The following is a 478,619-nucleotide window of genomic DNA, read 5'->3' as shown; positions in this document are numbered from 1 at the left end:
TACTGTACTATAAAATAAATAAGACAGTATTGTAGATGATAAAAAATTTTAAAAAAATCCTTACCTGCACTGATGATAGTCATTGTTTGGATTTTATCCATTTCCACAGTCACACAATCAGTCAATCAGTAGCTGAACTGGGTTCCACACAATCACAAAAACAAATTAGCTGAAAAAGCCTCAAAAACAAAAATGCAAAATAAATAGCAAAAGCGGCAAACTTAATCTGTTCCGGAAGTCCGTTTGACTTCCGAATTGTTTGAAAACTGCAGTTTCTGATTGAAGCAGATGCCCTGGAAACAATAGCTGACAGTCGCATCAGATGTTCAGCTTCCAAAAATGTTTGAAAACAGGAACACTTACTTCTGGGTTTTCCTCATTTGAGAACCAAGGCATTTGAGTACCAAGGTGTTTGAGAACCAAAGTACCACTGTATTAAAACTATTACATGCCATACTAGGAAATACTGTCAAATCAGATTTTCAAACCCTCTTCCAGGCTTCAATGAGAAGAACTCCCTGGAACAGAGAAGACTCCCTGGAAAAGACCCTGATGTTGGGAAAGATGGAGGGCACAAGAAGAAGGGGACGACAGAGACATCTTTTAAAATTTTAAAAGATGATGCTGTTAAGGTGCTACACTCAATATGCCAGCAGTGGCCAGAGGATTGGAGAAGATCAGTCTACATCCCAATCCCAAAGAAGGGCAGTGCCAAAGAATGCTCCAACTACCGCACAATTGCACTCATTTCACAAGCTAGCAAGGTTATGCTTAAAATTCTACAAGGCAGGCTTAAGCAGTATGTGGACCGAGAACTCCCAGAAGTGCAAGCTGGATTTAGAAGAGGCAGAGGAACCAGAGACCAAATTGAAAACATGCGCTGGATTATGGAGAAAGCTAGAGAGTTCCAGAAAGACATCTACTTCTGCTTCATTGACTATGCAAAAGCCTTTGACTGTGTCGACCACACCAAACTATGGCAAGTTCTTAAAGAAATGGAAGTGCCTGATCACCTCATCTGTCTCCTGAGAAATCTGTATGTGGGACAAGAAGCTACAGTTAGAACTGGATATGGAACAACTGATTGGTTCAAAATTGGGAAAGGAGTACGGCAAGGCTGTATATTGTCTCCCTGCTTATTTAACTTATATGCAGAATTCATCATGCGAAAGGCTGGGCTGGATGAATCCCAAGCCGGAATTAAGATCACCGGAAGAAATATCAACAACCTCAGATATGCAGATGACACAACCTTGATGGCAGAAAGTGAGGACAAATTAAAGAACCTTTTAATGAGGGTGAAAGAGGAGAGTGCAAAATATGGTCTGAAGCTCAACATCAAAAAAATGAAGATCATGGCCACTGGGCCCATCACCTCCTGGCAAATAGAAGGGGAAGAAATGGAGGCAGTGAGAGATTTTACTTTCTTGGGGTCCCTGATCACTGCAGATGGCAACAGCAGTCACGAAATTAAAAGACGCCTGCTCCTTGGGAGAAAGGCGATGGCAAACCTAGACAGCATCTTAAAAAGCAGAGACATCACCTTGCCAACAAAGGTCCGTATAGTTAAAGCCATGGTTTTCCCAGTAGTGATGTAAGGAAGTGAGAGCTGGACAATAAAGAAGGCTGATCGCCAAAGAATTGATGCTTTTGAACTGTGGTGCTGGAGGAGACTCTTGAGAGTCCCATGGACTGCAAGAAGATCAAACACATCCATTCTTAAGGAAATTAGCCCTGAGTGCTCACTGGAAGGACAGATCGTGAAGCTGAGGCTCCAATAATTTGGCCACCTCATGAGAAGAGAAGACTTCCTGGAAAAGACCCTGATGTTGGGAAAGATTGAGGGCACAAGAAGAAGGGGACGACAGAGGACGAGATGGTTGGACAGTGTTCTCGAAGCTACAAACATGAGTCTGACCAAACTGCGGGAGGCAGTGGAAGACAGGAGTGCCTGGCGCGCTCTGGTCCAGGGGGTCACGAAGAGTCGGACACGACTAAACGACTAAACAACAACAACAACCACCAGTTATATGGAAATTGAACTGAAGTGCATTGTTTTTGGTGCTCAGTTCAGACGTAAGAACCTAAGAAGAGTCAGCTGGAGCAGGCAGCTTGAACCCAAGCTGTGTCGGGCTTTACAGGTCATAAAAAGCCCTTTTAATTGTGCCCAAAATCAGAGCGGTAGAGAGTGGAGCTGTTCTAGCAATGCTCCTTTAACCAGCCCTGGTGAACCAATGGCTGCAGCTCTTTGAGACAGTTTTCAAAGGCAACCCCACCTAGAGCAAGTTCCCATGGTCCAAACAGGATGCAACCAAGGCATGTGTCACTGTGGCCAAATCAAACATCTCAAGGAACGGGCGCAGTCCATACCCATATCCAATACATGACAGTTCACCATTCACTGGATTGATCCTGCTCAACCTTGTGTCCGTCAAGCATCTCTCATCTTTTATTCATTTGGAAATAAATCACACCGCCAACATTAAGAGAAAGAAGATCCCTGTGGCCATTCTTAAAAGAAGAGATGGATCTGACCATAGAGAAAAAGGTTAACTTACAAAAGCCCAGGAGCTCTCAGGAGCTCTGTTCATCATCAGCTGTCTGCTTGGTTTTTCCTTTCAGAACAGAAGGAGAGACTGTTTATAAAGCTTCGGCGTATATAGTCCCTTTGGGTTTCCACTGGGCAAAGAGCGGCCTGTGATTCTATATATAGCCCTCAGATCTCAAGGTAGACCAGGAGGAATTCCTTAACTAGAGGATGTTAACCTCTCTGGCATGCTCTTGGAGAATGTGACAGCCTTTCACAAATGGATCCATGGGAATTGAATTACTGGCAACTGAGGGGCTAACCATAGGAATCAGCATCATGCAAGCATCTCAACCTGAGGAGCAAGAGGAGGCAGTGTGGTGTAGTGGTTAGAGCGTTGGAGCCCAGGATTCGAATCCCCCATGAAGCTTGGGCCAGTCACTGCCTCTCAGACAAACCTAACTCACAGGGTTGTTGAGAGGAATAAATTGGGAGGGGTAGAAATGTATATCCCGCCTGGATCTCCCTGGAAAGGCAAGATGGGATATAAAGGCAACAGATAAAATCGAATACATTATGAGACGCCCCAAGGGCAGCTCCCACAGCTACAGTGGTACCTCGGGTTACATACGCTTCAGGTTACAGGCACTTCAGGTTACAGACTCCACTAACCCAGAAATAGTATCTCGGGTTAAGAACTTTGCTTCAGGATGAGAACAAAAATCGTGATCCGGCAGCGCGGCAGCAGCAGGAGGCCCCATTAGCTAAAGTGGTGCTTCAGGTTAAGGAGAAGAAGAGGAGAAGAAGAAGAGTTTGGATTTGATATCCCACTTTATCACTACCCGAAGGAGTCTCAAAGCAGCTCACAATCACTTTTCCCTTCCTCCCCCACAACAAACACACTGTGAGGTCAGTGGGGCTGAGTGACTTCAGAGAAGTATGACTAGTCCAAGGTCACCCAACAGCTGCATGTGGAGGAGCGGAGACGCGAACCCGGTTCACCAGATTACGAGTCTACCGCTCTTAACCACTACACCACACTGGCTCTCTTCTGCACACGCACGTGTGGCAAAACACTTCCGGGTTTGCCGCTTTAACAACCCAAAGTTTACGTTACCCAAGGGTAACTTAAGCCGAGGTGCTACTGTATATAACTTCCCATGGAATCCACTAAATGTTCACCCTAAAGCAGGTCCCACGATGTTAGGGGAGGGACTGTAGCTCAGTCGGTAGAGCAACTGCTTTGCATGCAGAAAATCCCAGGTTAAATCTCTAAGGGCATCTCCAGGTAGGGCTGGGATAGAGACACCCTGGGCAGTCACTGCCAGTCCGTGTGCTGCAGGGGTTTCTCAGTCAATAATTCCATATGTAAAGCTAAGTGGGGGAATGCCTCTGCATAAGCCTCTGTAATTTATATTCTCCAGCGTGGGGGAGCCAGCGTGGTGCAGTGGTTAAGAGCGGTAGTCTCGTAATCTGGTGAACCGGGTTTGCTTCCCCGCTCCTCCACATGCAGCTGCTGGGTGACCTTGGGCTAGTCACACTTCTTTGAAGTCTCTCATCCCCACTCACCCCACAGAGGGTTTGTTGTGGAGGAGGAAGGGAAAAGGAGAGTGTGAGCCGCTTTGAGACTCCTGAAGGGGAGTGAAAGGCGGGATATCAAATCCAAACTACTACTATTCTTCTTCTTCTTCTTCTTCTTCTTCTTCTTCTTCTTCTTCTTCTTCTTCTTCTTCTTCTTCTTCTTCTTCTTCTTCTTCTTCCAGCAGCTGTAGTTCTGACCAAGTAAAGCCATCTCAAACATCACCATGGTAAATTTAGTGCAGAAATCCACCACAGGAGTTACATGCCCAGACCGGCATAAAGGGGACCACTTGATGAGATTTAAGAAACTGGCATCCTCCCAGATTCCATGCAACTGGAGAATGTCCACCCAAGTGAATTCTCTTTCCTCTCCTTTCAGGCATATTCTCGATGGTGCAAGTGGATAACTAAGTCAGTCTCTACAGCTGCCCTCTCTGCTCTAAATCACATGTGCCATTTTGTTGCCCATACACTCACTTAAAGAGATGGCTCTGGAGATCTCCACATTCTGGCTTTGATCACACCACTATGGTAATTTGGTGTCATCGGCAAACTTGCAAATTTCCTGCTCATCCCTGACTCCAGCAATGCTTGCAAAAGCCATTCAAGCGATGACCGGGACACTAGGTGGTGGGAAAACCTCCACTGCTTGGAGGAAAAACCTCAAGTTTAGCCAGAAACCTCCACACCACAAAAATACCAGTGAAGGCAAGAAATGAAGGGATGAATTCGGTACATTCTGCAGCGAGAATGTTCATTGCAGACCTTTGGCCCTCTAGTAGTTGCTGGACTAGAATTCCCATCATCCTTGGCCATTGGCTATGCTTGCTGTGACTGATGGGAGTCATAGTTCAACAGCATCTGGAAGGCCAAGTGTTCCCCACCCCAGAACTAGGGAATAAGAAGATGTCCTTGTCTTGACTTCAGAGAATCATCTGAACGCAGCCATTGCAGAAGAGAGTGTCGATTTCTTTCCACTTGAGGATCCTTTATGTTTTTAAAACAAGGAATCAGGTTGGTATGATTTTTAATTGTATCTAGAGCAGCCTGTGGGTCCCCAGATGTTGTTGGACTACAACTCCCATCATCCCTGAGCTCTGGCCTTGCTAGCTAGGGGTGATGGGAGTTGTAGTTCAGCAACATCTGGGGACCCACAGGTTGAGAAAGGCTGATCTAGAGGAACTTGGTAATATATGCTACAGTTCACCAATACAAAGTTGTGGTTTGCTGATGGTTTGTAGGAACTCTTATGGTGGCTTGCAAACCTACAAATAGAGCTCCCTGAAGAACATACTGGATGAGGCCAATGCCCCCCTAGTCCAGCATCCTGTTCTCACAGTGGCCAACCAGATGCCTCAGTAGGAAGCACCCCAGCAGGACCCTCTTCCCTCCTGTGGTTTCCAGCAACTGGTATTCAGAAGCATTTCTGCCTGCGACTGTGGAGGCAAAGCAGAACCATGATGGCTAGAAGCCGTTGAGAGCCCTCTCCTCCTTCACGAACTTGTCCAATCCTCTCTTACAGCCATCTAGGTTGGTGGCAATCGCTGCCTTCTGTGGAAGTGAGCTCCATAACTTAGTTATGCACTACATAACATGCTTCCTTTCACATAGCTGTTTCATGAGCTCGATGATGACAAAATCGATGCAGTTAATGTTGATGATCTCATGGGCTCTGGGCCGAAGCTGCTGTCCCCATGGAGTTTCAGTAGAGACTATAACTTCCTCCGCGCCCAACTGGCTTGCAGAAGGTTCTCCGTATGTGGCGGCAGAAACCCAAAAGGACACGGCCAACATCAGAGCACAAGCACAGGCTAAGAGTGTGGCCAGGCAGCATCTCCAACAGACCTGGAGAAGGGCAACAACTGAGATGGCCCCAGTTGTCTGCTTGAGAGCATGGGGCAGCTGGAGTTTCGCTGAGACTGAGGAGCCCATGATAAGGTAACAACAGAGGGGAGCAGAAGGGTGATGACATCTCTATTCTGGTATAGGACTTAGTGGAAAGGGATGAACAGCGCCCCTAGCCTGATGGAGGATCTTGATTCTTATAATGACTCTGTAGCTCATAGTATTGTTTTTTTTAAAAAAAAAAAGTGGTAGAGGAATAAGCTGCTCCAGTTTTGTTCTCATTTTCCACCTCTGGTGTGCAGCTCTTAAGAACTGGATGTTCATTCCCAGGGTGAACGTTCCACACATTAGCAATCAATGAAGTTCCTCCTAAACTGCTTGCTCCTAGTTTTGTGGTTAGGCCATACACTTCAAGATATGAAACTGGCCTTACTGATGATTGGTTTTGAAGAATTTCTACCTCAGAGTCAAAGAGAGCTGATGCAGAAGACCAAGTGTTAAAACACTACTGTATGTTCCTAACCTCCTTGGTCTCACCTAACCTTAAGCAGCAAGCGTAGTAGCCCTGCCTAACTTCCTTTTCGCCTTAACAGCAGGCTATGAAATGGTTCCGGGAGCCAGGTGGAAGCCATGGCGTGCAACAATCGCTCCAACAGCAACCCCTCCGTTTTCATCCTGGTGGGCATTCCTGGCCTGGAAGCTGCTTACTTTTGGATGGCCTTCCCCTTCTGCTCCATGTACTTAGTAGCCTTGCTGGGCAACTTGACCATCCTCTTCGTGGTCAAGAAGGAGCCCAGCCTCCACTTGCCTATGTACTACTTCCTGTGCATGTTGGCCACCCTCGACTTGGTGCTGTGCTCCTCCACGGTGCCCAAGATCCTCGCCATCTTCTGGTTCCGGTCCCACTCCATTGGCTTCAAGGCCTGTGTCATCCAGATGTTCTTCATCCATGGTTTCTCAGCTGTGGAGTCAGGGGTGCTGCTCGCGATGGCCTTTGACCGCTACGTGGCCATCTGCGCCCCTCTACGCTACACCACCATCCTCACCAGCTCCGTCATCGCCAAGATTGGGTGTGCAGCCTTCGTGAGGGGCATTGGCTTGATGACCCCTTTGACTTGCATGGTGAGCCGTCTACCATATTATGGGCCCAATGTCATCGGCCATTCCTACTGCGAGCACATGGCCGTGGTCAAGTTGGCTTGTGGAGATATCACACCCAACCACATCTATGGGATCACGGCAGCCACCTTCGTGGTGGGATCAGACACCATCTTCATTGCTGTCTCCTATGTGCTCATTCTCAGGGCAGTCATGGGGCTCTCCTCTAAGGAAGCCCGACAGAAATCCTTCGGCACTTGCGGCTCCCACATCTGTGTCATCCTGATCTTCTACACTCCTGCCCTTTTCTCCTTTTACACACAACGCTGGGGACACCACATCCCTGCCCACATCCACATCTTGTTGGCTGACCTCTATGTCCTAGTGCCCCCCATGCTCAACCCTATCATCTATGGCATGAAAACAAAACAGATTCGGGAGCAAGTACTGAAGCCATTCTACTCGAAAGGAGTCAAGGTTGAGACTTGACTCCAACTGGTGTTAGACCCCCAAAGGATGAGAAGGTTAGAACTTGTTGCAATTTAACTGCATCTAGATCCCCCTGCCAGGTGAAGCCTCCAAGCTTTGGGTAGCTCAGTTATTAGAAGTGTGGTTCAAGTTTCATTGTTCTTTTCTCAAGTATACCAAGAAATATCTAAAATAATTAATTTGCCTGTTCAGGCTTCCTCACAACTGTCATTACAGAATATGTGGGTGGACAACACATGACAGCATGTTGAAGAGCTCCTGACATGGATTTTTGCTGCAGCCAGGATTTCAATAGCCCATTAATGGGAAACCTTGAAAATGGAACGGAAAACGTATTGAGAACATCACAAAATGTCATGGAAGGGGGAATTGTTCAGCGAAACTGGAGCATGTGTGATGCCATGATTTCCAAACTTCTCCATCAGGATACTTTGTGAATTGCCTGTCTTGATCCGCCATTCCTATTCAGACACGTTTTATTTACTTCTCCAGACATTTTGACTACCCGTCTCCTCCTCCCTCCCAGATCTGTTCTTCATGTTCTTCTCCAAATTCTAAGCCTTTGGGGTCTTCTTTCAATAAGCAACCCCTGCAACCAGTTATTGACCCCTGACACACTCGCAGCACCTTGGGGGGTTTCCCAGTTTCCTGGCTACATGACATCGGAGATGGCTGCTAGGGTGAGATATGGGCCAAACACTGTTCCCCTGTCCACCTTTTGGTTTACTGTATCATTTGATGTGAGCTTGTTAACGGAGAAATCTGAGGGCTCCCTTGGACAAAAAAACAAGGACACCAGCCAGGAATACCAGAGCAAAACAGCAGCCAGTAGGCTTGGTCTTTATTGAAGACTATGGTGACAGGACTCCCACCTGCCACAAGGTGGAACAAGATGGAAGCCCAGAACAAAAGAAGACCTCAACTTTTATTAGCTACTACTCCCCCATGCTACACCCCTAAGACTACATCATGACTACATCATTGACACATCACAAAGAGCAGGGGTTCAGGGAGGAGTTGTGGTGGTAACCTGAGTGTCTTGTCACCTGTCCGGTTCCTCCTTCCCCCCTCCCCATGATTACATTCCTGAGGACAAAGAGGAGTTCACTGTTTCCTGCCCCCAGAGGGAAGGGCTGGTCACTGTCCTTTGTTTCAGTCCGTGCTGAATCCACTTCCATATGCAGGTCCTTTGTGAGTGTAATGATCTTCTGCCTAGGACCATCAAGGTTGGCATGCCAACTGGGTAGGGCTCGCTGAGGACGTGTTGGCTGCCTTGTGTCAAGTCACCCCCCTTTGATATGCCCTGTTTACCTCAGACGGTTGTTGTGTAGATAAAACTGGGAGAGGGAGAGCTATATATTTCACTTTGAGCTTCCTGGAGGGGGGGGGGAATGGGATATAAATGTAATGGCTGTTAGGCATTTCCTCAATAAAAATGGAAACTGTTCTTGAGGTACATTGTAATCTGTGCTTGACTTTATAACCCTTTAGTGTTTTAATCTGCCTGCTGTTCCAAGTTTTTTACCTGCTTCATTCTACCATTTGTTGATTAGAGTGTCATGGAATTCTAGTCAATATACCGTTCCAGAGCAGAACTCCAATGTATAGTTAGCAGAGTAAAAACTTGAACACGTTGCAGGATTCCCCAAAAATAGACCAGAGCCAATTTCATCCAGCAGAGCTTTACTGCTACTGAAGGCAGATGAGCATAATGGTCGCAAATTCAAAACCTTTAGGATTGGCCCTGTCCATAAGAAATCCAGTTGCAGCAGACTTAACTTAAACTTGCAATAACTTATAATAAGACTAAAATCTTGACACTAAGCATACTATGTACAGAACACTAGAAGGAAGAGAGAGAGAAAGAGAAAGTGAAACCCAGGCTCTTTCTGGCCTCTTCTTATAGTCAGCATGACCTTGAGAGAAAGAGATAACAGAACCAGTTTAAACCAGCTGTACTCAGCGTCTCTGAAGGAATAACCCAAACAACACATGAACCTTCTGCTTGCTTCTTTCACACAGAGAAACTTCCAGAAACCTCTTGAATGAATTAGAATAGGAAAGATCTCTACACATCAGATCAATATTTTCTGCCCTAAGAAATGCAAACTGACCCAGAGGTTTTTTCCCAGGTGGGGCAGACTGCCCTTGGAGGTCTGTCCTGCAGGCTCAATAACTGACTTAGTGAGGAAGATTCTCAAAAACATTAGCCACGTCTCCTTCCCCTCTTCCCTCGTCCTTTCCACAAAGAGAGCCGTTGTCATGAAAACACCACCATTTCATGAACCTGTTACCAAAAAAAAAAGAGCCAGGCTTTGCTTTTGCAGCTCAACTCCCTCTCAAGGGACCTAAGACCCCGCGATGTCCACTCTCGGTCAGAGGAAGTGAATAGAATTGACAACCAGGGAAAGGGAAACAGCTACTTAAGCCCAGTCTTTCTTAATCTGTTGCTACAGACTCACCCTCCCTCCAGCAGCAGAAAGAAGAGCCTTGAGCAAAGTGGGGAGCAACTTTTAAAACCTCAGAAAGGGTCCAGCCCCCCCCTCCTATCAGTATGACCACCCACCCAAAACGTATTGAGAACATCACAAAATGTCATGGAAGGGGGAATTGCTCAGCGAAACTGGAGCATGTGTGATGCCATGATTTCCAAACTTGTCCATCAGGATACTTTGTGAATTGCCTGTCTTGATCCGCCATTTTATTTACTTCTCCAGGCATTTTGACTACCCGTCTCCTCCTCCTCCCTCTCTGATCTGTTCTTCATGTTCTTCTCCAAATTCTGCTCTTTGATAAGCCTTGGGAGTCTTCTATCAATGAGCAACCCCTGCAACCAGTTACAGACCCCTGACACACTTGCAGCCCCTTGGGGGGTTTCCCAGTTTCCTGGTTACGTGACTTCGGAGATGGCTGCTAGGATGAGATATGGGCCAAACACTGTTCCCCTGTCCACCTTTTGGTTTACTGTATCATTTGATGTGAGCTTGTTAACGGAGAAATCTGAGGGCTCCCTTGGACAAAAAAACAAGGACACCAGCCAGGAAAACCAGAGCAAAACAGCAGCCAGTAGGCTTGGTCTTGATTGAAGACTGTCACGACAGGACTCCCACCTGCCACCAGGTGGAACAAGATGGAAGCCCCGTACAAAAACATTTATTAGCTACTAATCCCCCATGCTACACCCCTAAGACTACATCATGACTACATCATTGACACATCACAAAGAGCAGGGGTTCAGGGAGGAGTTGTGGTGGTAACCTGAGTGTCTTGTCACCTGTCCGGTTCCTCCTTTCCCCCTCCCCATGATTACATTCCTGAGGACAAAGAGTTCGCAGTTTCCTGCCCCCAGAGGGAAAGGCTGGTCACTGTCCTTTGTTTCAGTTCGTACTGAATCCACTTCCATATGCAGTTCCTTTGTGAGTGTAATGATCTTCTGTCTAGGACCATCAAGGTTGGCATGCCAACTGGGTAGGACGTGTTGGCTGCCTTGTGTCAAGTCTCCCCCCTTTGATAATCCTTCCTTCATGGTGTAAAATAAAAGTGGAACGCTACAGATCCAATGTATGGCTGATTTGTCTGAGTGTGTGTGTGTGTCATGTTTGTACAAACTGAATGATTGGGGGGGGGGGCGGGATTCCTGCAACAAGCTTTATCCATAAAACAGACAAAACAGTCTCAGCCTTCTGCTGCTTCTTGAAACTTCTTCTCAATTCTTATCCGTTTCTGGAACAAACAATTTTCTCACACACAGAGAGAATATCCAACAGTTTCGCATTTGGTGCTGTTTGCACCGTTCCCCCTGGGACCCTGCAGAACTCTGAATGCTCCCAGTGCTGGCTGGGAAGCAGAACTGAGTTGGGGAAAGCCCTCAAATCCATCTGCACCACAGCACGGCCGGGCAGCCAGGCTGACCTGCACATGGCTGGTGCACCAATGAGGCCACCATGCTTTACAGAGTGCAGGAGATGCCACTGGTCTCCTCCCACCCCACAGATCCAGGGCCTGAATCAGGGGTGTGGTGGGGGCATCAGCAACACACCTTGCCTTGAGGCCCATATTTTGCTATTCTGTATGTTGTAATTCTGCTAGTTTGCCTTATGATAGAATTGTTTAGTTGTTTATGGGTCCTGTTGATACGATTTTGTAATTTTTGTATATAGTTTTTCTCCGTTTCTTTTTATTACTTTGTACCCCACTCTGGAAGAGAAGACTCCCTGGAAAAGACCCTGATGTTGGGAATGATGGAGGGCACAAGGAGAAGGGGAAGACGGAGGACAAGATGGTGGGACAGTGTTCTCGAAGCTACCAGCATGAGTTTGACAAATTGTGGGAGGCAGTGGAAGACAGGAGTGCCTGGCGTGCTCTGGTCCAAGGGGTCACCAAGAGTCGGACACGACTAAACGACTACACAACAACAACCCCACTCTGGGATTGAAAACATTCAATAATGATTGGGCTATAAATACGGTTATTAAAAAAACCAGGACAGAAAGTGGTGTGGTCCCAAGGTGCTTCTTCTCCCTCACACCACAGGAAATCCTTTCTCATTGCTCCCCTCCCTGAAGAGGATGAATTTGGGGATCAACCAGGAAATAAATACCCTTATAGAGCCTCAGCTGAACGCATTGGCTTTGCACGCAGGTGATGCATTCCTGGAGCCGGACAAAAAAACAGGTCCCTACTGCAATTGGTGTGCTAGTCCTGGAGGATGCTCAGATGACCTCCTACAACTCAGCTGTTGCCACCCAGCATCAGAAGACACACCTCAGGAATAGGGAAAGAGCTGTTGGGGATCAGAAGTGCAGGTGAACAAGACAGGGAGACACACAGCATATTCAGCTGAGTGTCTGTTTATCCTCTGTGCTCCTGACAAGACAAGCGTGTTCAGCCCTTGTGGTTTTCCTGGAGTTCAGATAAAGAGAGGAGGGAAATGCAATTTTTGTGATGGGATCTTCTTGGCATGGCTCCCTACTGCCAGTTGCAAGCAGAGAACAAGGCCTCCTTTGCAGTTATGCCTTCACCTGATCTGGATCTGACTCAGGTAGGTCTGGCGTTAAAGAGCAGCTTACAGATGATGATGATAATAATAATAATAATAATAATAATAATAATAATAATAATAATAATACATATTATTTATACCCCACTCTCCCTGGCCAGAGCTGGGCTCAGGGCGGCTAACACCAATAAAATTACAGTAAAAACATAATGGGGGGGACCAATTTAAAATACATGTTAAAATGCAATTTGAAATGCAGCCTCATTTTAAAGTAGCTGATAAATCAAGACCATAAGGGGAGGTGTAGACTTAGGCCCTTTACTTTGCCAGAGAATTGCTTACCCGCGTCCCCAGGACCGAGAAGAGAATAAAAAAAATTCCAGGAAAGTTTCTTCTTTGGAGAAAAGAGTTTTATTGCAAATCTGTGCACAGAGACAGCCAGCAGAATATAGTTTCTGAAATCTGACTGTAAAGCAATACGCATTTGCAAGCCTTCTTATACTTTGAGAGTATTTACCCACCTCCCAGACCTCCCCCAAACCTTCCCCAATCAGCTGGCAAGTTTTCAACTTATTCCCTTTTAGGGCATATCAATATTTGCTGGCTAAGGCTGCTAGCTAAGCACTTCCTCTGCTGGTTAAGCATTTTCTCTGCTCAGTAAGCACCCCCTCCCACCTCCTTGTACACGTGTCTTCTTTTGCTAGCTAAGCATTCCCTTGTATCTCTTCTTATCTTGCATTACTTAAAGCAGAAGCAAAGCAGGAAACATCTTGCTAGTGGTTTTTAGTTGACAGCAGTTTCTGGCTAGGCAGGAAACGACCTTCTGACCTGTAGCTAACATCAGCAGTTTCAGATAGCTGGTTAGACAGGAAACGGCCTCCTGACCTGTCTGATTTAGACTTTGCAAATAACTGCATTTTTGAGTTTGAGCTTGTGTAGCCATCCTAGCAGAGTGCTGGAATTTACTATGTGTAGATAGTATTAATGATTAACCGTTCCCTTCTCCCTTCACTCCCTCCTCTTCTTCTGAACAACCTAATACTTAGGTTCGTTCTGGGGTATGGGCCTATACTCCCTCATCACAGCGATGACTGTGGGTCCTAGCTTCCGTGACAGGAGTCTATGCATCATTTGCTGCAAGCATTGCAATAAGCAGGGGATACAGAGGCAAAGAAGCAAAAGGATTAATAGCGGTCCTGCTAATAATACTATAACATTCCTGAGCCAACTGCCATCAGGGAGCCAGGAATACATCCAACCCCATGCATCACTCCCTGTGGCTTTCAGCGGGTTTTCAGCTATCATTGTTTCCATGTGGTTGATGGTGGCTGAAATATTTGCTGACTGGTCTGAAATGTACATGCAGCAATGGGAATGAATTAAGGCACAAACTCCGCCCTTAGAGGCAAGGACTACATCCAAAGCGTAACGATTTTGAAGGACTACCTCCCTTATCTCTGACATTTCCTTATTAATTGCTTTTAAGGCCGAGATGGTGGAGTTAAACAAAGCCTCGGTCCAGTTTGCCAATCTATGCAGATCCTGGTAATTCATGGCTACACCCAAAGGGGGTAGAAGGGACCTAGAGATGGCTGTGCCGGTATACTGGTTAATAGGTGATTTCGCGTCCCTTTTGTTACGCAGACGGACTGTTGGGAGCTTATCCATCTTATACACCAGGGGTACGACTACTCCTAAAGTACAGGTTCCAGAAAAGGCAGAGGGGATTTCTTTGTAGGCTCTTGTGCCGCAGAGCAACCACAAATCAGACTGGAGCAGGCAGTTAGATCTGCTGCGCGCCGTCATCCAGGTAAACCAAGTATAAAAATCGACACACATAGCATCATAAATGGAAGTACCTTTTTGGAAGCAGGAAGACCCATTAATATACTCATAAGTCCAATTACAATATGGATAGTGACCTAAAAAATTGCTGCTGTTATGATTGAAACGGAGACAACGAGGTGCCTGTTCCATGAGTGACAGAAACACTGGGGGTGAATAGGTGCGACCATCTGACATAAGATTACTAATTCTAAATGACTCATTTATTGGAATACTATGCAGTAGTATGCCAGGCTTCTTAAATTGAGGAGGGATATGCATACAAACCCAACATTCAGAAAGATTAAGCATAGAAGAGAAACGATCTATATCTCTAACATAGGTATTATTACTCCAAATCTGATGATAGGGCTCTGACCGGTCGGTTTTCCGTATATGTGAGTCATCTCCCAGACCCAACCCAAGTAGGGCGAGTACCAGAAGGGTCAAGGGGATGGGGGCTGGTTGTTCCCTCCCACAAAATCGGTGACGCTCATGCCAGCAAAAGAAAACACACATCCATATGACAAGAGCGGTTGAGACAACCCCTATCCACCAACCCCAATCCTTCCATGGTTCCTCCCACCAATATTCAGGGGGTGTGCTCATTGTTGAAGAGCTCACTGATATTTGTGCCTAACTACCTGTTGAGCCTCAAGGATGAGAGTCCACTGGTGAGCTGATGCTCCTACTACGTGGGTCAACTTTTCTGCTAACCCTGATGGGTGGATTGAACCACTTGTTTAGCAATTTCAATGCACACCTGGTTAAGGCTCCCACCCCTGCAATACTTGCATTAAGATAGGTTCCGTCCCATCTATCGCCTGCATTAAGAGTAGGACCTGGTCTATCAAATGAGGTTGGTACAGTGCTCTACCTCCCATATAACAGTTGACTACCCTCCCACAGCAGCAAGAGCGGTCTAGAACTCGATAGATTTCGACCGTCTCTGCAACTTCCCGTATGAGCACTATCCACGCGTGCTGGGCAGTGGTGTGGGAGAGGAGCCACAACGGGGCAGTGGGGTGTTTTAAAACGGCAATCTCATCAAATCCCAGTTTCCAATAGCCATAGAGCACACCATCTCTTACCACCGGCAAGACGAACCAGTCGTAGCAGAGGCCATCAGGCCAATAAATGCGGTATGGCTCAGTGAGGTCAGGGCTGTGGGACATAGAGCAGATAACAAAAAGAAAAGAGAAAGTCCCTACGGAAATATTAAATGTCCTGGTGAACTTCCTGGGTTAGTCCCGGCACGGAGTTGGGGACGCTGCCCGCGGGCGCCCCTCCCATCCAATTCTTCAGCTGTGCGTTGAGATATCAGCTTCCGGTGTGATATCAGCAGAGCGGTCGTCTGCCAGGCGTCTGGAGATGGTCAGCCGAAGGGAGTTCTCTGGATCTGGTGTTACTGTCCAATCTAAGATGGCTTTCTTCACTCGAGTATGGTGGACCCACGGGGTGATGCCGGCAACCTTCACAGCGGTAGGTGTAGAGAGTAGCACAGTATAGGGTCCCCTCCAGCAGGGCTGTAGGGGGGCTCGCTGCCAGTCTTTCACCCACACTTCGTCACCTGGCTCGAACTGATGGAACGGTTCAGTCAACACACATGGGGTGCGAGCCTGGGTCCACCTGTTGAGATAAGAGAAAACTTGGGAGAGTGACTGTACATAATTATTCAATTGCACATCTTGGCTAGCATATGGAGTCAACATTCTAACATATGGAACTGGTCTTCCAAACAGAATTTCAAAAGGTGACAGGTGGGTTCGCTTTGACGGGAGACTGCGGACCCTGAGTAATGCCAAGGGCAACATGGTCACCCAATTAGACCCGGTTTCCTGAGTCAGCTTGGACAGCTGATTCTTTAGAGTTCTGTTCATTCTCTCTACTTTTCCAGAACTCTGGGGTCTATAAGCAGTATGCAGCTTCCAGTTGATCTGGAGCGCTTTTGCCAGCCCCTGTAGGACTGCATGAACAAATGCTGGCCCATTATCAGATCCTATGGACCTTGGCAATCCATAGCGAGGGATGATTTCCCTAAGCAGGCACCTGGTTACTTCAAATGCCTTTTCAGTCTTTGTGGGCCATGCTTCGACCCATCCGGTGTAGGTGCACACTGCCACCAGCAGATAGTGGTGTAGTCCACAACGGGGTAATTCAGTAAAGTCCACGACAAGATCTTCCATAGGTGCCGTTCCACTGTGCTGAATCCCTGGGGGAGCCAGTGGTCCGGTTCTGGGATTATTCTTTTGACACAGCAGGCATTTCCTGGAGATCTGGGCTGCCAGTTGGTAGAGGTGGGCTATGTAGAAGCACTTTTCCAGCTGCTTGGTTGTAGCATCTGGTCCTATGTGGGTTGAATCATGGTATCTCTGAGTAACCTGCCGAGAAAGGGACTCTGGAATCCATATCCTGTCATCAGGGGTAAGGTACCATCCCTCTTTGGACAATGTCAGCTCCTGAGCATCTGCAGTGTCCCTTTCCTGCTTCGTATAAGCTGGCTTGTCAGTGGTGCTTAAAATCTCTTCTGGGACCAGGGCTCCGATAACCGAAGCGGGGGCCAGTTCCCGGGCTGCTTCTTTGGCCACTTTGTCTGCCAATCGATTTCCTCTGGCCACTTCCCCTGGTCCAGTCTTGTGGCCATAGCAATGGATAACTGCTACCGCTTCAGGCTCCCATACAGCATCCAGAAGGTTCAACAAAGCTTGTGGGTGGGCCACCTGGTTTCCTCTGGAGGTAAGCAAACCTCTCTCTTTCCATAAGGCTCCATGGGCGTGTAAGGTCAGGAATGCATACTTAGAATCAGTATAGATGTTTATCTTCTGTCCCTTTGCCAGGCTCAGGGCTCTGGTAAGCGCAGTTAGTTCTGCCAGCTGGGCCGATGTTCCAGGCGGGAGTGACTTTGCTTCGACCACCTGGTCGTCCAGGGCTACCACTGCATAGCCTGCTTTTCGCTGCCCAGCCTCGACAAAGCTGCTTCCATCCACAAACCATGAAAGCCAGTGGGGGTCTGCTTCGTCTTTGAGATCAGGCCTGCTGGAATATACTTCGTCCATTACTTCAATGCAGTCGTGCGTCTTCTCCTCACCTTCTCCTACCGGCAACAGGGTAGCTGGGTTGAGGGCGGTGGTGACCTGGAACTTCAAACGTGGGTGCAACAATAACATCTGGCACTTTCTCATTTTTGCTTGGGAGAGGAAATAGGTGCTCTTCATGTCAAGCAGAGCTGGGACTGCATGCGGGGTCACACAAACAGTGTCTTGGCCAAAAGTAAATTTGTCTGCTTTGTTCAATAGGGTGGCTACTGCCACAACTGCTCTCATGCACGGTGGTAAGCCTTGTTCTGTAGGCGTCAGGCGCTCAGATAGGTATGCCACGGGCTGCTGCCAGCTTCCCAATTTTTGACATAGCACTCCCTTTGCTGTTCCCTGGTCTTCATCCACAAACAGGGAGAAAGGCTTTTCTGGATTTGGGATACCCAGCGCTGGTGCTTGCTGCAATGCCTTTTTCAAATCCTGGAAGGCATGTTGTTGCTCTTCTCCCCACACAAAGGGGTCCTTTTCAGTTCCTCTGGTTGATTCATGCAGAGGCTTGGCAATTGTGCTGTAGTTTGGTATCCATATTCTACAGAATCCTGCCGAGCCCAAAAAACCACGAAGTTCCCTGCGATTCTTTGGCTCTGGAATCTGGATGATGGCTTGCTTCCTTTCTTCCCTTAGGGTCCGTCGCTGATGGGATATATCAAATCCAAGGTATTTTACGATGGGTTGGCATATTTGGGCCTTTTTCTTAGATACTCGGTATCCTGCTTCAGCCAGATGATTTAACAAGTCCTTGGTGGCTTCCATACACGTGTCCTCGTCTGAACAGGCCAAAAGAAGGTCATCTGCGTACTGCAACAGAATCCTGTGTGGGCTGGTGGGGAAGCTAGACAGGTCCGAGGCCAATGCAACCCCAAAAAGGGTTGGAGAATTCTTGAAGCCTTGTGGAAGCCTTGTCCACGTGTATTGCACCCTGGTGCCTGTTCCTGGATCTGTCCATTGAAATGCAAACAGGGGCTGGCTTTCCTCTGCCAGGCGGCAGCAGAAGAATGCATCCTTCAAGTCCAATACTGTGAAACAACATGCAGTAGGAGGTATTAGACTAAGCAGCGTGTAAGGGTTGGGCACATTGGGGTGGAGGGTTTCCACGGCCTGGTTGACCAATCGAAGGTCTTGGACCGGACGGTACGTGCCATCTTCCTTCTTTACCGGCAAGAGTGGGGTATTCCACTGAGATTGACACTGTCTCAGGATGCCATGGCGAAGTAACCGTTCCAAATGTACCCATACTCCCTCTGCAGCTCTTCGGGGGATAGGATATTGGTTTACAGCCACAGGGTTGGCGAATGGTTTGGGCTTGACTATTATAGGTGGGATGTTCTTTGCCATTCCGGGCGGGTTGCCTTCTGCCCACACATCAGGGTTAACTTCTTGCAAGAGGTCCTCTGAAATAATCCCCTCCTCTTCTTTTACCATCATTAAGCGCCAGTGTTCCCTTAAAGGTACCTCTAAGGAGAATTCCCCTGCTGGCCCTGTGGTCATTGTTACTTCTCCTGTTGGTTGGAAAGAAATCTGGGCTTGCAATTTTGATAGCAGGTCTCGGCCCAATAATGGGATGGGGCACTCCGGTATATACAAAAACTTGTGTTGGACCACTTGGCCGCCCAAGCGACAGGCAACAGATTGCAGGAATGGGGCTCTTTGTGATTTGCCTGTAGCTCCTACTATATTAATTGTTTGCTTGGTGGGCTTGGATACTGGTACTGGCAAAACAGAGTGTGTGGCTCCGGTGTCCACCATGAAGGGGATGGTTCGGTTCCCTGTTTGTATTTTGACCATGGGCTCACGGGAACCTAAATCAGCTGGGCCCGGTCTGTCCTAATATTCTTCCTCTTCCTCTCTCAGGCTCATTGCGCCGGACTGCCTTTGGGCTGGGGGGTGCCAGGGGGGTCCCTGTCCACGTCCTCTACCCCTGCCGACATTCGCCGATGTCCAGGGTCTCAGTTCCTGTCCAGGTCCCACGGGGGTTGGCCCTGGGATTCGTTCTCCTCGTCCTCTTCCACCTGAATGAGCCTGTGGGCATTCTCTTTTCCAGTGCCCTTCCTGCCGGCAGATGGCGCACTGGTTCCTTCCCAGACGGCCTTGCCCTCCTCCCCGGGCACTTCCTCTTCCCTGAGGGGTGGGTGCGGTAGCCTGTAGCGCCATCAACTTCTTTGCTTGATACTTCTCCTTTTTCTTCTGCGCCTCTTCCTCCCTCTGATTATAGGTGGTTTGAGCCAGTTCTAACATCCACTCTAGGGTGTGGCCCATGAACCCCTCGTTTTTTTGAATCTTTCGACGGACATCGGCTGCCGCTTGCGCTACAAAGGCAGCTTTTAAGATAGGGGCGTTGGCAGCCTCATCTGGGTCCACAGGAGTATACTGGCGGTAAGCTTCCTTCAGGCGTTCTAAATATGCTCCTGGGGCCTCTTCATTTCCCTGCACTACCTCTCTAACCTTTACAAAGTTGGTGGGTTTCCTGGCTGCCCTTCTCATTCCATTTAATACATTCTGGCGGTAGGTAGTGAGGATGTTCTGGCCACCAGTAGTTTGATAATCCCAATTCGGGGTGTTTTCAGGGTACCCTGCTGCAATAGCTGGATCCTGCACTCCCTGCGCTCTCATGTGTGCTCGGGCTTCAGCATGGATGCGCCTAGTCTCTTCTGTGGTTAGCAGCGCATCCATTAAATACTGCACATCATCAAAGGTGGGATTATAAGTTTTAAAAATCCCTTCAAACAGCTTTATGATTTTCGCTGGGTTTTCCTCAAATGAAGGATTTTGATTTCTCCAATTACAGACATCTGCACTCGAAAAGGGTATATGCTGGACCGTGTAGGTCCGTTCTGCTGCTGCCCCATTAGCTCCTGGAGGTCCCGGTGGGTCATAAACCCTTCGGAGGGGTAGTACTCCGGCTGCCTGATCCCTCCTGGTTTTCTCATACTGTCTATGAGACATAACTTTCTTCGCTGCCTGTCCCCACTTACGTTGCCATCTCTTTCTCTTGTCAGGGGTGCAGCATTCTGCTGCCTCAACTAACAAGGGACTCACATCCAATTTTTCCGCATAGGGGCTTACGTATGCCGTAATGCGTTCCTCCTGTTCCGTGGTCCACCTCATATTCTTCTCAGTCCATCTTATCAACTCCTCTATAAATTCCTCATCATCTTCTTCCTCCTTCTTTTCCTCTAACTCATCATTCATTAACAAGTTGCTGTCCCTTTTTTCTAGACTTGGTGCAGGGCTTGCTTGGGCCTGGGGACCGGCTCCTCCCGGTGCCTGGAGACCTGGGCCTGGGGGATTTGCCAGAGGGGCAGTTGGTGGAGCATAGGGTGGCGGTGGTTTGATGACTTCCCCCTCCTCATCTTCTGGGTCTGGTATCACTGGGGGCTTTTCTGACTTCCCTGCCGGTCGAACTGCACAAACTGTACTTTGTGGGGCGTCGCCTTGGCAGGCTTTCAACCATGGTGGGTTCTTTTCTACATTGGTTTTCCAAGTCGAAATGTAAGGGATTTGGTCGGGGTGGGCATTCAATATGTTCTGATATAATGGACTGATTAGTTGCAAATCAAAGCTTCCTCCTGACGGCCAATTAGTTTGTGCGGGCCAGTCAACTTCACACAATGTCCTCATTCTCTGTCTTCTTAATTTAATTCCCCAGTCATAACTTTTTGTGGCGGCTTTCCAATTGTTTAAAAAGCATTCCAGGGGACTACATTGGCTTGCCCCAGACCCCATTTTTTTTTCTCTTCAGATACTCCTCTCCTAACTGGGTTATAAATTCTTTCACACACCAAATAATACAGATTGTGGCCTGCACGAGGTCGCCCTGGCAGAAAACGCACAACCCTGCAATCGCTCGACCAAGGGGCACTAATACCCCGGCCCACACTCGACAATTCAATCACCGGAGTATCTGACATGCAACACACACAACATACAAATCACATCAATATAATTTCCCCTCCTTCCTCTGTTCCAAATTTATGCTGGTGGCATTCTCCTGCACAACCAGTCCCCTTATTCCTGGTGGCTGGCACTGTACTGCACAACCAATCCCCTTGTTCCTGGCTGGCACTGTACTGCCACAGCCAGGTGAGGCTGATCAGGCCTCGCCCTTTCCCTTGGGCTTACCTTTTTTTCGCTGCAGACCCCTTCTGGCCAGTTCTCTTTTCTCCCTCGACCTGTGTCTCCACTCCGGAGCGGTGTGGCTGGTTCCCCCCACGAATTGGCAGGGTGCGCGCTTGGAGCCTGCAAAACGCCGATCCGAGCTGTTCACCGAGGTCGAGCCTGGCCCTCCCCGGCCCTCTGGGGTGGGGCAAAGCTTCCCGGCCAATGCACCAAGCTGTAGACTTAGGCCCTTTACTTTGCCAGAGAATTGCTTACCCGCGTCCCCAGGACCGAGAAGAGAATAAAAAAAATTCCAGGAAAGTTTCTTCTTTGGAGAAAAGAGTTTTATTGCAAATCTGTGCACAGAGACAGCCAGCAGAATATAGTTTCTGAAATCTGACTGTAAAGCAATACGCATTTGCAAGCCTTCTTATACTTTGAGAGTATTTACCCACCTCCCAGACCTCCCCCAAACCTTCCCCAATCAGCTGGCAAGTTTTCAACTTATTCCCTTTTAGGGCATATCAATATTTGCTGGCTAAGGCTGCTAGCTAAGCACTTCCTCTGCTGGTTAAGCATTTTCTCTGCTCAGTAAGCACCCCCTCCCACCTCCTTGTACACGTGTCTTCTTTTGCTAGCTAGGCATTCCCTTGTATCTCTTCTTATCTTGCATTACTTAAAGCAGAAGCAAAGCAGGAAACATCTTGCTAGTGGTTTTTAGTTGACAGCAGTTTCTGGCTAGGCAGGAAACGACCTTCTGACCTGTAGCTAACATCAGCAGTTTCAGATAGCTGGTTAGACAGGAAACGGCCTCCTGACCTGTCTGATTTAGACTTTGCAAATAACTGCATTTTTGAGTTTGAGCTTGTGTAGCCATCCTAGCAGAGTGCTGGAATTTACTATGTGTAGATAGTATTAATGATTAACCGTTCCCTTCTCCCTTCAGAGGGAAACATAAGGGTCAGGCTGAGTCTAAACCAAAGGCCAGGCGGAACAGCTCTGTCTTTCAGGCCCTGCGGAAAGATGTCAAGTCCCGCAGGGCCCTGGTCTCCGGTGACAGAGCATCCCACCAGGTCGGGGAAAGTTCTGAAAAGGCCCTGGCCCTAGTTGAGATGAGCTATAGGACCTTCAAATGCACATAGGGATATGCCTAATTCAAGCTCAGAGGATGAGGAAGCTTTAAGCAAAGTACATTGTCTTGTTTGTTACAGTGCCTTCTTGGTAGTGGCTCCCTCCCTGTGGAACGCCCTCCCATCAGATGTCAAGCAGATAAAGAATTACACACCAGGCAGCCCTGTATCAGGAAGTTTTGAATGTTTGGCATTTTATTATTTTTTATGTTTTGCTGGAAGCTGCCCAGAGTGGCTGGTGAAACCTAGCCAGATGGGAAGGGTATAAATGTTGTTGTTGTTGTTCTTTCTTTGTTTGTTTGTTTGTTTGTTGTTTTATGTACTTTTGTCCCTTTATATTGTAAACTGCCCTGTGATCCTCAGATGAAAGGTGGCATAGAAATTTAAGTGATAAATAATAAATAACAAAGTACCTCACCAAAGAGTAAGCTGAGCAGTCACTGAAATAGAGAAGTCCTCTTGTGGATCAGAATAATAATAATAATAATAATAATAATAATAATAATAATAATAATAATTAATTTATACCCCGCCCATCTGGCTGGGCCTCCCCAGCCACTCTGGGTGGCTTCCATAAAAACCAAAAATACAATAAAATATCACATGTTAAAACCTTCCCTGAACAGGGCTGCCTTAAGATGTCTTCTGAATGTCAGGTAGTTGTTTATCGCTTTGACATCTGCTGGAAGGGCGTTCCACAGGGTGGGCGCCACTACCGAAAAGGCCCTCTGCCTGGTTCCCTGTAGCTTTGCTTCTCGCAATGAGGGAACCGCCAGAAGGCCCTCGGCGCTGGACCTCAGCGTCTAGGCAGAATGATGGGGGTGGAGACGCTCCTTCAGGTATACTGGACCGAGGCCGTTTAGGGCTTTAAAGGTCAGCACCAACACTTTGAATTGTGCTCGGAAACATACTGGGAGCCAATGTAGGTCTTTCAAAAAGTTGGTTAAGTTGCTGGAAGCAAAGAGTAGGATTGAATGGACAGATAGAAGTAGAAAATGGAGTCCCTCTTTAATTAGTACTGGGACCTGTACTTCCTAACTTGTTCATAAATGGTCTAGAGTTGGGAGTGAGCAGTGAGGTGGTCAACTTTGCTGATGATAATACATTATTCAGAGTTGTTAAAACAGAATGAGATTGCGATGAGCTCCAAAAAAACCTCTCCAAACTGAGTGAATGGGCAGTAAAATGGCAGCTGCAGTTCAGTGTAAAATAAGTGTAAATATTGGTGCATATTGCAGCAAAAGAAAAAGAAAGAAAGAAACCCTTAATTTCGCTTTTGTGCTCATGTGGTCTGAACTGGAGGTGACAGGCCAGGAGAGAGACCTTGAGCTCATAGAAGATATCTCAAGGAAGAGGTAGACACAATGGATGATGGCTCTGAAAAGGCAGATTCCATGCTAGGGATCACTAGGAAAGGCATTCAAAATGAAGCTGTCGGAGTCATTTTGCTGCTACACAAATATATGGTGTGGCTGCATTTGGAATACTGTGTACAGTTTTGGCCACCTCAAAAAGGATATTGTAGAGTTGAGAAAGGTTCAATAAAAGGTAGCCAAAATAATCAAGGGGGTAGAGTGACTCGCCCTGTGAAGAATGGTTGCAGCATTTGGGACTTTTTAGTTTAGAGAAAAGGCAAGTAAGAGCCGACATGATAGAAGTTTATAAAATTATGCATTGCCTGGAGAAAGTGGATAAAGAAAAGCTTTTCTCCCTCAATCATAGCACCAGAACTTGTGGACATCCAAGGAAGCTGAACGTTGGAAGATTCAGGATAGAGAAAAGAAGGGACTTCTTCACGCAGCACAGAGTTAAACAATGGAACTCACTCCCACCGGAGGCCACAAACTTTAAAAGAGAATTGGATGAATTCATGGAGGATAAGACTATTAACGGCTACCAGGAGGGAAGAGGGCTGCTTGCTAGTTTCTCATTGGGGCAACTATTCGGCCACTGTGAGAACAAGATGTTGGGCTAGTTGGGCCACTGGCCTGATCCTGTAGGCTCTTCTTATGTTCCAGATGTGCTGGCTTTCAATTCCCACCATCCCCAGCCAGCATGGGCATCTGAAGAGCACCAGGTTGGGGAATACTGGTGTATTTGTTTGAAGGTGCTCGAGTTCCACTCACTGATTGACTTGTGCACCGGTGAGTGAAGCAGAACTACTAGGGGTGTCCTAGAACTCAGCCCCTGCCAGCAACTGATCCTCCGGGACCCTTGGGGTTGTAGGGAGAGAAGGTGTCAGTAGGAAACCTTCTACAGGGAAAGAGGAGAAAACAGCGTTGCTTCCCTTTTGTGAAGCCAACCTTAAACGCAAATTCTCTTTCTTGGGATTTCATTTCTCGTTAAACTAGAACACCACGCTCAGCTTCATGGATCCAGACAAGTTCAACTCCAGCTCCTCTGCCTTCTTCTTAGTTGGCATCCCTGGGCTAGAAAGTGTCCACTCCTGGATGGGCGCCCTCTTCTGCTCAATGTACTTGATGGCACTTGCAGGAAACTGCGTCCTCCTCCTGACAATCCTCCTGGCTCACTCCTTGCACCATCCCATGTTCTACTTCCTGGCCATGTTGGCAACGATTGACCTGGTCATGGCCACAACTGTGGTCCCCAAGATGCTCGGCATCTTCTGGATGGGCTCTCAAGCGATTGGCTTTGATGCGTGCTTCACCCAGATGTTCCTCATCCACGCCACCACAGCTGTGGAGTCAGGAGTCTTGCTGGCCATGGCCTTTGACCGGTACGTCGCCATCTGCCACCCGCTAAGATATGAGACTATCTTGACATCCCAAAGGGTCGTGCAGATAGGGCTGGCCATTCTGGCAAGAGGGGTCCTCTTCATGGTGCCTTTGACCTGGATGTTGAGGCGTCTGCCATACTGTGCTTCCAAAGTGATATCTCATTCCTACTGCGAGCACATGGTGGTCATGAAATTGGCCTGTGCAGGTTATTCTGCAAGCAGCACCTACAACTTGGTGGGGACCACCCTCATTGTGGGGACCGACACAGCCTTCATCGCCTTGTCTTACAGACTGATTCTCAGGGTTGTGGGGAAACTTGCCGAGAAAACCGAGCGGCTCAAGTCCTTCAGCACCTGCAGCTCCCACATCTGTGTGATGCTGCTCTACTACCTCCCAGGTTTGGCCTCCATTTACATCCAGTGCTTTCCCCAGGCAGTGCCACCACATGTGCAGGTCCTGCTGGCTGATCTGTATCTCAGCCTCCCTCCCATGCTGAACCCCGTCATTTACAGCATCAGGACAAAGCAGGTGCGTGAGGCTCTGTGCAAAGTATTTTCCTTCTTCAAGGGTCCTCTTGGATGAGCAAGAGGATGGAGCAAGAGAAGATTTTTCCAAAGGAGGAAAAAATATTTTTCGTTGACAGGCTGAACTCTTTCTCCCTCTGCTCATCAACCCCTCTGCCCTTCCCCCCACAATAACTCTCTAGAGCTTCCCCTTCCCATGCCATGGGACTATGGAGATTGCTTTTCACCACCACCATTTCTGAAGCCGTTTCTCTCTTCTGTTCTACAGTTCTGCTACGCACCCAATTTCACCACCACCCACATGCCCATGCGTCTTCCCTTTTGTGCAACCCACCCTGCATGCAAACTACACGCCTCCATGGTGTAGTGGTTAAAAGCGGTAGTCTCGTAATCTGGGGAATCGGGTTCGCGTCTCCGCTCCTCCACATGCAGCTGCTAGGTGACCTTGGGCCAGTCATACTTCTCTGAAGTCTCTCAGCCCCACTCACCTTACAGAGTGTTTGTTGTGGGGGAGGAAGGGAAAAGGAGAATGTTAGCCGCTTTGAGACTCCTTAGGGTAGTGATAAAGCGGAATATCAAATCTAAACTCTTCTTCTTCTTCTTCTTCTTCTTCTTCTTCTTCTTCCTCCCTTTGCACTTGTTGCAGCTGCTAAGCACCCTTTTCACTTTCCACCAAGGCCAGCCTAATACATGTTGGTACCTGAGGCAAACCACAAAATCATGTCACCACCCCTGCCAGGGATGACGGTTGAGCGAACATCTACAGTCTTTTCTTTCTTTGGCGATCACTCGTAGCCAAGTAAGATTGTCCTCCATGAACACAGTTTTAACAGTGAGTCCATAAGTGACTGGAGGCCAATTCTGGATCCACAAGTCCTTCCACAGTGGGGACATTGGTTTCTGGGTGGGAGTTGATCACGATGAGGGTTTGCCAAGCGTGCCTTCCTCTAGTACGTTTCTCTCTTTCGTCCTGAGTTTGAGCGTCTCCAAAGCCCATGAAACCTTTGGTAAAGGCTGTTCTCCAACTGGAGCGCTCGCGAGCCAGTGTTTCCCAGTTGTCAGTGTTTATACTACATTTTTTTAGATTTGCCTTGAGACAGTCTTTGAACTTCTTTTGTTGACCACCAGCATTACGCTTTCCATTTTTAAGTTCAGAATAGAGTAGTTGCTTTTGAAGAAGAAGAAAAAAAACATCTACAGTACATCAGGAAGAAGGGGGGAATAAAGATCTACACTGGGAACAAGGGTGGGAGGAGACCAGCAGAGCCTCCTATTTGCCAAGATATCACTGTAGACTCAGCATGGGATGCTGCCAAGGAGGTGACGGATCTGGCTTCCAAGGAGTGTGGTGCAGCTGTCACTGTCGCTGTGGTGGCAACAGCAGGCAGTGCTTTCCTTGGAGGCCAGATCTCCTGTCCCATGGATTCTGCCACCTGAGGCAGTCACCTCACCTTGCCTCATGGGTGGGATGGCCCTGCCTTCCACCCAGCTATGATGCCAACATCCCTGCCTGTCCTTCATCCCTTGCATGCCCCTGCTTTCACAACTGGGGGTGCCTCCTAATCCCTCCTATTTTGCAACCCCCTCTGCACCCCCATTTTCACCTTCACCCCTTTCCCACTCTGCTCTCCTCCTTGCTTTCTCTATCTCTCCCTTGCACAGGGAATATTGCATATATTAAGACTGTGCAGCTTGAAGAAGAAGAAGAAGAGGAGGAGGAGGAGGAGGAGGAGTTTGGATTTGATATCCCACTTTAACACTACCCAAAGGAGTCTCAAAGCGGCTCACATTCTCCTTTCCCTTCCTCCCCCACAACAAACACTCTGTGAGGTGAGTGGGGCTGAGAGACTTCAGAGAAGTGTGACTGGCCCAAGGTCACCCAGCAGCTGCATGTGGAGGAGCAGGGAAGCGAACCCGGTTCACCAGATTATGAGTCTACCGCTCTTAACCACTGCACCACGCTGGCTCTCTTGAAGCGACTGGAAGCACGAAAAAATGACTGCTTTTGTCTAGACCCATTAGATTGTTCAAATCTTTACTTGCAGGACTTTCTTCAGAACACATCAAAAAATGCATCCAAATCATTCCACACAATATCTTGTGCTGTCCAGCACAGGCTCAGCATCTTAGAAATATCAGACAATTCCAAACAGACCTAGAATCCAAGGTCTCTCTCTCCTTAGAACCTCCCTTTGGCCTGGAGCTGTTTTCGCTTTCTCTTATTATCAAACCCATCAAGGAGCTCAGAGAGCTCTTCTGGCTTTTCTTTTGCTTCAGTGACGTCTTCCAGTTAAACCCTTTCAGCAATACACACAGGCATTCTTCATTTCCGTGTCTATTAAGCAATTCTACTCACCAGTGATTACTCCCCACTTCTCCTCCCTCCAGTTGTCCTACCCTGTTTACACACACAGATTCCATCATCACCACCTTCACCCCCTGTAAACAATGAGCATCTCCTTTACAGTACATTTATTATTCAGGTACTACAGAGATAAAGATAAATGGTCTTCCCAAAATTAAGGTTTACGTCCTCTTCAATTCAAACTTATCTCACCGGGGCTTTTTCTCAGCCAGAACTTGCCAGAACTCAGTTCTGGCACCTCTCAGATGGGCTCCATTGCCATTAAAAGAGAACAAGAGAAGCATTCATGTTGAGTTCCAGCACCTCTTTTTATAGAAAAATAGCACTGTATCTCACAAAACACAATAGAAAGCTAGGAGGAACTGCAGGTATAGGGCAGTATACAAATTTAATAAATAATAATAACAATAATTACTAAAACAACAGTTCAAAAGACTCATGTGTGATTTTATTCACTAAGTAAATAAGCTCCATTCCCTATGATAGACTATACTTTATTGTCAAATGTCTTTTTTTGTCCGAACTAAAACATTAATCCAGATGTCAAAGGGGGGGACAAAGAAGGAAGGAAGGAAGGAAGGAAGGAAGGAAGGAAGGAAGGAAGGAAGGAAGGAAATAAAAGAGAAAGGGGGGGAGAAAGTTAAGAAGCTACACTTAAACTATGCTTCCAATGGTTAGTGAGCTCACAGCTCCAGCAGGACCCCCTCTTTGCTCCTCAACAATCTCAAGGATCAACCTTGAGATGCTGAGAGATGCTGTTGCCTTGCTGGCCCAGGATTCTGAAGAGGAGAGCTTATGTCTCTCAGAAGGTGATAGGTGTTCCCCAATAGCGGTCTCCGAAGATGACCAAAGCCTGTGGGCAGATGGACTTTGCAGTAGAGGCCTCCTTCAGCTCTCTGGATCCCAAACAGATACAGAAAAGCACAGGCTTTGTTCATCAGCTCACCAGAGGTCAAGTGCAGCAAACTTGATTCCTTGGAATCAGCAACCTGTTTAATGAGCATCTAGTCTGATTTGTTTGCAGGGAGCTTAGACAATGACCAGGGCCGGCTCAAGCATGAAGCAGTTGCCTCAGGCAACAAATTCTGAGGGGCAGAAAGTGACTACAAATGTGTGCCATGTGGTCTGCCCTGCAGCCCTGAAGCTAGCCTGTTACTCTTGGGGTCAGTGAAGGACTGTCTTATTCCAGTGGTCAAGTAAGAGTCAACTACTACTCTGGTCCAATTTTGTGCACAGAATAGGCAATGCATCTTCTTGTCCTTTGTGTTGGGCAGCAAAATTGCTTGGACCGCTCCTGGTGATGGCAGATACTCAATGAACATTCAATGGGACTTAAATGGCTCAGGACCGCAATACCTCAAGGACCACCTTTCTCCATATGAGGCTCTTCTTCATGTGCCTCCTCTGTGAGACGTCCGGTGGGTGACAACACAAGAACAGGGCAAGTTTTCACCTGGTGCCTTCATTGCATATCTTTAGGCAACAAGCAAAAACATTTCTTATTAGCCATGCCTTTGGCTGGTTAACATTATATGGCTTCCTAAATGTGTTTGCGGACTTTAGAAAAAATTGCAAACAGATGCGGAAGTGTGGAGAGCTGAATTTTACATTGAAAAGATGAGAAACTGAGAGAAACCAGTGTTAACAAATTTGCCCATCTATACCTGCAAGCGATTTTGATAAAAGACTCTCTGCATTGAGCTAATTGAGTGATTCCCATGGCCTTATGATTGATGCTGTTCAATTCATGTTTCAGCCAAAGAAAGAGGGGAATAAACCTCACATAAGGAGCAACTGGGAGGCTCACTCAAGACCACCTCTGGACCACAACAGCATCTTGGCCAGCCTCCTCCGGATCTCTCTTGTCTGGACGGCATACACAAGGGAAGGCAGGGAACATTTATTGCAGATATTAATATTGCACAGTTTGAAGCAACTGGATGCATAACAACCGACTCCTTTGGAATGAAGCGTTGCCCAGATTCATTAGAGTGTTCAAACCTTTGCTTGCAGAACTTTCTTCAAAACAGAACAGAAACATCGAAGATACATCCAAATATTTCAATACAATATATTGTGCAGGTCCAGCACAGGTTCATCTTCTTAGAAATAAAATAAACCTGATCTAAGGTTAAACACTCATGTGTTAGCTAGCAGAAAACAGCAATTGTTAACTATCAATCCATCAAGTAGCTCAGAGACCACTTTTTGCTGTTCTTTAGCTTCAGTGGAATCTCACACTTAAACCCTTTCAGCAAAACACATAAGCATTCTTCATTTCAGTGCCAATTAAGCAATTATACTTAACACCAATAATGTGAGTCAGCCTTTTATATTCTATGACTGGTTCTTGGAATATGCAAGTGGTATTGGTAAGAGACTCCCCCCTCTAGAGCTAGTTCAGAAACTCCACAGATGAGCTTTCTCCTTGCATTTGATTTGAGCCATGAATCACCCTGAGGCTCACATCAGGCCTTTAGCTCGTCTCCGGGACCAAGACAGCATCTTAGCCAGTTTCCCTTGGATCTCTTTTGTCCGGACGGCATACACAATGGGATTCAAGACAGGAGGGAAGATGAGATAGAAGTTGGCCAGGAGGATGTGAGCTGCAGGAGCCACATTGTGCCCAAACCGGTGAGTCAAAGATGAAACCGCTATGGGGATGTAAAAGGCCAAGATGGCAGTGATGTGTGAGGTGCAAGTGCTGAAGGTCTTAAGGCGGGCCTCTGTGGTGGACAAGCTCATCACCGCCCGGAAAATGAGGACATAGGACACCCCGATGCACAGGGAGTCAACAATGAGGACCAGGAAGCCAATGGCCATGCCATAGATGTTGCTGATGGAGATGTCCTCGCAGGAGAGCATCACCACAGCCATGTGCTCGCAGTAGGAGTGTGCAATGATGTTGGTGTGGTAGTAGGTGTATCGATGGGCGAGAAGAGGCAGTGGGGCAATGTATAGGAAGCCCCGCAGAGCAGCGGCCAGCCCGATCTTGGCCACCACCGAGTGGGTCAGGATGGTCCTGTGCCTCAGCGGGGTGCATATGGCCACGTAGCGGTCGAAGGCCATCGCCAGGAAGATCCCAGATTCAATGGTGGCAAAAGAGTGGATGACAAACATCTGGAGGAGGCAGGAGTGGAAGGCAATGTCCTTGTTGCCCAGCCAGAAGATGCTGAGCAGCTTGGGCATGGTGGAAGAGGAGAGGACCAAGTCGATGACGGCCAACATGGAGAGGAAGAGGTACATGGGCTCATGGAGGTTGGGCTCGGCCCGGATGATGAAGAGGATGGTGCAGTTGCCCACCAGGGCCATGACGTACATGGAGCAGAAAGGGATGGAGATCCAGACATGGGCAGCTTCCAGCTGAGGGATGCCCGTGAGGGAGAAGGTGGACGGGCTGATGCAGGCATTGTAGAAGGCCGGCATCTTACCAATGCACCACGGGAGGGACCATCATTCCATGCGACTGGAAACAAATCAGGGGAGAAGTCCTATTATTGTACTTAATGCATTTTCTCTTTGAAGACTCTGAAATTTCAGATGTCCCCTCAAGAGCAGAGCAGATCAGATCAGGCTGCTATTTGTTCTGTGGAACAATTGGACCTGCTGAGATGTGGGAGGTACCCACTATTTGTAGTATTCTAGAAGCAACTGAAGGCATAAAATCCCTGAATTGTAGAGTTGGGAGAGACCCCAAGGATCATCTAGTCCAACCCTCTGCAATGCAGGAATCTCAACTAAAGCATCCATGACAGGTGGCCACCCAACCTCTGCTTAAAAACCTCCAAGGAAGGAGAATCCATTAACTTACAAAATGTTTCCCTGGTGTTTGCAAGCTTTTCAATGGAATCATAGAACTGTAACATTGGAAGGGACCCCTGGATTAGAGGGATGGGGGATTTGAAAGGGAATTTCAGGAGCACCCATAGCTGAAGATAAAATCTGCTTTCCTTCATAAACTGTTTTCACAAATGCAAGTTTGTACATAACCCAAATATACCGTGAACTTGACATGGGAGAAGGCCTTCTCTATGGTGGCATATCCCATTTAGGGAATGCCCTGCCAGTTACAGGGTGTTCATGTGCAGAGTGAGTGCCAAAATGTGTGTTCTGTAGGCTGTTGATCCAACAATTTATTTTATCTGCTCTTGTTTTCTTGAATTGCTGCATTTATGAATGCCTGGCATGGTTTTAAACTGTTTGTGGTACCCTTGCAAGGGAGGACTGCTTAGAATTATTTCAAGTAAGTAAGTAAGTAAGTAAGTAAGTAAGTAAGTAAGTAAATCCACCTGGAATGAACAGAAGAATGGGCAGGGAACAGAGCAATGGAAGAGTTTCTTCACGGCTGAGTTTACCTGCAGCCTCACCCTTGTCCTGGAAGGAACATCATCTCAAGTGCTGGTCCAGAGGGTCTTCTGAACCCAGGGTGTGTGGAAAGAGGGGAGCCACTTTGCCCTGTGGCGGCTGAGACTTTGGGAGCAGAAAGCCATGGGAAATCTGAGAGGAGGAGGAGGAGGAGGAGGAGAAGGAGAAGAAGAAAGCATCAATGGATGACCATCTGCAGGGGCGCCGACTTATAAAAAATATTGGGGGGGCCCATACCGACTTATAAAAAATATTGGGGGGGCCCAAGACCTCCAAACCGCTGCTGCTGGGGGAATGAAAGGGGCGAGCCCCGGGCTGCCCCGACCTTAAGTGAACCTGTGAGGGCCCGCCCTTTGCGGCAGCCGATTGGCTGCCGCCGTGGGCAGTGAATATTAATGATGTATCATTTTTGTGCTTCATGCTGTGGCCACAGACATGTGATCTGATGGTGAATTTGGGGTGAGCAATGCAAAAATCCTGAGAATCCCTGTGGATCCATGCTTTCTAACCACGTTTTTGCACCATTGCAGCCCCAGGCAACAGTGGGTGTGTGATTTTTGGGGGGCAGGCTGTAGCCATGGACATGCTATGTGATCTGATGGTGAATTTGGGGTGACCCAATGCAAAGATCCTGAGGATCCATGTGGATCCATGCTTTTAAACCACATTTTAAGTGGGGAGGGAAGGAAAAACACAGAACGGACAAGGAGCACGAGAGGGGTGTGCAGAGAAGCAGCCGGCTAAGAATGCAGGGGAGGGGTATAACGGCAAGGAGGAAAGGAAGGCAAAAGTTTTCCCTCACCCACCCACCCAAGCCAGCCAGCTCACACGTTCTCTCTCTCTCTCTCTCTCTCTCTCTCTCTCTCTCTCTCTCTCTCTCTCTCCCTCCCTCCCTCCCTCCTGCCTGCTTGCCTGGAGGGGAGGGGCTTTCCCTGCTCTTTGTTCCGTTTGAGCAAACACAGCAAGGAAACAGAGGAGGGTGGGCAGTAAGACCCTGAAGCAGAATGCAGGAAAGCAGCCGCTTCCTCTTTTTGAGGGAAAAATACGGTAATAATTTTCTTAAATTATTGGGGGGGGCGGAGCCCCCCCAAACGAATTTTTGAGGGGGCTCGGGCCCCCTCAGGCCCCATGGAGTCGGCACCTATGCCCATCTGCCATGGGTGCTTTAGCTGTGACTCCTACATTTCAGAGGCTTGGACTAAATGGCCCTTGAAGCCACTTCCAACTCTATAATTCTATTATTCTATGACTGAGTGGTTGCAAGTTCCCCACCCAAGAAGAGAAGAAGAAGAGTTTGGACTTGATATCCTGCTTTATCACTACCCGAAGGAGTCTCAAAGCGGCTCACAATCTCCTTTCCCTTCCTTCCCACAATAAACACTCTGTGAGGTGAGTGGGGCTGAGAGACTTCAAAGAAGTGTGATCAGCCCAAGGTCACCCAGCAGCTGCAGGTGGGGGAGCAGGGAAGCGAACCCAGTTCTCCAGGTTACGAGTCCACCGCTCTTAACCACTACACCACACTGGTACAATCACTACAATCTTCTTCAAGAAATCGCCTGGTTCTGGAGATCTTGAATAGTTACTTTCAGACAGACATTGGCCTGGATCAGCCAATGATCTCACCCAAAAATTTATGAATATCTATCTATCTATCATCTATCTATCTATATCATCCATCTATCTATCTATCTATCTATCTATCTATCTATCTATCTATCTATCTATCTATATCTATCTATCTATCTATCTATCTATCTATCTATCTATCTATCATCTATCATCTATCATCTATCTATCTATATCTATCTATCTATCTATCTATCTATCTATCTATCTATCTATCATCTATCTATCTATCTATCTATCATCTATCTATCTATCTATCTATCATCTATCATCTATCATCTATCTATCTATATCATCTATCTATCTATCTATCTATCTATCTCTATCTATCTATCTATCTATCTATCATCTATCATCTATCATCTATCATCTATCTATCTATCTATATTTATCTATCTATCTATCTATCTATCTATCATCTATCTATCTATCTATCTATCATCTATATCTATCTATCTATCTATCTATATCTATCTATCTATCTATCTATCATCTATATCTATCTATCTATCTATCATCTATCATCTATCATCTATCTATCTATCTATATCTATCATCTATCATCTATCTATCATCTATCTATATCTATCTATCTATCTATCTATCTATCTATCTATCTATCTATAGATATCACACCCAGAACCCAAATTCTCTGAGCCTAAGCAACTCCTTGCAGCAAGCTGTCTTCCAGAGCTGTTCTGCCTGGGGGCAAACATCTCTCACCAGCTTTCCTGCCCCAGATGCACCACGACTACCAAGTTCTGAGCTGCAATAAAATTTTGGGGACTCCAGAGCAGTTTTAAAGTGTTTTGAAGTGCTGTATGGGACACTGTGCTTTCTGCTGTCAGAAACAATCCCTGATTGGTTCACCACTGCAGATTCAAATGCTTCATTCTGTGGAGCGTAGTAGCTATTTTTTTAAAAAAATGCAGCAAGCATAACCCAATACATTTTGGACCTCCCAACCGGTTCAAAGTACTCATTACCAGTCAGGTTATTTGGGCAGAAGCAGAAAACCCAACCAGAACCTCTCCTCCTCTCTGACAGTAAAAAAATAATAATACGGTAATAATAAATCAAATAGCTAACCATTTCTTGCCTTACTGAGACCCAAAATCCTACTTCCTGTGGAAGCTGCCTCACAACAGGGCTGTTCTGAGGTTCAACTTACCAAATTATTGAGCCAGCAATGGTCCTTCCTAAGCAAATGCTGGCCTTGCCCATTTGGTGAGGTATTTCTGCTGCATATTTTGGAGACCTTGAGGGATCTCCCAACCCAACTGGGGCCTGGGATAATTAAGTGGTTCTTTGGCTGCCAAACCTCAAAGCACCAAGCAAGGACTGCAAATATTGAAAATGGAAAGCCTTTGTAAAAACTGTCTTCTTTATTTTGGCTATCTACCTTTCAGGCAGGACGCGGGTGGCGCTGTGGGTTAAACCACAGAGCCTAGGACTTGCCAATCAGAAGGTCGGCGGTTCGCATCCCCGCAACGGGGTGAGCTCCCATTGCTTGGTCCCTGCTCCTGCCAACGTAGCAGTTTGAAAGCACGTCAAAGTGCAAGTAGATAAATAGGTACCGCTCCGGCGGGAAGGTAAACGGAGTTTCAGTGCGCTGCTCCGGTTCACCAGAAGCGGCTTACTCCTGCTGGCCACATGACCCGGAAGCTGTACGCCGTCTCCCTCAACCAATAAAGCGAGATGAGTGCCACAACCCCAGAGTCTTTACCTCTTTACAAGTCCACCACTTTTCCAACACTCATTAGATCTTGTCCTATATATTTTGGCAAGCTTGGATATATACATCATTTTCATCACTTTTTCTTTAAGTGCACTACATGCAGTAAAATTGATACCTTCATTCCACAGCCTTTCCCAAGATTCTAACTGAATGTTATATCCAAAATCTTTAGCCCATTGTATCCTCACCCCTTTAACCTCTTCATGCCATTCCAATAATAATTTGTACATGCCTTGGGCAGAGCTAATATCCCATTGTTGTTCCATAAATTTCTCCATTGCTCCACTGAAAGAGCTTCCAGAGCAATGGAGCATCCCTGAGGGTTCATGGCTGAACTTAGGCCTCACCCTTTCGCAAATAGATGACCCACCCAGAAGATAATCATGCTGGACCATGTTAATAATGCTTCTGAATCCCAGCTGCTGGAGGCCGCAGGAGGGCAGAGGGCTCTTGTGCCCAAATCCTTCTGGAGGGCTTCCCTTGGGGACACCTGGTTGGCCATTGTGAGAAGGGGATGCTGAACCAGGTGGGCCAGTGGCCCGAGCCAGCCATCTTTGCTAAGTATAATGATTTAATTCACACTGAAATGGAGAAAAATGTGTCTTGCTTGTCGGAATCAAGCCTTGTCAGAGGAATGTGCCACTCTCCAGGCACCTGGCTGATTTCCTTGTTGACCTCCCCGTCTGCGACTCCCGGCAAGATACGGGCAAGGTCTCTATCGGCGATCCTCCTCAATGTGAGAAGAACACACCACTCCTCCCTCTCCTCCCTGCTTTCCCCAGGGAGGGGAAAGAGACAGACAGAAATGTATTTACATGCCTTTATTTCTGTCTTTTGCAGCAGCACAGAGAAACATGTCTGCACTCTCTTAACACCAACAGCAGAGAGTATTAGACTCCACCCCTGTACTTCCAGTACAGGTCAGATGACACACTGAGCTAACATCCGGTGCTCAGTACAGTCACAAACATCAACATCCTGTTTGGCTTTCCAGCCAGCTGCAGCCGGAGCTCGCTGCATTGCTCCTTTTTCGTGCTTTTGGGGAGGGGGCTATTGGGTTGCAGTTATTTTATTATGTATTTTGTGGTTTTATATCTTGATTTCATCCTGTGAATCGCCCTGAGACCTCCAGATTTTGTTGGGAAACATCCTAGGGTGTTCCTGCAGCCCCCGCTGTCCAAGAGTCCTCCAGTATGCGCAGCTCTGGAAAAGGCATTTCCCTTCTTCTCCAGTGTGCTCAGCAACATATACCAAATGGTATATGCATACTAATCTTCTAGCATTACACAGCAAGAAGCGTGAAACATCATAGAGCTAATGTATGTATTTATTTATACACTATGTACAGACAAAGAAATATGGCGTCCTCTCTCATGAGCTCTGAGAGAGAACAGCACGATGGTGAATTAAAAGACGCCTGCTTCTTGGGAGAAAAGCAATGACAAACCTAGACAGCATCTTAAAAAGCAGAGACATCACCTTGCCAACAAAGGTCCGCATAGTTAAAGCTCTGGTTTTCCCAGTAGTGATGTATGGAAGTGAGAGCTGGACCATAAAGAAGGCTGATCACCGAAGAATTGATGCTTTTGAATTCTGGTGCTGGAGGAGACTCTTGAGAGTCCCATGGACTGCAAGAAGATCCAACCTCTCCATTCTGAAGGAAATCAGCCCTGAGTGCTCACAGGAAGGACAGATCTTGAAGCTGAGGCTCCAAGACTTTGGCCACCTCATGAGAAGAGAAGACTCCCTGGAAAAGACCCTGATGTTGGGAAAGATGGAGGGCACAAGGAGTAGGGGACGACAGAGGACGAGATGGTGGGACAGTGTTCTCGAAGCTACCAGCATGAGTCTGACCAAACTGCGGGAGGCAGTGGAAGACAGGAATGCCTGGCGTGCTCTGGTCCATGGGGTCATGAAGAGTTGGACACGACTAAACGACTAAACAACAACAAGTTGATTTCAGTTTATTCTCTATGAGGACGCCTTGAGCATCGTCACTCTTCTCAGCCCCAGTTCCTCAGCTGTAAAATGGGAGCATTTGCTCACTTTCCCTTACCCCAAGCCTCCTGTCAATTTATTATCCTCCCTTTTTGGGTCTCTCCCCCCACTGGTGGAGCTTCATGCTCTGGCACGGGGCGGGGGGCGGGGCTGGCACACGTCCTGGGGGCACCCCACCGGGATCACGCTGCCGGGGGCAGTGCGCTCCCCCCGCACTCCTCTTCCTCCGCCAGTGTCTCTCCCCCCCCCAGTGTGAGCATCAGTCTTCATAAACCTGTGGTCCTCCAGATGTTTGCTACTACAACTTCCATCAGCCCCCATCTGAACCGCTGTCTGGTGTTGGGGGCGGGGAGGAGATGGGAGATTAATCTGGAGAGCAACAAATTAGCAAAGGTGGATTTAGCCTGTAGGATGCTTGAGGCCAGATGAGGGGCGTCACCTGTGCTACTCTTTCAAGCCACCAACAGGGCATCTAGGCCGTTGTGCCAGTAACAGCAAAAAGAATCGCTATGACTTTATTGAATTGTATTAATCGCTGTGATGAAGTTGTTGCAGCTGTTTACTCTACTTATACAGTGGTACCTCGGGTTAAGAACTTAATTCGTTCTGGAGGTCCTTTCTTGACCTGAAACTGTTCTTAACCTGAAGCACCACTTTAGCTAATGGCGCCTCCTGCTGCTGCTGCGCCGCCAGAGCACAATTTCTGTTCTCATCCTGAAGCAAAGTTCTTAACCCGAGGTACTATTTCTGGGTTAGCGGAGTCTGTAACCTGAAGTGTATGTAACCTAAGGTACCACTGTATACGCTGCTGTGTTTTGATATTATAGTGATTGCGATGCCAGTTTGTTTTTTAATGCTATTGTGATTACCACGAGCCGCTTTGAGCTTGACATTTGTTGCTGGGAAAGCATATCAAATCAAATTAAAGCTGCCGAGTTTTGCAGTCAGGGCAGTCGCCAATTTGGTCTTGCAGAGGACCCATCACGATTTCGGTCCAGCCTGTGTCTTTGTGAAAACCCCAGTTGTTGATTTTCAAGCTCTTCTTCTCAGCGAAAAAGAGGGGAAACAGGTAAAGGAGCTTCTCCTGCTTCAATTGTCTGCGGAAAGGGCTCCATCGTGTGGGAGGAAATCAGGCTGCAAGCTGCCCACCTCCACCTGAGGTTGGAAAAGGCACTAGGGATCTCCTTTCCTCCTTGCCTTGGCCCTCTGCCCACAAGGGGAAAAATCATGCCTGCAATTAGCAAAGGCCTTTAGGGGCTGCCTCTCTCACTTTTCTGAACCACTTTGGGAAACTTTCTGTGTCCTGCATGGAAAGGAGCAGCCTGCACATGGCTTTTATTTTTTACCAAAAGAGCTCACTTCTTGTTCGTGTCTTTTCTTAGCATTCTTATTCTGGTGCGTGTATATTTTTAGCTTTCTGCAGAAAAGTCGTAACTCGCTGCTCTTGTTTTCCACATAGCAGCCATCTGGGGACCTGCGGCCTGCCAGCCAGCCTTGGGCACAGGGGTCAGATGTTATCTCCCCAGACCCACCTGCTCCCGAGGCCGACATGTTTGTCCACTTGCCGTTAATTGGGTCCCAGAGGAGACAGGATCCTTCCTTTGTTTACCAGCGATGCTTAATAGCTCCAGGCTCATTAGTGCCGGCCGGACTCGACCACTGGAGAGCGGAGAACAGCGGCCGAGTAATTAAGCCCTGGGCACCACAACTCATTTGCGAGCTTTAGGAACTTTTAATGTGACCTTTGGGCACCAAGCAGAACTTTTGCAGAGCTGACAGTTGCAAAGGCCTCCTCTGATGATAGCAGAGAGTGAAGCAAGGATCATGTAAAAACCCAGCACCTCCCTCCCTCTCCACCCGGGCAATCTCTGTCGTTTTCTTCAGTTAAAAACTTTATTGTAAATTTCAAAAGCAATTACCAATTATTCCGGTCTTGTCGGGACTATTATTAATTATTATTCATTTGTTGAATTTATGTACCGCCCTATACCTGGAGGTCTCAGGGTGATTTACATAAAAGGATCACAGTATATAAAATAAAAATAAAAGCAATAACCCCAATAATACACACACACCCAAAAACAGCCACGTTTTAAAAGGGTATGGGAGGTTGATCAGGTCAACTAAAGGCCTGGTTAAAAAGAAATGTTTTTGCCTGTCTCCTAAAGGCGTGTACAGTGGTACCTCAGGTTAAGAACTTAATTCGTTCCAGAGGTCTGTTCTTCACCTGAAACTGTTCTTAACCTGAAGCACCACTTTAGCTAATGGGGCCTCCCGCTGCCATCGCCGCACGATTTCTGTTGTCATCCTGAAGCAAAGTTCTTAACCCGAGGTACTATTTCTGGGTTAGCGGAGTCTGTAACCTGAAGCGGATGCAACCCGAGGTACCACTGTAGAGTCAAACCTCAGGTTACAGCCACTTCAGGTGGCGTTTTTTCGGATTGCGGACCACCAAAACCCGGAAGTACCAGAACGGGTTACTTCCGGGTTTCAGCGGTCGCGCATGTGCAGAAGCCCCGAATCGCAACCCACGCATGCACAGACGCTGGTTGCGAACGCTGTGAGTTGCAAACATGCATAACGCACGGATCACGTTCGCAACCTGAGTGTCCACTGCAATGACTATAAAACCAGGGTGGGGGGAGAGAGGGGGATGCCAGAGGGGTGCAAATCACTAAGAGGAACATCTACCAGTCTGTGCTCATAGCCAGCCGTCCCCCAGTACCAACCCCATAAATACTGCCACCTCAATCCTGTCTGCATTTACTTGGAAGTAAGTCCCATTCACAGTGACCATCACCCCACTGCTGTCCCCGCTTCCACCGCCCCACAATCTCCCCCACTGACCACCCACCCACTGCTGCTTCGTCTTCTGCTTTTGCCCGAGGCCTCTGCATGTGGCCAGGGAAGCCCCAGCACACTTATGGTATTGGGCAGAGGTCAGCAAACTTAGCGTGCCTCAGGCCAGTGTTTCCAGTGCTGATTGCACAGCGGGCCGGAGGGCGAGGGAGCGCGTGCCCATACGCGTGCGCACTTCCGGGTCGGAGGAGCAACGGAAATAGCTCGTGCGCATGTGCACAGGCCTCCTCCAACCCGGATGTGCACCGAAAATAACGCTTGTGCATGCGCACATGCTATTTCTGGTGCTCCTCTGACCCAGAAGTTGGCAGCTGTGCAGTGCAGCGCCAGTAACAGCGAGCGGCGGCAGTGGGCGGCGGGGGTCACCGCAGGCTGGATAAATGAGTCCCTCGGGCCTTATCCAGCCCGCGGACCTTAGTTTGGGGACCCCTGGTATTGGGGGTAAAAGGAGGAGGAAGAAGAGGGTGACAAGTCCAGGAGAGCGGAGGCAAAGGCACCAGCTTCCCAAGAATTTCGGGGGGGAGCTGGTGGCATACGGCATGTGACGTCATGCACACAACATCCTGACGCTGTGCGCATGGCTTCAGGATGTGGGAGGAGCTGGGGGTGGAGCCAAACGTGGCAGCAGCGTGGCTTCAATGGCTGTGGCTCCTCTTGCTGCCGCTACCGACCTGGGGCTGCTTCCCGCCTCCGTTATTGTTGTTGTTGTTAATTGAATTTATATACTGCCCTATACCCAGAGGTCTCAGGGCGGTTCAGGAGGAAAAGGAGGAGGAGACATCTTCCGGGTCAGCGCCATCGGCGAATGGCGGAGTTCCTCCGACCGGAGGAACGGGCTCCATGGAAACTGGGTCCTCCCGTCGCGGCGAAGATGAGGACCCGCTAGAAATCCCAGGTGGAGAAGCCTGGGAACGTGGGGTTCAGCTGAGCACCAAGAGCACCTCCCCTACTCACGAGGAAACCCCCTTTTCGGGGCTCCGAAGTGAAGTGGGGTGAGCAGCGCGGTGCTGCGAACCGATTGCTACTTTCACGGAGGGAAGCCGCACAGCCATCGCCGGAGAGCGCTGACTTTTTCCTGATGACAATTGAACTCTAAAACAAGTACCCGTGAGTAAAAAACGGAAAATTGGATCAAAAACCCTGCTAAATTTGTGTATTAGGCAACGAGCGGGAAGGTTTAAACAGGAAGTCCGCCTTCCGCTTTTTGTAAACAGACTAAAGCAAAGGCCTTACAACCTAATAGCCTGGAAATCATTTAAAAGTTGGAAATTTATTGCATCCATAACTAACAACCCCTCCTGAAGCAGGAGAAAAGGGGGGGGGCAATCTGACTGTTTAATCCTGCAGGAGGAGAGTTAAGGAAATTAAGTTTCCATCGTCCCAAACCTGGGGGACGGGGTGTCAGGACAGAAATTAATTGAGACGTCTCTTCCACCACTTTTGGACATTGAGGGTCAGCCCCTCTCCCCAAAAATATTGGGGGGGCAAAAGAGCTTGGTCCCTAGGAGACGGCACCCCTGGCAAGAGGTGGACTTCTAGGGGCCTGGATCTGTTGTCCCTGCCTGCCGCCCGAGGCAGCTGCTCCATCATGCCTCATTTGTGGCCGGCCCTGTTGTGAGGTAGTGGGTGGCCCAAGGTGGCCCAGTGAGCCTCATGGCCAAGTGGGGATTTGAAGGCTGGTCCCTCCCAGGCCCAGCGCTCTAACCATTGTACCACCACTGCCTGGGGCGGCATCCTAGGTTGCAGCTGCGCCCCAGGGGTTCAGGTTGAGCTCAGAAAAAGAAACTGGAGAACTGTAAGATTGAAAGGAGGCTCAAAACACAGATCTGCCATCCCTCTCACCCACAATACGTAGCAAACACCACAGCAAGGAACCACAGGCAGATCAAATCAGATTTCAAGGCACTGTGCAACTTCCGCCGTAATAGAATAAAGTGATGTGTTTTATTTCATTGTTTCCAAAAGGGATTTAATAATAATAATAATAATAATAATAATAATAATAATAATAATAATAATATTTTATTATTTATACCCCCACCCATCTGGCTGGGTTTCCCCAGCCACTCTGGGCGGCTTCCAACAAAATATTAAAATACAATAGTCTGTTAAACTTTAAAAGCTTCCCTAAACAGGGCTGCCTTCAGATGTCTTCTAAAAGTCTGGTAGTTGTTTTTCTCTTTGACATCCTTTGCAGCATACAAGAGACATAAAGGAATTATTCACACCAAGCCCACTACAATTAGACAACTGCCTTCTTGCAGCAAAAAACCTCTAAAAGGGAAACTGAGGCCGTGTAATTTAGTTCAGAAAAATTATACACTGCTTGGTCGTTTAAAAACCTCAAAGCAGTCTACAATAATAACACAGTTCAGATGACACAGGAATTTAGTTTTAAGTCTGGACACTTCTGTTACAGAAAGAGGCAAGTAAGATTTTAAGCAGGAATAATTAAGGTTATAGATCTCTGTTTCTGTCTCTCTTGTAGCTCTTGGACTCACGAACTCAAACAAATTAAACCACAGCGCCACCTAGTGGGGTTTTGGAAAAACAGCAGTTTTTTTGAAAACGTGCAGAAACCAGGTACCTTACACTGAATTGTTATCTTTTGAAACCTAAACTGAATAGATACCAGAACAAACACACAATGTGAGCACGCTTGTCCGTGTAAAAAATAAAACACAAAGTTTAAATAAATATGCAACACAAAATCAATCCCATCGTGTGTGTGTGTGTGTGCATGCACGTTTATTAATGCAGAGGAAAAAATTAAAATACTACATAAAATTAAAACAATTACAAATGCAACAAAATATGAACTCGTGTGTGTGTGTGTGTTTATAGGCTTTAGCTAGTTATTAAGAGCCTTTACATTTATAGGCTTTAGCTATTTATTATGACTTCAATGTTGGACGGCCATCTGTTCTGGATGCTTTATTTAGCTGTTTCAGCAGCAATATCGTAAAAGCCCATTTTTGTAAGGTTGCGAATTGAAGCTGCACTTCAAAAATAAAACATTTATTTTTCTAATAAAAAACTTCCCTATACAGGATTGCCTTCAGGCGGCTCGGGGGTCGGATAACTCCATACCCTACAACATTTCTCCAGTGAAAACAGGGATGTCCTAAGGAAAAGCGGGACATTCTGGGATGAAATCAGAAACCGGGACGGCTTCTCTAAATCAGGGACATCCCTGGAAAATAGGGTCTGTTGTCTCAAAGTCACATTTCATCACCTGTTCAAAAGTGAAAGGTTAAATGTTGCAATTGGCCCTGAGATGGGACCAGATTCTACAACCCATGTAGTGTTTCTTGGAGGTTTAGTCATTCTTTTAAATGTACATTGGACGCTCAGGTTGTGAACGTGATCCCTGTGGGATGCAGTTTTGCAACCTGCAGTGTTTGCAACCCGCAGCTGCGTGTCTGTGCACGCGCGGGTTGCGATTCAGCACTTCTGCGCATGCGCAAAGCGCAATTTAGCGCTCCTGCACATGTGTGACTGCCAAACCCCAGAAGTACTGTAACCCGTTCCGATACTTCCAGGTTTTGGCGGTCCATAACCCGAAAAAAACGCAACCTGAAGTGTCTGTAACCCAAGGTGTGACTGTATTGCATTTCTCTCCCTCCCGGTGTGGTGTAGTGGTTAAGAGCGGTAGTCTCGTAATATGGTGAACGGGGTTTGCTTCCCCGCTCCTCCACATGCAGCTGCTGGGTGACCTTGGGCCAGTCACACTTCTCTGAAGTCTCTCAGCCCCACTCACCTCACAGAGTGTTTGTTGTGGGGGAGGAAGGGAAAGGAGAATGTTAGCCGCTTTGAGACTCCTTAAAGGGAGTGAAAGGCGGGATATCAAATCCAAACTCTTCTTCTTCTTCTTTTCAAGGAGCTAAAGGAGACATGCATAGTTTTTCACCTCCTTATTTAACCTCCACAACACTAGCCCTGTGAGGCAGGCCAGGCTGAGAGTGAGTGGCCATTCCCCAAGACTTAGCCCAGCAAAAGCTTCGTGGCAGAGTGGGCGATCCGAACCCCGGTCTCTCCCGGGTCCTAGTCGGACACTCTAACCAGTGTACCGTACTGCTTTGCCATGCAGGAAAGGCAGAAGTGTGGGACCACACGGCAGACTTGGGACTCTAAAGGAAAGTTTTCTCTCTCTCCCTCCACAGGTCCGAGGAGCAACTTCAGGTCTGAAGGGAAAGGCCTTTTGCTTTGCGGAAAATTGGCCCCGCGGGGAGGCAGGTGGAAATTGTTACAACAGGGCAGCTAATTGAGCCGTCTGTGAACAGGCAGGGGCCGTGGGGCTGCACAGGCCGGGGAGAATCAAGGCCGCTGCGGCCCCCAGACTCTGCCACTGTTATTGTCCAGCTCGTTAAAGCTAATTGCACTCAGCGGTCTTGGCTGCACCCGCAGGGAGGTGCGAAAGGACAGCGGAGATAAACAGAAGCAACTTTAGAAACTTCTAACTTTGTCCACTTCCGGATTCCAGTAACTGAAAGTGAACGGCAGGCCGGAAAATAGACCCCCTGCCCCGTTCTATGGTGCTGGAAATGTTGATTCCTGCAGGAGGGAGGGAAGGACAGCATTGCGGCCATTTCGGGTTGTGTTGTTGCAGGAATTTATGTATAGGTTTTTTTGGGGGGTTGCCCCTCCAGCAGATACCATGCACATGCAGCCCACTACCAAAATCAGCACCATCACTTTTGTGACTTTTGTGTTTTGTCCCCACAAAACACTTCATCACAGTTTCTTCCTATCTATTCAACGGGCCTCTGCTGCACGATACCAAATATAAGAATTCACTGATAAATGGCTCACTGGGAAAACTTGAGAAATTCATATTGTTGCAGGGAAACACCCCCCCCCAATCATTCAGTTTGTACAAACTTCACACACACTCACACACTACATACGCTATGCTTCTGTTATAAATTCATAGAAAAGCAACCATACATCGGATTTGCACTGTTCCACTTTTATTTTACTCCATGAAGGAAGGACTACAAAATGGGGAAGGTTTGATACAGGGCAGCCATAATCGCTTGAGCATACCAGCACATCCACAGGAGCCCTGCCCAGTTGCTATGCCAACCCTGATGGTCCTAGACAGAAGACCATCAAGATCACAAAGAACTTGCATATGGGAGTGGATTCAGCATGGACTGGAACAAAGGACAATGATCAGATCTTCCCTCTGGGGGCAGGAAACTGCCAACTCCCCTCTGTCACCTGGAAAGTACTCATGGGGAGGGGGAAAGGGGGAACCAGCCAGGTGACAGGACACTCAGGTTACCACCACAACTCCTCCCTCCACCCCTCCTTTCTTTGATGTATGCATGATGTTTCTGGGGGTGGTCTTGATCTATAGGATGGGAATTTCAAAAGTCTTTATAAGACCTTGCACACCATTTTTTCTGTGTCTTTCCTCTCTCCTGCAAGTGAGGGGAACACCCTGTTGCAACAGTTCAATAAAGGCCAAACTTATAGGCTGCTGTTTTGCTCCCAGTTATCCTGGTTGGTGTCTTTGTTTTTTGTCCAAGGGAGCCCTCGGATTTTTTTTTCCGTTAACAATATAGACATGTGAGCTCAGCTACTCAGCAGCCCCTCTGCCTGAGTGATCATTCCTGGCATCCTGATACCTGAGTGCCAGACAGGTAGCCATTCCAGAAATAATAAACCCAGATGAAGACAAAAGGGTGTGATGAACTTGGCTGGGAAACAGGGAAATGCAAATATCTCTTTTGTTACACTTGATGAGTGTTTGGTGGGCATTTATCAAAAGACATTTATCGACATTTATCAAAAGATCCCAGGGCAGTATGCAATATTAAAAACACATTTTACAGAGCATAATAAAAAAAAACATAATAAAAAACCTAATGATAGACTGAATAAAATGATCATAGATTGTTTAATGGCTAAAGGCCTGGGTAAAGAGGAATGTTTTTGCCAGGCATGGGAGCCACCACAAAAAGGCCCTGTTCTCGTGTTGCCACCCTCCAAAACTCTCTGGGGGCGGGGGACATAGAGAAGGACCTCTGGCCTCTGGCAAGTACAGGGTCCTGGGTAGTTTGTTTGGGGAGAGGAGATCCTGGAGGTATTATTATTCATTTATTTTTTATACCACTCTATACCCGCAAGTCTCATGGAGGGTTACAACATAAAATCACAATATAAAAACACAAAATACATAATAAAAACAAAAAACAACTCAATAACAACCCCCTCCCCAATACATTTTAAAAGGGCACTGGATGCAGATTGAGGTTAACACATATAAACATATAACATGGATTAGGTAAAGGACCCCTGACCGCTAAGTCCAGTCGCAAACGACTCTGGGGTTGCGGCGCTCATCTCGCTTTACAGGCTGAGGGAGCCGGCGTTTGTCCGCAGACAGTTTTTCTGGGTCATGAAAGGGAAGGTATCTTTTACCAGACGTGGTGGACTTATAAAGAGGTAAAGGCTTTCTGAGAAATGGTATATATAGTGGTACCTCGGTGTCAGGGAACTGCCATCGGAAAGAGAGATGGTGCAGAGGCTCCAGCAGACTAGGAGAGATTCTGCAGCGGAGGAGGGAACCAGCAGGGGGAGAGCAGAAGCTCCGGCAGAAGGGGAGTCGGAGGAGGGAGGGCTCTGGGATACTTCTAGTGAGAATAGTGCAGAGGTAACAAGACCCCCGTTGGCAACTCCCACCCTTCGCCGGAAGCTGTCACGCAGAGAGTCACGAAGGCGCATGTCCGTAAAACAACTTTTATGTTGGCGTAAATTTCGTAGACGCCCACTGTCAGATACTACCAGCGACTAACGGAGTCATGCCTTGGGAGGCTCCGTTAGTGCCTCGGTTTGGTTGACCAGCCAAACACCAGAGGGATCAAGCTTTTACGCACAAGCAGCTCATTATCCCATCACACTCGGTTTAAGAACTTAATTCGTTCTGGAGGTCCGTTCTTAACCTGAAACTGTTCTTAATCTGAAACACCACTTTAGCTGCTGCCGTGCGATTTCTATTCTAATCCTGGGGCAAAGTTCTTAACCCGAGGTACTACCTCCGGGTTAGTGGAGTTTGTAACCTGAAACGTCTGTAACCCGAGGTGTATGTAACCCTAGGTACCACTGTAATGAGTTAAAGAAAAAGAAGTTAAAGAAAAATACTTTAAAAAAAACACAGAAGCCTTTTTACTGGGTATAGTGGGTGAAGAGGTACCAAGGGAAGATAAAATACTGTTTACGTATGCAACAACTGTGGCAAGAATTGTTTTAGCCCAAAAATAGAAACAGCAAGAAGTACCAATGAAAAAAGAGTGGCAGATGATGGACTTTGCAGAGCTGGCGAAGCTGATAGGAAAAATCCAAAACTGGCACTATCAAGTATTCCAAAAGGATTGGAGTAAATTTATACGATATTTGAAAGATCATTGTAAGCAATTAACATCACTAGCAGGGTTGTCCGATGACTTGTAATGAGAAATTTTCGGTCTTTCTGTCTTAATTTAAACCTTGAGACATTCTCTAATTAAGTCTAATTAGAATTGGAAAATGTATAAATTTCAGTGATATAAAGGTTAATTTTGAAAACTATGAGGTGGGAGGGAAGGAAGTCAATAGGCTCTAAAGAGCGAGGGCTGTATAGTGGATGATGACGGTGTGAATGTATAACATTAAATGGAAAATAAATAAAAATTGTATTTTTTATTTTTTTTAAAGGATGTGGCTCTGTCCTTTTGGCTTCAAAAGACATAGAACTCGCTTACACTTGCAACTGGAACAACTGGTGGTTAGAGCATGGCTTACGTCAACAGACAAAGGCATAGAGGCATTCACCAAATTCCTCACTACTATGAGCTGAATAAAGAGCATGAAATCCACACTGAGTATATTTCAGTAAATGTGAGGGGTGGGCAGCAGAATTCAGGGTGAGGGCAGCTGTCAACAGGGGCGGGGATTTTAGTATTTTAATTAGGTGGTTGTGATAGGCTGTAAACCCTGCGCATGCCCAGCCAATGGGGAAACTGGGGAAAGAACTTGCACTGGATGTAGGTTGTGTTTTGCTAAATGTGGGTGTGCCTACTTTTGATGCTTTTGAATTCTGGTGCTGGAGGAGACTCTGGAGAGTCCCATGGACTGCAAGAAGATCAAACGCATCCATTCTTAAGGAAATCAGCCCTGAGTGCTCACTGGAAGGACAGATCCCGAAGCTGAGGCTCCAAGACTTTGGCCACCTCCTGAGAAGAGAAGACTCCCTGGAGAAGACCTTGATGTTGGGAAAGATGGAGGGCGCAAGGAGAAGGGGACGACAGAGGACGAGATGGTGGGACAGTGTTCTCAAAGCTACCAGCATGAGTTTGACCAAACTGCGGGAGGCAGTGGAAGACAGAAGTGCCTGGCGTGCTCTGGTCCAGGGGGTCACGAAGAGTCGGACATGACTTAACGACTAAACAACAACAACACATTTGGACACCCGTGCTTGCAAGGATGTCTCTGTAATCAATAAACTCATCTCTGCTTCACCAATTTTGTTCAGATTTTGTTTTGAGGGTCTCAGACCCACCTGTCTAGCCTGAGAAGTCAGAGGTCAGCATATTCTGCTGTGGGCAGTGAGGACATCCAGTCCTCATCATAACCCCGTTAGGTTTTTAATGAGATTAATTTATACCTCCACAAACCTTGGAATTCCCCCAAACCTGGTGACTCCCTCTTGTGTGTGGATGGGGATGGGTGGTTTGGCTACATGAGGAAGATTCCCGCTTCGAGAATAACTTGACTCTGAGGGCATGAGGTAGAATTTTGTGTGTCTTCTTCATTTGTACTGCCTGGACAACTGGCGGGCATATTTGGATTGAGCTACAAATGGTGGCGCTGTGGGTTAAACCACAGAGCCTAGGACTTGCCGATCAGAAGGTCGGCGGTTCGAATCCCCGCAACAAGGTGATCTCCCGTTGCTCGGTCCTTGCTCCTGCCAACCTAGCAGTTCAAAAGCACCTCAAAGTTCAAGTAGATAAATAGGTACCGCTCCGGCGGAAAGGTAAATGGCGTTTCCATGCACTGCTCTGGTTCGCCAGAAGCGGCTTAGTCCTGGTGGCCACATGACCTGGAAGCTGTATGCCGGCTCCCTTGGCCAATAAAGTGAGATGAGCGCCGCAACCCCAGAGTCGGCCATGACTGGACCTAATGGTCAGGGGTCCCTTTACCTTTACCTTTTCAAATGGTCCATGATGCCAGATCTATGACCTGGCCATCATCTCCCACCCAAGAGTGATGGATTTGCGCCAATTCCCAACTGGAGGCCAAAAACAGACTCCATCAATTATGGCTCCCAAGAGGGGACCATCTTGCCAGGGACTCCTCCGAGAACAGAGCTGAGCTTACTTAATCCTGTCGGGCACAACAGCATCCTTCAGACTCTGCTGGGCCCTTGGATGCTTCTCAGCACTTCAAGGTAGGTAAAACAGCAGCATCTATCCCTAAAGGCGGATGCTGAAACAGAAGAGGACAAGGTAAGGAACGTGGCTGAGTCAAGCTAGGATGCTGGGCTGCTGTTTTAGGTGCAACATTATCCAGGTTGCCTTATGCAAGACTTACAAGGCTCCAAGTTGGACAGACAAGAGTCTGGAAAGCCCACATTCTAAAGCTGATCTGATGTGGATTTAGGGGAGAATCTGGAGGAAGATGTAAGGAGGACAGTTGTGGAGAAAAAGAGGGGAGGGAAGCAAGCTTGCCTAGGAATGTTGCACCACTTCCTTCCTGTCAATGGCTATTAGCCAGGATGGCTCTGCTCTGCTCTTCACAGTTGTGGGGAGAAAGTCCTGCTTGGGGTGTCTGGTTGGCCCCTGGGAGAACCATTGGCCGGATCCGGCAGGCTCTCCTTTAGTCCCTGGATGTATATTCCAGGAAAAGTTGGAACTCCCTTCCAGGAATGCTTTGGAGATCCTTTCCACACATTCTGTGTTCTGCCTACAGAACTGGGAGCGGAATCCTGCTCCCTGGGTTGGTGTGTCTTCAGGCAAACCTTGGGATAGATCCAGCCTGGTTTCAAGTCCAAAGTTTTGTGCAGGAGCTCCTGAATAAAGGACTGTCAGCAGGAAGACTTGGCTTCTTGCAAGATGTGAAGGTCAGTTGATATTCACCTTGGAAGTGACTCAGTAAGTTCTTGGAGGATAAGGGCCTCAGTCATAATGGCTGTGTCCTCCTTTCAGGATAAGGGGCAAGATGCTGGGGAGCACAAGTGGGGAGTGCGCAGGTCCTGCTTGGGGGCTGTCTTTTCGGCAGGGTTTCCCAAACTTGGGTCTGCAGCTGATTTAGACTACCACTCCCATCATCCCTGGCTAGCAGGACCAGTGGTCAGGGGTGATGGGGAGTCCAAAAACAGAAGGAGCCACTGTGAGAACAGGATCTGATTCAGCTGCTGGGATCTTGCGCTCCTGAGTCTTTCTTGTCCACACTTCAAAGGGAAAGATGAAAGAACCGCTGTTTTGTTTTGTTTTGTTTTTTGTTTTTCTTGAAGATTTTCTTGTTTTACAAAATAAACGAATAGACAAGGGAAAGCCCGTATAGCGTCTCCACTTTGAATTCCTGGAGTCTGTTTCACAGTTTGCTATTGTTCAGTATGAAACACCAATTGAATTGAATTGGATTTTATTATTACGGTCACAGACCAGTTCCGGCTCACTTACAATATCAGGAAAATCATAAAACACAACAGGAATGCATTAAATTGCAATTGGGTATAACAGAGACATTACAGATATAGCGGCAGTTAAGAATATATATTAAAACTTGATCACTAAAATATAACCTAAAATTGTCATTTAAAACCTTAATCATTTCGGTAGTGCAGCTTGTTCCCTAAGTTTTATGGCAGTCACACAGAATTTGGCCACCCTTAGCGTGATCTCAGGATCCTTGTCCTCTACCAGGAGTTTGAGACATTGAAGTTTGGACCCATTTGGAGATTTTTGGTTGTTGTGTGGCTTGTCTGTATGGAGGGTGGGGTGGGTTCTTGGGTCAGGTTACTCATAGGTCATTGTCTCGTTGTGATGAAGGGGAACAACACTGGGGTGAAGGCATCTTCGTTTGCTTGTCCCCGTGCTAATTTACGTTTCTTGGTTAACTTCTCTAATAGGGCGGTTTCCCATACGTTTTGGTACTACTGGTCTACGTTCACTCCTGATAGGTCCTTCCAGTGTCATAGAATCATAGAGCTGTAAGGGGCTCCAAGGGTCTTCTAGTCCACCCCCAGCTATGCAGGAATCTCAGCTAAAGCATCCATGACAGATGGCCATCCAACGTCTGTTTAAAATCCTCCAAGGAAGGAGAGTCAACTGAAACTCGTGGGAGTCTGTTCCACTGCTGAGCAGCTCCTACCGTAAGAAAGTTATTCCTGATGATTCGTTGGACTCTCCAATCTTGTAACTTGAAGCGATTGCTCTCTTAGAGGGACCCTAGAGGTCCTGGGCCCTAAGGAAGTCAGATTAGCCTCACCCAGGGCCAGGGCCTTTTCAGTACTGGCCCCAACTTGGTGGAACACTCTGCCTCATGAGACCAGGGCCCTGCAGGATCTGATTTCTTTCCGCAGGGCCTGCAAGACAGAGTTGTTCCGCCTGGCCTTTGGCTTAGAATCAACTTGATCCCCTTCCCCTCTTTCTCTTTTCCTTTTTCCTTCTGTGATGGAACTCCTATTTGGGGACTTCCCTGGATTTTTTCTGGCCAACGTAGGACCAGTCTGGATAGTTGGCCTTGGTGAAGATTTGACATTTTCATCCCCAAGAAGTTTTTGATTTGAATTTCTACTGAAATGGGGCTGCATTTTAATGTTGTATTTTAATCTTGTTTTTAAGTTGTATTTTAATCAATTGTTTTTATACCTGGTGTTAGCTGCCCTGAGCCTGGTCTTGGCTAGGGAGGGAGGGGTGTAAATAAAATTATTATTATTATTATTATTAGAGCAGGAGAAAGCAAGCATCAAATTGTGATGTTTCTAGCTGCTGAAAGTACCGGTAAGTGTCTTATGAGTTTTTTGACATGTATAAGTGCATTGTTGTCCTGGAAGATATTTAATAGGGCTAGTTCTGGAGTTACTTATTATCTTTTGCTATTTTGGAGATTTCCTGCAGGAATGAACTTCAGGGCATTTCCACCTCATGTGGAGATATGTGCCTTTGGAGGTGCAGGCTCTCCAGCGTGTAGATGCTCCTATTTTACAGATGGGAATAGATTTGGAGGCTACCTAACAACAACAAAAATAGAATGGTGGAACTATTCCTCTCTTCCCTCTTTTCAGATCTAAGGATTGTTATCGCCAATCATTGCAAAGATGGCTGGAGGGGATCAGAACGGAACAGCCAACGTCTCCTACACAGAATTCCTTCTGCTCGCCTTCCCAGGCCTCCAAGAGTCCAGATATCTCCTCACCATCCCTTTCTTCTGCCTTTACCTCATGATTGTTGCAGGGAACTCCATCCTGATCTACACTGTGAGGGCAGATCACAGTCTCCATTTGCCCATGTATGTCCTGATTGCTTTGCTCTTCGCAGTCAACCTCTGTGGCTCCACCGTCATCCTTCCCAAGATGCTCCTCAGCTTCCTTCTCAGAGTCAGCCACATCTCCCTGACGGAGTGCCTGGTCCAGATGTTCTTCCTCTACTTTGCCACCATGCAGGACTGCAATCTTCTTCTCCTGATGTCTCTGGACAGATACGTGGCCATTTGTCACCCTCTGCACTACACAGACATCATGACGAAGAAGCTCCTGGTGATATTGACACTGGTCGCTCTTGCCCGGGGCGTGGCTTTCGTCAGCCCAGTGGTAATCCTGGCATCCCAGGTGAGGTTCTGCCGGTCCAACATCATTGGGCATTTTGCCTGTGAGCACATGGCCCTCATGAGGTTGTCCTGTGGCGACATCTCCAGGAACAAGGTGCTAGGCCTGGCAGCAAGAACCATCTCCGCCATCTTTGACTTTGGCTTTCTCCTGGGTTCTTACGGCTGCATCCTCCAGGTGTCCATGCAGATGAGCTCTGGCCACGCCCGACACAAGGCCTTCCACACCTGTGGCACCCACCTCATGGTCATCTTTACAACCTACTCTTCCAGAATCATCTCCTCCATTGTCTACCGCTTAGCCAAGTCAGCCAGCCAGGATGTCCACAATCTCATCAGCACAATATACCTGTTTCTTCCCTGGATTCTGCACCCCATCATTTATGGCATGAGGACTAAGGAGATCCAGGACAGTCTTTGGAAGCTGCTCAGGAGGAAATAGGCTCATTTGGTCCCTGGGAAAGCTGTGGCTGTGAGCAGAACCAAGTGACTGATCTGTCTGTGTGGATACGAGGCAGGTTTAGCAGAACTATCTAGAGCAGACATTGCACACTTGGTGTCCAGGTTGCCCAAGTCTGGTCTAGATTCATGTAAAGGGGTTTTCAAGAGTTTTCATAAGACACAGGGAACAAATGACAAAAGTCTGCTGGTTGGGTCTCTTTTAACAGCCATGGAAGGATTCTGCAACACATTCCTTTGAAGGTCCTGCCCTGGCCACCAGAGGACTTCTGGCTTTTTGCTCCAGGTTTGTGTCTGGGCAAGAAGTTTCACCTGCCTTAGCAGAGGAATAATAGGAGACCTGACAGTATCCTTGTCACCTCAATTGCGCTCCACCTCTTGACTTTCTTGTCCCACAGAGTGGCTGGGCCAAATGAACTAGGCAAGAAGGGGTTAATATTTTTGGCTCAACTTTCTGAAAAGTTATGCCTTTGGCTTCCTAATCCTAGGCTGCTGCTAATCTGCAGCTAGGGAAAGTCAGTCTGTGCATGCTCAGAACCACTCATTTCATTACAATATTTAGCATATATATGGGGTCTGGGAATGTACAAAGTTATTTTATTATTTATAATATTATGTATTATTATATTAGAGTATTTGAATACCACCCTCTTGCAAGATGTCAACAACATTAAAAACTTTAGAAGCAATCGTTCCTCAATGTATCAGTGTGCTATATATATATATATATATATATTAAACAACTGAATATGAAGGAATGGCTTTTCCAGATATATAAAACTATTAGTTTGCTGCAAGGTTAGCAGCTACGAGAGATTGGTATCCAGACCTGCCTGGTCACACACTTAGAAAATTTTGTTCTAAAGAGACAAAAAGAAGCAGTGTTAAGGCACCAACAGTTAGCAACATATCCTAGGTCCATTTTAGTTTAACAATCTGTGGTAAATTAAGAAATAAAATCTGTCCAGAGTTCTCACCTCTCACATCAAGGCTTTGCAATGAATTTGCAACATGTGTTTATTACTTATTCTTATTATTCTTATTATTCTTATTTATTAAATTTCATACCGCCCATTCTCCAAAGATTACAGGGCAGTTTACGATATAAAAACACAAAAATACATACCATAATAACAAACAAAAACAAAAACCACCCCAACACATATACATGTGGGGTATCCAAGAGCCCGTATAGAGTCCTTATGTAGGTTCCCTATCGATAGGAGAAAATAACGGAGGCCAACCAGAGAATATTGAGAAGCAAAGCAGCTAGTAAGCCTGATCTTTATTAAACTGTTGCAACAGGGTGCTCCTCTCACACGCAGGAAAGGAGGAGGAACCCAGAACAATGGTGCGCAAGCCCATATATAGTCTTTTGAAATCGCCCACCCTGTAGCCCAAGACCACCCCCCAAAACATCATACATGCATCACAGAAGGAGGCAGTCTACAGCAGAAATCCTTTCTGCCAGGATACCTGATAATGGTCACTGGTTGCTTGACCTGGGCAGCCTGGCCATTCTTTTGTGTTGGTTAATACTTTAGTTCCTGACTCCAGGTCACAGCCTCACCCTGTTCATACACACATATGCCCTTCAGACATGTAAGCAAAAGACAATAGGGAGGCTTTCCCATTTCCTCCCTCAATGCAGAGAAATATTTGAGGTCACTGGGAGAGTCAAAATGGCTTCAGGATTGCTTTCCTGTACTATTTCAGACACGTGGTTTAAATACTTATGCATGTGTTTGCTTTGTACATTTATGAACATTTAATTTATATTTGAGACTTTGTTGTTATTGCTTAGTTGTTTAGTCGTGTCCGACTCTTCGTGACCCCATGGACCAGAGCACGCCAGGCCCTCTTGTCTTCCACTGCCTCCCGCAGTTTGGTCAAACTCATGCTAGTAGCTTCAAAGACACTATCCAACCATCTCATCCTCTGTCGTCCCCTTCTCCTTGTGCCCTCCATCTTTCCCAACATCAGGGTCTTCTCCAGGGAGTCTTCTCTTCTCATGAGGTGGCCAAAGTATTGGAGCCTCAGCTTCAGGATCTGTCCTTCCAGTGAGCACTCAGGGCTGATTTCCTTCAGAATGGAGAGGTTTGATCTTCTTGCAGTCCATGGGACTCTCAAGAGTCTCCTCCAGCACCAGAATTCAAAAGCATCAATTCTTTGGCGATCAGCCTTCTTTATGGTCCAGCTCTCACTTCCATACATCACTACTGGGAAAAGCAGAGCTTGAACTATACAGACCTTTGTTGGCAAAGTGATGTCTCTCCTTTTTAGGATGCTCTCTAGGTTTGTCATTGCTTTTCTTTTTGAGACTTTAGAATTCTTATAACACTAAGAAGTGGATCAAAGACTGGGCCCCTTTGGGACCATTAGGAGCTAGACCTGAGGCAAGACCATCTCAACTGCTGTTGCTCCAGGAGGAATTCACTTTCGTGGTTATTTAAGCACCTGGTTTGCAGCCAGACAAGCCTTGGACTCCATCACCTGGCTGCCACAACCTCTTTTGGGTAACAGTGAGTAATACTATGCTGCATATTCAGAGCTTATGTGAATTGCGGGGGGTGGGGGAGAGAAGGATGCTGTCAGAGGTAGCCGTGCCGTGGGTCCCCGACCCGTGTGACCCACTGTGCTCTGGGAGAACTGGGGGCAAGGAGGCCTTCCATTCACATTTCTTTTGTGCAGGGGCCTCCAGATGTTCTGCTTCGGGGCTGATGGGGCTGCAGTCCAAAACATCTGCATCAAGTACTGTTTGGATGTGGGTGGCACTGTGGGTTAAACCACAGAGCCTAAGACTTGCCAATCAGAAGGTTGGCGGTTTGAATCCCCGCGATGGGGTGAGCTCCCGTTGCTCGGGCCCTGCTCCTGCCAGCCTAGCAGTTCAAAAGCACGTCAAAGTGCAAGTAGATAAATAGGTACCACTCCGGCAGGAAGGTAAACGGTGTTTCCGTGCGCTGCTCTGGTTCGCCAGAAGCAGCTTAGTCATGCTGGCCACATGACCCAGAAGCTGTACGCCGGCTCCCTCAGCCAATAAAGCGAGATGAGCGCCGCAACCCCAGTTGGCCACAACTGGACCTAATGGTCAGGGGTCCCTTTACCTTTACTGTTAGGGCATCAGTACAAAAAACCAAGCAAGGGGCATCCACTTCTGATCAGAGCTGTGTGAGGAACATAGATTTAAAGCCCCTCCCCCTCTTCCATGCCACAATCCCAGTCTTCCTGGTACGCTTCCGAGAACAATTCAAAATTTTGGTGCTGACTTCGATAGCCCTAAACGGCCTCGGTCCAGTATACCTGAAGGAGCGTCTCCACCCCCATCATTCTGCCCGGACACTGAGGTCCAGCACCAAGGGCCTTTGGGCAGTTCCCTCCCTGCGAGAAGTGAGGTTACAGGGAACCAGGCAGAGGGCCTTCTCGGTGGTGGCGCCCGCCCTGTGGAACACGCTCCTGTCAGATGTCAAGGAAATAAACAACTATCTGACTTTTATAAGACATCTGAAGGCAGCCCTGTATCAGGAGGTTTTTAAATGTTTGATGTTTTGTATGTGTTGGATAGGGTTACCATATAGCCAGGAAAACCTGAACAAATTCAGGATTTGGGGCCAATTTGTTGCATCCAGGGGGATTTTACACAATCTTGGGAGAAGTCATTTTTTTAAAAAAAAAATGCCACTGGAGATGGCTGCAGTTTGGCAGCGCACGTAGCATCAGTGGCTGATTTCTCTCCCAAACTTTTGGGGGAAATCTCATTTTAAAAGGTCTGGATTTTTACTTTTTGAATCATGGCAGCCCTAGTGCTGGAAGCTGCCCAGAGTGACTGGGGCAGCGCAGCCTAATGGGTGGGGGATAAATAATAAAATTACTACTAGCAGTAGTAGCCAGGATGGCTATACTCTGCCCTCCATAGTTTGAGGCAGCAGTGGTTCTGAATCCCGGTTGCTGGACCCACAATGGAAATGGGAGACTTGCTCTGGCGCTCGAATCCTGCTTGAGGGTTTGCCTGTGATAACAGGAAGCTGGACTAGATGGGACACTGGCCTGATTCATTTCATTTATTAGACTTGGCACCGAAGTGATTCTATTAAAGATATAGAATGCATATTACAATAAGGGGGGGAATCATATGACACATTAATATTTCATTTAGCAATCATTACAAAAACATAATGGGACGCGGGTGACACTGTGGACTCATGTTCAGCTTGTGGTGCACCAAGACCTCTGGCTCCTTCTCACATGTACTGCTAATACACCAACGTCATTCCTTGCCACCACTGATGGGCTGATGGGAGTTGTATTCCAATGCATCTGATGTCCACCAGGTGGGCAAATGCTGCTGTAAACTGTGTCTTTAGCTAAGTGCCAATAGTGCTGGCAAATAAGACATCCCTCAGGACTCGATTAGTCAGGCCTCGTGGCAAAATGACGGCCAACGCGACTACCAGCCCATCTCAGCTTCTGCCTCTTGAGCTGGTGGACAAGTGCACAGGCTCACAAATTCACATTGTGATAAAAAGTGATGAAGAAATTGTTGGCACACTCCTAGGATTTGATGACTTTGTCAAAATGGTATTGGAATATGTTACAGAGTTTTAGATCACACCTGAAGGACGAAGAATTACAAAGCTAGACCAGATTTTGCTGAATGGAAATAATAATAGTAGTAGTAATAATAATAATAATAATAATAATAATAATAATAATAATAATTTATTTATACCCCGCCCATCTGGCTGGGCTTCCCCAGCCACTCTGGGCTTTTTCCAACAAAATATTAAAATACTGTAATGCATCAATCACTAAAAGCTTCCCTCAACATAACAATGCTGGTTCCTGGAGAAGGACCAGAAGTGTAAATAAAGTCATTTGCCATCATTGAAGACTTCCTGTTAAATATTCTGCAGGAATATATTGATGAAACTTGATGCGTTTTTTATTTTTTAAATTTATACAAAGGCAAATTTCCATTTCAAGAAAAATGCATCGTTAACAATGACTTCAAGTTAAAACCATGACTTTGTTGTACAGGCAATAAAGAGGTTGTTTTTAATAATAATAATAATATAAGAAATCCCTCTTCTTCCACCTTCCCAGGCCCTAGTTGCGTAAGTATTGGGCAAGAACTCCACCCACCCACCCAAAAATGGGTGTGGAGACCCCGAGTGGAGCTGCCAACATCTCCTACACGGAATTCGTCCTGCTTCCATTCCCCGGCCTCGAGGATTCCAGGCAGCTCCTTGCGATCCCTTTCTTCTGCCTCTTTGTGGTCATTCTGGCGGCCAACTCCGTCCTGATCTACACGGTGAAGGCGGAGGAGAGCCTCCACTCGCCCATGTGCCTGCTCATCGCCTTGCTGCTGGCGGTCAACATCTGTGGGACGGCCACCATCCTCCCGAAGATGCTCCTCAGCTTCCTTCTCCGCTCCAGCCGCATCTCGCTGGCCGAGTGCCTGGTGCAGATGTTCTTCCTGTACTTCACTTCCGTCCTGGACTGCAGCGTCCTGCTGATGATGGCTCTCGACCGGTACGTGGCCATCTGCCACCCGCTGCGCTACGCGGACATCATGACCACCCGGCTGCTGGTGCTGCTGACTCTCGCCTCCATGTTGCGTAGCCTCCTCGTCGTCAGCCCTGTGGTGATCCTGGCATCCCGGGTGACCTTCTGCCGCTCAGACGTCATTGGCCACTTTGTCTGTGAGCACATGGCCCTGATGAGGTTGTCCTGCAGCGACATCTCCACCAACAAGGCGGTGGGGATGGCGATGCGGTGCGTCGACGTCATCCTGGACTTCAGTATCCTCCTGGCTTCCTACAGCCAAATCGTCCGCACGGCGCTGAAGATCGCTTCCGGCAACGTCCGCCACAAGGCCTTCCACACCTGCGGGACACACCTGATCGTCCTCTTCGTCAGCTACTCCTCCCGCCTCTCCTCCTCCATCGTCTTCCGCCTGGCCAAGTCGGCCTCCCAAGACGTCCACAACCTGATCAGCGCAGTCTACCTGCTGTTCCCCTGGGCTCTCCACCCTGTTATCTACGGGGTGAGGACCAAGGAGATCAGAGAGAGCCTCCGAAAGCTCTTCAGGAAATCCCACAGCCCTCTCCTTAGGACTTTCAAGCGCTAAATGAGCCGCTGATGGATGGACGCTTGCCAGGGATTCTTGAGCTGTGATTTCTGCATTGCGAGGGGTTGGACTAGATGACCCTTGGGGGACCCTTCCAACGATTCTGCAATGTTTTGGGGGTTGTTTTAAATTGATTTATTCCACTGTACGCTTTTGGGAATATTTTATGCATACCCCTTAGAACTTCCAGCAATTAAGGGGAGTACAAATGGCTAAAAACTTACATGTAGCCATAGCTGAGGAAGAAAATGTATCTTGGCCCATCTTACATTCTGTATTTTTAATATTTCTGTAAGCTGTACCCAGAGAATTCAGTGATAAAGGCAGCATACCAATGTTATAAATAAATACCGACTCAGGGAGATCCAGTGCATTGTTAGCAGAGCCATCTTTCCCATAGGGTTTAGTGGTGTGTCGCGCCAGGGTCTCTCAGGGGCGCCCAGCGAGTGGGGGAGCTGTGAGGCTTTGCTGGCGGCCTCCCCTTTCCCTACACACCTGCCAGCTGTGCCCCGCCAAATATATGGCTGGCGGGCACGCAGCTCGCCTCCCAAGCCTCTGCGGGCATAGCTCTCCTCCCGAGGAGGCTTGGGAGGGAATAATAATAACAATAATAATAATATTTTATTTATATCCCGCCCTCCCAAGCCAAAGCCGGGCTCAGAGCAGCTAGCAACAGTAAAAGTAACACTGTTTACATAAAATCACAATCAGTTAATTGAAATACATTCTAAAATCAATTCAGAATCAAATTAATGGCAACCATTAAGCTAGAGTTCTATGAGGATTACCAAAGCATAGCTGTCAACTTTCAGATTTGAAAATAAGGGATCAGTAGCCTCGAAAATAAGGGATCAGCAGCCTCACCTGTCCCGGGGACAGTCTACGGGATATTTAACAATCCAGGATGGCAGCGGGAAGCAGCGGGAAACGGCGCTGGAATAAGGGAATTTCCCGCAAAAAAAGGGAAGGTTGACAGCTATGTACCAAAGGAGGGGGTCAGCCTCTGTGTGGATCGCTCTCCCACAGCGGCATGGGAGGAGGAGATTTCACCCCTCCCATATCCAAGAATCTGCTGATGTTCTCTGCTGATTCTCCAGAGAGGAGGGGCGGTTTTCTGCTCCAGTACTTATTCCGCTCCAGCTTCACATCAAAGGGAGAGAGAGAGAGACTGAGTGTTAGAGAGAGAGTGTGTGTTATCTCTGTAAGGTTGCTGTTAAGAACAGCTGCAGACACTCAGTGCAGTTCAGCATTTTCATTTAGACCTCATTTAGCTCTGTATATAGTTGTGTATTATAGTTGTAGATAGAATAAAGAAGATATTCTACAGAGCTGCTCTCAGAGTCGTTTATGCTCTGCTATACTCTGCTGTGCGACGACTGTCTTCTTGTTGGAGTGAATCTGGTGCTCACAACTCTAAGCTGTGAATCCACAGCACTTTGACCTGTTCCTGTGCAGAAGGTGGTCTCTGGAAGTGCTACCCAGCTCGCCTGGCCCAGTCGGGGCTGAAGTGGATGAGTCCAGTTGGTGGCACTGGCTCAGGGGCGATGCTGACCACGCCCCCCCCCCCATGGCTGGCAGTGCGCAGCTACAGCCACCCCAACAATATCGTGGTAATTTGGGGGCGCTGGGCAGATATTTGCACCCCAGCGCCACATCTGCAAAAGACGGCCCTGATTATTAGCTTGGCTGACTTCTTTGGGAGAAGCTCTCCAGAAATAATCCTGATCAAAGATAACAGGCTTACATGAAGAGCTAAAGAAAATGTTTAAACAAAATTTTGCTCAGAAAACAGAAGATTTTTTTTATTAGGAATACAGTCATACCTCGGGTTGAAGTAGCTTCAGGATAAGTATTTTCGGGATGTGCGCTGGAGCGACTTCTGGGTTTCGCCACTCGCGCATGCACAGACGGTCAAAAGTCATGTGCAGAAGCAGCGAATTGTGGCCCGCGCACACGCAGACATGGGCGGCGTTCGCTTCTGGATGCAAACAGGGCTCCGGAACGGATCCCGTTCGCATCCAGAGGTACCACTGTACTGGATAGGGACATAACAAAGGGAAATAAGAAAATATTTCTTTACGCCACAGTGGCAGCGAGAACATTAATTGCCCCAAAAAATGGAAAAAAGAAATTATACCGACAAAAAATGAATGGCAAGATATATCATTTGACTATATAGAATTGGCTAGAATTACAGATGTGATTAGGGGTCAGACCAAACAAAAATTTCAAAAAGAATGGGAAAAATATAGAGATTACCTTAAAAAGCAGTGCCCTCAAATTAATAGTTGGACTTGTTTTGATTAACTATCGCAAAATGAATTATGGGGTAAAACTAAAAACAGAAAGAAAAAGGGGTGGAAATGAAATGAGAAGGAAACAATTTACTAAAGATGAAAGTAAACTGCGCTAAGGATGAAGGAAGTCAAGTGGAAGAATAGAAGAATTGAAATATGGTATATACACATTGTTTAATATTTGTTTAGTATAGATTTTTGTATTTTCCTTTGATATTTTCTTTTCTTTTCTTTTTCTATCTTTTTCTTTTTCTGTTAGTATGTGCGTTTGTGTTGCAAAATTAAAATAAAAATACTTATTAAAACCAAAGACAACAGGTTTATTGAGGCTTCATCCTGATTTGCTTGTGCAAAGCTTACATGGATGTTGTTGGAGCATCCCTAGTCTTCACATTCCCCCCACCCCCTGTTTTCTTTTGCAAGGAGGTTATTCGTTCACCCTGCACTCATCCTGGTTTGCTTGTGGGGTATTTAGACATTTCCCCATTAATCGGTTGTCCATCCCACACCATTTGGTACATTTTCCCCATTGTGAAAAGTCCATTGTTGGGGATCCATTGGCGTGAATATTTCCGCTTGCACAAGGCAGCTCTCTCTGGATTTTCGCCAGGACCCTAATTAGTGAGGCCGGCAGGGTCACAGGGGCAGGAATGTGAGCCAACCGCAAAACTGGTAAGAACCAGTCAAAAGGGGAAATGAGCAGCTGGTTTTTAAAGTGAAAGGTAACAGCGGCAAGAGTATTTCCCCCCACCAAAAAAAAAATTAGTTTTCTCTTATAACACATAGAAGAAGATCAAACCTCTCCATTCTGAAGGAAATCAGCCCTGAGTGCTCACTGGAAGGACAGATTGTGAAGCTGAGGCTCCAGTACTTTGGCCACCTCATGAGAAGAGAAGACTCCCTGGAGAAGACCCTGATGTTGGGAAAGATGGAGGGCACAAGGAGAAGGGGACGACAGAAGACGAGATGGTGGGACAGTGTGAGTTTGACCAAACTGCGGGAGGCAGTAGAAGACAGGAGTGCCTGGCGTGCTCTGGTCCAGGGGAATCACGAAGAGTCGGACACAACTAAACGACTAAAAAACAACAACATAACACATAGACAAAAACACAAAAGCACATCTGCCAATCTTCTATTGTTGGTATTTCTTGCAATTTCCAATGCGACAAGAGTTGGCTCAGAAATGGAAACAAGAAGAAATACCGACAAAAGAAGAATGGCAGGCAAAAATAATGAACTATGCAGAATTGGATAAAATGACAGGAAGCTTTCGAAACCTGCGAGACCAGAGATTCACAGAGGATTGGAAGAAATGTACGTATTATTTGAAGAGCAACTGTAATCAACAAATTACACTAGAAGCTTTGTAAGGAGAAATGTATGAAACATTGCAAAGAAGAGAAAGAAGAGAGGTACTAGTTATGTGATTTAAATGTAATAGTGAAAATAAGAAATGTAAATCAAGTAAATAGTCTGGAAAGTTTTCAGATGTGATCGATGGAAGTAAAAAAACACCCCTGTATAAGATGTAAAAGTACGTTTAATTATTGTTGAAAATGATATGTTGAAAAACTAATAAAAAATTTATAAATAGATAAAGTGAAAGGTAGCTCCGTTTTTAACCGTCATCATCATTTTCACATTGTATATACCTCCTTTCCATATTGTTGTATACTGTGGGTACAAGCTGAAGAAGTCACAAAATATACAACGAAGCTCACGCCTCAGTCTGATCCAATACAAAAAAGTTACAGTGGAAGCTCAGTTTTCAAACATCTCGGAAGTCGAACATTTCAGCTTTCGAATGCCAAAAACCCAGAAGTAACTGCTTCGATTTTCGGATGCTTTTCGGAAGCCAAACGTGCCCCACGGCTTCCTTATTGAGTTTTCTAGATGTAAACTCATAAACTCATATCTCTAATTCTGTAACGAATTATTGTGTTATAAATATCCTTATGAGCTTGAGTTTGTAATCTCCATTTGAGTTTGTAATCCTTGTCAGAATATGTACTTTTAAACGGATTAGTTTTTGTTAAAATTGACTATTGATTTGCGAGTAGAGACCACTCCCACTACTGAAACTTATATTGGCCAGAGTTCTTGGTGTGTTTTTTTCTTGGTATATTTAATAACAAGGAGACCACAGTAGAAGCAGAAGGAGGGCAGGCCAGAGGACTTGCCCGCTTGCCCCTTGGAGACCCAGCCTGCTAATTTTAGGAGACCCATTAGCAGCAATTATGAGCAGCGCCCAAGAGAGGCGCCGGTGCCAGACCTCTGCCACGGATTCGCTCCGGTCATATTTAATGGCGTGGATTATCTGAAACTGGACATTAGAAAGGTCCTTCCATCAGATGGTGAGCAAAACATAGCAGCTTGATTGTATTATTATTTCAGCATTAGTATATTAGTATTTTAGTTGTATTTTTAAAACTATGGGTTGTACATTTTTCTTTATGTTCTTTTTTTGGTGTAAACTGCTTTTTTCAATTTTTTTACAATGAAGGGGCATATACATTTTATGAAATAAATAAATGACATCGATAAAACAAGTTTAAACTAGCTAGGTAAAGCATTCAAAAGTTAATTGGAATAAGTGATGGGCTAAGAACAAATTGAAAGATACATCAGCCTTCTTGCTCTTTCTGCTCTTTTTGCAATCCTGTTAACCGGTTCTGAAGAAAGTGGTTTGTTTGATTGATTGATTGATTGATTGATTGATTGCATTTCTATGGAGACTGAGAACTTGTTTATTCTATGCAGTCCATGGAGATCAGCTGCACACCTTTCGCTCCTGAAAAGTGCTTCTTGAGGAACCAGATTAATTCCAAAAATAAAAGCTCATTGCTGGCTGATCCTGCATTTCCACGCAGTGTGTCCATTTGAAAGCAGGTATAGGTGGTCCCAGCAAAGAGGGGTCCTGGATCCACACCTGGGCAGACACCAGGACTGCAAACACCACTTCCTTCTTCATTCACCTGGGCCATGTGCAGAGAGGGGAAAGCGTGGATCATAGAGGGGGCTTTCAAACGTGTATCAAGTAACCACACTCCTTTTGGTGGATGGCAGTTTCCAGAATCAAGCAGAAGTAGCCAGTAGAGAATGAGACTCTTCAAGGTTGTGGGTTCGAACCCCACGTTGGGCAAAAGATTCCTGCATTGTAGGGCTTGGAACAGATGACCCTCTTGGTCCTGTCCATAGCTGTCAACTTTTCCCTTTTATTGTGAGGAATCCTATTCAGAATAAGGGGATTTCCCTTTAAAAAAGGAAAATGTTGACAGCTATGGTCCCATCCCACTCTCCAAGTCAATGATTCTAGGTTGAGGGCAAGTGGGAACGATTCCAGACTGAGGAAAAACTGCCTTTTTGAGGTACAAACAAGTTGCTGTGTACATAAGAAGATAAAACACAACGAGAGCCCTTGTGAATGTAGCCCAGAATCCTGTTCTCACCGTGGCCAAGCAGACGCGCATTACGGGGAACCAACAAGCAGGGTTCGAACACAAGAGCCCTCTCCCCTCCTGAGGTTTCCAGCAGCTGGGTTCCAGAAGCATCACTGCCTCTGACCGTGGAGGCAGAGCAGAGCAAACGTGGCTGGTAATAATAATAATAATAATAATAATAATAATAATAATAATAATAATTTATTTATACCCCGCCCATCTGGGTGGGTTTCCCCAGCCACAACAACATTAAAATCTTCCCTAAACAGGTCTGCCTTCAGATGTCTTCTAAAAGTCAGGTATGTAGTTGTTGTTCTCTTTGACATCTAATGGGAGGGCATTCCACAGGGCGGGTGCCACTACCGAGAAGGCCCTCTGCCTGGTTCCCTGTAACTTGGCTTCTCACAGCGAGGAAACCGCCAGAAGGCCCTCAGAGCTGGACCTCAGTGTCCGGGCAGAATGATGGGGGTGGAGATGCTCCTTGAGGTATATTTGAGCCATTGTAGGCTATGAACAAATCACACAGCAGCCACAAATAGTTGACAACAAAGTAAGTCCTTTCCCCGTTTCCCCCCATTTCAGGTCCAAAGCCATGTCAGAATTTGGAGGCCCTTCTGAACTGGTCCAGAACACCTCAGCCAACATCTCCTACAGGGAATTCCTCCTCCTCGCCTTCCCTGGCTTCCAGACGTCCAGGTACCTCCTTGCCATCCCCTTCTTCTGCATCTACCTGATGATCATCTTCGCCAACTCTCTGCTGATCTACACCGTGAAGGCAGAGAGCTGCCTCCACTCGCCAATGTACCTCCTTATTGCGCTGCTCTTGGCGGTCAATGTTTTTGGGAGCACCACAGTCCTCCCCCAGATGTTGCTGAGCTTCCTGTTTGGGATCAGCAGCATCTCTCTGACCGGCTGCCTGGTCCAGATGTTCTTCCTCTACCTCTCCATCATGCTAGACACAGGCATCCTCCTCATGATGGCTTTGGACAGGTACGTGGCCATCTGCCACCCTCTCCACTACGCCGACATCTTGACTGACAAGCTCCTGGGGCTCCTGGCGGCTGCCGCTCTGGTGCGGAGCGTGTCCATCGTCAGCCCGGTGGTGATCCTGGCCTCCCAGGTGCGCTTCTGCCGCTCCAACGTCATCGAGCACTTTGCCTGCGAGCACATGGCCCTGATGAAGTTGTCTTGCGGGGACACCTCCAGGAACCAGGTGGTGGGCATGGCCGTGAGGTCCTTCACCATTGTCTTTGACCTGGTCTTCCTCACCCTTTCCTACAGCAAGATCATCCTCACGGCCCTGAAAATGGCCTCTGGGAGCTTCCGCCACAAGGCCTTCCACACCTGCAGCACACACCTCATCGTCCTCTTCATCGGCTACTCCTCCTGCCTCTCCTCCTCCATCGTCTTCCGCCTGGCCAAGTCGGCCTCCCAAGACGTCCACAACCTGCTCAGCGTCATGTACCTGCTGTTCCCATGGGCCATCAACCCCATCATTTACGGAGTGAGGACCAAGGAGATTCGGGAAAGCATCCTGAGGCTTTTCAGGAGGTGGAGGTGGACTCTGTTTGGTCCCCGGAAATTAGGCACCTGAAATGGTCCGGGTGATGGATTTAAGTATTCCGTTTGCATTCCTAATCCTGGCATCTCTCTCAAGCTCCCAAATCAGCGTTTCTCAAAGTGGGAGGAGCCACCCCTTGTGGGAAGGTGGGATTACCCGGGAGGAACTAAGAGGCAAAGGGGCAGCACACAGGTATAGCTGTCAACTTTTCCTTTTTCTTGCGAGGAATCCTATTCGGAATAAGGGAATTTCCCTTAAAAAAAGGGGGACGTTGTAGCAGAGGTGTAAATGACGATCAGATTTTGAAAAGCTGCCATCTCTGCATCAGAGAGAGCCAGTGTGGTGTAGTGGTTAAGAGCGATAGTCTCGTAATCTGGTGAATGGGGTTCGCGTCTCCACTCCTCCACCTGCAGCTGCTGGGTGACCTTGGGCCAGTCACACTTCTCTGAAGTCTCTCAGCCCCACTCACCTCACAGAGTGTTTGTTGTGGGGGAGGAAGGGAAAGGAGATTGTGAGCCATCTTTGAGTCTCCTGAAGGGGAGTGAAAGGCGGGATAACAAATCCAAACTCCTCCTCCTCCTCTTCTTCTTCTTCTTCTTCTTCAAGTTCATCAGTTTTGTTGAATTAATTAGTTGTAACTGGATTGTGAATAAATGTGCAATTGTTACTGTTTTGAATGTTATTGTGTGGTTGCCTTCCTTTTGTTTCCACAAATCAGTCCCCTGACAAAAAAAGCCATCTATTTAGTAGGAAGTTGAAAAGTGTCCCCGAATGCATTGAAAAAAATCTGGTAACCTTACCTTAGTGGGTCATGCAAACTGCTCTTCCGAATCATGTTTTACGTAAGGTACGTGTGCCTCCTGCAGGTAAGGTCCGGAGGGTGACAACCCTGGACTCTTCTGCAGTGATTCCCCATCTGTGAAATGCTCTCCCCCCAGGAGACTCACCTGGAACCTTCATTGTGTACCTGCAGGAAGCAGGCAAAAATGTCCCTCTTCAAACAGGCCTCTGGCTAACATCCTATAACCATTTAAATGTATTTGTGGGAGGGGGTTATTGGTTTGTTTTTTGTTCCTGTTCGTTTTTATCTTGTATTTTATGTTGTGAACCACCCCGAGATCTACTGATGCAGGGCGGAATAAAATTCAATTGATGATGATGATGTCCCCTGCCACAGGTATTACCCCCCCCCCTCTTAACACCCCATACAAGTTCCCGTTCTCTGGAGTTACAGGGAACCAGGCAGAGGGCCTTCTTGGTAGTGGCACTCACCTTGTAGAATGCCCTGCCATCAGATGTCAAGGAGATAAATAGCTACACCTTTTAGAAGACATCTGAAGACAGCCCTGTATAGGGAATTTTTAAATGTTTGATGTTTTACTATGCTTTTATATGTGCTGGAAGCTGCCCAGAGTGGCTGGGGCAATCTAGTCAGATGAGTGGAGTAGAAATAAACAAAACAAAAATAAAATAATAGTGGCAACGTGGGAGCTGCTTCGTGACCAGGTGAACCACCTTGGAACAGGGACCTTTCCTTTTAAATAAGTAGCACATGCATTAAACAGCATGGAGGGTATACAGATATTGTTGCCTGCCACCCCAATCTCTGAGCGGTGAGTCTCCAGGGATTCCAGTTGTTTACCCAGGTTTGGTTTCCTTGGAATGAAGGTCAGCGGAGATTGTGGTGTCTTTAGGATATATGGTTTTATTTCCCCATATGTACAACCTGAGCATAAGACTGAGAAGCTCACAGCACCAACACCCCAGCAGGTCTTGCTTCTCTGCTCATCGCAGCTTTGGATCCAGCACAGGGCAAGCAGGTTTCCGTGTCTCCAGCTCCCAGCTCAGCTCACACCCAGCTCTCTGGCTCCTGTTCTAGGTAGCAGCTAGGTGAGGAGACTGGAAGAAAGCCCCCCCCCCCAATTAGCCTGGAGGGCACCATCATTTGGCTGTAGCTCTTGCAGTTGGGCTCAGTTCTTTTGGGATAGTGACAAGGACACTTAAGTGACCAGCTATTGCTTTCCTTATAGGATAATGCAAACAGCTTTTTTATATTAAGGTATGGGGCACTGGGGAAGAGTTTATGAAACCAAACAGGGAGTGGCTCCCCAAAATTTGGGAACCCTTCCTATATCCATCCCAGTGGGCTGCAGGCCTGGTTTTGGCACCATCAGTCATCCAGACTTAAGACCCTGATCAGTTTCTCCTTGGTCCCAGTGGCTTTCGACAGTGTAGCCTGAAATTCCAATTTGTCACCCCGAGTGGCTTCTGTGGCTAGGAGTCCTTATGCTTGGGCTTAGACTGGCTTACCGGCTATAGTTGTTCCTCGAACATGTGGGGCTGCCCTTGAAGTTCCAGAGGCTGCAGGCTGCGCAGGAGGCTACCAGGCTGATTAAGTGGGGTGACCCCATGCGCCACAAGTCCTGAAAACACTGCCAGTGAGCTACTGGGCCCAATTCAAGGTTAGTCCTAGCATGTAACGCCCAAAATGGCTTGGGACCCAAGAACCTAAAATAGCACCTTCCCAATATCAACCATCTGGCAGGTGAGTCTTGGTGCCACCGCCACCGAGCTTGTAAGCCCTTTTCAGTTGTGGTTCCCCATTTGTGGAATGCTCTCGCGCACGCGAAATATGCCTGTCTCCCAACATTATTAACTGTGACTCCTGAATTACAGGGGGTTAGACCCTACAATTCTATGACTCCAGGAGGAATCTGAAAATAACCCTGTTTACCCTGGCACTTCAGAGCCGTCCTGGCAATGTTTGAAACCCTACCTTTTTTGTAGAATGATTTGACTTGTTTTTAGAATGCTGTTTAAAAAATTATTATTGTGGATGTTTTTGCCTCAACCCCGGCTCCTTTGGGAGGAAGGATGGGATATACATTGAATAAATAATAATAATGTTCAACTTGTCATATTCAACCAAACTCTCCCTTCCCTGCCTGCAGTGGAATCCTAAAACTAGCAGTTCATTTAGGAATTTTACTCAGGAAAGTGATTTGTACCGTTGTACATAATCCCAGAAAACCATGGAAGATGCCAAGCCAATGACTTTGGCTATTTCAAACAAGGACATGAATTTCCAGGCTCTTTAGCCCCAAGAAATGCTGGACACCAACATTACACCATGGCTTTTATTGATGCACTGAATTTGCTTAGAGGATTCAAGTCTACATGCAGAATACCCAAATTCAATAAATAGTCCAGAACAAGGCCACTTAATTCCGATGGGAATGACAAAGAACTGAAGAAAAAAAGGCATGGTTTAGTTTGTGGTGTGCGTCTTTTTCTTGTCTTTATAAAATAAGCAGCTCAGCCCAGTAAACGTCGTTCTTCAGAGAAGGCAGGAGTGGCCACAGCAGCAGCTTTGTGGCAAAGAATAACACTGCTAAACCAAGCTCAGTTTTTGGATGCTTAATCCAAGCTCCTTCCAGTGGCTTTTCCCCAGAATTCACAGCCGGTGAAGGAAAGGGGAAAACATTCCCTCTATGTAACAGTAACTCTAAGCCCATCTCCAGAAGCGGCTGGTATGGGCTGTGGCACCACATGGCAAGTTGTGCGCCTTAAAGTAGCAAGATGGAGGCCCACACGATGAGCAAAGATGCTCCCTTCCCCTCTCCCTGCTCTGCAGCCCCCTGATTGCACACTGCTCGTCTTGAGACAGAGAGAGAGTGAGTGCTAGACCCCAAGGGCTGGAGAGGAGATGTTGTCTCTCTGGGTAACAAGACATGCTGGTGGAGATTTTGGCATAAGAAGCGATTGTCAAAAGTTCTTGTTCCCCAGGCATAACAAGACGTGTGACCTTCTCTTTATGTGCATTTTAAAGGAGCCTACTATTATTTACATTATGGATAATAAAAGAGCACTTAAAGGTTCCTGCTACAACAGCCGTGTGTGCAGATTGCCTCTGCTGCCGCCGCCGCCCCACTTGGATGACCCTGACAGCTTTGCCATCGGAAGGGGAAGCAAGGACACCACTGCACCCAGCGAGCCACAACTGCCTGACCCCCTCCTGAAGCAGAACGGCAGCCTCTCTCTTCTAATCAAAGTGAACTAGACCTAACTAACCTAGCTGGGGCTGGAGCAGGAGAGGTAAGGGGGGCCTCCACACCTGGCAGCTGCTTAAGACCCGCACATGAGACACTCGTCTCTGTTCTCCAGGGAACACACCATGGCTGCTTTGTTCCTCTCTTTCTCCTCCTCTTCCTTGAAGCTCTTGTCCTTCAGCTTCTCCTTGTTCAGGGTGAACTGGATGGGGTTGGCCGCAGGCTTTGTCCTCAAGTAGTACATGCCAGTCTTCAAACCCTGTGGGCAGGAAAGGGTGAGATAGATGATAGATAGATAGAGAATAGATAGATAGATGATAGATAGATAGATAGATAGATATAGATAGATAGATAGATGATAGATAGATAGATGATAGATAGATAGATAGATAGATAGATAGATAGATAGATAGATAGATAGATATAGATAATAGATATAGATGATAGATAAGAGAGGAATTAAAGCAGTTTGAGTAGGTTTTGCTCCTGACACCTCAGTAACAGGAGGTAACCCAGAATCCAGCAAAGGACGTTACCACTGTTGGCAGCTACAACCTATATAATAACTATCCTTTTCTATACTTTCTGTATCTTCCATAAGTATTCCATGCTTTATATAAGTATTAAACTGCCAATTCAATTCAAAAACCAGGCAGAACCATATGAGCCAGGATTTCCCCCTAGACAAGGTTTGCAGGACTTGTCAAAACAGGGCCTGAACACAACGGCTTGTTATCAGGGCTATATTGTTATAGCTTGAAAATATAACCTACAAGATCGACAGGAAAAACTTGCATTAGGGTGGTTCCCTCCCCGTCGCTCTGCTTACCTGCTTCCACCCGTAGAAGTGCATGCTGGTCAGTTTGCCATAGTTGGGCTCCGCAATGTGGATGTTGAGAGACTGGCTCTGGTCAATGAAGGCCCCCCGGTCTGCTGCCATCTTGAGGACCGTTTTCTGGGAGACTTCCCACACCGTCTTATAGAGCTGTTTCAAGTCATCTGGGATCTCAGGGATATTCTGAAAGGCAGAAGGCCTGCAGGATGACTGCCAGTGGACAGGAAGGATGCTTTTGGCTTACACCAGGGGTGGGGGGCTGGATTTGGCCGACTCCCGTGGAGGATCCAGAAGGAAATCAAAGTCAACACTATCAAAATCAGCAAGACTAGCAGGATTCTGCCCTCTCGCACCCTCCAAGTCATCCTGTGCTGATTCTATCCCCATACCAGCCTCACCTACGTAAGAAAAGCCCTTCTGGATGAGGCCAGTGGTCCATTTAGTCCAGTATCATCTTCTCACAGTGGCCAACCAGGTGCCCCCAAGGAAAGAGGCCACAAGCAGAGCATAGTTATTGAGTCTAGCAGCCACTGATAGCCAGGTCCTCCTTGAATTTGTCCAATTCTTTTTTAAAGCCATCCAAGCTGGTGGCCGTCACTACGTTTTGTGTGAGCACATGCTATGGTTTAGCTGTGTGAAGTCCTTTCTTTGATCTGTCCTGAATCTTCTAAAATTCTGGTTCTCCCTATGGCCCCACTAGGTTCTAGCATTAGGTGAGGGAGGAGAAACCACTCCCTGTCTGCTTTCTCAGCCCTGCGCTGCGCAGCCTTACTGGATGTTAACAATTTCAATGTTCAACTGACTGTTTATCCCCATTTAAATAATGAACAGACACAGAAAGGTAGCAGGTACGTTTGAAGGGCATGGTTTTCTTGCATTCTTCTCTCTCTCTCTCTCTTTAGCATCTCCACATAAGAGGAAGAACCTCTTTCTCGCATATGGAGCCGGGTATAGAACTGAGGCCTCCATGCAGACACGGCCCCCTTGGCAAAGCCCCCCCCCCCGGCAACTGACCTGGATAGAGCCATTGTAGCCAATGATCTGGTTCTTCATCTCCTCGCTCCATAGGCCCCTCTCCGTCAGGTCTTTTAGTAAGTGGGGATTCACTATCTGCAAAAACCAGAAGTCATGCTCACTTACAGCAAGCAGCCAGTGTCCTGTTTGCTGCAGCAGCCAGCTTCTGGGAAGGCCACAAGCAGGCAGGGCATGATGCGCCCCACATATGTATCTCCTGTTCCCAGGAACTGGCATTCGGAAGCTTGTGGGCTGCCTCAGTGCCTGAAGGCAGGGCACAGCCATTATGACTGGTAGCCACTGGCAACTCCTGCTAATGCGTCTAGTCTCCCTTTTAAACCATCTAAGTTAGTGTCCGTCACCATTTTGGGGGACAGCCAATTCTAGTTTGGCTCTGTGCTGCATGAAGTAGGGTTTTGTCTGTCCTGGATCTTCCAACATTCAGCTTCACTAGATGTCCACGAATTTCAGTGTTACGGGAGAGGGAGAAAAGCTTCTCTCTGTCCTCTATGCCAGGCATAATTTCATACACCTTTATCATGTACCTTCTTACTTGCCTTTTCTTTAAATTAAAAAACCCCAAATGCTGTGACCTTTCCTCACAGGGAAGTTGCTCCATCCCCTTTATAATTCTGGCTGCCCTTTTCTGAAGCTCATCTAAGTCTCGCATGCCAGTCCACCACCATGACAATTCTCTTCATCACCAGAGCTAGCATCTTGAATTTTGCAACCATTTCCCCTTGAAGCACATATTGGAGCCATGAGCCACCAAAGAGCAGCCCGGTCTGCGCACAACACAAAGCCACGGTTTAATGTGCAGACTTGCTTAGCTTTTCCCCTGCCCCTGACTGCGCCACACAGGGGAGGAGACAATCCCCAACTCTCTCCAAACCAAGAGCAGCAGGGCCAAGGTTTGCTCAAAGTAAACTAGAGTTTTATGTTGTGTGTGAACCAGGCCTGTGCTTCTGGCACTCACAAGAGACAGGGGCTGAATTTTATTAGAGAGGATGGCAAGGAGGACATCGGGATCTCAGGCACAGCACCCACCTTTACCCCTGAGTTGCTCAAGGCCACCCTTCTGCTGCCTTACCTGGAACTCTCCAGAGAGAACTCTGCGCGTGTAGATGTTGCTTGTATAGGGCTCAATGGACTCATTGTTGCCCAAGATCTGAGCTGTAGAAGCCGTCGGCATTGGTGCAAGTAGAAGGCTGTTCCGAACCCCGTACCTAAGTCACACAGAAAGCAGGGACCCGTGATTGAAGAGGATCGCCATCTTCAGAGAACCAGCCTTTGGCATCAGTTAAGGAAAGCCCAGTTTTGGCAAATTAAAAATTATCTTGCCCAGCGGAACCATCTGCCAGGTTGGTTGCAGGTGACGGATAATACCCTAAAGTGCTTGTATTCCCCCAGCATTCAAAAGGATCTCACGGTCTGGTGTTAAACAAAAGCAACTAAGTCACTGAGTAGTCCCACTGAAATTAACGGACTTGATTCTACTGCATCTGCTCCTAGCACGATGAACACTGGATACCCCAAGATCAGAATACACCGTTAAGTTCTCCCATGCAAGATGCACAGAAATGAATGAGAGCTGCATCGGGGAGAAGACTGTGCTCTTACGTAGCTCAAGCTGCAGTTTTAACATCCTCAGTTTAGAGTTACTCTGTCCCTTTGCATGCTCTGCTACTCCTCACCCATTAACCCCACCACCAGCCAGCTCTGGGTGTTGCCCAAGGCACACTGCGCCAAAGAGATCAAGGGCTTTTACTCACTTTGCAATCTTCTCCTTCAGAGCCTTCCAGTCCCAAAGGTCTGTAGGGGTCACATTCCACATGTCATACTGAAGGATCTGAAGAAAAGGCACACACCATCTCGTCAAACCAAACCTGCCACCTAAGTGAGGGTGTGCAGCCTGCCTGCTACCACAGGAAAGCCCACAATATAAATCAAAGGGGGGGGGGGTGAAGAGAAAAGCAGCTTCTTGCAATTTTTGGTTCATACACGGTGCTTCAATTCCTGCTTAGACACCACATGGCAAATGCCAAGCTCGCCACACAGGCATGAGTTGATGGTTTCTCTCCATGGATGTGGCTATTCATCCTTCAGAGGTTTCAGCCATGAATTTCATCACAATGAATCTGAGACAATTATGTGTAAGAAAAAGCATCTCAGACATGTTGAGGGCACGTGGCAAAAATCCAAGCTGTGCAATTTATTAATCTCAACTACTCATGAAAAGGCAGAGGAAAAGCAGAACACTTGGAAGAATTTGAGAGCTTCAAAATATACCTAAGGATTTAGAAGTTTAGCGGATCCAGATGCAAGCAGACATTTCACTCAAGTGTAAAAATGCATACAAAGAAAGCTTTTGAAGAAAAAGTTTGTAGGGGCATCTTGTAGGAATTGAGGGCTAGGAACGTCTTTTAAAAAATGAAACTGGGTATTCATGAATATCTGAACTCTGTGCCAAAAGGCCAGATTCAACAACACCAATCATAGGGTGAAATAAATGGTGAAATGGACCCTTAAATTAGTTCAGCATCTCAGTGTAGTCCAGCAGACATTTATTGGAGTTGTGGCACTTCTTGGCATCTCAGTTTGAGATTCCACAAGTTCCGATCCGACAGATTTTCCCAAAGGACCCTCAATACCATTGGTTCAAAAACCTTTCCAAACTTTGCCACTTACGCCTTTGCTGACTGGGCAGCCCTCGTAGGTTTCGTACGGCCCATGTTCCTTGGCAAGCTCACAGCTGGCGTCTAGGGCACCATAGTAAATGGTCTCAAAGATCTGCTGGTTGAGCAGCTGGGCCTCTGCGCTCTCAAAAGGGTACCGCATGAGGATGAAGGCATCAGCCAGCCCCTGCACACCAATACCAATCGGACGATGGCGCTTGTTTGAGGTCTCGGCCTGCAACACATTGTGAAGGACAAAAGGAGAAAAAGGGGGGGGGCAGAGAGTTAAGAACCTGGAATGGGCAAGCTCTGGTTTCAGGCAAATCATTCTTCCCCTACTAATGTATTGTGTGCCTCCCACAGCCCACTAGCTAATGCCTGACTAACAAGGAATGTGCTTTAGGGGAAAAAATACATGAATACAGAAACTCCCAGTTTCTCCATAGTGTCAACCACCCTTCAAAGGAAGTAGCTGAGAACTTGCTGATCCTCTGTAGGCCCTCAACCTTGAACAACCAGCCTTACCAAGAGCACCTCTCAATCTAGGGCTACCAATTCCTCCTTCGTACCTCTGGCACAGGGTAGTAGTTGATGTCGATTATCTTGTTCAGATTCCGGACAATGACTCGGGTGACCTCAGCCAGCTTCTTGAAGTCGTAAGTATGCTCAGGAGTGACGTACATATTCAGGGCTAAGGAAGCCAAGTTGCAAACCGCAACCTGGAATAGGCAAAGAAGGAAGCAGCGCTCAATGGCTAAAGCAATGTATGCAGTAGAGAGAGGGGAAAGGGTTACAAACTGTATGGCAGAAGATGTTCCCCATGACGGGCTCATCAACCATTTAGCCGGAATGGCAGAATCTGAAGAGCCACTCATAGGCCAAACGCCTGCTTTGAGCCAGGACACCCTCTGCCTAAATGCAGAGCTCTAAATCCAGTTCTAAATGGTATGGGGAAGATCCCACAGGCTGCCTAGGCAGGTATGCTATGCTGATGTGCTCAAATATGGTAAGGAGTAATCAAAACCATTGCTTTCCAATTCTATTTTCAGTGATCCTGTGAGGAATAAATCCTCAAAATGTCAGACGAGGGCAGTAACTCAACATACAGAGATCCCAACCACTCCACCTCTTATTTCTCAAAAGCTAGACGCTCCTAGTCCTTTCAGACATGCTGTCGACACCACTTATGATCCTCATTCTGTTGACACACACACACACACTGCCCACACCACCAGATGGGTAGTGCCAGTCTTCCCTGCTCTACATATATCTATGCACACCATTAATTTCTGGTTGTGTTCCTTTCACCAGGCAGTGAATTCTACATCATCATCATTATTATTAAAATAATATTTCACCCAAACATCACAGGGTGGTTTACAGCATAAAAACAACAAAAAACTAATAACACAAGCACAGTACACACTTAAAAGGCCATAGATTGTTTAACAGCCCAAGGCTGAAGAGGAATGTTTTTTCCTGGTGCCTGGCACCTAAAGATATGCAAGGACGGTGCCAGGTGAGCCTCCCAGAGGAGAGCAGTCCCCAAGGGGGAGCCACCAGAGAAAAGGCCTGTTCTCATTTTGCACAGATGAGTTTCCTTAAAACAAAGCAGGAATCTCCCACTTCTTGTGGCATCTGAACATCCCTTTGCCCTTTTGATTGGCAAAGCATGGGAGAACAGTGGCTCCCCCAAATACATCTCGTGGGAACACCTTCCCTAAAACGGACTCCGCGGAGCCGCAGTGGCACCTGGTTCCTACCCAACCCACCTCATCCTGGCTGGTGTATTCCACAATTTCTGTGCACAGGTTGCTGCATTTGATAGTTCCCAGATTCTGCTGGTTGCTCTTCCTGTTGCAAGAGTCCTTGTACAGCATGTAAGGAGTTCCTGTCTCCGTCTGAGACTCTATGATGGCATACCAGAGCTGCTGAGCCTTCACCACTCTGCGGACGCGCCCCTGCTTCTCATAGCTGCAAGACAGAGCAAGACTCGTCATTGGGACCCGCTTGGAGTTTCTGAACATAGGCTCACAAGCATCTCGGTTTCATTTGCAAAGCAAGGACACTGAAACCCTATGAACTCCTGGTGGAACAAGGCCCACCAGGAGGTGCACAACAGCACACCGAAACTGTGTAATGGTCTTGGGTTGCTCCAGGGAATCCTGGGAGCTGCAGATTTGGGCAAGTGCTGAGAGCTCTGTTGCAATATTCGTAGGCTCCCCAGAGTTCCTTGGGGAAATTGTAACAGAAGCAGTTTGTGTTGTTCTCAAGAGTCTGGATTTTTGGCCAGCTCCAGCTGATGAGCACTGCCAGTTCCCATTTTCAGAATACAGACTAGGGGGGGGGGGGGGAATGCAGAAACTGCAGTTCCATTAAATTTTCTGAACTGTAGTTGCTTCAAATGAGCTACAAATTCCCACTCAGAACATACAGAATGAAAAGAGGTAACAAGAGCTTTGATTCCATTTTCATTTCTAAGCAGACTCAAAAGGTATTTTGTCTGGAATCATTTGGACCCAGCTAAGGGGCAAGGCGGGGTGGTGAAGGAGCTGCTGCTGTCAGGCTATTCCTGGCTCAAAGTTTGCCAAAGGATGCACCAGCCTCTCTCTCATACCTCTCATACAACTTCTCAAACTCCTCTCCCCAGACATCATCTAGGCCCGGGCATTCATTGGGGCACATCAAAGACCAGTCCTGCAAAAGAAAGACTGAAAGTAAGCAAGGACAAACACAAACTGTTCTTATCTTCCACACAGCAGGACTCTGCAAAGACAAAATGTACATTAGCAAGCCTTCATGTGTTTAAACGCGTAAAGACTTTAATCACCACTTTTCCCTCCTCAACAGGGAAAACATTTTTATCAATTTAGCTCACTTCCGGGGAGTGGAAAGGGCGAAGAACACAAAAGATTTTTTTTCTAGAAGCTCAACTGCATTTTCAATAGAATGAAATACAAAGAACCGAACACACAAAGCATTACTTCTGTGCATTACCCTCCTGTTGGCAATTGTTTTTATATTAAAATAAAGAACATTTTAAAAAGATTGAGGACACCCTGTGAGGACACCAAATGGGATACAAAAAAAAAAACCCAATTAGACATTTAAAACAAGACAGCCATTTTCTAACTTCTTCAGTGTTTCAGAACTGATCAATGATCATTGGATAGATGTTGGGTCCAATGTCACTTTGCCTTTAGGCTTTTTAAAGCCATAGGACTTGACCCGTTATGATGCTAGGCATACATTTCATGAGGAACAGAGAAAGACACTACAAATCAGTGTTACTCTCTAACTCCTCGGTTATATGGCTGTATCTCGACAAGAGAAGATGTAACTCAAAAAGGAGTTAAGGGCACTGTTTCTGGCACATGCCATTGCCCACTCTTTGCAGCCCTGCTGGCAGGTGCCTGTGCTGTGAGCCCAGCTGCCCACCTGGTTGGTCTCCACGCGCTTCATGAAGAGGTCTGGGATCCAGAGGGCATAGAAGAGGTCGCGGGCGCGCTGCTCCTCCTTCCCAGTGTTTTTCTTCAGGTCAAGGAACTCAAAGATATCAAAATGCCACGGCTCCAGGTAGATGGCAAAGGCTCCAGGTCTCTGGCAGAGCAAATAAACAGAAGAATCAGAATGACGCCTACAGGGAGTTGCATCTCTGCCCCTAGCTTCTCGCTAGGGTGGAGAAGAAAAATTAAGTGGCTTCTGCCTGGCCAAAGCTTTCCGTCGTTTCCTGGATTATAACCAAACAACGGATTCGGTTGCACTAAGGCTGCTTGCAAAATCTAACAAGCACACCCAAGTGCTTCTGCATGTTTATTACACTTTGTTCAATTCCCAAATGAAGCACCTCACGCGACACTAGAGATCTCGCCGGATGATCTCCCAACCTTCAAAAAGTTTTTGAAGCCTTGCACTACAAACCAGGAGGATCCAAGGAGAGTCTCTTGGTGCCCAACCTGGACGTCTTATATATTAGGTATAAGCAAACTGGTATCAACTGGAACATTTTTCAAGGTCAATTTTCAAAACAGGTGATTTTTAGAAACTCTACAGATAGAAAGAAGCTGGGGGATCAAAATACGTTACGGAGCATTTTTATTCACTGAATTCCCTGCAGCCAAAACCTTTAACATGAGCCTAAGAGAGCTTGGAAAAAATCCCAAACGCTGACTGTACTTCTGGGCAACCCTTCCAGCATCTCAGAGACACCAGAGTCACAAAAGCAAACTTTTATACCAGGCATAGGCAATCTTTGACCCCCCCAGATGTTTTGGGCTACAATTCCCATCACCCCTGACCACTGGTCCTGTGAGCTAGGGATCATGGGAGTTGTAGGCCAAAACATCTGGAGGGCCAAAGGCTGTCTATGCCTGTTTTACACCATGGGACTACCCAGTGGCAAGCCTGAGATGCCTGCTGACATTTCCATTCCACCTTAAGGAACAGACATGGGATTGTTACATGTCACATGTCTGTTTACATTCCAGCACAGTATGCTGGGAACTTCCGTTGTGTATAACTTTTGCTGTTCTCTCTGAGATGACATGAGAAACGACATGTTTCCTTGTCCTGATTTATGATTAATAAATCTGTAGTTGTAGTATGCTTTCACAAGCTTCACCCCCATTCTGGGTGCGCAGCACGGTGATCTGCTGATAGTGTGCCCTGGCTCAGAAGCCCGGGTCACTGATTTACGTCGGAGCAGAAGCGATGGTCTTCGCAGCAGCACGGCTGGATGGAGATGGCCCAGCCGGGGCTTGCCAGCTGGCCTCCCAGCCCTCTGCATGCCAACAATGCCCACATTGAAAAGGAACTAAAAACACTACCAGGCACTCTCACAGTAGAGATGTGGCTACTGAAAAGCGCTTCCCTTAAAAGGAGTTTCAGAACAAGAGCAGGGGAGAATGCTGGAAACGTCTTGAAGCACTTGAACTCGCAATCCCACTCCACCCAAATGCATAGTCTCTGGAAGAAGCCAACACACCTTGTTCCCCCCTTGGTCCACATAGCGAGCTGTGTTGTTGTAGACCCTCAGCATTGGGACAAGTCCATTAGAGTTCCCGTTGGTCTGAAACGAAGAGAAAGCAGATGGGCATCACGTAAGGCACAGAGCAGTTTGTTCCTCTTGCAGAGGCAGGTGCCCAACCCCACATAGGAAAGGCTGCCACTTTTATAACGCAGGACCTGGTTTAAGTTACATTAAAGCCACAGCAGCTCAAGGGGCTGGAAAACAGGTGCTTTGCAGCAATCACTAACATGGCAATTCAAAACTCACCCCGGCGATATAGCTGCCAGTGGCTCGAATGCAGCTCACTGCAACACCAATCCCGCCAGCAGACTTGGAAATCAACGCACAGTGCTTAAGAGTGTCGTAGATCCCTTCAATGCTGTCATCCTTCATGCACAGCAGAAAGCAGCTGGATGGAAGGAAACGGAAGTGTTAAATGCCACAGGAGGGGACAGAGAGCACTCAAGCTGACATTTAAGGCCATCACGCAGATTTTTGGGGGGGGGATGGGGGAATGCAAACTGACAGCTATAATCTCACTACAACACCTGATTTCATAAGCCATAGGACATTAATTTTCTCCTCAAAGGGTTTTTCTTCTTTATATGAGAGATGTTGAATCAATACCTCTCCTCCACCCCCAGCAATTAGCATCAGCAGTTAAGAAAGAAACTTGTTTGTTAGCAATAGCAAGCAAATAGACCTTCTAGGAAGGCACTGTTCTGTTTAGTAGGAGCAAATGCACCCCTCTGAAAAAATGCTTGCTGTAAATACTGCAGACCAGTCTAAGCAAGAGCAAGGAAGGTCCAGCTGGTGCCCATTTTATAGAAGTTAAAACCATTTTGCTTAAGCAACACCATCCTCAATTGCTCCCTCTTCCAGTGGCCACCTGCCCGGATTACCTGGAGAGCTGGGGGCGGTTGGTACCAGCATTGAAAAGAGTGGGCGACGCGTGGGTGAACCACTTCTCAGAAAGGAGGTTATAGGTTTCGATTACAGCATCGATGTCGTTCTTGTGGATTCCCACCGACACCCTCATCAGCATGTGCTGGGGGCGCTCAGCCACTAGACACCGGAAGAGAGGAGTCAAAAAGAAAACATGAGTGCATCACAGCCTGCGAAAGGAGGCCGCCAAGGCAACTGGGCCCAATGCATTCTGTCAGATCAGAGAGCAATTTCCTGTTCTGGCATCTGTAGGATTCCAGGCACAGCAAGATGCAAGAGTAAAAGCTGATGAGGGGTGGGGAGGAGAGTCAGTTCTTGCCAAAGGTCCAAATTAGCCCCCCTCAACCCAAACAGAATAAATAAAAACAAATTTAGAAGACTCGGTAGTCACCTCAGGAGTGAACTGCTGCCATGTGAGTTAAAAGAAATCCCTATCTACTTCTTCAGTGCAGAGGGGCTCTGGCTCAGTGGTAGAGATTATGTATTGCATGCAAAAGGTCCCAAATTAAATCCCCAATGGCATCTCCAGGTAGGACTGGGAGACATTCCCTGTCTGAAGCCCTGGAGAGCCTCTGCCGGTCAGTGTAGACAATACTGAGGTAATGTGGACCAGTGAGTCTGTCTCCACATAAGGCAGCTTCACACGTTCCTATGCAAGGCAGCAGCAGCATGTAAGGAACATTTGTAACCTAATGCCCAATGAAGCTGCTACTTAGATGGTTTTGAGAACACAAGAATGTAATGGCAGTACTCTCCCCTCTTGCAGTTATCAGTGGCTGGCATTCAGAAGAATAACTACCTCTGACAAGGGGCCAGCTCTCAATAGGAAGCCCAATACCTAGAATCACCCCGCCTACAGAAGCGCTAATCCTTCATGATTTAAACTCCAAGGAGCATTAAAGTGTCACAGAGCCCCCTTAGGCCATCACTTCTAGAAAGCTATGGCTTTATTTATTTAAAGCATTTATATATCACATTTTGTCAATGATTTCAAGACAGTTTACAAAAAATTAAGAATAAGCTATATGCATTTGTACACAGGACTGAGACAATTCTCATGTACCACTTACCTTTGGAATTGATTTTTAGCAGATACGAACGCTCAAGTGTCTTAAAAAGAGAGGAAAGGGAAAGGACATAGGTCAGAGCTCATTATAAAAAATAAAGTAGATTTACTACCAAAAAAATCAATTGATTTCCACCACCACCACCCTCTTATTGCACCTGAAAGGCTGTGGCTTTCAATCATTATTTCAGGAAACCCCAAAGTTCCTCATCAGTTCCACAATGGCAGACCAGCTTCCCTGAGGAAGACCCTGCAACACACAGCTGCAAGAGGCTTCTCCTGGAGCATTGTGGGTGGGGCAACTCAACCTTTCCCAGGTCTATGCTTCTTCCTCTGCAGGCAAAATTCAGCACTCCTTAAAATTTGGAGCCTTTTCCATCACCCTGCTTAAGCAACACAAAAAGGCCCCCAAAAGCTCTCAATTCGGGCTACAAAGGAAGACTCGGGAGTTGCCCACTGCTGGCTCCATTCAGTTGGATGGCAGGATCCAATTCCCCACCCCTCTCCTAGGCTGTGTTTCCACCTCATGTTTTTGCAGTCTTCACCAACCTGTACCCTCCAAATGTTGCTGGGACTACAATTTCCACCGGCCTCAGCCGGCCCGACCTTAAGATGTTGTGGACTGATGGGGATTGCAGTCCAACAGCACCTGGAGGGCACCGCATTGGCGAAGGCTGATGTGGCAGAGCAGCCCCACCATGTGCAGAGTCATGCAAGCAGAGCGGGGGGCACTAAAGCACACCTAGGATCCTTTGCGGTGGACGATGTTGAGGGAAGCCATGGGGGAAACCTTCTCACCAGGTTATCAGCATTCACAGCTCCCTGGTATTGGGAAGCTTGAAAATTGCTGCCTTACTTAGATGTTGCCTTATCAAAATTCCACTAGAGGGAGATGTGTGTGGCACACTGCAAAGGAAGGCATCAAGAGAAGGCATCTTGCCTCGACATGCCTTCCCCAAGCCATTCATATGAACAACAGCTGGGATGAGGCTGCTTATTTACTGTCTGGGGCTCCTACATAGAACAGAACTTGCCATTCCAAGCCTTACCGGTAACTGACACCCTCAAAGAAAGAACAACTCTTTACCTTAAAGCCAAAGTAATTATAGGAGAAATCCCGATCATAAATTATAGAAGAGTTCAGTCTCTGAGAGAAGAAAAAAATGAACGTTAGATCAACACATTTAGACTATGTATACCTCAGTACTTGTAATACAAAAACCTACATGGTGTGTGATACAAAAAGTATTTTTCAAAATTGTTCTGTTTTTCAACTTTGTGATGACTCAATTTGTTTCCAAATGGGAAGCTAAGAAGCAAACAATTCCTAATTTCAAACCAGCACCACTTCCTTTTTGCAGAATGTCCCCTGGCTCAGTTGATCAATATAACTGCATTTGGAATATTCTATGTGTACCCAAAAAACCAACAATGCCACACTGTATGAAAAATCACTATATTTGTAAAGGGCTTATTTTAAAGGACTAGGTCTGAACACAGGGCTTTGGAAAACCTACGTTTAAAAGAGATGGCAAGGCCACCTTCCACCAACATCCATGAGGCATTTGTGGAGCATGGATGATAGCACAAGGGCAGCCATCACAACTGCACAGAAAATGCTGGCAAGTTAACTTTCAATCCATGCACATTCCTCTGTCTGGCAACTCATCTGACTCTCCACAAACGCATGTGGATCATCTCATCATTCTCTGTCACAGAATATTACGCAGTTTCCCAAACACCAAGTGGATATTCAGGTGAAAACTGCTTCCCACAGCCTAGCGCCAGAATAGCCGTTCTGCTTTTAACTCAGACTGCTTTTAATTCTTTCCTGTTAGCTCTGCCAAAGCGTTACTTACATCTTTGTTGGCCAATACGATGTCTAGAGTTTCCTTAGCAATCATTGGAGAATGTTTGCCGTTGTGCGGGTTTACATAGTTGTACAAATCTTCCATCACATCTAAAAAAGGGGGATTACTGTATTTTAATAATTACAACTATAAGGTTTGCCAGTATTATTACTTGCTTTTGGAGACCGGGGGCGGAGGGGAACTGGCCAAGCTGAATGCCCCACCACCGAGCAAATCAGCTGAAGAAATCAGCTCATGCTTATTGAACAATGTTTTAACTCCACAATTCATCACAACCATTTGATCGGTGAGAATTTCAATGCAATCTGATGCCTCCTGGCTACATATTATTAGTAGGATTAACTACATCAAACCTCTCCACCCAATAGTTTTGCTGTTAAAATCCCTCCAACATGCCAGTTCCACAAACGTTGCAGAAATGGTTTTCCTGTGCTGTGGCAGCACCCCCACACTCACCGCTGAATACTTTCTTGGTTTCCTTATGCAGGTTGGAGACAGCAATTCTTGCTGCGAGGATAGCATAGTCAGGGTGCTTGGTTGTCAAGGTTGCTGCCGTTTCAGCGGCCAGAGTATCCAGTTCTACGGTAGTGACTCCACTGTAAAGGCCCTGGATCACTTTCATGGTGATCTGAGCCTGGACAAGAAAAAAAATGAGCAAATTTGCTATAGTTAGTTAGTTTGCTATAATGGGGTGGGGTGGGGAGTCAGTTTTGATGACTTTGTTTGCCAGAGAACTATATGAATTTTGTAGCAAAGCTGTCCACTTGGTTCCTTTCACTCTCAAGGTGGTTAAAGTAATATGGAGATTGAGATGCCTCAACAAGAGTAAATGTATGAATCTTAAAACAACAGGTGGGTAATGGGAGGGATGAGAGGGGGAGAGGAGTGCTCAGAAGGCTGGGAAGTTGAGAAACAGCAGTAGCTCAGTGATTGCTTAGTGCGGAGCAAGGCTTAAAATTTGCAAGGTACCACCTGTAAATATAACCATGCTGAACGTAATACTTTGGAGGTACTCAATTGCTCAGAATTTTACATGAAAACTTGTCATCTTAAGTAGCCATTTTCCCTGGAAGGCAGTTTACAGATTTATTTATTTTAAAAATGGCATACACCCAAAAAGCAGACTGGTTTCCAAATCAGACTGAGGCAACTGTGCACAGACTGGAACTTCAAATGTATATTTTGTGGACCACAGCAGCAAACACTGCTTTGTCACTATCATGAACAGAACTTTCCTCAGCATACAAGGAGCTTCATTCATTTATTCATGAGAATTGACATCCCACTATTCCATTACAATGTGCTCAAGATGTTTTACCGTCCTTGTTTTATCTTAGACCATGACAGACTCATGATAGCACCGAAGACACTCACAGGGTCGACGAAGTCCAAGTTGAGACCATAACACAGTTTCTGGATCCGGGACGTGATCTTGTCAAACATGACGCGCTCATGGCGCCCATCTGCCGAAAACAAACAGGCACATTTAGCATCACTTGCTCAGCAAACGCTGTACTGGGTGAGGGTCCAGTCAAGGCTTTGGCCTCACAGCCTCTACCACTGCTGCCATATCCCTCCCAGAAAAACTAACTAGCCCCTCCACCAAGTAGAAAAAAATGGGATGCAAATGGAATAAATGGGGACATCCAAACACATTGAAACAGACACTTCACGAGCTCAGTGACCCAAGGGATATCAATGTGAGCCTGTCACCACAAGGGCCCTTGCATCCCAAACGGCAATTTGGGGAGTGGCGATAATGTGAGGGGTGGCAAGGGGAGATGTAGCTGCACCCAACCTGGGCCAGAGGACACCACCCCAGGGTGCCTCTGGAGATGCTTCTCTCCAGAGCCTGCAGGGTGGCACCTCGGGGTGCCCTGGGCCGACCCTGGAGGAGGTGGGGGGGAGGGGGTGGTCTGGCAGGAACTGGGTGCTGCCTCACTCCTGGCATCAGCAACCCCCCTTCCCCCGTGTCTCTGGTGTGGTGCAGCGGACGAGGGACTGGGAGAGACCAGGGTTCGAATCCCTCCTCAGCCGCTGCCTTTCCACCTAGCCTACCTTGCAAGGTTGCTGTGGGTATTAAAAGGGTGGACGGGAGAACCACCTTGCACACCGCCTTAAGTACCATGGAAGGGGGGAAAGGCAAGCTGGAGTTTTATTACAGTCATGCCTCTTGTTACGTTTGCTTCATGATACGTTTCTTCAGGTTGCGTCCCACGGCGACCCGGAAGTACCAGAAAGGGTTACTTCTGGGTTTCGCCATTTGTGCATGTGCAGATGTGCAAAATGACATCACGTGCATGCGCAGAAGCTAAGAATCGTGACCCACGCATGCGCAGGTGTGGATTGCGTTCCTTTCAGGTTGCGAATGGGGCTCCAGAACAGATCCCATTCGCAACCAGAGGTACCACTGTATTTTTTTTATTATTACTACTACCAATTCATTTACACCTGCCCTTGCCCCTGACAGGGACTCAAGGCAGCGGGCAGTTAGTGAATGCAGCAAGGGAGCAGACCAGGCGGCCTCCACGCCACCCCAGACCCGCTTGCTGTTAATATTAGTTGTTGTTGTTGTTGTTGTCACTATTAGTTTTTGTTGTTGTTAAACTGACAATCCTGGCCTTCTCCCACACAAGGCGGCCAAAGAGGAGCAGCAGCAACAGCGGCAAATGGTCATAATACGGCCAATGATAATAATGTTTCTTTTCCTGTTGGCTTTATACCCCACCCTTTACTTATTTTTTTATTAGCTTTATTGCATTTTTCAAAACTACAGAGAAAGCATGAATTACACCCAAATAAGAAAAAATAATAAGAAAAATACAGAAAAACGGGGGGAAATAATAAATGAAAAAGAATTAGTCAAGTATACAGAATTGTTCTGTATTCATTTATTAAAATCAGGGGTTGTTTTTTCCCCATTATACCTGTGTGATTAAGCACAGCCAAAGTATTGTTTTTGGAGCCGTTTTTTGCCGGGTAGTTTTTTTTAAAGCAATCCCATTCGTGTTTTTTTACCTTGTCTCCTGAGTGATCTCTTCTGAGTTCTGTCATTTTACCCCTCCCTTTACGCGAAGACCCCAGAAAGAGAAATGAAACCCCCCCCCTCCATCTCTTTCTCTCTTTTTATGGCGGGAATACTGGCCTTGGGTCGGCCGAGGGTTTGGGGGGCTCACAGTTCCTGGCCCTTCCGTCCCGTCCCCCCCACTTCTCCATGAAGGGTTTTTTTTGGGGGGGTAAAGGGGGCACAAAAAGTCTTCCCCCTCTCACAAACAGACTCGCCCTGGAGGGGGGGCTCCTCCTCACCTCTCTTGACCACGTGCATGGCGGTGGCAGTGGCGGCCTTCTCCTTCTCCTCCTCTCCCTTCCCTTCTTTCTCCTCAGGCGACCGACCTTCCCTCCGTCCTCGGGAACCGCGCGCGGGATGAGGCGGCTGGGGGGGGGGCGGCGTCGGCGGCGCCTGCGAAACGGCTCCTTCCCGCCAAGCGACGCTGGCCCCGCCGCGCCGCCGTAGCCACGCCCACGCCGGGGCGCCGACGGAGCCATCTTGGGGGCTGGCACAGGTTTTCCCACTGCGCAGAGCTGGGCCGGGGAAGCGGAGGCGATGGGAGGCCCTGGCTTCCGTGCCCGGGACAAAGATGGCGGCGGCCTTTTCCCGCCTCTCTCTCTGAGGGGAGCCCAAGAGCGCGAAGAAACCTCACGGGGAAAGCGCCCTCTGAGGGTTTTGGGTTTTTTTTACTTCTCATTAGAAATTTTTATACACAACTGGATTGTAAATAAAGACATAAATAAATATAAAAAAACTCAAAGTGGTTTACCAATTTTATTTTATTTTTGAATAAAATAAATGTATTTCATTTCACGAATTTTTAAGTTCTGTGAGGTGGGGCTGTGGTTCTTTTTTTTTAATGTAGGATAGTATAAAAGTGGAATATTACTAATATAATACACCTCCAGGCACAGCAGCACCCAGTCGTGCACGAAGCCCTCTCCACCATGAGGACTAGGACCTTGAGATTCACTGGCAGGGGGAAGAATGGCTGCTTGGCATGTGGGAATCCCCAGGGCAAATGGCATCTCCAGAAAGGACTGGCAAGCCGCTCCCCGCCTGCAATGAGGCTCGTTTTTCCCACTTCTACCATAAAACATAGTCCATTTATATACTGTAAAAGAAAAAATAATTTTAAAAAGCCAACTCTCAAAACAGTTTAAGAAATGATAAACCGATGAAATCAGCCGTGGGGAAAATTTACGGCAGTGGCATGAAACATGCAAAACATTACAATGCTAAAATGCGTTAAAAGTCATAACTGCATGTTTTGGTCTAAGCAATAATGTTTTTAGTGGGTGCAAAAAAGGGTCCTGTTCGAGATCATCATCATCATTTTTTATTTGTATGCCACCTTTCCACAGTTAAAAAAGCAATGCTCAAAGCGGCTTACAGCATAACAAGATTTACTAAATTACAAAAGTCATAAACAATAAATAAACCACATCAAAAAAATACACAACCGAATGGGAAACAATTTCCACATAAATCTAAAACTAAGAATACAGCATTAATATCACAGTTTAGAATGACATAGGTAAAAAATAACAGCAATTTAAACAAAAACGGAGGTGCCAACTTGGCCCCCGACTGTGGGTGCCCTGCAGCATGCATGGCCCTGGCACCAAAATGTGTGGGTGCCCAGCCCCTTCATGGGGAATTTTGTGGGTGCTCAGGGCCCCAGGGTGTTGGCCCCTGGGCTTGAGATCCATAGGCAAGGAGTTGCAAAGTCGCAGGTGCTGCCGCCACACTAAGCGAGCAGGTGCTTGCAAAGGCGGGATGGAGGGGCATTTTCTGACACCTGAAGCAGCGCCCGTTCAAAGTGGCTGGCTGGGCACATGTGGGGCAAGGCCATCTCTGAGGTGGGTGGCCCTGTCTGCAACGGGGCAGAGAAAGAAGCTGAGGCAAAGTGGGACGGCTGCACCATACTTGATTGAGCGAGTGGATTCAGGCCTCATCATGGGACTGAAACTGCCTTGGTCGCGCTGGTTGATGATCTCCGGCGGACTAGGGACAAAGGTGAGAGCTGTTTCCTAGTTCTGCTCATAGCTGTCAACTTGCAGATTTGAAAATAAGGGACCAGCAGCCTCGAAAACAAAGGATCAGCAGCCAAAATAAGGGATTTTCCGGGCACAGGTATGTTCAGCTTCTAAGCCCCTCCAAGCCAAAGGCAGAAAGCCCAGCCAGCAGCCAAACAAAGCCTCATCAATAAGGGACAGCAGCGGGACATGGCGCTGGGATAAGGGACTGTCCCGCCAATTAAGGGACACTTGACAGCTATAGTTCTGCTGGATCTCTCAGCGGCCTTTGACACCATCGACCATAACATCCTTCTGGACCGTCTTGAGGGGCTGGGAGCTGGGGGCACTGTCATACAGTGGTTCCGCTCCTTCCTCCCGGGCCGTGTCCAGAAAGTGGTGGTGGGGGGTGAGTGTTCAGACCCCTGGGCTCTCACTTGTGGGGTGCCTCAGGGTTCTGTCCTCTCCCCCATGCTTTTCAGCATTTACATGCAGCCGCTGGGAGAGATCATCAGGGGGTTTGGACTGGGTGTCCATCAATATGCGGGTGATACCCAGCTCTACCTCTCTTTCAAATCAGAACCAGTGAAGGCTGTGAAATTCCTGTGTGAGTGTCTGGAAGCGGTTGGAGGATGGATGGCGATTAACAGATTGAGGTTGAATCCTGACAAGACAGAAGTACTGTTTTGGCGGGACAGGAGGCGGGCAGGTGTGGAGGACTCCCTGGTCCTGAATGGGGTAACTGTGCCCCTGAAGAACCAGGTGCGCAGCCTGGGAGTCATTTTGGACTCACAGCTGTCCATGGAGGTGCAGGTCAAATCTGTATCCAGGGCAGCTGTTTACCAGCTCCATCTGGTACGTAGGATGAGACCCTATCTGCCTGCAGACTGTCTCACCAGAGTGGTGCATGCTCTGGTTACCTCCCGCTTGGACTACTGCAATGCGCTCTACGTGGGGCTACCTTTGAAGGTGACCCGGAAACTACAACTAATCCAGAATGCGGTAGCTAGACTGGTGACTGGGAGCGGCCACTGAGACCACATAACACCAGTCTTGAAAGACCTACACTGGCTCCCAGTACGTTTCTGAGCACAATTCAAAGTGTTGGTGCTGACCTTGAAAGCCCTAAACGGGCTCGGTCAAGTATACCTGAAGGAGCGTCTCCTCCCCCATCGTTCTGCCCGGACACTGAGGACCTGCGCTGAATACCTCAGGTTAAGAACTTTGCTTCAGGATGAGAACAGAAATCGTGCAGCGGCAGCAGTGGGAGGCCCCATTAGCTAAAGTGGTCTTCAGGTTAAAAACAGTTTCAGGTTAAGAACAGACCTCCGAAACCAATTAAGTGCTTCACCCGAGGTACCACTGTGAGAACAGGACGCTGGGCTCGTTGGGCCATGGGTTCTGAATCGCCTCAACTCAAAATGGATATTTTAGGGTTGGGAAGGGTTCGGAAAAAGACAAACCAAAAGGATCCAGGGATGGGACTTTTTACTTTAGAGAAAAAGCAAGTATGAAGCGACGTGGCAGAGGTTTATGAAAGGATGGATGGCTTTGATAAAGCGGGCAGAGGAAATTTTGTCTCTCCTGACACTAGAACTTGTGGACCTCCCATCAAGTTGAATGCTCTTGTGCTCGGATCCTGAGTGCGGGTTTGGACCAAGAGGCACCTGGTTGGCCTTTGCGAGAGCAGGAGGCTGGCCCACATAGGTCCCCCTTGGGCCTGATCCAGGCAAGCTCATTTTCCTCAAGCCATGACTGCTAAAAGGTGGTACAGCGTCAGTGTGCTTTGGGGTGTGGATGGGAAAGGACGGTATCACAACAAGACCGATGATAAAATGCTGGATTCCCTTTTTTTTTTCTTTTTTTAAAGCAAGCAGTTGTTGCCGCCCTGGGCTCTCTTTGGGCGGGATGCAACCTTAACAAACAAGTCCACAGAAAGCTTGTTTTCCTGCATTCCATGCGCTCATGCACTGATATAGAGACATGAAATAAGCCCTTTTAACTGCTTCTCCTGCTGCTGCCAGAATCCGTTCCGCGGCTGCCATGGCCGGCTTTCATCGGCAGAGGATGCTGTTTCACAATCGCGCCACTTTCACATCCCGTATCTCAGATCCTACCAGACGAAGACCAAACTCCGAACACAAAGCAGCATCTCGTGGCATTTTAGGCAAAGCACTTGCGCTCTGGGTTAATTAATTAATCAGTCAGAATATCTATGAGCTGCACTTTAAGGGAGATGGCAAGGTGAAGGAAGCTGAATGCTGGAAGATTCAGGACATAGAGCGCAGAGTTAAACTGTGGAACTCCCTGCCACTTGGATAGCTTTGAAAGGGGATTGGGCAAATTCAGGAAGGAGGAGGGGGCTATCGAGGGCTATTCCATCCATACCCCTTTCCTACTCCATGAATTTGCCTAATCCTGCTTTAAAGCCATCTATGTTATTGACCACCCCTGTCTCTTGTGGGAGAGAGTTCCATAGTCTGAGCTGCATGAAGGAGGATTTTATTTATTTTTCCTTTCCCATATCTTCCTGTGCTCTGCTTCATTGAGTGCCCACAAGTTCTAGCATTAGGAGAGGGAAGAAAACTTTTCTCTATCCACGTTCTGCAAGCTGAGCATAATTTTATAAACTTTAATAATCCAGCAGGGGGTTGGGCTAGGCAGGGGTGAGCCTTTTTGACTGGCTCCAGGCGGGTCCCTGTCTAACTGGCAGGTGGGGCCCTGAGTCACCAGGCGGGTGGAGATGGGAATGCCAGGCAGAGGAACTGCGCCCAGGTGAGAAGCTCCCTGGGGAAATAATAATAATAATAATAATAATAATAATAATAATAATAATAATGGGCAACTTCCAACAGAATACTAAAATACAATAGTCTCTTAAACATTAAAAGCTTCCCTAAACAGGGCTGCCTTCAGATGTCTTCTAAAAGTCTGGTAGTTGTTTTTTTCTTTGACATCTGGTGGGAGGGTGTTCCAAAGACGCAGAAGGCTCTCTCCCTCCATCCCAGGCAGGCAGCCTCCCAGAGAAGGGTGGGGCACAGGCAGGAAGCCTTTCCACACAAAACAAAGAAGACCCCCTGCCCCATTTCAGCTCTGAAAAGGCAGAGGGCTCCTCGCTTCCATTCTCCCCAAATCCCCATTTCTGCTTGTGCGCGTCAGATCCATGTGCATCTCCTTAGTTGTTGTTGTTGTTTAGTTGTTCAGTTGTGTCCGACTCTTCGTGACGCCCTGGACCAGAGCACGCCAGGCACTTCTGTCTTCCACTGCCTCCCGCAGTTTGGTCAAACTCATGTTTGTAGCTTCGAGAACACTGTCCCACCATCTCGTCCTCTGCCTTCCCCTTCTCCTTGTGCCCTCCATCTTTCCCAACATCAGGGTCTTTTCCAAGGAGTCTTCTCTTCTCATGAGGTGGCCAAAGTATTGGAGCCTCAGCTTCAGGATCTGTCCTTCCAGTGAGCACTCAGGGCTGATTTCCTTCAGAATGGAGAGGTTTGATCTTCTTGCAGTCCATGGGACTCTCAAGAGTCTCCTCCAGCACCAGTACTCAAAATCATCAGTTCTTCGGCAATCAGCCTTCTTTATGGTCCAGCTCTCACTTCCATACATCACTACTGGGAAAACCATAGCTTTAACTAGACGGACCTTTGTTGGCAAGGTGATGTCTCTGCTTTTTAAGATGCTGTCTAGGTTTGCCATCACCTTTCTCCCAAGGAGCAGGAGTCTCTTAATTTCGTGACTGCTGTCACCATCTGCAGTGATCACGGAGCCCAAGAAAGTAAAATCTCTCACTGCCTCCATTTCTTCCCCTGCATACATTTTGGGGAGCAGCGGGTGCTTATGGATCCAAATGGATCGCTTGCATTTTCCGCCCACCGTTTCCCTCCCAGGAGTTCAAAGTGGGGGCTTACACTGAATGCCCACCAGGACCCTGCGACAGTGGCGTAGCGTGGGGGGTGCAGGGGGGGCGGCCGCACCGGGCGCAACATCTGGGGGTTAGGGTTAGGGGGCGCAAATCCACGGGTTAGGGGGTGCAAATTCCTTGCCTTGCCCCGGGTGCTGACAACCCACGCTACGCCACTGCCCTGCGAGGTAGGCCAGGCGCAGAGAGGCAGCGCCCAACCCAAGCGCGCACCGGAGAACCTCGGGGTGTCCGATTTGAACCTTGATCTCTCCCGGAATCTAGCTCTAACCACTACACCATGCTGCCACTCCTCCGGGTAGCCTTCATTCTCCTTCCCAAGAAAGCGCCCCCCGAGCGCTGACTCCGACAGGGGCCGCCCAGGGACCGCACGGGGGCCGCTTGGGAGAAGCTTCCCACCTGGGGGAGGAGCCTCCGCCGGCCCAGGTGAGCCGAGGCGGGCAGGTGAGCCCGGCTGGCCCCGCCCCGGCCCCGCCCCCCGCCCGGCTTCCTCTTTCTCCGGCCGGCAGCCGCGCTGGGTCTGCCGCGCCCAGGGGCCCCTGTAGGGCCGAAGCGCCGCCGCAGCCATGCACACCCCGGCTCAGCCGGCAGCCGCCCCGGTGAGTGAAGGGGGAGCCTCACCTAGTGGTTGAAGCGGGCCGGGCTGGGGTAGGGGGGTGCCCAGGGATCCCTTGGTGCTGCTGGGGGGGTGGCGGTTGCAGTAGCAGCTCGGTGCCGCTTTCCGAGAGCGTCTGGGCATGTGCAGAGTGCCTGATCTCTCCTAGTGCGCAAAATGCTTCCTGGCGCAGCTGGTGGGAATGATTTTTTTTTTTGGATGGTGGGGTCGCTTCTCGCTCGCTTCTGCCCCCAAAATCTCTCCACCTGACGGCCTTAAAGGAACCCCAAAGCCTATTTTTTGCCCAGATTTTGCCCCCTCCTAAGCCAAGATTGGATGGTCTTTGGGGCAGAGACCTCCTACCTCAGAGCCCAGAACGGAGATGAGCCCCAGCAGCGCCCCACTTTCTCTCATAAGTCAGGATTCTTCCCGCTTGGGACGGGGAACCCAAGTCCCTCGACGGTCCAGACATCGTCTCCAGAGTCTCCCCTTTCCAAAGAAAGAGATTCCAGCTAAACATTAGGGAGAAATTTCTGGCTGTTAAGAGCCGTTCGGCCAAAAGATGGTCTCTTCTTCACTGGAGCTTTTAAAGCAGAGGTTGGGTTGCCATCTGTCAGGGATTTTTTAAAGCTGTGATTTCTACATTGTGGGGGCTGGAACAGATGAACCCTGGGGGTCCCTTCCAAGCTACAGTCCTGTGGTTCTTTTCCTTCCTGCTGCTGATTTTCTCACCTGTCCACACCACCTGTGGAAGCCCAGCTCCACCTTTCGTTATGCCCAGCTCTGATCTGAACCGTAAAAGCTCCTCGCGTGGCACACCCAGCCTGTTATTGAGGATCTGTTAGGAGAATCGCGAGAGATCTGTGTCAGAGGAGAGACAGGGCGTCGCTGCCTCAGTTTCATCCAACTTCCTGCTACTGCACCTTTCTGCTATCCCACCTGTGTTATGCGAGGGGGTGGCACGACAGGTGCCCCACATAGAAGTTGTTGTATCTGGCCTGACTCCGGCGTGCTGTGAAGGGAGCCCTGCCTCTCGCAGGAATGCCAGCTTGTCTCCCTTAATTTATTTATTTTTAATTAAAATGTTGCTAAGTTGCTTTCCTGGGCAAACATCTATCCAAAGCAGCCAGCAAGCAAAACAACAGAAAGAGATGGTAAGAGACAGTTTGATGCAAGATCAGCAAAAACAAAACAAAACAAGGTAATGCTATTCTAGGCTGCATCCACAGAAATCTAGAATCCAGATCAAGGGAAATCATAGTCCCATTAAGTTCTGCCTTGGTCAGACCACATCTGGAGTCTTGGGTCCAGTCCTGGGTGCCACAATTTAAGGAGGATGTTGACAAGCTGGAATAGGTGCAGAGGAGGGCGACCAAGATGATCTGGAAACCAAGCCTGATGAGGAATTGTTGAAGGAGCTGGGTATGTTTAGCCTGGAAAAGAGGAGGCTGAGAGGAGATACGAGAGCCATCTTTAGATATCACCCAGAATATGGTAGAGCAAGTTTGTTTTCTCCTGCTCTGGAGGGTAGGGCTCGAAGCAATGGATTCAAATTACATGAAACGATCCTGACTAAATATCAGGAAGAACTTTCTGACAAATAGCCCTGGCTCAAACCATTGAGAGCATTGTTGTTGTTGTTTAGTCGTGTCTGCCTCTTCGTGACCCCCTGTACCAGACCATGCCAGGCACTCCTGTCTTCCACTGCCTCCCACAGTTTGGTCAAACTCATGCTGGTAACTTCGGGAGCACTGTCCCACCATCTCGTCCTCTGTCGTGCCCTTCTCCTTGTGCCCTCCATCTTTCCCAACATCAGGGTCTTCTCTTCTCATGAAGTGGCCAAAGTATTGGAGCCTCAACTTCAGGATCTGTCCTTCCAGTGAACACTCAGGGCTGATTTCCTTCAGAATGGATTGGTTTGATCTTCTTGCAGTCCATGGGACTCTCAAGAGTCTCGTCCAGCACTAGAATTCAAAAGCATCAATTCTTTGGCGATCAGCCTTCTTTATGGTCCAGCTCTCACTTCTGTACATCACTACTGGGGAAACCAGAGCTTTAATTGAGTGCTTAAAGGTAAAGGTACCCCTGCCCCTAGGGTTGTGCGTCCATCTCACTTAAGAGGCCGGGGGCCAGTGCTGTCCGGAGACACTTCCAGGTCACGTGGCCAGCGTGACGAAGCTGCTCTGGCGAGCCAGCACCAGCGCAGCACACGGAAACGCCGTTTACCTTCCCGCTATAAAGCGGTACCTATTTATCTACTTGCACTTAGGGGTGCTTTCAAACTGCTAGGTGGGCAGGAGCTGGGATGGGAGCTCACCCCGCCGCTGGGATTCGAACCGCCGACCATACGATCGGCAAGTCCTAGGCACTGAGGTTTTACCCACAGCGCCACCCGCGTCCCAATTGAGTGCTTACTCAGGTGCAAATAGGAAAGAGTTCTGCCTTGTAGGTGAGGCACCAGAAACTGCGCCAGTGGTTGTGAGAAGGAGCTGGTCACTTACTTGGTCAGGTGCAAATATCCTGGGTAGGTGGTGAAAACAGATTGCTGCTTGTTTTTGCTCTCCCAAAGTGAGGCCGAAACTTTAACCAAGGCAAGAGATGGTTGTAGCAGATCTTGCCAAAAACGTTCTGCCACTTGTGAGCCTAGAATCCAATCAAATTATTGTTGTTGCAATTTAGTACCTGCCCTTCACCTAAAGAGTGCAACAATCCTAATATTAAGATACAATATTATTGTAAAATGCAATACAATATTGTTACAATATTTGCTGCTTTATGTTACATTATTATTTTTTATTTTTTATAATTAGAGAAAAGAAGGGGCCCATTGACTAGTGGGAAGTCAATGGAAAAATTGTATTAAATTTGATGTGATTTCGTATTGATTTATTATAAATTTGGAAAACTAATAAAAAATATTGGACATTTTATTTAAAAAATAGCTTAAAACAAAATGACAAAACAAAGGCAAGTCCTTAAAATACACATCTCAGATGTCAACAGATGGGGTCAAGGGGCGAGTCTTCCACCTTCGCCAAAACCTGGGTGATGAGGATGCCATCTGTGCAAAGCGAGTGCCACAACTTAGGGGCTACCACAGAGAAGGCCCTCCTTTCCTAGACTGGCACCCGCCCCCCTTTCCAGATTCAAGGGCTTTAAATGGCCACCAGATCCAATAGTCTGGGTTGGCGTGTCTCCCTGGCCCCTCAATCCTTCACTGTCCATCTTTTTCTTGGTCGGCCTGAGCCAAGACATGTCGCTCTGGCCTCTGTGACCAGATGGGGTGCAGTGGCGCTGCCAAGGCGACTGATTCTCCCGGGCATTGCAGAGAGTTGAGGATGGACTGCTGGAATTGAACCAAGTCCGCATCATTTTTCTGCCCCAGGAGCCCGGGGGGAGTGGAGCGGGGGTCCCCTGCTTCGCTGGGGTGCTTGCATGCCTTCGCCGGAAGCCTGGGACTGAAGGGTTAACCGGGCAGCCTGTTGCTCTTTCGAGAGAGCGGCTCTGTTTCCTCTTCTGAAGTTTGGTAACTTGGACGCAGCAAGGGCTCTTTGAAAATGGGATGACGAGGGCCTTTTGAAAATGGGACGCGTCATCCTGCCTTTCAGCAGCTCAGCTGGGCCCCTTTCCACAAACGGGAGCAGAACGCCTTTCATTTGGCGCAGCAAGGAAAACAGCGCACACCCCCATTTATTCAGTAAAAAGAGTGAGCAAGCGCTCGGTAAATCTTCAAGGCTGCGAAACCAATCTTCCCTTCAAAGGCTCTTCTGCCTGGCTGAATCCATAGGGATTTAGGAGGTTCCAGCTGGAAGAAACCCCCACAGACCTCCACCCCACTTGCAGTCTTCCCTGGGGGGCATCTGTTGAGCCACTGTGTGAACAGAATGCCAGACTAGATTCCTCCATCGCAGTGGGTTGGACTAGATGACCCCAGGACCCCTTCCGACTCTGCACTTCTGTGAGTCTTTCTAGACAGGTCTTTAATAATAATAATAATAAATTTTATTTATACTCCGCCCTCCCTAGCCAAGACCGGGCTCAGGGTGGCTAACACCAAGTAAAAACAATTGATTAAAATACAACTTAAAATCAAGATTAAGTACAACATTAAAATGCAGCCTCATTTCAGTAGAAACTCAAATCAAAAACTTTTTGGGGGATGAAAACGTCAAATCTTCACCAAGGCCAACTATCCAGACTGGTCCTACATGGGCCAGAAAAAAAGTCAGGGAAGTCCCCAAATAGGAGTTCCATCACAGAAGGAAAAAGGAAAAAGGGGAAGGGGATCAAATTGGCTCCAAGCCAAAGGCCAGGCGGAACAACTCTGTCTTACAGGCCCTACAGAAAGAAATCAGATCCCACAGGGCCCTGGTCTCATGAGACAGAGCATTCCACCAATTTGGGGCCAGTGTTGAAAAGGCCCTGGCTCTGGTGGAGGCTAATCTGACTTCCTTAGGGCCCAGGACTACTAGGGTGTTGCTATTTATGGACCTTAAGGTCCTCCGTTGTGCATCTTTAGCCTAGACCCAGGCTCTTCCTAGGTGCACATTCAGAAGGACGCGCAGAGGCAGCTAGGGATGGTTCAACTCTGCGCCTGCAGTCGGAGGCAGCCATGCTTCTGAATGCTGGTTGCTGGAAACCACAGGAGCGGAGAGCATTGGTCTTGTGTTCGAATCCTGCTTGCAGGTCTCCCACGGTTTGGCCCCTGTAAGAACAGGATGCCGGACTAGACGGACCACTGGCCTGGTCACACAGCAGAGTTCTTCTGAGCTGCCACAACCATTCAAGGGTTGAGCTTTAAACGGTGACGCAAGAGATAAGAAGAGCCGTGCTTCTGGATCAGGCCCGGGGCTCCGGAACCATCCTGTTCTTCCAGTGGCCAAGCAGATGCCCCCAAGCGGAGCCCGAAATCAGGACCGAGAGAAGCACAGCAGCAGCGCTGCCCCACCCCTCCTAGGACTCCCAGCTACAAATACTTGCAGGTATCACTGCCTCTGACAGCAGAGTATCTACAAATGCACAGGACTAGCCTGTTGAGCCACTTACTGGATTTATCCAGGTGACGGGGTCATGGACAGACTCTCCCGCCTGACCCCTCGCTCCTCCTGCTTCTGTACACCAGCCATATGTCCTGTCTCCGACAGCGCCCGGGTCTCGGGCATGCACACCCGGATACACGGTGCATCTAATTTGTGAAGAGGGAAAGGCACTTTGCACTTGCTCAGAGGCAGTCTCTGCATTGTGCCGCACGCTCTCAGCGCCGAGGCTTCGCTCCGACCTAATATTTGTTGGTGGGTTTAACTGCATTTCAATCCCATCTTGTTCTCTGGGAAGCCCAAGGCGGCACACATTGTTCTCCATTCTCCATTCTCTGCTTTTATCACCCATTTCCTTGGAGGAAATGAAGGCCAAGTTAATGAAGGCCGAGCGATGATGACTGGCGGAAGGGGCCCACCGCGTGTTGCGCCCCAGTGGAAATTCGAACCCGTCTCTCTTGCCTGGATAATACAAAAGTTTGAAAGAGTCAAACGCTTTTGGGGAGTGCCCTGTGCAACAACAAAGGCGAGGGCCTGTCTGCTTTCCCCCTTGTGCATTTTAACGTCAGTGACGCCTCAACCTCTTCCGCCTACTTAGCTGCTGCAACGCAGGAATTGCAGATAAAGTTCCCAGAGAGTTGGCCGTCCAACTTCCATTTAAAAACCTCCCCCAAAGGAGGGGGCCAAATGAAGTCACAGAAGGCGCTGAGGTAAAGCAACTGAGGTGTGCAATTTTTGTAAATTTAGCTTTTGGAAATCTTCCCAGGAAAAAAAATAATCTGGATACCTTTTGGAAACCTTTGAAATGAATACATTGAAAGGAAACCTGATCATAGTCTTGGTCTTTTCCCCATTCCACATATAAGGGAGTTTTTGTTAAATTCTCTTAAAATAATTACTTACTGGACACTCGGTGTTCTTTTTAATTATACGGTTTTAGATTAGTTGAAGTATAAGAATGCAAGTTAAATACAGTCATACCTCGGGTTACAGACACTTCAGGAAGCGTTTTTTTCAGGTTGTGGACTGCCGAAACCCGGAAGTACCGGAACGGGTTACTTCCAGGTTTCGGCGGTTGTGCATGTGCAAAAGCGCTAAATCACACTTTGCACATGCGCAGAAGTGCCAAATTGCAACTTGTGTGTGTGCAGACACGCCACTGCAGGTTGCAAACATGCATCCCGCACGGATCACATTCGCAACCTGAGTGTTCACTGTACTACGGCAAGAAAAATGAACGAAATATGTTTTAGTCAGACTGGACTGGTGTCATTTTAGTTGTTTTTTTCAGATGGCACAAATTTAAAAAATGCGAATGCATGTCAGTTTTGGAAATGTATACACCCCCCCCCCCAATCTTGCATCACTAAAATATATTGTTATATTATGGGTGGAGGGTGGGGTGATTCAGAGTTCTTCTCTGAGGGTGCAAAGCCACCCTTCTCTCGCGGCACCTGTGGAATCCAGCGGCTCTCTAAACCCGCCAGGTTACGAAACCTCATTCCTGGGAACTGCTGTGGGCCTGTGGTCTGGATCCAACCACACGAGGAGTCAACAGGGTGCCCTCAGCATGACCTGCCCGGCACTTCTGGGAATCGCAGCGGGTGCAAAACAGGAAGCTGGCGAAACAGACCAGAGACATTTGCTGGGCTCCCAGGGGCGGTTGCTCGACTGCGGCCTTCTTTCAGTAAGCTGTGGGGCTCTCTAGATGTTTTTGACTGGTTGGAGTTAGGCATCCAAAACACTATGAATTCCGTGGTGAGCTGCATTTTTTCTGCATTTTACAATGAATGCTAAGCAAGAAACACTCCCCCCCTTCTGTCGTGTCTGACAAAAGCATAATAAAAGTTAATTCAGGGGCTAAACTAAATTTGAAGGAGCTGGGCGGATCTTTGGGTGGCACATATGCTAAAGTTACAGATAGGTAGCCGTGTTGGTCTGCCATAGTCAAAACAAAAAAAAATCCTTCCATTCAATTCCTTTGGTATCTGAAGAAGTGTGCATGCACACGAAAGCTCATACCAAGAACTGACTTAGTTGGTCTTTAAGGTGCTACTGGAAGGAATTTTTTTTGTTTTGACATATGCTAAAAACAGCCCTGCACCCTCCCCTCCATGGTGTTAGAATTCCTGCTCCGTGATTGCAGTCCTGGGATTGTTGTCTATCACATGACGGTGTATGTTTTGACTCCACAGAGTGGGAAGTGACGGAGACAGGATGTTGGTGTTCCTGCATTCCGTGAAGTGGGACTATTGTCCTTTGTTATTTTTTCTCTTTGCTATCTGATGCTAGAGAGAGAGGGAGCCATGTTGCAGTGCTCCGTGTGTGTTTATATGTAAATAAAGTAGATTAGCCAAAATGCTGAGTTGCTGAGGTCTGTCATGTGCAAGGTGCGCAAACTCTGCGGATCCCTAAGTGTGCCGGTGTCTGTTGGCATCGGTCGCTGTGATGTTCGGGCTGATGAAAGCTAATGAAGCTCCTGAACGAATGGCCAGGAGGGAGAGAACATGCCAGTCTGGCATGTGTCTCTGCCAGGGTCCTACTCGAGTGTAGGCTGAACTCCTGACAACTTTTCCTCTTGTCAACTTTTTCAACTGCGTATTATCCATGGCCTCCAGGAATTGTTGAGTGAGAAGGGAGCCTGAGGGCATCTAGTCCAACCCACTGCAATGCAGGAATTTCAGCCAAATCTTCCCTGACAGATGGTCACCCAACCTCTGCTTTAAAATCTCTGAGGCAGGAGAATCCACAATCTCCCAAGGGAGACTGTTCCACTGAGCTAAAAAGTCCAAAATGCTGTATTGGGTATTGTTGTATTTTCCCAATTCCTTGCTGCTAAAAAACCTAATGGTAGAATATCTGCAGCTAACGAAGGTGACAGGAAGGATAAGAGGCCGACCGAAACAAAAGGTCTATAAGGCGTGGAGAATCTTTAAAGAATACTTTACAAACTATGGCATAAAAGGAAACATCTTGGCAGAACTAGACTGTATAAATATAAGTTAATAGGGAGATAAAAAGAGACTATATAAGAAATATGCAACTGTGCGGTATAAGTTAATTGATAAAGTACAGTGAGATTAATTGGAAGTCATTTGTAATTTCTTTATAAGTTTTATAATTGATTTCAGTATTATGGGGGGAATTTGTTGAATATCTGAAAAGAATATGTGATGTGCAAACAACGATGGCAAGGTTTCAAGAGGCACTGTGAAAGTCGAGATATATTGTTAAGAAGAAATAGAAGTGGAAGGGAAGTTTAATGGCAATATAATCAGAGAAATGCGTAATTGAGAGGTAAATATGGATGATTGTCAGAGAAGCCGAAGGAAGTGCAAAAAGAACTGAATTTGTGGAAATTTCGATAAGATTATATACTTGTGTTGGAAAATTAATAAAAATTATTTATAAAAAAAGGATTATAAGTGATGTTATACTAATTTTGTTGTTTCGTATGTTGTGGTTTGTTTGATTTATCCATTATTTGTTTGTTTGTTTGTTTGTTTGTTTGTTTGTTTGCATGCTTGTTTGTTTGTCTGTTTTCCCATTAATGTATTTATTTTAAATCAATGAAGATACACTTTAAAAAAAAAAAAGTCCGAAATGAAATGCTGCAGCCTTTTTTTGCAGCGCCTCCTTCTTGCCTCGATTTCCGGTGACCCTCCTTCTTTCTCCTTCAGCCGCCGGGAGGTGCCATCCTGATGAATGGGGCGCCCCTGGAGGGGATCCCCCCGTCTCCTGCCAGTCCCGCCCAGAGCCAGCTCTCCTTCCAGATCCAGCCGGTGACCCCGTCCCCTGAGCCCAGCCAGCCCCGGGGGACGTGGGGAGGGAAGTACGAGTTCCTCCTCTCCTGCGTCGGGTACTGCGTGGGGCTGGGCAACGTGTGGAGGTTCCCATATCTCTGCTATCGCAACGGCGGCGGTGAGTGGCTCGGATGCTCTTGGCAAAGAGACGCCTCATGCTTCTAGTCCCCAGCGTGGTGGCTGGAGAGCCTGAGGCAGAGGGTGGGGAGCTAGGTCCTTGCCTGAGCTCCATGCTCATTTATTATTTGCCGTATTTTTCGCTCCATAAGACGCACCTAGTTTTTAGAGGAGGAAAACAAGGAAAAAATATTCTGAACGAAACAGCGGATGTATGATTTTTGTGGTTCATGCTGTGGCGACAGACATGTGATTTGACAGTCAGTTTGGGGTAGCCCAATGCAAAAATCCTGAGAATCCATGTGGATCCGTGCTTTGTAACCATGTTTTTGCACCATTGCGACCCCACGAAACAGTGGATGCGTAATTTTTTTGGTGCAGGCTGCAGCCATGGACATGCTATGTGATCTGATGGTGAATTTGGGGTGACCCAATGCAAAAATCTTGAGGATCCATGGACTTTTACCTCCCCCCCCCCGGCAGCCTCCGCTAGCATCCCTTATCTCCCTCCCGATCCCACCAATCAGCTGCTTCCTTTCAACACCCCCTTCCCTCTTGTTTGCCTTAGTGTCTTTTCCTTAGCTGGAACAGTTTTTTGCTCCTCCTTTTCTTCTTATTTCTCTCCTCATTGCTTCCTATCTCCTCTCCTTGCAAGTTTGCTGTCTTTACCTGCCCCCTCCCAGGCAACCTCCTTTATTGCTAGCGTCCCTTATCTCCCTCCCGATTGCTTGCCGAACAGCGGCTTTGTTTCAACACCCACTTCCCTCTTTCAAAAAAAAAAAAAAGCATGATCTGCTTTTCGCCCCTGGGCAATTTGGCTCCAGGGACCACACATTCGCTCCATAAGACGCACAGACATTTCCCCTTACTTTTTAGGAAGAAAAAAGTGTGTCTTATGCAGCGAAAAATATGGTATATTTATTTATATATTTATTGAATTTATATACCGCCCTATACCCAGATGTCTCAGGGTGGTTCATATAAAAGGATCACAGTATATAAAATTAAAACAAAAGCAATAACCCAATAATACACACACCCCCAAGAACCACATTTTAAAAGGGTATAGGATGTTGGTCAGGTCAACCAAAGGCCTGGTTGAAAAGGAACATTTTTGCCTGGCGCCTAAAGGTGTATAATGAAGGCGTTAGGCAAACATCCCTGGGGAGAGTATCTCACAGATGGGGAGCCACTGCAGAAAAGGCCCCGTTCTCGTGTTGCCACCCTCCGGACCTGTCAAGGAGGAGGCACATGAAGAAGGGCCTCAGAAGATGATCTCAGGGTCCGGCTAGGTTCATATGGGAAGAGGCATTGCGGTCCTGAGCTGTTTAAAGCTTTACAGGTCAAAACCAGCACTTTGAATTGGGCTCGGAAACAAGTTGGTAACTAGTGCAGTCAGACCAGGATCGGTGCAATATGCTCAAACCATTTTGCTCTGGTGAGCAACCTGGCTGCTGAATTCTGCACCAGCTGAAGTTTCCAAACAGTCTTCAGAGGCAGTTCTACTTATAACGCATTGCAGTTATCTAACCTTGAAGTTACCAGAGCATAGGCAACAGTAGACAGAGGAGACAGAAGAGCAATGTCCAGCCCCTTTTGATTGATGGGGTCTGTGTGGAGAGGGTAACAACGTTCAGATTTTTGGGTATTGAATTACAAGAGGATCTGTCCTGGAGTGTCAACACAAGGGGGCTTGTGAAGAAGGCACAGCAGAGACTGTACTTTTTAAGAATCCTAAGGAAAAACCATCTTCCACAGAAACTGCTGCTTGCCTTCTATCACTGTGCCATTGAGAGCGTGCTCACTTATGGCTTATGTGTGTGGTACGGAAGCTGTACTACCCAGGACAGGATGGGGTTGTGCAGAGTTGTTAAGGCAGCAGAGAGCATTGTTGGCTGCCCACTCTCCACCTTAGAGCAGATTTATGCCACAAGGTGCCATAGGAAGGCACTGGACATAGTAAAAGATCCATCGCATCCTGGTCACTGTCTCTTTGAGCTCCTGCCGTCGGGACGGAGATACAGGACGATGATGACAAGAACGAGCCGTCTTAAGAACAGCTTCTTCTCCAGAGCAATCTCAGCCCTGAATGGGAAACCTGGACTTTGAAAGTCATCTAATCTTCCTTGCTGTATTATATTATATTGTTTTAATTAGTGTTTTTATAGTTGTTCTGATTTTGAGTGGAGTGCCCTATCTGGGTGGATGGAGCAGCCAAGTAATTTCGTTGTCCCTGAGAGGGGGCAATGACAATAAAGATATTATTATTATTATTATTATTATTATTAGTTATGCAATCCCTGTCCAGATAGGGGCGTAGCTGGGCCACCAGCCCAAGCTGATGGAAGGCACTCTGGGCCACTGAGGCCACCTGAGCCTCAAGCGACAGCAAAGGATCCAGGAGGACCCTCAAGCTACGAACCTGCTCCTTCAGGGGAAATTTAATCCAATTTTACAGCCAGGGCACAGAATCTGTGCACTTTGAGGAAGATTCACAGCTTCTGTTTCTGTATTTCTGCATCTTCCCTCCTGTGGTTTTGAAGGACTTTGCAGCCTCGCCCCAAGGAGAGGAGGTTGCCCATCTCTCCCCATCGTACCCTCCGGTGCTGCCACCCTAAAGCAGCTGCAGTTGAGCTTGCCCTGGCAGCACACCGAAGCTGCTCCTCTTCTGGGAAATGGACCACACAGGGAAAGTCTTGCAAAACATCCCTTCTCCAACGGTCTTAAACTTCAGAAGGCAAAGCAGAGAGCAGGTCCTGAGAGTGTCGGGTATTTTCTCTGCATGCCACCAGGCAGTTCCACAAACCTCCAGAATATAAAGGAGAAATTGAAAGTGGAGGCCCCCGGCACTTGCAGCAAACCAGGCCCCAGGCTTCAGATCTTGGGAAATCCTTCTGCGTTTCGTCAACAACATCTCTGCAGTTTCCGCCCTCGGGGGATGTTCCAGCAGATGCAGCTGGAGGGCCTAAACGCCTTTTGAGCATGATGCATTGCAAAGAGGAACGGGCCAGCCTTAGCCAACCTGGTGCCCCCCGTATGTTGAGGCAGAGCATAGCTGTTGTGACTAGGAGCCATCGCTAGCCCTCTCCTCCTCCACGAATTTGCCCAATCCTCTTTCAAAGCCATCCAAGTTGGTGGCCATTGCTGCCTCCTGTGGCAGAGAGTTCCACAGTTTATGCACTACACAAAGAAGTCCTTCCTTTTCTCTGCCCTGAATCTCCCTACATTCAGCTTCACTGAATGCTGACAAGACAGAAGTACTGTTTTGGGGGGACAGGGGGCGGGCTGGTGTGGGGGACTCCCTGGTCCTGAATGGAGTAACTGTGCCCCTGAAGGACCAGGTGCACAGCCTGGGAGTCATTCTGGACTCACAGCTGTCCATGGAGGCGCAGGTCAATTCTGTGTCCAGAGCAGCTGCTTACCAGCTCCATCTGGTACGTAGGATGAGACCCTACCTATCTGCCCGCAGACTGTCTGGCCAGAGTGGTGCATGCTCTAGTTATCTCCTGCTTGGACTACTGCCATGCGCTCTACATGGGGCTACCTTTGAAGGTGACCCGGAAACTACAACTAATCCAGAATGTGGCAGCTAGACTGGTGACTGGGAGCGGCTGCGGAGGCCATATAACACCGGTCTTAAAAGACCTACGTTGACTCCCAGTACGTTTCTGAGCACAATTCAAAGTGTTGGTGCTGACCTTTAAAGCCCTAAATGGCCTCAGCCCTGTAACCCTGAAGGAGCATCTCCACCCCCATCGTTCTGCCCGGACACTGAGGTCCAGTGCCGAGGGCCTTCTGGCGGTTCCCTTATTGTGAGAAGCCAAGTTACAGGGAACCAGGCAGAGGGCCTTCTCGGTGGTGGCGCCCGCCCTGTGGAACGCCCTTCCACTTATATGACAAGGAAATAAACAACTATCTGACTTTTAGAAGACATCTGAAGGCAGCCCTCTTTAGGGAAGTTTTAAATGCATGATATTTTAATGTATTTTTAATCTTTGTTGAAAGCTGCCTAGAGTGGCTGGGGAAACCCAGCCAGATGGGTGGGGTACAAATAATAAATTATTATTATTATTATTGGACATCCACAACTTTTAGCATTATGGGAGAGGGAGGAAACTTTCCCTGTCCGCTCTCTCCTTGCAATGCTCAATTTTTAAAACTTCGATCATGTCTCCTCTTCCTGGTCTTATCCCCAAACTGAAAACTGCTCACCCACGGCACCAATCCTGAACATCTGCTTAAAACAAGGGGGAATCAGTCATCCTGCTTAGTCGAATTAAGCCATGCACAATTTTTGGGGTTCGCTGCCCCCAATCCCTGACTAAAGGCCTGCCTTGCGTCCCACAGGGGTGTTCCTGATCCCGTACGCCATAATGCTTCTCTTCACTGGGCTGCCTCTCTTCTTGATGGAGCTGAGCCTGGGCCAATATGGCGCCGCAGGACCCATCACCGTCTGGAAGTGCTGCCCCCTCTTGAAAGGTAGGTCTCCCAGGTGCAGCTTGAAAAGTATTGCTGTTAGTATTTCCATAGTGATCAATTGATTCCTTTATCTCTCTTGCAAATCACCTTGAAGGTATCTGAAGAAGTGTGCATGCACACGAAAGCTCATACCAAGAACTAACTTAGTTGGTCTTTAAGGTGCTACTGGAAGGAATTTTTTTTGTTTTCACCTTGAAGGTTTTTTTGGGGGGGGGCGTGGTTTTCTGTCCCTTGAGGACAAACCCTGTACCCCTTTCAAGGGTTCCAAGACCTGTGTCCAGCCGCTAACCACAGCTAAATCTGCAACACCTGTGTTAGCAAACTCCTGAGCATACCTGGTGGGCTTCCCACCCTTTGTAGCTCCTCTTGTCTTTGTCCACAAAATTAAAAGCCGCCTGCTTCTTGGGAGAAAAGCAATGACAAACCTAGACCGCATCTTAAAAAGCAGAGACATCACCTTGCCGGCAAAGGTCCGTATAGTGAAAGCCATGGTTTTCCCAGTAGTGATGTATGGAAGTGAGAGCTGGACCATAAAGAAGGCTGATCACCGAAGAATGGATGCTTTTGAATTCTGGTGCTGGAGGAGACTCTTGAGAGATTGAGCAACACACAATTCAGACAGCCTACCTCCAGGTTAAACAAGCATTTTGTTCAGACTTAAAGATAGGGATCATTGGTTCTTGCAGCCACCAATAAAAACTTCGCCACTGCTAATGTTCTAGCGTTTGTCCGGTCTGCCAATAGGAACTTGACATAGTGAGCCTCTGATTTTCCCGGGAAAGGTACCAGCAAGGGTAATACCAGTTCAGTCCTGGCTTGCTTGTATTTTGCACAGTGCAGCAAAATATGTTCTATAGAATCAATGTCTTGGGCACACGAGCAAATTCTGTCCTGGTAGGGAACTCCTCTCAACCTGCCATCCAATACTGCAGAAGGAAAGACGTTAAATAATAAATTATTATTATTATTAGATGACCCTTGTGGTCCTTTCCAACTCTTCCATTCTATGATTCTACTATTGATTTCCCCTCCTCTTCCTCTGCAGGGATTGGGATCGGAATGCTGCTGGTCTCCTCGCTGGTCTCTCTCTACTACAACATCATCATAGCTTGGACCTTCTATTACCTGGGCATGTCTTTGCAGAGCCCCCTGCCCTGGTCCTGCGATGCCCCACAGAACGCCCACCTCTGCCAGTTGCAGGTGCACTTGGGGAGAAGGGTGTGTCTGTGTGTGTGTCTGGGAGAGGGTCTCCCCACCCCTCTTCCCACCTTGGATAAAATCTATGCTCCCAGGTGCCATAAGAAAGCTGCAGAGATAGCGCAGGATAGTGCTCACCCCGGAAATGATCTCTTTCAGCTTCTGCCTTCTGGAAGAAGGTCCAGGGTTATGTAGACTAGGACCAGCCGCCTGAGAAACAGTTCATATTCAAATGTGATTTTGGTTTTAAACGCAGTGTAAGGTAGTCTTTATGTGAGTATATTATGTGGGTATCAGACTTTAGGGGCTAACCAGGCTGGGATAGCTGGGATAGCAGGCTTGTGGGTTTTTGAATGTCTGATGTAGATTTTTTCAATTTCGTTGTTCTGTATGGGACAATAAAGATTATCATATTGTATCATATCCTGTGCAACATTTTGCCTGGAAACATAACTTTATAGAATCAGAAGGGAACCCAAAGGTCTTCTAGCCGAACCCTCTGCCGTCCTGTAAGCAAAGGGTTCTGTCGCGCCAATGAGCCACTTCCCGCAGCAGAAATTATTGGGGAACAGGCTCGGTGGTCAGCGAAGTGCAGGGCAGGAACTTGCCTTTGCTGGGCGACTCTGGGGGCCGGACAGTCACGGCCTCTCAGCCACCTTGCAGGGCTGTTGTTGGGGATTCAATGCAGAGGCAGAGAACGTGTAAATGCACTTTGCTCAACTGCTTCGCTACCATTTCAGAATGAATCCTGGGGCAACGCCTCTCGAGTCAGCGCCAGCGAAGCCTTCTGGAAGTGAGTGCTGTTTTTATTTACCAATGTTGTTGTTGTTCCCTGAAGGTCCCCTTGGGGTTACCCGGGGCAGGGAGCTCAGAGCGGACCGCCTGACTGCCGTTCCTGCAGGTTGGCCACTGGGGGGAAAACAGGGGGCCTAGCTGGACTTCTTTTGGGTTTTGTTTTGGGCTGGGCGTGGAGAAAGGGGGCTGGTTGGGGATGGAGCGCGCCCCCCCCCGACGGCCTCCTGTCTCCAGCCTTTCCGCTTGTTCTTCCCAGCGAACAGGTCCTTGGCGTGGTCCACAGCACCGGCCTGGGCGACCCTGGCCCCGTGAGATGGCCGCTGGCTCTGTGTCTGCTGCTTGCCTGGCTGGTCATCTTTCTGTGCATGCTCAAGGGAATCCACAGCTCAGGAAAGGTGAGCGACTTGGGGGGGGGGACATCTGTGAGAGACATCGTCCTTCAGAAAATAAAACAAAGTTTCTAGTCCTCATCATCTGGAATCCTCTTTCCATAATTTTTCCCATGCTGACAACTGTATATTATACACCAAATCCCTTGCCAGTCGTATCTCCTGATACTGAGTCAAACCAATGGCCTACCTAGGCTAGTGTTGTCTGCACTGGCTGGCAGCAACCACTTCCCAGGCCTTCAGGCAGGAGTCTCTTCCAGCCATACCTGAAGACGCCCAGGGGCGCCGACTTATAAAAAATATTGGGGGGGCGGGGCCCCATACTGACTTATAAAAAATATTGGGGGGGCCCAAGACCTCCAAACCGCTGCTGCTGGGGGAACGAAAGGGGCGAGCCCCGGGCTGCCCCGACCTTAAGTGAACCTGTGAGGGCCTGCCCTTTGCGGCAGCCGATTGGCTGCCGCCGTGGGCGGTGAATATTAATGAGCTAGGGGGAATCCCCGCTTCTCGAGGGGCTGACGCCAGCCCCGCGAGATTGTTGATGGGTTGAGAGCCCGCAACCCCACCCCCTCTCTAGATCGGGAGTGGCTTTGTTTTAACTCATTACTGAATGTATTTTAAAAGGTAACTATCGTCAAACAAGGAAAATAAAAAATACCAACATAATTTTGTGATTTTACAAAGCATAATATAACTAATAATTTTCTTAAATTATTGAGGGGCGGAGCCCCCCCAAACAAATTTTTGAGGGGGCCCAGGCCCCCTCAGGCCCCATGGAGTCGGCGCCTATGAAGACGCCAGTAGGTGGATTGAACCCGGGACCATCTGCATCCCAAGCCAATGGTCTGCCGCTGAGCTACGGCCCTTCCCTCATCACCTGCCATCTCCTGCCCCACCCCCAAATGCTGTCAGTCATCACCTGTCCATCTCCCCCTCCCTCGCTAAGGCTCTGGCTCTGGGTGCCCAAATGGGGGGTGTCAATCCCTTGCCTACCCTGCTCTCCCCTCCCTTGAGCTCCTGCTGGGGGGGTTGGGGGCTGGCTGTTGGGATGCATGCAAGGAAATGGGGGCAATTTGCAAGCCCCCAGCTGGCTCCAGCCCACTGGCCGGTAAGCTGGGCGATCTCCAGTCCCTTGGCTCAGCATGAAACAGCTACTCACAGCTTCAGAAGCCTTCAGAAGCTGGAGCATGCTCTAATCAGCAGAGTAAATAACACTGCACAGACAGAAGTGGCAGGAGATGGCTGTGAGAGCATACTTACAGGCAGTTTATTCAGCACACATCAGGACAAAGGAAAAAAACATGTCTTCTCTTCTTCGTGTCCAGGAGCAGGCAGCAAAAGCAATAGCTATACACAGAAACAGAAGTTCCCAGCAAGCTGTGCTGGAATGTAAACAGACAAGTGATATACAACAATCCACACATCTGTTTTACGGTGGAACAGAATATCAATATCCTAACACACAAGGGACGCAGGTGGCACTGTGGGTTAAACCACAGAAGGGTTAAACCGATCAGAAGGTCAGCGGTTCGAATCCCCGCGACGGAGTGAGCTCCCATTCCTCAGTCCCTGCTCCTGCCAACCTAGCAGTTCAAAAGCACGTCAAAGTGCAAGTAGATAAATAGGTACCACTCCGGTGGGAAGGGAAACAGCGTTTCAGTGCACTGCTCTGGTTCGCCAGAAGCGGCTTCGTCATGCTGGCCACATGACCCGGAAGCTGTATGCCGGCTCCATCAGCCAGTAAAGTGAGATGAGCGCCGCAACCCCAGAGTCCGTCATGACTGGACCTAATGGTCAGGGGTCCCTTTACCTTTTCACACACACACACACACACACACACACACACACCGCTCAGAGCCCTTCCCTTGTCTCCCCACCCAGGTGGTCTACTTCACAGCAACCTTCCCCTACGTGGTCATCGTGGTGCTGATCATCCGAGGAGCCACTCTGGAGGGATCCATCGAGGGCGTGCGATTCTACCTCTCTGCAGACTGGAGCCGGCTGAGCAGTGCTCAGGTGCGCCTTGGGGGGGGGGCTCTTGGGGAGGGGGGGCGCGACACTGAGATCCATCTCCCAAGGGCCTTCTGGCCATTCCCTCCCTGCGAGACCATATAACAGAGGTCCCAAAAGACCTACATTCGCTCCCAGGACGGTACCGAGCACAATTCAAAGTGTCGGAGCTGACCTTGAAAGCCCTAAACGGCCTCGGTCCAGTAGACCTGAAGGAGCGTCTCCACCCCCATCGTTCTGCCCGGACACTGAAGTCCAGTGCCGAGGGCCTTTTGGTGGTTCCCTCCCTGTGAGAAGTGAGGTTATAGGGAACCAGACAGAGGGCCTTCTCGGTGGTGGCACCTGCCCTGTGGAACACCCTCCCGCCAAATGTCAAGGAAATAAACAACTATCTGATTTTAGAAGACATCTGAAGGCAGCTTTGTTTAGGGGAGCTTTTAATGTTTAACAGACTATTGTATTTTAATATTTTGTTGGAAGCCGCCCAGAGTGGCTGGGGAAACCCAGCCAGATGGGCGGGGTATTATTATTAATAATAATAATAACCCATAATAATAATTTTATATCTGCGATGCTGAGTCCGGGACAGGCAGCATGGATAATCCAACTTTCGTGTTCATAGAGAGTTCCAGTTTGGCACAGTGGTTAAGAGTGTAGAACTCTTATTATTTACTAAATTTGTATCACCCTTTACTGTCAGAGTGGTTCACAACATAAAATGACAATATAAATATATATATATATATATATATATATATATATATATATATATATATATATATATATATAAAATAAGAACAAACCAATTATCTCCCCTGCCACAAACACATTTAAAAGGCTGTGGAATATTAATCTGCCCAAGGCCTGGTTGAGGAGGAACGTTTTTGCCTGGCGCCTAAAGGGGTCGAATGAGCCTCCCTGGAGGGGGCCACCACAGAAAAGGCCTGGGTGAGTCTAGGGTTCAAATCCCTACTCAGCCATGGAGCTCGGTGGGTATGGCCTTGGGCCAGTTGTTGCCTCTTTCTGCTGAACCTGCCTCTCAGGGTTGCTGTGATTGTCAGGAGCTCAGCCTACACTCGAGTAGGACCTTCACAGAGACATGTGCCCGACTGGCATGTTCTCTCCCTCCTGGTCGATCGTTCGGGAGCTTCATAAGCTTTCTTCAGCCCGAACATCACAGCGACCGATGCCAACAGACACCGGCACACTTAGGGATCCACAGAGTCTTTGCAGCTTGTGTAACGGACCTCATCAACTCAGCATTTTGGCTAATCTACTTTATTTACATATAAACACACACGGAGCACAGCAGCATGGCTCCTCTCTCTCCAGCATCAGACAGCAAAGAGAAAAAGAACAAAGGACAATAGTCCCACTTCACGGAACGCAGTAACACAAACATCCTGTCTCCGTCACTTCCCACTCCGTGGAGTCAAAACATACACTGTCATGTGATAGACCAACAATCCCAGGACTGCAATCACGGAGCAGGAATTCTAACAGTGATGATGAAATGGGGAGAACCATATTCACCACCTGGAGCTCTTTGGAAGAAGAGGGGGCTGTAATGAAATAAATTATAAAATTTGAGTTTCTAATCTGGCCTTTGCCAACCTGATGCCCTCCAGAGGTTTTGGATTACAGCTCCCATCAGCCCCACCTGGCACAGCTTTCTGGATCCATAGTGCAGAACAGCTGGAGGGGGGTCCCCAAGGGGCATCTAGTCCAACCCCCTGCAATACAGGAATCACAGGTCAGTCGCTCCAGTTCAGTTCCAGGAGCCTTGTTTCGTCTCCCAATAATGTATGCTCAGGGACACTCTTGTTTGCAGCCCCATGTGGCTTTCAATGTGTGCAAATGAAGATGGTGGCAACTTGAAGAATCGGTGTTGCACAAATCGCTCCATAGAAGGGGTGGGAAGTGAATCTTGGGTAAAAAAAACTCTTTTCACCCCAACCCAGGTCTGGAATGACGCTGCCTCGCAAATCTTCTATTCTCTGGGCATTGGCTTTGGGGGGCTCCTTTCTATGGCTTCCTACAACAAGTTTGACAACAATGTGATCAGGTAAGAGACTGTCGGGCTGAGAGTGCTCCAAAGGAAATCTACAAAATGCATTCAGAAAAGAAAATAATTCTCAGCTCTGAACCCACTTTGTAGATTATAGATAGATAGATAGATAGATAGATAGATAGATAGATAGATAGACAGATGATAGATAGATAGATAGATAGATAGATAGATAGATGTATATATGTTGTTGTTGCTTAGTCGTTTAGTCGTGTCCACCTCTTCATGACCCCCTGGACCAGAGCACGCCAGGCCCTCCTGTCTTCCACCACCTCCTGCAGTTTGGTCAAACTCATGCTGGTAGCTTCAAGAACACTGTCCAACCATCTCGTCCTCTGTCGTCCCCTTCTCCTTGTGCCCTCCATCTTTCCCAACATCAGGGTCTTTTCCAGGGAGTCTTCTCTTCTCAGGAGGTGGCCAGAGTCTTGGAGCCTCAGCTTCAGGATCTGTCCTTCCAGTGATCACTCAGGGCTGATTTCCTTCAGAACGGAGAGGTTTGATATTCTTGCAGTCCATGGGACTCTCAAGAGTCTCCTCCAGCACCAGAATTCAAAAGCATCAATTCTTTGGCAATCAGCCTTCTTGATGGTCCAGCTCTCACTTCCATACATCACTGCTGGGATGCATGACGTAGCTCATAGCTTCTCTGAGTTGTTCAAGCCCCTTCGCCATGACAAGGCAGTAATCCATGAAGGAGATATCTATCTATCTATATCTACCTACCTACCTACCTACCTAGAAAAATATAATTCTTATTAGAGTTAGGGTTGATAATATTACCCAGCCCAGGTTCCTGGGCAGGCTATGATGATATAAAATTCAACGTTCAAACAGATCAAAACAAACTGAAGCTAGAGTGGGTCCTAAATGCATCTCTCAGGTGCCAAAGGCCAGGATAAAGAGGCGTGTCTTCAGTAAATAGTATCCTAGGACTACAGAGTCGAAAGGTACCCCCAAGGGTCATCTAGTCCAACCCCCTGCAAATGCAGGAATTGCTGATAATTGAGGGACCGAATGCTCCCTTCTCCATCCCTCCACGTCTTTTCCTGCAGGGACACCCTGGTCATCGCCATCGGCAACTGCTGCACCAGTTTCTTCGCCGGCTTCGCCATCTTCTCCATCCTGGGCCACATGGCTTGGCGGAAGAAGGTCCCTGTGGGGGAAGTGGCAGATTCAGGTAGGGGGGCAGGAGGAGGAGGAGGAGGAGGGTCCTCGTCTGTTTTGGGAGGGGCTTACGTCCTGCCAATCAAAGCGGGGTGAGGGAATGATGGAGAGAACTTGGATGGGTCGCTTCCTCACCTCCTCTCTGAATAAGCCTTGTGCTTGGGAGTCCAGGACCAAGGTGGGATTCGAACCCAGAACTCGGTTCACCCTGCTTCCCCTTGGCAAGTGCGGCTGTGGCACCCAGGGCGTAAATCCCAGGTGCCTCAGGTGTGGCCTCGTGTGTGTGGTTTGGGAGCTGCACGGTCAGGGGAAAAAACAATGCTCTCCAGGGTTGTAAAGACTGCAGAGAGAATAATTGGGTGCACTCTTCCCACCTTAGATCAAATCGCAGGATAGTGCGCACCCCGGAAATGATCTCTTTCAGTTTCTGCCTTCTGGACTAGGACTAGCCGCCTGAGAAACAGTTTCTATCCAAATGCGATTTTGGTTTTAAACGCAGTGTAAGGTAGTCTCTGGGGGACACGGATGGCGCTGTGGTCTAAACCACAGAGCCTAGGGCTTGCCGATCAGAAGGTCGGCGGTTCGAATCCCCACAACAGGCGAAGCTCCTGTTGCTCTGTCCCAGCTCCTGCCCACCTAGCAGCTCAAAAGCACGTCAAAGTGCAAGTAGATAAAGAGGTACCGCTCTGGCGGGAAGGTAAACGGTGTTTCCGTGCGCTGTTCTGGTTCGCCAGAAGCGGCTTAGCCATGCTGGCCACATGACCTGGAAGCTGCCCGCCGGCTCCCTCGGCCAATAAAGCGAGATGAGAGCTGCAACCCCAGAGTCGGCCACAACTAGACCTAATGGTCAAGGGTCCCCTTTACCTTTAAGGTAGTCTCTGTGGGAGTATACTGTATTAAATTATGGGGTATCAAAGTTTTTAGGGGCTAACCAGGCTGGGATAGCTGGGATAGCAGGCTTGTTGGTTTTGAATGTCTGATGTAGATTTTTTTCAATTTCGTTGTTCTGTATGGGACAATGACAAAAAAGATTATCGTATCGTATCGTCCTCCATGCCCTGCAATTGATGCTGCCAAACACATCTGGGTTATTGACCCCCAACTCTTGCCTTCCTTCCATCCTTCCCCAGGTCCAGGTCTGGCTTTCGTGGCCTACCCAGAAGCCCTTGCTCTGCTGCCGGGGTCGGCCTTCTGGTCCATCCTCTTCTTCCTGATGCTTTTCACCCTCGGAGTGGACACCTTGGTCAGTTCCAGATGTTGCCCCTCCTTCCAAGGCTGGCCGGACTCTGCAAGAGAAGCCAGGCGCTCACTTAGAATCACAGAATTCCCGAGTTAGAAGGATCAATCCAGTCCAACTTCCTGCAATGCAGGAATGCAATCCAATCCAGACGGAGATGGAACCTGCAACCTTGGCGTTATTGGCGCCACGCTCGAACCCACTGGGCTATGTCAGATGAAACAACAGTTTTAAAGGCATCAGTCCAATAACTGGGGTGGGGAGACATTCAGACATGGCCAACCCTACTATAAGAACACCACTTGAGCCTGCAGGATCAGACCAGTGGCCCACCTGGTTTCCCCGTGGCCAAACAGATGCCCATTATGGGAAACCTCCAGGCAGGATCTGAGCCACCAGAGCAAGTCTCGCCTCCTGGGGATTCCAGCAACTTGGATTCAAAAGCGTTGCTGCCTCTGGCTAGGAGCCTTCGATAGTCCTCTCCTCCTCCATGAATTTCTCCAATCCTCTCTTAAAGCCACCTAGGTTGGTGGTCTTGTGGGAGGGAGTTCCATTGATCCTTCCTGGGTGTGTGTTTTTGGGGGAGGCGGCATGCTCAGATAATTGGCAGGCCCGAGGCAAAAAGGTGCATGGGACCAGTGCATTCTGCACAGTTTCATTTTGCACGGAAGTGCATGTCAAATTGTAACCCATGGAAGGAGGAGGGTAGGTCAAAATGGCGGGTGGGAAGGCGCTGTGGGTACTGGTCTCCCCCCACCCTAATCGCGAATGCTTCTCTTTCTAGTTTGGGAACATGGAAGGCATCACGACGGCCGTGATGGACGAGTTCCCTTCGCTTCGCGACTGGAGGCGCAAAGCCATCTTCCTGGGGCTTCTCTGCTTTGCCTTCTACCTTCTGGGGCTCCTGCTAATCACAGAGGTAAGCAGAACGCCAGAAGAGCCTGGCTGCAGGATCAGCCCGGGGGGGGCATGGAGAACTGAGTTATTTAAGAGGCACTAGTGAACAAGAAGGGACACGGGTGGTGCTGTGGGTTAAACCACAGAGCCTAGGACTTGCTGATCAGAAGGTCGGCGGTTCGAATCCCCTTGATGGGGTGAGCTCCCGTTGCTCTGTCCCAACTCCTGCCAACCTAGCAGTTCGAAAGCATGTCAAAGTGCAAGTAGATAAATAGGTACCACTCCAGTAGGAAGGTAAATGGCGTTTCTGTGCGCTGCTCTGGTTCACCAGAAGTGGCTTAGTCATGCTGGCCACATGACCCATAAGCTGTACGCCAGCTCCCTCGGCCAATAAAGTGAGATGAGCGCCGCAACCCCAGAGTTGGCCATGACTGGACCTAATGGTCAGGGGTCCCTTTACCTTTACCTTAGTGAACGAGAGGGCACTCGTATTGCCCGTTCGCATGTCTCTGGAGGAGCCTTCAGTGAAACTAGGCTAGCGCTGAGGATCATACTGATTGGGTGCTTTTGATTTTTAACCCGTTCAAGAGTTTAAAGAAGGTGCCTATATACACGGAGCATAAAATATTTCGTGAGATGTTATCTTTCTGCTGTTGTATTTATTTATGTTGTATTTTATGCTGTTTTTAAGTCATATTTTTAATCAGTGCTTTATATATGCTTGTTAGCCAGCCTGACCCTGGTTTTTAAACCGGGAAGGGCGGGGCAGAAATAAAAAAAAAAAAATTATTGTATTATCCAGTCCAGCAGCTTGTTCCCACAGCAGCCAACCAAGATGCCCAAAAGGGAAACAGGCAAGCAGGATTCGAGCGCCAGATGCCTGCAGGGCACAATGGCTCTGTAGTTAAACTGCGGAACTCCCTGCCACCGGAGGGAGCTTGGAAAGAGGAATGGGATAGTGGACTGCCTGGATGCAGCAAGGCTCTTTTTCCGTTCTCACATGTGTGGCTTTTCTTCCCTCCCCAGGGCGGCATCTACTGGTTCACCCTCATGGACTCTTACAGCACCAGCTTTGGACTCATCATCATCGCCCTCTTCATGTGCCTCGGAGTTACCTTCTTCTACGGTGAGTGTCTTGCAGGCCTCCCCACCCCAGTCTGTTTCTTCCAGAGCTCTCCTGGCTTCCAACTTTTTCTCCTCCTGCTGCACCGCCAACTTGAGGCATTGTCTGGAAAGGCATTTGGATGCCTGCAGGGCAGCCAGCGCTTTGAGGAACACAGCAAGATTTTGCGGCCAATTCCCACCTCTGTCTGCCATCCCCGCACCCTCCAAGAGGAGCAGTGGAAGGAGTTGGGGATGTTTAGCCTGGAGAAGAGGAGATTGAGGAAGTGGGACGATAGCCATCTTCAAGCATCTTCAAGTACCGTATTTTTCGCTCCATAAGACGCACTTTTTTCCTCCTAAAAAGTAAGGGGAAATGTCTGTGTGTCTTATGGGGCGAATGTGTGGTCGATCGCTGGCTCCCTTTCCGGCCCCTCGCCCAGGCCTCCATTTTTTAATGTTCTGCAAAGAGGCTGTTTGTTTCCCCAGCGACATGTGACTGGCTGATTAGATTATCTGTCTGGAAACTGTAGAAATGGCTCCCTTTCCTTTCCTAAAGAAGCTGCAGAACTGTGAGCTGATCCTCAAAAAACCGGGGCTTTCCCCCTTTCCTCCTCTAAAAACTGGGTGGGGTGGCCAGAGGGGTTCTCCACGCTGCCCCCCACCTGCTAACCTCCTTTCCTCATCTTCTCCCCAACCACGCAGGCATCAACAAGTTCTGCCAAGACATCGTGGACATGATCTGCCGCTGCCCTCCTTGGTGCAGCCAGCTGGTCCTGTACTTCAAGGCCTGCTGGGTGGTCTTCACGCCAGGGCTCTTGCTGGTATGTCGCCCCCCCCCCACCCTTCCGCTTGGGTGGGAGCAGGGCAGAGAATTTTTTATCAGCTTCCTGCTGCCGTTCATCTTGATTTAAATAACTGGGTGGTGAAAGACAAACATGGGATTGTCTCGCATGAAGGGGAGCTGTTCCACCCCCTGGATCATTTTGGCTTTCCTTTTCCGAACCTGGGTTTTTGCAACCTGGACTGGAGGAGTGTTTGTCGTGGGGGAAGAAGGGAAAGGAGACTGTGAGCCGCTTTGAGACTCCTTCGGGTAATGATAAAGCAGGATATCAAATCCAAACTGTTCTTCTTCTTTGGTATACGGTGGTACCTCTGGTTGCGAATGGGATCCGTTCCGGAGGCCCGTTCGCAACATGAAAAGAGTGCAACCTGAAGCTCCGTATCTGCGCAGGTGTGCGGCGCTATTTAGCGCTTCTGCGCATGCACGAGCGGCGAAACCCGGAAGTAACCCTTTCTGGTACTTCCGGGTTGCTGCAGGATGTAACCTGAAAGAATGTAACATGAAGCAAACGTAACATGAGGTATGACTGTAATGGCATCGTGATATTGGAAGACTTAGGGAGGCAAATTTCTCCCTTGTCTATAGGCCTTTCACGGCCGTCACTGTGGTCTCTGACCTCATAACACCTCAGAGATCTGCATAGGCTCCCAGTACGTTTCCAAGCACAATTCAAAGTTTTGGTGCTGACCTTTAAAGCCCTAAACGGCCTCAAAGGCCCAGTAGACCTGAATGAGCGTCTCCACCCCCATCGTCCAGCCCGGACACTGAGGTCCAGCTCCAAGGGCATTCTGGTGGTTCCCTCATTGCGAGAAGTGAGGTTACAGGGAACCAGGCAGAGGGCCTTCTTGGTGGTGGTGCCCGCCCTGTGGAACACCCTCCCATCAGGTGTCAAGGAAATAAGCAGCTCTCTTATCTTTAAAAGACATCTGAAGGCAGCCCTGTTTAGGGAAGTTTTTAATATTTAATGCTGTATTGTTTTTAACACTCGATTGGGAGCTGCCCAGAGTGGCTGGGGAAACTCAGCCAGATGGGTGGGTATCAATAAATTATTATTATTATTATTATTATTATTATTATTATTATTATTATTATTTGCTGCCGGAATAGCAAGGAAAACCATTCTGCTCCTTTCACACAGTAGGTGGGAAGGCTCACGCGTGACGACTGCCCCTTTCTGAAACTCCCAGAATCCTCCAACAATTGCTTGTGTTTCCTTCTCCCTCCCCACAGTTCATCCTCTTCTACATCTTCCTGGATCTGTCCAGCACGACTTTGCATTACGGCACTTACCAGTATCCCCGGTGGGGAGAGGCCCTGGGCATCTGCATGGGGGTCGTGACCTGCATCCAGATCCCTCTCTGGGCAGCCATCGCCCTCTTCAAGGAGTCGGGGACCCTGGCAGATGTGAGTATGATTCCGAAGGCCAAGAGGTGATGTGATATAGACACCTTCCAAGGCCTTGAAAACCCCCATCTCTGCCACTACTCAGCAGAGGGCCTTAGGCAAGCTGGCCTGTCTTGCAGGGGTCACAGAGTTCGAAGGAACCCCCAGGGTCATCTAACATCACCTGGTTTTGACTGGTGACGTTTTGACCTTTCAAGCCCTATGTGGCCCAGGACCCTCGTACTTACGGGACCGCCTCTCCTGGTCTGCCCCGCGGAGGACGTTAAGGTCCACAAATGACAACATTTTGAAGGTCCCAGGTCGCAAGGTGGTTAGATTGGTCTCAACTAGGGCCAGGGCCTTTTCAGTACTGGCCCCAACTTGGTGGAATGCTCTGTCCCAAGAGACTAGGGCCCTGCGGGACTTGACATCTTTCCGCAGGGCCTGCAAGACAGAGCTGTTCTGCCTGGCCTTCGGTTTGGACTCAGTCTGACCCTTATGTTTCCCTTCCCTTATGGTTTTGATGAGGCTGCATTTTAAATTGCATTTTAACCTGTGTTTTAAATTGGTCCCCCCAATTATATTTTTACTGTTAGCCACCCTGAGCCTGGCTCTGGCCAGGGAGGGTGGGGTATAAATAAATTATTATTATTATTAGGAGCACTTTAAACAGTCAAGACGATAAACAGCAGGTAATGTCTCAAAGCCAGCTTAGGCAGCAGGCAAATGACTACAGGGAGCTGCCTTTTACTGTGACCGGCCATTGATCCATCCAGCTCAAAGTCTGCCTGCGCAGACACTTCCCTCTGGAAGCTGCTGGATGAAGACCATAAGATCAGGCCAATGGCCCTTCTAGTTCCAGGATCCTGTTCTGACAGTGGCCAACCAGGTGCCCTTAATGGGAAACCAAAAATCAGGATCTGAGCACGAGCCCTCTCTCCCCCTGTGGTATACAGAAGCAGAGTATGGCCATCGACTGCCCTCTCCTCATTCATCAATTCATCCAATCCTTTTTTTAAACCCATCCAAGCTGGTGGCCATTGCTGCCTCATGTGGCAGGGAGTTCCATAGTTCAAGCACGCTCTTTGCTCTGCAGGAAGGAGGACCTACTTTTTAATCTTTCCCGAACCTTCCAATTCCAGCTCCCATCATCCCTGACTGCCAGCCGTGGCTGATGGGGGTTGTAGTCCAATGACTGGAGGGGGGCACCAGGTTGGTGATCCCTGACCCACACGGAGTGGCAGCAGCCCTCCAGGGTTCCATAGGTGGGTCTTCCCAACCCTACCAGGGGGATGTTGGGGGGCTGAACATGCAGAGCTCCTGGAGTCCTCTGCCCTCATGCTTCTTTTAAGAAGTTTGGGGGTTCAAAGCTCACGGGCTTTTTCTCCACTGCTGTCCCAGCGTTTCAGGAAAGCCATCCGCCCTCTGAACTCCTGGCGCACTGCCAGCAGTCGAGACGCGTCTCACGAGATCATCGATGTCCCCTACACGGTGAACCTGACGGACAACGACTTCACGGGGGGCTGGCAGCCGCCGCACAGCGACGAAGCATCGATCTGCGGGTGAACAGAGCTGCGGTTGTCCGCCTTCACCAACAGCAACCACCCATCTCAGCTTCCTTGGAGACATCCCCATCATGGCGATTGGTATGCCCTGCTGCTGTTTGCCAAGGAGAGTCTGAGTCGGGAGCCAAACTCTCTGGTGCAAGGCCTGCCTTCAGAGCTCATTTCCCTACGTAACAGGGAGGTGGCCAAGGGCTGGCAGGACTCTTCCAGACCCTGCTGTGGCAACGTTGGTGCCATCTGCCAGCCCTGCTGGGCTCACGAACGCGGCAGGCTATTGCTGTCTCCAAGAGCTCCTCCAACTCAAGGGATGGCTTGCCAAGGAGGTGCCACTCGCTCGAGAGGCCGGGTCCCAGCCAGTCTTTCTGGACTGGCGAAGCGTTCCTCTCTCTCTCTCATTTGCACACCTGACTCTCCAGCCAGGAAGAAAGCAAGCAGGACATTGTCTACTGATCTGCTGCAGAGCAGCAGGAAAACTCTGGGCTGCTTCCTCTATGTCCCTTGTGCCCCACCCAGGTCATTCTTCCTTGCTCCCTCTTCCCTCCTCTCGCCCCCATTCTTGACGTGGCCCAAGCAGATGGCCAGTGGAGGGCTGGGTTTCGACCAGGTGTTTGTCCGTCTCAAGCCAGTGTAGGGAAGGACCCGATCCCCTGGATAACGGCTGGCTCTCCTATGGGATGCGGGACTCAACCTGCATCAGCACTGACCAATGGCAATGCTGCCTGGGGCAGATGGGAGCTGGAGGGGTGCCCTAGCCCTGCCCTGATATTAATGCTCTGGAAGGTGCAGGCAGTTGGGTGTCTCCACCCTTGAGCCCCCTCCCCGGGCATTGCTCCTCCTGAAAGATGCCAGTTCAGGATTCCCTTGCCCACAGTCTCTGCACTCCATTGCTATGTTGTATTCCTGTTTCTCTCTCTTCAGATCTGTGGGTGCCAATGTCGGGACGAGTAGGGAGGGGGTTCTAACTGTGTGGGGCAGGGCATTGGGAGGGAAAGGTTTGGAAGATGCAACCCCTGTGAAGACCAGATGTGGAAGCAGAGCTCCCCCTCCCTTCCAGGGGAAATTGAAGATTTCCCCCTAAATAAATGGTTCGATCTCTTCCAAGTGCCTTGGTGCAGTTGATTTTTTTTCTCTCCCTTGGGAACTGGGCCAAAGACAGCCAAGGGTAGGGATTAGGGTACATGCACACAACCCACAGAGTGTGCATAAATGGTTATTGCAATGCTATAGCACAGGGTTGACCCTGAAGACAGTGAGGAAATGTCTGCTGATGTAGAATTTGGTGGCTAGGCTGCTCCCTGGGGCAAGGCGGTTTGAGCCTGGGAGGCCAATCCTGACCCGGCTGGACTGGCTACCAATTTGTTTCCAGGCCCAATTTAAAGCTCAGGGCCACAATACCTCAAGGACTGCCTCTCCCCACATGAACTGACCCAGATCCTGAGCTCATCCTCTGAGGCCCTTCTTGGGGTGTGCCCCCCTCCCCTCCAACGGCAAGAGCTGTCCGGCAGCGGAACGGACTTCCTTGGAGGTTTTTAAGCAGAGATCAGACGACCATCTGACAGGGATCCTTCAGCTGTGAGCCACCAAGTCCTTACCAAGGAAAATAAATGAATGTAAAAATTGTAATTCCTGCATTGCAGGGGGTTGCACTACATGTCCCTTGTGGTCCCTTCCAACTCTAGGAAATTGCCCCTCAGGCAGAGGGCTGTTCCTGAGCTCTTCCTCTCAGCCAAGGCCATGTTGCAATGCCGCCCAAAGCAAACCCTTCCTTCTTGCCCAACCGCCACTTCCTGCCTGCCCCCTCCCTCTGCCAAAGGCACCGACGCCACACAGCCGCCTTAAAATAATCTACATGCTTTTATTGGATTGAAAACAGTTTTATGAAATGGCCATTAAATAAGATCAAGACTTGGCAGGTGCAGAGCAGGGTGGCCTGGCGCTGGGGGTGGGGCGGGATGCTCTCCTTGTGCCCATCGCTGCCTAGGGCAGAAGCCGGCAGCCAGACAGGACCTCATGGAGGAAGATGATGATGTGAGGGCTGCTTTCCTTGGCGCTCGTCGTGCCTCCTCTGGTGCGTGGCAAGGGTAGAAGGGAGCACCACGATTCTTCTTGGTTCTCAAGCTAGTCTTCATGGCCTTGGATGGTGGAACTTGGGGGTGGGGTGGGGGTTCGCCCCATCCTCTGCTTGAGCCAAGCCCAGGCCCCCCCTCCCTGTAAGTGCCCGGTCTCTCGGCTTCCTCACCAGACCCGGACATTGTCAAGCTGGCAGAGCAATGCCCAGACGGCGCAGGCGCTTGGAGATGGAGGAGAAGCAACAGCAGGAAGCTCAAAGCGGTGCCAGCTTGGCCATCAAGTCTCTGAGTTTTCCCCAAAGCCCTTCCTCTGTCCTTGCAAGGCATGCAGGCAGGGCTCTGGAGGGGAGGCTGCTGTCGGGGAAGAGGACCTGTGTCTGCCACGGAAGGAGGCCACCAGCGGCCCAAACCTGTCCACCTTTGTTCCAAAGTGCAAAAACAAAACAGAGCCTGCAAGAGGGAATGGGAGGCAGCTCTCTCGCACACACACCCCCACACGAGCTGCCCACCTCCCAGACTGCAAGGTTATAGCCCAGGAGGTGCAAGGGGTCTCCTCCCTTTGGCGACACACAGCTGGGTGCCTGGCATGGCCAAGAAGCTGGGCCAGCTCCGGTCTCCCTGCGTCCCACGTGCATAGGGCAAGACCTGGCTGTAGCAGGGACGTCCCAGAGCAGACAGCAACTCCAAAGGTAGAGTTGTGGGGCAGCTCTTGCAGAAGGCTTCTAGGCTCAGCGAAGCCTCCTGCTCATTTGTGAGCCAGAAAGCAGACACAAGAAAGCCCCCCAGCTCCTGCAGGGACCCCTCCCAAAGCCAAGCACCACTTGCAGGAAAGACAAGGCCTCTTTCCACCTGGAGGGGAGGTGTGGGGAGAAGGATAGGCCCTGCTGCTCTGAGGCCAAGTGGCCGCTTTGTGGTCTCTTGCCCCTTTTTGTCTGTAACGAACAGCTGATGTTAACAAAGGGATCTAAAAAATGGGCTTTTGCAGACCAATTGGAGTTCATCTCCCTCTCTTTCCCCACTCCTCCCAGCAGCCCTGGCCTGCCCTCTTCCTGTCCCTTCTTTGCTTCACTTGAGGCAAAGGGGCTAGTCCCTAAAGTAAACCCACATATGGGGGTTAGGACAAGCAAGGCGAGCACCACCCCGCCCTCCCCAGCAACAATCCCCTTGCAAAATCCTCTCCCTCCTTGTGAGGTGGGCCACTGAGCCTCCTCGGGGCTGCTGCGGCGTGCAGGGGAAGCAGCGAACAAAGGGGGGCGCGTGGGGTGAACGGATCCAGTGTCGCACGGTGTGGTGGTGGCGAGAGGGCGAGGAGGGAGAGCTCGTCTGAAGCCATGCGCAGCCAAAAGCAAGGGACCCCCCACCACCACCTCCGGCGCAGGGAAGGCGGCCAGGCCGACGTCACAAAATAAATAGGGGCGTTCCACCAGCAGCTCCTCCACCTAGAGAGCAGAGGGATCCTGGGGGAGGAGGAGGAGGAGGAGAGGTGGGTGGGTGCTCTTGCCCCCCTCCTCAAGGTGCTCCCCCTCCCCTTGCCTCCTGCTCCGTCCCAGTGTGGGTGTTGGCTGGGAGGTTCCCTCCTTGCTAACCCCCCCGGCCCGGACTTATTTCTTGGGCTTCTTGAAGATCTTCAGGGGGAACTTCTTCTTGCCCTGCCCCGAGGAGTCGGTCTCTTCCCCCGTGGAGCCGCTGTCTTCCTCCCCGCCGGCCGCGTTCTTCTTGGAGGCCAGGTGGGGGATACGGCTGTTGCCCGCCTTGCCCTGGCTGTTGAGCCGGGGGTCGGAGGTGGGGGAGGGCGTGTCGGGCTCGGTGGAGCTGGGGCTGTGGGAGCGGGAGGAGTCGGAGTGGGCCTGGCGGGAGGGGGGCCCTGCCCCGGCCGCGTAGCTGATCTCCCCCAGGCTGGACGACTTCTCCAGGCCGTGGTTCAGCATCGCGGCCTTCTTCATGAGGATGGGGCTCTCGGGGAAGGGCTCCGGCAGAGAGGAAGCCTCCGCCGGCCGGTTGCCGTAGCCGCAGGCGGCCGCCACTGCCGCCTCCTCCGACTTGTTGAGCAGCGCTGGCCGGGCAGGCAGCCGGGGGGCCGAGCTGGACGTGCGCTGGCTGTTGCTCAGGTGTGGGATGGAGGAATCCGAGTCAGAGTGCGATAAATCTCTGGGGGTGGGGGAGAGAGAGACAAGGAAAGAAAGCAGGGCGTGAGGAACCCGGATTTTAAAATGTGGGACCGCGCACTCTCCAGATTGGTGCATGCTCTGGTTATCTCCCGCTTGGACTACTGCAATGCGCTCTACGTGGGGCTACCTTTGAATGTGACTCAGAAACTACAACTAATCCAGAATGGGGCAGTTAGACTGGTGACTGGGAGCAGCCGCTGGGACCACATAACACCGGTCTTGAAAGACCTATATTGGCTCCCAGGATGTTTCCGAGCACAATTCAAAGTGTTGATGCTGACCTTGAAAGCCCTAAACGGCCTCGGTCCAGTATACCTGAAGGAGCATCTCCACCTCCATCGTTCTGCCCGGACACTGAGGTCCAGCTCCGAGGGCCTTCTGGCGGTTCCCTCATTGCAAGAAGCCAAGTTACAGGGAACTAGGCAGAGAGCCTTCTCGGTGGTGGAACACCCTCCCTTCAGATGTCAAGGAGATAAACTCAGTTTTAGAAGACATCTGAAGGCAGCCCTGTTTAGGGAAGTTTTCCATGTTTGATGTCTTAATATGTTTTGTATGTGTTGGAGGCTGCTCAGAGTGGCTGGGGTTAATAATAATAAATAATGATGTCCAAAACACACACACACACCAACACACAAACCCAGGCAGGGTTTCGAACATCAGAAGAGCACACTGGATCAGGCAAACAGCCCGCCTAATCTAGCATCCTGTTTTCACAGTGGCTGGCTGTTATGGGGAACCTGCAAGCAGGATTCAAACCAAGAGCCCTCTTGGAGTAATTTAACTCTGTGCAGCGGGGAGAAGTGGAGGCAAACCAAACAAAAGCACACTCTGCATCACAGAACGGCCCAAGTCAGGCAGGGAGGCGGCTGGCCGGTTAGTTGTGTTAGCGTCCTTTTTTTCTTCCTGGCCAGAACCACCAGGCGAGAGGGCCAATGACACGCCAAACCAGGCCGTGCAGGCCTCAAGATGGCAGCCACGGGCACCCATGCTTCTGCCGAGGGAAGGAGGTAGGAAGTGGGGTTAGGAAGGCAGCCCGGGCCCCGGAGGGGAAGCCAAGAGGGCAAGCACCACTCCCGCACAATACCCATAGCTCTCGGCCCGGCAGCGCGTCCCGGAGGTGACGTCGGGAGGGGGCAGGTTGGGCAGGGTGTCCACCTGGAGGATGTAGGAGGAGGTGGTGTGGTGGTAAAGGATGGGCAGGGTGTGGCAGGCGGAAGCGGAGGAGGGCGAGTGGCCCGTGGAGGAGGAGGAAGGAGGAGACGGCGGCGAGGAGGAGGAAGAAGATGGAGAGCAGGCGGCCGCACTTCCGCCGTGGATGTCGGAGGCGAAGGGCTGGCTGCCGCTCAAGCTGGGCATCCGGCGCAGAGTGACCCTGCCGGGCAGGTAGTGGACCAGCGGCCCCGATTCACCCTGGCCGGCGGCCTGGTGACTCTCTACCAACCTCTGCGATCCCAAGGAGTGCTGCGGGTCGACGAGGCGCTGGCGGACGTTGCTGGACATGGAGGGCGCTAAACCGGGAGAGAGGAGGGAAAGAGACAGAAGATTAGGAGGGCGAGCGGCTCAAGGGAGACAGGAGAGGCTGCTGGCTGTCGGCTTTCGTGCCCTGTCCCTGCCCACCGCCAATCGCTTCCCCGGAAAACTGAAGGAGCTCCACACTCGTCCTGAGCCCCCAGTAAATGGCTGTGGCAGCTCCTCCTTGCAGTGCCTTTTGTTTTGCTTGTTTTGTAAGAGTTACACACTGCTCGACTGGAAGGAGAAAGCTCAAAGCGACGTAGAGGGAAAAATAAAACCATGAAACCATCTGTAAGAAAAAGGTGAGCGCTGCAACCTAAGACTTAAAAAAAGTTAAAGTGGAAATAGAGTAAAACTTGCAGCAGCTTTCTACAGGTTTTGGCAGGCTTGTCTAAGCCAAAGAGCGCAGGGGAGGCATCTGACAGATGTCAATAACAGGTTCATAAGTGTATAGGTGCCGCTGCACCAAAATATTGTTTTTGCACAAATGTGGAATGGGGCTGGTGTGGCACCCTAAGAGGAGCAGTTTTGTCGATCAAGGCAGTCGAGAGGCATCTATGGGGTTCACCCAAATGGCTTGCTGCCCTATAGAGGGTCCTTCGGGGGATTCTGACAAGCGTCTCCCTCCTGTTTTCCTCTCCGGATTCTTCTCTCAAATGCAGCCCTGGAAACGGAGGGGAATCACCTGCGAAGGAGCCTGGCGGACTCACGCGAGGCCCCCGGACCTCCAAGGCTACACAGCGCCCAGGCACAACCTCCCGACAGGGCACCATGGGAGGCTGGCACAGAGGTGCCTTCTGGGTAGGCGCCGTTCCAGGGGTGGAGAGTGCCTGGGCACTGGAGGGGCATGCAAAGAAAGCAGCAACATCAGAGGGGTTAAGAGGCGCATGGAGCAGGAAGCCGATGAACAAGGGGGGTCCTGCTGGGATCTGAAGAACCAGGAAGAAGCTGAAGTGATTCCTGAAGTGCAGGGGGTTGGACTAGATGACCCCTGGGCTTCCTTCACACTCTACAATTCTAATATTCCAGAGGCTCTTGGGGGGGGGTGAATCTTTGCCCACAGAGGCAGGGGGAGGGGGCAGGTTGCTCTATCTTCTTGTTTCTTGCCAGAAAGCATCCTCCAGCAACTGCAGGTTTCAGCCTGGCAGGTCTTTTGAAACGCAAGGACCTAAGACCCACCTTCTGGATCAGGCCAATGGCCCATTTGTCCAGTCTCCTCTTCTCACAGTGACCAAGCAGATGCCCATTATGGCAAAGCCACAAGCAGGATTTGAGCACCAGAGCCCTCTCCCCTCCCCTGGATTCCAGCAGCTGGGATCCAGAAGCATTGCTGCCTCTGACTGTGGACAGGAACGTTCAGGCCACAGAGTCCAGGTGACCTGCCCTGCTTTCCTCTCTGCCTGGGGGTGATTCTGGGTCCCAGCAGGCCCTGCCCCCAGGGAAGGTGTTAGTAAAGATGCCAGCTTTGGGGGGGGGGGGGTTGTGTGTGCACTTTTTTGGCTAGAGGTGGAGGAAGAAAGGATGAGGTGAGAATTAGCTTCTGTGCTCAGAGAGGCTGCTGGTGCCATTGTGTGAGCAGGAGAGCCCCTCCTGCCTGCCCTTTGCGTTTAGTTCAGAGGGTGGAAAGAGAACCCAAGATAATAATCCTCAAACCGGGGTATTTCCAGGACTGGTCCTCCGAGGAGAGGGATGAGCGGTCGCTGAACCTGTGCCCCAAGAGCAAGGCTGCGTCTGGCGTTAGCCAACCGGGAGGAGGGCAGGGAGGCCGGTGGGGGAGAGAGAAAGGGGGGGGCGTCATTGGTGGGGAGAAACATCACACCTCGCACAGGCATTTCTGAACGGCAAGCAAAGCACCCTGCCCTGCCCTCCGCCCCCCCCCCAATCCTGTCAAACGTAGACCACCGCTCTGCGCCCCATTGCCAGGGTTGGGATAGATGACCCATTGGGGTCCCCTTCCCACTCTGTGGCTCTGTGCCCACTCACCACCCCCAGGCTTGCCTTCCCCCAGCTGACACCCCCAGCAACCGCTCTGTCCTCACCTTCCCTGCCTAGGGTGAGCAGGTTCCAGTCTATTCTAGGGGATTCCCGAATTGCCGGGGGGTGGGCTGGATGACCCTTGGGGTCCCTTGAAGCACAGCAGCAAATTCCCCCCCCCCACCCCCCACAGTATTGGGAAAATGCAGGGCAGAGGCAAGCCAGGTGCTCCTGTCTTAGGCCACCGTGCGTCAGGGGTGCTTCAGAAGAGCAAAACGCTGGTGTGCAAACCTCTGCTCAGAAACCCCTGAGCCCCAGACTGCAGATGCCTGGCTGAGCTTGGGGAACGCTCTGCGCATGTTCAAAGGAACAGCACCCTTGAGCTGAGCCTTACCAAGCCCCGCTTGATTCCAGCCATGTTGAAGCTACACGATGGGAGCCGGTGGCGTTCTGTAGCCCCAGGGCTACGCTCTCCTTCTCCTCCCCACCACCGCCCCACTTTAATGCAGAGGAGGACACCCGGCTCTTAAAGCACACAGGCACACCAGGCGCTGTCATGTTACCAGGACGGTGGGGGCCGCTTCCCACTTCCCTCCATGTAGAATTTGCTTCCTGCCCCATATCAGGAAGGTGATATGGGGAGGGGGATCTGGTCCAGAGGTTCCCAAAGTGGGGGTGGGGCAGTGGGCTCACCGGGGAAGGGGAGCGCTAAGGGGGTGGCAGGGGGACAACGGAGGTGCAAATCACTATCGTGAAAAGCTGGCATGCCCGGATCAAGCCCATCCATTTTGTTGAATCAGTTGAATGAAATAGTTTTATAACTGGGCTGCAAATAATTGTGCAATTCACAGTTACCACCTTCAATTTTACTGTGCGATTCTCTTCCTTAGGGGGTTGTGCAAACTGCTATTCCAAATAATGTTTTTGGGTAGGATGGGTGGCACTGGGGGTGAGTTGATGGAACAGAGGGAGGGGGGGCTATTGGGTTGCTGTTTTTATTTCGATTATATATTTTGTGGTTTTATATTTTGATTTTGTTCTGTGAACCCCCTGAGACCTCCAGGTATAGGGTGGTAATAAATAATAACAGAGGAAAAGCTTTGGGAATCTCTGTACCAGGAGGACTGTGTGAAAACGAACCATCCCCTAGCTGGCGTTTCTCAAACCTGGGTCTCCAGCTGCTGTTGGACTACAACTCCCATCATCCGTGACCCCCAGAGGTCGTGCTAGCAAGGGCTGATGGGCGTTGTAGTCCAACAAGCAACTGGAGACCCAAGTTTGAGAATCACTGCTAGCCTAAAGTCCTCCAACAGGTGAGGGCTCCCTGCTTTCCATTGCTATGAAGCCCCTTGTCCGTCCGTCCCCCCGCTCCCCAGGGAGACCTACACTGCATGGACATGGGGGATACGATTTCCTCATCCAGGTCGTCCACGTCGTCGGTCATGATGAAGTGCGAGGTGTTTGGCCGCGTGCAGCTTCCCATCCAGGAGGGGTCGATGTTGAGGACGGACACCAGGGTGTGGATGCCCGGGTTGACCACGATCTGGAAGCCGCAGAGCATCTCTATCTGCTGCCAGCGGTGGAGCCGCTCCCGCAGGGCCGCCGTCACCTCGCTCAGGGCTTGCCTGCGGGGTGGAGAAGGGAATGAGCGTCTATGAAAATGATGCACTGGTGGGTATTTGACCTCTACTAAGTTATCTAAAATGTATAGAACAACTTCAAATACCTGCTGGAAGTGTAAAGAAAAGGAAGGTACCTTTCACCATATGCGGTGGCCATGTAAGATAACAGAATCATTTTGGGAAATGGTGTATAATGAGTTGAAAAAAATGTTTGAAATAACTATTGTTAAAAAACCAGAAGCATTTCTATTAGGCATTATAGGTGCCGAGATCCCAATAGATCAGAAAAGACTTTTCATGTATGCAACAACAGCTGCATGGATGTTATTAGCCAAGCCAAGCTGCTGGACTATGCCAAAAAGGCAAAACTGACTGGGAGAGTCAGAAATCAAGAAGACATGGACTTTAAAAAAGAATGGGGGGAAATTATAATTTACCTAGGAGACCATTGTAAACAAATTAAAACTTTAGCTGGACTATAAGACCCACTTATAAAGTAATGAAAATTATGGACAATTTGGGAATACGAAAACTATGGAGAATGGACTGACATGTAGTTGTAAATATTGGTACAAGGACCCATGTAGGGGATGGAGGGAAGTCTGGAGATTCTGAGAATCTCAGAGAATGGTTATTAAACAATTTTGTTATAAATGTGTACATGTGAAAAGAAATAAACAAATATTATGGGGGGGGGGAGAAAGGAAAGGAAAGAAGCAGGGCTGGAGGGAGCGGAGAGACAAAGGCCTGAGGTGCCTTGCAGGGGGTTGGTCTTGATGGCCTCTGGGGTGCCCCCAACTCTACGGTTCCACAAACCCCAACCAAGGAAGGAGCAGAGCTGAGTGGCCGAGTTTCTGCTTGGCATGCAATAGACCCCAGATGCAATCTCAGGCAGCATCTCCAGACAAAAAGTGGCGAAGCAGAGGGCAATGTGGCCGCGTCACAGAACATCTTTAGCCTGCAGAGTGGCCTTGCCCAAGTCCCTCTGGATGCCCGCTCCCAACCCCAAGCGGATGGGCGGCTAGGCCCTTCCTCCTTTGCGAAGCGCTCTTGCTTCCGCAGAACGGAAAGGGTCATCTGACTCCCGCACAGCTGAAGGCTCCCGGCTTCTGGGCTCCAAACCTGCGCAGCAGCTTCCTAGGATGTGGGTCTCGTGGAGGGGGCAGAGAGGACAGAGGCTGCCCACACACACAGGAAACTCACTTGGCAGTCAGGATTTTATGATCCACGTCGTCCAGGGACGAGCTGTGGGCAACGTGGAATGTCCCAAAGAGAGTGTTGCGCTTCTTCTTTATCTTTTCGGCCTGGAAAAGGGCGTAAGCAGAGAAATGTGAGTGAAAAGGTTGCATCTATTCAAACTTTTCTGCTCCTGAGTCTCAGCTGCCAGCCCCTAAGGGAGCCAGAGGGCGAGGCTAGGAAAGGAAGACACAGCCCACACCCTTGTTGCAGTGAGCTGAGCAGTCTGTGGATTCTGTCTCCCACCTCCATGGGCCTCATTGAAGCGTAAGAGCTCGGCTGCTGGATTAGGTCAATGGGCCATCTAGTCCAGCCTCCTGTTCTCACAGTGGCCAACCAGGTGGCCTAAAGCGAAGCCTGTAAGCAGGATTCGAACACAAGAGCCCTCTCCCCTCCCCTTCCAGAAACTGGCCTTCAGAACCATCGCTGCCTCCAACTGTGGAAGCAAGAGCATAGGCACCAGGGCTAGGAGCCCTCAAAAGCCCTCCATGAATGTGTCTTTTAAAGCCATCAAGACCATCCTGTGGCAGGGAGTTCCATGGTTTAATTCTGTGCTGTGTGAAGAAGTACCATATTTTTCGCTCCATAGGCGCACCAGACCATATAGCGCACCTAGTTTTTAGGGGGGGAAATAAAGGGGGGGGAATTATTCCCCCCCCCAGCCCCAAAGAGCAAAGAAGCTTCCTCTTTAGCCACGCGCAACCTCTCCACCCGAGCTTCCCCCGACCGCAGCCCCCAGAACAGGCTGCTTTCCGCAAGCCTTCTGAGCCCGGCGGATAGCTGCGCACCGACCCCTCTCGCTCTCCAGGCTTCAGCGAAAGCCTGCATTTGCTCCATAGGACGCACACACATTTCCCTTCATTTTTGGAGGGGGAAAAGTGCAACATACAGCAATCGTCCAACATACAGCATCATTGCATGTCCTCAAGTTCTTGTGTAATGAGAGAGAGAAACTTTCCTCTATCCACTTTCTCCATGCGGTACACAATTTCACAAGTTCCTATCATGTTGACTTTTCTCTAAACGAAAAGCCCCAGACTCAGCAACGTTTCCTCGTAGGAGAGTTGCTCCACCCCTGGACCATTCTGGGTGCCCTTTCCTGAACCTCCTCCAATTCTACATACCCTCTTTGAGGCGAGGCGACCAGAACCCCACAGTTTAGCCATGCGCTGCGTGAAGAAGTCCTCCCTCTCGACTGGGCCTCCTTGCTCCTTCTTCCCTGCCCCTCACTCACCCCTTCCTTGGCCAGGAGCAGCTGCTTCTCGGCGTTCTGCTTCTTGATGTTGTAGTACTGCACCTCCACCTCGTGGGTCAGCTGAAGCCACTTCTGCAGGGCTTCTGGGACGGCCCAGCTGCTGTGAGACTCCAGCTCCTTCTCCGCGTTCTTGAGCGCCATGCGCACCTGCAGGGAGTGGGGAACAACAGCAGCCGCTCTAGTACTTCAGCAGGCAGGCAAGGGGGCCCCAGGCGCACGAGATTTCCTCAGGGGGGAGAGGCATCAGCCACGGTCAACAACAAGACGAACCAGCTCCATCCGACAACCCCCCACCCGCTCCAGTCTCTCTGGGCCATGGGTTCCGGTTTCCTCTGCCTACTGCCAAACTGGCTCAGAGCATCCTGGTGAACGGTCTCCCTTCCCACCCTATCAAGGGGGCCTGGAATCGGGACGCTGCAGCTCCTGCCCCTTTGTGTGCTCTCGAGAGTGGAAATGACAACAGATCAGTCGCCCGTGGGAAGCCAGGAAGCAGGATCTGAGCACAGGAGTCCTCACAAGAGTCCTGTGGCTTTCAGGAACAGGCATTCAGAAACATTAGAGCGCCGTCTCTGTAGAGCCCTGGGTGTCCAGGCACCCACAAAATTTTCAGCGAGGGGTCTGGGCCCCCTCAATATTCTGCAGCCGGGTGGGCTCTCCCGCTGCAACAGCCGGCTCCGCCAGAGCCTGTTGCAGCAGCAGGAGGCCCTGTTGCAGGTCCCACCAGGCCACTGGGAGGAGCTCTGGCATGCCCTCCAAAAGGCCTGGCAGGGCCTGCTGAGGCTGCGACAGGCTCCACTGGGCTCTCCCGGTGCAGTAGCAGGCCTTTAGGAGGGTGTGCCAGGGCTCCTCCCAGGCGCACCTGAGAAGGCTTACTCACTCTAGCTGTGGAGGCAGAGCATCCTTGCTAATAGTCATCTGTGGCCCCTGTTAGAATTCCTGCTCCAGGACTGCAGTCATGGGATTGTTGTCTATCACATGACGGTCTCTGTTTTGACTCCACAGAGTGGGAAGTGACGGAGACAGGATGTTTGCATTCCTGTGTTCCTTGAAGTGGGACTATTGTCCTTTGTTCTTTTTCTCTTTGCTGTCTGATGCTAGAGGGAGAGGGAGCCATGTTGCAGTGCTCCGTGTGTGTTTATATGTAAATAAAGTAGATTAGCCAAAATGCTGAGTTGCTGAGGTCTGTCACGCGCATGATGCGCAAACTCTGTGGATCCATAAGTGTGCTGGTGTGTTGGCATCGGTCGCTGTGATGTTCTGGCTGAATAAAGCTTATGAAGCTCCCAAACGATCAACCAGGAGGGAGGGAACATGCCATCAGGCATGTGTCCCCGCCAGCGTCCTACTCGATTGTAGGCTGAGCTCCTGACAGCCCCCTCCTGCTCCCGTGACTTTGTCCAATCCTTTTTTTAAAAGCCATCCAAGTTGGTGGTCCTCACTGTCTGCTGTGGGAGGGAGTTCCACAGCTGAACTACATACTCTGATCCATCCTGAATCTTCCAACGCTCAGCTTCATCAGATGTCCACGAGTTCCAGTGTTGAGAGGGGAAACTCTTCTGCATCTATTTTCTCCCTGCTATGCATCATTTTACAAACTTCAATCATGTCACCTCTAAACTAAGAATCCCCAAACCCTGCAACCTTAGGAAGTTGCTCTATCCCCTGGGTCATTTTGGCTTCTCTTTTCTGCACCTTCTCCAATGAACGCATGAATGGGGAGAACAACAGGAGGCCTGACGCTAACCCGAACCCCACAAGCTTTCCTCCGGCCAGGCTGAACCCAACTTGGACCTCAAAACCCGTGTGCCACTTCTAACCCTCCTGAGCTGCAGAGATTGGGCTAGAGAGGTTGTCTGTGCCAGTCTTGCTGCCCGAGATCAAGCGATCATGGGAAACAGGCCAAAGATACGACTGCCTTGAGGTTGGATGAGGCCTTCTGGTTTGCTTAGCCCAATTATATGGAGACAGGAATCATCTGCGTCATTTTAAAATTGGGACTGATGGGAGGAGAGAATCTGGCATATGGCTGCCACCTTTTTCAAAAGGCTGGCTTTGGGGGGCTCAGTTCGAAAGGGCAGCAGGTCAGGCAGAAACCTCCAGAGCCCACAGAGAGTTCAAGCCCCCCAGGAGGAGCTGTCCACCTACCCGGCATGGGGGCTGCTCCCGGCCAGGGCGTACCTGCTCCAGCTCCTGCTCTGCATACTTCTGCCGGCTGAGCTCGTTCTCTGTCCCCTCCCGCAGCTCCCGGAGCCGGTGGGCCTCCTGCTTGGCGATGCTGATCTCGTCCTGCAGCCGCTTCTCCAGGGAGACCTTCTCCACCTCCACCGTGCGGTGCTCCTCCTGGGCCTTCTGAAGCCTGAACAGAGAGAGACAGAGCAGAAATGGGCCATGAGACTGGCTGCCCACAGTGTGCAGATTACGAAAAGGAAGGCAGGGTTGAAATATACATTCTTAAAAAAAACCAGAAGCATTTGTGGCACTGTGGGTTAAACCACTGAGCCCCTTGGGCTTGCCGATCAGAAGATCGGTGGTTCAAATCCCCATGACGGGGTCAACTCCCGTTGCTCGGTCCCTGCTCCTGCCAACCTAGCAGTTCGAAAGCACAGCAATGTGCAAGTAGATAAATAGGTACCGCTCCAGTGGGAAGGTAAACAGTGTTTCCCTGCACTGCTCTGGTTTGCCAGAAGTGGCTTAGTCCTGCTGGCCACATGACCCGGAAGCTGTACGCCGGCTCCCTCGGCCAATAAAGCGAGATGAGTGCCGCAACCCCAGAGTAGTCTGCGACTGGACCTTATGGTCAGGGGTCCCTTTACCTTTTATAGGCCAGGACATTAATAGGCAAGATGTTAAACTGTTTTTATATGAAACAACAGCGGCAAGAGTATCATTAGCCCAGAAGTGGAAGCAAAAAGAAATTCCTACGAAAGAAGAATGGCAGACGAAATTAGTGGACTATGCAGAATTGGACAAAGTGACAGGAAGGATTCGAAACCTGCGGGACCAGAGATTTACAGAAGATTGGAAGAAGTAGTATATGAACTATCTGAAGAGCAATTGTAACCGACAAATTACGCTAGTAGGACTACAATAAGTTTTGTAAGGAGAAATATACAAAGTGTTACAAAGCAGAAAAAGATAAGAGATAATGGTTATAAGTTTGAAATGTAATAGGGAAAATAAGAAATGCATACTGAGAGACTAAATTGGAAAATTTTCAGACCAGACTGATGGAAGTCAAAAAAATTGAATAAGAAGTAAAAGTATGTTTAATTGCTGTTGAAAATGATACGTTAAAAAACTAATAAAAATTTATATATATATTTTAATATTATATTTTAAAAAATTATATTAAAAAAAGGAAGGAAATGAAGGCAGGAAGGAAATGCAAGCTTAAAAGTCAATTAAAACCCCACCTGCAGCACCCCTCTGCCAACCATCAACCCCTCAGCTGGAAACCACAGGAGAGCTGCTCTTGGGCTTGAATCCTGCTTGCTGGTTTCCCATTGGGGCATCTGGTTGGCCACTGTGAGAACAGGATGCCAGACTAGATGGGTCTCATCCAGCAAGCTCTTCACCAAACCTTGGCTCCCAGCCACGACTGATGGTGGTGCGTTTTCCAAGGCAGGGGACTTCCTGACTCTGGGGGAGCCGCCCAGCACACCTCCCTCTGACCCCACCCAGAGTGGAACCGATGCCTGGCAGACATAGGTTTAGGCAGAGGGTTCTCAGCTAGTAGCTGGACACACCCTGGGGCTGACGAGATGGGAAAGGAACCTCTCCCAGGCACATAGAGCTGCTTTTTGTCAGAGCCGTTTGTTTCCGAGGCTGCAAAATGCAGGGCATGCGTATCTCAGTCTCCCACCCCACCCTGCAGTGATGCTGCAAAAGAGACAACTGCGTCTGTATGGCAAGTGGAAAAGCGAGGCTGAGAGAGGGGCTTCGCCTAGGGTGGAAATGCACCCAGAACTGCTTTTTGCAGGGGACCTACAACACCTATTCAGCGGCTGGTTCCAGTTTCCATGAATTGGGCTTTGCCATCCTCTGAGAAGCTGGACTTCAATCTGATCTGATGCTTTAATGGAGCCCTTGCACTGTCCAAAACAAGGACCTTTGCCAAGAGAGGAAATGGAGACAATTGCATCAGCCTGTTCCAAGGAGAGTTGTGGGCTTTGAGCCATCCTGGGGTATGTTGGAAACGAGTTTACGTCACTGCACAGCATCCCAGGAGGATGGAAGGAGGCAGCGGAAATCTTTGTCCTGGCGCTTAGGACCCAGACCACAAGCTGCCCCCCCCCAGCCTTCCTCCAACAAAAGCATGAGCATTGCCTCGGAAAGATAACTTTTTTCTAAGATTCAGATCTAAGGACGGCCCACGATTACCCCATGGGATGTTGCAAAAGTAAGCCACAGCCCTCAGGACTTTGCATCCCAAGATCTTAAAAAACTTCCTCTGCCCCCAATTCTACAAAGTTCACCAATGCCTGTTCCCTCGACACTGAAATCTGCAGGCTTCGACGCGTTCCACTGCCTGCAGACACCCGTTCAAACCTTAAAAGTGAAAATCTTCAGTCTGCCTTTATCTATATAGAGCAAGAGCAATTGACGCGAGCGTAATTTGCTGTAATTCCTCACCAGGAACCAATGAACCAAGTGCAGTCAGCTTTTCAAATTCCAGGGGACAACAATCAGTCCAACTCAGGCATCCCCAATCTTCGGGCCTCCAGATGTTTTGGACTACCATTCCCATCATCCCTGACCACTGGTCCTGTGAGCTAGGGATCATGGGAGTTGTAGGCCAAAACATCTGGAGGGCCACAGGTTAGGGATGCATGGTCTAACTGTTATGAAAACATGCTCCTGTTGGAGAGACGAAAGTTGCTGCCTGCAGGGCTTCCCTCCTAGGCTGCCACGAGGTGCAGGATTCTGCTCCAAGTATGTCCACATTTAGATATCAAGAGACACAAGCTATGATACATTAGTTTGCATGTGTGTATGTACACACACTTCCTACACTGCAAGATTCAGGACTGGCAAAAGAGAGTCCTTCATGCAGAGCAGAGTTAAACTATGGAACTCCCTGCCATGGGAAGAGAGAGGAGGAATAAATCCTCTCCTCCTGGGCAGGCACTTCTGCTGTGATAATGTGGCAGGATGCATCTGGTGAGGGTGTGGAGTCTCCCCAGGCCCTCTCCATGGGCTGTTCTCTGAAACGCAAAGGCAGGTATAGTGTCTGCCTGCCTGGTGTTTGCTTAGCAGAAAACAATGGGCCTCCAGGGCCTGGACGTCCTGAGAAAGAGAGAGAGAGAGAGAGAGAGAGAGAGAGAGAGAGAGAGAGAGAGAGAGAGAGAGAGAGAGAGAGCCTCCTTGTCACCTGCTGAGGGTCTGTTCTGGGACACCACTGGCTGCCTCCTCTGTACGTTGCATTTCTGTCACCCTGCCAATGCGTTTCCTTTTCGGGCCATGTTTTACTTTTAGGGCATGTTCAGTCGGCTTTGGTTCAGCAATTTGTTTTGAGAATCAAAGGAGGAGGCCAAGGAAATTGAAGAACAGCTTCATGTACGCGACAACGGCGGCAAGAGTCTTAATAGCAAAGGGATGGAAGAACGAAGAAATCCCGACCAAAGAACTTTGGCAAGGGAAACTGATGGACTATGTGGAATTGGCGAAATTGACACACAAACTGCGTGATAAGGACAACTGCGACTTTAAAGAAGAATGGGAACCTTTTACAAAGTATTTAAAGAAACAACAAAGTGAACTGTACTCCTTGGCAGGTTTTGAATGAACATGCACAAATTTATTATTGGTAATATAGAGAGAGGTAGGCTAAGGACCTTTACAATTTTATAATATGCAGAGATTAATACGTGCTGAGTAAATGTGGATGATGTGTTTTTGGTGTATTGTTATGCTGAAATTCTTAATAAAAAATTTAATAATAAAAAAGACTAAAAAAAGAAGAGAATCAAAGGAGGTGGAAGACAAGCAGGCATAAAAGGCAGTGAGGGAAAACCTATTCTCCTGGGAGATTCAGCACCCGGTGACAAAACCAATGCATAAAGCAGAGAGCAAGGGAGAGGCTGCACTGAATTTTCGGGGGTTTCAGCCCCCAAACATGCATTGGTCAGCACTCTCTACCTGGAGTGCTGTGTTCAGTCCTGGGCACCCCACTTTAAGGAGGATACTGACAAGCTGGAAGGGATGCAGAGGAGGGCAAACAAAATGATGGAGGGTTTGGAAGCAGAGCCTTATGAGGAATGGCTGAGGGAGTTGGGGATGTTTAGCCAGGAGAAGGGAAGACTGAGAGATGAGATGATTGCCACCTTCAAAGACCTGAAGGGCTGCCACGTCGAAGACGGAGCAAGCTTGTTTTCCGCTGCTCAGTGACAGACGGAATGCTCCAAAGTGGGCGATGAAAGGTTCAGGAAGGATAAAAGAAAGTTCTTCATGCAGAACCTAGTTAAACTATGGAATTCGCTGCCACCGGAGGCAGTAATGGCAACCAACTTGGAAGGCTTTAAAAGAGGATTAGACCAATTCATGGAGGAGGAAAGGGCTATCAAAGGCCATGATGGCTCTGCTCTGCCTCCACAGTCAGAAGAGCAATGCTTCTGAATCCCAGTTGCTGGAAACCACAGAAGGGGAGAGGGATCTGGCGTTCAAATCCTGCTTGCAGGTTCCCCAAAAGAGGCATCCACTTGGCCACCGTGAGAACAGGATGCTGGACTTGACGGACCAATGGCCTGATGTTTGTCTTATGTTTGTAAGACAAAACTGCAAGGCCAGTCAGTAAGGGGCTCTGAAATTCAGCAGCAGATGGAATGCCCCAAGCTGAGTGGGAAGGAGATGCCGGAGAATCCAGGTTTCCTCCAGTTCACACTGATAAGAGAAGGGAAAGCAGGCTTTCTAAGAGCATCAAACTCAGCAAGGTTGGGTGGGTGCTGGTGTGGGAGGAAGTGTCAGGAGCCTCCCTGGAGCTCAACGTAACCCAAAGCAAGAATTCTGAAGAGGAAGCCAGTCCCCAGGAGGGCTGAGATCCACAGACTCCGAGGAGGGAGAGCAGTGGAATGTCCTCCGAAGGCCAAGCCTTGGCTCCTGGGCATTGCTCTGCCGCATCGCTCCTTTCTCCAAAGGCAATCTTCAAATCTCTGCAGGGCTGTCACAGGAAGATGGAGCAAGCTTGTTTTCTGCTGCTCCACAGGGAAGGGCACAAAACCAAGGGATCCAAACGCAAAAAAAGGAGATTCCAAAGAAACACGAGGAAGAAATTTCTTAGGGCAAGAGCTGTTTGACAGTGGGGGAGACTCCCTCAGAAGGTAGTGGACTCTCCTTGGAGGTTTTTAAGCAGAGGCTGGATGGCCGTCTGTCGAGCGTCCTTGAGCATTGCAGAGGGTTGGGCTAGGTGACCCCTTGGGGGTCGCTTTGATGAGGTGCCAGGGCGAGGGAGAGGGATGTCGTCGCAGCAGCTGCCTTCAGGCCTTTCCAGAAGCATCCGGCACAGGCCTCGCTATGCAACGGCAGCATGGGACGCTGCGGGGAATGCAAAAAATGTGCACTCTGGCAGGCGAGTTTCTCAAATAAACACATTGCCTGGGAAGAGCAGAACAGGCCACCGCTGTGTCACTGAAGCAGCCTCGGAACTTGCGAAGCCCACCAAAAACACAAGGAACACAGCAGTGGTTCCCAAACTTTTTCGGGCGACTGCTCTTTTGGTTACCTCCCAGTGCCCCCTACTCTACCCTACGAAAAGCAACATTCAGAACAGCAGTTTGCACAACCCACTATGGAAGGCGATAAGTCAATAAAGATCAAAACAGTAATAATTAACTGCACACTTATTCAAAATCCACGGACGCAAGTGGCGCTGTGGGTTAAACCACAGAGCCTAGGACTTGCTGATCGGAAGGCTGGTGGTTCAAATCCCTGTGACAGGATGAGCTCCTGTTGCTCGGTCCTTGCTCTGGCCAACCTAGCAGTTCAAAAGCATGTCAAAGTGCAAGTAGATAAATAGGTACCGCTCCGGCGGGAAGGTAAACGGTATTTCCATGCGCTGCTCTGGTTCGCCAGAAGCGGCTTAGTCATGCTGGCCACATGACCCGGAAGCTGTACACCGGCTCCCTCGGCCAATAAAGCGAGATGAGAGCTGCAACCTCAGAGTCGTCCACGACTGGACCTAATGGTCAGGGGTCCCTTTACCTTTACTATTCAAAATCCAATGAAAGCTATTTGCTTGATGAACTTTATCTGGGGATAGCAGCTTTTCAAAGCCTGATATTTATACCTCCAGTTCTCCCACTTACCCCCGGGGTGCTACCACCCAATTTGGGGACTGCTAGGACATAAGCAGGGCAATTTCAAAGCCACCGCCACACACAAGCCGTCTCAGCCACCCTCTTCGCTGGCTCCTATGCAAGGCAAAACTTGTTTTCGGCTCACATTTCTGCCTCAGAGAAAAAACACGTTTCCCTCCCCAATTAACAAGGAATATTTGTGACGTTCCCAGTTTCAGAGATAACCCCGTGCTCTCGGCAGGGTCCTGGCGCTCCAGGGGCCTGTTTGGAGCTGCGGCTTAACGAGGAATTTCTGTCTCCCGGCAGAAAGGAGCCTGTGAGCTGAAGTGAAACCAGACAAAAGAAAACTCCTTCTTCGCGCAGCAGCGCTGAGCTGAACTGTGGAGTTCGCTCCCACCGGACCTAGTGATGGCCGCTGACCCCCAGGTGGCTTCAAAAGGGGATTGGACAAATTCATGGGGGAGGAAAGCTATTGATGGCTACTAGCCACAATGGCTCTGCTCTGCACCTCCACATTCAGGGGCAGCAATGCTTCTGAATGCCAGGAAACCTCAGTAGCAGAGAGTTCCTCTGGTGCTCAGATCCCGCTTGCGGGTTTCCCATGATGGGCATCTGGTTGGCCACTGTGAGAACAGCCTGATCTAGAAGGCTCTTCTGATGTTCTTACAGTGAGGGGGGAAAGTATTTGATCCCCTGCTAAATTTGCCCGTTTGCCCTCTGACGAAGAATGACCAGTCCATAATTTTAATGGTAGGTTTATTGTAGCTGTAAGAGACAGAATAGCAACAGGAAGGTTTGAGTAGCTACACATCAGCCTCGAAATCTGATGTAATTGGAGAGGGTCTGCAAAGAGGAGTGGGACAAAATGCCTCCTGAGATGTGTGCAAATCTTGTGGCCACCTACCAGAAACGTCTGACCTCTGTAATTGCCAACAAAGGTTTTGCCACCGAGTACTAAGTCATCTTTTGCAAAGGGATCAAATACTTATTTCACTCATTATAATGCACATCAATCTCATGACTTTCGTCTTCTGGGTTTCTGGGGGTTTTCCTGTTGCTATTCTGTCTCTCACAGCTACAATAAACCTACCATTAAAATTATGGACAGGTCATTTCTTCGTCAGAGGGCAAATGGGCAAATTTAGCAGGGGATCAAATACTCCCCCCCCCCTCACTGTATGTCTTGGGCCAACTAGGAGGCCCAGCCCAGAGAACTGGCTAATATATTTGCACATGGGATCATGGACACATCACGTCCCTGTCCTTAAGCACGTGTGTTGGGGCCAGCAAGGCCGGTGCTCCAGGATGCTCTCCCAAAGATCCTCCCCGAAGGTACACCTAATTCTGATGCGCTTTTGGTGGTGGAGCCTCATCTATGGGACCCTCCCTCTCCCTCCCCAATCAAAGTGGTTTGGCTCCCTCGTTGCTTTCTTTAGGGGAGACCCAAAGACATCTCTTTTCAACCCACCTTTGGTTAGGGACGTCGGGGCTACTTTTCCTCTCACATTGCATTTGTTTTTATTAAAGGTAGTTCGCCGGGATTTGGGAGGGTGGCTGTGATGGAAGTTTTGTCCTATTTTTATGCCGCTCTGCCAGAATTCACTGAAAATCTAAAACCAATTTATGTGTGATTTTAAAGCAGGGTATTTTTTATGTTCTAATGTAATTTTAACTTGTGAAACTTTCTGAAAGGACCTACGGTCTTGAATGCAGCATAAGAATCAAATAAATAAATAAATAAATACTGGGCATTTATTACAAGAGGCAGAGATCATTCGGCCAGTTCCCGGCAGGAAAGTTCTGTGTGTCTGTCACGCTGGAGAGTGACGTCTGCCAAAGCGGCAAATGGCACCAGAGACACTGCAAAGCAGTTTGTTCCTCAGAACTGGCCGCCTTTCAGGCTCCAGGGAAGACACCTCGTGTTTCTCTTCTCCTCGTGTCAGGAGCACAGCAGGCTGCACCCAACTGCTGGTGCTTCACCTGCCCTGGTGAGCCGGCAAAGGAGGCCCTCAGGCCAGTTCACAGGGCCAAGTCAGGGCAACCCCACACCTGTCTGGAAGGAGGAGCGCAACACCTGCAAGATGCTCTCTGCACTCCACCTGCAGCTGATTGTCACTTCCATACAGATAGTTGCATAAGAACCTAAGAAGAGCCTGCTGGATCAGGCCAATGGCCCGTCTAGTCCAGCATCTTCTTCTCACAGCAGCCACCTAGATGCCCCAAAAAGAAATCTGTGGGATGTAACATAAGCAGTCAAGTACAGAACTTCCTGTTTGCCCAGAGTGGACACGCAGGGGGGTGTTACTCCACAGCCAGGAGGACTTCCTGTCACACCTGGTCTGGAGCTTCCTCCCCCTGCGTGTGACCAGGTAGGTGGGCGTGACCCTGGGAGACCCCATAAAAGGGGCTGGTCATGGAGCCACCTCCCTCTTCATCCTCTTGATACTGATGTATTTTGCTGTCTGCTGGCCCTCAGCCAGCAGCACATGGGCTCATCCCCATATGGGATGAACTCAAACCCTCTTCCGTAACTCTAAGCTAAAGCCTGCCTTCAGGGATCCAACTGTGAACTGAATGTGAGTAAGCTTATTATCATTATTTTAAGAGAAGACTGTTGTGTCTTTATTCTTTTTAAAATGGAACAAAGGAGATTTACCAGGAACAAACCCAATCTAGAGAAGCTAGATTGGATTCAAACAAATCCACCAACTAGCTTCCTGCTATATATTGGGGAATGTCGCGCTGCAGCTGTGTGAGGAAAGATACCATTAAATCAGTATATCCTCTCCTAGTATCTACAACATTCCCACACGAACAAGACCTGAGCACAAGAGGCCTCTCCCCTCCTGCAGTTGCCAACAATTGGTGGTATACAGAAGCATTGCTGCCTCTTCCATGGAGACAGACCTCAGCTTCTATCGTTGCTAATAGCTGCTGCTGGCCCTCTCCACAAATTTGCCCCATCTTCTCTTAAAGTCATCTAGGTTCGTGGCCATTACTGCCTGCTGTGGCAGGGAGTTCCACAATTTAACCATGTGCTGCATGAAAAAGTCCTTCTTTTTATCTGCTCAGAATCTTCCAATGTTCAGGTTCACTGGATGTCTGCATTTGTTAGAGAGGGAGGAAAACTTTTCTGTCTAATTTCCCATTACTTCGGTTCACTAAAACCTTCAGATGTGGGGGTACTTCACTGGGAACGCGGTGTGTATAACCCTGTTTATGGATTTAAAAATTGTTTGAAAGGACCTCAGAAGCCCCGGCCTTGCACAGAACTGTCTTCATGGCCCCTTAGCCCAGGACAGACCCCTCCACTCCTTCTGGGGGCGACTGCAAGATTATTTTCTGTCCAGGAAGCAACTCTTCCAGGGTCCAGACCCAGGAGGCCCTTGCCTCCCCCGAACTGCTTATCAGCATGCCTGTGTCGGAGAGCAACTAGGTGGAGCAATGTAATTGCTTTGTGTTGCCAAAACATGCTAAATGAGCTGGCTGGGTTCTGAATCCTGTAACTGAGCTTTTGCCGCCTGGTTGGTGGCTGGGAGGGAGCGATGGCCAGAGGGGGAACACAAAGTGCTCAAGGCCAAGGAACACACGAGAGGGAGGGAGACAAAAGGCTCCACACCCTGAGCACTGCTTGCCTGCACATGTTCAGGCATTTTTTTAAAAGGGTGGCAGGGACAGGGAGGTTCTCAGGGAACTGCATGCATGCACAGAGCTGCAGAGACAAAACTGTGATGAGCTGAGCCTTGCCGCAGCAGAAACAGCTCCTCCTGCAAAAGCAGAGTTGGGGGGGCGGGCACTCCCAAGCCACAGTGGGTCCTGGGTGGCTTCCATTATTTAAGTGACTCAGCCTCTTCTCAGGCCAGATAACTGGAGGATGTGAGGAGGGAGGAAGGAAGAGGCTGATTTCATGCCCCTTTTAGGAGCCTCTCTCTGGTGTCCCTTGAAACGAAACAGGAACCCCCGTTTGTGCTGGCAGGGAGCAAGAGGAAGGAAGGTGCCTCAGGACCAGCATGGGGCCTGCCTGTGACAGGTTCTGGGTTCAAATCCTGAATTATTTGGGGCAAATCTATCCCAGGCCTCACCAACTGCTGTCATGGGTCACAAGCTAAAAAGCCTCACTGCTCTTTGCTTGCTGCAAATAGGACAGACTAACAGAGCCGTGTGTACACCGCATGCCAATAACTGCTCACAATTACGCTATAAGGAAATAGACGTCAGCTTGCTCAATTAATCTGCAAGGATTATTCCGGTCACAGAGATTATCTCCATTGTTTAGCCCATCCATCCACCAAAGGCAGACCAAGAAGAAACAAATTCAGAATACAGGGAAGTAAGGGTTAAATCAGTGGTTCTGAAATGAGATGAACCATCCCTGGGGGTGGGGAGGGATTCCCTTGGAAGGCGCTAAGAGGTAAGGGGGGTGGCAGGGGTGTGTGATGGAGGCATAAATAACTATCAGATTTTGAGAAGCTGGTATCACTGGATCAAGTTCTTTAGTTTTGTTGAATTAATTAAATAGTTTAAATTGGATTTTGAATAATTGTGCAATTCACTGTTACTGTTTTGTTGTGTTATTATCTTCCTTTTGAATGATGGTTTTCACAAGGTAAGGAGCGCTGGGGATGAGTTCATAGAACCAGGGGAGCAGAGCCCCCAAAATGTTTGGGAACCCCTGGTTTAAATTAAGTGCTAGAAGAAACCCCCTCGCTGTAAGACCAGTTGGAATAAGCTGCCTAGAAACCTGGACTTTCCACTGAGGTTCTGCTGTCTCCATCCTTGGGAGGTTTCAAGATCTGACAGGTAACAGCTCACCTGCATGAACTTCTGGGTGTTCTTCTGGTCCACACAAAGCACTAGATGCCCACCCTTGATCCTTGCTGGGTTGGGAATGGTGATACTGGCACATGGTGGGCAGGAGCGAGGTCGGGACAGGCCCAGCATGCTTGCTTTGCAAGGGGGCTTCACCCAGTGCTTTGTGGTTCGTAAGTGCCAAACCAGAAGCACAAGCAGGTCTCACACCAAAGTATTTGGGAAGATCTCAGCAAAAGTCATCAGCATGCCAGGTACTAGCGGAGAAGGGAGAGAGCCAGGGCAGCGGCTGGCACCCCCCATGGCACCCTGCAGCAGCCTCCAAGACTCACCTTTCCTGGAGATCGTGCAAACTCTGCTCAGCTCTGTGGAGACCTTCAAGGTCCTTCATCATCTTCTTCATGTGCTCTTTCGAATAGCGGTTCTGGATGTAAGCAAACCAGCAGCCGCCCACCCCAATCACAATGGACACCACCAGCATGAAGTCCTTCAAGTGGTTATGACGGGTCACTGGGGAAACAGAAGTCACACAATGGCCTATTTAGACAAGGAAACAAGCCCACCTCCTCTCCTCTCCTCCCTTCCTTCCCTTTGCTCTTTTGCATTTGATATACACCTGTGGCTGTGTTTAGGTCAGGCAAGGAAAGCTCCAAGAGCCAGGAAGAGCCCATAATAGTCAACTTTCCATACAAACTTCGGAACCGCACATAATTCTTTGCCTAAAGCAGAACCCTGTACACTAGCACACTGGACATCAACTGGTGGACGGGGATTTGGCTTAAAAGTGGGCCCTGGGTTTTCGCCAGCACAAGTCCATCTAGTAGAGGACAGCGTCACCCTTAGTTTCAGAAAAACAGTGATGTTAGTCTGTGCCCTGATTCTGAAGTGTCCTCCCCAGAGAGGCACACTTCACACCAGCACAGCAAGCTTTTTGGCGCCAGATAAAGATCAGACCAGGCGTTCTAGATTACAAACAGTTTCATTGGCCCTGTTTTGTTTCTTTGGATTTTTATTTGCTTACCTTGCTGCACTCTGCAATATTTATTTGTGGCGTTATGTGTTGTGTGTGAATTAGTTTATAATACAATTTGCAATCTCTGCAATCCCCCCCTGAAACTGAGTTAAATAAATATTTCACATTTTTAGTTTTATTTGTGAGCCTCTCACATTTGTGTGTGTGTGTGTGTGACTGAGCAGTACAGAAAAGCTGCAGATAAATTAAATAGCGTGCATGCACAGTTATTATTCACTAGTTGCAGGGATGCAGACATCCTCTCTCTTGAGGCTCCTCTTGGAGGGACCTCGCCTTCTCCCATCCTTCAACTACTCCTGTGGATTCTTCCTGACTTTGCAGCGGTTGCCCATGCCACGGTATGTTGCCTTGCTTCTGCCCACTGGCCTGCCAACATCCTTGTTCCAGTCCCCCCCCCCTCACCCTCTGGATGGACTTCTCAGTGGGGACACTGGCTGGCCATCAACTCTGCCCCAAGGCTGGCCCTCCCATAGCTCCAGCCCAACAGATCACCCTGCCTTCTTGGACTCCCCACTGGCCCAGCAGCAGCCAAGCCTCAGAAAGTCATATTCTTCCCCAGCTATTCTTAGATCATGTGCTTACAGAGCATTCCTGCAAAAGCACTAAATATACACATCCCTGCCTGAAGCACGAGCTCCGACACCAATGCATTATTTACTTTATTTATGAATCACTTCCTACGAGGCGTCCTGAAGCGATTCCACAGCACAAATTAAAACACATCTAAAACTACTGCAAGTCGAAACCGTTTCAAATCTAGTGCAGAAACAAAGTGGGATAAAATAACTCCACTAGTCTTCATTGGAGAAGGTGCCTGCCTGATATCTAGCAGAAGGGAGTTCCAAAGGGCACTGAAGGCCCAATTCAGACTTCCTATGGGACAGATCTGCTGAGAAGACGGTGTGTGCGGGATGCCCTGTCCTGAAGACTACAGTGATCAGCTGGGTATAGAAGGGGCTGGCCAATCTTTCAGGTACCCCGGCTCCAAGCTGCATAGGCCTTTGTACCCCAGTACCAGCACCTTTAACTTAGTCTAGTAGCTATCTGGTGGCCAGTGCAGCTCTGTGAACAGTGGAGCAATAGGACGGCAATAGTCCTAGTTAGAGCTTGGTGTTGATAACGCCAAGGTTGCAGGTTCTATCCCCGTATGGGACAGCTGAACATTCCTGCTTTTCAGAGGATTGGAATCGATAACTCTCCGGGTCCCTTCCAACTCTACAATTCTATGCTTCTATCCTGCCTCAGTGAGCAGTTGAGCTGCTGCATTCTCCCTCAAGGGCAGCCCCACACGGAGAGCATTGCAACCATCAAGGTTACCAATGCAGGAACCACAGTGGCCAAGCCATCCTAGTCCAGAAACTGTCTTCCCAGCACTCCTTAGCCTCTAGCAAGAGATGCATCCAAGCTACAAACATGCTCCTTCAGGGGAGTGAGACCCCACCCAAAGCAGGAAACTGGACAATAATCCACTCAGAAACTGCTCACCAACCTGCCAGGATTCAGAATTTGGCCCTCGTCCAGCCCACCACTGACTAGAAGCCCTGATCTAGGGTTTGCACCACCTTTCCTGATTAAGCTACACCCTGTGCAAATGGACCCTTGTTGCACGGCTACCTGATAATGGCTACTGTCAGTCACACCAAGTCTAGCATGGTGGGCCTTTTATCACAGGGGGCGGAGCCTGATGTGAGACAGGGCTGAAGGGTCAAGTCCTGGGGTCTCCTTTGGCCTCCAAGCAGCCAGCAGAGTAAATTGGAAATTCCTATTGCAGAAATGGGTAATTGGAAAGCACTCCTCACTTCACCTAAAATGGTAAGATTCCTAGGAGGCAGTTATGTAACTCCTCTGCTCAGAGAAAGAGGAGATCACCCTGAGAACACAAGGACTCTTCAAAGAGGTCAGAGCAATCAAACCATGGCTGGATTTGGGGATTAGAGTGGCAGGGAGCCAAAGTTTCAGGAAGGCACTGCAAACAAGGAAAGATCCATCCTTAGAAAAATGACCCCAGGGTTTTGTTTCCTTATGGTGTATGAGGAAGCCTCCCACATTCTCTGGGTTGGATGGGACAACTGGAGCTGCAGCCCTCAAGCCCTCGTGTTGGCGTCACCTGGCAGCAAACACGTCACAAAGCATCCCTAAGAATGGCCAGCTTTCGCTATGACAGCCTGCACCTCAGAAGGGAGCTTCTGAGACTTGGAGAGGCCTCAAGAGAGACTCGTAAGAAGCTAAGAAGAGCCTACTGGATCAGGCCAATGGTTCATCTAGTCCAGCATCCTCCTCTCACAGTGGCCAACCAGATGCCTCTTCTGGGAAACCCACAAGCAGGATTCAAGCACAAGAGCAACACTGTATTGTTTTTAACACTTGATTGGAAGCTGCCCAGAGTGGCTGGGGAGACTCAGCCAGATGGGCGGGGTATAAATAATAAATTATTATTGTTACTCTATTATTATTTCCCTTCCTGTGGTTTCTAGCAACGGGTGTTCAGAAGCACTGCTGCCTCCATAGCTAGTAGCAATCAAGAGTCATCCATTCATTGGCCTAATCCTCTTTTAAAGCCATCTAGGTTGGTGGCCACCACTGCACCCTGCGAGTGGCAGTTATGAGCTGCGTTAAAAAGTCCTTCCTTTCATCTGTCCGGAATCTGTCCACTCCGTTACAGAAAGCCAGGCTCACGTACTCCAAGCAAGCTGAACTTGGAAGAGCACCTGGAAAACTCATTGCTTCCTCTTGCTGTAAATCTCTACCATCCCTCCTTTTACCATTTGCAAACTTTTTTGTGAGGCTAATAGCAGTCCAATGGGAAGGCTATGCAGCCACAGGACCCTGTTGGGTGGGGAAGGGGAGTTTAACTATTTCCCTGCCACAGTCCTGACAAAAACCACTTTCCCCAAACTGCTTTTTGCATTTCAAGCGAAATTGCTGCTGGTGGCAAAGGAGCCTTCCTTTCTAATGGCTGGCGGCTGCTTCGGTGATGGGGACCATGGAGATTGTATGGGTACCGTGTGGGGTATAACAGCAGAAGAACAAGAATGGGTTTATGTGCTGTAACAGTCCATAAGAGATTTATACTTTGAGGCTGGTTATGGAAGGAAGCGGCCTGCTGTCTGCTTACATGCTGAATGGAAACACTCTTGGCTGGCTTGCTGACCAGTGCTGTTTGTTTACTCTCAGAATGGTGTTTTTATGTGAGATCCGAGGGACCTTTCAACCAACATGCTCTTAGGGAGGCCAGTCCTTATTTGGATGGCTCTGGGCAGGGCTGGGTCACTGAGAACTCAGTGCAGAAGAACTTCAAGGCTCTTCTGGGTTGCTGGTTCTGACCCTCTGGTGTTGCTTCCTGGAGTATTTGGCTCAGGAGGCTTGCCTGAGCCATCAGATCTCTGACACAATGCCCCATTTCTTCTTGTGCCACACAATGATCTGGACCGGGCAGATGACTGGGTGGCAAAACAGAAGAGCCCCACAGACTCCGCCCTGGGTCCCAAATGGACTGTGTGCCACCTCCCTGCTCCCTCCCTCCCTCCTACCTCCATCTTATTTCACTCTCTGTAATCACCCAATTGATCAAGAGAGTTCCCTCTGAGTCCAGCGAAAACAAGAAGGCGTAGGGCTCAGTCCTTGAAGGGAAATGGAGCACTTCTATTTGTATTGGGTCCATTTTCTCACGGATGAGGTCCCTGGAGCCTCCTGGCCTTCCAAGAGCCCTCTTGATTGCACCAAAAAACATTTAACTGCTCTGCACTGAATGCTTCTTTCCGGACATGGTGGTGATGTCTGCTTTGCATCTTGGTGGTGTCTCTGGCACCTACTATGTATTTATTCTGGCACTGCTAATTGTGGGGATAGATGTTGCTTGCTGGCAGGAGCGTAAGAATCCAGACACCATGGCCTGCCTAAAAATGAGAACTAGTGCATAGAATCATAGAACTGTCGGGCCGGAAGGGACCCCGAGGGTCATCTAGTCCAACCCCCTACGAGGCAGGAATCTCAGCTAAAGAATCCCTGATAGATGGTTACCCAAACTCTGCTTTAAGGCCTCCAAGGAAGGAGAGTTCCCTGCCTTTGGAAGGAGTCCACTCCATGGTTGAACAGCTCTCGCTGTCAGAAAGTTCTTTTTTGCGTTTAGTCGGAATCCCCTTTCATGTAACTTGAAGCCATGGGTCTTCTTCTCCAGAGCAGGAGAAAACAAGCTTGCTACAACTTCCATGGGGCAGGGCTTTAGATATTTGAAGATGACTATCTTATCTCCTCTCAGTCTCCAAGCTAAACATACCCAGCTACTCTAACCATTCCTCCTAAGGCTTGGTTGTCATACCCTGGATCATCTCGGTCGCCCTGCTCTACACAAATCCTTCAGCTTGTCAATACAGTGGTACCTCGGGTTACAAACTTAATTCGTTCTGGAGGTCCATTCTTAACCTGAAACTGTTCTTAACCTGAAGCACCACTTTAGCTAATGGGGCCTCCTGCTGCTGCTGGAGCACAATTTCTGTTCTCACCCTGGTAAAATTAAGGAATTTTAAAATAATGTTGGATTGGAACTAAGTGGTTTCTAGCTATGATGGGTTAAAGGAATATGAAAAAATGGGTTTATATAAGTAAAAATCTAAGATTGTAATAATTTAAGAATAAGATCTGGGTAGCAAAAAGAGGGAAAGAAATTGTTGAATTAATAATTTGATTTGGAATACAAAAAAGGGAGGTCCGAGGAGGTCCGAGAAACAAGTAAATGAAAAATAAGGAGATGAAAAGATTGATTGTTTTTAACAAATTTTGTTGGATATTTTTTCTGTTTTTTATTTTTTATTTCTTGTAATGTATACAAGAAATAATCCTTAATAAAAATTATTATTGAAAAAAAACAAACAATTTCTGTTCTCATCCTGAAGCAAAGTTCTTAACCCAAGGTCCTATTTCCGGGTTAGCGGAGTCTGTAACCTGAAGCGTCTGTAACCTGAAGCATCTGTAACCCGAGGTACCACTATATTCTTCTTCAACTGGGGTGCCCAGAACTGCAGTAGTTCTGAGGCAGGAGGAAAATGCCATCACAGCTATTGAAAGTGAGCCTGTGGTGGAGCGAGCGAGCGGCCTTGGCTTTCTTCTGCCTTGACTTGAGCATTCCTCAAACCCTCTAATGCAGGGGTAGGCAACTTAAAGCCTGGGGGCTGGATCCGGCCCAATCACCTTCTAAATCCGGCCTGCGGTCGGTCCGGGAATCAGCGTGTTTTTATTTAAAATGCATCTCTGGGTTATTTGTGGGGCATAGGAACTTATTCATTTTTTCCCTCCAAAATATAGTGCAGCCCACCACATGGTCTGAGGGACGGTGGACCGGCCCCCAGCTGAAAAAGGTTGCTGACCCCTGCTCTAATGAGTCTCCCTGGGTATCCATAAGGAAGCTTTCAGTCCAGGGGAGAGCAAGGAGCATTCATGGAAGGAACAATTCCTCCTCTTCTTCTGCACTTTCCTCAGAAGGTATTGCAATACAGTCCCTGGGGACTGGATCCAATTACGCAAAGGCTTAATGGAAATGTCCTCCTTGAGAAATGCAGCCGCACAAGAACAGGTCTGGGAGAAACACACACACACACACACACACACACACACACACACACACACCCTCCACTTCTACTGAGAAGTCTGAAAAAGCCACCCTGCTTCAAATTGAATTCGGGAGGTGTTTAGGAGATGCAGTGGGCTGATAGCTGCCCCTTTGCGTTCTCATAGAGACATCGTCAAAATTGCAGGACGGTGACCCTGGGAAAAGCTGGGCGCACCAGAGTTTCAGCTCTGACATTCCTGTGTGCGGTGCCAGGAGGATATGTCCAGCTCCGTGCTTCACAATGCCAAGATTTTGCAAGTGTTTTGCACTGAGAGAGACGTCATCAGCATCTTATGCTACAGGCAAAGTAACCAGAAAGAGGGTCAGTCCTTATCACGGTGCCTCGGAAGATGGGAGTTTTGCTTTCTAGACCTCTGTATCTGAAGAAGTGTGCATGCACACGAAAGCTCATACCAAGAACTAACTTAGTTGGTCTTTAAGGTGCTACTGGAAGGAATTTTTTTTGTTTTGACTATGGCAGACCAACACGGCTACCTATCTGTAACTCTCAAATGTTGTTATTAGCAGTGAATCAAGCTCATGCACAACTACCGCCGATAGACTGTAATAACCTCTCATAAGGAGAGCCTGCTGCTGGATCAGGCCAATGGCTCATCTAGCCCAGTATCCTGTTCTCACAGTGGAAAATCAGATGCCCCAAAGGGAGAACTACAAGCAGGATTCGAACACAAGACCCCTCTCCAGTGGTTTCCAGCAACTGGTATTCAGGAGCACTGCAGTTTCTGACTGTGGTGGCAGATCATAGCCATTGCTGCCAGAAGACATCTCCATGAATTGCCTACTCCTCTTTTAAATCCATCTGGGTTGGCGGTCATCACTGCCTCTTGTGGAAGCAAGTACCATAGTTTACCTCTGCCCTGCATGAATAAGTCCTTTCGACAGCCTTGCACCCACCTGCTGTGCACTCTAGGGGTGCAGGTTTGAACACAGGAAACGTGGATTCAAGTCCATGCTCTCCTCAAATCTCTGGGTGGCCGGGGGCAAGCCAAACACCCCAAGAAGCAACCGTGCTGCTCCTAAGTGCTGGGGAATTCTCCCTTCCTAAAATGTTTGCATTTGCTCACCTTCCAAAGGAGGGCAAGACTGATCTCTGTTGGGCTGCTGCTGCTGCAAAGGAATCCTCCTGTGGCTTCCTCCACACACAGACCCCCTGCGAAGCAGCAGCGCTCACCAGATATTCTCGACAGAAGGTCTCCTGCATTTGCAGCGCTGCTCTTGTGCTTGCATCCAGCTTGCAGGCTTCCCACTGGGACACCTGCCTGGCCACGGTGAGAATAGGGAGCTGGGCTAGGTGGGCAACTGGCCTGATCCTGCAGGCTCTTCTTATGTCCTTCTGTAACGCCCTCTAAGGAGCAGGTGTGATGAGGAGGCAGCCGCGGCCCCCTTTTTTGCTAGTCTGAATAAATTGCCTCCGCCCCCTCCTCCCGCCACCTGCCTTTTGCACCACGGAGCTTGCCGGTAGAAACCAAAGCTCCAGCGCTATGGCGACAGGGTCAGACACAAACTCCGGCAGTAAACAAACACTGGGGTGCCCTTGGAGACCGAGCGCCGCACAGAAGGAATTTCGGAGCAAGCAGGCACAGAGCAGGGGGGTTCGGCCTGCTCGCGGGCTGCCCTGGGCTCCCCACTTTGACTTCCTGCCCTTCAATGTGAGCTTTTCTGCGTTTGCCCTGCGCTTTTCCAAAGCGTGCTGGGATGCAGTGACCTCAGCGCCTCTCGGCGGATCTGGCACCTTCCCACAGATCTCCAGCCAAGGCCTGTGCTTATCCTAGCGCTCACACAGACCGACGGCGCACCTGAGGTGACCCTCCCGTGGCGTGGGTCGTCGGAAGAGGGAGGCTGATCCTCCTGTTCCAGATTCCCTTCCGCCGCAGGCCCATGAGGCACTTTCACTTCCTAGCTCCTGTCACCGGGCTCAAGAATCACACAATGCCAGGAGGAGGAGGCCCAAAGGACAATGCTGCAGCCTCCTCAGTTCCTGGCTCACTTCACAGCCTGGGCAAGTTTCTGTACATGCAGCACAGCGAGGCCAGAAGTTAAATACTAATGTGCGAAGGGCACAGTTAAACTGTGGAAGTCCCTCCCATTCAGGAGGAGGAGAGGGCTATCGATAGCTACTAGCCATGCTGGCTGTCCTCTGTCTCCACAGAGGGAGAAATGCTTCTGAATACCAGTTGCTGGAAACCACAGGAGTGTTGCGTTCGAATCCTGATCGAAGGTTCCTGTGAGAGGCATCTGTCTCGTCAGTGTAGGAACAAGATGTTGGACTAGACGGGCCTTTGGCCTGATCTAGCAGGCACTTCTTATGTTCTTGTGTGGCCCTGGCTGCCAGGCCCCTTAATAAGGAGTGGATGCTTGGGTTATGAACGTGATCCGTGTGGGATGAACGTTCGCAACCCGCAGCAGCGTGTCTGCACATGCGCGGGTTGCAATTTGGTCTTCTGCACATGCGCAACCACCGAAACTCGGAAGTAACCCGTTCCAGTACTTCCGGGTTTTGGCGGTCCACAACCCGAAAAAACGTAACCTGAAGCGTCTGTAACCCGAGGTACGACTGTAGTAATTTTATTATTTGTACCCCATCTATCTGACTGGGTTGCTCTAGCCACCCTGGGAGGCTTCCAACACAATATAAAAACACAACGAGACATCAAACATTAAAAACTTCCCCATAAAGGGCTGCCTTCAGATGTCTTCTAAAGTCCCAGCCCCCACTGGGAAGAATCCCCACTTGCCTCCTGCAACCTGTCCTCCCCTATATCAGTTACTGCTCCAGACTGAGGCTGCCCTGATGCACAAGGAAGGCCCTTGCGCATGGCAGCGGGGATCGGGAGCATCGGCAGAGCTGCACGAAGGCTGTGGGTCTCCTGCAGGCGGCAAACGGCCTTCCCAAGAACTGCTAACTAATGGGACTCGGCTGATGCTGCCGCTCAGCTCATTACCAGGCAAAGGCAACCTAAACACAATGCACTGGACTGTAAATATTTAGAGTGGCCAGGATATCTGAGCCCGATAATTGCAATACTTTGATTAATCGCCTCTTCCTGATCAAAGCAAATGGGTTTCTTCACGGCCAAAGTGCCTTTCAAGCAAGCTTTCTGTTCCTTGGGAGAATAAAAGGCCTAAATTCAGATTCTTCCCAAAAGGACATAAGGATCAAAGAAAGGGCCACAGAATCACAGAAGCTTACAGCTGGAGGGAACTCAAGGGTCATCTAGCTCAACCCGCTGCAATGCAGGAATCGCAGCTAAAGTGTCCATGAGTCGGGCCGGAGAGCACAGATCCAGGTCTCCGGTCATCACTGCTAGGTAAAGGTAGTGATGGAAACTCCCACCCTCTACCTTGGCCCAATAAATAAACCATTTATTTGCAAACAGGAAATCCTTAATTTTATCCTGGAATCTGTTTCACAGGTTGAGCTCTCCTTATGCTCCCAAGCTGAGCAGGAAAGATGGTGAAGCTTCGATGCCTCTCTCTGCCTTCAGTCACCACTATAGCCTCCCACCACTAAATCAACTTGTCACACCTTTCCCCAAAATGTTGCCAGTATCAGCAGTATGGAGAGCTTGTGGAGGGATGCCCTCCCTTTGAAAGAACCTAACAAGATCAGGCCATCTAGTCTAGCATCCTTTCTCACAGAGGCCAAATAGATAGATGCCTGTGAGAAACCTGCAAAGCATCAGGTGTCCCAGAGAAGCATCGGTGGCACACCTGACGTTCAACCTGTGAGCCACTCACTCACCAGAGCCTGTGAGCCAAGCAGAAGGAGACGCCAGCTTTGTGCTCCTGGGTTAGATCGATTGCAGCCACTTGGAATCCCACAAGGGAAAAACAGCACTTAAGAATGATAAATAAATCATCCACTTTCCTCTTCAACCACCTCTCTCCTAGAGTACTTGCAGGCCCTGAGGGTTTCCACACCATTTATACGGCCAGTTTAGATTTATTCCCTTTTCAACCAGAAGTTGAAGCAGTCCAGAACCAGCAACACAAGCACTTCTCTGTACGAACATCCCGACTCAACCCTAAGTTGCTCTGCTAACAATACTGTCCCCCCAGCTCCTCATCTTGCCAATCCAAGCATGGGGGCCTGAGGTGGGTGCGTGGGTGGGGGGTGGTTTCAGGCAGCCAAAAAGGAAAAAGGTCCAGGAAATGCATGCATGCAAATTAATCTACCTGTCTGTCTAAGAGATTCCGAATATTCTGGTTACAGATTTCTGTCTTGTCTTAGATGCTGAAGCCACATTTCTTTGGATTTCCCCCTTCCTTGTTCCAAGAAGAGAAGAAGAGTTTGGATTTGATATCCCACTTTATCACTACCCGAAGGAGTCTCAAAGCGGCTCACATTCTCCTTTCCCTTCCTCCCCCACAACAAACACTCTGTGAGGTGAGTGGGGCTGAGAGACTTCAGAGAAGTGTGGCTGGCCCAAGGTCACCCAGCAGCTGCATGTGGAGGAGCGGGGAAGCGAACCCAGTTCACCAGATTACGAGTCCACCGCTCTGAACCACTACACCACACAGAGGCAAGGCTGGGCCACAACCACTTAAATGCCAAACCGACAAAGTAAATTCTATGCTACAAATTACCTAAAGGCAGTCCAAGTGTCAAAACCCAACTCCCAAATCTCTCTGGCAAATTTTCAGGAAAGGGGGATTTCTTCTCAACTACAGGCAGCCTGCAAACTCTCTCCTCCATTCCATCCAGGCATCAAGTCCGAAAAAGAAGAAAACTAGAACTAGTGTATAGAATCGTAGAGTCTATTCCAACCCCCTGCACTGCAGAAATCTCAGCTGAAGCATCCCTGACAGACAGCCATCCAAACTCTGCTTTAAAAAACCCCAATGAAGGTGAGTCCACCACCTTCCAAGGAAGTCCCTTCCCCTGTTGAATGGCTCATAGCAAAAACTTATGCCAGTGTATTGGAAGAAGCAAGATCACACATGTCGAAGCAATGATTCTTCAACATCAACTTTGTTGGACTGGTCATGTTGTGCAGATGCCTGATGATCGTCTTCCAAAGCAACTACTCTATTCCAAACTTAAAAATGGAAAGCGTAATGCTGGTGGTCAACAAAAGAAGTTTAAAGTCCCCCTCAAGGCAAATCTAAAAAAAGTACTATAAACACCAACAACTGGGAAACACTGGCCTGCGAGCGCTCCAGTTGGAGAACAGCCTTTACCAAGGGTGTGGCTTTGGAGACGCTCAAACTCAGGACAAAAGGGAGAAACGTGCTAAGAGGAAGGCACGCTTGGCAACCCTCACCGTGATCAACTCCCACCCAGAAACCTATGTCTCTACTGTGGAAGGATGTGTGGATCCAGAATTGTCCTTATGGACTCACTGTTAAAACCGTGTTTATGGAAGACCATCTTACTCGGCTACGAGGGATCACCGAATAAGACAAGGAGTCCTTGCAGCTTCCTGTGTGCCTAGCGGAAGTACCCCAGAGGTGTTCCCCATCTACACATGTCAGCTGACACACTTCCCCCACATACAGTCACATGACCACATGAACGTCACTCACAGAGAGGCGGCCCAAAGAGTACCGTGTCCAGGGCCTTGAGCTGCAGCTTCTGCCTGTGGCTCCTGTCAGTCATCTTCAGGACTGTTCCTGTCATGGTGGCGTTGGTGATTGCCAACCTGCAGGGAAGAGGGAGGCGGAGGAGGTAGTCACATCTGAAGGGCATTTGGAGCAAAAAACACAGCTTGGCCAGGTAGCCCCTCAGGCAAGCTCTGCAAGGACCGGCAGGCAGGTAGGAGATTAACAGGCAGCTTTCTGGTTGTTCACAAGGATATTTTGCACCAGCTATTCTCACTTCATAAAGCAGGAAAGCTTCCTTTGCTGGGATATCTTCTCTGCTCTCGCTAAACCCAGGGAGCTAGTTGTTAGCCCCCTCAAATGTGTGAGAATGAGAAAGTGGCCAGATGGATAATTTTATTTATTGCATTTATTGCAATACATCTTTATTATGTTATGCGTTTTTGTGTTTTGATATTGTAGAGCACCCTGTGATTCTCAGATAATAAATAATAATAAATAATGTGGCATTTATATCCCACCTGTGGGGTAGAGGTTAGTCTGAGAGGCAGTGAGTGCCCCCCCAGGTCACCCCAGTGAATTTCATGGCTCAGCAGGGATTTGAACCCTGGTCTCCCAGGTCATAGTCCAACATTACAACAACTACTCCACCGCTGGCCCATCGACCCTATACGCCGAAAGCAGGTTTGAAACTAACTTTGCCAAGCTACTGGGGATCTCCAAGCAGCGCTATCACAAAACCCTGGGAAGCCACAGGCCAAAACCCACCTTCCTTTTTTGCACCCCCGGAACTGACCTTGGCATGGCATGCCCAGAGAGCTGCAGCTTCCTGAAGGTCTCTTCGTACTGTGGCAGCTCCACGTAGGTGATGAGCCACTGCACCACCTCATCGACGGTCCAGTTGTACACTGAAAAAAAGGTGGGAGAGGGCAAGTCAGTGGCTGAATGAACCAGCAGCAGGTCTTCAGGCCCCACCATCTCAGCTCACGTCTCCAGACCTCCCACCTCTCTCCTGTCACTGTCTGGCTCATCCATCTAGCTTTATTGTGGTTTTGGTGCCACAGGATGCCCCCAAACCTCTCTGAACCAACAGGAAGATGCATAATTTCAGAAAATGCTGGCAAAGGCTGGGTCAATTGCAGGCTCTACAGTAAATCCTATGAGAAGCGGCTAAAGGGGCAGGGAACAGGGGGAAAAAGAACAGAGAATGTACGAAGGATGTCAGACCAGGGCAGGGCAATGTGGCAGAGCGGGAAGAGTGTTGGATCAGGGCTTGAGAGACCAGGGTTCAAATCTCTGCTCAGCCAGGGAATTTGCTAACGTGACGATAAAAGTTCAGTCTCACACCAAACCATGCAGTCATCTGTATGTCTCCTGAGAACAGCTGAACCAATAAACAGGCTTTTCCCATTTTGTATTTTAGTATGGCAATGTCATTGGTCCACTTATTTGGGCAAAATTAGAAGAAGCCTTTATTCCTCCTTCAAGGAGGAGACAAGGAGGAAAGACTCAACATGACAAAAAACAGACTGCTCCTCTCCTTCTGCCCCTGACAGCTCAGGAGCGTCAAGGCACCCAAGAGAAGAAGATGTGGAAATCAATTCTTAAAAAGCTGCTGTGAACTGGGAAGGAGCAGGAGGGTGGTGGCAGAGAGAGACAGAGGGAAAGGCAGTGTGGGCGGGTAAAGAAAGTTAGGATGCAGCATCTGACAACACCGCCCCCCCCCCCCCGAAAGGGAATATGGGATCTCTGCCTGAAGCCATGGGACTCTGGGACCTGCTCTCACCAACAGTAGGGAAGAAGTCAGGACCTCTGTGCAAACTGTGCTTTTATTTATTCATATCTGGAAAATTTACACGCCGCTTGGTTGTAGTAAGCCTCAAAGCGGTTTACAAGAAGATAAAGCAATAAAATCAATAAACATTTGCAACGTATGGAAGTTAAAATATGAAAACAGATTAAAAATCCACCTCAACTTTCTGAGCATCTGGCTGGGCTTGTTTAAATAAAAACAGTGATATCAATAGGCAGGGAGTTTCAAAGTGCAAGGCCTGCCACACTAAACGATCAAGCTCTTACAAATGTGAGCTACAGGTCAGGACTACAGAACTACTATCACCATCATGATTTATATTCCTCCTTCCCCCAAAAGAGCTTAAGGTGGTGTACACAGTTGTCCTTCCCCTTTTATCCTCAGGACAACCCTGTGAGGTAGGCCAGGCTGAGAGGGGGTGGTTGGCCGAAGGCCATCCAGGGAGCTTCACGGCTAAGCCACCATTTGAACCCTGGCGTCTCCCAGGTCTTCCTAGTCCAACACTCTCTAACACAGCCACGCTGGATCTCTTGAGAACTTCATCCAAAAGCAAATACTGAGGGGTCAAAGCTACTGGGACCAGTATGGAAAGATAAAATACAGCTATATTAAGGTTTCAATCATCAACAAAATGGAACCTGGTAAGTAGATGGCAGGGGGCACTCTGGACAGACGGCTTGTTCAAGTCTGTCCACATATAAATTGGGGTGTACGTGTGAAAGACAGAGCCATGCAGGTGCCCATAACAGTACCGTGTATTTGTAGAGAACGGCGTATTTTTTAAAAAAAATTGCTTCAAGTCAAAAGCAAGGCTGCCACAGTGGTTCTCACTTCTCTGGAGGAGGTTCATTAGGAAGTCCGAAGTGCAGAAAAACCCTTAAGAGCCTGATGTGTGGCATTTCAGTGGGAAAAAAGTGGTTCCCTAAGTGTGTAGTGGGATTACCTGGGGGGCCAACAAGAGGCAATGGGGTGCTGGAGGTGTAAATGACTTTGAAACACGCTGGGATACCGGGATCAAGCTAATCAATGTTGTTGAATGAATTGAACTAGTTTCAATTGGCTTTGAATGTATTTGCAATTAATTGTTACTGTCCTGAATCTAATTGGGCTATTATCTTCCACAGAGGGTTGTGCAAACTGCTACTGGCACACACAGAGCCTCCCTTTCAGTGCAACATCTTTCACAAATGCCTTTCACAAATGCTCAGTTCTATATGCTGGCAGTGGAGCAATTCTACTCTGAGGAAAGGTCTGGGACTCTGCAGAAAAGGCAAGGAAGAGGCGACATGCTTGAAGTTTACACCATTATGCACAGAAAGTACATAGAGAAAAACCTCTCTCTCTCTCTCTCTCTCTCTCTCTCTCTCTCTCTCTCTCTCTCTCTCTCTCTCTCTCTCATAGAACTTGTGGGCATCCAGTGAAGCTTAATGCTGGCAAGAAGCCCTTCCTCATGCAGCAGAGTTAGACTGTGGAACTCCTTCCCACAGGAAGCAGCGATGGCCACCAACTTGGATGGCTTAATGGGACAGATTCGTGGAGGAGAGGGCTATCGATGTCTCCTAGCCAGGCTGGCTCTGCTCTGCCTCCGCAGCTGGAAGAAAAAATACTTCTGAATACCAGTTGCTGGAAACCACAGGAGGGGAGAAAGTGCTCTTGTGCTCCAATCCTGCTTGCAGGTTCCACAGGCATCTGGTTGGCCCCTGTGAGAACACGATGCTGGACCAGATGCTGGACTAGGCAATTGACTTGATGGCAGGATTTAAATAAACATCCACATTATTAGCATCAGAAAATGCTTGGAAGATAGTGAAATAAAATGATGGGTTTCATTTTATTTTTATGTTTTTAAGGTTTGATGTTATGTTATTGATAACCTTTTCTGTTGAGAGATAGCAAAGCGGGTGAAAATAGAAACAAACCAGATACGCAAGTTGGGGGAAGTCGTGGAGGGGAGGTAGGGAGGAATATATAGTAAACCTTAAGAATTTGAGATGTGTGTAATGAATGAAAATGAAAAATGAATTTATTTATTTTTAAAAGGATGCTGGACTAGATGGGCCTGCTCCAAAGGCTCTCCTCCTTCTGTTCCTCTGCTCCATTCAGCCCTACAGGACTCCAGAGTGCTCACTCCAGCGCCAAGCTCTTCGGAGGAGAGAAGTAATCCTGCAGCCGGCATGTGGGCAGAGGCACTGCAGCCAAGCCTCCCCTTTGTTTGTTCAGACAATTTTGGAGGCAGACGCAGGTGGGCGGGCAAGGAAGAGCCTGGCAAACAGCCAGAGCCTGGCAGCAGCATGGGGTAGAAGGGCTTGGCTGGGGGCGGCTGGTCGCTTCTTGCTTGCTAGCTTAGTCTGGGGAGGGGGCTGCCACAGAAATTTGAATCCAGCCGGGGGTGGGCGTGTTGTGCAACAGGATAGGAGCGGCTTTAATAAGGCAAAATAACTGCTACGGGGAAACTGCCCTCAGCTGAATAAGGCTTGCAGCTCAGAGATGGGACGTAGCAGAGAGCATGTGAACACCAGTCTCCTCTGACCAGAAGAGGCGGTTTAAAATGCTGAGAAGGGGTGGATGAACTTTCCTTGAAGGAGGAAGATGACCTACCCGTGTGAGAGACAAGCTTGTCCCTGTGCATCTACATACTTCCGTAAGCGTAATTGTATTTTATTGTTATTTTGTTATTGTTGTATTCCTCTGCTTTCAAAAACGTTTTATTGTGTCCTTTTTCCTTTTCTTTCTTTCCTTACTTTCATAGAATCGTAGATTTGGAAGGGACCAGGAGGGTCATCTGGTCCACACACACCCCCCACCAAGTGCAGGGACTTTTCATCCAATGAATCTTTGTTCAGATAAAACTAACGGTGGGCTGGACCTTTTCGAAATGCAGGACCAAGCGGTGGACAACTGCTCTTTCTCAAACACAGTGCTTGCTTAAATGCTGAGCAACCCATGATGCTGGAATGCCCTTCACAACTTCTGAGTAAAAAAAAAATTAGTCGGCCAATTGGTGCCAAAGAAGGATAGAACTTTCTTTATGTATGCTACAACAGCAGCAAGAATACTTATTGCAAAGTATTGGAAGGCACAAGATCTACCCACCCTGGAAGAGTGGCAGATGAAGGTGATGGAGTACATGGAATTGGCGGAAATGACTGGCAGAATCTGAGACCTGGGAGAAGAGTTGGTGGAAGAAGATTGGAAGAAATTTAAAGACTATTTGCAGAAACACTGTAAAATTAATGAATGCTAAAATGATGTTGGATTGAAAATAAGTGGCATTAGCAACAAAATTAATAAGAATATGCAAAAATGAATTGATAATGGATGCTAATATAGAGTTATAAAATGTTAAGATATAGAATTAAGATAAATGAAAGAGGGTAAGGATTTGCTGATTTGATTATTTAAATGGGAATACAAGAAGGGGAGGTGTGAGGAGGTCAAAGAAATAAGCAAATGAGCTTTAAGTTATGAAAAACGGAATTGTTTTTAATTTTTTCTTATTTTCTTTTTGCTTTTTGTATGTTGTATTTTTATTTTCTTCTTTTTTCTGTGTTTTTGTACTTATGTTTGTGTAAAACTTCAATAAATATTTCTTTAAAAAATAAACATAAAATAAACAACTTCTGAGTAGGCCTAGTCTAGAGTTGTCCAAACCCTGGGAGGAGTCTAGTCAACTTGCCTGGGATGCTGAGAGGGGCAGGGCCCACCACTGGTGATTCTGAGAAGGAGGAAAGGGGCCATCTCTGCAGGTTGACACCATGGCTAGGATTTCCTGGAGTGCGCTTTGGAAACAAGTGGCAATAGAGACACCTCCCAGGCCTTCGCCCTTTCAGGCACTAACAAAGTCCAACCCCCTGCAAGGCAGGAATCACAGCTAAAGCATCCGTGACAGATGGCCATCTAACCTCTGCTTAAAAATCTCCAAGGAAGGAGAGTCCACCATCTCCCAAGGGAGTCCGCTCCACTGCCAAACAGCTCTCTCAGGAAGTTCTTCCTAATCTCCTTCCCTGCAATTTGAATCTATAGGTTTGGGTCCTATCCTCTGAAGCAGCAGAAAACTAGCTTGCTTCGTGCTGATAAATATTGACTACTTTTCTACCAATGGTTTTAGGGACGTGGGTGGCGCTGTGGTCTAAAGCACTGAGCCTAGGGCTTGCCAATCAGAAGGTCAGAGGTTCGAATCCCCATGACGGGGTGAGCTCCCGTTGCTCGGTCCCAACTCCTGCCAACCTAGCAGTTCGAAAGCACGTCAAGTGCAAGTACAGTGGTACCTCGGGTTACATACGCTTCAGGTTACAGATGCTTCAGGTTACACACTCCGCTAATCCAGAAATATTACCTCGGGTTAAGAACTTTGCTTCAATGAGAACAGAAATCATGCTCCGGCGGCGCGGCAGCAGCAGGAGGCCCCATTAGCTAAAGTGGTGCTTCAGGTTAAGAACAGTTTCAGGTTAAGAGTGGAATTAAGTATTTAACCCGAGGTACCACTGTAGATAAATAGGCACCGCTCCGGCGGGAAGGTAAACGGCGTTTCCGTGTGCTGCTCTGGTTTATCAGAAGTGGCTTAGTCATGAAGGCCACATGACCCGGAAAAACTGTCTGCGGAAGCAGACAAACACTGGCTCCCTCGGCCACTAAAGCGAGATGAGTGCGCAACCTGAGTCGTCCGTGACGGGACCTAATGGTCTGGGGTACCTTTACCACCAATGGTTACAGGTGAGGATATAAGAGCATCCCCTGCCCTCAGACAGCACAGCACAGCACAGCAGCTCCTGCAACTGTGCTGTTGGGCTCTGTCTCTCTCCTGAGAAAATGCCTCAAATAGCTCAGGACCGCAATACCTCAAGGACCGCCTTTTCCCATATGAACCTACCCAGTCCCCGAGATCATCTTCTGAGGCCCTCCTTCGTGTGCCTCCTCCTCAAGAGGTTCAGAGGCACTTCCGGAGGCGGCGCAAAACAGCAATGGCGGTCCTCTTTACCCAGTGAAGAGGGGCTCCGCGAAAAAGGGTTTTCCGCTACGGCGAAGCGGAGACCCATCCAGATAAACCGCAGGCAGAGCGAGCCTGTGGCCGTGGGACTCGGCGGGTGCCAGAAGCCCCCCCAGAAGCGAGGAAGGGACCTCGTAAGAGGCTCCGGATCGTGAACGGGGGAGCGGCGCTGTGAGTTCATCGCTCTTTTCGCGGAAGTGAAGCCGCGCTGCTGTTGCTGATGAGCGCCGACCTTTCTTCTTGAAAAACATCGAGATTGGCTGCAATTTACCCGTGAGTAAGGGGTACCAAAGAACTGATTAAGGATTAACTTAAATTTGTCTATTTTGGCTGAAAACGGGAGGCGAGTAACAGGAAGTCCGCCTTCCGGTCCTGCTAATCGGAGCAAAGCAAAGAACCCGATGCGGGCTGAAGTGTTAAAAAGAGACTTTGAAAGAAGTAAGAAGGGGCATTAATAGACTGTGTGTTTCTAGAAATCGAAAAAGGGTGAAGAAATAAATGTTTTAGTCCAGTGTGCTAGAGAATCTTCCTCCTATTGTGAAGAGACGTGGAATTGAAGGGGACAACCGAGTTATTGGACTGCCAGTGTTGCAAATGAGTACTGTCAGGCTGCTGAAACTTTTCTTTTAACATAAACTGTTGCATTGATGGATACACTATCGCTTTAATACTGTCATCGAAACCTCTCTGTTACCTTGTGGCACTAATTTGAAACAGAACTCTCTGAAATCCTCCTTTCTGAACTTGGGGATTTCAGTTGAAATAGGAGCTTTGATGGTGGAAAAGAAACTTTCTTTCCTTTGAAAACCCCCCCTAGTGGATTTGCGGAGGCATAGTGGCCTGGGAACTGTATCTTATTGGGATTTTTTGTGGTTTAATTGTTTATACTCTGGACTTGCCTTTCTCATGGACTGAAAGACTATTTGACCTTGAACAGCAGCTGGGGAATGAGTGGCCCAGCGAAAACAAGAGCAGCTAAAGCTAAGGAAGCTTTAGCTGAGGAAGTTAAAGAAAAGAAAAAAGACAAGAGAGCTGGGCAGCTGGTCCAAACAACCTTGATTCATCATCGTAGATCCTCGGTGCCTACTGTGTTGACGGCGCAGGAGGAGGAAGTTGAAACGCCTGCTACAGAAGAAATGGCAGCTGGAGGAACTGATCCAGTCTTGAAACAAATTTTGGAACAATTGGCACTTTTGAATAAGAAGGTGGACGATCAGTCATCTAAAATTGATAGAGCTACATCTACTATCAGCAAGTTAACAGATCAGGTTTCGCAGCACACCCAGGCTATTGAGAAACTGCAAGGAGCTACGGCGGAGAACTACAAATTAGCTGCGGAAGCCAATCAAAAAGCTGAGCAAGCGTGCAAGAAGGTGGAAGAGATCAAAGGGGAAGTAAGACCTCTGAGAAGACAGGTAGGAGAACAGCAAGCCTACCTGTCAATGGTGGAACTGAAAAGTAAGGAATGTAATCTTAGGCTGAGGGCTGTCCCAGAGTTGGAACAGGGCAACCTAGAGAAATTCTTGACGGAGCTGTTTTCTAAATTTTGGGGGGTTGAAGAAGATAAAGACTTCAAGATTGTGACGGCCTTCAGACTGGGAAGATCGGTTAAAAAAGATAAGTCCAGAGACTGTTTGGTTTGTTTGAGAACAAGAGAGGAAAGAGACAAGATATTAGGCCAACACTTTAAAAAATCCCTGGAAGTCGAAGGTAAAAGGGCAGAAATTTATAGAGACATTCCTAAATATTTGTTGGACCTTAGAGCCACATATACAGACTTGGCCAAATTGTTAAGATACAACGCAATCCCTTACAGGTGGGAATTTCCTCAAGGTCTGTCATTTACCTATAAAGGAAAGAAGGTAAGAATCAAAACGCCAGAAGACCACCAGAAGTTCCTACACGACAACGAGGAGGACCTCCAAAAGAGAGCCGCAGATTCTTGGCCTCCACCACCGGGATTACCACCAGGATCCATACCATCTGGAGGCGGCCCGGCACCACAGCTTCCGGAAAAGGACGACAAATTAGATACCCAACTGTGATACCCAAGAAGTAGACCGGGATGTCTCTACAGCTTCTTAGTTGGAATATAAATGGCGGGAACTCTCCAGAAAAACGCAGAAAAGTATTTCATATTTTGAAAAAAGAACAATTGGATATTATTTGCCTGCAAGAAACACATGTGACAAGACTCCATAGAAAAGTGCTAATCAATAAAAGGCTAGGCCAAGAATTTATTTCATCGGATAAAGTTAAGAAAAGAGGAGTGGTGATTTATGCAAAGGAGAACTTGTCCCCAAAATTTGTATTTAAAGACGAACAGGGCAGAATTTTGGCAATTGAAATCCAGACACAAGGAGAAAAGTTTTTAATTCTGGGAATTTACGCCCCAAATGATGGAAAATCGGAATTTTTTAAGAAGCTGCATGAGATTATGCTGGACTATTTGGACTATAACAACATTATCATGTTGGGAGATATGAACGGTGTCGCCTCAGTGAATATGGATAAGTCACAAAGTGCTAATATAACGAAAGATGGCAGACTTCCAAAAACCTTTTTTGAAATGACTGACAATTTGGATTTGATTGACATATGGAGGATCAAGAACCCTCTAGGGAAAGAAGGAACTTTCTTTTCTGAGGCCCATATGACATGGACGCGAATCGACCAAATATGGATAACTAGAGGGCTGGCACCTAAGACCAGAAAAGTGGAAATCTGCCCAAAAACCTGCTCCGACCACAACGCCTTGAGAATGGAACTGAGACTAAATACAACCGGATCGTTCAGATGGAGAATGAATGACGCCTTGTTAAGAGATCAGGAGATTGTTAAGAAGGCCCAAAAAGTTCTAAAGGACTATTTTGAAATAAACTTAAAGACAAATGTGGAAAAAAGAATAATTTGGGACGCAAGCAAAGCAGTGATAAGAGGGTTTCTAATACAACAGAACACGATTAAAAAAAGACTCTGGAATGAAAAGAAGGAGAAGATCTTGGAGAAAATAAGAGAAGGAGAGAGAAAACTGAGATCCAGGCCTAAATCGAAGGAAGTATTGAGAGAAGTGAAGTTTTTCCAGGCACAATATTCGAAACTGATAAATCAAGAGGTGGAATGGAAAATTAAACAAATGAAACAAAGATCCTTTGAATCTGCAAACAAATGTGGAAAATTGTTAGCCTGGCAGCTGAAAAAGAGACAAAAACTTAACACAGTTACAAATCTAGAGATTGAAGGGAGAATGGTTCAGAAACCCGATGAAATCAGAAGGTCCTTCCAGAAATATTTTAAAGAACTCTATTCTCAAAGGCCACAAAAAAGCTCAGAGGTGGACCAATTTGTTATAACTAATGGATTACAAAAAATACCCCAGGAAATGAGAGCAACCCTGAACTGTAATATTACAACCCAAGAAATTGAATGCGCCATTCAGAACCTCCAACTGGGCAAATCTCCGGGACCTGATGGGCTTACTTCCAAATATTATAAGGTACTGAAGGACTCATTGACACAACCATTGCTGGAAGTTTGCAACCAGATTATGGAGGGGAGGAAGGCACCGGAAACGTGGAAAGAAGCCTTCATCACGTTGATCCCAAAACTAGAATCTGAAAAAACTCAACTTAAAAACTACCGTCCTATCTCACTCCTAAATGTGGATTATAAAATTTTTGCAGACATTTTGGCAAGTAGGTTTAAGAAAGTCTTAAATGAAGTTATTCATAAGGACCAAGCAGGCTTTCTCCCTGGTAGGCATTTATTTGACAACACAAGAAACATCATTGACATTTTGGAGTTTTTACAGATTAATTCAAACACAAGAGCGGTGTTGATTTTTATTGATGCGGAGAAGGCCTTTGACAACATTTCTTGGCTGTTTATGAAGAAAAATTTGGAAAGGATGGGAGTAGGGCGGGGGTTTGAAAATGGAATAGAAGCAATTTATTCAGAACAAAAGGCCAAATTGATAGTAAACAACGTGGTGACAGAGGAGTTTAAAATTGAAAAAGGGACACGACAGGGGTGCCCTCTATCTCCTCTGCTGTTTATTTCAGTCCTGGAGGTGCTACTGAACATGATTAGAAACGACCGGTTGACACAGGGAATTGTGGTCGGAGAGAAACAATATAAACTGAAAGCTTTCGCAGACGACTTGGTATTAACATTACAGGAGCCAGCCTCTAGTACTAAAAGAGCGTTAGAATTAATTTCTGATTTTGGTCGGGTGGCGGGATTCAAGCTGAATAAACAAAAAACTAAAGTTTTAGCAAAAAACTTGACAACTACTGAAATAGAGGAGTTCAGAAAAGAAACAGAACTAAATGTGGTTAAAAAAGTAAAGTACCTAGGGGTGCACTTGACCTCCAAAAATTTGAATTTATTTAAGGACAACTATGAGAAATGTTGGTCAGAGATAAAAAGAGATCTGGAAACATGGTCAAGATTAAAACTTTTCTTGTTGGGCAGAATAGCTGCTATAAAGATGAATGTATTGCCGAAAATGCTATTTTTGTTTCAGTCCCTCCAGATCGTGGATAAGGTGGAATGTTTTGGAAAATGGCAGAGGGATTTATCTAAATTTGTCTGGCAGGGCAAAAAGCCCCGAATAAAGTTTAAAATACTAACAGATGCGAAAGAAAGAGGGGGGTTTGCCCTGCCGGACTTGAGGTTATATTACGAAGCTGCAGCCCTCTGCTGGTTGAAGGATTGGATCCTATTGGAGAACACCGATGTCCTTGACCTGGAGGGATTTGATAATGCTTTTGGGTGGCATGCATATTTGTGGTATGACAAGGTTAAAGTTCATAAATTGTTCAAAAACCATATTGTCAGAAGGGCAATTTTCATGGTCTGGTCAAAATATAAAGACTTATTGGAGAGTAAAACTCCGAGGTGGCTCTCACCGATGGAGGCCAAAGCACGTAAAAGACTCAATATGGAGGCCCACTGGCCTAAATATTGGGAAATAATTGAAAAAATTGGAGATAAATGGAGGTTACAGAGTATGGAAAAGTTAAAAAACAAGGTGCGAGATTGGTTGCATTATGCTCAAATCCAGGAAGTTTTTAAAGCAGACAAAAAAGTGGGTTTTCAGGAGGAAAAATCGAAACTAGAAACAGAGTTGCTTGAGCCAAAATCCAAGCTAATTTCGAGAATGTATAACTTGCTGCTTAAATGGAACACACAGGATGAGATTGTCAAATCCTCTATGATAAAGTGGGCACAGGACTTGGGGCATAACATTATGTTTGAAGACTGGGAAAGGTTATGGAACACCGGAATGAAATTCACGGCATGTACTGCCTTGAAGGAAAACATTATGAAAATGATATACCGGTGGTACATGACCCCAGTCAAGCTTGCAAAGATATATCACCTGTCTGATAATAAATGCTGGAAATGTAAGGAAGAGGAAGGGACATTTTTACACCTCTGGTGGACCTGCCCGAAAGTGAAGGCCTTCTGGGAAATGATACATAATGAACTAAAAAAGGTGCTGAGATTCACCTTACCTAAGAAACCGGAGGCCTTCCTTCTGGGCATGGTAGACCAGAGGATGGTCAAGAAAGATAGAACTTTCTTTATGTACGCTACTACAGCAGCGAGGATTCTGTTGGCAAAGCACTGGAAGACACAAAATCTACCCACATTGGAAGAATGGCAGACGCAGCTGATGGACTATATGGAGTTGGCTGAAATGACTGGCAGAATTCGAGACTCGGGAGAAGAAGAAACGGAGGAAGTTTGGAAAAATTTTAAGGACTATTTGAAAAAGCATTATAAGTTGTATGAATGTTAAAAAATGCTCCTTTCTAGGAAGGTATAGCTTCAGTATCGGCAAATTTCTGAATTGATAAATAAGACACTATAAGACAGAAGTGAGGTAACGAAATATTTTTATTGTGTGGAAATTAAAAATTAATGCAATTGTATCGAAATGTTTACATCAGATAACACGATAAAATGGAAGATATATTGTTATGTACAAAACAAGTCAACAAATTGCTGAGGTTTTGGTTACACAGGGAATGCAGTGCTCGGGAGATGGGGGAAGTCCATTGGATTCATGGAAGTATGTATTTGAAAGTGGAAATTTGTTTATTAAAAACCTAATAAAATATTTATAAAAAAAAAAAAGAGGTTCAGAGGGTGGCAACACAAGGACGGGCCTTCTTTGCAATGGCTCCCCTTCTGTGAATGCTCTGTGGAATGCTCTCCCCAGGGAAGTTCACCTTCATTATATACCTTTAGGCGCCAGGCAAAAACATTGCTTTTTAACCAGGCCTTTGGTTGATCTTATTGACATCCAACTCCCTTTTAAAATATGGCTTTTGGAGGGGGGGTATTGGGTAATTGCTTTTGGTTTGATTTTATATGTTGTGGTTTTGTTGTGGACTGCCCTGAGACCTCTGGGTATAGGGCAGTGAATAAGTTGAACAAATAATAATAATAAAAATAAAATAATGCCTCCGCTCTGACTTGCAGCGGAGGGTCTAGCCGGCTTCACAACGAGGACACAGGATCTGGCAGCAAAGCTCTCCGACTGCAAGCCGAACTTTTTTGCTGGGGGGAAAACCTGACAAGTACATGAAGATTAGAACGGGTAGCAGCCAGGGGAGATTAACAAGGCCATAAAGGCAGCAAGAAGTATCAGCATCGGGGAAGTGTTTGCTGAGTGTGGCAGGCAAAGGAGCTGCGGTCTTATCTGGAGGCACTCAACACCCTCTGCACCACTGTGGCACTTCGGGAGAGCAAAGAGCACTGCAAGTCTTCTGCTCTCACTGCCGCCTTGTCTGGGATGCTTTGGTGCTGGAGAGCGGATAGGACTCTGAAGAACCCAAGAGGCACCTGCAGGACCAGCCCAGTAGCCCATCTAGGCCAGCATCCTGCTCTCACAGCGGCCAACCAGATGCCTGTGCGAAACCCACAAGCAGGATTTGAGCACAAGAGCCCTCTCCCCTCCTGCAGTTTCTGGCAACTGGTATTCAGAAGTATTTCTGCCTCTGATTGTGGAGGCAGAGCATAGCCAACCTGGCTAGCAGCCATCAAAGGCCCTCTGCTCCCCCATGAATTTGTGAGAATTCCTGCTCCGTGATTGCAGTTATCACATGATGGTGTGTGTTTTGACTCCACAGAGTCGGATGTTTGTGTTACTGTGTTCCGTGAAGTGGGAGTATTGTCCTTTGCTCTTTTTCTCTTTGCTATCTGATGCTAGAGAGAGAGGGAGCCATGTTGAAGTGCTCCGTGTGTCTTTATATGTAAATAAAGTAGATTAGCCAAAATGCTGAGTTGCTGGTACTGTTATGCAAGCTGCGAAGACTCTGCGGATCCCTAAGTGTGCCGGTGTCTGTTGGCATCAGTCGCTGTGATGTTTGGGCTGAAGAAAGCTTATGAAGCTCCTGAATGATCTCGACCAGAAGGGAGGGAACATACCAGTCGGGCATGTGTCTCTGCCATGGTCCTACTCGGGTAAAGGCTGAACTCCTGACAGAATTTGCCCGATCCTCTTTTATGACCATCCAAGTCAGTGGCCATCCCTGCCTCCTGTGGGAGGGAGTTCCACAGTCTGACTAGTTGCTGTGTGAAGGAGGACTTTATTTTATCTGCCCTGGGTCTTTCAACACTCAGCTTCCTTGAAGCATCCTGCGCCTCTCAGCAGGGCAGTGGAACAGGAGTGTGACCCCCGCGTGTCTCCTGAGATGCCTTAACCGTTTACATTCCCCATGCCTTGCAACTGAACATCTGTGGTGGGACTGTCCGTTAGTTAATGAATTCTGGAAACAGATTGGTATAGAAATATCGGAAATTATGGGTATGAAGGTGGACATATCTAAATTAATGGTTCTTATTAGCCTGAGTAGCACCGAGTTAGAAACCAAAGAGGAATGTAAATGGGTAAAATTGATGGTAATTGCAGCTAGACAGGTTATAGCAAGTAATTGGAAAGAGCTAGGGGTGAACCAATGGAGGAAAAAACTGAAAAATATTATAATTTTAGAATATCTAACTGTGAAGATACACAAAATGAAAGGGTTTAAGGTCAGTGAGAAGGAGGAGGATTAGAAGATATTGAATTATTTGGGTAGGTTTGAACAATTTGGGGCAATTAAAACGTTAAAAGTTAAACCTTGTGGAGGGAGGAGTGGTAATGTATATAGAATTGTACATATGGTTGATTTGAATATGTTATTATTCATTAGGTATACCCAATGTATCAGCCGCCTGGGGCGGTTTCACTGTTTGTGTTTTGGTTGTTGGTAAAAAATTTTTAAAAAAATATGCGGAAAACAAGATTAAACATACAGGATTAAACACACTAGTATTTAATCCAGGCTCCTAATATTCCAAAATAGTCTCAGACGTGCCACAGCCCTTCCCACTCACGCCCAGGGCCTCCTGTGACTCACTACTGAACCTCGCTCATTCTTTATCGGCACAGGAAAGGAGGGCAGTGTGGGGAGGGGGGAGAGGCAAAGAGATAATTCCCCCATTTATTATTATTTTTAATTTGCATATTATTTTCACCCTGCTTCCTGTTCTACTGCGGCGGAGGAGTCGCAAATGCAAACTCGGTTTTAAAAAATGCAAAAGTCGAAACCGGTCAAGGGCTGCCCTGGAGGAAGCCACAGGCCAGCGGCAAGAGGGGCTTTGCTGAAGGAGAAGGAAGGGGCTTGGCTAAGGCGCAAGAGGTTGCTAGAGAGAGCAGGAGAGGGAGGGAGGAGCAGAGAGGCAGATTTTGAACATTGAGGACTTAAGAGCCTGCTGGAGTTCCACAGTTTAACTCTGCACTGTGAGAAGGACTTTCTTCCCCCTGAATCTTCCAATATTCAGCTCCATTGGACGCCCACGAGTTTGAATGCTATGAGGGAAGGAGGCAGGCTTTTCCCTCTATCTACTTTCTCCGTGCCACGGATAATTGTATAAACATTTATCATGCAGCCTCTTAATCGCCTTTTCTCTAAACTCAAAAGCCCCAAAAGCTGCAGTCTTTCTTCGAAGGGGAGTTGCTCCGCCCCCTTGATCATTTGGGCTTCCCTTTTCTGAAGCTTTCCCAACTCTGCAGTCTCCTTTTTTGAGGTGAGGCAGCCAGAGCTGGACGCCAGCCTTACCTTCGGACGACTTCCAGGCCTTCCAAAGATCTTCCACACTGATGTGCTTATCCTCCCCGTGGAAGGTGCTGTGTTTGACCGTTGGGTCATGGTAATTCAAGTCTTCCCTCAGGAACTGGAGGGGGAAAAACACAGCCCCAAGTCAACCAGTTGCACGAAGTCCCATGTTTATCAGCTCCATCTGGTACGCAGGCTGAGACCCTCCCTGCCCACTTACTGCCTCGCCAGTGGTGAATGCTCTGGTTATCTCCCGCTTGGACTACTGCAATGCACTCTACGTGGGGCTACCTTTGATGGTGACCTGGGAACTACAACTAATCCAGAATGTGGCAGCTAGACTGGGGACTGGGAGCAGCCGCCAAGAGCATATAACACCAGTCTTGAAAGAACTACACTGGCTCCCAGTATGTTTCCGAGCACAATTCAAAGTGTTGGTGCTGACCTTTAAAGCCCTAAACAGCCTCGGTCCAGTATAACTGAAGGAGCGTCTCAACCCCCATCGTTCTGTCCGGACGCTGAGGTCCAGTGCCAAGGGCCTTCTGGCGGGTCCCTCGTTGCGAGAAGCCAAGTTACGGGGAACCTGGCAGAGGGCCTTCTCGGTAGTGGCACCCGCCTTTGGAATGCCCTCCCTTAAGATGTCAAAGAGATAAACAACTACCAGACTTTTAGAAGACATTTGAAGGCAGCCCTGTTTAGAAGCTTTTAATGTTTAATAGGTTATTGTAGTTTAGTGTTCTGTTGGAAGCCGCTCAGAGTGGCTGGGGAAACCCAGCCAGATGGGCGGGCCATAAATGCTCAAAGTTTGTTGGGTGTGGACAGGGCAGACCTAGGTTCAGAAACAACAAAGGAACTGGTCTGGGGGCTGAGCTACTTCACAGGGCTGCAGAAAGAATTAACACGCAAGAGCATGGTTTTGGGTAAGATATTAAACTGCAAGTCCCCAAGGAACGGGGGAAGCATCACTTGGAACACAGTAAGAGTCTGCCGGGATCAGACCAATGGTCCAACTTGTCCAGCATCCTGTTCTCACAGTGGTTGACCAGAGGCCTGTGGGAAACCTGCAAGCGGATCTGAGCACAAGAGCAGCACTTACACCTCTTGTGCCTTCCAGCCACTGCATTGCTGTCTCCCAATTATGGAGGCAGAGCCTAGCCGTCCTGGCTAGTTGCCATTGCTAGCCCTCGCCTCCATGAATCTGTCTAACCCTTTTTCAAAGCCATCTGGGTTGGTGGCTCTACTGTGGGAGAGAGTTCCACAGTCTGACTGCACGCTGAGTGACAAAGGACTTCCTTTTGTCTGTCCTGATGTGTCCTATTCACCCCGCTCCTTGTAAAAATAAATAAATCACCAGCTTGTTTCTCCTTTCGGCGGCTTCCCATCAGTCCGCAAGACCACCAGTTCCTCACCCTGGGCTGCTAACCTTTCCTGGAAGCCTTTAAGAAGGGTTTTTAAAAACACACAGACACACACACACACACTGAACCAATTGCCTCTGTTTGCATGCTTTTACTGATGTCTCTGCTCTCACTGTTGCTATGCAAACCTTTACTGAAGCACAGCTGTTCACCTGAATGGGTTGTCCCCATTTGCAGTTCCTTAATGAGGCCACTGGCAGAAACGCAGCTTTGCTCACTAGACCTGTCCTGTCCCCCCATCACAAACGCCTTACTCTGCTACAGAGCTTTGCAGAGAAGCTAGAAAAGGAGAGGTGGCCTTTCCAGCTGCTCCCATGGGAGATGAAAAGCAGCTGTCCACGTGGAGGCACAAGCATGCAAACACACACAACTAGCAGATCTGCTCAACAAGCGAGCAAGGCAGGCGACTCTGACCCTCTGAAGAAAAGCAAAGGTAAGTCTGCCAAGAAGAGGAAACCCATTCGCCGTGCGCAAACTGCAAATTCATCTTTGCTGCCGGGAGGCTAAGAATAAACTGCAGCATCACGTTCCTAAGCCACATCCAGGACAAGCTGAATAGGCTGCATCTCTTTTTTCCTCCAAAGTTCTTAGCACCTGCCTATTAAAAGGCTATTCTGAAACTCACAGCTTCGGAGATATGTGCAAGGGCAAGCAAAGGTGGCTTCCGAAACTCAGCCGCGAGATCAGGGCTCTCAAGTGTCTCTTTGCAAAGCCACACCTGAGCCCTCTCAAGGTTAACCACCAGAGACCCCCTTCAACAGGCAGGCGACAGAAGAGCAGCATTTGCATTTCTCTGCTTAGAGGTCCAAAAAGGTCGGCAGATGGAATGTCTTCCTGGCTAGTCATACCCTTCACTTCCTGAATCAACTGACGCCCAGGGACTTTGGATTCAGGAGGGATATTGGCAAAAAGTGGAACACACACACACAAACCCAGCTTCCATTCACTCATCCTTGTCATGATTTATATCTTTTCCCTCTTTGTCTGCAAAGTCAGATACCTGTAGTATCTAAAATTCAAAGAAACTTCTTCTTCAGTTTACAGAGATGATATATTTTTAGACCAATTCTAAAGGTATTACATTAATCCCCCTTCACATCATGCAGTTGTTTTGAATGAAAACCACAACTGTTTTTGGAAAGCTACATACATTTTACAACCACTGACTTCCGAGTTGTTAATAGTCGCCAATTCTACAAAATCTATTTCTACCCTCACCCAGACCACACCATAATTCATGAAATAATTCAAGATAATTAACCTGAAAGGTTCCAAAGGATGGAAACATTTCCACTCCTGATCAGTTTTTGTTGCTAGCGTTTTCCATCAGTGAAATCACCGTTCCTTGTTACAAGCACCCATAAATTTATCTCTTTTAATATGCAAAGGGCTTAACCATATCCCTGGATTTCGGCTATAAATATATAGCAGAGCATAAGCTTTTAAGCACACTTCACACTTTGAGCAAAAGGCCTCAGTAAACCAGTCACTGGTTCCATATTTACAAGATATTCAGAAATGAAAAGGGGGTGTTGACAATGAGCCCCGCAAAACACACCCCTTCCAACTGCAAGCCCCCCTTAAAAATGCCCTCTGGTGGGGGGGAAACAGCTTTCGCCCAGCAATGGCATGGAATGAACTTGAGGGGGGTGATGGGAGGGAGTTTCCAAAGGCTCAGTGTCACTTTTGAGAGAGCCTCTTACCAAGTCTTCCTCAAAACTGTGAGGGCACCCATAGCAAGACCTAGAAAGGGTATTTTTTGAAAGACAGTGAGCTGTATGGGGAGACACAGTCCTTGGGAGTCTCCTGGGCCCTGATGGTCTGAAGGCTTTCCAGGTCAATGCCAGCTAAGGTGGCAGAAGCTTTTGTGGGCTATCATTCTATTCATCAGATGCGTGAAGGAGCTACCAAACTAAATAAATAAACAAACCCTGCCTTAGGGTCAGTGGACTCCCTTGGAAAGTGGTGAGCTCTCCTTCCGTGGAGGTCTTTAAGCAGAGGTTGGATGGCCACCTGGTCAGCGATTCTTGAGATGTGATCCCTACGTTGGATGCGTGGATGAGATGACCCTACAGCTCTATGATTTTATGGCTACAGAGAGGATATAATCAGATAGGGCTTATCCACCTGGGAAGGGAGCCCATATAGGAGAAGGAAACCTCCTAAACCTCTGCTGCCTTGCAGGACATCTTTGGGAGGAGAAAAGCCACAGGAGTAAACCCTCTGCAACTCCAGAGTTGGGTTTCCAAGGCAGTTGGATGACATCTTGCATGCCTCCTACCAGCAACTCCTGCAGTCAATATGGTGCCAAACGTCTTCCTTTCCTTTCCTTTTCCTTTAGACTATATCAGCCCGCCTGAGAGGAGGGTCTTGTCATCTGGGTAGCTCAGGACCTCCATACACACAGTCCAGGCTTGCACCCTCGGGAGGTCACCTTCATACTGCTAACACAACTCTCTCTACGCCAGTGTGGTGCAGTGGTTAAGAGCGGTAAACTCGTAATCTGGTGAACTGGGTTCGCGTCTCCGCTCCTCCACCTGCAGCTGCTGGGTGACCTTGGGCCAGTCACACTTCTCTGAAGTCTCTCAGCTCCACTCACCTCACAGAGTGTTTGTTGTGGGGGAGGAAGGGAAAGGAGAATGTGAGCCGCTTTGAGACTCCTTCGGGTAGTGAGAAAGCGGGATATCAAATCCAAACTCCTCCTCTTCTTTTTCTTTTCTATCTCTCTCTCTCTCTCTCTCTCTCTCTCTCTCTCTCTCTCTCTCTCTCTCTCTCTCTCTGTGTGTGTGTGTGTGTGTTTGTTTGTGTGTAATACCAAATACCAAAAGGCAAGCAAAGCAAAGCAAAGCAAAGCAAAGCAAAGCAAAGCAAAGCAAAGCAAAGCAAAGCAAAGCAAAGCACCATTTTATGGAGAGATGTGGTATGGCAGAAAGCAGAACACAAATGAATTCAGAATCCAGCTCAGTATCGGTGTGACTTTCCACTACACCGCATTAAGCAAATTCCAGTGATCAAGAGGCTTAGTAAAACATCTAATGGGAGCCAATCCCTTTCCCAGCTGAGCCACAAACCCATGCATGGTGCAGTTGCTGCAAGACGAGTAACAGAGGGAGCAAGGAAGACAGTGGAAAAGGTAGGCCGAAGAAGACGGAAGAGCAGCTAATTGCAAAGGAGAGGCAGGAAAGCCTTCCTGGAGCCAGAAAGCGTTGAAGCTGCAACTGCAGGACTCTAGAATTGCCCGGTGGATCCTTTTTCTGGAATGCCTGCCCCTCTCTCTCTCTCTCTCTCTCTCTCTCTCTCTCTCTCTCTCTCTCTCTCTCTCTCTCTCTCTCCCCTCTGGCCAAGAGGCCCCTGACTGAGCAGAGTTTTGAAGCTGCACCGCCTGAAAAGAGGGATTAAGAAAATCTGTGCAGTCCTGTGACATTCTCAGTGAGCCAAGCTCATGATTTGAAAACGAAATAACGGAGGGTGCTGGTGAGGAGGGCAGGGTGAACCTTCCCAAGATGTTCCAAGATCTCTGGAGATTATAAGCCACTGGCTGCAGCCAAACCAGGCAGGAATGCAAAGATAGAGATATCCCCTCCTGCCCCCCCCCCCGCCCCACAGCCTGTGACCTCCACAGGGAACATGGCAATGTCATCTAGAGTGGCCAATGTGCACAGCTCAGAGCAGCCGTGATCTCCCCTAGGGATGTAGGCAGGGGAACCAGCTGTTGCTCAGTATATTTAGCTCAGGAAGGAAAAGTGATCTCCCGGTCGGCCCTCCTTCAGCAGAGCCACGGTGAAAACAGGCTTCCAAGGTCTCTTGGAAGAGGACACGGTCATAGAATCGTAGAACTGTGGTGATGTAAGGGACCCCAGGGTCATCTAGTCCAACCCCCACAAGCCAATAATTGCAGCTAAAGAATCCCTGGCAGAGGGACATACAATCTCTTCTTAAAAACCTCCAAGGAAGGAGAGGCCAGCACCTCTTGTGGGAGTCCGTTCCAAACAGCCCTTCCTGTCTTCCTAACGTTTAGTCGGAATCTCCTTCCTTGCCATTTGAATCCACTGGTTCAGGTCGCACCCACTGGAGCAGCTGAAAACAAGCTTGCTGCATCTTCCATGGGGCAGCCCTTGAGATATTTGGGGGCAGCTATCAGGTCACCTCTCAGGTGCAGCTGGAGCAGTTCTCCAGTAAGGAGCCAGTGTCCTGTAACTCAAGTGCAGGAGGCGGTGGGTCCTCTGCATCGCCAGGAGATGCGGAGCAGGAGCTAAGCCAAAATGCATTCATAGGGCTGAGACCCTATCTGCCCGCAGACTGTCTCACCAGAGTGGTGCATGCTCTAGTTATCTCCCGCTTGGACTACTGCAACGTGCTCTACGTGGGGCTACCTTTGAAAGTGACCCGGAAACTGCAATTAATCCAGAATGCGGCAGCTAGACTGGTGACTGGGGGCGGCCACCGAGACCACATAACACCGGTGTTGAAAGACCTACATTGGCTCCCAGTATGTTTCCGGGCACAATTCAAAGTGTTTCTGCTGACCTTGAAAGCCCTAAATGGCCTTGGCCCAGTATACCGGAAGTGACGTCTCCACCCCCATTGTTCTGCCCGGAAGCTGAGGTCCAGCTCCGAGGGCCTTCTGGTGGTTCCCTAACTGTGAGAAGTGAAGCTACAGGGAACCAGGCAGAGGGCCTTCTCAGTAGTGGCGCCCGTCCTGTGGAACGCCCTCCCTTAAGATGTCAAAGAGATAAACAACTACCTGACATTTAGAAGACATCTGAAGGCAGCCCTGTTCAGGGAAGTTTTTAAACTTTGACATTTTAATGTATTTTAAATCTTCTGTTGGAAGCCGCCCAGGGTAGCTGGGGAAACCCAGCCAGATTGGCGGGGTACAAATAATAAATTGTTGTTGTTGTTAGAATTGTAGAGTTAGAAGGGACCCCTCAAAGGTCATCCAGTCCAACCCTCTGCAACTCAGGAATCACAACTAACGGCTGAGATCACTGGAGTATGGCAACATTAGAGGACAGAACGTTCATGTAGGCCTGCCTATCTACATGCCCAGCAGGGCTGGAAAACGACTTTTTTTGGCCACAAGTTTTAAGCCCCGAGGAAGCCAGGCACCTGGGATTCTGTCTCCCTCCCCAGGCAGTGGAGGTGAAGGCACACCTCCACAGGCACGTGCGGCCGAGTAATCCCAGCAGCAGAAAAAGCCGGCAGCTGGCCATGTTTCAATGATGAGGTAACTGGCTCTTTCTGGAGAATGGGCTGAGAAGCACAGCGCACGGCCTCTTCTCAAAATTCAGGGACAGCACTGCGCACACATCAAGAGGTAAGGCAGGCAGGGCCCAAGAAAAGCAACACAAAAGGAAAGTGCAATGGGGAGCGAAGAGGAAAGCAAGCTTTCAAGCAGCGTCACACACACTTGGCAATTTTGGTAGGTCCTAATAAATAAACACTTAATTAGCAACCTTTAATTAATTAAAACATTTTGGTTATTTGATGGAAGGAAGAGATTGTTCCTGGCAACTTTGAAATTATTTAAGATATTGTTTTTACTGTTTTGCTGTTCATTTGGGGAGCAGTGAAAGGATAAAAAATTAAAGTGATTAAAAATAAATGAATAAACAAGGGTAGTTAAAATTAATAATGATAATCATAATTCTCCCCTGATTAACTGGAGCCGCTGTGGCATAATCGGGCAGAACTGTGGAGACCCAAGTTCGAATCCCGCCTCAGCCATGAATCTCACTGGGAAGCCTTGGGCCAGTTTCTACCTATTGTAACTGAGTTTTATTAAATAAAACATTTGCCGACGCTAGATGCACTGGGTATCCTGGGTGCAAGATGGAAAGGCAGGATATATAAATCTTTCAAAATAAATCAAATACGTGTGATGTCTTGTTGCCCCGCTGGGGAAATAAGTCATAAAACGGCTGATTTGGAAGGTGTCATCATTCTTTGCTGCATCTTGGCCACAAACCGGTTTGGCAAAGGGTGCTGCTGGCAACTTCCAAGGCAGCCTTGGGCTAGGGAGGAACGGGGCTTTCAGTCGACCCAGAGCACCTGCAGTTTCAGAAATGAATTCTGGGGTGCTCACCCCGTGATTCAGAGGACAAAGCTGCTGCTAATGTTACAGCCTGCAGGCAGGCATCTCTCCTCAGTTTGCAAACCCAGAGCTGCCAATTCCCTCGGCAAAAATACTGGAGGAGAGAGAAATCCGTTCAATTAAGTCGCCGGGCACCTCGAGAGCTACGCCTGCCTCTGCGCGAAGACCAGAAATAGGCCGCCAATTGGAAGGGATTCCCCTTGGGGTTCAGGGGCGCTCCTTTTAATTGCGGTCCCTGCAGCCACCTCCGAACACACAGCAAACTCCTCTCCCCAGAGGGGAGCGTCAAGAAATGTGAAGAGAAGCGTTCCCAGGCTGCGGATGGGCAAAGGTTTTGAGCAGCACGGCTTAGCAAAACAAGAGAACTGCTGAGCAAAAAATAATAACGGGAGCAAATATGCAGAGAGCTGATGAGCAAAAAGATGAGTGTGATATAAATGGTAAGGAAGGCAGAGGTCTGAAGCCGGGCTCTGTCTCTGCTCCACCGCCAAGCATCTAGTGCTCTCCAGACTGGAGTCAGCAAGGAAGGTGCACTTCTAAGATTCCTGCCCCTGGCTTGAATAGGGAAAAACAGAGAATAAGGGCTCGCTTCCGAGAAAAGCTAGGCTGGCTCCCTCCTTCCTGTCCTTCCCCTAGCAGTTTTATCCCAACAGGCCTTTAGGGACTTTTAAAAAGGAATTTTAACAAAGGTGTGCTGATTTTATTATCTGTAGGTTTACAGATTTGTTTCTATATTCCTTGAATTTATTGGAGGTTACTTTTATATGTATATTTGGCTTTTTGGATATGATCATGATAAATATAGCTACGTCCTGTGCTCACAGGCTTTGCATTTCATGTCAAAGGCCAAGTAAAACTTCATTCAACCTCCTTTTGCTCTTATGCCCAATTCTATGTCCGACAGTCAATTCCTCAACAAATATAAACCGAGTTTAGAGTATCTGATGTTTAAGCTGCGTGTTTGCTTAGGTTTTGCCTAATGCCTCTTCAAAACTCTAAACCGGTGTTGGGATTTGTGCTCTGAAAGAGCTTAAGCAGGAACAGAGAAATGATTCCAACAAATTATAGCAGATTCCATGAGTGTAATCCCAAGTTTTGCCTGCATCTCTAGACTCCCTTTAAAACAAGAAACTGAGTCAAGAACTAAGGACTGGTTAGGAAGGTCTGTTCATTTATTACTGCATTTATATCCCCTCCTTCCTCCAAGAAGCTCAAGAAGCCGTACATAATTCTCCTTCCCTTTTGCTCCTCACAACAACCCTGTGAGTAGGTTAGGCTGAGAGCAAATGACAGGCCCAAGATCATCCAGTGTGTTTCATGGCTGAGGTGGGGATTCGAAGCCTGGCCTCTCCCAGGTCCTAGCTCAACACTAACCAGTATGCCACCAGACCACTAGTCCATCAACCTCAATATTGTCAACAATTACTGGCAGCCGTTGTCCAGTGTTTCAGCCGGGAATCCATCTCCCTCTCTACCACTTAGCTGTGGTCAAAAGCTGGTTTCCTTCATTCTTGACATCCGAATATTAAGATGTCACCCCGGAACATGAGAAGGATAGTGACAGAATTGCAACAATCTTTGACAATCCAAGTATCGGGCAGGTACCTTGCAAATGACAAATGCTGCATAAATGATAAGCGGAAGAGATCATATATATATAAGCAGGTCCCGCTATCCAAATGCTTGTTATATGAAAATCACTTATCCAAATATGAGTAATTAGTACCCAAATCTCACTATACACATCACAGATTCAGATATGCAAGCTATTTTGTGTTTTGCTGGTCTGTGGCAGCTGCTTTGCCAGAAACCATGGTGGGAAGGAGAGAGGAGAAGAGAAAGGACAGAGAATAGAGCATTTTTCCTTTCCTTGTTTGCCTTTTGCAAGATTTCAGTGGGTTTTCCTGGTTTTTTTGTCACTTTGGGGTCAAAGTTCCATGGTTGGGAATGCATGAGAAATTTCCCCATAGGAATCAATGGAGATCGTTGTCTTGTTATGCGAAGGCTCGCCTAAGGAACGTTTTCTGAGAACGCATTGCTTTGGGGTAGCAGGACCTGCTCGTGTGTATGTGAACATGCTCTGATTCAGCCTTGACTCACACAGTCTCAGCTCCGCAGGAAAGAGATTACTGGAAAAACACAGCTTTCCCGTTCTGCACAGAACGCAACCTGACAGCATCACTTTTGCCTAATGAAAGAAAGTCCCCGAGTACTTCAGCTTAGTGGAATCAGAAGTCAGAGCCAAGAGCAATCAGGCTTACATGTTTAAGCATGTCCGAGTCAAGACGTTTCCCCTGGGAAACTGCCCTCCAGGCAGCGAAAGGAGGGATGAGAAAGCCCTAAATGCACTGGGAGGGGGAGAAGAAGACTCAAAAGGCGCATCTCCCTAGAGAAGATGCTACACCTAGATGTAGGCTGTGAACACCCACTGGGCAGGGCAGGTTGCTCAGATGCGGAAAATGCCTTGCTTGCAAAGACAACAGTTGAGATCCCCAGCTCTTGCTTAGCTACAAAGAAAAGGACTCCGCTTTCACTGCATGCCTTGAAAGCAGAGTCCTTGGCCCTTTCTGCAGCTCCAGATTAAAATTAATGGTCCCCCCCCCCAAATACCTATTTCCAATGCCATTTTCTGGAAAAAGAGGTGCCAGAACTCACCATGAACACCTCCCTCGTTCTCTTAGAATGGCAATGGCGTCCATCTGGCAGGTGCCGGAACTGAGTTCCAGCAAGTTCCTGCTAAAAAAGAGCCCTGTCTATATCCGTTAAAAGAAGATCAGAAAGCAACTGCAGTAGTCCAGGCCTTAAAGGGAAACAGGGGGAAGGAAGGTTCTTAATCTGAGCTACAGAGATGTGGCTTGTTTCTTTAAGAGCTCTAGGGAGGATTCCTTTCTAAGCAGCTCTGCTCATGAGAAATCCTCCAAACATAGTTTGGAAAAGAAAAAGACACCCTTTAGATAGTCGCTTTCCATTCTGCTAACTTGGCCAGGGCCTCACCAGCTCATAACAATTTTGGTGAACCTGGCGGTGTGCTTAAAAATAGATACAGAAGTCCAGTGCCCTGCACCCCAACGCTAAACGCATATATTTGGAATTAACGCCACTTGCTCAGTGGTACTTCCAAGGGTGGTGCTTAGAAATCACAAGGCAAAAATCTACATGTGGAAATGGCCAACGGATGCAAAATGCAGCTACCCAAAGGCAACTCACCCGTTTGAGGTGGAGGAGATGTATCTCTTTCAAGAAGAGGCTTCTAGTTTTTCCCTGGGAGCGATTAGCTTCCCTTTTAAACATCAGGAGTGTGCTGTTAGTGGTTAGAGTATTGAACTAGGACCTGGGACACCAGGGTTACTAACCTTGGAGTATTCAGAAAATCTTTTTAGCCCTCCATTTATTTTCTCAACACCGTGCAAAGGCCTCCTTTGCTCCTCTAAGCTTTCCATCTTATTTATTGCACAATAAATGGAAGAGCACCTGCAGCCATTTTCCTTCTCCTTTCCCACGCCTGCTTTGACAATGTTGAAGGAAAGCAGCATAGTTTCGGAAGAAAGCTTAAGAGAAGGAAGGTTCAGGGAAGTCCCAGTGCCGCAGGAGGCAGGAGTGTGCAGCTGGCTCTCAGGCTCAGCTTCTACACACACATAGGGCCTTCTCATGCTCTCCATTTTCAAGATGTGCAGCAGATGTACAGGAGGACAAATGCCGCCTCTCAAGAGTAGCTGGACTACGACTGCCCTAAAGCTGGAGGGAGCAGGTGGAAGGATTCAATAAGAAAGTTCAAAAGCTTAAGGGCGGCTTGGCATTTCCCATCTTCTTTTTGCTCCAAAAGGCAAGCAGAGAGCGGCACATTCATCTCAAACAGAGAGTGTCTCATTCATCTCTAAGCGTATGAAATTGTTATGAGAGTGGCAGGAAAGAAGAGGAGGTTGTTGCCCTGTGCTGGTTTTAAACCAAGTAATCATCTCCCCTTTTTTTGCTAGGAACTTCTTGGCTTACTTCTTGGTGGGGGGAGAGTATAGCAGCCAGATGGGGGAGGCTGGGTGGGCGCAGATGACCTCTGGGGAGACTCAGAGAATTCATAAAATGGTGGAGTTGGGAAGGACCCCTCAGGTTCATCTAGTCCAAACCCCTGCAATGCATTGGGTCCTGGACTGACGGAGACATAATCTTTGTATGGTTCATAAGTGCAGACTGCTGGATCAGGCCAATGGCTCATCTAGTCCAGCATCCTGTTCTCTTGCAGCCAACCAGATGCTCCAAAGAGAAATCCACAAGCAGGACCTGAGCCCTTTTCCCTCCTGCGATTTCCATCAACTGGGATTCAGAAGCAGGGCTGCCTCAAGCTATGGAGACAGAGCACAGCCACCCTGGGAGGTACCCACTTATAGCCCTCTCCTCCTCCCTTAATTTGCCTAGTCCTCTTTTAAAGCCACCTAGGTTGCTGGCCAGCACTGCTTCCTGTGGTGCAGGTGGAGGTGGCCAAGAGCTTCAGCCTAACTTCAGCTTCCCCAACCTGGTGCCCTCCAGATGGCCAGGCTAGCTGGGGCTGATGGGAGTTGTAGTCCAAGACACCTCCTACCCAAGCTGACTGTGTCACCTCTTTCTTGATTTATTAAATTTGCATACAGCCCTTCATCCAAAGACCACAGGGCTGTTTACAATGTAAGATTTTAGAATCTCTGTGCTGTGGGGAGAGGGTCTGGGTCCCCCAAAACATATGTACACTAAGTGGAGTGGGAAAGTCAGGAGAGGGACCGGAGACCGAGAGAGTGGGGTGCCCTCTGCTGTGCCCTCACCTCATCGCTCTCCTCCACGTCGACATCGCCATTGGCATCGTCGTCCATCTGCTTGTGGATGTTGAGGACAGCCTCAAAGCTGAGCTGCTCGTCTTCGTTGTGGCACAAGGCCTGGTCGATGCGGCAGAATTCTGTGGGGAGGGAGGATAAAAACAAAAAGGGTTAAGTCACACCCCAAGGCGTGGCATTTTGCCTTGCCGGTTCTCCAGACAGGTGGGAGGGCAAACGATATTGGCCTTTGGAGACAACTGAGCACAATTGGGCTTCGTTTCTGGAAGAAGAGTGGCGAGTCTATCTAGCCGGGACATGCAACACCCCAAACTCATCCCCACTGCCCCACCCCTATAAAAAGCATTGTTCAGAAGGGTGGTTTGCACAACCCACTAGGGAAGTTAACAGCACAATAAAATTCAAAGCAATGACCATTAATTGCACAGTTATCCAGAATCCAATTAAAACTATTTAGTTTAATTAATTCAACAAAGCTGATGAGCTTGATCCAGTGATTTCAGCGCCATTGAGTTTGAAGCAAGTCAAACAGTACACAGATTAGGGGAAACCTCTGGTGGCTGTAATGCAAGCAAGAGAACACATTTCGGTGCCCAGTTTTGCACCAGACGGCAGCCACAGAAACCTCCAGACCGCCTGCTCAAAGGCTGGAAAAGCTGGGCCGGAAAAGCCTTGCCCTCATTATAGGGACATCACACACCTTGTGCAGACAGACAAGAATGTAAAGGACCTGTCAAGAGCTCAAAAATGGGATCAAGGCAAGAGCAAAGGGAAGAGCCCTTAAGCGAAAGGTGAACAATGACGCTAAGGACTGTGTATTTCTGGCATTCCCAGACCTCCCCCCCCCCCCAAATCCAATATCAAGGTGTCTAATCACTGCAGATCTAAACAAGGGAGCTCTTCTCAGGTTTCAAACGTGGACTTCTCCTGCCCTGCCCCCTCCACGCATCGCTTAAATATGTGCCGCTGAATATGTGCTGTTGGGTCGCAAGCCAGGAGCAAAGGAAACACGAAGAAGGAGAAACCGGCAGGCTGTGATATGGAGCAAGTTTCAAAAGCTAAAGGAGGCCTGATGAGTCAGAGGACTGCAGAGAGCAGCAACTTTCTGCAAGCGCAGGTGTCTGGCAAGGAAAGGCTCAGCCAGCTGACACACACACACAGCACAGCCCTGGAGGATTTGCTCATGCTTTGCCTGGAATTGCAGGTGTCTATATAAAAGCAGTGGGTGGGTGGGGAGCTAGGAAGGAGGTGGGTGCACTGTCAAGAAAAGAGCGAGCTGGGTTTCTGCTGCTCCAGAGGGGAGGACCTGAACCAATGGATTCAAAGGACAAGAAAGGAGATTCCAAGTAAACATTTAGAAACTTTCTGATTGTAAAAGCTGATTGACCATGGAAAATGGTGGGCTTTCCTTTGTTGGAGGTTTTTATCTCTACACTCCTATGATTTGATGACTCTCCCAGCCCTCCGGCCACTGCTACAGCTCTATTCCCTGCTGCCCCCAAGGGAGAAAGGTGCAATCCCAGTTCCCTGCAACTCCTGAGACGCTCCCCCCCCCATTCATTCAGCCGGCTTCCCGCAAGGAGAATTAGGCCAGCTCCCCACCCCAAGAGGGACCAGAGACACTCGGATGACTTTCAAGACACATGAGCCAAGAGTCATGAGTTTGGACTGAGAGTTGTGCTTGTTGCTCCAGTTTCACGCTTCGCATGCAGTCTAGGACAGACCTACCCTATAGCCTGGCATTCTCCTCACCGCTACCCACCATGGCAGTCTGCCCTCATAGGGGAGTTATGTGATGAAGGCATCTTGTTTATCTTGTTAACCTAGATTCTCGTGCCTTTAAAAACGGCGAGACAAGCCCAACTGTAGCACCCTAGGGGCAAGTCGTTCCGCTTTCTGTACTTGTACCCAAGTGCAACACCCCTGCAAGTCCCATCAGGCACGAGGAATTTGGAGCATCCTCAGCCAGGAAACTCATCTGTTCCTCCCTTTCCCTACCATGGCTGCCAGGAGTGAGCAAAGCAGCAGGTCTACCTGTCACTAGGGCACAATAGGGCAATATTTATATATTGTCAAAAGCAGTTCGTGAAACTGTCAAAAGCAGTTTCATAATTTTTGACCTGGCAATATATCACAAATCATGAATGTGGTGGTGTGCTATACAAAAACTACAATGTGGGTGGAACCATGAAGCCAGCCAATGCTTCTCTTGATTCCTGCAGCCCCTGCTAACTCTGCAGGCCCAGGTCTCTCCTGCCTCATGCAGGGGGCAGAACATCACAAGAGCCGGCCCTGCAAAAATCACAGTGCGGGGCAAACCGTGCAGCCAGCCAATGCCTCTACATAGCTCCATCCTTATTTCAGACATTGTAATATATCGGTATATTGTGATGTTTAGCTGGTGATATATCACAATGCAGGAAGCCAGATATCGCCCAGCCCTGCTTGTCACGCCATTATCAAAGGCACAAGGACCCCAAGTAGGTGGGCAAGGGGGTGGCAACTATAGAGGAAGTGGGTGCAACGGGAAAGAAAGGGGGGCAAAGCTGGCGGGTATCCATTATTTTATTTGTTTTTTAAAATGCACAGCGCTGTATCATAAAAATATATCAAATCGGTTTACAGCAATAAAAACAAAAACACACAGTAAAAGCATTCAGGGACCCATTTCTTCACCTTCTGTTTGTATGGTGGTAATGAATCATAGAACCATAGAATCACAGAACTGTAGCGCTGGAAGGGATCCCAAGGAAGGGATCATCTAGTCCAACCCCCTGCAATGCAGGAATCACAGCTCAATAATCCTCGACAGTTGGGCATCTAACCCTGTTTGAAATCCTCTACCACCTTCTGAGGGGGTCCGTTCTTGTTCGTGTTTAGCTGAAATCCCCTTTCTTGTCATTGGGATCCACTGGTTCAGGTCCTCCGCTCTGGAGCAGCAGAAAACAAGCTTGCCCCTCCTTCCATGTTGTAAAGCTTTTTCTTTTCAATGTGGCTTATTTTGTGCAGGTGGGAGTTTCATTGTGCTGGCTGCTTTCATTGTCTCTCTTTCTTACTCTCTCCCTTTGACCGGAGTTGCAGCTGGAGAATTGCTGCTGCTTTTCATACCGCTGTTTTGGTGTTTGATTGGTTTTTTTGTAAACTGTGTTGTTAAAAAATTTAATTTATGGTTTGGCTGTGTGTGGTGGGCCACTGTGGTTTAAAACAAATAAATAAGCGGGAAGACCAGCTGAGAGCAGAGATCATTTCCAGTGGCTGCCTTGCACTTGAGGAACCTCCGTGCAGGAATTATTCAAAAGCAGCGTGGGATCCTTCTATCTGGGGGCGTGCTGCCTTGCTATTGCGGTCACATCTGTCCAGTTACAAAACCAGGAGCTTGAGACACCCCACTCAGGCAGACTGGAAACCCAACAGACACGAGTGCATACCGTGAAAGGCTGAAACCAACCCATCTTTCAATGGCTTCTTAACCATCCTGACTGTCAACAAAGAGGCAGAATGAGCAACGGTTTTAAGAAAGGGCTGAGCAACGGTTAAGTGACCCCCATGGAAGTGGACCAAGTCTCTGGGGGGAGCACCCATTCCGTAGCACCCCAGGGCAGCCAGGCACCATACTGTTGTCGCACAGCTCACATGGCAACTATCAATGCCATCAAAACATTATGTGCCCATTATTCAAATTTTTTCTCCTTAGCTGGGGCACAATCCATGGTTGCACAACGCCTAGCATTTCCTTTCCGGCTTACTGGTTTCAGATGGATTTTGTCCTCAGAGTCTCAGATTGCAGGCAGTCTTAATTCTCTTTGATATTATCTTTATCAGCACTCGAAAAGGGCTGCCTTAAATCCTTCATGGCCAGCTACCCCAAGAGGTACTTCAGAATAATAAAAGGAGGCCGGGAGGAAGCAGCTTGCTTGGGCTGAAGCACCACCCTTCGTGCCTTGGTTTATTCATTCTGGAAAGGCGGCCAAGAGGGAAACTTATCTCAAAAAGTTAAAACTTGTTACAGAATCCCAGAAAAACAAAGTGAGGTAGAAGGGGGTGGGGAGAGAGCATAACCAAACATTTTATTTTGATTATTTCCAAGAAGGGCACACAGAAATGCTAATTTGGGGGGGGGGGTGGAGTCTTCAATTTATCTGAGCTTTAATGTGCATCTATGTATTAAGGCAGAATCTCCTGGAGGTAGAATCACAGAACTAAATCATAGAACCACAACTAAGAGCACCCGTGCAAACACAGCTGCGGCTTCATGAGAATTAAAAATCTGCACCCCAAATTCTCTAGGCATGCCTTGAGAGCTGTTGCAACCCCAAGCAGCTCTCAAGGAATGTGCCACTCACTCCTTATTTATATATATAAAAAAATCTTCATACCACTGTGCCATAAAAAAATACACCAAAGCAGTTTACAGCAATAAAACCATACACTGAAAGCCATAAAGAGAGTTAAAAACAGACATCACTTTAGCATTGTGTGTTCTTAATTGCCTGCATAGGTCTGGTAGAATAGCAAAGTTTTCAGCAGGCATTTAGAAGTTGACACAAAAGGCACCTGCTGAATATATGAAATGAATTTCAATAGGGACAAATGTAAGGTTCTGCACTTAGGCAAGAAGAACCAGATGCACAAATATTAGATGAGGGACACCTGACTTGTGCAAAAAATCCAGGGGTCTTAGAAGACCACAAGCTAAACATGAGTTGACAATGTGATGCAGCCACAAAAGAGGCTAATGCTATTCTAGGATGCATCAACAGAAGTATAGGGTTTAGATCAAGGGAAGTCATAGTACCACTCACTTCTGCCTTGGTCAGATCACACTTGGAATACTGTGTCCAGTTCTGGGCACCAAAATTGAAGAAGGGTGTTGACAAGCTGGAAGGTGTGCAGAGGAGGGTGACCAAAATGACTAAGGGTCTGGAAACCGAGCTTTAAGAGAAACTGTTGAAAGAGCTGGGTATGTTTAGCCTGGAAAAGAGACCAAGGCTGAGAGGAGATATGATAGCCATCTTCACATATCAAGGGGGCTGTCACATGGAAGAAGGAGCAAGCTTGTTTTCCGCTGGTCCAGATGGCAAGACCCAAACTAGTGAATTCAAATGACAAGAAAGGAGATTCTGAATAAACATTAGAAAGAACTTTCTGACAGTAAGAGCTGTTTGACAGAGGAATGGACTCCCTCGGAAGGTGGTGGACTCTCCTTGCTTGGAGGTTTTTAAGCAGAGGTTGGAATGGTCATCTGTTATTGATGCTTTAGTTTAGAGACCTCCGGGTATAGGGCAATATACAAGTTCAATAAATAATAATAATAATGGTTGAGATTCCTGCATTGCACAAGGTTGGACTAGATGACTCTGGGGGTCCCTTCCAACTCTACGATTCTACCTGAAGATGTCAGAAATTGAACAAGGGACCTCCTGCATGCAAAGGAGTTGCTCTCCCAGGAGCTACAGCCCCTTCCCCAACCAGGGATTTCCAGCTCAAGTCCCACACGGCCTCCATCTGCTCTTGCACAAGTGCCACTCATTTACACGCAGGGGAAGGAATCCTTGATACACCTGGAAGCATGAAGGTTGAGCATATTTAATGACTAAGTATTCCATTTGGCTATTGCTGCTGCAAAAGGGCCCAAGGAACTGGCTGGAAACCATTCTAAATTAAGCAGGTAAGACCCAGAGAGCACCAGGCTGCACAGAGAGTGCTTGGGGAAGCGAAGGCTCCTTGACATCAAAGCAGGGGAAAGGCCAAGCCAAGCACAAGAGCAATGCTCCTTTTGCAGGCAACTCCCAAGAGTTTCTAGGTCCCACCTATGTTTGGGGCTCTTTAGGGACTGAGCAACCAGGGTCCCTGTCTCCCTCAGTGCAGTCACATATTCCACATGGGCCAGTGTTCGAAACTCTCATTGTTCTAGGCGCATTTTGTGACAGGGAATTTCATTAGCTTGGGCAGTTTCTGAGCTCTGGGTACAATACAGCGCCTAAGATTTCAGAGTAAAACTGAAGTGGAAGGAAAAGAGGACCTTTTTCTGCCTCCCCACTTCCAGCTACTCTCTGAAGACTGGAGAAGAGACCCTCTTAAGAATATTAGGGGGGTGGGCAGGGGAAATGAACATAATATTTTAGCTGCAGATTCATTTTCAGCTTCATATTCTTGTTGCAAAAAAAGTGCGCCTAGACATTCCGTTGCTGCGCCCATAACCTAGGTTGAAGGTGCCATTTAGCTCCTAGCTTTCGTGTCTCAGTTTCTAACACTGACGTGGGTGTACGGCCTCCAGAGGGTAAACACAGAAACAACTGAGGGTCACCAATTTAAAGGATGCAAGCTGGTTTTCTGCTGCTCCAGGAGGGAGGACCCAAACCAGTGGATTCAACTTACAAGAAAGGAGGTCCTGACTAAACATTAAGAGGAACTTTCTGGTGGTTGTTGCTGTTTAGTCGATTAGTCGTGTCCAACTCTTCGTGACCCCGTGGACAAGAGCTGCTTAACATTCTCAGAAGGCGGTGGACTCTCCCTGCTTGGAGGCTTTTAAGCAGAGGGTGGGGTGGCCTCCTGTCTTGGATTATTGAACTGTGATGTCTGCCTTTCAGGGAGCTGCGACTAGGGTGCCCTTGGGTGCCCCTCCAGCTCTACAATTCTGTGATTCTATTATTCTAAGCTACAGAATCATATCATGTACCCCAAAACCTATAATGCTGCCACACACTGCGCTTGACCGCCACCCCATCTCTCCCAGAGCTGTCTATTCTGACTGGCATCAGCAGCTGCCCAAAGTCTCAGACCTTGGAGTTGCCAGGGACTAAACCCGGGGTCCTTCTGCATGCATCCTGCCGAGCTACAGCCCCCTCCTTACTGTTTTAACGGCTGTGTGCCTTTCGGTTCCCACCCACGAAGCTCCAGAGACACCCCCCCCATGTGACAACTGGGCAGGGAAAGCAGGAACAAACCGCCTCGCCGTCATCTTCTGCAGAGGAAACAGAAAATGCCAGCCTCGCCCAGAGCACGCTGTGCTGACACAGGAACAACTGGAGCCTGGCCAAGGGTTTTCGCCGCGTTATCGGCAAGTGCCACTTTGCTCCAGCTCAAGCACAATCCACTTCCGTCAAAAGCTCCCTGAGCTCTGAGCCTGGCAAAGCAGATCGGCGCTGTAGGGGAGCCTTTCTCTGGTGCAAAAGCCAAGAAAGAAAAGGGATGGGAGGGAAGGCACGCAGGCAGGTTTAAGGGCAGAGTTATGCTTTCCTTGAATTACCCAGCCATTTCCTCCCCTTCTTCTCCCGCCCCCAGCGGTACAATTTGTATAGCCAGAAAGAACAAACACACTAGGATCTCCACCCCCCAAAGCGGCAGAACTTCATGCGCAGGACCTCCTGTACGCTGGACTGGAGAAGGGCTTTGTTTGCGCATGTGGTTTTTAAGTACACAGCCACACAAAAGCAGAATGCTATGTATATACAAAGCCCGGAGCCCGGCCAGATTTCCTCCCCATCTCTCACCAAACACCTTCCCCCAGCTCTTTCAAACAGTTGCAATCCAGGAACCTCCAGGAATGTTTGTTTCGGCCACTAGAACTGTTAGGCGAGGAGGTGGCCCTTCAGGATGACTTGGGGACACATGACGAATTTCTACGCATCGTTCCACAGCACATAGCTAAGCTGTGGAACTTGCTTCCCACAGGAAGTCATGATGACCAGCGCCCGAGATGACTTTATAAGAGGATAGGACAAATTATTACGTTCTTATTGCTGAAAGTCTAGCTAAAGACAAAAGACCGCCCAGGCACTATACTCAATGCCACCCTGAGCTCTCTGAAGGGAGATGCTAGATAACAAGAGCCAATTAAGATATATGAAAAACAGAAGAACAACCGGCAAAGAGGTGTCACGAAGATCTGCACTTCCCTGTCAAAGGTGGGATGCATTCAGTGGCGTTACAGTGGAGGGAATAATTTGGGTCTCAGCAGCCTTAAACCAGGCCATCTTCTCTAGAATGACGGAGCCCCAGTTTTGCTGCCCAGAGGCAACTTCTAATGCCGCCTCCTGTCCGAACAAGAACAGCCACGCCTGAAACCTCCCCATACCAGACCATGTCTCAGAGTGCCATTATAAACCCACGTCTCTTGCAGCCCCTCCTCTGGCTGCTTTCTTCTGACTCACATAACCTTTCTGTTTCGATCACCTGGCAAGCTCCGACTCCTGCAATTCCACCACAACGCAAGCCTGGGAAGACAGGGCCTGGTCACAGAACCAGGAATGTGCCCCGCAGGCTTCTGCACCAAGCCTTTCCTCCTGTCATCCAGGGATCCGATTTCATTTCTAAAATATTTTCGGCCTGAGCTGCTCCATGTTAAATGGAGTCTTGTGAGTTCCCCTGCAAACAGGGAAGCAGGGAGCAGGCCAGCAGGGGCAAGATTCAGCGCTGGAAAGGGTTCAAGAAGGGCCACCCAAATGGTCAAGGCGCTGGAGCGACACTCCCCTCTCCCCAAAGGTTGTAGCGTTTAGCGCTTTTTAGTTTAAAGGCAAGTGAGAAGCGACATGATAGAAGTTTGTAAAATTATGCATGGAATGCAGAAACAGTTGCCTAGTGTTTTTCATAGAATCATAGAAGAGATTCCAAGGGCATCAAGTCCAACCTCCTGCATGATTTGTTGTTGGTGACTTTGCACTACTGGAAAAGCTATCAATAAGTGGCATTGTTTATTGCTATTATTATTTTATCATCTGACTGGGTTGCCCAAGACCACACAGTGGAAAGAAGCTGGGACCTCCTGACATATCCCATAGCCAGAACCCAGAAACAAGGACTGGGGCAAATGGACCGGTTCTTGCTCAATCTGCAGGGAAATGTTGTATAGACACTTTTACTCCTGAATGTCAGAGATGGAAAGCCAGAGGTGGGTGGAAACCGGTGGCAGGGGGAGAGACTTCAGCAGCCTTTAGTGAGTCAGCAGCTCCTGTCAGCCACAGCCCACGTAGAAAGCCAAAGCCACGAGGAGCTAATAATCATTTGAAAAGGTAACGAGAAGAAGGAAAAGTGAAGAAAGCCAAGGAACCACATAACAGCATCTGATGAATCACTCAGGAGAAACTTGCAAAAGCAAATGCGGTTTTGCCTCTGGATCTTGGCTGAAGCTCAAACTTGCCCTCCTGTGGAACTGCAGGGGGTTTTAGGGCCTTGGGTCAAGGCAAAAGTGTGAGAGCGCAAGGTTTTAATCTGCACAGTTTCAGCTGTAAGCAGCCAAACCTCCCATGAGAGCAGCGGAGGCTTAGACCTGGTGAAGTCTTATGCCGCTAGACTGACCACTGACCTGACTCCATTAAAGCAAGCTCCTTGCAGCTTTACCTAATGTCTGAAGAGGATTTAGAAGAACTTAAAAGGAAACTCATTCCACCCATATATATCACACAAGGCCAGCACATTTCATTCCTCAGAGGGAAGTAACACAGTTCATATATTCTGCCTTTCTGAAGGGGTGCAATATCTGTTACCCTCCTGTCTTGCGATCTCAGACAGAAGGCACTACAAGAACTTGAGTGTAGCATCCACTTCAAATTTCTGCTTTTTAAAATTTTGATCAACCCAGAAAGTCTAGCATGAACCCCAGAATTAAAGGACCTTTCTGGGATGTTTGTGTGAGTGTCACTAAGTCTTAAAAACAAGTTTCAATGCAAAATAAAGATTAATCTTAGCTTCCGCAGTACAGTAATACGTCCGCCTCGTCTAGCGTCCATTCCGGCGAACGTCCGCAGCAAACCTGGAAGTACCAGAATGGGTTACTTCCGGGTTTGCCACTCGCACATGCACAGAAGCACAAACCGCTCCCCCGCGCGTACGCAGACACAGCTCTTTGCCCTGCATCCTTTTCGGCTAGCAGTCGGGGCTCCGGAACGGATCCCAGCCGCAAAACGAGGTACGACTGTATGCCAAAACTGTGCAACTGTGGACCAAAAGGATTCTCGAAATTTGTGTCAATGCCTTCTACATCCAGCATCCTATTCTCACAGTGGCCAGCCAGAGGCCTGTGAGAAACCAAGAAGCAGGATCTGAGCACAAGGAAACCAGGAGCGTTGCAGTTTCTGACCAGGGAGGAAGAGCATAGGCATCAGGGCTAGGAGCCATCAGTAGGCCTCAACTCCTCCATGAATTTGTCTAATCCTCTTTTAAAGCCATCCAGGTTGGTGGCAATCACTGCGTCCTGCGGGAGAGAGTTTCCTAATTTTAACGATGTGCTGCATGAAGAAGTTCTTTCTTTTTCCCTGAATCTTCCAACATTCAGCTTCTAGTGTCCTGGGATAGGGAGATAAACTTCTCTCCATCCACGTTCTCCATGCCAGGCATGTGGAAAGCACTGTGAGGGGTGGAAAGAAGGGGAGGGGGCTTCTAGGACAATGGCCAGAGCAGTGCATGCAAATCCCAAGGCTTCAGCGCCAAGGAAACCACACATTCGGGACACTTGTCTGCCATTACTAAATTGTTTTCTGTGGACCCCTTGAACTGCTTCATAGGATTCCGTATGAACATTCAATTCTATGCACAGCTGCCAGTGTGTGAAAATACCTTGCGCTGACTAGTGCTGCATTCTCTAATTGTCTGCAATGGCACCACTGATCAGAGCAAAGCCGAAACCGACAAACAGTTATGGGCACATGCAGAGTTCCACCTGAAGAGTGCTTCTTGGCAACGGCCGCTGAGCGCAATGCAGACTTAACCTAGGAAAAACAGGCCAGCGTCTATGCTTTGTGGTTTGGCAAGAGCAGCGAGGGGAGGGCAGCCCTAAGGTCAACAAAGCCCAGCCCACAGGCTTGCCCATATACATTCCTTGGATTATTCAAAATATTTTCACCTTTTCTGCAGGGTAATCTGCCCACCGGCCAAAACAATGGCAGCTGCTTAGAAAAGTGTTGGGGGGGGGGGGCTGCAGCTCAGCTGCGTGAGGAAAGTCTCCCCCACTGGCATCTCACACAGGGCTGGAAAAGAGCCCTGCCAGTCAGAGTTGACAATATTGAGCTGAATGAACCAGTTGCCAAACTTGGTAAAGGGCAGCTGCCAATGCAAGGGTGAGAAAGTGTCAGGCCCCTGGAAGAAGGGCATTTCTTTCACACTGTGGATCTCAACACACGCATGAAGACCCTCTGCCCCCCCAATCCCCCCCCCCCACACACACATAAACCTTGAGCCAGTCACTGCCTCTCAGCCACAACACAGGGCTGTTGTGGGGATTAAAAGAGGAGAAACTTATGCCCCACCTGCAGCTCCTTGGCAAGTATTAATTAATTAATTAATTAATTAATTAATTAATTAAAATAATAGATTTATTTAACAGATTAATAGAATAGCAGAGTTGGAAGGGACCCAAACAGTAACCTAGTCCAACCCCTTGCAATTACTATTTTCATGAAATTTATACTGCACTCCGCTTGATTGTAAAAAAATAATAATAATGCAGTGTGCAAAAAAAGTAAAATAAAATTATCATTAAGAATAATACACAATAATAATTTATGACTTTCAAAAAGTTAAGACAGCAATAGCCTAAAAACAGACTGAACTTGCATCAGCTTTCTAAATCTCTGGTAGCCTTGCCTAAACAAGAATGCTTTTAGCAGGCACTGAAGAGAGAACAGTGATGGCGCCTGCCTGACATCAACAGGCAGGGAGTTCCAAAGTGCAGGGGCTGCCACACTAAAACATTGAATTCTTACAAATGTGGAATGAGTATTATTGTGGCACTTGTAACAACAGTGCCAGTTCCAAAGACTGAAGCGGTCAAGTGGGCATACATGAGGGTAAGGGGATCTCGCAGCTCAACTTATCCCAAGTTGTTAAGGGATTTGCATGCTACTAGCAACACCTTGAACCTGGTAGCAAATCAGCAAGAATAGTGCAAAGAGCAATGCAAAACTGGTTCATTTAAGTACATGTGGGGGCCACAATTACACCTTGCCTAATAAACAGTTCTGTTTGCGAACTGATTACTAGAGCGCTGGGCTGGGGAGTGTTCCTAGTCTTGTTCATGCGTTTCAGGGTATCTCACCTTGGTTTGTCAGCATACAATTTGCATTTATTAAAAAAATTGTCTTGCTTGGCTGTGTACTCTGAGCCTAACTCATTGGACCTTGGAGGGGGCGGGAATCTAATTGACGAATTAATCTAATTGAGTCAGGCAACTTATCTCAATTTTGCCCACTTTGTGCTACCCGTTTCGCTTCCTGGTTCTCATGCTCCAGTTAATATAATCTAGCTAAAAACAGCAGGAGCTGGGGCTCAAAAGCATTTAGAGGTGGACAAAGGGTTTCAGCTTTCTCAAAACAGAAAAATGTAAGGGCTGTAAGGGATCACTTTCAACCGAGAAACATAACGACGGGTATGAATCCATTCTTGCTTGTGGCAGCCGCTGTTCCTTTGCTCTTCTTAGGAATCGCACCAAAGGCTTGAACCCTTTGGACGTCCCACCTCGAAAGAGCACACTAGCCCAGCTACGAAAGGAGGGTGGCCAAGCACACATTCCTGGAGATGAGTATTGTTGGCCAAACACTTTCTGGCCACACCAACAGAGCCATTTCCTCACAGGCGGACTGGCCGGAAACTCTCTTTTTATAGTATTTATAGTTCTACATTTATGGGAAGATTTATATAGATCTATTCATAGCCCAACACAAAAACTATGCAGTCCCTCCTGCTCTGGTTCAGCAGAGGCAGAAAGTCTCTCTCTCTCTCTTTGCAAGCATATAAAAATATAACATCTGAGGACTCCCCAGCTGAGGGCATCAGACAGCCCTCTCCTATTCCCCCTCCTCTGCATGTCTTTTGGGTGCTTGCCCTGTTCCTTCTACAGGTCTCAAACAAAGCACCACAACCCACAGCACTGCAACTCGCAACCCACCAAGAGAAATACAGCTAGCATCGTGCATGGTGGAACCCCCTGCAGCTTTGCAGGCCTGTGATGTCGCTGCTTGTCTGGGGGCTGCAAAATAGGAGGGCTCAGGTCACAGTTCATGGATGGTGGGGTGCCTTGTTGGACTTGGTGGGTCATGCATTGGGCCTAGTGAATCTGAACAAAATAGAGACCAAAAAACCCCCTGAGAACAGTCATGATTGTGCCCAATGGGCTGGTCACCAAGTATTTCTCAACGGTACAAACCCTTCTTGCCAAGCAGCACAATAAGAACATAAGAAGGGCCTGCTGGATCAGGCCAATGGCCCATCTAGTCCAGTATCCTGTTCTCACAAAGGTTGCCCAGCTGCCCCAAAGGGAAATCTGCAAGCAGGATCCAAACAGGATCTCCCCTTCTGTGGTTTCTGGCAGCTAGTATACAGAGGCATTGCTGTCTCCAACTCTGGAGGCAGAGGTCGGTGTCATGGCTAGTAGTCATCGATAGCCCTCTCCTCCTCCATGCATTCATGTAATCCTCTTTTAAAGCCACCCAAGTAGCTATCACTGCCTCCTGTGGGAGTGAGTTCCATAGTTTATCTACGTGCTGCATGAAGAAGGACCCCCTTTTATTTTTTCCTGCATCTTCCAACATTCAGCTTCATAGGATGTCCACAAGTTCTAGTGTTATAAGAAAGAGAGAACTAAAACTTTTCTCTACCTGCTTCCGCCATGCTATAAATAATTTTATAAACTTTTATTATTCCATCTCTTTACTCGTCTTTTCTCTAAACTAAGAAGTCCCAAACACTGAACCTTTCTTCAGATGTAAATTTCCTCAGGAGGAAAGGCACCACCTTCTGTGAGGTCCCTCTCTTGCTAGATGAACTCATGAGGCAGTGAAGTCCATCAAAGAGGGCTTGTGGCCCCCTTTAACTTGCCAGGGGGTCAGCTCCTCAAGCCCCACAACTTCCAGCTCTTACTAAGTCAGCTGCTTGAATGGCACAGCCTGGGAATCATAGAAGTACCATATTTTTCACTCTATAAGACGCACCAGACCACAAGACGCACCTAGTTTTTGGAGGAGGAAAACAAGAAATAAAATATTCTGAATCTCAGAAGCCAGTACAGCAAGAGGGATCGCTGCGCAGTGAAAGCAGCAATCCCTCTTGCTGCTCTGGCTTCTGGGATAGCTGCGCAGCCTGCATTCGCTCCATAAGACGCACACACATTTCCCCTTACTTTTTAGGAGGGAAAAAGTGAGTCTTATAGAGCAAAAAATACGGTAATTGTCTCTGAAGAAGAGAGTATTGCAGCAATCAATATAGGTAAGGTAAATGAAAAGGACCCCTGGGGGGTTAAGTCTAGTCAAAGGAGACTATGGGGTTGCAGCGCTCATCTCGCTTTCAGGCCAAGGGAGCCGGCGTTTGTCCACAGACAGCTTTCCAGGTCATGTGGTCAGCATGACTAAACCGCTTCTGGTGCAACAGGACACTGTGACAGAAGCCAGAGCGCACGGAAATGCTATTTACCTTTCCACCACAGTGGTACCTTTCTACTTGAACTGGTATGCTTTCGAACTGCTAGGCTGGCAGAGCTTGGAATCAATGTGCACTGGGTGCAGCCAGTTTTCTAGTTTGCCAGCACCTCTGGAGGTGCACCACATTTTGCAGTTTCTTCTGATGGTCTTAGCATATGGCACATTGCCCACGCCTTTAAAGTGAAGAGAGGCAAAGACGAACCGCGGAAACCAACTGGATGCTATTTAAACAACACACACTTTTGCTGAAAGCCACTAATAAACTCTCCGGGTGAAACTCCTACCAGACTTCACCATTCAAAGTGCCTTGGGGCAAGGGTCTGAAGACCAATAAAATTTCCATACACATCTGTAAAATAAGTGCGATATGCCAACCTCCAAACCCTGGGCTGGAAGACGGCTGAATTATGAAGAAGCCATGAGGTGATCACCTTGAACTTTGAGGAATGGCAAGAGGGACATTTTGAATGAGGACGGCCAGGAGGTGTGTCTGCTCACACAAAGCAAGCACCAGGCTTTTGTTTTCATTGCAAACTATCTTGGGTGTGGCTGTGGATGAAAGGCAGCCTATAAATAGAGTAACGAAACTAAAAATATCCTGTGTGGCTCTGATCTTTAGCTTAGAATGAAAGCAATGGAAGGAGGGCAAAATCCAAGGAGGGCATGACAAGACAGTGCAGGTGCAAAGGAACGAACGGGCCATGGTCTTGCCACAGCCCCTGTTAAGAGAAGAGGTTGCCTTGCTAAGGGGCAGGAGGAGGAGAGAGACCCCCAGGCCCCCAGGAAAGCAAGCAGATCAGCCAGGCAGCTGCACCCTGGCAGTGATGATTTGCTCTGTGAAAAGTCTACCTTTCCAGCCCCACCCCAATAAGAACCATAGAACTGCAGGGCCACTTAAATTTTATAATTGGCTATGTGATTGATCTGTATTTGAATTGGCATTGTAATTTGGTACTGATATAATATGGCTTATATTGGACTTTTGTAACTGAAAATGAATAAAAATTATTTAACAACAACAACAAAAAGAATCACAGAACTGTAGAGTTGGTCCTCTGGTCCAACTCTCTGCAAGGCAGGAATCTCAGCAACAGAAACCCTGGCAAATGGGCCCCCAATCTCTGTTTTAAAACCTCCATTGAAGGAGAGCTCACCACCTTCCAATGGGAATCTGTTCCACTGTGAAACAGCTCTTACCCTCAAACAGTTCCTCCCAATGTTTCAGCTGGAATCCCTTTTCTTGTCATTTCACTGAATCATAGCATTGAAAGTGACCCTAAGGGTCATCTGGTCCAACCCCCTGCAATGCAGGGATCTCAACGAAAGCATCCACAGCAGAAGGCCACCCCTCCTCTGCTTAAAGGAAAGTCCACCATCTCCACTGTCAAATAACTCTTACAGTCAGAACGTTTGAATTAAGGGCTGCCTGCAAGGATACCTTGACTGGATACCTGGACCTTATTACATGCAGTTTAAGTTCAGAGTTCAAACTCAGGATGAAAGGGAGAAACGTGCTAAGAGGAAGGCATGCTTGGAAAACCCTCACCATGATCAACTCTCACCCGGAAACCTATGTCCCCAGAATTGGCTCCACTGTCACTTATGGACTCAAAACTTACTCAGCTACAAGTGATCGCCAAAGAGACTACATGCACAAAACAGGGTCTGTTTGCATGCAAAGACAGGGAGAGTCCAGGCCGCCGCATGCCCAGCTAAGAGGCACATGAGATGGGCCTCAGCTTGTGATGCTCCTGCATTAGTTGTGCTGCATTAGCACAAATGAGGGGTGGGTCAGAGGGAAGCTCCAGGAGTTTACCACTCCCAGAAGCTGCCTGGGTTGCCAGCAGCAGTAAGTCCCACCTGCCTCACTTCATTGGAGCTACTTTCCCCAGCTCAATTCATTTACTCTCTGACCTGCTCTTTCCACTTGGTTGTGACCTGGTCCCCCTGCGCTGAACTGAGCATAAAAACAAGCACACCAACTAGGATTTTATCCCAAATGGCAATCAAAAGATTCGCGGTGCTATGGTAGCCCCACCTGCAGTGACCAGGATCCTTTGTGCAAGGAACTGAAAGTATGAAACACATCTGCACACAAAAGCACCTGGAATCCAACCCTCCTGGATTAAGACATCTACACCCAAAGATGGCAGAGGCAGCTGTAGTTTAAAGCCATGGTCAATGGCTCACCGCCCTCTTAGCGACTTAGCATTCTCTCTGGTGGAGAGCTTAGAGTTTTCCAAACTAAGATATCTTTCCCCTCGCGTACAGGGCTAGCTGCCCACAACAGCACGACAACACGATTATACAACTGTCAAAGCATTTGGGGAATCTTTGCCGATTACAGGCACTACATAAAAAGAAAAATATTCGCTATCATAGAAGGCCAGAAAAGAATTAACATCAGATGTACACGCAGAGTGCATGTACATTTTAAAAGAAAAACCAACTCTGGAAGGCAGAAAAGTATGCCTTTAATCAGATTTCAGCGCACCCTGGCATTTCTCTGACATCTGTCATCTGATCTCTGAACAGTTTACAAGAACACTGATTAGTTTATAAAGACTTTGTGCATCTCCAGGACTCACATGCCCTTCTCCTCCCCCTTGGCTCTTGCAAGCCTACAAGTGATTACTTAATGCCCCACTCAACTGTGATTCCAAGCAACCAGAACTCAGAGGAATCTGGCCTCTGACAGCGGAGGCAAAACGTAGCCATGAACCTGCTTAGTCCTTTCTTCAAGCCCCCCTGGTTGGCGGCCACCACGGCTTCTTGTAGGAGAGTTTCACAGTTTGCAATGTGCTTTATTTCACGGCCTAGGACCCTCGTACCTACGGGACCGCCTCTCCTGGTATGCCCCACGGAGAGCCTCAAGGTCCATAAATAACAACACCCTAGTGGTCCCAGGCCCTAAGGAAGTTAGATTGGCTTCAACCAGAGCCAGGGCCTTTTCAACTCTGGCTCCGGCCTGGTGGAACGCTCTGCCTCCTGAGACCAGGGGCCTGCAGGATCTGATTTCTTTCCGCAGGGCCTGTAAGACAGAGTTGTTCCGCCTGGCCTTTGGCTTGGAGCCAATTTGATTCCCTCCCTCTCTTTTTTTTCTTTCTTTCTTTTCCTTCTCCTCCTGCGATGAGGCTACATTTTAATATTTTTATGTTCCATTATTTTAATGTTGTATTTTATTTTTGTTTTTAAGTTGTAATCATTCATCTTGTTTTTATTATTGCTTGTAAGCCACTCTGAGCCCGGCCTTGGCTGGGGAGGGCGGGGTATAAATAAAAAAAATATTATTATTATTATTATTTATACCCTGTCACTTTGAAAATTCCTTAATGCCATTTCTTTTCTCAAACGTTGTAAAAGGTTACAGAAAAAAATGGCACCACACTAATGCATACAGGGAAATAATAAGTTCCCTTAAATATACTCAGAAATGATCTGCAAATTTGACAAATTCCTCCCCCCAATGGTAACATGGTTGAAGTTTGGGTGGGACCCCCCTGGATCTCCAGGCCCTAGTAGAGTTGTAAAGTTTTTTACACAGATCAGTTACATTTGTTATGAGACATTTGTGTTGAGTACAGTATAATGTCAGGAAGAAGTGGGGGGGGGGAAAGAGGGGTGGTGGTAAAATTTATACTCTTTTTTTAGAGAGGTAGGTTTTAGACCATTTAACACTCTTCCCCCCTTCATGGATCACTGTTAAAGCTCTGGTTTTCCCAGTAGTGATGTATGGAAGTGAGAGCTGGACCATAAAGAAGGCTGATCGCCGAAGAATTGATGCTTTTGAATTCTGGTGCTGGAGGAGACTCTTGAAAGTCCCATGGACTGCAAGAAGATCAAACCTTTTCATTCTGAAGGAAATCAGCCCTGAGTGCTCACTGGAAGGACAGCTCCTGAAGCTGAGGCTCCAAGACTTTGGCCACCTCATGAGAAGAGAAGACTCCCTGGAAAAGACCCTGATGTTGGGAAAGATGGAGGGCACAAGGAGAAGGGGACGACAGACGATGAGATGGTGGGACAGTGTTCTCGAAGCTACCAGCATGAGTTTGACCCAACTGTGGGAGGCAGTGGAAGACAGGAGTGCCTGGCGTGCTATGGTCCAGGGGGTCACGAAGAGTCGGACACGACTAAACGACTAAACAACAACAACACTCTTCCCTTCAACTCGTTTGTCCGGTTTATCATGGCTTCATTTGTACAATTTCTACATGTCTAGGTTTCAAAGGCACCCTAATACAAAGTGCATGTTCTCTTTTGCTGCAGAGCTTCAGAAGTAAACTGGGGTCTGTCCAAGAAGGCAGAAAGGCAGCAGCGCAAGAAAGAAAGGGTTTCCCACTGGGAAGAAGGAGAGGGATGATGCTGGGCCAGGTGGGTCTTTGCTTGGCGTGGAGGGGAGGAGAAAGAGGAGGTGATCACGTCTGTTAAAAGCTCTAAGGAGGGAGGTATTCAAGAGACATCACCCGTCCCCACTGAAGTGGAAAGGGTTCCGCAGTCCAAGCCCAAATTATGTTCGATTTTGAAGCATCATTGTGCAAACCCTCCATGCGTCTCTGCCCCACACATCAGGCCTTCAGTTCTGTCAGAGCACAGCTAACAAGCACATACTTTCATCTCTTCACCTGTCTGTTCAGCAGACCCTGTCACATTTATAGCCAAGGAACTGCTTTGCCCCCCCCCTTTTTTATCTCTCTGGCAAGTCATATAAAAACATCTGGAGCGAAATGCTGCTTTTAAACGCTGCCAGTTGGAAGCGGCACTTCAGCTGAAGAAGCCCAACATTTCCACAATGCTTACTCTCGTTTTCAAACAAAATATAAATTACTAACCTTAGTTTTCCACAGGGGAGCAGGGTGTACAGTGGTACCTCTAGTTGCGGACACAATCCATTCCGGGGTGCCGTTCGCACCCCAAAAAGTCCCCAACTAAAGCAGCGCTTCTGCACAAGCACAGAGTGCAATAGAGTGCTTCTGTGCATGTGCGAAGCATGCAGAATGCTTCTGCGCTCATGAGCACGCAGCAAACCACGGAAGCATACACTTCTGAGTTTGCCGCATTTACAACCCAAAAATCCACGACATGAAGCAAACGCAACTAGAGGTATGACTGTATTACAGTTACAGTAATTAATTAGTTGCCTTCCACACATATTCCAGCATTGCAGGGGGTTAGACTACGTGACCCTTTAGATTACTTCCAGCTCTACAAATCTTTGATTCTATGTCCCAATGCAATTTACAGTCATATCCTTAAAAACAGCAAAAAACCACTGGTCACAGGTTTACAAATAGCACATCTAAGGCAGAGATCTTTTCGTACAGCTGGAAAATTTTGTAAAAGCAAAAATGTATTCCACCGTTTCCAGAAAACACAGATTAAAAAATGCCATTATGATGGTCCACCGTTAGACAATTATGGATCCAGGTGTAGGTTTTCCATTGCATCATTCTATTATGAACAATATGTGCACTACAGTGCGATCAAAGACTGTATTTTATCTGGAAAGATCATCTCTACATATCCCTTCAAGGTGTAAAAGCTTTTTGTTTATTTCTTTTAAAAAATCAACTTAGCCAGACAAGTGTGCCAAGTGAGAACAATTGTTTTGATCCACAGACAAGTTTCAAGTGGTTAAAAGAACAAAAGGCTCTTTGTTTTCACGGGGAGCCTTTCGGCACCGATAAAACTCAGGGAGCTCTGCGTGCCCTCTGATATTTCCGAGAATGAGACACAGAAAGCAAATCAAAGCAACGTGGCCATTTTCAGAACAAGCAAGACAACTCAGGCCTCTGATCTCTGTGTACATTTCACATGGACTGGGCTTCCTGACTTCTTGGAAGAATTGGCCCAGGCCACTGAGGTGTGATGCAAAGCCACTGGGCAAAAACACCAGGCTCCGACGCCAGCGGAGGAAGAGGTTGCCTGGTAGCCACAATGGCATCTGCTGCGGCGGGGCCTGTTGCCCTCCAGAGATAACTGGACTGCAAATCCCATCTACTGAGGGGGCATCTGAATCCAAGAGATGCTGGCTAGGCCATTCATTCATTCATTCACATTCAGGACCAGCCCTTTCCCCATCAACTCTGAGAGTGTGCTCAACTATTTATTTTTAACCACACCTCCTGTTGCAGCCCCCAGATGGGAAGCTGCTGAAAATGCTTCTTTTCGATAATAATTCACAGCGGCTGCAACGCCTGGAGGAATTTATCTCACTCCCGCATTGCTACTGGGACCTTTGAAAACTGTGTTTATAGATGGAGTTCCTTTTAAGCGTTTGTATTGTTTTTATTTGTGGGGCTGATCTTAACTGTCTTTAGGCTTTCTTGTTTTGTGACTGCAACCATTTCTTCTATAGTTGCGTATTTTATTGTTGGAACATTGTGGTGAAGGGCAGGAAAGAAACCTAGGAGATAAATAGATGCTTGTTTGCTTGCTTGTCAGGAGTATCAGGCCGACCACATGGAGAGGCACTAATTCAGTGCCAACTCAGAAGGTTCAGGGCTGATATGAAGACACTCGACATGATCAGACTCATTCCCGTAGGCAGGGGCATGGAAATGCCTCCATCCTCTCCGCAATGAGGTACTGCAATGAGGTACTGTACTTCCAGCAGCCTCAAACCTCCTCCCTTGGGAGAATATACCTGCAAGATGGCCTGACCCCATATGCGCCCACTCCAGTGCTTTTATCTGCATTTATCACTGGCATTGCTACAGGTGCCACACAATACCCATTATGCATGTGTACGAAATCATTCTTTTAAGGTGGCAGCAATCGCACGCTGCAACTCTCTGCCTCTTGACATCGGGTGGGTGCCTTCTCTCTACCCTGGAAACATTCTTGCTTAGACAAGCCTACCCAGACATCGGAGTCGGAGTATGTTTCCATTTGTTTTTAGTTTCTGGCTGATTTTATCTTTTGACTGCATTAAAGAGCTGTTTTTACTACCAACTTTATTGTTTTATTCTCTTTGCAAACCACTCTGAGGGTTTTTTTGTTAATCAAGCAGTGTATAAATTTTATGAAATAAACAGATGAAATGAAATATTAGGGACAAGAGCCACATCTCATTTTAAAGGTAAAGGGACCCCTGACAGTCCAGTCACGAACAACTCTGGAGTTGCAGCACTCATCTCACTTTACTGGCCGAGGGAGCCGACGTTTGTCTGCAGACAGGTCATGTGGCCAGCATGACTAAGCCACTTCAGGTGAAAACAGAGCAGCGCACGGAAACACCATTACCTTCCCGTTGGAGCGGTATCTATTTATCTACTTGCACTTTGACGTGCTTTTGTACTGCAAGGTTGGGAGGAGCAGGGACCGAGCAACAGGAGCTCACCCTGTCGTGGGGATTCGAACCGCCGACCTTCTGATCGGCAAGCCCTAGGCACAGCACCACCCGCATCCCTACATCTCTTTCTACACCCTTTAAAAATGCCCAGAGGGGGATGGGCTGCCCTCCTGCTGGCTGAACTGCCTCTGCAATTTGGCGCCAGGGCAACTATCAAGAAGACCATCAGTCCCTGCTAAAAGGCCTTTGCAAAACAAGCTGCTGCTGGAATCCAGAAGAACGAGAAGATTGTAAAAGGGGGGAGCCCCCTTGACTCAAGCCCTTTTCTGGTCTCTATATAGGCCTAACTACAGTCTGCAGCATTTGTAGAAATATTTCTTTCCTGTCTCATTCAAAGCCTTCAAGATTAATCAGATGTGTGTGTCCTTAGTTCAACCGTGTTCGTATTTCACCTACAACGCCAGAGAGAGAGAGAGAGAGAGAGAGAGAGAAGAAGCAAGGGTTTCTTGGTCAAAGCCACCAGAGCTCTCCTGGCTGGGCAAGGGCTTGAACCAGAATTTGTAAAAGAGTTCATTTAAATTTGACATTCATCCACTCGCTCCATGTACATGCCAGTGATCTCGCTAGTATGTCGGCTAGTGATCTCGCTAGTGATCTCGGCTTTGAGGACTGAGCCACCAACATGCTTCTGATGATTATGGAGAACTCTTAATTTACGGAGTCCATTATCAAAGCATGTTGCAACACATAACATGTTAACAGGGGATGAGACAAATCTGAGGAGATGGAGAGGACTATTAACAGGCCCTAACAGTATACTGAAGGAGCGTCTCCACCCACATCGTTCAGCCCGGACACTGAGGTCTAACTACGAGGGCCTTCTGCTGGTTCCCTCCCTGCAAGAAGTGAGGTTGCAGGGAACCAGGCAGAGGGCCTTCTCGGTCGTGGTGCCTGCCCTGTGGGACGCCCTCCCATCAGATGTCAAGGAAGTAAACAACTATCTGACTTTTAGAAGGCATCCGAAGGCAGCCTTGTTTAGGGAAATTTTTAATGTTTGATGCTTTACTGAGTTTTTAATATTCTGTTGGGAGCCGCCCAGAGTGGCTGAGGAAACCCAGCCGGACAGGCAGGGTATTAATAAAATAAATAAATAAATAAATAAATAAATAAATAAATAAAGTTATTATTTACTACTACTACTACCACTACTACTACTACTATCACCTTGCATTGGACTGTGCGGCCTCCAAGATCCCTTTCCTATCTTGCAATGGCTAAAAGGAACCAGAGTGTCTCCGCCTTCTTACTTGCCGTGCTTTTGGGCTGCCCAGAGGCATCTGGGCTTGGTAGCTTGAGAAGCAGGATGCCAGGCAGGAGAGAAACTTCGGCCTGATCCAGAAGGGCTCATCTTAACTCCTTCTCCACAACCAGCCCACAGCCTGCATGTCCAGACTGAGGAATGCAACCCGCAGGGTATAAATCCTTGGAACGCAGCTGCCAGCATTCAAGGAATCAGCCCTGCGGCTTGATTCTGGTGGGGGCCGGTTGGTGTTGATTTGGTCCCGGAGAACCGAGTGCGCAGAAGAATCCAGATCCCCAGCAGAGCTGCAGATAGGAACGATAAGGGATCCCTGAAGGGAAACTAAATTCCTTTTCCCAATCCCTCCTCCTCTCCCCCGCCACCCACTTCCACGACTCATAATTAAAAAGCAAAAACATTTTCCTTACTAGGGCATTGCAGAGAAATCGCACCAAAATGCCCTGCATTGCCACCAAGCAAAAGAGGAGCTACAGTTCAGGGGGAAGTCAAGAGAAAAGGCAAGTGCCACTCAGGCAAAGGTCAGGCGCACAAAGTGTGTTAATGGAGACAAACCACAGGAATCGCCTTGAAGCTTTTCAACCCATTCACACTGTGATTTGCTTTTTCTCCGGCAGTGAGAAAAGCATTTCTACAAGAGGTGGTAGTAATGGACTGTTGTGGCTGGATATGAGCAGCGGTTCCCAAAGGGGGTGAGGCCAACACCCTGGGGGCAGTGGGAGTGCCTAGAGGGGCGCAAAGAAGCAAGAGGGGAGACCCAGGAGGTGTAAATGGCTATCAGACTCTGAAAAGCTGGTATCACTCGATCAAGCCCATCCGTTTTGTCAAATTAATTAAACAGTCTTAAATGGATTTTGAACAAATGTGCAAATCATTGTTACTTCTTTGAATTTTGTTGTATTATCTTCCTTAGTGGGTCGTGCAAACTGCTGTTTTTTAAAATTGTTTTTATTAAAGATACAGTGGCACCACTGGTTACGAACGGGATCTGTTCCGGAGGCCCATTCGCAACATGAGCAGAACGCAACCCTCGTCTGCGTGTCCGCAGGCCGCATTTCGCGACTTCTGCGCATGCGCGTAACGTCATTTTGCGCCTCTGTGCATGTGGCGAAACCCAGAAGTAACCCTTTCCAGTACTTCCAGGTTGCCGTAGGACACAACCTGAAAACGTTCAACTGGAAGCAAACGTAACATGAGGTATGACTGTATTCTATTCTGAGTAATGTTTTTTATAAGGTAGGATAGTGAGCATTGGGGATGAGTTTACGGAACTAAGGGGGCAGCGGTCCAAAGAAGTTTGGGATCTCTGGATATAAGTGACTGTCAGGAGGAACAGGCCGCACTAAGCACCCCAACTATTTTTTTGGCTGGTTGGTCTTGTGAATGGTGTCAGATTAGCATTCATTCAACTCACATGGGGGAGGGGGTCTGTACACCAGAGAGGGAATCACTTTCTAGAAAAACAAAATGGGAAGAACTTCAGAGATATCCTAACACAGCTGCTCTGGAAGAGGGTGGCATGGTAAGATATAGCTGTGTATCCATTGTGGGGAGAGCAATGTGCTCTGAATCACTGAAGCTGCTTGTCTGTCTTCTTGGAGAGGTCGTTAAACGAACTTCAGAAAAAGATGAGAGCACTTCTGAGTCATTTGCACATCATGCTTCTGGCTGTTTTACTCATGTGCAAAATGCCATTTTGAAAAACCGTTGCCGGATAATGGAAAACTGACTTTGGAAAACAGATAAAGGACTTTGGAAAATTGTCTTTAAAATGATATAGAACACGTTAACTACACATGAAAATGAAAAATGGGTCTGTATGGAATGACCCCGTTAAAGGTAAACAAAACAATTATTTGCACAGCAGACTTTGAACCGAGTCCACAAAGGTCTGCTTCTCTTCCAGAAGTGACCCACCTTCATTTCTGTGATAGCACAGTAAGTATGCTTTGGTTATCAGGTTTTTGTATGCATTAGATCCCACTTTGCCAGGTACCCATCCTGCTACGGTTTACAGGCCAGCAAATGGGAAGGACCTGCTTTTGTGATTTTTAGGAGGGTGCAATGCTAGAAATTGCCTAACCAAGCCAAAGCAACTCTTCTTATATAGCTAGAGTTCTCCGCAGAACATTTGTAAACAGTGAAGAGCAGGCAGGCATTCCAGCAGAGCTGGGAACAGTCTCCAGGGAGTCCCAGTTGGCCGAATGGCTGTGCTCCCCAACACGTGCCCACTGCTCATTTAAGGAGAATGTTTCTGCCACCCAGACTCGCTTGGGTTTATTGCCACATAAAGTCCAAAGCACCTCTCAGAGGCCTAAGTGAGAGTAAAGAATTTTCATGTCAGAATGATGGCCCATGAAAGCAGATTGTGCACTCCAGCTGAACTCTACAATTCTATGATTCTAGGTCAGGACTGGGGAGATCTGCGTTCAAATCAGACACCAAGCTCACTTGTTGACCTTGCATCTCAGCCTAACCTACCATACAAGGTTGCTGTGGGGATACTGGGGTGGGGGGTGGAGAAGAGCCTTGCATACCACACACGAGTCTCTTAAAGGAAATGTGGGACATAAATGTAAACAACAAAGCACACATTCTTTAACTTCACAGGAGCGCAGCATTCCCAAGGCATCCTTTTCCAGTGACCTCTGCTCCTCACAAAATGCACAGAATAAAATATTAGAAGGGAAGGGGAGGTTTTCCTTATTGTCACCACCTTTTCCTGATCCACAGAGCATGGGTCACCACCACCCCAAACATACCATGATCATCTCTGTTAATTAAGCGCAGTTATGTCCCTTCACACAATGCTTCTCTCGACTTCTGATTATTAACATGAAGAATCAGCTGACTGCTGGCTGTTCTAGCAAAACATGCAATCCATGTAGGATACACAGTCCTATCAGTGAAGGATTTTGAAGACAACCTGAAGGCCTGTCCCTCGACCTCCACGCCAAGACAAGAGCACGAGGGGAAGCAGCCTTCTAATGTAGTTCAACACATTGTTAAACTGTGGAACTCCCTCCTGCAGGAGGCAGTGATGGCCACCAGCTTGGGTGGCTTTAAAGGAGGATTAGACAAATTCATGAAGGAGGAGAGGGCTACCAATGGCTACTAGCCGCAATGGCTACGCTCTGCCTCCACAGTCAGAGGCTGCAATGCTTCTGAATGCCAGCTGCTAGAAGCCAAGTGAGGCAAGAGGGCGCTTGTGCATGGATCCTGCTTGTGGGTTTCTCTCACACACATTTGGTTGGTCACTGTGAGAATAGGATGCTAGGTGAGCCATCGACCTGATGCAGCAGGCTCTTCTTATGTTCTTATATATGTTGGGCTGGGCTATTTAAGTATAGGATAGAATTTACACCATCACTTCCTGTTCTCAACCGCTCAAGCAACCGGGCAAGCAGATGTAGACATGGAAAATATAGGCCTCCTTAATTGCACACAGCAAGCAACTGCTCAGGGGTGTAGTCATTGTGGGTGAGGTCTACGCTGAAGGCTGCAGGGCCAGAGTTCGAAATTAGCAGGGCGCCAGGTGCATTTTGCACCTTAAGATTCTCCGTTTGCGAGCGCCTCAAAAAGTCCGAGTGCCATTTTTTGCACCTGGCTGACACTCAAGGATGACTGAAATGTATGTGCTTTGAAGCCTCGAAGTATATGTTAACGAAAGATAATACGTTAAGGAGTTTAACGATAAAGAGTAGAGCGTTTGGAAAACTGAAATATGGTACCAATATTTTTATTGTAAACACCAAGTTAAACATGTATTAACAATTTGTGTTAAAAATTTTATATTAACAATGTGTCACTTATGTGAACTGTCTATTAGTTCATGGTTTCCAAAATAATAAATAAAAGGTGCTGCTGACACCCCCATGGCGAGTAGACATTCTGTTTTGGCACCCACAGCCCAGGTCCCAGGAGCCATTTGGCTCCTAGCTTTTCTGTCCCAGTTTCTAACACTGCACAGGGCATAAGAGTAGAAAGGGGGAAACCTTTTTATGAGCTCTTGTTTTGGAGGTACCAGCGTTTAAAACCTGAAATAAACAGGAAGTTGAAATTGGATGCAAATGCCAGCCACTCACTGTGGCTTTGTTTCCTATATTCAGGACAACCAACTTCTGTGCCCAAGCAGAGAAGCAGGTACTTCTCTAGTAGTCTGGCATGCGAAGCTCAACTCTCCTGGTTTTCGGCTCTGCTGACATACCATGGAAAGGCAGCCAACTTCCGACACCGGTAGCGAAGAAATGCAGGTTGCGGGCCAAATCCGTAAGAAAAGCCTGGCTGCTGGATCAGACCAAAGGGGCCCAGCAGCATCACAGTGGCCAACCAGATGTCTGTACTGGGAAGTCCAGAAGCAAAGTCAGAGGGCAGCAGGCATAAGGCCTCCAGCTGTAGAGGGAGAACAGAGCCATCAAGACGAGTAGCCACTGACAATCCTATTCTCCATGAATTGGCCTAATCCCCTTTTAAAGTTGGTGGTCATCACTGCAGCTTGTGGGAGTGAATTCCATAGTTTAACTATGTGCTATGTAAAGAGGGACCCCTTTTTGCCTAGATGCTAAGGCTTCTTTCTTGCCAGTCTCTGGATAGAATTAAACACCCAAAACACAGGGCTGTTGCCCCAAATGGTCTGAGAGACTGCCAGTCTCGGGGCAGGAATGCCCACGTCTGATGGCTCCTCGGGATCCTTGAGCAGCTTGGAGATTTGCTGCCGTGTCCAGGTCCCTGTGCCCCTCATCTGAAGAGGCCTCAGGTTTGAGGCCCAACAGGAACACAGGAAACTGCCTTACAATGCATTGGCTCATCTGGCTCAGTGCTGTCAGCAGTGGCTTTCCAGGGTTTCAGACTGAACCTGGGACACATCTCTTCCCCAAAAGAGGAAGGGGAAGAAGAGCCCACCGTGAGGACTTGTGTCTCTCATCACTTAAAAAGCAGTCCCAAATAATACCCAGGGCGTGCCTCTGACACGCATGAATCCCATTCCGCACAGTGCTGCCAATCACAAGGCTCACGGTTGGGTTCTCAGCAATCTTAGAGGGTGTCCTGACGAGGATTTGCACCCTCTCACACCACAATGTGAGCCTCAAATTTCGCTGAAAGGGTTTGCACAACACAACTTCCTTGAAACGGAAGCATAAACCTAGCAAAGCGCACAAGGACAAAGAGTGACAATGACATGACAATCTGTTGCGCTGGAAAACAATTCCAAAAGAAAGTGTCAAAGAGCAGTACCAAATCCTGCTGCTTTGTCTGTGGATTTAATTGCCTGTGTTTAAATTAGGTTAAAAATATGCTAAATAAATGACAAGCTGCTCACCCAATTGGCTCTCCTATCAGCTGTGGTCCTTTCTAGCAGAGTCCCAGAGAACACCAGACATCCCAGCCATGACACTTTGCTTGGCTGATGGACCAGAAATTGACCCGAGGTGTGGGGGGGGGGACCAAATGGGACCACTTCACTATAATGGAGTAGGGAACACTGGGCAACCACAAGCTATAGGTGGGTTGGAGAGCATCATCTAAAGGCCAAGGGATAAAAGCATCAGGCATCTCTCTCTCCTGGCATCACTGAGAAGTGGATTGCCTCATTTCACTCCTGTTCACAAACAAAACATATGCACATTTATGCCTCCATACCTCTCTCACACATACATATGTCACATGCAGGTTTCCCAAAGTTCACTTCTCTAATTTTTTCCAAATATCCCCCCAGACCAGTCAAATTTGTCCAGAAAACTTCACAGTATTTTTTTACCGGTTTCTGTCATTGTGGAATTGGGCAAAAGGTAGGAAGGCTTTCCTGACAAGTGACTTCAACTTCCCTGCAATTTCCCTTTTAAACCTAATGCTTCCGGTCATCTCCCCAGTGGTATGCATTTTTGTGTTCCTTTTCCTCTTACAATATTTGAAAGTTGTTGTTATATCAACGTGTAATTCTTCTCTTCACCAGAAGTAATCAGATTTCATGATTTACCTTCAAAACAGCTCAATTATCTTTGCAGGTTTCCCACAAACACTTTTCAATTTGCAAATGCCCTGTTTGAACTGCAAAAATGGCACAGCAGGATTGGCAGATTTCAACTACACACCTACCATTTAGCAGACCAGCCATCACATCCTGCCTCTTCCCCTCCCACCCCAACAGAAGGGAATGCAGGACGTTTTGCCAAGTCACAATTCCAAGGGAGAAGATGGCAGACCTAACCTTGTCCATTGTCCATGTCAGAAAAAAACTTCCTCCCATTGTGCAGGACAAACACAAGCAAACTCATCAAGAAAGTAGCTCCTTTACCGTTCTAACATTACATGCCCTCCTGTGTACTCATCCACACTGGGCAGAGAATGCTTGAAAAGAGCCCAAAACATTCAGAAGAATTTAAACAACTTATTTCCATTTGGTGCAAAATCTGTATTACAAACCTACCTCAGCCCTGCAGTCCTGAGGGAGGGGGGGTCTATACTCTGCAGGTCGCAGATCCAGCCCCCAACCCCTCTACTTCTAAGGATCTCAGACAGCAAAGATGAGAGAATGTTGCATAAGAACCTAAGAAGAGCCTTTAGGATCAGGCCAATGGCCCATCTAGTCCAACAACCTGTTCTCTCAGGAGCAGAAAAGATGTCTGCAGGAAACCCACAAGTGGGATTCAAGCACAGCAGTGCTCTTCCCTCCTTTTTCTAATGGGGGGGATTGGAAAGAGCCGCTGCTGGGGGAGCGGGGGCTGTTGCTTAATGGACCAACTGCCCAACTCATATGTTCATTCAACTCCCCCTAGTAAGGGCTCCAAGCATCTCTCCATCACCTTTTTTCAATGCATGCTCTGATGGAATGTGTGAATTGCTCTGTGCCTGCCGTTTCAGTCAGATCCATCACTCACCCTCATCCGTTGCTACTCTCCTCTTAGCTATTAACCTGCTTTTACCTCCGTGTTCCTGTATCCCATCCTACCCAAATTTTGCAATACTGTAATAATGAATAATCTTTTTTAAAAAAAATAATAATAATTTATCGCCAAGTTTTGGGATTTGATGTTTTTATTTGTGCTACGTGCATTAGAGCTACGATTTTAATGATGACTCAGAAGTAAACTGTGAATTTAGCCAGCCTTTCTGGCTCAGATCATGTTTAAAATGTCTTTTAAAAATAAATAAATAGGAAAGTACAAACAAAAACACCTCTGCAAATTCTGCAGACATTCCATAGTAGTAGTTTTGGAATGATTCCTGTGAATGAGACATATAGCTATGGGAAAACATGACATGGAAACTGAAAATCCATGTAGAAGAAAGACTCAAGAGCAGCTACAGTGGTACCTCGGGTTAAGAACTTAATTCGTTATGGAGGTCCGTTCTTAACCTGAAACTGTTCTTAGCCTGAGGTACCACTTTAGCTAATGAGGCCTCCCGCTGGAGCACGATTTCTGTTCTCATCCTAAAGCAAAGTTCTTAACCCGAGGTACTATTTCTGGGTTAGTGGAGTCTGTAACCTGAAGCGTCTGTAACCCGAGGTACCACTGTATTGGAAAGAATGAAGCGTGCTGCCCACAGTTCATTTACAAAAAAAAACCAGGAGATTTTTCAAGCTGGGCACAGCTCTTTTCATTGAGAATGTCTCCGGTTCAATCCCTGTCAAGTAACAGTTGACAAGAGAGGCTTTTCTGAACCTTAGAAGCTGGAGAGCTGGTGCCAATCTAAAGAGAGTCCTTCTTCATGCAGTGCTTAGGTAAACTATGGAACTCGCACCCACAGGAGACAGTGACAGCTGCCAATCCAGATGGCTTTAGAAGAGGGTTAGACAAATCAGTGGAGCAGAGGGCTATTGATGGCTCCTAGCCACGATGGCTATGCTCTGTCAGCACAGTCAGGGAAGCAATGCTTCTGAATAGCAGCTGCTGGAAGCCGCAGGAGAGAGTACAGTGGTACCACGGGTTACAGACGCTTCAGGTTACAGACTCCGCTAACCCAGAAATAGTACATCGGGTTAAGAACTTTGCTTCAGGATGAGAACAGAAATTGCTCACCAGCGGCATGGCAGCAGCAGGAGGCTCCATTAGCTAAAGTGGTACCTCAGGTTAAGAACAGTTTCAGGTGAAGAACAGACCTCCAGAACGAATTAAGTTCTTAACCCGAGGTACCACTGTACTCAAATCCTGGTTTTGGCCTTGCCTTTGGGGTATCTGGTCGGCCACTGTGCTGGTCCAGCTCTTCTTATGTCCTTAACGCATAGCAGTGAGCCGGCTAGATGGACATGTAAAGCTCAACTGCAACAAGGCAGATCGCTAGTGATCAGAGCAAGGCTCCCCAGAAACGCCAGCAGGTACACACCAGCCCAGCAAAATGTTCCACCAAATCCAGGCCTCATAAACAAGATTCAGGTAGAGCAGAATATAGCTAACTGCATGATTTACAGCTTTAAATATACAAAGTTCAGAACGTGTTTTCAACGCCTGGGCTCTGGGTGAATGTGTTTGATGCAGAGTCACGCAAGCCATTTAACTTTCTCTGATCTTCCTAGCCAGCCTAAATGAACTACTTTGGGGGAGGCTAATTAAATCAAGAATGCGCAGTGATCTGGCCCATCATGTCAGAAGGTCATCCTGGGACTCCTTCACCGGAATAACCTCATTTGAAGCAGAATGAGCTTGGTCTTTAGTGTGCGTGAATTAATTTATCCAGCATCAAGCTTTATTTCTGCAGCAAAGCTGATTAATGAAAAGAATTCAGTCGTGGTTCTCAGCACCAATAAACACAGGCTGCAGTTCCAGAGCCTCTCAATTGTTTTCGGGGTTTGTTAGCAGCAAGCAGAAAACTTCTGCACTAGATCCGTGACGGCCACAAACCAAGTTTAACTGCAAGAAGAGAACTTAAAGGAATGCAAAGTTCACCTCGAGGCTGAGGTTATGCCTCTTAGCAAGCTACAACTGTTTGAACATCCTTATTCTACAGGGCAGCATTTAATTTGTTTGCTTCTGATGGAATCGTGCCAGAAAGTACTCTCAGCTTAGAGAAATGGAGAGTAAAACAATGTTGATAAAACAATGCTTAGCATGGAGTGAGTGGATAGAGAAGTGTTTCTTCCTCTGTCATATAACACCAGAACTCATGGATATCCAACGAAGCTGAATGTTGGAAGATTTGGGGCAGATAAAAGAAAATACATCTTCACGCAGTGAACCGTTAAACTATGGAACTCTCTCCCACCTGAGGCAGTGGTGGCCAGCATCTTGAATGGCTCTAAGAGAGGCATAGACAAATAAATGGAGGAGAGTGCTATCAAAGGCTGCTTAGCCAATATGGCCATGTTCTGCCTCCACAGTTGGAGGCAGCACTCCATGCTTTAACTGTTTTTAACTCTGAATTTTAAATTGCTGTAACCCCCAATGGGACCTGCTGATGAAGGGCCGGGAATAAATTTAATAATAACAATGGAATCCATTCCATTTATTGGTTCCTGAGGACATGGGCATAGTCTTTGGGGACTTGTGTCCACCCACTTGCTTTCTTGACCCTTGACTTTTGTGGCTGGTAAGGGCCAGCTGGGAAGGAGTGAAGCCTCATGGACCAGCAGCCATAAACAAAGCTCTGCAGCTGGGTGAAATGATGCTACCACTGAAGGAGGCTGCGGTTTGAGCTGTTCTGAAAAGTCCTCCCTGAATCCTGCTGATCTGAACTATGGACCTGCTACAATTAAGCAGCCCTGTGTGAAAGAGAAAGGTCATCAATATGCTGGTGCCACCTTACGTTATTTTCCAGTATCCTCTGATCTGAGAGCTGATCAAGAGATCACAGAATTATAGAGCTGGAAGGGATCCAGAGGGTCCATTGGCCTGTCCCTGCAACGCAGGAATCACAGCTACAAACGTGTGGGGTTATGGGAACCACTTGTTGGGACCAGCTCTCCCTGAAAGAGTGGCTAGGCAGCCTTGGGTTGCTTCCTAGCCTTGCTGCAAATCCTTGTGCCAGGTTTCTGCAGCCCTTCCTCACTGAATGAGACTCCCTTTCCATTATGCACACAACAGACATGTGTTCTACACTGAACTGCCCTTGAAGACGGCTCGGAAACTTTCACTATCACAGAAAGCAGCAACTCTTCTTTCAACTAGAGCACAGAAAAGAGACCACATTGCTTCCAATTCGATGCAGCTATAGTTGCTGCCAATTTGCTTCCAGGCTCAATTCAAGGTGCTGACCTGACCTTTCTTCTATTTTAAAGAACTGAGCTATTGGCAGTCTAAGATTCAAAGAATCCTACTCAAGTTAGGGGGCGAACAAGAAAACTTTCAGGTCTTTTAAAGCTCTGCTTAGAGTTCAATATAGTTCTTATAAAGGAAAAAGAGCAGTATTATCACTGCTACTTCAATGTCTACTACTTCCACAGAGCTGCTGCAGCCCTTTTCAGGATAACTCACAGGAGTTATCCCCTCGGGGCACAAAGAGAATGAGTCTTCTCTTCTCCAGAAGCAATAGATGACTTTCAGTATGGCCTGATGATGATTTCTGGGGCTGAGTGGGGGCAGTGAGAAGTTAACTCAAACTCACTTTCTGAGCTGATGCTGCTGAGCTTAAGAAGGTGAGCGGGAAGCATGACTCTTTTGACCTCCAGCAGCTGCTGCTGCAGCTTCTGTTCAAAGGAGCATCACAGCAGGAACGGGGTTGAGAGTCTGTAGTCACTGCGAAAGGCTGAGCAAGGCAGAGAGTCTGGACTCTTCCTGTTCACTGCAGCTTCCCTGCCTGCCATGGCTAAAGGCTGGAAAAACATACTTCCGAGTTCAGGGCATCATGCTTTTAAAAGCCAGCATCAACTTCCAAGGAAACAGCCCTGCACAGGATGGAGGGAAAGTCCGGGTCCTTCAGTGCCAGCATCAAGATACTCTAACCACTTCCTCATACAGAGCCCACCTGTTGCGTCACAATCCCCACAACATGACTCACGAGTAAGCCAGCAGGCACAAGTGCGGCTACAGGAAGGCCTTTTGAAAGCCTTGCCAAATTTAGCTGCTTAGATGTCTCCAATGTGGTAGGGAAATATTTATTATACCATAGCGTACTCTTTTAGACTCTCCTGCAACCTGAAGGTGGCACAGAATTAGTCAAAGAGATTTTCACAAAAGCAGTAAGGCCTACAGTATTTTTATTCACCAACTGAATAAGGGAGGGGGGGAGGCTTCGCACAAGGTAAAAAACTGGTTAAATGTTATCCAACCCTCTGGAGATATATAATGAAGCTGCATCTTGCCGCAAAAAGTTTTTCTACCCTCAAAAGACCAAGCACGGGTAGCACGGCACTTTTTGAGGAACAGCTTCTTCAGGAACTCTCGCCGCATCTCCACATGCAGTGTCCCTGCAATGTCCACTGAAGGCCTCCCTCAAGCAATGGGTACTCCAGGCAGTATGCATACTTCTTGTGGTCCTAAACGCTGAGCAGATATAGACGCATGTCCGTGACAGTTTGTTCAAGCACGTGCAACCCCACTAGGAAGCAGCTAACGGGCCTATTATGCTTCTGCCCTGGAGTCTGCCCGACTTGCGTTAACTTCGGGGCTTCAGAATTTACATGCAATATTGAAAAGCCCAAGGAAATCCACACAAGACGAAGAGGATAGAAAACAACAGAAGAAGGAGGAGAAGGAGAAGAAAGAAATAGGTGTTTTCAGCTTAGAGGCGGCATGGATAACCAGACTGGCAGTTCTTTACGCACCTGAAAAGGGCAACACCTGAACACAACCTCCTTCCTGCTGGCCTCTTGCAGGTATTGACAATGAGGGGGCAATGGGGACATTGAGTAATTTTGACAGCCTGAGCTTTACAAGTTGCCAAGGAGGCCACAGTTCTGACAATTGTAATTATTTTAAAACATGCTGGATAAACATTTGATCTGGCGCAGGGTAAAGAAGCAGGTGTGGGAACTGGCTGTTATGCTAAGTATCAGAAGCCCAAGCAACAGGTTTATGGCCAGCTGTAAAAAAGCGATTATCCCGTAGAGCTGAAATTCATCACTGCTCCTGCAGGTCCTTTTCCCACACGAGAGGTGAGCTAAGTGAGACTCAACAAGACTCAGGAGGGGAAGGGCGCATGACCAGATCGGCACATGGTTAGGAAAGGAAGTCAGCCTTTATCGCACATCAACTGGCAGGCTGATCGCTGCAAACCCGCATGGTATTATAGCCCACATTTTTCTCCAAGATGCTCAAAGTGGTGTACATGGTTCTCCCTGAATCCCCACAACAATCCTGTGAGGTAGGCTATGCTGAGAGGCAGTGATTGGCCCCAGGTCACCCACACCCAGTGCGCTTCATGGCTGAGTGGGGGACTGGACCCCTGATCTCTCAGGTTTTGGTCCAAACACCCTAACCCAGAGCTTACCAAACTTTTCATACTGATGACACACTTTTGAGACATGCATCATTTCGTGACACAGCAATTCAGTTTTACTAGCGAACCAGAGGTTAAGCTAACCCCTTTCCAGCCCTGGGAGGGGCGTGGGGAGTGTTCGCACGATGACACACTAACATGTCGCGACACACAGTTGGGAAAGCTCTGCTCTAAACACTACACATGCTAGTTAGCTCTCTAGTCCTCACAGAAAAATCATCAGAAACTAATTGTATATCTGCTAAGTGTTTAGCCCCCCAAGAAGGAAGTTGCTTGAGATATCCATTGATCAAGAGAGAACATCCTTCCTACAGAAGCCCTCCAGCACCTCTCCACATCTGCTTCTCCAAGCAACAGCTGTCACTTTCAACAAGCAAACGCCTGCAAAAGTCCAAATTTGGCAAGCAGGAAAACTTTGAAACCAAATTAAGCCAGGCGTGTTCTGCACAGAATAGGACTAACAAGTTTTTTTATGTGGCTGTGGCTGAAGACTTTGGCTTCCCAGCTTGTTTAAAGTTCTGGCACCTGCGATAGAGGAGTTTCGGTTTGCCAGTAAGGCCCGCAGACCCTGCTAGAAGAACCAGCCGCTATGGGTTTTCATATTGGAAAACTAGTGTTTCCAGAAATGTGGTTGCTGCTGGGAAGCCTTAGAAATGCCAAGGAAATTACTGCTGCTGGTTCGCTAATACTTGCCCACACCCAGTGCAAGTCATGTTATATAAAAATAACTGCTCACCTCTCTGTGGCAGTAATACAGGATGCAAGTGGGGTTCGGTACTGGCAACATGTGTAATGCACCATAAGAACGGCCACACTGGATCATGCGCTCACATGGAGGTTACTACTAACGCGATAATCTCAACCTGTCATTTGTTTGCCAGCATCTAGTTTTCATTCCTCTTTTATACGAAGTCTAACAGTGGATGCTAGAACTGTCACCCTCCTCTCCATAAACAGTATCTATTCCTTGTGGCAGTGAATTCCACAGTCCAGTGCTCAGGAAATGGCAACAGGCTGCCTCTTCCTCAACACTTATTTGTGCTATTTTCAACTGAGGAGAGAGAAACTCAGGGTCCCCTCAAACAAAGGTCAACAAGGACATTTCCCACTCCTCTTGGGAATTCCAACAAGAATAACCACTTAGTAACTGGTGTGCAAAGATTCCTACTCTGACACTCTTACAACCTCCCCCCTCTCCCCCCCCTTTCTCTCCTTCTGCCAAGCCACTTGATAAACCTACGTTAGTTAAGGTTATGCTGACATGCAGCTATTTTAAAGACCTGCGATGCAGTTATGGGAAGTTTCAACATGAGAAACTGGCAATGGTGCATCCTGGCCTTCACTTCGCAAATCAATCTCCTGCATGGGACTTCCCTAGATCTTTAGGAATGCTCCGAGAACACCACAAACAAGCACGGAACAGTGGATTCTCCTTTACTATATTCCGAAGCTCAGATACGATACAGCAGATATGTTGTCTGTTTTACCCAATGCCTGGTAATAGTGCACTGTTTGCACCTACAGTCACATTCTTTAACTCAGCGGAAAGAGGACAGTTGACACTCAACAGCTAAACCTCAAGCCTTAAACAGTCAAATCTTTTTTCTGAAAAAAAATCAGCAGGTTTCAGATAGAAAGCACACTTCTTCCACAAAAAAGCTGCTCTTTTTCTCTCTATGTAAAGCAGGAAATAACCACTTTTACTTCAAGGCTAGCTGCCTTTCTGGGAGGCTATTTCAAGATGCGTAGTGTTTTTTGTTTCCTAGCCTGAAATTGCCTACAGAAAGAACCATTGCGGAGTTGGGGAGGGGAAACTCTCAGGCACGCTAGAAAAAACACACCAGTATAAGACCACCAAAAATAGCTAGGATTTAAGCAGACTTCAGAACGCAGGCAGGTTAGCGAGGAGGGAGCTCCAAAATACAAGTTTCTTTTCCGAACCTCCAAGAAGGGAAGACCAATTCACAACTTCAACTTCAAAGCAGAGTCCAAGGGATGAAAAGAGCCCACTGCCAACAGCCCGAAGGAACATTATTTTATACCCCAAAGGATTAAGAAAAGGCAAAACTGGCTCCTTACCCACAACTTTTTCTTTACCTGCTATTGTGGCATCGTCTAGGAAGGTGCCTGGGGGCCTCTCCCCCTGTCCATGGTGCAGAAGGAAGCCGCAAAGGATCCATATGGCTATTCTGGACCATACATCCATGTTGTGTCCGGCAAAGGAGACCCTTCAGCGTTTCTCGTGTGTCAGGAGTTCCTCGGCATCAGTTCCCAACAGAAAAAGAAGTCCAGATTCCCAGGGATACTCCGAGTCCTGTTTCTTTCTGTCCTTGGATTCTTATATTCCAAAAGGGTACAGGAAGTGTCCACTAGCCCAGAAGTAGAGCCAGGTTGTTTCCAAAAGCTGCAGAAGTAAAGGTTGGAAAGGCTTTAAGGAGTTTTTCCCCTAGCCGCTGAACACAGCTCGAAATTCTGCCCCAGATCCAACAGCCTCCCAAAACCTTTTCTATATCTGCAGAACAGGCGCTGAAAGGCTCGTCTTACCTCTAAGTGGGGGTGTCATACAAATCTTAAATGCTTAAAAGCATCTGTTTTCAACATGCAACATAACTGGGAAATTAGTAAAAATATTCTCTGGGCTTGGCTGCTTTCTTTCGCAAATTATGGACTAGGCTGCTGAAGCAACCCAACCAATGAAGCAGTAATCCAAGCACATCCCCAAAACTGCCAGCAGGTTTAGAACAGTTTAGCGGATTCAGAACTAGAGGAGACCAGATTATGCCTGGTATAATAGAACTGTAACAGATTCTAAACGCACACACACATTATTTGCCAAGCTAGATTTTCAGTCTTCACACCGCAGGAGTCTCAATCTGACTGCTAAAAGCCTAACAAGCATTTACTTTTAACGGAACCCAGGAAATCTCTCTGCAAAGAGATACATGCAGGTGAATTCAGAGCAACACCACCACGCAGCATGTAGAAAACGTGGAAGAGGAACACGTCAGCCAGATAAAAGATTAAAGAAATGGGGGCCCTGTTGCACAATTTGCACCCTTTTGTCCTCTCAAAAAGAAAACTTCCTCAGAACCAAAGGAAAGGAAAACGTCTGGAGACCAGCTACCCACTCTCATCAGATTCCTGCGCTCTTTTCAGGGGCAAGAAACAGCAGCCTTGCGACCACCTGGATCAGACCTTCCCGGCTTGGCGTCCCCTGGATTCCACTCCGCCAACCAAAGTCTGCCAAACCATTTAATCCATTTAAACTTTGGCTTCTGCACAACTTTCAAAGCGATATTTCTGTCTGTCTGTCTGTTTCTCTCTCCTCTCTCTCTCTGCTCTGCAAAATCACTCCCTGAAATCCCTGTTATCCCTTTTCAGACTATCCTGGGCCACTTCCTTCCCTTCTACCCAGCTGTCCAGAAGAGTCTCCCCCCCAGGCCAGGCTGTGTGTCAAATGCTGAAAATAAAACAAGAAATAAAAAGCTTCGTCAGGTCGTGTCTGGTTTTTGGTTTTTTAAAAAAATCCTGCTAAGCTCTCGGGGAAGGTGACCCAAGTCCGGCCACGGATCTTCTCCAGGCACCTGGTGGCTTTTCCGCAGGAGGGACCTCCGTCAGGCCAGAAGAAAGCCCCCCACCCCGCCGAGAAGCGGGTCCCCGGGACGCCTTTCACACGACGACGAGGAGCCTGGTGACAGTCCCAGGATCTGGCTGGCTTCCTTCTTCCAGAGCAGGAGGAGCTTTTCCTTGCTGGGCCAGGAGGGAGGGAAGCAGGGAGCGGAGGAGGGAGGCCTCACCTGCCCACAGGTGCAGCAGCCTCAGGTAAGAGCTCCTGGCTGACGCCCCCCAACACAATGTCCCCCCCCCCACACGCGGGTGGGTCTTTCCTCGTCTTCTGCTCAGGTGCAGGCCCCTCCCCCACACAACGCCCCCCTCAAAAAAATATGCCCCCCCACAAGCTGACCCCCCCTCACACACACCCTGACCCCCTCACACACCCCCCCCACAAGGGCCTTCCTGGGCTCCCAAATAGCCCCACGAGGGCTGCTCTCCTCTCTCAGGCACAGGGCACTGGGGCGGCCGGCCCTCGCTTCTTCCCCCCCTCCCCGAATTGGTCTCTCCTCAGCACGCCGCCCCCCCCCCGCCGCCGGCGCCGCAATGGACTCTCCCACGAACTGCCTCTTTCCCCTCCTGCCGCGCGCGCGCGCCTGCGCTCCTCACTCACTCACGCTCTCTCTCCCCAAGTGGTATCTCCCACGAACGCGCTCGCCGCCCCCCCCCCTTTCCCGCCCTTCTTATTGGTCTCTTCCTCGTCGTTCCGGCGGCCTCGGCGCGCCTCTCGCAGGAGGAGGCGGGGCTACGCGGCCCCGCCCACTCGTCCGCCGGCAGCCAATAGAGCGCCGCGGTTGGCCGCCCGGCGCGCAACTTGCCCGGCAGCGGCCTCTAGCGGCGGCGAAAAGTGAGAGCGCGGCCTCCTTGCAGCTGCAAGTGGCGAAGCTCCGCTCGGACTGCACCAATGGAGGGGTGGGGGGGGGGTCCTGCTTGCGCTTCTTTATTTTATTCACATTTGTACCCGCTATTCAGCAAAAAAAAAAAATATCTCCCAGAGTGGCTTACTTGAAGTCAAAACAATATGCCCCCTACCTGCAGGCCCCCCTCTCTCCCTACATACATAAAAAATAATGTTATTATTTATACTCCACCCATCTGGTTGGGTTTTCCCAACCACTCTGGGCTGCTCCCAACAGAATATTAAAAGCACGATGAAACATCAAACTATAAAAACTTCCCTAAACAGGGCTGCTTTCAGATGTCTTCTGAAAGTCAGATAGTTGTTTATTTCCCTGACATCTGATAAATAGAACTTGGCACACAAAGGAAAAGGGACAAGGAGGGAAGAGGAAAATAAACCTCAACATTTATAGCCCACGTTTTTTTTCACTGATAGGGACTGAAGGGGGTTTACAAATAAAATAAGAACAGCTAAAAATATAGGTGTGCATGCATTGTTATAATCATTACTGTTATTGTTTATTCAGTTTATATGCCACCCGTCATCTGAAGATCCCAGGGCAGTGCACATTAAAAACATAATTTACGTAGCATAATTAAAAACACACACACACAATAAATGACAGAAAAAGTCATCATAACACACATTTGAAAGGCCCTAGATTATTTAATGGACTGGGTAAAGATATTAGCTGAGATTATGACCTTTGGGTCCCTTCCAGTGCTAAGATTCTGTGATTCCATGAATGTTTTCATCTGGCAGTAAAGAGATGAAAGGAAGGCACGGGCAAACCTCTCTGAAGGGGGCATTCTACAGGTGGGAGGCACCACAGAAAAGGCCCGTTCTTGTGTTGTCATGCAGAGAAGTGACACAGAGAAGGGCAATTTTTAAGCGTGTAAGCACAAAAGAAGTACCAATTATAATTTAACAGTTTTCAAGTTACTCTATCTTATCAAAGCAACGAAAATATATATATATATTATGATGGGAAGATCTCACACAGGTGAAGGGAAGCAGTGGGGAGGAGGGGAGGGTTAGGTTGAATTTGGGAAATAAAATAATATATTCGATGCAAAGGATATAATAGATTCTTATAGAACAGTAATATATCGTAACCAGAATAGAAGTTTAAAAGCGGAAGTAAATGTACTTTTAGTATTTTCATTATTGTAATAGTTATTATTTCTTATTGGTAGAAGGCAATGTTAATTTAGACTTATTTGTTTTGCTGTCTGTATAATTTTTGTTTGAAGTCAAATAAAAAGGGGGGGGGGCTTGGATGACAAGTCCGGATCAGTTCATTCAAGGAGAGACAGTCAGAAGTCCCCAAAGCCTGTTGAAATAAGAAGGTCTCTGCCTGTCTGCATTGCAACTGCATTTATATCCCACCCTTTTCTCTCCCTGCCTCACTGGGTTGTTGAAATGAGCTCTTTGGGAGAGAGAAAAGGTGGGAGAGAAAAATGATCATCATTAGCTCAGTTGGTTTCTGTGTGTTCTGCCAGGAGGGAAAGGGTCATCTTGTCCTTTGCCTCAGACAGCAAAATGTCTTGCGCACAAACTCGCAAACTTTGCTCCTGCAGGACTTGTGTGTTCCATGGGGGGACAAGCCAATAATTGCAGTGCAGGGTGTGGTATAGCAGTTAATAATAATAATAATAAGTTATTATTTATACTCCACCCATCTGGCAGGGTTTCCCCAGCCACTCTGGGCAGCTTCCAGCAAAATATTAAAATACAATAATTAGACTAAGACCTGGGAGAGACCAGGGTTCGAATCCCCGCTGAGTCATGAAGCTCATTGGGTGCCCTCGGTAGGCAGCCACTGCCTCTCAGCCTAACCTGCCTCACAGGGTTGTTGAAATGAGAGGCTTATTATTATTATTATTATTATTATTATTATTATTATTATTATAATAATAAATAATAACATTAAAAAGGTCAAAGGAAGAGCACTCCACAAACAGGGAGCCACTGCAGAAAAGGCCCTGTTCTTGTGTTGCCGCCATGAAGAAGGGCTTCCGATGAGGAACGCAGAGTCTGGGTCAGTTCTTGCGGGGAGAGGCGGTCCTGGAACATTATGGTCCTGAGCTGTTTCAAGCTTTATAGGTCAAAACCAGACCTTTAAATTGGACCAGGACTAGCAACCAGTTCCATTGGACCAGGATTGATGTAATAGGCTGAAACCATGGAGGCTTACTCTAGTCAGTGTTTTCCAGGGCACCTGAGGTCCGCCACAGGTACAAGGTAGCCTGCATGGCACTCGCAGCTCTGTCCACCCCCTGTCCTTCAGCATTTGCAGCCTGAGGCAGCTGCCTCACCCTAGGACGGCCCTGACCTTAGGTAAAGGAACCCCTGACCATTAGGTCCAGTCGTGGCTGACTCTGGGGTTGCGGCGTTAATCTCGCTTTATTGGCCGAGGGAGCCGGCATACAGATTCCAGGTCACATGGCCAGCATGACTAAGCCGCTTCTGGTGAACCAGAGCAGCGCACAGAAACGCCGTTTACCTTCCCGCCAGAGTGGTACCTATTTATCTACTTGCACTTTTTGGTGTCCTTTCAAACTGCTAGGTTGGCAGGAGCTGGGACTGAGCCATAGGCGCCGACTCCATGGGGCCTGAGGGGGCCCGAGCCCCCTCAAAAATTCGTTTGGGGGGGCTCTGCCCCCCCAATAATTTAAGAAAATTATTACCGTATTTTTCCCTCAAAAAGAGGAAGCGGCTGCTTTCCTGCATTCTGCTTCAGGGTCTTACTGCCCACCCTCCTCTGTTTCCTTGCTGTGTTTGCTCAAACGGAACAAAGAGCAGGGAAAGCCCCTCCCCTCCAGGCAAGCAGGCAGGAGGGAGAGAGAGAGAGAGAGAGAGAGAGAGAGAGAGAGAGAGAGAGAGAGAGAGCACTCGGGAGCTGGCTGGCTTGGGTGGGTAGGTGAGGGAAAACTTTTGCCTTCCTTTCCTCCTTGCCGTTATACCCCTCCCCTGCATTCTTAGCCAGCTGCTTCTCTGCACACCCCTCTCGTGCTCCTTGTCCGTTCTGTGTTTTTCCTTCCCTCCCAACTTAAAATGTGGTTTAAAAGCATGGATCCACATGGATCCTCAGGATCTTTGCATTGGGTCACCCCAAATTCACCAACAGATCACATAGCATGTCCATGGCTACAGCCTGCCCCCCAAAAATCACACACCCACTGTTGCCTGGGGCTGCAATGGTGCAAAAAAGTGGTTACAAAACATGGATCCACAGGGATCCTCAGGATCTTTGCATTGGGTCACCCCAAATTCACCATCATATCACATAGCATGTCCATGGCTACAGCCTGCCCCCCCAAAATCACACACCCACTGTTGCCTGGGGCTGCAATGGTGCAAAAACGTGGTTACAAAGCATGGATCCACAGGGATTCTCAGGATTTTTGCATTGGGTCACCCCAAATTCACCATCAGATCACATGTCTGTGGCCACAGCATGAAGCACAAAAATGATACATCATTAATATTCACCGCCCACGGCGGCAGCCAACCTCACAGGTTCACTTAAGGTCGGGGCAGCCCGGAGCTCGCCCCTTTCGTTCCCCCAGCAGCAGCGGTTTGGAGGTCTTGGGCCCCCCCAATATTTTTTATAAGTCGGTATGGGCCCCCCCAATATTTTTTATAAGTCGGCGCCCCTGGACTGAGCAACGGGAGCTCACACTGTCGCGGGGTTTTGATCGCCGACCTTCTGATCGGCAAGCCCAAGAGGCTCGGTGGTTTAACCCAGAGCGCCACCCGCGTCCCTGGTCCTGACCTTTGTTGTTGTTGTTTAGTCGTTTAGTCGTGTCCGGCTCTTCGTGACCCCATGGACCAGAGCACGCCAGGCCCTCCTGACCTTAGGGATGCTGTATTTCAAAAAGCGGAAATCTGGACAGAAACGTTGTGGGAAATGGCACTGCCGACATTGGCTGCCAGACGTCTGGATTTTCTGGGACATTTAGCCAATTTCCCACCCTGACGCTGCTTTTGACTGCAGTATTCCAGTTATGTGCGGGAAATTCCGGACGAACAACTTTTCGTCCCTGCGCTCTGTGCATATCTCCCCTCTAGAGGGCAGCAGGCTCCTTCCAGACCTCCTGCCAGGTTTTTTCATCTTCTCTCCTGGCAAATTTCAGCCCTGGGTCCACAGAAGGGACCCAGAAGGGGAGAATGGGACCACAGCAGCCATGGGGTCCTCCTGGCCACCCATCCATCTTGACTGCAGACCCAAGGCATCAAGCGTGAGCGTCCACAGCTGTCGCCTGCCGTGAACCACTATTGCATGCATGTCCAAAGTCTGTTTCGGGGGCCTAATTCGGCCCGCAGGTCGATTTAATCCAGCCCCCGTGGTAGTACGTTTCTGAGTACAATTCAAAGTGTTGGTGCTGACCTTGAAAGCCCTAAACGGCCTCGGTCCAGTATACCTGAAGGAGCGTCTCCTCCCCCATCGTTCTGCCCGGACACTGAGGTCCAGCGCCGAGGGCCTTCTGGCGGTTCCCTCACTGCGAGAGGTGAGGTTACAGGGAACCAGGCAGAGGGCCTTCTCGGTGGTGGCGCCCACACTGTGGAACACCCTCCCATCAGATGTCAAAGAGAACAAGAACTACCAGAGATTTAGACAACATCTGAAGGCAGCCCTGTTTAGGAAAGCTTTTAATGCTTAATAGACTATTGTATTTCAATATTCTGTTGGAAGCTGCCCAGAGTGGCTGGGGAAACCCAGCCAGATGGGCGGGGTATAAATAATAAATTATTATTATTATTAATTATTATTATAGTATATGTCCTGGGGTAAAATTCTAAAAAAAGCTCAGCAGCTTAAATCCTAGAAAAAGCACAACAACTTAACAACTTGGGTCAGCCCTCATGCATGTTCATTTCATCAAATCTGGCCCTCTTTGAAAAAAGTTTGGGCACCCTGCTATTGGATTGGCAGCAGCCGATAGATACTGAATCACAGAACTGCAGAGTTGGGGGGACCCCAAGGATCATCCATTGCACCCCCTGCAATATAGGAATCTTTCGCCCAATGTGGAACTCGAACCCCATGACTGTAATAATAATTGATTCTCTTGTAAATTATAATGTTTAAAATGTGCATTTTAAATCTGACTTCCTTTCGTAACGTTTTCTTTCGAAATGTTTGGGGTTTTTTTGTTAACTTGGTTGCGTTATAGACAATAACCTGAAATGCAGAGATTTAGCATATTTTTCTGTTATCAGCAGCCTGATTAACAATAGCCTTGATATTTGAAACAATATATAGAAATCCCCATTGAAATATGATTAGATAATATTTGGAATGTGGCTCTCTTGGAACGCCTTACTGGCCACAGAAGATAAATTAAAGGCATTTCAAGGAGAGACGCTTTTGGTCTTATCTTTTCCTTTCCAAATAAGATGGAAGATATTTTTATTCCGCCCCCCAACACAACAATCTCTGTGGATAACACATAAATAAAGGTGTTGTTTCTATACTATGTACGGCATATGAAACTTAATAAGAATGTACCACTGGACAAGTTTCTGTAGCTGTATGCTGTTCTTGTATTTAAATGAAAAACAGTTTAAAATTACCAGTACTGGTTTTAAAAAAAATCTTTGCTGCTTTAAATGTGAGTTCTGTAGTTGGCCTCCTTCGCAATGTTTTGCTTTGAAATCTTTAAGATAATATTTTAGTTTCCTGTTATGTTGCCTGGAATGTATACTTTAAATTTGACTTTCTTCAATACCTTATTCTGGGTTGTTTTATCTGCTGCATTAGTGTGTTGTAAACTGCTTTGAGATTTTTTTCCATCAAAATATAAAGCAGTATAGAAATGAATACAGTGGTACTTTGGTTCCCAAACTTAATCTGTTCCGGAAGTCCGTTCCAAAACCAAAGCGTTCCAAAACCAAGGTGTGCTTTCCGATAGAAAGTAATGCAAAATGGATTAATTCGTTCCAGTCTTTTAAAAACAATCCGTAAAACAGCAATTTAACGAGACCATTGATCCACAAAATGAAAGCAATAAACAATGTACAGCAGTCACACAACCAATCAATCAGTAGCTGAACTGGGTTCCATGCAATCACAAAAACAAAACAAAAACAAAATGCAAAATAAATAGCAAAAACAGACAGACTTCAGCGAAATTCTCAAAATGGAAGTGTGGCACTCAAAACGGAGCACGTTCAGCTTCCGAAAACATTTGCAAACTGGAACACTTAATTCCGGGTTTGCAGTGTTTGGGTTCCAGGTTGTTTGAGTACCAAGGCATTTGAGGACCAAGGTCCCACTGTACTAGTCCACACTGATTGTGAGCAGCTCTCCAGGGTTTCAGGCAGAAAGTTTTTCTTGGTAACCCTAGTTGGGGACACTCAGGGATTGATCCTGAAACCTTGTGCAAGCAGAGCAGTTGCTCTCCCAGCCCTGCCAATACACAGACTCCTGGGCTCATCAGAGCCTCTTCAATACATACAGTCCCTACCGTATTTTTCGCCCTATAGGACGCACTTTCCCCCCTCCAAAAATGAAGGGGAAATGTGTGCGTCCTATGGGGCGAATGCAGGCTTTCGCTGAAGCGTGGAGAGCGAGAGGGGACGGCGTGCACCGACCCCTCTCGCTCTCCCGGCTTCAGGAAGCTATCAGCAAGCCTGGGGAGCCCACAGGAGTTCCCGCAGGGCTCCCTAGGCTGTGGATAGCAGCCTGCTTGCCCGGAGCGTGGGGCGGGCCGAAGCAGAGCGCCCCGCGCTTCCGGCAGATATCCGCAGCCTAGGGAGCCCTTTGGGCATTCCTATGGGGCGAAAAATACGGCATTTTGTAATTATGGGCTCTCACAGTCACTCTTTTCTATTGGGATTCCATCACATGCCCTCAAATTCAAGTTGTCCAATTACAGTTGGAGGCCTGGAAGCAATCTGCGATTAGCAGTGATTGCTGCATTAAAGGCTGGGGCTGGACTGGATGACCCCTGGGTTCCCTTCCAACTCTACACTTCTACAATTCTGTGAGAGGATGATTGTTCTTTCTTTATCCTTTTCTTATTTAAATATATATATTTTTAAAAAGATATTTATTAGTTTCAAAAATTATATAAAAACAAAACAATAATACAAACAAAACGCAAACAAAAAACAAGTATAATTTCAATCCCTTATTTTCTTATAACTTACTTCCCCAACTTCCTCATACCTCCCCTTTCTGTATTCCAGTTTCTAATTATTAATTCAGCAAATCCTCTCCCTTATTTTTCATTTGATTTTTAGCCTTTCTTTTCTTTTTACTTAATCATTACAGCTGAAAACCACTTAGTTTCTAAACCAACGTCATTCTAACATTCATTAATTTTGCAATGTTTCCTAAGGTAATCCTTAAATTTCTTCCAATCTTCTTCCGCCGTCTCTCTTCCCTGGTCTCGGATTCTGCCAGTCATTTCTGCCAGTCCCATATAATCTATCACCTTCATCTGCCATTCTTCCAAGGTGGGTAGATCTTGTGTCTTCCAATACTTTGCGATGAGTATTCTTGCTGCTGTTGTAGCATACATAAAGAATGTTCTATCCTTCTTTGGCACCAATTGGCCGACCATACTCAGGAGAAAGGCCTCTGGTTTCTTCAGGAAGGTATATTTAAATACCTTTTTCATTTCATTATATATCATTTCCCAGAAAGCCTTAATCTTTGGGCATGTCCACCAGAGGTGAAAGAATGTACCTTCAGTCTCTTTACATTTCCATCATTTATTATCAGGCAAGTGGTAAATTTTTGCAAGCTTGACTGGGGTCATGTACCACCTATAAATCATTTTCATAATATTTTCTTTTAAGGCATTACATGCCGTAAATTTCATACCGGTTGTCCATAACTGTTCCCAGTCAGCAAACATAATGTTATGACCAATATCTTGTGCCCACTTGATCATAGCTGACTTCACCGTTTCATCCTGCGTATTCCATTTCAACAGCAAGTTATACATTCTTGACAAATTCTTAGTTTTGGGTTCTAACAATTCTGTTTCCAATTTTGATTTTTGCACCTGGAAGCCAATCTTCCTGTCCAACTTATAAGCCTCCATTATTTGATAATAATGAAGCCAGTCTCGCACTTTAAATATATTTTTATTAAGCTTTACATAACAAATTTAAATTCAAACACACCAGTCACCTCCTCATTTAGGATTCTCTGAATCCTTTGACTTCCTTTCACGCTTCCATGGTTACCATTGTCAATCTCCCCCCCCCCCCATTCTGCTTATCTTATTTTCTCTAATTTGTGAAAAGAAGAATGAATTTTCCATAGTTTTTCACACATCACAAGCATGACTCAAATCTTGCCAAAGTTTTTAGCTGTTCACACTGTTCTCTTAAGTACATTATAAATTCCTCCCATTCCTTCTTAAAATTCTTCTCTTTCTGGTTTCTGATTTTCCCAGACAAGTTTCGCCATTTCGTCGTAGTCCATCGTCTTCATCAGCCATTCCTCTCTGGTTGGAACTTTGTCTTCTTTCCATCTCTGGGCCAGTACAGCGGGACCTCTGGTTGCGAACGGGATCCGTTCCGGAGGTCCGTTCGCAACCTGAAAAGAACGCAACCTGCATCTGCGCGGGTCGTGATTCACTGCTTGTGCGCATGATGTCATTTTGTGTGTCTGCGCATGCGCGAGTGGCAAAACCCGGAAGTGACCCTTTCTGCTACTTCCGTGTCGCTGTGGGACGCAACCTGAAAACGCGCAACTTGAAGCAAACATAACATGAGGTCTGACTGTAGTATCTGTGCGGTTGTCGCCGCATACATAAATAAATAGTCAAGGATGATTCTTCATGCACCTTGAAGCATAAAGGGCACGATGCAGGAAGTCTCATGCGCAGGCTTCATTTCATGTGAGCCCTGGAAGAGTTCTCCTGTGCCCGGAGGAAACGGAGGTGAATCTTCGATTTGAATGTTGTTTTGGAACAAGACCTTGCCTGAACCCACAGTGACGGCAAATCTCTCTTGCAAATGACTTGACTTACGGAGGGCTTTACGAGGCAGGTTTCAGTAAGTGATGTTTGCCTTTGATGTAGCGCTCTGCGTGGGCAGAAATTTGCCAGAGCGTTGCAAAACACCTCCTACATAAAGCCTCATCAAACTTCACATACATTTGGGCTGGTTTTTTGGTTTTTTGTTTAAATCAAAACCTTCCTGCATTGCTCTGTGGCAAGGGGCACCAGATCTGTCTCACACTTGTCTGATTTCTAAGACTTTACAAATAGAGAATCGTGGAATTTTTCTCCCCCTTCCAATTCTTTGCGATCAATTTTCTGGCCGCTGCTGTTGCGTAAAGGACCAAAACCCCACCTCAATACCATCGCTATTAGAATGGTAAAGCAAGCTCTGTGAGTTTGTGGAAAAGGCAAAATTGACGGCAATCATTAGAGGCCATTCAAATCAGAGAATAATTAAAGAGCAAGATGGAGTGAAGGAATACATGAAAAAATATGGTTCCGGAACTGGAATATTAATAGATAATGTGTAAAACGTGTAGGGGTAAGCAAGGAAGTAATAAAAGAATCAATTGAATAATTATTAAACAACACAACAAGATGGAAGAAGTAAAAATAAAATATTGAGATCACACATGGGTGAAGGGGAGTGGGGGGTATAGGGGTATTTATAAAAATTCCTAATACAATATTTCTAATTGCGTTGCATTTATATATAGCAAAGGGAAGTCTATAGCAATTAGGTATATTTTAATCTAGTCGACTATGTAATAGGCTTATGTTACAAAATGAATATGGATTTTGAATTTGATGTTTGTAATTCTTTTTCGGTTTTGGAATAAAGTTAAAAAAAGGAAAAGGAAAACAAAACAAATAGAGAATTGTGGAGTTGGAAGAGGTCTTGGGAGGTCGTAAGAACATAAAAACATAGGAGGAGCCTGCAGGATAAGTTAGCCAATGGCCCATCCAGTCCAGCGTCCTGTTCTCACAGTGGCCAGCCAGATGTCTGTTATGGGGAACCTGCAAGCAGGATCCATCTGTGGCTCATTGACATCATAGGGCCACGGGTGGCGCTGGGCGGTTCAAATCCCCGTGACGGGGTGAGCTCCCGTTGCTCTGTCCCAGCTCCTGCCAACCTAGCAGTTCAAAAGCACGTGAAAGTGCAAGTAGATAAATAGGTACCGCTGCAGCGGGAAGGTAAACGGCGTTTCCATGTGCTCTGGTTTCCGTCACGGTGTTCCATTGCACCAGAAGCAGTTTAGTCCTGCTGGCCACATGACCCGGAAATGTCTGTGGACAAACGCTGGCTCCCTTGGCCTGAAAGCAAGATGAGCGCCACAACCATTGTACTGTTGAGAGTGTATTAACTTATGGTCTCTGTTTGTGGTTCATAGAAAAAAAACTGGTAAAATAATAATAATAATAATAATAATAATAATAATAATAATAATTTATTATTTATACCCCGCCCATCTGGCTGGGCTTCCCCAGCCACTCTGGGTGGCTTCCAAAAAAATATTAAAATACTATAATACATCAAACATTAAAAGCTTCCCTAAACAGGGCTGCCTTCAGATGTCTTCTAAAAGTCTGGTAGTTGTTGTTCTCTTTGACATCTGGTGGGAGGGTGTTCCATAGGGAAGGCGCCACCACTGAGAAGGCCCTCTGCCTGGTTCCCTGTAACTTGGCTTCTCGTAGCGAGGGAACTGCCAGAAGGCCCTCAGAGCTGGACCTCAGCGTCTGGGCAGAACGATGGGGGTGGAGACGCTCCTTCAGGTATACTGGACCGAGGCCGTTTAGGGCTTTCAAGGTCAGCACCAACACTTTGAATTGTGCTCGGAAACATACTGGGATCCAATGTAGTTCTTTCAAGACCAGTGTTATGTGGTCTCGGTGGCCACTCCCAATCACCAGTCTAGCTGCCACATTCTGGATTAGTTGTAGTTATACCAGCCTCGATGGCTCTCCCCTGACTGCAATGTCAGAAATGCTTCCAAATGCCAGTTTTTGGAAACCAGAGGAGGGGAGAGCTGCTCCTGTGCTCGGATCCTGCTCGTTGGCATCTGGTCAGCTTCTGTGAGAACAGGATGCTGCGTGAGATGAGACACTGGCCTGATCCAGCCAGCTCTTCCTATGCTCTCATCTTCCCCTTCCAGCCATCAAACTGCCCAGGGCCTTGGCTACAACTTTTGTAGCAGAGATTTCCATAACATACAGTATGAAGGATACTGGAGCCAAGAAGATGTGCCAAGAGCTAATGGATCTGTGATCTCCGACTGGGTTTTGCCAAGGATGTTCTAGCTCTGACATCCGGTATGGAGCAGTGGGTCGGACTACAGTGGTACCTCAGGTTAAGAACTTAATTCGTTCCAGAGGTCCGTTCTTAACCTGAAACTGTTCTTAACCTGAAGCACCACTTTAGCTAATGGGGCCTGCCGCCACTGTGCAATTTCTGTTCTCATCCTGAAACAAAGTTCTTAAGTACTATTTCTGGGTTAGCGGAGTCTGTAACCTGAAGCATATGTAACCCGAGGTACCACTGTACATGGATTTAAAAGAGGATTGGACAAATTCATGCAGGAGAGGGCTGTTGATTGCTACTTGCCGTAGATTTTTTATGGGGACTGATTTGTAAATCCGGGGACCTTAGGCTGGTAGCCACCCGTAACTTTCTTGCTAATGAATTTGTACAGCCGTCTTTTAAGGCTGTCCAAATTGGCACTGCTGGAAGCCAGGAAACCGAGCGAAGGGCGAAAGGTGGGCCAGTTGGTATTAGCCCAGCTGGCTTAATGGAACCTCCATATCCAGAGGAAGTCCTGCTCCGAATTCCAACCAGGGGCAAGGTCCTCTGTCCCCTGCTGGAAGGGGGAGTGAGATGGGGTTTGTCTCAACAGATGGGATTGTTTTCGAAAGGAGATGGCAACCAAGCTATTGGAAGAGCTTTCTGATAGTAAGAGTGATTCAGCAGTGGAATGGACGCGGGCTCTGCTTCACTGGATGCTTTTGTTGTTGTTGTTTAGTCGTTTAGTCGTGTCCGACTCTTCGTGACCCCCTGGACCAGAGCACGCCAGGCACTCCTGTCTTCCACTGCCTCCCGCAGTTTGGTCAGACTCATGTTTGTAGCTTCGAAGACACTGTACCACCATCTCGTCCTCTGTCGTCCCCTTCTCCTTGCGCCCTCCATCCTTCCCAACATCAGGGGCTTTTCCAGGGAGTCTTCTCTTCTCATGAGGTAGCCAGAGTATTTGAGCCTCAGCTTCAGGATCTGTCCTTCCAGTGAGCACTCAGGGCTGATTTCCTTTAGAATGGAGAGGTTTGACCTTCTTGCAGTCCAGGGGACTCTCAAGAGTCTCCTCCAGCACCATAATTCAAAAGCATCCACTCTTTGGCGATCAGCCTTCTTTATGGTCCACTGGATGTTTTACACACACACACGCACACACACACACACATATATATATATGTATATGTATATATTTGCTTTCGTAGATTTTCACGGGTACAGGAATGCAGGTTTTGGTGTCCTCGGGTGTCTTCCCGTGTAAAAGTTGGGGTGTCTAGGCGACGTTTCGACGAGGTCTCACTCGTCATCTTCAGGCTGGTGCTTTCGGCTTCTTGTTACTGGAACAGAGCAGGATCTCAGTGTTTGAGTTCCTATAAATACTGTTGAGGGGGTGTGGTGTATATATATGTATATATACATATATACATATATGTATATATGTATATATACATTTATATATACACACACACACATTTTTATCAGTTTTTTAACATATTAATTCCAACATTCATGCAACATAATTTCTCATCTTACGCCATATTTTTGGACTTCTGTCAACACCTCTGACGATTTCCCATTCTTTATCACTTTTTTGCATTTCTTAATTTCATATTACCTTTAATTATCCTTAACTAATATTTCTCCTCATTATCTTTTTTGCAATATTTCAAATAATACGCCTTACAAAACTTCTTGCAAACCTACTAGCGTAATTTGTTCATCACAATTGCTCTTCAAACAGTCCCTAAATTTACTCCAGTCTTCTGAGAATCTCAGGTTTCAAATCCTTCCTGTTATTTTAGTTTATCTAATTCTGCATAGTCCATCAGTTTCATCCTCCAATCTTCTTTCGTTGGTACTGTAGTTCTTCTTCTCTGGACGTTTTTCAGCAGAGGTGGGACGGCCATCGCCCATGTATGATCTACAGTGGTACCTCGGGTTACAGACGCTTCAGGTTACAGACTCTGCTAATCCAGAAATAGTACCTTGGATTAGGAACTTTGCTTCAGGATGAGAACAGAAATCTTGCTCCGGCGGTGCGGCGGCAGCAGGAGGCCCCATTAGCTAAAGTGGTGCTTCAGGTTAAGAACAGATCTCCAGAACGAATTAAGTACTTAACCCGAGGTACCACTGTACTTGAGATTTCTGCATTGCAGTGGGTTGAAATAGATGACCTTTGGAGGTCCCGCCCAGCTCTAAAATTCTATAGTTTTTCAGCTGCGATCCTTTGCCTTGCAGGGGGTTGGACAGAATGACCCCTGGGGTGGGGGTCCCTTCCAACGCCACGACTCTGTGGGGAAGGCAAGCTCCTCGGGGCAGGGACCTGCTTGCTTGCTTGCCGGCCACCCGCGGGGGTGGTCCGGGTCCAGCATCCGGGGCGGGCGAGGCCGAGGCGGTCCCGATCCCTGTCCAGCCGCTGCCTTGGCTGCTGCTTGCGCCCGCCCCGGGAGAGGCAGGTCCGCCCGGGCGCCGTCGAGGGGTGGGGCGCGCCGCCCGGCTTGCCGAGCCCCTTCCCCGGCGGCGGCGGCGAGCGAGCCTCTGCTCCTTCCCCTTCCTCGCACACTTCCTCCGGCCGCGCTCACTTCCTCCGAGGAGGCGACGAGAAGCAGCAGCAGCAGCGACGGCGGCGCCGCCCGCCCGGCCGAGCGCCATGCGCCCAGGTGGGTCTCCGGCTCCCCGACGGGGCGAACCCCGCGCGCAACGCTCCCTTTGCGCAAGGCGCGCCCGCGAACAGGCGCCTTCCTCCGCCAGGGCAGGGCGCCCCGGGGCATGGGCAGAGGGCGAGCTGCTTCGGGGCGCGCCGCGATGGGCTGGGTCGCCCTCCTTCCCGATCCCGGGGCGCCGGGAGGAGGGGACCCCCGCTTGCTCCGACAGCCGCCCTCTGGGGCTCCGGAACCGGGTTCATCGGGGCTGACTCGCGAGTAAATCCGGGGGGGGGGAGCTTGATAACGGGGTGGCTGAGCTCCTGCCCAAGTTTCCCAACTCGGCTCCCAACTGCGTCTTTTCTGCCCGTTCACACGACCCACTTTCCCCGCGCGTGGGCACGGGCGCACACGTGTGTTTTGGGAACAGCTGCGCAGGTAAATGAATCCAGGACATCAAGTCGCGGCTTCAAAGGCAGGGGGAGTTCCTGAAACACGCGATTTCCCCCATTTTTTTTGCTTGTTGAGATGGTACAGCCCTGAGGCGGGGGTCGGTCTGTGTCACGTGTCTTCCCCGGCATTTTTTGAATGGGTTCTGGCGGAGCCGAATGGAGGAGAAGCTTCAGCGACGTATCTAGGGGTCGTTGGCAGGAGGGAGAGGATTGCTCCCTCGAGCTGTGTAATGTCTGCACGGACTGGCAGCAGCTGGCCAGGGGTTCAGGCTGCTGTGCAGGGCAGTCGACTGACTTTTTATTTATTGCATTTATTTATGCATTTATAGCCCATCTTTTCTCCAAAAAGCTCAAGGTTGCTTTACAGGGCTCCCCCCCCCCTTTGCATTTAATCCCTGCAAGAACCCTGCGGGGTAGGACAGGGTGAGGGTCAGCGAGTGGCTGGCCCAAGATGGCACAGAGTGAGCTCAAGTGGGGGATTCGAACTCTGGTCTCTCCCCGGCCCTGGTCTGATGCTCTAAGCCAGGGTTTTCCCAACCTTGGCTCTCCGGTTGTTGTTGGTCTACAACTCCCATCATCCTTAGCTGGCAGGGCCGGTGGTCACGGATGATGGGAATTGTAGTCCCAAATCAGCTGGCGACCCCAAGGGGTCTTCTGCATGCAGGGCAGATGTTCCACCATGCAGCCATGGTGAGATTTGGGCTGGATGTGAGGCTGAACGGGAGTCCCGAAGGGGCAGAGGAACGGACACCTTGAGACTGGCTCGATTTGGCCGGATCCGCTGTGGTGGCCTCAATCCGAGCTGCTGCGTGATCCTCTCACGCCCAGAACCTCCCGGAGCCTCCCAAGGGGGCCATTTCCTCAGTTTCTCCAGCCGGCCTCCAACTTCAGACGGAGATGTTCTCAATGGGAGGGACTTTCCAGCCGGTTGACGTGTGAGCGGCTTGGAAACCCCGGCTGGGAAGGACCTCCTTGAGTCACAGAGTTCGCAATCTGCTGGTGGCAGCAGTAGGAAGCCTTGACTCACGGCGTGAAAAGGGTCCCCCAGAGGTCATCCGGCCCAACCCCGTGCCGGTGCTACAAAATGCAACGCCTCCTTTGGGGCAGCTTTGCTGGGGAAATGAAACCCCAAAACCCTCATGTCTGCCCTCGGTTGCTTCTGGTTCCCGGTTCTTTGTCCTGTTCCGGAGAGGTAGAGCGCCACTGAGCCTGGAGGCTCCATTTAGCTATCATGTGTAGCGATAGATCTTTCCTCCTCTGTGAAATCTGTTTACTCCCGCCTGCTTTTTTTAAAAAAGCAAACTTAAGTCACTTCCTTTGCACCAGCCTTTGCTGTCCTAGCACCCTCCAGACGGCCTGGGTTGGACTTCGATGATTGACATCTGCCCCTGCCAGTTGGGGCTGGTGGGGGGACGGAGGGCGCCAGGTTGGCGGAGGCTGCCCAGGCCCCTGGGATGCTGATTCAGCCGTGAGCCTCTGCCGTTTCCCCATCACTTTCAATGAGGAACTGGGCGCAATCGACGACGGTCCAAAGTTCCCTTTCTGTACTTCCCCCTGGTTGAGACACCGCTGTGGAAAGTGTGCCTCAGCCCCAGGCTCTCCTCCTGCCCCGGGGAGACAGTTCTGAGCTGTTTTATCCACTCGGAGAAAATCATATAAGTGTCGGAAGGGGCCTCTGAGGGTCATCTAGTCCCACCCGCTGCAATCTCAGGCATCCCTGGCAGGTGGCTCCCATCCTCTGCTGCCTTGCGCCATCTTTACGGCTTGTTTTCACCAGATAAGAATCTGACCCATTGCTTCTTTCAGAGACTTGAATAGTCTACAAAGACTTTCAGAGACTTTTATGTTTATTGGGTTTTGTGTTTTCAAGAGAATCCATCAAGAGTGCACAAGAGATTTCTAAGACTTCTATTTATTTGGTTTTGCAGAGAGTGCATATTTCATATATTTCATACCCTTCAATGTATCGAAATTGCATTGTTGTACTCGGTCGTGTTGTCTTGGATATTATTGATACTTGTTTGCAACACGGGGGTTTAATTGTTTGGTTACTTACCGCCTTGCACAATCTGACAATGCGCTGAGAAGACCCCCCCCCCTTCTCATATCCCCCAAGATCTTAAGACCCCCTTCCTTGGGTTGCCCATGGTTACTTCGCTGGCACCCTGCAAAAACATACTTTCAGCCCCAGTTATAAATGGGCTGTGGACTCCTTCAGGCCAACTCATTTGACAGCCACTCTGTTGTTGTTTTTTTGAGGCCTGCATAACGTTTTGCACTTCCCAGTTCTGACTTCCGCTACATCCCCAATTCCGCATGGGGCAAGCCTGCTTCGGTTTTGCACATCTCACTATTGCGGGGCAGTTCGCCAGCGACGATGCAGCTCAGCTCAGGCACCGGCTGCCTTAGGTGACACGAGCCGAGATAACTTGGCACGTGGAGACTTTCTCTGCGTGTCGACCAGGTCTTTGCATCACTCTTGCAGGGCGGGACCCTGGGTCCCTGCCTTTCTCAGCCCTGCCTGCCTGTCTCACAGGGCTGTTGTGGGGATTAAATGAGGACTAGGACCAGGGAGTGGGACGCGGGTGGCGCTGTGGGTTAAACCACTGAGCCTAGGACTTGCCGATCAGAAGGTCGGTCCCTGCTCCTGCCCACCTAGCAGTTTGAAAGCACGTCAAAGTACAAGTAGATAAAGAGGTACCGCTCCGGCGGGAAGGTAAACAGAGTTTCCATGCGCTGCTCTGGTTTGCCAGAAGCGGCTTAGTCCTCCTGGTCACATGACCCGGAAGCTGTACACCGGCTCCCTCGGCCAATAAAGTGAGATGAGCAACTCAACCCCAGAGTCGGCCACGACTGGACCTAATGGTCAGGGGTCCCTTTACCTTTAGGACCAGGGAGAAAAAGGTGGAATATAAATATCTAGTAACAGACAGACAGACAGACAGATTTATAAATAAGAAGATAAAATAGATAAATGTTTCTCGGCAACAGGTGCTCAGAAGCATTGCTGTCCCAACCTGGCCAGAAGCCATCAATACTCCTCCTCCATGAATTTGTCTAATCCTTTTCTAAAGCCAATTAAGTTGGTGGCCATCTCTGCCCCTTGTGGCAGGCAGTTCCAGAGGTTAACCATGTGCTGTGTGAATAAGTGCCTTTTCTTTTATTTGCCCTGATTTCTCTTTCCCAGGAGCACAAACAGAGGCATCCCAGTACAAAAGTGTGCCCCCCAAAATGACCCCCTCTTTCCACTGCGATGCGAGGGTCCTTTGGGTTGTCCTGGCTGCTTTTATGGGAACCAGATGTGCTGCGATCCGACGACTCTCCCGCCTGGAGGAGCTGTGTGTTTGTTTGGTTGTTAAGGAAGTCGGCCGCTCTTGGGCCTGGCTGATGCCACAGAGGGCAGGAGGGATTCACTCCTTCCCCGACCATGTGACTCATGGAATAATAATAATAATAATAATAATAATAATAATAATAATAATAATAATAATAATTTATTTGTACCCCGCCCCACTCTGGGCAGCTTCCAACAAAGATTAAAAATACATTAAAATGTTGCACATTAAAAACTGCCTTCAGATGTCTTCTAAATTGCATCTGGAACAGCTCTCCGCAGCTTCGTTTGCCGGCCACCTCCAAACGGCAGGTTCTCTCGCTGCTGCCCCCGGAAGGGCCTAATTTTCTAAGGCTGCAATCCTGACTCTCCTCACCCAGTAGGAAGCCCCCTGCCTTGTCAATTTTGGATCGGCACAGTTAGGATTCTGCAGCCAGCTAGTTTTGCCCAAAGGGATACGGAAAAATGAGAATAAAGGCAAGCCGCGAAACGTTTCAAAATAAGCGTTGCATATTGAAGGGAGGTGCGGGATGCGAGTGGCCAGGAACCCCTCCTTTGCAAAAATGTCTGGGTAGCAAGAAGAATCAGATTTCTGTTAGGGGTTTATTTGGTGCTGAGCTGCTGAGTGAAGCTCCCCTTGCCAGCTGGAAGAGGGAGAATCACAGGATTGTGCAGTTGGAAGGGACACCAGGGGTCAAATAGTCCAGCTTCCTATAGACACACCAGCTTCTGGACCCTGCTGGGCCTTGGCCACGCTGCATTGCAGCGGGTTGGGCTAGATGACCAGGTGGGGTCCCAACTCTACAATTCGATGATTCTGTGAAATAAGCAAAGCCCAGGCAGGTGGGGTGGTCCCAATGCTTCATGGCCGTGAGAGGCTTGGGGCTCACTTGCACTTCCGATCGCCTCGTAGCTAGAAAACACAGGTCCAAGTGATTTTTCACTCATCCCTTTGAGCACTAAATCCTAGGCTGGGGAAAAGGCTTTATTTCGGAACATCTTTGCCGTGTGGGGGGGGGGGGAGGGAGCAAAACCTCCCTCTTGCCGCCCTAGAACCCTGGGCCGCTGGGTCCTTTTTTAAATCGGTCCTCAATATCTTCCGACATTCAGCAGACAAGTTCCAGGGTTGGGACAGAGGGATAAAAGCCCCGTGAGAAACCTTCTTGCAGGACCTGAGCGCAAGAATGTAAGAATATAAGGCCTCCTGGATCTGGCCAGGGTCCCATCTGGTCCAGCGTCCTGTTCTCACAGGGGCCAACCGGAGGCCTCTTCTGGGAAACCTGCAAGTAGGATTCGAACACGAGCCCTCTGCATCCGAGTCTGTGAAGACTCTCGCTAGGGGATTCTCCCAGGTCCTCAAAACTCATCCCCTCTCCATTAGACCCCAAAGTTGAATAGCCAAGCTTTTCGGGGTGGAGGGCGTCATCCCAGAATACTCTGTGTGCATTGCACTCGAAGCCTCTGGCGCCAGCAGTTAGTGGCGCTGCCAGGTGCCACGTTCATTCAGGAGCTGAGCAGCCCAGCAGACTCGGGGACAACGGAACGTTTGCAGTCCAGTTTTGCGCCAGGGCAGGAGAGGCAGGCAGTTTGGCTGGGATTTCCGCCGCGCCCAGGCGCTCGCGAGGAGGAGCTTCCCGGAGACGGGGAAGCGAAGGGCTGCGGCTCGAGGCTGACGAAAGAGCCCCGGGGAGGGAAAACAGGAACCTGCGAGGTGGAGGAAGGGCAGGCCTTCTGCTCGGAGCGGATTTCGCAGTGCCATAAGCCACAGGGCGGCTTCCTTCTGCTGCGGAGGCCTCTGTTGGGGTTCCTTGTTTGGGAAAGATCTCGTGGGAGCAGGGCTCAAACCTTGGCAGGGTCCAATCCCTAGAATCTTGAACATTGAACATGAAGCCCAGCTGCTCTGGGTAGATGAGGGCAGAGAAAAGAAAGTCCTCTTTCATCTTTTGTTGTTGTTTAGTCGTTTAGTGTTGTCCGCCTCTTCGTGACCCCCTGGACCAGAGCACGCCAGGCACTCCTGTCTTCTACTGCCTCCCACAATTTGTCAAACTCATGCTGGTAGCTTCGAGAACACTGTCCCACCATCTCGTCCTCCATCGTCCCCTTCTCCTTGTGCCCTCCATCTTTCCCAACATCAGGGTCTTTTCCAGGGAGTCTTCTCTTCTCATGAGGTGGCCAAAGTCTTGGAGCCTCAGCTTCAGGATCTGTCCTTCCAGTGAGCACTCAGGGCTAATTTCCTTAAGAATGGATCGGTTTGATCTTCTTGCAGTCCATGGGACTCTCAAGAGTCTCCTCCAGCACCAGAATTCAAAAGCATCAATTCTTTGGCGATCAACCTTCTTTATGGTCCAGCTCTCACTTCCATACATCACTACTGGGAAAACCAGAGCTTTAACTATACGGACCTTTGTTGGCAAGGTGATGTCTCTCCTTTTTAAGATGCTGTCTAGGTTTGTCATTGCTTTTCTCCCAAGAAGCAGGCGTCCTTCATCCGGAACAGGCTTAAACTATGGAACTCCCTCCCATAGAAGACTGTGATAGCTGCCAATTTGGGAGGCTTTTAAAGGGGATTGGATAAATGAACTTAGGAGGAGACGGCTGTCATTGGTGACTTAGGCAGAATGGCTGTCCTCTGCCTTCACAGTTAGAGGTAACTTCTGAATCCCAGTTGATGGAAACAGCAAGAGGGTGTTATTCTCGCGCTCGGATCCTGCGTTTGGGCTTCCCACTGGGGTACCTGGTTGGCCACTGGGAGACGAGGATGCTGGATTGGCTTGATCCCACAGTGGTCCTATTCCGATGTTCTTTTTCTTTTCTTTCAAATAATTTTTTATTATTTTCCTTATTACTTTTACAATGCAACACAGTAAATCACAGAAATACTTCAGCTCTGCAGAGCTTGCAACTTCCCTCCATCCCTTCAGCGAGTATCCCTTGTTTTCTTATACAGTGGTGCCTCGCAAGACGAAATTAATTCGTTCCGTGAGGCTCTTTGTATAGCGGTTTTTTCGTCTTGCGAAGCAAGCCCATTGACAGCTTAGCAGATCAGCTGATAAGCGGCTTAGCGGCTTAGGAAAAGGGGGGAAAGAGAAAAAAACCCGCAGGAACTCGCAAGACATTTTCGTCTTGCGAAGCAACCCCATAGGGAAATTCGTTTTGCGAAGCGCCTCCAAAACGGAAAACCCTTTCGTCTAGCGGGTTTTCCATCTTGCGAGGCGTTCGTCTTGCGGGGCACCACTGTACCGTGTATTCTATTTATTTAACCTTAAATCTGCCATACGTTGTAAGAGCTATTTCAGTCCTGCTGGTATTTTTAAAGTTTTACAATTGTCTTTTATATATACCATAACAACTTTCTCGAAACCTCTGAACGTCCTGGTCACGAATTCTTCCCGTCAGTTTGGCTCGCTCTACATAACTCATCGTTTTTGTCTGCCACTCCGCAATGGTGGGAACTTCTTTCAATTTCCAGTTTTGGGCAAGCAGATTACTTGCTGCAGTTGTGGCATGCATAAAGAGTCTGTGGTCCACTTTCTTAGTTTCCTTCCCCGTCAAACCCAACAAGAAGGCTTCTGGTTTTTTGGGGGAAAGTGTATTTAAATATTTTCTTAAGTTAAATTAACTCCCAAAAGTTCTTAACTTTATCACAAGCCCACCACATACGGTAAAAGTCTCTATTCTGATGTTCTTTTCACCAATGGCTTCCTCGAGTCTTCTCCCATCATCTCTGACTAGGCTGGCGATAGCTACGGTAATTGTTTGCGAATGCTCCTAGCGTGGGATTGGGGCCGCGGCTGGAGCTTACGGCAAAGCCGTGAGAGAGCCCGCCTCCTCCACAGCGCAATTCTCTGCCTTGCAGTCTTAGCCAGGTCTCCTTAAAAGCAAGCCCCGTAGAGATCCACGGCACCTGCTCCCATGAGCTGGCAGCGGGATTGCATTTGCAATCGCCACTTACCGTATTTTTCGCTCTATAAGATGCACTAGACTACAAGACGCACCTAGTTTTTGGCGGAGGAAAACAAGAAAAAAAATATTCTGAATCTCAGAAGCCAGAACAGCAAGAGGGATCACTGTGCAGTGAAAGCAGCAATCCCTCTTGCTGTTCTGGCTTCTGGGATAGCTGCGCAGCCTGCATTCGCTCCATAAGACGCACACACATTTCCCCTGACTTTTTAGGAGGGGAAAAGTGAGTCTTATAGAGCAAAAAATACGGTAGCTTGCTTTTAGTGTCCTTGTTGCCAGCGCAACACCCATGGGTGCCCACAAAGGGGTTCTTTGGCTCTTGCAGCTGCCCCCCAAAAGTAACTTAACTGTGGCCAGAGGGAGGTTGCAGTTGCATCTTCCAGAAAGGAAGGGGAACAAACCCTCTTTCCAAGCCTATGTGCTGACGGGAGCGAGTGCGCATGGCTGACCTGTGCGCAGAGTTGTGGGTGCATTTCCTGCTTTGCAAGTATTACGTCCCCAGACCTATCCCCCCCAAAAAAGTTGGGCAACCCTTGCTCTAGTGTTTAGGTCAAACAGTCAATGTTGTTCTGGAAACCGCGTGTGGTGTAGGAGGCAACGTGGCATAGTGGTTTGAGTGCCGGGAGCCCAGGGTTCGAATCCCCACTCGGCCCTTGAAGTTCATGGGGTGACCTTTGGGGGCCAGTCGCTGTCACTCAGCCTAACCTACCTCATAGGGTTGTTAGTGAGAACGATGCGCACCGTCTTGAGCTCCTCGGAGGAAAAGTGTGCTGTCATTAAAAAAGATAAAGAAATGTGAAAATGCCCATTGAACGGGAGACCTGACTTGAACGATCGATTGCTTGGGAATTCAAAGGGTTGTTGAATTGAATTAAACCCGCCTCCTGTGCCCCTAACAGGGACGCGGGTGGCGCTGTGGGTTAAACCACAGAGCCTAGGGCTTGCCGATCAGAAGGTTGGCGGTTCAAATCCCCGCGATGGAGTGAGCTCCCATTTCTCGGTCCCTGCTCCTGCCAACCTAGCAGTTCTAAAGCATGTCAAAGTGCAAGTAGATAAATAGGTACCACTCAGGTGGGAAGGTAAATGGCGTTTCCGTGCTCTGGTTCGCCAGAAGCGGCTTAGTCATGCTGGCCACATGACCTGTAAGCTGTACGTCGGCTCCCTTGGCCAGTAAAGCGAGATGAGCGCCGCAACCCCAGAGTCGTCCGTAATGGGTCAGGGGTCCCTTTACCTTTCCCTTTGCCCCTAGTGCTCTTGCCTTCACCTCTTCCTAGGGGTCTCTGCCCTTGGTTGTACCATGAGTGTCTCGCGGTGCATTTGAGCGCCCTCTCGGTCTTCCTAGCTGCCGTCTGTAAAATGGGTAGATGCTCTCCCCGTGCTTGGTAGCTCCTTGAGCCGCTGTCACCTGTTCCTCGGCCTTCTCTGCGCATCATGCGCTCTGCGTGTGTTTGAGCCCTCGCCCAGGGATTAAACGCTTTTGCTTCGGACTTGACCTGGTTCTCAGTTCTTGGTTTATTGAATTGCAGCGTGTGTTGTGTCTGGGCTCCTCCTTGGTGGGAATCGCTTGCTTCGTTCCACTTGTGAGCTGGCTGGGCAGTAGAAGCCGTGGGTTGTAGGAGGATCTCGGCTGATCCGAAGAGTGCGTCTGGTTGCCTGGAAGCCAGAAGCAAAGCCCAGGCAGTCACTGGGTCGTTTGGCTTCATATTATAGCGCACATTTCCTGTTCTCTGCCTGCTGAGCCTCTGTGAACTTACTGACGCATCTCTGGCAGAGCCCAATTCCAAGTCACAGAATCATAGAATTGTAATAATAATAATAATAATAATAATAATAATAATAATAATAATAACCGGGCCTCAGGGCAGCTAACACCAAGTATAATTTTTTTTTTTGGATGAAATACAGCTTAAAAAACAAGATTAAAATGCAACATTAAAACATTAAAATGCAGCCTCATTTCAGTGGAAACTCAATCTAAAACTTTTTAGGGGATAAAAACGTCAAGTCTTCACCAGAAGAGGGCCTGGGCCAGAAAAAAACCAGGGAAGTCCCCAAATAGGAGTTCCGTCACAGAAGGAAAAAGGAAAAAAAAAAAGAGGGGAAGGGGATCAAGTTGATTCCAAGCCAAAGGCCAGGCGGAACAACTCTGTCCTACAGGCCCTGTGGAAAGAAATCAGATCCTGAGTTGGAGTTGGAAGGGACCCTGAGGGTCATTTAGCCCAACCTGCTTCAATCTAGGAATAAATGCAAGTCCACTGGTTTTCTCCCCTTAAAGGCGGGACAATCATCAGAACCTAAGGAAAGTCTACTGGATCAGGCCAAACATCAATCACAGCCAGCATCCTCTTCTCCCAGTGGCCAACCAGACACTGGTGAGAAACCCACAAGTGGGACCCAAGTGCGAGAGCAGCTCTCTCCTCCTGCATTTTCCAGCAACTGGTGTTCAGAAGCAGAGCAGAGTAGCTGCCCCCAGCCCTCTCCTCCTCCCTGAATCTGTCTAATCCTCTTTCAAAGCTGTCTGAGCTGGTGGCAGGGAGTTCCACAGCCTAACGACGCACCGAAGTCCTTTCTTTTCTCCATCCTTCAGCTTCATCCCAGGCCTACAAACTTTTGAAGAGGTGCTTGCTGACGCCAGCTCTCCCCCAGTGTGTGGGGCAATGGGCAGAAACCCCCTTTGCTGGCAAACCCCAGCCCTGCAGAGGGAGGTTCACCGGCTGGTTGGAGGGTGGGAAGCAAGTGATGCCTTGATTCCTTCCCTCTCCGGTGAGTCATGGATGAGGCCCTTTTCCTTCCTGGATGGGAGGCCGGTGCCCGGGAGACGAGGCTCCCGCCCAGCCCGCAATCTCCTTTGCTGACCTGTTGCCCGGTCAGTAACGAGAGAGTCGCCCACAGCCCCCACAGCTTGCTTTCTCTAAGGCCCTAAGGAAGTCAGAGCATTCCACCAGGTCGGAGCCATCACTGAGAAGGCCCTGGCCCTGGTGGACCTTCTCAGTGATGGCTCCGACCTGGTGGAATGCTCTGTCCCAGGAGACTAGGGCCCTGCAGGATTTAACCTCCTTCCATTGGGCCTGTAAGACAGAGCTCTTCCTCCTGGCCTTTAATTTGAATTCAGCCTGATCTTTTATTTCCCTTCTCTCCCCTCCCCCTCCCCTTTTATGAAGATCACCCGCTCTGAGACCCCACAGCTAATTCTCCCCCGGCCTCCTCGCTGGCCCAAGTAGGACCAATTCAGCCGGATTATCTAATGCTTATTTCCCCTAAATTTTGATTTTTGATTTTTATTGTTATTCATGTTTTTACACTGTATTTTATGCTGCTTTTATAATTAAGTGTTTTAAGTTTGTTGTTAGCCGCCCTGAGCCCGGTTTCTGAACCGGGAAGGGCAGAGTATAAATAAAATATTATTATTATTATTACTATTATTATTATTATTATTATTTCTCCCCCCAAAGCCTAGTGTCGGCAGCTCAGGATAGAGGCAGAGCTGCCAGGCCTGGGCTGAGTGAGGTGGGCCAGAACCTTGCTAGGGCTCTGCTGGATCCGTCCAAAGGGCCCCCTCCCCACCTGGCCCAGCATCCTGTTCTCACAGCGTCCGGATACCCCTGGGAACCTCAGAGTCGAGATAGACTGCCACTGGCCCTGGAGGCTCCATAGGCGCATGAGAAGTGCCTGGGGCATCAGGACAGTGGCTTATTTTGGGCAGCATCCTGTTCTCACAGGTGCCAACTCGATGCCCTCGTGGGAAAATCGCTGGCAGGATCCTGCAAGTGGTATTCAGAAGGGTAGCTGCCTCCAGCCAGAAAAGCTGTTGTGGCAAATGGCCACGATTCGCCCTCTCCTTCCCCTTGAGCTTGTCTAATCCTCTTTCAGAGCAATGGATGTTCTCTGCCTATGGCTCTACTCTCTTTCGCCCTGACGCAAGCCAGCTCCTTTGGGTGTCGGCTTCCTGTTTCCTGTTCCCCGCTTTTGTTGTTAAACTCTCTCGCACCCCCCTTGAGGTGCCTAAGCCGCATGACATTAAGGCAACAGCGAGGCTGGTACAAAACGAGAATTACCGTATTTTTTGCTCTGTAAGACTCACTTTTTCCCTCCTAAAAAGTCAGGGGAAATGTGTGTGCGTCTTATGGAGCGAATGCAGGCTGCGCAGCTATCCCAGAAGCCAGAACAGCAACAGGGATCGCTGCTTTCACTGCGCAGCGATCCCTCTTGCTGTTCTGGCTTCTGAGATTCAGAATACTTTTTTTCTTGTTTTCCTCCTCCAAAAACTAGGTGCGTCTTGTGGTCTGGTGCGTCTTATAGAGCGAAAAATACGGTAATTGCTCTGTGGGGAAGCGATGAAATCCATCGGTGGCCTTCAGAGAAGGCTTTTCCTCTCTGGAAAGGAAAGATAAAAAAAGAAAAAGGTTTCTTTCTTTTCTTTAAAAGGCTCCTCCATCTAGTGCTGTGCAGAATTTCTTTTCCTACGCCAGACGGAGCAGTTTAAAAGACACGACACAAAAGGAAAAGGGGTTGGGAGGGAGGAGGAAAAACAAACTTGGGCACTGATTCTCATTTGCAGAGTTCTTGTAAGGAAAAGCTGGAATGAAAAGATTTCAAAGGGAGGAGAGTCGCTGGTCGGTCAGCTGAGCTGATGGAGACCCCGCAGTCCCCTCTCGCAAGCAGTTTCTACGAATATTAATCCATTTCTGTACATGGTTTTTCTTGTTGCTTGAATTTTGTACACGTTTGGAGGACTGCATTGCAAAATTTGGAGGAGAGGGAATTTCGAAGGACGGCTGTGTTTCAGTTGGCATTTTCATACGTTTTGGGAAGTGCAAATTGGTTGGCTTCGTGTTCAAATCCTGCCTTAGCCAAATTCCACCCCCCTCGCTAAGAATTTGCATTGGCTGTTCCTTTTCCTGGCTGCCTCCCTTGGCCTTTTGCCCAACATCCAGATCAACCATCCTTTGTTCGCTGCAGGGGTGGCATGCAGAGATATGCAAAGCAGTCCGTGCGAGGGAACCGGCTTCCTCTTCCGGAGAAACCGCAAGCTTCTGAGCCCCACAGAGCTCCTCAGCAATCAGAAAGCCAAAGGGACACCTTTTGAGTCCCTGGGCCAAAAGTCTTTTCTAGGGAGAAGAGAGACTATTCCCACTGCAACCTCCACTTTGCCTCCCTTGCTAATTCCGCCTTTAATTCCAAATCTCTCAGGGCAGTTCATAATAATAACAATATAATAATAATTTATTATTTATACCCCGCCCCTCTGGCTGAGTTTCCCCAGCCACTCTGGGCGGCTCCCAATCGAGTGTTAAAAACAATACAGCATTAAATACTTAAAACTTCCCTAAACAGGGCTGCTGTCAGATGTCTTTTAAAGATAAGATAGCTGCTTATTTCCTTCACGTCAGAAGGGAGGGTTTTCCACAGGGCGGGCGCCACCACCGAGAAGGCCCTCTGCCTGGTTCCCTGTAACCTCACTTCTCGCAATGAGGGAATCGCCAGAAGGCCCTCGGCGCTGGATCTCAGCGTCCGGGCAGAACGATGGGGGTGGAGACGCTCCTTCAGGTGTACAGGTTCATCTCCCATTATACCTGGCATGCAAAAGCAGCTGTTACATGCAAATGGCTGGATTTGCCTAATGCAACATCAACCGAGAAGCAGAGCCAGGAAGTGATGGAAAGGAATAACCGACCCCACCACTGCAAACAGGCTGTGGCGTGTGATTGACAGAGCGTCGCCTGCCCTTCTTCCAGAGTGGTTCAGGTGGTAGAGCATGAGACTTTGCACCTCAGGGTCAGGGGTTTGAGCCGCACATTGGGCAAAGAATTCCTGGATTCCAGAGGGTTGGACCAGATCATCCTTGGACCCGGGTCCCTTCCAACCCTACAGTTCCGTGATTCATGGGGCACCTGTTATCAGGTGTGACAGGTGAGCTTGGATTTCCCAGCTCACCTGTTGGCCCAGCTGCCTCACTTCATCTCTTGCCAGCATCAAAGGTTCGAGCGCTAGTGGTGTCCCTCTCAAAATGCCCTCTTTGCGTCATGAGCCTAAGAAGAGTCTGCAGGATCAGGCCAACGGCCCATCTACTCTGTCCATGGAGGCACAGGTCAATTCTGTGTCCAGGGCTGCTGTTTATCAGCTCCATCTGGTACGCAGACTGAGACCCTCCCTGCCCGCAGAGTGTCTCACCAGAGTGGTGCATGCTCTGGATATCTCTCGCTTGGACCACTGCAATGCGCTCTACGTGGGGCTACCTTTGAAGGTGATTCAGAAACAGCCATTAATCCAGAATGCGGCAGCCAGACTGGTGACTGGAGGCGGCTGCCGAGGCCACATAACACTGGACTTGTTGGCTCCCAGTACATTTCCGAGCACAATTCAAAGTGTTGGTGCTGACTTTGAAAGCCCTAAACGGCTTCATATACCTGAGCGTCTCCACCCCTATCATTCTGCCCAGCACTGAGGTCCAGCTCTAAGGGCCTTCTGGAGGTTCACTCAATGTGAGAAGTGAGGTCACAGGGTACCAGGCAGAGGGCCTTCTCGGTAGTGGCACCCGCCCTGTGCAATGCCCTCCCACCAGAGGTCAAAGAGAACAACAACTAGAGAACTGCCATCTGAAGGCAGCCCTGTTCAGGGAAGCTTTTAATGTGTGAAATTTAATGTGTTTTTAATCCTTGTTGGAAGCCGCCCAGAGTGGCAGACATCCATAGTTTTAATCTCTTCGGTAAATACAATGAATTTTCTGTGAAGGTGACCCAGGTTGGTCGCCATCACTGCCTCCCCTCCTGTTCTTGGGGAGTGAGCCCCATGGATTCCATGGACTCTTCTCTGCTTTCTGTGTGCCATGTGTGATTTTACTACAGTGGTGCCCCTCAAGACGAATGCCTCGCAAGACGGAAAACCCGCTAGACGAAAGGCTTTTCCGTTTTGGAGGTGCTTCGCAAAACGAATTTCCTATGGGCTTGCTTCGCAAGACGAAAATGTCTTGTGAGTTCCTGTGGGGTTTTTTTCCTCTCCCCCCCTTTTCCCCAAGCCGCTAAGCCACTTATCAGCTGATCCGCTAAGCCGCTAATAGCGCTAAGCCGCTAAGCCGCTAATGGGCTTGCTTCGCAAGACGAAAAAACCGCAAGGCGAAGACACTCGCGGAACGTATTCTTTTCGTCTTGCGAGGCACCACTGTATCGCGTTGCTTCTCTTCCTCGCCTTTTCTTGAAACTGACACGTTTTAAAAGTGCTGCAACCTTTCCTCACAGGGGGAATTGCTCCACTCCCTCGGTCCTTTTCGCTTGCTCCAACGAAACGTTTCCTCACCAGAATTGCAACTCGAGAAACTCTTCTGCCCTTGCTTTGCAGCAGAGGGCTGAGCCCAGAGTTCAGCGTTCAAAACTCCCATTGTTCTAGGCGCGTTTTGCAACAAGGCGATTCATTAGCCTGGGCAGTTTTTGAGCTCTGGGTGCAATACAGCACCTAAGATTTCAGAGTAAAACTGCAGAGTGGAAGGAAAAGAGGACCTTTTTCTGCCTCCCCACTTCCAGCTACTCTCTGAAGACTGGAGAAGAGACCCTCTTAAGAATATTAGGGGGGTGGGCAGGGGAAATGAACATAATATTTTAGCTGCAGTTCATTCATTTTCAGCTTTGTATTCTTGCTATAAAAAGTGCACCTAGACATTTCATTGTTGCACCCATAACCTAGGTTGAAGGTTTCATTTAGCTCTGTTACTTCCGGGTGGCCGCGGAGCGCAACCTGAAAATATTCACCACAAAGCATATTTAACCCGAGGTATGACTGTATTTTGGGACACGGGTGGTGCTGAGGGTTAAACCACAGAGCCTAGGACTTGCCGATCAGAAGGTCGGCAGTTCGAATCCCCGCGACGGGGTGAGCTCCCGTTGTTCGGTCCCTGCTCCTGCCAACCTAGCAGTTCAAAAACACGTCAAAGTGCAAGTAGATAAATAGGTACCGCTCCGGTGGGAAGGTAAACTGCGTTTCTGTGCGCTGCTCTGGTTTGCCAGAAGTGGCTTAGTCATGCTGGCCACATGACACGGAAGCTGTACGCCGACTCCCTCGGCCAATAAAGTGAGATGAGCGCCACAACCCCAGAGTCGGCCACGACTGGACCTAATGGTCAGGGGTCCCTTTACCTTTACCTTATGACTGTATTTAAGTTTTTTGTATTAATCCAGCATATTGAATGATTCTGTGTGCATTGCGGCAGCCTTTGGCTATGTGCAATGGAACTCACTGACTGACACTGGAAACCCACTGTGTCTCCAGGTTGGCTGCCCCATCTCTGAGCATCCCGGTTGCAGCCAACCAAGGTGTGCGGAGACCCTTGCAAAACAGGCAGTGGGTGAGGCCCGGCTCTGGGGAGGGGCTCCCAGAAACTGCTCCCCCCCCCCCCGCCTGCCAAGCCCCAGGGTGCTTGCCTTCTGCAATCTCCGTCCAGAGGAGGGGCAGCTGGGGAAATGGGAAAGACCCTGAGAATAGAGACGAGAGGGGTGAAAAATGCAATACCCCACTCCAAAAAAAGTGAGTTTGGTTCTGCCGCCGCAGAGGCCACTTCCAGAAACGGCAGAGGAACTGGGGCCCTGCTTCCCGTTTCAGAACTTCAGCTTCCGGTGAGCAAATGTCACCCGAACCCTCTAGATCAGCAGTTCCCCCCGGATAGCGGTTTGCATGACACACCAAAGAAGGTAAGAGTGCAATCATATTCAAAACAGCCACAACGAATCACACACATATTCAAAATACAGTTTAATCTACCATATTTTTCGCTCTATAAGATGCACCAGACCACAAGATGCACCTAGTTTTTGGAGGAGGAAAACAAGGAAAAAAATATTCTGAATCTCAGAAGCCAGAACAGCAAGAGGGATCGCTGTACAGTGAAAGCAGCGATCCCTCTTGCTGTTCTGGCTTCTGGGATAGCTGCGCAGCCTGCATTCGCTCCATAAGACGCACACACATTTCCCCTTACTTTTTAGGAGGGAAAAAGTGAGTCTTATAGAACAAAAAATACGATATATATAAAATGTATATAGATCACTTCGTTGTAGAAAACCTCGACGTGGTTTATCAAAAGAGCAAAACAGTGAGATTGTCAGCTGTTAAAACTGTGAGGAAAAAAATTAAAAACCAGCAATAAACTAAAAACGCACCGGCATGCTAAACATCCGGGTGGGCTTGTCTAAGGGAAATGGTTTTTAGCAGGCGCCGAAAAGTGACGGAGCCAGCCGGGTGTCATGAGGCAGGGAGTTCCAGAGGGGAGGTTCCACCACACCGAAAGACTGAGCTCTTACAAGTGGGAAACACATTTGAACCAGTGATAGTATTCTAGTATTTTCACCTCCAGTGCCCTCCCAGGATGGGAGGATTTGGGGGGGGGAGAGGGGGTTGGACAGGAAGTTGGCTATAAAAAGTTCTCTTCTGCTGCCTAGGAATTTTGGGACCTACAATTCCTAATAGAAAAGCCTCTGGGGCTACAGATCTCTGGTCGCGAGAGCTCCAAAGGATTTTTTTGCGTTGAATTGGGCTCTGTGCAGATCCGGCCTCGTTTTCAGGGAACACAAAGGCGCCCTAAGCATTCATTATGTTTGGGGCTTTTGAGGAAATTCCATGCTAGAGATCATTAGGAAAGGGATTTAAAATAAAACAGGCCGGATCATGAAGACATTCTTCAAATCTTGTGGTGCGCCTGGGATAACTGTGTCCAGTTCTGGTTGCCTCGCCTCAGAATGGAGCTGGAAAAAGTTCAGAAAGGGGCAAGCAGAACGATCAAGAGGGTAACCCCCCCATATGAAGAAAGATTGCAGCCTTTGGGGATGTTTAGTTTAATAATAATAAATTTTTATTTGTACCCCGCCCTTCCCGGTTCAGAAAACCGGGCTCAGGGCGGCTAACAACAAATTTAAAACACTTCATTGATGCAACAAAAAACACAGTATAAAACGTGAATAACAATAAATTCAGAATTCAAAAATAAATTTAGGGTGGGAAATCCATCCAATAAACATTAGATGATCACCAGGGCTAGCTGGCTAAGGAGGAGACCAGGGGAGAATTAGCTGTGGGATCCCAGAGCGGAGAATCTTCCTAAAAAGTTTAGTTTAGAGAAAAGAGACTGCATGATAAAAGCGTTAAGCACGGCAAGGAGAGAAAAAAAGGGGGGGAGCCTGTGCCCTTTTCTCATAACATTAGAACTCCAGTGAACCTCAATATGGAAGTTAAAAAAGGAAGTCCTTCGTGCAGCACAGTTAGCCTATGGAACTCCCTGCCACAGTAATGACCACCTAGATAGCTTTAAAAGAGGATTAGGCCAATGCGCGGAGGAAAAAGTCTCTTGTGCGAGGCCCACGGACCCGCCTGGCCCTTGCACTGACCCCGTCCGCTTTGATCAGGCTTTTTCTGGGCGATTTCCTAAGCAAGTAGGTGGTGCTCTCTGTGAATCAATAGGGGAGAGCTTTGATTTCCTGCCTCTGACAGTGACATGTCTTGGGTCGTGTCTCTGCCTAGCTGGCTTCCTGTTTAGATTTCTGCAAGCGGTGGCGTTTCCCTTCTCCTGACATCAAAGGCAGCCCCCCCACCCCACCCCCGGCCATGGGAGATATACCTGGACGGGGATCCTGGACGGGGGCGCTGTGGAAGGGACCCTACCTTTGGAACAGAGATAACATTAAATCAGTTGGAGTTCTTGTTATTAAATATACCAATATAAGTTTCAGTAGTGGGAGTGGTCCCTACTCGCAAATCAATAGTGATGCCTTTAAGAAGATCTCATCTCCCCCTTTAAGCGCATATAAAAGGTAATAGGCTCACTTCCAAATTGAAAACGCACAAAAAAGCTCAAGGTACACGTTGATCTGCTCACACTTGGGTGAGGAATCATCTGATTATAGGCTGCCTTAGAGTTTTTAATTTGATTCAACACACATAATTATTATTAATATTATTTTCAGTTGCTATATCTGAGAAATGTAGAAAATAACAGGGATGAACCACCAACCTGGACGGCTTTAAAAGTAGATTAGAGAAATTCATGGAGGAGGAGAGGGTTTATCAAAAAGGTCCGTATAGTTAAAGGTATGGTTTTCCCATAAAGAAGGCTGGACCATAAAGAAGGCTGATCGTTGAAGAATGGATGCTTTTGAATTCTGGTGCTGGAGGAGAGTCTTGAAAGTCCCATGGACTGTAAGAAGATCAAACCTCTCCATTCTGAAGGAAATCAGCCCTGAGTGCTCACTGGAAGGACAGATCCTAAAGCTGAGGCTCCAAGACTTTGGCCACCTCATGAGAAGAGAAGACTCCCTGGAAAAGACCTTGATGTTGGGAAAGATGGAGGGCACAAGGAGAAGGGGACGACAGAAGATGAGATGGTGGGACAGTGTTCTCGAAGCGACAAACATGAGTCTGAACAAACTGCAGGAGGCAGTGGAAGACAGGAGTGCCCGGCGTGCTCTGGTCCAGGGGGTCACAAAGAGGCGGACACGACTAAACGACTAAACAACAACAACAACAACTAGCCACAATGGCTCTGCTCTGCCATCCACAGTGATGCTTCTGAATGCCAGTTGCTGGTGTTACAGGAAAAATCCGAGGGCTCCCTTGGACAAACAAAGACACCAACCAGGATAACTTGGAGCAAAACAGCAGCCTGTAGGCTTGGCCTTTATTGAACTGTTGCAACAGGGTATTCCCCTCACTTGCAGGAGAGAGGAAAGACCCAGAAGAATAGTGTGCAAGGTCTTATAAAAACTTTTGAAATTCCCTCCTCTAGATCAAGCCCACCCCCAGAAACATCACGCATACATTACAGAAAGGAGGGGCTGAGGGAGGAGTTGGTGGTAACCTGAGTGTCTTGTCACCTGGCTGGTTCCTCCTTTCCCCCTCCCCTTCCAGGAACTTCTAGGAGACAAAAGGGGAGTTTGCAGTTTCCTGCCCCCAGAGGGAAGATCTGATCATTGTCCTTTGTTTCAGTCCAGGCTGAATCCACTCCCATATGCAAGTTCTTTGTGATCTTGATTGTCTTCTGTCTGGGATCATCAGGGTTGGCATGGGCAGGGCTCCTGTGGATGTGCTGAGACGGTGAAGGGATTATGGCTGACCAGGACTAAGCCACCTCCCTTTGTTAGTTCTTGTCATATGGAGTAAAATAAAAATGGAACAGTGCAAATCCGATGTATGGTTGATTTTCTATGAATTTATAACAGAAATGTGGCGTATGTTGTGTGTGTGTGTGTGTGTGTGTGTGTGTGTGTGTGTGTGTGTGAAGTTTATACAAACAGAATGATTGGGGTGGGGGGGTTCCTGCTACACTGGAAACCCCAGGATGGGGAGAGGGGTCTTGGGTTTGAATCTTGATTGCAGGCTTCCCATAGGCTTCTAACTGGCTACTGTGAGAACAGGATGTTGGGCTGGACTGATCCAGCAGCCTAGTCTTGTGCTTCGCTGGGTGGTCTCCAGCTCCGTAGAGACAGGGGACGTCAAAGCGTCAAAACTCCTGCCATCTTTTCCTTACCTGAAGAGCAAAGCCCGAGGGGGCAGCTCCTGTGGGTCGTCCCCCTCCCCACAGCCACCCCACAGCCCAGAAACAAGGACCTGCCTTTCCGCCTTGCCAAGAAACCTTTTAAGCAACTGCCTCTCAGCTTCCCCCACTTTGCGGATTTAAGATTAATGGCAGTCGGAGCCGGACGCAGCCGAGGCCAGAGCTGGGCTAAATATACCAAAAGCTGCTGGGTGTATTTATGGATCAGGCCTCTTCCTCTCCACCCAGCCCCACAGACTCTGCTAGAGGAGAGAGCGGCTTTCCTGGCTGTCTTCAGCTTGGGGGGGCCTTTTGAGGCTTCTTGTATAGCAATGATGGCCAAACATGGCCTTCCAGCTGTTTTAGGACTACATCTTCCATCCTCCTTAGCTAACAGGACCAGTGGTCAGGGATGATAATAATAATATAATAATGAATGTTATTTATACCTCCCCAGCCAAGACCGGGCTCAGGGTGGCTAACACCAGGTATAAAAGCAACTGATTAAAATACAAGTTAAAAAACAAGATTAAAATGCAGGCTCCTTTCAGTAGAAACTCAAATCACAATTTTTTGGGGGGGATGAAAACGTCAAATCTTCACCAAGGCCAACTATCCAGACTGGTCCTACGTGGGCCAGAAAAAAGCCAGGGAAGTCCCCAAGTAGGAGCTCCGTCACAGAAAGAGAAAGGAAAAAGGAAATGACTGGAATTGCAGTCCCAAAATAGCTGGAGGGCCAATTTGGCCATCGCTGCTCTATAGGGACAGCAATTGGGGTGTTCGGGAGAGGCTTAGTGCACTTAGCTCCCATTGCCCCCTAAGATATTTACTGAAATCCAAGGAGCCCCCCTCCCACGAAGGCTTATGTAGGGCCTGCAGTTCTTGCAACAGTCCATCATGCATTGGGAACCTCGAGGCTGGACTACTGTAAGGCGCTCTTTGTGGGTCTGCCCTTGGGGGCTGTTCGGAAGCTCCTGCTGGTGCAGAATGCTGCAGCCAGATTCCTGACGGGGCTTCTAGTCAAGAACATGTGGCCTCATTGTTGAAACAGCCACACTTACTGCCAGTCCAGGTTCAAGGTGTTAATAATAATAATAATAATAATAATAATAATAATTTATACCTTGCCCATCTGGCACCACTCTGGGCGGCTTCCAACACAATATTAAAATACAATAGTCTATTAATAAACATTAAAAGCTTCCCTGAACAGGGCTGCCTTCAGATGTCGTCTAAAAGTCTGGTAGTTGTTGTTCTCTTTGACATCTGATCGGAGGGCGTTCCGCAGGGTGGGCGCCATCACCAAGAAGGCCCTCTGCCCGGTTCCCTTTAACCTCACTTCTGGCAGTGAGGGAACCAAAATAAGCCAGTGTGGAACTAAGAGCAGGGAGAGAGGAGACAATTCTACTGTTCTACTGTTCGTGTGAAGCCCAGGAGCTGAAATCAATTGCACAACAGCCCAATTGTAGCAGAGAATATTAGCAGAAGAGGTGGACTTATTCACTCATTCATTCACTTGATTATTTACCTGGGAGGTGGGGGAGAGGGAAGAGAGAAAACCTTGCACACCATCCATTGGGTTCTTAGATGGAAGGTGGGTTGGTTGTTGGCACCCGTCCACCTCGAGAGACAATGGAGTGCACCTCCGGGGGTGAAGGCAAACCACAGGAGAATCACAGCGCCTGCTGTGGCTGCAGGGATCGGTAACTCATAACGGCTGCCCGCCGTGTTGTTTTTGCTGCGTTGGCAGCAACGAAGTGACATATATGGGCTGCAAGCCTGGGCAGCGGGTCCTGGGCTAACCAGAAGACAAGACCCCCACGAAGGAAAGCAGAGGAAGGCGTTTGGCACCGGAAGGCGGCGTATAAGGCGCCATCCAACTGCCTTAGGGACTCCGCTCCGAATTGGTGTGGGTTTCACCCCTGAGCCTTTTCTTCTCCCAGAGATATCCCACAAGGCAGTGGAGGTTGAGGGCCAGAATTTCCCTTCTCCTAGATGTGCTCCCTTCCTGGGTGGCCGAGCCCTTTCTGCCCCTCCAAGCCGGGGCATAAATGCAAATACAGTGGACGCTTGGGTCGCGAACGCGATCCGTGCGGGATGCACGTTCACAACCCACAGCGTCCGCAACCTGCAGCGGCACGCGCAGGTTGCAATTCGGTGCTTCTGCGCATGCACAAAGCGCAATTTAGCACTTCTGCGCATGCGCGACCGCCGAAACCTGGAAGTAACCCGTTCCGGTGCTTCCAGGTTTCGCCGGTCCGCAAGCCAAAAAAAGGCAAGCTGAAGTGTCTGTAACCCGAGGAATGACTGTAATAGAGCACACATTATTTAACCTCACACGAGTTCAGCGCCCCAAGGCCTCCTTGCTTGCGCTCCTCGTGTAATGCACAGACTTGGGGGGTCTTCCACATGTTCTAGAAACAGGTCCAACAGTTTCTGAGCATGTTTCTTTTTGCCCCGGCCCTTTCCCTGCGAAACTCCGCTCTTTACTGCTGAATCGGAATAAACAGCAATTCGAGTTTTCTGCCCAGACCTTAGTCACTGCCTGTGATCTCGCTAGAGACTCGTGATCTTGCATTTGCTTCTGAATCATTTCCTGCTTTCAGCGGCCGGCCGGCAGCTCCCAGCCCCTCTCTGCCTCTTGCCCTCTAATCGTTGGCCGGCCCTTATCTCTGACCCTCAGAGCAAGGGAGGGAGGCGGCAGGGGTGGAGATCTGCTGCCTGCCTTGGCGCTTGGCAGGGCTGGGGAAGGCTGCCTGGGATGGGCAAGGGGGAAAGAGGCCCACTGGTCAAGACCCCAAAGCGGAGCCTCCAGACGCAGTAAGAGCAAGAGAACAGCCCTGCAGGATCAGGCCAGCGCCCTGTCTCTTCCACCATCCTGTTCTCCCAGCGGACAGCCATATGCCCCAGTGGGAAACTCGCAAGCAGGATTGGAGCACTGGAGTGACTCCCCCTAGCAAGTGGGATTCAGAAGCATGGCTGAAATGAATTATTTCATTTTACATTTATATTTGATCCTAAGAGCCAACTTCCTTCCTTCCTTCCTTCTGGCTTTTTATATCACATCTAAATTTTTTGCATTGTCTTCATCCATTTTGTATATTATTGTTCTTCTTTGGTATTTGTCCATAGAGTGTCTATAGCCAAATAAATCCTCCTGTATATGCAATTCTTATTGTCTATTCATTTACAACTACCATTGATTAGATTAATCACATTATAGATTTTATTTTTCATTATTTTCTTTATCCAGAAATTTTCTTTGTATTTCACATTATGAGGTTTATTTCAGTTCTGCTGGTTTCACTATTTCACCTTATCCTTCCTATGCATGACAGAAATTTTCCCCGTTCCTTTTGAAATGTTTCATCGCCATGTTGTCGAATTTCCCCCGTTAATCTAGCTATTTCTGCATATTCCATATTCTGCATATTCCATTACCTTCTGTCGCCATTCTTCTACTGTGGCAATTGCTGTTGAGTATGTAAATGAAGATAAATGAAGAATATTATGAACTGAAATGAATTATATGATGCCTTTCCTTGTATCAAAGCAAGTAACCCAGTCTCAGAGAGATGCAGATCTCGACAGACGGAGGGCATGAGATGCTTGCTTGCAGATCTGTGTGGAACAGCTACTGGTTGGGGGGGGGCTGTTGTGTTCACCCCTGAGAGAGCTTGGGGGGTTGCTTCCAGATGGGTGTCTGATGTAGGATCTTGCTGCTGGATCAGGCTAATGGCTCATCTGGTCCAGCATCCTGTTCTCACAGTGGCCAACCTGCAAGAGTCTCCCTTTCCTGCTGGGACAAGCACCGCTCCCCACTGGTTTCCCAGAATGAGAAGAGGCAGAAAAAGGGCAGAGGAGGAGTGAGCTTCATGCAAGCACAGTCTCCAATTGCTTGGACAAAGTTCTGGAGAGGAAGGGACTTAGATGGCTGTGGGAAGGCGGGGACTTTCAGTCTCGGCAACTGACTCACGGGGCAAGACCTACCAGGGATAAGCTGCTGCGCTCATAAAGCCTGATGCTTTGCCCAGTTTGTGCAGTTTGCATTCTTGCTAAGAGTTGATGCAAACTTGCACAGTGTGATTTACTGCCGGCTCGTTCCCGACAATACTGAGCAAGGCGTGTAGACGATACCGAGCGAGGCGTGTAGACAATACTGAGTGAGGAGTGTAGACAATACCGAGCGAGGTGTGTAGACAACACCGAGCGAGGCGTGTAGCCAATACCGAGCGAGGCGTGTAGACAACACCGAGCGAGGCGTGTAGACAATACCGAGCGAGGCGTGTAGACAATACCGACCGAGGCGTGTAGCCAATACCGACCGAGGCGTGTAGCCAATACCGAGTGAGGAGTGTAGCCAATACCGAGTGAGGAGTGTAGCCAATACCGAGCGAGGTGTGTAGACAATATAGAGCGAGGAGTGTAGACAATACCGAGCAAGGCGTGTAGACAATACCGACCGAGGCGTGTAGACAATACCGAGTGAGGCGTGTAGCCAATACCGAGCGAAGCGTGTAGCCAATACCGAGCGAGGTGTGTAGACAACACTGAGCGAGGCGTGCAGACAATACTGAGTGAGGAGTGTAGCCAATACCGAGCGAGGCGTGTAGACAACACCGAGCGAGGCGTGTAGACAACACCGAGCGAGGCGTGTAGACAGTACCGAGCGAGACGTGTAGACAATACTGAGCAAGGAGGGACCTCAGTCTAAGCAGCTTCTTCCTCTTGGGCTTCTCCTCCTTGCCCTGACTGTGTCTTCCTTCCGTCTCTCCCCCTGCAGATTTCTGAAGGCGAGAGGAGAGGAGGTGCCAGGGCAGCCGCGATGCAGAGCATCAAGTGTGTGGTGGTGGGGGACGGGGCGGTGGGCAAGACCTGCCTGCTCATCTGCTACACGACCAACGCCTTCCCCAAGGAGTACATCCCCACCGTCTTCGACAACTACAGCGCCCAGAGCGTGGTGGACGGCCGGACGATCAGCCTCAACCTGTGGGACACGGCCGGCCAGGAGGAGTACGACCGCCTGAGGACGCTCTCCTACCCGCAGACCAACGTCTTCATCATCTGCTTCTCCATCGCCAGCCCGCCCTCCTACGAGAACGTCAAGCACAAGTGGTACCCGGAGGTGTGCCACCATTGCCCCGACGTCCCCATCCTGTTGGTGGGCACCAAGAAGGATCTCCGCTCCAGCCCGGAGGCGGTGAAGAAGCTGAAGGAGCAGAACCAGGTGCCCGTCAGCACCCAGCAGGGCGTCAGCCTCTCCAGGCAGATTCACGCCGTCAAGTACATGGAGTGCTCGGCCCTCAACCAGGAGGGCATCAAGGACGTCTTCACAGAGGCCGTCCGTGCCGTCCTCAACCCGGCCCCCGTCAAGGCCAAAAGACCCTGCACGCTCTTGTGAAGGGGGACGCTGCCCAGCGCTGACCCTGCCTGCCAGGGCCGCAAACGGGAGCCCTCGGGGGTGGCTGGCCGTTCAGGGCTGGGGGGGTCTCCTTATCCCATTCCCCCTCCTGAATGAAGGATCCACACCCCTCCTCCTCCTCTTTCTTCCCCAGATGTGACTTTTCCTTTCTGTCTTTGCCACCGTTCCTGCCCAGATTCCCAGATTCAAATTACTAGGAAGGAGATCTCTGTAAGGCGTGAGCCGTTTGGCAGTGAAGCGGATAACCTGGGGAGGTGGGCTCGCCTTCCTCGGGGGCTTTTCGGCAGGGATTCTTGAGCTGCGGTTGCCGCATTGCAGACGGCGGTCTAGCGGCCCTCGGGCGGCCCCTATGATTCTGTGGCTCAGCTCGTTTGGATTAGCCAGGGACCCAAGGCCACGGATGACGTTGCAGCGTCCAAGATGGAGAAACGGCCACGTTTGCACTAATGACCTGCACAGTTTGCCTGGGACGATGATAACACTTCCTTGGTGGCTCAGGCCCCCAAACACCATCTCTGGTTGCTGGGACCTCATTTCCCCCTCTTCTTTTGGGGGGCTTCCAAGCCATCGCTCGGCTCAAGCTCGTGAGAACCTGATGGACCTCAGAAACGTATTGTCTGAAAGGGCAGCTCCCAGGAGACAATGGCAAGGCAGATGGACGCAGAGATCTGTGGGGTTCATCCAGCCCCCCCCCAAATCTTTCCTCTTGGGAGCCCACAGACACACAGAGAGCTGAGACTCGGCAGGGACGTTCTAAGCACTGAGATGACCCCCCACCCCCTGCGACTCCTCCGTGACAAATTGGGACCTGGCAGCTGTCAACAGAGAAGCTTCCTTTGCAGTGCTCCCTCCCTCTCCTCTGGGCTTTCGTGCCTACTTCTCAGGGCTTTTGGGGGGGCGCTGATCTCCCCACCTCCATCTCCCCACCTGCCTATCTCCAAATCGAGCCCCGGCTGGCGGCTGCACCAATTGCACCTGAAGTACCTACTTGCCTTAAGGAACCTGCGGCGAAATGCAGGACACCTCCTGTTTACAGAGCCCGGCGCTCGGGGTTTTGTGCGTGCGCCGGTTTTAATTTCCTAAGGGGCTTTCTGGAGCCCAGCCTTTGCAAACCTGGCGCCCTCCTGCAGCTTCAACTCCCATCAGCCCCAGCCAGTCCATGAATTACTGCCATGCCCTCTGCGTGGGGCTTCCCTTGCTCCTGATCCAGGAGCCGCAGTCAGTGCAGAATGCTGCAGCACGATTGCTGACGGGAGTGAGTCCCTGCCAGCGTAGAACTCCTGGTGCTCAGAGATCTGCACCAGCTGCCAATCTGCAACTGAGCTGAGTTCAAGGTGTTACTATTAGAAAATAAAGCCCTTAATAACTTGGCACCTGTTTACCTGCAAGATCGCATGACCACAACCTCTTTGATCAGCAGAACTGGCACGGTTACAGGTGCCGCAGCAACCTGTTCTGCCTTGGTGAGAACTCAAATCTCTCAGTGTGGCAGCATCTACACTTTGGAAGTCCCTGTCCCTAGACATCAGGCAGCTGCTTTTGCTGTGCCTGCTAGAGACATTTCTTCTGTTCAGACAATCCTGAAAGTCCACTTCGAGTTTTAAAATCTGTTTTTAGTCTTATTGCTCTTTTAACTTTTCAAAAGCTTTCAGATCGTTGCAGTGAGGGCCGGGCGATATGTGGTTTTCAACATCGCAATATATCACCAGGTAAACATCATGATATACTGATATATCACAATGTCTAAAATAAGGATAGGGCTATGGAGAGGTGCACCGATCGGAAGGTTGGCAGTTCGAATCCCCGCGGCGGGGTGAGCTCCCGTTGCTTAGTCCCTGGTCCTGCCAACCTAGCAGTTCAAAAGCACACCAGTGCATGTAGATAAATAGGTACCACTTCGGCGGGAAGGTAAACGGCGTTTCCGTGCGCTGCTCTGGTTCGCCAGAAGCGGCTTAGGCATGCTGGCAACATGACCCGGAAGCTGTACGCCGGCTCCCACGGCCAGTAAAGTGAGATGAGCGCCGCAACCCCAGAGTCGGCCACGACTGGACTTAACGGTCCGGGGTACCTTTACCTTTATTCTTATATATATATTCACAATATATTTCCAGATCAAAAATCATGAAACTGATTATCACGATACAGACTTCAAACGGCTTTTGGAAGTTATATCAATATATCGCCTACCCCTCATTGCAGTTAATTTTCCTGATGCATAATTTTATTATTTGGATTTTTTAATTTTTTTTGTAAACTGTTTTGAGGTTTTTGGTTTTTTCCTCTCCCTTTTTTTTACAGTCCAGCAATGCGTAAATTTTATGAAATAATAAAATCATTAAAAAAGTGTCCCCGGCAGCTGGAGGGGCACCAGGCTTGCAAAAGGCTTGCAGAGACTTCCCATTCATCTAGGCAGTTCCTCTCCCCGAGATGCATCGTTCACAGCCCCAGAGGCTCGGTCAAACTGACTGTCTGTGGTGTATCCCCCCCCTGCACTTCCTTCTGAGAAACAGGAACTCCTGCCTTCCCGGCCTGCTAGAAGTGGACTCTTTCGCCTTTCGTATTTCTGCAGTCAGTAGCCAGGGGCGCTGTGTGTGTGTGTGTACACTTAACAGTAAAAAGACAGACTAGGAAGAACGCTGTGATAACCAAACCCCTGCAGTTCCCCACCTGCTTCTTCCAGCTATGTGACTCCAACTGAGAAGCCCCCGCTGGCTTGTGCATTGCCCACCCATTGCTCAGCTTCGCTGCACAGTCAGAGGACCTTGAACGGCGCTCCAAAACCACCACCAGCAGAAGCAATTGAGTTTTGTTCAGGTGTTCCGTGGCAGGTCTGCCAAACTGGGATTAAAAATCAAGCGGCGCATGGCCAGTCACTACAACAGGAAGGGGAAAAATATGGTGTATGTGTGTGTGGTGTATGTGTGTGTGGTGGGGACTAGAAACTTGCTGGAATGTTTTTGAACTGGGGAGTCTCAGGATCTGAATTGCTCCGGCAAGTTTTCTGGCGCCGCGGAGAGCCCAGCCACAGCCCCTCGTGCCTCCATTTTTGCTTTCTTAATTGCCTCCGGTGGAAAGAAGAACCTTTGGCGTCGTCACGCCTCCTTGCGCAACACGCCAGTGAAGCTTCCTGCCTCCTCTGAATCGGACTCGCAAGCTGCAGCCCGCCGGCAACGCGGGGAGGATGTTGGCATGACCTGACCCGAGAGGTCCTCCGCTCCTCGTCTCCCTTCAGCAAGGGGAGAAAGGAGCCTTCCCATTCCAGACCTTCTTTCCTCCTTTAAAATCACGTTGTGCAAAAGTACCCGGAGTGTTTTCTCTTGTCAGCCTCAGATAAATAAAGATGCAGCTCCCAAAAAACCCTCCCCACATCCTCTCTATTCTTGGACCTCTTTTAAAACCGTCCAGGTTGGTGCCCCTCACTGCTTCCTGCAGGAAGGAATGAGGGACATACCCTATTTTTTGCTCTATAAGACTTTTTCCCTCCTAAAAAGTAAGGGGAAATGTGTGTGCGTCTTATGGAGCGAATGCAGGCTGTGCGGCTATCACAGAAGCCAGAGCAGCAAGAGGGATCGCTGCTTTCACTGCATAGCGATCCCTCTTGCTGTTCTGGCTTCTAAGATCCAGAATATTTTATTTATTGTTTTCCTCCTCCAAAAACTAGGTGCGTCTTGTGGTCTGGTGCGTCTTATAGAGCGAAAAATACCATAGATTAATGATGTGCTGCAGGAGAAAGGCCTTTTTAAAGTCCCAAATCCTTCCGCTTTGTGGGATGCCGAAGAATTCTAGTGTTACGAGGGAGGAAAAGTTTGTCCGTCCACTTTCTCCAGGTCATGCAGGAAGTGGGGTGGTGGTGGGGTGTGTGTGGTTCCAGCTTGCCAAAGGCGAGAATTGAGTAGGGGGGATGCTCTCAGCCTCTGGAGACCCCGAAGGCAGCATGTGGCCCAGAGACTTGGCCTTCCAAGTCAAAAGTAGCCTTGCTGCAGGTGGACCTGAGCTCTGCGTCGGTGGGTGTGCAAGAGGCTTCTTAAGGGCTGTGGACTCTGCCGTGTCCGCACAGAGCAGGAACTGCTGAGGGAGGTGAAGCGGGAGCTGAGGCTGCATTTTCAGTTCCCCTGGCTAAAAATGCAACCGAGAGGGAGGCCCTGGCTGGCGCCAAATGGATCAGGCTGGGCCAGAGGCTGCAGCAATAACCCAGAGGTCACAGGAAGCCCTTGCCGCTCTTTGAGCACAGCTGGAGCCCTTCGCGCCTCTTCTAAGAAGTGGATCAGGCCAGTGACCCACCTAGACCACCATCTTAATCTTGCAGCAGAAGTTGAGCTATTGTGGCTAGCAGATATTGATAGCTCTTTCCATCAATTTGTAGAATCCTCTTTTAAAGCTGTCCAAATTAATGGCCATTGCTTCCTCCTGCAGGACTTCCTTTTATCCTGGTTTTCGCAAGGTTCGGCTTCACTGGACGCCCGCAAGTTCTCTGGGTTGCCAGAATAGGAGCAGCTCCTTGGAAGCGATTGCCTTCAATGGAGCCAAGTGTCGGGGGGGGGGTCCCCATCTCCCTGGCCGCCACCCTTCGCTCCTCCCTCCAGAGGCGCAGCTCCCATCTCCCGGAGACGTTCTGCACCCAAAGCAGGCCCTCTGCTCCTAAGGCAGCCGCACCCAGCTGGGTGCTGCCCACGATTACAACTCTCACCAACTCCAGCCGGCGGTGAGGCCGTATTAGTGCGCCACTCACATTTCACAAGGCTGCAGAAAGAGCTTGTCACGTCGGGGGAAAATCTCTAGGCAAAGCTTGTAGGAGACTGCACCCTGGCTCCTGCGCAAGCCAAAGAGGCAGTCTGGTCCTCTGATGGCTACAGTTGGAGCCAGCCCTGCAGTGATGCCCTCCTGCCCAGCTACTTCCCACCCTGCGGGATGTTTCAACAGACCTCTAGGCCTGCTAACCAGGTGCCCTTCTGATGTTTCAGACCATCAACTCTATGTGACTGCGTTCTCCGAGTTTGATGGAACTCAGATAGAAACCATGGGGTGGCCACACCCAGCAGTTTCTTTACCTGGGTTGCCTGCCTTGGAGGGGGTTGGTCTAGATGACCCTCGGGGTCCCTGCCAACTGCAAATCGGCGAGCCTGTGGCCACTCAGCCCTTGCCTTTTCCATGGTCTCCAATTGGATCAGCGGCTCACAAACCTTTAAGAGTCATCCCCACCCTTCCCTATACTCTGAAATGCATTGGGCAGAACAGCAGTTTGAACGACCCACTGATGAATATAATTACTCAACATCATTCACAACAGTTAACACTGGATTGCGCATTCATTCAAAATCAAATTAGAACTATTTGGTTGAATTAAAGAACAGAATGGTGGAGTTGGAAGGGAGCGCAAGGGTCATCCAGTCCAATGCAGGATCTAGTATGATAGCCAGCGCCGCTCCCCCACCTGCTGATCCCACTTTCCCTTAGTGCCCCCTAGGAAAATCTGTTGGTGGGTCAGTGACCAAAGTGTTGGTGCTGACCTTTAAAGCCCTAAACGGCCTCAGTCCTGTATACCTGAAGGAGACTCTCCACCCCATCATCCAGCCTGGACACTGAGGTCCAGCCCTGAGGGCCTTCTGGCGGTTCCCTCGCTGCGAGAAGGCAGGTTACAGGGAACCAGGCAGAGGGCCTTCTCGGTAGTGGCACCCACCCTGTGGAATACCCTCCCACCAGATGTCAAGGAAGGAAACAACTATCTTATCTTTAAAAGACATCTGAAGGCAGCCCTGTTTAGGGAAGTTCTTAATATTTAATGCAGTATTGTTTTTAACACTCGATTGGGAGCCGCCCAGAGTGGCTGGGGAAACTCTGCTAGATGGGCAGGGTATAAATAATTTATTATTATTATTATTATTATTATTATTATTGGCCATCGTCTTGGGCTGTTTGGCTTCCGACCTCCATGAGGAAGCTAATGCAGCCTTTGTCTGACTTGGTCTGGGTCCTGCCAGCAACACAACAGCCAGTCTTTTCTCCTCCTGCCACAGAAAGGCCATTGTTCCTCTTCCTGGCGTGGATTTCACTAACAAATTGCTGTCGGGAATGGTGAGGCCCCAAAGGAGAGGGGTGTGGGCTGGGCAGAGGGCTGACGCCGGGATCGGGAGCCACCTGCACCTGCGCTCATAAGGACACAGGCAGAGAGCCCTGCTGGATGAAGCCACAGACCCGTCTGGTCCAGCATCCTGTTCTCACAGTGGCCAACCTGGTGCCCTTAATGGGAAACCAGCAGGCAGGATCTGAGTACCTGAGCCCAGCCTCCTGCAGTTTCTGGTATTCAGAAGCAGAGCATCCTGGCTAGCAGCCTTTGATAGCCCTCTGAATTTGCCCTATCCTCTTTTAAAGCCATCTAGGCTGGTGGCCAGGGACGCGGGTGGCGCTGTGGGTTAAACCACAGAGCCTAGGGCTCGCCGATCAGAAGGTCAGCGGTTCAAATCCCTGTGACAGAGTGAGCTCCCGTTGCTCGGTCCCAGCTCCTGCCAACCTAGCAGTTCGAAAGCACATCAAGTGCAAGTAGATAAATAGGTACCACTCCAGCAGGAAGGTAAACGGCATTTCCCTGCACTGCTCTGGTTCACCAGAAGTGGCTTAGTCCTGCTGGCCACATGACCCGGAAGCTGTACGCCGGCTCCCTCAGCCAATAAAGCGAGATGAGCGCCGCAATCCCAGAGTTGTCCGCAACTGGACCTAATGGTCAGGGGTCCCTTTACCTTTACCTAGGCTGGTGGCCATCATTGCCTCCATAGTTTTAACTAGGTGCTGCATTGCCCTGTACTATCATGCAAAATGTTGCTTGAGGAACAGCCCCGAGGGATCCGTCCTTTCCACCCATTGCTGCTCGGCTGTTGACCTTCAGTTCTGGAATGTGGCTGGCCCAAGCTGAGAGCTGGAGGCTCTGCTGCTGGACACATCGCATAGAGAGGCATCCATCCCTCTCGCTTCCCTCCCCGCCCTCCTCCTCTGAGGCTCCAGGACATTCCTGGGAATGCATGACATCACTGGCTTGCTATTGAACCCGAGCTGATCTGTGGCCTTTGGGAGAGGCTGTCCAGAGATGGATGGAGCCAGAAAACAAGTGCTTTCATGGCTGCAGCAACAGGGCAGGGTGATGATGTCTTCTGGAATCCACAGGGCAAGTGGCGGCAGCTCAAATCTCTTATTATTTCATAGAACTGCAGGGTAGGAAGGGGATCTGTACGGTCATCTAGTCCAACCCCCTGCAATGCAGGAGTCATTAATTGCATCTACATCCCACCTTCTGCTCCAAGGAGCTCAAGGTGGCGTACACTGTTCTACCTAATAATAGTAATAATATTATTATTTATGCCCCGCCCATCTGGCTGCCCTTCCCCGGCCACTCTGGGCGGCTTCCAACAAAATATTAAAATACCGTAATACATCAAACATTAAAAGCTTCCCTAAAGAGGGCTGCCTTCAGATGTCGTCTAAAAGTCTGATAGTTGTTTTTCTCTTTGACATCTGGTGGGCTTTCCACAGGGCGGGTGCCACCACCAAGAAGGCCCTCTGCCTGGTTCCCTGTAACTTGGCTTCTTGCAGTGAGGGAACCACCAGAAGACACTTGGCGCTGGACCTCAGTCTCTGGGCAGAACGATGGGGGTGGGGACGCTCCTTCAGGGATACTGGACTGAGGCCATTTAGGGCTTTCAAGGTCAGCACCAACACTTTGAATTGTGCTCGGAAACATATAGGGAGCCAGTGTAGGTCTTTCAAGACCGGTGTTATGTGGTCTGGTGGGCCGCTCCCACTCCCTAGTCTAGCTGCCGCATTCTGGATTAGTTGTTGTTTCCAAGTCACCTTCAAAGGTAGCCCCACGTAGAGTGCATTGCAGTAGTCCAATGCAAGCCCCACAAGCTTGTGAGGTTAGGCCAAGAGGCATGGACTGGCCCCCAAGAGCTTCATGGCCAAGAAGGGACTTAGACACCTGATCTCTCCCAGGTCCTAGTTCGACACTTTGACCCCTTATGTCACAACGGCTTTCATTTTGGGAATATCTTGGCTCTTGGACCAATACTACCAGCTTCAGCCAGCCAGAGCCTGCCAGTCGTATGCATGGCCTCACCCCCTGTGTCGGAGAGGCGATGTTGTACAGCCTTTGCACACAGACAAGGTGCTAGTCCCTGTGGGCTGAGGGAGGAGCTTCGAAAACTCGGGAGGCAGAGGAGGTGTGCAGTAAATCAAAGGCTCTGGGGCTTGAGTGCAGTTCACGGCTCTTTGATAGGAGAGTGGCTACAAGCCAGCAGCAGAGCAGCTGCTTATAATAATAATAATGATAATAATAATAGTAATAATTTTTTATTTATACCCCGCCCATCTGGCTGGGCTTCCCCCAGCCACTCTGGGCGGCTTCCAAAAAAAAATTAAAATACTGTAATACATCAAACATTAAAAGCTTCCCTAAACAGGGCTGCCTTCACATGTCTTCTAAAAGCCAGATAGTTGTTTCTTTCCTTGACATCTGATGGGAGGGTGTTCCACAGGAAGGGAGCCACTACCGAGAAGGCCCTCTGCCTGGTCCCCTGTAACTTGGCTTCTCACAGTGAGGGAACTGCCAGAAGGCCCTCGGCGCTGGATCTCAGTGTCCGGGCAGAATGATGGGGGAGGAGACGCTCCTTCAGGTATACAGGACCAAGGCCGTTTAGGGCTTTAAAGGTCAGCACCAACACTTTGAATTGTGCTCGGAAACATACTGCTTGGCATGCAGAAGGTCCCAGTTTCATCCTAGGCACCTCCCCTTTTGAAGACCTTGGGAAGCAAGGCAGGTAAAGATTCCCCCCTTCCTCCTGTCAGCTAGGACAGATATCAGAGGGAGCAACTGGTCCACTGCAACTGCTGCTACAACTGGAAAAAAATACTCAGTGCTTTATTTCATCATGGGAGGGGGGAGCCAATGAAAATAGACACCTGGCAGTACATTTTCCCCCCCCACACACACACCTTGCCACAGAGACAGCAAAGAGGCCCGCACACCAGGGATGTGGGAGGACAAGCAGCACGAGAGAAAACCCGGCCTGATGCCAGAACGTCCCTGCCTTGGAACAGCAACCCTGGGCTAGTAGCTGCATCACAAGCCTCCTTTCCCGAGAGCTCCTTGGCCAGCCTGATTCCACCAGCTGACCCGAGACTTCCTACCTGGGGAACCAAGTTACCTGCATTCAGTCTTTACTGGTTGCTCTGAGCCCTCACTTCCTAGGAGCTCTTCCCTCAGCCATTCCCCTTCTTCCCTATCGATCCCAGGCCCCTGGCTGGTGGTCTCTCTCTGCTCCAGCCTGCCTCCCTGATTGACCCAGGCTGGACCTCTGGATCAGCCTCAAACTACCCTTTCCTTAGGATTCCTCCCTTGAGGCTTCTGGGACCTCACGGAGGTGGCCTGATCCTGCCACTTCTTCCTGATCTCTCTTGCTAGGAGTAAGGGCTGGTGGGCTCTGAACGGGGCAGAGAAGTGAGCCTCTCTGCATCTCTATGCTTGGAGAAGCATCTGTGTCCCTTTGCCTGCATCAAGAGCTGGTGCCCAGGACCCAAGGTGTGCAAGGGTTAAGTTGAGGACCTCTGCTTGGTCCTCTAAATGCTCCTGCACCCTCCCAGCTCAAGGTACCTATTTCTGCTTTACGTCTCCCAGCCCGATCTTTCCCAGCTGAGCCCAACTCTCAGGTGGTTCTTTCACCAATGTCCAATGCAGCTCCTTTCTTGTACCTTCAAAACATCACAGTCAAGAGCAAATGAATCCCACCAATGCTGTCCCCCAATTCCTGCCTGCCTGAGGTTTCTAGGAATTTGGGGGAAGGGTCTGTGAATTCTCAAGGACAGAGAAGCTCCAGCAGCAGACAGGCAGAGATGATTAGCTCCCGGGGGCTGCAAGGGGGTGCTGACGCCACGCAGAACTTGTTTCAATGTGCAGAATATACATAACTCGCTTTAGGGAACTTCAGTACAGAAGCTGGGGAAATGGGGAAGAGAGACCGTCTCACCACCAGCCCCATTTTATTTCTAAAGTCCAGGCGCTCCCAGGGTTTGGCACTTTGGCCCAGCTCAGTGACAGGCATCTACCGTAGAGCTGGACCTCACTGGGCAGCAGGAAAGCCCCAGGCGGGAGAAGGAACGAGACGGAAGGAGGCCAGGCTGCCATTTGCAGAGGCAAAGAGAGACATTCCCCTCTACCCCACTGGGAAAAAGGACCGGCTACAACCACTCGGCGTTCCTGCTAAGGGCCAGGTGGGAAAAGGAGTCACAACGACCTCCTTCAGGCAAGTCCCAGATCCGAGCAAGGAGTCTCTGCCTTCAAGAGCTGCTGGACTTGTCACCATCACAACACGCAGCCCCAGTGGGCTAGTCCAGGGCCAGTTCTGTCCCTGTCCTGGGTTGGCAGCAGAGCACATTCTGAGTTTTGTTTTTACTTTTACAAAGATGTCCCATTGATCAAAAGGCCTGTCAACCAGCCACACCTTCTGCTCTGTTGTCGGACACATGACAGCAGGGTCCCAACTCCTACGGGGCCCACTGGTTCTTTTCAGTCCAGTTGCAGGTGCCCCTTCTGAAATGTCCTGGGGCCTGCCGGAAGGATCTGACGCTGGCAAGCAGGCTGCTCCTCCTCCCCGCAAGAAATCCAGAGGCTTTCCCTCAGCTCAAAGGCAGGCTTTTGCTAGAAGCGTTTGTCTTCTGGCTGGGAACTGACCACCAGCTCCTTGTTGCCAAAGTCCCACCACGCAGTCATGTGGAAGGCCATGTTAGAAAAAACCACCAGGTACTCCAAGAAGGCAAAGATGGTGTAAACTAGGGAAGGAAAGAAAGAGGGGGAAACAAGGTCAGGAATCTCAGGTGTCTGAAACAGCGCCAAGCACAGCTTATATATTTTGAGTCCACAAGGGCTAGAAACATGGATTTTACCCTAGGATTCCTGGGATGCTCAGTTCCTCCCGAGGAACACTTCACAAGTTCTGCCAACACACCTGCCTCTTGTACACAGCTGCCTTTCAGTGTTCTCAAAGGCATCTGCCAATCACTCACTGGCGAGCATTTCCCATGTGGCTCAGATAATATGGTAAGTGATCGAGTTAGATTGAAATACTTTATTGTCACTTGTACAACTTGTATACAGTGAGATTACACGAGCACCCCCAACTCAGCTCTCTTAGTCTCAATTCTCCTCGTTTACTGACACACACCAAACCCAAAAGTCAGTTGCCCTGTTGTTATCTTTTCATTCAGCAGCCTAACAGCCCATGGATAGTTTACCCTGTTGGTGCAACTAATCATGCTTCTATATCTTCTGCCTGAGGGCAGGAGATCAAGAAAGTGCCGGCCAGGGTGTGAATCATCCCTGAGAATTTTCCTCACTCTCCTGAGGCAACGTTCTTCCGCAATGTCATCCAGCGGATTCACGGGACAGCCCATAATATCTTGTGCTGTATTCACCACCCTCTGTAGGCACTTCCTATCAGTTGATGTCAAACCAGCATACCACACCATGATGCACTATGAAAGGACACTTTCTATTGTGGACCGGTAGATCATCAAATGTTGATTGACATAAAAAGGAGATCATCAAAAGTTGATTGACATCGTTCTTTCACAATACTCTGAGGATATGGAGTCTCTGTTGGGCTTTCTTAACCACCTGGGTTGTATTTATTTTCCAAGTAAGGTCTTCACTGAGATAAACTCCTAGGAAGAGACTCTCCACACAGCCTTCCCCAATGTACAGTGGGGCTAGTTTTCCTCTCTTCCTCCAAAAGTCCAACACCAAGTTGTTCCCTAGGCACCATGTAGATATTTTTTGGACCTCTCCTCTATACCAGTTATTAAACCCATTATGGTGGTGTCATCTGCAAACTTAATAATTGCAGCAGACGGGTCAGATGATACACAATCGTATGTATACAATGAATACAGGATGGAGTTTTAAAAGGCCGTCTCAGCTCAGGGAAATGCAGGTAGTGAGAGGGAGGCTCCGAGCCATGTCTATAGCAAAAAAGAGTGATGCTCGACAGAGCCTCTGCCTCCCCACCATATCAAACCAGGCAAAGGAGACACAGAAACACACCCACGTACCTGGTCCACATGCCCACCAGGTGCTGCTGGGTTCAGACTCTCATCCCTGGCTAGAGGCCCTGCTGGCTGCTGGGAGTTAGAGTTCACCAATGTGTGGAGGGTGCCCAAGTTGGCTATCCCTGGCCTAGCGGTCAATGGGGCGCAGGAGCCACTAAGCGCACTGTGCCCATCTTTCCTCTGCTACAAACAGGAAGCATGGGGCAAGCACCAACACCAGAGCCACAGGAATCCTCTCCTACAAAGGAAAGTCACAAAGCAGGTGCGTAGGGTGCTCTGGCACCGCGGACCAAGCGCCAGCACTGAGCAGCCAAAGTTTCTAAGCATGAGCAAGAGGCTGAATCCCCAAAGGGGACTTACCTCCGGGCTCGCAGTACCAGTTGTGGCGGAAGTAGAAGTACACGGCTACTGAGAACGTGACCAGGTTGAAGAGGAACAGCCACCACTTCCACTTGTAGGACTTGCGCTCCTGCAAGAGAGGGAGAGAGGGGCAAGGTCACTCCCACCAGGATGAAGGCTGGCAGCCCCACCTCTGCACACGCATGCCAACTCAGCATCAGTGGATGCAGGACTTGAGGCCCTGCTCCTCAAGGCTTAGCATTTGGCCTGTTTGCGGCAAGAGGAACACGAGACGACCTGTGTAGGGAGGTCACCTGTGGCCACCTCACCTCAGAAAGGATACTGTTGAGCTGGAAAAGGTGACCCAAGTAATCAAGTGATTTTGGAGCGCCTCCCCTGTGAGGCCAAGTGACAATGTTCGGAGCTTTTTAGCTGAGAAAATCAACGAGTAAGAGGAGATACGAGAGTGGGGTTTATGTTTGTGCATAGTGTGAAGATTTTTTTTCTCCCTCTGTCTCATAACCCTAGACCTCCGGGATGTCTGATGAAGCTCAGATTTGGGAGATCCAAGATAAGCGAGAGGAAGGGACTGCTTCACACAGCACAGTTAAAATATGGAATTTGCTGCTACAAGATGTAGTCATGGCCAGCAACTTGAGTGGAGGCTTAGACAAATTCACGAAGGATAAGGCTAGATAAAACTGGCTGCTGGGCATGATGGCTGTGTGATCCCTCCGCTATCAGAGGCAGGATGCTTCTGAATACCAGTTGCTGGAAACAGCAGGAGGGGAGAGGGCTCTCGCAACAGAGGAGAGGAGAGGGCTCTGTGCAACTCGCAACAGATCCACACTCTGAAGCCCAGGGTTCCTACAGAAGGGCCACAGTTTGCCTATCACAGCTTCCTCCCATCATTCCTGATGGTGGCCCTGCTAGCTAGGGATGGTGGGAGTTGCAGTCCAAAAACAGTCCTGGGGACCAAAGTTTGGGAAACGCTGCCTTAAGGGATAAAGAGCAAAAGCGCAGGGATGCTCATTGCCAAGGGTGTCTCCACGGCTGACAGGCTCAACACAGCGCCCCAACACAGAGCAGCCCTGAGTTGCTGCCGCTAATATACGGGAAGTACAAATCCTCACTCGGCTTGGCTTCCTGACTCAGCTTATTTGAGGGAAATGGGATGCAACAGCAGCAGAAGCATTAAGGAGGGTGGGAAGGAGGGAGAACTTAAGTGCTGGTTGCGGCATGATGCCTGGGCCCACACCCACACACCAGGGAGGAAGAGGGCCTTGCTTCTGCCACGAGAAAAGTCTGACAGAGGGGCTGGGCCATAGAGATGAATGGGGGGGTGGGAAAAGGTCCCCCACTTCTGGTTATTGCCCATCCATGCAGGCAAGGGGAACCCCCACCACTGTCTCACCCCGGGGCGTAGAAGCTCCAAACCACAAATGTTTAGATTGCAGCTTTCGTTTCCATTTGCTTTCGTCAAAGAGAAGCACAAAGATTTCAGGGGGAAAGTGGGAGGTTTAGAAAGAACAGGGGGGGGACAAGTTTTGAGATAGGGGCAAGGGGGAGGGGAGAAGTATATAGAAAGGAGAATAATATTGTTAAGCTGTATTGTGTTTAAGATATTTGGAAAAAATTATTGGGGGGGAAGTGGAAGGGGATAAGAAAGAGCAACGGGATGGGAGGAGCTACGGCAAAGCATCTGGTCAAAGCGGAGAACAGGGCGGCAATTCTAGAAAACTGGGTTCAACATGAATTTGGGCAATGGCAGTAACCTCTCCGGTGCTTTCTAGTGATATACGGAAAGCCATTTCAGTCTTCTAGTCCTCATTGTTACAGCTCCCACATTTCTGTGTCTGAGTGGCTCTCCTGCTCCTCGTTTCTCCCTTTGCCTCTTTTGCTCCTTTAGGATAGAACCAGTGTGGTGTAGAGGTTGGAGGGTCAGCCTAGGACCTGAGAGACCAGGGTTCAAATTCCCACTTGGCCATGAAGCTCCCTGGGTGTCCCGTCACTCTCCCTCTCAAGTCTCACCTACCTCACAGGGTTGTTGTGGAGATGAAACGAGTGGGGAGAACCATGTACGCCCCTTGCGCTCCCTGGAGACAGGGACAGGTGGGACAGAAATGCAAGCAATAAATATAACAAGTTGCAGAGCAGCGCAGGGGCTGAACCGTGTTAACGTGTCCCCTACTAGCACGTTGTTGGGGCCCAAGACCTGCTCCGTGGCAGCGTGAGAAGCCCAGCCCTTCTGCGCTAGAGCGGAAGTGCCAAGGCAGACAGGAGGGAGGGAAGCCAGAAGCAGGAACCGCAAGCAGAAATCTCTTATGTAAAAATTCACACAGGAAATGGCAGGTGGCAATTCATTGTGTTTGCGCAGGCGGTGTCAAAATTCCTCTTTAGCCTCCCTTAGTCAGTGGCTCCCAAGAACACAAACACACGTCCGTCCCCTTGCTTGTCCTCAGCATGCAGCCCCTCCTCTCTCTTGGCCCTGTGCCTATTGCCCCCTCCACACACAGAGACACATACTCATTACCCTGCTCCTTGCCATTCCTTGCTTCAGTTCCCCGTGTCTTCAGCTCTCCAACCCTCCCTCCCCAACAGCTTGCAATTCTTGCCCTGCTGTCCTGTGCAAGAGCTTCTACAATGCAGGCCCAAGTGGGCCCATCTAGTCCAACAAAACATCCCAGCGGGGAGCCTCGAAAGACGGCCTGGGTGTGACAGCAACTCTCCGCCCTTGCCCTTCCCAGCAACTGGTATTCAGAGGCATACTGCCTCTAGCGGAGCAGAGAGCACAGCCACCCTCAGGATTAGCAGTTCCTGACAGCCTTCTCTTCCTTCATGAGTGTATCTCGTGCCTTTCTAAAGCCAGCCACGTTGCTGGCCATCAGTACTTTTCACAGGAGCCAACGCCATAGTTTTTTATTTTATGAAGAAGTGCTTTCCTTTGTCTGCTCTTTAATATCCCACCAATCAGCTTCATCTGATCAAACCTGGGTTCTAGTACTTGGAGGAAATAAAGTGCACAACTTGACAAGGTGGTTAGATAGGTCTCAACCAGAGCCAGGGCTTTTTCGGCCGTGGCCCCGAACTGGTGGAATGCTCTGTCACAAGAGACTAGGGCCCTGCGGGACTTGACATCTTTCTGCAGGGCCTGCGAGACAGGGCTGTTCCACCAGGCCTTTGGTTTGGACTCAGTCTGACCCTTATGTTTTCCCTCCCCTTACGGTTTTGATCCATGGGCTACTTTTAAAATGAGGCTGCATTTTAAATTGCATTTTAACCTGCATCCCCCCCCCCCATTATGATTTTACTGTAATTTTACTGGTGTTAGCCGCCCTGAGCCTGGCTCTGGCCGGGGTGGGCAGGGTACAAATAAAATTTATTATTTCTTCTGTACCGTTGCATCTTACTCTTAGAGAAGTGCCAAATGCTACAAGCGTTTATGGTAGGGGAACTGACCCGTCTCCTCTCCCAACTCTACAACACCCTTTTTGAGGTTAGATGACCAGAACTGTACATAGTATTCCAAACCCAGTTGCACTGTAGAATTGTGTAAGAGCACTACGATACTGGCAGCTTTGTCTTCAATTCCTTTTCTAATGATGCCGAGCATGGAATTTGTCTTTTCACACCTGCCGCGCACCGGTTCAACATCTTCACTGACCTACCCGCTACAGCCCCAAGGTCTCCTTCCTGGTGAGCCGCTTCCAGCTCAGAGCTGCCAGAGTATATAGTCTCTCCTATCCAAACTGACCTTTTACCTCCCTCGCAGAAGCTTTAGTGCTTGCCAGTGTTAGTACACACAAGCAAGTGCAAACAGTCTTCTCCATACTATTGCTGTCCCTTGAGATCAGAGGTCAGGGCTTCCACTGAGCCCCCTCACCTCTCCCTTTGCGACATAAGTGCAACATAAAATGCCAAGGAATTATTGAGAAGACAAAGTTCCAAATGATGATCAGTAAAATACTGAGCAAACCTCGACAGCCCTCTGGTGGCAGAACCTTATACCAAACTCCACCAGTTGCTGCTCTCCCCATTGCCCATAATTCAGATTAAGGGTTTGGGGGTGGTGGTCTGGATGATACCCTGAGTCCCTTCCAGTTCTTGGGGTCTGGTAACCAGGGAGGAATAGAATCAAATAAGAGTTTGCTGAAGTAGTCAGATGAGTTTCTTTGGACGACAACGACCTTAGTTGGTCACTTCAGTGTCCTCACCAGCATACCCAAAGAATGAGCTAGCTTGCAAGAGTCCTGCCTAATGCGCAGCCTTTCCTCCAACCCACACATAGCTGATAGCCAGAGAGAACTGTATGTGAGCTGAGCTGGAAAACAGGCTGGAAGCTGGAGACACAGAGACCTGCTTGCTCCGTGCTGGATCCAAAGCTGTGACCGATGGAGAAGCAAGACCTGTTGGGGTGTTGATGCTGTGAGCCCTGCCGCGTTATGCTCAGGTTGTATATACATATAAACAAAACCAAATACTGTGGTACCTTGGTTGTCAAACTTAATCTGTTTGACTCCCAAGGCGGTTTGAAAACCAAGGCGCTGCTTCCGACTGGCTGCAGGAACTTTCTGCACTCAAGTGGAAGCCACGTCAGACGTTCGGCTTCCCAAAAACGTTTGCAAACCGGAACACTCGCTTTTGGGTTTGCAGCGTTCGGGAGCCAAAACGTACCAAGGCGTTCGACAACCAAGGTACGACTATATCCTAAAGACACCACAGCGCTGACCTTAATTCCAAGGAAACTGAACCCTGGGTAAGCGTCCAGAACCCCTGGAGTCTCTCACCATTCAGAGATTGGGGTGCTGCGTAACAATATACATCTCAGGAGACTGAAAGGTTACAGCAGGGGTCGGCAAACGTTTTCAGCAGGGGGCCGGTCTGCTGTCCCTCAGACCTTGTGGGGGGCCAGACTATATTTTTTTGCGGGAAATGAATGAATTCCTATGCCCCACAAATAACACAGAGATGCATTTTAAATAAAAGAGCACATTCTACAGTGATCCATGCAACGGTCACCTCCAGGCTTGACTACTGTAATTCGCTCTACGCGGGGCTGCCCTTGAAGCTCTTCCAGAAACTCCAGCGGGTGCAGAATGCTGCAGCGAGGCTCCTCACGGGGTCTCTGCCATGGGAGAATATTCGCCCAGTGCTTTTCCAGCTGCATTGGCTCCCGGTGGAGTACAGGGTCAGATTTAAGGTGCTGGTTTTGACCTTTAAACCCCTTCACGGCCTAGGACCCTCGTACCTACAGGACCGCCTCTCCCGGTCTGCCCCACGGAGAGCCTCAAGGTCCATAAATAGCAACACCCTAGTGGTCCCGGGCCCTAAGGAAGTTAGATTAGCCTCAACCAGAGCCAGGGCCTTTTCAACACTGGCTCTGGCCTGGTGGAACGCTCTGCCTCATGAGACCAGGGGCCTGTAGGATCTGATTTCTTTCCGCAGGACCTGTAAGACAGAGTTGTTCCACCTCGCCTTTGGCTTGGAGCCAATTTGATTCCCTCCCCCCCCTTTCTTTTTTCTTTTTCCTTTCTCCTCGTGTGATGAGGCTGCATTTTAATATTTTAATGTTTCAATATTTTAACCTTGTTTTTAAGTTGTATTCATTCAACTTGTTTTTATTATTGCTTGTTAGCTGCCCTGAGCCCAGCCTTGGCTGAGGAGGGCGGGGTATAAATAAAAAAATATTATTATTATTACTCCTGTAAAAACACGTTGATTCCCAGACCGTCCGCGGGCCGGAGTTAGAAGGTGATTGGGCTGGATCCAGCCCCCAGGCCTTAGGTTGCCTACCTATGGGTTACAGCCATCCAACAACCCTTTTGATGAGATCAGAGTGTTTATGTCTTAATTGTTTTAATTGTACCAAGCTGTATGTAACCTGCCCAGGCACCACATGGTGGGTGGGCTACTCTAAATCAACACATTTGGAAGCACAACTATGGAAATGTGATGTGCGCTATCAAGACCCAGGCAAGGCTGCCAAGTTCAGCCCTCAGCTCCAAACCCTCCTCACATCCACCAATGAAATAAAGAGAGGGGACTGTACCTCGGGACTTACTGCGTGCTTCTTAGTCATTCGCCACAAAACGCAAGTCAGGAACATGTGGCTGAGGGCCGAAGCTATGAAGAGGATGAAGGCGTTCTCATGGATCACTGTAGCAAAGAAAGGACATGCAATGCTAACAGTGAGCAAGAAGCAGAAGCGGCCGCCACCACAAAAGTTCAACTAGCCATGGGGGACATGCAAACTCCTAGGAACAACATTAAAAGTAACAGCTAATTGTGCATCTGAACCTCGCGCCTAGTGAGAAAGCGTTCTTCTACCTAAGCCATATGGAAGCCAGAGGGAGCTGCAGCTGTTTTCTGCTGCTCCAGTGAGGAGGAGGACCCGAACCGATGGATTCAAATGCCAAGAAAGGAGAGTCTGACTAATTCTTAGGAAGAACTTTCTGACGGTAAGAGCTACACAACAGTGGAACAGACTCCCTTGGAAGGTGGTGGAGTCTCCCTTCACTGTATATTTTAAAGCAGAGGTTGGATGGCCATCTGTCAGCGATTCAATAGCTGAGATTTCTGCATTGCAGGGGGGTCGACTAGATAACGATTCTATGATGCTTTGAGAGAGTCTGGAACAGAAATCTGGGGCAGGAGGCAGAGCAGGCTAGGAGAGAGAGGACCAGAGTAGACACGGTGGCTCCAGCCAAGCAGCCCCCTCCCAACCAGCTCGTAAGGGCAGTGCTGTTGTGCCCCAGTGACAACCCCCAAACTCTCAGGCCCACAAACCACAAGGCATCCACCTGCCAGTAAGCCAGGCTGGCACTGCACCAGGCGCTGATACTTACGGTAGTTCTCAGAGGAGGAGACGTAGGTCAGCAGCAGGAGGGCCGTGTTCTCCAGCAGGTTGAGGCCGAAGGCTGCATTGCACAGGCGGAGGTACCGCGGGTGTGTGCAGTGGCAGCCGCGGTAGTGGCTCCAGTAGACAAAGGCCACGAGGAAGCGGGGCCCAGAGTGCAGCCCGATGCAGAAACGCCACATGTAGCGCTCGGGGGTCTCCCCACCAATGGCAGAGCTGATGGAGGGGAGATAGTTGGGGACCTGCAGGGGAAAACTAAAGTCAGTGGTATTGTAAATCTGACAGTTCTCCTTCCTGTGACCTGCCACCGTGGAGAAGCACCGTTTCCCCTTGCAGGAAGGCACCCCCTGCTCACAAGCCTCCTCTTCTCACGATGCTGGACTTTGGGGCCTATTTGCTGTTGGTCTTGCGGCGTCACTCTCCTACCTACAGGCGCTTCAGCCTCTGACTCCCACAGCAATGTTCCTCTTGCCATAGCTGGCAAGGGGAACGGGAGCACCCCAAACCCTTCACTCACAAAGGCTGAATATAGGTTTTCGGTCCCTGCTGGCTGAATTCTGTTAGCTCTGATCAGACAGCCTCTGAAGATCCCTTTGTCTTAGGCACTCTTATTGTACTCTCCCATGCAAACCTGCCTGGGTAGGTCCTAATCTCCGTCCTGCCACCCTCACAGGCACACATGGTGTTGATGTGTGGGAGGGTTTTTTCAGTGGCTGCCCCCAGGCAACTTTGGATCTCCCTACCTAGAGAAGCTAGACTGGCTCCTTCTTGCTGCCCTTCCACTGGGAGGTGAAGAGTGTTTTATTGCAACAGGACTTTGACACTAACTCTAACTGCTCTTCTTAAGCAAATGACCCAGAACCCTTGAAACCGAATCCCCGTAAAAGACGTGACTGTACTATAATGGTGATAAATTTCAACATAGGGCAATCTTTAAATGCACACACAAACACTTAAGGAGGACTTACATCGCAGTGGGTGGCAGTGGTTTCATCAAAGTGAAAGAACAGGGACCAGATGACGCAGAAGAGGAAGCCAAAGAGTGGGCAGCACACGGTCCCGACTGCCAGGGTGGTAAAACGGAGGCGGAAGAGGGTCCCGTCCCGATCCAAAGGGAGCGGCAGCTGGAACATGCTGCCAAACCTATTCGCATGGAAAGACAAGCATTTGTGCTGTGCTTCTCTCAGAAGCAGCAGAGAGTATTCCCTATCAGTCTCCACGGCTGTGGATAAAGATCTGAAAAGCAGCCGGGATGTGTATTTGGTTACTCGGGAATACAAAGAGGAGGCTCACAGGCATCAGGGCTTCTTTCCATCGCAAAATTGACAAAGCGCCAGGTTCTGGATGGCAGCTACCTGAGATTTATCAAATCAATTCCAGTACAAAATCACTCATCTTCTAAACGAAAATATGTTACCTTGTCCCTGAGTTCAGCTTCCGTACCTCCAGGTTGGCATGAAAGCTGCGGCTGGTGCAAAACTAGAATACTGCCACCAGGTCACAATGCTGCTGGAAGAACTGCAAAAGGACAGTTGACTTGCATGCATTTAACTTGCATTATATCAGCTTTAAGCAACTGGTGTCAAGCCAGCTGTGACTGCACAAATTAAATGCATACAGGGTGGAGAGCTTAAAAGCTATTTTTTCCCGAGTGCAGAAGGAGCCTTTAAGCTGTCTGCCTTGCTTGTTAGGAGGCTCTTCCAAGATCTCAGACTGTCCTGCCACCTGGAACTGACCTCCAGGACTTACTGCTGTGCCATGTAAGATGCCCCCTGAGGAGCAAGGCTGGGTAGTGCAAGGCCAGAAGGCTGCCTGGCACGACTCCCAGGGCAAAGCAGATTGAGAATGTGGAGGACTCTGCCCTCTTCCACCAGGAGAACCCTGTGATCCCCGAATGAAGAACGGCATGGGAATTTAATAAAATAAATAAATAGCTTTAAAGCTCTCCGCCTTGCGTGGGGTGCAAGGCCTGTCCAACCTAGCTTCTGAAAGGTAGGGGTGGGCAGGTGGAGGTGGCTTCCATTCTTCCCCATAGAGAAGAGTCCAGAGTTGTTCAACGATATACAGGCCTCCTGACTCTCCCACCTGTTAACGGAGAAATCTGAGGGCTCCCTTGGACAAAAAAACAAGGACACCAGCCAGGAATACCAGACCAAAACAGCAGCCAGTAGGCTTGATCTTTATTGAAGACTGTCGCAACAGGACTCCCACCTGCCACAAGGTGGAACAAGACGGAAGCCCAGAACAAAAGAGCCCCCAAACTTTTATTAGCTGCTAATCCCCATGTTACACCCCCCCAAACTACATCACTCATATATCACTAATACATCATGATTGGGGAGGTCTTGTGTCAGTAATCTGAGCATCCTGGACCCTGCCCTATGGTTCCCCTTGCCCTCCACCAAACACCCATCAAGTGTAACGAAAGAGATATTTACATTTCCCTGTTTCCCAGCCAAGTTCATCACACCGTTTTGTCTTGATCTGGGTTTGTTATTTCTGGAATGGCTACCTGTCTGGCACTCAGGTATCAGGATGCCAGGGATTATCACTCAGGCAGAGGGGCTGCTGAGTAGCTGAGCTCACATATCTATATGAATTTCTGAAGTTTTCCCAGTGAGTCAGTACATAGACACATTGGTCAGTGAACTGTTACATTTGGTATCGGGCAGCAAAGGCCCTTTTGAACAGATAGGAAGAAACTGTGATGAAGTGTTTTGTGGGGAGAAATCACAAAAGTCACAAAAGTGATTGTGCTGGTTTTGGTAGTGGGATGCATGTGCAGGATATCTGCTGGAGGGGCAACCCCCCCCAACCTGAACATAAATTCCTGCAACACTCCCCCTGCACCGTCACCTACTCTGCGAAGTGGATACTGACAATTGTGACCAACACCTTTGCATCCCCCGTGCGGGAGAAAGCCAGCCTCACCTGCTGGGGAAATGGGCACAGCAACTCCTGTTCTTCAGGACTTCTGCTTGAACCACAAAGGCCTAGCCTTCCATCTCAAGACGAGAACTGAGCCTGCACAGTCCCTCCTCCACGTAGGCCCCGTCTGATTTACTGTTCACACAAGAAAAGGCACGGGGAGGAAGTGAGCCAATGTTTTCGTAACCGGGCAGGTCAGATCTGGCAGCTGAGCTGGTGAATGCTGACCTAGGAAGAAGAATTCTACTCAGCCTGTCACACAGAAACCCAGCCACACCCGTAGCAGAGCTCACCTGAGAGCAATGTCACCCTTTCTGGCTCACAAAGAGCATCTGCTTAAGGCAGGCCTTTTCCTGCTCCAGCTGGACTCAGTTAGTGAAGCCATTGCAGTGACTGCAACAGGAGCTTAATATAAAAAACTGTGGCACTCAAGGTCAACGGGTGTTAGCTGCAGCCGAGAGGTGATGGCAGCAGCTACCACAGTGCCAAAATTTACGGCACAACTTCCGTGCGGGTGGGGCCCACTGGGAGCAGGCAGGGTTACGCCAGCTGCTATAAGCAACACACCCATTCCACTCAATTAAAAGGTGTGCTGGAGAGTTTCAAGAATGCTGGAAACCAGACTTGAGGTACTGCCCAATGTGACAAAATCCAGCCCAAGTACTTCACACCCGCGTGCCCACCCATCTACCCAAGCCTGCCTGAAGCAGAGGACAAATCAGTAATAACCAAGGCAACAAAAATAACTTTATGACCACTGCTCCATAGCTATTGTTGTTATACAATTCCATTCACCATATAGATGGGTTTATGAAGCATTTCTACAAAACAGTGGGTATATCCGGAATCACTGCTCACTACCTCTGTTTGCGGACCACTTTGGCAGCGTTGGACGTTATAAAACAAAGCTTTACGGCTTGTTTTCACCAGATAAGAATCTGACCCATTGCTTCTTTCAGAGACTTGGATAGTCTACAAAGACTTTCAGAGACTGTCTGTGGGGCAGTTATAAAAGCAGAGGGCAACGCACATGATGCACAGCTCTCTTCTCCAACAGGAGATGAGGGCTCGTGCTCAAATCCCACATTTCCCAGAAGGGGCAAGGCTAGAGGAGCAAATCCTCCACAGATCTGGAGCAGAGTCCCTAAGGCAGTTGGGATGGCGCACTGCACGCCTCCTTCGGGCAACTCCTGTAGCCCAGCTGGTGCCCAACACCTTGCTGTTTTCCTTTGTGGGGGTCTTGTCATCTGGGCAGCCCAGGACCCCCAGGCACGTGGCCCAGGCTTGCTCCTCGGGGAGGTCTGGAGAAAGTGGTGTTTCATGTCTCCCAGTGCATCTGTTCATGGGGACAGGAGACTGGGCCAGGTGCCTGGGCAATACAGTCATACCTCTTGTTACGTTTGCTTCAGGTTGCGTGTTTTCAGGTTGCGTCCCGTGGTGACCCAGAAGTACCGGAAAGGGTTGCTTCTGGGTTTCACCACTCACACATGCGCAGATGCGCACAACGTCACATGCATGCGCAGAAGGGTTGAATCATGACCCGCACATTGCGTTCTGCTCATGTTGTGAACGGGGCTCTGGAATGGATCCCGTTCGCAACCGGTGGTACGGTATATGGTTTTCAGCATCATGATATACCACCAGCTACACATTGCAATAGGGACGCGGGTGGCGCTGATGTCTAAGCCTCTGAGCCTCTTGGGCTTGCCGATCAGAAGGTCGGTGGTTCAAATCCCTGTGACGGGGTGAGCTCCCGTTGCTCGGTCCCAACTCCTACCAACCTAGCAGTTCAAAAGCACGTCAAGTGCAAGTAGATAAATAGGTATCACTCCGGCGGGAAGGTAAACGGCGTTTCCGTGCGCTGCTCTGGTTCGCCAGAAGCGGCTTAGTCCTGCTGGCCACATGACCCAGAAGCTGTACGCCGGCTCCCTCGGCCAATAAAGCGAGATGAGCGCCACAACCCCAGAGTTGGTCACGACTGGACCTAATGGTCAGGGGTCCCTTTATCTTTACACATTGCAATAGGTCACGGTGCCTGAAATAAGGATGGAGCTACATGGAGGCATTGGCTGACTGAGGGTTCCCCCCCCCCACTGTGTTTTTTTGCATAGCACACATCGTGATTTCTAATACAGTATATTGCCAGGTCAGAAATGATGAAATGGTAGGGACTGGTCTGAGTCAACCTATGGCTCTATCGCCCGGGTCCTAGTGGAGCCCTTGGGCCTGATCCAGCAGCTGCTCTCCTCGTGCCCTCCTGCTCCCGGGTGGAGGTTTGCCGCCTCCCGGCACATGCCTCCCGAGGCGGCTGGCGGGAGGGCCGGCCCCGAACCCCCCGCTGCGGGAAGCCGGCCTTCGGGGATAGAAAGCGGGCCGCTGCCCCGGCGGGACCCCTCCGACCCTGCCCCGCTTCTCCCTCTCGCCTTTACCTCCGAGGGGAGCTTCGGGATGGAGCGCTCCGGAGCGGCGCCTTCTGCTGCCTCGGAAGGAACCGGGAGACCTTCCCTCCTCCGCCCGGACCCGCTTCTGAGGGGAGAAGGGAGGAGAGGAGGGCCAAGGCGAAGCCGCGGCGCCTGCCTGCCTGCCTCTCGCCCGCCCTCTGCCCGCCCAGGCAGGCCCCAGTGGGAGGCCGCGCGGCCTCCGACAGACCCGCCCCGGCGTCGGCCGCGTGCCAGGCGCTTCTCTCCCTCCAAGCGGAGGGCGGCGGCTCCTCCGCGCACTTCAGATGCACTCTGCACATGCTCGGGGGGCTTAGACAAGGGGGGGGAGTCGTCTCCTCTTCCTGAGGAGGTGAAGGTGTCTCCTTCGAACTGGGGACTCCCCTCACCCCGCGGCTGGGCTTGTACAAGGGGGAGGTTTTCTCCTCAGCGTGGGGGCTTTTCGTAGCCCCCTCACCGGGCCTGGCGAAGCGCCCTTTTTCTCTCCCCCCCCGCGAACTACGACTCCCGTCAGCCCGTCGCGAGGGCCGCGCTGGCAGGGGCCGATGGGAGTTGTAGTCTGAGGGGGGAGTAAGGCGACCGGGTTCAGCGCGGCTTTTTGTTGGCGGCGCCCTTCAGCGGCCCAGGCCCGGGTTCGGCTTCGTTTCTGGGACAATGGCAGGAGCCCACTGCGCTCGCTTACTCGGCAGTAGCCCCCATTGGTTTCAATGGGGCCGACTCCCGGGTAAGGTTCGTGCCGCCCGGCGCTTTCGGTTTGTCTCCCTCTCGAGGGGTTGCTATGGAAACCCGAGGGCGATCCTGATTGGCTCCTCCCCGTTTCAAAACCGCCACCGCACTTCCTCGTGGCCCGGATGTTCGTTGCCGCCACCCAGCAACAAGCCCCAGCCGGCCTCCCAGCCAATCGGCTGCTTTTCTGCCTCTTGCGGCTGACGTCAGAGAATGCGAACGGCGCGAAGGGTGGGGGGGGAGAGAGAGATACAGGCGGCCAGGACCGGACTGCGCCGGCTCGTGGCGCAGCTACGCTTTCGGAGCCACCGCTCGACCAATAGGAGCCCAGCGCGGCGTTGACGGCCCAGGCGCACGACCGTGCGACGCAACGACGCCTTCCGAGGAAGGATCAGCGAGCCAATAAGAGGCGCCGATCGCGCCAGGCGTCAGCGTGCGTGCGTGCGACGGACGTGCGTGTGTGACGCACTTATTTCCCCGCTCAACTTCCCTCGGCGCTTCTCGACCTCTCGCGTGAGGCGACAGCAGCCAAGGCGGGTGTCTGTGAAGCTGCCGCCGCGGCCTCCTCCGTTGGTGGCGTGTACGGCCGAGGCGCCCACCCGAGCGAGCGGAGAGGCCCGAGCCGCCTTCCCGCGCTGAGGCTCCGGGGCGGAGGAGCGCGCGGCCCGCCCTCGTCTCCAGGCCCAGGCCAGGCTCGGGTGGAGCCCCGCCGGGGCCCCGGAGGATTCTGGGAAAGGGTGAGTGGCGCCTGGGAGGTGGGAGGGGCCGGGGGCGAGCGGGGTCTTTGTGCAGCGCCGAGCGCACGAGAGTGACGTAGAAGAAGCCCCTTCTGTGGTCGCGGGGCTTGTGGGTCGCTTGCAGGGATCCGCTAGTGTGTTGGTATTGTTAGCATTGTATTTATATTCCGCCTTTCTCCTTGTCGGGCTCAAGGAGTGGCTTACAGCTAGAACAGAAACAGTTAAAAAACGAGGGGAGAGGAAAACCCCCAATAATTGAAAAAGGATTCATCATCAATGTTAGTATGCCATATAGGAGAAGGAAAATTCTAATCCTAAAGCTCTGCTGCTTTATGGAATATCTGTAAGAAAAAGCGAAGGAGTCAATCCTACACAAATCCAGAATGCCGCCTTGTACAGCTCCTTCTGGCAGCTCCTGCAGGCAAGCTGGTGCCAGATATGTTGCTCTGCTTTCCTTTGTTGGGGGCCTTGTCTTCTGGGCAGTCCAGAACCTCCAGACACACTGCCCAGCCTTGCGCCCCAGGGAGGTGACGGTGCTGCTAATGCAGTGGTTAACAATAATAATAATATTTATACCCCGCCCATCTGGCTGGGTTTCCCCAGCCACTCTGGGTGGCGTCCAGCCGAATATTAAAAACAATACAGCATCAGACATTAAAAACTTCCCTAAACAGGGACGAATTCACCCCTGGAGGTGCACTGCATTATTTCTTGAGACTGACTGACGTCAGCAACAACAAACTGTAAAAATAAACAGATGGTCTCAGCACCAGCCCTTTCCTTAAAAGCAGTCAGTTCCCTAGCACTTGTTGGCACAAGAAAGTTGTCACCTGCCAACAGAAGGACAACAAGGAGGAGCCCATCTGGTTTCTCCAGGGAAGGGGTTTCAAAATCTGGGGACAGCCCCTGAGAGCCTTCGGTGTGGCATACAGTAGGTAAAGACTGTAAAACAAGTCTGCTGGGCTAGGCCAAAGGGGCCTGTCTAGTCCAACATCCTGTTATTGCAGTGGCCAAACACATGGCCCAAAGGGAAAGAAGCCCACAAGCACAAGAGTGCTTCTCCTTGCTTCATTTCCCAGCAACTGGTATTCAGAAGCATGGCTGGTAATAGCATTACGTAACAATTATTGCCTCCAACGTTAGAGGCAGAGCTTAGCTATCATGGTTAGTAACCATTGGTTGCGTGACATCTTCCATGAACTTGGATAATCCTCTTTTAAAACCATCCAAGTTGCTGGCTGTGGGAGCAAGTGTCATAGTTTAACTATGCAGTGTATGAGGAAGCATGGGTGTAAACTTTGGGATGAGTGAGTACAATGTCTCTGTGTGTTTATATTTGTGTTTTCCGCCTATTTGGGGCAGGCCTCTCACTCAGTAGCAGAGAGTCCCAGGTTGACTCTCCAGAATCTCTGATTTCTAGGCTGTTTAGGTAGCTGAGCTGGGAAATCCTAAGAGGTTTTAAAGAACTTCTACCAGCCAGAAAACAACAACTGCTGGGATAATGTGCAAATGAGAGTGGAGGATGGTACTTAAGCATATGAATAGGAACCCCAAAGCAGGACCTGAGTTCATATCTGTGTCATGGCAGTGCTGCATCTCCGCGCTCAGAAGCAGTTGCTGGCAATCCCTACTGTTGCTCTCCGGTTCTGCTTTGGAGTTCCCATTTGTCTAGGTGGGCCTTTGCCCTGTTCCACGAGGGCAAGAACTATCCATTTCTTATTTTCTTCTTGCAGTGGAAACAAGGTTCTGCCATGTGTGTACCTATTTGAAGTATAAAAAGATAAGCACCAGGATTAGTTAGAGAACTGTTAAGAGGCAATTGGGGAACCGTACAATAGCGTTTTTACCCCAAAGGGAGGTCGTTTTTAACTTATATTATTTAATGGCTCTACAATGTTATTGGTGGATGAAAAAGTTGATAATCATAAGTGTTTGTCATGCTGCCTTGAATGTTTCACCTGAGTGTTTTCATAAATTAAACACCATCTTGGATACATATGCATATTTTTAAATGGCAACTATTGTTGCATATCTTTGCATTTTATTGAATCGGTGAAACTTTTTAAAATGGAAACATTGGTAGCAGAGCTAAAATTCACACAGCTATTTTTAGACACTGAAGCTCAGGTTCGAATCCTCACTCTGCCAACTCAACTTACAGAGTTGTTGCAAGGCAAACATGATGTGGAAGAGAAATGCACACTGCCCTTAGCTGCTTTTTGGAAAGGTGGGATAGAACCAAATTAATTAAAAAATATGTGCCTACTTCAGTGCATAATATATTGCTTTGATATGTTTATGAAATTTGAAGTATAAAGAACAGCAGTGACAAAGTTGTCCAGTGTTAGGATATTGTAAGCTGTTGAAATATATGGTACTGGAGTAATATTTTTGTCTTTGCCAGTTGGGCAGCTAGAAAATAAATGAAAGCTGAAAATAAAAAACTATCATGTTGTTAATACTGCACATCAAGCTGGAGGGATAGGGCTCTTGCTATGCAGAAAAATTATTTGGATTAGACCAGGCATAGGCAAACTCCGGCCCTCCAGATGTTTGGGACCACAATTCCCATCATCCCTAGCTAACAGGACCAGTGGTCAGGGATGATTAGGCTGAAGGCACATATTCAAGACAGTAAGTCTAACAATTTGTATGTGAGTGATGGTACTATGGGGTGGTTGCACATTTAGATGGAGGTTACTATAGATCAGCGGTTCTCAACCTGTGGGTCCCCAGATGTTGTTGGACTACAACTCTCATCATCCCTGAGCTCTGGCCTTGCTAGCTAGAGGTGATGGGAGTTGTAGTTCAACAACATCTGGGGACCCACAGGTTGAGAAAGGCTGCTTTAGATGGTTTGAAGATCACATGCTTGGTTCTTGGAAGTTCCTTGAAACCACCAGGATAACATGCAGCTGTATAGTTTAAATTCTCTCTGTGTGACCATCTCAACCCAGGGCTACTACTGGAGAATGTAAAGAATTGATTCTGCCATGTGAATAAGCTTTTTGGCTTTTGAGAAACTGACAGTGACATACAGGCAGTGTTTGAGTTTTTAAAAACCTCCATTTTTTGTGGCCAGTATCCGTATGCTCTACCTGTTAAGAAACCTTAGACACAATGGAGCCATCAGTCTTAGAAACTGAGATATGAAAGCTAGGAGCTAAATGGCACCTTAAACCTAGGTTGTGGATGCAACAATGAAATGTCTAAGCGCGCTTTTTTATAGCAAGAATACAAAGCTGAAAATGAATGAACTGCAGCTAAAATATTATGTTCATTTCCCCTGCTTACCCCCCAAATATTCTTAAGAGGGTCTCTTCTCCAGTCTTCAGAGAGTAGCTGGAAGTGGGGAGGCAGAAAAAGGTCCTCCTTTCCTTCCGCTCTGTAGTTTTGCTCTGAAATCTTAGGGTGCAGTACTGTGGCCAGAGCTCGGAAACTGCTTGTGCTGATGAAATTCCGTGTCGCAAAATGTGCCTAGAACAATGGGAGTTTTGAACACTGTTAGCCATGCCTTGTTGTTGTTGTTTAGTCGTTTAGTCGTGTCCGACTCTTCGTGACCCCATGGACCAGAGAACGCCAGGCACCTCTGTCCTCCACTGCCTCCCGCAGTTTGGTCAAACTCATGCTGGTAGCCTTGAAAAGGCATGCCTACCAAAGTTAAAAACTGGTGATTTTTAGCAGAGCTTTGCTTGCAGTGATGTTTGAGGGAGCCATGTTTGTATGATTTTATTTTATTTATTTATTCAGTTTGTATACCTCCCTTCTTCATAGATCTCAGGGCGGTTCACAACATAAAAATATAAGATAAAAACAGAAAACACATAATAAAAACAAGAACAAAACAAACCTGTAACCCTCCCACAACTCCCAACACTCATGTTAAACTCAAGCCCTTAGTTTCATGTTTAATCAAGCACTAACTTGGGTCTGTCTTCATCATAGGGTAATGGGAATCCTGAGCGAATGAACATTGTCCATGTGAAGTAGCCTGGAATAAGATAAAGGTGAGAGTTTGAATAAGGAGTGGAATGATTGGGAAATGCTTAGGACTACATACAAGATGTAAGAAGGAAAATGTTCAGCTGCTTCTTTAATTTACGATATCTTTAGGCTGGCTTTCTATTCGAGGAAAAATATAGCCAACAAATATAGTTAAATAAAATGTGTAGAATCTCTGCTAATTGCTCATGGGATCTAAAGTGCCTACAGCAGATGATCTGGGCAGAACATATACAGACTTCCCAGAAGTTAATGTTCCACAACTGAACAGCTACAGAAAAGACCTTATTCCTAATGGATGTTAGCTCCCTAAAGCATGCTAGGAAGATAATGGAGATCTATTTTTCTATAGGCAGTGGACTTTTGTTTGTTGGTGTAGAAATGTTTGTGTAGAAATGCTCGATGAGATGAGAGCCATACATGCAAACCTGATGTCTCAGGTAGTACAGCCAGACATGAATATCATCACTTCAGTACAGTCAGTGCCTCTGGATGGGATACACCTTTGCAGGAGATCCTGGAGGTGGCCTTTGCTACCATGTCCTTTTAAAGAGCTTTCCAGGAGCATCAGGCTGGCCAAAGCAGGATAGAAATTTTCATGTTGAAAATGGCAATGTGCAGTAATTAATGGTAATGAGATGGATAGCCATATATTTCCCCCCCACCCACCCATTTCTAATATCTGTATTTATCTGGCATTCCTCAATAAGGCCAAATGTTGATTTCACCTAAGTTTTTCTTTTTCTTTTCTTCATTTAGGTCTTGAGAACCTGAAACAACTTCAAAATGTTTAACAAATCATTTGGAACGCCTTTCGGAGGCAACACAGGTGGCTTTGGGACGACTTCAACTTTTGGGCAGAGTAAGTGACGTGGGCGATAATGGTGGAGAAGCCTATGAATAGGGCCACAGGGTGCTGCCATGTTTCCACATCAGTCTATTTGCCCATCCTGGCTCAGGTATTGCACATTACCTGCTCTGTGATCTCGTTTAATTGGACACGGCCGGAATAGACTTCAGACCACCTGGTTGCAAAGCAATTTTGTTCACTTCTAAGCTGGTGAGGGAACCTGTTCAGCTGTTGTTGAACTCTCATCAGTCCCAGCCAGAATGAGCAATAGATGACCAGAGATTCATAGAATTGTAGAGTTGGAAGGCACCCCGAGATCATCTAGTCCAACCCCACTAGCAGGGGGAATTGCAGCTCAAGAGATGGCCATCCAACCCCTACTTAAAAACATCTAAGGAAGGAGAGTCCACCACCTTCCAGGGGAAGACCTGGAAAGGTTGTTTTCTGTTGCTCCAGAGAAGCGGACACGGAGCAATGGATCCAAACTACAAGAAAGAAGATTTCACCTAAACATTAGGAAGAACTTCCTGACAGTAAGAGCTGTTTGACAGTGGAATTTGCTGCCAAGGAGTGTGGTGGAGTCTCCTTCTTTGGAGGTCTTTAAGCAGAGGCTTGACAACCATATGTCAGGAGTGCTCTGATGGTGTTTCCTGCTTGGCAGGGGGTTGGACTCGATGGCCCTTGTGGTCTCTTCCAACTCTATGATTCTATGATTCTATTCTATGATTCTATGACCGTTCCAGTGTTGAAAAGTTCTTCTGGTGTTCCCGATGGGAGTTGTAGTATAGCAACATCAGGAGGGCCCCAGGGTAGCTACCCCTGTCCTAGGCTGCCAGTTTGGGTTTTTAATGTTTTCATTAAGAGGCTAATTCAGCTTTAAGTGTAACCCCCTTTGACCGGCTTGAAAAGCCAATATTTTGCCTATCAGATATTTGGCTGAGTTGCCACATGCTCTCATATAGAAGACTCTTGCATTCCTAATAGAGATGTCTTACAGAACCATGTTCTATTCAGGAATTGCTAGGTTTGTATTTGAAATTACTTCACTTCTTGTAAGTCAACTTCAGCTGTACAACCAGCTCATTGCTATGTGGTTTCAGCCCCTTCTGTATTCAGACAATATATACTCTCATCTCCCAACTCTAACCGTTTTGCAGATGCTGGCTTTGGCACTACAAGTGGAGGAGCTTTTGGGACATCTGCTTTTGGAACAAATAATAATGCCGGAGGACTGTTCGGGACTGCGCAGACCAAGCCAGGTACAGGTATTTACCACTGCTTCTTATTCCTTAACTTGAACCCCTTCACTGTTTGCCTCTTTACTTTGCTCAGTTTAAGCTGCTGGCTGTTACCTAAGGCCCAAGCTTCTTAGGGTCCAAGTACCCATAGGAGCAATTCTATCTTTTCTAACAAATGATGCCTCTTAAAGTAGCTTGCATCAATAAAAAGAGAGACACAGACTGTCATCAAGTTTACAAACTTGAAAAAGACGAATGAAGGGGAAACAGATGGAAAAGGCAGAGAACGGATGTTGTTCTGGCCTCGAGGAACTAAGCATTTATATCCATTTTGGGCTAGATGAGCCTCCCTTGGTGAGATTCTTGCTTGGAAGATAATTGGTGACCTTTTTTTCTGAGTAGGTGGGCCAGAGTACCCCTTTCTCCTTGTTTTTGCAGTCCCAGGGCAAGTGGCAACTGGAGCAGAGGGGACAGCAAAATCCCTGAAGCTGCTTCGCTTCCTCTGACTGATAAATGGGGCCAGATTAGTCACACCCATCCTGTGATCCTCTTCCATTATCAGTCTGCCGAAAATCTGCCGAAGTTCTTGGCCAGTTTCCTCCTTTATCAGAGGGACACTGTTCCACAACAAAGAAGGAATCATTTTAAGTGCTAGTGCTCCGTTTGTGGAGTGCCCTCGCTGAAGAGGGCCACCTGGCACCTATGGTCCAGTTTTTTGTTTACAAACAAACAAAATCTGTTTACCTAGGCACTTTATCTTCACAATTTCATAAACTGGTTTTATTTGCTTTTTTCTGTTTTGTTGAAATACGCACACAGACCTTCATCCCATTAGGTTTTATGCATATATCACCAGTCAAGCTGGCCAAAATGTATATAAAAAAGATTCAAAACTCCAGGGAAAGAACAATGGCTAAATGAACTAATTGAATCTGCTGAGTTTGCAAGTATGACATGCAAAATAAGAAATGTAGATGATAAACAGATGAGGAGTGAGTGGGAGCATCTGGGGGAATATTTACAAAATTTGATCTTAAATACAAATTCCAGGTAGTGGATACCTTCTGACCAGCAGCTGATAATATAAAGGGTATGGGTAGGCCGAAAACAAGGTGAAGGTATTGTTGTATATGTGGCTAATTAAGATGTACAAGAACTGTCATGGAATGCTGGGTGGGAATTAGAAAAGAATTATTGTACAAGGACGTGATATGATTGTATAACCGAAAACAGACATACTAAGGTTACCAGAATTTTTATCAATGAATCCAGGGACACTTTTCAACTTCAATGGATTTTGTATGGGAACTGGGGACTGTCCCTGGGAAATGGGGGACATCTGGTAACCTTAATGTATACATATAATATATATATATATGGATTTGTGTGTATCTTTGTGTGGGTTTCATCATCAAATATTCCCACCCCTTCTTGTGCCTGTTTTGATTGGATATTTCTGGTTCCAGGGGGGTTGTTTGGTTCCAGCACCTTCAGCCAGCCAGCCACTTCTTCCACCAGCACTGGCTTCGGATTTGGAACATCAACCGGCACTTCCAGTGGGTTGTTTGGGACAGCAAGCACTGGCGGAGGCCTCTTTTCATCCCAGAACAATGCCTTTGCACAGAGTAAACCTGTGGGGTTTGGCAGTGAGTACAATCTATTGCTATTTCCTGACCATTTTGAAGAATTCTTCACGCAGCACAACCACGTGATTCTAAGTTCTTTAAATCACATTTATTGCTGTATTTATAATTGTTGTAACCCTCCCTGGTTCCTCAGGGTGAAGGGCAGGTGGTAATAATAATAATAATAATAATAATAATAATAATACAGTCATACCTCAGACGTTGAACGGAACCCAATCCGGAAGTCCGTTTGACTTCCAAAACATTCAGAAACCAAAGTGCGGCTTCTGATTGGCTGCAGGAAGCTGCAGTACCTGAGTACCAAGGCGTTTGGGATCCAAGGTACAAATGTAATAACAACAGCTTGGGTAGTGCTTGCCTTGGGACAGTTCAGTTTCTTGCTCACCAGGGGCAGGGGACAAGTCGTGCTTAGCAAACCTGTTCTGATACTGCCATAAGGAAGCCAAAAACGTTGCCTTAGTCCTTGTTGGGGTGGGTGCAGGGGCGTAGGAAGGGGGTCGACCGCCCCAGGTGCCCTCACTGAGTGGGGGTGTGACATTTGGCACTCTGCCCACCCGCAACTCCCAAGCCTACCCTGAGACATTGGGGTACAGGGGTAGCTGTGCCACTTTGCCAGTGGCATTTCCCCCCTTCCTCCTTTGTTTTGACAGCTTGGGGGAGGCTTGGGAGTCGCCGGTGGGCAGAGCGCTGAATTTCCGCCGTGGGCAGCTCGCTCCCCGCCCTTGAGTGGCTTGCTCCGCCCCCTCTTGTATTTCATATGAAATTGAACTGCCACAATGTCCAAGCTGTTTCCAGTCAGCCATTATTATTATTATTATTATTATTATTATTATTACCACCATTACCCCGCCCATCTGGCTGGGTTTCCCTAGCCACTCTGGGCGGCTTCCAACAAAATATTAAAATACAGTAATCCGTCAAACATTAAAAGCTGCCTTGCCTTAAACACTTGCCTTGCATAGTGTGAAAAGTAAGGCCATTGTTTGTTTTGGGCACTGTCTCCTCTCGTATTTGGGCATTGACTTTGCTTTTCCTTTTCTACAGACTTTGGGACAAGTACTAGCAGCGGGGGTTTATTTGGAACCACTAACACAACCGCCAATCCATTTGGGGGGACATCCGGTTCCCTCTTTGGATCGACCAGCTTCACCGTTCCAACTGGCACCACCATTAAATTCAATGTAAGTCCCAGTTGCTTCCTCTCTTAAATTAGTTCCATCCATTACCTAGCCTTTTCCAGTATGATGCCGGCCAGATGTTTGTTTTGGACTGCAACTACTAGCACACCTGACATTTTGCCCTGTTTGCCAGGGCTGATGGGAGTTGCAGTCCAGAAGAGGCTGCTTTCTGTTCACTACGCTTTGGACTCCCTATTCCAATGAAAGATGCATCTGGTGTATTTAATGTGCATTTTATTTATCTATTTATTTGGAATAGTTATAAACTACTGAATATGACAAAATAACATTTGCAATAGCTGCCAGTGGGAACCGTGGTGGCAAGCCCTCTGGTTTGGAGAGCAGTAGCCAGATGACCAGAGTTGAATATCAACCCTGCAAGGCAGTACGCTGCCACTACTCCTGTAAATCCATCAGCCTGAATCAAGATAATCCCAGAGCTTCCCAAATGCCACACAAGGTTTTGGGAACCAAAACCTGTCCCTCAGGCTTCAAGCCCACTAAAGTTTATGCAGTAGCAGTTTGACCAAGAGACTAAGATAACTACATTCAGTACCAACAAGTCCCATCCGAAGAAACACACAAGTAGCAGGAAGAGTTTTTTAAAAAAGAAAATAGCAGCATAAATAATGCAGCTGTATCCCAGTGAGATTATAAGTAAAAGCAGTTGGGAATGGTAAGACAAGATACCAAACTAACTTGCTTTATAAACCAAATCAGCAAATTGGCCTTCAGCAAGTAGCATACAGGTGTTGCCAGGTGTCAGGCAACATGGTGAGGACTAGCACAAAGTTTTACCCCAACTTTGCCTAGTAACCAGTGACTCTGAATAGCCAATGAGAAGACTCTACCGTGTTATGAGCAACCCACGTTATCACAGGTGTGGCCAGTTTCTAATTAGCAAGGCCCACACTGACCTCCAGTAGCAAGAGCACAGCAAGATATCACAGGTGCCGATACTTGTGATCCCCACCTCCCAGCCTTGAAGGGAGAGAATACTCTCTCAGAAGCCTCCTTTTCTGCTCGGAGGCCTGAGTTGGGAAACCATTTTCTAGCAGCAAAGAAAAAACCTCAGGAAATAAAAACTGATAAAACAGTTCTCCAAAGAGAAATTCAATTACTGCCCATGGGCCAGCTCATCTTCTGGAGAAGCCTCGCCTGGCAAATGAATCACAGACTAAGAGCGCAGGTACTCTTGTCTTTTGCTGCTTCAGTTTTGGTCATTTATCTCTTTATTTGGATCACATTTAAATAACACGGCTATAACCAGCCTGTGGTGGTTCAACTTCTGTGTGATCACTTGTGGGAAGGCCATGGCTCAGTGGCCAGAGCACATGCTGTGCCGGCAGAAGGTCCCCGCTTCCAGTCTCTGGCATCTCCAGCCCAGGTGTTCCAAGTGCAGAACAGAAATGCTAGGCATTGCGTTGAGCTGGGAAACTGGTGTGCAGAGGCTCCTTTAAGCAGAAGGTGGAATAGTTGATCATGAGGGTTCTGTAGCAGTTGTTGGAGCAGAAGATGCCAGGATTTCGTAGCAGGGAGCGCTCTCTTGAGCCCTTCTTCAGCCACATGCACCAGTGGCGATGGGGCTCTCTCCTGCTCGTGCTACAGCAGAAAGGGTAGCAGCAGCAGCAGGCACAGCCCAGGACAATGAGGGCTGCCTTCCAGGTAGTGAAGGGCCCTCACAGCCGGGTCAGCCTAGAGCAGGAGCAGAGGCAGACCATAGGCCAGGGCAGCGTGTGGCTTTGTACCAGGATGGCAGGAAAGCGTGGGCACCCCTTGCGTACCAAGGCAAGCGAAGCCCCTTCTGTTTATCATCTTCTACGTCTTATCCTCCTCCCTAGAAGCCTGAGTCCCGTTCTGACCTGGTGAGAAACTGGCTACCCAGGGTGCCTCGCAGCTGACCGAGAATTTGAACTGCTGTATTAATATTAATATTTATATATTGCCTTTTATAATTTATATATACAATTTATGTATATCAAAAGATCCCAGGGTGATGTACAACATTAGAAGCACATTGCAGAACATCAGTGATGAAAACATAATAATAAAAGCATACTGACAAACAGCCCAATAATAAAATAGTCATCGTAATAACAGTCCTCTTCCCCACACTTTTACAGGACATAGATTATTTAATAGCCATAGACCTGAGTAAAGAGGAGTGTTTTTACCTGGGGCCTAAAGACATGTACTGATGGCAACAATTGAGGCTCTCTGGGGAGATCATTCCACAGTTAGAGCCACCAGAGAAAAGGCCTGTTGTTGTCACTCTCCAAACCTCTCTGGGAGGGGGAACATAGAGAAGGGCCTCAGAAGACAAGGGCTGGGTCTGGGTTGGTTTATGTGGGGAGAGGCGGAAGTCCATAAGGTATTGAGGTCCTGAGCCATGTGAGGCTTTATAGGTCAACCCCCGCACTTTGAATTGGGCTCAGAAACTAATCGGCAGCCAGTTCAGTTGTGCCAGGATGGGTGTTACATGCTGTAGCAACCTGGCTTGTCTCAGTGTTCTTGTTAGCTCACATGAGTGGCTGCTTGGAGGCTCACAGGAATCCTACTGCTCCCTCTGTGCCATGACTGCTTACAGGACTTCCAGGGAAATTAAATCTAAAGTAACCTTGACGAGTGTTCACATTTCTCTTACAGCCCCCTACGGGTACTGACACTATGGTTAAGTCCGGAGTCAGCACAAACATCAGCACCAAGCATCAGTGCATTACTGCTATGAAAGAATATGAAAGCAAATCGCTAGAGGTCAGTCCGTCGTATATCTGTATCTCTGCATGCTGTCCCTGTTTGTTTACATCCCGTCTTGTGGCTCAGACATTGGAGTGCTGCTCTCCTCCCTCTATAGCAGTGGATGGGGGTGAGCGCTTTGCATTTCGAATAGAAAGAATGGAGGCAAGGCATTTATGCACATGGTGGACCACATTCTGAACTGCCACATCACAGTTGTCAAGAGAAACCTGTCAGGCAGGTGTTTCTGATGCCTGATGCCTGCTTTGGCAAAGTTGCATTTTGTCCTCTTTGAGAACGCTGCCCTGTGCCCAGGGACTGTCGACTCCAATGTTTTACTGCATCGCTTTTGCCTGAGAAGGTGTGGTGGTAGCAGGTGTGGGGAACACGTGGTGTCCCATGTGAGACGTCTGTACTCAAGAAATATCCCTTCTTTAGGAGCTTCGTTTGGAAGACTATCAAGCGAACAGGAAAGGTCCCACCAACCCTGTAGGAGCTGGAGCCACGCCAGGTTTGTTTGGCTCATCCACTGCTACCTCCAGCGCAGCCACAGGACTCTTCGGCTCCACCACCACTAACACAGGCTTTTCCTATGGACAGAATAAAACAGGGTTTGGAACCAGTAAGTACTGCTGCTTTGACCTGTGCAGGATGACTCTTTGAGTACTTGTGTGTTTTTTTAATCCTGTACCAAGTTGCCTTGAGACTCTGTCGTGTTAGGTGTCCAACATTTTTTAACACATGCAAATAATAACATCCACAGCTTGAAATGCTGGCTGCTGAGTTATAAGATGCTGTCAAAACTCCACCTGTTCTCTAGATGCTTGGGTAAAAACATGCAAACAGCAATCTCCTTGATGGAGCACATTCTGTCTTGAGGTCCTTGGGACAAGTAAGGAAGAAGTGCAAATAATATAAGTTCTCAGAAAAAAGGGGGAAGTGCCCTAGGGAGTTGCTCTGCATGTAATGCAAGTCCCAGAAAGTAGAATGCCACACTTAATTAATAGCGCACAAGAAGTGAACTATTTAGTTCTTGATTCTGATTTAAGGCAGTATCTTGCCTGATATCATATGTGGTTAGCTGGCATCATTGACTGGAAAGGCACCTTGATCAGTCACAGCTGTTTTCTTGCTCTAAAATGGCTCTACTCAAGTCAGCTTTTATTTCTTGGAAGCACCTCCCAGCAACACCAATGTTGTTGTTGTTGTTTGTTAAGGCAGCCCTGTTTAGGGAAGCTTTTAATGTTTGATGCATTACTATATTTTAATATTTTGTTGGAAGCCACCCAGAGTGGCTGGGGAAGCCCAGCCAGATGGGCAGGGCATAAATTATTATTATTATTATTATTATTATTATTATTATTATTATTATTATTATTTATTGTTAGTTGCTTCATCTTGTCCAAGACGATCCAAAGCAACTTAGAACCAAACACCTCTGTGCTGCTTCTACTGATGCTTCCTCATTTTGATTGGGAGTTCAAAGTGGTGTATGGTTTTGTAAGTTGAAAATTAAAATGACAGGAATTTTTAAAAAGAAAAACACAAAACTCTGAAGCCATAGTCCAATTCCTCCATCCTTGTTCCTGCTCAAAACAGTGCCTAAGTGCATGTGAGGAGCTGTGCCATCGGTGTGGTAGCTCCAAATCTATGGAATGCCTTCCTGCTAGAAATCAGATGCCATCTCTGCTGAGTTTCAGACACCAAATTAAAACAGTTTTATTCTCTGATGTTTTAATTCATGTTTTAAATTTTGTGTGTTGTACGTTTTAAATTGTGTGTTGTACGTTTTAAGTTGCTTTGAAAGCCAGATGTGAAAAGCAGGTTATAATTTTTTAATAAAATAAAAGGTAGCTGCATCTACTCACCATCATCCTTTGGACCCTATCCTGCCTCTCTGTTGAAATTTGGATTGCAAGCTCCTTGAGGGGTATACTCTGTGATGTCCCAGGGACATGGATGCCTCAATGTATCTATATAATTTGCTTTGGCACCTTGTTTCAGGTACGACGGGTTTTGGAACAGGAACAGGAGGCCTCTTTGGTCCGACTCAACAAACCACCAGCCTCTTCAACAAGCCTTTTGGCCAGGCCACGACTGCACCAAACGCAGGCTTTTCGTTTGGGAACACCAGCACCCTTGGACAACCCAACACAAACACAATGGTAAGGTAGCAAGGGCTGTTGTAACAACCTTGGAGTCGTTACTTTCTGCCTAACTCCTGCTTACCTGGTTGCCTTTGATTTCTGCAGCCTTTTACTAAGAACTCTCCAAGGAAATTCTCTTTGCTCGGCCTGTTACTTTTTCTTGTACAGTGCTATTTTATTCTCCAGCTTGCTCCTTAGCACAGCAGGTTGCCTTATTTTGCCATTTTTGTATCTGTTGAATATTTCGCCAGCATGCTTTATATTGAGGGTTAAGAGATAAAGGCCTGTCTTGTCACAAGTCAGTCCATCTAACTGACAACTGGCCCCAGAGTCTCCAAGCAGAAGTTCTCTCCAACACAAGATCCTTTAGTTGGAGATTTCAACACTTCATATGCAAAGCACATACTTTTCCACTATGAAATGGAACCATAGCAGGCCTCCCAAGTTATGAAATAGTTTGTTTTCAACAATATACCAGTTGCTTGGTAGGCGCGCAAGCAAGCAAGCAAGCAAGCAAGCACACACTCAAATTATCTTACCTCCCCCAGGAAGAGGAAAGCCTGGCAGTCATTTTGGCTTTTCACCGACTTGAATGTCTCTAGGGCAGGCTACTTTATCAAGTGGTCCACTATATTCCTTCACTGCTTTCTCTGTTGGATACAAGCAGAAATGCATAAGCGAGAGTGGGGACCTCTGGTTACAAATGAAATGGAACTGGACGGTCAACTAATTCAAGTGGCCTTTTCTGTGAGGGTCTCAAACCTTTAATAGATGCATCCAGTCACAACGGAAACCCTGTACTGAAGGAGTTTCCCTGTTACGGGCGAAGGGTGCCAGGTGTTAGTGGCTTGGAAAGGGAAGTTGGCAAGCTGTGTGGGGAATGAGCTTCTGAGCGGAAGAGATAAGCAATCTCCATAGGCTTTGGGAAATTCCTTTTTCCACCAAAGACAACTCGTGGGCGGGTGGGTGTTCAATTTGTTCAATTTTTTAGTTCTTTTTAATCTTCCTGTGAGGGGCCACGCTGTTTCTTTCCATATGCATGATGGCAACCTTCAGGCGCTTTTCTGCCCAGATCTGAACCTCCATTCAGAAACCATCTGCCATGCACAAATTCAGGCCTCAGTATTTTCCACGACACAGTGGCTAAAATGAAGGTAGGTTTTCCTGCATGCTTTAATGCTACACTTAGCTGAACCAAATGCAAGCACCTCTCTTCAGCAGCCACAAGCAGAGCCCATATTCCCTTGTGTAAAAATCACCATGGTGCAAAAACAGTAGTCCCACATTTCCAGAACTACTGCTTAGGTTTTTTTTGTTGTTTTGGTTTTTTAAGGATAAGTTGTAGCGTATCTTTCTCAAACATCCCCTAATGTTTGCAGGGTTTATTTGGAGCAACACAGCCCTCACAAACGGGAAGCCTTTTTGGAACAGCTACCAATACGAACACTGCTACAGCATTTGGAACTGGGACAGGTCTCTTTGGACAACCCAATACAGGATTTGGTGTTGGTGGCTCGGTATGTCAGCTGGGAGTAATGAGGTCCTCAGGGGTGTGGAAGTGGCTTGTTTCTTTTCACTCGTGACACACTTGTGCTCATTGGTGTTCTCCCGGGCAGAGGCGAAGTGCTTTTGCAGGAGCTTTTCCAGTGGTGTTAATTGCAATGTTGGTCAATGGTTAGAAAGGTCCAATAATTTTGGCTTTGAACAAGTCTTGGAAGGTTTTGCAAGAAGCCTAGCAATCCTGTAAACTGAGAGCGACTGCCCAGTCTAGGCACTCTGGACCATAATTTAGCAGACGTGACCTGAGTTTCTCAATTGTGTGCACCCGGCTCCCGTGACACACTTTTCCTGGTCAACTCAAACTACACTTCTCCTTTGCATCCCCAGTGGGGAACTGTGGTTTAATACCTGTTTCCTAACTAGTGTTTTAAATATCTGCAGATCTTGATCTTAAACCACAACTACTCCTTTTTGGATGTAACAGGGATCTGTAGTTCAAGCAACAATGTGAGGGGTGGGGGCGTGCCACTCTGACACTCACTCACTGCTTGCCAAATTGTCACTCTGAATATCAGCTCTTGTGGGTGTCAACTGTAAAACCTCAGCTTTTGCCATTTGGCTGCTCTCCATCAGAGCAATTCTAGCAGGGACCATGCACATCCCCACGCTGGACTATGAAGTTTCCACATGTTGGGTATTTCCTCCTGATTGACCAGGCAGAGAACATGTGATTCTTAGACCGAATATGCCATGCTGTCTCCGGCTTTCTCTCATTTATTTTTGCCCTGCCTCTATCCACACAGTCAAATCTACTCTCTCTCTCTGCTCTAATTCTACTGCCTTGTGCTCTGTTCCGTCTTCCCTCCTTCAGCCTGGTTCTTTACCACGCCTTGTAGGCACCTGGTGGGACGGAGAGAACCAGTGGGGACACTGTTGTATCAGACTCTCTAGGGAGCACTGGGAAGGGAGTGTTAGAGGTGGCGCTGCTCTGTACATCAACGAGGGCATAGTGGGATTCAGCGCCAAGTAGTTTTCCTCCTTCCTCCCACCTTGAGTGCTGGACGGAGGTTTTTCTCAGCAGTCACCTCCCTCAGGCAAGGAAAGAGTTTCCTAGCTAGGACAGGGCAACCCTAAGCCCCACCGCTGCAAGCAGTATCTATAATGGCTTGTCCTAGAGTGCTGGGAGATGAGAGGGAAGAGGGGACACTTGCATGCTCTTCCCCGCCCGCAACCCTCTTGACTCCCCCTCTTGCTCACCACTGTGCGCTATGCAGCTGTCCTGCGCTGACACCAAACTGCTGCTGTGGACCAGCACAGACGTAGTTCACTAGGGAGAGATAACTGATAATGTGCGATCTGTGGATGGTCGCACATCCTTTCCAAACGTTTAAAACACGCTGTGATTCTATGTTAACCTTTCTACGATTGGCTGCTAACTGAGAAAAAGCTAATATCCCTTTGTGACCAGGGCGGGGGCTGTGGACAGGGAAAAGAGAAAGAGACCCTGTGACGTTTAGAATGCATATTTCTCCTTCAGTCCCTCTTCAGCAACAAGCCTGCTGGATTTGGAACCACGACAACCAGCGCGCCCTCGTTTGGAACAACTACGACTGGGATGTTTGGTAACGGATTAAACAATTGCTTTCCCTTTGGCATAGTCACGTAAAAAGCCTTAAATCTATTGTTGTTGCATTGAGTATAGCACACAGTCTGTGGCAGACTAATTTATGTGAGATGATGCTCTTTGTGGGTCTTAAATTCTGTGTCAGTAAGCCGTGCTACATGGCAGGCAGCTGTGAGAGCCCAGGTGCTTTCGGCAAGAGTTTCACTTTGAGTGTCTCTGTCTCTTATACAAGCTTGGGACCTTCCTCAGATCCATGGAAAACAAAGGCTTTTTTCCAAGTCAAACAGCAGTACATTTTCCCTGCCTCTCTGCTGGTGATTGAAGAGGTGTGGGGAGACAGCTGGAGAGAGTTCAGAGCCCTTCTCATTCCTTCCAGGGGTTACCCTCCTTCATTCAATGTCTTGGTGACAGACTTCCCTGGGGAGTGGCGAGTCAGGGAATCATTTGTACCTTCTTGAACAACAGCTCATGCTGCAGCTAAAAAAGATTCCTGGGTACAGATGCTGATGACAGGAACCTCTCAACTTGAATGCTACTTTTGAGTGAAGGGCAACCCCATTTTCTTTCATCCTCTGGAAATGCAAGTGGGTTGTGTGTGCGCTAGTGATGTCAGGCGGACCATGTGCTGTGCCTTGTGTAATAGTAATAATAAGAGTAATAATAATAATAAGAGTAATAGCAATTTTATTTTGTATACAGTGGATGCTCAGGTTGCGAACGCTATCCGTGCGGGATGCAGGTTCGCAACTCTCAGGGGTACGTTTGTGCATGCATGGGTTGTGTTTCGGTGCTTATGCACCAAGTGCAATTTAGCGCTTCTGCGCAGGCGTGACCACCGCAACCCGGAAGTAACCCGTTCCGGTACTTCCGGGGTTCGGCAGTCCGTAACCCAAAAAAATGCAACCTGAAGCGCCTGTAACCTGAGGTGCGACTGTATGCCGCCCGTTCATCTGTGTGGCCCCAGCCACTTGGGGCAGCTTCCAACAAAATATTAAAACACATGACAAACACCTGCATGGAAGAGAGAGAGGCCTGGGTGACAAACACAGCCACTTGCTGTTCTTTACTTGCAGGTTTCGGTGCAAACACCACAGGAAATAGCCTGTTTGGGAACAAGCCTGCAGCTGGGGCTCTGGGCACGGGACTTGGAACAGGATTCGGAACAGGTAAAGAGTAGAAAGATGCCACCCTCAGAAGCTGCTTCCCCCCTTCCTCTCTCTCTGGCATTTAGCCAGGTTTCTGGTGCCATGATTGGGATTCACTAAACATAACAGCAAGCTTCCACTTCCCTTCCTTCTCTAAACTGCTATTTCCCCCCACTCTCACCAAAATCTTGCTGCCTTTATTTCACTGCTGCTTGTGCCGTTCTAGTTACTGAATATGTTGGACGCTCCAGCTAACTTCATGGTGGTTGTCGGCGTCAGTATGTTCCAACTCTCTCTCTCACACACAAATAGCTCCTGCCCTTATTGTAAAGAGTGACACACCTGTGAGACCTTTAGTTAGCAAAACCACTTCTCCACTGTAGAGAAGAATGGTCCGGATTCATAGCGCATATCCTTTACATTCTTGCTCCTGAAATGAATTCTGGCCATTGAGCCAAGCTGGTGGTGAGGAAGGAGAGCAGTTCCTTGGAGCACTAAAAATGAAGTCCTCCTTTGAACTGTCTGTAGGGAAGGAAGGCTGCTTATGTCTGTTTTGCTGCTGGTTGCACATGTCAATGTTCCACGACTTGCTCTGTTTCTCTTCCTTCCTGTAGCCCTGAACGCAGGACAGACTTCGCTGTTTGGGAACACCCAGCCTAAACTAGGGAGCACGCTGGGGACAGGAGCCTTTGGCGCCCCTGGATTTAATACGTCAACAGCTACTCTGGGCTTTGGAGCTCCCCAGCCTGCGGTGGGTAAGTGTCTCATTCACAAATGAATAGCCCCTGCATGAGGTCGCACCAGTTGATTGTCCCTCTGAGCTTTGGACTCCAGCTCCCATCAGTCCATTTTTGTATGGAAAGCCATGTGGCTTGGTGGCAAATTCCAAATGGGAATGTAATTCACCAAAGTGTGGCATGTGTTGGAAATGCAGCAAGAGGTTTTCAGGACTAAGATAATAATAATAATCAATTTTATTTATACCCCGCCCTCCTCGGCCAGAGCCAGGCTCAGGGCGGCTAACACCAATAAAATCACAGTAAAAACATAATAGGGGAAAACAAAACAAAACAAAACAATTTAAAATACAGGTTAAAATGCAGCCTCATTTTAAAAGTAGCCAATAAATCAAGACCATAAGGGGAGGGAAACATAACGGTCAGGCTGAGTCCAAACCAAAGGCCAGGCGGAACAGCTCTGTCTTGCAGGCCGTGCGGAAAGAAGTCAAGTCCCTCGGGGACGTAGTCTCTTGTGACAAGAGCGTTCCACCAAGTCGGGGCCAGTACTGAAAAGGCCCTGGCCCTAGTTGAGACCAATCTAACCACTTTGCGACCTGGGACCTCCAAAATGTTGTCATTTTTGGACCTTAACGTCCTCCGTGGGGCATACCAGGAGGTAATAATTCCCAAAAGCGGTTTCCAACTGAATCAGGGACCCAGTTTCTACCTCATATCGCCAAAACCTGAGGGATTAAGAGAATGGTTTGTAGCTGAACCTATAAGTCCCGCTAACATTTTGTTTTTATTGGATGGCTTTTGTCACTCAGTGCAGTGGATGCAGCTTCTAGGGGAGGATAGCACTTTCCCCACTTAGATTACCTGCTCCACTGCAGGCACCTGCTCTTCTGTCAGCGAGGTGTTACAGCCCCTTGGGGGGATATTGGGCTGATGTCTTCCCCTCTCATTCATTCAGCTTTGACTGACCCAAATGCTTCAGCCGCTCAGCAAGCGATTCTTCAGCAGCACCTCAACAGCTTGACATACTCGCCCTTTGGGGATTCCCCCCTCTTCAGAAACCCGATGTCTGACCCAAAGAAGAAAGAGGAGGTTTGTCGTGGGAGAAGGGGACATGGCTGAGAGGGTGACTAGATTATGCCAGGTCGAGAAAGGGTCCGAGAAGGCTTTTCTACTTTGGAATCCAGAGCTAAAACTGATTCAGGACAGGCACCAGAAAGTACTGTATTTTTCGCTCTATAAGACGCACCAGACCACAAGACACACCTAGTTTTTGGAGGAGGAAAACAAGAAAAAAAATATTCTGAATCTCAGAAGCCAGAACAGCAAGAGGGATCGCTGCGCAGTGAAAGCAGCAATCCCTCTTGCTGTTCTGGCTTCTGGGATAGCTGCGCAGCCTGCATTCGCTCCATAAGACGCACACACATTTCCCCTTACTTTTTAGGAGGGAAAAAGTGAGTCTTATGGAGCAAAAAATACGGTACTTCTTCACACAGTACATAATTAAATTACAAACTTGGGTGGAATGAAAGGGGTGAGCAATCAACTCGGGCCTCTTGCAGAAGCGGTCTGTCTCTCCTGCTGTTAGCAGCCTGTTTGTTGGGGAGGGAGAAGGAAAAGGAGGTTGCAGCAAAAGCGGGTGAGAGAATCTGATAGGATAGCCGCCTCAAGTTTGCAATTGTGTGTGTACAGAGACTGAAGCCAACCAATCCAGCAGCCCAGAAGGCATTGACCACCCCTACTCACTACAAGCTGACTCCTCGCCCTGCGACCAGGGTGCGTCCGAAAGCTTTGCAGACCACGGGCTCCTCTAAATCCCACCTGTTTGACGGCCTGGATGACGATGAGCCAGCCCTGTCGAACGGGGCCTTCATGCCCAAGTAAGTGTTGCCTCTAGACTTCTTTATACGCTAATGTGGCTTGGGGTGCCTGCAGATCTGAAGTGTGAGGTGTCTGGCAGCATATCTTGATGGCCTTGAACTGTGTTGCGTTCTGGCTTTGATCCAGCTCTTGCTGGAGGTAATTGGTACTTAATGATCTTGAATGCATGCTTCAGTTGGCACAGTGGCTCTTCCTGAACTCTTTAACACAATATATATGGTGGTGTTGCAGCCCACTCTGGGTTAAGGTGAAGCCCAATTATAGGTCACAGCCCACTGGGTAAAGACCCCTGGCATCTCTTATCAGTCATCTTTTTCACAGCAAAAAATAGTTCAAAAGGAGCTCTTTAATGCCATTAAATAAAGAAGAAAACCACACACACAGCTGGCCCAGCTAAAGCCTCCAGGGTCTTGCAGTGTGGGAGAGAAGGGCTTCCACAGTCCAGTTCTGTGGTGTGATGGGGGCTGCAATTAAAAATAAGTTGAACTAAGGGGGGGGGGAGGTAAGGGAGTGAGGCATCAGTGATTAATTTCTCCTCTTTTTGGTCTTTCTTAGGAAAAGCATTAAGAAGCTAGTTTTGAAGAGTATCAAGGCCAGCAGCCTTTTCTCTCCGACCAACTGTGAAGCGGATGACCTCGCCTCTCCCTCTGAGTACCCAGAGAACGGAGACCGGTATGTCTGCATGGATAAAAAAACAGGACCTTGGTTAGGTTTTCCTTTTTGAAGTAAGCGGACTCAGCCTTAAAGGCGCAGCTCCACATGCAGTTGTTGGGTTTAAACCATGGGCAAGTCTTCTAGGCTTGGCACCGGGAATGTTGCGCCCCTTGTGTTGCCTGAGTAATGCTCACACTGTGTAACAGGGGAAAGAAAAGACTTTGGTGATCTCACCTGCCACTGAACCCCATATATTTTGACCATACACTGTTTTGGCTGTATGCACTTACCTCTGGAATGTAACCTCCATGGAAGCTGAGAGTTGCCTGTACTTATGAAGAAGAAGAAGAAGAAGAAGAGTTTGGATTTGGTATCCCGCCTTTCACTCCCCTTCAGGAGTCTCAAAGCGGCTAACAATCTCCTTTCCCTTCCTCCCCCACAACAAACACTCTGTAGGGTGAGTGGGGCTGAGAGACTTCAAAGAAGTGTGACTAGCCCAAGGTCACCCAGCAGCTGCATGTGGAGGAGCCGAGACGCGAACCCGGTTCCCCAGATTAGGAGACTACCGCTCTTAACCACTACACCACACTGGCTCTCAAGAGGGGCGGGGGAGCCACCGTTCCTGGAAATCCTGCTCAGCGCTCTCTCTGTGTCTTCTGAGATCTAGCTGAGCATTGCTCACACCCTTTCAGGTCTATCTTGAGTAGCCTGGACTACCAGAAACTTAATTTATAGCGAAAGCAAAGGATGTTATGGTGCTGTGGGCATGTGCCCTTGGACTGTGTGCATGTGAAATCGGAAGGGGAAATTGGAAACTCCCAACTCCCTCTGACTCTCCCATACAGAATAAAGAGAGGGTGCTTGGTCCAAAAAAGTCTACGTTTTCATATAGGAGCTGTCGTGTATTTGAGAAATGCATTTTACTTAAGTTAGAACAATATCCATTTCAAAGCAATTTCACAATGTGCATTTTTAAAGGCGGTGGTGACGTCAGGCTTCCTGTGCGATTCTGCACTGCGATGCCAGAATTGGTTTGGTTTATGGATCTGTTCCCTTAACAGCTGAAGGTCAATACGCCCAATAAATCCTGCATCAGCATTCTAACTTCTGGTTCAGTTGTTGCCTTTGCATTCCATCCATGCAGAAACGCATGCTTCAAGAGGTTCATTACCAGTTAGGTAAAGGTAAAGGGACCTCTGACCATTAGGTCCAGTCATGGCCAACTCTGGGGTTGCGGCGCTCATCTTGCTTTACTGGCCGAGGGAGCCGGCATACAGCTTCCAGGTCATGTGGCCAGCATGACTAAGCCGCTTCTGGCAAACCAGAGCAGCGCACGAAAACGCCGTTTACCTTCCCGCTGGAGTGGTACCTATTTATCTACTTGCACTTTGACGTGCTTTCGAACTGCTAGGTGGGCAGGAGCAGGGACCAAGCAACGGGAGCTGACCCCATTGCGGGGATTCGAACCGCCGACCTTCTGATCGGCAAGCCCTAGGCTCTGTGGTTTAACCCACAGCGCCACCTGCGTCCCACCAGTTAGGTAGCTAGTGTTTATTTTTTATAGCGGTGTGTTTGTATTTCGGTTATGAAGTTTTTTCTTTGGGGCTCATGTGGTGGACCTTAAATGTTGTGGCTTCCTTAGATTCAACTTCCTTTCCCGGTCAGCTGATGAGATCCACCGGCAGGATGGAGAGCAACAGGAGGAGGAGGACCGTCCTCGTGAAGTCACGCGGTACTACTCCAACCCCATTGCCAAGCCCATCCCACAGACCCCCGAGAACGCCATGCACAAGCACCACAACAACGTGGACGACACCCTCCTCGCCCTGAACGTGCGTCCTCCCCTGCGGAACGGGCTGGAAGGCAGCAGCGAGGATGCCTCCTACCACGAGGAGTCCCTGCAGGAGGACCAGGAAGAGGAGGCGGACGGCCTGCACCAGGCTCATCCGGCAGGTGAGGCAGCTGGTTCTTCTGGTGGTCGGGCTCTTCTCCCCCCAGAAATGCTCCCAAGCACAGACTGGGGAAAGTAGGAATTGTGCAGAGGAATTGAGGGGGCGCTGCTTATAATGCACATTGTCATTTGCAGTCCTTCAAACTCTGTCTGGTCATGACTTTTCTACCCTTGGATCTCATTCAAGTGGCATTTTCTTCTTTTAAAAAGCAAATCTTGGTGTTTCTGTTATTTTCAAACACTGAGTTGGCCTTCTGAAGGTTTTGATGACCTGCGATCCAAATCGGTGCAGGTTTCGATGCACCAAATGGCTCTAGCAAAAGTCGGCTTGGATTGACACACCTTTGAGAAAACGGTCTTGTGAATTATCCAAGAATGTGCTTCAGGGTGTAAGGAGCAGGTTCACGTTGTGTCAGACCGGATGTCGGTATAGCTTAGCGCTGCCAACGCTGGCAGTGAGTTTGAACCCAGATCCTAGTTACTGCTTCTTTGATCTTTCACTCCTTTCTCCTCTGCCCTGCTCATGTATTGCCTTCCCTAGCAGGGCAATACGAGGCCATGCAACTGGATCTGTACCATCAGATTGCACCTGCAGCCATACCGAAATAAAACCAAAACATTTCTAACGTTGAGGTGTTTCTAGGAATGCTGCAAGATTTGTGGCTGTCATTTTTCATAACTAATTTTAATAGGTACTGAATCACTTTGCAATCTACTGCAGAGGCAGTGTTTGGTTAAGGTTTTCTGAGTGTTTTTCTCCTTAGTCAGTTGTAAATCTAAAGTTCCTTCAGTGAGTCCCTTTATTGCTCCCTTTCATACATATTATAATCTTGGAGTAGGTACACCTGCATTCTCTGGCTCATTTCTTTGCTGTTCTGGCCTGCAAATGAATCACTGTGCCTGTTGCAGAAATTGCTGAAAGGAGTGACTTTCAACCAGTTTTGGTTCTTTTAGGAATTGTTTTAACCCGAGTTGGCTACTACACTATTCCATCCATGGAAGAATTGGCCAAAATGACAAGCGACAAAGGAGAGTGCATTGTGACAGACTTCACCATTGGCCGAAAAGGTAAGGATGCTTCTCTGCACAAAGACCTTTTCTCCTGAAACTGCCTTTCCCAAAGCCCAGGAAAGTCCCACCTGGGTGAAGGTCAAGTAACTGCCTAGCTCAAGAGGAGCAAAATGCAGATTGAAACATGGTTAAAGTACTAGGCATGTCTCTAGGATCACTCAGGCCATTCACACAACAGTTTTCCGGATTCTGCTCTAAAGGTTCCTGTGTGTTGAAAGTCCCTCAAGCTCATGCCCTCATTTTGTCAGGAAGGGTCAGAAGAATTTCCCCTAAGCATTTCAAGTAATCTGGTTGTTGGATATTAGTCCTAGTGGTTGAGTCCCCACAGTCTCTTTCCTCAAGTAATAATAATAATAATAATAATAATAATAATAATAATAATAGCATATTGCAGGGGTCAGCAACCTTTTTCAGCCATAGGCCGATCCACCATCCCTCAGACCATGTGGGGGGCCGGACTATATTTTGGAAAAAAATATGAATGAATTCCTACGCCCCACAAATAACCCAGAGATGCATTTTAAATAAAAGCACGCATTCTACTCATGTAAAAACACGCTGATTCCCGGACCGTCCGCAGGTTGGATTTAGAAGGCAATTGGGCCGCATCCGGCCCCCTGGCCTTAGGTTGCCTACCTACCTCTGGTATATTGCAACACATGCAGTGTACATGCACTTAAACCCATCAGTTCTTGAATGTGATCACAGTAACAGTACAGATGACAAAGCTGCACACAGTATGCACAAATTAGAAGTTGTTTGGATTCATAAATGACGCTCCCAAGTACATGATTGCAAAACCTGATTTGCGGCATTAACTGGCCGGGGGCTGGTGTAGGTGTGCGTCCCCCCTAGACCTTTCTGGGAGTTGGCGCCAGACTCCTGCTGCAGCTTGTGTGCTTCTTGCATAGATTTCTAAGACACTCCCGGTTCTGGTGATTGCGCACACTTGACCAATGAGCTTCGATAGCTTTGTTGCAGTAGCACTCCAGGTTAAGCTGATGCTGAGAATCTGTTCATCTCCTCCCTAGGCTACGGCTCAATCTACTTTGAAGGCGAAGTGAACCTGACTAACTTGAACCTGGATGAGATTGTGCACATCCGCCGGAAAGAAGTGATTGTCTACCCAGATGATGAGCAGAAGCCACCCATTGGGAAAGGATTGAACAGGTAAATATAGAGCAACCCAGTGTTGGCTCACGTTCACCGTGAACACGCTAGTTCATCTGTTAGGAGTCTTTGCCTCTCTGGCCTCCATTAACCCTCTTTGTTTCTTAACAGGAGAGCTGAGGTCACTTTGGATGGTGTTTGGCCCACGGACAAAACCTCGCGTTGCCTGATAAAGAGCCCAGAACGGCTAACCGAAATGAACTACGAAGGCAGGCTGGAGGCTGTCTCCCGGAAGCAGGGCGCCCAGTTCAAGGAGTACCGCCCTGAAACTGGTTCGTGGGTATTCAAGGTAATAATAACAGCTGTGTATAAGTAAATGGAACCAGCTTCTGTACCAAAGCTTTTTTCTTTCCTTGGCCTGGAAAAATTTAAGGCACACTCTAAAGGCAGGGATAATTGCAAATTTACACTATTGTTTGCATAAAATTCCAACTGCCCCATTTTGGCGACTCCTCAGAAATACTTCATTTGCCACAGGAATGGGGAGCCTGTGCTGCTTCTCTGCATCCCTACCCCCCATGATGTTGTCAAACCAGCTCCCGTCATCTTTAACCATTGGTGCCACTTTTGGCTGCAGCAGATGGGAGCTGGAGCCCAGTATCAACTGCAGGCTCCCAATCTCTGGTGTCCCGGCCGCCAGTATAACTTGACAGGCAGGATATTGTCTTCACTTACTGATGTCCACAAGCTACTAGTTCAGGCCATCACCTATGCTGGCTTTGGTTTCTGTCCAGGTGGCTCACTTCTCAAAATACGGTTTGCAAGATTCTGATGAGGAAGATGAGGAGCACCCATCGAAAGTCGAGGCAAAGAAACAGAAAACGGCTCAAGTGCCCCCGCCGGGCCTGTTGGCGTCTCAGCAAATGGCTCTAGGTGGGAAACCAGCACCTCCTTCCAAGGTAAGGGAAAGAAAAATGTGGACTGGAGCCCTTGTAAAAGGGAAGATTGAAATAAGTTATACAGTGGCAGAAGAGGACCAGGAGGGGTGTCTCCAAATGTGCAGGGGTTCTGCTTTTTCTCTCCCCCCCCCCCATCCCTGCTCAAAGCGAAAATTGGCCATGCTCTCCTTGCTGATGATAAAGACAAGAAAAGGCACAAGAGTGGCTGGCTGAATTTCTCTCTTTTTTTCATTTTCTTGCCGCATCATTTTTAGTATTTTCCCCAAATTTTAATGAATCAACCACAAAGCTAGCTGCAATTCTCTCTTCTGGTCCTTATGAGCCAGGAAGTAAGAGGACAGGTGAGCCTTGTCGCTTGTCTAGAAGCAGCATGTATAGGAAAGGGGTTTGTTTTGGCTCTCCTGTGCTTCAGGAGGAAGGGCAAGATATAAAACAAAGGAATAGGTCAGAATTTCAGCAGCTTAGGTTTCCCCAGTTGGCCTTGTTCCCTCTGCCTGCCTCGGTTTAGTGGAGGAGTCATGATGATGCCAGCCTAACACCGCCTATTGTGACATGGCATTGCCACGCTGGTCTCTGTCTCCAGTCCTACATGATACTTGCTTTGCCAGCTCATCAGCTGCTCTGTGTGGGGCACTCGGCCACATCCAGAACTGGGGTGGGAGGCCTGGGCTCTGCTGATCTTTCGTGGCAGAAGTTTATTACATGCTCCGCTGTTTTGGATCTGTATTGCATTGCCTCTTAACTCCTGATGCCTGCAGAGCCCAGACGTTGAGCAGCTTGGGAAGGTTGTGGAATTTGACAGTGACATGGCAGACATCACTCAGGAGCCAGCCCAGGACTTGGTCACGGAAGAGAGTTTTGCAGAGGAGCAGGAACCAGTGCCAGCTTCTGCACACATCGCATCCTCTCTGGACATCAACCCTCACACATTGCAGGTGAGCCCCTCCTCGTTTGTGTTGCTTGCCTGGTAGGGTCCTCCTTTGGTCTTGGACTCGGACCTCACCACTTGTTCCTATAACCAGGTATACCTGCTCTTCACTCTTCTCTGAGCCTTCTGTGGCCTGTATCTGTTTGCTTCTATCATGTCACCATGGATTCTCCTTTGCTGTGCTGGCTGGGGCTGATGGGAGTTATAGTTCAGTACATCTAGAAGGCATCAGGTTGGCCAAAGCTGCCTTTTCTGGGCAGCAGGGCAGATCTTTCTCTCCCCATCCCAGGTGGGACAGATTTGGCAGGTGGGCAGGGCTGCCCCCCTGACATCACTTTGACACCAGGCCCTGAGCTTTGGATTTCTGACCATCAGGGCTCCAAGTGCAGCATCCCTGGACTTTTCTTTGAGCATCTGAAAGAAGTGGGTGGGTGTGGTTTGGGGTAGAGGGCCTCACAGGCCAAATTGGACTCCCAGCGTGCCAGAATCGGCCTCCATGCCAGAGCTTCCCCACCCCTGCTGAACATATTTACAAGTCACATGCCCTGCCTTTGGACCAGTCAGAAGATGCAGCCCTCAAACGGGGGGTCTCTGAATGTCAGAAACCTAAAAGGTCCATTTACAGTAACTGGACAAAGGTTCATTTTTAACTCATTGGTTTTATCTCTTGCTTTTAGCATTGTTAGGTCAGTGGATATTGAATGAGCACACTAGGGAAAAAACAACTTTCAACTTTTTAAAAGTCCTCTGTAATGTATGATGACCTTGCTCTGTACTTTTTTTCAGATAATGAAAGCTTCCTTGCTTGTGGATGAGGAGGACTTGGACCTGATCCTGGACCACCGTTTTGGCAAGCAAGCTGCACCAGTGGACACATCCCAAGACCTCTGTTCCCCCAGACTTCCCATCTCCTCCTTGATGCGCGGACGCAAGAGCCGCCCCTCAGGTACAGTAAGAACCCTGGTCTTTGTGCTGGCGCCAAGGGGGAAACGGTTCTTAAATGCTAAGCTCTGCTTGGGACAGACTTTCTGCAAGGCAGTTCCTCTCATTGCTTGGCCTTTGGGACTCTGTTCAACAAAGGATTAAATTAAAAATAAATTGGTTAATTCTACATTTCCAAGGCTTTGATGTTTGTTGAGTAGTGCTCTGTGAATTTTCCTACTGTGTATGAGCCACCTTTAAGACTTTTTGGAATGGTGTCCAGTAAATTAAGTAAAAGAAGTAAGGAAGCATTTTGAGGAGGGTGGGGGGAGAGTAAGGCACTTTGGGGGATGTGATCTGTCATTAAACAGAGTAGTGAGACCTTTGGGCTTTTCACAACACAAAGTGTCACTGCAGACACCAGTGACCAGTCTGTATTAGTCAGTTTACAAATGCTATGTTCTTTGATGTATTATTCCGGCTGCTCTAATGTTGAACCAGGGGGAGCATTTGGGATCTATTTAGGAAAAAGCCCACACATTGCAGTCAGTTTAGAACAGGAGTGGGGCGGATCCAAGGCTCACCAACCCTGAAGAAAACCAGACAGGAGTGTTTGGGATTCCAGAGCAGTGCTGCATATACCATTTCTGCACATAGACAGACATTAACGCACACGACCTCAGCAAAGTGACATGATCCCTGAGCAAAGTCCAGGATGAAACCTACGGGGCTCTCATAAGGGTTCCTCACATGTTGCTGTGGAAACTCGAGGTTTAAGATTGCAGAGTGACAACTAACGCATCATAAGTAACGTCAGTTTTTTCCGTGGAGTCCATTCACCCATTCAGCTGCGTCATAAGGTGATGTACACACAGGTCTGAACCAATCATGCATTGAGGATTGTGACTGTAACTTTTGGCCTTGAATGAAGGCCTGGAAGCTTCAGCTGGTTTGAAATACTGAATTGGGGAGCAGTAGGCATGTTGCAACCTTCCCTCAGGCCACCGGAAGCCAGCGCATGTGTCCAGAAGCATGCTTTTGGGTAGCTGTGCTGTTAGAATGGTGATCTGTCAGAAGTCTTGTCTTCCTAATCAAGGCCTTCCTTCTCCTCCTCAGTTGGTGGGCTGCTGCAGTCAAGACTCTCAGGCGGATCTTTACGCGTCCCATCTACTTCCCTCCAAGACAGACGCAGTCCAAGAACTTCCTTGCTGGCCAGCGCTCTTCCTGCCCCGCCTTGGTCCCTCGGTTCTCCGCTGACCGGCGCATTCACAATGCCCAGCCTGGAGCCTGACATGCCGCTGAAAACGGTGGGCGTCCGCAGGCATCCCGATCTGGTGCCTCTGGAGAAGTCTGTCACCTATGGGAAAGGAAGGCTGCTGAAGGATATGGCCCTCTTCATGGGACGCTCCTTCCGTGTCGGCTGGGGGCCCAACCGGATCCTCGTCCACAGCGGGGAACAGCTGAGCACATTGAGCGAGCCAGAAGATCTCCGCAACGAATCCATGGAGTATGGATTCTTGCCAACGCCTGTTGCTCCTAAACAGTGAGACGTTATTCTGTTCTTAAATATCAGTCTCCCAAAGTGTTACGCAGTGAGCTGAGTTACCTGGCTGGCTAGTCTAGTTTGTACTGATGTGGGCTTTTGCCACAGAGGCAGAACTAATTTCTTCTTACCTGTTCACCCTAGAGGGTGGGTGGGGAAACCTCATGCCCTTTTCTCAGCCTGCTGCACTTGGTATCAGGAGTTCGGCTGCACTGCAAGAGCAGTCATTCCTGCCCTGGGTTTTTGTTTACAGTGGTACCTCGGTACTTAATTCGTTCCAGAGGTCTATTCTTAACCTGAAACAGTTCTTAACTCTGAAGCGTGTTTTTGCTAATGGGGCCTCCTGCTGCCACTCCACCGCTGGCGCGTGATTTCCGTTATTATCCTGTGGAAAAGTTATTAACCTGGAGCAACCACTTCCTGGTTAGTGGAGTTTGTAACCCGAGGTACCACTGTATTTCCTAAAAATTATGTATTGCTTTGGAGGGTGTGTGTAAGAAAACTCCAAAGCAGTCGAGTGCTGGTCTTCCTTCAGCAGAGCAGGTTCCCTCTCCCTACCTTGTCCTGAGCTCACTAGCAGCATAACAGAAACCTTTTCCAGGACCGGGCATATTGCCATCTTCCAATAATATAGAGAGGCAACTCTCTCAGCACAGCACCTTGGCATCACTTGGCTCCTCCAGAAGCAGCAAAGCTTTCTGGTTATAACCGTTGGAAACTGCTGAGTTTGTTGCCTTGTCGTCTTTCAATGCATAGGGGCTGTGTATGATGAATATTTTCTTACTATGGTGCTCCTTTTCAAGCTAATGGCTTGGCTGAAATTCTGTGCTGTTTTATCCAATGGATGTTTGTGAATAAACCCACAAACGGAGAAGCAATGTGGGGTCTTTGAGAAAATGCTTCCCACCACCTACTTACCCCATGCTTAAACTTTTGAAGCTGTGCTTAATTTGTAAGCTTCCTTGAGGGCATATTATTTAGAAAGGCAGCCTGTATTTATTTTTAAATAATCGAATATTGCCGTGACAGAGCCACTCATCTCCCTTGATCTGTGTTCCCGATGCCTCTGCAGGCTCTCGGAGTCTCCCTTTAAGGTTCACGTGGAGAAGCTGAGCTTGGAAGGAAAGGCAGCTGACGAGGACCTAGACTCATACCTTGTTCCACTGGAGATCAAGCTGAAGCAGAGCACTGTCCACATGGATGAGCCGTGCCCTTTCCTGACTCCCAACCCTGGCGTAGCTGCTATTCATGAGTATGCCCGGTGGGCAACGGAGACGTCTGCAGACCCAGAAGAAAGGGAAGAAGGTGGGCACAAAACTGGGTGCCAAAGAAAAGGAATGGGGTGGGTGGGTGGATGGAGGAATTGGAAATGTCAGGTTGAGCTCCTGTCATGTTGTGGGAGGGCTGTTTGAACCAGCTTTTTGAGGAGAGCCTGCTCTGTCCTGTGGCTGTGAAGAGGCAATTCTGCCTTGGCCAGTGGTAGATGGTGCATGCAGGCATTGAGTCACTGCTTAGCATCTTTCCATGCCCCAGTCTCATGTCCCACCATGGGCTCATGCCCCAGCACCTGTTTTAGAGCAGAACCACCGTGGAAGACACAGCGAGGCAGGGCGTTCTGGTAACAGACCGGCCTCCTGCTGTCTCCAGCAGCTGCTGTTGACCTCCCAAGCTGTGATGCATGGAGAGCGGGTGGGTGCTAGGAACAGAAGAGATTCCTTGGTCTTTCTTGCTATGGATGCAACTTCAAGGGGCCAAAAACTGCAGCATCTTGGCAGGATCAGGTGTGAGCTTTTACGGACCCTTGGTGCCTTCATAGAATTGGATTTGGAAGGCCCAAGGTGACTTGGTGGCACTGGGTATTTCTGGCCTCACCTTCATGGTCCAGATCACAGCTGGCCACAAGCAGAGAGAGGCAGGTGATTGACAGAGCAGAGGTAGCAGTGCACAGTCCAGGATTTAAGCTACAGTGTGGGGTGAGGGTGGAATGGCCTTAGGAGCCCCCTGCTGCATGTGTGCGGCTGGGACCCTCTTTGCTGCTGCATTATGGGATAGCACAGGGCAGGCCTGCAGGGTCGTGTGCTGATCTCTCTCTGCCCTCTCGCCAGCTGCAGTGAAAGACTGGTGCTTGGTGTGGACCCTTTGTGAGGCGCTCTGGGGCCACTTGAAGGAGCTGGAGGCCCGCTTGGATGAGCCCACGGAGTACGTCCTTGCTCTGGAGCGCCGGAGAGCCTTCTCCCGCTGGCTGTCGCAAACGGCTGCTGAGCGGATCAAGAACGAGGTCTCGCTCGCCCAGAACGACAGTCCCGCCCAGGCCGTCTTCAGCTACCTTACTGGGAAGCAGATCAGCGAAGCTTGCCGGCTGGCGCAACATTCTGGTAAGAGGGCGGCTTTTCACCTGGAGCCAGGATCTAATAAGGATCTGCTGGATCCTGTCGGGAGAAATGGTGTACTGCCAGTGCTGCTTAGCGGGTTGCCTGGAGAGGGCGCAGCAGGCAGAATCTTGAATTACAGGCTGTCCCTTCCTGTGGTCAGGGTATTGGAGGCCCTTATGCCTCCAGAGTGAGGAGTCTCAGGAGAGAAGTAGGTGGCTGAGTAGTGGGTTTCCCTGGATGAAGGCCCAGCCTTGCGGAAAGGTGCTTGTCTGTTCCTTGGAAATTGCCAGCGCCAAGAGGAAAGCTCTCCTTTGCCCGCATCTTGACATAAATTTGGCTTCCTTCAGCACAGCAAAGAGCATTGGCCCGAGGAAGTTCTGCCCGCCACCAATGTTGTTTGTTTCTGCAGGGCTGGTAGGAGGGAAATGCAGAGTTCCTTTGTAAACTCTTCACCCCTCATTCTTCTCTGCTTTAGCTGCTCCCTAGAAAAGGATTGGAAGGGGATTTGGGTGTGTCTTCCCAACTAGATCAGCTTCTTGAATTTCTAGGTGAGCAACACCAAAAAACCCCACTGCCTTAACAGGCTTAAATCAACCAATTCTTGCTTATGATATTGAGGGTGGGCTACATGCAGCACTCCCCAAGCAAGAAGCCATCTATCATGTAGCTGGACTTGGTTTTCCTATGGGCAGTTATTTTCTGCTCAAGTCAGTGTGGTCCTGCCCCCTCCAAAATATGTGCTAGAACATCAATGTCTGCACTGCTGCCATCTTTTGGCCAAGCAAGCCCGTCCCTGCGTCCAAGTAGTTTACATTTCAGGAGAGGCTGCTCACTGGGGTTTGTGTCTCTTCTGACGTGCTGCTGTTGCGTTACAGGGGACCACCGGCTGGCTCTGCTCCTCTCGCAACTGGCAGGGAGCCAGGATGTCCGGGAGCTCCTTGCCATGCAGCTGGCAGACTGGCATCAGCTACAGGCGGACTGCTTCATCCAGGAGGAGAGGCTGCACATCTTTGCCCTTTTAGCTGGCAAGCCGGTGAGTTGCGGAGCCTGGGCTTGCTTGTCAACCCTGGGCACTGCTTGGCCAGTTGCGTTAAGAGGGTCACATGTACACACAACGCCGTCACCAGGCCAGCGAGCCTCTGTGGGTGTCCCTCTTGCACAGCAAAGCTACTGTGTTGGGCTCTGTGCCTGGCCCACACTGACACTCTGCCTCGGCCCTTTCCCTCACTTCTGCAGGTGTGGCATTTGTCAGAGAGGAGGAGCATCAACATCTGCGCCCATCTGGATTGGAAGCGTTCTCTCGCCATCCACCTCTGGTACCTGCTTCCTTCTACAGCGCCTCTTTCCAAGGCCCTCAGCATGTATGAAGCTGCATTCCAGGTAGGCGGAAGTCACAGTCCTGTTTGGCCAGAGGGCCAGCCTTGAGCCCCATCCCTAGAGCTGAGGCACTCCGGCCTGTTGCTGCCTCCTGAAGGAAGGCCAGGATGATGTGCTGTGCTTCTGCTGAGCTCCCTTTGCTCTTTGGCATATGCAGGAACATCACCGATGTTCTAGAACAGACTAAATGTCTGTGTCTAAGTCTGCATCTGGTTCCCCACAAGGGACACCCAGAGACCCCCACAGGAAGCCCATAAGCAGGACATGAGAGCAGGCCCCCGTCTCCTCCTGCTGCCTCTGATCCTGTGGGGCGGGTACAACTGGCAGCCATTCCCCACCTGTCAAATTGCCTTGAGGGGAGGGGAGAGACAAGGATCCAGCTCAGTTTCCAGCTCCCTACCCCAACGTCTCTCTAGTGCCTCCTCGGAACAGGCATACACAGGAGAGAGGCCTTTCCTTCTTCCTGCAGCTGCTTCCCCTCACTCACTGGTATTGTGTTCGCAGGACTCCTCGGAGGGAGAGAAGTATGCCTGCTCTCCGCTGCCTCCGTATCTGGAAGGCTCAGGCTGTGTGATTGAGGAAGGCGATCAACAACACCCGCTCCGAGACGTGTGCTTTCACCTGCTAAAGCTCTACAGTGATAGGTAACTCTTCCTGTTTTCCTGCACGTGCTGAAGGCGGACTCTGCTCCGCAGATATTCAGCTCTCGTAAATCTTTTGGTCTTTTAAGGTGACACAAGACCCTTTGCAACAGACTTCACAAGGCTGTCCCTCTGGAATCTCTTTCCTCCTTGTGAACTCAGGTTATGCTGCAAATGTGGTGACCTACCAAGAAGATCCTGGTTTCTGCCCACTCTGCGGGGAGGAGCTCCCCAGATATTATTATTGTTTATTAAATTTCTATGCCACCCTTCATACGAGGATCAGAGGGTGGGTTACAATATGAAAATACATACCATAAAAATACATACCATAGTAACAAATGAAAGCAATAACACACACCCCACGCATAGTTTAAAAGACCATAGATGGTTTAATTAGCCAAAGGTCTGGGAGAAGAGGAATGGTAAGCATCCTGCTTAAAAAGTCCCAAATCAATTTACAGCCATCTGGTTGGCCACTGTGAGATAGCTGTGAAATAAGATTGGCCACCCGTCTGGTCCAGCAGGCTCTCCTCGTGTTCTTATGTTCTAAAGTGTTTTTAAAAAGTATGCCTGGTGGGGGAAGGGGGGGGACATAAACAGAAAGTTGTGTGCCTGTCAAAACAGCCATGGGACGTACAATACCCCTTTCCCTCCACTCCCGTATATATTGTGTGGAGGGGGATACTGAAGTCCAGGACCCTAGAAGCTTAACAGTGGTGGGGATTTAGTTTATCAACACTGCTTTTTTGTCGTCCCCAGCTTAAGAGTTCTAGTTATGATTCCTCTCCAGTGGATATTGGGCTTAACAGTGGCGTATCTTTATGGCTCATTCAAAATTCAGTATTGGGGCAGAGAGGGAGAGAGGAAGATGCATTGATGCCAGGGAATGACTTCTGTCTTGTATGTGGCTGTGGGCAGTCCTGCTAGTCTCATGAAAGGTCATTTCCCTCCGATGTGTTTGCCCTTTAGGCCTGGACTTGCAGACCCTTCTGCTTCCTTGGAAAGTCTTTCGGCGTGCAGCACCGTGAACTGGAGTGTGGGCCCCGCTGTGGCCAGCCGGCTTATGCTGTTTCCTTCCTTCCTCGTGTTCCCTTGCAGGTGTTACGATCTCCACCAGCTGCTTGACCCGAAGAGCATAACAGCGGACCCCTTGGACTACCGCCTCAGCTGGCACCTGTGGGAAGTGCTGCGTGCCTTAAATTACACCCACCTCTCAGAGCAATGCCAGGGAGTGCTGAACGCCAGCTTTGCAGCCCAGCTGGAGAGCGAGGGGCTGTGGGAATGGGCCGTCTTTGTGCTTCTTCACACCCCCAGTGCAAAGTGAGTGTGCAGCCCTCCTTTATCTTGCAGGGCTGTTTAGTGGGTGTGGGGGTTTTCTTCCCACAGGAGGAGGGAGGTGCATCCTGTCAATGTAGCATCATGCTATCTGAAATGGTGGCATTCTCTTTGGGGTAGAGTATGATCTGCTCTCATTTAACAGCACTGCTATTAATAAAATTGGCCCTGTGGGCTCTGAACATGCACAGGTTTTTAGCAAAACACCCACTGATGTGCTACAAAGTATTTAAGAACTATTCTCTAAAACACGAGCCTGTTTAACAAAGATTAAAATATTAAAATATTTTGGAATCTTTCAGTGAAATAGAGAAATTAACTTTTCTTCCTTTTGAGTCATATTCTAAGAACTGATTCAAACATGCATGCTCATCATATAAAATTTCTCAGAAGTTAATAACACAGCTTAATAGTACTGACTTAAAATCCGTTGCGGCATTCGAATAATACCAGCAATATCATTCATTAGGTATATGATATAATACATTTTGAACTGATTTGAGATGATAGCAATAACATGTATTGGCAGCAAAGAATGGTAATTTGATTTATGGAGTAGATGGGAAGTCGGATTTAAAAGGAAGAGACCATTACAGTTTATGGATTATGAAATGTATATTAATTCTGTATGTAATGTGAGACTGATGATATTCTTATTATGTTGTAATTAGTTTTGTTGTTGTTGTGTGTTGAGCAAATAAAATATTATTTTTTTAAAAGAAGTTAATAACACAGCTGAATATTTGAAGGGACTTGAATAGGACTGTGTCTGAGATTCATCCCATCGGGTGATTGATCAGTAATGGCTCATTCACATGTTCCTTTGATACTACAGTCTTTTATAACTTGCTTACACAATGTTGAGAGCAGCCTTACCCACCCTGGTCTCCTTCCCCCGGGCGCTTGGAGCTACAGTTCTCTTAAGCTGGAACTTGGAGAGGAACCTGGGACAGAAGGGGTGGGTGGGTGGCATGATCAGATGAGCCTACAGTTAAGCTGTCCCTCCATCTAGCTTGGGAGAGTCTACTGTGAGTTGCAGGCAGTGGTTCTTCCGGGCCTTGGCCAGAGGAAGGACTTTGACAGCTCAGCCGCTGGACAGCCTTTGACAGGAGATGCCGGGGTGGAAGCTCAGACCTCTTTGCAAAACGTTTGCTTTGCCACTGAAGACCCTGTAAATTGGGGGCAGGGAGCAGCATTTGGGACCATTTTCCTGGCTGAATTGTGCTCATAGAGCTATTGCTGTACCCTCCTGCTTTATGCAAGGTCATACAAAGAGCATTTCTCTTTCCACCAGCGTGCGAGAGAGAGCTGTGCGTGAGCTGCTGAACCGTCACTGCAGGTTGCAGGAGACGCCCGAGTCGTGGAGCAAGGAAGCCTTCCTGATGGAGAGGCTGTGTGTGCCGCCAGAGTGGATCCACGAGGCCAAAGCCGTGAGGGCCAGGATGGAAGGGGACAAGCATAAGGAGGCTCTCTACCTGTTCAGGGCAGGGCACTGGAACCAGTGCCACAGGCTGGTCATCAGGCACTTGGCTTCAGGTAAGGCTTCCTTCCTTCCTTCCTTCCTTCCTTCCTTCCTTCCTTCCTTCCTTCCTTCCTTCCTTCCTTCCTTCCTTCTCCTGGGAGATGGAGGTAAACAGGGCATCTGAGTTTTGGACTGCCTTTACCAAAACAAAAAATCTGCAAACACTTAGTAGGATTTTGCCTTGCTTCCTAAAAGGAGGGGGCTTCTTTCATTATTATTTATTAAATTTGTATGTTGCCCTTCGGTAGTTCACAACATAAATATACAAAATGAAAACACAAAATACATAGTAAAACTAAGGCAGTTCAATAACCCCCTCCCTCACAAAAACCATAGAATGTTATTCAACATAGGGGATAAAATTGAACCCTGAGGAACCCACACTGAAGGCTCCACGGGTCTGAAGAGCACTCCCCAAGCATCACCCTCTGGAAATAACCACCCAAGTAGGACCAGAAGCACCGCAGAGCAGTGCCACCCACCCATAACTCTTGACGGCTGCTCCAGAAGGTTGCCATAGTCATTGGCATCAAAAGCTGTTGAGAGGTTGAGGAGAATTAACAGAGACCCATTTCCCCTGTCTCATTCCCAACAGGTCATCATACAAGATGACCAAAGCAGTTTCTGTGCCAATTTAAAGGGCTCTGGAAAATCAGTTTGGGAGTCCTCAACATCGCCTCTGAGACTAGTTCTATCAACTGAGGCAGTGAGATCTCTGGGCAGTGAGGCAGGTGGTAAACCAGCAGAATCCCTAATTTGTCCCAGTTGCCCAAAGCCAAGGACACACACTCTAGATTCCACCCCTCCTTGCAAATTGAACAGACACTCTTAGGAGGCGAAGGTGCCCTCTCCTAGTGGTGTTTCTTCTTCCTGGTCACAGCTTCAGAATGCCCCGTGTCCCATTCTTGGCGTAGATGTTGCCCACATCTGAAAGTCGTGTCAATTTCAACATCTATGCCTCCCTTCTGGAGAGTTGCTGTTTTACCAAACGTTCTGCCAGGCCCAGTAGTGTTGAAGTTCTCTTATTTGTTCATCACTTGCTGTTTCCCTCTTTCAGATGCCATTATTAACGAAAACTACACCTATCTGAAAGGGTTCTTGGAAGACCTGTCTGCTCCAGAGCGCAGCACCCTCATCCAGGATTGGGACACCGCAGGGCTGGTTTTCTTAGACTACATCCGGATCATTGAGATGCTTGACAGGATTCAGCAGGTGACACACTCAGGACGGGGATGGTGTCATTGCATTTGTACCCCTCCTTTTTCTCCCAAGATACTCCCAGGGGCTTGCCCGCTTCTCCCTCATTTAATCCTCACAACAGCCCTGTGAGGAAGGGGAGGCTGAGCGGCAGTGACTGGCCCAAGGCCACCCCGGGAGCGTCATGGCTGCATGGCGACATAAACCCCAACCTCCCAGGTTCTAGTCCAATACTCTAACCACCACACTAGACTGTTGCATCCTGCCTGCTCCCTTACAGAGAGCACTCTTGGGAATTTTCCTCTTCCCAGTCACATGCCGATCGAGCCTGATGTGCGTATTCAGGGAAAGCTACACTGCGTGTTGAAGCTAGTTCAAAATATAGGGAGTAATGCATGGGAAGGCAAACTAAGGCCCAGCGGCCGGATCTGGCCCAATCGCCTTCTAAATCCGGCCCGCGGACGGTCTGGGAATCAGTGTGTTTTCACATGAGTAGAATGAGCCCTTTTATTTAAAATGCACCTCTGGGTTAGAAAAATTAGAATATCATGGAAAAGTTCATTTATTTCAGTAATTCAACTTAAAAGATGAAACTAATATATGAGATAGACTCCTGACATAGTGAGATATGTCAAGCCTTGATTTGCTATAATTGTGATGATCATGGCATACAGCTGATGAAAACCCCAAATTAACAATTTCAGAAAATTAGAATATTAAATGAAATCGGCAAAACAAGGATTGCAAATAGAGCAAGACTGGACCTCTGAGAAACAGAAGCATATCTCACTTTGCATGTTATCTCATATATTAGTTCCACCTTTTAAGTTGAATTACTGAAAAAACAAACTTTTCCACAATATTCTAATTTTTTGAGTTTTACCTGTAGTCTGGCTCCCCACAAGGTCTGAGGGACAGTGGACTGGCCCCCTGTTGAAAAAGTTTGCTGACCCCTGGAGTAAAGCATCTGAATGTTCCTGTGTTGAGACATTCCCTGCAGGTGAAAAATAAATCAGCTAGCATGCCAAGGGAAAAATGTTCCTTTGGACGTGCTGGTTTTCTACTGGCAGGGAGATGGGCTTGCCAAGGGAGGGTGTGGCCTGTCGAAATCTCTGCTACGACTGAGCTCCTCCTCCGGTCGAGCCTTTGGAATCTCCTCCTCCGACGATTAACGACCTGAGCCTTTGATAAGGCTCCAGGCACATTCTCCATTCAGCAGAGTATCAAAGCAGCAGAAGAGAAATTTGAGCTACATTGCTAGGTTTTATTTCTAACTACGCAGACAGAAAAGAAATATACATGCTCTCTCTCTCTGTGAAAGGCAGAGAGCAACTGGAAAACAAAGGATCAGGAAACCAGTAACATCCCATCCGTCTCCTGTCTTTCGTGAGACTTCCAACAGCCTGGAATCTCTGGAATGCAAAACAGAGTCTGGTGACTCCAAGCACTGCACAGTGGCATAAACAGAAACCAACATGGCCATGCAGTTGATGTATGGGGGTCTTTCCATCTGCTGTGCTCTTCCCACAAGGAGAGGAGGAGGAGATAGCCCTCTTTTTTCTTAGGCTCTAGTGCCCTTAAATGCTGCAAAAGGTGATTCAGAGGCTGAGACCTGCCTGCGCACTGTGTCTTCTAGCTTGGGGGTGGGGGAGTGAGGGGGAACTGCCAGGACTCCCCAGGTGCATGAAGCTCAGCTTCGCATTCCAGTGATCGGAGGAATTTCTGGGAGGGAGAAGAGCTTCAGGCGGCTTCACCAGGCCGGGGCTGTTTGAATAGTAATGGTGGCCATCGGATGCACCATTGCGAACACTTGCCTTGAGATTAGGAGGGGAAATCTGCCCCATGGAAATTCCGCTGGAAGCCTGGCATGAGACATTTTAATAATGAGGAAGTTCTCCAGTGGGGCTGTTGTCACCCCAGTGAGTGACGCTTCTCCTTTCTCCTGGATTTCCTTTTCAGCTGGATTGCTCTGGGTACGAACTGGAGGAGCTGCACACTAAAGTGACGTCCCTTTGCAACAGGATAGAGCTGCTCCAGTGCCGCAATGCCAAGGATAGGCTGGCTCAGTCTGGTAAGGCTGTGGGGACGCTGTTTCCTTCAATAATAATAATAATAATAATAAATTCTCTTCTGCAATGTGGCTCTGAATCTTCATGGCCACTATCGTGTAAAATGCAGCACCTGGAGGCTTTTGTGGTGTGGAGTTTAGGTGGTGGTGGTTTGCAGTTGCCTTGTGGAACAACGCAGGGCACAGGGCATGTTGCAGAATGTGGGTTTTATTGTAGTAATAATAATATAATTTATTTGTACCCCGCCCATCTGGCTGGGTTTCCCCAGCCACTCTGGGCGGCTTCCAACAAAGATTAAAAATACATCAAAATGTCACATATTAAAAACTTCCCTGAACAGGGCTGCCTTCAGATGTTTTCTAAATGTCAGGTAGTTGTTTATCTCTGAAATCTGGTGGGAGGGCGTTCCACAGGGAGGGTGCCACTACCGAGAAGGCCCTCTGCCTGGTTCCCTGTAGCTTTGCTTCTCACAGCGAGGGAACTGCCAGAAGGCCCTCGGAGCTGGACCTCAGTGTCCGGGTAGAATGATGGGGGTGGAGATGCTCCTTCAGGTATACTGTTACTGATCCTTTATTTATTTCATTTATGAATCCGTTCCCGTGAAGTGTTTCCAAATACCAAATGATTGCGGATATAAAAACAGTTTAAGCAATTACCTCTGCAAAGCCAACTTCAAGTAATTTCAGAGGCTGAAGGCTTTCCTCATCTTCAAAAAGCCAGTGCCTGCCTGATGCCTTTGGCTGGGTCGGGACGATATGGGATTGGGGGGGCAACTCCCATCTCTTGCGGGGGCGCAATTAGTGCCAGTGCCGTCCATTAAGAGTTTGGGTGTAATCTTTGACACCTCCCTTTCCATGGAGGTGCAGATTGCAGCTATAACAAAGGCGGCATTTTTCCATCTTTGCCAAGCTAAGCAGTTGGCTCCTTATCTCTCTCGCCCTGACCTAGCCACTGATCCACGCGACGGTCACCTCCAGACTGGATTATTGTAACTTGCTCTACGTGGGGCTGCCCTTGAGACTGACCCAGAAACTCCAGCAGGTGCAGAATGCCTTACGGCATCCTCGCTGCAAGATCACATTCATCCGGTGCTATACCAGCTGCACTGGCTCACAGTGGAGTACAGGATCAGGTTTAAGGTGCTGGTTTTAACCTTTAAAGCCCTATACGGCCTAGGACCCTCGTACCTATGGGACCGCCTCTTATGGTATGTCCCACAGAGGAACGTAGGATCTTCAAACAAAAACATCACCTTCAGAACGAATTAAGTTCTTAACCCAAGGTACCACTGTAATGGAATACTGGATGGTATAGTTTTTTTTATAAAATATGCAGGGATTTATGATATGTAAAATGAATCATGGAAAGAGAAGAAGGGAAGTCATTGATATTTTAAGGATGTACGAATGAGGATTTTAAATTGGAAAACAGAAAATTTAATAAAAATTTACATTACACTTGTAACCTGAGGTCAGCCAAGAGCACACCATAGACTAGACCAGTCGTGTCTGGTAAATGCAAGGGCTTCTCTCGCTGGAGGTCCATTCCCCTGGGAAACTGGTGTAACCAGCTCAACTGTAAATACTTTTCAAAGCTCTTTGATACGTTCATTCGCTCAAGCCTTCGCTGATTTGCCCATTTTTCGCACCCAGAAATGGCCAAGCGCATTGTGGACATCCTGCGCGTGGTTTTGAGCCTGCAGCACCCTCCGGACCCTGCCTCGGACTCCACCCCGGACGTGCAGAGAGTGCCGCTGCGCCTGCTCGCCCCCCACATTGGCCGCCTCCCCATGCCCGAGGACTACGTGCTGGAGGAGCTGCGTAGCCTCACCCAGGGCTACCTGCGGGAACTGACGGTGGTGGCGCAATGAGGGCAGCTTGCCTCCTCGCCTGGACGTAGCTGCCCTCTCTGAAAGATTCCTCTGCCCTTTGGCCCCAGGGCCCAGGGGGGTAGGCGGCCCCCTTCATGCGCAACTCCTTCCCGCCCCGGGGTGCTGCACAGCCACCACAGGGGGCAAAGTGCAGAGACTGGACTCTGGTGTTGGGACACCTCCCTCCCCCCCCCCCGCTTTCTAGTGTTAATAAAGCCTTTGCCGCAGCAGAAGCCAGCTGTGGGGGTCACTGGACCTGTGGCGGGCAGAGAGCAAGGCACCTTACAGATGGCACAAAAAAATCAGTGTGTGTGTGTGTGAGTATGTATACAGTCAAATCTCCATTTCAACTGAGCTCTGGTCAGCGTCCGTTTGGGTTTTTTTGGAGGGGGTGGGGGCTTTGAGTGTGTCCTGCGCTGCTGGGTTTGGACAAGTGGAGTCGACCCTGCTGCCCGTGTGCCTTATGGGGCTGAGTCAGATCTGGGTTGTGCTGCCTGACCTCTGCAAAGAAGGGAGGGGAGGGAGGTGGAGGCACAGCCAGGTTTGGTCTGGAAATGACACCGTTGGCTGATCCTTTCCGGGGGGGGGGGGGAATCCCTCAGTGACGTCAGCTTCCTGGCATCCTCTCCTAGGGTGGCACAAATGGCACCCCAGAGTGCTTCTGATCCTTGCAGGGGGCTGGCAGGTTCCCCTCCTTCTGACAGCCTGGCTTTGGGAGACTGGCTTGAGTCTTCAAGCTGAGCTGCGCCTGTTCTTCATGCCGAATCCCTTTGCAAGAAGTGCTGGGGAGGGGGGGACGCAACCTGATTTTAGGTTTTGTGCTGGGGGGGGCGGAGGGAGGGGGGAATGGCTCAAACCAATCAGTTCAAGGTGGTCATGTTGAATGTGTTTGCCATGTGGTTTCATCATACTGCCGAAAGGGAACTCCAGATGCGGAGCTGGTGAGCTGGCTGGCAGCCTCCAGGGCCCTGGGGTGGACAGTCTGCCCGAATCTCATAGGGCAGGGTGAGGCCTGGTGTGGGAGCTGCCCCTGCAACCAGTTGTGTAGGACCCCTGGAGGCAGTGCGTGTCTGCGTGTGCGTGTATGTATTGGGGGGGGGGGATGCCAGCAAAGTGGTGACGCATGAAGATTATGTAAAGGTTTTTATTGAAAACTATAAATAAATGATCCAGATTATTTTCTTGTCTGTTTTTCTGGAAATACCTTTATAAGAAAATAAAAAAAAGTTTATAGCATTTTCCTGATTGCCTCTCTTTTTTCCCTTCCCTTCCCCTCTCTTAAGAATCAAATGGCTCAACCTCAGACTTGGGTCTCTATTGTATCCAGGGGGCAGTGTTCAGTTCCGGGATGTGTGTGTCCCTCTTTAGGAAGAAAGGTGCAGGCACAAGAGCTGGGTGCGAGGGGAGCTGTGTTATTCCTCCACCATCCAAGGTGCTACACTCTGTATACGTTCCTGGGCATCATGAGTGGCGAAGGAGCTGCTTCCTTCCCCCAGGCCTTGCTTGCACGCTTTCCCCTCCCATCAAACACTGTGACTGGAGAGGGTTGGGTGAGATTCTGACCTGGGATTGGAAACCAGAGCTCTTGATGAGCAAAGTCCAGCTCTCCTCCCCATCCTGGCATTCTCCTTATACGGCGCAAGAAATATTTGCAACACTGGCTGCTGTCACCGTCTGCAGTGATCACAGCCTTACCGATAAGTAACAAAATGTACAGTGGTACCTTGGGTTACAGACGTTTCAGGTTACAGACTCCACTAACCCAGAAATAGTGCTTAAGGTTAAGAACTTTGCTTCAGGATGAGAACAGAAATCGTGCTCCAACGGTGCAGCGGCAGCAGGAGGCCCCATTAGCTAAACTGGTGCTTCAGGTTAAGAACGGACCTCCGGAACGAATTAACTTAACCCGAGGTACCACTGGGGTTTTACCACTCAGTTTTACTAAGGATCAGGCAGAGCACAGAGTGATCCCTGAAGGCAGGCTTTGGGCTTAAACTTAGGAACATGTACAAACAGGTTTACCCCATATGGGAGATTACCTGGGGGACTGCTTGGCTGGCAGCCAGCAGTTCAGTCCAGGATGTTCGCAGGACGAAAAGGGAAGATGGAAGAGTAGAGAGGTGGCAGTGTGACTATAGCAGGGGTCAGCAAACTTATTCAGCAGGGCGCCAGTCCACTGTCCCTCAGACCTTGTGGGGGGGCCGCACTATATTTTGAAGGAAAAAGAATGAATGGCTTCCTATGCCCGAAAAAAATAACCCAGAGATGCAGTTTAAATAAAAGCACACATACTCATGTAAAAACACGCTGATTCCCGGACCGTCCGCAGGCCGGATTTAGAAGGCAATTGGGCCAGATGCGGCCCCTGAGCCTTATTTTCCCTACCCATGGACTAGAGCTTTTGTTAGGTCAGGTAAGGTCATGCCCACCTACTGGTCACATGCAAGGAAGGCCAGGAAGAACAGGGAGTTCGACTGGCTGGACCAAACTGTCCCTTGCATGTCCACTCTAGCAAAACAAGGGCTGTTGTACTCTCAGTGGATTACATCCCACACATAGAACTGTAGAGCTGGAAGGCACTAAGGCTGGCTGATATATCCATAACAAGTTTCATAATTTTTGACCTGGCATTATATTGCGAATCATGATGTGTTTGCGTGCGCAAAAATCACAATGTGGCAAAAAAACCCAGCCAGCCAGCCTCTACATAAAGGTAAAGGGCCCCCTGACTGTTAGGTCCAGTCGCGGACGGCTCTGGGGTTGCGACACTCATCTCGCTTTACTGGCCGAGGAGCCGACGTACAGCTTCCGGGTCACGTGGCCAGCAGGACTAAGCCACTTCTGGCGAACCAGAGCAGCGCACGGGAACGCCGTTTACCTTCCCGCCGGAGTGGTACCTATTTATCTACTTGAACTTTGACGTGCTTTCGAACTGCTAAGTGGGCAGGAGCAGGGACCGAGCAACGGGAGCTCACCCCATCGTGGGGATTCGAACTGCCAACCTTCTGATCGGCAAGTCCTAGGCTCTGTGGTTTAGATCACAGCGCCACCCGCGCCCCTTAGCCTCTACATAGCTTCACCCTTATTTCAGACATCGTGACACATCAGTATATTTCGATGTTTAGCTGGTGATATATCGCAAGGTTGAAAACCAGATATCACTCGGCCCAAGAAAGGACTCCAGGGGTCATAAAGTTCAACCCCCTGAAATGTAGGGAGAGAGGTACTTTCCTTCCACATGGTGCCTGGGGGCCCTTGTGGCAGAGGCAGACCTAGGGGTTTCAGATTTCAGCACCACCATGTGCCTTGCCAAAACTCGGCACCTCCCCACCTCTCTCGCTCCATTCTGAATAATAGTCGCAGCAGCGCCCCCAAGGCTCCATGCCCAGGGTGACAGAACCAGTCATGCTCCCCTAAATCTGCCTCTTACTGCGGGGAATGGGGACGCTGGACCAGATAGACCCCTTGGGTCTCATCCGGCGCTCTGGTTGTGGCACAGTCCAGCGGCCCACAGTTTTCAGAGGAGTCGCTCTGCCAGTCTGCTGGGACTTAAGGCATCCTGAAGACTTCCTTCTATAATTGTCACCTGGCTTCTGCAGTGAGTGCCAAAAGACTGGATTTTTGTGGAATGCCAAACGACCACCAGGCTGATGCTGTACACCTGAGATTCCAGGATGATTGTGCACATTCGGAAACGAAAGTTTCCTTTTGTTTCGCGGATGGCACAGTTTGCTTTAACCAGCCGGCACCGGCGAGGCCTTTGTGCCCCTTTCTTCCAGATGACTGCAGTCTAAAACAGGCTGATGAGCAAAACCCAAACTCACCTTGACCTGCTGTGTCTCTGCTGCCTTAACACACACACACACACACACACACACACACACAACTCCTTAGGTTGGCTGTGCAGGGCGGATCTTTTGCCAGAGGTTCATTTGCAACCTCCGAGGCTGCTCCTTCCACCTGATGTCACCTACGACCGGCTGGCCGGCTGCTTTTTTTTCCACTCTAGGTAAGGAAAATCCATCGGTGGCTGTCAAAGAAAAGACAGGCTGAGTTGCACAGCGCAGAGTTTACACGCACTGGAGCTTCCACACGCACAAAGGGTTCCTCTGGATTGCCTCCTCTGCCTTCTCCTCGCTGACTCACGCAGCCATGCTCTCCGGGTGACTTAAAGCCCTCCTTCCAGCCGATTCCGAGATTCGCCACCTCCCACCCCCCAGGTTCACCTTGGCAAGGGTGAAGATGTCTCCGAATCCTTGGATGGGCACCTTCCTCCTGTCTGCCTCTTTGCTGGCTCTGCTCTTTGCTCCAGGTAAGACTTTCAAAAGGCTTTGCACCTCTCCTTTGTGGTGCCTTGATTTCTTCTTTGCTTCATATTAGCAGAAGGGGCCGTGAAATGTGGTGCAATGAAATTATTCTGCTTTCCCTCTCTCTCTGACGCTTGCTTCAAGGAGTTTTGCTTCTAAGCAAAAGGCTGCTTCCTCCTGGAATTTTGCAAGCCTTCGATCAAGCGGCTGCCCCCCTGCCCCCCCCTCCCGGGCCAGCTGCAGATTCTAAGGTTTCGCATTTGACCTCCCACCTGGGAGAGAATTCTACCTGCTCCTCCTCAGGACCCGTGCGTTTGTCTTTGCGATTCGTTTCATACTTGGGAAAAGTGTTGTTTTCACGGCGGGGAGGTTTGTCCTAACAGCTCCATAGAAACTTGGCCCCGGAGAGTTTGCGTCCTGGAATTGCCATCAGCTAAATTGCAATTCAATCGCCCTCTTGCGAGGAAATGCAGGCCAGGCTGCGCTTTGGAAATGCAGCTGGTTAGGGACTGGAAATGTGTGTGTCTTGATCTGTAAGCGAACCTTGCAAGATGTCAATAGACGCGCCTGCCAGGGAAATGGGACACCCGTCATTAAACTTTCAAACCGAGGAAAGGACGGATCTTGCAACATTCCCTGCCTGTTTCGGAGCTTAAAAAACGGAGGAAGAGACAGGTGCCGACAGGGGAGAGCCGGTGGGGTCCAAGTAATGTAGGTGGCTCCATCTGGCGAAGAGAGAGAAGGTCTGGGTTCAAATCCTGCCCTTCGCATGGACTAGCTAAGGAGCCCCTGGGCAAATTTAGCTGCAATTTCTGTATTGCAGGGAGTTGGACTAGATGACCCCTGGGTCCCCTCCAACGCTACGTTTCAAGGATTCTAAATCACTCTCCCAGCCTCCGTTCCCCTGCTTGTAAAATGGATAGAGGCGTAACCGTCCTTTAGTAATGCTGGATGAAAACTGTCCTTTTAAAAGTGGCAGGATGGGCACTTCAGGCTAGCTCCACTGTGTTGGAAGGAGGCAGAGCATGCCTTCTGTGGGTGAGAGGCAGCGGGGCGTAGTGGTTAGAGTGTTGGACTGGGTTCAAATCCCCACACTGGGCCACAAACCTCTCTGGGTGTGATCCTGGGCCAGTCCCTCTCCCTCTCAGCCTAGTCTACCTCTCAGGGTCATGGTTGGGGTTAAACGAGGACAGGGAGAACCATGTTCACCACCTTGAGTTCCTGGGAGGAAGAGGTGGAATATAAATGCAAATAATAATAATGATGATGATGATGATAATGCTGCTGACTGGGGCTACTTCAGGCTGCCGTCGGCTGCCCTCTCACTCGGGAAGTCTTGGCTGCAGCACAGGAAGAAAAAGATCCTCTCTGCACATGTTGTGGAACGAAAGCCGTGTTCCCAGGGCTTCCATGTGGCGAGTCTGTCTTTGCACCCATGTGCAATGCCTCAACCCTGCAAGGCACCGAGGAGGGTCGCTTGCCTCTGCTCAGAAGAGCCCCCTCGGACAAACGGCCCTTTTGGAGCTTCTCCTCTGCAGGATTTTGCCCCGGGACAGGGCTGCGAATGTGACCCCCGTGCTTGGTGAGCGGAAGAAATCCAGAGCAGGTGGCCTGCGGTGTCTTGCTGCACTGCGCCTGAGTGTGTGTGGGGGGGGGATGGCCCCATTGGCCCTGGACAAGACCCCAGGGATCCCAAACACCCCCTCCCTCCAACGGCAAGCCTGTGTCTGCCTCTGGAGGGCTGCCCCATGGAAGATAGAGCCAGTTTGTTTTCTGGTGGACTCAAATGGCAAAGAAATGAGATCCCAGCTAAACACTAGGAAGAACTTTCTGGTGGTAAGAGCTGTTCCACAGTGGAATGGACTCCCTTGGAAGGTGGCAGGCTCTCCTTCCTTGGGGGTTTTTTAAGCAGAGGATGGTGGGGGGCATTTGTCACATGAAAGTTGTACATGGGGAGAGGACCATTTTTCTCCCTTTCTCGTAGCGTAGAACTTGTGGGCGTCCAATGAAGCTCAACGTGGGAAGATTCAGGACCGATAAAAAGCAAGTCCTTCTTCTGGCAGCACAGAGTTAATCTATGGAACTCCCTCCTGTTGCAGGAATTTATGTATAGGTTTTTTTGGGGGTTTCCCCTCCAGCAGATATCATGCACATGCAGCCCACTACCAAAATCAGCACCATCACTTTTGTGACTTTTGTGATTTGTCCCCACAAAACACTTCATCACAGTTTCTTCCTAGCTATTCAAAGGGCCTCTGCTGCACGATACCAAATGTAAGAATTCACTACTCAATGTATCTATGTACTGGATCACTGGGAAAACTCCAGATATTCCTATAGACATGTGAGCTCAGCTACTCAGCAGCCCCTCTGCCTGAGTGATAATCCCAGGCATCCTGATACCTGAGTGCCAGACAGGTAGCCATGGGTGTTTGATATAGGGCAAGGAGAACCATGGGGCAGGGTCCAGGATGCTCAGATTACTGCCACTAGACCTCCCCTTTCATGATGTAACCATGATGTATTAGTGAGGTAGTTTGGGGGGGTGTAACATGGGGATTAAAGGGACCCCTGACCATTAGGTCCAGTCGCGAACGACTTTGGGGTTGCGGCACTAATCTCGCTTTATTGGCCGAGGGAGCCGCCGTACAGCTTCCGGGTCATGTGGCCAGCATGACTAAGCCGCTTCTGGCGAACCAGAGCAGTGCATGGAAACACCGTTTACCTTATAGTGGGACCTGTTTATCTACTTGCACTTTGACATGCTTTCAAACTGCTAGGTGGGAAGGAGCAGGAACTGAGCGACGGGAGCTCACCCCATCGCGGGGATTCAAACTGCCGACCTTCTGATCGGCAGGCCCTAGGCTCTGTGGTTTAGACCACAGTGCCACCCGCGTCCCTAACATGGGGATTAGCAGCTAATAAAAGTTTGGATTCTCTTTTGTTTGGGGCTTCCATCTTGTTCCACCTTGTGGCAGGTGGGAGTCCTATTGCGACAGTCTTCAATAAAGACCAAGCCTACTGGCTGCTGTTTTGCTCTGGTATTCCTGGCTGGTGTCCTTGTTTTTTTGTCCAAGGGAGCCCTCATATTTCTCTGCTAACACTCCCACAGGAGGCAGCGATTTCCATCAACTGAGAGGCACCTTTGGCACCCACACCCTGTGATAGGAATTCTGAGGTCTTAGATATATAATAAATGTTCATAACTGTACCAACCAAGCACGTACATAGATCAGCACAGGAAGACCGACCTGGAACCCTTTTGATTCCCAAACTGACTAAATGTTTTCTCTACAAGGTCAAAGGAAAATGGAAAAGCCTCCCCATTGTCTTTTCTTTCACAAATCCTGTCTTAAGGGTATGTCTGTATTTGAATAGGGTTGCACGCCATTGTTCTGGGTTCCTCCTCCTTTCTTTCCTGCGTGTGAGGGGAGCACCCTGTTGCAACAGATCAATAAAGATCAAGCTTACTAGCTGCTTTGCTTCTCAATATTCTCTGGTTGGCCTCTGTTATTCTCTCCTACCAATAGGGAACCTATATATGGGCTCTTGGATACCCCATAAGGGGAAAAGGGCAGTTTTTTGTTTACAACAGATGGCAACCACGAAGGGACATTTGGTTACTCGGATTCTGGGAACGAGGAAGGACTGGTGATCCAGCACGCACCAGGCAGTTTGCCAGGAGGAATAACCAGTCCTCCATCGATCCAAGGGTCTGGAAATAATTGGAGGTCCAGCGGGGTTAACCAGAGGTCCAGCGGGGTTAACAGACCAAAAGTCAGGAATTTACTGTGCTGTGAAATATGCTTCCAGCAGGGATGTAGCAGGGCACTGTCCCTTTCAAGTTCATCAGTTTTGTTGAGTGAAATAAATGAAATAACTCAGTTGGGATAGCTAAGCTGGTAGAGCAGCTGAATTCTTAAATTCAGGGTTGGGGGTTTGAGCCCCATGTTGGGCATGTTGGAGGGGTTGGACTAAATGATCCTTGTACAAACTTAACATACAGAATAAGAGAACAAGAAAAATCTATGTTTAAAGAAGAATGTAAAATGTTCACTGAATATATGGGTGGAATTTGTGTTCATTTAAAAACGCTGGTAGCACTGAGATAAATTCAACAGTATATATAAGTTTTGATGGATGTAACAATGGATTACTGAATGGTTTAGTTCATGTAAAAGATGCAGGAATGTGTGGTATGGAAAATGAACCACCAAAAGAGAAGATGGGAAGTCATTGATTTAAGGTTGTTTAAATGAATATTTTGAAATGTAAATTAGACAATTTAATAAAAATTATATATTAGGACTAGATGATCCTTGTTGTCCCTTCCAACTCTACGATTCTGTGAAATAGTTTTAACTGGATTTCCAATAAATGTGCAACTAAATTGCTGTTGCTTTGAAGTTTATTGTGTTCCTATCTTCCTTAGTGGGTTGTGCAAACTGTCATTCCGCTTTTCATACGGGACACAGGCATTTATGGAACCAAGGTTTTGGTGGCCTTTAAATATTTTGGAAACAGCTGACATGGACCTTTCCTTTGTTCTCTCCCCACCCCCTTCTCCCTGCCCCACAACTTGGCCTCCTTCCCCCCCAGGCTGCTCAGGGGCTCAGGGCAAGTTTGCATACAAGCTGCTCAATGACCTGTTTGCCAACTACTCCAATGCGCTGCGTCCGGCGGAAGACACAGACAGAGCTCTCAATGTCACGCTGCAGGTCACCCTGTCCCAGATCATCGACATGGTGAGTCCTTTGGTGCTTGGAGGGCGGGTGGAAGAGGCTTCAAATGCAGCTGCGGTTCGGAGCGCTCTTGTCGGAAGAGGCTGAACGGCTATGGATAGATCCACTGTGTCTTGCGCCCCATTGCAAGGGGTTTTGGTCTTGGTTGGCTAGGGCAAGGGCCCTGTTTTGCCGAACTGCTTTGAGTTCTCTTTCCCCAACTGAAAGACTTTCATTCGCCATTTGCTTAAAGGGTAAAGGGACCCCTGACCATTAGGTCCAGTCGTGGACAACTCTGGGGTTGTGGCGCTCATCTTGCTTTTTGATCAGCTAATAAGTCTTCATTCAATCTCCATCTAAATGAAATATGACTTTCTTTTTGCATTTCAGGGAGGTAAGCAAATGGCTAGGGCTTGCTGATCGACAGGGTGAGCTCCCGTTGCTCGGTCCCTGCTCCTGCCCACCTAGCAGTCAAAAGCACGTCAAAGTGCAAGTAGATAAATAGGTACCGCTCTGGCGGGAAGGTGAACGGCGTTTCTGTGTGCTGCTCTGGTTCGCCAGAAGTGGCTCAGTCATGCTGGCCACATGACCCGGAAGCTGTACGCCATCTCCCTCGGCCAGTAAAGCGAGATGAGTGCCGCAACCCCAGAGTCAGCCACAACTGGACCTAACGGTCAGGGGTCCCTTTACCTTTACTTTTAACATACAATGAGCATAACATACAACAATACAAACAACCAGACAAAAGACTTCCTTTATCCTGTATCTGGCCTCCTTATTTACTTCCTATAAATGTTTCCTTTATGAATAATTATTAAGAATTTTCTAATTATAACTTAAATGTCCACAAAGTCTCCTGAAGACATTAATCAAAACAAGTCCAGGTATGTATTTTAGGGCACTGTTTTGTGAAGTGTTTCCTGCGTTTCCCCCATGCTTTTTGAAACTCTTGTCTAGTGTGATCTCTAATTGCTTCTGTTAATCTAGCCAGTACAATATACCGTACTAGATAACAGTTTGTCTTGCCATTCCTTTTCTGTTGGCACAGTTTCTTTTTTCCAGTTTTTAACAATTAGGATTAGAAACCGGACTGGGCAATGGCACTTGGTCTATTCCTTCCTCGCCTCTAAAGAAAAAAAGGAGGTATTTCAATGTTTGTGTGTGTGTGTGTGTGTGTGTGTGTGTGTGAAAGCCGATTTCCCCCAGATTCCCCATCCGATGCCCCTCTCTGCAAGAAAAGGAGAGCATAAGGTGTGCTCCTTGCACCCTGTATCTGAGGTTGTTTTCCCTCTTGCCTTGCAGGATGAGAGGAATCAAATCTTGACGGCTTACCTGTGGATCCGGCAGGTGTGGGTGGACGCCTACCTGAGCTGGGAGAAGGAGGCTTACGATGGCATTGACACCATACGGATCCCAAGCAGCTATGTCTGGAGGCCGGACATCGTTCTGTATAACAAGTAGGTTTCACAGAAGGCCCCCTGTGGCACCGCAGCCCTTCCCTTTAAAAGATGTTCTGCGAAGGTGTTTTTTGATGAACTAAGTGGAAGACTATGAGTCATGGGAGCAGGGAGAGAAAGTGTCTGGATTCAGCAGTGCTTTAAGTTTGTTTTTGGTTGTTAGTCTGCTAATGTTCTTCATATTGTTTTGTGGGTTATGAGTCCTGGAACGCTCTGCAAATTTTATAAAATGGCTTCTTGTGGTTGTGCTGTTTAATCCATTTTATAAGTTGTTTTGCTAATGATTTATAGAAGGCGATTGTTTTACTGTATTGTTGATTTGTTCATTATTTTATATATGTTGCAAGTGGCGCTGTGGGTTAAACCACTGAGCCTTGGGCTTGCCGATTGGAAGGTCGGCGGTTCGAATCCCTGCGACGGAGTGAGCTCCTGTTGCTCAGTCCCTGCTCCTGCCAACCTAGCAGTTCGAAAGCATGTCAAAGTGCCACTAGATAAATAGGTACCACTCTGGTGGGAAGGTAAATGGCGTTTCCGTGTGCTGCTCTGGTTCGCCAGATGCGGCTTAATCCTGCTGGCCACATGACCCGGAAACTGTACGCCGGCTCCCTCGGCCAATAAAGTGAGATGAGCGCCGCAACCCCAGAGTCGGCCACGACTGGACTTAATGGTCAGGGGTCCTTTTACCTTTACCTTTACTAAGTTACTATTTATTGTTTTTACCGTATTTTTCGCTCTATAACACGCACCTGACCATAACACGCACATTGTTTTTAGAGGAGGAAAACAAGGGAAAAAACATTCTGAATGAAACAGAGGATGTATCATTTTTGTGCTTCATGCTGTGGCCACAGACATGTGATCTGATGGTGAATTTGGGGTGACCCAATGCAAAGATCCTGAGGATCCATGTGGATCCATGCTTTGTAACCACGTTTTTGCACCATTGCAGCCCTGTTTTTGTATCAGATCATTGCTATGTGCTCTGATGGTGAATTTGGGCTGACCCAATGCAAAGATCCTGAGGATCCACGTGTAACCACGTTTTAAGTGGGGAGGGAAGGAAAAATATAGAAGGGACAAGGAGCACGAGAGGGGTGTGCGGAGAAGCAGCTGGCTAAGAATGCAGGAGAGGGGTTTAAAGGGGGGGGAAGGAAGGCAAAAGTCCACCCACCCACTCAAGCCAGCCCTCTCTCTCTCTCTCTCATCTGCATGTTTTCCGCTGCCTGCAGAGTCCCCAGACGCAGCAGCACCACCACCACCGGAGCACGGACGCTCTGCTTTCCTCTCTGCTTGCCTGGAGGGGAGGGGATTTCACTGCTCTTTGTTCCGTCTGAGCAAAAGCAACCGAAACAGAACAGGGTGGGCAGTGAGACCCTGAGGCAGAATGCAGGAAAGCAGCAGCCTCCTCTCCTCCGTGACGGCGCAATATGATTTTTGCCTGATTTTTGCCATGCACTTGGGACAAACGGCTCCAGGGACCACACATTCGCTCTATAACACGCACAGACATTTCCCCTTACTTTTTAGGAGAAAAAATCTGCGTGTTATAGAGGGAAAAATACGGTATATCATTTGTATTAAGTCTCCAACATTATTTCAAACCATTTATCATTATACAATTTTTTTAACATACAAAGTTTCTTATTGACTTTACACCCCTCCTTCCCGATGTTTTTTTTCCTACTCCTTTTTATTAGCTGTTTTACAACACATAAATTTTGATTATCTAAACCCCTTGACCATTATTATTATTATAGCTCTAAAATAGTTATTAATAGTAGTTATTATTTATTGTATGTAAGCCGCTTTGTGACTCACAGGAGTGAAAAGCAGCGTAGGATTATAGTACAGTGGTACCTCGGTTTTTGAACGTCTCGAAAGTCAAACGAAAACCCGGAAGTAACTGCTTCGGTTTTTGAATGCTTTTCGGGACTGAAACGTGCTGCACGGCTTCCCTATTGAGTTTTCCGGAAGTAAATGCTTCTGGAAGTAATTGCTTCGGTTTTCAAACGTTTCAGAAGTCCAACGGTCTTCCCAAATGGATTACGTTCGAAAACCGAGGTACCACTCTAAATGAAATGAAATGGATGTTCTCCTGAAAACGGAGAGCTGCTTTCTTGACCCGGCACTGACACTTCCTCAGAAACTGCAATTATTCCAGAATGTGGCAGCCAGACTGGTGACTGGGAGCGGCCGCCGAGACCACATAACACCGGTCCTGAAAAACCTTCATTGGCTCCCAGTACGTTTCTGAGCACAATTCAAAGTGCTGACCTTGAAAGCCCTAAACGGCCTTGGCCCAGTATACCTGAAGGAGCGTCTCCACCCCCATCGTTCTGCCCGGACACTGAGGTCCAGCTCCGAGGGCCTTCTGGTGGTTCCCTCACTGCGAGAAGTGAGGTTACAGGGAACCAGGCAGAGGGCCTTCTTGGTGGTGGCGCCCACCCTGTAGAATGCCCTCCCATCAGACGTCAAGAAAATAAACTATCTGACTTTTAGAAGACATCTGAAGGCAGCCTTGTTTAGGGAAGTTTTTAATGTTTAATGCTGCCAGGCCTACCTCACAGGGGTGTTGTGGGGATTAGATGGGGGGGCAGTAGAACCATGTAATTCACTTCAAGCTTCAGGGAGGAAAAAGCCGGGATATAAATGCAATAAGCAAGCAATTCTTCGGTGCTCACATTAGGGGAACTGTGTGCCAGACGTGTAAACAAGGAATCTTTGCAGGACAGCATTTCCCTCCTGCTTAACCATGTGGGGTGGGGGTGGGGGGACAAAATCTGGACCTTGCAATGGGAAAACTTGGAGGCACCATGTTGCATGTTTGTGGGGAGGGGGGAAAGAAGTGGTAGAAATTTGGAGCAGGAGAGCTGGACGCCCCCATGTATAAGACACCCCCTATTTTGTGTTTTTAATACAGTGGTACCTCGGGTTACATACGCTTCAGGTTACATATGCTTCAAGATGCATAGTCCACTAACCCAGAAATAGTGCTTCGGGTTAAGAGCTTTGCTTCAGGATGAGAGCAGAAATGGTCCTTCAGCGGCGCGGCGGCAGCAGGAGGCCCCATTAGCTAAAGTGGTGCTTCAGGTTAAGAACAGTTTCAGGTTAAGAACAGACCTCCGGAACGAATTAAGTACTTAACCCGAGGTACCACTGTATTCTGTTGGGAGCCTCCCAGAGTGGCTGGGGAAACCCAGCCAGATGGGTGGAGTATAAATAATAACAATAATAATTATTTCTCTCCTTCCCCCTCCTCCAGCGCCGATGACCAGTTCACGGGCTCGATGGAGACCAACGTGGTGATCCACTCGGACGGCCAGATCATGTGGGACTCTCCGGCCATCACCAAGAGCTCCTGCAAGGTGGACGTCTCCTACTTCCCCTTTGACGGCCAGCAGTGCCGACTGACCTTTGGCTCCTGGACGTACAACGGCAACCAGATTGACATCCTGAACAAGCAGGAGACGGGGGACCTGACGGACTTCGTGGAGAACGTGGAATGGGAGGTGCTGGGAATGCCGGCCAAGCGCAGCGTGGTCACCTACGGGTGCTGCTCGGAGCCCTACCCGGACGTCACCTACACGCTCCTCCTCAAGAGGAGGGCTTCCTTCTACATCTTCAATCTGCTTCTCCCCTGCATCATGATCTCTTTCCTGGCCCCGCTGGGCTTCTACCTCCCGGCCGACTCCGGGGAGAAGGTGTCCCTGGGGGTGACCGTCCTCCTGGCACTGACTGTCTTCCAACTGCTGGTGGCCGAGAGCATGCCCCCCTCGGAGAACGTGCCCCTCATCGGTGAGTAATCCCTGGGGGGAGAAGGTGAGGATTGTGGCATCTCTGGACCCCGCCCAGAAATAAGGAAACTGAAAAAAGGGATATTGCATGTTTGGGGTTGACATCTGCAGGATCTGATTTCTTTCCGCAGGGCCTGAAAGACGGAGCTGTTCTGCCTGGCCTTTGGCTTGGAATCAACTTGATTCCCTCCCTCTCTTTCCCTTTCTCCTTCTGTGATGGAGCTCTTATTTGGGGACTTCCCTGGCTTTTTTCTGGCCCACATAGGACCAGTCTGGATAATTGGCCTCGGTGAAGATTTGACGTTTTCATCCCCAAAAAAGTTTTTGATTTGAGTTTCTACTGAAATGAGGCTGCATTCTTATGCTGTATTTTAATTTTGTTTTTAAGTTGAATTTTAATCAATTATTTTTATACCTGGTGTTAGCCGCCCTGAGCCTTTTCTTGGCTAGGGAGGGCAGGTTTTTTAATTTTAATAATTTTAAAAAAATTAATAAATTTACAGTGGTACCTTGGGTTACATACACTTCAGATTACATACGCTTCAGGTTACAGACTCCGCTAACCCAGAAATAGTACCTTGGGTTAAGAACTTTGCTTCAGGATGAGAACAGAAATCGTTCTCCGGCGGTGCGGCGGCTGCAGGAGGCCCCATTAGCTAAAGTGGTGCTTCAGGTTAAGAACAGTTTCAGCTTAAGAATGGACCTCTGGAACGAATTAAGTACTTAACCCGAGGTACCACTGTAATAGTTTTTTTAAATTTTAATAATTTTTAAAATTATTATTATTATTATTATTATTATTATTATTATTATTATTATTATTATTATTATTATATTTGATGTTTTATTGTGTTTTTATTTTGTGTTTTTATTCTGGGAGGTGCCCAGAGTGGCTGGGGAAACCCAGCTGGATGGAGGGGGTAATAAATAATAAAATATAATAATAATAATAATAATAATAATAATAATAATAATAATAATAATACATATTCATAATACCTGTGAAGGTCTCATGTTGCCTTCCCCAGCCTGGTGCTCCCTCAATTTCAGGCTCCTGGCGGGGGCTAATGGGAGTTGTAGCCCAGCACCCCAGATTGGTGTGATGGCCGCTCTCAGGTGCTAAAGGAGCCTCTCCTCTTGTCCGTCCGTCCGTCCCCTGCTCCCTGACCCCTCCACCTGCAGGCAAATACTACATCGCCACCATGACCATGATCACGGCCTCGACCGCCTTGACCATCTTCATCATGAACATCCACCACTGCGGCCCTGGCGCCAAACCCGTCCCCAGGTGGGCCAAGAAGCTCATCCTGCAATACATGGCCCGCATCTTCTTCGTCTACGAAGTGGGGGAGAGCTGCAAGAGCCCCCGGCCGGAGCCAGAGCCCGCCCCCAAAGCCCGCGTGGCCAACGGCGGGGGCCCCACGCGGGGGGTGGGCAGGGGGAGATCCCCCGGCGAGGAAGCCCTGCCCCGCCGGTCTCCTTCGCAGGGGCCCAGCAGCCCCTCGGAGCAGCCCGGCTGGGGCGAGGGCAGCCAGTACGTGGACCTGGAGGGCGGGGAGGGCGAGTCTCCGGATCAGGCCCCCTGCGCCAAGAGCCGCTGCCTCTGCCACCACCACAGCATCCTCAGGAACGTGGAGTACATTGCCAACTGCTTCCGGGACCAGAAGGCGGCTTCCAGGCGGACCGGGGAGTGGAAGAAGATCGCCAAGGTGATGGACCGCTTCTTCATGTGGGTCTTCTTCGCCATGGTGTTCATCATGAGCCTGCTCATCATGGGCAAAGCCATCTGAGATGCCCCAGAGGAGCAGGAAGCATGCCAGCAAAGCCTCCTTCCTGCTCCTCAGCCGGCTGCTGCGATATCATCATCATCATCATCATTTTTTGGAAGGAGAACTTGCCCTGCAAAAAGTGGGTCACGCAGGGCTGGCGGACGGTGCTGGCAGAAGGTCCAATCCGCTGGCAGGACTAGGGCATTTCTGATGGGCACCCAGGGAAGTGTGAGCTGGACAGGTGAGCCCCAAGACCCCTTGGGATGCCATAGGTGGTGCTGGGGTGCAGCTCTTGGACCATGGGGGGTGGGCAACAGCATGTCCAGGGGCCCTGGGGGTCCTTCCAACTCTACAGTTCTGTGTTGAGCCAGAAATTGGATACTACGGACATGGCGGCTGCTTCTGCATCCACCACCACACCCTTCTAGCAGATGAGCGATTTAGTCTTTGGCTTCTGCACACAAACAGCTGCCCCACAACCCTAGGAGCAGAGGAACAGCTGCCAAGTCGGGTCATGGGCTCATTCATCTCAGTATTGTCTACACTGACAGCATCTCATAAGGGTTTCAGGCAAGGGATTCTTTTCCAGCCCTCTCTGGAAGACGCCTTTGGGGAATGAATGTGGGACCTTCCTGGTCTACGGCTCTGTCCACACTGCAGCTTAATGTGGATTGTGAACCCCTCATGCTTCCTTTAATTCCTCCTTGGATGCAAGCAGCAGTCTCTTCCGTCTACTGATATTGCACACTTTCTCCTCCCAGAATCCCAAGGTTCCCTATTGCTTTGAAAATCCAAACAGGAGAGCGCCATCAATGGCATTGGTGCAATTTGTGATTATGCAAACACTTGCACCATCGGTAGTTGGTCTAGATGACCCTTTGCCCCTTCCAGCTCTATAATTCTGTTGTTGTTGTTGTTTAGTCATTTAGTCGTGTCCGACTCTTTGTGACCCCCTGGACCAGAGCACCCCAGGCCCTCCTGTCTTCCACTGCCTCCTGCAGTTTGGTCAAACTCATGTTGGTAGCTTTGAGAACACTGTCCCACCATCTTGTCCTCTGTCATCCCCTTCTCCTTGTGCCCTCCATCTTTCCCAACATCAGGGTCTTCTCCAGGGAGTCTACTCTTCTCACGAGGTGGCCAAAGTTTTGGAGCCTCAGCTTCAGGATCAGTCCTTCCAGTGAGCACTCAGGGCTGATTTCCTTAAGAATGGATCGGTTTGTTCTTCTTGCAGTCCATGGGACTCTCAAGAATCTCCTCCAGCACCAGAACTCAAAAGCACCTATAATTCTAGGATGATGCAAATGCAGAGTTTTAGTGCCTAGGGCAGCACTGAGTTCGGCCTTCTGCAAATCCCTTTTATCAGCCCTGCTCCCACTCCAAAACCAAACAGCCAACCAACCCAACAAGCCCTAACATGTTTCTAGCCCTCCTGGAGACCAGCTTGATGAAGTTGGGCTGACGCAGGACACAAAGGCTTCTATGTTTGTGGAACAGAAGCGGAATGCCCTGAGGTTGAGGGTCAGCTGTCCTGCCTCCTGCATGGCTTTGGGCCCTTCCGCCGTGGCCAGCAGAACAGAACATGCACAGCTATATCCAAAACCATATTGGTTGTAACAACAACAACAACTTATTATTTATACCCTGCCCATCTGGCTGGGTTTCCCCAGAGAGAGCCAGTGTGGTATAGTGGTTAAGAGTGGTGGACTCTTAATCTGGTGAACCGGGTTCGCGTCTCCGCTCCTCCACCTGCAGCTGCTGGGTGACCTTGGGCCAGTCACACTTCTCTGAGTCTCTCAGCCCCACTCACCTCACAGAGTGTTTGTTGTGGGGGAGGAAGGGAAAGGAGAATGTGAGCCGCTTTGAGACTCCTTCAGGTAGTGATAAAGCGGGATATCAAATCCAAACTCTTCTTCTTCCCCAGCCACTCTGGGTGGCTCCCAACATAATATTAAAAACACAATAAAACATCAAAAATTAAAAGCTTCCCTAAACAGGGCTGCCTTCAGATGTCTTCTAAAAGTCAGATAGCTGTTTATTTCCTTGACATCTGACGGGAGGGCGTTCCACCGGGTGGGCGCCACCACCAAGTGATTTACCTAAGTCATGCCGATCAGAGATTTCGGCTTCAGAATCTGGCTCCTGTCCCCCCCCCCCTTAGCGCAGAATCTACAAGGAGTTCATTCCCTCTTTTAGCAATACTGAGTTGAGCATAGATCTTTGCTTAAGCACAATAGGGAGAAATTGGCAGGTGTAAAGAAGCCCCAGAGCTTTCAGAAGTTCAAAAGGATTTAGTCCCAAGGGACAAAAAACCTTGGCATTGAAAGCGGCATAGTTGTTGTTGTTGTCGCTGTTGTTGTTGTCGTTTAGTCGTGTCCGACTCTTCGTGACCCCATGAACCAGAGCACGCCAGGCACTTCTGTCTTCCACTGCCTCCCGCAGTTTGGTCCAACTCATGCTGGTAGCTTTGAGAACACTGTCCCACCATCTCGTCCTCTGTCGCCCCCTTCTCCTTGTGCCCTCCATCTTTCCCAACATCAGGGTCTTTTCCAGGGAGTCTTCTCTTCTCATGAGGTGGCCAAAGTCTTGGAGCCTCAGCTTCAGGATCTGTCCTTCCAGTGACCACTCAGGGCTGATTTCCTTCAGAATGGAGAGGTTTGATCTTCTTGCAGTCCATGGGACTCTCAAGAGTCTCCTCCAGCACCAGAATTCAAAAGCATCAATTCTTCGGCGATCAGCCTTCTTTATGGTCCAGCTCTCACTTCCATACAGCACTACTGGGAAAACCAGAGCTTTAACTATATTGGCCTTTGTTGGCAAGGTGATGTCTCTGCTTTTTAAGAGTGCTTTAAATGTGTGCATGTTTCCCAGGGGGACTTTCTCCTCTGTCCTTCTTGTCACATTTCATCACTTGCCCGAATCCTGAAATGCCAATTATCACTCTCGCTTTGGTTACGCTTGCTTGCTTCAACCTTGTGCAACCCGCTGACGAGATCTTAATTTGGGGATACACTTGCTTGTTTGCAGGCTTGAGAGCACCCCACCTTCAAGCCAAATGTTCAGGTGTGTTTCCGTGACTTTTTCCTTGTGTTACATTTTTGATCGCCCTTTCCATTCCTCCCCAAACTTCCAAGGCAATCTCAGTCTAGACGAGGTCGGGCGCCAGAATCCCTGAGCTTGAACAGGCCTCTGGCAGGCCAAGGAAGCTCACAGCTGACCCCACTGGCCCCTGGGAGGAGAAGCCGATCCCATGTACGTTCCTCCAATAGTGCAAAAAATGGACAATGCGCCTTTGCAATAGGAAAGGACATTTCCCTGTATACAGTGGTGCCTCGCAAGACGAAAAGAATCCGCTCCGTGAGTCTCTTCGTCTTGCGGTTTATTCGTCTTGTGAAGCAAGCCCATTAGCGGATTAGCGGCTTAGTTGATCAGCTGATAAGCGGCTTAGCAGATCGGCTGATAAGCGGCTTAGCGGATCAGCTGTTAAGCGGCTTAGCGGATCAGCTGATAAGCGGCTTGGCGGCTTAGCGGATCAGCTGATAAGCGGCTTAGCGGATGAGCTGATAAGTGGCTTAGCGGATCAGCTGTTAAGCGGCTTAGCGAATCAGCTGATAAGAGGCTTAGCGGATCAGCTGTTAAGCGGCTTAGCGGATCAGCTGATAAGCGGCTTAGCGGATCAGCTGTTAAGCGGCTTAGCGGATCAGCTGTTAAGCGGCTTGGCGGCTTAGCGGATCAGCTGTTAAGCGGCTTACCGGCTTGGGGAAAAGGGGGGGAAAGGGGAAAAAACCCCGCAAGAACTCGCAAGACATTTTTGTCTTGCGAAGCAAGCCCATAGGAAATTCATTTTGCGAAGCACCTCCAAAACGGAAAACCCTTTCGTCTAGCGGGTTTTCCGTCTTGCGAGGCATTTGTCTTGCGGGGCACCACTGTATTCTGAGCTTTGGTTCAAATGAGCTGGGCAATGGGTAAAATGAATTAGTTCGGAAGGCCATGGATTTTAATAAAGGTCAAAGCCATCAGGTGAGTCAGCCGGGGGGCAGCTCTGGGAGGGGGGGCCACGGACCCTTTTGCTTCGTCGATCCACTGATCCTGAAACGGGACGAGGGTGTTCTCAGCTTCCTTCCACCTGAGACACCTTCGTGCCCCACCTGCAGATTCTCAACAGGGAACTCGAAACAGATGTGGAAATGATAATAAAGTCCTCAAAAAGCCAACCGTTTCTCTGCGTCTGCAAGGTTCTCTGTGGGGTTGTCTTGTCTTTTTGCCCATCTTCTGCCCCAGTGGCTTTCTTTTTCTTTTACTAAATTTTATTCAACATAATTATTACAAAATACAAGCAAAATACATACATACACATATTTTTCAGATAGGCACACATGTATAAAAAAAGGAAGAAAAAAGAAAAAATAAGAAGAAAAATTGGAAGAATTTATTCTACAAATATCTCAGTGATAAAATTTCACTGATTGACTTCCATCGCTGACACTGCACTTCCTATATACATTTTAAGCAAATTTGTATCTGTTATTCCGTATTTTCCCCATACAATCTCATACAAATATTCTAATCAATAAGTTTTCTAAATCTTTCATAAATCTATTCTAAACACAGCCAATACCTTACACTTACCGATAATCCATGTCTTCAGAAATATAAATATAAATGCCCCAGTGACTTTCAAAAGGGTCTCGGCGGGGCTGGACTGCATGACCTTTGTGATCCCTTCCAACTCTGTAGTTCTGTGATTTAGCTCTGCTCCACTGGGGCCTGGCTAGCTACAGACGAATGGAGCAGAACCACGGGGCAGTGTGGTGCAGCGGTTAGAGATCAGGGTTCGAATCCCCAACTCAGCCACGAAGCTCATTGGCTGAGCCTGGGAGGCAGTCACTGCCTCTCAGCCAGACCTATCGCACAGGGGTGTTGTGGGGATTAGATGGGGGGGCAGTAGAACCATGTAAGTCACTTCAAGCTTCAGGGAGGAAAAAGCCAGTATATAAATGCAATAAGCAAGCAATTCTTTGGCGCTCACATTAGGGGAACTGTGTGCCAGACATGTAAACAAGGAATCTTTGCAGGACAGGATTTCCCTCCTGCTTAACCATGTGGGGTGGGGGTGGGGGGACAAAATCTGGACCTCGCAATGGGAAAACTTGGAGGCGCCATGTTGCATGTTTGTTGGGTGGGGGGAAAGAAGTGGTAGAAATTTGGAGCAGGAGAGCTGGAATGTGGAGAATTACTGTGTTTTTCCGTCTATAAGACGCCCCCATGTATAAGACGCCCCCTATTTTGGGGGACTCTGATTTAAGAAAATGGGGGGAGATGGCCCCCATGTATAAGATACCCCCAAATTTTGGACATCATTTTTTAGGGGGGGAAACCTAGTCTTATACACGGAAAAATATGGCATTCTGTCTCTCCCTCCATCCCAATTACAGTGGGACCTTGGTTCTCAAATGCCTTGGTACTCAAACAACTTGGAACCCAAACACTGCAAACCCGGAAGTAAGTGTTCCTGTTTGCGAACTTTTTTCAGAAGCTGAACGTGCTCCGTTTTGAGTGTTACACTTTGGATTTGAGTTCCACACTTTCATTTTGAGTGTTACGCTGAGGTCTGTCTGTTTTTGCTATTTATTTTTTGTTTTTGCGACTCTTTTTGTTTTTGTGACTGTGTGGAACCCAGTTCAGCTACTGATTGATTGATTTTGTGACTGCAGTACATTGTTGATTGCTTTCCTTTTATGGATCCATGCTCTCGTTAGATAGTAAAAATCATGTTAAAGTGCTGTTTTAGGGGTTGTTTTTAAAAGTCTGGAACAGATTAATCCGTTTTGCATGACTTTCTATGGGAAAGTGCATCTTGGTTTTGGAACGCTTTGGTTTTGGAACAGACTTCCAGAACGGATTAAGTTTGAGAACCAAGGTCCCACTGTAGTTGAAGGGCGATAACCTCCAGCTGGGGTTTATGAGAAGTTGGGGGGCAGTATTTCTGGTGGGGGACACATCGTGCTCCTTCTCTGGTAGTTTGTCTGCCTTTGTTCCCCATCTTCCTACACTCTGATCTCACCTGTGGCTCCTGGAAGCTGTCAGCAGGTGACAGTGGCCATACCCTGCGAAACGGCTTCCTCTGGCTGGCTAAACCAGACAAAGGTAGCTAATGGGACTCAAACTTCCTCTTAATGCTGTCGATGGAGCAGGCAAGACCAAGAGTGGGTCCCACGGTCAAGAAGGTGGTTTCTGGGCGTACTGTAGAGGGGAGTGAGGGGCAGACAAGACTGGGATAAGCTGGGAAGGGAGTCCATAGGAGAAGGAAAACCCTGATCCTGAACCTTGCAGGACATCTGTAGGAATGATTGCTGGGTTGTGGAGCACACTCCCTCCCAAAATAACCACCCCACCACCTCAGGATTGGAAGGTGTGTAAAGGTCACAGTCCAAAATGTATCTGACTGGTTTTGCATATTGTGCCAATAAAAGGAGCCTCTACAGAGTTAGCCGGCAGCTTGCTTGCAGCTTGCCTGTGCACAGCTCAGCTGCATTACCAACTCCTGCCTCATGTCCTTCACGTCACATCTTTGGAAGAAGATAAGGCTAAGGATTAAAACCCAAGGGAAAACCCATACCCGCTGCCTTGAGGGATATCTACAGGAGAAGAAAAGGCTAAAGAGTAAACCTTACACAAATCTGGACTGCAGTCCCCTAAGATTGTTGGATTCTTGTACACCTCCTTCCAGCAACTCCTGCAGCCCAGCTGGTGCCAAATGTCTTGCTCTGCTTTCCTTTGGACCACATCAGTGAGGCTGAGAGGGGGATCTTGTCACCTGAGCAGACCAGGGCACACTGCTCAGGTCACTTCAGTGCTGCTAACACTGAGACAGGCACAACAGGCACCATAACTGTTATAAGAAAAGACAGCTCCTTTTCCCTTATGGGGTATCCAAGAGCCCATATAGAGTCCTTATGTAGGTTCTCCATCGGTAGGAGAAAATAACGGAGGCCAACCAGAGAATATTGAGAAGCAAAGCAGCTAGTAAGCCTGTTCTTTATTAACTGTTGCAACAGGGTGCTCACACATACCCCCAAGCGCAGGAGGGACCGAGAACAAAGGTGTGCAAGCCCTTATATAGACTTTTGAAATTGCTACCCTGTAGCTCAAGACCACCTCCCCAATACATCATGCATACATCACAGAAGGGGCAGTCTACAGCAGAAATCCTGTCTGGCAGGAAACCTGTTAATGGGTTTACCTGGACAGCCTAGCCATTCTTTTGTGATGAGAAATACTTAATTCCTACAGGCTCACCCTATTCATACACAAATGTGCCCTTAAGGCAGGATTTATGAGCACAGAGACAATGCCCTTTCCATCCAAATTGCAGGGGCCTATTTGAGGTCACTGAAAGAGTCAAAATGACTTTAGGATAAGCTTACCAGATGTTTTTCCAATTAATCCGGGGACACTTTTCAATGGATTATGTATGGGGACTGATTTGTAAATCCGGGGACTGTCCCCGGGAAACGGGGACATCTGGTAACCTTATTTTAGGACTGTTTTCCTGTACTGTTTCAGACATGTCTTTTATATATTTATGTATGTGTTTGCCTGGTACATTTATGAACATGTGATTTACATATATGAGACCTTAGAATTCCTATAGCAATAACCTTCCAAGAATCTGACTTCCCCCTACAAAGGTGAACTCCGCCATTCTCTCCCAAGACAGAGAGAGGCCAAGAAGAAAAGACGTTGCCGGTCCTTGCAGGAGAAGCCCTCTAATTCTTTTCACTGTGCCCACAATGGAGAGGACCCCACAGCTGATGGGGTAGGGAGAGATGCTTATCTTAGCATGCAGGCGGTGCCTTAGTCCTGTTTGCAGTTTTCCCACCAGGGCATCTGGTTGGCCACTGTGAGAACAGGGTGCTGGACTGCCTCCTCCGGACGACTCTTCTTTGGCTCCCTGGGGCTTCCAAAATATTTCCAGATCTTTGTGAGACTGAAAATGGGAAACTCAGTCATGGGGTATGCACGCAATGCAAGCTTTTTTCTGTCTGTCGGACCACTCAGGGGAGCGAAAGATCTGAAAAGACCTTCAGGCAGAATCTGACTCATCATCCTTGCCTTGTTTCTGCTAAGTGCTGCGACTGACAGGAAGCATTGAAGAATCCTGAAATGTCAGCGTCCACCTCCTTAACACGCACCTCCCTCCTGAAGGCCTTTCTGTGCAGATATTTGTGAGCATGGGTTGTTTTCCTTATGGAAAATGCAGTGCCATCTTCCAGAATAATGTATCTGTAGCTGGACCTTGTGCCGAAGAATGGATGCTTTTGAATTATGGTGTTGGAGGAGACTCTGGAGAGTCCCATGGACTGCAAGAAGAACAAACCAATCCATTCTGAAGGAAATCAGCCCTGAGTGCTCACTGGAAGGACGGATCCTGAAGCCGAGGCTCCAAGACTTTGGCCACCTCATGAGAAGAGAAGACTCCCTGGAAAAGACCCTGATGTTGGGGAAGATGGAGGCCACAAGGAGAAGGGGACGACAGAGGACGAGGTGGTGGGACAGTGTTCTTGAAGCTACCAGCATGAGTTTGACCAAACTGTGGGAGGCAGTGGAGGACAGGAGTGCCTGGCGTGCTCTGGTCCAGGGGGTCACGAAGAGTCGGACACGACTAACAACAAGCTGTTCATAGACTTCTACAGTAGAATGGTTTGTGAGGAAGATAAAACATAGCATCAACTTTCCAAACATCTGGATAGTTTTGTCTAAACAAAAATGTTTTTAACAAGTGCCGAAAAACATTCTGTGAAGGAGCTTTCCTGATATCAATAGGCAGAAGAAGAAGAAGAAGAAGAGTTTGGATTTGATATCCTGCCTTTCACTCCCTTTAAGGAGTCTCAAAGCGGCTCACATTCTCCTTTCCCTTCCTCCCCCACAACAAACACTCTGTGAGGTGAGTGGGGCTGAGAGACTTCTGAGAAGCGTGACTGGCCCAAGGTCACCCAGCAGCTGCATGTGGAGAAGCAGGGAAGCGAACCCAGTTCACCAGATTACGAGTCCAATGCTCTTAACCACTACACCACACAGGGAGTTCCAGAGTTCAGGTGCCGCCACACTAAAAGGTTGAGCTCTTACAGATATGAAATGGGCATTATGTGGCACTTGTAGCAATGCCAGACCACAGATTGAAGTGGGTGCATATGGGGGGGTGTTGTGGTCTAAACCACTGAGCCTCTTGGGCTTGCTGATCAGAAGGTTGGCAGTTCGAATCCCTGCGACGCAGTGAGCTCCCGTTTCTCTGTCCCAGGTCCTGCCAGCATAGCAGTTTGAAAGCATGCCAGCACAAATAGATAAATAGGTACTGTTAAATGGCATTTCTGTGACCACTCTGGCTTCCATCACATTGCCCCATTGGGCCAGAAGCGGTATAGTTGTGCGGGCCACATCACCCAGAAAGCTGTCTGTGGACAAATGCCGGCTCCCTTGGCCTGAAAGTGAGATGAGAGCCACAACCCCATAGTCGCCTTTGACTAGACTTAACCAGCCAGGGGTCCTTTGCCTTTTTTTACCCTTATATGGGGTGGAATAATCACTATTTTGTGGGTTTCCCTATCAGTGCCCAAATGAACGGCACTTGTGGCATGTCCTGGTAGTGAAAGCAAGCTCTCTGCTCCCTGTCCCTCCTGCCTACCTGACCTGGAGGCTGCCCTCCGCATCCTCTCCCCTGCCTGGGTCCCTCCTTTTCCACCCTAATGGCTTTTTCCACTCGGTTGCCTTGCAGGCGCTGTAATCTCAGGCGACAGGACCGTCCTCAAGGACCTTGGAGGCAGATGTGCATAAAGAGTGATGTGCCAAGAGGCAGCTGGGATCTTCCCAGGTCTTAGCATGAGCCTAGCTGCTCTCACAAAAGCTCCAAAGACTATCCATGGCTCGGTGGCAGGGGGCACGCTGTGATAAGAATTTTAAGGTCTTGGATATATTTAAAATGTTCATAAATGTACCAACCAAGCACGTACACAGATCAGCACAGGAAGACCGACCTGAAATCATTTTTGATTCCCAAACTGACCAAATGTTTTCTCTGCAAGGAGGGAGGGGGGGTCAGGGAGCCTTCCCATAGTCTCAGGAATTGAGTAATCAGCATTTTAATGGGTGACAGACTATCAGGAAAGGCAATCAGATAACCTGCAGACAGAAAAAACAACAACACCTTTTCTGTGATGTAGATATGATGTCACTACTGGGTTTCCCCAGTGGTGATGTATGGAAGTGAGAGCTGGACCATAAAGAAGGCTGATCGCGAAGTTCCACCATCCAAAGTACAATGGAACTTCCTTTGCGTGTCTGGACCCCTTGGCTGGTCTGGTGATGGGATTAGGCTTTCTTTGGCCAACAATCAGCTCTGCAATTGTCACCTCTGGGCACTTCCTGGGGTAGGAAGTGTCTATACATGTCTTTGGGGAGGCGGCATGGAAAAGAGTCGTTTTTCCAAGGGCAAAATAGTGTTGAAATGGAGGAAACTGGCAAAGGCGTTGATTTTATATGATTGTTAAAGCTAGGTAACTTCCCTGAGCTATCAAGTCGAAAGGATACCTTTATGCATAATATTTGTAACAGTTAACAACTTTGAAGATTTGCCCCCCCCCCCGTAATTTCCGTAACACCAACGAAGCAGGACATGAGCACAACCGATGTCTCCTGCCATGATTCTTTCCCCGCAGCTGGCTTCCAGAAACATGCCAGGAATGGGCACATTTAGCCATCATTGTGATTCGTAGCCCAGGCAGCCACATCCTCCGTAAATGTCTCCTGTTCCCCTTCCGAAATTTCCTAAGCTGGTCAGGCATCCTGCCGCATCTTCCCAGCCCCATGGATGCTCCTGTCCTTGTCAGTCCTTTGGTGCTGCCAATTCTGCCCCAAAGAACACGAGACATTTTTTATCCTTTTGGACAGTGGCATGCATTATTCAGTGCTGCCAGGAGGGCGGGGGCGGGGGGGCGGGGATGGGGAGGAAGGATCAGCCAGCTGGAAACATCCTTTGCTGGTAAGATTCAGCTTGGGGCAGGGGAACAAGCTAAGGCTGTCGGAAAGGACCCTGCGGATGCCAAGAAGGGCAGTGGCAGCATGAAGATGGTGTGTGCATTGACCTCAACTGGGCTGACTGGGTCTGGAAGCCTGATGAGGAACGGTTGAAGGAGCTGGGTATGTTCAGCCTGGGAAAGATACTGAGACTGAGAGGAGATAGGAAAGCCATCGCCAAAGATATTAAGGGCAGTCACATGAAAGAGGGAGCATGGAAGATCAGCTCCACGGACACCCTGTGGAGGCTGAGGACTCTCCTTCCTTGGAGGTTTTTAAGCAGAGATTGGATGGCCATCTGTCATGGAAGCTTGGGTTGAGGTTCCTGCATTGCAGGGGGTTGGTCTAGATGGCCCTTGGGGTCCCTTCCAACTCTACAGTTCCATGACTATATGATTCTATGACTTACAGTGGAGGCTGCTCCATTAAGGTGCAAGTGGGGCACTGCCCCACCAACCACTACCTGCCCCCAACCTGCCCTCATCTGCCCCCCTTCCTACATACAAGCAGTGCTGCCCTTTCATTAGGGAGGATTGCTGAGAATCCTCCGGAAAAACAATCTCTCAAAGGACCTGTTGATGGCATTTTACCATTGTACTGTTGAGAGTGTATTAACGTATGGTCCTCCTGCATTTCTTGCCACCGTTCTCAGTCTCCCAACAGTTTTAGTCCAGCTGAAGAACCAGGTTCTGCAAACCTGCAAAACTCCGCCAAATGGTGACCCTTCCAGGTCAGGTGGGAAAGGCCTGCCAGGCAGGGAGCAGGTCCTGCAGGACTCCCAGCAAGAAAACCTGAGAGGTGAGTCTTGGGCAAAGAAGGGACAAAGGAGCTCCCTGTCTCCAAGGTGTGGGGCTTACCTGCTCTTTGATTGGGCCACAGGTAGGCCAGCTCCGGCCGAGCCATGACATTCTGCAGAGGAAAGAAAAATCTGGGTCAGATGACACTACGAAACCCACCTCGGATGGCTGCACCTACCTTGGACCCAATCCCTTGCCCCAGAGGACCACCCTGAACCCTGCAGCCTGATTGCAGTCACTCGGGGGGGGGGGTCACTCGGGGGGGGTGCTATTGGGAGGATGGAAGCAACCAGAGAAATGAATAGAAGAAGGCGAGGTACTTACTCAGAGGTGGGGGAATTCCCAGGCAATGGCCAGCAGCAAAGAAATGCTGCTGGCCGCTAGTTTCTGAGTCTCCCCACTTTCCCCAAGGGCGTATCCTTGGAGGTCCTGTGGGAGGAAAGGGTGTCTCAGAGTCAGGGGCCAGTCTGGGCCAAAGAAGCAGGGCAGGCTCAAGGGCCTCAGCACCGTGCAAGATGGAGGGAGCGCACAAGTGCCAGTTTCTATTCTCATGACTTCAAAAATGGGACAAATTGGGGGCCAAACAGGACAGGGGACTCCATGCCCCAGAAATAGGACAGTCCGTTGGGTAAGGGACAGGGGGCAACCCTAAAACCTCTCCTGATGCCATCGGGACACTTACAGTGAGCATCTGGAGGGGGGTGCCAGGATTGGGGGCTTCCAGAAGAAGACCCCCAGCAGGAGCCGGAAGTGCCGCTTCAGTTCCTGCGGGAAAAGAGAGAAGAGAGAAGAGAGGTTGAGTGCTGGGTTAAATCTTGCAAGTGTGTGAAGAAGAAAGAGCCTGCGAAGGGAAGTCAAGACAGAGGAGATACTTATTTGTCCCCCTCCTTCTTGGTCACTTTCAGCACCACCTCATACATCCTGTGCACAATCACATTGACCATATCTGAGCTGAACTTTGGCCTCATGATGCTACAGAGATGAAGGGGAGAGGGTTAGATGCTGCGTCCTCTGAGTCTCCCTTGCCCCCTTCTCCCTCCTGCCTGCTCTTCCCCACCTGGAGCTCCCCCTGGAGTTCTGCCCCCCCCGCAACCCCGCCCATCCCAAAGACCCCCCCACTTCAGCTGGAGGAGGGCCTCCAAGGCCAGGGCCAGGCTCAGGGATTGATCCCTGAAGCGCTCCAAGTGCCCCAAGATGTCCTGGAAGAGAGCAGAGGAGGAAAGCCAGCTCTTTCCGGGGGGCAGCCAGAGAACTGCACCCTGAGGTGCCCCCTAGCCCTTCGGTGTCCACACTTGCTCACCTATCACCACGGGCTCCTCCCGGACTTGCAGCGGGGCCACCCTGTTCCTCCTCTGGCAGCTGAACAGGGCCCTGAACCACCTGAACCTAGAAGAGAGGAGCAGGGGGGAGAGAGCGACTCAGGAGCCCCAATGGGTGGGGGGTGTTTGTGTCTGTGTGGGGGGCCGAGAGAGGAAGGTGGTGGAGTCTTCCTTGGAACCAGAAAGACCCCCATGAAGGGGGAGAAGGCCGATGGCATTGGGCAGCTGGAGAGATGCTAGATGGAGCCAGGGAGAGGTGTAGTGGTTGGAGGGCTGGACTAAGAGGAGCTGGAAGAGCATGGTTCTGTTACGGAAAGGAAGGGGGGCACATGAATGAAGTCTTACTCCCGAGTATGACTGCAGAGAGCTTGAGGCGATGACCTCAAGGGCACCCTGCCCTGCTGAGATCCCCTAGCCCCCCCCTCACTGTATTGCACCAAACACCACACAAACCCCGAGCCCCAAGAATAAAAGCGTCTTTTCCCTCCCTGTGTCCCTATGCTTTTCACAGGTAGACCGGGTAGAAGGCCAGCATATTTTTATGAATGAACATTCTATTTGCATGAGGATGTCTTCTAATGCAGCTGCCTGATAACAGAGAGGGGGGATTTTTGGCTTCAACTGCCAAAGGGTTTCCCCCCTCTTTTTGCCTGCTTGCTGGAAATAGGGTAAAGGCCGGTGGTGATTTCTTATGCACAGATATGGAAAAGCAGAACTAATCTTTACATGGACCTAGGAAGGGTTGTGCCCATGCTCATTGGTTTGATTTTGCTGCAGTATATGAATATGTAATGTTTAATGCTGTTTGGAATAAGCTATATAAACCCAAAGCCCCCAGGGCTCATTGCCCAGTCACTGGAAACCATTCTACTGCTCAGCAATAAATTTTTACTTTCTTTTTCTCTATTTCTGTGTCTGTTGAGCATATCTTGAATGGGTAACAGGTATTCTTTATCTCCTTGCAACAGTTTCACTGATTCTCTCTATTCCACCTCCAATCTGCTTCATTGGTAAAGGACTTGGAAACCGCTTGGTCCCTGCCATAATCTCCCTAGGGAGGGATCACGTACACACAGGAAAGAACTTATGGATGCCAAATCACTGGCCAAGCTCTTTCCTCCAGGCCTGCCCAGGTGGCAGACTATGCAAGCCAAGGTCCTATTGTTTTCTTGTTGTAGGTGCTTAGAATGTGCTTCTCAATGCATATCCTGTATTTGCATGTTCCCCCTCACATACCCCATATGTTACTCATATATAACCCTCCCCTTTTCTGATGTAGTGATGATGTAGTAGTGATGTAGTGATGATGTTTTTCAAACTGTAGCTTGGGAGATGGTGGGAAGTTATAAAAGTCCTTGTCACCCCATCCTCAGGGTTCAATCTCCTTTTGAACCTGTTGCGCAATAAACTCAGATCATCAGCAATTTGCTCTGGTTGGTGGCTGGACTCCTCCTTTGTTCTGCAGAGACCCATGGGCTCTGCCCGATGAGCTAGGTGGCTGAGCAGACTCACACCTAGATTTTCCGTAATATTTGGTGCCCAACCAACGTGGGGCTTGCGGTTCTCCTGTATGGCTGACTGGGCCCCCCAAAATCTTCAGCCAGCATGGGCCCTTTTGCCTAGGAAAATCCTTTTGGACCCCCGACCATATTCAGGGGTAGTAATCAGCTAGCCTTGAGGGGCCCAGCCAGGGAGCAAGGGAAGATCCAGCTGGCTTATTCATCAATCCTGGAATCACAACAGAAGACATGTGAGTATAGGTTAAAATCCAGTGCACTGGTGGGAAGGGAGTGGTGATCTCCTGGCAACTGAATTCTCTGCTCTCTTATCTATCATTCTTCCTTACCTTTCTCTTGGTCTAGATTGTGAGAAAGCCCTTGGACCACTGCTCAACTCGAGAAGGGAGTTCTGAGCTCTATCTCTTTATCTTAAAACCTCCAGCCAGCTGCACCAATTGAGAGCCCAAAAGTAAGACAGAGAGGACCAGCTTAAAAACCCACCTCACCGCAATGGGCATCTCATTGAAAGCAAGGGGTTGGAGCTCTTTTTCTGAACTTCCAGCCAGCCACCCCATTAGGAACCTGAAAATAAGACAGAGAGGACCGGCTCAAAAACCCACCGCTCTGCAAACAGGTGTCCTATTGAAAGCAAGGGACCGGAAGGGACCGTCTTTCTATCCTTACCCCAGCCGCACCAGTTGAGTCACGTAACACGTGTATTGTGTGTGAGCCCACTTCTGAAAGCAAGGGGGGGTATTCCAGATCAAAAAACTCTATCCAGGGGTCGCCTGAGCTGGCATCACACTGCTCTGGCATCCAGTAGGGTCCCTTTCTTAAGTTTGCAATGATAGGTAGGGGAGCTGTGGGGGAAAAACCAGATAGCTCAGGACTCGGGAGAAACCTTGTGATATTGTTAGCTAATGGAGGATAGAAGAAACAGTAGGAAAAACCCTTATATACCTTAATTGAAACCCTTACCTACCCCTCTTTCTGTTGGAAATTCAAGCCCTTCTCATGAGAAGCTGGCAGCAGTCCAGGCACCCGGCTTGATTCCCTGTTGACCTCCCTGGCTGCATTCCCCAGCAGACGCAGGCAAGGTCTCAATCGGCGATTTTTCTCAAACGTGAGAAGAACACACACCCCTTTCCTGCCTCCCCCAGGCAGGGGAAAGAGATAGACAGAAACGTATTTACATGCTTTTATTTCTGTCTTTGCAGCGTTACAAAAAACATGACTGCTCTCTTCAAATTCCAGCAGTGTTGTGACTAAAACTTCCTGTACATCCTGTACAGCTCATATTACACTGTGAGGTAATTCCGGTGCTGCGCACTGTGAAATGACTGCCCCTCTGTTCCCACAGCAGTCCCAACATTCCCATCATGTTTACACTTCAAGCTAGGACTTTGCAGCTGCATTGCTTCATTATCGTAACACTTTCCCCTTTTTCTATCTTAGACACACGTGAATTAAGAAATGGGTACCCAAGTTTCAAAACATGAGCGGGCTCCCTCTAGGAGGAAGGCTTCCCAGAAGCCATCCCAATCCCAGAGGGACCCTGACTCCCCTCTTGAATTTGTACTAACATACTGGAAATCAATACCAGGACATAGACTACTGTCCTACTACTTCCTACATTTGGCTTTTGGCACAAGGACCCAAGCCTCACACCCAAAAACATGGAAGAAATGTACCTTCAATTTCTTACCATACAACAGAAAAGAGGGTGTGTCACCTACAACGGAGTTGTAAGAACGATTCAGAGTGAAGTTCCCTGTTTTCCAAGCTTCCACCCAGAAGCGTTGTGGTAAGCCTGAATCAAAAAGCATTGCCTCCACCGCTTCCTGGAGCGTTCTGTTCTGCCTTTCTGCCACCCCATTCTCCTGTAGTGAGTGCGAAATTGTCAGCCTGTGACGTATCCCTTTCTGGCGAAAGTAATTCTGCAACGCGGACCCAGTGAACTCCCCACCGCCGCCTGATTGAAAACTGCAGACCCTCAGTGAGAACTGGAGTTCCACTGCGGGGACCCACTCCCTCAGCGTGGTGGCAGCCTCCCCCTTTCCTTCAGAGGTATCACTCAGCTGTTTCTAGAGTAGTCATCTATCAGACTCAAAGCATATTTAGCCCCACCCAGACTTGCAACAGACATAGGGCCACAGATGTCTGCATGAACCAACTCAAAAGGTTTTGGGGTTACCCTGTCAGACCTTTTGTTAGAGGGGCTTTTTCCTCTGGTGGCAGATGACAGAAACTACGACACCACAAGACCAGTGTACAGTGGTGCCTCGCAAGACGAAATTAATTCGTTTCGCAAGTCTTTTCGTCTTGCGAGTTTTTCGTCTTGCGAAGCACGGTTTCCCATAGGAATGCATTGAAAATCAATCAATGCGTTCCTATGGAAACCGCCTTCAGACCAGGTCCGGGGACAGTCTGTCCCCTGACCTCTTCTGAAGGCCGGCCGGGGGCGAAAGTCTTTGCTCCCCCCCGCCTGCCTTCCCGGGGCAGCAGAGACTTCTCCGCTGTGCGGGGCGATCTTAAAATGCTGGTGGGCGGCAGCACTTCCACCCGCCAGCATTTTAAAATCGCCCCGGGACAGCGGAGGAATTCTCCACTGTCCTGGGGCGATTTAAAAGCCCCTGGGAAGGCAGGCAGGGGGGACAAAGACTTTTGCCCCCCGCCAGCCTTCAGAAGAGGTCCAGGACCTCTTCTGAAGGCGGGCGGGGGGCAAAAGTCTTTGCTCCCCCCGCCTGCCTTCAAAGGCCGTCCAGGACCTCTTCTGAAGGCGGGCGGGGGGCAAAAGTCTTTGCTCCCCCCCGCCTGCCTTCAAAAGCCATCCGGGATAGCGGGAAGCGCTTCACTGCTATTCCGGACTGGAACTCTTCTGAAGGCCGGAGGGGGGGGGAAGGCTTTGCTCCCCACCGCCAGCATTTAAAAGAGGTCCCTGGAGATTTCCCTATGGGCTTCCTTCTTGCGAAGCAAGCCCATAGGGAAATTCGTTTTGCGAAGTGCCTCAAAAATGGAAAACCCTTTCGTCTAGCGGGTTTTTCGTCTTGCGAGGCGTTCGTCTTGCGGGGCACCACTGTAAAACCAAGTGAAATGTTTTATTACAAAACAACAAAGCTTCTGGGTGTTTTTCCTTGCAGGCAAATTCAAACTGCCACGCCCCAGATGGTGCGATGTGGCAGCCCTGTCAGTTGCTTTGGGACCTTTTCTTGCCTTCCCACACCAGGCCGTTCCCCTAATCTGGTTGCCCGGGGCAATGGCCTTGGAGGCATACTGAGCAGTTTCCTTGGGGCAATGTTTACACAGGTGGGTCTCTGAGCCACAACGATAACAACGGCGTGTAACAACGGCATGTAGCAAAGTCCTTCATGGTGCCCTCTTTCACTGCCCCCCCACTCTTGGAAGCAGGACAGCTTGGGCCGGCTCACCCCCCTCTGTCTGCCAATGTTCTTCCTCATTGCATAGTCGACCTGAGACAAACTGGAACGTTAACTGGGCTGGGGCATTGCTTCAAGAGTTAAGCACAAGTTCTCATACCTCTTGTCTAAAGGAGCTCGGAAGAATTTAGACTTTTAACTCCTCTGGAAAAACTACATTTAGCTGATATAATTTATTGAACACAGCTAGCATCTTTGTAATGCGTTCACAGATGCTGTCGCCAGGCCGTGGTTTCATCTCAAAAAGGCTTCTGGTGACCTGGATCTTGGCTCCCACTGTGGTTCGGTGGTGAACCCACTCCAGCGCCTGCCAAATCACTTGGGCATTCTCTAACCCTTCAACATGGGGTAACTGTGAGGTGTCTCTGCTCAGCACTAGCAATCCCATTGCTCTCTGGTCTTTCCTCAGCTCAGCAGCAGCTGCCACTATCGCAGGCGCAGCTGCGCCGGCCGCTGCTGGGACCAGGGGAGCTTGAGTGCAGGCCCATAGACCCGTGGCTGTAAGCCAGGCCTTAGCTCTTCGGGACCATTCCTCCCATTTCTGCCCATCAAGTCTCTCAAATGTGACAGCGTAGGACTCCTGGACTTCTGCCATCTTCCCCTGGGGCTAGCTTACTCATGCCTCACACTGCAGTAGCTCCTGTAGTAGCTCCTTCCCCAGCAAGTTCCACTGCCCTCAGGCAGGTCCTCCAGCTGGACTTGCTTCACACACAGGCACAACCACGCAGCTGACTCCATAACCTGTGAGATTTAATGTCCGGCACACTTCCACTGCGACTCAGTGCTTTTCCCGGTGTTTAGCAGAGTTTGCGAACATCGGTGTGCCTGTGTGGAGAAAGCTCAGGCATGCAGAAAAAGACTCCGTACACAGCTTCTTTCTAATCTAAGAAGCTTTATCGTACAGCGGCAAAATAAATCAGCAATACGGGAGAAAGAGCTGACATGCTGTCTCTCCCCTTCACAGCAAAACAGAAAGTAAAAGTATTTCACATAACAAAGCGTACAAATCCCCTATGTGAACACACCCCCAGCGACAGGACATAACTTCCTGAGCTATTAACCCTATAAGCTCTGGGTCTCCTCACACCCCCTTTTGTCCTGTATCTCTGGGGTGAATGTAAGCACTACCACTTAGCCCAACCCGAACCCTTCACAGAACTCCCCCTGTTTTTGGAAGCTCAAAGGTTTAGTGAACCCATCTGCCAGATTCTTCTGGCTCAGACAGTACTTCAGCTTCACTAAGCTGTTTGAACACTCTGACATACATTTTGCAAACATATGTCCAAATGTCTGGTTCTGAACTTAAACAGAAAGTAAAGTAGTTCACATAACAAAGTGTACAAACCTCGTATGTGAACACCCCCCCCAGCGACAGGATGTAACTTCCCAAGCTATTAACCCTCTAAGCTCTGGGTCTCCTACAGTATGATGTATCTAGGGGGTGGTCTTGGGCTACACCCCTTCTGTGATGTACCTCATTCAGCCCACATTTTACCAGCTTCCTCATTTAAATATCACAGAGGACTTTTCAAAAGCTTTATTGAAACAAAGTTTGTAACTCTATCCAAAAAAAAAAAAGGAGAAAAGGAGAGATTTCTCTGGCTTGTCTTGTTTTTGAGAAAGACATGCTTTCATCCTGTATGTTTGTAATGTAAAATTTTCAGATGAAGGGCAAATAAATTTTAAAAAGCATAAATGAGGATCTTGGCAAGCTGGAACATGTGCAAAGGAATGCGATTTATGTCTTTATTTAATTTGTAAACCACCCAACCCAGTGGTGCTGACTTGTATAAAATATTGGTGGGGGGCCAGGTAAGTTCCGCCTTGCACTATCAATCACAGGATGCATGCACACCATTTGAATGGCAATGCCTATAATGGCAGCAACTTTTTAAAAAAGTAATATTTTGCGCCCATAGTTCAATTTCTCATCAGCTCCCCTTGCCCCGGAGAACACTTATAGCATTCCATCTCCTCTACCTGTGGCATTATTCAGCAGTGGGGAAAGTGACCTCTTCACACCGGATGTCCATTTGGTATGGCCCTTTCCAGGTTTTTTCCTGCCCCTTGTGTTTGTCTTTCATTTGTTCCCGTGTGTGTGTTGCCAGTAGAAGCCACAATTCTGTGGTTACTTTAGGTGGTGCAGAAAACACCTAGAAGCTCCCTAGAGGTAGAAGTGCCGATCAAACTTCAGTTTTGCGATCTATTAATTCCAGTTAGCAGTACTGGGGGTGGTTCAGATTCTGGGGCAGTGCTTTTGGCCAACAGAGGGTGTCACAAGGCCAGCCTACGTTCCCTTTAAAGCAAACCTGGGTCTCCAGCTGTTTTTGGACTACAACTCCCATCATCCCTAGCTAGCAGGACCAATGGGGAGGGATGATGGGAACTGTAGTCCAGGAGCTGCTGGGGACCCAAGTTTGGGAAAGCCTGCTTCAAAGCAACTGTTCCATTTTGCCCACAAAGATGGGACCTGTCCATGTTTGTATTTCCTTGTATTTTGTTTTTCTCATGACCTTTGTGCGTTTATTTTTTTTTATTTTTTAAGAGGGCAAATTGAAAGAGAAATTGTATGGCAAGTTGCAGAAGAATAAAAGGTTGTGTTTGGAAAAAATCCTTAAATATTTTATTGGGGGTGGGGCAAAGACCACTAGGCCTTTAGGAGTTGGCGCCTATTCGCTACACCCACAGGTCTCAGGAATGTTACAACACAAAAACACAAAACACCATGTTAAAAGAGCATTAGATGTCAATCAACAAAAGGCCTGCTTATAAAGGTGTGGATTTAAAGGTAAAGGTAAAGGGACCCCTGACCATTAGGTCCAGTCGTGACCGACTCTGGGGTTGCAACGCTCATCTCACTTTATGAGATGTACAGCTTCCGGGTCATGTGGCCAGCAGCGCATGGAAACGCCGTTTACCTTCCTGCCGGAGCGGTACCTATTTATCTACTTGCACTTTGGTGTGCTTTCGAACTGCTAGGTCGGCAGGAGCAGAGACCGAGCAACGGGAGCTCACCCCATCACAGGGATTTGAACCGCCGACCTTCTGATCGGCAAGCCCTAGGTTCTATGGTTTAACTCTTTGCCCGGCTCTTAAAGCTGTATAATGGTTTTGCCGACCTTTGTATGGATTCTTTGATGGGAAGTTAGTTTGCTGCTCTGAGTGAAGCACTTTCCACATTCCACACGTTGATAGAGATTCTCCCCTGTATGAATTCTTTGATGGAAAGTGATACTGTGGCTGTGACTGAAGCTCTTTCCACATTCAAAGCACTGATAGGGTTTTCCCCTGTATGATTTTTTAAAAAAATATTTTTTATTAAACAATTTCAGCATAACAATTTATCCACCCTCATAATCAATTACATTATTTCCCCCCTTCCCCCCCAACCCTCCCTCTCCCACCCACCATGGACCTCCCTCAGCTCCCCTCCCTGATTTCTTTGCATATATTGTTTTCTGCATGTTATAAAATTGTACATATCCTTGCCTTATCTATCATGTGTTCAACTAATAAATTTATGGATGTTTATTCAAAACCTGCCAAGGACTCCAGTTTATTTTGAGGTCTTTTTAGATAGTTTGTAAAAAGTTCCCATTCTTCCTCGAAGTCACAGTTGTCCTTTTCAAACAGTTTATATGTCAATTTAGGCAATTACGCATAGGTCACCAATTTTTCTTGCCACTGTTCTTTCATTGGGATTTCCTCATTCTTCCATCCTTCTGCGAACAAGACTCTGGCCACTATTTTAGCATACATAAATAAATTCTTTCTTTTCCTTGGCAGGTCTTGTCCTCCAATCCCTAACAAGAATACTTCTGGGGTTTTTTACATATGTCGATTTGAACATTTTTTTCATTAATATCATTCATTAATATCATTTCCCACAATTTTTAAACTTCTCTACATTCCCACCACATGTGATTATAAGTCCCTTCTTTTACTTTATATTTCCAACATATATCTGACCCAGTTTTATACATTTTTGCTATCAGTAATGGTGTAATATACGAACTATACATCATTTTCATATCGTTTTCTTTCAAAAGAGAACAGTCTGTAAATTTCAAATCTACTTTCCACAATTTTCCTCAGTCCACAAATTGTATGTTATGTCCTATATCTGGTGCCCATTTGATCATGACCATTTTTTTCCTCCTCATCTTTTGTTTCCTGTTCTAGCAAAATATTATACACTTTATTCAGCTGCTTCACTTCTTCTATAACTCCCTTTTGAAATCTAGAAAATGTATAACTAAATCCTTTCTTATTATCTTCCTCGTACATTCCATGTAATTGTTCGTAGTGTAACCAACTCTGCAAATAATCTTTTATTTCCTCAGTCTTTTAATTTCCATTTCCCTTCTTGATTCTTCAGCTAATCTCTGTATGTATGCCACGTCCCGTTCTCTCTCTCCTGTATGAATTATTTGATGGGAAGTGAGAGAGGAACTCTTAATGAAGCTCTTTCCACATTCCATGCACTGATAGGGTTTCTCCCCTGTATGAATTCTTTGATGGAAAGTGAGAGAGGAGCTCTGACTGAAGCTCTTTCCACATTCCACACACTGATATGGTTTCTCCCCTGTATGAATTCTCTGATGCTTAGTGAGATCGGAGCTTTTTCTGAAGCTCTTTCCACATTCCCCACACTGATAGGGTTTCTCCCCTGTATGAATTCTTTGATGGGAAGTGAGAGAGGAGCTATCAGTGAAGCTCTTTCCACATTCCCCACACTGATAGGGTTTCTCCCCTGTATGAATTCTTTGATGGAAAGTAAGAGAGGAGCTCTGACTGAAGCTCTTTCCACATTCCACACACTGATAGGGTTTCTCCCCTGTATGAATTCTTTGATGGGAAGTGAGAGAGGAGCTATCAGTGAACCTCTTTCCACATTCCACACACAGATAGGGTTTCTCCCCTGTATGAATTCTTTGATGGAATGCGAGACTGTGGCTGTAAATGAAGCTCTTTCCACAATCCACACACTGATAGGGTTTCTCCCCTGTATGAACTTTTTGATGGGAAGTTAGTTTGGAACTATCAGTGAAGCTCTTTCCACATATCACACACTTATAGGGTTTCTCACCTTTATGAATTCTCTGATGCTTAGTGAGATCGGAGCTTTTTCTGAAGCTCTTTCCACATTCCGCACACTGATAGGGTTTCTCCCCTGTATGAATTCTTTGATGGGAAGTGAGAGAGGAGCTATCAGTGAAGCTCTTTCCACATTCCACACACTGATATGGTTTCTCCCCTGTATGAATTCTTTGATGGAAAGTGAGAGAGGAGCTCTGATTGAAGCTCTTTCCACATTCCACACACTGATAGGGTTTCTCCCCTGTATGAATTCTCTGATGCTTGGTGAGATCAGAGCTCATCCTGAACCTCTTTCCACATTCCATGCACTGATAGGGTTTCTCCCCTCTATGAATTCTTTGATGGGAAGTGAGAGAGGAGTTATGAGTGTAGCTCTTTCCACATTCCACACACTGATAGCGTTTCTCCCCTGTATGAATTCTGTGATGGGAAGTGAGAGAGGAGCTATCTGTAAAGCTCTTTCCACATTCCATGCACTGATAGGGTTTCTCCCCTTTGTGAATTCTTTGATGGGAAGTGAGATGGGCACTCTGACTGAAGCTCTTTCCACATTCCGCACACTGATAGGGTTTCTCCCCTGTATGAATTCTTTGATGGGAAGTGAGATCGGAGCTCTTCCTAAAGCTCTTTCCACATTCCACACACTGATAGGGTTTCTCCCCTGTATGAATTGTTTGATGGAAAGTGAGACTGTGGCTGTGACTGAAGCTCTTTCCACATTCCACACAGTGATAGGGTTTCTCCCCTGTATGAACTCTTTGATGGGAAGTGAGTTTGGAACTATCAGTGAAGCTTTTTCCACAATCCACACACTTATAGAGTTTCTCCCCTGTATGAATTCTTTGATGGGAAATGAGATGGGAGCTCTGAGTGAAGCTCTTTCCACATTCCAAACACTGATAGGGTTTCTCCCCTGTATGAATTCTTTGATGGGTGGTGAGATCGGAGTTCCTCCTGAATCTCTTTCCACATTCCACACACTGATAGGGCTTTTCCCCTGTATGAATTATTTGATCGGAAGTGAGATTGGAACTCTGACTGAATCTCTTTCCACATTCCACACACTGATACGGTTTCTCCTGTGTATGAATTCTTTGCTGGGAAATGAGATGGGAGCTCTGATGGAAGCTCTTTCCACATTCCATGCACTGATAGAGTTTCTTTCCAATGAAATTTTGTTCATGGGAAGTGGAATGGGAGCTCTGACTGCAGTTTTTTCCATACTCCAAATTTTTATGTGGCTTCTCCTCCCTGGGGATGTTGTTGTGGTCATCTTTGTTCTCGATTTCCAAGTCATCACAATCTGCAATGGAAACAAAAAGGGATTAGAGCCTCAGGAACAAATGGAGAAGAACTGAAGGTAATTGGGTGTGTGTTCATTACCTGTGTTGTTTGTTTATTATGAGATTCTGATGAGTTGTTGAATGTTGCTTTATTTGATATACAGTAGTGGTCAAAATTGTGGAAGCCTTTTAGAAAAAATGTGTATTTCAGAGGTTTCATGGCTCAAAACACCACTCCTTTTGGAGTAATATCATAAAATTATATATAAATGGAAAGATAACTTAATCAAGAAAGCAATCCAACAACGTTAGTTCAATTACCTGTATTTTATCAAACGTTATAGCCAAATAACCAGAAAAAGGAGGCACTACGTGCTTAGGTTGACATTTTCAGTGTGTTATGTGATTGCTATCAAGTTAGTTGATTTTTTGTGTTCTTTCATTTAGTGAGGTTGTAAAACATAATAAAATTATAGAAATGGCACAAAGCGTTGTCTGGTCACCCAGAAAGCGATGTAAGATTGTACTATTAAGTGAACAAGGCTACAGTTATGAAGAAATTAGATGAAAGATTAGGAAAAACGTAACCAAAGCTGCCCTTTCTATATTTTTGAAGAGGTATAAGGGGACTCAGTCACTACAAAATCAGACTGGTTAAGGCAGGAAAAGGTCACAAAGGCAAGTGACGATGGATGAGTGGAGAGACTGTCCCTACATGACAGAATAAAATCATCTGGGTGTATACAAGATGACATGGCGCAATGTAATGTGAAGTTGAGTGCAAGGACTGGTCTAAATGTTAGAATTCTAAGGAAAAAGCCATTGTTATCTCTCAAGCAAAGGTTGAAAAGATTAAACCCATGTTAACTGGACAGTGGAACAATGGGGCAGTGTTATTTGGAGCGATGAGACCAAAATCTCCTTGCTGGGTAGTGATGGCATGAAACATGCAAGGAGAAGAATCAGAGAACATTTACATCCTACTTGCATTACACCGACCGTGAAACACCCAGAAACAGTAGATCCTTGACTTACGTACGGCTCTACCTTTGTACCATTCCAGTTATGACCTTCAGTAGCCACTTCGACTTATGAACTTTCCTTTAGAGACAGAGGTCTTCCCAGCAGCCCGGAGCTCGCCCGGCCGGGTGCAGAGCAGCGCTGAGGCCTCTGCTGCTGGGGAGAGGGCCCCCCATCCCACCCTCAAATCTGTGGAAGAGGTTCTGCCTGCAAGAGGCATAGCAGGGCACACTGCAGCCCCAAACCCTGCTGAGGAACCAACCTGAGGAAATCTAGAGAAGAACCTGGCCTGGCAAGAAAAAAGCATGACCCTGGTCAAAGTGAATCAGCTCTTTACTGACCCTTGCTCTACCACCAGCTTGTAGCCAGATAAGCCCACCCATCCACAGTGCACGTAAGGGGGAAAAACGTTAATTTTTTTCATCAACAATACTGTCTTATTTATTTTATTGTACACTACATTGATTATTGCCTTCATTTTATGGATCTATGGTCTTATTAGAGAGTAAAATCCATGTTAAATTGCTGTTTTGGGGGAGCCAGTGTGGTGTAGTGGTTGAGAGCGATGGTCACGTAATCTGGTGAACCGGGTTCGCTACCCCGCTCTTCCACATGCAGCTGCTGGGTGACCTTGGGCCAGTCACACTTCTTTGAAGTCTCTCAGCCCCACTCACCTCACAGAGTGTTTGTTGTGGGGGAGGAAGGGAAAGGAGATTGTTAGCCGCTTTGAGACTCCTGAAGGGGAGTGAAAGGCGGGATATCAAATCCAAACTCTTCTTCTTCTTATTATTATTATTCATCATCTAGATTGGATCAATTCACTTTTCCATTACTTTCTATGGAAAAGGGTGCCTCTACTTATGTACGTTTCTGGTTATGACCGGACCTCCGGAACGGATTATGGTTATAAGTAAAGCTTCCACTGTAGTGTGATGACCTGGGGTTGTACGACAGCAAAAGTGTGGGCAGAATTTGAATCATTAATGGGAATGTTGAGCCCAAACTGAAGCGTTCCACAAGTGATCTTTTCCCAGATACTGAAGCATTTCTATATATATTTATACAAATCTTTCTTTCTTTCTTTCTTTCTTTCTTTCTTTCTTTCTTTCTTTCTTTTCTTTTCTTTTCTTTCTTTCCTATTTCAACAGGATTCAGTTCCATGTCGTTGCTGTGTGCAAAAGGTGCTTTAAAGATAATCCTATTGCACTGCTGGAATGGCTTGGGAATAGCCCAAACATTAACCCAATCAGAAATCTATGGAGCCAACTGTTGCATTCGTATGGAGTCCCCAGTCATCCCACGGACTATTGACCCATACACCACTAATCCGCTGCCACCAACCAGTTGGCCAGTTAAAGAAAAATGGAATCCAGTATAGATGGGAATTTCCTTCTATTACAAAGACAAGAGGTTCAAACTAAGTAGCCTTCAGGATCTGGAAAATCCAGAAGGTATGATAAAGAGTTGGGAGAAGTAGAGAAGGTAAGATCAGGACGGGACCAGTCTGAAGAGGAGAAAAGGAGAGGGGAAGAAGAGGAAGAGGAAGAAGAGAAGGAAGAAGAGGGAGAAGAGGAAGAAGTGGATAATAATAACAAGGACCCCCAAGTTTGATTTGGACTTGATAGTAGACTTGAACAAACCAGAAAAAGGCTCTGAAAATACTTTCATGGAATGTGAATGGACTTAAAAATAAAAATAAAAGGAAGAAAATCGAACATGTCTTGATTAAACGGAATTTAGATATAACCTGTTTACAGGAAACACATGTCAGAAGGAAACATAAGAGGGTTTTAAGTAATAAAAGATTGGGGAGAGACTTTATTGCCTCAGACACAAACAAAAAAAGAGGGGTTGTATTGTATATAAAGGAGAAATATGACCCAAAATTAATTTATAAAGATGAGGAGGGGAAAGTGCTGATACTGCAAATTACGTTCCAGGGGGGAAAGGTAATCATTGTGGGAATCTACGCACCCAATGACAAAAAGCCGACTTTTATTCGAAGCTCAGTGAAACATCATCAGAATTTTTGGATCAGAGAGTGATAGTAATGGGGGATTTCAACAGTGTGGTTATTCCAGATTTGGATAGATCAACGAAAAGGTGAGACACAAATGAAGGTAAACTACCAAAAACATATTTTGATATATCAGACACTATGGGGCTAACAGATATTTGGAGACTTAGAAATCCCACAACAAAACAGTTCACATTCGTCCAGGTCCAAATCCAAGCTTTGGTAGAAAAAAATACATTTGGACTTCTAAAGAATTGGTGCCAAGAATTTCCAAAATTGAGATTCTCCCAAGGACATTATCAGAACATAATTCGTTATATTTGGAGTTAAAAGGAAAAGACCCTTCATCATTCAGATGGAGGATGAATGAAAGTTTATTCAATGACCAAAAGATAGTAAATTAGGCAAGAGACAATTACAGAATAAGTGGAATTTAAACAAAGGAACACCCATTGAAACCGTATGGGATGCACGCAAAGCTGTAATGAGAGGATTCCTGATCCAAAAGAACAGTTTTCAGAAAAGAGGAAGGGAGAAGAAGAAAGAAGAAATCCTGTCCCATCTCATGGAGAACGAGAGACTGCTGAAATAAAACCAAAAGTTGAGCTAATAAGACAAAATATTAAATAGTTGCAGACTCAGTTCTCTATGTTGGTGAGTCAGGACGTAGAGTGGAAAACAAAAACAATGAGATAAAGGAATTTTGAATCCGCCAACAAAACTGGACAATTATTGGCATGGCAATTAAAGGCAAGACAAAAACAAAAAACAATTTGTAAGATAAGAGAGGCAGAAAACATCATTGAAGACCCCAAAGAAATTAGAAAGACCTTTCTGAAATGTTATAAAGATTTGTATAAGACAGAGAAAGAAGATTGTAAGAAAATAGAAAATAGAAAAGTCATCAATTACAGCAGATCCCCCCAGGAGAAAAGGAACAATTAAACCACATAATTACAGAACAAGAAATTGAGAAGGTGATAAAGAGAATGAAGATAGGGAAAGCTCCAGGCCCTGAAGCATTCCGGCAAAATATTATAAGACACTATGTGGACCATTATTACCTGTGCTGTGTGAGGTTATGAATAACATTTTGAAGGAAGGGAAAATTCCAAATACCTGGAAAGAGGCGTACATCACTTTAATCCAAAAGAAAGATACAGATGGTTTGAGTGTTAAAAATTATAGACCTATTTCCTTATTGAACAATGACTATAAATTATTTGTGGATGTGCTGGCCGACAGATTAAAAAAACTTTTAAAGGAAGTAATACATAAAGATCAAGCTGGTTTCCTACCAGGGTGACAACTGAAGAACAATGTTAGGAACATAGTGGCTATAATTGAGTGCTTGGGAGTCTAGAAATGATAAACAAGCAGCCTTGGTGTTCATTGATGCAGAGAAAGCATTTGATAATGTTTCATGGCGGTTTATGAAAGAAAACCTAAAAACAATGGGAATAGGAGAAATGTTTTTGAAAGGTATTGAGGCTATATACTCAGAACAAAAAGCCAAACTTATTATAAATAATAATTTGTCTGACAACTTTGAAATCTCTAAAGGTACCAGGCGGGGTGTCCTTTGTCGCTCCTGTTGTTTATTACACTTTTGGAGGTATTAAACAAGAATTTGAGAGAAGTTTCAGAAATCAGAGGCATTAAGGTTGGATCAAAAGAGTTTAAAGTAAAAGTGTTTGCTGATGATTTAGTTTTAACATTAGAAGACCCAAAGAACAGTGTACAAAAAGCCCTAGGGAGAATGGAGGAATTTGGAAAAGTTGCGGGATTCAAACTCAATAGAAATAAGACCAAAATGCTGGTAAAAAATATGAATAAAGAAGAGACAGAGGAATTGCAACACAGGACAGGAATTATGGTGGTTAAGAAAGTGAAATACCATATTTTTCGCCCTATAGGACGCACCGGCCCATAGGATGCACCTAATTTTTTGGGGGGGGGGAATAAAGAAAAACATTTTTATCCCCCCCCCAGCCGCGGGGGAAGCCCGAGCTTTTAAAAACGCACCTACTGTAGTTTTTAGAGGAGAAAAGGATATCTGCCCGAAGCGCGGGGCACTCTGCTTCAACGCGCCCCGCGCTCTGGGCAGCAGGCTGCTATCCGCAGCCTGGGGAGCCGTGTGGGAATTCCCGCAGGGCTCCCTAGGCTGCGGATATCTTCCCGAAGCGCGGGGAGCTCTGCACCGACCCCTCTCGCTCTCCAAGCTTCAGCGAAAGCCTGCATTCACCCCATAGGACGCACACAGATTTCCCCTTCATTTTTGGAGGGTAAAAAGTGTGTCCTATAGGGCAAAAAATACGGTACCTTGGAATTTGGTTGACAACAGGGGAAAAATTGTATCAAGATAATTATGAAACCACATGGAGAGAGATTAAGAAGGATTTAGAAATTTGGAACAGTTTGAAATTATCCTTTTTGGGCAGAATATTGGTGATTAAGATGAACGTTTTACCTAGAATGTTATTCTTATTCCAAACATTTCCATTGATTAAAGGGACAGGACAATGTAGAGAATGGCAAAAAATAGTGTCAAGATTTGTCTGGCAGGGAAAGAAGCCGAGGATCAAAACGAAAACGTTGATAGATGAAAAAGAAAGAGGTGGCTTTGCCTTACCAGGTATGAATCTCTATTATGAAGCGTCCTGTCTCGTATTTTTAAAGGAATGGATAACATTGGAAAATATACTTAAATATACCTTTCCCAAAAAACTAGAGGCTTTTTTGTTGGGTTTGAAGGGGAAGGAGGTTAAGAAAACAGACCAAAGGCTATTTATGTACGCCACAGTGGCAGCAAGGAATATATTGGCCCCAAACTGGAAATTACAATAAGTTCCCACCATTGTGGAGTAGCAGACGAAAATGATGAACTACACGGAATTAGCCAAACTGACTGGCAGGATTCGGGATCAGGACGATCAGAGATTTCAGGAAAGTTGGAGTAAATGTACTTAAAGGATAATTTTAAAAAAATTAAAAACCCTGGCAGGATTGAAATAACTCCTACAATGTATAAGACAGATACAAGGTTAAAAATTAAAATACGCGACTGGAGAAAATAAGGGATACCTGCTGAAGGGAAGGAGGGAAGTCACAACCTCGGCAGAGCTAAAAGTATATATGTGATTTAATGTATTGTAAAATGACTGTGTAAAGAAAACAAGAAAAATTGATTGGTAAAAAAAAAAATTAAAGTTAATGTTCTTTTTATATGGGATCAGATTATAATTATTTATGTTTCATGTTCATATATATGTTGGAAGCCGCCCAGAATGGCTGGAGGAACCCAGCCAGATGGGCAGGGTAGAAATAAAAAATTATTATTATTACTACAGTGGTACCTCCATTTAAGAACAGTCCTCTTCCGGAAAATTTTAAGTTTCTTGTTGTTGTTGTTGTTATTATTATTAAGTTTGTAAACCGAGGTACCACTGTATTACTATCATCATCAGCATCATCACCGCTACTTTTCCTGAGATTCAATAAGTCTAGTTCTTCTCTGGGATGAATTTTGTTTGGCCCAGTCATGGCATCCCCTCCATCTCCAATGTCAGTCGTCTCTTTGGTCAACCCAAGACTGACAGGAGCAAAAACAAAAACAGAAAACCTGAAGCTACTTATCTTTCCTAACAATTCTGAAGCTGACATTGAAGATGGCCTGGGCAGTTGAGACCAGCCCAATCGTGGTAGAAAAGGGCATAATTTGAGGAAGATTGTTCAAAGAAAAAACTGTAAGTTACTCTTTATTGTGAGGGTGTTAGGTTCCCAGGTGTTATAGGGGCCACTATTGAGCTCTGTGAAAATATATGAGGTTGGTCCATAGATGTATTTTTTGAATTTCCAGGCAGATAGGACGATCCCACAGGGAGCCTTACCAAGAGAGGCCACGATCCCACGATTCTCCTCCATGACGTCCTTATGCAGAGCTCTCTGGTCAGGATCCAGCAACGCCCACTCCTCGTCCGTGAAACGAACAGCGACATCTTCAAAGCACACTGGACCCTAAAAGAAAAAGGGAAATGTCCGCCTCTGAGACAGCAGAAATATGATCTGCTACACAATGCTCTGTTGTTTCCTTCCTGTAAATTGCGGTGTTGTTTAAATAGGATTGCTTCGCTGCACATTTTATTTATGGATGCTTATTTTATTCTGCATTTTAATTATGGGTATTCGTCTTTGTGCAAATAGGTGGTACTCCACCTTGTGTTTTCAGGCCGCTATTTGTTCTCATTTGTCCACTGCTTAGAAACAAATTTTTGCATTCAGTTATCAATCTAGAAATAAAATAAGCCTCTTTTGGTCTTGGATTATCTAGCAGAGATTCCTGCACTGCAGGGGATCTCCTGGCTCTGAGAGACAAGCGGGGAGGGTGGCTTCTGGCAAAAGGGAAGGGAGCCACCCGTGGCTCCTCCTTCTCCAGACTCACCTCAGCCTCTCGACCTTCCTCTCCCATAATAATAATAATAATAATAATTGATTATTTGTACCCCGCCCATCTGGCTGGGTTTCCCCAGCCACTCTGGGTGGCTTCCAACAAAGATGAAAGATACCCTAAAATGTCACATATTAAAAACTTCCCTGAATGTCAGGTAGATGTTTATCGCTTTGACATCTGATGGGAGGGCGTTCCACAGGGCGGGCGCCACTACCGAGAAGGCCCTCTGCCTGGTTCCCTGTAACTTGGCTTCTCGCAGGGAGGGAACCGCCAGAAGGCCCTCGGAGCTGGACCTCAGTGTCCGGGCAGAACGATGGGGGAGGAGATGCTCCTTCAGATATACTGGACCGAGGCCGTTTAGGGCTTTAAAGGTCAGCACCAACACTTTGAATTGTGCTCGGAAACGTACTGGGAGCCAATGTAGGTCTTTCAAGACCGGTCTTATATGGTCTCGGCGGCCGCTCCCAGTCACCAGTCTAGCTGCCGCATTCTGGATTAGCTGTAGTTTCCGGGTCACCTTCAAAGGTAGCCCCACGTAGAGCGCATTGCAGTAGTCCAAGCGGGAGATAACCAGAGCATGCACCACTCTGGTGAGACAGTCTGCAGGCAGATAGGGTCTCAGCCTACGTACCAGATGGAGCTGGTAAACAGCTGCCCTGGATACAGATTTGACCTGTGCCTCCATGGACAGCTGTGAGTCCAAAATGACTCCCAGGCTGCGCACCTGGTCCTTCAGAGGCACAGTTACCCCATTCAGGACCAGGGAATCCTCCACACCTGCCCGCCTCCTGTCCCCCTAAAACAGTACTTCTGTCTTGTCAGGATTCAACCTCAATCTGTTAGCCGCCATCCATCCACCAACCGCTTCCAGACACTCACACAGGACCTTCACCGCCCTCACTGGTTCTGATTTAAAAGAGAGGTAGAGCTGGGTATCATCTGCATACTGATGAACACCCAGCCAAAACCTTCTGATGATCTCTCCCAGCGGCTGCATGTAAATGTTGAAAAGCATGGGGGAGAGGACAGAACCCTGAGGCACCCCACAAGTGAGAGCCCAGGGGTCTGAGCACTCATCCCCCCCCACCACTTTCTGAACACGGCCCAGGAGGAAGGAGCGGAACCACTGTAGGACAGTGCCCCCAGCTCCCAGCCCCTCAAGACGGTCCAGAAGGATGTTATGGTCGATGGTATCAAACGCCGCTGAGAGATCCAGCAGAACTAGGAAACAGCTCTCACCTTTGTCCCTAGCCTGCCGGAGATCATCAACCAGTGCGACCAAGGCAGTTTCTGTCCCATGATGAGGCCTGAATCCCGACTGGAAGGGATCCAAATGGTCCGCTTCTTCCAGGCGTGCCTGGAGTTGTTCAGCAACCACTCGCTCAATCACCTTGCCCAAGAATGGAAGGTTTGAGACTGGGCGATAATTGGCCATCGTGGCTGCATCTAAATATGGTTTTTTTAAGAAGCGGTTTAATAGTCCCTGTGAGGCTTCAGGCCCCGCCCAGGCCAGATGGTGAGTGGCAGGAAGGAGCAGGGCCCTCAGACACTCACACAGGAGAGTCCTCCTTCCTCTTCTGCCTCTGATTCTGCACTGCATTCTGCCACAGAGTCTCCCAGCTCACTAAGCCCTGTTTCCCCTTCAGCTTCTTACACCTCCTCTTCCCAGTCTTTTACGTCTTCTCTCTCTTGCCCCTCTGAGTGCTCATCCTTCCTCCACCTCCACTCCTTCGGCTCTGAGCCGTCTTCCCTTCCTGGTTCCCTGGCTGCTTCCTCCCACCATTCCTCTGAGCCCAACCAGTCCATGACATTGCTCCATCCCTCGGCTTCTGTCCCTACAAGGCAGCTTCCCCTGACCTGATCTGGTTCCACAGCCACTGCTTCCCTTCTGCCCCCATTAAAATATGGATCAGGAGGTCTTGCGGGCATCCTTCTGCCACCTGCAAGAGAAAAAAGGTAAGCAGGATGCCAGGAGTGTCTGCTTCTCTCACAGGTGAAACAGGGCATCTCTAACTACAGATGGGCCTTTGAGAAAGACTTACCTACTGAGAGTATTTGGATGTTTGTGCCCATTTCATATGTTTGTTGTGAAAAAATACATCTCCCCTCCTCTGGACCCTTGTTCCCAACTTTCTCCCCCCAAAACAAGATGAAAAGAACCCTCAGATGAATTGGAAAACCAACAGAATGAGACCAAACAGAGAAACACCACCTTCCTCCTTACCCAGTGGCCTCTCTCTGGTGTCCAACGGAGGCCTCTCTGCCTCACAGGAATCCAGGTCCATTTCTGCAAAGAGATCCTTTCCCTGAAAAAGAAACAAGGATTCAAAACAGAGAAAGGGGAGAAATACTAGAAAGAGAATGACAAAGACTTGAAGGGTGTGAGATCTCATTCCATGGATGCTTTCCCAGAAAAAGGATGGGCCATCAGCAGACCATTTTGGGATGTTCTCTGTCCTGTTTGGAACCCCTTGGGAGTATCCAGAGGAAAGTCTCTCTCACCTGCTTTCTCTCCTCTGCCTGACTCAGGAGGAAACCTTCAGCCAGGGCCACCGCCTGGGAACTGGTCTCCACTCCGCATTCCCTCACCCAGCTCTCCATCTCCGGTGGAAGGACAGCCAGGAACTGCTCCAAGATCACCAGGTCCAGCATCTCAGCTTTCGTGTGCCTTTCTGGCTTCAGCCACTGATGGTCAAGGTGGTAGAGTTGGCTACAAATCTCTCGGGGTCCTTTGGCCTCCTGGCAGCAGAACTGCCTCAACTGCTGGCTCTGCACCTCTGAGGGGAAGGTGTCCTCCTCACCCAGGATCTTCTGCACAGAGTTTTCCCAGAACCCCCCACTGCTCCCAGTTTGGTTGGCATGGCCTCTTCCTGCTTCAGGGCCAGCTGAGTCTCGCTCATCCATCTGTGCTCTCAGGAAGCCTCTGAGAGATTGGAAGGAACCCTTTGGTCTTCTGCCAAGTTCTGTCCGTCTAAATGAGAAGCTCTAGCAAATCCTACAAAGCAAATACATTGTTCTGTTACAGAATCTGTAGGACAGGAGGGGAAATGGTTCCCTGAGCAACATGATGCTCCTTGCTAGGAACAAGAGGAGGAGGAAGAGTAGAAGAAACAAGTCTCTAGCCTTCTAGCAATGCAAAATGTGGAGGCAACTGAAGGTGAGAGATGAATCAACCTAGTTTCCCCATCCTTCCAGTTACGTCGGAACCTACTGACAAATGAGTCGTTTCTATCTTGTGAAAAATGGATGCTTGGTTCTAGTGGGGGTCCTCAGGAATTGCCCCCCACACCTACACCCACTCTGTCTCCTTTTCTTGCACTTGGACTCTCTGCCACTCTCAGAATAGACTTCTGGGGCGGGGTCCCTTTTTCTTTGCTCTGAGGGCCAGGTATGTATCTGGCCAACCCCCTGAGGGCCACGTGGGCAGGGCCAAAGACATCTCTCTTGAAATTTAGGAGGGTAATTTTTTATTCTTATATTATTATTATTATTATTATTATTATTATTATTATTATTATTATTATTATTAACGCAAACACAGCCATTGATGCCAAGGTCCCTGGAGGCTCAGTGAGTAGCAGTGCCCATTTCTGGCTGGTTTTCCAGCTACACTCCCTTTGGGAGAGAGAGGATGTGGTCCTGGGGTGCCATGCTCTGGGTGCGAGGGGATTGTTGCAGCAGCCAGACTATGGGCTGGGATCCCTCTCTTTATTCCTGGCCTTTCTCTCCCACCTTAACTTCCATCCTCCCCGTTATTGTGTTTTTTTTTTCTGGGGGGCTAGTCCACCTCCTCCTCCAGCTTTGGAAAACCATTTGCACATGTTTCCTCCGTTGTGCAATGAGGCTGAGCGACACACAGAGTTAAAGTCCTAGGGACTATTTTGTTTTAAAAAGGGAGATTTCGTGGGAGTCATTGTTTTTCTGAAAGGGGGGCGGAAGGCCAAATGAGTTTGGGATGCTCTGATCTGCAGGAAGGAGAGCGTGGCAGACCTGGCCCCTCCCTGGCAGGACCCTCTCCTCCTCCCTGACTTGGGGTCCCCCCCACATGAGCAGATCCGGCCCCCCAGGCCCCCTCCCCTGCTGCAGCCCTGGGACCCCCCCCGTCCCCCCCTGCACCCTCTGGGGAGAGAGAGAGGAGACTCACCAGATCCCGGGAGGGGGGAGCGAGGCAGCCCTTGCAGGAGAGACACCGAAGCAGGAAAGGACTGGGGAAGGAGGGGCCTTGGCTCTGGAGGACCTGCCCCCCTTGCTTCCTGTCCTCTCTAGGAATGCAGCTCAGTTCCCTTTAACCCTTGCCAAGCCGAGTCCACCCAGCTCAGCCCTCTCTCAGATTCTTATTATTTTTTATGGATTAAGGGGGGCAACTGCTCCCCCCGGCTCCGCCCATGCCCAGATATCCTTTTGGGGGTGAGGCTCCTGGCTGGACTCTGAGCATCTCCCTCCCTTGGCCAGAAACCAGAGGAAGAGCCTGCAGGGAAAAGGGCTTTGCAGGAGGCAAGGAAGCTCCTCCTGGAATTCAGGAGTGGAGAGAGAGGAGGGGATCCCAGGGTCATCTAGTCCAACCCGAAGCAAGAGGGGGCCGGGTCTAGTTCCCTAAACAGGCAGCCCTGTTTAATAGGTTATTCTATTTTAGTGTTTGATTGGAAGCCACCCAGAGTGGCTGGGGAAACCCAGCCAGATGGGCGGGATATAAATAAATAAATAATTATTATTATTATTATTATTATTATTATTATTATTATTATTATTACAACCCCCAGCAATGCAGGAATCTCAGTGAAAGCGTCCGTGGCAGATGCCCGTCCGATCTCTGGTGAGAAACCTCCAAGGAAGGAGAGTCCCCCACCTCCCAAGGGAGACCTTTCCCCTGCCCAACTGCTCTTAGGTGTCCCTCAAGGCAGCGGGTCCTGAGTTCCAGCACTGCTGAAACAATCGCACTGGCTGCCAAGGAGGAACCCAGCAAAGTTCAAAATAAATAAATCCTATTCTCGTCATAAATGAGTAATACTTTCTTATGTATGCTTTCTATGCTTTTTTCTGCCATTTCCCTTTGCAGAAATGCTTAATTGCTAATTCAATGGACTGAAAATGGATGGTTCTTGTTATTACGTTTAAAGAGGTAAAGGTACCCCTGCCCATACGGGCCAGTCTTGACAGACTCTGGGGTTGTGCGCCCATCTCACTCAAGAGGCCAGGGGCCAGCGCTGTCCGGAGACACTTCCGGGTCACGTGGCCAGCGTGACATCGCTGCTCTGGCGAGCCAGAGCCGCACACGGAAACGCCGTTTACCTTCCCGCTGGTAAGCGGTCCCTATTTATCTACTTGCACCCGGAGGTGCTTTCGAACTGCTAGGTTGGCAGGCACTGGGACCGAGCAGCAGGAGCGCACCCTGCCGCAGGGATTTGAACCACCGGACCTTTCGATCGGCAAGTCCTAGGCGCTGAGGCTTTAACCCACAGCGCCACCTATTGTTTATTATGTTTAGGGAAACTTTAATATTTGATGGACTATTGTATTTTAATATTTTGTTGGAAGCTCAGCTGTACCTGCTGGAGGTGATTCAAAACAATCCTGGTGAGTGATGGGTGGTGTGGGGGACCCCCATGGCAAAGTGGGGGGGAGGGGCTTTAGGGAGGGGGTTGTCCGTCTGCCAGAGAGGAGGACCCTACTGGCCTAGGTTCACGTATCCTGTTTGAAAGGGGAATCATCTTAGGGACTTCTTGTGAACATCTGGGTCAGGAATGCTGTTCCTGGAATGGACAAACACACAAGACTTAATCAGCTGTGCATTCACATACACAATTTCTGAAGTAAAACCGTTTTTCTTATCTAATTTATACAATTCATTAATCTGGTGGTAATGTAGCCAATTTATTTTATCTTTAATTTGATCAAATTAGCGGAGTCTGTAACCTGAAGCGTATGTAACCTGAAGTGTATGTAACCTGAAGTACCACTGTAATGTGATCTATCATGAACAAAAAGCAAAAATTGCAGTAAATAATGTGGTATTGGAGGAAATTAGCATTGAGTAGGGTACCAGGCAAGGCTGAAAAACTCAAAAGGAAGAAGGGGATTCTACCTGCCAGACCTGAAGATTTATTTTGAGGCTGCAGCTCTTTGCTGGGTTACAGCTAGATGATGCGGATGTTTTAGATTTGGAGGGATTTGACAACGTGTTTGGATGGCATGCTTATCTATGGTAAGACAAGGTAAAGGCTCATAATGGTTTTAAAAATCATGTAATTAGAAAATCCTTATATAATGTTTGGATAAAATACAAAGATCTCTTAGAGAGGAAAACACCCAGATGGCTTTCGCCAATGGAGACAAAGGCCGAGAAAAAGTAAAATATGGAAACCAAGAGGTTGAGATATTCTGATCTGTTACTGGAAGATAAAGAAGGATATTGTAATGGTTCTCCCGGCCCCCAGGAGACCCGCCTCTCCTGGCCTTTAGGCGAGCACTCCTCCTGGGAGAAACCAGTTCCCTTCGGCTCTCTGCCCTGAGCCTCTGCAGTTCAGGAGAGGCTGAAGGGTTACTGGGCCCAGGGGGAGACTCACCTGTAGGCACTGAGTCCTCAACCACCTCTGGAGCCAGAGTGGAATCACCTGGTGCCTGCTCCTGAGGATCCGGCACAGGTGCAGGCGCTTCAGAATCTAGGCCTTGCCCCAGTTCAGCCGGCCCTGGAGGCGGGGACTTCTGTGCAGGCTGGGATTCCTCCGGTTCAGCCTCCGAATCGGATTCCCAGGCCATCACAGTAAACCGAATCGGATTCCCAGGCCATCACAGTAAACAAGAGCTGTTTGAAGAATCGCTGTGTCGTCTGTTATGTTCACCCACAACTTAACACTGCAGGCCAGATTCACGACCCTGGTGGGCTGGATACGGCCCAGGGAACACAGTTTGAGGACCCCTGGTCTACACTGACTGGCAGCAGCTCCCCAGAGTTTCAGGCAGGGATTTTGTCCAGCCCTTGCAGGAGATGTCAGGGGTTGACCCTGGGACATTCTGCATGCCAAGCAGATGCTCTAGGGCTCCCCATATTTCCCTGCACTTTCAACATTATGCTATTAGCAAGCGTGGAGATTCCACCTGCCTCTTTTGAAAGGAGAACACTCACCTGATCAATAGTAATAGTGATAATAATAATAATAATAATAATAATAATAATAATAATAATAATAATTTATACCCCACCCATCTGGCTGGGTTCCCCAGCCACTCTGGGCGGCTTCCAACAAAATATTAAAATACAATAGTCCATCAAATATTAAAAGCTTCCCTAAACATAATAACAACAACCATCCATTTTCAGTCCATTGAATTAGCAATTAATCATTTCTGGAAAGGGAAATGGCATACTTTTGTTGCGTGCATAAGAAAGTATTACTTTATGATGGCAGCCAGTGCAATGGTTTAAGCAGGCCTAGAACTCAGGACCGGCTGCCTTGAGGGACTTCTAAGAGCAGTTGGGCAGGGGAAAGGTCTCCCTTGGGAGGTGGGAGACTCTCCTTCCTTGGAGGTTTCTCAGCAGAGATCGGAGGGCCATCTGCCATGGATGCTTGAGCTGAGATTCCTGCATTGCTGGGGGTTGTAATAATAATAATAATAATAATAATAATAATAATAATAATAATAATAATAATAATAATAATATTCCAATCAAACACTAAAATACAATAACCTATTAAACAGGGCTGCCTATTTAGGGAACTAGACCCGGCCCCCTCTTGCTTCGGGTTGGACTAGATGACCCTGGGATCCCCTCCTCTCTCTCCACTCCTGAATTCCAGGAGGAGCTTCCTTGCCTCCTGCAAAGCCCTTTTCCCTGCAGGCTCTTCCTCTGGTTTCCACCCAAGGGAGGGAGATGCTCAGAGTCCAGCCAGGAGCCTCACCCCCAAAAGGATATCTGGGCATGGGCAGAGCCGGGGGGGGAGCAGTTGCCCCCCACCGAAATCCATAAAAAATTATAAGAATCTGAGAGAGGGCTGAGCGAGGGAGGACTCGGCTTGGCAAGGGTTAAAGGGAAGTGAGCTGCCTTCCTAGAGAGGCCAGGAAGCAAGGGGGGCAGGTCCTCCAGAGCCAAGGCCCCTCCCTCCCCAGTCCTTTCCTGCAAGGAAGGGGGGGTGTTACTTTGTGTCTCTGCTGCAAGGGTCGAATCGCAGCCCCCTCCTGGGATCTGGTGAGTCCATGGCTGTCAACTTTCAGATTTGAAAATAAGGGATCAGCAGCCTCACCTCTCTACCAATCCGGGATAGCAGCAGGAAGCAGCGGGTCCGCGAAAAAAGGGAAGGTTGACAGCTGTGGGTGAGTCTCCTCTCTCTCTCTCCCCCCAGAGGGTGCAGTGGGGAGACGGGGGGTGCCTGGGCTGCCGCAGGGGAGGGGGCCGGGGGGGCCTGATCTGCTCCTGCAGGGGGGGGGACCCCAAGTCAGGGAGGAGGAGAGGGTCCTGCCAGGGAGGGGCCAGGTCTGCCGCGCTCCCCTTCCTGCAGATCAGAGGATCCCTGACTCCCACGAAATCTCCCTTCTTTAAACAAAGGAGTCCCTGGGACTTTAACTCTGTGTGACATCGCTCAGCCTCATTGCACAACCGAGGAAACAGGTGCAAATGGTTTTCCAAAGCTGGAGGAGGAGGTGGACTAGCCCCCCCCCCCAAAAAAAACACCCCACAGGGAGGGAGGAAGTTAAGGTGGGATAGAAAGGCCAGGAATAAAGAGAGGGATCCCAGGCCATGGTCTGGCTGCTGCATTGCAAGCCAGTTTGTGTTAAGCTATCTAATAGAACAACAAAAAATCAAGGGAGATGTCTTTGACCCCGCCCACTTGGCCCTCTGGGGGTTTGCCAGATACATTCCTGGCCCTCAGAAGAGAGAAAAAGAGACCTCACCCCATGAATCTGTCTGGACAGCGGCAGAGATTGCAGAAAAGGAGACAGAATCAGGGAGTGGAGGTGGGGTAAGGGTGAGGGTGGGGTGGGGGGAGCAACTCCTGAGGACCCCCAGGTCAGGACCCCCACTAGAGAAAAGCATCCATTTATCACAAGATACAAATGACTCCCTTGTCATTCGGTTCTGACTTCATGCATTGACTGGGAGGCAGCAGAAACCAGATTGATTTAATCTGACATAAATCCCTTCAGTTGCCTCCACATTCTGCATTGCTAGAAGGCTAGAGACTTATTTCTTCTCCTCTTCCTCCTCCCCTTGTTTCTAGCAAGGAGCATCATGCTTGCTCACGGAACCATTTCCCCTCCTGTCCTACAAATTCTGTAACAGAACAATGTATTTGCTTTGTAGGATTTGCTAGAGCTTCTCATTTAGACGGACAGAACTTGGCAGAAGACCAAAGGGTTCCTTCCAATCTCTCAGAGGCTTCCTGAGAGCACAGATGGATGAGCAAGACTCAGCTGGCCCTGGAACAGGAAGAGGCCATGCCATCCAAACTGGGAGCAGTGGGGGGTTCTGGGAAATCCCAGTGCAGAAGATTCTGGGTGAGGAGGACACCTTTCCCTCAGAGGTGCAGAGCCAGCAGTTGAGGCAGTTCTGCTGCCAGGAGGCTAAAGGACCGCGAGAGGTTTGCAGCCGACTCTACCACCTTGACCATCAGTGGCTGAAGCCAGAAAGGCACACGAAAGCTGAGATGCTGGACCTGGTGATCTTGGAGCAGTTCCTGGCTGTCCTTCCCCTGGAGATGGAGAGCTGGGTGAGGGAATGCGGAGCGGAGACCAGTTCCCAGGCGGTGGCCCTGGCCGAAGGTTTCCTCCTGAGTCAGGCAGAGGAGAGAAAACAGGTGAGAGAGACTTTCCTCTGGATACTCCCAAGGGGCTCCAAACAGGACAGAGAACATCCCATAATGGTCTGCTGATGGCCCATCCTTTTTCTGGGAAGGCATCCATGGAATGAGATCTCACACCCTTCAAGTCTTTGTCATTCTCTTTCTAGTATTTCTCCCCATTCTCTGTTTTGAATCCTTGTTTCTTTCTCAGGGAAAGGATCTCTTTGCAGAAATGGACCTGGATTCCTGTGAGGCAGAGAGGCCTCCGTTGGACACCAGAGAGAGGCCACTGGGTAAGGAGGAAGGTGGTGTTTCTCTGTTTGGTCTCATTCTGTTGGTTTTCCAATTCATCTGAGGGTTCTTTTCATCTTGTTTTGGGGATAGATGGTTGGGAAGAAGGGTCCAGACTAGGGGAGATGTATTTCTGCACAAACAAACATATGAAATGGGCACAAACATCCAAATACTCTCAGTAGGTAAGTCTTTCTCAAAGGCCCATCTGTAGTTAGAGATGCCCTGTTTCACCTGTGAGAGAAGCAGGCACTTCTGGCGTCCTGCTTACCTTTTTTCCCTTGCAGGTGGCAGAAGGATGCCGGCAAGAACTCCTGATCCACGTTTTCATGGGGGCAGAAGGGAAGCAGCGGCTGTGGAACCAGATCAGGTCAGGGGAAGCTGCCTTGTGGGGACAGAGGCTGAGGGATGGAGCAATGTCATGGACTGGTTGGGCACAGAGGAATGGCGGGAGGAAGCAGCTGGGGAACCAGGAAGGGGAGACGACTCTGAGCCCAAGGAGTGGAGGTAGGATGAGCAGACAGAGGGAGAAGAGGGAGAAGGAGGTGTCAGAAGCTGAAGGGGAAACAGGGCTTAGTGAGCTGGGAGACTCTGTGGCAGAATGCAGTGCAGAATCAGAGGCAGAAGAAGAAGGAGGACTCTCCTGTGTGAGTGTCTGAGGGCCCTGCTCCTTCCTGCCACTCACCATCTGGCCTGGGCGGGGCCTGAAGCCTCACAGGGACTATTAAACCGCTTCTTAAAAAAACCATATTTAGATGCAGCCACGATGGCCAATTATCGCCCAGTCTCAAACCTTCCATTCTTGGGCAAGGTGATTGAGCGGGTGGTTGCTGAACAACTCCAAGCACGCCTGGAAGAAGCGGACCATTTGGATCCCTTCCAGTCGGGATTCAGGCCTCATCATGGGACAGAAACTGCCTTGGTCGCACTGGTTGATGATCTCCGGCGGGCTAGGGACAAAGGTGAGAGCTGTTTCCTAGTTCTGCTGGATCTCCCAGCGGCGTTTGATACCATCGACCATAACATCCTTCTGGACCGTCTTGAGGGGCTGGGAGCTGGGGGCACTGTCCTACAGTGGTTCCGCTCCTTCCTCCTGGGCCGTGTTCAGAAAGTGGTGGTGGGGGATGAGTGCTCAGACCCCTGGGCTCTCACTTGAGGGGTGCCTCAGGGTTCTGTCCTCTCCCCCATGCTTTTCAACATCTTTATGAAGCCGCTGGGAGAGATCATCAGAAGGTTTTGGCTGGGTGTTCATCAGTATGCGGATGACACCCAGCTCTACCTCTCTTTTAAATCAGAACCAGTGAGGGCAGTGAAGGTCCTGTGTGAGTGTCTGGAAGCGGTTGGTGGATGGATGGCGGCTAACAGATTGAGGTTGAATCCTGACAAGACAGAAGTACTGTTTTAGGGGGACAGGAGGCGGGCAGGTGTGGAGGATTCCCTGGTCCTGAATGGGGTAACTGTGCCTCTGAAGGACCAGGTGCGCAGCCTGGGAGTCATTTTGGACTCACAGCTGTCCATGGAGGCACAGGTCAAATCTGTATCCAGGGCAGCTGTTTACCAGCTCCATCTGGTACGTAGGCTGAGACCCTATCTGCCTGCAGACTGTCTCACCAGAGTGGTGCATGCTCTGGTTATCTCCCGCTTGGACTACTGCAATGCGCTCTACGTGGGGCTACCTTTGAAGGTGACCCGGAAACTACAGCTAATCCAGAATGCGGCAGCTAGACTGGTGACTGGGAGCGGCCGCCGAGACCATATAAGACCGGTCTTGAAAGACCTACATTGGCTCCCAGTACGTTTCTGAGCACAATTCAAAGTGTTGGTGCTGACCTTTAAAGCCCTAAACAGCCTCGGTCCAGTATATCTGAAGGAGCATCTCCTCCCCCATCGTTCTGCCCGGACACTGAGGTCCAGCTCCGAGGGCCTTCTGGTGGTTCCCTCCCTGCGAGAAGCCAAGTTTCAGGGAACCAGGCAGAGGGCCTTCTCGGTAGTGGCGCCCGCCCTGTGGAACGCCCTCCCATCAGATGTCAAAGCGATAAACATCTACCTGACATTCAGAAGACATATGAAGGCAGCCCTGTTCAGGGAAGTTTTTAATATGTGACATTTTAGGGTATGTTTCATCTTTGTTGGAAGCCACCCAGAGTGGCTGGGGAAACCCAGCCAGATGGGCGGGGTACAAATAATAAATTATTATTATTATTATTATTATTATTATTATTATTATTATTGGAGAGGAAGGTGGAGAGGCTGAGGTGAGTCTGGAGAAGGAGGAGCCACGGGTGGCTCCCTCCCCTTTTGCCAGAAGCCACCCTCCCCGCTTGTCTCTCAGAGCCAGGAGATCCCCTGCAGTGCAGGAATCTCTGCTAGATAATCCAAGACCAAAAGAGGCTTATTTTATTTCTAGATTGATAACTGAATGCAAAAATTTGTTTCTAAGCAGTGGACAAATGAGAACAAATAGCGGCCTGAAAACACAAGGTGGAGTACCACCTATTTGCACAAAGACGAATACCCATAATTAAAATGCAGAATAAAATAAGCATCCATAAATAAAATGTGCAGCGAAGCAATCCTATTTAAACAACACCGCAATTTACAGGAAGGAAACAACAGAGCATTGTGGAGCTGATCATATTTCTGCTGTCTCAGAGGAGGACATTTCCCTTTTTCTTTTAGGGTCCAGTGTGCTTTGAAGATGTCGCTGTTCGTTTCACGGACGAGGAGTGGGCGTTGCTGGATCCTGACCAGAGAGCTCTGCATAAGGACGTCATGGAGGAGAATCGTGGGATCGTGGCCTCTCTTGGTAAGGCTCCCTGTGGGATCGTCATATCTGCCTGGAAATACAAAAAATACATCTATGGACCAACCTCAGATATTTTCACAGAGCTCAACAGCGCCCCCTATAACACCTGGGAACCTAACACCCTCACAATAAAGAGTAACTTACAGTTTTTTCTTTGAACAATCTTCCTCAAATTATGCCCTTTTCTACCACGATTGGGCTGGTCTCAACTGCCCAGGCCATCTTCAATGTCAGCTTCAGAATTGTTAGGAAAGATAAGTAGCTTCAGGTTTTCTGTTTTTGTTTTTGCTCCTGTCAGTCTTGGATTGACCAAAGAGACGACTGACATTGGAGATGGAGGGGATGCCATGACTGGGCCAAACAAAATTCATCCCAGAGAAGAACTAGACTTATTGAATCTCAGGAAAAGTAGCGGTGATGATGCTGATGATGATAGTAATACAGTGGTACCTCGGTTTACAAACTTAATAATAACAACAACAACAACAACAACAAGAAACTTAAAATTTTCCAGAAGAGGACTGTTCTTAAATGGAGGTACCACTGTAGTAATAATAATAATTTTTTATTTCTACCCTGCCCATCTGGCTGGGTTCCTCCAGCCATTCTGGGCGGCTTCCAACATATATATAAACGTGAAACATAAATAATTATAATCTGATCCCATATAAAAAGAACATTAACTTTATTTTTTTTTTTTTACCAATCAATTTTTCTTGTTTTCTTTACGCAGTCATTTTACAATACATTAAATCACATATATACTTTTAGCTCTGCCGAGGTTGTGACTTCCCTCCTTCCCTTCAGCAGGTATCCCTTATTTTCTCCAGTCGCGTATTTTAATTTTTAACCTTGTATCTGTCTTATACATTGTAGGAGTTATTTCAATCCTGCCAGGGTTTTTAATTTTTTTAAAATTATCCTTTAAGTACACAGTACATTTACTCCAACTTTCCTGAAATCTCCGATCGTCCTGATCCCGAATCCTGCCAGTCAGTTTGGCTAATTCCGTGTAGTTCATCATTTTCGTCTGCTACTCCACAATGGTGGGAACTTATTGTAATTTCCAGTTTGGGGCCAATATATTCCTTGCTGCCACTGTGGCGTACATAAATAGCCTTTGGTCTGTTTTCTTAACCTCCTTCCCCTTCAAACCCAACAAAAAAGCCTCTAGTTTTTTGGGAAAGGTATATTTAAGTACTTTCTTAAGTTCATTACAGATCAACTCCCAAAAATTCTTGACTTTATCACAAGTCCACCACGTATGATAGAAGTCTCCATCCACCTTTTTACATTTCCAGCATTTCCTATCCCTCATCCTATACATTTTCGCCAGTTTTACTGGTGTCAAATGCCCCCTATATATCATCTTCATTAAATTTTCTTTTAAAGCCGTACACGCCGTGAATTTCATACTTTTGTTCCATAATTTTAGCCATGCATCCAGTTCAATAGTATGCCTAAAATCTATATCCCATTTTATCATTGCTTCTTTCACCTCTTCAACTTTTGAAACCATTCTAATAACAAATCATATATCTTAGATAGCATTCTACCTCTGCCTTCCTCTAATTCTAATTGAATTCTTGATTTTTTTATCCTTAAACCCGGCTTTCCTTTTATCCTCACTCAATATATCATTCACCTGATGGTATTGCAACCAACCTGTAAACATGCCCTCTCTTTACTCTTATGGTTTAAGTTTTAACCCTTGTTCCATTTTTCTAATAATTTCCTCATAGGTGGCTCACCTTCCTTCCATATTTACTTTTTTAACTGTCAATACCTCTATTGGTGATATCCACCATGGGGTTTTCCTTTCCAATACTTCATAAATTGACCTTCTAATCACATGGTTTAAAAAACCTTTATGAACTTTTACCTTATCATACCACAGGTACGAGTGCCACCCGTACCTGTTGTCATGACCTTCTAAATCCAATAGGTCCGTATTTTCCAATGTTATCCATTCCTTTAACAATACGAGACAGGATGCTTCATAATAGAGATTCATACCTGGTAAGGCAAAGCCACCTCTTTCTTTTTCATCTATCAACATTTTTGTTTTGATCCTCGGCTTCTTTCCCTGCCAGACAAATCTTGACACTATTTTTTGCCATTCTCTACATTGTCCTGTCCCTTTAATCAATGGAAATGTTTGGAATAAGAATAACATTCTAGGTAAAACGTTCATCTTTATCACCGATATTCTGCCCAAAAAGGATAATTTCAAACTGTTCCAAATTTCTAAATCCTTCTTAATCTCTCTCCATGTGGTTTCATAATTATCTTGATACAATTTTTTCCCTGTTGTCAACCAAATTCCAAGGTATCGTATTTTTTGCCCTATAGGATGCACTTTTTACCCTCCAAAAATGAAGGGGAAATCTGTGTGCGTCCTATGGGGTGAATGCAGGCTTTCGCTGAAGCTTGGAGAGCGAGAGGGGTCGGTGCAGAGCTCCCTGCGCTTTGGGAAGATATCCGCAGCCTAGGGAGCCCTGCGGGAATTCCCGCACGGCTCCCCAGGCTGCGGATAGCAGCCTGCTGCCCAGAGCATGGGGCGTGTTGAAGCAGAGTGCCCCGCATTTCGGGCATATATCCTTTTCTCCTCTAAAAACTACAGTCGGTGCGTTTTTAAAAGCTCGGGCTTCCCCCGCGGCTGGAGGGGATAAATTCCCCCCCCCCCAAATTAGGTGCGTCCTATGTTGGCCAAAATGGCGTCCGGCATGTTTCCTTGCTGCGCTACTGGCTGTCCATGCCGATCAAAACAACTTCAGCTTTCTTAGCTTAGCCCTAGCAGAGTTCACGCAGCAGGGAAAAACTGTTGCTATGTGTGGAAAATAAATCAAACTGGAAGCAGGCTTTCCTCTTATCTCCAATAGTCTTTAATGAGTAGAATAACATCGTAAATCAGCCCGGCGAATTGGCTGGCATCTTTCCGCTTCCCCGTCAAAAGCGAAAGAGAACAGACACACAGAGAAACACTCCCCTATGTGAACATAGCCACGCCTCAGAATGTGAGACGTCACTCAGAACTGTTTAACCCTGTAAGTTCTGATTCTCCTCACATCCTATGGGCCGGTGCGTCATATAGGGCGAAAAATGCGGTATTTCACTTTCTTAACCACCATAATTCCTGTCCTGTGTTGCAATTCCTCTGTCTCTTCTTTATTCATATTTTTTACCAGCATTTTGGTCTTATTTCTATTGAGTTTGAATCCCGCAACTTTTCCAAATTCCTCCATTCTCTCTAGGGCTTTTTGTACACTGTTCTTTGGGTCTTCTAATGTTAAAACTAAATCATCAGCAAACACTTTTACTTTAAACTCTTTCGATCCCACCTTAATACCTCTGATTTCTGACACTTCTCTCAAATTCTTGTTTAATACCTCCAAAAGTGTAATAAACAACAGGAGCGACAAAAGACACCCTGCCTGGTACCTTTAGAGATTTCAAAGTTGTCAGACAAATTATTATTTATAATAAATTTGGCTTTTTGTTCTGAGTATATAGCCTCAATACCTTTCAAAAACATTTCTCCTATTCCCATTGTTTTTAGGTTTTCTTTCATAAACCGCCATGAAACATTATCAAATGCTTTCTCTGCATCAATGAACACCAAGGCCGCTTGTTTATCATTTCTAGACTCCCAAGTACTCAGTTATAGCCACTATGTTCCTAACATTGTCCTTCAGTTGTCGCCCTGGTAGGAAACCAGCTTGATCTTTATGTATTACTTCCTTTAAAAGTTTTTTTAATCTGTCGGCCAGCACATCCACAAATAAGTTATAGTCATTGTTCAAAAAGGAAATAGGTCTATAATTTTTAACACTCAAACCATCTGTATTTTGGATTAAAGTGATGTACGCCTCTTTCCAGGTATTTGGAATTTTCCCTTCCTTCAAAATGTTATTCATAACCTCACACAGCACAGGTAATAATGGTCCACATAGTGTCTTATAATATTTTGCCGGAATGCTGTCAGGGCCTGGAGCTTTCCCTATCTTCATTCTCTTTATCACCTTCTCAATTTCTTGTTCTGTAATTATGTGGTTTAATTGTTCCTTTTCTCCTGGGGGGATCTGCTGTAATTGATGACTTTTCTATTTTCTTACCATCTTCTTTCTCTGTCTTATACAAATCTTTATAAAATTTCAGAAAGGTCTTTCTAATTTCTTTGGGGTCTTCAATGATGTTTTCTGCCTCTCTTATCTTACAAATTGTGTTGTGTTTTTGTCTTGCCTTTAATCGCCATGCCAACATAGAGAAGAACTGAGTCTGCAACAATTTAATATTTTGTCTTATTAGCTCAACTTTTGGTTTTATTTCAGCAGTCTCTCATTCTCCATGAGATGGGCCAGGATTCCTTCTTTCTTCTTCTCCCTTCCTCTTTTCTGAAAACTGTTCTTTTGGATCAGGAATCCTCTCATTACAGCTTTGCGTGCATCCCATACGGTTTCAATGGGTGTTCCTTTGTTTAAATTCCACTTATTCTGTAATTGTCTCTTGCCTAATTTACTATCTTTTGGTCATTGAATAAACTTTCATTCATCCTCCATCTGAATTATGGAGGGTCTTTTCCTTTTAACTCCAAATGTAACAAATTATGTTCTGATAATGTCCTTGGGAGAATCTCAATTTTGGAAATTCTTGGCACCAATTCTTTAGAAGTCCAAATGTATTTTTTTCTACCAAAGCTTGGATTTGGACCTGGAAAGAATGTGAACTGTTTTGTTGTGGGATTTGTAAGTCTCCAAATATCTGTTAGCCCCATAGTGTCTGATATATCAAAATATGTTTTTGGTAGTTTACCTTCATTTGTGTCTCACCTTTTCGTTGATCTATCCAAATCTGGAATAACCACATTGTTGAAATCCCCCATTACTATCACTCTCTGATCCAAAAATTCTGATAATGTTTCATTGAGCTTCGAATAAAAGTCGGCTTTTTTGTCATTAGGTGCGTAGATTCCCACAATGATTACCTTTCCCCCCTGGAACGTAATTTGCACTATCAGCACTTTCCCCTCCTCATCTTTATAAATTAATTTTGGGTCATATTTCTCCATTATATACAATACAACCCCTCTTTTTTTGTTTGTGTCTGAGGCAATAAAGTCTTTCCCCAATCTTTTAGTTCTTAAAATCTTCTTATGTTTCCTTGCGACATGTGTTTCCTGTAAACAGGTTATATCTAAATTTCGTTTAATCAAGACATGTTTGATTTTGTGCCTGCCTTTTATTTTTATTTTTAAGTCCATTCACATTCTATGAAAGTATTTTCAGAACCTTTTTCTGGTTTGTTTAAGTCTACTATCAAACTTGGGGGTCCTTGTTATTATTATCCTCTTCTTCCTCTTCTTCCTCTTCCTCTTCTTCCCCTCTCCTTTTCTCCTCTTCCGACTGGTCCCGTCCTGATCTTACCTTCTCCACTTTTCCCAACTCTTTATCATATCTTCTGGAGACTTAGGCTACTTAGTTTGAACCTCTTGTCTTTGTAATAGAAGGAAATCCTTCTGGAAATTCCCATCTATGCTGGATTCCATTTTGCTTTAACTGGCCAACTGGTTGGTGGCAGCAGATTAGTGGTGTACGGGTCAATAGTCCGTGAGATGACTGGGGGCTCTGTACAAACGCCACAGTTGGCGCCATAGATTTCTGATTGGGTTAATGTTTGGGCTATTCCCAAGCCATTCCAGCAGTGCAATAGGATTATCTTTAAAGCACCTTTTGCACACAGCATGGAACATTCATGGAACTGAATCCTGTTGAAATAGGAAAGAAAGAAAGAAAGAAAGAAAGAAAGAAAGAAAGAAAGAAAGAAAGATTTGTATAAATAGAGATTTCCGGGTTAGCGCCATCGGCAATGGCGGAATTCCTCTGACTGGGAGGAATTTGCTTCGGGAAAATTTGGGTCTGGCCGCCACGGCGAAGGCGGAGACCCACTATAAATCACAGGCAGGTGAAGCCTGTGAACGTGGGATTCGGCTGGCACCTTTTGCGCCTCCCCTACTCACGGGGAGACCCGTTTTCTGGGATCCGGAGTGACGCAGGGTGAGCAGCGCTGTGCTTCGAACCGACTGCTTCCTTCACGGAGCAAAGCCGCAAAGCTGTTGGCGGAGAGCGTTGACTTTTTCCTGTGGACAATTTGACTTTAAAGCAACTACCCGTGAGTAGAGTGAAGAATTGGACTTCTAAAACGTTTTAATTTGGCATCGAATGGGGGAGGTTCAAAACAGGAAGTCCACCTTCCCCTTTTGTAAATAGACTGAAGCAAAGAGGCTGCAGGCTAAAGTCTTGGAAAGCCTACTCTAAAGGACTAAATTTCCATCAGTAAAAAACATCTAACCCCCTTGGAAGCAGGAGAAGAGGGGGGAAGTGTTGGATCGTATATGCCTGCAGGAGAGAGTGAAGGAAGTTAGAACATCACCACTCCGAACCTGGAAGCGGGCTGCCACTAAGATTGAGGATTGACGTGCTTTGAAATGTTTATTCACTGCAAATAGAACGTTCTTTGACAGTTTGCCAAATAAGAGAGATACATTGTTTTGACTGTCTCCGTCTGATTTTAAAAACTGAAAACTGAAACTAACTAACTTTAATGCTTGAACTGCATCTTACTGCTTGAACTGCATTTAAAAGGGGACATTACGGACTGTTACAAATTGCAACTGTTTCCCTCTAGAGGAAGTTTTTGAAACTGTCACAGGAGCTGGATTAGGTAATTCCCAGCTGTAAGATAAAAACTGTGTGACTGTGGGACTGACCTTGAATTCTTTAAGTGTTATGGCAGATGGAAAGGGAAAGATAGACCAGTCAATCCCAGAAAAAACAACAAGGTCTGGGAAGTCTTGGCAGCAACCTAGGAGAGCCTCAACATCAGGTCCCCCTGCTTCCTCAGCGGCTGCATCAGTACATTCTAAAACAAGAGGAATGTCAACAGAAGAGGCATTAGCGGCTGCATTGGGTAAGATTAATGATGCATTGGAACATCTTAACAAGAAAGCAGATGCGACAAATGCGAAATGTGGATGCTGCAACTATTAAAATTGATTTAAATACAGAAAGTATAAATAATTTGGGACAAAAGGTGAATACTAATACAGAAACCGTTCAGAAATTGATACAGGAATCTACTTTGATCCGACAGACCGCAGAGGAAGCCAGGGAAAAAGTTGCTGTTGTAGAAGATAAAGTAACACAACTGGAGGCAGAGAGGGTCCCAGATCTACAGAGGCAACTTGATGACCATAGGCTGACGCTTTCTATGATTGAGCTCAAAGAAAAACAGACAATATTGAGGATTAGAGCTGTACCTGAACTGGAGAAGGACAGTTTGATAGAATTTCTCACGCAGGAATTTGCTGATTTTTGGGAATTGGATTTGGAGCAAGAGGAATTCAGAATTGTGAGTGCCTTCAGACTTGGAAGGGGGGGAGGAAGAAAAGAGTAGAATAAGAGACTGCTTGATCACTCTCCGAACTAAAGAAGAGAGAGATAAAATCTTTGGTTGGCACTATCTGAAGACTTTGTAAGTAAAACAATCAAGAGTGGAAATTTTTAAAGACGTCCCGAAATATCTTTTGGATCTTAGGTCTAACTATAGAGATTTGGTCGACCTGCTGAGAAGGAATCAAATTAACTTCAGGTGGGAGTTTCCCCAAGGTCTATCTTTCAGTTTCAAAGGAAGGAAGATAAAAATAAGATCAGTAGAAGATAAAGTTTTTGGATAAATACGAAGAAGATCTCCAGAAGGGACTTGGGAAAGAGTCAGAAACATTGGATAGAAGACCACCAGACAGAGGACTAGAGCAAAGAGCATTGGACAGAAGATCATCAAATAAGGGAATATTGGCTATATCAACATTTTCCTTTGGACTGGATCCCCCAGTGAATGTGACACCACCAACAGAAGAAGAGCAAGCATTGGGTGCAGTTGGAGGAAAATCAGAGTAACTACACCATGGCGTTGCAAGTATTGAGTTGGAATGTTAATGGACTGAACTCCCCGGAAAAAAGGCAGAGTCTTTCATTTATTGAAAAAAGAACAATTGGACTTGATTTGTCTACAAGAAACGCATGTGATAAGGCTACATGGGAAGATATTGAGCAGTAAAAGATTGGGTCATGAATTTATTTCATCGGATAAAGTTAAAAAAAGAGGAGTAGTACTTTATGCAAAGGAGAGCCTATCACCGAAATTTATGTTTAAAGATGAACAAGGAAGATTTGTTGCAATTGAAATTCAATCACAAGGAGAGAAATTTTTGATAGTAGGTATCTGCACCAAATGAAGGAAAATCGGAATTTTTAAAGAAGTTACATGAGACTCTAATGGACTATATGGATTATAATATGATTTTGATGGGAGACATGAATGGAGTGGTGTCTACAAAGATGGATAAGGCACAGAGACAGGTAGTCACCAAAGATGGTAGACTACCAAAAACTTTTTTTGACATGACTGAAAATTTGGATTTAGTTGATATTTGGAGAATGAAGAATCCTTTGAGAAGAGAGGGAACTTTTTTTTCTGAAGCTAAAATGACATGAACAAGAATTGACCAAATTTGGATAACTAGAGGTCTGGCTCCGAAGACTAGCAAGGTGGAGATATGCCCCAAAACTTGTTCTGACCATAATCCTGTGAAGATGGAAATGAAATTGACGCCAATTGGTTCCTTTAAATGGAGGATGAATGATACTTTATTTAGGAATGCAGAAGTGACCAAGAAGGCCCAAAAAACCTTGAGAGACTATTTTGAGATAAATATGAACACTACAGTGGAAAAAAGAGTAATCTGGGACACAAGTAAAGCAGTTATGAGAGGATTTTTGATACAACAGAATGCAATCAAGAAGAGAACACAAAATGAGAAAAAGGATAAAATTCTGGAGAAAATAAAGGAAGGAGAGAAGAAACAGAGCAAAATCACAGGAGATTCTGAAAGAGATAAAGTTATATTAAGTACAATATATGAAATTGATGAATCAAGAGATAGAATGGAAGATTAAACAGATGAGACAAAAGACATTTGAATCGGCAAATAAGTGTGGGAAATTGTTGGCCTGGCAAATGAAAAAAAGAAAAACTTAATACTATTACGAATTTGGAAGTGGAAGGAAAAAATATACAGAACCCAGTGGAGATCAGGAAGTGCTTCCAGAGGTATTTTAAACAACTTTATACACAGGAGAAGCAGAAAGAAATGGATATTGATCGATTTTTGAAAACAAATGGTCTACAGAAAATCTCTCAGGAAAATAAGTTAATGTTGAATTATAAAATAATGGATCAGGAAGTGGAAGGGGGCATACAGAACATGCAATTGGGTAAATCTCCAGGACCGGATGGTTTGACTTCAAGATACTATAGATCTTTGAAAGAATGGCTAATACAACAATTGAAGCAAGTCTGTAATGAAATATTGGAAGGGAAAAGGGCACCAGAGTCATGGAAGGAAGCCTATATTACACTTATACCGAAAACAGAGACTGAAAAGACACAGCTTAAGAATTACCGCCCCATGGCCCCGCCCCTTTGACCTCCCGGCAACCCCTCCCCCACATTTCACCTCACACCACATCCAACCCGCCTCCCCCTCCACAAACGGGCTTCTATACTGTATTATTATTTTTTACCTTTCCTCTTGAAGAAGGACATGGTGGCGGCGGCGGCGGCGCGGGGGCCGGGAGAGGGAGGCCCGGGCGGTCCCGTCTCCCTCTCAGGGCTCCTGAGGCAGCGCCTTCCTCCTGCTCCTCCCGCAACCGCCGCCGCCTCCCGCTCCCCACACGGCGGAAAAGGAGGCAGCCGCCATGTTGTCAACAACCGCCGCTGCCGCCGCGCAGGTTCTTTCTTCCGGGGGTCGAACGGTGAGGAAAGGCCTCGCAGGGCATCTCGGGAAATGTTCAGTGGCTGTTATTATTATTATTTATTTTTTAAAAAGTCAACGGTAACCGGCCGGCCTCTTGCCCTCAAGCGGCATGGCCGCATGGGCGTCGGGGAAGGGAAAGCGGCGAATCGAAGCGGCGGAAAGCGGGTTTTGATTGGAGGGTGTGCTCGAGGGGGCCATCTTGGACGAGGGCACGCCCCGCTGGGGGAGATCGGTAGCGCGGGGGCCATGTTGGAAGCGGGCAGGCCGTGCCGAAGAGAGAGGCCATCTTGGGAGAGGGCAAGCTGTCTCTTTCGTCCCTCGCCACTCCGCCGTCCGGCCGTTAGAGCCCGAAGGCAGCCATCTTGTGTAAGGGAACGGTCGTCGGCTAGGATGGGCCGTTCCTGGCTGGAAGTGATTCTGGTTCAGGCATATTGGTTAAGGGCAGCACCAGACCAACCACAATACCTCCTCTGCTAACGGAAAGGTATTGATATGAGAGAATCAATCAATACTGGGCATGATTATCTCTTTATGATGTATAATTATAGTATGTCATGTATATTATTTATTTATTCCTAATTTTTTACCTTGCTATTCTCCATTTAGGTCTCAGAGTGGCTTTCAATAATAAAATATAAAAAAATTAAACTAATTTTTTTTTTATAAAATTTATGCTGAGGAGGCCTTAATTCGCTGAAGCAACGCTGGTGCTATCCTCTAGTTGAGGACATGCGTGTTAATATGTCGGGCATTTTTTAAAATGATTTTTAAAAATTAATTTCCCAATATTTACCCTATTTTACCACAGTTTTGCCAATTATACAGATTCCAATTAATATCAAATTAATTCCAAATTTATACAGTTTAATCAAAGTGGTGTCCTGTGTTCCTTGATCAATGTTTTTTGTCCAGTTCTTATATTGCTGGGGTTCATATTTTTTATTGACATCAAATTACATTTCAGTTTTTAACAATTACTATTTGTGTTAATACCTTCTCGAACTTTCCATAGGATTTCAAAGGAGGTGCTCTAATTATTTTCCTTTTCTCTGCATGTGTGAGTCTAAATATGTCCAATTATAAAGTCCTTGGCCTTTATCTGCTGTCCAGTTCCTGAAATTCCTACAACTGCTGTTGTCTCTCAGTGTAGCTGGGTTGGGGCTATAACCATAAATAATTCTCAAAATATCTCATTAGCTCCTTCCCATCATACTCACCTTGCTTGGTGTTTCTGGACAACAACATACTCCACAGTCCATTTTTTCTCACTTCTCAGTCAACAAATGTGTCCAACATTAAGACCGTTTGAGATGCCAAAATAATATATGACAAATTATTTTGACAATATATATAGATTGGTATCATCAAAAAAAATTGGACATCAAACAGGTTTCTTTAGTAATATTTATCATTTCTGACTACAACATAAACAACAATTTTGTACCAATGTACTTTTTCTCACCACAAACGATATGTACTAAGTTTATTGTAACCCTTCCAACAATTAGGTTGATATAGAGGAGTAGCTGGTTACAATATTACCAATTGAATGAAACATTTAAACATGATAAAAAGTGCGGCTTTGATGAACAAAGTTCCCAATTTGAAAGGGAACTAACAGAAAACAGAGGAAAATTGATTTTAAGGATGTATATTGTTAGAATGGGACACCAAGGATGAAAAGATTAAATCTGCTATGATCTCGGGATGTGGGGCACAATACAGACTTAGAATCATGGGGAAAACTGTGGAAATTTGGGTTGAATTTCACAACGTGTTATACTTTGAGGGAAAACCTCATTAAAATGATATATAAAACTGTACCTAACACCAAGTAAATTGGCAAAGATGTTTAAATCGGCTTCAAATATCTGTTGGAAATGTAAAGAAGTAGAAGGTTCATTTTACCACATGTGGTGGACATGTAAAGTGGCTAAGGACTTTTGGGAGATGATTTATAATGAGACAAAAAAGATATTTAAGGTAACTCTCCTCAAAAGACCAGAAGCCTTTTTATTAGGGATAGCTGGAAGAGATGTCCCCCCAAAACAGGTAAATCTGTTGCTTTATGCAACGTTGGCAGCATGAATATTATATGCACAAAAAAGTTACCCATTAAAGAAGAATGGCACCTGAAATTGTAAAATATGTAGAATTGGAAAGTTTGATTTGCAAAATTAGAGATCAAAAAGAGACTGACTTTAAGGAGGACCAGAAAATGTTTGTAGATTATTTAAAAACTCAATGTAAACATGTTTAAATGCAAGTAGGATTTGAGTAAGAACAACTGGAAAGTATGGTGGAGTTTTTTTGTGAAGAGGTTAAGGCAGTGTTTCCCAACCTTGTGCCTCCAGCTGTTTTTGAACTACAACTCCCATCATCCCTGACTAGCAAGACCAGTGGCAAGGGATGATGGGAATTGTAGTCCAAAAACGGCTGGAGGCACAAGGTTGGGAAACACTGGGTTAAGGCATAGAATAATAATAATATGCAGCAAGAATTGGAATTTGGGGAAACCATGGAGGGGTGGAGGAGAAGTCCTAGGACTAGATTGACTGATTAAATTTGAAATGTTGTTGAATTATCATTTAGTTTTCAAATTTCCATAAATAAAATATTTAAAAAGACATTTGCAAAGGAGTGCAATGCTATCTGTGTAGTAAAAAAAAAAAAAAAAAAAAAAAAAAAAGAATTACCGCCCCATATCGCTGCTTAATGTGGATTATAAAATTTTTGCAGATATTTTGGCTAAAAGATTTTAAAAAGGTGCTAGTAGAAGAAATTCATAAAGATCAAGCTGGCTTTCTCCCAGGCAGACATCTGTCTTACAATATGAGGAACATAATCAACATTTTAGAAAAACTACAAGTGAATATTAATACTAAGGCAGTTTTGATATTTGTGGATGCGGAGAAAGCTTTCGATAATATTTCTTGGAGTTTTATGAAGAATAATTTACAGGGGATGGGGGTAGGTCAAGGTTTTGAAAATGGTATAGGTGCAATTTATTCAGAACAAAAAGCAAAAATAATTGTGAACAATGTAGTTACAGAAGAGTTTAAGATTGAGAAAGGAACACGACAAGGTTGCCCAATCTCTCCATTGCTTTTTATTTCGGTCCTGGAGGTTCTGCTAAATATGATTAGAAGGGATCAATTGGTTAAACGTATACAAGTGGGAGCTAAACAGTACAAACTGAAAGCATTTGCAGATGATTTAGTATTGACTTTACAGGAGCCATAATCTAGTACTAAAAGGGTATTGGAAGTGATTCAAGAATTTGGACAGGTAGCAGGTTTTAAGTTGAACAAGAAGAAAACTAAGGTCTTAGAGAAAAATTTAACTGTGAATGAGAGAGAAAAGTTTCAGGAGGAGACAGGATTAACATTGGTCAAGAAAGTGAAATATTTAGGGGTTAACATGACTGCCAAGAATGTGAACTTATTTAAGGATAATTACAAAAAATGTTGGATTGTAGTGAAAAAGGACTTAGAAATATGGTCAAATTTGAAGTTATCATTGCTAGGTCGAATTGCTGCGATAAAAATGAATGTATTGCCAAGGATGTTGTTTTTGTTTCAAACTCTGCAAATTATAGACAAGATGGACTGTTTCAAGAAGTGGCAGAGAGATATTTCTAGATTTGTCTGGCAGGGCAAGAAGCTTCGAATAAAATTTAAGATATTAACTGATGCTAAGGAAAGAGGTGGATTTGCCCTGCCAGACTTTAAACTTTACTATGAATCAGCTGCTTTTTGCTGGCTGAGAGAATGGCTGCTTCTTGAAAACACTGATGTGTTGGACTTTCTGCTGGTTAAAAGACTGGCTACTTCTCGAGGACACTGATGTACTAGATTTGGAAGGTTTCAACAATGTATTTGGTTGGCATGCATATCTGTGGTATGATAAGGTAAAAGCACATAAAGCGTTTATAAACCATATTGTTAGAAAAGCATTGTTTAATGTCTGGACAAGATATAAGGATCTGCTAGAAAATAAAACCCCAAGATGGTTGTCACCAATGGAAGCGAAGGCACAGAAAAAACTCAATATGGAGGCCAAATGGCCGAAATATTGGGAAATTTTGGAACAAGATGGAGACAGAGTAAAACTGCAGAGTTTTGAAAAATTAAAAAACAAAGTGCGAGATTGGCTCCATTATTATCAAATAATGGAGGCATATAATTTGGATAAAAAAGTTGGCTTCCAGGTGGAAAAATCAAAATTGGAAACAGAATTGTTAGATCCCAAAATTAAGAATTTGTAAAGAATGTAGAACTTGCTGTTGAAATGGAACACTCAGGATGAAATGGTGAAATCAGTTATGATTAAATGGGCACAAGATGTTGGACATAACATTATGATGGCTGACTGGGAACAGTTATGGACCACAGGTATGAAATTTACGGTATGTAATGCCCTAAGAGAGAATATTATGAAAATGATTTACAGGTGGTACATGACCCCAGTCAAGCTTGCAAAAATTTACCATTTGCCCGAAAATAAATGTTGGAAATGTAATGAGATTGAAGGTACATTCTTTCACCTCTGGTGGACATGCCCAAGGATTAAGACATTCTGGGAGATGATTTATAATGAAATGAAAAAGGTATTTAAATATACCTTTCTGAAGAAACCAGAGGCCTTTCTCCTGGGCATGGTTGGCCAATTGGTGCCAAAGAAGGACAGAACTTTCTTTATGTATGAAACAACAGCAGCAAGAATACTCATCACGAAGTATTGGAAGACACAAGATTTACCCACCCGGGCAGAATGGCAGATGAAGTTGATGGACTATATGGAATTGGCGGAAATGACTGGCAGAATCCGAGACCAGGGAGAAGAGTCGGTGGAAGAAGATTGGAAAAAATTTAAAGATTATTTACAGAAATACTGTAAAGTTAAGGAGCTTTAGAAAAAAAAGTGGAATGAAGTTATAGGGCTTTGGCAGAAATGTTATAAGGAACTAGGTACAGATAGATTGTTAATGTATTAAAGGGGAAAAACAAGGTTAGAATATGTTAAGATTAATTACACGACAGAAAACAGAGGAAGGTGGGAAGGAATTGCTGAAACAGTTAATTGAAGTGGAATACAAAAAGGGAGGCGTGAGGAAGTCAATGAAACAAGTGTATGAAAGTTAAGATTGAAAATATTGGATGTGTTTCTAATTGTTTTTGTTTTGTTTTGTTAACTCAGTGTTTTATGTAGTGTTTTTGTTTTTGTATTGTATTATATTTATTTGTTTAATTCCTTTTTTCTTTCTCTTTTTTGTAATCTTTAAAATCTTTAAAATAAAAATTACTTTTTAAAAAAAGATTTGTATAAATATATATAGAAATGCTTCAGTATCTGGGAAAAGATCACTTGTGGAACGCTTCAGTTTGGGCTCAACATTCCCATTAATGATGCAAATTCTGCCCACACCTTTTGCTGCCATACAACCCCAGATCATCACACTGTCTGGGTGTTTCACAGTCGGTGTAATGCAAGTAGGATCTAAATCTTCTCTGATTCTTCTCCTCTTCTCCGATTAAAGAAACCTGCGTATTTCATGCCATCACTACCAAGCAAGGTAGTGTCCCATTGTTCCGCTGTCCAGTTAACATGGGTTTAATCTTTTCAACCTTTGCTTGAGAGATTACAAAGGCTTTTCCCTTAGAATTCTAACATTTAGACCAGTCCTTGCACTCAACTTCACATTACATTGCGCCATGTCATCTTGTATACACCCAGAAGATTTTCTTCTGTCATGTAGGGACAGTCTCTCCACTCGTCCATCGTCACTTGCCTTTGTGCACCTTTTCCTGCCTTTACCAGTCAGATTTTGTAGTGACTGAGTCTCCTTATACCCCCTCAAAAATATAGAAAGGCCAGCTTTGGTTTTGTTTTCCCCAATCTTTCATCTAATTTCTTCATAACTGTAGCCTTGTTCATTTAATATTAGAATCTTACATCGCTTTCTGGGTGACCACTCAACTCTTTGTGCCATTTCTATAATTTTATTATGTTTTACAACCTCACTAAATGAAAGAACACAAAAAACCAACCAACTTGATAGCAATCACATAACACACTGAAAAAAGTCAACCTAAGCAAGTTGTGTTTCCTTTTTTGGTTATTGGCTATAACGTTTGATAAAATACAGGTAATTGAACAAACTTTGTTGAATTACATTCTTGATTAAATTATCTTTCCATTGATATATAATGTTATGATATTACTCCAAAAGAAGTGGTGTTTTGAGCCATCAAACCTCTGAAATACACTTTTTTCCGGAAATCGTCCACAATTTTGACCACGACTGTATAACAAAGCAACATTAAACAACTCATCAGAATCTCATAATAAACAAACAACACAGGTAATGAACACACACCCAACTCCCTTCAGATCTTCTTCATTTGTTCCTGAGGCTCTAATCCCTTTTTGTTTCCATTGCAGATGGTGATGAATTGAAAATTGAGAACAAAGGTGACAACGACAAAATCCCCAGAGAGGAGAAGCCATGTAAAAATTTGGAGTGTGGGGAAACTTTCGGTCAGAGCTCCTATTCGACTTCCCATCAACAAAATCTCCTTGGAAAGAAACTATATCAATGCATGGAATGTGGAAAGAGCTTCAGTCAGAACTCCTCTCTCACTTCCCATCAAAGAATTCATACAGGGGAGAAACCTTTTCAGTGCTTTGAATGTGGAAAGAGCTTCATTCACAGCCACAGTCTCACTTCCCATCATAGAATTCATACAGGGGAGAAACCTTTTCAGTGCTTTGAATGTGGAAAGAGCTTTAGTCACAGCCACGGTCTCACTTACCATCAAAGAACTCATACAGGGGAGAAACCTTATCAGTGTGTGGAATGTGGGAAAAGCTTAACTCATAGCTCCTCTCTCACTTCCCATCAAAGAATTCATACAGGGGAGAAACCCTATCAGTGTGTGGAATGTGGAAAGAGCTTCACGCATAGCTTCTCTCTCACTTCCCATCAAAGAATTCATACAGGGGAGAAACCCTATCAGTGTGTGGAATGTGGAAAGAGCTTCACTCACAGCCACAGTCTCACTTCCCATCAAATAATTCATACAGGGAAGAAACCCTATCAGTGTGTGGAATGTGGAAAGAGCTTCACTTACAGCCACAGTCTCACTTCCCATCAAAGAATTCATACAGGGGAGAAACCCTATCAATGTGTGGAATGTGGAAAGAGCTTCAGTCAGCATGCCCATCTCACTAAGCATCAGAGAATTCATACAGGGGAGAAACCCTATCAGTGTGTGGAATGTGGAAAGTGCTTCAGACAGAGCGCCAATCTCACTTTCCATCAAAAAATTCATACAGGGGAGAAACCTTTTCTGTGCTTTGAATGTGGAAAGAGCTTCAGGAAGAGCTCCTCTCTCACTTCCCATCAAATAATTCATACAGGGGAGAAACCCTATCAGTGTGTGGAATGTGGAAAGAGCTTTAGGCAGAGCGCCCATCTCACTAAGCATCAGAGAATTCATACAGGGGAGAAACCCTATCAGTGCTTTGAATGTGGAAAGAGCTTCAGTCAGAGTGCCCTTCTCACTAAGCATCAGAGAATTCATACAGGGGAGAAACCCTATCAGTGTGTGAAATGTGGAAAGAGCTTCAGGAAGAGCTCCAATCTCACTAAGCATCAGAGAATTCATACAGGGGAGAAATCCTATCAGTGTGTGGAATGTGGAAAGAGCTTCAATCAGAGGTCCTCTCTCACTTCCCATCAAAGAATTCATACAGGGGAGAAACACTATTCGTGTGTGGAATGTGGAAAGAGCTTCAGGAAGAGCTCCTCTCTCACTTCCCATCAAAGAATTCATACAGGGGAGAAACCCTATCAGTGTGTGGAATGTGGAAAGACCTTCAGTCAGAGTGCCCATCTCACTAAGCATCAGAGAATTCATACAGGGGAGAAACCCTATCAGTGTGTGGAATGTGGAAAGAGCTTCAATCAGAGGTCCTCTCTCACTTCCCATCAAAGAATTCATACAGGGGAGAAACCCTATCAGTGTGTGGAATGTGGAAAGAGCTTCAGTCAGAGTGCCCATCTCACTAAGCATCAGAGAATTCATACAGGGGAGAAACCCTATCAGTGTGTGGAATGTGGAAAGAGCTTCAATCAGAGGTCCTCTCTCACTTCCCATCAAAGAATTCATACAGGGGAGAAACCCTATCAGTGTGTGGAATGTGGAAAGAGCTTCAGTGAAAGCTCCTCTCTGTTTTCCCATCAGAGATTTCATACAGGTTAGAGAGAAAAAGGGGACGTGGCCTACATACATAGATTTGCTGAAGGGAAATGGTAATTAAAAGAATATGAGGAAATAAAAGATCATTTGCAGAGTTGGTTACACTACAGACAATTACATGAGCTGCACAAGGAAGATAATAAGAAAAGGTTTAGTTATACATTTTCTAGATTTCAACAGGAAATTATAGAAGAAGTGCAGGTGCTGAAGAAAGTGTATAGTATTTTCATAGAATCATAGAGTTGGAAGAGACCACAAGGGCCATCGAGTCCAACCCCCTGCCAAGCAGGAAACACCATCAGAGCACTCCTGACATATGGTTGTCAAGCCTCTGCTTAAAGACCTCCAAAGAAGGAGACTCCACCACACTCCTTGGCAGCAAATTCCACTGTCGAACAGCTCTTACTGTCAGGAAGTTCTTCCTAATGTTTAGGTGGAATCTTCTTTCTTGTAGTTTGGATCCATTGCTCCGTGTCCGCTTCTCTGGAGCAGCAGAAAACAACCTTTCTCCCTCCTCTATGTGACATGCTTTTATATATTTGAACATGGCTATCATATCACCCCTTAACCTCCTCTTCTCCAAGCTAAACATGCCCAGCTCCCTTAGCCGTTCCTCATAAGGCATTGTTTCCAGGCCTTTGACCATTTTGGTTGCCCTCCTCTGGACACGTTCCAGTTTGTCAAGTGTCCTTCTTGAACTGTGGTGCCCAGAACTGGACACAGTACTCCAGGTGAGGTCTGACCAGAGCAGAATACAGTGGCACTATTACTTCCCTTGATCTAGATGCTATACTCCTATTGATGCAGCCCAGAATTGCATTGGCTTTTTTAGCTGCCGCGTCACACTGTTGGCTCATGTCGAGTTTGTGGTCAACCAAGACTCCTAGTTCCTTTTCACATGTACTGCTCTCAAGCCAGGTGTCACCCATCTTGTATTTGTGCCTCTCATTTTTTTTGCCCAAGTGCAATACTTTACATTTCTCCCTATTAAAATTCATCTTGTTTGTTTTGGCCCAGTTCTCTAATCTGTCAAGGTCGTTTTGAAGTGTGATCCTGTCCTCTGGGGTGTTAGCCACCCCTCCCAGTTTGGTGTCATCTGCAAATTTGATTAGGATGCCCTTGAGTCCATCATCCAAGTCGATAAAGATGTTGAATAAGACCGGGCCCAAGACAGAACCCTGTGGCACCCCACTAGTCACTCTTCTCCAGGATGAAGAGGAACCATTGATGAGCACCTTTGGGTTCGGTCAGTCAGCCAGTTACAAATCCACTGAGTGGTAGCATAGTCAAGACCGCATTTTACCAGCTTCTTTACAAGAATATCATGGGGCACCTTGTCAAATGCCTTGCTGAAATCAAGGTAGGCTACATCCACTGCTTTCCCTTCATCTACCAGGGTTGTAATTCTGTCAAAAAATGAGATCAGGTTAGTCTGACATGACTTATTTTTCAGAAATCCATGCTGACTATTGGTGTTCACAGTATTCCTTTCTAGGTGCTCACAGACTGTTTGCTTAATGATCTGCTCCAGAATCTTCCCTGGTATTGATGTCAGACTGACTGGGCGGTAATTATTTGGGTCCTCTCTTTTCCCCTTTTTGAAAATAGGGACAACATTTGCCCTCCTCCAGTCTGCCGGGACTTCGCCTGTTCTCCAGGAATTCTCAAAGATGACTGCCAGTGGTTCTGAGATCACATCTGCCAGTTCTTTTAATACTCTTGGATGCAGTTCATCTGGCCCTGGAGACTTGAATACATCTAGACTAGACAAGTATTCTTGTACTATCTCCTTAGTTATTCTGGGCTGTGTTTCCTCTGCTGAATAATTTGCTCCAAATTCTTCAGGTCGGGCATTGTTTTCTTTATCGGAGAAGATTGAGGCAAAGAAGGCATTGAGGAGTTCAGCCCTTTCTGTGTCCCCTGTTTGCATTTCACCATCTTCTCCTCTGAGTGACCCCACTGTTTCTTTGTTCTTTCCTTTGCTACGAACATACCCATAAAAGCCTTTATTGTTGCTTTTAACCTCTCTAGCAAGCCTGAGTTCATTCTGTGCTTTGGCTTTTCTGACTTTGTGTCTACATGTGCTGGCTATTTGTTTGAATTCCTCTTTGGTGGTTTCCCCCCCTTTTCCATTTTTTGTACACATCCTTTTTTAATCTTAACTCAGTTAAAAGTTCTTTAGATAGCCACCCTGGCTTCTTTAGGCACCTTCCATGTTTCCGTCTCATTGGTATTGCCTGAAGTTGTGCTTTTACTATCTCCCTCTTAACAAACTCCCAGCCATCATGAACTCCCTTTCCTTTTAGTATTACTGTCCATGGGATCTCACCCAGCACTTCCCTAAGTTTTATGAAGTCGGCTTTCTTAAAGTCAAGAAATTGAGTCCTAGTATGCTTGGCTGCTCCTTTCCGCTGTATAGTAAACTTCAGAAGAGCATGATCACTCGTGCCTAATGATCCTTCCACTTCTACCCCACTAACCAGGTCATCAACATTGGTTAGGACCAGATCTAAAATGGCTGTTCCTCTTGTTGCTTCTCCCACTTTCTGGACAATGAAGTTGTCTGCAAGGCCAGTGAGGAATCTGTTTGACCTTATGCTCTTGGCTGAGTTTGACATCCAGCAAATATCCGGGTAATTGAAGTCCCCCATTACTACTATCTCCCTTCCTTTTGCATGCTTGGCCATCTGCTCCAGGAAGGCATCATCTATGTCCTCCGTTTGGCTTGGGGATCTATAGTAAACTCCCACAATGAGGTCCCTGTTATTCATCTCTCCCTTAATTTTGACCCAAATGCTCTCACTTTGGCTTTGAGGTTCTAAATCTTGGATCTCTTCACAGGTATACACATCCCTGACATATAACGCCACTCCTCCTCCTTTCTTGTCTGGTCTGTTTCTCTGAAATAGATTGTATCCCTCCATTATTACATTCCAATCGTGGTACTTATCCCACCAGGTTTCAGTGATGCCTATTATGTCATATTTAGTTTGCTGTACCAAGAGCTCAAGCTCATCTTGTTTATTTCCCATGCTTTGCGCATTAGTGTACAGACATTGAAGTCCATTAATCATTCCCCTGTGTCTCTTATTTAAGGATTTTTTCCTCCCACCACTAGGTCTGTGTGCTGTTTGCTCCATTTGGTCTATGACATTTGGATGATCATCTTCATCAATTGATAGACTCCTACCTTCAGGAGCACTGTCTCCCTCCCCCACATTAGTCAGTTTAAAGCCCTCCTGATGAGGTTTCTGAGATTTTTGGCAAAAACATTCCTCCCAACCGTTGTGAGGTGCAGCCCATCACTTGCCAGAAGTCCATCTTCAAGAAACTGCAGTCCGTGATCTAAGAATCCAAACCGTTCCTGTTTACACCATTTGCGAAGCCAGCTATTCACTTCCACTATTTTTCCCTCTCTCCCTGGGCCACGTCGTTCAACTGGGAGGACAGGGAAAAATTTTGCTAGAATGGAGGAACAAAAGATGAGGTCGAATCGGTCATGATCAAATGAGCACAAGATATAGGATATAACATACAATTTGAGGACTGGGAAAAATTGTGGAAAGTAAATTTGAAATTTACAGACTGTTATCTTTTGAAAGAAAACTACAGTGGTACCTCAGTTTACATACGCTTCAGGTTGCATACACTTCAGGGTACAGACTCCACTAACCCAGAAATAGTACCTCAGGTTAAGAACTTTGCTTCAGGATCAGAACAGAAATTATGCTTCGGCAGTGCGGCGGCAGCAGGAGGCCCCATTAGCTAAAGTGGTGCTTCAGGTTAAGAACAGTTTCAGATTAAGAACGGATCTCTGGAATGAATTAAGTACTTAACCCGAGGTACCACTGTAGTTGGAAAATGTATAGATGGTATATTACACCAGTACAGAAAGCAAAAATATATAAAATCGAGTCAAACATATGTTGGAAATGTAAAGAAAAAGAAGAGACTTTTTATCATATGTGGTGGAAATGTAGAGAAGTTTAAAAATTGTGGGAAATGATATATAATGAATTGGAAAAAAAATGTTCAAATTGACATTTGTAAAAAAACCCAGAAGCTGAATTCAGTGCGTTGTCAGAGCTTTGTAGGGAACTAGAGTTCTAAAATGTTTGGTCCAAGAGATCTGTGGAGAGTGTTGCTTGCCCATCACCATTTGGGAAGACAATCAACCCTGTTTGAAGTGAGCAGAGTCTGGACAGTTTATGTCCAGAACCAAACATTTGGACATACGTTTCCAAAATGCATGTCAGAGTGTTCAGACAGGCTTAGTGAAGCTAAAGTACTGTCCGAGCCAGAAGAATCTGGCAGGTGGGTTCACTAAACCTTTGAGCTTCCAAAAACAGGGGGAGTTCTGTGAAGGGTTGGGTTGGGCTAAGTGGTAGTGCTTACATTCACCCCAGCGGTACAGGATGAGCGGGGGTGTGAGGAGACCCAGAGCTTATAGGGTTAATCGCTCGGGAAGTTATATCCTGTCGCTGGGGGTGTGTTCACATAGGGGAAGGGTTTGTACACTTTGTAATGTGAAATACTTTACTTTCTGTTTTGCTTTGAAGGGGAGAGACAGCATGTCAGCTCTTTCTCCCAGACTGCTGATTTATCTTGCCACTGTACAATAAAGCTTCTTAGATTAGAAAGAAGATGCATATGGAGTCTTTTCTGCATGCCTGAGCTTTCTTCACACAGGCCACATCGCTGTTTGCAAACTCTGCTAGATGACGGGAAAAACACTGGTCACAGTGGAAGTGCTTGTTTTTACCTAGTCTGCCAGGTTACCTGTTAATGGTCACTTGACTGGATTACCTGGGGAGGCTGGCCATTCTTTTGTAATGATAATACTTCATTCCTGAGCCAGGTCACAGGCTCACCCTATTCACACCTTAAATGTGCCCTTAAGGCAGGATTTGTGAGGACAGAGACAATGAGGAGGCTTCTGCATTTTCTTCCACGTCGTAGAGAAATATTTGAGGTGAGTGAAAGAGTCAAAACGGCTTTAGGACTTTTCTTCTGGGGACTTGATAGGAAGTCAAAACTGAAGAAAAGATTTTGTAAGATAAAAGGGGGAAAATATTTATTTTCATTATTATCACTATTTATTTTATTGTATTTTTTGTGTTTCTGCGGGAGTGTGTTTTGTATGGAATGTTTGGGAGGAAATAAGACAGTAAATAACAAATAGCAAACAAAATATTGATGTATGTAATTTTTATTTCTCAATTATATTTTGTGGTAGTATGGTTGTAATGTTTTTTGTAACATAAAATCATTCAATAAAAATTATTTAAAAACAAGCAAACAAACCGGTCAAAATAAATAAATATCAGCAGTAAGCATTGGAGATGCAGACAAAACGAGGGAACCTTATTCCACATGTGAACATGTCCCCAAAGAGAAAATAAAATAAAATAAATGCTATTTATTTTAAAGAAAACCAAAGCTTTCCTATTTAACATTCTAACGATAAGCATCCCAAATGAAAATAAGAGTGTTTCTTTACATGACCACAACGGGTAGGATGTTAATAGCAAAATACTGGAAAATGAGTTAATATCAACAAAAGATGAGTGGCAATTAAAGTTGTGCTAGTACCTTAAACTAGCCACAATGCCAAAACTTCTAAGAGACTGAGATCTACTCCCAGTAATAAAAATCCTGCCAGTGATCTACCCATTGCCTTGGAGTTCCCTAACCTATTGGTATTGGGGGACTTCAACATCCATGCTGATGCCACTCTCTCCTCACAGGCTCTGGACCTGGTGTCTTCCATGGCAACACTAGGGCTCTCCCAGTTTGTTTCAGGCCCCACACATCAAGCAGGCCACACGCTGGATTTGATCTTTGGCGTCGGTACAGATGTGGTCATGTCTCCTTCGATGAAGGTGCCATGGTCTGATCACTACGCTCTGAAAGCCAGGATTGATTTTCCACCCCACCCTGCTTAGGTGGCCAGCCAATTTGGGCTCCCCGCAGAGGCTGATGGACCCTGATAGATTCCGTCAAGCCTTGCGGGACCTTGCTCCCCCTGGCGACTCATTGACTGAGCTTGTTGAGGGCTGGAATATCCAGCTCCTAGCAGCCATCAATGAGATCGCACCTAGGCGCCCTCTGCGACCCCGCAGAAACCGGGCTCCCTGGTTTACCGAGGAGCTTCGGAAAATGAAGCGGGACCTCAGACGGCTAGAGCGAATATGGCAGGGTGCCCGTGACGGAGCCTCAAGAACATCTTATAGGGTTTTTATGAAAACCTACGAGATGGCAGTGAAGGCCGCTAAGAAGTCCGCTAGCTCTCGCCTGGCACAATTATTTAGTATAATTAGGTCTTTAACGTCCCTTGAAGGACAGCCAAATTTAAATAATTTGACACACAGCTGTGAGGCATTTGCAAGCTTTTTTGCAGAGAAGGTCCTGTTGCTCCGCCATGACCTCCCTGCCAATTTGGATACAATAAAGGAATTGGAGGCCCCTCGACTGTCCTCGGGTCCAGTATTGGACCACTTTGACTGGATATCCCCAGCCAATGTGGACAGACTCCTCCGAGCTGGAAAGCCCACCACCTGTCCTCTTGACCTGTGCCCGTCTTGGCTGATTAGAGCGTGTCCAGACGAGGTGCGGGCCCCCCTGGGTGATATCATCAATTTGTCCCTTGGCACCGGGATATTCCCAGGGGAACTGAAGGAGGCAGTGGTGCGCCCTCTCTTAAAGAAAACATCATTAGATCCCTTAGATCTATCCAATTACCGCCCGGTTTCGAATCTTCCATTCCTGGGTAAGGTGATTGAGAGAGGGGAGGGGCCACTAGGGGCGCATCAGAAGATGGCTGACAATAACATCTCTCCAACCCACACGAGGTAATTTGGAGGCTGTGATGGAAGTAAATAGCCTCCCTACCCCCCCAGGATTGTGGGGGGACTGCCCTTGCCTGCTGTGCCCTATACCACCCCTGAATTTGAGGGGATGGGGGCACTAGGCACAATGCCCTCCTGTGGGATTTCGGCGCTCCTGGACGCCGTCTCTGATACGCGCCACTAGCTGCAAGAACTTCAAAAGAAACAATTTGGATGAAGCGAATGCACATATTTCAAGGAAGAAGGGGGAGTAAAAAACTGCTAACAGAAGAGATCTCTGATAAAACAAAGACGAGTCGGAGGAACAAGTATAAATCATGAGAAGATACGCCAAGACTCGGTATGGCAAAGGGACTGATGAGGGAGGGGGGGAAAACCTTCCTTTCTTACTTTTATGTGATTAAACAAGAATCCCCCCACTCACAAGTCAGAAATGTCGTGTTAAGGACTTAAGCTGTGGATGTAAGACTGTGTGGAGATAAACTTTCGAACCAAAGCATGTTTTAAGAAGAGCATGGAATGTATAAGGGCTTTGGAATGACGCAGTTAAAAATGCCGTTGCCATATTGGGAAGTTCTGTCGGAGGACTTAAGTCTGAGAGTAGAAATAGAGAAATAGAGCTGTTTTTTATTGTGGCTGAAACTCCTCATTGGGACTTAAGAATGACAGTTCTGTAATTAATGATGGAAAGAGCGCTGTTATCTATGAAGGTGATGATATATGGAAACCATCTCGATTTGAGGATTGGAAGAACGGAAAAATTCACACAGGATTATTATTGGTGTTTATCGGCTTAAGAAGACTATCAGAAGAGATCATAAAGAAAAAAGAGAAAATATATCTTCCATGTGATGTGGAAACAGCAAGATAAGACTGGATAGAATTATGAACTTTGTTTGTACTGATTTGGACATTAACGCAGTAGCAAGAAGATGATCAGAATCCCCCTTCGGATCTTGAAATATGGGTCCCCTCAACAAAATTTAAAATTAGGCTCTGTAATTCGGAATTTATGTGATGTGATTTGATTTGATTTGATTGGCCGGTTAATAAATTTTTTAAATTTTTTTTAAGGTGATTGAGAGAGCTGTTGCTGAACAGCTTGGTAGGTTTCTGGATGAAACATCGGCTCTCGATCCATTCCAGTCCGCCTTCTGCGCTGGTCATGGGACCGAGACGGCTCTGGTCGCCCTAACAGATGATCTCCGCAGGCAGCTGGATCGAGGCGGGTCGGGGCTGCTGATTCTTCTAGACCTGTCAGCAGCCTTCGACATGGTCAATCACGAACTCCTGGACCACCGCCTTGCCGATGTGGGGATCCAGGGCACAGTCCTTCAATGGCTGCACTCGTTTCTCTCTGGTCGGGGACAGAGAGTGGCGCTTGGGGGGGGAATTGTCATCGCACCACTCCTTGGTCTGTGGAGTGCCTCAGGGTGCGATTCTCTCCCTGATGCTTTTTAACATCTTTATGCGCCCCCTCGCCCAGCTTGTCCGGAGTTTTGGGTTGGGTTGCCATCAGTATGCCGATGATACCCAACTCTATCTGTTGATGGATGGCCATCCTGACTCGGCCCCAGATACACTGACCAGATGTCTGGAAGCTGTGGCTGGATGGTTACGTGGGAGCCGGTTGAAGTTGAATCCTTCGAAGACAGTCCTCTGGCTGGGACGGGGCGATATGGGATTGAGGGGGCAACTCCCATCTCTTGCGGGGGTGCAACTGGTGCCAGCATCGTCCATTAAGAGTTTGGGTGTAATCTTCGATACTGTCAGGGAACTGCCATCGGAGCCAGAGGGAGAGGGAGGGCTCCAGAGGGATTCCGGAGAGCGTACTGGGAGGGAGAGAAGCAGCCCATCTTCTGGGGAAGGAAATCAGCGTAACACTAGTGGAGAAGGGGGGCAGATGAGGGAATCGGCGAGGTGGCTCCATGACACCTTGCCGGAGACCAGCGGGGAGAGCACGGGTCCTCCACTGTCCACACCCTCCCAGCGCAGAAGGCTTCCGTGCAGGGAGAGTAGGCGGAGACTAGGCATCAAAGAGCTTCTTTGCTGGAAGAAGTTCAAGAAACGCCCACTGACGGATTCTGCCAGAGATTGAGACAGACACGGGTGAGTGGCTGTCCGGACAGAATGGGTTCACTCAGGCAACCCAGCCAGGTGTGGCACCGATTTATGCACGAGCAACCCCTAGAACCATTACAGATACCTCCCTCTCTATGGAGGCGCAGATTACAGCTATAACAAAGGCAGCATTTTTTCATCTCCGCCAAGCTAAGCAGTTGGCCCCTTATCTCTCTTGCCCTGACCTAGCCACTGTGATCCACGCAACGGTCACCTCCAGACTGGTTATTGTAACTCGCTCTACGTGGGACTGCCCTTGAGACTGACCCAGAAACTCCAGCGGGTGCAGAATGCCGTGGCAAGACTCCTTACGGGGTATTCGCTGCGAGATCACATTCACCTGGTACTATACCAGCTGCACTGGCTCCCAGTGGAGTACAGGATCAGGTTTAAGGTGCTGCTTTTAACCTTTAAAGCCCTATACGGCCTAGGACCCTCGTACCTATGGGACTGCCTCTCCTGGTATGTCCCACAGAAGAACTTACGGTCTGCAAATAAAAACATCCTGAAGGTCCCAGGCCACAGAGAGGTTAGGCTGGCCTCAACTAGAGCCAGGGCTTTTTCGGCTGTGGCTCCAATCTGGTGGAACGCTCTGTCACAAAAGACTAGGGCACTGCGGGACTTGACACCTTTCCGCAGGGCCTGCAAGACAGAGATGTTCCACGAGGCCTTTGGTCAGGGCGCAGCCTGACCCCCTCCTCTGGCAATCTGCACAGAATTTTGCTTAATGGTTGCCATCAATTTGATTTTAATTAATTTTTATAATGAAAGGTTTTTAGAATGTTGGATTATTTTGATTGTTGTTAGCCACCCTGAGCCCAGCTTCGGCTGGGGAGGGCGGGGTATAAATAAATTTTATTATTATTATTATTATTAAAATATGATGTGCATTTGTTAAAATATGATGAATTGCGACATTATATTCATTTCTATTACTTAGACTATGTACTACTGATGAAGCCCATGAGAGCGAAACAAGGCATTATTCCAGAAATCCTCGCATAGCTGTCAACCTTCCCTTTCTTTGTGGGAAATTCCCTTATTCCAGTGCCATTTCCTGCTGCCATCCCAGATTGTTAGATATCCCGTAGACTGTTCCTGGGACAGGTGAGGCTGCTGATCCCTTATTTTCAAATCTGAAAGTTGACAGCTATGAATCCTTGTCAACGCTGTGGAACTTGTAGTAGGCTCCAATTTGGACTTTATGAACATATGTGGAACAGAAACTAGCAGACATTTGGTTTTTATGAATGAACTGATTTATTGGGACTTCCGTCTATATTATTGCACTTTATGTGTTGTTTATGTGCAAGGTAAACATTTGATATTGTGATAAGAATATATAGAAGAGTATTGTTTATGTGAATGCACAGCCGGTTACGTCTTGTGTGTTTGTCCATTCCAGGAACAGCATTCCTGACCCAGATGTTCACAGGAAGTTCCTAAGATGATTCCCCTTTCAAATAGGATACGTGAACCTAGGCCAGTAGGGTCCTCCTCTCCGGCAGATGGACAACCCCCTCCCCAAAGCCCCTCCCCCCACTTCCCCATGGGGGTCCCCCACACCACCCATCACTCACCAGGATGGCTTTGGCCATCTCCTGCTTGGAGCACTTCAGGGTTCAGAGCCCCCTGAGCTGATCTGCCTGGCAGTTCTGGATCACCTCCGGCAGGTACAGCTGATCTTCCTCCAGCAGCTGAAAGGCAAAAGTCAGTCTGTCAGTTCCTCACGAAGGGAGGGCTTCTCCACATCCTAGAGTGCAGAGTGGGGGGCAAGGAGGGCAGGTCTGAGTCCCTGCTCTGGTTCTCCCCAATACTCACCTGTGGGGGAGGGATGTACAACCGCAGCACATCTGCAAAGAGAAGGACATGGGGACAGGTGAGTCCTCCCTGAGAACCTGGCAAGGCTATTCCAAGAGTTTTCTCCTGGATTTCAAGTCCTACTGCAGGGGAGGAGGGACATCCCAGGCCTTGGGGCCCAATCCTGTTCTCCTTCAACCAGAATGTGGCTCCCCAGGCCAAAGAGATGATCAATATCCAGTTCCATTCCACCCTTTTAAAATTTAAATATCCAAACAGATCCCAACTTTCAGAGCATGTAAACCACATGAGTGGAAAGACTGCTGCACCATTCACAGAAATAGGACTATACAGTGGTACCTTGGGTTACATACTCTTCAGGCTACAGACTCTGCTAACCCAGAAATAGTGCTTCAGGTTAAGAACTTTGCTTCAGGATGAGAACAGAAATCGTGCTATGGCGGTGCGGCGGCAGCAGGAGCCCCATTAGCTAAAGTGGTGCTTCAGGTCAAGAACAGTTTCGGGTTAATAACGGACCTCCGGAACGAATTAAGTATGTGACCCGAGGTACCACTGTAGATTAATGAGCATTCCTTTCCCCACTTTTAAAGTAAACCTCTACGTAACGAAACCAAAGTCTGCCATCCTCCGCCAACCTGAGCTTCACTCTTCAAGCCAAAAGACAAGACTTCCCCCTCCCCGGGCGAAACCCCCTGGCCTGTCATTGGTAGAGCTGCCACAACACCAGTGGCATGTACCTCACGGGGACTGACTGAGCGGCCGGAGAGATGCTCTCAGCCTCAGACGCTTGGCGGGTTCTGAAATGGCTGTGCAGGCCAGATTCACGACCCTGGCGGGCTGGATGAGGACCCCTGGCCTACACTGACTGGCAGCTCCCCAGAGTTTCAGGCAGGGATTTCATCCGGCCCTTGCAGGAGATGTCAGGGGCTGACCCTGGAACATTCTGCATGCCAAGCAGATGCTCTACGGCTCCCCATATTTCACATCTTAAGGCAGCCCTGTTTAGGGATGTTTTTAATATGTAATGCTGTATTGTTTTTAATACTGATTGGGAGCCGCCCAGAGTGGCTGGGGAAACTCAGCCAGATGGGCGGGGTATAAATAATAAATTATTATTATTATTATTATTACTAGCCTGTCAACATTCTGCTGTTAGCAAGCGTGGAGATGCCACCTGCCTCTTTTGAAAGGAGAACATTCACCTGATCAATTTAATAAGTAATAATAACTATTATTATTATTATTATTATTATTATTATTATTATTATTATTATTATTATTATTATTATTTATACCCTACCCATCTGACTGGGTTCCCCAGCCACTCTGGGTGGCTTCCAATAAAATATTAAAATGCAATAGTCCATCAAATATCAAAAGCTTCCCTAAACATAATAACAACAACCATCCATTTTCAGCCCTTTGAATTAGCAATTAAGCATTTCTGGAAAGGGAAATGGCATACTTTTGTACTTTTGTATATATGAAAAGCATGCATAAGAAATTATTATCCCCAGCCACTCTGAGCGGTTTCCAATAAAACACTAAATTACAATAACCCTTTAAACATTGAAAGCTTCCCTCAACAGGGCTGCCTGTTTAGGGAACTAGACCAGCCCCCTCTTGCTTCGGGTTGGACTAGATGACCCTGGGATCCCCTCCTCTCTCTCCACTCCTGAATTCCAGGAGGAGCTTCCTTGCCTCCTGCAAAGCCCTTTTCCCTACAGGCTCTTCCTCTGGTTTCCACCCAAGGGAGGGAGATGCTCAGAGTCCAGCCAGGAGCCTCACCCCCAAAAGGATATCTGGGCATGGGCGGAGCCAGGGGAGGGGCAGCTGCCCCCCTAAATGCATAAAAAATAAGAATCTGAGAGAGGGCTGAGCTGGGTGGACTCGGCTTGGCAAGGGTTAAAGGGAACTGAGCTGCCTTCCTAGAGAGGCCAGGAAGCAAGGGGGGGCCAGGTCCTCCAGAGCCATGGCCCCTCCCTCCCTCCCCAGTCCTTTCCTGCAAGAAGGGGGGGTGTTGCTTTGGTGTCCCTTCCTGGGATCTGGTGAGTCTCCTCTCTCTCCCCCCAGAGGGTGCAGTGGGGAGACGGGGGGGGGGTCCCAGGGCTGCAGCAGGGGAGGGGGCCTGGGGGGCCTGATCTGCTCCTGCAGGGGGGGACCCCAAGTCAGGGAGGAGGAGAGGGTCCTGCCAGGGAGGGGCCAGGTCTGCCACGCTCTCCTTCCTGCAGATCAGAGGATCCCAAACTTATTTGTCCCTCCGCTGCCCCTTCTTTAAACAAAGGAGTCCCTGGGACTTTAACTCTCTGTGACATCGCTCAGCCTCATTGCACAACAGAGGAAACATCTGCAAATGGTTTTCCAAAGCTGGAGGAGGAGGTGGATAACCCGCCCCCCCCCAAAAAAAACCCACAGGGAGGAAGGAAGTTAAGGTGGGAGAGAAAGGCCAGGAATAAAGAGAGGGATCCCAGCCCATAGTCTGCCTGCTGCATTGGGAACCAGTTTCCCAGTGTCTCCCAGGGCAGCTCCCCACGGAGGCCACTGCAGCAATCCCCTCGCACCCAGAGCAGGGCATCCCAGGACCACATCCTCTCTGCCCCAAAGGGATTGTTGCTGGCAAAGCAGCCGGAAATGGGCGCTGCTACTCACTGAGCCTCCAGGGACCTTGGCATCAGTGGCTGTGTGTGTGTTAAGCTGGCTAACAGAATAATAATAATAAATTGCCCGCCCGAATTTCAAGTGAGACGTATTTGGCCACGTCCACTTGGCCCTCAGGGGGTTGGCCAGATACATTCCTGGCCCTCAGAGCAAAGAAAAAGGGACCCCACCCCAGGAGTCTGTCTTGAGAGCGGGAGAGAGTCCGAGACAGAAGCAGGGGAGTGGGGTGGGGGGAGCAACTCCTGACGACCCCCACTAGAGCCAAACATCCATTTATCACGAGATACAAATGACTCCTTTGTCAGTCGGTTCTGACTTCATGAATTGACTGGGAGGCAGCAGAAACCAGGGTGATTAATCTCACAGAAATCCCTTCAGTTGCCTCCACATTTTGCATTGCTTGAAGGCTAGAGACTTATTTCTTCTCTTCCTCCTCCTCTTTCTTTTCAAAAAGATGGCTCATGGTTTGGGATGCGGTGAAGTCCAGCCCATTCCCCCCCCCCCGTCCTACAGATTCTGTAACCGAACAATGTATTTGCTTTTTTTGATTTGCTGCAGCTTCTCATTTAGATGGACAGAACTTGGCAGAAGACCAAAGGGTTCCTTCCGATCTCTCAGAGGCTTCCTGAGAGCACAGATGGATGATCGAGACTCAGCTGGCCCTGGAGCAGGAAGAGGCCATGCCATCCAAACTGGGAGCAGTGGGGGATTCTGGGAAAACCCAGTGCAGAAGATCCTGGGTGAGGAGGACACTCTATGCTCAGAGATGCAGAGCCAGCAGGTGAGGCAGTTCTGCTGCCAGGAGGCCAAAGGACCCCGAGAGGTTTGCAGCCGACTCTACCACCTTGACCATCAGTGGCTGAAGCCAGAAAGGCACACGAAAGCTGAGATGCTGGACCTGGTGATCTTGGAGCAGTTCCTGGCTGTCCTTCCCCTGGAGATGGAGAGCTGGGTGAGGGAATGCGGAGCGGAGACCAGTTCCCAGGCGGTGGCCCTGGCCGAAGGTTTCCTCCTGAGTCAGGCAGAGGAGAGAAAGCAGGTGAGAGAGACTTTCCTCTGGATACTCCCAAGGGGCTCCAAACAGGACGGAGAACATCCCATAATGCTCTGCTGATGGCCCATCCTTGTTTCTTTCTCAGGGAAAGGATCTCTTTGCAGAAATGGACCTGGATTCCTGTGAGGCAGAGAGGCCTCCGTTGGACACCAGAGAGAGGCCACTGGGTAAGGAGGAAGGTGGTTTTTTTCCGTTTGGTCTCATTCTGTTGGTTTTCCAACTCATCTAAGGGTTTTTTCATATTGTTTTGGGGGGAAGACAGTTGGGACCAAGGGTCCAGAAGAGGGGAGATGTATTTCTGCACAACAAACATATGAAATGGCCACAAACGTCCAAATACTCTCAGCAGGTAAAGTTTCTCAAAGGCCCACCTGTAGTTAGAGATGCCTTGTTTCACCTGTGAGAGAAGCAGGCACTCCTGGCGTCCTGCTTACCTTTTTTCTCTTGCAGGTGGCAGAAGGATGCCGGCAAGACCTCCTGATCCGCCTTTTCATGGGGGCAGAAGGGAAGCAGCAGCTGTGGAACCAGATCAGGTCAGGGGAAGCTGCCTTGTGGGGACAGAGGCTGAGGGATGGAGCAATGTCATGGACTGGTTGGGCACAGAGGAATGGTGGGAGGAAGCAGCCAGGGAACCAGGAAGAGAAGATGGCTCAGAGCCTAAGGAGTGGAGGTGGAGGAAGGATGAGAGGTCAGAGGGGGAAGCCTGGGAAGAGGAGGTGTCAAAAGCTGAAGGGGAAACAGGGCTTAGTGAGCTGGGAGACTCTGTGGCAGAATGCAGTGCAGAATCAGAGGCAGAAGAGGAAGGAGGCGAGTGGGAGAAGAAGGTCGAGAGGCTGAGGTGAGTCAGGAGAAGGAGGAACCACCGGTGGCTCCCTCTCCTTTTGCCAGAAGCCACCCTCCCTGCTTGTCTCTCAGAGCCAGGAGACCAAAATAGGCTTATTTTAATTGTAGATTGATAACTGAATGCTAAAATTGTTTTCTAAGCAGTGGACAAATGAGAACAAATAGTGGCCTGGATTCACCTAACCAGCCCCATCGGATGAAAAATGGGGCCTGCCCCCCAATCCTCCCCCTCTCCATGCTCCCATGGACCCCTTGAATTTGGCTTTACGGCATTGGGAGGGAACCTTCCAATAACAGCTCAAGAGGAGAGGAGTAATTGGATCCTTCCATCAGGCAAACTGGAAGCAACAGAGCATTGTGGAGCAGATCATATTTCTGCTGTCTCAGAGGAGGACATTTCCCTTTTTCTTTTAGGGTCCAGTGTGCTTTGAAGATGTCGCTGTTTGTTTCACGGACGAGGAGTGGGCGTTGCTGGATCCTGACCAGAGAGCTCTGCATAAGGACGTAATGGAGGAGAATTGTGGGATCGTGGCCTCTCTTGGTAAGGCTCCCTGTGGGATCGTCATATGTGCCTGGAAATTCAAAAAATACCTCTATGTGACCAACCTCATATATTTTCACAGAGCTGAACAGAGCCCCCTATAACACCTGGGAACCTAACACCCCCACAATAAACAGTAACTTACAGTTTTTTCTTTGAACAATCTTCCTCAAATTATCCCCTTTTCTACCACGATTGGGCTGGTCTCAACTGCCCAGGCCATCTTAAATGTCAGCTTCAGAATTGTTAGGAAAGATAAGTAGCTTCAGGTTTTCTGTTTTTGTTTTTGCTCCTGTCAGTCTTGGGTTGACCAAAGAGACGACTGACATTGGAGATGGAGGCGATGCCATGACTGGGCCAACCAAAATTCATCCCAGAGAAGAAGAGCTAGACTTATTGAATTTCAGGTAGAAGGAGCAATGGTGATGATGATGATGATGATGATGATGATGATGATGATGATACAGTGGTACCTCGGTTTACAAACTTAATCTTTTCTGGAAGAGGACTGTTCTTAAATCAAGGTACCACTGTAGTAATGATAATAATTTTTATTTATACCCTACCCATCTGGCTGCATTCCCCCAGCCACTCTGGGCGGCTTCTAACACACATGTAAAAAGGAAACATAAATAATAATAATAATAATCTGATCCCATGTAAAAAGAACATTAACTTTAAAATGAACAACTTATACTATTGGCCAAAATATGGAAACCTTTTGTGAAAAGTGTATTTCTGAGGTTTGATGGCTCATAACACCACTTTTGTGTGGAGTAATCCCATAAAATTATATAGCAATGGAAAGATAATTTAATGAAGAATGTAATGCGATGACTTTTATGAAGGAGTATTTATGAGAACAGCAGTCATAAAGAAAAAATGCGAAACCTTTGGTAACCATTGGTAACCTTTAGCTTTAATTACGGCCTTACAACGCCTTCCCTTGAAGTGAACCAAGTCTTTAGTTCTGCAGCTCTAATAATGGGAAACCAAGACTGAATTATTGCCTCTGTTAATTGGGCATTATTGCTGGGTTGCTTCTGACTAACAAGTTTCTTTAGTCGGCTCCAAAGATTTCTGATTGGGTTAAAGTGTGGGCTATTCCCAGGCCATTCCAGCAGTGAAATATCATTATCTTGAATGCACCTTTTGCACACAGCAGCAACACAACATAGAGCTGAATCCTGTTAAAATAATAAAGAAAAATAAAAATATATAAATATATATAACAACAACAACAATCTTTATTACGGTCCAGAGACCCAACAAATCATTACAAATCAATACACAGTTCATACAACCTACCTCCAGGTTAATCAAGCATTTTGTTTAGAATATAGGACTCATTTGTTCTTGCAACCACCGATAAAAACTTTGCCACTGCTAACGTTCTAGTTTTTGTCCGGTCTTCCAGTAGGAACCTGACATAGTGAGCCTCTGATTTTCCCGGGAAGGGTACCAGCAAGGATAGTATCGGTTCAGCCCTGGCCTGCTCATATTTTGCACAATGCAACAAAATATGATTTATGGAATCGATGTCTTGAGCACACGAGCAAAGTCTGTCCTGGTAGGGTACTCCTCTCAACCTACCATCCAGCAGAGGGGAAGACATTTAGTCTGGCTTCGGTGAAAAGCCTTCGGTAGTTAGGTACTGTCAGGTTTTTGATGTAAGATGTTAACTTAAAGACATACCCATATTGAACTCCTGCTGCCAGCATACTACAGACTGTGATCGAGATGGCAAGTCACTGTGTGCATTGTCCCATAATCTTTGCTTTAAAACCTTTTGGGTGCCTTCATAACCCAGGTAATACAGTTGGGGGGGGAGAGAGACCAATAGAGGTGGGCTTTTTTAGCCATGGTTTTCTGCCATTTGCTGACAAATTCCTCATGGGTCAGATGTTGGTACAGACCCTTCCCTAGATCAAACACTGAAATCCTGAGTTCAGAAAGTGGTGGTGGGGGATGAGTGTTCATACCCCTGGGCTCTCACTTGTGGGGTGCCTCAGGGGTCTGTCCTCTCCCCCATACTTTTCAACATTTACATGCAGCCGCTGGGAGAGATCATCAGGAGGTTTGGGCTGGGTGTTCATCAGTATGCAGATGATACCCAGCTCTACCTCTCTTTTAAATCAGAACCAGTGAAGGCGGTGAAGGTCCTGTGTGAGTGTCTGGAAGCGGTTGGAGGATGGATGGCGGCTAACAGATTGAGGTTGAATCCTGACAGGACAGAAGTACTGTTTTTGGGGGACAGGAGGCGGGCAGGTGTGGAGGATTCCCTGGTCCTGAATGGGGTAACTGTGCCTCTGAAGGACCAGGTGCGCAGCCTGGGAGTCATTTTGGACTCACAGCTGTCCATGGAGGCACAGGTCAAATCTGTATCCAGGGCAGCTGTTTACCAGCTCCATCTGGTACGTAGGCTGAGACCCTACCTGCCCGCAGAATGTCTCACCAGAGTGGTACATGCTCTGGTTATCTCCCGCTTGGACTACTGCAATGCGCTCTACGTGGGGCTACCTTTGAAGGTGACACGGAAACTACAACTAATCCAGAATGCGGCAGCTAGACTGGTGACTGGGACTTGAAAGACCTACATTGGCTCCCAGTACGTTTCCGAGCACAATTCAAAGTGTTGGTGCTGACCTTTAAAGCCCTAAACGGCCTCGGTCCAGTATACCTGAAGGAGCGTCTCCACCCCCATCGTTCTGCCCGGACACTGAGGTCCAGCTCCGAGGGCCTTCTGGCGGTTCCCTCACTGCCAGAGGCCAAGTTACAGGGAACCAGGCAGAGGGCCTTCTTGGTAGTGGTGCCCGCCCTATGGAACGCCCTCCCATCAGATGTCAAAGCGATAAACATCTACCTGACATTCAGAAGACATCTGAAGGCAGCCCTGTTCAGGGAAGTTTTTAATATGTGACATTTTAGTGTATCTTTCATCTTTGTTGGAAGCCGCCCAGAGTGGCAGACCACCACGCTTTAGTTGAAATTGGGCATTCACCAGCTTCTAACAGAAGTACGGAGTTGGGGATGCAGTTAGGTACCTGCAGCAGAGATCGTATAAGTTTTGCCTGAAAGCCATCTAGCTTTGGCAGGTCCCCATTATGGCAGACATTTGCTGCATACAGGAGTTGGGAAACGGGCTTTGCGTTGAAAACCCTTAAGGCTGCTGGAACATATTTGCCGCCCTTTGTGAAGAAGAATCTATGTATGGCTAGCTTTGTAATCTCCGCCTTTTGAAGGGAGGTTTGCCAGTGGTGCTTCCACGATCCTGTATGATGAAATGTGAGCCCTAGGTAATTGAAGTATTTTACCTGTTCAAGGTTATGGCCATCCAGCACCCGTTTAGACTGGGAGAATCTTTTTTCGAAGACTAAAATTTTAGATTTTTCATAATTAATGGATAAACCATTTCCAGAACAGTAATGAGAAAATTTCCTCAGCAGATAATTCAAACCCGGTCTGGAACGTGAGATGATGGCCGCATCATCAGCATATAACAACAGAGGGGTCCTTCTCATTCCTATTTTTGGAATGTGTCCATCTGGGTCCATTAAGTTCTCTTCTAGGTCATTTAAGAATAGACAAAACAATGTGGGGGCCAAAATACAACCCTGTCTCACCCTCCTAGTCATCTTGATGCTGTTCGATAGCTGTCCCTGTCGACCGCATCGGACCTGCAGTTTGGTTCCATTGTACAGGGCTTTTATGAGAAAGAGAAGTCGTTTGTCCTGCAAAATCAGACTTAATTTGGACCATAGCTGGGATCTGGGGATGGAGTCAAATGCTGATTTCAGATCCATAAAGGCCACGAAGAGTTTACCCTGTAGAGGTCTGGTATACTCAGCTAGGAAGGACAGCATTAGACAGTGGTCTGTTGTTGAATGGTTCTCACGAAAAGCTGCCTGGGCTTCAGATAGTATATTATGTTCATTTAGAAAAGTTGTCAGTTTGCTACTGAGGAAACGGGCATACAGCTTCCCAATTATTGAGAGCAGGCTAATTGGCCTATAATTGAAAGGTACATTTGGATGACCTCTCTTAAAGATTGGAACTACTATAGCATGTTTTCTGAATTGCTGGGACCATCGGGGGGTCTTCGTCAAAGACAATTAAATCTGTCTCTGGCTCTCTATGTGTCCCATTTCCCTTGGGAGGGTCGTCACTTGGCATTGGCTGATCACATTCCAGCTGGAGTAGAGAGTGGTGAAATTCTGGATCTGCCAAAGGTGTAATGGAGTGTCCTATCTTTGAATTATCTAGATTGGGCTGGCGTTCTTTGTGTGTTCGGCCTTTTTGCTTTGATGTTTTCCTCTCCAAGGGAGTGTTGCAGCTGGGTTCACCGCACATATTCCTCTTTGACGGCCCTCCCGAATGAATCATGGCCCTATGGTGAAAGCCCTTCGGCAGAGGGGGCGTTGATTGCTTGGGGTCGGTCCGGCTATACGACAAGTTTGGCAGTAGTTGTTTTCGTTCTGTGTCTTTAAAAACACGCCTTAAAACAATATTATAGTCCTGTAAAATGGCTCTATATTTCAGTAGCATTTTAGGGGTAGCTGAGTCAGAAAATGTCAGCATGAGTCTAGTGTGCTGGGGGTCTGTGCAGAGCAAGTTTATCGCGATCAGAGTGTTGCAATGGATATTTAGTAAAAGCTTAAAGTTTCTTTTCACACTGTCAATTGATTTCCAGTAAGGTAGCATACCATTAAAAGGATATATATCGAGAGCTACCTGAGTACTTTGTAGGATCAGGTCCCTACTTTCGCTTTTGTTGTTTTTAGTTTTTGTAGTCTCTCGGTTATCAAGTCCAGACCGGTTACACCCCTGTACGCAATGGTCTAGACTCTAGAGGGAGGGCAACGCTGTGGTCAGTCTCTTTAGTACTGAGTGAGCTATTTTTGGCTGCCAGGAGCACCACCTCCGTCAGGAGAGACGTTACCTTTTCTAATTTGATGTTAATTTCCTCCACTGTTCTTGCAGTCAGCAGGCAGTGGTCCGCGAGTATTTCTGCATAGAGCGGTGCCCCCTCAGATGGTAGTTCATGAGCGCTTATCTCAGCATTCTCCGCTGGGTGATCTCCACCCATTAAAGCATCCCCACCTACCTGGGAATGAGTTCTGTTTGGTGCAGTGAGTTCTGAATTCTGTGCTCTTACAAAATCGTCCATTTTGCTCTGCTTGCTCTTCTGTGGGCTCACTTGTGGCGATGAGGCCGGTCGTTTCTTTTTCCTAGGCATTTCCCAGAGATAGAGCCGCTGCTAATTTATGTTGTAAATCAAGGAAGCTCGGCGTCTACCCACGATAGGTGTCTAATCTCCACTCCTGGAGAGCCGGAGCTAATTAAGGCTTTCTCCGGAACTTTCCAGACTTTCTCTAAAGCTTTTAACTCATGCCCTTGGCTCAAGCATTGTAAATTAATAGCTGTCAAATAACAAAGATAAAATACTGAGGCTGATAAAAGCTAATAAAAAGTGATAAAAATAATAAAAACAGCATCAACTGATGCGGAGCTGAAGTCGACGCTACCACTAACAACGACGCCATTTTGGAATTAAATATATATAAATGCTTCAGTATCTGGGAAAAGATCACCTGCGGAACACTTCAGTTTGGGCTCAAATATTTCGTTTATGCATTTTGGAGCATTTATATTCCCATTAATGATGCAAATTCTGCCCACAGCTTTTGCTGCCATACAACCCCAGATCATCACACTGTCTGGGTGTTTCACGGTCGGTGTAATGCAAGTAGGGTGTAAATCTTCTCTGATTCTTCTCCTCTTATCCGCTTAAAGAAACTTGCGTATTTCATGCCAGCACTACCAAGCAAGGTAGTGTCCCATTGTTCCGCTGTCCAGTTAACACGGGTTTAATCTTTCCAACCTTTGCTTGAGAGATAACAATGGCTTTCCCCTTAGAATTCTAAGATTTAGACCAGTCCTTGCACTCATCTTCCCATTATATTGCACCATATCGTCTTGTATACACCCAGATGATTTTTTTCTGTCATGTAGGCACAGTCTCTCCATTCTTCAACCATCACTTGCCTTTGTGCACCTTTTCCTGTTAGAGGGGGATTTTCCACTGGTGGCAGATGACAGAAACTGTGACACCACAAGACTGGTGTAAAACCAAATTAAATAAAGGTTTTATTATAAAACAACAAACAGCAAAGCTTGTGGGTGTTTTTCCTGCAGGCAGGTTCAAACTGCAGCTTTTCTCCTTTTGTAGTCATGGCCAGCTGTACCCAATTTACTCAGAGCTTACAGAAACTGTTCTTAAAGGTACAAACATCTTTACTGTTTCTATGCAGAATGTTTCTTTCCCAACACCCCCTCTCATTCAGACAGAGACAGAAACAAAACAGTACTTTATACATATACAACAATTCCTAATTTTGCCACTAGTTGTGCATGTTTCTCAAAAGTTAGTGCTTTCGTAAATATATCAGCCACATTTTGCTTACTCTCACAATATTTTAGCATTATCAGGTTTAGTTTATCATTTTCAGTCATATTTTGATACTTAATTTCTAAATGTTTGGATTTATTTTTAAACTGCTCAGACACTGCCAAAGTTATTACAGCTTGATTGTCTTCCCATAGTTGAACTGGATAATCACATTGTATATCAAAATCACTGAGGATTTGAACGTAAAATTTTATTTCATTACACAACTCCGATAAAGCACAGTATTCAGCCTCTGTTGAAGATGTGGCTACGATTCCTTGCTTTTTGGACTTCCAACCTATCAAGGAATCCCCAAATTGAAACACCATGCCAGAAATTGATTTTCTCTCAGGCAGGTTGGCCCAATCGCTGTCAACGTAACACTGCAATTTTGTAGACCCTGAAGATGGTAATCTTAAACAATAATCAAGTGTATGCTTTAAATACTGGAAAATATGTTTTAAACCTTTCCAGGCATTTTCTGTGGGATAGCTTACTAGTCTGCTCAGTCTTCCAACTGCATAACTCAAATCTGGTCTGCTCCACAATGAAATGTATAATAAACTTCCAACTATTGAATGGTACATTTCAGGATTTACTGGTTCTGTGCATTGTCCTTCATTCTTGAAAAAACCTATTTCCATTGGGGTTTTTACTCCCTTGCTGTTTTGCATATTGTTTCTTTCAAGTAATTCCATTATTTTATCTTTTTGACTCGACAAAAAACTTCCACCGTTTTTCGCTCTATAACATGCACCCGACCATAACACGCACGTAGTTTTTAGAGGAGAATCCGTAGGCATGCCACCCGTAGGCATTCCCTCCATAACACGCACAGGCATTTCCCCTTACTTTTTAGGAGGAAAAAAGTGAGTGTTATGGTGCAAAAAATACGGTAGATACTTTTTTTTACTGGCCCCAAATCTCTTACTTTAAATTCCTTTCTTAGTTGTTCTGCAATTTTTTTCACTTGCTTTTGATTTTTTTCTAGAATAAAGCAATTCATCAACATAAGATAAACATAATTCTTGTTTATCACCCTTTCCTTTAGTGTACAAGTAATTATCAGCTAAGCTTCTTTTAAAGCCAAGATTTTTCAAAGCATTATCACGACACTAGTTCCAATTTTTAGCTGATTGTTTGATCCTGGTGCTTGATTCATAAAAATTTCTTCGTGCAGAGTTGCATTAAGGTAAGTTGTTTCAATATCAAAATGGTTTACCTTAAACCCACGTTGTGCTGCAATAGCTAGCAGTAAACGTACACTTTTACTCCTTGCAGTAGGAGAAAGGTTTCATCAAAACTTTCACCTTTTCTTTGCGTAAAACCTCGTGCTACCAGCCTAGCTTTGTACTTAACACTACCATCTGCTAAATGTTTTATTTTATACACCCATCTACAGTCCACTGCCTTTTTTCCTTCTGGCAATGGCTCAATAGTAAACACATTATGTTTCGCTAAATATTTCATTTCTGCTCTCATTACATTGTTCCACCTTACTGTTTCCTGGTGTGGTAACTTTAAAACCTCCTCATAATCACAAGGCTCTTTCTTCACATCAACAGTTTTAACTTCTTGTATAGTAAACCTTTCTGGAGGTACCCCCTTATTGCTTCTTTGTGATCTTCTAACGAGAGCACTCTCCCCCTCTGAACTATCTTCCCCTTCTGATTCATCTTCCTCAGGAGAAATTGGTTCAGCTTTAGGAGATTGTGTACTGGGACCCTCATCCCCTGATTCCTCATCACTATCACTTTCAGAACTTTCTCTAATTTGTGACTTTTCTTCCTCAAATTTCACAAATTTATCTGTATCTGAAGACAAAACAACTTCTGAATTTCCATGTAAACGAGCCCAACCATCTTGCTCACAAAACTCTGCATGTCTTGATATCACAACTCTGCCACGCCCTCATGCAGAACGATACCCTTTTGACCAACTTTGATAGCCAACAAACCTAAGTTTCTTTGCCTTGGGATTGCCTTTCCTTCTCTGTCCTTTTGGGATGTGAACCCAAGCCCAACAACCAAAAGTTTTAACATGATCCAAAAAAAGGTTTTTTCCCCATAAAGCAAAAAATGAGGGGTATTGTTTATGGTAGAATGAAACAATCTGTTCTGTAGGTAATTAGCACAGAGAATTGCTTCCCCCCAAAACTTCCTGGATAAGCCAGAATCACTTAGCAGAGAATCTAGCATTGTTTGCAAAGACCTTATCTTGCGTTCTGCAACTGAATTTTCTTCAGGCGAAAAAGGACACGATTTACGGTGACTAATACCACGTTTTTTCAACCATACCTGGAGAGCTTCAGACATGAACTCGCCTCCATGGTCACTCTGGAATTGGGTAACTTTGTAGGGAAACTGCCTTTCTATATAGTTGACCCAATTTTTAATCAGTTGACCAGTTTCACTTTTGTGTTTTAACAAGTATACCCAAGTATACTGGCTATAATCATCCACAAGAACCAGAAAAAACTTTGCTCCTCCTTCAGATTCTGCAAATGGCCCACAAAGGTCTGCGTGTACTAACACAAATGGCTTCTTGCTAATTCTATTACTTTCACGATAAGATCCCTGCTTACTTTTAGACTCCTTGCAAATATTGCAGTCCAGAAAAACTGAACATTTTTTCATTTTAATTCCCTTACTTCTGGAATTTTTGCAATACTGCGGAAATTGGCATGCCCCAAATGACGATGCCACAGATGCTGGCATTCATCATGCAAGGCTCTATTACAGGCTTTAACACATGCCCCAGACTCACTTACTAGCTGGTCTTTCAAAATAAACCATTTTTTAGTGTAACCACTTTTCCAGCTTTCTCTATTTTACATCCTGACCCAGAGAAGGTTACCATAAACCCCTGCTTAACAAGACTTGTAACTGAAAGCAAATTAATTTCTAAACTTGGTACACATAAAACATTGGTAAATTTGGTACTTAAACAGTTAATATTCACACTACCCATTCCAGCTGACTCATGCACTGTTCCATCAGCTAGTACTACATTTACAGATTTACAAGGTTGCTTTTCTACAAGGGCTTGTGCAGACTTAACAAAAAGTGTTTGTCACTGCTGAGTCTAAAATCCAGTCCTGTCCAACGTCATGACTGGTGCCTCGAACTGCTGCAGAAACATACTGGACTCGACTCTTCCTGTCTCCTTGCTTCCCAGCAAATGCAGGCCACCCTTTTCTTGTGTTTTCTCCCCCAGACACAGTACATTGTCGTGCTAAATGCTTGGTTGACCCACAACAATAGCATTTTCTGACTGTGAAAGCTGCTTCCTCTCTGGTCTACAACCTCTATGTTGCCGCCCCTCATCAGTTGCATATCTTTTACTGGACTGCCTCCCATTTCCATAGTTACGGTGAGGGATTGTCACCTTCCTCTCATGGCGTCTTTCCTCCTCATCAAGCAAACACCCAGTTAAGAAATGCATCGTTAATTGGCTTTCTGGAATTGCCTCCAGGGTCATCACTAAATTATCCCATGACTCAGGAAGTGAAGACAGCACAATATAAACCTTTCTCCGCTCAGAAAAATGTTCCCCAAGTTCATTTAACTGTGAAAATAAATCATGCATTCTTTGAAGGTGTTTTGAAACACATTCACCCTCACTTAGTCTGGCTCGGTACAGAGCTCTCAGAGTAATTTTGCTGCCAGCAGTGTCTCTAATGTGTATTGCTTTCAGTGCTTTCCAGATCTCACTTGCTGTTTCAAGGTCTCACACATGAGATAACTGAGACTTCTCTAAACTCAAAATTAGATTGGCATATGCTTTGTCCTCCAGTCTTTGGTCTGCTTCATCTACTTCTTCAACCTCATCTTTTACAGGAGGGTTAACAATAACAGTCCAACATTGTTCTTTCTTTAAAAATGCCTGCATCTGTAAACTCCATGACATATAATTGGACTCTCCTAGTTTCTCTACTGGAAAATATGAAGCTCCCCTTGAGCTCCAGCTCCAAGTCCAGCCATGGCTCCACCCAGCTTTCAGCTTTCCACTCAGTCTTTACTCACACGTGGCTTGAAGAATTGTTCGGCTCCTGGTCTCAAACAGACTCTCTCCCAGTGCCTCCACACAGCCAGCTGCTTGAGAAACGCTGAGTTGCTTCTAGTCTCTGGGTTATTTTCATGTTCTGTCTCTGCCCACTCGGGACTGGGCCCATAACCTGTTAGAGGGGGATTTTCCACTGGTGGCAGATGACAGAAACGGTGACACCACAAGTCCGGTGTGAAACCAAATTAAATAAAAGTTTTATTATAAAACAACAAAGCTTGTGGGTGTTTTTCCTGCAGGCAGGTTCAAACTGCAGCTTTTCTCCTTTTTTATAATAATATTTATTAAAGATTTTTTCAAAGTTACAAAAAAGAAAAAATGACAAAAAGAGGACAAAACGAAAAGAAAAAAAGAAAAAAAATACATCCATCATTCTCAAATTTTTAACTTTAATTACCTTCTTTCCTTGACCTCCTCCTCCTCCCCTTTCTTGTATCCTAGTTAATAATTATCACAGCAAATACTTTCCATAGTTCATAATATCTTGTCCTTACATTATCTTAATCTGTTTTCATCTTGTCATATAGCAGACCTTGGATCTTAAATCTTAAATCTTATTTTAACCATCTTCTCATAACCATATCATTAACCTAATTTTTTAAACATTTTTACTAGAAGCAAGTAGTTCCATTTCAACATTTTTCTAACATTCAACAATTATTTAAAAACAGTCCTAATGATAAAAGGAAAAAAAGTAAAACAATCCAATCTTCATCCAGCGTCCCTTCCTCCTGGTCCCGGATTTTGTCAGTCCTTTTTGTCCCATTAATCTAGCGTATTAACCTGGTATCCTTATATCCGAGGCCCTCAAGTCCCCTCCATGTCCCTTCCACAACTCTTCTTCATATTTTCCTTTCACTCGTGGGAACTCCAGCTTAGTAATGTTTTTGACCCTTTTCAGCAGATCTGCCCCATTTCCATAGTCCAGACTAAACACCATGTGGTATTTCAACACCTGTTTCAAATTCCCTCCAAAATTAAGAGCCCCCACAACTCCAAACATCTGACGGCCCATTACCAGACTCAGAAAGTCCAAACATCCCTGCATGGGAGGGTCAGTCCAACCCCCCATTTCCAAACCAAACCAAACTTTATCTTTCCAAATCTGGTTTTCTCCAAATTCATTTGTCAAATCCAAAGGCTCATGATCCTGCAGGGCCGCAACTCCCTCCATTTCTGGCACCCAGGATTCAGCAGTATCCTCTTCTCTCGTCTGTGCTGTCAAAGCACACTCCTGTTTTAGATCCTGGGTAGGCTCCAAGTAGTTTCCTACTGCCTGTTCAAAATTTCTGGCCGCATTAGTCATCAAGTCCGTCTTCTGGCTTAGCTGATCCAATAGGGCATTTATTTTACAGAAAGCACCCAACAGAGCTTCTGAAAACATTGTCCTACAAGGTCACCAATCCTTTCCTACGATTGTAATCTGTAACAGCTGCCAGCTCCTGAAGTTGGTTACAATTTCACTATCTCCCTCTAGGGGGTAAACTTCTGTTTATTCTTTCTCTTAAGAACAATAGCAACAAAGTTTCTTTTTCAAAAAATTCAGTCAATATTTGTTCCTTTGAAATGCGAAAGGAAACAATAGAGTCACTATGTTACTCTTCTTTTAGCTGTCTGTCAAAAACATTTGTCTCTGGTCAATGAGCTTCAAACGTCAGTCCTGACACTCCGCTCCAGGATCAGGACGGTGGAAAGTTACTTTACTTTAAACTCACTTCTGCAGGTTTAAACAGTCCAAAAAAGAAAATCCCCCTTCTTCTCCTGCTACCGAAGGGGGCTCCACGATTTTAAATGATGAAGACCAGTCCTTTAAAAGTAATTTTCTAAGCTCTAGTTTACGTTGTCTTTGCTTTGTGCTGACTACAAAGAAACAGAAGGCTGACTTCCTATTTAGACCTTCCCGTTTCAGTACCAAATTGAATTAAAATTTTGAGTCCAATTCCTCTCTACTGGCCAATCCTTATTTAAAGTCCAATTGTTCAAGTTTCAAGTACTCACAGGTGATTCTTTAGATGCCAAATTGTCCCAGGAAAAAGACAGTGCTCTCCAGCAACGGCTATGCGGCTTCGCTCCACGGAAAAAGCAGTAGACTCACAGCACCGCGCCACTTCCCCCTCTTCGCTTCGGAGCCCGTTAATGGGTTCCTTTGCGGGTTGGGGGGACGCTAAAGGTGCCCGCCGAGTCCCATGGTCACAGGCTTCATCCGCCTGTGATTTTTTAGAGGGTCCCCGCTTCGCTGCAGCGGATACGACCCGTTTCGCGCAGAGCTGGTCCCTCCAGTTCAGAGGGAGTCCGCCATTGCCGATGGCGCCACCCTGGAAGTCCTCCAAACTGCAGCTTTTCTCCTTTTGTAGTCATGGCCAGCTGTACCCAATTTACCCAGAGCTTACAGAAACTGTTCTTAAAGGTACAAACATCTTTACTGTTTCTATGCAGAATGTTTCTTTCCCAACATTTCCTGCCTTTACCAGTCTGATTTTGTAGTGACTGAGTCTCCTTATACCTTTTCAAAAATATAGAAAGGCCAGCTTTGGTTTAGTTTTTCACCATCTTTCATCTAATTTCTTCATAACTGTAGTCTTGTTCACGTAATAGTACAATTTTACATCACATTCTGGGTGACAAGTCAACTCTTTGTGCCATTTTTAAAATTTGATTATGTTTTTCAACCTCACTAAATGACCAACTTGATAGCAATCACATAAGTTACTGACAAAAGTCAACCTAAGCAAGTTGTGCTTCCTTTTCCTGGTTATTTGGCTATATGATTTGATAGAATATGGGTAATTGAAAAATCTTCGTTGGATTGAATTCTTGTTTGCATTGTTGATCAAATTATCTTTCCATTGATATATAAATTTATAATATTACTCCAAAAGAAAAACACTTTTTTCCATGTCTTCCACAATTTTGACCACTACTTTAAATCAAACAAAGCAACATTCAACAATGCATCAGAATCTCATAATAAATATGTTGGTTAATGACAAACAACACAGGTAATGAACACATACCCAACTCCCTTGAGTTCTTCTCCATTTGTTCCTGAGGCTCTAATCCCTTTTTGTCTCCATTGCAGATTGTGATGAATCAGAAATTGAGAACAAAGGTGACCACGATAAAATCCCCAGGGAGGAGAAGCCACATAAAAAATTGGAGTGTGGAGAAAGCTGCAGTCAACACTCCCATTCCACTTCGCATCAACAAAATATCATTGGAAAGAAAGTCTATCAGTGCGTGGAATGTGGAAAGAGCTTCAGGAACAGCTCCAGTCTCACCTCCCATCAAAGAATTCATACAGGGGAGAAACCCTATCAGTGTGTGGAATGTGGAAAGAGCTTCACTGAAAGCTCCAACCTCACTTCCCATAAAAGAATTCATACAGCGGAGAAACCCTATCAGTGTATGGAATGTGGAAAGAGCTTCAGTCAGAGCTCCAATCTCACTTCCCATCAAAGAATTCATACAGGGGAGAAACCCTATCAGTGTGTGGAATGTGGAAAGCGCTTTAGGAAGAGCTCCGATCTCACTAAGCATCAAAGAATTCATACAGGGGAGAAACCCTATCAGTGTGTGGAATGTGGAAAGAGCTTCCGTCAGAGCTCCGATCTCACTTACCATAACAGAATTCATACAGGGGAGAAGCCCTATCAGTGTGTCGAATGTGGAAAGAGCTTCAGTCAGAGCTCCCATCTCACTTCCCATCAAAGAATTCATACAGGGGAGAAACCCTATCAGTGTGTGGAATGTGGAAAGAGCTTCAGGAAGACCACCTTTCTCACTTCCCATCACAGAATTCATACAGGGGAGAAACCCTATCAGTGTGTGGAATGTGGAAAGAGCTTCAGTCAGAGCTCCCATCTCACTTCCCATCAAAGAATTCATACAGGGGAGAAACCCCATCCGTGTGTGGAATGTGGAAAGCGCTTCAGGAAGAGCTCCTCTCTCACTTCCCATCAAACAATTCATACAGGGGAGAAATCCTATCAGTGTGTGGAATGTGGAAAGAGCTTCAGGAAGAGCTCCTCTCTCACTTCACATCAAACAATTCATACAGGGGAGAAACCCTATCAGTGTGTGGAATGTGGAAAGAGCTTCACGCATAGCTCCTCTCTCACTTCCCATCAAAGAATTCATACAGGGGAGAAATCCTATCAGTGTGTGGAATGTGGAAAGAGCTTCAGAAAGAGCTCCAATCTCACTTCCCATCAGAGAATTCATACAGGGGAAAAACCCTATCAGTGTGTGGAATGTGGAAAGAGCTTCAGGAAGAGCTCCTCTCTCACTTCCCATCAAAGAATTCATACAGGGGAGAAACCCTATCAGTGTGTGGAATGTGGAAAGAGTTTCAGGAAGAGCTCCTCTCTCACATCCCATCAAAGAATTCATACAGGGGAGAAACCCTATCAGTGTGTGGAATGCGGAAAGAGCTTCAGGAAGAGCTCCTCTCTCACTTCCCATCAAAGAATTCATACAGGGGAGAAACCCTATCAGTGTGTGGAATGTGGAAAGAGCTTCAGTCAGAGCTTCCATCTCACTTCCCATCACAGAATTCATACAGGGGAGAAACCCTATCAGTGTGTGGAATGTGGAAAGAGCTTCACTCATAGCTCCTCTCTCACTTCCCATCAAAGAATTCATACAGGGGAGAAATCCTATCAGTGTGTGGAATGTGGAAAGAGCTTCAGAAAGAGCTCCAATCTCACTTCCCATCAGAGAATTCATACAGGGGAGAAACCCTATCAGTGTGTGGAATGTGGAAAGAGCTTCAGTCACACCCAGAATCTCACTTCCCATCAAAGAATTCATACAGGGCAGAAACCCTATCAGTGTGTGGAATGTGGAAAGAGCTTCAGGAAGAGCTCCTCTCTCACTTCCCATCAAAGAATTCATACAGGGGAGAAACCCTATCAGTGTGCGGAATGTGGAAAGAGCTTCAGTCAGAGTGCCCATCTCACTTCCCATGAAAGAATTCACAAAGGGGAGAAACCCTATCAGTGCATGGAATGTGGAAAGAGCTTTACAGATAGCTCCTCCCTCACTTCCCATCACAGAATTCATACAGGGGAGAAACCCTATCAGTGTGTGGAATGTGGAAAGAGCTTCAGTCAGTGCTCCAAGCTCACTTCCCATCAAAGAATTCATACAGGGGAGAAACCCTATCAGTGTGTGGAATGTGGAAAGAGCTTCACAGATCGTTCCTCTCTCATTTCCCATAAAAGAATTCATACAGGGGAGAAACCATATCAGTGCATGGAATGTGGAAAAAGCTTCAGGAAGAGTACCCATCTCACTAAGCATCAGAGAATTCATATAGGGGAGAAACCCTATCAGTGTGTGGAATGTGGAAAGTGCTTCACTGAAAGCTCTTCTCTCACTTCCCATCAAAGAATCCATACAAACGTTGGAAAAACCAGAATACAGCTTTAGGAGCCAGGCAAATCCACACCTTTTTAACCAGGCCTATTTCTTATTGACATCTAATACTATTTTAACATGTGATGTTTTGTGTTTTTATCTTGTGTTTTTATGTTCTAAGCATTCTGAGATATGTGGGTGTATGAATACAGCCACTCTTAAATTCCTAGGGGTCTTTGCCCCCCCATAAAATATTTGAGGAGGCCACCCCCAGGTTTTCTTTGTGTTTTTTTCAAATGCAACCTTTTATTCTTCCGCTACTTGGCATACAATTTCGCTATCAATTTGCCCTTTTAAGAAATTTTTAAAAACCGCACAAAGGTCATGAGAAAAACAAAATACAAGAAAATACAAATGTGGACAGGTCCCATCTTTGCGGGCCAAACGCAAAAGTTGCTTGAAAGGAGGCTTTCCCAAACTTGGGTCCCCAACAGCACCCGGACTACAGTTTCCATCATCCCTCCCCATTGGTTCTGCTAGCAAGGGATGATGGGAGTTGTAGTCCAAAAACAGCTGGAGACCCAGGTTTGCTTGAAAGGGAAAGTAGGCTGGCCTTGTGATACCCTCTGCTGGCCAAAAGCACTGCCCCAGAATCTGAACCACCCCCAGTACTGCTAATTGGAATTAATAGAGCGCAAAACTGAAGTTTGATCGGCACTTCAACCTCTAGTCAGCTTCTTGGTGCTTTCTGCGCCACCTAGAGTACCCACAGAATTGTGGCTTCTACTGGCAACACACACAGGAGAACAAAAGAAAGACAAACACAATGAGCAAGAAAAAACCTGGAAAGGGCCATACCAAATGGACATCCGGTGTGAAGAGGTCACTTTCCCCACTGCTGAACAATGCCACAGGTAGAGGTGATGAAATGCTAGAAGTGCCATTCTAATGGTGTGCATGCACCATGTGATTGATAGTGCAAGGCGGGCCTTACCTGGCCCCCACCAATATTTTATTCAGGTCGGCACAACTGGTCAGGTGATTTACAAATTAAATAAATACATAAATCACCTTCCTTTGCACATGTTCCAACTTGCCAAGATCCTCATTTATGCTTTTTAAAATGTGTTTGCCCATCATCTGAAGATTTTACAATATAAACATACAGGATGAAAGCATGGCTTTCTCAAAAACAAGACAAGCCAGAGAAATCTCTCCATTTTTATTCTTTTCTTTTTTTGGATGGAGTTATACACTTTGTTGATCAGGGAACTGCTGTGGAAATTGTGTATTTTGATTTCAGTAAGGCTTTTGACAAAGTCCTCTGTGATATTTATGTGAGGAAGCTGGTAAAATGAGGCTGAATGAGGTAACTGTTAGGTGGATTTGACGGACCGAACCCAAAGAGGACTCCTTCATGGTTCCTCCTCATGCTGGGGAAAAGTGACCAGAGGGGTGCTGCAGGGTTCTCTCCTGGGCCCGTTGTTGTTCAACGTCTTGATAAGTGACTTGGATGAAAGAACTGAGGGGATGCTCCTCACATTTGCACACGAAACGGATCATAATGGCATCCTCTCTCTTCCTCAGCAACAGACAGGGAGACAAAGAACAGTGCAAAAGCACAGCAGAGCAGAAGAGATAAGACTGACTTCTGTTCTTACACTTTCCAAGCCTAGGAAAGTAAACAGGGGCATGTGACATACTAGCCACATATCCAGCAACGGGAGGAGTGAATTGCTAACTCACCACACATGATTGCAGGTGATATAAGGGGGAAAAACCTCCACCTTTTTCCTTATGGGGTACCCAAGGGCCCATAAAGAGTCTTTTTGTAGGTTCTCTATTGGTAGGAGAAAATAACAGAGACCAACCAGAGAATATTGAGAAGCAAAGCAGTCAGTAAGCCTCTTCTTTATTAACTGTTGTAAGAGGGTGCTCCCCCACATGCAGGAGAGAGGAGGGGGACCCCGAGCCATGCATGCAAGCCCTTAATAGAGACATTTTTAATTGCCTGCCCTGGAGTCCAAGACCACCCCCAGAAACATCATACATACATCACAGAAAAGGCAGTCTACAACAGAAATCTGCGTGCATTGTTTTACCTTGAGAAATATTTGAGGTGACTGAAAGAGTGAAATATGGCTTTAGGACTTTTCCTGTGAGTTTTGGACATGTGGTTTATAAATCTATATATGTGTTTGCTTGGTACATTTAGATTTATATTTACTAAAAAAATTAATAACAATTTCCCCCTTTGGGGCTATATTTTTTTTCTAAAAAATTGTTGCCCCACAAATAATAACTTGGTATGTTGCAAATGGATGCCTTCGTGTAAATCTTAAGAGACTTGCATGTCAGGCCTCTTAAAGCTGTTTGCAGATGTAGCAGTGCATATAGCTGGACATAGGATATCACATAAAAAATAACACATGTTGCATTTTGTTCCTAAATTACTTGTGGCATTATAGCACTTTGGGAGAAACATTCTCCATAGTGGTCTATGCTTTACACTTAGCGGGAAGGTCAAATAATGAGTGAAAAATGCAGTTTGTTTTGTTTCTGCCTTCTTTGTGTGTTCCCAGGTGTCAAAGCTAGCTCTCCTCTGGTCTCACACCTCCATCATATCACAGCAGCAACAATCCCTGGTGAATCCCTGTAGGGCTTTCATATTGACCATGTCACCTTGTAGTGGCACTGGTTTGGACATTTCTTGAGAGAGATGTCTTTGCCTTGGCCTTTCTATGGGATTTTTATTATTATAGGCTTTGGTCTTCCACTCTAGGGAAGTTGCTCAGTTGTTCCTAAGGAACCAAAAAGCTAATTGCAGCCTGGATACAATTGCCGAATTCAAACGGAGTCCAATTAGAATTTATATAGCCCCATGGTTCTCCGACGCAGAGTTCCGGCCCCACCTGGTGGTGGCAGTTGTCCTGGTCCTTGTCCGCATCTTTGGCCTGGCGCAGTTGCTCCATCAATAGTTGGTGCTGAGACTGGAGCTCCTGGAGCCAATCTGTCACCGTGGGGACTGCAGATGCTGGCAGCACGTCCGGGAACAAACGCGGATGGTAACCGTAAGTGGCCTGGAACAGGGTCTGCTGGGTGGAGGCGTTCACCGCGTTGTTGTAAGCGAACTCCTCCAATTCCAAGTGGTCGACCCAGTCTGGAGGTACTCCAGGTTCCGGTGGTCGGTTCTCACTTCCACCAGCTGTCTTGCCCCCTCAGAATAATGGCCCCTTGTGGTGATGATAGGTTCTTGCGGATCCGGAGTGCTGCCAATTCCCGAACTGCTGCCACCTTCCCGGAATCCCATCTGCACCCCATCAGGGGAGAGCTGGTGATCAAGGAAGTCCACTGACTGCTGGTGGAACTTTCACTTGCTGAGATTAGCATACAGGCATTGCTCCCGCAAGCGCGGCAACATGGACCGGACATGACCCTCGTGGTGAGCTGGGTCATGGGAGTAAATCAGAATGTCACCTAGGTACACCACCACGTACTTGTCTAGCAAGTCCTGGAACACATGGTTGATGTACCGTTGGAACACGGCAGGTGCATTGCACAACCCGAAAGGCATTACCAGGTATTCAAACTGCCCATACCGGGTCCCAAATGCTGTCTTCCACTCATCCCCGGCTCGGATCCAAATCAAATTGTAGGCCCCCCGAAGGTCCATCTTGGTGAACATCTGCGCCCCTTGCACCTGTTCCAGCAACTCTGCAATAAGGGGCAAGGGATACCGGTCTGGGGTGGTAATCTTATTCAGGGCCCGGTAATCATGGCAGGGACAAAGCTCCCTACACTTCTTAACGAAGAGTACTAGAGCGGCGGTGGGTGTGGTAGAGGGCCGAATGAACCCGCCCTCCAGGTTCTTGCGAAGGAAGTCCTGCAAGGCTTAGTGCACCAGAACCATGAGGTGTTGCAATTCCACCGGTGAGGGCCCATCATGCGATGTCTGGGACCCCTGGGCCATCGGGGAAGAGGCGAGGCTGCGCTGCCCCAAGTTGCATTTTCTCCTCCAGCGACTTGGCTGTGGCTGTGGAACTGCTGGGAAGGACCGGAGCCTGGAGCCGGGAGTGCTGGCGGCCCTGAGCCTGGCGATGGTCCTACAACCGATCGTCTATCTGCAGTCTCTGTTGAATGAGGGCGTCCAGCGTGGTGGGGCGATCCATCATGGCCAGCTGGTCCAGTATCTCATCCGAAAGCCCCTCAAGATACTGGTCCTGAAGGGTGGAGTCATTCCAGGACAAGTCCTGTGCCAACAGCTGAAATTCTGTGGCATAGGCGGCCACTATGGACTTGTCCTGTTTCAACCGCCGAATCGCCCGATTGGCTTGACTCCTCTTCTCAGGGTTGCCAAACGTGGTTTCCAGATGGTTGCAAAACGCTGTATAGTCTGTCAGCAAGGGAGAGTCTTGCCGGAGCAGCGGCAATGCCCACTTGGCCATCCGGTCCTTCAGCAAGCTGATCAGGAAGTGCAACTTGGTGTGGTCATCGGGAAAATTCCGGGCTCGACCCTGAATATACAGCTTAGTCTGGGCAAGAAACATGGGAAAGCTGGCTGGGGACCCATTGAATTTCTCCGGCAGGGCCACTGGGTACTTGTCAGAAGCTGGGGTGTCGGCACCAGGAGCTGGTAAGGTGTCCAAACACAGCTGAAGCGCTGTAACTGCATTGCTCAGCTGCTGAACAGTGTGGGTCAAGACCTGGTTTTCCTGAGCCAATGCACCAGCGCAGCCACCTGGTCAGCCATGGCTTCTGGTTCCTCCTGAACGCACCCCAACGAAGGGGGAGTGCGGATGTGGCGGGAGCAAACTGTGCTGGTCCTGTGGGTTACCCAAGAGGCTAGGTCTAAGTCCGGTCCGTGATCAAAGGTGCAACGTGGAGGCAGTCCGTAGTAGCTGAAGCTGGGTGCAGGGCAGGGAGTTGGGTGAAGTTAGGAACAGGCTTGCAAGCAGGTAGCCAGGGTGGGTCAGGAGCTCAGGCAGGAACTACCAACCCACAATGTTGCTCCCGCAACTTGGGACTGGGGCTTTCCGGCTTTTTTCTGCCCTGAGGCATAGGGTGGCCCCGATCCTCTGGTGACTCGCCTCTCTAACCCTGAGCCTCTGCAGCTCAGGAGAGGCTGGAGGGTTACCGGACCCAGAGGCAACCTCAGCTTTCTCTGACGGGGCTGAGAGTGGAGCACCTGCAGGCAATGGGTCCTCCATCACCTCAGGAGCCAGAGCAGACTCAGCTGGTGCCTGCACCTGAGGATCCAGCACAGGTGAGGACCCTTCAGGCTCATGCCCCAGCCCCGGCTCAGCTGGTTCTGGAGGCGGGGAATCCTGTGCAGGCTGGGATCCCTCAGGTTCAGCATCCAAGTCCGAATCCCAGGCCATCACACCTTGTCAACAATGTGGAACTCTGGTAGTCCCCAATTTAGACTTAGCAGACATTTGGTCTTTATGAATGAACTGATTTATTGGGACTTCCGTCTATATTATTGCACTTTATGTGTTGTTTATGTGCAAGATAAACATTTGATATTGTGATAAGAATAGATAGAAGAGTATTGTTTATGTGAATGCACAGCCGGTTACGTCTTGTGTGTTTGTCCATTCCAGGAACAGCATTCCTGACCCAGATGTTCACAGGAAGTCCCTAAGATGATTCCCCTTTCAAAAAGGATATGTGAACCTAGGCCAGTAGAGTCCTCCTCTCCGGCAGACGGACAACCCCTTCTTGTTCTTTTTATTAATGATTTTTATTGAAATTTACAATCACCAACCAACCCCCACCACCAAAACATCACATCTTATTACATGTATCCTACTTTGTGTTTCATAGATCCACTAGCTTCCGTCCTTCCCTCCCACCAGTTTTCCTATTCCATTCTATAGTTTACAGATTCTTTAATTATAAATTATACCATGACATGAGATTTATTTCAATCCTGCCAATGTTTTCATATTTGTACAATTCTCACTTATATAAACCATAAATTTACTCCATTCTTTTTGGTACTTTGTCTCCTCCTGATTGCGAATTCTGTGTGTCAATTTAGCCATCTCAGCATACTCAACCAACTTTATCTGCCCTTCTCTTATCATCGGCATCTCCTGTTGCTTCCACTTTAGAGCTATCAGAACTCTGGCTGCAGTTGTTGCATATAAATATAATCTTTGATCTATCTTTTTAATCCCTTCTCCCACCAAACCTAGCAAAAATTCTTCCGGCTTTTTGGGAAAACTGTACTTAAACATCTTTTTTAACTCGTTGTAAACCGCATCCCAAAACTCTTTTATTTTATTGCAAGACCACCACATATGATAGAAATCGCCGTCTTTTTCCTTGCACTTCCAGCAGGTTTGACTACTTGTTCTATACATTTTTGCCAATTTGGTGGGAGTGAGATACCAACAATAAACCATCTTTTTATGCTCTCATTCCAGAGTTTGGGCCATACATCATATTCTATGTTATGTCCTAAATCAATGGCCCATTTTATCATAGCCTCTTTTATAAATTCATCTTTTGTGTTCCATTCTAGTAAGAGATTGTACATTTTTGATAATAGCTTGGATTTACTCTCTAAAATATCTATTTGAAATTTTGATTTTTTTATCCTCAAATCCTATTTTTTATCCTCTTTAAAGACATCATTGTCTTGATGGTATTGCGACCATCTGTCAATTTTTCAGCAATACACTCATAGGGCTTTAATTTCCAACCTTTTTCGGCCTTCATCAAAATTTCCTCATATGTGGCCCCTCTCCCTAGTATGTTCAGTTTTTTAACTGTTAATATATCAATTGGTGACAGCCACCACGGTGTTTTCCTTCCAACAAGTTCTTGTTTCTTTCCCAGACTTCAAATAAGGCACCTCTTATCACATGATTTGTAAACCCCTTATGCACTTTTGCCTTACCACACCAAAGATAAGACTGCCATCCAAATGTATTGTTAAACCCCTCCAAATCTAACAAGTCTAGGTTCTCCTGAGTTATCCAGTCCTTTGTCCAGCATAAACATGCCGCTTCATAATAGAGTTTCAGAACAGGTACTGCGAACCCCCCCCCCTCTTTCCTTCTTATCTTCTGTCAATATTTTAAATTTAATTCTTGGTCTTTTCCCTTGCCATAAGAAACGCGAGAGAGTTTTTTGCCACTCTTTGAATTGTCTTAAACCGCTTATGATCAGAATTGTGTGGAACAAAAACAACATTTTCGGTAGTAGATTCATTTTGTTCGCAGACATTATTCCCGTCATTGATAGCTTTAATATGTCCCATATTTCTAATTCTCTTTTAATCTCCTTCCAGACTGGTTGATAATTGTCATTAAAAAGATTTATATTCTTTGCCGTCATCCAAATTCCCAGATATTTCCCCTTCTCCAAAGCCCCTCCAACCCCCACTTCCCCATGGGGGTCTCCCACACCACCCACTACTCACCAGGATGGCTTTGGCCGTCTCCTGCTTGGAGCACTTCTGGGTTCAGAGCCCCCTGAGCTGAGCTGCCTGGCAGTTCTGGATCACCTCCGGCAGGTACAGCTGATCTTCCTCCAGCAGCTGAAAGGCAAAAGTCAGGCTGTCAGTTCCTCACGAAGGGAGGGCTTCTCCACATCCGAGAGTGCAGAGTGGGGGGCAAGGAGTGCAGGTCTGAGTCCCTGCTCTGGTTCTCTCCAATACTCACCTGTGGGGGAGGGATGTGCAACCGCAGCACATCTGCAAAGAGAAGGACATGGGGACAGGTGAGTCCGTCCCTGAGCACCTGGAAAGGCTATTCCAAGAGTTTTCTCCTGGATTCCAAGCCCTACTGCAGGGGAGTCAGAGCAAACTGCGGGAGGGAGTGAAAGACAGGAGTGCCTGGCGTGATCTGGTCCATGGGGTCACAAAGAGTCAGACACAACTAAACGACTTAAGAACAACAACAACAACAACAACAAATAATAATAATAATAATAATAATAATAATAATAATAATAATAATTTATTTATTTATACCCCGCCCATCTGGCTTCTTTCCCCAGCCACTCTAAGTGTCTTCCACAGCAACCAAAAATACACAAAAATGTCACACATTAAAAACTTCTCTGAACAGGGCTGCCTTAAGATGTCTTCTGAATGTCAGGTAGTTCTTTATCGCTTTGACATCTGATGGGAGGGCGTTCCACAGGGCGGGGTCCACTACCGAGAAGGCCCTCTGCCTGGTTCCCTGTAGCTTTGCTTCTCGCAATGAGGGAACCGCCTAAAGGCCCTTGGAGCTGGACTTCAGTGTCCGGGCAGAACAATGGGGGTGGAGACGCTCTTTTGGGTATTCTGGGCCAAGGCCGTTTAGGGCTTTCAAGGTCAGCACCAACACTTTGAATTGTGCTCGGAAACGTAGTGGGAGCCAGTGTAGGTCTTTCAAGACCGGTGTTATACCTCAGCACGGCGCAGGGACTGACTGAGCGGGTGGCGAGATGCTTTCAGCCTCGAACACTTGGCGGGTTCTGAAATGGTCGTGCAGGCCAGATTCACGACCCTGGAGGGCTGGATTCGGCCCAGGGAAAATAGTTTGAGGACTCCTGGTCTACACTGACTGGCAGCAGCTCCCCAGAGTTTCAGGCAGGGATTTCTCCAGCCCTAGCAGGAGATGTCAGGGGCTGACCCTGGGACATTCTGCATGCCAAGCAGATACTCTAGGGCTCCCCATATTTCCCTGCACTTACAACGTTATGCTATTAGCAACCGTGGAGATTCCACCTCCCTCTTTCGAAAGGAGGGCACTCACCTGGTCAATAGTAGTAATAATAATAATAATAATAATTTATTCCCCACCCATCTGGCTGGGTTCCCCAGCCACTCTGGGCGGCTTCCAACAAAATATTAAAATGCAATAGTCCATCTAATATTAAAAGTTCCCTAAACATAATAACAACAGCCATCCATTTTCAGTCCATTGAATTAGCAATTAAGCATTTCTGGAAAGGGAAATGGCATACTTTTGTTCCATGCGTAAGCATGCATAAGAAAGTATTACTCATTTATGATGAGAATAGGGTTTATTTAATTTGAACTTCGCATGGTTCCTCCTTGGCAGCCAGTGTGATTCTTTCATCAGGGCTCGAACTCGGGACCCGCTGCCTTGAGGGACACCTAAGAGCAGTTGGGCAGGAGAAAGGTCTCCCTTGGGAGGTGGGGGACTCTCCTTCCTTGGAGGTTTCTCAGCAGAGATCGGAGGGCCATCTGCCATGGATGCTTGAGCTGAGATTCCTGCATTGCTGGGGGTTGTAATAATAATAATAATAATAATAATAATAATAATAATAATAATGATGATGATGATGATTATTATTATTATTATTATTATTTATTTATACCCTGCCCATCTGGCTGGGTTTCCCCAGCCACTCTGGGTGGCCTCCAATCAAACACTAAAATAGAATAACCTATTAAACAGGGCTGCCTGTTTAGGGAACTAGACCCGGCCACCTCTTGCTTCGGGTTGGACTAGATGACCCTGGGATCCCCTCCTCTCTCTCCACTCCTGAATTCCAGGAGGAGCTTCCTTGCCTCCTGCAAAGCCCTTTTCCCTGCAGGCTCTTCCTCTGGTTTCCACCCAAGGGAGGGAGATGCTCAGAGTCCAGCCAGGAGCCTCACCCCAAAAGGATATCTGGGCATGGGCCTAGCGGGGGGGGGGGCAGCTGCCCCCTAACTGCATAAAAAATAATAGAAATCTGAGGTTCTGCCAAGTGAGAGAGGGCTGAGTTGAGTGGAAGCAGCTCTGCAAGGGTTAAAGGGAACCGAGCTGCCTTCCTAGAGAGGGCAGGAAGCAAGGGGGCAGGTCCTCCAGCTCCAAGCCCCCCTCCCAGTCCTTTCCTGCTTTGGGGTCTCTCCTGCAAGGGCTGCCTCGCTCTCCCCTCCCGGGATCTGGTGAGTCGCCTCTCTCTCCCCCCAGAGGGTGCAGTGGGGAGACGGGGGGGTCCCAGGGCTGCAGCAGGGCAAGGTGCCTGGGGGGGGGCAGATGTGCTCAGCCGGAGGGGGGGACCCCAAGTCAGGGAGGAGAGGGTGAGGGGTGCAACGACCCCCCATATGCTCCTGCTACCCAGAGGAGGAAGGAGCCCCGGGGCTGAGAGCCAGAGCTTTTTGCCAGACTCCCCAGGACGAAGGTCAGGGAAGGAGAGAGCGCGTGCCGGGAAGGGGGGGGACCCCAAGTCAGGGAGGAGGAGGGGGTCCTGCCAGGGAGGGGCCAGATCAGAGGATCCCAAACTCATTTGGCCCCCCGCCCCCCTCAGAAAAAACGACTCCCCCGAAATCTTCCTTCTTTAAACAAAGGAGTCCCTAGGACTTTAACTCTGTGTGACATCGCTCAACTTCATTGCACAACCGAGGAAACATGTGCAAATGGTTTTCCAAAGCTGGACGAGGAGGTGGACTAGCCCTTCCCCCCCCAAAAAAAGGAGGGAGGAAGAAAAGGTGGGAGAGAAAGGCGAGGGATAAAGAGGGGGATCCCAGGCCATAGTCCGCCTGCTGCATTGGGGACCAGTTTCCCAGTGTCTCCCAGGGCAGCTCCACACGGAGGCCACTGCAGCAATCCCCTCGCACCCAGAGCAGGGCATCCCAGGACCACATCCTCTCTCTCCCAAAGGGATTGTTGCTGGCAAAGCAGCCGGAAATGGGCGCTGCTACTCACTGAGCCTCCAGGGACCTTGGCATCAGTGGCTGGGGGGGGGGGGGTTAAGCTCTCTAATAAAATAATAATAATAAATTAGCTGCCTAAAATTCAAGGGAGATGTATTTGGCTCTGCCCACTTGGCCCTCACAGCAAAGAAAAAGAGACCCCACCCCAGGGGTCTGCCTGGAGAGCGGCAGAGAGTCCAAGTCTAAGAAAAGGAGACAGAAGCAGGGCAGTGGGGGTGGGGGGAGAGCAACTCCTGAGGACCCCCGGATGAGACCCCCACTAGAGCCAAGCATCCATTTTTCAAAAGATACAAATGACTCCCTTGTCAGTCAGTTCTGACTTCATGCATTGACTGGAAGGCAGGAGCAACAAGGCTTCTTCACCTCACAGAAATCCCTTCAGTTGCCTCCACATTTTGCAATCTTCCTTCTAGGAGGGCTAGAGGGTGCTTCCTCCTTCTCCTCTTTTTAAAGAAGATCTCTCCTGGTTTGGGCTGTGGTGCCATCCAGCCCTGGTACCTGGCAAGACACATCCATGCTTCCTTACAGATTCTGTTGTTTCTTCTGACCTACAAATTCTGTAACAGAACAATGTATTTGCTTTGTAGGATTTGCTAGAGCTTCTCATTCAGACAGACAGAACTTGGCAGAAGACCAAAGGGTTCCTTCCGATCTCTCAGAGGCTTCCTGAGAGCACAGATGGATGAGCAAGACTCAGCTGGCCCTGAAGCAGGAAGGGGCCATGCCTTCCAAACTGGGAGCAGTGGGGGATTCTGGGAAAACTCTGTGCATAAGATCCATGGTGAGGAGGACACCCTCCGCTCAGAGATGCAGAGCCAGCAGTTGAGGCAGTTCTGCTGCCAGGAGGCCAAAGGACCCCGAGAGGTTTGCAGCCGACTCTACCACCTTGACCGTCAGTGGCTGAAGCCAGAAAGGCACACGAAAGCTGAGATGCTGGAACTGGTGATCTTGGAGCAGTTCCTGGCTGTCCTTCCCCCGGAGATGGAGAGCTGGGTGAGGGAATGCGGAGCGGAGACCAGTTCCCAGGCGGTGGCCCTGGCCGAAGGTTTCCTCCTGAGTCAGGCAGAGGAGAGGAAGCAGGCAGAGAGAAAGCAGGTGAGAGAGACTTTCCTCTGGATACTCCCAAGGGGCTCCCAACAGGACAGAGAACATCCCAAAATGGTCTGCTGATGGCCCATCCTTTTCCTGGGGAGGCATCCATGGAATAAGATTTCACACCCTTACAGTTGTTTCTTTTTCAGGGAAAGGATCATTTTGTAGAAATGGACCTGGAGAGGCCTCCGTTGGACACCAGAGAGAGTCCACTGGGTAAGGAGGAAGGTGGGTTTTCTCCGTTTGGTCTTGTTCTGTTGGTTTTCCAACTCATCTGAGGGTTCTTTTCATCTTGTTTTGGGGAGAACAGTTGGGAACAAGGGTCCAGAGGAGGGGAGATGTATTTCTGCACAACTAACATATGAAATGGGCACCACCGTCCAAATGCTCTCAGCAGGTGTGGCTACCTTTGAAGGTGACCTGGAAACTGCAATTAATCCAGAATGCGGCAGCTAGACTGGTGACTGGGAGCGGCCGCCGGGACCACATAACACCGGTTCTGAGAGATCTGCATTGGCTCCCAGTATGTTTCTGAGCACAATTCCAAGTGTTGGTGCTGACCTTTAAAGCCCTAAATGGCCTCGGTCCAGTATATCTGAAGGACATCTCCACCCCCATTGTTCTGCCCAGACACTGAGGTCCAGCCGCTGAGGCACTTCTGGCAGTTCCCTCATTGCGAGAAGTGAGGGTACAGGGAACCAGACAGAGGGCAGCCCTGTTCAGGGAAGTTTTTATTTAACACTGTACTGTTTTTAACACTTGATTGGAAGCCGCCCAGAGTGACTGGGGAGACTCAGCCAGATTGGCGAGGTATAAATAATAATAATAATAATAATAATAATTATTATTATTATTATTATTATTATTATTATTATTATTATTATAGGCCCATCTGAAGTTAGAGATGCCCTATTTCACCTGTGAGAGAATCAGGCACTCCTGGCATCCTGCTTACCTTTTTTTCTTTTGCAGGAGACAGAATGATGCCGGCAAGACCTCCTGGTCCATCTTTTCATGGGAGCAGAAGGGAAGCAGCAGCTGTGGAACCAGATCAGGTCAGGGGAAGCTGCCTTGTGGGGCCAGAGGCTGAGGGATGGAGCAATGGAGGAGCAAAGGCAGGCTGCAGAACTATTTGATCCCTTGCCAGAAACCCCAGAGAGGAGGGGACTTGGAAAGCTGTGAGGAGCTGGGGGCCTTTACTCTCGGCAGCGGCTTTTGTGGAAGAAGAGGCTCAGGGAATGAGCTGCTGTTCTCATGAGGCCTGAAACTCATCCAGGTCTGTGAATATCGTGTTCTTGCTGATAAATTGCAGCTGTGAACTGTGGGGTTTCCTGCCCAGATACCTCATACCAGTCTTCTGAATGTTGCCAGCAGGATTCATTGGTAGTTACTGCTTTATTTCTACATTGACCATGGACTGCTAAAATAGGCTTCTAAGCTTTGGAGAAACCATAACCAGCAGTGGCCAGGATTCCCCTAGCCAGCCCCATCAGCAGCACAAAGAGAACTGCCCTCCACTCCTCCCCTTGACGTTCTCTCCCCAGAACAGTGCATGGGGAGAGTAGAGGGGGCAATAAAATAAATGCCTAATACAAGAATTCCTTTGTTAAAAGAAGCTTCCATTATTAAAGTGGGAAGCAAGCAAAAGAATCACTTAAAAAAAAACACAGCAATTAAGAGGAAGGAAACAACAGAGCATTGTGTAGCAGATCATATTTCTGCTGTCTCAGAGGAGGACATCTCCCTTTTTCTTTTAGGGTCCAGTGTGCTTTGAAGATGTTGCTGTTCGTTTCACGGACGAGGAGTGGGCGTTGCTGGATCCTGACCAGAGAGCTCTGCATAAGGACGTCATGGAGGAGAATCGTGGGATCGTGGCCTCTCTTGGTAAGGCTCCCTGTGGGATCGTCCTATCTGCCTGGAAATTCAAAAAATATGTCTATAGACCAACCTCACATATTTTCACAGAGCTCAATAGCGGCCCCTATAACACCTGGGAACCTAACACCCCCACAATAAAGAGTAACTTACAGTTTTCTCTTTGAACAATCTTCCTCAGATTATTCCTTTTTCTACCATGATTGGGCTGCTCTCAACTGCCCAGGCCATCTTCAATGTCAGCTTCAGAAAGATAAATAGTTTCAGGTTTTCTGTTTTTGTTTTTGCTCCTGTCAGTCTTGGGTTGACCAAAGAGATGACTGACAATGGAGATGGAGGGGATGCCATGACTGGGCCAAACAAAATTCATCCCAGAGAAGAAGAGCTAGACTTATTGAATTTCAGGTAGAAGTAGCAGTGGTGGTGATGATGATGATGATGATACAGTGGTACCTCGGTTTACAAACTTTCCGGAACAGGACTATTCTTAAATCAAGGTACCACTGTAGTAATAATAATAATTTTTGTTTATACCCTGCGCATCTGGAAACCTCTTGTGAAAAGTGTATTTCTGAGGTTTGATGGCTCATAACACCACTTTTGTGTGGAGTAATACCATAAAATTATATAGCAATGGAAAGATAATTTAATGAAGAATGTAATGCCATGACTTTTATGAAGGAATATTTATTAGAACAGCAGTCATAAAGAAAAAACATGAAACGGGTAACCATTGGTAACCTTTAGCTTTAATTACGGCCTTACAACGCCTTCACTTGAAGTGAACCAAGTTTTTAGTTCTGCAGCTCTAATAATGTGAAACCAAGATTGAATTATTGCCTCTGTTAATTGGGCTTTATTGCTGGGTTGCTTCTGACCTACAAGTTTCTTTAGTCGGCTCCAAAGATTTCTGATTGGGTTAAAGTGTGGGCTATTCAGTATGGACTAAAGTGTGGGCTATTCAGGTTGCCATCAGTATGCCAATGACACCCAACTCTACCTGTTGATGGATGGCCATCCTGACTCGGCCCCAGACACATTGACCAGATGTTTGGAAGTTGTGGCTGGATGGTTACGTGGGAGCCGGTTGAAGCTAAATCCTTCAAAGACAGAGGTCCTGTGGCTGGGACGGGATGATATGGCATTGGGGGGGCAACTCCCATCTCTTGCGGGGGCGCAATTAGTGCCAGCACCGTCTGTTAAGAGTTTGGGTGTAATCTTCGACACCTCCCTTTCCATGGAGGCGCAGATTACAGCTATAACAAAGGCGGTACTTTTCCATCTTTGCCAAGCTAAGCAGTTGGCTCCTTATCTCTCTCGCCCTGACCTAGCCACTGTGATCCACGCGACGGTCACCTCCAGACTGGATTATTGTAACTCGCTCTACGTGGGGCTGCCCTTGAGACTGACCCAGAAACTCCAGCGGGTGCAGAATGCCGCGGCGAGACTCCTTACAGGGTCTTTGCTGCGAGATCACATTAATCTGGTACTATACCAGCTGCACTGGCTCCCAGTGGAGTACAGGATCAGGTTTAAGGTGCTGGTTTTAACCTTTAAAGCCCTATACGGCCCAGGACCCTCGTACCTACGGGAACACCTCTCCTGGTATGTCCCACAGGGAAACTTACGGTCTTCAAATAAAAACATCTTGAAGGTCCCAGGCCACAGAGAGGTTAGGCTGGCCTCAACTAGAGCCAGGGCTTTTTCGGCTGTGGCTTCGATCTGGTGAAACACTCTGTCACAAGAGACTAGGGCCCTGCAGGACCTGACATCTTTCCGCACGGCCTGCAAGACAGAGCTGTTCCACCAGGCCTTTGGCCAGGGCACAGCCTGACTCCCTCCTTCGGCAATCTTCATGGAGCTCTGGCCCAATGGTTGCCATTGGTTTGATTTGAATTAATTTTATAATGAATGATTGTGTTATAATGTTGTGTTGTACTGTTGTACTGTTTTATTGTTGTTAGCAGCCCTGAGCCTGGCTTCGGCTGGGGAGGGCGGGATATAAATAAAATTTATTATTATTATTATTATTATTATTATTATTATTATTATTATTATATAATACACTTCAGTTTGGGCTCACGTATTTCGTTTATGCATTTTCCCGCATTTATATTCCCATTAATGACGCAAATTCTGCCCACACCTTTTGCTACCATACAACCCCAGATCATCACACTGTCTGGGTGTTTCACAGTCGGTGTAATGCAAGTAGGATGTAATGGGAAAAGGGGGCTGCTCGTGCGTAAGTGTTTAAGCCCTCCAAGCTTTACCATCAGTTCCTAAACTCTCCCAGTCCGCGGAGCCATGGGTGCATGGCTACCTCAATCGTTGGCAGAATCCGTCAGTGGGCGCTTCCGGAATTTACGCCAACATAAGAGTTCCTTGACGGAAACTCTCCTTCTGGATTCTCTGCGTGACAGTTTCCTGCGCGGAGTAGGCGTCCCCAGCGGAGGTCCTGAGCCCTCCCCGCTGTTCTCACTGGAAACATCTTGGAGCCATTCCTCCAATTGAGTTTCTGCAGGAACTCTCCCTCTCCCCCTACTGGTTCCTTCCTCAGCATCCGAAGGTCTCCTAGCCTCCTTGAGCCCTTCCACCACCTGACTCTCCGATGGCAGTTCCCTGACATCCACCTCCCCTCCAGGACCCCCCTCACCCCCCATTTCCCCCTCTTCTCTGGGTGGTGAGGCTGGGAACCCCCGGAAAGAATCCTCCTCATCTTCGGATGACTTGAAAACCGCTCTCCACCTACTACTGTCCCTTCTTCCCCCATACTCTTCCCCATCTGATTCTTCTTCCTCTTCCTGTCCTGATTCTGGGAACCCCGCGAACTCCTCTTCCTCATCAGTGGTACCGAAGTGTTCCTCCCAGAACCTAGCCAAGGGCTGGGGCTTCCTTGGGAACCGGCGATGAAACATTCCTACTAAGACCTCATCCTTGACCGTTTCTGCCGGTAACCAGGTATTTTCGGACTCCGGTTCCCCTTCCCATGCCACTAAGTACTCCACCTGTTTCCCCTTCCACCGAGAGTCGAGTATTTCTGCTACATGACTGCTCCGCTCCCTCTCTTCTACTTGCGGTGCCGCGGGAACCTCACCTTCACGTCCCCAAAATTCCCGCCCCTTCCGGTATGGTGATAGTAATGACCTGTGGAATACTGGATGCAGTTTCATGTTGTCTGGCAGCCTGAGTTTAAAGGCCACCGTATTGACCTGCTGTATAACCTCGAGGGGTCCCAGTCGTTTTGGCCGCAATTTTTTGCAACCCCCCTTGAACGGTAACCCTTGTGTTGACAACCACACCCGGTCCCCCACCCTTATGGTCTCTCCTTCCCTTCTGCTCCTATCTGCCTGCTTCTTGTATTCTACCTTGGCCCTATCCAAATTCATTTTGAGCTGTTGATGTATTGCTTCCATTTCTTCCACAAAATGTTCCGCTGCCGGTACGCTCCATCTTTCCCCTCCTTGCCCTGGAAAGGCCCTGGGGTGACACCCATAATTAGTCATAAATGGACTCATGCCCGTGGACACATTTTCCGCATTATTGTAGGCGAATTTGGCCAGGGCTAATTTCTCTACCCAATCATTCTCTCTGTCATTTACATAACACCTGATATTGTTGCAGAATACTGTTTGCCCTTTCCGCCTGCCCATTAGTTTCTGGGTGTCTGGCGGTTGAGAAATTGACCTCCACGTGCAGTAAGCTCATGAGCTTCCTCCAGAACCTGGACGTAAATTGTTTCCCTCGGTCTGAGACCACCCTCAAGGGGGCGCCATGCAACCTAAAAATGTGTTTTACAAACAACCTGGCGGTTTCTTCCGCCGTTACCGCATGTGAGCAAGCTATAAAGTGGCACATCTTGGTTAACAGGTCTACCACTACCATTACCTCAGTTTTCCCCTTGGATCTTGGTAAATCCGTCATAAAATCTATGGAAACTGCCTCCCATGGCCGTTCGGGTGTGGGTAATGGTTCCAGCAACCCCGCCGGTGCCGCCCTCTCCCCCTTTGCTCGCTGGCAGCGGTTGCACCCCCTTACATACTCTCGTACATCTTCCCTCACCTTGGGCCACCAGAATTGCCTGGTAACTAACCACATTGTTTTGTGTTGCCCAAAGTGCCCCGCGGTGGGGCTGTCGTGCAGTTGTTTGAGTACCCTACCCCTCAATTCCCCTTCTGGTATGTACAAGGCCCCCTTGTAGTACAACGCCCCGTTCCTTTCTTCAAACCCCCCGGTGATCTCCCTGGCTCTCCTGAGCCCTCTGAGCTTATCTTGGGCGTATTCATCGTTCTCTGTCCCTTCTACCAGTTCTCGTTGCCCCACCAATGCTGCCCCACACACCCAGTGGTCCTCGGGGATGACATGTCTCTCTTCGGGCGCTCCCTCCCCCTCCATATACTCTGGTTTTCGAGAGAGAGAATCCGCCCTTACGTTCTCTGGTCCCGGTACGTAGCGAATTTCAAAATGGAACTTGGAAAATTCCTGTGCCCATCGCACTTGTCTCTGGTTCAGTACTCTGGCCGTTCGCCAATATTCCAGGTTCTTGTGGTCCGTGCACACCTGGACTTTGTGCTGTGCTCCTATTAGCAGGTGCCACCATCGTCGAAACGCTTCATAAATGGCGAGCAGTTCCCTGTCGTACACTGTGTAGTTCCTTTCGGATTTATTCAACTTCCGCGAGAAGAAGGCACAATGTCTCCAGTCCGACGCATCCTTCCCCGGTTGGAGCAGAACCGCCCCTACTGCTCGATCTGATGCATCTGTTTCCACCCTCATCGGTTTCTGTAGATCCACGTGCAAGAGCTGTTCTTCCGAAGCGAACACTTTCTTTAGCCTTTAAACGCTCGCTGCGCCTCTTCCATCCATGCAAATTTCTTCTTACTACTGAGACAATCGGTGATGGGAGCCGTTAAGTGGGCAAAGTTTTTGATGAACTTCCGATAGAAGTTTCCAAACCCCAGGAATCTCTGCACGTCCTTCCTGGTTCTGGGTGTCTTCCATTCCAGTACCACTTGGACCTTGCTAGGATCCATGGCCAATCCCTTGTCTGACAAACGGTACCCCAGGAATTCCACCTCTCTGGTATGGAACTGGCACTTCTCCAGTTTGACCCACAGCTGGTTTGCTTGCAGCCTGGGTTTATTAGTGTCTTTTTTGTCCACAAAAAACACTGGGCTGCCCCCCACCGCTCTTGACTCCCTGATGAAACCTCGTTTCAGGTTCTTGTCTATGAACTCCCTTAACTCCTGCATCTCCCTATCTGACATGGCATACAGCTTGCCCACTGGTAGCTGGGCTCCCGGGAGTAGGTTAATTTGACAGTCAAAGGGTCTATGCGGGGGCAGTCTATCTGCTTCCTTCTCACTGAAGACGTCACTCAGGTCGGCGTATTGTCGGGGTATTTCTCCCTTTTCCCCCACCGCCATCCCTGCAAGACTGGCTCTAGCCAGCCCCTGCATTTCTCCTCCCTTGCAGTGCTCTAGGCAATGAGCTGACCCAAAAGAGACTGTCCGCTGGTGCCATCCCACTAGCGGGTCATGTAGCGCCAGCCAGCTCATTCCCAAGATGATGGGAGGTCCCGCTAGCGTGGCTACATGAAATGCAATGACTTCCGTGTGCCTTGCCACTCTTATTGTCATGGGGACCGTCTGTTGGTTTACTTCCCCTCCCAGCAGTTCCCTCCCGTCAATCGTTGTCACCTGCAAGGAAGGACTTAAGGGCAGCGTTTGTATCTGGTGCTCTGACGCAAACTCCTTACTCATGAAGTTGCAGGAGCTGCCTGAGTCTAAGAGGGCTTTTATCGTGAGTGGATGTCCGTTGGGTAGTTCTAGCAGCACCTCTACAACGAGAGCAGCTCTTGGGGGTTCAGGCTTGGGCACGTTCACTGATCCTTGGCCTGACTGCTGTGCCCTGTCGTTGGCAGCCAGGCGTTGACTTTTACCTGCTCCTTAACCCCCTCCTCCTCACTCCCAACAGCCCCCACCATTCCTTGCCATCCCTTCCTTTGCGGGCAGACCCTGGCAAAATGTCCTGGCTGTTGATAAAGGAAACATTTCTTGGCGCTCTTCCCTTCCTTCTTCCGCCCTTCGTTAACATTTGAAGTTCCGCGCGCGCTCGCCCCTCCAATCTCCATCGGTTCCACTGGCGGGGAAGGTTGCGCCGGCATCTCAGGAATGCGGAAATCATTCCAACGCTTTCCTCTCCCTTCCCGCTTCTCCAGAGCTCTCGCCTCCTGGCGCGCTCCAATCGCAAGCGCTGCCTTGGTCAGCTGATCCATGGACTCTGGACGGGGCGCGCGGGAAAGTTCATCTTTCACCGCTGGGGCTAGGCCTTCTTCAAACAGCATTTGTATTGGGTCCGAAGACAGGTCCCATCCCAATTTATGTATAAGCATGGTAAACTGTGTCCAATACTCTCGGACTGATTGATTTCCCTGTTTGCACGCCATTAACTGTCTGTGTACAACGCCCTGTTCAATCTGGCTGGAAAACATCAAGTCTATCGCAATAAAGAATTTCCTCAAGTCTTTTAAGGCGTCATCATTATTTGCCATCAGGGGCCTCACCCAATCTCTAGCCCCTCCCTCGAGGTGCCCAATCACAAAAGCCACTCTCGATTCCTCATCGGCAAAGTCATCGTGTTGCAGGTTCAGTGCATACTGCATCTCTGTCTTAAAGGCTTGGTAGTTCCTTGGATCACCCCCAAATTTCTGTACCAACCCCGGTACCTTCCTTGCAATGGGGGTGGGTTTCCCCTGTGCATCCTACGCCCTCCTTTCCTCGAGCCGCGCCGTTAGCAGTGCCAGCTGGTGCTCCAAAGCTCTGTTTCTCTCCTCCAGAGTTGGTCCCCCTCCAGCTCCTCCTGCTCCTCCGGCTCCGGTTGGGTTGCTCATGATGCCTCTCCTTCGCACAAGCAGCGTCAAGGACTCACGGATTGCTGTAATGGGAAAAGGGGGGTTGCTCGTGCGTAAGCGTTTAAGCCCTCCAAGCTTTACCATCAGTTCCTAAACTCTCCCAGTCCGCGGAGCCATGGGTGCATGGCTACCTCAATCGCTGGCAGAATCCGTCAGTGGGTGCTTCCGGAATTTACGCCAACATAAGAGTTCCTTGACGGAAACTCTCCTTCTGGATTCTCTGCGTGACAGTTTCCTGCGCGGAGTAGGCGTCCCCAGCGGAGGTCCTGAGCCCTCCCCGCTGTTCTCACTGGAAACATCTTGGAGCCATTCCTCCAATTGAGTTTCTGCAGGAACTCTCCCTCTCCCCCTACTGGTTCCTTCCTCAGCATCCGAAGGTCTCCTAGCCTCCTTGAGCCCTTCCACCACCTGACTCTCCGATGGCAGTTCCCTGACAATACCCTTCCTCTTTTATGGAATATCCTAATCTGTTATTCCCAGGAGGTAGGCCTCTGGTTTTTTATTGAAAGAGATCTTTAGCATTTTTTGCAGTTCTGCATGTATACTCTCCTAGAATACCTGTATTTTCCTACATATTCACCACATATGGTAGAATGTTCCTGAGTCTCTGCATCTCCAACAATTACTTGACACATTTTTATACATTTTGGAAAGTTTCCATGGTGTTAGATACCATCGATGTTGCATTTTTTGAAAGTTCTCTCTAATCGTGTAACAGTTTGTGAATTTCCAATTGATCTTCCATAAATTTTCCCATTGGGCCATGGTTATTGAATGGCCAAAATCCTGGGACCACCTCACCATTGCCACTGTTACCTCCTCCTCCTTGACTGTCCAGTCAAGGAGGAGTCGATAAGTTTTGGAAAGAGTTTTTCTTTTAGAATTTACAAGATCAGATTCGAATCGGGACATTTCTGTTGAGAACCCCTTTTGTTTGTCAGATTTAAATTTTTCAAGTAACTGATGGTATTGGAACCAGTCTGAAATGTGTTCTCTTATTTCCTCAAAGTTTTTTAATTTTCTTTGGTTATCTTCATTTTTTAGAAGTATTTTATATGTTGGCCAGCTTTCCCGAGTATTTTTCCGTTTTACTGCTATGGCTTCTATTGGAGAAGTCTACCACGGGGCTTTAGGCTCCATCAGGTCTTTATATTTTTCCCATACAGCAAAGAGTGACTTTCTTATTATATGGTTGGTAAAATTTTTATGAATTTTCGCTTTTCCATATATCAGGTAGGCGTGCCATCCCCAACGATTGTCAAAACCTTCCAGGTCCAGGAGGTCTGGATCCTGCAACGTGTACCAATCCTTTTAGCCAGGTGAAACAGGCTGCCTCGTAGTAAATTTTTAGGTCAGGTAGGGAAAAGCCTCCTCTCTCTTTTATGTCTATTAAGATCAGGTGTTTAATCCTAGATTTCTTCCCTTCCCACAGGAATTTGGAAATTTCTCTTTGCCATATCTTGAGACAACCTGTCAAGTAAGGTAGTGTCCCATTGTTCCGCTGTCCAGTTAACATGGGTTTAATCTTTTCAACCTTTGCTTGAGAGATAACAATGGCTTTTTCCTTAGAATTCTAACATTTAGACCAGTCCTTGCACTCAACTTCACATTACATGGCTCCATGTCATCTTGTATACACCCAGATGATTTTCTTCTGTCATGTAGGCACAGTCTCTCCCCTCGTCCATCGTCACTTGCCTTTGTACACATTCCCTGCCTTATCAAGTCTGATTTTGTAGTGACTGAGTCTCCTTATACCTCTTCAAAAATATAGAAAGGCCAACTTTGGTTAAGTTTTCCCCAGTCTCTCTTCTAATTTCTTCATAACTGTAGCCTTCTTCACTTAATAGTACAATCTTACTCACTTTCTGGGGACCAGTCAACTCTTTGTGCCATTTCTATAATTTTATTATGTTTTACACCCTCACTAAATGAAAGAACACACAAAACCAACCAACTTGATAGCAATCACATAACACACTGACAAAAGTCAACCTAAGCAAGTTGTGCTTTCTTTTTCTGGTTATTTGGCTGTAATTTTGATAGAATAGGGGTAATTGAACAAACTTTGTTGGATTGCAATCTCGATAGCTTTCTTGATTGAATTATCTTTCCACTGATATATAATTTTATGACATTACTCCAAATGAAGTGGTGTTATGAGCCAGCAAACCTCTGAAATACACTTTATTCCAAAAGTCTTCCACAATTTTGACCACTGCTGTATATCAAACAAAGCAACATTCAACAACTCATCAGAATCTCATAATAAATATGTTGGTTAATGACAAAAAATGCAGGTAATGAACACCCCCCCAACTCCCTTCAGTTCTTTTCCATTTGTTCCTGAGGCTCTAATCCCTTTTTGTCTCCATTGCAGATTGTGATGAATTGGAAATTGAGAGGAAAGGTGACAACGAAAAATTCCCCAGAGAGGAGAAGCCACACAAAAATTTGGAGTGTGGAGAAAGCTGCAGTCAGAGCTCCCATTCCACTTCCCATCAACAAAATGTCATTGGAAAGAAACTCTATCAGTGCATGGAATGTGGAAAGAGCTTCAGTCAGTGCTCCTCTCTCACTTCCCATCAAAGAATTCATACAGGGGAGAAACCCTATCAGTGCGTAGAATGTGGAAAGAGCTTCCGTCAGAGCTCCCATCTCATTTCCCATCAAAGAATTCATATAGGGGAGAAACCCTGTCAGTGCGTAGAATGTGGAAAGAGCTTCACTCGTAGCTCCTCTCTCACTTATCATCAAAGAATTCATACAGGGGAGAAACCCTATCAGTGTGTGGAATGTGGAAAGAGCTTCAGTCAGAGATCCGATCTCACTAAGCATCAAAGAATTCATACAAGGGAGAAACCCTATCAGTGTGTGGAATGCAGAAAGAGCTTCAGTCACACCCAGAATCTCACTTCCCATCAAAGAATTCATACAGGGGAGAAACGTTATCAGTGTGTGGAATGTGGAAAGAGCTTCACTGGTAGCTCCTCTCTCACTTATCATCAAAGAATTCATACAGGGGAGAAACCCTATCAGTGTGTGGAATGTGGAAAGAGCTTCACTCACAGCGGTAGTCTCACTTCCCATCAAAGAATTCATACAGGGGAGAAACCCTATCAGTGTGTGGAATGTGGAAAGAGCTTCACTCACAGCCACAGTCTCACTTCCCATCAAAGAATTCATACAGGGGAGAAACCCTATCAGTGTGTGGAATGTGGAAAGGATTTCAGGAAGAGGTCCGATCTCACTGACCATCACAGAATTCATACAGGGGACAAACCCTATCAGTGTGTGGAATGTGGAAAGAGCTTCTGTCAGAGCTCCCATCTCACTTCCCATCAAAGAATTCATACAGGGGAGAAACCCTATAAGTGTGTGGAATGTGGAAAGAGCTTCACTGGTAGCTCCTCTCTCACTTATCATCAAAGAATTCATACAGGGGAGAAACCCTATCAGTGTGTGGAATGTGGAAAGAGCTTCACTCACAGCCACAGTCTCACTGACCATCACAGAATTCATACAGGGGAGAAACCCTATCAGTGTGTGGAATGTGGAAGGAGCTTCACTCACAGCCACAGTCTCACTTCCCATCAAAGAATTCATACAGGGGAGAAACCCTATCAGTGTGTGGAATGTGGAAAGGATTTCAGGAAGAGCTCCGATCTCACTTCCCATCAAAGAATTCATACAGGGGAGAAGCCCTATCAGTGTGTGGAATGTGGAAAGAGCTTTACTTATAGCTCCTCTCTAACTTTCCATCGAAGAATTCATACAGGGGAGAAACCGTATCAGTGTGTGGAATGTGGAAAGAGCTTCAGTCATAGTGCCCATCTCACTTCCCATCAAAGAATTCACACATGGGAAAAACCCTATCAGTGCGTAGAATGTGGAAAGAGCTTCAGTCAGAGCTCCGATCTCACTAAGCATCAAAGAATTCATACAAGGGAGAAACCCTATCAGTGTGTGGAATGTGGAAAGAGCTTCACTGATAGCTCCAATTTCACTTCCCATCAAAGAATTCACACAGGGGAAAAATCCTATCAGTGCATAGAATGTGGAAAGAGGTTCAGTCAGAGTTCCCATCTCACTTCCCATCAAAGAATTCATACAGGGGAGAAACCCTATCAGTGCGTAGAATGTGGAAAGAGCTTCACTCATAGCTCCAATTTCACTAAGCATCAGAGACATCATACAGGGGAGAAACCCTATCAGTGTGTGGAATGTGGAAAGAGCTTCACTGTTAGCTCTAAACTCACTTCCCACCAAATAATCCATACAAAGGTTGGAAAAACCATTATATAGCTTTAGGAGCCAGGCAAATCCGCACCTTTTTAACCAGGCCTTTTTCTTATTGACATCTAATGCTATTTTAACATGTGATGTTTTGTGTTTTTATGTTGTGTTTTTATGTTCTAAGGATTCTGAGACATGTGGTTGTAGGGAATACAGCCACTCTTAAATTCCTAGGGGGCTTTGCCCCCCATATAAAATATTTGAGGAGGCCACCCCCAGGTTTTCTTTGTGTTTTTTTCAAATGCAACCTTTTATTCTTCTCCTACTTGCCATACAATTTCGCTTTCAATTTGCCCTTTTAAGAATTTTTTAAAAACCGCACAAAGGTCATGAGGAAAACAAAATACAAGAAGATACAAACATGGACAGGTCCCATCTTTGCGGGCAAAATGGAAAAGTTGCTTTAAAGGAGGCTTTCCCAAACTTGGGTCCCCAACAGCTCCCGGACTACAGTTCCCACCGTCTCTCCCCATTGGTCCTGCTTACTAGAGATGATGGGAGTTGTAGTCCAAAAACAGCTGGAGACAGAGGTTTGCTTTAAAGGGAAAGTAGGCTGGCCCTGTGTCACCCTCTGTTGGCCAAAAGCACTGCCCCAGAATCTGAACCACCCCCAGTACTCCTAATTGGAATTTATAGAGCGCAAAACTTAAGTTTGATCAGCACTTCTACCTCTAGGGAGCTTCTAGGTGCTTTCTGCGCCACCTAGAGTACCCACAGAATTGTGGCTTCTACTGGCAACACACACAGGAGAACAAATGAAAGACAAACACAATGAGCAATAAAAAACCTGGAAAGGGCCATACCAAATGGACATCACTTTCCCCACTGCTGAACAATGCCACAGGTAGAGGAGATGGAATGCTAGAAGTGTTCTCTGGGGCAAAGGGAGCTGCTGAGAAATTGAACTATGGGCACAAAATATTACTTTTTTAAAAAGTCGCTGCCATTATAGACATTGCCATTCAAATGGTGTGCATGCATCATGTGATTGATAGTGCAAGGCGGGACTTACCTGGCCCCCCACCAATATTTTATTCAAGTTGGCACCACTGGGTCGGGTGGTTTACAGATTAAATAAATACATAAATCACCTACCTTTGCAAATATTCCAGCTTGTCTATATCCTCATTTATTCTTTAAAATGTATTTGCCCTTCATCTGAAGATTTTACATTATAAGCATACAGGATGAAAGCATGGCTTTCTCAAAAACAAGACAAGCCAGAGAAATCTCTTCTTTTCTTCTTTTGGATGGAGTTACAAACTTTGTTGATCAGGGGCCTGCTGTGGAAATTGTGCATCTCGATTTCAGTAAGGCTTTGGACAGAGTCCTCTGTGATATTCATGTGAGGAAGCTGGTAAAATGAGACTGAATGAGGTAACTGTTAGGTGGATTTGACGGACCGAACCCAAAGAGGACTCCTTCATGGTTCCTCCTCATCCTGGGGAAAAGTGACCAGAGGGGTGCTGCAGGGTTCTGTCCTGGGCCCGTTGTTGTTCAACGTCTTGATAAGTGACTTGGATGAAGGAACTGAGGGGATGCTCCTCACATCTGCAGATGACACCAAATGGATCATGATGGCATCCTCTCTCTTCTTCAGCAACAGACAGAGAGACAAAGAACAGTGCAAAAGCACAGCAGAGCGGAAGAGATAAGACTGACTTCCGTTCTTACACTTTCCAAGCCTAGGAAAGTACACAGGGGCATGTGACATACTAGCCACATATCCAGCAACGGGAGGAGTGAATTGCTAACACACCACACATGATTGCAGGTGATATAAGGGAAAAAGCCTGCTCCTTTTTCCTTATGGGGTACCCAAGGGCCCATATAGAGTCTTCTGGTATGTTCTCTATTGGTAGGAGAAAATAGGAGAGACCAACCAGAGAATATTGAGAACCAAAACAGCCAGTAAGCCTCTTCTTTATTAACTGTTGCAGCAGGGTTCTTCCCCACACGCAGGAGAGAGGAGGAGGACCCCGAGCCCTGCATGCAAGCCCTTATACAGACATTTTTAATTGCCCACCCTGGAGTCCAAGACCACACCCAGAAACATCATACATACATCACAGAAAAGGCAGTCTACAACAGAAGTCTGAGTGCATTGTTTTTACCTTGAGAAATATTTGAGGTGACTGAAAGAGTGAAAGAGTCAAAATGGCTTTAGGACTTTTCCAGTGGGTTTTGGACATGTGGTTTATATATCTATATATGTGTTTGCTTGTTACATTTATATGTATATATATATATATATATGTTTTCGTAGATTTTCACGGGTACAGGAATGTAGGTTTTGGTGTTCTCGGGTGTCTTCCCGTGTAAAAGTTGGGGTGTCTAGGCGACGTTTCGACGAGGTCTCACTCGTCATCTTCAGGCTGGTGCTTTCGGCTTCTTGTTACTGGAACAGAGCAGGATCTCAGTGTTTGAGTTCCTATAAATACTGTTGAGGGGGTGTGGTGTATAGCCTCCAATGTTCTGGGCAGAGAGGAAGTTCCTCGGCTAGTGTGCCTTTTCTTCTTTTGTTCCTTAATTACTTGAGAGATATCTTGAGTGATTTCTTGAGTGATATCCTGAGTACCACTTAGGTGGGTCATTAGGTGTGGATTAGTTGTTAAAGTCTTTGTGTCTTGACCCCTTGAACTTTGTGAAGAGTTTTTCTGAGAAGATGGCTGTACTGCACTTAGTTGTGCTCTGGCTTGGCTTCGTGTATAGGGGCGAGCTGTGGTTTTGTGGCCTGTGTCAGCCAGATCTGTGTAGGGATTGCAGGGGGGTGCAGCATCCGGAGGTGCCACCATGGTTTGGCTACTGGATGGTGTCTGTAATTTATCTGTGGAGAGGGTCTGGGTTTGGGTCTGGTGTGGTTGATTGGTGATGGCGTTCTGTGTGCCTCTGGATCTGGTGTCAGTTTTTGTGGGGAGGGCTAATTTCCAGATGTCTGGCAAGCGGGATGTGTCGTCACGCTTGTTCATGTTGTGAGGGTGTTTCTCTATCTCGATGGCTTCCATGATTATTCTCTTGTGGTGATGTTCCATGTTAAAGAGCAATTTGGAATCTGCAAAATTAATTTCGTGTCCTGTTTCTTTCATGTGTTGGAAAAGAGAGGAAGTTTTTTCTTCTTTTTTGACCCACCTAAGTGGTACTCAGGATATCACTCAAGAAATCACTCAAGATATCTCTCAAGTAATTAAGGAACAAAAGAAGAAAAGGCACACTAGCCGAGGAACTTCCTCTCTGCCCAGAACATTGGAGGCTATACACCACACCCCCTCAACAGTATTTATAGGAACTCAAACACTGAGATCCTGCTCTGTTCCAGTAACAAGAAGCCGAAAGCACCAGCCTGAAGATGACGAGTGAGACCTCGTCGAAACGTCGCCTAGACACCCCAACTTTTACACGGGAAGACACCCGAGAACACCAAAACCTACATATATATATATATATATATATATATAACACACCTATATATCACCTAAAAATTCTTATAACAATTCCCCCCTTTGAGGATATAATTTTGTAGCCTTATTGGAGTTCACTGATTGGGTCTGCGTTGCTCCGGGACAGGAGGAAGGAAGTCAAATGACGCCGAGGTTGGTTCAAAGAGTTTATTCTGCTCTCCGGATAGCAGAAGGCACTTGTGTGGTGAGTCCACAGCAAGTCCAAAGAAATAAGAAGTTTCATGCAGTATTTATATCCTCCAGACACCCTCTCCCCCTTCCCCAGCCACGTCAGCTTGTACACGCAGGTTGACAACACAGATGTTCCTGCTCCGGCACTCTTAACCATAAAAGGGATTTCCTTCCTGCACTCCTGACCATAAAAGGGTATTCCTGTTCCTACTCCTATCTTGGAGCCAGAGGTCACCATCTCTGGGAACACGCTTCTTGCGTTTTTCCTGGACATCGGTCTGCGCATATTTTGTGGTCAGCACATAAGATAAAGTACTGATGTGTTTTCTCTGTTCCCCTAGAGAGCCAGGGTCATCCCTAGCCATGACTGATAAAGGAGAGAGCTTGTTTATGCAGCTGTGTCCTTGTTATGCTTTTTGCTCAACAGCTCAAGTTTTACGCATTTTAGAGTGCTCCCTTTTGAAAGACCAAAAAAAGGGGGGGTGAGTCCGTTTTAAATTTACTGCACTGAAACCCATTCCTTCAATTTTTTTCTGAAAAATTGTTGCCCCACAAATAACCTGGTAAGTTGCAAATGGATGCCTTCGTGTAAATCTTAAGAGACTTGCATGTCAGGCCTCTTAAGGTTATTTGCAGGTGTAGCAGTGCACACAGCTGGACATAGGATATCACATAAAAAATAACACATATTGCATTTTGTTACTAAATTACTTGTGGCATTCTAGCACTTTGGGAGAAACATTCTCCATAGTGGTCTATCCTTTACACTTAGCGGGAAGGTCAAATAATGAGTGAAAAATGCAGTTTGTTTTGTTTCTGCCTTTTTTGTGTGTTCCCACCTTCATCATATCACAGCAGCAACAATCCCTGGTGAATCCCCGTAGGGCTTTCATATTGACCATGTCACCTTGTAGTGGCACAGGTTTGGGCATTTCTTGAGAGAGATGTCTTTGCCTTGGCCTTTCTAGGGGATTTTTTATTATTATTATAGGCTCTGGTCTTCCACTCTAGGGAAGTTGCTCAGTTGTTCCTAAGGGACCCAAAAGCTGGATACACTTGCCCAATTCAAACGGAGTCCAATTAGAATTTATATAGCCCCTTGGTTTTCCGACGCAGAGTTCCGGCCCCACCTGCTGGTGGCGGTCGGCCTGGGCCTTGTACGCATCCTTGGCCTGGCGCAGTTGCTCCATCAATAGTTGGTGCTGAGACTGGAGCTTCTGGAGCCAATCTGTCACCGTGGGGACCGCAGATGCTGGCAGCACGTCCGGGAACTAACGTGAATGGTAACCGTAAGTGGCCTGGAACAGGGTCTGCTGGGTGGAGGCGTCCACAGCGTTGTTGTAATCGAACTCCTCCAATGCCAAGTGGTCAACCCAGTCTGGAGGTACTCCAGGTTCCGGTGGTCGGTTCTCATTTCCACCAGTTGTCTTGCCCCCTCAGGATGATGGCCCCTTGCGGTGATGATAGGTCCTTGCGGTTCCGGGGTGCTGCCCATTCCCAAACTGCGGCCACTTTCCCGGGATCCATCTGCACCCCATCAGGGGAGAGTTGGTGACCAAGGAAGTCCACTGACCACTGGTAGAATACCGGTCTGGGATGGCAAGGGATACCGGTCTGGGATGGTAATCTTATTCAAGGCCCGGTAATCATGGCAGGGACGAAGCTCCTCACACTTCTTAACGAAGAGAACTGGAGCAGCGGTGGGCGTGGTATTGGGCCGAATGAACCCGCCCTCCAAGTTCTTGCGAAGGAAGTCCTGCAAGGCTTAGTGCTCTGGCTCCGTAAGAGAGTATAGGCAGCTCACAGGCAGGGGCGCCCCGGGCTGGAGGTCTATGCCACAGTTGAAAGACCAAGTGTTCCTTGAACACTTCTTGGTACTCCTGATAATCAGCGGGGAGAATTGACACAGCTTCCCCTGTGGCGGCAGCCACTAGCATCTTGGACCAAGCATGGGGACACGGGTTTGGGAAGCGCACAGTCTGATTGACCCAGTCGATCTGAAGATTGTGAGACTCCAGCCAGTCCATCCCGAGCACCAGGGGAAACCGGGGCATGGTGGCAATGTCCAAGGTGCGCACCTCCCGGTGCTGCTGGTGACCTAGGACCAAGGGCTCAGTCTCCTGAGTAATGGCACCCGAGCGCAGAAGCCGTCCATCAATTGCCTCCACCTGTACCGGTTCTGACTTGTCCTTGAGTGGCACCTGATGACGGGCAGCGAAAGCAGAGTCCATATAGGAGCGGGTTGCCCCTAAATCTACCAGAGTGTGGGTGAGAATCCAGGGCCCGCCAGGGGGGTATAGACGCACCGGCACCATGAGGTGTTGCAATTCCACCGGTGAGGACACATCATGCAATGTTTGGGACCCCAGGTAGCCTGGGCCATCGGCTACTGGGGTTGGCCATTTCCCTTTGGCTGGCATTTTCTCGGGAGAGGATTGGGCATACTGTCCACTCCCGCCACAGTAGAGACACAGGTTCCCCTCCAGACTGAGTCTTCTCCGAGGGAGAGAGGTGAGGTTGCACTGCCCCGAGCTGCATTGGCTCCTCCAGTGATTTGGCTGTGGCCATGGAACTGCTGGGAAGGACCGGAGTCGGGAGTGCTGGCGGCCCGGAGCCTGGCGACGGTCCTCCAACCGATCGTCTATCTGCAGGCCCCGTTGAATGAGGGTGTCCAGCGTGGTGGGTCGATCCATCATGGCCAGCTGGTCCAGTATCTCATCCGAAAGCCCCTCGAGATACTGGTCCTGAAGGGTGGAGTCATTCCAGGACAAGTCCTGTGCCAACGGCCGAAATTCTGTGGCGTAGGCGGCCACTGTGGACTTGTCCCGTTTCAACTGCCAAATTGCCTGATTGGCTTGACTCCCCTTGACTCCCCTTCTGAGTGTTGCCGAACGTGGTTTCCAGATGGTTGCAAAACCCTGTATAGTCTGTCAGCAAGGGAGAGTCTTGCCGGAGCAGCTGATCAGGAAATGCACCTTGGTGCAGTCATCGGGGAAATTCCGGGCTCGCCCCTGAATATACAGCTTGGTCTGGACAAGCAACATGGGAAAGCTGGCCGGGGACCCATTTGACTACTTGTTCTATACATTTTTCCCAATATGGTGGGAGTGAGATACCAACGATAAACCATCTTCATAACATTTTCTTTTAAGGCAGAACAAGCAGTGAATTTATGCTCTCATAAAATGCTCTCTTCTGGGTTCAGAGCCCCCTGAGCTGAGCCGCCTGGCAGTTCTGGATCACCTCCGGCAGGTACACCTGGGGGGGCAAGGAGTGCAGGTCTGAGTCCCTGCTCTGGTTCTCTCCAATACTCACCTGTGGGGGAGGGATGTGCAACCGCAGCACATCTGCAAAGAGAAGGACATGGGGACAGGTGAGTCCGTCCCTGAGCACCTGGCAAGGCTATTCCAAGAGTTTTCTCCTGGATTCCAAGCCCTACTGCAGGGGAGTCTGACCAAACTGCAGGAAGCAGTGAAAGA

General features: G+C 47.9%; 15 protein-coding genes and 1 long non-coding RNA gene across 32 annotated transcripts; 10 read left to right on the top strand and 6 right to left on the bottom strand.

Annotated features, from left to right (window-relative positions):
* Nucleotides 1-6,652: 6,652 nt before the first annotated feature.
* LOC309368837 (uncharacterized protein) lies at nt 6,653-26,003 on the top strand (the record flags this gene model as incomplete). Its single annotated transcript, XM_081909143.1, has 5 exons — nt 6,653-7,528; nt 19,310-19,430; nt 19,518-19,583; nt 20,675-20,775; nt 25,035-26,003. The coding sequence occupies exons 1-5, from the start codon at nt 6,668-6,670 to the stop codon at nt 26,001-26,003; spliced, it is 2,118 nt and encodes a 705-aa protein (XP_081765269.1). The 5' UTR covers nt 6,653-6,667.
* Nucleotides 26,004-30,773: 4,770 nt separating this feature from the next.
* LOC309369253 (olfactory receptor 52M1-like) lies at nt 30,774-31,736 on the bottom strand (the record flags this gene model as incomplete). Its single annotated transcript, XM_081910057.1, has 1 exon — nt 30,774-31,736. One exon carries the CDS (start codon nt 31,734-31,736, stop codon nt 30,774-30,776), a length of 963 nt encoding a protein of 320 aa, XP_081766183.1.
* A 21,467-nt stretch (nt 31,737-53,203) lies between these two features.
* LOC309369275 (olfactory receptor 52K1-like) lies at nt 53,204-54,151 on the top strand (the record flags this gene model as incomplete). The annotated part of the gene is made up of 1 exon (XM_081910085.1): nt 53,204-54,151. The coding sequence occupies one exon, from the start codon at nt 53,204-53,206 to the stop codon at nt 54,149-54,151; it is 948 nt and encodes a 315-aa protein (XP_081766211.1).
* Nucleotides 54,152-56,617: 2,466 nt separating this feature from the next.
* LOC309368836 (olfactory receptor 52K1-like) lies at nt 56,618-60,295 on the top strand (the record flags this gene model as incomplete). Its single annotated transcript, XM_081909142.1, has 2 exons — nt 56,618-56,690; nt 59,269-60,295. The coding sequence occupies exon 2, from the start codon at nt 59,318-59,320 to the stop codon at nt 60,293-60,295; it is 978 nt and encodes a 325-aa protein (XP_081765268.1). The 5' UTR covers nt 56,618-56,690; nt 59,269-59,317.
* A 6,314-nt stretch (nt 60,296-66,609) lies between these two features.
* On the top strand, nt 66,610-67,626 carry LOC309368835 (olfactory receptor 52K1-like; the record flags this gene model as incomplete). Its single annotated transcript, XM_081909141.1, has 1 exon — nt 66,610-67,626. Exon 1 carries the CDS (start codon nt 66,625-66,627, stop codon nt 67,624-67,626), a length of 1,002 nt encoding a protein of 333 aa, XP_081765267.1. The 5' UTR covers nt 66,610-66,624.
* A 3,090-nt stretch (nt 67,627-70,716) lies between these two features.
* RRM1 (ribonucleotide reductase catalytic subunit M1) lies at nt 70,717-88,538 on the bottom strand. Its single transcript, XM_081908893.1, has 19 exons — nt 88,363-88,538; nt 86,431-86,519; nt 85,513-85,690; nt 85,045-85,145; nt 84,273-84,332; nt 83,190-83,229; nt 82,077-82,239; nt 81,442-81,583; nt 81,151-81,234; nt 79,605-79,766; nt 78,784-78,863; nt 77,939-78,140; nt 76,736-76,885; nt 76,180-76,401; nt 75,264-75,340; nt 74,582-74,717; nt 73,492-73,587; nt 72,472-72,660; nt 70,717-71,901 (listed from the first exon to the last, which is right to left on the bottom strand). The coding sequence occupies exons 1-19, from the start codon at nt 88,379-88,381 to the stop codon at nt 71,719-71,721; spliced, it is 2,373 nt and encodes a 790-aa protein (XP_081765019.1). The 5' UTR covers nt 88,382-88,538; the 3' UTR covers nt 70,717-71,718.
* Nucleotides 88,539-94,548: 6,010 nt separating this feature from the next.
* LOC309369136 (sodium-dependent proline transporter-like) lies at nt 94,549-123,335 on the top strand. The gene is made up of 15 exons (XM_081909851.1): nt 94,549-94,641; nt 103,354-103,594; nt 107,941-108,072; nt 109,118-109,272; nt 110,010-110,062; nt 110,321-110,459; nt 112,335-112,469; nt 114,425-114,528; nt 115,584-115,708; nt 116,826-116,938; nt 117,717-117,851; nt 118,856-118,955; nt 119,636-119,754; nt 121,005-121,178; nt 122,559-123,335. The coding sequence occupies exons 1-15, from the start codon at nt 94,609-94,611 to the stop codon at nt 122,721-122,723; spliced, it is 1,923 nt and encodes a 640-aa protein (XP_081765977.1). The 5' UTR covers nt 94,549-94,608; the 3' UTR covers nt 122,724-123,335.
* A 2,376-nt stretch (nt 123,336-125,711) lies between these two features.
* STIM1 (stromal interaction molecule 1) lies at nt 125,712-227,356 on the bottom strand. 8 transcript variants are annotated; one of them, XM_081909728.1, is made up of 14 exons: nt 227,269-227,356; nt 225,569-225,875; nt 188,074-188,204; nt 175,775-175,889; nt 160,655-160,766; nt 159,844-159,959; nt 147,991-148,168; nt 136,737-136,914; nt 134,538-134,705; nt 133,271-133,371; nt 131,832-132,070; nt 130,125-130,202; nt 128,044-128,467; nt 125,712-126,939 (listed from the first exon to the last, which is right to left on the bottom strand). In XM_081909728.1, the coding sequence occupies exons 2-14, from the start codon at nt 225,675-225,677 to the stop codon at nt 126,393-126,395; spliced, it is 2,496 nt and encodes an 831-aa protein (XP_081765854.1). In that variant the 5' UTR covers nt 225,678-225,875; nt 227,269-227,356; the 3' UTR covers nt 125,712-126,392. The 8 variants fall into 8 exon arrangements, with proteins under 8 accessions (XP_081765854.1, XP_081765855.1, XP_081765856.1 ...); XM_081909729.1 differs by lacking the exon at nt 227,269-227,356 and adding an exon at nt 226,596-227,256; XM_081909730.1 differs by lacking the exon at nt 227,269-227,356 and adding an exon at nt 227,056-227,256.
* A 4,795-nt stretch (nt 227,357-232,151) lies between these two features.
* On the top strand, nt 232,152-268,099 carry RHOG (ras homolog family member G). 2 transcript variants are annotated; one of them, XM_081910167.1, is made up of 2 exons: nt 232,152-232,228; nt 266,911-268,099. In XM_081910167.1, exons 1-2 carry the CDS (start codon nt 232,175-232,177, stop codon nt 267,526-267,528), a joined length of 672 nt encoding a protein of 223 aa, XP_081766293.1. In that variant the 5' UTR covers nt 232,152-232,174; the 3' UTR covers nt 267,529-268,099. The 2 variants fall into 2 exon arrangements, with proteins under 2 accessions (XP_081766293.1, XP_081766294.1); XM_081910168.1 differs by lacking the exon at nt 232,152-232,228 and adding an exon at nt 241,758-241,894.
* An 8,334-nt stretch (nt 268,100-276,433) lies between these two features.
* On the bottom strand, nt 276,434-292,348 carry PGAP2 (post-GPI attachment to proteins 2). 4 transcript variants are annotated; one of them, XM_081910018.1, is made up of 7 exons: nt 292,189-292,340; nt 289,763-289,894; nt 287,800-287,974; nt 286,821-287,073; nt 286,025-286,131; nt 279,997-280,105; nt 276,434-278,361 (listed from the first exon to the last, which is right to left on the bottom strand). In XM_081910018.1, exons 3-7 carry the CDS (start codon nt 287,962-287,964, stop codon nt 278,231-278,233), a joined length of 765 nt encoding a protein of 254 aa, XP_081766144.1. In that variant the 5' UTR covers nt 287,965-287,974; nt 289,763-289,894; nt 292,189-292,340; the 3' UTR covers nt 276,434-278,230. The 4 variants fall into 4 exon arrangements, with proteins under 4 accessions (XP_081766144.1, XP_081766145.1, XP_081766143.1 ...); XM_081910019.1 differs by having other exon boundaries at nt 289,763-289,987; nt 292,189-292,308; XM_081910017.1 differs by lacking the exon at nt 289,763-289,894 and having other exon boundaries at nt 286,037-286,131; nt 292,189-292,348.
* Nucleotides 292,349-293,380: 1,032 nt separating this feature from the next.
* Nucleotides 293,381-337,100, top strand: NUP98 (nucleoporin 98 and 96 precursor). Of its 4 annotated transcripts, none has more exons than XM_081909519.1 (34): nt 293,381-293,660; nt 297,606-297,667; nt 298,422-298,524; nt 299,670-299,777; nt 301,217-301,396; nt 302,441-302,577; nt 305,221-305,328; nt 305,749-305,932; nt 307,315-307,475; nt 308,837-308,974; nt 310,495-310,579; nt 311,655-311,747; nt 312,341-312,481; nt 313,419-313,552; nt 314,153-314,340; nt 314,897-315,013; nt 316,638-316,948; nt 317,901-318,014; nt 319,049-319,187; nt 319,299-319,476; nt 319,922-320,086; nt 320,845-321,021; nt 321,801-321,960; nt 323,052-323,478; nt 324,551-324,783; nt 325,590-325,853; nt 326,726-326,883; nt 327,087-327,230; nt 327,732-327,871; nt 328,970-329,191; nt 330,501-330,742; nt 331,786-331,940; nt 333,885-333,996; nt 335,647-337,100. In XM_081909519.1, exons 3-34 carry the CDS (start codon nt 298,449-298,451, stop codon nt 335,862-335,864), a joined length of 5,409 nt encoding a protein of 1,802 aa, XP_081765645.1. In that variant the 5' UTR covers nt 293,381-293,660; nt 297,606-297,667; nt 298,422-298,448; the 3' UTR covers nt 335,865-337,100. The 4 variants fall into 4 exon arrangements, with proteins under 4 accessions (XP_081765645.1, XP_081765646.1, XP_081765644.1 ...); XM_081909518.1 differs by having other exon boundaries at nt 293,382-293,660; nt 299,670-299,771; nt 325,584-325,853; XM_081909517.1 differs by having other exon boundaries at nt 293,382-293,660; nt 325,584-325,853.
* A 3,006-nt stretch (nt 337,101-340,106) lies between these two features.
* On the top strand, nt 340,107-352,509 carry CHRNA10 (cholinergic receptor nicotinic alpha 10 subunit; the record flags this gene model as incomplete). The annotated part of the gene is made up of 5 exons (XM_081909140.1): nt 340,107-340,176; nt 344,771-344,916; nt 346,195-346,349; nt 349,612-350,144; nt 351,326-352,509. The coding sequence occupies 5 exons, from the start codon at nt 340,107-340,109 to the stop codon at nt 351,931-351,933; spliced, it is 1,512 nt and encodes a 503-aa protein (XP_081765266.1). The 3' UTR covers nt 351,934-352,509.
* A 12,220-nt stretch (nt 352,510-364,729) lies between these two features.
* Nucleotides 364,730-365,397, bottom strand: LOC309369436. The gene is made up of 3 exons (XR_014168131.1): nt 365,080-365,397; nt 364,899-364,978; nt 364,730-364,751 (listed from the first exon to the last, which is right to left on the bottom strand). It is a non-coding gene; the product is annotated as an uncharacterized lncRNA (long non-coding RNA).
* An 8,059-nt stretch (nt 365,398-373,456) lies between these two features.
* LOC309369065 (uncharacterized protein) lies at nt 373,457-388,136 on the bottom strand. Its single transcript, XM_081909655.1, has 6 exons — nt 388,049-388,136; nt 386,407-386,899; nt 386,129-386,210; nt 385,762-385,844; nt 383,345-383,471; nt 373,457-376,437 (listed from the first exon to the last, which is right to left on the bottom strand). The coding sequence occupies exons 2-6, from the start codon at nt 386,806-386,808 to the stop codon at nt 374,366-374,368; spliced, it is 2,766 nt and encodes a 921-aa protein (XP_081765781.1). The 5' UTR covers nt 386,809-386,899; nt 388,049-388,136; the 3' UTR covers nt 373,457-374,365.
* Nucleotides 388,137-391,909: 3,773 nt separating this feature from the next.
* LOC309369052 (uncharacterized protein) lies at nt 391,910-472,617 on the top strand. Of its 3 annotated transcripts, none has more exons than XM_081909610.1 (7): nt 391,910-392,089; nt 393,203-393,695; nt 393,892-393,973; nt 394,259-394,341; nt 430,675-430,801; nt 444,394-447,592; nt 472,362-472,617. In XM_081909610.1, exons 2-6 carry the CDS (start codon nt 393,294-393,296, stop codon nt 446,742-446,744), a joined length of 3,045 nt encoding a protein of 1,014 aa, XP_081765736.1. In that variant the 5' UTR covers nt 391,910-392,089; nt 393,203-393,293; the 3' UTR covers nt 446,745-447,592; nt 472,362-472,617. The 3 variants fall into 3 exon arrangements, with proteins under 3 accessions (XP_081765736.1, XP_081765737.1, XP_081765735.1); XM_081909611.1 differs by lacking the exon at nt 430,675-430,801 and adding an exon at nt 396,651-396,777; XM_081909609.1 differs by lacking the exons at nt 391,910-392,089; nt 393,203-393,695; nt 393,892-393,973; nt 394,259-394,341 and adding exons at nt 428,840-429,402; nt 429,503-429,584; nt 429,868-429,950.
* On the top strand, nt 458,598-471,816 carry LOC309368789 (uncharacterized protein; the record flags this gene model as incomplete). The annotated part of the gene is made up of 4 exons (XM_081909096.1): nt 458,598-458,643; nt 459,400-459,482; nt 460,185-460,311; nt 469,596-471,816. The coding sequence occupies 4 exons, from the start codon at nt 458,598-458,600 to the stop codon at nt 471,518-471,520; spliced, it is 2,181 nt and encodes a 726-aa protein (XP_081765222.1). The 3' UTR covers nt 471,521-471,816.
* Nucleotides 472,618-478,619: the final 6,002 nt, after the last annotated feature.

Source organism: Podarcis melisellensis (genome assembly GCF_964234715.1).
Source record: "Podarcis melisellensis genome assembly, chromosome: 4".
Taxonomy (NCBI): Eukaryota; Metazoa; Chordata; class Lepidosauria; order Squamata; family Lacertidae; genus Podarcis; species Podarcis melisellensis.
Note: the sequence above shows the minus strand (reverse complement) of the source record. Positions and strands in the feature narration are given on the sequence as shown.

Bases quoted from the DNA above. Each gene is read 5' to 3' on its own strand.
- PGAP2 (XM_081910016.1), bottom strand. From the start codon at position 287,964: ATGTTCCAGCTGCCGCTCCCTTTGGATCGGGACGGGACCCTCTTCCGC. The intron at 287,074-287,799 runs GTAAGTCCTCCT...TTTCCCCTGCAG, and splicing joins CCACTGCCACCCACTGCGAT to GTCCCCAACTATCTCCCCTC. The intron at 280,106-286,024 runs GTACAGTCCCCT...CCTCTCTTGCAG, and splicing joins AGCACGCAGTAAGTCCCGAG to GAGCGCAAGTCCTACAAGTG.
- LOC309369065 (XM_081909655.1), bottom strand. From the start codon at position 386,808: ATGGATGAGCGAGACTCAGCTGGCCCTGAAGCAGGAAGAGGCCATGCC. The intron at 385,845-386,128 runs GTAAGGAGGAAG...TTTCTCTTGCAG, and splicing joins CACCAGAGAGAGGCCACTGG to GTGGCAGAAGGATGCCCGCA. The intron at 376,438-383,344 runs GTAAGGCTCCCT...TTTCCATTGCAG, and splicing joins TGGGATCGTGGCCTCTCTTG to ATTGTGATGACTTGGAAATC.
- RRM1 (XM_081908893.1), bottom strand. The intron at 79,767-81,150 runs GTGTGTTGGCTT...TTGCTCTGCCAG, and splicing joins TGGACCAAGGGGGGAACAAG to AGACCTGGAGCCTTTGCCAT. The intron at 76,886-77,938 runs GTGGGTTGGGTA...TGCCTATTCCAG, and splicing joins AATACACCAGCCAGGATGAG to GTTGCGGTTTGCAACTTGGC.
- LOC309369136 (XM_081909851.1), top strand. From the start codon at position 94,609: ATGCACACCCCGGCTCAGCCGGCAGCCGCCCCG. The intron at 109,273-110,009 runs GTGCACTTGGGG...CTACCATTTCAG, and splicing joins CCCACCTCTGCCAGTTGCAG to AATGAATCCTGGGGCAACGC. The intron at 115,709-116,825 runs GTAGGGGGGCAG...ATCCTTCCCCAG, and splicing joins GGGGGAAGTGGCAGATTCAG to GTCCAGGTCTGGCTTTCGTG.
- NUP98 (XM_081909517.1), top strand. From the start codon at position 298,449: ATGTTTAACAAATCATTTGGAACGCCTTTCGGAGGCAACACAGGTGGC. The intron at 301,397-302,440 runs GTGAGTACAATC...CCTTTTCTACAG, and splicing joins TAAACCTGTGGGGTTTGGCA to ACTTTGGGACAAGTACTAGC. The intron at 327,231-327,731 runs GTAGGCGGAAGT...TTGTGTTCGCAG, and splicing joins TGTATGAAGCTGCATTCCAG to GACTCCTCGGAGGGAGAGAA.
- STIM1 (XM_081909728.1), bottom strand. From the start codon at position 225,677: ATGGATGTATGGTCCAGAATAGCCATATGGATCCTTTGCGGCTTCCTT. The intron at 159,960-160,654 runs GTCAGTTCCGGG...TCTTCCCTGCAG, and splicing joins TCTGGGCATGCCATGCCAAG to GTTGGCAATCACCAACGCCA. The intron at 130,203-131,831 runs GTAGGTCTCCCT...GGCTAACGCCAG, and splicing joins ATCCCCCATGTCCATGCAGT to ACGCAGCCTTGCTCTTGGGG.
- RHOG (XM_081910167.1), top strand. From the start codon at position 232,175: ATGGGGTCCTCCTGGCCACCCATCCATCTTGACTGCAGACCCAAGGCA. The intron at 232,229-266,910 runs GTGAGCGTCCAC...CTCCCCCTGCAG, and splicing joins GCAGACCCAAGGCATCAAGC to ATTTCTGAAGGCGAGAGGAG.
- LOC309369052 (XM_081909609.1), top strand. From the start codon at position 428,893: ATGTATTTGCTTTTTTTGATTTGCTGCAGCTTCTCATTTAGATGGACA. The intron at 429,951-430,674 runs GTCAGGGGAAGC...TTTTTCTTTTAG, and splicing joins CAGCTGTGGAACCAGATCAG to GGTCCAGTGTGCTTTGAAGA. The intron at 430,802-444,393 runs GTAAGGCTCCCT...TCTCCATTGCAG, and splicing joins TGGGATCGTGGCCTCTCTTG to ATTGTGATGAATCAGAAATT.